The sequence below is a fragment of the Zootoca vivipara genome, chromosome 2 (genome assembly GCF_963506605.1).
Source record: "Zootoca vivipara chromosome 2, rZooViv1.1, whole genome shotgun sequence".
Classification (NCBI taxonomy): domain Eukaryota; kingdom Metazoa; phylum Chordata; class Lepidosauria; order Squamata; family Lacertidae; genus Zootoca; species Zootoca vivipara.
The window spans coordinates 33,668,213-34,244,928 of NC_083277.1; the positions used below are offsets into that span (position 1 = coordinate 33,668,213).

Genomic DNA, 576,716 nt, shown 5'->3' on the forward strand with positions numbered 1-576,716 from the left:
CTATTGTTGTGATTAAAGATGTAAGTCCTATATACCTCAACTGGATTTATTTCTGAGCAGACATGTCTAAGATTGCCCTAATAATTCTCAATGTTTAAATACAATTAAGAAATTATGCTTATTTATGATTGAGATACCACTAAACTTAGGGTTTTTTTAAGCCTGATGTTATGGACTACTTCTGTGATGTTACAGAGGATTTTCACTCCCCCCCCCTTTCAAAACAGTGAATTTCAATAATGCATGCACCCCCCCCATTAGTCAGACTTGTCTGGACTACTGAACCCTACAAAGTTCAGTAGTAAATGCTTCGCTGGTATTACAGTGAAAATTTGAGCTACAGTGGTACCTCGGTTTATGAACACAATTGGTTCCGGAAGTCTGTTCATAAACTGAAGCGTTCATAAACTGAAACGAACTTTCCCATTGAAAGTAATGGAAAGTGGATTAATCTGTTCCAGACGGTCTGCGGAGTACTTAAACTGAAGCGTTCATAAACTGAAGCGAACTTTCCCATTGAAAGTAATGGAAAGTGGATTAATCCGTTCCAGACGGGTCCGCGGAGTACTCAACCTGAAGCGTACTTAACCCGAAGCATGGGTGTAATTGGTTCCGGAAATCTGTTCATAAACTGAAGCGTTCATAAACTGAAGTGAACTTTCCCATTGAAAGTAATGGAAAGTGAATTAATCCGTTCCAGATGGGTCTGCGGCGTTCATAAACCGAAAATTCATAAACCGAGGTGTTCATAAACCGAGGTTCCACTGTATACTGTTTCTATGGCAATAGCAACTTGTAGAATTCAAGGTTGCTGAGTCTCATGTTAAAAGAAGGAGAGCCAGTTGCAAAAAACATTTGGGGGAAGAAGAGAGTGGGGAGAGGGAGTGGGGTAGTGAAACATATTCTTTTATATAGTGTACGTGTGGGGTTGGTTTTGTGTCTGCGTCAATTGAGTAGGTTCTCTTTCTATTCACTTATTACACTTCATTGGCAGTGAGAGGGATGGGGGGGGAGTGCTTAGTTAGTTGTCTTTACATGGCTGCAGTGAGGTTTGTTTGCATGTGTGAGGGGGGTATTGTTCGGTCCAGTTAGCCATATTGATTCGTTACATTCGTATGCTGTTGGTGGTTTTTACTGAAGCAAAATCCTTACCACAGGAAATATAATTGTTTAAAAAAATGATTTCTTCACATAGGCCTATGTGATTCCGGCTTTCCTCCAGAGCAGACTGCCCAGTCTTTCAGCTAAACGTTATTATGCAATGTGTTTACTCCAATTTCTTGGGCAGGAATTCTTATATCAGACATTCTTAGATATTCAGTGTCTATTAAGCAATGTGAATGAATGGATTCACAAAAACAAAACTGTGGCCTTGGGGAAGAACCCGCAGGGAAAGTAACAAAAAACATCGCCATATTATCTGCAATTCTCACCTGAAATTTCTCCAGTGTATTCTCAAGAAACTACAACCCATCTTGGAAAATGATGCCTCCATTGGGCCTTGGTATGCACACCTATCTTTCTCCTAGGCAGACCCTCAAGTTGAAATGACTACTTGCCACCAGCAATGGACCATCAAAAATGAAGCAAAGGGAACCAAACCCTGCAACAACCCCCATTGCCAATTATTTCCCCATAACAATGCTACATTATTGGACCAGATAACACTAGAATTACTTTCAGATGCTTTTTCAATTGCAGAGTCCTCTAACGTAATCGAGAACAATGGTCTTCTGCTGCTTACATAAGCCAAACTGAATTATAAATTGCATAGATCTGATATGATTGCCCTCAGTTATGACTGGGACAAGTTTCTCACAAGAGGCAGACATTCTTCTCCATCAAGTGTTAAGATTGTTGTGTTTTGAGTGCTTGCTTTAAGTAAAATGAGGCAACCAATAGTCTTGGGCTGCAATGGGGACACCTAGTGGGTTATGGGCTAGTTGGGAGTTATTACCCTAACTATCATTGCTTTTGCCTTTGGACAAAGAAAAGTCAAGTGACATATTGACTTATTTGACTTTGCTATATTCCATAATTTGATTGTGGTTCCAGCTCTAGTTTTGTTCATTAGGGCTGGCCGTCTCATTAGTAAACAGCAGGAAAGCCCTAATGCTTGTGAATGCCTTGGAAGTGATCTTTGACTTCCTTTTTTGCTTCTCAGATCAGGAGAAGCCAGCTGTGACCTACAGATAATGAGCCTGGCCTTTCAAAAGAGGGGCACGCTGACAGCCCAATGGCTCTGCAACATTTCACAGTAGAGGGACTACACAGAAGTTTATAAAATGAGCAGCTATTAAGTATACTTTCAGATACTTTGTGAGCTAGAAAATAATTAATGGAGCTAAAGGGTTGACTGGGATTGGCTTTGCAACTGAATTAATGTTCTGCATTAATTTAGCTTTTAGAGAGAGCATACATCTAGCTGTGCTGGGAGCAAGAAAATGAAACTTTGAGACCCAGTTGTAATAGCTGAGGCATCAAAAACTAGTAAAACAATTATTTCCTGTCATTCCTCCCCCTCTCGTCTTCTCCAACATCTTTTCATGGTCTATGCAGTCTCTATCACCTGTACAGGTGGGTAACCACTCACCATTGCTGGAAGGAAGGAAGGAAGGAAGGAAGGAAGGAAGTTTTGAATAAAACAAATTGCAAATACATATAACCAATTACATTTTCCCCCTTTTATTCCCTCCCCTCCCTCCCTCTCCCACCCTCCAGAAACTTCCCTCAGCTCCCCTCTCTGGTTTGTTTGTACATATTATTATCTGCATGTTACAAAATTGTACATATCACTGCATTATCTATCATCATGTTCTACTCATAAATTTGTGAATGTTCATTCAAAACCTGCCAATGAGTCCAAGTCCTTTTGTTGCTTTTGTAAATAATTTGTAAAAAGTTTCCATTCTTCCTTAAAGTCACGGTTGTCCTCGCGTAGTTTATATGTTAACTTTGCCAGTTCCGCATAGTTCATCAATCTTTCTTGCCATTGTTCTTTCGTTGGGATTTCCTCTTTCTTCCATCCTTGTGCTAACAAAACTCTTGCCACTGTTGTAGCATACATAAGTCAATTCTTTGTTTTCTTTGGCAAATCTTGTCCTAAAATCCCTAACAAAAGTGCTTCTGGTTTTTTAAAAAACTTTTTTTTCAATTCATTATATATCATCTCCCATTTTTTTTAACTTCTCTACATTCCCACCACATATGATAAAGAGTACCTTCTTTTTCTTTACATTTCCAACATGCATTTGATCTGGTTTTATACATTTTAACCATTTTTACTGGTGTAATATACCATCTATACATCATTTTCATGTAATTTTCCTTCAAGAGAGTACAATCTGTAAACTTCATATTTGCTTTCCACAATTTTCCCTAATCCTCAAGTTGTATATTATGTCCTATATCTTGCGCCAATTTAAACATAACCGATTTGACCTCATCTTTAGTTTCCCATTCTAGCAGAATACTACTGTATATGCTTTTTTCAATAACTTCACATCTTCTTCTATAACCTCCTTCTGAAATCTAGAAATTGTGTAACTGAACACTTTTTTGTTATCTTCCTTATGAATCTCATTTAATTGTCTATAATGCAACCAACTCTGGACATGTTCTTTAATTTCATCGTAGTCTTTTAATTTCCATTTTCCTTCTTGATCTCTCAGTAGGTCTCTATATGTAGGCCAAATTCCCTTTTTACCTAGCAGTTTGAGTAACAAAGCTTCAATTAGGGATAGCCACCATGGTGTCTTTTGTTCTATTAAATCTTTATACCTCTCCCACACTATTAACGATCTCCTAATTATATGGTTGTAAAATCCTTTATGCACTTTCCCTTTCCCATACCATAAGTATGCTTGCCATCCATATCTGTTATCATGACCTTCCAAATCTTCTTCCTTTTCCAATTTTAGGAAGGAAGGAATTTAATACATCACCAAAAAAGGCAAGTATTTTCACACCAAGAAATGTTAATATGTATAGATACAAAGTTAAAAAATAATTGCTATAAATTTTAATAGAAATGCAATGTATCTTGCCATAGTGAAGAAGACTTTGAGTAGGTAGCCTGTGTGCCTGTTCAGTCTGCCATCCAGGTGCTCCGTTCAAAGTCCCCCTCTCCCTTCTCGTGTTTCTTTATCTTTAATTTAGATTTAAACCAAACAGCACATTTTTTTTTTGTTTAAGCTCACTACAAAATTTGTATGGTAGTGTCCAGAGGCTGATGCTTGGGGAATGCTCTTCAGGCCCATGGCACCCCAATGGGAGGTTGCTTGCTCTTGATGGGGTCACACTTCCTTTGAAGGAAAGGGTACCTAGCTTGGGGCTTCTTCTGGATGCTTTGCTGCCGCTTGAGGCTCAGGTGGCCTCAGTGGCGCAGACTGCCTCCCATCAACTTTGGCTGGTGGCCTCTGTCTGGACAGGGATAGCCTAACTTCTGTTGCCTATACTCTGAAACTGTTGTAATAGAGAGATGCAGAGGGCGAGAAGTGAGGTTACAGTAGCCCTAATATAGCCCAGTAAGTAATCCAGTAAGTTTACAAGGTTTGGCTGTGGCTGCTTTGTTTTTTTCCCCCACACAAAAACAACGACCACCACAAATCCTACACACTGCCTCTCAATGTGCACCAAAGAAAAAATGTGACCTTGTTCTCTCCTCCCAGCCTAAGTTCAACATATGACCCAAGTGTGCAGCAGACTTTTCTGAAGATACCTTATTCTTCCACTTTAAAATTTGTTTGTTTGTTTCTTTGTGTTTGTTTGTTTGTTTGTTTGTTTGTTTAAAAACCCTTTTTCCTTTGGTTGGGATAAGACACACTGCTGCTATGCTTAAAAAGTATGGTGTTTTCCTACACACATGCAGAGTTTTCAAATGCCTTCACTGTACTTTTCTCAGCACCTGCAGAAAACATTCTTAGAAAGCAGGGGGTTGGACTGGATGGCCCTTATGGTCTCTTCCAACTTTATGATTCTATGAAAGCCGAGGTAATTTTAATTGTAAAGATAAAGCAGCCCCTGACCATCAGCTACAGTCGTGTCCGACTGGGGTTGCGGCGCTCATCTCGCTCTATAGGCCGAAGGAGCCGGCGTTTGTCCGCAGACAGCTTCCGGGTCATGTGGCCAGCATGACAAAGCTGCTTCTGGCGAACCAGAGCAGCACACGGAAACGCCGTTTACCTTCCTGCCGGAGCGGTCCCTATTTATCTACTTGCACTTTGATGTGCTTTCGAACTGCTAGGTGGGCAGGAGCTGGGACCGAGCAACGGGAGCTCACCCCGTTGCAGGGATTCGAACCGCCAACCTTCTGATCAGCAAGCCCTAGACTCTGTGGGTTAACCCACAGCGCCACCTGGGTCCAATTTTAATTGTAGAATCAAAGAAATGTAGAGTTGAAAAAGGGACCAGAGGGTCATCTAGTCCAACCCCCTGCAGTGCAGGCATCTCAACACGCAGTCTCCCATCCAATTTGAAATCAACCCTGCTTAGCAAATGTGACAGCAGTTTTATTGCTGCTTTGCAATGCTTTAAAATACAGCTATGACTTTTTATGTTCTTTTATCGTTTTATCTTTTTGCAAACCCGCTTTGAGCGTTTGTTTTTGAGCGGTGTGCACACATTCTACAAAATATCTACTGTAAGTAGAATGCCTTCCTGCAACTTAGCCCGCAAGCGATAGTCCATGCGCGACTCTCAACTCAAGTCTTTGGCTTTTTCTTCCAGCGACGCTTCCGGCGTCCACCTCCAGCTTGTCCTTCATTGGTGGCTTGGCCATTCGTCGAGCGAAGCCTTGCGCGGAGCTGACCAATCCTAACAGAGCAGGGCGGAGGAAAGAGTAGGGTTTTTTTTTTTTTTTTTAAAGCCCCTGCCGTATTGGCTCTTTGGGTTGACCCTTAGAGGCGAAACATGGACGTGAGTGGAGGGCTGGAGAACTTCCCCGTGGCTGTTTGGCCGCGGCTGGAGGAGCCGCCGGCGTTCCAGGTGAGAGCGGCGACCGTTGAAACGGAAGGGCGGAGGAACGAGAGGGCGAAGCCAGTTTCAGCAGCTGTGGAAAAGCGGGCGGGGGACGGCGGCCATTTATCTCTCTCGCAAGGGTCGCTGGGAATTGTAGTTCTTTCTGGGTCTGCCACTTACCTCTGGTAAGGGGAATTTCCCCAGGTCTCTCAATACTGTACAGAGGTTTTATGTAACCGCTGGTTCTTCTAACTGCTGTTCCTTCGGGGAGAGAGTTCACAGGGGATTAAATGATTAGGATGAACAAGCTGTGTATGCCACATTGAGTTCCTTTGGAGAAAAGGGGTGGGGAGTGTATATTGTTGTTGTTGTTGTTGTTGTTGTTGTTGTTGTTATTTTAGTGTTTTTTTCTTTAAAAAGGGGGTATGAGTCCCTCCCAAAAAAAGCACTGATTATTATTATTCAAAATAAAATAAAAAAATTCCTTCCAGCAGCATCTTAAAGACCAACTAATTTTTTTATTTTGGTATGAGTTGGTCTTTAAGGTGCTGCTAGAAGGATTTTTTTTTATTTTGTTTCGACTACGTCAGCCCAACACGGCTACCTACCTGTGACTATTATTATTCACTTACATAGATGTACTCAGAAGTGTTGCATAGGATTGGGCTGCGCATGTACGGGTGGTATACCTGCAATGTTTGGGACTGAAGCTCACGTATACATCACGCATCATTGCAAGAATAGTTCCATGCAATTTCATTTAATCGGTTTATTGCATGCCCTTCCCCCCCCACCTCCAAAGGAGTTCAAGGTGGCACACATGGCTCTTGTGCTCTCCCACCCACCCTCCTCATTTAAACCCCCACAACAACCTTGCAAAGTGAGTTAGGCAGAGACAGAGAGGTCACCCAGGGAACTTTGCGGGTGAGCAGGGGTTTGAACCTTGGTCTCCCAGGTCCTAGTCCAGTGCTCGAACTACTGTACTACACCACACATATATTTAGCACGTTTATAACTTGCTTTTCTTCCACCATGGAACTCAAGGCAGTGTGTAGGGGGGGGGGCACTGCTTGGTTTCCCAACCAGGCCTCGAGCAGACCCAGACCTGCTTTCAGCAAGGTGTCCACTTCCTGTGGCCTCTCTAAAGTCAAGTGTGAAGTCAAACTTTTGTTTTACTTGGAATACTATTCCACCCTAGTCCTAAACATATTGACTAATAGAATCATAGAATGGTAAAGTTGGAAGAGACCCTGAGAATCATCTATTCTAGCCCAACCACCTGCAATGCAGGAATATGCAGCTGTCCCATATGGGTATCGAACCTGCAACATTGGTGTTATATCAGGGCCATTCCGTGAAAAATGAGCCTGATAAGAAAAAAATTATTTTTAAAATATACTTATTTTACTTATAGTTTCATTAACTAAACATATTAAAGTTCAATATTCCAAAGAAAAAAAGAATTTAAAATTATTTTTTTCATGAGAAATTTGAGCTTGAAGTTTCAGTATCACTTTTCTGATTGTGTAGCTTAATTTTGTTCATTTAGGTTGGCATTATTTTTTAAAGATAAACAAAAATTGTGGTTGTCATTGTTGGTATATTATTAAAGTGAAGAACTTTGTCTACACATTGGACTTGAAATTTTTTAAATAGGTAAGTTATTTCTATTTTATTTTTATTATTGAATGGGATGCTGTTTCAGTGTCCCACCCGTGACAGCAAAAGGTACAAAAGTTTATTTTGTGATAAAACTAATTTATAGGTTATGTTTGTTTTATTGTGGGAGTATGTATTAGAGTATAACACACCTATCAATAATAAAAATGCAGTTAATTAATGTAAACACCATGAAATTTTAATAATTCTTTTTCTGTCCCACCCGTGACAGTTTTCAACTTGTTTTACTGTTGTAGCTTGAGTTAGTGATTTCAGCAAGTGATTTCAGCTCTCTGCAGACAGGAGACAGATTCCTCATGTAACAATTCTTTATTCTGGCAAACAAGACTGAGGGACTGAGGAGAGGGGAACTAGCTAGAAAGGGATACATTTTGGAGGGAACAATCTCAAGCAACCACAAAGCTGCCTTTTGGTGGAAACCAATAAGACTAAGGAGCCAAATGCAGCTGCTTGAATGAACCAATAGTAGCTGTTCCTTCTGGAACATAAAGGCAGTTACCGTTACTTTACCCTAATGCGAATACATACAGTAATACAGATAATATAACCTTTGAATCAATACACAAAATGGGAAAGACTACATCTGCAGAACGTATGAGAATGGTGAATGCAAAAAGTGTGTACTTAATTTGCACACCCTAATTGATGAAGACTTAAACATGTCGTCTGAGATTTTCTGGAAGCAATGGAAAGATGACTGTTCTAGCCGGCCTAAGGTTTTTGAAGCAAAAGGAACCATAGAAGAAGCTGTCAATGAGCTACAAAATCAATTTAGTAAATTTAAGAAGCACTTCTTTGTAAAGTGATTACAAACTAAAGCTTTCAAAAATATGAAAGACACAGTAGCTGATGATGAGGTGATTCTTCAAGTGGATTTTGCTGAAAACTATTTGGCAACATCGCAAGATGAAATCCAAAGTGCACACTGGACCCACAACCAAATCACAGTATTTACAGGTTGTGCTTGGACTCAAGGCAAAGTACGTTCTTTTGCCGTGGTTTCGGATCACTTAACCCACGACAAATACTCAGTATATGCATGCATAAAAGCCATAATTGAAGAACTTAAGAATTTAACAGACTGACAAAGGTCAAAATCTATTCTGACGGATGTGCTGGTCAGTTCAAAAATAAGTACACACTGTCCAATCTGTGTTTTATGCCTGAAGACTTTGGTGTTGATGGGGAATGGTTTTTTTTTTGCTACATCCCACGGCAAGGGTGTCGTGGATGGGATTGGTGGATTAACTAAGCAAGCAGTTTGGAATGCAGTAAAACAAAGGAGAGTAGTAATCAATTCAGCCTCAGATTTTGTTAAATGTGCTGAAAAAGCAGTACCGAGAGTGAAGTTTGTCCTTTTAACACCTACTGATATCAGTGCAAATATGGCGATGCTAGACGAGCGCTGGACTTTGGTGAGGAAGATTCCAAACGTGCAGTCCAACCGTTTTTTTAAAGCTAAAGACAAAAGAAGTTTAGTTTATGGACCTTCTTTTCAAAAGTCCACCCACGTAGTCTTCACAGAACTGTTCAAGTTAAAAGTTTCTGATGTTTACAGAGATTCTGAAAGTGACACAGAAAAACAAGATGGTGTAGCAAGTTGTACAAATGAAACAGATGTGCCGGTGGTTGGATTGAAGCCGTTCGTTGATGGAGTGACTATTGGGACATATGTTTTAGTTGAATTTGAAACAACTACAAAAAGACAAAGAACCAGGCCTACTAAATATAGATATGCTGCAATATGCCAAAGTAATGTTGAAGATGATGGAGAAGTCAAGGTGATGTGTATGCGAGCAGTTAACAATTCTGGAAAGCTGTTTCAAGTTGATGAAAAAGACATATCATATGTGCAGTTTGAACATATTCTTAGTATCTTACCCCAACCTAATGTTAAACGAGTCAGAAGGAACATTTTTTATGAATTTACTGAAAATGTAGATGTGTTTGAAAGTGGTTGATTGGCCCAGAGATGGACTAGAAGAAAATATTTTTTAAAATCGATTTTAATTTTAGTAAATACAACATTATACTTTGTAGGCTATGGTAGATAGTAAGTGTAGTAATAGCAAAAGGTTTTTTGTAATTATTCCATTTTTAACAACCTTAATTGTATGTTAAATCAAGTGTATGCCAGACGCGTCCCACCCGTGACATTTCATTGTCCCACCCGTGACAGCATTTTTTCCTTAATTTTGTATCATTAAATTTCTTAACCTAAATTTCTGATTGCATAGTTGTAACCAATAAACATTGATTTAAACAGATATGCTGAGTTTATAATTGATTCACCTCCGAACTCACAGAGTTTTTCCATAAATCAAACTTATCTCAAGCTCCATGTCCTTTTTTGTCCCACCCGTGACAATACTTTAACATTTAATAAAATTGTCAAAAATATCCATAAAAAAATTAAAAATTAGTAAAATGTTCAGTATCTTATTAAGAACATAGTTCAAATTTTGGTTGTTAATTTTTATGTATATTTACATTCTTACGCATGTGTGAATACCAAAAAACATGGTCCAAGTGTCCCACCCGTGACAATGGAATGGCCCATCAACACCACACTCTTAACTGAGCTATCCAGTTGGTCCCAGTTAGAAAGATTCCTGCATTGCAGGGAGTTGGACCTGGCCTTCGTAGTCCCTTCCAACTCTACCATTCTATGATTCTAAGCAGAGCTGAGAGTTATGTAAGTTTAATTCACTTTGGTATTGCGATATCCCCTGTCTTTTGAAAGTATAGATCTCATTGTCTTCTGGCAGGTCTCCTATAACTTTAATCCTCCTGCTAAGGCAGGAGTTCAAAAGTTGAAGGTATTTGCCCTGCTTTTACCTCCAGTTCGAATTCTAGCTCTTGTGCAGATGCTAAAGCCGCTGGAACCCTTCCAGACACCAGCCCATCACTACATGGAAAAGTAGGCAGGTTTCCTTTGCTTTCTCCAGTGAGTGCTAAAGGACCCTGCACTATCAGTAACATCCATGAGATGTCACTCTTATCTTTGGCAGAACCGTTCCACCTTATTGCTTAAATTATTAGTGTTCTTTGAAACGGAATTCACAGGCAAATGTTTAGATTTCCTGTTGCTGTTTGATTTTAAAGTTTACTAATATTAGATGTGTTGTATGTATGAATGCAGACCTTATTATAAATTGATTTAAAAAGGGTTGCAATGACATGTTTTTTCCAATACGTGTGTACACTGTGTACCAAATAAAAATATTCTTACATCAGTCATCAACATGAGATGCTACAAAAAGTGGGTGGACTTTTGAAATGTCTTCTCATTGAAATATAGTTTGAAATTACATAATCTTAAATTTTGGAATAGACATGATACATAATAAATTTATTCCTCCCAGTCAATTTGTAGTGAAAAATCAGTACAAATTTAAATTTGGATTAAATATGGCAGGGAAAGGGGAAAAGAAAAAGAGACTTATGGAAATATTTTACTTTTCAACATTAACACAATACCTTCCAGAATATGTGCCATCTATTTCAGGGATGGGGAAACGATGGCCCAGTTCTCTGAACTGTTAAGGTCATAGTGAATGCTGATTCTGTCTTCTGCGGCATTAGCTACCCCGACTACATTCAGCTTTCCTTTGTCTCTGAAAATGAAACCTAAAAGGATATGATCACTTCCTCCCAAGGTTCCCAGTACTTACACTTCGTCAATCAACTCCTCCCGGTTGGTGAGCACCAGGTCCAAGATAGATGATCCCCTTGTTGCTTCTTCCACCTTCTGGGAAATGAAACTAGCAAAGCTGTGATAAATCAATATGTACATTATCACAGCCACATATTGATGAAAATTAAATAGGAAATGCATTAAACTTCAACCATCTCCTTTCTGTATTCTGTCATGTAGAAATAAAGCAAACTTTATTTCACATTCTTCTAATGTTTTTAAAGGACCCATTTGCCACCCCAAACACGCTGAATCACGGCTGGTCACTTCAGATAAAATTAGAAGCATGAGATTTGTGTGAGCTTGGCAGGGTAATTTTATCCTTGCTTTGGCTAATGAGCTACTTTAGAGGAATTAAATTATTAGTGCATCCTCAGCCATTCCATGTGGACTAGCACCTGCATTGTAAAAATAGATCTCTGCAGAAATCCTCTAGGGAGCAAGGCAAAATCAAAAACGCAAATGCAGAAAAGCATTTAGTTGTGTATGCTTGTAAACATGTTTACATTTCATATGTTGATGTGTATTTCAGCAAACATAATGAAACCCTTGAATGGAGAATTCAGCTGTATATGCATTTACCCAAAAGTAAGTCTTGTTGAGCTCAGTGGTGCTTTCTTCTCAGTAGACATGTATAGGAGTATGCAGTATTTGTCTCATATGCTATGGCTGGTTTGTTTTTTTAATGTAGAATACACTACACAATGATCTGTTTTCTTTTGCAGTATAGCCCAGATCATGTGGCTGGAGAGGGAGGAGGACCAGACCCATCTGAAGTCTCCCTTAATGGCTGCAGCTGTCATTCCTCTTCCTGTCTTGCCTCTACGTGTTCCTGCCTTCATTATGGGGAAAACTACAACAATCAGTGCATTAACTGTGAAGGAAATGAACTAGATTTTTCGAAGCCTGTTTTTGAATGCAACACTATGTGCCATTGTGGAGAGTTGTGTCAAAACAGGGTGATTCAAAGGGGCTTGCAATTCCGGCTTGAAGTCTTCAAGACTGCCAAGAAAGGATGGGGTCTCCGCAACCTGGAGTTTATACCCAAAGGAAGATTTGTTTGTGAATACGCTGGGGAAATACTCAACTTCAGAGAAGCATGTGGAAGGATACAGTCACAGACATCAAGCGATTCAAATTACATTATAGCAGTAAGAGAGCATTTCTGCAATGGACAGATAATGGAGACATTTGTGGATCCCACTTACATTGGTAATGTTGGTAGGTTCCTGAACCATTCCTGTGAACCAAACCTCTTTATGGTTCCTGTCCGAGTAGACTCAATGGTACCTAAATTGGCACTTTTTGCCAACCGTGATATTTGTGCCAATGAAGAACTTTCATATGATTATTCAGGTAGATACCATAATTACTCGCCTGAGAAAGATCAAGAAGAGCTGCAGCAAGTGGAAGTATCTAAGAAACCTTGTTACTGTGGGGCCAAATTATGTGCAAATTTTTTGCCCTATGATAGTTCATTATTCCACAAAAATGACCCAAGAAGCCGTGCTGTGGAAACACTCTGAGAATAGAACCAGTAGCATGTGATGCTCTCTATATATTAATTACCATTGCAAAAATACTAATGCCCTGTTCTGGTATGAGGGATCAGTGCATGGAATCAGCATTCCACACAGGTAGATGATGGAGATCTGCTTCCCTATCTAACATTGCAATGCTGATTGAAGTGGCTGGATATAACTTTTGATGCACATGGAACATGTGACTTCCCAGGCTACTACTAGCTGTCACATTTGACTAATTGCACTCAGCCAAAGCTGGATCAGGGCCTCTCTTCCTGAAATAATCCTTTGGGGACTTAATGAACTTTTAAAATATATTACTATGGAATGAATGACTCACCATCTGGATATTTATATCCATAACCCAAACCTAGAAATGGGACATGATGATTTAATTGAAACTTGCTTTTGTGTACATGTGATTAGCAATACATACGTATAACCAGTAATTTTCTGTTCTTGGATTGTACAGCAATAAGTTATTCCCCTTCTATATTTTGTTCTAGTCATAAAAGGATAATGCATGGATGGAGAACCTATGGCCCCCCATAGGTTGCTGGACTACAACTCCCATGATCCCTGAACATTGACCATGCTCGCTGGGGCTTATGAGTCCGACAGTATCTGGATGACCACAGGTTTCCAGCCCCTGCAGTTAAAGCATTAGGGGCATAACAAATGAATGCCAGTGTGACTAGATTCCTCATCAGACCTAAAATCTATCAATATAAAAATTATTTATGAAATAGTCTGTGTATACTATTAATTGCTTAACATAAACTGCTGTCTCATATACCTTTTAATCTGCCTGGGGTTATCACCAGGCCCTTGTCCCTAGAGGTGACTTGGTAATCTCAAATTACTGTCTAATAGGCAGTCCACTGAGTTCACACCCATCATAATATCTAAAGTAAGTTACCACTATCACTACCTCCTTTAACTACCCTTTACTTGGCTGATAAAAGCATGGATGTGGGTTGAGATTTATTATCCATCCGGACCAGAAGGCATCAAGTATATGAGCCAGCTCTTTTATTTTATTTAGACAACAAAAGCAACACTGAACATAAACAAATGAGTATGTGCAGCCATTCAATAAAGAATAGGAAATAATTCTACCCAATAAACTGGCACAATATATGATTCTCCTTTCCACTCACCATCTTGCCCATCAACTTTTCCCCCTGCCCTTTTTTACTGACTTGTTTAACTGTCCTCAACAGATATTCTCCACTGATCACATTTTCTGAGTCTTCCCGCCATTCTATCTTGCTCTCTTTGTTGCACTTCTACAGTCCTGTTTTCAGAAACACATACTGTCCTTGCTTTTTCTTGTCTCTGTTACAGTCAAGTCAACATAAATTTGCACCTAGTGATTATTCTAATGATCACTTGTTCAATTGGGACTGGAGGCCATTTTCTTGCCTTCTTTGAACCTCACATTCCTTTTCCAGAAGGGAAATGTGTGAATCAGTGCCCTGACCTTGCATACCAGTAGAACAAATACCCTGGTACTGGTGTCAAATACACAAGAATGTATATTATTATGATTAAAAATGGTTTCCCATCCCTTCAATTTCGGCTCTCTAAGCAGAGAAAGGAAATCACTGTAAGCAATAGCACTGCTGCACAGTATGAGACTATAAGTGAAATATATATATATGAAGCCTTATTTTTGTGATCATTCAAGCCTGCCTTCAATAAAAGCCAAGGGGCCTGTTTTCCTCTTTTGTGATTTTTTTTCAGTCTGGCTTGGAAGCAGCAACAAGCTAAATGCAAGGAGGTTCTTTTAATGAGATTCAGAAGCAATACAAACACGAAGTGAATGAGAAGATTAAAGATTTTATTCTAAACAGCAATCGTATACATTACCAAGCAAGTACTTCGATCTGCTACTGGGAAGCCCTCAAGAAGTGGCAGTGACCCCCCTTCAGTTTTTGCACGACCCTCTGGCCATCAGTTCATGCACGAGGTTCTCAGAACTATGCCCCCAAACCATCCAGTTTATAGATAGCTAACTTGCTAGCCTACGTGCCTTGCCCGACTAGCTAGTGCAGATTATTAATTAGCTAGCCCCCTCTTCCAATACCGCATGTTCTTCCAAACAATGTCTAACATCAAAGAAGGTACAGTGGTACCTCGGATTACAGACGCTTCAGGTTACAAACTCCGCTAACCCAGTACCTCGGGTTAAGAACTTTGCTTCAGGATGAGAACAGAAATCACGGGGCGGCAGCGGGAGGCCCCATTAGCTAAAGTGGTGCCTGAGGTTAAGAACAGTTTCAGGTTAAGAACGGACCTCCAGAACGAATTAAGTTCTTAACCCGAGGTACCACTCTATCCTGTGTTATCACTTCTTCCTTCCACCAGATTATACATTAAAGGCTGATCTCAGCCACCAAATAACTTTAACAAGAGATAGAGGACATAAACAGAGGCAGGAAGAATTGACCATGTCATATCACTAAACTCCAAATACAAATATATTTGTATACATCCCCCCCAATTCATATAGCCATCTGTTAGCACATCTAGTTATTCCTGAGATTGAGATAAGGTTCATTATAAGGCATTAAAAAAGAAATGAATAAAATATTATACTGTGATGATTCCCATGTTTTAAATATCTGTGTTTCAAGCCTTAAAGACATAAGCCCTGCTGGATCAGACCAAAGGCCTCCCTCATCTAGTATCCTGGTTCCCACAAAGGCAAAACAAAAGTCACTGGGAAGCCCCCTGGGATGATAGCTCTCTTCCACTGTTTCCTCCAGAAACTGTTAGGAACATTATACCCTTTGTCCATCTGGCTCCGTATTGTCTACACTGACTGGCAGCAGTTCTGAATAAGTCTGAATAAGTTCTGAATAAGTCTGAACTGTCCTCTTGATCGCATCTCTGCTGCAAAAGCTTGGGTGAGGATATGAGCTTGCCAACCACCCACTTTTACCACCAGGCTGACTCCTGAAGCAAAGCACTCCCACACCAGCAATTTATAAGAACCGCAAAAGACCTCGTGTTTCGGTGGGTGGAAGTGAAGGTGGAGGTGGGCAGAGGAATCTCATTTTCATTGCAACTCCATATTGTAGATTTTTTTAGCTGGGAAAATACAGTTCCTCAGAAGCAGAGTTCTGCTCTTCAAAATGTCATCTGGATCAGCTGTGTATTCCAGTTAGTAAATGAAAGTTCCATAGTCATTAACTCTATGCTTATACAGTACCTGTACAGAGGAAACAACATTGGGGGGGGGGGTTTAAAAGAGAGGAGTTTGTTCTCTTGGAAGATAATGGGTATTGCTCTCATTTCCAGTCTGCCTGTGACAGGTTTACTTTACCCAGTACACTTTTTCTTTTCTTTTCTTTTTGCGAGACAAGTTCGGGAAACCAACTGGGTCACAGTGGACAGATGAAGATTAGCTAATCTTATCATAACATAACTGCTACCATTGCCTTTTGAGGCGCCACATAAGCAGTCTGAAATTCAGTGCCCTGTCAGACATTTCCCTTTTCGTTTTATACACGGACATGTGTCTATTGTATTACTTCAAGTATTAACCACTTTTCGGGAGGGACCACTTCCCCCTTTAAAAATGAATGTTCACTTACAATGTAACACTTCAAACTTCTCCTGTTCGCTTTTTTTTTTTTTTTTTGGTCAAAATCCACAAGCACAAACAGCTTGCGTCGTCGTTATAAAGGAATTATCTGCTTAGATTTCTGATACAGAATTATAATTATTACAGTTGTGTGTATGGGTGCACATTCATACCTTTAAGAACACAAGAAGAGCTTGCTGGGTCAAACCTTGTAGTCCACTATCCTGTTCTCACAGTCGCCAAACAGATGCCCGTGGGAAGCCAATTCCACTATTAGAGGGCAGGCCCCCTCTAATAGTGGAGGTAGCCATTGTTATCCTTGTCCATGGTTTCTTTCTAATCCTTTTTAAAAGCCACCCTAGTTTGTGGGTGGCCCTTCTGTGCAGGTGAGTTCCATAGCATATGCAGTGTGTAAAGTGATTTATTCTCTCTGCCTGAATCTTCCAACTAATTGCTCAGCCACGATCAAACTTTTCAGGTAGCCTCCCACCCCCACATAGTATAGAAACTCAGAAGACGTTCCAAAAACATGTGTGTGATATGCCAAAGATAATAGACCAATGTAGCAAAATAAGTTAACATACAGTTAGACAGGTCTAATGATTATGATGCCTTTTCTGGAAAAACTGGAGCTCCTTAGTAATGCAACTTGGCCGCAAATAGTTCTCTCGGCTACACCTGCTTTGCGCTTAAGGGCGTAACCTATGACTGCCACTGAAATGAATAATGGTTTTGTGCCAGGACCAAAGCCAAAGCAATTTGGCTTTTATATAGCATTTGTAGTTGTGGTTTGGATTTCGTTTTCTTTTTATTCTGTGCTGTTTGTAGCTGCCTTGGGATCTTCATAGGCAGGAAGAAGAGATCTTTTAAACAAGGAAGTGATATGAGCAGTGCAGAAGTCATGTACTTCACAGATAATGTTACTGTTGGGGTGACTGCAGCAAGCGTGATGAGCAGGGAACAAAAGCAGAGTCAGCTGGAACTGTGCATCATATTCAAGTGTGAGATCAAAAACACCCCCTTTATGAGCTTTGGCTTTAAGCAGCTAAGAGTCAGTAACAAAACTGCAGTTCTTCTGTGTTTATTCTAGGCTTAGTTCTCAGCAATGATATGGATATAGTATTGCCTCTGAACTGATCTTTGACTGTTATAAAAAATTATTACTATTACTATTACTAGTATTGCCTCTTCTATTTTTTCAAAAAATATTTTTATTGGTTTTCCCATATATACATCCTCTAACAATATTTATCTAACAATTTTCTATATTCCCCCCTCCCCTGGACTTCCCTCATATTCCCATTTTGTTTTATTTCCATATTACTCACCCTGCGTGTTGTTTCCCAAAATTTTCCCAATACATATAATCTTACTTTTTGTTATATACAATTGTGTTTGTTTATTCAAACCCTGCCAGTGAGTCCAATTCTTTATGTTGTTTCTTCATATACAGTGGAACCTCGGTTTATGAACACCTCGGTTTATGAATTTTCGGTTTATGAACGTCGCGGACCCATCTGGAACGGATTAATTCACTTTCCATTACTTTTAATGGGAAAGTTCGCTTCAGTTTATGAACGCTTCAGTTTATGAACAGACTTCCGGAACCAATTACACCCATGTTTCAGTTTATGAACGCTTCAGTTTAAGTACTCCGCGGACCCGTCTGGAACGGATTAATCCACTTTCCATTACTTTCAATGGGAAAGTTCGCTTCAGTTTATGAACGCTTCAGTTTATGAACAGACTTCTGGAACCAATTGTGTTCATAAACCGAGGTACCACTGTATGTTTAAATGGTTCCCATTCTCTTTTAAGGTCTTTGTTATCCCTTTCAGTATTGCCTCTTCTAAACCACCACAGTTTTCCTAAAGTTTCTTTACTTCTGAACCAGTCTTTTAAAAGTGTAAAAAGAGAACTGCTGTTTCCGAGCACAATTCAAAGTGTTGGTGCTGACCTTTAAAGCCTTAAACGGCCTCAGCCCAGAATACCTGAAGGAGCTTCTCCACCCCCATCGTTCTGCCCGGATACTGAGGTCCAGCGCCGAGGGCCTTCTGGCGGTTCCCTCACTGTGAGAAGCCAAGTTACAGGGAACCAGGCAGAGGGCCTTCTCAGTAGTGGCACCCGCCCTGTGGAACGCCCTCCCATCAGATGTCAAAGGAATAAAAAACTATCTGACTTTTAGAAGACAACTGAAGGCAGCCCTGTTTAGGGAAGTTTTAAATGACTGATCTTTTAATGTGTTTTTAAACTTTGTTGGAAGCCGCTCAGAGTGGCTGGGGTATAAATAAATAATTTTTCTTCATCATCATCATCATCAGTTCAAAGGCCCATCTAATCCATCTTTCTGTTATTCCACTGGCCAAACAGACGTCTGCGGGAAGCAGCTCTTAAGCCCGACAGCACTTGTGATTCCCATAGTCATTCAGAAGCTTGCTGCCTCCAATACTGAAGATTTGCTGTGACACCATAATGCTGCCATTCTGCTACAGGGCAGCAAGACATATAGTGCAATGCACTCCTGAGTCCCTCACAGGAATATAGCTGTGTCTTTCATCTAAAAAATGCAGAGGTCATCAAATGAAATCTGAGCTAACAGGGCTGAAAGCTTTCAAAACAGTTATTTCATGGCCCTGCTGATATTTAAACATAGTATACCAGGGGGGCAGTTCTAGTGGTATCCAAAGATGACAAATCACTTTGTTTATACATATCTTCCTTTAATACCAGGTTTTGATTTAGCCATGCAGAGCTGGATTTGTTCTAGTAAGCAAATTTTAGCAATCTTTTCTTGGGTTTGGACACCAGTCAGAATCGACAGTTAAAGAGGTGCAATGGAGCTCCTATTTCTACCATCTGGAAGACTTGCATATAGGTGCACCTTAGAGTTTGCTCTAAGCATAATACCGTAAATCTATTTGGAAAATACAAAATAAATAGTGGAATAATCTTGTAGCAGAGATTCATGAGAAGCAGCTGGGATCTCTCTTATCCCTGCCTCAAAATCGAAATCACAGCCCCTTCTCACAAATCTCTGCTGCAAGACTATTCCACACTTTCCCATGTATCATCTAAGACAGGCACCCCCAAACTTCGGCCCTCCAGATGTTTTGGACTACAATTCCCATCATCCCTGACCACGGGTCCTGTTAGCTAGGGATCATGGGAGTTGTAGGCCAAAACATCTGGAGGGCCGCAGTTTGGGGATGCCTGATCTAAGATTTATCATGCTCAGATAACTGTTGTCCTCCAGATATTGCTAGACTCCAACTGTTATTGGCCTTTCATTGGCTAATTAAACAATCTATGGCCTTTTAAACTAGGGGTGGGTATGGTTTTTGATTGTTACTATGGTATGTATTATTGTGTTTTTATATTGTAAACCCCCTGTGATCCTTGCATGAAGGGTAATAATAGTAGTGTGTGATCTTATTATTATTTTCCCTACCTTCCACAAGCCTAAGTGCTACACTTTCATCTTCCATAGGATTTTTTTTTTAGGGGGTAAAAAAAAAATTGCTTATAAATTCTAAGGTGCATGGAGGAAGACCCAGAGGGATAAACATAGATCAGCACTGCTAGCCACTCAACCAAAAAAATAATGGCCTAGTCGGGGTTTTTTGTTTACCCGCTCAAATGGTTCTTTCATAGCCATTTTCCATAGGCTCTGTTGAGCTGGGGATAGCTAGTGTAGCAGACTAGAATGAAGAGAGGTTTACAGCAGCAGCTGATTTGCTATACATTTCCCCATGTTAGAACTTAAGGGCAGACTCATTCCTTCACAGCTGCCAGCACCAGCCACAGGCAGTAGCGGTGTGTGTTTCGGGGTGCTATTGGAGTTACTGCTGCATATGGGCGATGGGGAAGGGTTGCTCCTTCCTGTTCACCCACATGGACTCGACCTCACCACCCTGCTGGCCCAACCATGTCCAGGTAAGTGTGAGGACGGTGCTTCCATCCCACCATATGCACCACTACTGGCCACAGGAGTCTGCCAAGTCCTGCTCCCTGCTGGGCTGGCTCAATATATTTTGCTGCCTGAGGCAAAGGAGCAGATGGTACCCTCGCCCAATCCACATACAGAATTCAAGCAGATCAGCATGTTGATGTGACCTTGGTGATCCTCCATTGTACCTGAGGGTAGCTAGTTAGCTCAGGGAGTGTAGAGCAGGCTAGCTCAGGGGGAAAGAATGGCAAGCTGCTGTGGTCCCCAGCACCGGCTGTCTGTCTCATGGCTGAGCTAGCCCTGGCTCCCTTCCTTAGTATCAGAATGCAAGTTTGCAACCTTACGATACGGCAACAACCACAGAACGGGGGGAAAGGATGAATTTCCTACCCTTAACAAGGAGATTTACTCAGATGTAAAATGTGACAAATGTCTTCTAGAATATTCTCTAAGCAGTATCTAGGTCAGGCATGTCAAACCTGCGGCCCTCCAGATGTTTTGGCCTACAACTCCCATGATCCCTAGCTAGCAGGACCAGTGGTTGGGGAAGATGGGAATTGTAGTCCAAAACATCTGGAGGGCCGCAGGTTTGACATGCCTGATCTAGGTGAATGAAGTGTCTTTGTTCATTCCATCCCCACCAGTCTGTCCCCCAATTGGTCCCTAGAAGTTGGACTACAATTCCCATGATCCACTTCCATCTTAGTCAGTGATCAGAGAAGATGGGATTTATAGTCCATCAACATCTGGAGACCCAAGGCTGAAGAACAGCCCTGACCTACAAACTAGGAGTTCTTTGGCTGTAAGATCAACAAATGCTAGGGGACTAACTTGGTTTCCTTACCTACGTTTCATTCTATTAAACATACAGTTTTTCAAGAGATGATGGGTGCAGTCCTATATTCACCTTAGGGTAAGTCAGTTTCCAATGTAAAATATAGGCTTTCAGTGTAAAACTGGAGCTAGGAGTTCCTGGATGCCAGAGAATCAGCTATATTGCACGCCTCTGCTCACCCAATACTTACCAATACCTCTTTAAAAGCAAGATTGCAACCGACAGGTGCCAGAGCAAGAGAGAGATGTCATGCTTACCAAATGCATAGCTCTATAGGCATGAAAGCACAAGCTACTGGTTCAGATGCCATCCATTTCACTTGTGTTCTGATTTTACAGATGAGTGGGTAGCTCCAAGAGCAAGGCTTTTCAGACTTGTTAATAAATATATTCAAGAGTCTTTAGTCCCATACAAGAGATTTGCTCAGCCATATGTCAGGAGCTTGAAGGGAACATTTTGTTTTGTTTCATACTGGTGGAATATTAAACAGCAGAAAGTACCAGGAAACCAATGCTTTGAACTATCTATAAATGTTCCAAAGTAGGATTTAGTGACAACTGTGTTTCTTTCAGCACCCCTGCTTCCCAAGTATCTTTCAAAATTAGATTTGAAGAATTAATATTTTGCTCTGTTAAATATATATGTTGTTGTTGTTGTTTAGTCGTTTAGTCGTGTCCGACTCTTCGTGACCCCATGGACCATAGCACGCCAGGCACTCCTGTCTTGCACTGCCTCCCGCAGTTTGGTCAAACTCATGTTCGTAGCTTCGAGAACACTGTCCAACCATCTTGTCCTCTGTCGTCCCCTTCTCCTAGTGCCCTCAATCTTTCCCAACATCAGGGTATTTTCCAAGGATTCTTCTCTTCTCATGAGGTGGCCAAAGTATTGGAGCCTCAGCTTCACGATCCGTCCTTCCAGGGAGCACTCGGGGCTGATTTCCTTAAGAATGGATAGGTTTGATCTTCTTGCAGTCCATGGGACTCTCAAGAGTCTCCTCCAGCACCATAATTCAAAAGCATCAATTCTTCGGCGATCAGCCTTCTTTATGGTCCAACTCTCACTTCCATACATCACTACTGGGAAAACCATAGCTTTAACTATACGGACCTTTGTCGGCAAGGTGATGTCTCTGCTTTTTAAGATGCTGTCTAGGTTTGTCATTGCTTTTCTCCCAAGAAGCAGGCGTCTTTTAATTTCGTGACTGCTGTCACCATCTGCAGTGATCAAGGAGCCCAAGAAAGTAAAATCTCTCACTGCCTCCATTTCTTCCCCTTCTATTTGCCAGGAGGTGATGGGACCAGTGGCCATGATCTTGGTTTTTTTGATGTTGAGCTTCAGACCATATTTTGCGCTCTCCTCTTTCACCCTCATTAAAAGGTTCTTTAATTCCTCCTCGCTTTCTGCCATCAAGGTTGTGTCATCTGCATATCTGAGGTTGTTGATATTTCTTCCGGCAATCTTAATTCCGGCTTGGGATTCATCTAGTCCAGCCTTTCGCATGATGAATTCTGCATATAAGTTAAATAAGCAGGGAGACAATATACAACCTTGTCGTACTCCTTTCCCAATTTTGAACCACTCAGTTGTTCCATATCCAGTTCTAACTGTAGCTTCTTGTCCCACATAGAGATTTCTCAGGAGACAGATGAGGTGATCAGGCACTCCCATTTCTTTAAGAACTTGCCATAGTTTGCTGTGGTCGACACAGTCAAAGGCTTTTGCATAGTCAATGAAGCAGAAGTAGACGTTTTTCTGGAACTCTCTAGCTTTCTCCATAATCCAGCGCATGTTTGCTATTTGGTCTCTGGTTCCTCTGCCCTTTCGAAATCCAGCTTGCACTTCTGGGAGTTCTCGGTCCACATACTGCCTAAGCCTGCCTTGTAGAATTTTAAGCATAACCTTGCTAGCGTGTGAAATGAGCGCAATTGTGCTGTAGTTGCAGCATTCTTTGGCACTGCCCTTCTTTGGAATTGGGATGTAGACTGATCTTCTCCAATCCTCTGGCCATTGCTGAGTTTTCCAAACTTGCTGGCATATTGGGTGTAGCACCTTAACAGCATCATCTTTTAAAATTTTAAACAGTTCAGCTGGAATATCATCACTTCCACTGGCCTTGTTATTAGCAATGCTTTCTAAGGCCCATTTGACTTCACTCTCCAAGATGTCTGGCTCAAGGTCAGCAACCACACTACCTGAGGTGTACGAGACCTCCATATCTTTCTGGTATAATTCCTCTGTGTATTCTTGCCACCTCTTCTTGATGTCTTCTGCTTCTGTTAGGTCCTTACCACTTTTGTCCTTGATTATGGTAATCTTTGTACGAAATGTTCCTTTCATATCTCCAATTTTCTTGAACAGATCTCTGGTTTTCCCCATTCTATTGTTTTCCTCTATTTCTTTGCATTGCGTTAAATATATATAGTCTTGAAATCTACTAATTGTAGTACTAAGTGTACTATGTGCACAAAAAGGCACATAGAAATTTAAGATTAGATATGATTAGATTATTGGGACCCAGGTGGCGCTGTGGTTAAACCACTGAGCCTAGGGCTTGCTGATCAGAAGGTCGGCGGTTCGAATCCCTGTGACGGGGTGAGCTCCCGTTGCTTGGTCCCAGCTCCTGCCAACCTAGCAGTTCGAAAGCACGCCAAAATGCAAGTAGATAAATAGGAACCGCTACAGCGGGAAGGTAAACGGCGTTTCCATGTGCTGCTCTGGTTTGCCAGAAGCGGCTTTGTCATGCTGGCCACATGACCTGGAAGCTATACGCCGGCTCCCTTGGCCAATAATGCGAGATGAACGTGCAACCCCAGAGTCGGTCACGACTGGACCTAATGGTCAGGGGTCCCTTTACCTTTACCTATGATTAGATTAAATCTAAGATTGGACCTTTCAAAACACTTATATTGACTTGAGTTCTGCTTGTGCATAAACACACTCAATTTTAAGCATAAATGGACATAGTGGATCTAGAGATTACATTCAGATTGGCTCGTGCACTTTTCTTTGCTCTCTCTTAGTGTGTGTGATTAGCACATAACATTGTGAACTGCTTTGAAGGGTTCCCCCCCCTTTTTATATTCGAGTGGTGTATAGTTTTTATGAAGTACTGTAAATAAATGGCACACCAATAACCAGACTTGTGCCAACAGTAAGACAAACTTTCTGGCTTTTCGTGGTTAATCAGAAATGAACACTGTCCACCTGCTTTGATCCTCCCATCAGGAATCAGATAACCCAGGAAACCATGGAGTAACACAAACCAGGGATCTTGTATTGTTGCTCCTTAACAAGTCACAAGAAACCATGGCTTGTTGTTGGTTTGCTGCTGATGGCTTGCTCAGGAGCAGCAAACCAAGAACGCTGGTTTGGATGTACTACAAAGCCAAGGCTTCTGGTTCGCTTATCTCACAACCAGGGGAGGAGGGAAACGGAAGCAATCAAGTCCACTGTTCATTCCTGCTAACCCAGGATAGGGCAGAAAATCTGCATTATCATGGCATACAAAGGGACAAAGGTGAGAAGAGGATCCCTCTGTTTAAGGGTCTCTTACACCCAAATGATTCGAATATTCAATAGTCAGATTGAGCCACATCTGTGCTATCACAACTGGGGAATTACTTGCATAGTGCAGGAGTAGTGTCCCCACGTCATTGCCATTATGCTGGTACATTGTAGACATCTAGGGGCATACACAAGTAATTGCTAGATAAACCAGCAGGAAAGACCAAGGAATCCTTTTAAGCTTGTAGATATGTTTTGCGTTGACTGAGACAGGTTGCAGGTTGCAGGTGTAGTATAAAGGATCACTCTGTGCCAGTGGAGAAGCAGGAATTGTAATTTTATCCTGAAATCCTATTCATACTTGAGAGCAAGCCCCACTGAACATACTGAGACTTATTTCTGAATATGCATGCACAGGATCAAGTGGTTTTCTCAGATTTCAGGGTGTAGCTAATGAACTTTAAGGGTGGGAGACAAGGTTCTACTTACCTAGTCACTTCTCAGTTACAAAGCTATTGTACTACCAACCTTACTGTATGCCTGTGGAACATGGACCACTTATAAAAACCATCTCCAACTCCTCAAAAGATTCCATCAACGGTGTCTCCAAAAAAATTTACACATCACTTCGGAAGACAGGGGAACTAATATCAGTGTACTGGAAGAAGCAAATATCACCAGTGTTGAAGCAATGATTATTCAACATCAACTTCGTTGGACTGGTCATGTTGTGCGGATGCCTGATCATCATCTTCCAAAGCAACTACTCTATTCTGAACTTTAAAATGGAAAGCGTAATGCTGGTGGTCAACAAAAGAGGTTTAAAGACTGTCTCAAGGCAAATCTTTAAAAATGTAGTATAAAAACTGACAACTGGGGAACACTGGCCTGTGAGCGCTCCAGTTGGCAAACAGCCTTTACCAAAGGTGTCATGGGTTTTGAAGACACTTGAACTCAGGATGCAAGGGAGAAACGTGCTAAGAGGAAGGCACGCTTGGCAAATCCACACCGTGATCAACTCCTGCCCGGAAACCAATGTCCCCACTGTGGAAGGATATGTGGACCCAGAATTGGCCTCCAGTCACTTACGGACTCATTGTTAAAACCGTGTTTATGGAAGACAATCTTACTCGGCTATGAGTGATCGCCAAAGAAGAAGAAGAAAGACTGTTTTCAGGGTTCATAACTGGAGAACTCACTGGGGCACACTTCCCAACACAACTTGCCTCCTGCAGTGTTATGCCATAGCACAAACAGGAAAGCCTTTGATGATAACTTTAGACAGCAAACTTGTGCAATCAAAGGCTACGGGAGGATACAACAGCTGAGCACTTTCCATTATGATCAAAACAGCTCCCTCTGACATAATCTAACACAACAACAAAATCCCCATCTCCACCTTTCCACGTCTCCAAATCTTGCTGGGGCACTTCTTCCCTAGAAGAACACAGGGCAATTTGCTAAATTCACAGCTGGACTGACAACAATTACTTAGGACAGGAAATGCCACAAATGCTGAATAGCTAAGCAAGCAAAACACTAGCCCAATGCAAGAATCACAACTGGGAACAGAGTGTTTAATTAGAAGCCACGATTTATTTATTTTAATTTTGTATTTTAAAAAGAAAATTGCAGGACCAGGAAGAAAAAGTAGAAACACTTTTCTTGCCCCCCACCCCAAAGGAAAACAAAATGCATTGCTTGATCCAGGCAACAATCTTGACTGGGTTGTTAACCTTTAAATGTACAGTATTTGCTAGAAAGCTGAAGATGGGTAAAACTGCTAAATAATTCCCAATGAATTTCAATATGAGATCCAGTATACTGAAGAAATCCCTGAGCATTATAGTGACAGGGATGAGCAGGGATGAGTGCTGGACATGTTCAGATTTCTATGTTAAACTGCTGACGTGAACTTCTTAATGCTTTTCTTAACAAGACAATTAGATAAAGAAGTGTGCTACTAATTTCTCAGTGTGTATTTGTGGTAAAGGTTTGCTTCATATGCTGTGCATTTTGTCAAAACTGGAATCTGAAGATGCCCTTGCAGAGGTCGTTGTGGGGAGCTGGTGGCTTTAGTGATGATTAATATAAGCTATAAAGCAGTGCCACTCTTTCAAAAAGTCATCTGTTGTAACACAAGCTCATGCTACTCTTATCTGCTTAATAAGCTTCTCTGCTAACAATGGAGTCCAGACAGTACCAGATAGTCAAAGCTATTTCTTCTTTGATTTCCATCACTTTGCTGTAACTTGCCCCACTGTCAGCAAAACGAATAGAGGGCTGGCCCTACCATTAGGCAGAATGTGGTGATTGTTAATCCTTCTAGCACTTTAACATCCTTGTCTCATTCACCCCAGTGAAAATTCTTCTCACTTCCATTTTACACATGTGAACCAAGGCCAAAACTACCCAAGCGTTTGCTGTTGATTAACTTAGTTCGTCTCAGTTTTGTGTTATTTTACTACGGTAGGCCACACCATGTGCAGGTATATACTGTACAAGCTAATACTAGCTGTTTCCATTACACAGAAGTCACTTTGATGGTTTGGGTTGGTTATTCCGCCAAGGTCAAAATCTGTACAATTACTACCCAGAAGTGGTTTTACAGTGAAAATGTCTCTGTGGCATCCAGTTCTGTGGTATCAAAAGACCAAACAGCTACAATATCCTTCTTTGGAAGAAGAATGGAAAACAGTAGATTAGATAGGCAAAAATTATAATATAATAATAATAATTTATTATTTATACCCCGCCCATCTGGCTGGGTTTCCCCAGCCACTCTGGATGGCTTCCAACAGAAAAATGAAATAAAATAATCTATTAAACATTAAAAGGCTCCCTAAACAGGGCTGCCTTCATATGTCTTCTAAAAATCTGGTAGCTGTTTTTCTCTTTGACATCTGATGGGAGGGCGTTCCACAGGGCGGGTGCCACTACTGAGAAGGCCCTCTGCCTGTTTCCCTGCAACTTGGCTTTTTGCAACGAGGGAACCACCAGAAAGCCCTCAGTACTGGACCTCAGTGTCCGGGCAGAACGATGGAGGTGGAGACGCTCCTTCAGGTATACTGGACCGAGGTCATTTAGGGCTTTAAAGGTCAGCACCAACACTTTGAACTGTGCTCGGAAACGTACTGGGAGCCAATGTAGATCTTTCAAGGCCGGTGTGATGTGGTCTCGACAGCCGCTCCCAGTCACCAGTCTAGCTGCCGCATTCTGGATTAGTTGTAGTTTCCGGGTCACCTTCAATGAATATGCTACTAGAATTCAATGAATTTAAAAACCATGTATTCTACAACATCATGAAATGTGAGAAGCTTACAGCACACCAGCTTGCTTAGCACTAACAGATGCTTAATTCATATGATTAGAAATCTTTTAAGTCAAAGGTGAGGAACTTGTAGCCCACCAGATGGACCCCCAGCAGCCAATGGTCAGGCATGACAGAAGTTAGAATTCAACAACAGCTGAAGTGCCATAGGTTCTCTATCCCTAAGTAGTAATGGCATTTCAGGGCTTAACAACATGATGCCCACCAGATGTGCTTAAGACTCCAACTCCCATCAGCCCATGGCCCATGAATGTCAGGAGTTATAATCCAGAAACATCTGGAAGGCACTTCATTGGTTATGCCTGATTTATTGTATTTCTTACCCATCATAAGGTTCCTGAGTAAGTTACAAATACCTGTATATAAAATGCAGACTCAAAATAAGTTAAAAGTTAAAACCATTTACAACCAGAAGACTAGTGTGTGTCACACACACACACACACATATTTTATAGTGACTAGAAACAAGACAGAAAATTTCAAATTCTTATAGCAAAATGTTTTGGCTTCCACCTTTATCAGTTGTTCTCAGACCGAGTGACATCGAATACATTAGCTAACGGCTTCCAAATTCTATAGCTAGGTCTCAGTATTAGCACATTTAAGCCTCACAACTTATTTTCATCATTTCCCCTATCATTATGTTTTATGTATTTTCTCCCCAAAAGGGCCATTGACTAGAGAAAGAACTTTTTGCTGTTCTGCAAAAGGAGTATCTTTAGTATAAGTCAGTGATGTACAGGAGTTCAAAGGTAGTTTGGTACAGTAGGAGATATCCAAAGACACCTAGAGGGTCCAGGTTTCCCATCTCTGGTGTACACTGTGTCTGATTCTCACCCTACCCCTCCTCATTTCACACACCAATACTTCAGATGTCCCTTTCATTCAACCAACCATTTGGTCCAGAAATGCCAGCCTTACTCCTAACTAAATGTATATAGGTTTCCATCCTCCGTGAAAGGATGTTAGATTTGGCAACAAGGAAAAACTGGAAACATTAAATGCATTGTTTGTGCACATTTTTTCAAATTTGGGTCATTTGTAGCTTCTATAAGGATTATACGCACTCTTATGAAAACGTATTTGCAACTAATTCAAACTGTATACACTGGTGACTGCATCTTTAGGAGTCTAATCCATGAGGCTAATTAAACAAAAGTTGATTCCAGTATTGTAGGAAGTTGGCCACTGAAGGCCATACCTGGTATCGGGGGGGCCGCTTGGAAGCCACACACTGTATTATTATTAAAAGAAATAAAGCAGCATTTCACCTCCTAACTGCTTTTGTAAATCCATCTCCTAGTTGACGCCAATTGCCTCTTAAACATTTCTTTTCCTTATTAAGAGACAACCCCCTCAATTCATGGCCATGATTCTTCTCAGTTCTCAGACGTAAAACAATCAAAGTTAATACTCCATACATCAGTGCTAGATTTCCGGAAAAACAAATGAAAATCCAGCCCGTATTCCCCCTCCCTCCAAGGTTCATTAAAGCAGAAAGTTCAGCATTTCAATTTTCATCTTTGCAAGCAAGACATCCTTCACTGAGCCATGTTCCTACTCTTCCTTAAGCGCTTCTCGCCTCGGGTGAGATCCTTCGGTCCTCCACAGCTGCCAGCCAGCCTTTGTCACTTTAAGTAGTCGGGCAGCGTGTCAGCAGCACAGCGGAACCCCAGGTTCGAAGCAGAGCTGTCAGGGGTGTTTTGGCTTCGGGCTGTGCATCGATACCTATAGCAGTAGGACTGAGAGGGACAATGGCGCTGTTACCACAGGTGTCAATTAAAGTGTGCCAATTCATTAGCTGAACATGCCAAAGTATTCCTGCACTGGGGAGATCCTATATCAGCAACAAGGAACATGAACGGTAGCCCCCCACCCCCAAAAAATGGTGCCTGCCTGAAACGAAAAATCATAAACTAGATAAATTAACCCATCTGCTGAAAGGGATGGTCTTCACCAGGCACCCCCAAAGTTCGGCCCTCCAGATGTTTTGGACTACAATTCCCATCTTCCCCAACCACTGGTCCTGTTAGCTAGGGAATCATGAGAGTTGTAAGCCAAAACATCTGGAGGGCCACAGTTTGGGGATGCCTGGTCTTGACAGCCTGCCTCTCTAGGATGAGAAGGAAAACGGTTAGGTTTTCTCCTGTGCACTACCGATGTAAAGGCTTGGCTTTTTTCATGGCTTTTTCACTCAGGCAAATATTACTGGAGCTCAACTCCAACAAGCAAAACAACACCTTCTGACTTTAAGAACATCCTCCAACTCTACAGTTTTATGGTTCTGTTTTGGAAATGGTTCCAGATCATCCAGTACGGAGACTATCAAACATGTAACATGTTCCTTTGTGTATGATTCCCCTTGCCTAGCAGCATATGTGGGAAGACGTAGTCAAGCCAGGGCTGCTTTTCATGTGTCTCTTGGCGCGTGATCTGAAACCCCTTTAGTAGTCAGTGGTTTTGGTGCCAATGTTTTACCATCTTTGAATGAGCCTCTAAGAATTGTCCCTTTCTCTTCATTTTAGCTTCTTTTAAAATCCTCCTCCACACTTTTTGCCCTTTCTTCAATTTTATTCTGTCATGGACTGCGCCTCCCTAGCAATCGTTTCAATCTCCTTGGGGAGGCCTGCCTTATCTTTTGAGAAGTGCAGCTGTAAGAGAATGATAGGAATTTTGTTGCCATAGTGATCTCAGCCCCTTATAATCCTTTAGCATATCTTCTGCAGCGATATGTAAGGCAGCAGTATCTGTGTGATACAGTGATATATTTAGAGATGGGGAAGTGGTAACAGAGAAATGCTGTTGGTGTCCATACCTGATGTCCACAACCACATACCTAGTAGTGATTCTGGGATCATGGGGTGGGCACCTCTATCTGTATATTTTATGAATATATATATACAGTATTCCCTCTAATACAGCCAATAGGACACAATTTTTGGTTCCCTAAGTTTGCAATTGCCTGTTATCCCTATTATCTGAAAACTTTCCAAATTGCATCCAAATGGATTTGAACTAGGGGGAAAAACCTCTTATGCTTACAGAGGACACAGTATCAATATTTGTTACCTGCTCACCCCCAATCCACTGCAGCCCTCCAAAAGATGCTGCTGAGAGTTGGGGGACCCTCTAGAACAGTTCGGGAAATGATACTGAAGGTGGTAGGAGCGACTGGCAAAATGCTTTTCACTAGTGCAAAGCACCCATTGGATACAACCCATTAACTCGAAATAAATCCCAATATTTTATTTACATATTTAGTAAAACACATTAAAGTCAACAAAGTTGGCAGTTTCAATAGGCTGGGGTGTATTTATCTGAGAATACTTCCAACACATCTGTAAGTGCCAACCCTACTGTAGGTATGTGCTTTAAGAATTTGCAAGGCTGGCACAGCATGTACAGATCCACTGAAATAAACTACCGTAATTTGGACTTCAATAGATAGCTGTGAGCATTGGCTTCAGGTTGCACAAGGCAGAAAAACCTTAGTCCATGGGGCAAAACTCAACCACCTATTATATAGCCAAACTCTTTCTATTGATCCTATTTAGAAGCTATGTGATAGTATAGCAAATTTTAAAATCCAGTTATCCATTACCATTCACAGAAAGACATAAACCTGCATTTCTTGTATGTGTTTGCCATACATACATACACACACACACACACATACACCAATCTGCATTTGATGCAAAGACTAGACCTGCTGTCCTGGGGTTCTTGGGAGGAAGGGTAGGATACAAATAAAATAAAATATTAAAATAAAATAAAATAAAAAATAGACCACTGGTTTGTTTGTTTTTTGCCAACAGAGACTTATCTCAAAATAGTACACACATTATCACAATATACCATGTGAGATCTTGATTAGAAGGCCCATTCAGTGCCTAATCCTGCAGCACATAATCACATGTGAACACAGCTGGATCACTCATAGTCTATAGCCAGTAACCAATGGGATTTATAGCTTAATAAACAGATTCAACCTTTCTGTCTGAGCTGTAGCCCAAAATGTTTACTGTACTTAATGACAGTGATTAATGATAATGACCTGATGCACTTTGTAAGGCAAATCCATAACTGGATTTGGTTTGCCTGTGGCCACCGTATTAATTTGTGGCATAAGACAGAAACTTACTGAATAAGGCAGAGGGTTCTGCTTTCAGTTTTTTGTGTTTGACTATCTGAGCAGCACTATATTTAGAAAAGCCAAACATTTCCTTATGTGAGTGATTAAATGGATACAGTCAGCAGTTGTTGGGATGCATGACATCAAGATGACTTTTCCCATTAAACGAGATCAGTCATCAACACTGACTACTCATTTGCCTTCTGCATTAAAACTCGGCTCACGGGTCAACAACTGCCTTTGAATTAAGATGACCTAGAACAGAGAGGTAATGACATATGTCTAGGAGAATCTTATTTAATTGACTGAAAACTTAAGAAAGAGGAAGGGTGGACCATACAGCTGTGCCCTGGGATTTCAAAAATTGCCAGTCAGTGTAGAGATTCAATTAGTTTGATATAGCAAGGATGGGCTAAAAGTGACATGCCAGAATATATAATACAACCATCAGCTACAAGACACACGTCAGTATAATTTCAGATCTCCTCTCAGCTACTGTTGATGCCGAGAATCCTCTTTCCCTCCGGAAGATTCTCTCAAACTCATCACAGTCCCAGTTTTCTTTGCTCCCTCTGCCCCTGGTCATCCACTGCTTAATCTATTTCCCTTTCAGCATTCCACAATTCCTGAAGATGGGCCTGGAGCCATAAGGTTACTGCTGCGTTCCTTCTTCTAGCTTTGATATTTCTGTACCCAGAACCTGTAGGCCCTTCACGTACCTCAATAGGCAAGCTCTGTGTATTATGGTCATTTCCTTTCCTGACCAGCAAAATCTAGCTTCCCCTCAACAGTATCACTGTTGCTGCGCTCTCCTTTGGACGCTTCTGCTTCTCCAACACACCCTGCCCTGGATTATTGCTGCTGCTGCAATGGCAGCACTGACTTCCTTGCATCACCCTGCCACTTCAAGCCCCCGGTCGCTCCTTCTTCTCATTTATGAGTTCATTTTGAGCACTTCCCTTTCCATCTCTGTGTCACTGTGGTATGTTGCGATTGTGCCCGGAATGGTCTCCCGCAGTGCCTCCAAGAGACCACCTCCCCTATTTCCCTCCGTGACAAACTGGGGGGCAGCTGCAGGACTGTAAGACCCCAGGGCCTCCATGAATTGGTGGGCAGAAGGGAGACTGTAAACCAGCCCGCTACAATTGGGCAGGTGCTTTACCCTCACATTGAAACAAACAGGACGGGCAACCTTCATGCATTGCAGAGGGCTTGAAGTAGATCACCCTTGGGATCCCTTCCAACTCTACAATTCTACGATTCTATGCTTACTCCGAACAAAGTCACAATGAATGAGTTTGATAGGCCCTTAAAAATGTGTAACCTTCATCTAGATCGTGTCTGACCTTTGTGTTTTGCTCTTTTTTTGCAAGCTATAATTTTAAAATCCTGGCACAAACTGCATATTATAATGTTAAGCTTGGGACAGGCAAGGTATAAGGTGGGAAAACACAAGGCAATACAAGTGCAAGGTTTGTGTGGTGCTCCTTACAGGTGGATCACTTTGATTGCTTCATAAAGGCAGGTCACTTTGAACTGTTAAACTTGGAGACTTATTTGGACAGCAAGGCAAAATGTTGTGTTGGTATGCCTGCTTTCTATCATAACACTTTGTCAGTTTCTCTGTTTATAGGTTGTTGTTTTATTTTCACACTCAAACACTGTTTATTGACAGGCAAAAGACAAAGAACAGATCTGCATATAAGATCACTAAGTAAACTTATGCCATTTGACCTCTAACATTTAATGCTGGGTGTTGTCGTGCTGAAACAAAAGCGGCTTTGAAGAGTATTCTAGTATAAGAAATAGGAGGAAAGGAAGGTTGGGAGTTTATGGGCTCGGGAGGGGATAATTCAGGTTGGTACTTTCAGAATTCAGAAAAAGTTTCTTGGCTTATTTCAAATAATCTCCTGCAGTCTCAGTTACCTATGTCTAAACCCTAGAAATGGATAGACAATCCAGAAGTAAGGTTTAGTAAAGCACTGCTTCATTATACTGTGCGTTCTGACCCTGAGATAACAAATGAGTTTTCACATCCTTAAAAAAAAAGAAAAAAAGACTACACTATCTTCAGTAGACTCTAAAATGGGCCATATTACTCATCTGTAAAGAAAACTGCAATGCCGCTGTTAATTTAATCAAATCTGCTAATTAATGTGTGACATTGATTTCACCCCAAAATAAAACCTGGAACATGTGATCTGAATGTAGGAAATGTAAGCTTCTTATGGAGAATAGGTTACAGATGAGAATCTTAAAGTGTGTTTTAAAACAGGACCTTTCAAAGCACCCAAGGAAAATGAAAAGATAAACACAGTAAGATTATTTTTTAATTAGAATAAATAAAACTGGGGTCATAGCTTTGACTTAAAATTCTTTTTAAAAAAGAATTATGCTGTGTGGTTCATTGGAATTAGCCAAATGATAGAGATGGAGGAGCATGCATTTCCTATTACAGCAACGTGTTTCAAAGTGTTTCAAACCAATTACTGGTTGCTAAGAATGTAGGATTTATTTCTTTATCATTGGCTTCTCTTATATTCTTGAGTCTCTTTCACAATCTATTTAAAAACTTATCCCAGGTTTTTCCACTTGGCCTAGAAGCCCATTTTGGCCAAGCCACACCCACCTGCTCTGCATCTGATGTAACATCAGGCATGAGGAAAGTGCAGGCATGGCTGGGCCAAAAAGGGCTGCAGACACCGCTGGTCAGCTGGAGGCACCTGCAAAGCCCAGAACTTGCATGCTATGTAAACTCTGACAATCAGAGGATTTGGGGGGGAGGGAGGCCTTCAAACTACTGCACAGGTGAAACTGAGTTGCCTGACATCCTTCTGACATCAGGTGGCCATAACTAGTTGTCAAACTGGGGCAGGGAGATAAGGAACTGGCTCACCCACCAGATCCAGTTCCTCACCCCTGAGAGTGAGATGGGCCTTGTTTGCGTTTCTGCATAGCTCTCCTTATATCCTTACGCAGTTGCACTTGAAGAGGCCCCGGCAGAAGCTCGATTTAGAGAAGCACTTGTGCCAGCAGTTGTGTGGGCTGGCCGCTGGAGTAAAAAGAAGATTGTAAAGTTCCTTGCTGTCTTAACTATGCAAAAGTGGGACAGCTAAATTGCTGTCAAGCTAAAATTAGGAGACAACTGATATTTTATCTCGGCTTAGATAAAGGGGAATTCAAATTAACAGTTCATTGTTTTATCTCCCCCACCCCACCCCATCAGAATTGTCCACCCAGAAGTGCTTCTTTTCAGATGTGCATCACGAGATGCAATTCTCTGTGTGTGTCATTTTATGTCACTAATTCTCAGGCGTACAAATAAGAGCCTATTGCATAGCAGCAGATTGACAGCTGCCTTTTAGCATTACCTTGTGGCACATATAGGATCCTCCTTTCTTCACTCGGTCAGTCCCAGTTGGGGGTCCTTTCTGTGGATGGAAAAATACCAATGACTGAACATCTGTGCAAAACTAGGAGCCAACACCACCCAACGTAGAGGTAGAAAGGAATTAAGAGATGGTAAATCGAGTTCTAATCGTTGTGTAAGCTAACTACAGCTGCTTGGCAGGTGGGAGGGGGAGGGGGGGTTGAAAAAGCTTGAAAATAATTGCTCAGGACTAGAAGACAGTCCAGCGTAATTGCTCCAGCCAAAGCGCAGCAGTGGCTGCATCAGTGTCTAATTGCTGCTTTCTTCTGTCACGTCTACAGCAAGCATGTTATTTTGGTTTCCCTGGGTAAGTTTATAACATGCTGCTAAGAGCTCAGTGACACTAAAGAAATTGTGATGATGGATTGAAAACATATTAACAATTAGTAAGATTCTGTCCAACTTGCTGTGCTCCTATAGCATATAGCTTTAAGATTTGTGCCAATTTAAGAGATGCATCGCTGTGACACATCCACCTATTTGGTGCTAGTGCATATTCCCATGATGTGTGCCGCTATCAGCATATCACTCGGGAACCTGAGAAGCATATAAATCTCACCCCGCTCCCTCTTTCAGACGGGCAAAAACGACGCGCGTTAACTATCACATGATTAAACAGATACTGTATAGCTAGAAAATGTCCCACGGTGGAAAACTGAAATGAACCATGATCCTGCGAGGAAAAGTTATCACATCTGGGGCTTTTTAGTTTGGAAAAAAGGTGAGTACACAGGGGGCATGGCAGAGGTTTATAAAATTATGCATGGTGCAGAGAAAGTGAATTCTCCTTTTTTTTGTATCGCTAAAAGTTGGGTCATCCAATGAAGCGGAGTGTCGGAAGATTCAGAACAGACTTATTCACGCGGCACATAGTTAAACTATGGAATTTGCTCCCACAAGGTGTAGCGATGGCTACAAAGTTAGATGGCTTTGAAAGAGGATTAGACAAATTTAAAGAGGATAAGGCTATGCCATACCTCAACTGATATAGGCAGTGTACCTCTGAATACGAGTTTCTGGCAACTGCAAGTGAGGAGAGTATTGCTGCACTGAGGTCCCCCTTTCCCATAGGTCTGGTTGCCCACCATGACTCAATGGGTCTTTGGCCTGATCCAGCAGGTCTCATCCTATGCTCTTAAACAGCATGGCTCTGGGGAAATTTTGTTTGCTTTCGAAAGTACTTGCTTTCTGAGATATCACCAATGGTCGAGGACCTGGAAAGCCAGTATTCTACTACCAACGCAACCTTGCCTGCCAAGGCACCAAATAAAAGGCCTGGAAAGAGATTGTTCAGGAACAATTGCATAGCTGCTAATCAACCCAATTTTGAATTGACAAAACACGCCACTCCTCAAAGAGTATAGCTGGGTAAGAATCATTCCCTTGCGATTTGCCAGGTGCACGTACTTTAGCATTTTGTGATTTAATAAAGATTACAGGTCAGGCATTAGATAACAAAACCCTGTGTTGAGTTTAATTAATTAAGAATTAAGGTTTTAAAGGACTCATTCACCTTGAAAACATACTGGGCAGAAACTGTAATAACAAACTAATTCTGGAATTAATCTTGAGCTACCTTAATTCTGCCATTTAGGCTATGACTAGGCTATGTGCTCTATTCCATTTTTTAAAAAATTGACATTCCGTACTAAGGTAACCCAAATGATGCTCCAAGAATAGCCAAACTTTACAACCTGTATAAACAAGGCAAATTAAATGAACTGGTAAAATTATATTGTTTTTTGGTTTGGGGTTGTTGTTTTAAAAAAGAAAATCATTGCTATCTTGAAGATCGATTCAGTAGAAACTTCTGGGTATAAACCTTTTAACAAATACTGTATATCTGATCATATATTTTTTGGTTTATTTGGCTTCTGCTAGTCAACATAGAAGTGGGAAGAGCTACACAAAGGACTAAATCCTTAAGCAGTGGAAATCTGACAAAACAACAACTGGCCCTTTCCTGCTTTGGCTCCTGGGACCCTCAGAAAGCTCTGCAGCCCTGGGGAACAGCAGCTTCCCAGCAGCTGCCAAAGGGTGATGTCTAAAGGAAATTACTAATGCTGGGAACCTGCAGCTTTGTGTAAAAAGAGTGCTTTAGAGCTGAGGGAGAAATGGTGTGCTGAAAAAAGTACCAAACAGGGCCAACAAAAATGACCAATGGGTGCAGGAACTCCTCTATGAAGAAAGATTAAAACATTTGTGAGTTTTTAGATTTTAAAAGCTGGGGAGTAAGGGGAGGACAGGATAGAGGGTGAATAAGATTATGCATAGTGTAGAGAAAATAGGTAGATGTTTCCTCCCTCTCTCATAATTCTGGAACCCAGGTGCCATCAAAGTGAAGCTGAAGGGTGGAAGATTCAGGATACTATAGAATTTTCTACCGCAAGATGTATCTTACACAGCTTTAAAAGGGGGTGGTTGGGAAGTAAAGTTGCATAAAGGTTTTAAAAATCATATAATTAGGAAATCATTGTTTAATGTATGGATTAGATATAAAGATTTGTTGGAAAGAAAAACTCCTAGGTGGAATTCGCCACTTGAGGCAAAGAAACCTAAAAGGACAAATATGGATGAGAATAGGCTGAAATACAAAGACATTTTGATGGAGGAGGGAAACCAATTTAAGTTAAGGCCATATGAACAATTGAAAGATAGGTTGAGTGATTGGTTTCAGTATGTGCAGATAAATGAAGCATTCAAGTTAGATAAAAAAAATAGGATTCCAATCAGAAAAGTCGAAATTAGAAATAGAATTATTAGAGACAGATAGCAAGAATTTGTCCAGAATGTATAATTTGCTGTTAGAATGGCATTTGAAAGATGAACAAACAAAATCGGTTATGATTGAATGGGCCAAGGATTTGGGTCATAATGGGATGATGTCGGATTGGGAAAAATTGTGGAAGAAGGGTATGAAGTTTACGGCATGTACTGTGTTGAAGGAGAATCTGATGAAAATGATGTACAGATGGTATTTGACGCCGGTTAAGTTAGCGAAAATGTACCACAAAAGTGACAACAAATGTTGGAAATGTAAAGAGGATGTTGGCTCATTCTACCATATGTGGTGGACATGCCATATGTGGTGGCGCCATCAAAGTGAAGCTGAAGGCTTCTGGGAAATGATTTATAATGAAATGAAAAAGATTTATAAAAATACATTTCTGAAGAAACCGGAAGCCTTTCTACTTGGAATAGTAGGGGAAGAAATTCCCAAAGACGATGTTACTTTGTTCATGTACGCCACCACAGCTGCTAGGATTTTAATAGCAAAATATTGGAAAAAAGAGGAATTGCCCTCGTTACAGGAATGGCAAATGAAAATGCTGGACTATATGGAACTGGCAGAATTGACAGGAAGACTCCGGGACCAAACAAGTGACAAAGTTGAAAAAGAATGGAGGAGGTTTAAAATATATATAGGGAAAGTATTTGATAATTAGGACTCTGAATATCCAGGGAAATAAAGAAGTTAAGGCAATAGGGAGAAAATATGAGGTTAAAAGTAGTAAATGTTGGTGGATGGTAGAAAGATGAAAATAAGAAGAGTTAAAGGGATTATGCGATGGGTAAGAAAGATGAAATAGAAACTGCTACAGATGTATATAAAAAAGGAAAATCAGATAGTGGGGAATTGGGGAAGCCAAAAGACAATGAATATAAAAATGGATTGAAGAGGATATGTTTTTGTTTTGTTCTGTTTGATGTTGATGTATTTTTGTATTTTTGTATTTCTATGTTTGTGTATTTTTATGTTTTTGAAAATTTGTGTTTTATAAAACAATTAATAAAAATATATTTGAAAAAAGGGGGTGGTTGGGGGGGCATTGAAGGTAAGGCTGTTCAGCCATGATGGTTGTGCATTACGTCCAGTATCAGAGGTGGCATGTCTCTAAACACCAGTTGCTGGGGAGCACAAGGGCAGAGAGTGCTGTCTTGCTTCGAGACATCACCTTGCCGACAAAGGTCCGTATAGTTAAAGCTATGGTTTTCCCAGTAGTGATGTATGGAAGTGAGAGCTGGACCATAAAAAAGGCTGATCGCCGAAGAATTGATGCTTTTGAATTATGGTGCTGGAGGAGACCCTTGAGAGTCCCATGGACTGCAAGAAGATCAAACCTATCCATTCTGAAGGAAATCAGCCCTGAGTGCTCACTGGAAGGACATATCGTGAAGCTGAGGCGCCAATACTTTGGCCACCTCATGAGAAGAGAAGACTCCCTGTAAAAGACCCTGATGTTGGGAAAGATGGAGGGCACAAGGAGAAGGGGACGACAGAGGATGAGATGGTTGGACAGTGTTCTCGAAGCTACTAACATTTGACCAAACTGCGGGAGGCAGTGGAAGACAGGAGTGCCTGGCGTGCTCTGGTCCATGGGGTCACGAGGATTTGGACATGACTAAACGACTAAACAACAACAACAAAGGCACCTGGTGGGCCACTGTGAGAACATATGGAAGAAGAAGAAGGAAGAAGGAAGAAGGAAGAAGGAAGAAGGAAGAAGAAGAAGAAGAAGGGTTGTTGTTTGGATTTGATATCCCGCTTTATCACTGCCCGAAGGAGTTCAAAGCGGCTAACAATCTCCTTTCCCCTCCTCCCACACAACAGACACCCTGTGAGGTGAGTGGGGCTGAGAGACTTCAGAGAAGTGTGACTAGCCCAAGGTCACCCAGCAGCTGCATGTGGAGGAACGGAGACGCGAACCCGGCTCCCCAGATTATGAGTCTACCGCTCTTAACCACTACACCACACTGGAACACATGGGCCTCTGGCCTGATCTACATAGCAGGGTCCCTTGGGAACAATTTGCAAAATGGTGAAATGGGAATGGGTTTTAAGATGCTGGCAAGGCAAGGACTGTAACAGAACCATACTCTACAGTGCAGGCTAAGGTGTTGTGAATGGCAAGGAGCGAAAAGTAAAAGAAAGCTTTCTAATATTACAAACTTTGGGAAACTTATGGGTGAAAATGATCAGTATGATGTTATTTCATAATGTCATTGGAATTATTAGTAATTAGCATTGTTAGTACTACTATGTGTTCTAAATGCATCCAGGGTCTGAGGACCAAAAGAATCTCAAGAAAAGCTTGTAAGCAAAAAAATGAAAAGAGAGATCTATGCAGTAATAACTACATACTTCTCTCTTTTCATTTTTTACCTATAGGCATTTAAAATACAGAAAAAATAAGGCAGAAAAAAAGATGCATCCCTTTGTTTCTAGTATTATTTGGGAACTCCATACACATCCTTTAGCTACATGCAAGTAGCTGGAGTATCAAGTTGTTTTTTTTAAAAAAAAACTTAACAGAAAGTAAAATAAAGTCTTGAGTCAGAAAGAACATCAATGCTTGTCTTGCTTCTGTTTTTGTTTGTTGATGCTGCTGAATCACTGCAGCCATGAAGTCCTTGATTTCAGCACTGCAGGGAATGAGCATGATTCATGCTGCGATTCCACCAAGACTGAGCTGGAGCCCTAAGAGTCAGAGGAGGGGACAGAGAGATACTGGCACAATGCTTTCACCTTGAATAGGTGCTCCTGGTTTGGTATGCACACCTGGGGCTGGCCTTGAAGACAATTCCATCTTCCCACTCTGAATCCTTGGGCTGAATCGCCTGCAGAACGCCAGGATCACGACACCATTCTTGCTTCAAAGGCTATTGCCCACACACTTTCAAGCCTACCTTCAGTCAAATGCTCTATATACAAGAATTAATACACCAATGTGTGTTTTATATAACAAGAACCTGCTGGATCAGACCAGAAGCTTATCTAGCCCAGCATCCTGTTCCCACAGTGGCCAATCAGATGCCTACAGAAAGTCCACAAGCAGGACCTAAGCACAACACTCCCCACTTCTGTGGTTTCCAGGAACTGGTATTCAGAAGCATAATGCCTCTCTCAGTGGACATTTGGATCCCATCTTTCCTTCCTTGAGACTGGCCCAAAGTCACTTAGAAATCTTGATGGCTGACTGAGAATTCAAACCTGGGTCTCCTTTGTTTTCGTCTGGCACCTTAAGCAGAAACCAAAGCAAATTGTGTAATCCTCTGCCTGCTACCACATCCCAATCTTTTTCTCCCCTGTACCCACTCAGAAGAACTGCAGAATATTTATTTATTTATTTATTACGCTGGATACGACGCTGGGAGATAGTCTCATTGTTTGCTACAAAAGAGTTTAGGATTGTATCCAACATACTCAGAGTAGACCCAATGAAATTAATGGACCTAAGGTAGCCATGTCCTTTAATTCCAATGTGTCTACTCCGACTAACATTTGGCTACAACTCTTAATGCCACCAAAGGTTTCAGGTTCATCCTACTGGTTTCAATCACAATAGCGATCTGCTGAGATATATGAGCCAGGCAAAAGTTCTTCTAGAGGTACTTGTAGTTCTCAGGGTCTGTATCTTTTAACTCCACTAATATAGTTTCCGGGAGTTCTATTGCCATAAAGAACTCCCACCTCTCAAACTGTGTACAAAATGGTAAAAAAGTACCTGCCCACTGCCTGAAACGCGCTTCCCTGTGGAAACATTGTGCCGTCAACAAAAAGTGTGACTGAAAATCTCAGAAAGCATGTCTATCAACAGCAACACTGAATGTGACCCGATCTTGGGGAAGTCAGTCTTTTGCTGCTGGAAGAAGAGCAACTGATATGAAAAGCTTTGCAGTCTCTGATTCCACAAAGGGCTCAATCTCTCACAAATATGGTATGTGCTCAGGATTATAAAAGGATAACCTCTGCTACTAAAGCACAGATACAATGAGCAGGGGGTTATTTGGATTAAGTGCCCCCTCGAAAGCTATTAATTATATGAAGAGAATGCAAGAGAAGAGAGTTTTGGCAGCAAAGCAAAAATTAAAGTGGAAACTGCCTATTGCAAAATAGGATTAGTGCATAGCCACGCATTACTGAGCCACTTGAGCTGCACCTTCTTCAGGCTGCCTATTGCACTACACAACATTATCCCCTTAATGGAATCCCCTTTCAAGTACAAACAGTATTTATTACAGTAGAGGGAATTCACTGGTAAGTAGAAAATATCCCATCCTAACAGATCCACCCCCTCTGCTTGTTGGCATCTATTTATTTAGCCACAAATACGCTTCTGTAGCTCATTCTCTCTTCACACATACCTCGACTCTAAAAATCATAGAATCATAGAATCATAGAGTTGGAAGAGACCACAAGGGCCATCCAGTCCAACCCCCTGCCAAGCAGGAAACACCATCAAAGCATTCTTGACATATGCCTGTCAAGCCTCTGCTTAAAGACCTCCAAAGAAGGAGACTCCACCACACTCCTTGGTAGCAAATTCCACTGCCGAACAGCTCTTACAGTCAGGAAGTTCAAAACGGTTAAGGGCTGGTTCTAGAATGGCTTACCTTTTGTTTAAAAAAAAAAACCCTCAATCATACATGTGTAGAAATACCATGCAGAATCTTAAAACACATTCTGGAAAAATCTAGGATTAAGCTAAACCAGGGGTAAGCAACCTAAGCCTTCTCAATCTGGCCCACGGACGGTCTGGGAATCAGCATGTTTTTACATGAGTAGAATGTGTCCTTTTATTTAAAATGCATCTCTGGGTTATTTGTGGGGCCTGCCTAGTGTTTTTACATGAGTAGAATGTGTCCTTTTATTTAAAATACATCTCTGGGTTATTTGTGGGGCATAGGAATTTGTTTATTCCCCTCCCCCCCAAAAAAACACAGTCTGGCCCACCACATGGTCTGAGGGACGGTGGACTGGCCCACAGCTGAAAAAGGTTGCTGACCCCTGAGCTAAGCCCTTAAAAGTTCACCTAAATTTAGGAGTGTAATAACCACAACAGATTTATTTTTAAAATAACAAAGCTATTGTTTTATTTTGTTGCCATTCTTATTGATAAAAAAGACCTCTCCCTTTCCAAAGACTGCCATTTTCCCCAGATAACAGCCGCAGGTCCTCTAGTGTCTTTGGCAACATTTTAAGGATAAGGTCCCTTCTTTCCTTTTATAACCTGTTTATACTGTATGTAATAAATGTTTAATATTATTGTATATGTGTGTGTGTGTAAAGGCATGGGCCTCACAATAAACTTTATTCAATTTGTCTTTGGCAACATTTGCATGTAACACTGCACCATGGTTTAATGGGAGGAGCTGCTGCTAGCCTCTCCTTCTCACAATTCCCCTCTCCTCTTCCTGTGTGGCCAGGAGAATGACTTGTCATTAGAAATAGGACCATAAATCGTGGCTTAAAAACTTCCCAGAGCTTGCTTTAAACAAGCCAAAGCATGGGCTATGAAGATGGCATGTTGCAAGCCTATTAAGGGCAGGCTTGTATATGTAGCTGTATTGCTGGATCTCCTGTCACCCTGTTCCTTATCCATTATGCCATAGTTTACCCGAAGGGGTAGCCAATGTGTTACTCTTCAGACACTGTTCAACTACAACCCCCATCAGCCCCAGTCAGCATGGCCAGTAGTCAAGAGTGATGGGACATGTAGTCCAGCTGCAACACATGCAGTTAGGTTATCTGCAATGTCAGTGGCCTGAATACAGAATATATTTGTTTTTCTGCTGGTTTTTATTTAAATTGTGGTGACAGATGGGCTTCATATATCAGTCATTCATATCAGGATGATCTGCCTGTAGTTGAAAGGAACCTGAGTAAACAAGCTGTTTCTGAAACATAATTTGCAAGGAACCCTGACAGAGTCATTTAGATAAACAATACTTGAACTGAATTGGCCTTTCTTTCTTTTTTTAAAAAAAGAGAGAGATTCTTTGTTGTTGTTGTTCTTTTATGCAGATTTTTTTTTACAATATTTACTAAAATTTCCATCAAATTCCACCCAAACTAGAAATCAGTGAAGACTCGGAAGCAGGATTGCTTCGGAGCTTGCAATGGGCTCCCACAGATCCAGCAGGCACTCCCATCACTAGACTGGTCCTATATAGAGGCCCCAGCATGCCATATGGGTAGTATATTATTGTTACAACAAGCACTGAGTCAAGTTCCCACCTAAGTTTATATGCAGGCTAAGGTCATGAAAAGCTAATATTTACTTGTGCTTGCATCTTGCTGCTTGTTTGCCTTCAGTCATAATGAAAGCCTGAAAATCAGCCTGGCTGATTTGAAAGAGACAAACTAAGGGCCCTATTTGACACCCCCCCAAAGACCTTCTGATTATATGTCATTATGCATGCACTGTTATTAATTACTTCTAATTATTAAGTGCCATCTCGCCACTGTACAAGCACAGACTTAAAAACAGATCCCTGCCTGAAAGGGGCTTACAATTTATCTCAGAGGAGGGAGACAAACACTGGAAGGGACAGAGGTTAACACACACATTACAAATACAGTACGGCTCTGCAATAATCCTGGGAGGAAAGAACTATGGAGAAACTAAATTGGGGTGGGTGGGGGTGGGGAGATAAGGTGCACTCTAAGGGAAGAGCTGAAAATAGATACCTAAGTGGAGTTGAAACACTTTTAAGAGTTAGAAAGATTATTGGATGAAGGAAGAGGAAAAAGATAAGAAACAAAAGGTTGGGCGGGTAAGGAACATGAAGGAAGAGTTTTGTTGAGTAAACACAAAGAATTTATCCCTGAAAGGAAAGCTGGATAGAAAACTTCCACAGACAATTTACTGTGGACTGGGTTATTTTATTTTTGGTGAAAAGTGAGGTATAATTTGAAGAAGAAGAAGAAGAAGAAGAAGAAGAAGAAGAAGAAGAAGAAGAAGAAGAAGAAGAAGAAGAAGAAGAAGAAGAAGAAGAAGAAGAAGACGTTGCACAAAGCTTGCATGCATGTGTTGTGCTACGCCAAGCCCAAAACAAAACTGCTATGTGGAAGTGCACCGAGTGAAGGAAACCAATGAATGATGGCTAATTGTGGCAGCAGAGATGAGAGCAAGAAAGGCCAGGGAAAGAGCGATGCAGTAACCAAGGCAGGCAAATCAATCAGGTCATCTATTGCAGTTTTATTGATGTTGGCTGTTGCAGGAAGAGACAAAATAAAGGTAGAATTTTAATTTATATTTTATTCATAGAATTTTATTCCTCCTTCTGGTAACCCAGAAGACTCAGTTGGCAATAAACATACATCATCCAAGAGGGAGAGCTCTCTAGAATATATAGCAAGGCTATACAGTACGGGAATTATTCCCCCTCTTGGGAATAACTCTGCCCACGATTCCAAGGGTGGCTGGGTGGACAGATGCCTGGCACTCTGGTTGGCTTGCTTTGAGGGAGGGATCCCATTAAGAACATAAGAGGAGCTGGCTGGCTCAGGCTAGTGGCCTATCTAGTCCAGCATCCTTTTCTCACAATGGCTAACCAGAATCCCCAAGGATGCTTGCAAGCAGGACCTGAGTGCAACAGCGCTCTACCCACTTGTGACTCCCAGCGACTGGCATTCATCGGAACACTGCCTCTGTCAGTGGAGGGACTGTACAGTCACTATGGATAGTAGCCAGTTCACCACTGGGATCCTGCAGGACTGGGGAGATTTCTCCTGCTTTTCCCATGTAGAATCTTGAGGCAGGGGAGTGAGCTTTATCTGTCTGGCCTAGAGTTAATCAACAGGGTGTTCTTCAGAAATGGTTGGACTGCTACTCCAATCGTCCCTGGCCATTGGCCAGATGGCCTGGGCCTGGTGGGATCTGGAGCCCAACAATATCTTGAGGGTACAACATCAGCTACCCCTGGCTGAACCCTAGGAGCACCCAACAGTGAGCCTAGAGACAAAACAGAAGCAGTGCAGAGCCACAGAGTTTTCTCAAGGTAATTCCACACATGGAGTCTAAGCAACACTGCTTAGAGTTGGAACCCAAAATAGACTGAGGGGAGGGGAGGTATCAAGTTGAAGCCTGGTCTAGGGGAAACAAAGCCAGGGTGTGTGTGTGAGAAGGCCAATAAGTATGTTTTCTACAGAAATTAGGCAGGCTGATTACAGCCCTGTATCTGCTCGGCTTCTTTGCTGGTCACAGTGCATCTTGTCTGTGAGCCCACCATGTATTTAAAGCACAATTAAAGCTCTCCCAAAGAATCTGGGAACTTCGTCTATTAAGGAGGCTGGGAATTTTAGCTCTGTGAGGCATAAACTACACTTCCCAGGATTCTTTGGAGGAAAGGCATGTGCTTAAAATGGGCTTTAAATGTATGGTGTGCACGCAACCCTGGTTTCTGTGGGCATTGTATCCCTTCCATTCAGAACCTAGGTCCATCCCTGAGGCCTAGACCCAAGAAGGAAAACTGAGGGGAAAGTCTTCAGGCCAGAAGGTGGTACTCAACCTGGAATCCTGCTTCCCTCCTTCAAGCCTGCTTACCCCAATGGACCAGGAAAGGTCCCTACTAAGCCTGGAAACTGGTTGAGATAGAATATGCAAAGACAGATTCAAGGGAAAGCAAGTCTCATTACAGCACCCATAAAAGCTTGTTTTACAAGTGCTTCTTTAAACATTTAAACTGTCCCCCATCTGCTAACACTTATGAAACAATCCAAAATGCATTTCAAAACACCAATCTGTAACTGTCCATGTATAAAAATGGAGAGCTCTAACTTGCTGTGGCGCCACACAGCTAATTTAGCCTTTCGGTGCTGAACTGCATACAGTTCTGCCTAGCAACCATGCATTTCCAAGAGCTGAACAGGGCTGGAATTAAAAGCCATCTCTAGGCTAAGAAGCATGGTTCATTTATCACACTCATGCTTGGCTGCTTCTCTGCAAGCTGATAAGTTATAATTGACAAAACACGAGGAGACAGTCGTTCAGTCCTTCCTTTTTCTCACATACAACTAGCCCTCACTGTTAACCAGCCCTTGCTCCATTGGAACTATCAGGAAAAATGGTTTGGTTTGCTACTGATAATTCAAAGAAGCTATGCTGTTTCATTCACAACTCTGCTAGCAAACATGATCAGGAAACACCAGATACTGAAACAATGCCATGTCAAAATACTAAACTCCTAAAGAAATAACCTAGGGTCCTTGGAGCTATCCCAGTGGGTCTGCAAAGCTTTGCAACTAGTGCTCCTCAGTTCATTTTCCCCTCAAGGGGAAGAGATAAAGTCTATCCCATTGAGATTGCCAGCTGTGTTTCCTGTTGTCCTTCCCCTCAAGGGGAAAACTGTTGGGAAATTCCATTCCACCTTTAGTTGCAGACATGGAACTGTTATGTGTCACATGTCTGTTTACAGTCTGCTGGGAACTTCCACTGACATGTTTCTTCATCCTGATTTATGATTAATAAATCCTTAGTATGCTTCCACAAGTCTCGTGCCTATTCTGTTTGCTCCGCTGATAAAGTGTGCCCAGTGTCTGGGAGGCCTGGGTCACTGATTTATGTTGGAGACAGAAGCCGATGTATCTTCACAGTGGGACAGCTGGAAGGAGACGATGCAGCTGGGGGCTAGTCAGCTAGCCTTTCAACCCTCTGGATGCCAACAAAAACTGGTGGCTCAGAGTTGGGCAAGGGTACCCCTAACTGCCTGGGGAGCAGCTGATCCATCATTTGGAAAGGGGAATGGGGCAACTGGTTGGTTGTGTGTGCGTCAGGTAGAGTGGCTCTCACTGCTTCTGTATGAGTGGGTATGCGGAGCAGGAAAGAGAAGTGAATGGGTTTTCCTTGCACAGGCATTCACATCTGTCTGTCCCCTTCTCCCTTTTCGTTCTCCCTGGTAAAGTGACAGCTGCGACCCCTGTGAGGTTCTGCAACGGTATGATCCCAATGAGAGCTAAAGTTACTACAGTGGAGGCGGCCCTTCACAGTTAGTACTATGGCTCCCTTCTAAAGAAAGAGCTGTATCTCATTTGCAAGGATGGGGAAAGCGAGGGAGAGAAAGAAAGAGAGTGTTCAGAAAACCTGGAGAAGGGGAAGCAAAGCTGAAAAATTGAACGTTCTCTTGGCATTTGGAACCACTGATCTAGTCCACGCCCTGCCAAGAAAGTTTCAATGAATTTCAAGACACTCGAACTCAGAACGCAAGGGAGAAACATGCTAAGAGGAAGGCACACTTGGCAAATCCACACTGTGATCAACTCCTGCCCGGGAACCAAAGTCCCCTCTGTGGAAGGACGTGTGGATCCAGAATTGGCCTCCACAGTCACTTACGGACTCATTGTTAAAACCGTGTTTATGGAAGACAATCTTACTCAGCTACAAGTGATAGAAGAAGAAGAAGAAGAAGAAGAAGAAGAAGAAGAAGAAGAAGAAGAAGAAGAAGAAGAAGAAGAAGAAGAAGAAGAAGCCGCCTATGGCATCTCTCATAGGAGGCCATTCAGCCTCTACTTAAAAAAAAACCTGTAACGAAGAAGATCACACCACCTTCTGAGGCAGTCTGCGTCATTGCCAAGCAGCTTGTGCCATCAAGAGTTGTTCCTAATGTTTGGTCAAAAGTTCTCCTTTCTCGTCATATGAAGTCATTGATTCAGGGTCCTACCCTGTGGAGCAGCAGAAAACAAAATTTGCTGCATCATCTATGTCACAGCTCAGTATTTGACAACAACTGTCTCATCTCTCATTAATAGCAATCTCTTCAAAGCTAAACACACGTAGCTCCTTCAACCTGTCCTAATCTGATAACTTGGACAAAAAAAAATTAAAATAAGCATGTAAATCTCCTCCACAGCAGAAAGTGAGAGAGATGTTGCTCTAGCCAAAGGCCCTAATCCCATGTGCCTCGCTCTAATTCCATACTCCGGGGCTGCCTACCAGCCTAGTGTCATGAGGAGAAAACCAGCATGGGGTGGTGGTGGGAAGCAGAAGGAATCGCAAGGGGGATGTTAGAGGGGGGAAAGAAGAGTCTTTGAAAGTGGGAGATGTGCATTAAATTTGGAAAGATATTCCTGTATTTACACAGCTGTGTGCTCCTGGTCTGTGCCGCAGCAGCCTTGCACCAAAATGGAAAGAGAAAAACGACAGAAAAGGCTACTGTTCAGGATGATGCTCAAGAGCCCAACTTCTTCCATTCCTCAAGCTCTGATGCCTTGACCCCAGCATGAAAACAGAAAGCCTTACCAAAACAAAGAAGCAGCCTGATGGAAATCTTAATTAGAGTAATGAAGAATTCTTGATTATTTAGGTCACCCGGAGAATTTGTGTTTACTACTTTACGGCAATAGTGTTTTGTAGGTCTGAGCATCAAGCTTTGCTTGCGCTTTCAGATTCAGTGGCTAATTAAAAGTTCCTGTTCCAAGCTAGCAGATCTGCAGAATCTTCGCACGCTGAAGAGGAACATGGCGCGACATGTTTCTTTGCAAGAAAAAAATAACACTTTGAGCAACAGCCCAGCTAGATAAAGCCTATCTAGTTTTGCATCCTGTTTCCCACAGAGGCCAACCAGATGCCTCTTGGGAAGCCTATGCGCAGGGCATGAGGGCAATGTAGAATCTTTAAAACTCGCCCTCAGAGGGAACAACAACCCCAAGGACAGACAGACACCCCCCCATGACAGGAAGGGTGGGGAGGGATGCCGCCCTCCACCCCCAATGTGTTTCAAGAGCAGTTCTTGACAAATGAAAAATTCACTCATGAAAGATAACCGGAAAATCAGTGAGTCCATCTCACAGAGCCCAAAGTTTTCATTTTTTTAAAGTTTGGTTAAGTCAACGTGTCTAGAATCTGCAAATTTCTTCAAAACCACTCTTAAGCAGATAAATGAAACAGGCTGGCAACTTCAGATATATTTTCAGAGATAAGCAGATTCTAACTGCCTCAAATTCAAACAAGCATAACAGGCTCCTGTCTGTGGGGATTCAGACTGTTTTCATGAGTGAATATTACACTTGTTAAAACCTTAACCCTCGGGGAAGAAAAGAGAGTTGACTGTGAAACACATCAGGAATAAGAGATGTGTTCTATACAGCTGTTTTAACATTCTTTTCCCCCTTGGATGCTACTACAGATGTTTGTTATCTGCTTTGTCTCCAGACTGGACCATCATTCACTTTGAAAGACGTCTCTGCAGTGTAACACCTTTGCAGGAAGGAAATAAACCCAGACAGCCGCCACATCCACTTTTACTGCCAACGTGAGGTGCCCTTCAAATGTTGGTAGACTACAACCCCTATCATCCTTGACCACTGGCCATGCTGGAGGGGGGCTGATGGGAATCCACATTTGGGGGCCACCTGCTTTCCCAGCTACTGCTCCGCTGGTGTACCACCCCCAACGCTGGGCTCAGGCAAACAATGCAGCTCAGAGCTGCAGGGAGGTAAAGCAGCCACAAACCCAAGTTGAGATGATGAGGATCTTCAAAAGTATTCAAAAATGGAGCTTCTTTCAGATCATTCCATAGCATTAATAGGACATTAATAGCATTAATCAACAACAAAGATAGGCATCTAATGCAACAGCCATGTTGAATAATATGAGTCTTCATATATATTTCAATCCAATGTCTGCATATCAAACAAAACAGTCCAAAGGAAGAACGGGAGACTTTCTACATCAGGGGCTGCCAAGGTGGTACCCCCAAGATTTTGTTGGACTCCAACTCCTATTGGCCCCAGCCAGCACAGCTGTAGTCTATAGTTGTAGTCCCAACAATATTTGGACGGCAACACCTTGGCTACTTTTGCTCAATACGGATGTGGGTTTGTGTAGACACTTCCCTGCCCTGGTTTGCCCTTGCTACCCACCATTGGCATGTGGCCCTGGGAAACTTGTCCAGCAAAGAATGTGGCCCTCAGGTTGAAAAAGGCTGCCCACCCCAGATGTGCAGGAGTCCCTGCATGGCCTTCTATATTTGAGCCTGCTGACTTTTTAACGCACCATAACAGATTAGCTTTGAATCTCCTCTAGAGGTGAAACATGACGAGGATGTGCTGCACTCGGAACAGTTTTTCCAACACCTTCACTGCTGAAAGCTTTACACCCCAGATAGTCATCTGTCAAATTTTAATGCCGTCAGAGATTTCGTGCAGGAATACAGACAGCAGGCTGGTATTTATACCACATTTCCCATCCAAGGTTTGTGAAGCTGCTTATAACTAAGCATACAGAAAGTGCCCTTTGTCCTCAAAACCACCATATAAGGTAGATTAGGCAGAGAGAGACAACCTTTTGAGGACCACAGGCTCCCCATCACTGCCTTAGAAATGACATCTCCCACATCCACCCATGACCATTGGCCATGCTGGCTGAGTGTCAATCAGAGTATTAAGCTAGATGGGCCAACAATCTGACTCACTGAAAAGAAATCACCCAGAGACACTCAAACCTGAGGCTGCAAAGATAGGACAATTCAACAGAGCTGTTTGGTGCAAACTCAAACATAAAAGCAGATGGACAAGTGATAAAGGGGTGTGTATGCGTGTGTGTGTGTGTGTGTGTGTGTGTGTGTGTGTGTACACAATCTGTAAAAAGAAGGCACATGTATGATTGTTATTCAACTGCAGCAGGTTTCACTTTTCTTTCTAAAAAAATAAGAGGAAAGTGAGCATCCTTCTGGAAAACCAATCCACAACCTCAGGGCTACGAATGTAAATTAATGTTGTTGTTTAGTCGTTTAGTCGTGTCCGACTCTTCGTGACCCCATGGACCATAGCACACCAGGCACTCCAAGGTCAATTCTAGCACCTTGAGTTGGATCCCAAAGCAAATTACATATGGGGTGGGTGGCTGTGGAAAAGATCCTGGGGCTCCTAGTGTAGACACAGCCATTGTATTAGGTGCAACCTTCTTTAACCTGCACTGTCACATGCAGAGATATAATCAGAGAAGGAGCAAAGCAACAGATGAGTGCCTATCTGTTATGCTTATCAGTAACAAAATGCTCACCGGATTGTATGTTTCATCTGCAGAATGCATAACACCCCACCAATCCGAGGTCCACTCCCAAGCATTTCCCACAATGTTGTACAAGCCATAACCATTAGGAGGGAACGATGTTACCTGCCAAGAAAAGAAAAGAAAAAGAACAAAGGTTATTGGAGAACAGAGAGGTACACAAGCCAATACAATATTTTCCCCCCTCCCACTTTTCATTTTATTTCTCCCCTGATCCAGAAGATAAATAAATCTGGTCCCTGTTTGAAGACCTCATATCTCATTGGGTATTTCACCTATCTGTATATATATGGCATTAGTCAATAATGGGCAGAGCTATCCAAACCCACCATCCGCTGGGCAAGGTGGGGTGACTGGAGAAAGCTGTCCCTCCACCTAGCCCTACTGGGCTTTACTGGCGTCTTATCGGTTGCTGCCTGCCCAGTGGCATCAGTGGCACTCTGCTGGCGCAGAGCTCTCTCTCATATAAAAAAGGAAGTTAACAAAAATATTAAAGGATGTTATCTCATTGCTTGCTTGCCCTTCCTGCTTCCCTTTGATAAAAAGGGAGAGGGTTGGTGGGATGGGGGCTTTGGGGGGGGAAAGAGCTTTCTGTGGGAGGTGGGGAATGGAGTAGGGAAGATTTAACAGTTGCTGCCTTATGCTGAAAAGGGAGATTGGGTGGTTGCTGTGAGGTGAGTATGATGGGGAGGGTGGGTGCTTATCTTTAAGCAGTGCAAGCAAATGTGTGCCTGCTCAGAACTAAGCTCTACTGAATTCAATGGGGCTTACTCCCAGGAGAGTAGAAGTAAGTTTAGTTGAACTGAGTGGGGCTTACTCATACATAGAATTGCAGTTTGCCCTCTGAGTGGGGAAGGAGATGCAACTTGACACTAGTAAATTACTGAAATTACTCTTAAATTAGTAGAAAATCATATGCATGTTAAAGTAATATTTTTACTAAATCTACTACTACGGTAAATTTTAAATTTGTCCCTGAAACTGCGAAGAACATTAATATATTGGCCAGAAGTCTTTAATGGTTTAGTTGAAGCATACTATCATTGAGTTAATTTTCATAAAATTATATACATCAAATTTAGATATTTGTTGTTGTTGTTGTTGTTCAATATTTTCCCAGATTATTTGTATTCACTATCACTCATCACACTGTATTTTGGATTGTCCTGGACCTGAATACTGCCATTTAGTATCCAAGCCCCGAACCAAAGTCCTGTTTTGGCTTGCCTCCGTAGTGATGATTTCATCAGTGATGAAAGTGATGATTTCATCAGTGTGTGGTGTGTGGTGATTTAGACCCATAATTTAGTAGGAGTTCCAAGGACTCCATGTTCGCCTCTACATAAAGGTAAAGGGACCCCTGACCATTAGGTCCAGTCATGACCGACTCTGCGGTTGCGGCGCTCATCTCACTTTATTGGCCAAGGGAGCCGGCGTACAGCTTCCAGGTCATGTGGCTAGCATGACAAAACCGCTTCTGGCGAACCAGAGCAGCGCACGGAAATGCCGTTTACCTTCCCGCCGGAGGTGTACCTATTTATCTACTTGCACTTTGTCGTGCTTTTGAACTGTTAGGTTGGCAGGAGCAGGGATTCAGCAACGAGAGCTCACCCTGTCACGGGGATTCGAACCGCCAACCTTTTGATCGGCAAGCCCTAGGCTCTGTGGTTTAACCCACAGAGCCACCTGCGTCCCTTTCGCCTCTACATAGCTCCATCTTATTTCAGATACCGTGATATATCAGTATATCGTCTTGTTTAGCTGGTGATATATTGTGATACTGAAAACCAAATATCACATCAGTGGCAGCAAGCGGAAAGACCCAACCGGGGACTGAACCAGCCTGGGATCTGCTGGATCCTGAGCCTGCCTCGCTGTCATCAAATGAAAGCATGAGAGCCAATCTTGGTCCAATCACTGCACCAGTTCCAGGCTGCCTACCTGCTTTCCTGCCAACTGCATATCTAAAAACTAACATTTCCAGATTGGGCCTTGGCAGAAGGTTAGCAGGAGAAAAGCAGAAAGGAAATATGCAGGGTCATGAACAAGGACACCATTCAGGTGAGGACTGATGTCCAGGCGTGGGTTTGGCAATGTAAGAGCAAAACAATCGGATTACAAAATCCTTGACATTTTGCCTTGCTAAGCGACAATAGGCATAAATCCCCATCATGGATTGAAACAACTTGTTCTTACTGCATCTACAAGAACAATTGTTAAGTTGTCAATCGTCTACTTGCTGATCCTGACATCTGTGACCGGAGAATGATTTGTAGCAAGAAAAATGACACCCTGCATAGGGCAAGCAGACAGCCGGATGTTTCTCATTGACAAAACCGGTTAGTACAGTAAATACATTTGCAATGTAATAGGAAGGAGGCTTCAGTCATCAGTTCATAAAGCCAAGTAGCCTACAAAAAAAGAAAGGAAAGGAAAGAGAGACTACCAACTTCCTGCTCCTCATCTTTTTCCGGCTTTGTCTCTTCCTGCATTCATACTAAAGATTAGTGTGACATGTGGCCATTTTTTAGATGGAAAAGTCACCACAAAGTGACTTTTCCCCATTTTCAGGTGGGACAGATGTCACGGGAAAGAATTTGTTGCTCAGCTTTTCAGCAGCAAAAGAGAGAAAACGTCCAAATTGAACTCTATGCCTTTGTCTGAAATTGATCTATGTTTCCCATGATCTCCCAAGTTTATGCACCTTTACGCTGATGCTTCCAGTTTATTTCATCCACCACACTTACGGGTGCAGTTCCTTGGTATCCATCTTCCCCAGTGTTGCTTGTAGGGAATTCTCCCTGCCAGATATTAGCATAGTGCCGACCACTTGGGTGCAGCTTGTTTCCCCAGGGGAAAAGTCTGTTGGGAAAAGCACAGGCAAGTGTTATTCAGGGCAACAGTAGGCAGCTTCTGGCTTGGAGATGAGAGAAGGTTCAAAAATGAGAGAAAAGAGTGGCTATGAATTTCAATGATAGTTTTATAGCTCCCAATGCCTCACAGAGATAAGTGTTTTTAATCCATAAGAAGTAGGTCAAAAACATGTACAGTACCTAACATTTTCTACCTATGTGATAGTTTTTACAAGGCAATATTTTAACATATCTGTCACAGTGGCCGGAGCAGGCTACTTCAGAGTAACGACGCTACGCAGCTCTGCATTTTATTCTTTTATTGGTGCTGCGTATTTACAGTGCTGAAGTCATTGCTATTTACACGGAACGATGGGGTCATTACGTTGCAGAACCTCCGAATGGCTTTTGGCGCGTCTTTCCCCAACACAAAAGCCTTGGCAGACCCATCCTCTTTCCCCTCCTCTTTCTGCGTAATTCCGGAGTTGGGGGGATGGGTCTCCCCCCCTTATTTGCCCCTTCCTGTCCCACCTGGGACCCTGGCTCCGCTACCTTGCCTGAGCCTCGGACACGACTTCCTGCTTCCTCACTGGAATCGGAGCTCCCTCTGCTTTCCCCTGTGCTCGGGGATGGGCTTGAACTCAGGAGGGGAGGGACTTCGCGATATCCCCTGTCCCTCACATCCACCCCCCTCCCAAGCTCTCCTTCTCCCCTCCCCAAGTCCCCCCCAGGTGTCGGGGACGACTCGAAGCCTAAGAACTCAGTACCTTCCGAGCCCGTCGGTGTGAACACCTCCCCCCAGTCCTGCGAGCCCCCCCCTTCCGCCTGGGAGGACTGGAATCCCAAAAAGTCCGTGGCGTCCGAGCTGGTGGGGGTAAAAATGTGCTGCCAATCTGCTTCTGCCTCTGACTGGGTGGATCTCGGTGACACCCATACCTCGTCTCCCGGTTCCTCAAACTCCGCTTCCCAGCGCCATGGTGAGCTGCTCTCCCGTGCCTCCTCCTCCTCCCCCTCCCTTTCCATGTGCCAGGGCTTGGGTCTGTGGGGATAGAGGGCGTGAAATTCTTCCACCAAGAATTCCTCCTGTATCTGAGTGGCCGGGACCCATTCATTCTGGGACTGCGGAGCATCCTCCCATGCCATGAGGTACTCCAGGCCCCCCACCCCTCTCCGTGAATCCAGGATGGCCGTGGCCTCATTGAGTTGCTCCCTGCCTTCCCTCTCCCCCCCTCCCTCGGGGGTTTGTTCGCTGTCTCGGAGCCTGCTGCTTTCCCTGTACGGCGACAGCAGCGATCTATGAAACACTGGGTGCACCCTCATGTCCTCTGGCAGTGCCAGTCTGAAGGCCACCGGGTTGACCTGTTGCGTGACCGTGAAGGGGCCCAACCTTCTGGGTGCCAGTTTCTTGCACCTCCCTCTGGTGGGAAGGCCCTCCGAGGACAGCCAAACCTTGTCCCCCACCCTGATGACCTCCCCGTCGCCTGTGGCGATCTGCCCCCTTCTTGTATGCTTCCTTGGCTCTCTCCAAGTGTTCTCTGAGCTGCTGGTGCACCGTCTCCAGTTCCTCTGCCCAATCCTCAGCTTGCGGGCCCTCCTCCTCCTCCTCCCCCTCCCTCTCCGGGAAAGATCTGAGGTCGCGCCCGTAGTTGGCCTTAAAGGGCGACACCCCTGTGGAGACGTGCACTGCATTGTTGTAGGCAAATTCTGCCAGTGGCAGGCGATCCACCCAGTCCGTTTGCCTCTGGCTGACGTAGCATCTCAGGTACTGCTGCAGAATGGCGTTGACCCTCTCCGCCTGTCCATTGGTCTGCGGGTGTCTAGCCGTCGACAAGCTGACCTCCACCTGCAGGAGGTTCATGAGCCGCCGCCAGAACCTGGACACAAATTGGCGGCCTCTATCCGAAATAACTCTTAAAGGTAAGCCATGCAGTCTGAATACGTGGTCAACAAACAGTTTGGCTGTCTCTTCTGCAGAGACCGCTCTGGCACACGGTATAAAGTGGCACATTTTGGACATGAGGTCCACCACCACCAACACTGCGGTCTTGCCCCTGGAAGAAGGCAGGTCTGTGATGAAGTCCATGGACACCACTTCCCATGGCCTGTGTGGTGTGGCTAAGGGCTCCAGCAATCCTGCTGGCGCTGCTCTGACCACCTTTGCCCGCTGGCAGGTGTCACAGCCCCTTACATAGTCTCTGACATCCTCCCGCACCCCTGGCCACCAGAAGTGTCTCATGACTAGGTGAGCGGTCTTGTCCCTTCCAAAATGCCCCGCAGTTGGGTTGTCGTGCATCTGCTTGAGGACCTTACGTCTAAGCTGGGTGGTGGGCAGGTACAGTGCACCCTTGTAGAAGAGCAGCCCCCTGCGTTCTGCAAAGTCTTTTGCCTGCTCCCTCCCCCCTCTCAGTTCTCTGAAGATGCGGTTGGCAAACTCATCCGCTGCCGTCAGTGCTGTGAGTTCTGCCTCGCTCACCACTGCTGCTCCGCAGGACCATGCTGACGGGGGGAAAATGTGCCTGGGTGCTGGTGGCGCCTCCTCCTCCATGTACTCCGGTTTGCGGGAGAGGGCATCCGCCCTGACATTCTGCTCCCCCGGGATGTAGTGGATGGAGAAGTTGAAGTTCGAGAAGAACTCTGCCCACCGTATCTGCCGCTGGTTGAGCACCCTGGCATTTCTCCAGAACTCCAGGTTCTTGTGGTCTGTGCACACCTGGATGGGGTGCTTTGCGCCCACCAGGAAGTGTCTCCAGTGCTGGAACGCAGCGTGGATCGCAAGAAGTTCCCTATCAAACACCGTGTAGTTTCGCTCTGGCTGGGTCAACTTCCTGGAGAAGAAGGCACAGGGTCTCCACTCTCTGTTGGTGTCCAGTTGCAACAAAATGGCGCCCACAGCTTTATCAGAAGCATCTGTCTCAACGCGTAGGGGCGCGTCCTGAACCACGTGGAACAGGTTCTGGTCCGAGGCGAACACCCTCTTGAGGCTTTCGAACGCTGCTTGCGCCTCTGGTGTCCACCTGAACTTCTGCTTGCCTCTCAGGCAGTCAGTGATGGGAGCCGTAACGCGAGAGAAGTTCTTGATGAACTTCCTGTAGAAGTTGGCGAAGCCTAGTAGGCGTTGGGCATCCTTGCGCGTCCTGGGGCTGTGCCAGTCCAGGATGGCCTGCACCTTGTCCTTGTCCATCGCTAACCCCTTGTCTGACAGCTTGTAGCCCAGGAAGTCCACCTCTTTGGTGTGAAACTTGCACTTCTCCAGCTTCACATACAGGTGGTTCTCCTTCAGGCGCTGCAGCACCTCCCTGACGTCTTTCACATGCTGCACTGGGTCCGCGGAATAGATAAGGATGTCATCTAGGAAGACCAAGCAGTTCTTGAAAAGGAGGGACCCCAGGACGTGGTGCATGAAGGCCTGGAAGCATGCTGAGCCCCCTTGCAACCCGAAGGGCATCACCAGATATTCAAAAGAGCCCAGAGGCGTGAACATCGTGGTTTTCCATTCATCGCCTTCCCGGATCCTGATCAAGTTGTACGCCCCCCTCAGGTCTAGCTTGGTGAAAATCTTACCCCTGCGTGCCGCTGTCAGGAGATCATCCACTCTGGGCATGGGGAAAGCCACTGGCTCTGTCACTGAATTCAGCCGTCTAAAATCCACCACAAGACGGCGCTGTTGCGTGTCTTTCTTGTCCACCCAGAAGACCGGGCTGCCCCCTGCTGCCTTGCTTTCTCTGATGAACCCCCGCTTGAGGTTCTTGTCGATGAAAGCGCGCAGATCCTCCAGTTCCTGGTCTGACATGGCGTACAGCTTGGCTGGGGGTATAGTGGCCCCTGGCACCAGGTTGATCTGGCAGTCAAAAGGCCTGTGCGGGGGTAGGTGGTCGGACTCCGCTTCGCTGAAGACCTCCTGCAGGTCCCAGTACGGCTTGGGTATCGCCTCACCCCCTTTGACGTGCATGGTGGCCACCGTGGCTATCGGAGGCCCCTCCCCTGGTTGGTGCTGCATGCAATGTTCCAGGCAAAAGTCCGATCCAAAAGTGATGCATCTCTGGTGCCAACTGATGGAGGGGTCGTGGCGCGCCAGCCAGCTCATGCCCAAGACGATGGGGGGGTCTGAGATGGTGGTGACGTTGAATGCCAGTGTCTCTGAGTGCCTTCCCACCGTCATTCTCATGGGGGGGGGGTTTGATGAGTGATGGCCCCTCCCAGCAACTCTCTGCCGTCAATGGTTGCCACGTGCAGAGGAAAATCCAGCTGCAGAAGCTGGATCTGGTGCTCTTCTGCAAAGGTTCTCGAGAAGAAGTTGGCTGAGGCACCACTGTCAATTAGGGCGAGGACCGTCAATGGATAGCCATTTGGGAGCGTTAGCGTGACTTCTAGAACCACTCCTGCTCTGGGAGGGGTGGGCTGGCTCTGCTCCTCTCTGTGCGGGTGGGCGGGCTGGGGCTGTTGTCTGCTGACTGTGCCTGGCTGCTGCCCCTTGTCTCCTGCAGCCAGGCTTTCCCGTTTCCCTGCTGTGGTGCTGCGTCAGTGGGGGAGGGCACAACCGTTCCCGCCTTTCCTTGCCACTCCCTGCAATGTGGGCAGTCTCTGACGAGATGCTGGGGGGAGTTGCAGAGAAAGCAATTCCCGCCCCTTCCCTCCTTGCGTCTTGGCGCCGCTGGGGTTTGAAAAGCCCGCGCGCGCTATCAATCTGCATGGGTTCCTGGTCCTGGCTGGCCCCAGGCGTGGCTTGAAAGGGTTGTTGGGGGAGTGGCTTCTCCTGCGACCGTGGGAACCAAGCCCGCTTTGCGCGCGTTGCTTGCTTGTCGCTCCATCGGGATTCCTGTCTCACCCCCACCGCCAGAGCCGCTTTGCTCAGCTGATCCATACTACTGGGCTTTGGACCTCTCGAGAGCTCATCCTTCACCTCCTCATGCAAACCCAAGTAGAACGCCGCTTGCATTGGGGCTGACTCTAGTTCCCACCCCAGTCTGTGCACCAGCATGGTGAATTTCGCCCAATATGCGCGAACTGTCATATTTCCTTGGCGTAAATTATGAAGTTCCTCCTTAGTCTGGTCCATATGACTATCGGACGAATACATCGTTTTCAAACCTTCTAGAAATAGTTTGACATTCTTCATGCAAGGATTCTTTGTTGCGATTAACGGTCTTAGCCACTCCCTGGCTGCCCCGGTAAGGTGCTCCACAATAAACGCTACCCTGTGCTCATCATCAGGGAAGTCATCATGGTGCAACTCAAGAGCATACACAATCTCAGTCTCAAAGCCATGATATTCCCTCGGGTCTCCATTGAACTTGCTTACTAGGGTCCCGGCTCTCCTTCCTGGCAGCACTTGGACTTGGGGTGCCCCTCCCGCCTTGTTTTTCTCTGCATCCAGCTTGTTTTGGAGGTCTACCGCCACCGCCCTTAATTGCTGCTCTCTTTCCTGGAGCGCTCTCACCTGTTCTGCAAGTTGTAGCCGGTCGTCCTGGACCTTCTTGGTTTCTTCTTTAGCTGCCTTTAATTCCCCCTGCGCCTGCTGCGCCAGCTGCTGCAGGTCTTGCTGGGCTTTCTCCGCGATCTGCCGCCATTTCTCCGCCTCTGACACACTCATCCCGGCAACTCCAAAGTAGCCCAAAAAAATGATTCGGAGGTTGCTGTCACAGTGGCCGGAGCAGGCTACTTCAGAGTAACGACGCTACGCAGCTCTGCATTTTATTCTTTTATTGGTGCTGCGTATTTACAGTGCTGAAGTCATTGCTATTTACACGGAACGATGGGGTCATTACGTTGCAGAACCTCCGAATGGCTTTTGGCGCGTCTTTCCCCAACACAAAAGCCTTGGCAGACCCATCCTCTTTCCCCTCCTCTTTCTCCGTAATTCCGGAGTTGGGGGATGGGTCTCCCCCCCTTATTTGCCCCTTCCTGTCCCACCTGGGACCCTGGCTCCGCTACCTTGCCTGAGCCTCGGACACGACTTCCTGCTTCCTCACTGGAATCGGAGCTCCCTCTGCTTTCCCCTGTGCTCGGGGATGGGCTTGAACTCAGGAGGGGAGGGACTTCGCGATATCCCCTGTCCCTCACAATATCAAAAAGCAACACTGTTCATAAGGGCAAAGGTAAAGGGACCCCTGACCATTAGGTCCAGTCATGACCGACTCTGGGGACCAAGCAACAGGAGCTTACCCCGTCATAGGGATTCGAACCGCCGACCTTCTGATCGGCAAGCCCTAGGCTCTGTGGTTTAACCCACAGCGCCACCCGCGTTCCTCTAACACTGTTGATACTTTTACCTAAAAGGAACAAGAACTGGAAATCTGGAACTCTTACATAGTTGACATCCTGGAGGTCCAGATGAACAGGATAGACAAAGCAGAATGTAAGTCATACGAACAGGAGATTAAGATTGCGCTCTTGTTTACAAAAAGGGGACACTGTATTATCCTTCTGATTTAAACACAAAGTGGCTTTAAGAAACAGAAGCAATAATGGGATTAAGTTTGGAGATTTATACATCATGCTTTGTGGGTCACAATTTCCACCATGCAACATAAACAGCAGAATTTAACCACTCCCTGGCATTAGGAAATGTTAAAATGTGTATGAGGAAGTCCCTTCACAGTTTAAAGGAATATGGGAAGGGACTGGGCCTCGAATAATAATAATATAATAAATTTTTATTTATACCCCGCCCTCCCCAGTCAAAAACCGGGCTCAGGGCGGCTGACACCAACAGAACCACAATAAAACGTAAAAACAATTAATTAAAATACAGATTAAAATACAGTATTAAAATTTAAAGTGCAGCCTCATTTCAAGTAGGCCATAAATCCAAGCCATGAGGGAGAAAAACACAGGGGTCAGGCTGAGTCTAACCCAAAGGCCAGGCGGAACAGCTCTGTCTTGCAGGCCCTGCGGAAAGATGACAAATCCCTCAGGGCCCTGGTCTCCTGGGAAAGAGCGTTCCACCAGGTTGGGGCCAGTACTGAAAAGGCCCTGGCTCTAGTAGAGGCCAATCTAGCCATCTTATGACTCGGGATCTCCAGAATATTATTATTTGTGGGCCTTAAGGTCCTCCGCGGGGCATACCAGGAGAGGCGGTCCCGTAGGTACAAGGGTCCCAAGTCGCATAGGGCTTTAAAGGTCAAAACCAGCACCTTAAACCTGATCCTGTACTCCACCGGGAGCCAGTGCAGCTGGTAAAGCACTGGATGAATGTGATCCCGCGGCCGGGACCCTGTAAGGAGCCTCGCCGCGGCATTCTGCACCCGCTGGAGTTTCTGGGTCAGTTTTAAGGGCAACCCTGCGTAGAGCGAGTTACAATAGTCAAGCCTTTCCTCTTCCCCCTTTTCACAGATCCCCATGTGTATTTCCAATTCCTTTCCTCTTCCCCCTTTTCACGGATCCCCATGTGTATTTATTAAAGTTCTATTATGGTGATGCTTCTGCATATAGCTGTTTACCACCAAATAGAAAATGCCATTTCTAGTATGGCAGCTACTTCTCCCCATCCAGGTTTCCAGCAGGTTTCCCTTCATCACAAGATGACGGGTGGGGGGGGGAGTCTTCGTTAGTAACAAGATTTGTAGGGCTCATAGTTAAAACTTAAACAATTTAAGTTATTAGGGGGTTGCATGTTGTCTATTTAGAAGGTGAGACTAGCAAGACTTAAAGACTGATGGGGGGTATATAGGATCGACTTAAGGAAGCATATATAGGAAAGGGCTTTCTTTGTTGTTTTTGCTTCCACTTGCAATAAGGATAGGATCAAAAGTAAAGAACCTATTCTCAAGGCCCCCGCGACAGCTATATTCCCATTCAGCCTCAGTTGGTAGTCGTTTTCCTGCCCAACTGCAAAATGCCACAGCGTCATTCCAAGAAACATGAAGAACCGGATGATCCATTCTGAAAGAAGAAGAAAAACAAAACAAAATGTTGTGATCAAGGGCATCAGAGGTGTTAACTAACCTCAGCACAGGTCCTACACAGTGAAACACTAAGAGCATCACACCAAACCATGGAACTGCTTGACACAAAAAGGTACGAGCCCACCGAAGCATGTTAAACAAATGCAACCTTCCCAATGCTAGTATTCCCCTCATTAGGCTCAAGTGGGTAGAACGAAAGAACACAACACAAACATACAAAGATGGCTGGAGGTAAAAAGAAAGTGAAGCAATGGCTCAGAAAAGCGTGGAAGGTAGAAATTGCAAGGGAAGTAACAAAACTGGTTTTGGCGTGTATATATGAGCAAAGCGGAGTCACTTAAATACAAAGGAGATCAGGTACCTAAAGATCAATATGGTGTCACTTTTTTGAAGTGTTATTCAGACCTTTGGAAACCACTTTCATTTTGTGTGCACAACATGTCTAAAACGATACGGCAAACAATACTCTGATGAGTTCTAAGCAAACTTTGTTGAATGCTCATCATTATCCAAAATTGCTTTTAAAAAAAGAAAAGAATGGGACATTGAAAATTTCATCTTGGGTTAAATATACCTAGCTTAATAAAACCATAGTTAATTAAAGTTACAGGTAGGTAGCCATGTTGGTCTGCCGTAGTCGAAACAAAATTTAAAAAAATTCCTTCCAGTAGCACCTTAGAAACCAACTAAGTTTGTCATTGGTATGAGTGTGCATGCACACGAAAGCTCATACCAATGACAAACTCAGTTGGTCTCTAAGGTGCTACTGGAAGGAATTTTTTTTTATTATAGTTAATTAAGCCAGGAAACAGACGTGCACACTCCCCTGTTATCCCTCACCTGACTTCCTTCATTTGTGCTCTCACGTTGGCCCAGATCTGGTTGATCTGCAGCTCTACATGATGTCCAAAATGGAGATTTGTGGTTTAATAACGTCCTGTTTAACAATGATCAAATTGTGGTTTGAGATCCTGGTTTAGTAAACAGACATTAAACCACAGAGGGGGCAGAGGGAGTATGTGTGGCATTCTGACACCTAGTTCTAGCTTAATACATTATGTTTTCTTAAAGAAGAAAAACAGGAACATTACGTCCAATCCAAGCCAGAGAGTTGCACCACTAACTTGATTCGGAGAGCAATGACGTGTGTGCATGCCACAGGACCAGCCAACGGTAACCAAAAGTGCATTTAGCAATGCTCATTCATCTCTCCCCTCTGATTCTCCCCCCTTCTCCAACGCACACACACACCTCCCTCACATGCGGACTACATGTTGTGAGTTTTCACTCCTGCCGTCCCGATAAGATAATGGCCTTGCCAAAATAGTTTGTCTGAATCTCCCTTAGCGAACAGCATTCTCTACACGTCACAAACTCAGCAACCCATTTTATTCATCTGTATTTGGCGTCCTCTTTTTTCGGGTTTTTAAAAAACCCAGAAAGGAAAGTATCATAGAACGCTGCTCTATAATAAGAAAGTGTATTACACTGCCTTCTTATTATAGAATACTATTCTGGAATAGCATGCCTTTGACCTGTCCTAGGTCAGGATGATAAACTTCCAGAATGCAGTAGGACAAAAGGGAGCTGCTTTCTAGAACTGTTATTTAGCGCTAATTTTGACCTCTTTTTGTTAATTAATTAATTATCTCCTGGCAACTGGTGTAACTATTTTTGATGTCAGTTCATTCTCATTCCGTCCCATCGGAGAGCAAGTGACGGAATTGTCCTGAGGAGCAAGCATCAGATGATATTACAGTGATGTGGTTCTTGTCTTAAAGGATTTGAAGAATATGCCAAGTTTTGCCAGCCCTGGGGGGGAGAATCTGATTAATGCATGCTAATGACAGACTCAAGGCCACTTCATTTGTTGTAGCATTCCACAAAGCGATTCAGGTAAGAAAAATAAAGGGTGCACATTGTGATGTTACACATAATAATAATAATAATAATAATAATAATAATAATAATAATAATAATAATGGAAAGGGGTGCAGGAAGGAGGGAAGGCATAAATTTTGAGAATAAATGAAGTAGAACAAAGCTTTCCATGAATGTTTGAGGCCTTTTAGGTCATTTTCTGCTCTTCCATCCCTCTTTTCCTGCCTTGCAGAAGCCACTTCTAGCTACCTTGGCTTTTTGTATTTTGACAATATAAATGAGATTTGCTACATACTTGATTCAACCTAATAAAATTAGCCTAACAGAAAACGTACCTGTGAGGCAGCTTAACAGCTCACATTAAAATTGACAAGCAAAAACTAATATAAAAATATACACAACTTCAGATAATAGAGCAAAAGGAGGCCATTCCAAGGAGCAAATATGAAGAACCCAAACAGCTGTGACACAACTTTTAACATATTCTACAAACAGCCCAAAAAATTCTCAAATCTGTGTTCTTGGTGCTGGGGATTTGGAGCAGCCTTTTTATTTTATTTTATTGAATTAATGAATTTATATACCGCCCTATACCCGCAGGTCTCAGGGCAGTTCACAGAATAAAATCAGAATATAAAAGTTTCTCTTAGGGTTTGTTTTTAAATGTCCTGTTTTTATCTGAAGTCATATGCATTTTTAAGTGTCTATTGCAGCCTTTTTCCAGTTTGGCATTCTCCAGATGTTTTTGACTACAAATCCCATCAGCCCCAACCATCACACCAGGGCTGATGGGAATTGTGGTCCAAAAGGTCTGGAAAGCCCAGAATACTTCACCATATTACAGTGCTCCCTGATACAACATGGTAGCTTTATTGGGGGGAAATGAAGAGAAACCCTGCATGCCCTCCATCCTCCTCAAATACTCTGTAAAGAATATGAGGAGGCATCTCAAGGCAGCCCTGTTTAGGGAAGCTTTTAATGTTTGGTGGATTTCTGTATTTTAGTGTTTTGTTGGAAGCCGCCCAGAGTGGCTGGGGGAACCCGGCCAGATGGGCGGGGTATAAATAATAAATTATTATTATTATTATTATTATTATTATTATTATTATTATTAACAGAAAATAGGTTCTCAGACCCTATGCGTATCAATAGGTTAATGCTGTTCACTAGCCATGGTGCCATTTTTCAAAGAAGGTCTTAATAACATACAATGAAATGTTTTGTTTATTTTTATTGTCTTTGTTTTTTTAGCAAAGAAACGCTTCGATCAATGTTCACGGGAGGAAAATGGAAGAAAAACATGGAAACTTGAAAGGAAAGAGACAGGTCAAAGAGCAGGAAGCTAGGGATCTCATTACTCACAGGAAGAAGATGATGTACTTAAGGGCCCTTTTCTCACTAAGTGTTCAGTATCTGGGCACAGATGTCCATGAGCAAAGTATATGCACCCTACATCAATTATGGGCACAAATGGCTTTCAAAAACTGCTGCTCTTCCTTTTAAAGGACAGAGCAAGGTCCTCTACCTCTCTTTTAAAAGCTGCATTAGAAATAATGTGGCTTTCATAATTGATGAAATGTACATACCGTACATCCTTTATTCAAAATATCCAGTGAGAAGCAGCCTTAAATACCACAGCTGAAACCCAATACCTATCTGAGGCTCACCTGTTTGAGATATTAGAATCGGGACCCTCAGGGTGCTTCCAGTTAGCTCCTTTAACAGGCAGCCACCAAGGAGCAATGGCCACCTAAAACGAAACAGGCAAAGAAAGTGTTGGCAGCCTATCAGAGGTCATTCAATAAGGAAGTTATCATTGGCAGTAAAAAGGGGGGGTAGGAAATGACTGGTGCACATTTTTAACTGGCAGTTAATGGTCTGTTTCAGATAAGTGTACATGAAACTGCTTTCGAACAACCACCTTGTCTGTATCACAATTTCTTTATGGAAGCTGTGATTTGTCCAGGAAGTCTCTAATTAACCATGGTTTCCTGTTTCGTCCAAACAAGGAAACTATGGTTACTAGCTTTGGAACAAGCCAGGATCATAAAACCGTAGTTTGATGTTAGACTATTGTGTGGCCTCGTATAAGACAGTTTCCTATATTCCATTATCCTATTCCGTTGATCACCTTTGGGTTTCTTTTCCGCCTTCCTCCGTCTGAAATACTACACCACGAACATTTTCTCTCATTTGGAATGCTTCCATGCTGAATATACGTCATCCAAACTAATTCCAGTTGCAAGGGCTCAGAATATCCATAAAGCCCTGCCTAGGGATTTCTTAATAACCTTCCCCGCCCCCAGCATGTGTGTAAACATCACAACAATGTCCCAGTTTAAAGTTTTAGGTATTCCGCCATTGTAAAAGCTTCAGGTTTTTCAGTCATCAACAGGATTAGAGTTTTAATCTCTATTGCTTTTGCCCGTATTATGTTTCTAAAACTGAGAAGACAACAGAAACAGGGGGAGGGAGCATGCTAACTCCCTGGCTGCTGGGCTTGTTGCTGCCCAGGGCCTGTTGTTTCCCAGCCTGTACTACGCAAGATCTTGCTTTCCCTTAAAATAAAATTTGAAAAGTGCAGGTGCACAAATGGCAGGGGGTGATGGGAGTTGTTTTCCAACAACAACACCTGGAAAATTCCACATTGGCTATCCATGCTTTTTTACATGTGGGGGTGCTGTGATGAGATCCAGTTCATACTCTGCACTGCAATAAAGAGAAAATGACAGTCACCCATTACAGGTAAGCCAAGTTCCAATGTGAGGTACGTCCATGATTCCCAGGGCAGTGCCTCTGCTGAAACAATGTCGTAACCTCAGAATGAAAACTTCCAAGTGCCTATTAAGTCAATTATTCTCCAGCATCCTCTAAGTATGCTTCAAGCTGCTCTGTTCAAAATAGAGTGAGCTGCCTAAATCTTACATCCTTCCCAAAAATTCTCAGAATGCTGTAAAGCTTTCTAATTGTTATAAATCTAATTAGCCTTTGTACTAATGAGGTAAGAGATATAAGCGCCCCAGATCATTTAATGCCACAATCCTTCTCTTGTAACTAAGGAGATTAATTGCTTTCCTAATACCTTGCATTCTCATGCTTCGGATCAAAGGAAATGTGTTCTGCAACAGAAGCAGCAATAGGTCGGAAAGGAAAAGGGTTGGGGCAGAAACACAGATGTAGGGAGTATTGACTAGAGAGAAAAATATGGACTTCACTGTGTTTGACTCTCCTTAGGAGGGCTCTATGGATCAACAGACTCAATCCTCTGCTCCAAAGATAATGTATTCTGTACCTAAAAACTTTCTGCCTTTGGTGCTTTTTGAGTAGTTTTGGATGTTGCCCTTCCTGTATTTGCCCTAATCATTCACTCACAAAATTACAATTGCAATCTTGTTAATAAGCAGATAGATGTTTTTATTTTCCTACAGCAATAACAAAAATCTTGGCCCTGTAGGTTTATATGATGATGTATTGTAAGGTCAAGAGTGATGTAAGGCAGGGGTGGGAAGCTGTGGCCCTTCAGATGTTATCAAACTCCAGCTCCTATCATCCATGAGCACGGGCCATTCTAGAAAGGGCTGGCGGGAGTTGGAATCTGAGAACATTTGAAGGTCCCCAGATTTCCCACCCTGGCCTTATATAAACTTAAGAGCATTGGGCTGTCTAGTCTAGTGCTGACTAACAATGGCTCTAAAGCAGGCTATATCTGTCCGTCCCCCCAACTCCAAAACTCTGGTCCCCTCAGTGTCTAGTAATAGTAATAATAATTTTGTTTAGTCGTTTAGTCATGTCTGACTCTTCGTGACCCCATGGACCATAGCAGGCCAGGCACTCCTGTCTTCCACTGCCTCCCGCAGTTTGGTCAGACTCATGTTGGTAGCTTCGAGAACACTGTCCAACCATCTCATCCTCTGTCGTCCCCTTCTCCTAGTGCCCTCAATCTTTCCCAACATCAGGGTCTTTTCCAGGGAATCTTCTTTTCAATATAATATAATATATCAATATAATAACAACAACAACAACAATAATAATATAGCAGCCTTTCTCAACCTTGGGCCACCAAATGCTGGACTACAACTCCCATCATCCCTGACCCTGGTCCTGCTAGCTAGGGATGATGGAAGTTGTAGTCCAACATCTGGGGATTGAGAAAGGCTGATACATGTGATACTGTGAGGCCAAACCAGGTTTTGTGGCCTTCAAATCCCCCACCACGTGCCATTAAGTTTTTAATTTTTTTAAAAACGTATTGCTTCTGCAGGTCCCCTACTGGGATTCTATGACCCAAAAAAGATTTTTGTGACACTCCCAAACCCCATTCAAAATTTGTCATTTAAAAAAATGGGGGTGGGGACCTCTGTTTAATAATGAATAAATGATAAAAAATAATAATGTATGAATGATAAAGACATTATTTAAAATAATTTGAAACCTTTGGAAGACAGCATTCGGAACTGCAGCTTTTGCCACACCCATAATTTTGATATGCAGCCTATGGAGAACCACACCTGCCCTGAAGATCTCTCATATCCAAAGTGAGAATCAGACCAACAAGCCTGGCTCTTTCTCAACTGACATCAATGTGCAGTTACAACAGAGCCTTCCAACAGACCCACTCTGACCCAAGCGGAGCCAGCATTTATAATCGACCTGTTTTAACAACAGTGGGAGCATCAGACAGCAACATGGTGATAGCACAGCTGGAACAAGGTCCCAGAATTGGGGGGAAAGGCATACGATGGGAGTCACTTGTGGGATTCTGTGATATGGCATTAATAGGGAAACTGGAGCAGAGATGGTGCTTTGCAGAGATGCTATGGGGTTGCAATAAGTTTTGACGTGTGCTTTGGATTCTCCACTTGGGTTCAGGGTAAAGGTAAAGGGACCCCTGACCATTAGGTCCAGTCGTGACCGACTCTGGGGTTGCAGCGCTCATCTCACGTTATTGGGTGAGAGAGCCGACGTACAGCTTCCAGGTCATGTGGCCAGCATGACAAAGCCACTTCTGGCGAAACCAGAGCAGCACACGGAAACGCCGTTTACCTTACCGCCGGAGCGGTACCTATTTATCTACTTGCACTTTGAGGTGCTTTCGAACTGCTAGGTTGGCAGGAGCTGGGACCGAGCAATGGGAGCTCACCCCGCCATGGGGATTCAAACCACCGACCTTCTGATCGGCAAGCCCTAAGCTCTGTGGTTTAACCTACAGCGCCACTCGCGTCTCACTGGGATCAAGGTACCAAGTTCCAAAGGAAAGTAAGGGTAGATACCAAAGTATAGAGGAGGGTTCTGGTCTACCTCAGGGTCATGACTTCTGATTTAGTAGTCTTCTCTCTTTATCCCAGATTTTCAGAGACTGGGTGTGACTACTGAGTGGGGAGACAAAGGAACTTATCCGTACACATTTGCATTCTCTTACTTCTTCACGCAGACCCCACAGCTGAAACTTGGCAATGAAACAGGTCCTGCTACTTTGCCCTGGCTCAAATTAAAGCCTGCCTCTGTTCCGGTCTTGGCATATTATTGTGACCGAGTCCTGATCCATTAACAAGCACAGGCTCAAGATCTCGGAAGGAAATGCTTGCATAATTGCAAATGCAGAGATATGGTGTGATGTATTTCACAGGCAGAAACCTCCAATCAATCGTTTTGCATTCTTGTGTGTGTGATCAGCTTACAAAACTCACATCATCATGACCATAGATTAGCTCCATCACTGCTCTCGCAAAGAAATCTGTGTTCTGTCGACAAGGCAGTATTAGCCTTGCCAAGTCATCAGGTCATGGCCAAGCTTCCTTTAAAATGTTGAAACATAGCAATCTCACTTTTCTGTAAAAGCAGTTTATTTTCTGAAGTTACATAATGCCTAAAGCTGGCAGCTGCATACCAACCAACTTGAATTCAAAGCCAAATGCAATACACACTTGGGGTAGAGGGGATTGTGGAGTGGGGGGGGGGAGAAAAGTCACAACTTGTTGCCTCAGTGTCTCCCCCCCCCCCACTCCCAAATCCCGTTTAGGGTTTGAAGCATAATAAACTTCTTCCAGGAAAAAGAAGTGCTCCCAAATAGGGATGACGGGTAGACAGTGGAGTGTTTGTGTTCGTGTGATTACGTATCCATTTATTTACTTCCCACCCTTTGTCATAGGCTACAACAATAAAATGCAATATTAAACTCAGTTTAAAACTCAGTTTAAAACAACTTACAATAACATCTGTCATGGATGCTATAACTGAGATTCCTAGGGATGCAGGTGACGCTGTGGTCTAAACCACTGAGCCTCTTGGGCTTGCCAATCAGAAGGTCGGCGGTTCGAATCCTCACAACGAGGTGAGCTCCCGTTGTGCTGTGCCAGCTCCTACCAACCTAGCAGTTTGAAAGCACACCAGTGCAAGTAGATAAATAGGTACCGCTGTGGAGGGAAGGTAAACGGCGTTTCCATACACTCTGGCTTCCGTCACAGTGTCCTGTTGCATCAGAAGTGGTTTAGTCATGCTGGCCAAATGACCCAGAAAGCTGTCTGTGGACAAATGCCAACTCCCTTGGCCTGAAAAGCGAGACAAGCGCTGCACCCCATGGTCGCCTTTGACTGGACTTAACCGTCCAGGGGTCCTTTACCTTTACCTTGAGATTCCTGTATTGTAGGAGGTTGAACTAGATAACCCCCGGGATTCCTTCCAACTCTACTCTTATATGATTCTTCTATGAAATAGAGGCATTTTCCCTAAACACAGGCACCCCCAAACTACGGCCCTCCAGATGTTTTGGCCTACAACTTCCATGATCCTTAGCTAACAGGACCAGTGGTCGGAGAAGATGGGAACTGTAGTCCAAAACATCTGGAGGGCCAAAGTTTGGGGATGCCTGCCTAAACACCTAAGCCAGCAGTAGCCAATGTGGCACCCTCCAAACGTTATGCCCAACCAATTCCCTTCATTCCTGCCCATTAGGCAAGCTGGCTATGGCTGACAGAAGTGTGCGTATATCAAGCTTATAACAAAGCACACTTTAATCTGCACTCGAACAACCCAGGCTATGTCTTACAACAAGATCTTTAATTCTTTTGTGGGCCAGGTTCCACACAGCCTTTGCTTACTGCGAAAGGTCTCAAAACCTCTTTCCTCTCAATTAAACGTTTGTGATGATGGAATGTACTAATGGAGAGACTGTTGCTTGTGCAACACAATACTTAATCTGATAAAAAAAGCTCCACCATCCTGTACGAGGAGAGCTCCTGCTCTTTTAGTTAGACTCAGGACTGCAGCTCCAAGAATGAGAAACCCACAGGTTGGAGCATACAGCTGAGGAGACGGCACCTAAAAGCTTAATGAAGGAGTCATGTTGCTCTAGCAACTGAGCTATTGGCCTCAGTGCTGAGGCCACCAAAGTATGGACCTTTTCATGTGCGAATTAATACATCTTTGGCCTAAAAGTGTGAATGCAGCAAAACCTGTCTACAAACACCATCTCCTACAGAGATGCTAGTCATGGAAGCAGATGATTGGCAGCAAAACTGGGTTTGCTGCCAATACAATGTTGGCCGGAGAGGGAGAGGATCCTTTTACACTCTCTGTTGTCCACGTACAAAATAAGTATGGTAGTAGCCAAAGTTCTTGGGAAAACATGGGGGGGGGGGGGAAGAAACCCTGCAATAACATTCCATAGCGCTTTGCTAACTTAAAATATGTCATATAAATCATCAATAGTAAATCTGTTTTTTCCCTGCAGGTCTTGGGATACTTGCCACAGTTGCATGTTCAAGCTTTACTCTGCAAGAGGTAAGTAAGGCTTATAAATTACCAAACAAAAGTTTGGTCCCTTTATTGTACCATTGCTAACCTGTCTACTTTGATAATTTAGATTCTGACTAATGCAATACTGTCATGCTGTTGCATTATAAGAATTATGGAACATCGCTGGGGTATATATCTGTTTTGAAGATGACTGTTTACATAGTGGTTATTTACAAAAGCATGAAAATACTTCTAATTCCCTTAGGTTGGCAAGCCTGTGTGTTCTAAAACTGGAAATGGTTCCAGATTTGAAGATGAAAATGTCCATTTAAAGAGACATCGTTGCTTTGTTTACCACCCTTTAACTCACAATAGCACCCATAGCAGCTAATGTTTGGAAATCCAAGGGAAGTGCATTTAAGGACTGAGCATTCTTCTCCCACCCACCCCAAACTACCATCTTATGCATATGACATCAGTAATTAGGACTGCATATGCCTCTGTGTGTGTGTGTGTGTGTGTGTGTGTGCGCACACACACACACACACCCCACACACCCATGCACCCCATTGCAGAAGTGACTGTCTAAACTATGGTCTCTCTCAAGCATGGATATTAAACCTATTTAGTTTATCAAATAAATGTAGGCTTTCTCAGTCCATGCATTTGTTTTGCTTCAATATAAGATTTAAATGTGTTGGTAAATGTGTGAGCCTGAAGCACACCCTGGGTGGAGTGCGGAGATAATATCCAAACAGTTTCTTAAGCATTTTCACTTTGACATCAAAGACCATTTACTGAAAATAAAGCCAATAAAATGAGGTCCAGTACTCTAATGCTGGGTGTGCCTAAGTGTCGAAAACAAATCCATTAAAATGCCATTTTTTAATAAAAGAAAATGAATGTGAACATTCTGTTTGTCCTGTTTGTTAGGAAGCTTTAGTGCCTTACCTTTAGTTATTTCCCAAAAGCTCAATTAACTAAATTGAAGTGAATTCTATTGTATTCTCTCACGAAATTGTATTGAATGTTACCTATCAGAAGTAGCACAATCGACAAAAAGAAGAATGAAAGCTGGGTTTTTATTAATGTAACATGTTTTTGGCAATTTTTGTATTATTATTATTATTGTAAAAAAAAACCTCTCACAAGTATTCCAAGCTTAGATTTTGCAGTTGAAGCAAAGCAGAAGTGTCACTGGAAATTATATGACTCAGTTTTTGGTTACTGGTATCAATGGATGCAGAAACAGTGCATGGAGAAGACCGTGAAACCTCATGTTTGTTTGTGGGCTTCCTAAAGGCATCTGGTTGGCTGCTGCAGGAAACAAGAAGAGAGCTAAAAAAGGCTTTTGGTCTGATCCAGCAGGGGTTGTCTTATGGCTAATTAAATCAAAGCAACCTCTTTCATGCAAAGAGGTGCTTTCTTCCCAAGCTGCAGAGCTGGCCACTGCTGCTAAGAAAACCACGGTACTCCCTAGATCCAGTGGTTGAGAGGGGCTTCCCCCCCCACACTCCATTTGAAGTTTACCATTAACCATACACTTGGAAGAAACCATGAATTGTGTCTATCCCCGCCCCCCATCACAGAATTACCATTTCCTGCACCCTTAATAAACTATGGTTCCCAAAATTGTTTTGCCAAGGGGTGAGCTTTAAATGTGCGCTGAATAGGCTTTAAATAAAGTCTGTGTATCTGCTCACAGTTTCTAGGGTTGCCAGACTCAATAGAGGACAGGACTTCTGTGCCTTTAATTGCCCTGCTCTCTTTTGAGTCTGGAAACCTTAAAGAGAAACCAGCATAAACAAAGGGTATTCTGGTTTCTCTTTAAGGTTTCCAGACTCAAAAGAGAGCAGGGCAATTAAAGGCACAGAAGTCCTGTCCTCTATTGAGTCTGGCAACCCTAACAGTTTCATTATCTTCAAATTCAAGAGCAGCAGTGTTGGTTCTGAATTAGTGCAGGCTGCTGTGGAGCGACTGCAGATGAGCAAACCAAAGCTGGATAAAACAGAGGTTATAATGGTTGGGAGCCCCACAATCTGGGGAAAGATTGTCTGGTTCTCGTATCTTCCCGAAATAGCGAGTCCATAGGCCAGATGGTAACTCTAGGTGAGGGATGGAGAACCTTAGGCCCAGGGCTCAAACACAGCCCTCCAGGCTTTTGGGACTCCTCAGCCACACCTCTCACTGGCCCTCTGTTGGAGCCTCCTTGAGCATTTGTGCCTGGATGGAATGCACCCATGAACTCTGGCAATGCCTCTTGTTCTGGAGGATAGAGAAGGCTGCATGAGTGTGGTTAGAAACTAGCCTCCTCATTAGCTGGAAGATGAGACACTACAGTGTAACCTTAGGGTAGCCACCCTTAAGGCAAATGCCCAAAGTGTACATGCTGCACAATGCAGCTGTCAGCCTCCTAGTAGGAGCAGGGAAGAGAAAGGATAGAAGACCAGAGTTCTCTCAGACGAAAGAACATCCCAATATGTTTACCCATGAAAGGGGGTGGGCGCACAGCTTTCAAATAATAAAAAAAAGAATGGGAAAGGAATATAAAATGATAGGAAAATTACTGGGGAGGGAGACAGGTAGCTTTGCTGGTGTTGTGTTCAGCATTAAGCTTCTTTAGTACAGTGGGAAAGCATTCATCCTTCTGGGCAATACCGTAATATGGTTTTTTTTTAATGTACTAAAAATGGTGTGGGCATGGGGAGAAACTGTTGCCATGAGCACTACCCCGCTGGTTTTAGCATCACTGACTCAGGGCAACCTCCAATCATGTCTGCCTTCTTGTCCTCTAACGCTACGGAGAAAATTTGGGAAGCATGCTGGGGGGGCCAGGGAGAGGAAGGTAGAAGCTCCTTTGGTCAGCAGACACCAGTTCACATCATATTTGATCTCATCCTCAGGCTGCCACCCTTTGCTCCTGAAGAGAGTGTTCATTTGCTGTGAAGTGACAAGCATAGCATTTTCTCTACTCAGGAACAGACTTTGCAAAACAGGCAATACATTATCCAAGTTCCGTCTGTAGGATGACACCTCAATAAGTACCTGCCTGTCTTTTTCACTGCCAACCTCAATTCTGTCTCTGACCCCAAAGTAAATGGGATCAGCTGACACATTATCATCATCCCACGTACCCAACAAAGCTTCCCCGTCACTCTGTGGGCAGCGACCGATGTGGCAGCTATTTTATTTTCAGTTTTCCTCTTCCAGCAGCCGGAACGGAGACAGCCTGCACAATTCCCATTGCTCAACCCCACCTCTGTCAACTAAGGTAGCAACAAGTCTTCTTAGGATTTCAGGCCCGATTTATTTTTTTGCCCACGCAAAGTAAACAAGACAATCATCCCACCTGTCTCACGGCACGTTCCCTGTCCACTTCAGCGTATTTGACAGCCCCGATCAGAAAGATATCAGCTTAAACACAGGTCCGTGTACTCTTCCAAACAGACTGTCCACAAGGCACCTTTGGTGCTCACCTGATCCACATTTCTCTCCAGCTAAGCTTTTCTGCTTTCCAAGCACATCGGACCCTGTACTGAATTGACCTACTTCTGTTCAATGTTCTGCCTCCATAGCAACAGAATTGCGTTAAATTTGAAAACAGCAGCCACCAACCATACAGAGATACCGCAATGCAAATAATACCAAGAAGGAAGAGTTGCTCAAGACAAAAAGAAAAGAGGGCCTCCTCGGGAATTGGGCAGAGGTTGCGCACTAACCTATATGGATGAGGTATTTCCAATAGATTTTACAGAACATGGTTCATCAAAAAAAGGGAAAGATGAAAAAGTCACACAAACCAATACACACATGCTCCCCAGGCCTCTAGTTCAAATACCGCAGTGGAAAAACCAAACACATATAACCCCATTCCCCAATATTGGTTGATATCCAACTAATTCATCTTCCTAGTGGAAGGCCTTCTTCTGCGCAACAGGATTTCCTCTCCCTGCACACCCACAAATCTGTTGTGCGGTTCTCACAACCTCCCAGAGCAGATTTGGGTGGGTAAAGAGGTTAAGACCTTGCAAATGTGGAAATGGAATGACTTGGTTGAATACAATCCATGACACCATACAATGGGTTGGTGCTGAGTTGGTTTGGAAGTACTGCAGGACAAGCAGCATTTAAAAAAAAAAAAAGGGCCATGCAAAAGCCATCATAGAGAAGTGTGTACAAACCCCCAGCATGTAGGGAAGTAGCAGCCCAGGGGATATGACAGTCAGGTTTCTAGGCTAAAGATCAGAAGATCTAATAAGCTTAGGAGGCCACATTTCATAAAGTTTTGATAAACTGCTGTCATAAGCGGCTACTTAGAAGAATAAAAACACACATGTCAAACTAGCCTCCCTTTGATCCTTATTGGTCTGTATTCTTGTGCTCTGCAATTTTTCTACCAAGTATCCAGTGCCAAACAAATTAATCTTGCCTGCTTTTTGGATCCAACTTTGCATCCTTGGACTGGGAACCTGATGCAAAGTTGACTTGCCTTTCCAAATGCCTGTGAAAATCAATATTTTTAGGTATGACCCTTGTTAGTTCCTTAGATGGCGTCAATGGCTGTGATCATAAAGCCTGAATGTCAATTGTATGAATTCCTCAGCCCTGGCCTTGCCAGCACCATCCAATTTATACCCAAGGGAGGGTGGGTGGGTGGGTGTGCAGTATTAAATTACATACAACTGAGAGCTCGAAGTTTAGAAAATTAGCAACAAAACTGCATTGTATTTAATGCTTTAAATGTAAGGATTTAAAAAGAAAAAGACAACAAGCAGCAAATATTCCTCCAGATGTTGCTTTTGTATTCTCCATTCCAGCCTACATACTTGAAAGGGGAAACACTTTGGGGTGAACTGTTAAATAACAGGTTAAGAATGCCAAACCACAAGAAAAGCAACTCCCTGCATCACTAGGCTGCTGGCCAAAGTCATCAGAATAATATCGTTTTTCCATGCCTACCCAGATGATGTTCTGCATGCCAGGATGTCCTAATAATACATATTGAAAAACAAGGCAAAGGACAGTCCTCTAAAAGTTACTCTAACCAAATAGGGGAAATCGCTGGAAAGAAGCAACAGCGTTTTAACACTTTGGGCCATGAGCCAGTTCCAACTCGCTTCCAATTGCAAGCATCAGGGACAATGCCTGTTGAGTTAGGCCAAGGACCATGACATACAGAATAGCTGCTTTAAAAAAAAAAGGCATTCTGCCATTTGACTCAGGGTAAAACAGTAAAATGTGGAGGCACAGATTATCAAACAGAATATTAAAATGGTTGTTTCCTGAACAGCGCTCTAAGGGAGAGATGGACAATCTCCCAATGTTTATTGCAATGTTTTTTTGCTGGTATTTCACATGTGTTTGTTTTTTAAGGCATGCAAACAAACGCTTGGGGGGGGGGGAGTTAATTACAGCATTTCTACCTCCCTGCCAAAATTGACAATTCCTTGAGGGGGGAAACAATACGGCGGGCAAATATTTTTAGAGAGGCATGCATTCCCCGCCTGCCTGGCTTTGAGGGGATTGTTTTGTTGTCAAAAGGCAAATGTCACCATCACCCCTGCCCAGCCACTACAAAACAGCAGGCCTTGAAGCGCTGGCCTTTGTAGTAGTAATCAGCTTTGGGTTCAACAGGCCATGCCTTTTCAAAAAACTAAAATTGTGCTCTAGACACAAAACCATAACCTTGAGTCTATGCAGCCCTCCCCTTTTATGTGCCTGTGTGATGCTGAGAGTCAGCATGTTGTAGTGCAGGCGTGGGGACCCTTTGTCCAGCCAAAGGTTGCTGAACTACAACTCCCATCAGCCTCAGCAAGCATGACCAATGGCCAGGGGTGATGGGAAATAACTGAGCTTGAACTCCCAACAGATTTCAGCTCCAGAGCCCCATTTGGAAGCAGTGACGCCTCTTCAGGCTTCTGAAAACCAGAGCTTGACACTTAAAACTAAGCATTGCTGGAGCATACACTGTTCCCAGCTTTACCATATGTCTGTCAGACTTGTCCATCCCACGAACAGGAGCAGAGTCTGGCAATCACAAAATCTTTTGCCATTCACAGCATATATCAGAATCCTTCATCTTCAAAGGATGGGGGGGGGAACATGGCCACCGCTGAACAAGACCCTTCTAGCTGAATTTAAAATAGGCTATCTATCTTGCCATCTTCTGCTTCATTGATTATGCAAAAGCCTTTGACTGTGTCGACCACAGCAAACTATGGCAAGTTCTTAAAAGAATGGGAGTGCCTGATCACCTCATCTGTCTCCTGAGAAATCTCTATGTGGGACAAGAAGCTACAGTTAGAACTGGATATGGAACAACTGATTGGTTCAAAATTGGGAAAGGAGTACGACAAGGTTGTATATTGTCTCCCTGCTTATTTAACATATATGCAGAATTCATCATGTGAAAGGCCGGACTAGATGAATCCCAAGCCGGAATTAAGATTGCCGGAAGAAATATCAACAACCTCAGGTATGCAGATGACACAACCTTGATGGCAGAAAGTGAGGAGGAATTAAAGAACCTTTTAATGAGGGTGAAAGAGGAGAGCGCAAAATATGGTCTGAAGCTCAACATCAAAAAAACCAAGATCATGGCCACTGGTCCCATCACCTCCTGGCAAATAGAAGGGGAAGAAATGGAGGCAGTGAGAGATTTTACTTTCTTGGGCTCCTTGATCACTGCAGATGGTGACAGCAGTCCCGAAATTAAAAGACGCCTGCTTCCTGGGAGAAAAGCAATGACAAACCTAGAAAGCATCTTAAAAAGCAGAGACATCACCTTGCCTACAAAGGTCCGTATAGTTAAAGCTATGGTTTTCCCAGTAGTGATGTATGGAAGTGAGAGCTGGACCATAAAAAAGGCTGATCGCCGAAGAATTGATGCTTTTGAATTGTGGTGCTGGAGGAGACTCTTGAGAGTCCCATGGACTGCAAGAAGATCAAACCTATCAATTCTGAAGGAAATCAGCCCTGAGTGCTCACTGGAAGGACAGATCGTGAAGCTGAGGCTCCAATACTTTGGCCACATCATGAGAAGAGAAGACTCCCTGGAAAAGACCCTGATGTTGGGAAAGATTGAGGGCACAAGGAGAAGGGGACGACAGAGGACGAGATGGTTGGACAGTGTTCTCGAAGCTACCAACATGAGTTTGACCAAACTGCGGGAGGCAGTGCAAGACAGGAGTGCCTGGCGTGCTATGGTCCATGGGGTCACGAAGAGTCGCACACGACTAAACGACTAAACAACAACAACATCTTGCCCTACAAGCAGCAAACACACCACCTCACAGATTGTCAACAGCAGAAGCAGGGCCCATTTCCCCAAAGAGTTGAGGGAGGCGAGGGAGTTTTGTTTTGCCACATGTATCGGGTCAGAGTCAACACTCCATTGGTTTCTTAAACTGTGGCTTAACAGATTTGTTAAGCTTCCTCTCTCCCCTTTTCTTCACAGCTTCCACTTTCTTCAGCGACAAAGAATAAACCCGGCAAGGTCTAATTGCACCTAGAAGCTCTGCACACAATGTGCTCCAGTGCGTGCTATTATTTATCCAATGCATAATATTTTCCTTTGAGAGCACAGTGGGAGCATGGTAAGATGAATCACTTCTGCAAAAGCTAAACTGATTAAGGTACAAAAACACTAAGTCACCTGGCGCTCTCCCCGAACAGCCAGCCAAAATGCAACTGAAAGCCCACAAGAGGCCCCCTTCATGTGTTTAAGGGGAAATTAATGTGTTCTTGCCCCCCTCGGCAAACTGTATTTCTCAGGTGAAAAGCAGGAGCAAAACAGAGGGGGAATATCTGCACAGCACTGCAAGACACTTATCCTGATTCTGAACAGTTTATCAGCTCCGTAAGCCTAGCAAGGTTTTGTTGTTGTTATACAGGTATAATCACCACCTTGATTTTTAGGGTTGTATTCATAGAATTTTAGAGCTGGAAGGGACCCCAAGGGCCATCTAGTCCAATCCCCTGCAATGCAGGAATCACAGATCTGGACCCTGCAATCGTCATCTGAGGCCCTTCTCCATGAGCCTCCTTCATGGGAGGTCTGGAGGCTGGCTACACAAAAAACGTACCTTTTCAATGGCAGCTCCTTACTTCTGGAATGTTCTCCCCAGCACCATCTTTAGGCACCAGTCAAAAAAAAACTTTTTTACCTGGGTTTTTGGCCCTTAAATTTAAGGGTTTTTAAGTATTTGTAGCTTCTTTTAGGCCTCATTTATATAGCTGGTTTTCTTTTCTTTTCTTTTTTTAAAGAGTTATTATTCATTGTGTCTTTTTGAATTGGTTTCAGTATTTCTATTGTGTTTGTAGATCACTTTGAGTAATTTATATGAGTAAAATGATCAATAATTTTGCATGCAAAGCTGATGCTCTCCCACTGAGCTACATTTCCTTTCTAGGAGCTCCCCAAAAGCACATCGTAGGTGCCAACCAACTAATTTGCAGGCATCTTCAGAGCCTGTGAAAGACAGATGGACAGAGATGACAACAATTACATCGCCAGGGGGTAGGACTAGATGACCCTTGGGAGTCCCTTCCAACTCTACAATTCTATTATTCTAATTACTGCTTACAAGGAAAGGCACAGCTCTGTAGCTATTGCAGTTTGCACGGGTCACTGCATCAACCCCTAGAAAGGAGAGATAACCCAGCCACAACGTCCTCATTTACTTCTGATATACTTATTCCTTTGTACAGTACTTGTATTTGCTCTTCTCCCAAGGAATTTGAGGAATACAATGGACAAAATTAATGTGAACTAATAATCCTTGAAAATAATTATGATAATGTTTCCTGTACTGAAATCTAACACATCTTTGCAGGTCCCCACGTACTTTGAATATAACAGACATATTAGTATTATTACTATAAAATGTTCACAGCCTTGAATTATCAGGCCAAAGCACAATAGCTAGTAAGTATGTGACTCACAGCTTGATGAATTCCAGTCTTCACTTGTTCACTCAACACACCTTCAAATACAAAGGAATCTCCAAATCTTTCTGCCTGAGAAGAAGAAAAGGGAAGCGGGGAGAGAAGAGGCAACTCTAAGTCAATTGGATTTGCATGCATGCAGCACCAGTGTTTTTATTCCCAAAATGTCAAAAGAAAAAAGCATCAAATCAGACAATTAAGCACACAATGGCCTTTAATTAATCCTCCCTAACAGCAATTCAGAGTTTGTTGTTAAAGGAAGTAATACGCCATGCGGCAGACTCACAGGGAGATGACAAGATCGCTCTGCTCAAGGTCATGATCGTTCCTAAAGCGATTTCCCCCCCTCATAGACTACGAAATAGGGGACCCAGGTGGCGCTGTGGTTAAACCACTGAGCCTAGGGCTTGCTGATCAGAAGGTCGGTGGTTCAAATCCCTGCAACGGGGTGAGCTCCCGTTGCTTGGTCCCAGCTCCTGCCAACCTAGCAGTTCGAAAGCACGTCAAAATGCAAGTAGATAAATAGGAACCGCTACAGCGGGAAGGTAAACGGCGTTTCCATGTGCTGCTCTGGTTTGCCAGAAGCGGCTTTGTCATGCTGGCCACATGACCTGGAAGCTATACGCCGGCTCCCTCGGCCAATAATGCGAGATGAGCGCGCAACCCCAGAGTCGGTCACGACTGGACCTAATGGTCAGGGGTCCTTTTTAGACTACGAAATATACCCTACGCAATGGACTAAACTGTGGTCTAAACCTCTCTTTAAATCCATCTCAGCCAGAAGAAGGGAGCTTACCTTGAAGCATATCTATAGATGGTACTTAACACCACAGAAGATGGCGCTGATACTTCCTAAAGCCATTGTTAAGATATAAACTGACTTCGACCCCGAGATCATCTTCTGAGGCCATTCTTTGTATGTCTCCTCCACAAGAGGTCTGAAGGGTGACAACATGAGAAAGGGCCATTTCTGCGGTGGCTTCCTGCTTCACGAACGCTCTCCCCAAGGAGGCTTGGCCCTGGCACTTTTGTGCCAGGCAAAAACATTCCTCTTCTCTTAGGCCTTTGGCTAATTAAACAATCTATGGCCTTTTAAACTGTGTGGAGGGAGGGTATTGTTTTTATTTATTACTATGGTATGCATTTTTGTGTTTTTCTGTTGTAAACTACCCTGTGATCCTTAAATGAAGGTCAGTATATAAATAATAGGAAACAATAGTAGTAGTAATAAATAAATAAATAATAAACAACTGTTGGTTCTGATTAGAAGAGAAGATGGCAGCTGCAGCAAACATTTCTACTTCCATTGATTGGGAATGCTATTTTATAATGTTTCAAATTCAATTATTATTATTATCATTTAGAAGTTTATTTTTAAAAGCTGAAATGAAACTTGCGGGACACAATCATGCTCATGTGAGATATATTATTAAGTAGGAGAGAAGCTGAAAGAAAGCAGCCTGATCAGAAGCATCTAATGAACTTGTCATTAAGGTGAGATTTGAAGACCAGCAAATCAATGGAAAATGGTTCACTATGCAAAAACAAGGTGGAAACATGGTGACTTCTGTTTCAGTGTATCTGAAGAAGTGGGCATACACATGAAAGCTCATACCAATGACAAACTTAGTTGGTCTCTAAGGAATTTATTTTATTTAATGCAAAAACATTTCATTACATATGTTGCATTATTATTAAGTAGGGGCAGGACCAGAAGTCAGCGGCTATCATGTATACTTGCGGCACCGGAAAATAAGTCAGTCAAGCAAGCAAGCAATCCTGGAAATGGCAAGAAAGAGCTGGAAAGTCCTCAAGGCTCATGAGGAGTCTCTCCTCAGAGTCTGAGGAGGATGTCAGTGAGCCAAAAGTCCAGCAATAAATATTTGAAAGGCTTTTTAAAAAGAACCTATGGGCTCCCAAAATGGCGCACGGGACCTCTCACTAATGCTGCACTACCCTGCTCAACAGCTGTTGGGCAGGAAACTGTATTGCCGCAGGATCAGAAGGGCTGTTCCCTGCCCTTTCTGGTGTTCAGGAGACAAAGGTACAGTATAAAAGAAAAAGTTATTTCTGATGCCTCTTAAATTGCCCTTGTTCCCTGCTCTGACGAGACTCCCCACTTCCACACATTTTGCTTATCGGCAAAATGTAACCCCCTCTTACGTAACCCCCTCTTAAGTGGGAAGTCGCCTGTATTATAGTATTTATTTTATTTTATCTTAATCCATCACATACGATCGCTTTGTAAGTTACTGTTTTCCTGCAATATTGCCGTGGGGAAAAACCCCAAACATTTCTATTCCCTACCTCTGTGAGGTAGCCAGTGGCATTCACAAACTTCTCAAATTCTGCATTGCTGACTTCATAGCGATCCATGAAGAAATGTTTGATGTGGATTCTCCTGGCGGGTGACTCTCCATCTTGTTCTATAGCTGGCTCATCAGTTCCCATCGTGAACACTCCGGCTGGAATAGAGGCCATCTGCAAAATGAAGGAGGCAGTTTCAGGAAAGTACATATCAGCAAAGCTCCTCATTTTCCTTCCATGCTGGATGTGGAAAGAAGCAATTGTTGCACTTGTAGGGCCATCAGCGTGCCACTGACCAACAACTTTACACTGAGGTCATATTGGGTAATCTTCAATGTTAGTGCTTCTCACAGTAGACCCATTGAAATCAATGGGGCTGGGGGCTGGGGGAGTTTCAGGTTGTTGATATGGGGATATCTGAAGCTTTACTGTATTACACAGGCAAAACAGAGCGGGATGAGGAATCAGTAGTTAGGCACTGAATGCAAAAGAGGTAAATGAGAATAGGGGTACACATAAAGGTGTGCTTCAAAGAAGACTGAGATAAAGTTTGAAGAACAAATGAAGACAAAATAATGCAGTACAGACTATCCTGACTGCAGGGAGGCAGAAAGTCTATTTCTGAATAACACTTGGATGCCATCTTGAATCAAGATGGTAGATTGGACCTTTCAAAACAGCACTAATATACAGTATTTGGTTTATTGTAAGTCTCAAGCAACAAGGCTGTCAGTAAACAAAAACTACAGAGCCTATATTCAAATAAACCTCCACAGCTCTGCCTTCAGTTCCAAACTGTTGTGCTCTAAGACTGGATCATCTTTTTTTATTTTCTACTAGCTGGCCCTGCACGCGTTGCTGTGCGTTAGTCTGTGAAATGGAGGGTAATAGCCCCCCTTCATATCCCCCTGAGCCTCAGAGTCCCCCTGAGTCGAGGCGAGATACTGTGGCGAGGGCAGGTTTCATCCCTGTGTCTCCCCCCACCCTATTCTGACCCATTACGTATCCCTGCCCTCTATTCGGACACCCCACCCCCCACCTGTTTGACTTGGTGGAAAACCAGGTCTATACCTGCCCAGGTGTGTGATTTGAGGGATTTTTGTCCCCAACAACGCTTGGGGAGTGGCCTGGATCGTTGTGTCAAAATTTCAGGACGATCGGTCAAGCGGTTACGGAGAAAAGTGGAGAACGCAGTTTCACGATTTTTACATTTTTATATATATAGATTTCTTTCTTTATCCCTCCTGTGCCTGGACACAACCACCTAACAGGCAAAAATACTTAACAGGTAGAACATTTCCCAGCCCATTTGATTTCTCTATAATCAATCCAAATACAAAATGGGCACGAAAGTTAGCAGTGCACCCACAACTGCGAAGTTCCCTAAAGGAAAAAGAGACACACATGCTTTCAACAGAATTCTGTTTATTTCCTAAGCTTGGGCTGGATTTGATATTAGCAATACCTGCCGCATCTCTCAAGCGCAGCAGTTGCCTAAATGCCTTGTGATCATCATCAACAGCACCCATCAGCTGAGGAGTTCTGTGTTCTCTCTTCCTTGGCTTATTGCTTGGCGGGGTGCAATTATTTGTGTGTGTGCGTTTCTTTTGATCTAAATAAAATGCAAAACTATGGTGAAGGTATGAACTGCAGCTCTGCCTATCTTCCCATTTCTTGCTGACTCACTACTGCTAAGGTAGCTGTTCCAAGTTGGCTCAGAAATCACAGATTAATAGCTCACCCCTCGGTTATCTCTGGAGCACACACAAGAACAGGAGCATTTCAAAAATTAAAGGCAGAAGAACAAAAACCCTTCTCTTATGCTTCAGTGACTGAATCATCCCACACTGACGTATGGCTTGGGATCTCCAAAATGTTGTTATTTGTGGACCTTAAGGTCCTCCGCGGGGCATACCAGGAGAGGCGGTCCCGTATGTACGAGGGTCCTAAGCCGCATAGGGCTTTAAAGGTCAAAACCAGCACCTTAAATCTGATCCTGTACTCCACCGGGAGCCAGTGCAGCTGGTAGAGCACTGGATGAATGTGGTCCCGCGGCAGGGACCCCGTAAGGAGCCTCACCGCGGCATTCTGCACCCGCTGGAGTTTCTGGGTCAGCTTCAAGGGCAGCCCTGCATAAAGCGAGTTACAGTAATCAAGCCTGGAGGTGACAGTCGCATGGATCACTGTGGCCAGATCAGGGCCAAATAAATAAATAAATAATATCCATTGTAAGGGATGAGAAAGTGATTTGCCTGAGATCTTTGAGAGCCATCACATTAATGGTGCTCCTGTTTCAAATCAATGAGTTGTTAGGCATTATTACTATTATTGTATTTTAAGGCCTGATTAAAGAGAAATGTTTTCACCTAGTGCCTAAATATATGAAATGTAATGAAGGTGCCAGACAAGCCTCCCTGAGGGAGAGGATTGCACAAGTGGGGAGCCACCGAAGAAAAGGCCCATTTTTATGTTTCTACCCTCTTGTGGAGAAGGCACATAAAGAAGAGCCTCATATGATGATCATCGGTTCTGGGTCGGTTCATATGGGGAGAGGAGGTCCTTGAAGTATTGCGGTCTTGAGCCATTTAAGGCTTTATAGGTCAAAAACAGCATTTTGAATTGGGCCCAGAAATTAATTGGCAGCCAGTGCAGTTGAGCCAACATGGCTATATGCCACAATGAACAGGAGAATCTAAATTCCAGACCAGATCAAAACTGTGAAGCAATCATGGTTCCAGGATCCTCATGAGCTGTGAAAAAGAACTTGTACAAATCATTCCATTCCTGCTATCTGAGGTATGGAATGGTCATATTATTGATAGAAATAACAAAAAGTCCACAAGATAGTGGGGTGGTGTCACAGGAGAAAAGATACTTAAGTTTATTGATGAGGAAATGTGGCCTCTTCACAACAAACTAAACAAAGGTAGCTGGTGAAATGGTATTTTGATCAACCCAGCTCTTGTGTGATATGTTAGCTGAAGAGGAAAACCTATGGCTACCTCCACATTTCTGTTTGCCCCATGCCCAGCAAGCACAGGTCCAAAAGGTTTTCCACTAGTCGTGCTTTCTAGGCATAGGTCTGAGTGATTTTGCCTTTGCACAGTCACTTCCCTAGAGCTCTTTAGTCAGCCTGGCAAGCAGGATGAGATGCGAATTGTAGCCCTAATTATCTGGATGACACCAGGCTGAGAAAGGCCAGTGGGTTTTTTTCTGGTGGTACTCAAGGGTACGCACTGAGGAAGCCTTAGATCAGTGGTGGCAAACCTATAGCAAGCATGCCAGAGGGGGCACTCTTGAGCCCTCTCTGTGGGCACGCACGCCATTGCTCCAGCAGGGCCGTAGCTAGGGGTGAAACTGGTGCTCCAGCGCTGCAGGAGGCTCCTGGCCGCTTCCAGCATGGTCCCAGCACTGCTGGGCACCATTTTCACCCTCGAGGCCGCGCTGGGGGGCAGAGAGAGGAGGGCTCATGCTGGGAAACTGCCGCTCCGTCCAAAGCCAGCGTCACCACTACTCAAGTCACTGACCAAGCCCATCTGCCACCATAACCAAACCTGACAGCTGCCTCTGGGCTGGCTCTGCCTCCCCACCATCATGCTCAGTTGTGTCCGACCAGCCTTCCTGCTCTAGCGTTTAGAGCTGTGGTAACCCGTGGTAACTCTGGCAAGCGGCTGAGCAGGCCTTGACTTTTGATGCGCCAGGGCCTCCTGCCAGTTTGTTGTTCCTACTCGGGAGTAAGCCGCCTTGAGTTCAGCAAGGTTAGACAAATTATCTGCATGCGTACAACAGCAAAAATCACATTAATTGTTCAAAAGTATGCCAAATGCAAACTTTTACCTTTCAAAAAAAAGTTGTTTGTATCATTGAAAGCTCTGTTATTGTGTTTTTCTTTTAAGACGAAAGATCAGAGGTCCCCGAACTAAGGCCCGGGGGCGGGATGCAGCCCAATCGCCTTCTCAATCCAGCCTGCGGACGGTCCGGGAATCAGCATGTTTTTACATGAGTAGAATGTGTCCTTTTATTTACAATGCATCTCTGGGCATAGGAATTTGTTCATCCCCCCCAAAAAAATAGTCCAGCCCCCACAAGGTTTGAGAGACAGTGGATAGGCTCCCTGGTGGAAAAGTTTGCTGACCCCTGCAAAAGATGTTAATGTATGAGTTGTTTTTTTTCTAAACTAAAACCTCAATATTCAGGTTAAATTGCCGTCTTGGCACTTTGCGATAAATAAGTGGGTTTTGGGTTGCCGTTTGGGCACTCGGTCTCTGAAAGGTTCACCATCAATGCCTTAGACTTAAGCACAAAGCCATTCACACAGCACTTCTAAGGATACCTCCTGGGTAACCTTGTTTAAGGTCCTCTTAGAATCATATTGTAGAGTTGGAAAGGTCTCTGATTGGGTCATGTAGCCCAGCTTCCTGCAATATAGAAATCTCAGCTAGATCATATATGACAGGTGGCCATCCAGTCCTCTGCTTTAAAAAACAACAACCAAGGAAGCCCACCACCTCTTGTGGGAGTCTGTTCCACTTCCGAACTGTCAGAAAGCTGTTCCGTGGTAATCTCCTTTCTTGTACCTTGAAGCCATTGGTTCGGATCAAATGCCATCTGCAGAGTCCACTGGAACATGTTCACCTAACTTCGCCGTGCTCCTAATCTGGTCTCTGCAGTGCCACCATTTGCACCGCCCCCTTCTTCTCCCCACAGCTATCCTTCGACCGCTTCGCTTTACCCACCTACCTGCCTGCCCTCCTCTTTCGATTGCGGGCTTTCCGGCTCGCCTCTTGGCTGATGTGCGGCATTCGCCTCCAGGGAGTACTTCCTCGCGGCCGCTTCTTCGCCGCTCGCCCGGTTGGCGCTGCTGCAGCCACAAGTGCCTTGGCCTCCCTCCAAGCACACGGCGGCGCGGAGCCACACAGCCCAGCAAGCGAGAGCGAACCAAAGCGGCCTGTGCCTGGGCGCAGCCATGTTGACTGGGACGTCACGTGAAGCCAAAGCGGTCAGCTGACTTCCCTCGGCGTCTCTTTCGCCCTCCTCCTCCTCCGCCTTCCCTCTCAAACCCTAAGCATCTTTCTTCGGGATCACGGATTCCAAGGGAACTGGTTACCTGCTGTTTTCGTCTCCCGCGGCAGATGATAGTGGGGGGAGGGGGAGAAAAAGAAAAAGAAAGGGCCGGGAGCGCGAACCCCGCTCCGCAAAGAAATGCAAACCTGTTTCTTCTTAAACCCATTTCCTGCTTTCATTCTCACAATCGCGCTTCGTATGTATTTCCCTCCTGTCCTGACCACGTTATTCGCCTTCTCTCTCGCTCCACTTGGCACTGTGAAATCATGCCCATGCGCGGAGGTAGCAGGCTGGTTTAAAGCAGGCGGCAAACTGCTCCAGAGGTAAAAGAAGCTGAACACCTGCTGAATTTTGTTCTAGGTTAATTTGAAGAAGCGCAGGAGCCCGTCTTCCGTTGCATCTGGCCAAGTATTGCCCTTGCCACTTTGAAGGCTGTCATCTTTTTCTTATTAAATATGAATGTGTGAAGCGACCTTGTAATTAACCGTTGGTTCTCGATGCCCACGTTATCCGGGCTCAATGAGCATCTCATCCGTTCCCCCTCTTACGACCCTTTTTGACAGCATCGCTGAGTATTGCGCCTTGTGAATGCAAAGCACGAGCGCTTTCCCTGACCTGTGGCTCTTCCCGGAAGCTTCTGCTGCATAAGAAATGCATCAGATACTACTTAACATTCTAACTCAGATTAAACCGGATTGCATACCGATACTCACAAAGTAAATACAGAGAGAATTAAATATTGTGATCTGTTTAAAAACTGCATTATTAACCTGACCTGGATACAAAAACTCCAATAACGATCCTCCTTTGCACAGGCTAAAATGAAAGAGTAAGCCCTACCTCCTTTGCTTGCCTTAGAGTATCTATAATCTAGGTGACAGATATTGATTCAGTAATACAAGTTTGGTCTCTAATATTGATGGAATATTGTTAGATTTAGACATGGGTACTATAGAAAGTCTCGGGAAATTATGGGAAACTGATTGTGGTAAAGAAATAGAGGAGATGGCCTAGAACTAATTGCACAATCAGTCAGTCCTAAAATTAGTTTCCTCACACACCCAATAAATTATGTTAAAAGTGACACATGGATGGTGTGGTACCCACTAAAACTTTCCAAAATCAACCAGGTTTTTCATAACTGCTGGCTTAGTTGCGTGATAAAAGGGTCGTACCACTATATATCTTAGACATGCCCACAAACACAAATCTTTTGGTCTCTCTCTTCCAGGAATTAAAGAATAAAACTAATCAACACATACTTTAGATCCAGACCCACAATTAACAGTTCCAAATATCTTTTTTCTGAAAAAAGCCCCGATCAGCCACTTAGTGATCACAATTTGGAAAGGTATGAAAGGGGTCACCAGGGACTGTTAGAATAAACTTTTTCGGGAGTATTACACTTGTGGGGGAAACTAACACACAAACAGAATGGTCAAGGGGAAGATAAATGTTACAACTTGTAGAAGTCAGTTGGCCCAAGAACCTGTTAGACTTGAGCCCACCATCTGTTGTTGATACTACACCACCCTGCCTCTCGCCTCCCATTCATTGTTGTGGTCCCCCTGTGGTACCCTCTCAACTCCGTGCCCAGTGTGAGACAACTGGTTGTGCTTCCCTAAATCCACCTCTGAGCTGAGTCTTCCAGCAGAACATTAGAGTTTTCTTGCTTTCTAGTAGTCAGCCTTTTCCAGAGTTCCCAGTTAAGAAAACTCCTTTCCCACTCTGTTCGTGGCACAAGCATAAACACACCAGCTACATAAACTTTAGGAGATGCTGACACATCGTGAACTTATCTACTACCGTATTATACAGTTCTTCTGGTCTAAAAAGTAAACCTTGTAAAGATACAAGTATACAGAGAAATCCACTAGGACTTTACCATGCTGGCTCACCATACTACACTGTACCATACAGCACGTAACCTTCAGCTGCTTTCCTTGCGGTGAGCAAAAACTCTTTTCAGTGAATACAGCCTTGGCTTTATACCCACCTATGTACATACACACATTCCTTAGAGAAAGGGAGGGTAAGTGTATTGTGTTCCAGGCATTTAGCCTGGGATTGTTTCTAATCCACCCAGTGCAGCTAACTCTAAACACAATCCAGACATGGAGGATGAGCAGCTCAAGACATGGACTAGTGTGTTTTCACCCATTTTTCCAAATTACACCCAAGATAAAGATAGACTCTTTCCCCACAAGAAGCATTTAATGTTATTGTGCATGTTAACTAAAAGGACAATGGCAGAGGACCACTATCTCAGTATAGTAATGTCTGGAATTCATAACGGCTTGTTCATGCTGATTTAAAGAGAAATACATTCAGCCAAGTCAAAAATGGGAAAATAGTAATAAGAAAAAGCTGTGATATTACAATGGACCAGATCTATTGATGTACCTAATTGTTTCTGAAACACTCTGCCAGTTTTGCAATGTCTTGTGCTTTTGCAATTATGAAGTTAGTTCAAAAAACTTGTATTGTTTCCTGTAGCTCTTAAAACACTGCACACTGTTTGGAAGCTCTTGCAACATGATCATAAACAGATTTATTGAGTTCAACAGAACATATTCCCTAGTGAGTGTGTTTAGGGCTACAACTCTCATGTATTATTCATATTTTCCCCCACAATGAATCCCAATATCAGAACTACTGTTTACCAACTTTAAGCATAATTATAGTTCATTACTTTTGGATCCTTTATGTTTGTTTGTTTGTTTGTTTGTTTGTTTTCGGTCATATTTACTTTACAGATTTGGGGGGGGGGAAGGGGAGGATCAATATGCCCTCGTGGATTGTAAGACTTCAGCATAATTATAATTTCCAAGGGAGTGGCCATGTTAGTCTCATGCAGCATAAGCAACTAAAAAGCCTTGTGGCATTTAAAAACTAACACATTGTTGTGCCATAAATGTGTGTGCATCACAGCTCACTGCTTGAGATAAATAAAGTGTTACCCCGTGACACACATTGTTAGTGAGTCCCCATCTGCACTATACATTAAAGGCAGTATCATACCACTTAAAACCGTCAATATTTCCCCCCAAAGAATCCTGGGAGCTATAGTTTTTTAAGGGTGCTTAGCATAGTTAGGAGACACCTACCATATTCCTCTCACAGAACTGCAATTTTCAGAATGGTTTAGCAATAAATCCCTCTTCTTAGTGAACTGAAAATTGCAGGGGAATAGGGGTTTCCTAACAACTCTCAGCGCCATTAACAAACTATGGTTCCCAGGATTCTTTTTGGGAAACTGTTATGTACTGAGCTGAATCCTAGAACAATAGGATTCAGAATCAGCAGTCTGATTGGTCCGCAGGAGCTACCCAATCCAACTCCAGGTGGAAGTGAATCCGCAACCTGATTGGCCTGCAGGAGCTGCCAATCAGGCCGCTGGCAGAAGTGAATCTGCAACCTGATTGGCCTGTAGGAGCAGCCAATCAGGCTGCAGGCAGAAGTCAATCCACAACCTGATTGGCCCACAGGTGTAGCCCTGAAGTAGCCAATCACGCAAGGCCCATTGTGTAAATAATGTATATAAGCAAATGGTTTGGGGAAAAGAGCCATTCTTCTCTTCTTCTCCTTGATGACTATGAGCTGAATAAAGAGCATGAAATTCACTCTCGACTCCGAGTATATTTCAGAAACCATGTGAGTAAAAAAGTGCTAAGATGCTGCTTTAAATATTTAGTGCAGATGGGGGAATGAGGGGGGGGGGAGCTTGTAACCTGTAAGGTCAGAAGGAAAGGAAATGCAATATTTAATCTCATCAACTACACATCTAGCCATGTGTGTGAGACACATGCACAGCAACTCATAATAAGGCTTCATGCACCTGATGAAGTGGACTGTACTTCGCAAATAATTGTACTCTAATAAATTTCTTAGACTTCAAGTACAGTTATGTAGAAGTAAATCCCACTGAAATCAATAGCAGCTGTTAATGGATAATTTTGATTACGATCTCACTGCCACATCATCTGCCAGCCACATCCCACACTGTCTATATTTGGGGGGGGGGACTGAGGAAATGAGTCTATAGGCTCCCCCACCCCCCAACCCAGCCAGATGGCTGGGGTAGTGAGATCTTATATTCCTGCGTATAAGACTACTTTTTAACCCAGGAAAATCTTCTCAAAAGTCGGGTGTCGTCTAATACGCTGGGTCGTATTTCTTATACGGTGAGTATAACCCAAACTCTATATTTTAACTGGAAAAGTTGGGGGTCATCTTATACACCCAGTCGTCTTATACACCAGAATATATGGTAATACATTATTATTATTATTATTATTATTATTATTATTAGCAATTCAGCTCAAGCTCTGAGCAGCTTTTCAACCACTGGCGTCCCTTAATAAGGATGTGCACGTTCACCTACATGAAAAGACAAACCCAGGTGTTGCAACAGAGCTCAAGTAATAATTACAGGACAGAAAGGGATACTCATCCAGATGTGCATCCAAAACAACTAAAGGTATTGAAAGCCTGCCACCACGAACAGCTCACCCAGGGCAAACTTGGTAATACGGTGCCCTGACTGAGGACACAATATTTCTTATTTTCACAATAATTCCTTTTTAGTCTTTTATTATTTGTACTCCCTCGGGAACCACTCACACTGCCCTAAATCTGGTGCTGGCTCACTCTTGCTGCACTGGGATGAGTTACAATTTCAAAAGCTATCTCCCATCATAAGGGTCTGCTCATAGTCCTGGATCTATGAAAACTCCATCGCACTTAATAGAAAAACTCATGATGTGTCATAAAGAGGAAATGAACACATCAGACATTCACTTTTAAGCTTTCACTTAGATCACTAAATCAGCTAAAAGGCAAGGTACATCCAGCTGCATTTGCAACAACTAATTTCCCTTTGGCTCATTGCTATCCAAGGCAAATGTAGCTCCTTATAATACTTAGAGATGATGGGGTCTAAAGGCATGGAGCTGTCAAACTGAATTTCAACCATTGGGTCCTACATGCACTAGGTACGATTTTTGGTATTTGCCAGTGGTAACATGGGGGAAAGCAGGACTACCCAGGGCCAATCCTAGGTACAGGAAAACAGAGCCCCAAACAGGGAACAAGAGTGGGGTTACTCAAGGGCATGTTCAAGTGGGGTGGTCCATGAGGCAAACAAGGGTGTAGAAGGATGGCCCTGTTCAGATTGACCAGACTGGACAAAGCACAGTACTGATGCAAAGGCATAGCTACAGTTAGAACTGGATATTAGAACTGGATATGGAACAGCTGATTGGTTCAAAATTGGGAAAGGAGTACGACAAGGTTGTATATTGTCTCCTTGCTTATTTAACTTATATGCAGAATTCAACATGCGAAAGGCTGGACTAGATAAATCCCAAGACGGAATTAAGATTGCCGGAAGAAATATCAACCTCAGATATGCAGATGACACAACCTTGATGGCAGAAAGTGAGGAGGAATTAAAGAACCTTTTAATGAGGGTGAAAGAGGGGAGCGCAAAATAGGGTCTGAAGCTCAACATCAAAAAAACCCAAGATCATGGCCACTGGTTCCATCACCTCCTGGCAAATAGAAGGGGAAGAAATGGAGGCAGTGAGAGATTTTACTTTCTTGGGCTCCTTGATCACTGCAGATGGTGACAGCAGTCACGAAATTAAAAGAAGCCTGCTTCTTGAGAGAAAAGCAATGACAAACCTAGACAGCATCTTAAAAAGCAGAGACATCACCTTGCCAACAAAGGTCCGTATAGTTAAAGCTATGGTTTTCCCAGTAGTGATGTGTGGAAGTGAGAGCTGGACCATAAAGAAGGCTGATCGCCGAAGAACTGATGCTTTGAAATTCTGGTGCTGGAGGAGACTCTTGAGAGTCCCATGGACTGCAAGAAGATCAAACCTATCCATTCTTAAGGAAATCAGCCCTGAGTGCTCACTGGAAGGAGAGATCGTGAAGCTGAGGCTCCAATACTTTGGCCACCTCATGAGAAGAGAAGACTCCCTGGAAAAGACCCTGATGTTGGGAAAGATGGAGGGCACAAGCAGAAGGGGACGACAGAGGACAAAATGGTTGGACAGTGTTGTTGGAGCTACTAACATGAGTTTGACCAAACTGCGGGACGCAGTGGAAGACTGCGGGTCACGAAGAGTCGGACACGACTAAACAACTAAACAACAACAAGCCAGGATTTCTCAGGACCTCCTATTTTCTGGGGACAGTCCCAGATTTCCAGAAGCCATCCTGATTTCTGATTTGACCCCAGAATGTCCCACTTTTCCTGAGGATATCCCTATTGTCATCAAAAAATTTTTTGAGGGTTTGTAGTTATGTGACCCCCGAGCCAAAGAGATAAGTAACTATACAACTTTTAGAAGACATCTGAAGGCAGCCCTGTGTGGCGTTTGCCTATGAAGAGAATGATGTCATCCCCAGTATGTGTGTGAAAGGGTTAAATGTACAGCCAATGAGAACCCAGGGGGCGGAGTCAGTGAGGGTATAAGACAAGGGGGGGGGAGTTGAGGGAGAGAGATGAGATGATTAGAGAAGAGATAAGATAAGAGATGAGAAGAGAGAGTTGTGGTTGTTGAGCTGAGGGGAGTCTGTGGGTTGGTTTAAGCTGTGTGAGAAAGTAAATCTGAGTCAGTGACAGCCAGCATCTGAAAGAACAGATAAGAACCTAGGCAGTTCTGGTTGAGAACTGGGAGGAGGTTGGTTGAACTGTGAACTTGAGGATTAGGAAGGTATAGGAACTAAGCTAATATATTGACTGAGCACCATCTTTGAAACCATTTGCTTGTTATACTTGTAAGAAATACAGTGGTGCCTCGCAAGATGAAAGTAATTCGTTCCACGAGTCACTTCGTCTTGCGATAATTTCGTCTTGCGAAGAGCGGTTTGCCGCAGCAAAAAAAAAAAAACCGCTGAAAAGCTTCGTCTTGCGAAGCGCGGCTATAGAAAACTGCGTCTTGCGAAGCGCCGAAAACATCGCAAAACGCTTTCATCTTGCAAGTTTTTTGTTGCGCAAGGCATTCGTCTTGCAAGGTACCACTGTAAACTGAAGTTTTGGTTCACTTAAAAAACCCTGACTGGACTTAGTGGTTACCAGGAAGCACCTGGTTGGTGGCAGCGAGTTACCGTGGTGGCACAGGGATCAATCGACTGTGAAACGTCCGGGGGTCCCTATGCCACACCCTGTATAGGGAAGTTTAATTTAATGTTTTATTATGGTTTTATACAGTGTATGTAGGAGTGCCTGGCATGCTATGGTCCATGGGGTCACGAAGAGTCGGACACGACTAAACGACTAAACAACAACACAGTGTATGTTGGAAGCCACCCAGAGTGGCTGGGGCAACCAAGTCAGTCAGCCGGGCAGGTAAAAATAATAAAATTATTATTATTATGGAATAGGGTGTCCCTATTTTCATCGGAGAAATGTTGGAGTGTATGGTTTCTGAGCTGGAGCCAGAGGCCTCCTCAAGAGGAGGATCTTACGCCTAATGTCAATGTCACCTTGACTCCTGATGGGGTGGGTTTCTGTCTGGTTTTTGGAGGTGCCATCTCTCCCGTAGGTTTGGGCATTATTTAGATGAAGAAACAGCTCAGCTGCCAGACGGACAAAGAGCTTCCACATATAGATGAGCAGAAGAACAGGGGCTTATAAAGGGAACAGATACTGTGAGAACAGGATGATGGACTAGGTGGAGCATTGGCCTGATCCAGCAGACTTTTTAATGTTCTTGAATGCAACTGTAATCTAATGTAATTTGGAACTTCATGCCACCTTTTCTATTTCTATTTCTTTTTTGCATCCCGTAGTTTTTATTTGGGGTGTTCTACCGCTTGTTTACCTAGATGTTAAAATGTATTATTATTATTATTACTACAGTGGTACCTTGGTTCTCAAACTTAATCTGTTCTAGAAGTCCATTCCAAAATCAAAGCGTTCCAAAACTAAGGTGCACTTTCCCATGGAAAGGACTGCAAAATGGATTAATGCGTTCCAGACTTTTAAAAAACAACCCCTAAAACAGCAAATTAACATGAATTTTACTATCTAACGAGACCATTGATCCCAATAAACAATGTACTGCAGCCATCTATCAATAGCTGAACTGGGTTCCACATAGTCACACACAAACAAGAGCCGCAGAAACAAAAACGCAAAATAAATAGCAAAAACAGACAGACCTTGGCGTAACACTCAAAATGGAAGTGTGGCACTCAAAATGGAAGTGTGGCACTCAAAACGGAAGTGTAACACCCAAAACGGAGCATGTCTGGCTTCCAAAAAAAGTTTGCAAACCAGAACACTTACTTCTGGGTTTGCAGTGTTTGGGTTCCAAGTTGTTTGAGTACCAAGGCATTTGAGAACCAAGATACCACTGTGTTGTTGTTGTTGTTGTTGTTGTTGTTACTACTATAACAGGAAAAGAGGTGGTGTTTGTCATGTGCACCTTACTTACTGTAGTTTGTTAAAAGTTTTGGGAATTGTGTCTCTGTGAAAGGGAAACTACAGTTCCCATGATTATTTTTTTAAATGTATGGCATGAATCTGCCCACTGCCATATTCATTTCAGTGGAGCTTTTTTTCCAAATAAGGTGCTTAGGATCTAAGCATGGAAAGCTACAGGGGAGATGGAAGATGTTGAGAACGGTGAGTTCAACAGGCAGGCAGGCAGCCAGACACTGGGAATGCAGGATCAGCCCTCAAAAGAAAAGAAATATTCATTAATTCATTTTTACAGTTAAAGCATATTAAATGTCATCTTAATTTGAACAGAACATTTATTTTGTACTGTGAAATAAAAATAAGCAGTCTCTTATAACGAAGGCATAGGAATGATTTGTTGTCTTTAGTATTTGGATAGGAACATATTAACAAAGTTCTTTCCCCCAGCCTTGGAAGTTTCCAGGGAGTTAAGAATACAGAGCTGAAAGCCTGCACAAGCATGGTTTCCGTCTTGGTTCCCTCCAGCATTGTGACATCTTTAGCAAAGCAAGAGAGTAAAACAAAAACAAACTGAGATCAAATTTAATTAGGAAGCCAATTTTCTCATGTTGTTTTTTGGGGTCACGACTGTGCTAAAGATCCTTTTATCTTGTAATAATGGATTGTTTGTTTTCCCTGGTGTGAAGTCTGCAGAGCAATCATTCCACCTTTCCACCACTTTTTTGGGGCGGGGAACAGAATTCAGAAACTAGATAAATGGCAAAGGATATGTTCACAGTATACCTCTAAAGCACATTTAAAACACATTCTTTCCCACAAAGAATTCTGGGCAATGTGGTTTACCCCTCACAGAACTACAGTTCCCAGCAACCCTTAGCAAACTAGACTGCCCAGAATTCTTTGAGGGAAGGAATGTGCTTCAAATGTTCTGAAAAGCTATAATGTGGACACAGTCCAAATGTGCATCCAATCCAGTAGGCATGTTCCCAAACACAACCCTCTAGCCATTGCCCTGTGTTGCTGCTGATCAACTGGCATTTAATAATATTGTGATGTGTTTGACTTCTAATCCCTATAATCCCAGCAATTGTGAAAATATAAATCAAGATATCTTTCTCATGAAGTGATCACCTGGGAGATGGGCCATTAAGAGAGCCAAGGAAAGGGGCCTCTGTGCCAAAGGGAGTGGGGGTCCTCTTCCCTCTCTTGGATAGTTAGTGGGACAAAAGCCAGAGTTTAGAATTGAAAAGTATGTGTAATGTGTCACCTGGAGGGGGGAGCTATGGGCTGAAGAGGCAGAGAAGAAGCCATGGCTGATTTATGCTTGAATCAAAGCCTGTGGCTACGGGAGAAGCAAGACCCTTTTGGGATGTTAATGCTGTGAACACTTCCATCATAGGCTCAGGTTGTATATATGTGTAAATAAACCATATATCATAAAGACACCACAGTCTCTGCTGTGGCTCATTCCCAGAAGGAAACACGAACCCTGGGTAAACACCTGGAACCCCTGGAATCTTGCACTGCTCAGAGACTGGGGTGGCGTGCGACAATATATTGCTTTCATGGTTGCAGGCAATATATTGCTTTCAATATATTGCTTTCTAGTAGCTGTCATGGTTAATAGCCGTTCTATCCTCCACAGATTTAGGCACTCTCGAATGCAACTAATTATTTATTTATATTATCCACTGAACTTTGATTAACGACATTTTTTTGGTGGCAGATGAAGACTTTCCTTTTCTCCCAGGTCTTTCAACATCTTTTAACATATTGTTGTTGCTTTAGATTAATCTAATTTAATAGTCTCTGTTTAAAACTAACAGCAGTTAGGTTTAACTTGCATGCTGGGTGGAGAGGTTTGCATAAGAACATCCCTAATGGGTCTGGCTAAAGGTCCATCTAGTCCAATATTCTGTTCTCGACAGTGACCAGACAGATGCCTATAGGAAGCCCATAAGCGAGACAAGAGCAGAAAGACCTAACTCCCCAGCAATTGGTATTCCAAGGCACCACCTTTGATACTGGAGGTAGTAGAAAGCCACCATGACTAGTAGCCCTTGGTGGCTTTAGCTTCTATGTCTTCTAATGGCCAGAGGACTGGAGAAGATCAGTCTACATCCCAATTCCAAAGAAGGGCAGTGCCAAAGAATGCTCCATCTACCGCACAATTGCGCTCATTTCACACGCTAGCAAGCTTATGCTTAAAATTCTACAAGGCAGGCTTAGGCAGTATGTGGACCGAGAACTCCCAGAAGTGCAAGCTGGATTTCGAAGGGGCAGAGGAACCAGAGACCAAATAGCAAACATGCGCTGGATTATGGAGAAAGCTAGAGAGTTCCAGAAAAACGTCTACTTCTGCTTCATTGACTATGCAAAAGCCTTTGACTGTGTCGACCACAGCAAACTATGGCAAGTTCTTAAAGAAATGGGAGTGCCTGATCACCTCATCTGTCTCCTGAGAAATCTCTATGTGGGACAAGAAGCTACAGTTAGAACTGGATATGGAACAACTGATTGGTTCAAAATTGGGAAAGGAGTACGACAAGGTTGTATATTGTCTCCCTGCTTATTTAACTTAAATGCAGAATTCATCATGCGAAAGGCTGGACTAGATGAATCCCAAGCAGGAATTAAGATTGCCGGAAGAAATATCAACAACCTCAGATATGCAGATGACACAACCTTGATGGCAGAAAGTGAGGAGGAATTAAAGAACCTTTTAATGAGGGTGAAAGAGGAGAGCGCAAAATATGGTCTGAAGCTCAACATCAAAAAAACCAAGATCATGGCCACTGGTCCCATCACCTCCTGGCAAATAGAAGGGAAAGAAATGGAGGCAGTGAGAGATTTTACTTTCTTGGGCTCCTTGATCACTGCAGATGGTGACAGCAGTCACGAAATTAAAAGACGCCTGCTTCTTGGGAGAAAAGCAATGACAAACCTAGACAGCATCTTAAAAAGCAGAGACATCACCTTGCTGACAAAGGTCCGTATAGTTAAAGCTATGGTTTTCCCAGTAGTGATGTATGGAAGTGAGAGCTGGACCATAAAGAAGGCCGATCGCCGAAGAATTGATGCTTTTGAATTATGGTGCTGGAGGAGACTCTTGAGAGTCCCATGGACTGCAAGAAGATCAAACCTATCCATTCTTAAGGAAATCAGCCCTGAGTGCTCACTGGAAGGACAGATCGTGAAGCTGAGGCTCCAATACTTTGGTCACCTCATGAGAAGAGAAGAATCCTTGGAAAAGACCCTGATGTTGGGAAAGATGGAGGGCACTAGGAGAAGGGGACGACAGAGGACAAAATGGTTGGACAGTGTTGTTGGAGCTACTAACATGAGTTTGACCAAACTGCGGGAGGCAGTGGAAGACAGGAGTGCCTGGCATGCTATGGTCCATGGGGTCACGAAGAGTCGGACACGACTAAACGACTAAACAACAACAAAGCCTCCTTTAAAGACACTATCTGATAGCAACTTATGGCAGCAGATTCCATAAATAAATTGCACGCTGTATGAAGATGTGCTTTCTTCTGCCTGCCCAGAATCTCCGGCCAATCGGGATGACCCTGAGTTCTAATATTATGATCTAGGGAGAAAATCTTATATATTGGCTTGTTAATCTCTATCAACCTGCTAAGTGCTAAGAAAGATTTGGTACAGGCATGCAAGAATACAGTTGTATTGGTTTTACCATTAAAGAATCTACACTCTGTCCTGTTTACTTTGCTGAAATATGTCGGCATTGGATGTGATTCTGTTCTGCAGCATTACCTTGCATTTCCCACGTTTCCTTCTGAGAACATTTTTGTGCTACCATCTGGTGCATTTCTGTTCCAATGGCCCTGGAGATGTTTGAATGAATTTTTAAAAATTGATCTCTCTTCTAAGAAGAATAGGCACAGGGCATGAAAATGCCAGTGCAATGTAAGATATGCTGCTGCTGCCACCAAAAAAAGCTGTCCTGGCTCAAGTTCTCAGATGTGCTGGCTTAACATGTCAATAGTGCATCTGCTAAATGCTAGTAAAAGTCTGCTGCTGGAATGGCTAAAAAGAGGCAGAACATGTTTATAGTGCAGAGCTTCCCAATCTGTGTGTCGTGACATGTTAGTGTGTCAGCTGCAGTGTATTGGGGTGTCGTGTGAACGCTCCCCACACTCCTCCCGGGGCTGGAAAAGGGTTAGTTTAACCCCCGGTTGGCTGGTAAAACTGAATTACTGTGTCACAGAAAGATGCATGTCTAAAAGGTGTGTCACCAACATGAGAAAAATAGAAAGCTCTGCCCATAGTCTATATCCCTCCAGACCAGGGGTCGGCAAGGTTTACCTCGCCTGGGCCGGTTCACTCCAGCGGAGATCCCTCCGTGGGCCAGATCGCGCATGCACACGCAATTTTTGATGTCTGCGCAGATGCAATCCGGCGCTGCCTAGGACAGGACAGACCAGAGGAGTAACCTATAGATGAGCTGGGGTGGGGGAATCCAGTGAGCTGGGAAAATACCTGCCCAGATCAGAGAGCCTGAGGAAGAGAATCCTGGGGAAGGTCCCAGTGAAAGGCAGATTTTCATCACCTTGTCCCATCTCCCCACCAGTCCCCCAGAACTACTTCCCAGAGTTGCAGAGGACATGACATTGTTGATTCAACATCTTTGCTTGTGAAGGCATGGGTAGCACCTGCTGTGCCTCTGAAATGCATTGAACCTATGTATCTCACTGACTGACCTCAGCATTAAATATTTTGGCAGAAACTGCCACTTGAGTTCAAGTTCCTCATCAAGTGGGAAGCAGGATACCCCCACACATCACTGATGACCCAGCTATTATTATAATTACGGTATTACTACAATGCCTTTCATCTGAGGATTCACACGGTGGTTTGCAATAGAAAAATACATATCATAGTGACAAACAAAAACAATAAATACCCACTTCCTGAGTTTAAAAGGCCATGGTTTGTTTAATTACCCAAAGGCCTGGGACAAGAGAAATGTTTTTTTGCCTGGCACCTAAAGATATGTAACAAAGGTGTCAGGCAAGCCTCCCTGGGGCATGTATTCCATAAATGGGGAGCCACTGCAGAAAAAGCCCATTCTCATGTTGCCACCCTCCAGATCAGGGAGGATAGGCAACCTAAGGCCCGTGGGCCGGATGCGGCCCAATTGCCTTCTCAATCCGGCCCACGGACAGTCCAGGAATCAGTGTGTTTTTACATGAGTAGAATGTGTCCTTTTATTTAAAATGCATCTCTGGGTTATTTGTGGGGCATAGGAATCCGTTCATCCCCCCCCCCCAAAATATATAGTCCGGCCCACCACATGGTCTGAGGGATGGTGGACCGGCCCACGGCTGAAAAAGGTTGCTGACCCCTGCTCCAGACCTTGAAGAAGGGCCTCATATGAGGATTGCTGGTTCTGGGCTGGTTGATATGGGAGAGGCTTTTCAACTTTACAGTGACCTCACAGCTGGCACAAGGAATTAGTGGGAAATGAAGTCTTATTGGAGAAGGAAAAATTAATTTTACAATTACTATAGCAGACATTCTCTCTGGAATTTGGTACCACAAGATGAAGTGAATGCCACCAACTTGGATGGCTTTAGAAGCACCTTAGACAAATTCATGGAGAATAAAGCTGGCAATGGCTACAAGACACAATGGCTGTATACTTCCAGTTTCAGAGTTGGTATGCCTCTGATTACCAGTTGCTGTGAATTACACATGGGAAGAGTACTGTTGCACTCAGGTCCTGCTTGCTTGTGGACTTCCCACAGGCATCCGGTTGACTACTATGAGAAAGGGATGCTGGCCTAGAGAGGTCTTTGACTTGATCCAGTAAGGCTCCTCTTTTGTTCCTCTGCTCTACATGTCACTACAGTAGAGTATAGGATAGGATAGGGCAGTGATGGCCAAACTTGGCCTTCCAGCTGTTTTGGGACTACAACTCCCATCACCCCTAGCTAACAGGACCAGTGGTCAGGGATTATGGGAATTGTAGTCGCAAAAGAGCTGGAGGTCCAAGTTTGGCCATCACTGCGATAGGGCAGCATACCACCACCCATATGCAAATCCTATCCAGGGATGCCGTTAATTAGATGAGGGGCTGTACGGTATGGGGGGATATTTTTCTGGTCTCAGATTGTGCATAGTAAGAACACATTGGGGAGAACTCTACTGGTGGGGACCTTGAAGACAAAGCACGTTGCACACATAGCCTGTTGTCAGTGTTCTTCAACCTTGGATCCCCAGATTTTGCTGGGCTACCACAACTACCATAATCCCCAACTAGTTTAGCCAAGGGTGAGAGAGGTTGAAGAGTCCTGGGGAAGACACAAGGGAACATGAGCACATTTCATTCAGTGCATCTGCTTTGGTGAAACAACATAGAATAAGCCAGGCTGTGTGTGAATGTACTATATATTTAAATCCTTGTTTAAGAAAGAATGCCAGTGGGAAAATTTTAAACAAATGAGCATGTTCCTTCTTCCCTTGCCTGTGGGAAACTAAGTTGGGATCTGAGTACTGTGAACAAGTAGTAAATAAGATTGCTAATGGGAACTGTGTCTAATCCTATTAGTGGGATTGTTGAATAAAATACACTTTTAAACAACAGTAAGTTCCAACTGATGGATGTTGGCTGTTACATAACCTTGTTTGGTTACAACTCCCCCTTTAAACAAAAAACAAAAAAACCTTTGCAGCTACGTAAGGTTAGAGTGATTTGAACAATATAGAAGGGTGGGAAAGTATTTGTTAAGGATTTCCATTTTAAAAAAACAAGAACGGCTCCTTGGCATAGCTGTCAAGTTCTCCCTTTTTAAAAGGGAAATTCCCTTATGCTGAATAGGCTTCCTCGCAAGAAAAGGAAAAACTTGACAGCTATGCTCCTTGGGTTGCCAACCACAAGAAGTTTGTAGGGCTGAAAAATGAAATAAAGTACATTTTAAAATAAAATATGAACTTCATATAAATGCACTAATATTCTTGTAGCCCTTTGCAGCGTATGAAGTGCTTTACCATTATTATATAAGTTTGTAATAGGTATGAGCTTTCGTGTACATGCACACTTCTTCGGATACACATGCACACGAAAGCTCGTGCATGCACACGAAAGCTCATACCTATGACAATCTTAGTTAGTCTCTAAGGTGCTACTGGAAGGAATTTTTTTAAAAAAATTGTTTCAACTATGTCAAACCAACACGGCTACCTACCTGTAACCATTATTACATAGTTCACTTACCAGCATCCCTAATTATATCTACTCACACATAAGCCCCATTGCATTCAATGGAACTTACTCCCTGGTAAGAGGATAATAGAGCTAGAAGGTTTCTTCAAGGTAATCTAAACCTATCTGATATAGATCCATTTTTACATCAACTTTGATCATCCACACCATACATTGAAAGCACACTTTAGCAGTCATTGTTTCCTCCAAAAGAATCATGGGAACTGTAGCTTGCCCCTTGCAGAGCTTGAAAGCTCTGGTTGAAGCCTAGATGTCTTATGCTGGGTCAAGCTATAGGCACATCTAGGATTGTTCAGTGTTGTCTATCTTCCCAAAGAGAAGTTTTCTGAGGCTTCAGCCTATCCTAATTGAAGCCACCCAGTGCATCACTGGTGCAAATGTGAATATAAACAAAGGCTGAATCTTAACGCACTACTTCCTGTGGTACATAAGTTCAGTGTCTTTGTCCTGCTACTTGGGACAAGGACTCCAAAACAGTTCTGCAAACTTCACAGAAATTCAGCAATGTGCCCATTGCTATTGCTAATAACAGTAACTTTCCCCATTGCTTTACACTGTGCAGTGTTAGTCAAGAACCATTTAAGGGGGTTTACGATGCCATTGACAAACCACTTAAACCATCGAGCTTGCATTTAAATGGGATTAGTTCTGTTGATTGCATGGGTTAGTCGAGGAAGTGCTGTGCATTATTAGTGCCAGTGGTTGGTGGATTGTAACCATAAAACCTTTGCTGGAAATTAAGGTAATCAACCACAGCCTGCTGCTCCAAGGTAAAATCCTGCTTAGCCTGATCCCCTGCAGAACTCCCAACATGACTGGCATGCTTCTGGTAAAGCAACATACTATAAGCAGAGACAGGACAGAGTTGGCACCAAGATTTGTTGGTAGTCAAGGGAGGAAATCCAAATGGCATCCTTCCTCCCATCAATTGGGAAGTTTTTCAGTACAAACCCCATTAAATTGAAATCCTACATTATTGCAAAACCCACATTTATTTCAGGACAGTGTTTTGGAGTGATTTGACCCTCTTGACTTTGCCTTTCAACTTTTTTTTTATCAATCCCATTTGGGAGAAGTTTCCTCTTTTGAAATCAAATGTGACCACATTGCATTTTCTGGGAAATTGACTATACATGTATGTTTAATTTAATAGCACTATGGTCACTGCTCCTAACTGCCTCAACAACACTTACTCATGCAAGCCACCCATCACTACATAGTTTCCCCCCAAACAATCCTGAGAACTCACAGAGCTACAGCTCTCAGCAACCTTAACAAGCTACAGACCCCATTATTATTTGGAGAGGGGGATACGTTTCAAATGCATTGTTAAACACCACCCTTCTCCACAGCAGTGCAAGATTCCAGGGGTACCAGGCAGTGGCGTAGTAATGGGGGGCGGGGGCGCGCCACCCCAGGTGGCAGGCTGGGCAGGGGCAGCAGGCTGGACGGGGCTGACCACCTCAGACGGCCGCCACCGCCATCGAGGAGAAGCCCCAATGCAAGCGAGACTGCCTCACTCCGCGGCTTGGTTGCGGGGTTTGCCGTGGCACCTGCCTCCTGTGCGTGCATGCATCGCGCGTCGTGTTGTGACGCGTGCGTTGTGCGTCATGACGCATGCGCGCGACGGACACCCCGCCCCTGGCGGGGTGCCTTCAGGTTTGCCGCCCCGGGCAGCCAGGCGACTAGCTACGCCGCTGGTCCCAGGCATGCGTTTCCTTTTGGAAATGAGGCACAGCAGAGACTGTGGTATCCTTATGCCATATGGTTTATTTACACCTATATACAACCTGAGCCTGTGATGGACGGGTTTGCAGCATTAAAACTCCCTGAGGTTCTTGCGTCTTCCGTAGCCACAGCAACTTTGGCGTTATGCCCGCCATTGCTCTCTGATACATACACACACTCTCTCTCTTTCCAGACTACAGTTTACTAACTCTGTTGCATAACTCCTAACCACAATCCCTAAACTCTAACCTAAAATGCTAGCATTGTCTTTTTAAACTATCTTCTATGGGGAGGGAGGGAGCCCACTCATTTGCAGATGAGAGTTATCTTTGATCCTTGCTGTTGTCTTATTGACTCATTTCCCAGGCCATCACCTCAAAAGGAAATTATCCTGACTTAATTAGTCTTTAATACTTGTTGATTCCCTAGGATGAAAGAGGTGTCTTACACACAGCCTAACACATGCAGGTCTTGATGAGAGTCTAACACATGGGAATCGGGCACACAGTTTTAACACACAAGCCACAAACTCATAGCTGTATGGGGTGTTGTTATGTCCTTTGTCACATACCAGCATATTGCTGCGTACTTTTGCATGTGGCTGATCCTTCGACTAATGAGTTGTCTTTCTGTCATCACTCTTCCCCCCTTCCTTTCACAATAGTTATTACAAGGAAATTTCCAATATATACTACATATGCATGTTGCTCAATCGGATCCTGTCCCAAAACAGACTCTCTCTCTTTTTTAATGTCACAGATGGTTGAAATTCTTGGCTGATTCCAAGACAGCTCGAAGGACAGTTGACCGCCTCCAAAAAGTATTGGGGGGGGGAGGAAATAAATGTTCCAAACAAAATTCCTCTGGAAGCATGTCGATGAAACTGAATGGAAACACATTTTCTTCGGGAAACAGGAGTATCCCCTCCCTACACTGGAGATGGGGAAGGTGGGCTGCTTTTGGGGCAAACAATTGGTTTACAGCCGGAAAGCGGGGAGGGGCTAAAGGAAAAAAGCTCAGCCAATAGCGGCTTAGGAAATACTTTTGGCTTCCAGCGCTCATTTGCAACACATTCCTTTTGATCTGACACAGGCAGTGTAACATTGCCCCGTCCGCGAGCCTGCCTTAGCAGCCCACCCTTGGAGCGGGGTGCATGCTGGGAATCGTAGTTCCGCGGTGAGGCCCCGCCAGCTAGCAGCGGGCGGCAGGATCTCTCCGGCGGAGACTACATTGCCCATGTAGCCGGCGGGGACTATATAATCAGCCGCAGAGAGCCGGGGAAGTGCAGTAACCATGTGGATGTGCTGCTGAGCCAGCTCTTGGCTGAGGAGGGTTGGGAGCCGGAGCGGGGGCTAGCGAGCCTCCATCCCTCACGGAGCTCCTTGGCAGGGGCAACAGGGCTTCCTCCGGGAACATGGGATTACAAAGCGGCTCCTAACCCGCTCCAGCTCCAGGGCGAGCCGAGCCCCGTATGCAATCAGGTAAAAGGCAAAAGGCAGCGGGTGGCGGCAGTGACAAGAGACTAGAAGCAGCAGAAGTTGGCTTTTTCTCTCCAGGGAAGGGGGAGGCTCAAAAGCCCATCCTCCCCCTCGACTCGCCTTAGTTTGCAAGGTTCTCGTTGCAGCCCTTTACAAACCTCCTCCGGTGGGGGGTGGTTGTTTTTTTTTTTTTAAAAAAATTTTTTTGGCTTGCCTTATCAGATCACCCTGATCCTGTTTATACAGGAGGGATTGTGCTTTGGCGGCGGCGGGGAAAGAAGCAACAGATCAAATAACGCTCCCTTTCCCTTCCTTTCTTGAATCCTAAATCTAAGCCGCTCAAGTTTGCAACTCTTGACAGCGACAGGAAGAAAAAAAATGCTGCTTGAATCATGTGGGGAAGGCATCGACCTCTCTTGAAAGGCGGCGTCCCCCGGCTTGTTAAAACTTCATGTTACTGATGCAGCAAACTGATAAGGAGGCGGGTGTTAGAGCGGGGATCCGAGAGGTGTGATTGTGTGTGTGTGTGTGCAGTTGGTGTTTGGGCGGAAAGAAAGAGACGGATTAAAACACGGGTGATTCCCAAAGGTCTCGGCAAGATGTTGCGGCTCGACATCCTCTCCCGTTCCGTTTTTAAACTCTCCATTTCTTGGAAACACTGGCAGATTCCCCCCCCCCCCCCGCTGTCGTCTTAAGCGGGAGCCGAGCCTTCTCTAGCCTTCTGTAGGTCTGGCTGTTTTTTTTTTTTTTGGCAGCAAACTTCTGACTTGTGGGGAGCAACACGAGTTCCTAAGTTATTAACTTGATTGCTTTTGCATCAAACAGAGTGGAAGGAAGCTGACACAAATTGGCCCGAGTTAATGTGGGAAGGGCATGTGGAAGGTTGGCTTTTGGAGTTTTAATGGGTTTAATTTTTATTTCTTTTCGGTACTTAAAATTCCTTTCACTTTAGTTCAGGGCAAGGATTCCGAAACTGTGGTCCATGGACCACTCGTGAACTTCATTCAGATGGTCCACAGCACATCCACATTGCAGATTCATATCTGTTTTTAAATTGTATTTTTATGGCTTTGTATGTGTCTCGCATTGCATTGGAGTCTGAACTCTGTGGGATTCAAGTTGTGATACATGGTATAAAACAAGCAATAAAAATACAATTAAAAATCATACGGCATCTAGCACAGTGCATAGCAATTGCTGCAACAGGCAGAAAAATCAAGTGGTCAGCCAAGGGCACCAGCAATTTTCAAGTGGCCCATTAGGAGGGGAAAGATTTGGGAAGCACCTGCTTAGAGATTTAGGTGTCTATTTTTTTTTGTCGGGGGGGGGGGGTTCTAATGCTGTGGAAGTCTGTCAGAATTATACCTTCTTGGGAAAAGCAAACAAAACACCCAGGTTGTGTTCACACATGCAGTAGTTCTCCTGTGGAGGTAGCTGACCAGTTGGGTACATCATTCCCATGTAGTGTGCAGGAACAGAACGTATGATGAAAAGGAGATACATGTAGTCTTTCTATAAGAAAGAGACCTGTTCCCTGCACCTGCCACCTGTTGACAATGAATGAAACAATAGGTAAAATGAGAAATAATTGTCAGGTGGTGGGGTGTTTAATGTAGTGTTTAGTTTTTATTAATGAGGGTGCTGGAACTGGATACAAAATTCCAAATGCAGCTGCACCATATATTTAAATAAGGGCATTATGATACTGACCATTTTATTTTCAGTCCTTTTATTAATAATACATAGCAAGGAATTGACCGTTTTTTACCGCCACAGCACACCTTGATATTTTAGATTGAAAGTGGTCTATAGATGTTTGAATAATGCTTTCATTGGGCTTGCCACCAAGACCCCAAGATTTATTTCCTGGAAAATTGCAGATAGATACCACCTGCATGTGTACATGCTTGTGTGTGATTAATATATAACATACCTAAGTTTGCGAATGAGAGTGTGCATTACTTTATAGTTGCTTATATAAAATACCATTAGCTGTTCAATTGCCCATTCAGTCAGCATGAAGTAATTCATTTAGAGCTCTTTGCATCTGTATAATTTGGTGTCATTCTTGGCTACATTACGGTTCACCCTGGCTCAGATTAAATAGCACCGGTACGAGTACAGATCCTTGCTGGGGCACCAGAGTTTACATTCCTCCACTGCAATTATTGTCCACTTAATGCTTTATGATCTGATGCTTGTTTTGACCAGTTGCTGATGCATAAGTGCACCTGTTTTATCTAGTGACTGCCACTTCACCTTTAGTGACAGACTTTTTGAAAGCCTAAGTATGCACTGTACAAGACCATCCAGTCGACCTGTTTATCACACTTAGATCTGAAAGACTAGTGATACAGGACTTCCATTTGCCCAAGACATGCTGATTCTTCCTTAGCAAAGTGTTTCTCTCTCCCACCAATCAGTTTTTCAGAATTCCATCTTTAATACTTTTCTGCTATTTTAACCAGTTGTTAGGCACCGTAACACATCAGTGATCAAAAATAATTCCAGAGTAGAACCAGGAAATGGCAGGCCTCTTGGCCTGTCTTCCAGACTGATGTTTGTAGTGATGATGTTCCATTGTACTTTATAGCTGTTGCACAGTTTTCTGCAATAGCTAACAGATCTGCACAACAACCCTATGAGTGAGGGCATTCCGTTTTAAAGATGAGCAAGTTGAGGTTGAGGGATTGCTGTGATCCTCTCCCCTTTATTACTGTTCGTAAGGCTTATTAAAGGGTACTGTATCTCCATATATTCCAACTATCCCTAAAATTGCTTGGATGATTGGGAAGAGTAGAGTTAAACTTCAATTTAAGCAATATTTGCATGCGTGGATTTGATGCTGATCGACATTCCACTTTAATCATTTGTAAATGAAACCCTTTGTAAATGTAATATTCTCTCTCTCCTGCCTTCACTTTTTAGATCCTTGTGCATCTCTAAGCTTCTCTTCCAAGTGTGGAGTCTACTTTCAGTGACCTTGCTAAATCTATAGGCTGGGCATTCAAATCAATGGGATATTGACTTGGTCAATACTGCATTCCTACCCCAGTTATTAACAATACAATCCCATGCATGTCAACTCAGAAGGAAGCCACATTGAGTTCACTGTCTGAATTCAGCACAATGAAGTCTAGCTTTTGATCAGCTAGAGATATAATTTTTTTTCAGATGCTAAAAAACTGAACCATCACAAAGCAGGTTGAGTATAATAATTTCAACAGTCACATTACTGTGTTTGGTATAAAAGGAGGTAGCTTCCGTTGCAATTAGGAGTGGACAAGCATAGCCACTTTCTGTGGTGCCCTCTGCATGTTGCTGGACTACAGCTCCCATCAGCCCTCACCATTGGCCATGCTGGCTGGGGTTGATAGAAGACAGAACCCCACGACATCTGTAGTAGGCTCCTGCTGTACTAGAAGATGCCTGTTAGGTGAAACTGGTGCACTTCCTCTCTTTCTTTCATTTTCACAAGTAGAGGGAAAATACTATATTTGCTCCACAGTGGGGTTCTGAAAAGGTTGCATGCACTGTACCATTTAGGGCACTGTTCAGATTTCAAGGTGCTACCTTTGGGGGTGGGCAGAAGTAGGCAATTGGGCAGATTCAACAACTGACTTGATTTAATGGAGAGTCAGAGATGCTCGCTGAGAGTTCCTCTGTCACCTGCAAGCTGAGTCAATGATAATATTACCGTTACGTTGTTTTCCAAAGTGCTTCATGCACATTATATTGGCGGTCCTTAAAACAACCTGGTAAGGTAGGTCTTGCTTCCTTGTAAGATAAATGAGTCTGTAGTTCCATAATACAGATAGGAGGCTGAAAAGTAGCAATTTCCTGGCAGCCAACTGGTTACTTCACAGGGTTAAAGTGATCCCTAGGTACATGGTGTCAGACAAATTCCAAAAGAACTATTAAAGCTGTATCTCGGCTGGGCAAAGAGGCTGTTACTTTAAATATTGCCAGTACTTCTGAATTGCTGTTTTCCCCTCACCCCTCACCCTCCATGATGCCTTTTTAAGAATGTGTAGTGTTGTGCTAGGAATAGGCCTCTTTAACAGTCATTTGAGAGTGCATTGTTCCTTCTCTCAAGCTTTTAAGAATACTTGATACATAAGTTAAAGGATGTATTATATAAACACACATGAATGTTGTTGCAGATTTGGCTGCAGATGGTCTTAAATGGTCAAAAGATGGGCAGTTGCAGCTGGGTAGTTCTGAGGGTCTTGGTAACTAGTCTAACAGTCTAAATATTTAGTTGTTTCCTGGACTACAATAACTGGGCTGAGGAGGGAAAAAAGCCACATAGTTCTCAATTGTGTGTTCTTTAGCTTCCTGTTGACTTCTTTTTAAAGACTAATCAGGCACTGCTCAGAATATTTTGTTGCCGGACTCAGAAAGCACAAAAAACGTCCCCACCTGTAACAGGAAAAAATAATCAATATAATAATAATAATAATAATAATAATAATAATAATAATAATAATACAGTACACTAAATTGATCAGTGTATTACTCCTCTAATAGGTCTCCAAAATTTACAGCAGTATGCTGCCTAGTGAGAAGACTGGTACTACTTTTATTTGTGTCTGGATGTTAGGAACGTGGGAAGCTTCCTTCTACCGCGTCAGACTACAGATCCCTTTCACCTAGCTTTGTCTGCACCGATTGGCAGCAGCTATCTCAGGCAGGGGTCTATCCCAGGCCAAACTGGAAATGCCAAGGCCTGGATTGAACTGGGACTGCCACCTTCTGCATGCAAAGCACGGGCACCTAGTGTGGTTAGGTGAGAAACATAAATCTGGTCATTACAAACGTCCTGAGGCTCTTGTAATTGAAGCAGGAGACAGGCAGTTGGGTGGTAGCTACCACACAGAATTCTCACATGGACATGCACAGCATAAAAGCCCTGGGAGTGGATATTGTGAACAGCTGAATGGAGCAACAAGTACATCAAGTGTTTCTCCTCTGCTGAAATCTCACTGGTGAAGAGTGAAGGTGCAATAAAAGCAGGAAATTAGGATGCATGTGAGGAGGCAAGTGGAGCTTTGAGGCAGACACAGGTTTTTATCCACTTCTGCCGAGCGAGTTTGGCTTAGGACTTCGTATGGAATCCTTGCTAAAAGCCAATGGTCTCCACAAAAGAAAAGCAACAAGTCCTCCCTGCTCTGCTCTGGTTTCGACAGAAGTGGCTTAGTCATGCTGGCTACATGACCCGGGAAAATTGTCTGCGGACAAACGTCTGCTCCCTTGGCCAGTAAAGTGAGATGAGGGCTCAACCCTAGAGTCATTCACGACTGGACTTAACAGTCAGGGGTCCTTTACCTTTTACTTGCTTAAGAGATGTTCCCTAAGGTTGACAGTGAGCCTTGAGAGCAATTGCTTTCCTACCTGGGTGCCTGAGAAGCTAGACCAACTGTTATGTATCTTCTGTAATCAGTTTTATCAGCTCTGTGAGGAGCCCTCTCACCCTGCTCTGAGTGAAAGTGTAGGCTGTACTCCTTTTTTTGAAGGCACACTTGAATTGCAAGAATTGTAGATTCACACCCAGCAACTGGATTTGCAGCAGTTAATAAACAAGAGAGGAGTTAAGTGCTTGTGATTTGGATACCATGTAGCTGAAACTGTATACTGTACAGTACAGTATACCATATATAGAGCTATTTCAATTAGTTATCCAAAGCCATGGGTAGTCACCCTTTTTGCAACTGCAAGGTAGCTCAGTTAATTTTTTCTCCTAGCATCCCATCTTCCTCTTTGCCCTCATGAGTTGGGAGACAGGTTTGTTGTTTCTGGGCAGAGGTAATGTTCCTGAATACCCTGCCTCTGTCAGTTGTAGTGTGGGTTGTACCAGGGAAACTTGAGGCAAATGTCCCCACTCTCTCAGGATGATGGGGAGATAGATGCTTTATGGGACTTCCCTGTTCTGAGGGCATATAGTAATGGATACCTTTAGTAAAGTGATTTGATTTTTCAACGCATGTTTCAGCTCCTCTTGTGGCATCCTATTGCACAGTCTGAGAAATGCTGATTGAGAGTCTTGGTGAGGTTGTTGTACAGTCAGATGAGCTAATTTGAGATGGGTAGCTTTGCCAAACTGAAGCCTTCTGCACACCAGAAACTACATCCAAGATGGCATTCTTTTTGGATGCTGGACAAGGCAACTAATTACTCTGCTTGCTTGAATGCCAAGCCTATCATAGAAGAATACAACTTGGTGTGTACCTGCCATTCTTCCTGGTAACCTCGGGGTGGGGGGGTGGACTGAACTGGAGCAATATGTTCTGGTATTCATTCCGTGATAAAACCTTAGGATGCGTTAGATGGAGAGACTGCATGTGGTTTACCCACAACTTTGAATAGTGAAGAATCAGTTAGCCTCACTCATAACCCTTGCAGCTGACAAAGGGTGCAGTTTCATAGACAATAAATGGACAATATCAACAAGGGCTCCTTTTGTTTCTGTTTGTGGGTGACCTGGGTTTAATCTGACCCGGATCTCGGCCTTGGAACTCATCTTTTAACTCATTTTCCCACTGCCACTGAGTATATACAAAGTGTCTTTCTCTCCCCACTGAGTAATGCCATGACTAGACCCCTTGCATGTTGGAATTGCAGGTTCAGCAAGCTTAAACTCCAGGTACCGCAGCCTTTATTTGTTTCTAAAGCATCACAGTGAATCGGAAGGAGGATGTTGTCTCCATTTCAAAGTGAAACGCAGCTGGGCATGGGAAGGCTTTGAAAATGTCTGAGGTATATTTCCCACTCTCCCTGGAATCCCTTTATGGACAGTTATAGCTGAACTAACTTTCCTGGCAGTAAGTGTTTGCTGGAACGCATTTGCAGCGCCACAAGATGAGCTAAAGCGTGCCTTGGAAAAAGTAAGGTACCACCTTGAGCGTTCCGCCAGCTGCACCAGAGAGAGCCCCTCTGCAGTATCACTTTTTCTCTTATGCTAGTACGTAAGAAGTATGATTGTGCCTGGACTGGAGGCTCCAGCTGGCGCAAAATTCTGTGGCTAGATTTTTGATGGGGACAGACTAGTGCTAGCACATAACGCTGGGGCTCAAAACTTTTCACTGGCTGCTGCTCGTACGCTACTGGGGCAGGTTCAAAGTTCTTGTATGTATTTATTTGCAAGGCCCTTACCAATTGGGGTCCAGAATACTCGGTGACTGCCCAGTCTCTTTTATTACCAGCCTGATCCCTGAAATCTTCCGGTGAATGACTGTTAGTGGTCCCGTGTGGCTCAGATGCATGGCTCGGCTCGTATCCCACCAGGAGCTGCACATTTAGTATTGTGGGCTCAGTTTTATGGAACTGACTTGCAGTTGAGGTGCGACTTCCTCTGTGCAGAACTTCTGTGGCCTGCTGAAGACTCTTTAAATATTCCAGCAAGCATTTTAATTGAAGTGTGGGTTTATAGTTTCAACTGTAATTTGCTTTTTGTATTGTATCCTTGTAAATCACGCAGGGGTGACTGCAGTTAAGTGGTATATAGATTGTTTAAATAGATAAAAGAAATACACCATGCAAAGAATGACGGCATGCGAGATTTTTTTTGACTGCTGCCTGTGTTAAAGGTGCAGGGGACTCTGAGGCATAACCACTGTCCAGAAAGCATAATCCTGTTTCAGAGCCTTATCTGCCCCGACAAAAGGCGGGTGGGATGCCAGATGATGATAATAAATGGATTTCTCCACAGTGGTAAGAAAGATGTCTGCTCGTTTTTCTGGGACCGAGTTGAGAAAAGGCTTATGTGTGTGAGCATAAGAATAAAGAGTGCATCCAGCCACCTCACCAATGCACTACAAGGGATCACAAGGCAAATGCTGGTTTTAGGGGGCAGAAAGCTCCAGTTTCTACGAAGGTTGACATGCAGCACCTGAGTACTTGGCAAAATGCTTGGGAGCACATCTCTGAATGATTGGGCTGATGGTGTAAGCTGTTGGTAGCAAGAGTACTATTTTCTCTATACTGGATGACAGTTCTGTTATTCCAGGCATGGCTTCTCTGTTCTGAAAGCCAATCTTCAGGCATTGACAAGCTTGCAAGTTCTAAATAAGGAATTCTCCCTGTGACTACAAAATGTGCATTATCTTGACTCCTGTTTTCTGCTTAGTCGGTGGTGTCTGTGGCTGAGACTCACAGGTACTGACAATTAGTGCTGGAGCACATGCTAAAAATACTTGGCGTGGCAAGGCGTTATGTGCGCTGAACTCCTCGTCATAGAAAAACTTGTTAACTACAGAAAAATTTGGACTGAGGGGAAAAGATTAATTGTGTGGGGAGCAAAACCAGTGTTCTAGTAGTGAGGCTACCTGGCTACAAAAGCAGCTCACTGATTTGTTTAAAGTAATCTGTGTTTTAAAACTTACTCAAATGTTTATTTAAATGACTGAAATTATAGGGCTTGGAAACACCTACGGCAGGTCTGCACCACTGCTTCATCATGTATGATAGCCTACTGGAGCTCAGTAGCCAAGCTTTGGCTTTTGCGTCTTCATTTTTAAAAGATGCCACACAAAAATTCCCACCACAAAAAGATGTCACACAAAAAATCCCTCTTAGAATTGGGCAGGCTTTCTGAGGAGCTGATAAGTAGGGTGCGCCATATAAAACACACAAAAAAGGTGTTGGGTTATCTCTATTTCTCAGTTTTTGAAAAGCATTTTCTTTTCTTTGTGTGTGAATCTGTGGGCTGCATTTTTACCACACCTTGTTTAAAAGGTAGATGTGCTATCGGGGCCCAACAACAGTTTCATGTGCATCAAGGCTGGGCCCAGGGTCTGTGCCAATCTCTGGCCTAAACCAAGCAACAGGCCGCATGCAACTCTTGTCAGAGCCTGATCACCCCACCAGTCCTTGGCTAGTCCAACCTAGAATGGGGCCCCTCAGGTTGCAGATACCCTATCTGAATATGGGTACAGTGGTACCTCTGGTTACAAACTTAATTAGTTCCGGAGGTCCGTTCTTAACCTGAAACCGTGTACTTACGTTTTCAGTGAAAGAGACTGTTTTAAGATTTCTGTTTGTATGAGGTTAGGACCCAAAGACAGAGGAGTGCATAACTTGTATGCCTTGGGACTGAGTTTGGCCTAGTGGGAGAAGAGTGAGTATCCTGGTTGGGAGCTGTGGGATGATGCCCTTCGTATATCTCTGAGGGGCAGGCAGCTTAAAATGATTTGAGATTCTAGGACTCTTCGTTTGCTTCGCTTTCTGCTGGCTTTAGATTTTGACACATCTGGTTCACTGAGTAAAATGTGAACATTTGTGCTGAGTTCTAAAACGTGTCCTTTCCTTCCGATTTGCTAAAAGGTGCTGGGGAGGAAAGGCAATCTAGCTGGTTAGATCCTGTCCATGGAATCTCTCTGGTGCTGGCATACATTTGAATGAGTAAAATTATTGGCAGGGATATTGGCACAAACTTTCAGCTGGTATATCCCTATAAATCTTTCATTTGGCATTCAGCTGGCTCATGAAGACACGCCTGTTTAAACAAGCATTCTCCTGATCTTAACCTTGTGATCTAATTGCTGTTTTATCTGCTTTGTTATGTTGTTTTAATGGACTTGTTTTATTAGACCTCTTAATTATGGATGTTTTAAATATTTTGATGAAATTTCATTGTGTGTGGATATGTTTTTGTAATTGGTTTTACACTTGTAACCCCTGCAGTTTATTGCAATTAAGCTGTATTAAGAATTTGTGCTGCTGCATGCTGGGGCTGCTAGGCTTCAAGCACCCTGAGGATGTGTTGCAGTTGCATTGAGGGCAGACTAATGTGTCTGCAGCTGCTTCTCAGGACCCCAAGTTATTTACCTAAGCGTGCTTGCATGCATGACTTCAGTGAGCCTACAAACCAACATGTTGTGCAAGTTACTTTTGCAGGTAGTGGGTTTTTTTGGGGGGGGCACAGGGGTGCGCATACCCCTAAACATTTTGTGAATCTAAGTTTGGTCTCATTGAGGGGCAGTATTTCAATATGAGTAGGAAAATGAGAGTACCCCTAAACATTTTTTTTTTATAGAAAAAAGCACTGTTTGCAGGTAATGTAGGGCAAGAGAGACGACTCTCATCCCTGCCAACAAATAGCTCATGAAAGGCAGAGGACCTTATGAATTGAAGATCATGGGTTATTGTGTAAAAATAGGATTACTGTTGCATCAGTGCAGATTTAATGTTATAAAATTGGTGTTTAAGTGGAATGTTTTTATATGCTGGATTAGAATTGCTAACGCTCAATAACTTGAGCTGAAAAGCCAGCCATTTATAGCAGATAAAGCAGTGTTGCATTTTTTTAAAAAATCCCAGATTGCACTGCGTAGGCTGAATCTGCTCATACTGAATTGCAAAAAGGGGCTCTGTTTGGGCCTCCTGAATAGTAATAGCAATTCTCTTCTGTTCAGTGCAGGGCAGATTATTGTTATTTGGAGTTGAGAGGGAAGCACACAAAAGTTACAGAAGTGTTCTCTTTTTCCTGAAAGCCACCTGTGTGATATGACTGCTTCCTTTGACTGGGTGAAGTATCAGTCAAAGCATGGACAAGTGCATCTTACAAAAGTTAGGGGTCTGGCTCCCTTGAATGTGGAATGTATTGCAAGGGAAGGCACCTAACATTTGGGACCCTGTATTAGCATTTGCACTTACTCAGATCATATTCCCAAATGTACACATCTAGCCTCTCTAGCGCTATGTGGACTTCAGCCCCAAAGTCTTTAAAAACTCTTTCGATGCTGAGCTAGGCCTCTCCAGTAAGTTGTACAGTACAGTACCTGTGAAACTTGGGTCTGAGCCGTTATCGGGGATCCTCCAATTGTGGCTGGCCTTGGTAGCCAACTATGGCTAGTAACTAATGCGGCTGGTATTTCTCTTTTCATGCTTCCCCAAATAAGCACGTTCCTCCTCTGGCTTCTTGAAAACCTGTTACTCTTTGCAAAGAGCTGAGCTGTATTGCAAAATGCCGTTACGCAATATCCTTGCACGATCAATGAAGGGTGCTCTATCAACATTAGAAATCTCATTTCATATCGGGAGAACTCAGCCCTGTATCTGATACAGTGGAACCTCGGTTTATGAACACCTCGGTTTATGAATTTTCGGTTTATGAACGCCGCGGACCCATCTGGAATGGATTAATTCACTTTCCATTACTTTTAATGGGAAAGTTCGCTTCAGTTTATGAACGCTTCAGTTTATGAACAGACTTCCGGAACCAATTACACCCATGTTTCAGTTTATGAACGCTTCAGTTTAAGTACTTCATGGACCCGTCTGGAACGGATTAATCCACTTTCCATTACTTTCAATGGAAAAGTTCGCTTCAGTTTATGAACGATTACTCCGCGGACCGTCTGGAACAGATTAATCCACTTTCCATTACTTTCAATGGGAAAGTTCGCTTCAGTTTATGAACGCTTCAGTTTATGAACAGACTTCCGGAACCAATTGTGTTCATAAACCGAGGTACCACTGTACTGGCTGACTCAAAGGAGACTGGTCTGCACAAAACTGGGTTGAAGAAGGGCTTGCTTCTCCACTAGCAAGTGCCACACTCTACCTCTCACAACTGTGGCTTGGGAAACCTTTTGTATGTCAGATGGCTGGGCAAATCGGGCTGTGACAGCTGTGGTAATGGTTAATAGAATCTGAAAGCTGGGTTTCTGGAAAGAAACTGCTTCTTTTAGTAGAATGCCAAACTTGCTATCTTCTGTAATTCTGTCCATAGTTACTCCTAGTTATACCGTAGTAGTTAGGGCCTCCAGATGTTACTCATCCTCTGCACTGGGCTTCCTAGCCTGGCAGACAACTCTCATCATCTGTGCCCATTGGCCATACTGAAGAGAAGTGATGGAATCTGTCACTTTCCAGGACTCAAACAGTAGTGTGAAAAGGTAACTGAGCTGAATTCCAATTATGGTATTGGTCCATAATTTGGTGGTGGTTTTATCAATCCTCCCTTAGCCCTTCCCTTAGTTGTGCTGAGTTTGGCAAGCCTCTGAATTTCATCGTGTTACCTGCTAGCTTGCGCCGCTTAATTCGTTCTGGTTAGTTAGGAAGAAGTCAAGAAAAATTGCTGTGTGACATATTGTGCAGTCGCTTCACACTTGAAGGGGCAGCTACTGCTTTTTTTAATGGGCTTAAACTGTTGGGAGAAAAGCTCCGTATGTAGTGCATAGAGCGCTGAATGGAGTCACCTACATGAGATTCATTATCAGTGCCTCCCACAAACAGACTTGGAAGCGTTTTAGCACTAACTCCTCCACCCTATAGCTAAGGTCTTTTCTTATTTAAGGGCCGTCCCCTGAGAAAATGACTCTATGGGGAGGTATTAAGTAGAACTTCTAGTCAACTTCTCAAGGCTTCACTTGGTTCAGGAGAGTTAACACTTGTATATCAATAAGTGTGAGAGAAGGGGAGGGGCTGTAAGTCTCTTTTAAAATGTGGTTGTTTTGTGGAGAGTTATTGGGTTGTTTTTATTTTGGTTATATACATTGTGGTTTTATATTTTGATTTTGTTCTGTGAACAGCCCTGAGGCTTCCAGGTATAGGGTGGTATATAAATTCAATCAATCAATCAATCAATCAGTCCATCCTTATATCCCTTAAATACAATGCCCTATCCTCAACAGGAAACCAGGTGGGTCCATTTCAGAGCTGCAACAGAGAAGGCCTTTCTCCTTATTCCCATTGACAAGACCTCAGAAAACACAGGGTCACCCAATGAAATTAGCTGTAGGTTTAGGACTGGTAATATATTCACACAGAACCCTATTACCTTAGTGTGCTCCCTCCCACAAGATGGTAGCTTACTAGCTCAGGTGGTTATTAACTGGTCTTTACCTTTCTCAAAGCTATCAGCCATGCTAGTTGTGTGTAATGTTGACATTCAGGTGCAGTGTATCCCTTAGTACCAGATGCTTGGAGGGTGAGGAAGCAGAGATGGCCGCCATGGTGAGCTTTTGGAGGGATCTGGCTGTCCAATGTCTGGAGAATGCGGGTCTTGATGATCTGGCAAGACAATCCTGCCGCAAATTTTTTTTAAAAAAGAATTACTTCCCCTGACCCAGTCAGAATGGTAATAATTGCATCTGGACAGAAGGCAAGCAAGGAATAGGTTTCTATATTTTATGTTTTAAGTATCCAATTCTGTAGCGCCGGTTGAGAGCCTGGTGCCCTGCAGATCAGACCCAACCATCATGGCTAGTGATCAGGAATGATGGGGATTGTAATCCGACGACATATGCAGGGCACTGGGTTCTCCACCCCTGTCCCATAAAGACAAAAGCCTTGTTTAGGCATTCATTTAAAAACCATGTGGTGTGAAAGTGAGGAAGGGGCAAGGAAATGCATACCAGTTCTTTCCCAATGCTCCTGTGCATTGTTACGTTGAGTCCTGAGACCCCTTTTTGTCTGGAATATGTTGCAGGATGGCTGAAACTAGAAGATTGTTGTTTATTTTTTTAAACCAAATACATATATTGGATCATATTAGCATTTTGAATTGTAAATACAGTAACTGTGAAAGCTAATTTTAAGCGTGATTTGTGGTGCTTTCAGGGAAGATATATCTCTCAAAGGCTTTTAATCGTAACTGTATGTATCTGCAAGCAAAAAAATAAAACAACAACAACCCACCTCCAACTGATCATGTTGCGGACCAAGTTGTCGGTATGTGTGCATTTCAAGGGTATTGTGGAAGATGTATTAAGAAATGGTGTGGATTGACAAACTTTAACCATAGATTAAGGACTGTTACGTGCCTTAGCTTTTAACATTCACCGATGTTGTAATGTGGCTCAAACAAGAATGCAGTGTGGTACACAGAATTTCCAAAAAGCCGCAGCCCCTTGCACTGTACATTTGTGCAGAGAAATGCATGAATCTCTGCTGTAAGCTGTGAAGCAGCCTTAGTGAACAAGGTTAAAAGCTGTTTCCCTTTGAAGATGCCTTTTATAGAACCATACATATGACTTAATATAAAGATTAGCAAGAACCTCATTTTATCTTTTCCTGAGTGAAGGGATTAGTGAGTCTGCATTCAGAACTGTCATGCAGAATGGAAACCTTTTTTTTTAACCTACATCTAGGTGTGGTGAATAGGAGAATTACTTCACCATTTTAAGTCATGGCATGGAAGGCATCTGGTGCAATACTTCATTACTGTATTGTTCTTATTTTACTTATTTTTAAGAAATAGTAAGAAATTCTCTTAAGTAAATTACAAAAAAACCATGTGATACAGGACAGAGTAATATTCCACAACTTTCTCATTATGGCATTTTATATGTGCAGTGCCTTTCATCCAAGTATGGGCAAAGCGTATGTACATTGCAAGCTTATAAACTGTCCATTTTAATGCAACTCTGGAATTCAGCCAAGAATTTGACAATTCAAGTCTAGGCTGGACAGGCAGGGCTTAGTGGAATCAGACGCTTGGCTACTTTTCTTGGGCTCTGTGCCTTTAGAGTTGGCTTCAAGAGCTCATTTGGAATTTGTCTTCTATGACCTAAAATAACCTGTTAGATCATTTGGTCATTGTTAATACAGTAAAGATTAAATAGACTATAATTCATTGAAGTTGTTTCATTGATGCAAAGGACTTCCACCTCTGCTGTGGAACTTCCTCTCCCTGTCACCCCCACATTTCCCCACACATCTGTTCTGTGGTTTCCTAGATCAGATGAGGGGCAAGTAGAGGGAGTTATGTTGTTCAGGCAGAAGTCCTTGCCCTAATTCATGGGTAGACAAACTAAGGCCTGAGGACCAGATCCGGCCCAATCACCTTCTAAATCTGGCCTGCAGACGGTCCGGGAATCAGCATGTTTTTACATGAATAGAATTTAAATAAAAGGACATAATGCATCTCTGGGTTATTTGCGTGTGGAGGTCCCCAAACCACCCCTAAATAATTCACAACGTAGACAGGATTAAGTTTATTGGTTTTTGGCATGAATTTGGCCACAACTTTATTAAATCCAAAACAATGTGAGTGGTTGCGTAGGCATTGGTTCCCAACTGTCACCTAAGGACAGAAATGATAATAAAATAATAACTTGCCTTGTCAACACGGGGAAATCCAAACAGGGAGAGACGGGGACCGGGTGTACAGAACTCTCCCCTCTCCCTTCAGGCTCCCAGAGGCATCAATATGCCGTCCTGGCCCCTACCTAGGGGTTACGGACACAGCATAGAGCCCCTGTATTCCTGACCAGGATTTCCCCACCACTCAGGCATAAACTTGGGGCCAACTAAATAATAAGACCCTTAATACAACCAAAATTACCAATGCCTAACCGCCTACCTTACAAGTTGTGACTATTTGCTATGCAGTAGGCGAAAACCCAAATGGCACCAGCCAATCAGCCAGATGGGAAAAATTCCTACCGGCCCCTGAATACAGGCGACCAAGAAAAGTCATAGCAATGTCAATACAGAGGCCTAAAAACAGGGAGGGAGGGTGGGGATCAGAAACGCAGCTAAAGAGAAGGAAAAAACCAAGCATTTAAGCTTATATACCCCCGGGGCTTGACTTACAAATTGCTACATACAAATATGCCCAACAACAGCCCATAACCAATCAAACGGTGGCCACTCATGCCCCCACCTTTGCCACAGGCGTGGTTTGCTATCCCCCACCGCAAATCGTGCTCTCTGTAATGGAGAACCCGCATTGTGGGGCCTGCCTGGTGTTTTTACATGAGTAGAATGTGTCCTTAATTTAAAATGCATCTCTGGGTTATTTGTGGGGCTTAGGAATTCGTTCATTTTTTCTTCAAAATATAGTCCGGCCCCCCACAAGGTCTGAGGGACAGTGGACTGGCCCCCTGCTAAAAAAGTTTGCTGACCCCTGCATTGGATGATTTCACTGAATACACCCCATTAGGAATGGACATCAGGAGCTTAGCAAACACAATCGGAAATAAACCCATTTTTGAGTTAACTTTTTTTTTCCTGGTTAAATTTATTTAGGGTCAAGTGCAGTTGCTGAAACATTGGAGAATGTCATTTTAACTGACTCGTGCTTTGCTTTACATGCTGCCTCAGGGCGAAGTGGAAAGCTAGCATTATGTGGGACGAAACTAGAGCTTCGTAATTATTTTTTAATCCCAATGGGAATTGTTCCCCTCTCTAAAACTAGATCTCTTGGCCCGCCCATGGCACTCTTCATATAAAGCATGCGCTTGTTCAGGTGATTGCTGCACATCCGTTTCATACAGCCATCCCGATACTTTATTGCGGAGACGGGATATTTGCACAAGCAGCTGTAAGAGACAAGAGGCTAGTTTTGCTTGCATTAAGAGCACCTCCAGCCTCTGTGAAGAGAGGGCAGCTGCTGCTGCTGCTGCAGGGAAGAACAGCAGACAGACTTCCTGCAGGGATCCAAAACAGCAAGGAACTGTTCCCAGTCTTTTATTCGAGGAACCTGAAGTCTGAAGAAGAGCCACAGCTGCATCCAAAATGAGGTGCTTTGGGGGAAGGTAGAAGACATTAGAAGAGGGGTGGGTGTGGTAACACATACTGAAAAATAAAGTAGGTTGGACTAAGAACATAGGTTGCTTTTATATATATATAAAAATGGAAAGTGTGCTTTTTTAATTGTACAGTGGGTAGTATAAAACTAAGTCTAAGTAGACCCTCTGAAATAATGAACTTAACTTACCCACAGTATGACTTAGTTTTACACCACTCGATAGTAATTTTGGCATATCAAAAATGTGTGTAATGGTGGGTTGGATTCAGATTTAAACTGCTGAGAGCGAGACCAGAGATGTTAAAAGGCTAGTATTTGGCTACAAATTGAAAAGATCAGAGTGTACTCATTCTTGCTTTGTGTGTGAGGTGTGTGTGTGTAGATACTGTAGATAGATTAGATAAAATATATGAACATGGAGATGAATTGCACCAACTGCCTTGTTCCTGTTTATATTTTATTTTTGGCGTGTCCTTATCTACCTTCCTCTTTAATATTATTAAACACTTTGGGCTGTCATGCTTCCTCACCAACTTGTGGTTTTTAAAAGACTACACTGTCATTTTCTTAGCCACCAGGTATAATTTTGAATAAGCATTTTGCTTTTAATGAAACTGAAGAGATTGAAAGTTGCACCAGTCTTGCTCCCCCAAAGTATAAAAAGATGTTGAGTCTGACAGTGATGTGCGTGTCAGTCAGGCTGCAAGTTGGATGCATGCATAAAATAAAAAGCCCTTCACAAAGAATAATTATATGTGAGGCAGAGAGAGTCAAATTGAAAAATCTAGGTTGGCACCCTTCTTGTGGATACCTGGTGTCCTGTGTTTTTGGTTCCTGCTGAAAACCTTGGCGTTTAGATAAGCCTACCCAGATGTTTAGAATGCTGAGGTAATTTTAATCTGTTTTAGTATTTAAACTTTTGTATGCTTTAAAATGCTGCAATGTTGTAATTTTTCCTTGATTTTACTGTTTTATCTTTTGTAAATCGCTTTAAGGTTGTTGCTGTTTTTTTACAGTCGAGTGGTGTATACATTTTATGGGGCAGGGGAAGTTCTGACAATATTTTTCATTGTGTGAGCATCTACCTGCAGTCCAAAGTAGTCCAGCCCCAGACCACGGCTTCACCACCTCAATGAATTAGAATCATAGAATCATAGAATCATAGAATCATAGAGTTGGAAGAGACCACAAGGGCCATCCAGTCCAACCCCCTGCCAAGCAGGAAACACCATCAAAGCATTCCTGACAGATGGCTGTCAAGCCTCTGCTTAAAGACCTCCAAAGAAGGAGACTCCACCACACTCCTTGGCAGCAAATTCCACTGCCGAACAGCTCTTACTGTCAGGAAGTTCTTCCTAATGTTTAGGTGGAATTTTCTTTCTTGTAGTTTGAATCCGTTGCTCCGTGTCCGCTTCTCTGGAGCAGCAGAAAACAACCTTTCTCCCTCCTCTATATGACATCCTTTTATATATTTGAACATGGTTATCATATCACCCCTTAACCTTCTCTTCTCCAGGCTAAACATACCCAGCTCCCTAAGCCGTTCCTCATAAGGCATCGTTTCCAGGCCTTTGACCATTTTGGTTGCCTTCTTCTGGACACGTTCCAGCTTATCAGTATCCTTCTTGAACTGTGGTGCCCAGAACTGGACACAATACTCCAGGTGAGGTCTGACCAGAGCAGAATACAGTGGTACTATTACTTCCCTTGATCTAGATGCTATACTCCTATTGATGCAGCCCAGAATTGCATTGGCTTTTTTAGCTGCTGCATCACACTGCTGACTCATGTCAAGTTTGTGGTCAACCAAAACTCCTAGATCCTTTTCACATGTACTGCTCTCAAGCCAGGTGTCTCCCATCCTGTATTTGTGCCTTTCATTTTTTTTGCCCAAGTGTAGTACTTTACATTTCTCCTTGTTAAAATTCATCTTGTTTGCTTTGGCCCAGTTGTCTAATCTGTTAAGGTCATTCTGAAGTGTGATCCTGTCCTCTGGGGTGTTAGCCACCCCTCCCAATTTGGTGTCATCTGCAAACTTGCTCAGGATTCCCTCAAGCCCATCATCCAAGTCATTGATAAAGATGTTGAACAAGACTGGGCCCAAGACAGAACCCTGTGGCACCCCACTAGTCACTACTCTCCAGGATGAGGAGGAGCCATTGATGAGCACCCTTTGGGTTCGGTCAGTAAGCCAGCTACAAATCCACTGAATGGTAGCATTGTCTAGCCCACATTTTACCAGCTTCTTTACAAGAATATCATGGGGCACCTTGTCAAAGGCCTTGCTGAAATCAAGATAGGCTACATCCACAGCGTTCCCTTCATCTACCAGGCTTGTAATTCTGTCAAAAAATGAGATCAGATTAGTCTGACATGACTTATTTTTCAGGAACCCATGCTGACTTTTAGTGATCACAGAGTTTCTTTCTAGGTGCTCACAGACTGTTTGCTTAATGATCTGCTCTAGAATCTTTCCTGGTATTGATGTCAGGCTGACTGGGCGGTAATTGTTTGGGTCCTCTCTTTTCCCCTTTTTGAAAATAGGGACAACATTTGCCCTCCTCCAGTCTGCTGGAACTTCGCCTGTTCTCCAGGAATTTTCAAAGATTATTGCCAGTGGTTCTGAAATCACCTCTGCCAGTTCTTTTAATACTCTTGGATGTAGTTCATCTGGCCCTGGAGACTTGAATACATCTAAACTAGCCAAGTATTCTTGTACTACCTCCTTACTTATCCTGGGCTGTGTTTCCCCTGCTGAATCATCTGCTCCATATTCTTCAGGTCGGGCGTTTTTTTCTTTCTTGGAGAAGACTGAGGCAAAGAAGGCATTGAGGAGTTCTGCCCTTTCTCTGTCCCCTGTTTGCATTTCACCATCTTCTCCTCTGAGTGACCCCACTGTTTCCTTGTTTTTCCTTTTGCTACGGACATACCCATAAAAGCCCTTTTTGTTGCTTTTAACCTCTCTGGCGAGCCTGAGTTCATTCTGTGCTTTAGCTTTTCTGACTTTGTCTCTACACGTGCTGGCTATATGTTTGAATTCCTCTCTGGAGATTTCCCCCCTTTTCCATTTTTTGTACATATCCCTTTTAAATCTTAACTCAGTCAAAAGTTCTTTAGATAGCCAGCCTGGCTTCTTTAGGCACCTTCCATGTTTCCGTCTCATTGGTATTGCCTGAAGTTGTGCTTTTAATATCTCCCTTTTAACAAACTCCCAACCATCATGAACTCCCTTCCCTTTTAGTATTACTGTCCATGGGATTTCACCCAGCGTTTCCCTAAGTTTTCTGAAGTCGGCTTTCTTAAAGTCTAGAATTTGGACCTTAGTATGCTTGGTTGCTCCTTTCCGCTGGATAATAAACTCCAGAAGAGCATGGTCACTCCCACCTAATGATCCTGCCACTTCTACCCCACTAACCAAGTCATCACTATTGGTTAGGACCAGATCTAAAATGGCTGATCCTCTTGTTGCTTCTCCCACTTTCTGGACAATGAAGTTGTCTGCAAGGCCAGTGAGGAATCTGTTTGACCTTATGCTCTTGGCTGAGTTTGACATCCAACAAATATCAGGATAGTTGAAATCCCCCATTACTACTATCTCACTTCCTTTGGAATGCTTGGCCATCTGTTCCAGGAAGGCATCATCTGTGTCCTCAGTTTGGCTTGGGGATCTATAGTAAACTCCCACAATGAGATCACTGTTGTTTTTCTCTCCCTTAATTTTGATCACATCCACACCATACATGTGAAATCACATTACTTCCTTGACCCTATTTTGGGGGGAACTGTAGTTTACCCCTCATGGTGCTGTACCCCCCCCACACACTCTGTGTAGTGCAGGGGTTCTTAAACTGCAGTCCATGGACCACTCGTGGTCGGCAAGTGAGCTATGGAAGGTGGTATATGGAAGGTGTGTAAAAACACAATGAAAGGGCATCCAGCATCCAGCACAACTGCTACAAAAGACAAAAAAAAATCAAGTGGTTGGCCAAGACACTTGGCAGTTTTCAGGTGGTCCATTGGGGGGGGCAATCTTGGGGACCACTGATGTAGAACATATGCTAAAGTAGCATAATTCAGGTCACGTAACTGATGATTTAGTAGGTTAATGACCAATTATAATTTGCAGTCCTATTGGCTAAAATCAAGCAAGTGTCTGCTGGGGATGGCTGAAGTTAGAATATAAGACAAGGAGTGGTGGCAATGGCTCTAGGGCAATTGCCAAATGTGTGTATTGTTAAGGAATGCCCTGATAACAGTGGCTGAGAAACTGATAATGGTGATAGGGAGGAATATTTATGTCAAGTGCTTAATTACTACTGTTTGTGTGTTGTGAAGCATTTCCCTGACTGAGCACTTCTGTTTTTAGTGATGCTTTTATGATTCATTCTGAGCTCTATTTTGACCCTGTCTAAAATTGCCACCATTGTTTGTAGTAGGCTTAATGTTTGGGAATCCCTCCATTCCCTACCTTCCTGTTATACTTGAATAAGGGCATGATAGCCCAATCCTAAAGATGGGGTCATAATCGCTGCATGCATATATAACCCTTGATGTTGTCCCTGTTAAAATAGTATTTAGTAGCAGAGCTTGGGGGAAAAGTAACCTGGTGAGTTATGCCAGTCTGAGTTGGTTTTTCGAACATCTCCGTTGATGAACATTTCGGTTTTCGGTCGCCATAAACCTGGAAGTGAATGCTTCAGTTTTTGAGCACGCCTCTGAAGTCGAACATGCCACGCAGCTTCCGCTGAGTGCAAGATCCTGAGGTCTAGCTGTCAGCTATTGAGTTATTGGTTTTCGAACGTTTCAGAACTTGAACAGTCTTCCGGAATGGATTACGTTCGAAAACCAAGGTACCACTGTATAGTTATGGAGTGGCGTAATGATATCTGCTAGATTTTGGACCCAGCTCCATGCTATTGACATTGTCCGCCAGTCTAAATTAGTACTGTATTGAGTTCTGCACTACTGACAGCATTCCTGTTTTTCTGACTAAGGAGCTGAATTCCATGGTGGCTATAACTAGCTTTGTTGCAGCCCTTGAAAACTGATTGCAAACTGCCTTGAATATGCATACAAGTTATTTCTACTCTATTCCAAAGTAGTTCTCTTTGTTTTCTAAAGGAATCTCATTGTTATTTAAAAATCGTGAATATAGGTTCCCTGCCTGATAGAAGGATCTACAAGTGGAGATAATTTCCCAATCCTACGAGGGTCACCCTAACACAGTGTTTCCCAACCAGTGTGCCTCCAGATGTTTTGGGACTACAACTCCCATCATTCCTGACCACTGGTCTTGCTAGCTAGGGATGATGTGAGTTGTAGTCCCAAAACATCTGGAGGCACACTGGTTGGGAAACACTGCCCTAACAGAGCCAGTGTGGTGCTGCAGAGAGTGTGTTGGACTAGGACCTGGGAGACCGTTCAAATCAGCAATGAAGCTCACTAGGTGATCTTGTGACAGTCACTGCCTCTCAGCCTAGTCTGCTTCACAGGGCGATGATGAGAATGCAATGGGAAAATGAAGAATTATGTATACCACCTTGAGCTCTTGGGTGGAAAGCTAGGATAAAAACAACGATAGCTACAGACAGATCACTGAAAAACAGATGGTGGTGACAGTCAGAGAAGGGTATTGCTATCATTCCCTGCTTGCGATCTCCAAACAGCATCTCTCTGACTGGTGTCTGAGGAGGAATTTGGGACTTGACAGACTTGACTGAATCTAGAAGACTGTTCTTAGGAATAATAACCTTGAATTGAGTAAAGGAGCCCCTGAACCTAAGGGGTACTTATTATGTATTTGGTTTTATTTTAAAGATTTGGTGCTGGAATATTGGTGTAATATTTTGAAAACAGTTATTGGTGACAGTAAGGACCAAGTGTTGCATTACAGAGCCGTCCTGTTTAGTGTTCAAGTCAGCCACATCCTCCTCCCAGGATACCTCATTCTATTATTCCCCTTCTAGTTTTCCTTTCCAACAGTCGGCTGGCATTCCCTGCATGCTCCAGCTTCATTGTGCTTTTTCTGGGCTTTCCCCTTACGATTCCCCCCCCCCTAAAGATTTGTTGTAGTTTGCAAATGTTGAGGTGTTCCCCAAGGCTGCTGATACCTCCTGATGCAGGTGGGTGGTGCCATTTTTGTTACATAAGCAATACTCCTTTCCCCCGAAAGTTGAAAGTGAAGAGGATGGTGCAATTGCTGGAACAACTAAAAGCAACAGGATTCTGTATGCTAGAATGCTTGCTAAGGATGCAGGAGGGTTTAGTGCTGGTGTGTGTTTGTTGGGATTTATGTTAATAACATATCTTCTATTACACACACACACACACAAAACACTTACTTTGGTTGGAGATTCAAACAGGTAGGAACAATCTGGGACAGTAATTGTAAGTGGCTTAACTTTCTCTAGGGTAAAAGTGCTTTCTGGAGTGTTTTATTCCACAGCAATGCCTATAAATCACTAAAGCCTATTTGCAGGGAATGAGTGAGAACACCTGGTACAAAATATTGCTAAGAACATTCTTCTGAGCTCAGAATGACTTCAATTGCTTCTTTCAAAGGTTGTTTAGGCCATTTGACTGTCATTGCCCGTGGCAGCTTGGAAGAACTTATAGAGCCTGCACTCCCACTAAATTTGTTGCAGGCAAGACAAACTAATACACAAAAACTTTCTCTAATCAGGCTGCATGGGAGAACTTAAAATTTAGTTTCAAAAAGCTGGCCATTCAGTGGATATTGGGTGACTCTACTATTTAAAACTCTTTATTTTACTGTATTGGCCCAAATATAAGCCACACCCGAATATAAGCCGCACCTTTAAAATTCAAGGGGGAAAGAAGAAAATACCTGAATATAAGCCACTCCCTTAAAATTCTGCAGGCACTCATACCTGTTCCGTTATACTGTATGTCTGTTTCAGCAATGATATCGTAAAAGCCAATTTTTGTAAGGCCGTGAATTTAAGCCACACTTTAACTTTTCACAGTCGGAATTTGGAAAAAAAAAGAGGCTTATATTCAGGCCAATACGGTACTATTAGAATTTGTAAAATTACGTCCTTATCCAGTCGAAGTAGTCAGCACTGATGGTTTACAGCAGTCCTCCCTAAGCTGGTGTTTCTCCAAATTTTGGAATACAATTCTTATAATCCCCAACCATTGACCTTTGCTGGTTGGCGCTGTTCAGAGTTGTAGACTCCCCTCCCCTTCTCAGCGTGGCTTCTGAGAGATCACAGGTTAGATTCAAATTGCTTGTGAACTCTTTCAAGTTTGTTACACTAAAAAGGCCCTCGAGACCAAAGAGAAACCCAAACTAGCCCAAATGAGCTTAAACAGCTTGAAATCTCTCATCTTTCAGGTGTGTTTGTGTGAGCTGCAAGTGCTGTCCTTGGCTGATCTCACAGTTGGCTTTAATATGCTTGATCTGTACCTTTCACTGTAAACAAGTTAATGTTCAATGAAATGGGAACAGTTCTCCCCCTTATGATGTCAGGGCTGTGTTTTGCAATAAGTGCCACATTTCTTGCTATTGAAGCTATTTCTCCGCCAAAAGAAAAAATAATCTCAATGCTTGCATGTCTACTTCAGTTGTGTCATTAGGGGTGGGTGTTGGGAAATGGTGGTGGAGAACTTGGCTTAAGAGCTACAACATGCTGGCTTGTTCCTGAAATTTTTAATTAGGCGCAAGCCTCTGCAGGGTCAGTGGGTGAAAAATGAATAAGCAAAGCCAAGTGACTGTTAATGAAACACAGCACGCAGAGCATTTTAGTTCAGAAACAATTGTCATTCTTTCGCTTCAGTTTTTATACTCCCAAGTGTCTGTATACTTGATAATTTCCTCTGTAGGAGTAAGGTATAAACCCTTTTTTAAAGAACAAAAAATATATAAAAAACACCACAGTTGGTATTTGCAGATCAGAGGCTGTGTTTACATTGCAATAAAAATATTGGATGCTATTATATTAACTTCCAAATAGCTCTAATGCTGTGTTTAATCTAATGCTGTGTATCTATCTCCATTGGTTTTTTGTTTGTCTTTGTGTGCACTTCTTGCTGAGAGAGGAATTGGGACAAACTTTCCCAAGTGTTCCCCGTATCATGGGGGCTCCTTCCTAGTTGCACAATCCCATGCTATGCAATTGCATGTATGAATAGGTCAACCACGTGAATGGAGATGACTGAATGGGTCATTTCCCGACAAGTACCCTTCTGTGAGGTTGCTGATTGGATGAGAAAGCTCTGCATGATTAGACCTGCCAATGTGGGCATACTCTTCATACATTGACCCCTGCACTATGGCCTTTATGCTTGCTACACAGTTACACAGATGGTCTCACCATTCATAAATAATGTACTTCACAACCTTTTGAATTGTCTGTGGACAACTATATTTAGGTTTGTTTTTCTTCATAGTAGTTCCCATTGAGGCACTGAGTTTAACACTTGCTGGTGAGCTGTTTTCACCTACTCTTGAGAAAGCAAGAAATCAGAGAGCAATAATAATGTGGCGCTGGGCAATATTTTGAAACTGGTGTCCAGTCAACCCAGCATTCTTCTCATATTGCATGGGCTTTTGAGCAACAGTGCTAAGCCGATGATTCCCTTGCATTAGTATTTATCGCAGGAGAAGATGATGCCTAACAACATTTCTAGAACTCATATTGAGCTATTATATCAAGTCAAACCGTTGGTTTATCTGGGTTGGTTACTTGCAGGAGCTCTAACAGAGGCCTTTCCCCTCACTGCTACCTGATTATTTTAACTGGAGATGGCAAGGATTGACCTTCTACTCCACCACTTGAGCTTTGCCTCTTCCCTAACTCACAGGGGAGAGGACAAAAAGCCACAAATGCCATTTGACTCAGCTTCTTCTGGATAATCCCCAACACAGTAGGTTTTAGGTACCTGAACCCCAGGCTATAATTCAAACCTGGGCATTGCATATATTACGAATAAGCTTAAATGTCTAGGTTTGATCGTGGGTTACTGAGTTTGTGGCAAGCGGTACAATGATGGTTTAATCTGTAGAGGTGGCACTCAGCTAAGTTTTATGCAGAGTAGATGAACTGTAATGGGCCTAACTTAGTCACATTTATTAATTTCAGCGAGTAAGGCTTAGATATATGTATTTTTGATACATGCATTCCCAGGGAATGCAAAAATAAAAATAAAATATAGTCACAAATGTGGCAAAACTTCCATTGACTTTAATTGCTTGCCCTTAGAGTGTAATCTGAGCAAGTGGCTAATAAATAATGATGAGTTTGTTTTCTCTCCCTTAGGGCCAACAAGCCAGAGATGTCCGACAAAATGTCAAGTTTCCTGCATATTGGAGACATATGTTCTTTGTACGCAGAGGGATCAACAAATGGATTTATCAGCACGTTGGGGTAAGTGAGCCATTTTTCAGGTGCTGCAGGGTGTATTTAATGAGCTGGCAGTGGAGGAAAAATAGGCATAGTTGTCTAGAAGCCAGCGCTGTCATCGCCATGTGTTTAACAGGGCTGGGTGTCTCTTTCCTTCCCTGCAGCTATAAATCCTGGGATAAGAGGTTTCCCAGGTGAGTGAATCTGCTTCAGCAGAATCTAAACATTTCATTTTTAAAAACCAACTGCAGCAGCTTCTTCATCTTCATTTTGTTGCTCAGGGCAGTCTTGGCGGAATATTGAAGCCCGGAGCTCTGTGGTTTACTATCTAGATGAGGAACTGGCAGCGGAATCCAAAGAGAGAATAACAGTATGTCATTGCCTTCTGCTTCTTAGGGGGCACTCTTTATTACCAAGAAAATTGAGGAAACAGTCAGATGAGGGACCAGAATGGAGCTTATAGGCATGAAAGCAAATTGAACGGCAGTAGGGAACCCGAAACTATTCTTTAGCCTAATGTGGAAGGTTGTATGAAGAGTTAGTGTGCCGAGCACGATAAGGAGACCCGTGACAGGGCGAATACAAATGATTTGGCACCTCTTCTATTTTACAACCTCCTGGCTGAATTACTGTGAGGTGTTTATATGTGGGGCTGCCCTTAAACAGTTTCAGAGCTTCAACTAGTGCAGAATTTGGCTGCTAGGATACTGGCAAGTTTCCTAAATCGATCCGTGTTACATCAGCTCTAGAGAAACTCCCTTGGCCCCCCCTACTTGCTACTAAGCCTAATTCACGGTGCTGATATATAAAATGAAAGTAAAATATTCTCAGAAATTTATAAGAGATAACATAAACTAATCTGTGTAAAATTATGCTCCTCAAAGGCCAGTACTGTGCCCCTCTGACGTGTGTGCCCTAGGGGGCGGCCTAGTTGGCCTAATGATAGATAGCATTGGCCTTGCTTGGACACCAGATGTCTGAAGGAGTGCCATGCCAACCTGCCCATGGGCTAACAGGTTAAGGGGAACTATCTCACGCATGTTCAAAAGGGAGGGCCTTCTCTGTGGTGGCATCCTATCTGTGGAATGCCCTCTTGAGGAAGTTAAACCTGGCACCGACAGTGTATTCTTTTCAGCAGCAGGTGAAAACCTTTTTAAATTGCCCATGCATTCTAGAACAATGCCTATAGCTGTTGAATGGTTTTATTCCCCTTTCTCTTGTTGTGTTTTTGTAATTTTAAATCTCCTTGTTTGCTGCCCTGGACTCCAATTTTTGATGAAAGGTGGCTCACGATTAAACAAATAAGAATAAAGCTCTGTTTTGAAGACATCAGTGTTTAAATTAGCATATCCTGCTAATTCCATCTGGGCAGAAGCACTAAAGGAAGACACAGAGCAAGGCCAGTTAAGGGTGTGACATGGCGAGATAGTCCCAAGGTCCACTTAGAGAGGTGGAGAGGGCCATATTTGACCTGCAGGCCTGAAGTTCCCCTCCCCTGCACTAAATGTTGAGTCCTTTGAGTAAGTAAAGCCAGGAAAGTTGATGAAAAAGGTTAAATATGATTCTCTCCCCACACCTACCACCCTGTATAATTAATTCATATGTACAATAAGTGTTTTTGTTGTGTTTTCTTTTTTCCTATGTAATGACATAAGTTTAAGCTTTCTGGCCAGGGCTTCTCTCCTCGGCAGAATTAATTTGTGTGTTTTGAGGATCCCAGTGTGAAGTTCTAGAAGCAGATGTCCAATACAGTCAGAGCATATACCGTGTTTCTCCTAAAATAAGACGTGCCTCTAAAATAAGCCATGGCACGATCTTTTAAAGGCAAAAATATATAAGACATCCCCCCCAAAATAAGACATGTTGGGGGGTACCGGTACCTACCCGACCCAGCGGGAGCCGGCAAACGCAGCAGCGCGTGCCAAGCCCCAGCCCAGCGGGAGCCCCAGCACAGAGACGCGCCGAGCTCCGACTGAACGGGCCCCAGGACCCGGCAGCGGGCGGCGCACGAAGCCGCAGGACCCGGCAGGAGCCGGCAGCAGCCCCAGCCGCGCCGCGCCGCCCGAAGCCCAGGGACCCGGCAGCGGGCGGCGTGCGAAGTGGCAGTAGCCGGCAGGAGCCGGCAGCAGCCCCAGCCACGCCGCGCCGCGCCGCACCGCCCGAAGCCCAGGGACCCGGCAGCGGGCTCAGCGGGCGGCGCGCGAAGTGGCAGTAGCCGGCAGGAGCCGGCAGCAGCCCCAGCCACGACGCGCCGCACCGCCCGAAGCCCAGGGACCCGGCAGCGGGCGGCGCGCGAAGTGGCAGTAGCCGGCAGCAGCCCCAGCCACGACGCGCCGCACCGCCCGAAGCCCAGGGACCTGGCAGCGGGCTCAGCGGGCGGCGCGCGAAGTGGCAGGAGCCGGCAGCAGCCCCAGCCACGACGCGCCGCACCGCCCGAAGCCCAGGGACCCGGCAGCGGGCGGCGCGCGAAGTGGCAGTAGCCGGCAGGAGCCGGCAGCAGCCCCAGCCACGACGCGCCGCACCGCACGAAGCCCAGGGACCCAGCAGCGGGCTCAGCGGGCGGCGCAAGAAAGCCCTGTACCATGCTCAATAAAAAAAAGACATCCCCCGAAAATAAGCCGCAATGTGTTTTTTTAGAGAAAAAATAAATATAAGACGTGTCTTATTTTGGGAGAAACACGGTACCTGGCTTTCGACCAAGTGAAGATGCCCGGCGCCTGACATCTCCACCATCTGGGAAGCATTGGATCTGGACTGTTTTAACACACTAATACCCCACCCCCTGGTAGAATTCAATCAGTTATATTTTATCTGCACAATCAGAATGAAATTCTGGAACCAAAATGCCTTTTCTGTGCAGCCTGAGCAGTAGCAGTCACCAATAAGGAAAAGAGGTCTGAATAGGCCAATATATATGTGGACTGTCCCTGGGTAAAGTTACTGATTTTCTTTAAGTTCTCAAAGTTCGATACCAGGCATCCCCACACTTTGGCCCTCCAGATGTTTTGGACTACAATTCCCATCATCCCTGACCACTGGTCCTGTTAGCTAGGGATCATGGGAGTTGTAGACCAAAACATCTGGAGGGCCGCAGTTTGGGGATGCCTGTTCTATACCTACCGGTAGCTCAAGGTTGTCATCTGAACTTGTCAGATGTTTAACTGAGAATCAATCACAGTCAGACAGTCATTTGAAAAAATAAGACTTTAAAGGCATCTTGCCCCAAAGTGGCAACTAGGTGTTCTGTTTTGGTGACTGCAACCTTGGTTTAAGGAGCCTTTTAGTGCCTAGCTTATAGATCTGAGTTTCTAACACTGCTTCTGGAGCTAGGCACCACCTCAGGTGACAAAATAACTTGCTCAGCCTTGGATACAATATTTGTTGTTCTGCCTTGGGCAGCAAACAGTCTTGAGTTTGCCATTAACCAGAACACCCTGTTGGAGCAACTGTGCAAGGGTTTACATGTTAAGAGCTCAAAAACAATGGGAACTGAATATAGCTAAACACAGTAATGATATTTTGTTCAAGTAAATATTTCTCTGAAGCTGAATCCTGCTTAATATTCCTGTGAGATGATGACTTGAAGCTTAATCACAGCCTTGCTTCTGTTTTTTCTAAATACAGTGCTCCAATGGCTTTGGTTCCTAGTTTGTAATATACCTAATTGCCTTTTGAACACTAAGCAAGCTGTGTGTAATCTTTATTTTGATCATCTGTTTGCCTGGAATAATGCTCCCTTGCCTGTGATCTATTTTTGGAACAAGGTGAATCTTTCAGCTACTAGAATTGGCTGTCTGGATGCTTTTTGCAAGACTTTTTTTTTGAACTTCATCAAATTAGGGTGGCTTCTTGCTTTGACACTCAGTTCCTCCTACCCTTTCTTGAGCAAGTCTTTCCCCATCCTTTGATACTTTGGGGGAGGTGGGAGGGCAGATGCAACAGAGAATTTCAGCAGATTCACCTTTTCACGCCATTGCACTGTAGCAGTGAATAGCTGTCTAGCTGATATTCCCTCTTGCATTAAAGTTACAGAAGCAATGTTCCCTATTGCATTGGGTGTTTTTAACCTCCTTATCCCCTGCTGTGGATGAAGAGTGAGTATGGCCTTATTCATAGTCTCAGAGCATATGTCTTAAAGCAATACTAATGCTGAGAGCTGGACTCCTTCCTTCCTATTTGAACTTTAGTTTAGGGGGGGGTGAAGGTTGTGAGGGACCGATATACTTAGCATTTATCTCTGCGTCATATGAAAGCCCTGGGGTGGAAGGTTGTTTTTCATTTGTCAAGGGGGCAAGTCATAACTGCAAGTCCTAAGCCAAATTTCTATGACGTGACTGACTGGACCACAGAATCCATTAAAAAGATGTTTTTAAAAATAACTAACAGTATCAACATATCTTCAGGGCATTACCTAGTTCAGGCATGTCCAACAGGTGAGCCGGCCAGGTGCAGAGAGAGCCAACATGCTTTGCTCCACTCCAGTCTGTTAACTCAGTGTAGCTCCCCAGTGAAGGCAAAGCTTGGCTTAACGTGTCATCAAATTGTGGTTAAGTGCTCTTCCTTCACCACAATCATTAGCAAAGAACAAACCATGGGTATAAGTCGTGATTAAGGAGGAGAAAGCTCAAGCGTGTCATGCTGTGTTGAGCTACAAGGACCAGGGAAGAGCAAAGTGGCTGGGATCTCCTCACTAAGAACAAGCACAGGCATCCCCAAACTGCGGCCCTACAGATGCTTTGGCCTACAACTCCCATGATCCCTAGCTAACAGGACCAGTGGTCAGGGAAGATGGGAATTGTAGTTCAAAACATCTGGAGGGCCGAAGTTTGGGGATGCCTGAACTAGCATGTTTACTCATTTGTGCTAGGTCATGGTTTGGCTCACTGCTGCAAACATGGCCACCGAATCTAACGTTCCTATGGACTACACAGACTGTTGTTTAATGCCTCCCTGGTGGAGTTACTTTCACTTTAAGTGGCTTACAGTGTGCTCCTAAGCGTGCATACTTGGAATTGTTCACAGGGTATATAAACAATTGCATATTATTATTATTATTTATTTATTTATACCCCGCCCATCTGGCTGGGTTTCCCCCACCACTCTGGGCGGCTTCCAAGAAATAGCAAAATACATTAATATACCACAGATTAAAAACTTCCCTAAACAGGGCTGCCTTTAGGTGTTTTCTAAATGTCAGGTAGTTGCTTATCTCCTTGACCTCCGATGGGGGGGTGTTCCACAGGGTGGGCGCCACTACCGAGAAGGCCCTCTGCCTGGTTCCCTGTAACTTGGCTTCTCGTAGTGAGGGAACCGCCAGAAGACCCTCGGCGCTGGACCTCAGTGTCTGGGCAGAACGATGGGGGTGGAGACACTCCTTCAGGTATACAGGACCGAGGCCATTTAGGGCTTTAAAGGTCAGCACCAACACTTTGAATTGTGCTCAGAAACATACTGGGAACCAATGTAGGTCTCTTAGGACCGGTGTTATGTGTTCCTGGCGGCCACTCCCAGTCACCAGTCTAGCTGCCGCATTCTGGATTAATTGCAGTTTCCGGATCACCTTCAAAGGTAGTGCCACGTAGAGCACATTGCAGTAGTCCAAGCGGGAGATAACTAGAGCATGCACCATTCTGGTGAGACAGTCTGTGGGCACGTAGGGTCTCAGCCTGCGTACCAGATGGAGCTGATAGACAGCCGCCCTGGACACAGAATTAACCTGTGGCTCCATGGACAGCTGTGAGTCCAAAATGACTCCCAGGCTGCGCTCCCACCCGCCCGCCCCCTGTTCCCCCAAAACAGTACAGTACTTCTGTCTTGTCAGGACTCAACCTCAGTCTGTATATAAATATATATATAAAACTACTGCATATATTGTATTTTTTTTGCCATTAACTCTTCTCACACACCAAGGGCGTTTTTTTTTTTAAAAAAGTCTTATCTCTATTAAGGTCTTTCTTGCTGCACATTCCTACAGAAAAAAAATATTGAGACTGGAAGAGCATGCTGGGAGAATAAAAATTTAGAAGGGGAAGAAGGCCAAGATGGCACCTCATTTTCTGCCTTCCTAAATCTGCAGCTGAAGTCAATTACTTTGAGACCCTGAAGGTTGCCATTAGAATGTCTGCATGAAGTATCCCTGCCTTGGCTAGTGGAACACTTGGATAGACAATAGACTTTCTTTTCAGTAAAGTGGTATCTCTACTTACGAATAACTCTACTTACAAATGTTTCTACTTACGAATGGAGCCCCGTCCGCCATCTTGGATGTGGTTTAGATAGGATTTTCTCTACTTACGAATTTTTAGATAGGGTTGCTTCTACGTACGATTTTTTTCTCCCAATGCATTCCTATGGGATTTGACTTACTATTTTTTTCTACTTACAAATGTGCGTTTGGAACGCATTAAATTTGTAAGTAGAGGTACCACTGTACTTGGTCCACAGATCCATCACTTGAAGGTACCTTCTGAATGTCAGAGGTTTATCAATAGATGATGAGAATGGATTTGAGCACCGTGCTGTACAATAATAGTGGTTTCTTCTCCTTTCCTGTTTCTCCGCATCAAAGTATGTCTGAAATACTCCCTCTCTGGGGACTTTCTGTCTTCCATGTTAGACAGGCAGGAACTTGGAGCGGAACCTTCTTTCTGGTGGAAAGCATTTCCAAAGAGGTCTTAAAAATAAATAAAAATCTTTTGCTGTAGTCTTTTAAAACACCAGGCCAAGGCTATTTTATTCAGGCTGGCATATGGAATATGAGACTTTATGGATGCTCTGCTCATTTTTACAAAGTTGATAAACTATTTTATAACTGCGGAACGCCTTCTCCAAAGAGAGTTGCTGTCAAATATTCCTTGTGCTTTAATAGTCTAATGAAAACATACCTCTTCCACCTGGCTAACTGCTACAAATGTAACTTTTTGTTTTATACAGTACAGTACAGTACTTTGCAATGCCTCTTTAAACTGCAGTAAATCAACAGATACGCTGTTATTTATTGATCACCAAAGTCCATTTTATTACTGCAAACATAAAACAGGGTCAACCATTCCTTTTGCTAAGTTAGATGGCTAATATGAGCCGTTGTTAGTCTGTGTGGTGTAGTTGTTAAAAGCTACCATGTTGGCCTACAACTAGGGAGACCTGCACTCAGATTCCACTCAGCTGCAGAACTCACTGGGTCATTCACTATATTTTTCATCCTAAATTTACTTCACAAGGTTGTTGTGAAGAAGAAATGCAGGGGGAGGGATGAAAACGGAGGCGGGGGGGGGGAACTCTGCAGCCAGCTTGAGCTTCTTGGAGGAAAGATGAGATACAAATGGGGAGGGGGGAAGCATAATAGCTCTAGTGCAAGATGGTTGATAACTGTGTAAGCAGCCACTGGGCAAATCTGTATACACTTCTAGCCAAGGAGAGTGGCTGAAATGATGGCATTTAAGATTGGGTGCTGATTGAACTATATGTAGAACTTTGACAATATGTGTGAGAAGAGTTACACCAGAGTCTCTAAAGATCGAGGGAAGCTTTTAGCCACTTGAATGTCACTTGGTTGACTGTAAACATCTCTCATACAAGCAAGACTTGGATAGGAATATATTGGAAGGAATTCAGCCTCACGCTGAGGTGATTGTTCCATTTGGGCAAGCATTGTAGCTTGCCGGATGGAATTATCTCCCCTCTCCTCTTCCCTTACACTGTTTTGGGGGGTTGGAAGAAGCCAAATTCAAGGGGGAAGATCCCCCTTGCACAAGCCCATGGACAGGACTCATTAGTTGGATCCTGCCCATGGTGTTTGCGCTCCTCACACTTTTTTTTGTTTGCGGCAGTAACTTCCACTTGTTAAAAATGTAAGGCAATTAATATACCGCTTCTCAGGCAGACCTCACAAAGCTGTTTACTTTACTATGGTAACAACAAACAGTGGTGGGAGTGGGCTTTAAATAAGAGGGCTTTTTTTGTGGCACTACTCACAAGTATGGATTACCCTCGCCTCTTATTTTGCTGCCTATGGCGGCCATTTTGTGCTGGCACCTGTGGCATGTTTATCAATGTATGAATAGTGGCACCTTCCTTTTTACCAAAAAGAAAAGCAGTGAAAAATGTTATACTGAAATGGAGAAGACAGCTGTTGAGACGTATCTGCCATTGCCTCTTTTACTTTCCCCTCTGGGCAAGATGGTCCCGCAGAAGCCCCTGTGGTGACTCTTGGAGGTAGGTGGGAGGGGCCACTCAGGGAGCTGTCTTCCACAGCCAAGTTTAGATTTATTTCTTGCGTATTTTTTGGATACATTTGGATAACCTTTCCTTCTGAATGGATGGACGTAAGGGTGTCAATATTCCTGTAGTTCAGAGTCAGAGCTTCCAGTCAGAACTGACAGAGCTATTTGCTAAGAGAACTTAAAACTGTTTATTTTAACATAAATCTCAATGAAGACCCAGAGACTTGTAACTGCAGTCCGCAAACAACAACTAGGAGCTCTCCTTCTAAAGCTGTCTCTAGCAGGCAAGTGGACTTTTCTACAATTATTAATTCCGACCTCTCTCTCTCTCTCTCTCCCCTGTGGCATGCACTTTACTATGGGTTTATAACATTTAAATCAATTGAAATAAAATAGCTCCATTAGTGTGTTAGGTGAAGTAGAGTTCATTGAACTAAGTTTGCTCCAAAGTGAGGTGATTTTAAAAAACACGTTTGGACATTTTTTTTCCCTCCCATGGAATTCAGCATGGTGTGCAATGGTGTTCACCTCCATATTTTATCCTCTCAACAGCCCTGTGGGGTAGGTTAGGCTGAGAGGTAGCGATTGGCCAAAATTCTTCAGTCATTTTGTTTTGTGACTCAGGTGAGGATTCAAATATGTGTTTCCGTCTCTCCGGAGAGACGATTTGAACTTTAGAAAAAAGACGGCAGTGGACGGTTGCGAGGAATCCCCAATTTCTTGAAGCATGGGAACCCAAAAAAATTTTTTTAGATGATTTGGCATAACATTCGGTTTGATTGATATATATGTGTATAATTTGAAATAATGAATGTGATATAATTGGTTTTAATTGGAAAATTAATAAAAATATATTTTTTTAAAAAAAAACAAATATGTGTTTCCACATTCTAGTCAGTCTTTCTCAACCTCTGCAGTACACTAGCTTACAAGTGCGTGAAGAAAACACAAAGCACTTTTAAACTGTCTGTTGAAGCTGTTTAGAAATCAGTCATTGCCTTCTTCAGTTTCCATTTGGAGACCAGTAATTTCCATATAATAGGCCTTTTAAAATGGTGTCTGTCCTAAACGACATCAGTATTTTGTCATCTGAAGTAATCCAGGTAAATGCTTACTTGTATATCTGATTCACATTTCTGTGCAAACAAGGATATTTGTAATCTGAAAGGTGTAATGTTTAAGTCAGTCACAAGTACCTTTATTTCATGTTTTGTGATAGTTTCCATGTGCGAGAATCAGAGTAGTTCCACCGCAGGTTTTAGCAATTACTTGGCCTGGATTTTTTGGCAAGCTGAGTCTGTGTATGCAGCTATAAAACATTACAACAGGTCTTGCTCTACATTTACAGTTTGCATTGGGCCTGTTTCAATAAAACTTTTGCATTTACTATAACTTCTCTGCATCTTCCTGGGTCCTGGAAGTACACTGCAAATATCCGGATCTTTCTCTCTCCCCCACATGCCATAAATCTGTTGGATGGTAGCCTACCTGTCACTGAGCAGGAGACACAGGAAGCGATACTGAACAAAATCTAATTTTGTTCGGGTCATAATGAGCACAGTAATTATTTGGGTACATCATCAGCCTCACAGAATCTTGAAATGAATTCATAAAGTTATTCATAAAGTGTGCTGGACTAGCTCAGTGTCTTAAAACCAGTACCGTGTACCTTGAAGATGGTACGTGTTACCATCTACCGTGTACTTAAGAACAATGCCTCTTATGTAAAAAATGACCTGGAGTTTTGATACTGAATATTTTGGTTTTTGTTTTCCAATCCATGCCAGGATCAGGAACCTGATCTCTCACTTCCCCACTTAACAGAAGATGAACCTGCACATTTAATCAAATGGAAAAGTCACACATACTTTAGTGACTACATTAAACTTTGACTTACAGTGGTACCTCGCAAGACGAATGCCCTGCAAGATGAACTTTTCGCAAGACGAATGAGTCTTGTGATCTGAAGGTGACTTGCAAGACAAATTCATTTTGCGAAAAATTCATCTTGCGAATCGCGGTTTCCCATAGGAATGCATTGAAATTTAATTAATGCGTTCCTATGGGCAAAAAAAGAAATTTCAATGCATTCCTATGGGAAACTGTGATTCGCAAGATGAATGTTTTGCAAAACGAATTGACTCACGGAACGAATTAAATTGGTCTTGCGAGGCACCACTGTTATTGAGACTATTATTTTATGCTTAACAAGGTTGGCAGTATCTATGTGTTGCAAAGCAGGAAGAAAATGAACTCCACTCTCATCTTTGAAGAAAGGTGACTTTTGAACAGTGACTGGGTTTTAGTTCAACATTTTTTTAAGGAAGATGGTAAAAGGGACAGTCAATTCTGTGTAGCTCAAAATCTTGTGAAAAGTAAACTTTCCTTTAAACATCATTGGCCATTTTTTTTCATGTCACTGCTTCTCTGCCTTCTGTGGGACTTCAGTTTTTGGATAAAACTATACACAAGGAGAAGAGGACGACAGAGGATGAGATGGTTGGACAGTGTTCTCGAAGCTACGAACATGAGTCTGACCAAACTGCAGGAGGCAGTGGAAGACAGGAGTGCCTGGCGTGCTCTTTTCCATGGGGTCACGAAGAGTCGGACACGACTAAACGACTAAACAACAACAACATACCCCAGTAGCAGATGGCGTGGTGCAGCAGCAGTCAGCCTTGTTGCTGATGCTTACCTTACCTAGAGATAGCGGGGATACGGGGGCAGCAAGATCAGGTGCTGAATTGGCTCCCCCAGTGCATTTGCACCATGCCAAATTCGCGGCTGTCTTCCCTTCCCCTTATGCATAAGCAGCAATGATGTGATCAGCCAGAGGCCAAGTGAGTGCAGCCATCCCACCTTGCCATCTGCTTCTGCTGTGCTCATTCTTCTTTGCTGCATAAGGCTTCCAACCATTAATTGTGGTGCAGTCCAGGGTGTTAACCTATTCATGCAGCAATCATTTGTCCACTGTAGGTGTGATGAAGAGTAGGTTTGAGCCTATTGTCCTTTCCTCTAACCTATTAGGTCTAAACAGAATTTGCATGACTACAGATGATTGGAGTGCCAAATTTTTCCCCAGGGTTCCCAATCCCATGGAAAGCTAGCACAGTTTTTTGACAATCTTTTAAATGTTTTCCCTTTTCTCTCTCTTTCAGACTTGTAGATGACCGGTGTGTTGTACAGCCAGAAACAGGGGACCTTAACAACCCTCCAAAAAAATTCAGAGGTGAGATTTCTCAGCCATCTGCTGAAATGTTGATACAATGCTCCTTTGTATTTGGGTCTAGCTTGTCCAAAATAACAGCTGCGCACATGAAACAATAGTTTCGGTTATTTGATGGCAATATAATGGTGTTTTGTCTTTTGGGTTGAGGCTCCAAAGTTGGTGTTGGTTACCATGTGTATTAAAGAGAATTGCCCCGAATAAGCCTTGCGCATTTGTTTTTATTGTACTTTAGCAGACTGACTTACCTCTTCTAAGAACCCACATAAATCTGAGAATGTGCAACAAGACATCTTTGTGACTAACAGGATGTCTGTGTAGTTTCACTTGCTTTTCTCCAGGTGTGAAGGATAATACTCATTCTAGGATTGAATAAACAAGCAAAAAAAAAAAAGATGGGTTGGCAGATTTTTGACTGATTCAGACATGACTCTTGGCTTAATCTCAGCAGTGTGTTGTGAATTTATAAGCTTTCTCCTTTAGATTTTTGTTTTATTTTTTGCAAATGGTGGGCTTTGTCATGGGAATTAACCTAGTTCTTTTTAAACAGCAACTTTTCAGTTCACAGAAGTAAAATGGAGAAATAACACTCGGTCTTCTTTTTTGAGGCAAATCTTGTTACAGTTTTTAAAATGGGTTTTATTTACTCCTCCTGGCACTTTGAAGTGACTGAATTCAATCATCCTCCATGGGGATATTAACTGAATTAGTGATGCTGCTGGGTATTCTCATTGGACTTTGATTTTCAATGACAAAACACTCTGGTCTTGGGTTTATAAAAGAGGACTCTTGAATAGAGAGGTACGGTAACACAGCTGTTACATTCTCATCCAAGGAGTGTCCAGTAAGGCATTTATATCCTACTCATGCTTTGAAATAATACCTGTGTGACCCTTTGGAAGGAGAAAACAACAGTATATAGACCTTTTGGTTTACTCCCGGAGGGATGATTTTAATATTACACATTTGTTATTTTCGGAGGTTGCTATGAAATAGCCTTTAGCTTTCCATACACTTTTTTTGCTTCATTGGGTTTGGAATTTCTGGACCACAGGAGTGCATAGGTGCTTTTTTTCTTAAAAAAAGTTTTTTCTAAAATATTGAAATACTGCCCCTCAAAGAGGCCAAACTTAGATTCACAAAATGTTTAGGGGTATGCATACCCCTGCGCCCCCCCCCAGAAAAAAGCACTGGATACAACTACACTGGCAAAATGTAACCACTGCATAGACAACCATAAATATGCAAAAAAACAAAGAAACCACCACCCACCCATGCACAGTTATTGTGACCGGGTGAGTTAAAACATACATAGATTTTTAAATGTCCCAAGGTGAAACACATTTTATTTGGACCATCTAAGTATGATAGATTCCGCCCCCCCCCAACCAACCATCTTACTACAAAATAATGTGTGCACTGAGTTAGTTGCACTGCATTGGTGAAATTATGTGTTCCAAACGAAATTAAACCAATGTTGTGTTGATGGAACTTGAGTACTTAAAGGAGGTGTGAGTGGGTGGATGTTTAATGGGGTGATTCAGACTAAATGGAAATAAAAGATCATCATATAGTGAGATACACCGGGGTGTGTGTGTGTGTGTAATTGTTGCTTCATGCATAACACAGTAGCTTCACATCTTGTTTTCAAGCAACCTGTACTTGGGTTATTAATCCCAACAGAGGGTGTACTACTACTACTACTACTACTACTACTGCTGCTGCTGCTACTAATAAGAATAATAATGCAGAAACTACCTCTGTGTAGTAGTAGTAGTAGTAGTACTGTATGAAGCATTGTTTATGATAGAGCTAATGGTTTGGATGCATACCTAGTAATTGCTGGAGGAAATGCAAGGTCTACTCAGTAGGGAACTCTGCAATGCCCACTTCAAATGTAACTACCGGTAGATATCATGTGTTTTCTTACTATGTGAACAAGCTGCACCAAGTCTTGGGTTTGTGTGCTTCCCTTCCCTTCCCTTCCCTTCCCCACCCCACCCCCCTCCTTTCATGCATCAAAGGGCACAATGAGATGCTTTCTCTCATTGTATTTGAAACTGTAGAAGGAGGGGGTTAAACTTGGTGAGAGCAAACCAGGTTCAAACACTGGCTTTGGACAAGCCACACTTACATTAAAGTGGTACCCCGCAAGATGAAATTAATTCGTTCCTCGAGTCGTTTCATGAATAATTTCGTCTTGCGAAGCGCGGTTTCCCATAGGAATGCATTGAAATTTAATTCATGCGTTCCTATGGGGGGAGGAAGCGCAAAAAAAGGTGCTGACTCACCCGCCATGGCCAGAGGTTTTCCATATTTTAAGGGGAAGGGGAAGCAGGAGGAGGGCCAGGGAGAGGCTCCCTCTCTCCTTCCCCAGCAGCCGTTCGCGTGCCCAACCAGACGGCCGCTCTGGAAGCCCCACTACTTCTGCTCGGAGTCTCCACGCAGCCATGCTCCTTCCCCAGCAGCCGTTCGCGCGCCCAACCAGATGGCCACTCTGGAAGTTTTAAGGCACCTTCCCCAGCAGCCGGACACTCGCGCCCAACCAGACAGCTCTCCCGTTCACCCGCAGGCGGCTTAAAGTGAGAGTGAGGGGGGATCCAGCTGCTCCTTGGCTGCCAGCGGCACAGCCATAGAAAACTTCGTCTTGCGAGTCTGCCAAAAAATTGCAAAACATTTTCATCTTGCGATATTTTCGTGCCGCGAGGCGTTTGTCTAGCAAGGTACCACTGTAATTCAAACAGAATGGCAGACTGCGGTTTGTAAAAAGCTGGAACCTTACAGTTGCCTTTATAGCTGTGAAAAAAAGGAGATAGGAGGAAAGACCATGTGAACCCAAGATTCACCACACCAATTTGATTCCCATATATTCTCACACTTCTGTGTGTGTGTTCATGTGTCTGAAGAGAATAAGTGCTTTGATGGAATATAGAACACTATAGATCAGGCATCCCAAAACTTTGGCCCTCCAGATGTTTTGGACTACAACACTTGTATTAGCATAAAACACTTGCATGCTACTGCATAAAATGTAGAGTCCCACACTCTCGTCTCATTTCTTAAGATGAAGCGGAGGGAGGAAAAGACGGTCCCTTTATTATCTACCGGTACATTGCTTTCAGCAGTTCAGAATTATTCCAGAGAAGCTGGCATTGCTTTTTATCTGTGCTGTCATGTGTGTGTGTGTGTGTTTCAGCAGCATACTGCTTGACTAGCATACTGTTGCTGCAGATTCAGCCATGACACCTTTGTAATTATCCATGAGTCTATTTGGGATATGAAAATGAGTGGTTGTTGAGTTTCTCCCCTGGCAGAATAAGAATTGGAAGGATATTTTTGTCTCCATGATGACTTCTTGTTCATGTGGATCTTAAATTATTGTGTTAAGAATTTGTATTTTATCAAATCAGGAAATTGGTCGAAATGTGAGATGGTTTAAGAGGGAATTTTTTTATGATATCTGTTCAATCCTGCTTTCCTTTTGGTTATGATAATTTATCCCATTAATTAGAGAGGGAAATTCAGTTCAGTTTGCATTTAAAGGCAAACGTACCTAATTTTCACAGTCTGAAATATGACGACACAGACATCTATTGGAATTTGTACTTCTCTGAATTTTGCAATGCTGTTCCCCAGCCAATTAATGTGTACAAAAATGCATAATGTGTGCATTATATTAGTGAAACCTACATACAAAATGCCCTATTTTGCAGAACTTGCACTGTTACAAGTATAGTACATCATATTTAATCTGCAGTTGTAAGAATTTGATCTTTTAATGTAGAAGCATACATAGTTTAGAACTCACTGCCTATTGATATCAGGCAGGCACATTCAATGTTCATGTCTCAGTGTTTTATTTCTTTTTAGCTACTGTTGATTTTAATAACCACTTGAAAAAAGAAAGTGAAGTTAACAAATTTGCCCATCTCTCCCACCACTAGAGTTAATTCTATGTACTGTATGTATTTTGCATGAGGACTCTCTGTTGCTGGCAACTCTGTTCTACATATTGTTCAATTCTACAAGAGCAGGCTGTGTTGCTGCAACCTTAATGGCTGACATACTCACTGTGGCAGGACCTGCTTTCTGATTTATTACATTTTAAATCCTACCATTCCTTCAAGGAACTCAATATGCTGTGCATGGTTCTTTTCATTCCATTTCTTCCTCACAAAAACCCTGTGAGATATAAGTTTGGCTGAGAGTCAGTGACTGCCTCAAGGTCGCCCAACAAGTTTCATGGCTGAGGGCTGACTTGAACCCTGGAATCCAAGATTCTGGTTCATTGCTTACCACTATATCATACTAGTAGGATCCTGATTAGACTTTTGTCTCTGCCATAACAACGCCACAATCCTGTACTTGTCCTCTCAAAAGTAAGCCCAGGTGAGTTCAGTGGGACTTATTCTTGGATAATTGTGTATTGGATTGCAGCCCAGGTTTGCTGGGTTTGGTGTCTTTTACAGCCTGTTGTTATGCCTGCTTACGTTCCTTTGAATTCATTTTTAACCAGGCCTTTGCCTGACTTGATCTACATCCTATGCCCCTTTTAAGATGCTGGCTCTTTCTGGGGTTTGTAATTGGATTGTTGTTTTTGTTTTGATTTTATGTATTTGATATTTTATGTGAACCGCCCTGAGACCTTCGGGTATAGGGCGGTATAGAAGATAGGTAGATAGATAGATAAATTTTGACTTACTCTTGGGTAATTTTTCAATGGATTGCAATGTTAACCTTTACAGTGCCATATTTAACTATTTGTGTATTTTAAATGACGTGTGGAATAATAAGTTTATTTCAATTACCTTCCCTGTAGCTTTCAGAACTCTTGACAAACACAAGGCAATATTGTGAGTTTAAGCCTGTTTCACAGGTAGCACACAAGGTGAAGCCAAACCACGGTTTAGTGTGAAAGAGCAAACATATGCAGGTTCTCAGAGAGAAGATCTTGGCCCACTGATCCTGCTGCTGCTGCTGAGCTGCCATGCTACCTAGGGCTTAACAGTTCATCTGAATCCTGGTCTTGCTGCAGACAAACCATGAGCAATAAAACAAGAACAAACCTTGGTTCCAACTTGTGGTTTCTCTGAAGTGAAGCAAACCATGAGCCCAGGAATAATGCTAAGCCAAACCATGGATTAGCCTTGGGTAGTGCAGCAGGAGCAGGACCTGGGCAGGAGTACATTGCCCATGATTATTTTTTTCCTCTAGGAACCCACACATTTGCTCCCCCATACTAAACCATGCATCATGAGCAGTTTCATATATATATGTGTGTGTGTGTGTTCAGCTGTTCTCAAGCTTGCGGTTCCGTAATGTAGGGGGTTCTGCATTCATGAATATATTAACTTGCAGAATTTATGGGTAAACCTCACCTTGCAACTGCCACATCACTGGCTGTGAGACTTGGGTATATATGTTCCAGCTGATTATGACAATTTTTTCAACAATTTTCCTACTAAATCACAACGCCTTGCTTGATCTGGTTCCCTCTAAATTCCTTAGTATCTTAACATTCTGAAACATGAGCACACTTGGAACCAAAATTTCTAAACCACCTTAAGTCTAGTTTGCAGCCCTAAAGAATGGCAGTATTTTTGGTGTCTTAAAAGGATGATTTAGGCACTTTGTGGATCATTCTGCAAGGTGTTTCTAGAAGCATGGAACCATCTGGTTGTGAGTGGGAGTTGGCATTATTTCCTCAAGGCTTGTGGAGAGCTGTTGCATCAGCTGTCCAGGAAGAATGTCGTAGAGCATCTTTGTGCTGGAATGTTAACAGCTTTCTTCAGCTGTGATAGGGATCTAGGGTGATGAGCCCTTCAGAAGCTTGTAATTTATTTGTGGTGCTTCCCTTTAGTTCAGTAACAGGCACCACATGGCTCTCTGTATCTAATGGGTAATTCCATAAGTAAACCATTTCTTTCTCCCTTGGAGATCTGTTGTGACAGAAATGTTCATCACATAGCCTGGTATACCGAAACTCTTTCTATGAGCATGTGCTTAGTACGGTTGACTTAGAGTCAGTTGCGCCTTATGTTGCTGAGTGACGCATTTTTAAAAGCATGTTGTTGGAAGGATGGAGTCCATGAAATGTATATAATGAGGGAAAGCCTCATAGTGAAACTTACAGCAAGTAGTTTTCAATTCTGTTTGGCCCTTTTGACTCCAAACCAAACCAAGCCATGTTTGCTGAGGTTTCCAAATACTGGTATCACGCAGTTTTGTTTTTTGTTTTAAATAATGCCTGGTTAGTAGGGTATAACTACTGCTGAGTGTCTAACTCTTTATTCAATAAATAAATAAATACATATTTTGGAGAGGTGTCAAAATACTAGATAGCATGGAAAAGTTCTGCTTAGCTTTGTGCATCATGCACAATTTACTAGATTCTGAAATAAAAAGAAGTTTAGGGCCATGTCAAAAGTTTAGCACACAGAGACACAGAGAGATTTCCTACTACAAATTGGACAATGAACCCAGAAGTCTATAGGTTTTTCTAGCAGACCTGCTGATTGGCCTCAGAGGCTATAGTTGCATACTCCTGACTTCTCAGTATTCTGTACTGTGTCCTTTTTAAACATGCTCGGCAGTTTTTATCTTTGTGGGACTAGTATCTGACTCATGTTGCTGTGTACTTTGAAGGCCATGGGCGAGTAGCAACATTGGTTGCTGGGCGATTATTTGGCAAGCTAAGGGAGCAACAAGTTTGCTTCTTGTTCCTTCTGCCCCAAGATCTCCAAGATCACTGTGACGTCAGGGAACCTTGAAATGATTGCATAGTGAAAGTTCAAGCACTCCCTACAATTTCCCCAGTTTGAGACATGATGTGATTTGTCTCATCTCTGTGGCTGTTAAATTGCAATCATAGTAGGTCACAACACACTCTGTGTGGCACTGACAATTGGTTTACCAACTTGTAGCCTTCTAGATGAAACTGGAGACTTGTGAATGACTACTGTGGCTACTATAGGAGTGCAGTGTATGCTATAGGTCCAAGTTAGAGTACCAGAGTTATCTCCATATTAGGCTGCTCTCTGACTCAACTGCTAGTCTAGCCGACTGACAAAATCCCCTTAGATATCAAAACGACTACCGGTAACTGTTGGACTTACCGGTATATGTAATAGGTTTCCGTGGAAAACATGTTTGCATTTCTGGCTCATTCAGGGCAAACAGAACTTTATAACTTTATAACTGTCGGAATCCCAATAAGTCCAGACTCATTACAAGGTTAGATCTCCGGTAAGCATTTTTCTGTAAAGGCTTAAGCATTGTTTGCTAAAACATTCCATAAACTATTATGCTGCAAGTTTGTGGCCTCCAATACAAGTATTTAATGTATCTTTCAACATAGCAGTTCAGATTGTACTGTACAGTGGTACCTCTACTTACAAATTTAATGTGTTCCGAACGCACATTCGTACGTTGAAAAAATTTGTAAGTCGAATCCCATAGGAATGCATTGAGAGAAAAAATTCGTTAGTCGAAGCAACCCTATCTAAAAATTCGTAAGTAGAAAAAATCCTATCTAAACCACATCCAAGATGGCGGACGGAGCTCCGTTCGTAAGTAGAAACATTCGTAAGTAGAGTTATTCATAAGTAGAGGTACCACTGTACTTTGATTCCATTTTCAACATGTTTGGGGTCTTCTGCTAGTTTTTGAAAGGAAGAGGGGGGGAAGTTATCATTTTGAAACCATGGATTGGCTTTGCATACTAAATTTTTGAATCTGACTTTTCAGTTCAGCCCTATTCGTGTTTTTATGATGCGTTTCCAGAAACTTGGGTAGATTGATGCTTTCTTGTCTGACCACATGGGAAGTTTCTGAAGTATTATGAACTTCTCCTTGGGTGGTGTCATGGTGATGCTAATGTTAGGCTGAGGGACATGGCCTGGAGGGACATGATGCAGTTCCTGTACTGAAGTGCACTTCCTGTAACCTACTGTCAGGGGACCACCAGGGGTCAGCAGGGAGCCCACTGAGTCGGTGGAAGGGCTCCGAGATGTTGCTGCTTCAGGGCATCACCCGGAAGGTGGTGCCGGGGCTCTCACAGTGGAGGAGAGCTCTGGGGATGCTGACAGATCACAGGAGCAGTGGGGAAGGTTGGAAGTGCCGGACCCGAGCGCTATAGATGGAGAAGTGTCAGCTACCAGAGAACCTGCCCAACAGTTTAGTAGTTCGGGGGGGGGGGAGGCAATGTCCCCACCCCTTCACCCCAGGAGCGCAGGGGAGACAAGCGTTGGGAGCAAAAGCAGAACGGGCTCCACTTCCGGATTCTGATTCGGACTAGACAGTCATGAACTTTTTAGCTCTGTCATGTACATATTTACCAGTATATTATAAAACTCTGTGAAAACCACCTACGGAGTTTGAAGTCTCTTACTGGTGAGAAGCCAACAAGCGCCCTTACACCTACCTTCAAGGAAGCCACTTGAGAAATGTAGGTAGAGCTCCTTGGAGAAAGAGTGCAATGCATGGAGATATGGGACTTAATAAAACAAAATCAAATCAAATGTCTTGTGCATATCCAATAACCAATTTTCAGCCCAGGTATAACCTTGTTGATGTTGACTTTGATGTTAATAATGTTAGAGGCTGAAGCTTTCCTCTTCTTCTGTTTCATCTGCCTTTAGTGAGCTTACAGTGCCGCATGAATTGGGGCTGCATTCAGATTACAACTTTGTGGGAATTGAACATCTTCCTTGAAGTTCATTTGCTTCTAGACTTATGAGAAGGAAGGGCAACATATCCACCATATTGTATATATTTATTCCTGCTGCTGCCCTCTCCAAATACTCAACATGTATGCACAAAGCACAATTTTTAAAGCAGGATGAGAAACATCTTTGGCCTCCAACTCAACTCTCCAACTCTCTAGCTGTTGGCCTCCAACTCTCTTCATCCTTGACCATTGGTCCTTTGGGCTGGGGCCAATGGGAGATGGAGTTCAAGGATGTCTGGAGGGCCACAAATGTTAAAGATGAATGTGGCAATAAGCATTTAAGTTCCTTTTTAATGGTTCCTTTTTCTCCTGTATGGAAATAAACTGTAAACAGGTACAGTACTGCTGATGATGGTGACATCAATGCCATGCATTTAGGACACAGTTATACCACTTTGACAATCATGGCTTCCCTCAAATAAGCCTGAGAAATGTAGTTTTAACCCCCCCCAACAGAGCTATAATTCCCAGCACCCTTAAACCAAATTTCCCAGGATTCTTTGGGGGAAAGCAATGTGTTTTAAATGTGCTGCTGCTTTCAGTGTGTGGTGTGGTTGTGAAGGATGATGCAGAACAAAGGAGAGCACTGTGTCATGTTAAGAACATAGAGCCATACCATATACCATGTCAGTTGGCATCTGTAGAAGCTATTGAAAGTCCTTCTAGCTGGAGAGAGCATGGATCAAAACTGGGACATCTTTCATGTAACACATATGCTTATGCTGCTTACCTAAGAATTAGGGTTAAGTGAACCCTTGTTGTGCTGCAGGGCCTAAAAGCTACCTGGTTTTCTTCATGACTGCCTCTAGCTGTGACCCCTGCTGAGTAGATTTGAAATATGCTTGTAAGGTGGCATTGTGCAGGGTGTAGGGAGACATTGACAAGATCTGCCTCTAAATAACTAGAAAACAATGAATACCAGTGGTAGCCGGTTTAAAATTGTTGTGTGTGTATTTAAGGAGCTTATTTAATTCCTCCCTCCTCCTCCAACCTTCTGCACTTTTGCAAAGAAGCACATAATGTTTTGGGTAGGGCTGAGGGCAACCATGCCAAAAGGCTGAGTTAGCTATAAAGTAGAACACTCCGGCAAATAAATCTAGCTCCAGCGTTGTAGACAAAGGCATATTGCAGATTTGTTGCCATAGCTGCTGTGTAAAATCTGACCTTAACTGCAGTAACACTATGTTAGAAAGAACTAGATAATCAGTTTTCTAAAATTAGTGTGTTCCCTACTTAATAAGCTGGTATGAGCAAGATATTTAATGAAATATTATACTTGGTTACAATATGCCATGGGACTGAAATACTTTGGATCTATGGGGAGTTGAGCTCAGGACTGCTTAGCCTCACTTATAGCTCCATAAAAGCCATTAAAAGTGCATAATGAAGTGTGACTGTGAAAATAATGTTCAGGTGATCTGAGTATCTTCCCTGAAAGACCAACGGTGGAATCCAGTGTAGCGCTAAGGATTTCTGCGTGAGTAATGGAACATTCCCTGCCTCCTCCTGCATTCCCCCAAATCCGTTGTAAATATTTCCCCAGTCCTCTGGAGCTGATTTGGGAAGGGGTGAGGGTATATGCCAAGAGAGGAGAGGAGGAAAAGTCCTGATGCACAAGTCGGGAAATCCTTCTGATAGGATGGCATATTGTTAACACATCTGTGTAGGTCAGTCCTAGTCATATCTACTCAGAAGTTCTATTTAATGAGCTTACTCCCAGGGTTAGGACTACAGCCTACGATTTCAGGGACTGTAAATCCAGAATCCTGCACAAATTTGGTGTACACAGGTTGCCCACCTTTAGCTTTCTGAATTATGGATATTCAGAACACAACAAATTGACATTTTCAAGGTTGGTTCCCTGGTGTTCCTTCCAGCTGAATTGTAATATACCAAAACAAATAAAATAAAATAAAAAACAACTGACAAAGCACATGGTTGTGTACAGAATGTTCAGTTCTCAGCATGCTTATGGCAGACAACATAACACTATACTTACTTAGCTTTGTTTTATTTTTAAGAAGCAATATTTCCTTTCCTCTCTCAAATAAGCACTTTTGAAAGAGGAGACAGGGCTGTTTGAAAATCGTTAAGGCAAGTAATCCTTCCATATACGTGAATGCGTACACTCTGTTCCTAGTAGGACTGTTAGTTCCTGAAATATGAATTCATACAAAGTATGGATGGATTGCATCCTTGCTTTCCGTGTTCATGATGCATATTTGTTTAGCTTTTACAACAATACTGTATATCAAAATGTTTTAGTATATTTCCTTTTTTTAGGAAAGGGGGAAAGCATGAACAAAATACGAGGAAGGAATGCATGTATGTGTGTGTGAGAAGTGTTATCAATTTGTAGAAGTACAGTGCAAATGATGGCAGACTCTGCAATTCTGTTCTCTTTATGATCCCGCCTCTGTACTACAGTGAGTAAGCATTCATGGCCTGATACTCTTACCACTTAATACATTATTACACTATGTGAAACTAATGGCATTACTACCTGGTGCATTCAACAGTTACTTCTTTTTAAATTTTTCTATACTGCCCTTCATCTGATGATCACAGGGCGGTTTGCAATATAAAAACACAAAAATACAAACCATAACAACGAACAAAACAACACCCCCCCTCAGTTTAAAAGGCCATTGACTTCCTGCTGTCAATGTTGTTCTGCTTTCCCCCTTTGTCTTCTCTCTTTCTCTCTACAGTTTCAGCACACCTGTTTGTGCAACTGTTATATCTGTATAGCAAAACCATCCAGTCCTTGACTTCTGTCCTTGAGTATGCTGGTTTCAGTCATTTTGTTATGCAAGCTAGGAAAACCTGCCTGTCCAGTTCGTCTGTGCTGGAGACCTTCCCTGTATTCAGTGCGTAAGCTCCGGAGATGAATTTATAGTTTTCACTAACAGCATAGCAAACCACAGAACGAATGTTGTGTCTTCAAAGATAAACATCTTTTATACAAACACTATGTATGCTTTAGTTGCAGAGCATCTATACCCCATCTATTGTGACTTACTGGTGGATTTCAGCCTGGGGGGAAATAGGACTTTCAGAACTTACTTAATCATCCTTAATAGTTAAGGAATATAGTACAGCATCAGGTGGCCCAGTGGTGGATTTTACTTGCCAACACTTTGGGCATGTCCTGATGGTTCCTCCCCCCCCCTATTTTAGATGCCAAAGCACCTTGCATGACATGATGACTGCTGTAAATGACACAAAGCAATTTATTGAGGCTGTTTTCTCTTTTCCCTACTGTGAGGAGTTACTGCTATGTGTTAAATAAGCAAAACTGTTCATCTAGCGGACAAACATTTGATAAAGCAATTGTTGCAAATTTGAGTCGGTTCTCTGAAATTATGAGAGTTCATAAATAGAAACCAATGGCTCCATAGTTCTATGAACAAAGGGCCATGTATCTTTGGCTTGACTTTTGTGTTGGCTCTTAATTGCCCCCCTCCCCCCCCAGTGTTGTGGCATGTGCCAAGAATTCAAGGGAAGGGAGAGGTGTTTCCTTAGGCTTCAACATTGGGCTTCTACTGAAGGGAGAACAAAATCTATTTCTCCCAAGTTCTCTGCAAGTCATGGAGAGTTTGCAGAGCAAATCTTTCTGCTTGGGCTGTGGGACAGGAGTACTGGTAGTTGTTGGGGTGAGGGGAAGGCAATTGTCGCCGTTGACTTATCTAGTAGCTTTGTGGAAGCCTCACATGCCGCAACTGTTTGCCTGCAATATTTTTTTTGAAAATTGTTACCCAGTCAAAATGAGATCTGTCACTGATTTTTGTTTTGTTTTTGGATCAAGCGATATTGCCTTGCAGGTTAGATTTATGACTTCTGGTACCTTCATGGAAGATGTAAAGCTCTATTTATATATGCGACCCCCTAAGATTTCTTCCCACGTGTTTTGAAAACCGAGACCTTGTCTGAAACTATTCAGCTGGTTGTTCTGTCGAATAGGGTGCATAACTGGATTGAATCCTTGTCCTTTTTCACTTTGAGTTTTGGCAGCTTCTCTTTGTACCCCCCCCCTGCCTTTCAACGTAAGCTAAATATGTATTTTAACTGCCAGTACTGTACCTGACAATGGAGATATAATTTTCTTCAACAGGTGATGGATGCATGATTAGCATCTTAAGCATGGACAAAGTAACATTCTGTACTCCACCAGAAGACAGAATTCTTCTATTAAGCAGTACAATCTTTTATTTTAAGCCAAAACAACTTTAGATACAAAATAAAGACTAGCTTGAATTTAATAGCATGTTTTTATTCTTCCAAGGTGCTGATGGATTTTGTACACTGCATTAGTTAGACTGGGAGGTAGTGGTTGGCCCAAGGTCACGCGATGAGTTTCATGGCTGAGTGGAGATTTGAACCTGGGTCTCTTTTGCCCGTGTCCAACACTTTACTCAGTACGTCAGACTGGCTCTCAACACTGGTACTTAATAGTTCCTTGGCAGCAGTTCTTCATGTATAGTCAGGCTAGACTTACCTTAAATAACCCTCACTTTTGGCAGTAAGTTTGCTCCACTAGCAGATGAAAGGGATTTGTCCTTCTCCATATTGCCTTGGTACATGAGCTGGTGTTCAGAAAAGGTAAGGGCAAAGTAGAAAAGACAGAGGCTGTGATGCTGAAAGGAGACAAAGAAGGATCAGGTAATAGGCAAAAGGGAATAGAGTGCAGTTGGTCAGCAGCAGCCAGTTAAAACCAGAGATTTGAGTTGCCATTTGAGGGAATTGTGTGCATTTCTCTAATGTGTGCTTTGCCGGGTTAAAGCACCATATTTTTCGCTCCATAGGACGCATCTGACCATAGGACGCACCTAGTTTTCAGAGAAAGAAAACAAGAAGTTTTTTTTTGCTTTGTTGAATTGTCCTAGGCATAGTAGGCAACTCTTAGAGGCCTAGGTGCCTTTGCCCCCCATCCATTTAAATATTTGAGGAAGCTTATTTTGCAAAGGGGGAAAGCTCCATTTTTTAAAGGATTGGCTCTATGTTGTGCAGCTTTTTTTGCAAATGGGAAAAGCCCCATTTTTTTGGGGGGGGGTGTCAGCTCAGAGCTGTGCATCTTTTTTGCAAAGGGGGAAAGCTCCATTTTTAAGGATCAGCTCAAAGTTGCTGAGTTTCCTTGCAAAGGGGAAAATCCTGTTTTATGGGGTTCAACACAGTTCTGCAGCTTCTCTAGGAAAGGGACCCATTTCTACAGTTTCCAGACAGATAATCTAATCAGCCAGTCACATGTCTCCCTCTGCAGACAACAAGTGAGGCCTAGGCAAGGGGCCGGGAAGAGAGCTAGCTCCCTTATCTCCCTCTCAGATCTCTTGCAATCAGCTGCTGAGTGGGTTCCTTTCTCTTTCCCTCTTGTTAGCCTTTAGCTCTTGGGCAAGTCAGCTCCAGGGACTGTGCATTCGCTCCATAAGACACACAGACATTTCCTCTTACTTTTTAGGAGGAAAAAAGTGCATCTTATGGAACGAAAAATACAGTAGCTATAGGGCTAAACTTTGTATTCCTGAGAGAAAATGTATGCTGATGATGCTAATCATAATCATATTTATACCCTGCCCATCTGGCTGGGTTTCCCCAGCCACTCTGGACGGCTTACAGTATACAGTGGTACCTTGGTTTGCAAGCGCTTTGGATTACAACCATTTTGAATTACAACCACATCAAACCCGGAAGTGTGTGGTGAAAGCGCACCTTGGGTTACAACCTGTTTTTGTTTACAACCAGACCTCCAGAACTGATTATGGTTGTAAACCAAGGTACCATTGTATATAAAAACATAACAAAATCTAGTATATTAAGATTATATAGTATGAATGTGCATAACATTTCTGAAACTAGGATATTAAAATTTTATTTTTTGATGAACTTCATCAGAATCTATTTTTGTATGATATCCAATGGTGAATGGAATTTAAATATTTTTGACTTGGTCTAATGTAAATTTGTTTTTTCGATGGCAAATTGAAAATTAGAATCATTGGGTTGAATACAACAACACCCTCTCTTTCAGTTGTTCTACCTATACAAGGATTTCAGCTTGCCATGTAGAACTATCCCCTCCATGCCTGCATGCTGTTCTAGGAGATCTCCTGGAGGGATGCAATTGGGGGGGGGGGAGAGTCCCATCCCACAAGTGGAAGTCCTTGCACAAGGGTTCCACTGATAGGGCTGGTTATGTAAATCTCTCCCAGTGTGTTGTATTCAGGGTAAGTCCTACTCTGAGTAGACCCACTAAAATTAAGGCATGATTAATGAGATAGCAATGTTAGAATATAAAGCTGCATAAAACCGTTTCCAGAGCTATAGAAACAAACCTCACATCAAGTAATAGCTAATTGAAACAGGAGGATTTTCAACATCTTATTTAATACAGTGGTACCTTGACTTACGAAGACAATCCGTTCCGCGGCCGTCTTCGTAAGTCGAAGTCTTCGGTTGAAGAGCCCATTTTGCGCATGTGCGAAGCGTGATTTTGCACTCTGCGCATGCGCTGACCACGCACACCGCTTCTGCGCAGGTGCACTGAAAAGACTTCCGGGTTTGTCGACTTCGGAAGTCGAAACCTTCGGAGATCGAGTCATTTGGATGTCAAGGTATCACTGTATTACAACTGTATATTCTTGGAGAAGGTAGGGGCCATGACTAATAAGACCCTATCCCTAGTGCCTGCCAGTCTAACTGATCTTTAAAGGTGACCAACAAGCAAGACCTTGGATACTAATCTTACAGCACAGGGAGATATGGGTCCAGGTAGTCCTTATGGTCCCAAACAGTTTAACAAAGAAGCAGACTTTTTTAAAAGGGCGTTTTCCCTCTGCTTGCTGCCTTTACTTTATTATTTAATCGCTGCTGATGCGTATTGCTTAACATGCTTAAAAATAAAAGATTGCAGAGAGTTCCAAAACAATCTATCCAAACTGGGTGAATGGGCAGTTAAATGGAAAATGCAATTTAGTCTATGCATGTGTAAAGTGATGTACATTGGGACAAAAAAAACCAACCCCATTTTTTAAATTAAAAAACCCATATGCTAATGAGATATGAATTGGTGCTGACAGACCACAAACAAGACCTCAGGATCATAGTGGATAGCTCAATGAAGATGTTGACCCAGTGTGCGACAGCTGGAAATAAACTGGCAACCAGTGCAGCTGTTTTATCACATGGACTATATCCATTCTGAATGGAATCTGGCCCCTGCATTTGTGACCAGCTGAATTTTCTGAGTTGTCTTTGTAGGGGAGTCCTGCATAGTGTGCTGTAATGATCCCGTCTGGAAGTTACAAGAGCACTGAGTACAATGTCCAGGTCATCTCTTTTCAAAAGGAGCTGGAGCTGGAAATAGGCAGCCATAGCTACTGAGGCCACCTGAGCCTCTAGTGACAATGTCATTGCTTTTAAGGAAAATGTAGATTTTTAGATAGGCAATCAGATTTTAGCTAAATGGCGTAGGATTAAAACGGGTGCATTAAAAGCTAAAACTTGTGCCTGAAGCTCAGGGGTCAATTAATTTTTGCAAACAGCTTCAGTAATAAGTCAAGTTTCTGGCTTTAAATTTTGAGGTTTTCGTTTGCCTGGAAGAAAACCTTTTCTGTGGGAGTCCTAATATCAGATGGTGGCATTTTAATTGGGAGCCAGTTTTCTTCTGTGGTAGCGAACAGAAATTGGCACGGTACGGTGTAGAATGAGATATCAAATGTCACTGCTGATACAGTCCCGGTGGACTTGCTTTTGAAGTAGGAGGACCTTGTTAGTTCTCTAAAACACAAACAGCAAGAAAACAAGTGGTGGAACATCCAGTGCAAGAGTTTCTGTTTCCTGTTCTCCTTCTGCTCTTTCCGTTGCTCACACACTTCATGTTAATTTAGCTTATTCAGGATGCAGTTCTGTACTCGTTTCCCCCAAGAGGAAACCCTGTTGAATTCAGCAGGACTTGATTCTGTGTAGAGGAGATGATGATGATTTATTGAATTTATATACCACCCTACACCTGGGGGTCTCAGGACAGTTCACATAATAAAATAAAGATATAAAACCACAAAATACATAATAAAAATAATGTGGGATAAAGGAGAAGTTCGCTTGCTTTGCATTTTGATGTGAACCTGTCCATTTTCCTCTTTGCCCAGCGATACTTTGAATATTGTAATGCGGTTCTCCAGCAGCGACAAAAAACATCCAACCATATATATTGGGGAAAATAGCAGGCAAAAATAATAGATGGAGTGGCTTGTAAAATGTTCATGAAAATGCATATAATTTTTCATGTATGTTTTTCTTTATTTCAATGAAGTTTGTCCACTGATGGAAAAATGAGGTAAACTGTTGTTGTTGTTTAATTGTTTAGTCATGTCCGACTCTTCGTGACCCCATGGACCAGAGCACACCAGGCACTCCTGTCTTCCACTGCCTCCCGCAGTTTGTTCACACTCATGTTGGTAGCTTCGAGAACACTGTCCAACCATCTCGTCCTCTGTCGTCCCCTTCTCCTTGTGCCCTCCATCTTTCCCAACATCAGGGTCTTTTCCAGGGAGTCTTCTCTTCTCATGAGGTGGCCAAAGTACTGGAGCCTCAGCTTCAGGATCTGTCCTTCCAGCGAGCACTCAGGGTTTATTTCCTTAGGAATGGATAGGTTTGATCTTCTTGCAGTCCATGGGACTCTCAAGAGTCTCCTCCAGCACCATAATTCAAAAGCATCAATTCTTTGGTGATCAGGTAAACTGTATAGTACTTTAAAGCCGAAAGAAACCAAAATGCATAGATTTGTTCATTTCTACTTTTGAATAGACACATATAGGATTATCTTTAAGTTTGTCAAACTAACTAACTAACTACCAATAACCTATAGTACCAAAAGCATAAAAGCCACTTAGCTAAAATGAAACAAAAATATAACTTTAAAAATAGTAAAATGCCCCAGTAACTCAAAAGTAGCCCTAATACTGCATTTGAAATAGGCACAGGCTCAGGCGAAGTCTTCAGAGGCAGCGAATTCTACATTGATTTTATCTTCGTGTCCTTGATGTTCTAACATGGCAATGGTATCAGGGGTGAATTCAGAAATCTATAGATGTGCAACGCCTTGCAGCTCTGCGTTTGAAAATGGTTGGACTTTTATTTTTTCACTTGAACATCCTTTACATAGTGCATAGGAAGACAAGCATGCTATAGAAGGCAGAAGTACATTGCAAGATCCCTGGTTTTATTCTGTTACTATTCTGCAGCAGTGGAAATGTTCTGCAATACGATCTTGTAAAAAATGCTTGAGATAAGCTCTGCAACTCCATCCCATCATCGGCAACCCGTGTGGCCAATAATACTGTCAGCACATTTTAAATCCTAGGTCTCAAAGAGCAAGAAGACACACATATGGGAGGATGCTTGTCCCAGTCTATAAAGACTGTAACATGCAGCACCTCAGATTAACCTGCAAAGGAATCGGCAGACAGTGAAGTTCATGCTAAGTTGTGGGTCTTGTTTTCTGTGTCTCACACCTGAAACCAGCCTAATTGCCACATTGTGTAGCTTCTCAGCAGTTTTAAAGGCCAGCCTCACATGCAGTGCAGTGGTACCTCTACTTATGAATAACTTTACTTACGAATGTTTCTACTTACGAATGGAGCTCCGTCCGCCATCTTGGATGCGGTTTAGATAGGATTTTTTCTACTTACGAATTTTTAGATAGGGTTGCTTCGACTTACGATTTTTTTTCTCCCAATGCATTCCTATGGGATTCGACTTACAATTTTTTTCGACTTACAAATGTGCGTTCGGAACACATTAAATTCGTAAGTAGAGGTACCACTGTACATATTATTCTGGTTAGGAGGTTCCCAGGGCGCACACCACAATGATAAAAATCCTCTCTTTTTTTAAAAAAAAAGGAAGGGGCATAATTTACAAATCCACTTGTTGATGAAACATGCTCCTGGACACTACCTGCACTTGGGCATCCCAGAGAGAACCTGGATTTAGGAACATTCCCAAACCACACATTAGTTCTTTCTGGAAGTATTATTTGATTTTTAGAGCAGGCATTTCCACCATCAGTCCTGGAGTGTCAAAAATTGAGACTCTCCATTAAAGCTGATAAGGGAGGCCCTGGACATCTTTGCTACTGACTTTGAAATGCCTGCTTCATTTTACCCTCTATCACAGGACTTCTGTTTATTGTTACTGAGAGACTCACATCAACCATGTTTCCTCTTGGACACTGAGCAACTGATTCCTTTGGGAGGCAGCTAGAGCTACTCTTACGCTTCTTCTCTCTCTCCTAATGCTCAAACACAAGGGTAGCCAATCTGGTTACCCTCCAGATTTTGTGGACTACAACTCCTATCAGTCCTGTTTACTTGTCACATTGGTCGGGGCGGATGGGACCACTACATGCATGGTCATGTTGTGTGAATTCTAAACTCTGCTTTATTTATATCCTGAAAATATTATGGGTAAAGTGTTGTGTGAATATTTGTAGAAAATTGGACCAATAGTTGATGGAAAGGACTCTGTTTTATTCAGAGACCTGTTAATATGTTCAGCCTTGCCAAGTGCTTCTGCAATACAGTGGTGCCTCGCTAGACTAATTTAATTCATTCCACGGGTCAATTCTTATAACGAAAAATTCATCTAGCGAATCCCATAGGAATGCATTGAAAAAATTTTGAAATTTTTTTTGCCCATAGGAACACATTAATTGAATTTCAGTGCATTCCTATGGGAAACCGCGATTCGCTAGACGGATTTTTCGTAAAACGAATTCGTCTAGCAAGGCAACCTCCGCTCGAAAAATCATTTCGTTAAGCGAAAAATTCGTCTTACAGGGCATTCGTCTAGCGAGGCACCACTGTATCTTATGCCCATCTAGCATGTGTTGTTACCCATGTTTAAAAATAGCATGCATCAATCCTGTCATAAGTGAGAGGCACTGTAAGTCTTCTACGATGCTCACACTGTAGAAGCTAACTTTGGGGAACCTTCATATTAGGCCCCAGTTCTTAGATTCATGTTTTTGCAGTGTTTCAGTGGCAAGTGTCTATATGGGGAACCGTGGGAACGCCAGATGTGTGGAGAGAAGCTTGAGCCACTGACTGGCTTCTCAAACAGGAAATGCAAGTTGACTGCTGGTTCTGTTTCTCTTGGTTGTCAAATATTTAAGGCAGCTTCACAGAGCAATATACTAAATGATTGTGCTGGAGGACAACTTAATGTTGAATCATACTTTAACCACATTCACATTTCTTTGCCCCAGCTTAGCCGCTTCCTCTCTTTCTGCCAGCACCCATGCATTTATATTCTTACGGCTTATCCTATTTACTGAAATATAGCTTAATATCCTGAAAGTGATATGCAGAAATCACTTTTGTTTTTCAGGCATTCAAAGGATTTGAGACATCAAAGCACAGTTTCATTACTGTAAATGCACATCCATTAAACAGGACGCCTTTTAAAAATCCTGGTTTTTAAGACTCTCTTAATTTGAATGCTCCTCATATTGAAGTGGTTCAATAGGATTTTCAAATACCGTGCTATTTAGGGCTTTGTAACTGTGAATAGGCAATGAAAATAACTTCATATTATTCTCCTGATGTAGGTACGAAGCAGAAATCAATTTAGCTTTTGAAAGAAACGTGGTTTCTGAAGAAGTAAAGGTTTTAAAGCTGGCAAAGTGTGCAGTCCTAGTTAAAATTTTGCCGTGGCCTTGAACTTAATTGACAATCTTAGATAGTTCTCTTTCTCAGGGCACTACTGTTAACACAGGGACTGCCGATGAAGCTGAATGTTGGAAGTTGCAGAGCAGACAAAAAAGAAACTACTTCTTAGTTAAGCTGTCTATGCTCCTCAACATTTTTAAAAACTTTTCCTCAGAATTTATCTTGCAGCATCTACATTCCAAGGTGTGAATACCCCTATGTCTAGAGCATTTTGTATGGTTTTTGCTTAAGTGTTACAGTGGAAATGACAGCCACCCAGAAGAGAGGTGTTAAAGCACTAAAAGAAAGAAAAAAGTGTCTAATGTAGAGTATATTATACTAGGGTGCACTCTGCTTGTATCTCACGAGCAACAAGAGCACAAACAAATATTAAGCTTTAACTACCCTGCTGAAAAAGACAGGATAGGCTGTTTAACTCTAGACTGTAATATGTTCTTCTGTGTCTAAAAAATATGTGGTAGCATTCTGAAGCCTGGTTTAAATGCCTTTAGGTCCCTTTTTCTGGCAGACCCTGCTTCCGTTCATGGTTTCTGAACATTTGTTCTTCCCATCTGAGAACCACTCTAATAATGCTGGTATAGTTGCATTTTCTATTATCCAGCTGTCTGATCTTTAGCACACACCACCAAAAAAATAAAAAAAAGTACCCACAATGAGGCCTGCTTCTTTCTGGCGTTTAGCTTTCACTTGCCTTATTTGGTAACGCTCTGCTCCTTGTTGCTTCTGGAAGGAACTGTTCGGCTAGTTTAGGGACTATTTTTCCACTTTCGTTTCCCTTCCTCCAAAGTTAAGGAAAATTGTTTTGAGTAATAGGGAAATCTTCAGTGTTAATCAACTTGGATTATTGTGGATAGGAAATAGGCTTGGTGGGAGGTCGTTCTGTGTATATCTGTGTCATTAAATCTTTAAGCGTTTGAGAGAATTAAAAGTCCACCTAGTTCAATGTCTTCATGCAGGGCACCCATGTCTGCCAATTCCTCTGAGAATGGCTTTTGGTGTTCTGAAAAGTGCTGGAATAGCTGAGTTGACAATATTGTGCCTCTTCTGTAATGTTCAGAAAGGGAATGCTGTGGGCATGTTAAAGCATAAGGCATAGCTGGGTCAGGAGAACGCTAAGGACACACGTAGGCAAACAGTCCAGGTAAGAGTCAAAGACTTGGATCAGATCAAGGCAGAAGAAGAGAATTGGTGAGCAGGGTGAGTCTTGGGGACCTGAGAAGGTCAACACTCCTGGATTTATGGGCTCGCTACTAATTCCATTTGGACGCAGGTGGCGCTGTGGGTTAAACCACAGAGCCTAGGGCTTGCCGATCAAAAGGTCGGCAGTTCGAATCCCCATGACGGGGTGAGCTCCCACTGCTTGGTCCCTGCTCATGCCAACCTAGCAGTTTGGAAGCATCTCAAAGTGCAAGGAGATAAATAGGTACCGCTACAGAGGAAAGCTAAACGGCGTTTCCGTGTGCTGCTCTGGTTCACCGGAAGCAGCTTTGTCATGCTGGCCACATGACCTGGAAGCTGTACGCCGGCTCCCTCGGCCAATAACGCGAGATGAGCACTGCAACTCCAGAGTCGGTCACGACTGGACCTAATGGTCAGGGGTCCCTTTACCTTTACCTTTACTAATTCCATTGTTCTCATCATTGTTGCCCCTTCCTCCCCCTGCCTTTCACAAGCATGCAAATAGTGACGGGCCAAAGAGAGCAAACCCTCCACTTGCCTTGCCCTTCTCCTTTTGAGAAATGACATGGAGGCAGCCCACTTGGAGATGGGGCCCATTGCAGGCATCTTTCCCCAGGACCCTAGCACCAATATGTAGCAGGTAGTGGGTTGGAGACAATCATGGAGCCCTGATTCAGAGCTGCTTACCAACTTGCCCAAAGCCTCTTTCTGTTTACATTCATAGGGGAAGTTAGAGCTATAGAGCTTTTGGAAGCTTCAGTGGTCACAGGTGAGCTTTGTATTCCAAGATAGGATGAGGCTGTGTGGGAACAATTAGACCCCTCCCATGTTGCAGTTAGGCCCTTTTAGCAGACTTCTCAGAGGTATCTTGATTGGCCATTCTGAGAACATAGTTGGAGAACACTATGCTGGATCAGACTGAAGCCTATGTTCATTTTGCCACACAAGGTTTTATTGCACTTAAAACTTTGGGGGTCGTACCTTTTAACGGCGTTTCTGTGTGCTGCTCTGGTTCGCCAGAAGCGGCTTTGTCATGCTGGCCACATGACCTGGAAGCTGTACGCCGGCTCCCTCGGCCAATAACGCGAGATGAGCGCAGCAACCCCAGAGTCGGTCATGACTGGACCTAATGGTCAGGGGTCCCTTTACCTTTACCTACCTTTTAACAGGTACTTATCTTTCAACATTTGGAGCAATTCAGGTTTTGTTTGTTGACTTTTCATCTCAAATTACAAGAGGGTTGCCAAGTGAGAAACTTTCTCTGTTTCTTTTCGGAAGAAGTGGGAGACTGTTTCAAAGCCACATCTCTAAAAATGTCTTGGTGGAGAAATTCCATGCTATGTTACAATAATTTCTGATCCTCTGCCAAAAGATTGTAGTTGTTTAATGTAGACTGTCTTGGGCCTCCACTAAGGATTTGAAGGGCTCAGCAGGGCGGGAAGAAGGGAAGAGAAGGGTGAATTCCTCTGAGCTTGAGCAGTTGGGTCTTTCCCTAAAAGCATCTAAAATTAAACAAGAACTGTGCAACATTCAAAAGGCAGCTTTGAGCCATGTTATTCTACAGGTTTCAGAGATATGCAAAAGGGCACTATTGAGCAAAATAGGGAAGTTGCATTAACAAAATAGGGAAGTAGTACTACCAAAAAATTAGCAAGTATGCTTTGAAAATGATAGTTTAAAGCTGACTAGTTAAGTTGTAGTTTCCGGGATATTTTTTAAAAAAATCCTGTTAAAGTCTTAATGTTAGCCAATGTACTTTATCAGCTTTATAAAATGACCAGTGGGCTTTGTTCATCTCATGTAAATGTGGGGAAACAGCAGGTTTTGACTGATAATTCTTTCATTCTCTCTCCCTCCCTCTTCCCCCCCCTGTCTCACACACATGCATTTTTAGGCAAGAAATTCATGGCGATGATCATGCAAACTAGCTCTTAAATATTGGGGATTGTGCATGTCACCTCACATGATCAAGACTGCAGATAGAAGTTTGACAAAAACTGTCCTTTTAAAACATTGTTATATCCTCTATAACTTGCTTCGCTTTCTGGGACTCCCCAAGCCCTTTCTAACTATCCGTCTGGTGAGAACATCACATGCAGCTAGGTACTATTTACCTTGCTGCTAAATATGAAAATACAGAGCAAAGAAATACTGCAATTATTATTTTTTTGAAATCCCATTTTGCTTTACCCATCTCTAACTTTTCTCCATTTAACTCAGTTATCTCTTTGGCCAACTACTAGATTACATTAAAAATAAAAATAAGAATCTGATATTCTACAAGTAGAGTGCATCAGCTAGGCTCTGTTTTTTCCACAAACTGCTTCTAGGAGTTCCCAAAATGCCCCCCCCAACTTCTGAAAACATTCACTTATTCATTTACATTGACCTCACTTGCCTCCTTTCTCTCAAACATCCTCAAGGGCCCCCCTAACATTGTCATGTAGCCAAATCTGATTGTGTGTACAGTGCAGTGCATTGGGTTGGCCACATGATTCTTGTTTGCAGAAAGAGGAAACAGCAGCCATCAGAGAGAATAATGGTGCCAAACAGGATTGGGGGGGGGGAGGGTGGATATTCACATAAACTGGATTTTTCTTTGGTGGGGAACGGGACAATAGCTGTCCCCACCTAGTTTGCTAGCTTCTGTCTGAGAACAAAATGGAGAATATTTGGGGCAGCTCTAATTCTGGTAGTGGGGATTCAAAGCTACTGTCCTTTCTCTAGCTGGGAAGGAAGAGTTTGGTTATTCCCATCGTTCTGACACCAACTGATATATGCTAGTCAAGAGATTGCTGAATATATGGTGCATTTGTTTCAAATGTGGCTTTCCTGTTTCTGCTCAGAAGTTTCTACACAGCCTAAATCTTCCCTCCTCCAAAAAGGGGGAAAGTCACAATTGAAATTTGCATACCCTTTGTCATTGACAACGTTATGCATATTTTGTACTTGGTTAACTGTACCTGAATATAAAATACCTTGCAAGAATTACGGTTCTTATTGAGCCTTTCGTGGGTGTCTGCATTTTTAATGCAAAGTTTCACACTACTATTGAAAGCAAATAAGGATCCGGCAACATTGTGGCTACCTTCTCCATTTATCAGTTATTTTCCCTGTCTATCTACGAATGAATGAAATGAAAACTTAGGACAAAACTAGACGTGGCATTTGTCACATAGTTTTGTCATTGAATAGCCTTTTTTAAAAAGCAAATAAGCTAGTATTTGAGGGGTTAGGGTTATGAGTTCAGTTTCATGGGGAAGAGACTTTAAACTGTTGTCCCTGTCTTGTCTTGGCCTGGCTTGTCCTCCCACTGTTTTTTAAGAAATCAACTACTTACAGGCAAACCAAATGACAACTTTCCTGCTTTCTTCAGATTTGTATTATCTGAAGCTTTTTTAAAGAGCTACCCATTTGTTAAAGCATGCATGCAGTCAATTGGAAATTGTGGTAGTCAGACCAGGAAAGTCTGTGAATATGAATCCCTTAGCGGAAATATAGAGTGCTGTTTGTTGCTAGACCAGATATGCTTGGGATTACAGTGGAACATTTGTTTATGAACACCTCGGTTTACGAATTTTCGGTTTACGAACGCCGCAGACCCATCTGGAACGGATTAATTCACTTTCCATTACTTTCAATGGGAAAGTTCGCTTCAGTTTATGAATGCTTCAGTTTAAGTACTCCGCGGACCGTCTGGAACAGATTAATTCACTTTCCATTACTTTCAATGGGAAAGTTCGCTTCAGTTTATGAACAGTTTATGAACAGACTTCCGGAACCAATTGTGTTCATAAACCGAGGTACCACTGTATGTTGCCAGAAAATATTGTTTCTTCCATAGGGATTTTCATTGTGTCTCTTGCTAATATTGATATACACAGAGACATATGATATACTGCGCTTCAGTAAATTGACTAGCCCCCTTCCCCCTCAAACAGTGCTCTGCTTGCCCTTATAGTATTTCCAGTCAGATTTCCAATTAGGAAACTAAGGACTGGTGATTTATTTATTTTTTAAAAAATAGAATGTCCACTATCATAATCTGACCCTTTCCCAACTCTCCTCTCCTGTATAAAAGCCAAGTTCTGGTGTTAATTGCCATCACAGAAAACCTTCCAAGTATGTAAGGACCTTTTTTATTTAAAAAACAAACAAACCCACAAACTAACAGCCTATCTGTTCCTTGGAAAACTGCCAACGGAACCCCTATGGCTGCATTGCATCTCTTCCTGGCTTTAGTCAGAAGTCAACCGACAGTTTATCTCTTCATACAGTTCACTCTTTACCAGAGTGTTTTAATGTAACATGGTTTTGTTATAAATATCCTCTCACAGTGCAACCGTTTCTTCACATCCTTCTGGTAATTTAAATGCATCGTTTGTTTTCTGTATGTTATATTTATTCTTTGTATGGCATCCACTGATAAGTTATGAGCTATCAACATGTCTCTTTCAATGCTGTAACTTTTTAAATGGCAAGCCTGAGGTGAATGAAGCATGAGTTAAGCTGCTACACACACACACACACACACACACACAGCAATAACTGAAAGGTGCATCCAGGTGGTGCTGTTGTTTTACTGTCAAATATCAGTTAAATCAGTTAAATACAGTTAAATATAGTCTGGTGCTTAAAACATGGGAAACCAGGTGTCAAGTTAGCAAACTGGGGGAAAGCAATTCAAAGTTGCAACACTATCACAGAACTCACCCCTTTTTTCCCTGGGACCATTCAGACAGAGAGATTGTTGTGTTAGTTTTCCTGCTTATAATGCTAGCACTTTTGTCCTTCTTCTAATGTCCGTTTCACACTGCATTACCTGTTGCATTATGGAATTGTGGCTTTTTAAAACTGCTCCCTTGGAATGTGTGAGCAATAGGAATGGCTGGCATCTCCCTCCCTTGCTGCTTCTCAAAGTGGCGGGGAAAGGGCAAGAAAGCATGCTATTCTCTCTAAGGAGGTCTCTCAGGAGCCGCTTCCGCCACCTCTGCTCCCACTGCTCCCTCAGACGACAGCAGCTCGGCAGGCGGTGGCTAGGGGATTCCCGCGGCTGAGGGAGAGGAGGAGGAGGAGCCATAGGGCCTAGAGGCTCCTTGCACCCCGCCAACCATCTGGTGGTGTTCAGGGAAAGGGGAGGCCACCGGCAAAGCTGCACAGCTCCCCCACTCGCTGGGGCGCCCCTGAGAGGTCGGCACCCTGGTGCGATGAGCCACTAAACCCTATGGGAAAGACGCCTCTGGTTGCAAGACTACAACTCCCATAATTTCTTACCTTTGGCATTCTGGCTGAAACAGATGGGAATTCGAGTCAGTCAACTTCTGGAGGACCACAAGTTCCTTAGCTCTGTCTAAAATCTGTGCAAACTTAAATACATTCCAGGTGGTTGAGAAATATTTTTGTCCCCTGATTCTCCAAGTTGCTGCATTATTACATTCCTGGAAGTACCATTTGCTGATTGCTAATGGCGAATGAATACATTTTTCTCTCGGGTAGAAATGAAGATTCTTTGTGGCTGGCACGTTGATTACAATTTGCAATACAAAAATACCAGCCTGAAGTGTACCTTCTGTGTTAGTCACAGCTATCAATCTCTGCAAATCATTTGGAAGTAAATTTGAAACATTAGTGTCTGGGGAAAACCTCAGCTTGAAAGCTTAACCCTTCTTCCATTTCCTTCTTTTTAAAGTCAAATATTCTTGCTTTGTTTTTGTTTTGATTTATGGAGTTGGGAAGGGGTTATTGTTGTGACCATCCTATATAATAAAGTGCAAGTGTCTCTGCGTCCAGTCCCTGTGTCCGTGGGATTGCACTACTGCGCATGTGCCCCACGGACAGCTGTTGGGACTTGGAGCGCAGAGACTTCGGACGGGATAAACCAGGACCGTGAGAGAGATTACATGCTTGCATATACACAACCATACAAAAAGAAAGTGCTATGTTTCAGTGATAACATCCAGGTGACTTCTTGTTCCAGGTCCAAAAGATTTGAGCCTTGAGCCATCAATGTACTTTTCTACTGAAGGGTATTGGGGCTGACTACCTGCAGAATAGGATAATAGGTTAGATTGGCTCATTTGTTGTCTTTTTCAATGACTTGATGTGGGATACTAAGTTCTCTTGAAGTAAGTTTTCCCCCTTAATTTAGTAAGGGGTTCAGATGATCCTGTATCTGTTAAGTTGAAACAATGCGCAGGCCTTTTACTCATGCACAGAGCCCCGCTATGCAAGCTGTGATTAAATTTCTTAACCATCGTTTCCTGTTTTGTCCGAACTGGGGGGCTTTGGTTAACTGTTCTAGGACAAACCAGGATATTAACCCATATTTTGAAGTTGATTATGCAACTGCATATAACATTGCATTGTCTATTGCATTACATAACGGCAGCCTAAAGTTTTATTTCTGCATAATTGCAAAGAGGCACTTGGAACAGCTGTTCTATTTTTCACTTTTCTGGCAGCTAGAAGTTCTAATGGTTACTTGGAGCACTCAATTCTGAAAGAGCTTGATTTAATTTTTGCATTATCTGTTGCTTAGCAACTGATGAGGGGAAATTTTGTTCTGATCTAGGGAGAATCTATTTTCCTTTTCTCCCCCCCCCCCTTTCCCAAGCAGTTATATCTAATTGTGGCTTCCCAAGTTGTTGGTGTAAATAGCATCTTGAACTTGCTAAAACACGCTCTATTTAAAAACCCTCACTGCTGAAACTTACAATACATTAATATATTTGCTTCATGCCACAAAGACAAGCGGCAGTCAATGATTGACAACCTAAAGTCCACAGGCAGCCCTAGAATGTCACTTACCTCTTTTGCTACTTATCTCTGTTCTTCTTGCCATGTTGTCACTGACTGCATTGATGGTTAAATGTCACTAGCTTGCTCACTGGTGCTTATGGCAAAACAGAAGGAAAGCATGTATTTATATATCCAGAACATGTCTACAGTTGCCTTTCTCTATGAGCTTCAAAAGCCAGATTGCATAGTCATGGGTCCTTTAAATGATAGCTGCTCAGAAGATTGCTACTGCTGTGAGGGATGGCAAAGTAATCTTCACTATGGATGTAGAGATGAAACTTTGCACATTAGTGGCGCTCACACATTCTGTGGTAGAAAGTTAAGCCAGTTATAGGAGAGAGTATTGCAACTTGTATAAACCTCGGCGAGCAAACAACTATTGCAAACTCTTTAGTTTTTGTCTTTCGGCATAAGAAGATTTGGCCCATAACACCTGTTAAGGTCCATTTATGCCATTTAAACGCATTGCTTAAAAATGAAATTATTTCGGTGTTTGAAAAAGCGTTTCTTCCTTGACCAGATTTTGTTAGTTTTAGCCATAAGCTGTTTTAGCTGTAAGCTGCAACAAGAAAATGTCAGACCAAAGGAACCACTTAAACAATAAGTAAATCTAAGTGACCGTGGAACCAAAGCATAAACAGCAACTTTAAAATCTACACAGCAATTTGCTCACAAAGAAGGAAGCTATTTTTTTGGTGTGGTTTTTTTCTTCTTTAAATAAAACCTTTCATCTCAGCTTCATTCAAGCCACAAGAGGTTTGCCATTGTTTCACAGCTGCCAAGGCAAAAGTTTCCACAGTTTCGACTCCTGTCATTGTTTTCACTGGCCAGGATAGATTATTCTTTCTGCTGGTCTGAAGAATGTTCTTAATTTTTCTGTAGCTTATTCATTGCATTTTATGAGATATAACCCAATCTCTCCACAGGCGTTATGGAAAATAGAAAACACATCATGTGAGGGATAGCAGATATCTGATAACATATCAGAGCCACCCTCTGCCCCCATTTTAGTTGCCTTCCATGATTTAGAACAGGCACCCCCAAACTTTGGCCCTCCATATATTTTGGCCTACAACTCCCATGATCCCTAGCTAACAGGACCAGTGGTCAGGGATGATGGGAATTGTAGTCCAAAACATCTGGAGGGCCGAAGTTTGGGGATGCCTGATTTAGAATGTGACTTTTTGCAGTGGACAAGTTTTTGTATCCAGAAGGATTCCTTGCACATTTTGCAATCTGGATTTTACAAGATGTATTCACGGAGGCCTTATAACTATTGGAAAGCCACAGACCCATGAAGCTGGATCTAGCATGCTTATAACCCTGCTGCAGTGCAGCCCCATCACATGGTAACTTCCCCATTTCCATACCTCCTGAAGAAGGCTACAGTGGAATTGTAGGGAACATTGTACCTCTACAAGTATGATGCCATAACTTAAACAACACATAGAATCATAGCCATGTATATCCCTTATTTGTCTGAAAATGTGGAGGAAACTCACTGAAAACACAGAAGGCTTGGAACTCTCCTTGGCATGAAATCTGATAGAGCTATTAATAGGTGGAATTAATTATTGCATATCAGGGTGCTGTTAACCCTGCCAGTAAATAAAATCTCTGCCCAAAAAATGTATTTGAGTTTGGATTCCAGTTTGTGTTCAGTGGCTACATTTCCTGAAAACAGTACGTAGAAGACACATATAGCTGAACCATATGAGCAACTTTGTGAAATCAAACATTTGAGTCAGAAAAAGATTGTATCTGCTTGTATTGAAAGTCTAAATTCTACTGTGTGTGAACTTTAATTTCTGCTAGGTAATATGCCAGTTTCAGCCCTCAACAAGAATTGAGGGGGTTTCCCTTAGGTTAGGTGCTCGTAAAATAGACCTGCCAGACCTTATTCTGAAAACAAAATTGCATTAGTTTTACTGTCAAAAGGGTAGGTAAAGGTAAAGCACCCCTGACCGTTAGGTCCAGTCGCGGACGACTCTGGGGTCGCTTTACTGGCCGAGGGAGCTTCCGGGTCATGTGGCCAGCATGACAAAGCTGCTTCTGGCGAACCAGAGCAACGCACGGAAATGCCGTTTACCTTCCCACCGGAGCGGTCCCTATTTATCTACTTGCACTTTGATGTGCTTTCGAACTGCTAGGTGGGCAGTAGCTGGGACCGAGCAACGGGAGCTCACCCCGTTGCAGGGATTTGAACCACCGACCTTCTGATCAGCAAGCCCTAGATTCTGTGGTTTAACCCACAGCGCCACCAGGGTTGTCAAAAGGGTGGGTACAATTAAATAGTTGTCCCTAGTGGTAGCCAGTTCGTCAAGTCCTGCTAATGCAACAGGGCTTTGCCCCCTTCTCCTCCCTTCGTGCCCAACTAATAGGCTCTGGGGAGAACCCACAGATCAGCATGTGGGGCAAGAAAAAGGGAGATCATTCCATCAGACAAGCAGAAATGGTTGCACTGATGCTACTTTAAAGTCCCCTATTTCAGTTCCATATAAGAGTAGGGCATCTCATACACTATTTGTATGAGATGGTTGGACAGTGTTCTCGAGGCTATGAACATGAGTTTGACCAAACTGCGAGAGGCAGTGGAATACAGGAGTGCCTGGCATGCTCTGGTCCATGGGGTCACGAAGAGTCGGACACGACTAAACGACTAAACAACATTTGTGCTTTGCAGATTTGACGTCAAATGCCACCATTCTGGTGTTTATCATAAATCGTGGAATAATTAATTCTTCTGTTTTATACAATGGCTTTGTTTTCCTTTTTAAAAAAAGTTCTCCCAAACGTCTCCCAAATATTTAAAATTAGTGTAGGGTATTAAAACTAATAATAGTTGATAAAACTAATAATAGTTGATAAAACTCATATCATGTAACTATGGCTAAACTATGACTCTTTCTTATGTCTCTTTGTAGATTGCCTCTTTAAGTTATGTCCCATGAATCGCTATTCTGCACAGAAGCAGTTTTGGAAAGCTGCTAAGCCAGGAGCTAACAGCACAACTGATGCTGTATTGCTCAACAAACTACATGTGAGTATGGTACTGATCTTGATCTTCGTTTTATGCTACTTTTAGATTTCAACAACATATGCCTTAATGTGCACAAACCAAACCCAGGCCAAAGGGGGTTTGGGGAATCAGAGTTGATGATACTTTTTCTTAACATCTGCAATCAGCTACATGTATAAGAGAGTGCAAGAAACTAACAGCATGGAAATGAGGGACATGGGCCTTGAATAGATTCTGCATGTGTAGGAAGAGAAAGTACCACAGGAAAACAATGCCTACCCCCTTTCAGGTAGGAGAGAAGGTGCTTTCCCCAGTCCTGAATCATTAAAAATATGCAAGGAAAGGCTGGGAAACATCTTATTACACATTAGTTTCAAATAACAAGCCTGTTACTGAAAGTACTCATAGTTTAGACAGGTACATTGGTCAGGTTGACTGTGCCCGAGTCTGCGTCTTTAAAAAAATTAGACTTTCCAGTTCTCATCTCTGCAGTAAGCAAATCTGTTACTACGAAAGTGTGGTGTGAGTAATAACATATAATTTTTGAAAACAAACTACTCTACATGGGTAGTGAAGAAAACTAGAATAAGCTTTATGTCTATCTTACTTTAAAAATAAAGAATAATTGAAGTCAGATTCTTTTAAGTTCTTTTATTCTTGCAATTTGTAGCTGGTTTTATACAAAGTACATAAAATACTTTATATGAAGTACATAAATACAAGGCAAAGGCTTACACTCAAATTGAAATAGGAGCATATTTTAAACAAGTGATTCTTATATTATTACCATTATAAAAAATACTGGGTTTTTTTATTTATTTAAGGAAACCAGTTTGAAATGTGAGTTTAAAGCCCTAAACCTTTAAACCTTTAAAGCCCTAAACGGCTTCGGCTCAGTATACCTGAAGGAGCGTCTCCACCCCCATCGTTCAACCCGGACACTGAGGTCCAGCACCAAGAGCCTTCTGGCGGTTCCCTCACTGCGAGAAGTGAAGTTACAGGGAACCAGGCAGAGGGCCTTTTTGGTAGTGGCAGCCCTGAAGGCAGCCCTGTTTAGGGAAGTTTTTAATGATTGATGTTTTAATGTATTTTTAATCTTTTGTTGGAAGCCACCCAGAGTGGTTGGGGAAACCCAGCCAGGTGGGTGGGGTATAAATTTATTATTATTATTATTATTATTATTATTATTATTATTATTATTATTATTATTATTATATTTTCCTCTTTGCCCTAATTCTGTCCTTTCTGAGATGCATGGTTATCCTTTCAATGATCAGTTTTGTGACATCGTGATCAAGACTCACTAAATGTTCAGTTTTGAATATAATACGTTCCATTCAGAATAAATGTATATAGCTCTTGCGTCGGCACCATGTATTTGGCATGCTTTGGCCTGAAAATACCCCTGCACATATCGATCTAGCTAGAACAAATCAAATGCTCATTGGACTATGCTAAGTTCTTCTGGGAAAGGAACGAGACATAGTTACTCCAAAGAACCAGCAGAGTGTATAATTGCCAAGTGTATTAACTCTTAATTTATTCTTGGGAAATAATTAATAATGGGTTGACCTTGCATGTGAGGTCAGTTCCACATATTAAAAACTGCCTTCACTGGATGCTTGTAAACCTTCACTGTAGTCACAGCAGGTACGAGTCTGTCTTTTAAAAGCAAATTCACAATGGCCCACAGTGTCTCATGACCAACTTATTCTGAAACAGAGGGGTTTCAAAAACAGTTGATATGACTTGGATTGTTGAAAGCAAGCAGATTATTATTATTTTAAAGATCTCTGCCTCAGCAAGTCATGGATCTCAGTGCTATACTTAACTATGATAGACAAAATAGAAAAAAAATCCTTCGGTAGCACCTTAAAGACCAACTAAGTTTTTATTTTGGTATGAGCTTTCATGTGCATGCACACTTCTTCATCGGATTCTTATCTCATTATGCATGATCAAGCTTTCTTTAGCGCCTCAGCCCTTGCTTTCCGCCCCAGGACTAATTGCAGTCATCAGCAGTCGTTAACAGCCATCTACAGGTTTACCACTCCCATCAGCCCATCACCCATTCCCCCCCACCCCCCCCTCTGTATATATATAAGGGTCTGACACTTCTGTTTCAAGTGTATCTGAAGAAGTGTGCATGCACACGAAAGCTCATACCAAAATAAAAACTTAGTTGGTCTTTAAGGTGCTACTGAAGGAATTTTTTTCTATTTTGCTTCGACTCAGACCAACACGGCTACCTACCTGTAACTATGATAGACAAGTGATGGATTTCTATCATATAAAAGAGTTTTTAAAGGAATGGCTCATCACGAAAAAGATCTGAGCATAACAGGAGTTTTTTTTTAACAATGATAATTCGTTTTATCAAACCTAAACTACACACATGAGTATATAAAAAGAAAAGCATTTAGGAGGGATAGTGGAGTTTGTTTTTCAAGGGTAAATCTAAAGGAAAACATATTTACTGGTTCACAGCTGAAACATGTGCCTGCAGACCGCAGACCTAGACACCACAATTTCCTATGGTACTAAAAATTTAATTACGGCAGTTTTATTACAGTAATCACAATATTTCATCACAATACATATGCCATAATAAAATGAGTTGGCCTTCAAGATGCCTATGGGCTCTTCTACTGTTTGTGCTGCAAACAAACTAATATGGTTAGAAGATGTCTAAGTGGTACCATGGTGTGTTTTATTGCATGAATCTCTTGCCAGCATAGAAGCACACAAGCATCTTAGTGTTTGAGAGACTGTTCATTGAGAATTCCTGGCGAGGTCTTTGCGTAACGCGAAAGCAGTTTCCTGTCTTACTGTTTCTGTGTCATGTGGGTTTGGAGTAATCTTTAAGGAAACGTTGAAACTCCAATATTTAATCACATGCATTTTTGGCTTGTGTGTCTACCAATGGAACTCAGCATCTTCTCTTGTAGATCAACCAATGCGAAGGGTCAGGTTATTTTAAGCTAATGCCATTTAAGGGATTTAGGAATCTGGGACGCTGAAGTTTTTGACCGGCATCAAAAATCAATGCTCCTTTTGGAAAGCTGACACCTAGTGGCCTTTTCATATAGTGCTTGGTTTGATTTGTTCTTCAGCATCAAAAGTTGGTCATTCCACACGTGTGCCCCTTGTGTGTGTACTGTCATTTTGTAATGTTTATACCTGTTAACCCACATCTAGTTCTTCGCCACCTCTACCAGCAGCTCAAGACCTCAGTTGAGAAGTATACTCTGACTGATGGTTTTGAAAGTGCTGTGAAGTTTCCAAGCGGAACAGATGATGAAACATTTTGTGACTCCAGGACACTGATGGAGTTCACACATTACAACACTAGGCCAAACAATGGCTTAGCACGAATTAGCATTTGTGTGTGTTCCTGGACCAAATATTGTGGCAGAAGTGCTCTTCCTCTGGTCCTGCTGCTCCCATGCTACCCAGGGCTAACCAAGGTGTCTTACTGGCCGAAGTCTGACTGAAATGGATCTACAGTATATAAATATAATAGCTTTACTATTAGTAGGCAGTAACCCCATATTTTAGGTTTCTTGTTCTTGTGAACGCTTTTTAATTTAACACTTTTGGGATTCTGAGTATGAAGAGATTAACACTTTTTAACACCTTTCAAAAAGTGTTCACCTCTTGAAAGACTGAAGTGTAAGAAATACTTGAAGTATTCTCCTTCATTTTGATTTTTGTTGTTGTTGCTGCTGCTGCTGCTGTTTAAAGGATGGATTAGAGGAATACAATTGTTTGGGTTTATATCCCCCTTCTTGTCTAACCTTGTATAGTTGTTCCAAAATATATTTCTTGGTGTTCTGCAATGTAAAACCACTTCCAGCATGTTTTAATGGAAAGCTGACTAGCCTGTTTAGCAAGCATGTCAAAAAGGAATGTTTGGCTTAGTAGACATTATGTAAAATAAGAAAGGTGACTTTCTTCCACAGTGCAGGACTTCTTGTTCCTTTTGTAATGCACTGTAGGCCACCACTGTACATGATGGTACATGATAGCCACAAACCATCTAGACATACATTTTAGATCCAAGCTTTCTGAAAGACTGTATTCCCTCATACGAACGTGCCTGGGTTTGAGATACTTGAGGGAGGCCTTTGTCTCAGTCCTGTCACCTTCACAGGTATGCTTGGTAGGGATGCAGGAGAAGGCCTTCTTCATGGCTGCTCCAAAACTTTGGAACTCCCTCCCTAGAGAAGTTAGACTGATTCCATCCTTGTACTGACTGCTGTTAATGAAAGGGCTGTTGTTGTGCTGTTTTTACTGTAATTATCTGTATGTTTTTTTATTTTACTTTTAAAAAAATAATTATTTAAAATTGCAATTTAACAAGCACAAACAAGCACAAAAATAAACAATCGCAATGTGAATAAACCATAGCGAATACACATTTCTCCTAGTAATTTAACTTTACTAGATTTTCTGTCTTAAGTGCTTCCCATCCTTCCCATTATACAATGTTTTACTTCTTTTATTCCACAGGTTTATATTTTGTGTTTTTTCTTTCCTTCTATTTTTTTATTCTTATCAGGCTTGTCTTTCGCAAACATCATTCAATTTCTGCTAGCAAAGAGTTGTTTGGATAATATAATTTTAACTTTTGTATATAACCCATTCTCTTGATACTTTTTGTGTTGATAAACCTCTTACTGAATCAGTTTTGCCAGTTGCAAGTATTCCAGCATTAGTATTTGCCAATACTAATGTATGTATATTAATACTATCTGTATGTTTTTTAATGGATCATGTGTGTCTGTTTCAATTATTGGTTTCCCCCCCCCCCTGTTTTTAGCTGTTCTTATTTGAGCTGTAAGCTACCTTGAGTCACTGTCAGGGAGAAAGGCGGGATATAAATAAAACAACAACAACAACAACAACACATATCACTTTAATTCATAATGTTGGCTTTTATATTTTTGTGTAGCTCTATTTTTGGGAAACTTGAGTCCTGATTTGGTTTTGGTTTTTTTAATGTTTTAAAGTATAAGTAAAGCTAGATGATTTTAAAACTAGCATTCAGCAAGGGGCTGAGCTTTTAGACTTCCACAGTATTTTTCCTCCCTAGAACTCTGTTCTTTCCAAACTTCACCACTGCCCTGCTCTCCAAGCAGTATTCATAAAATACGTTTGTTTGTTTACTAAAGCAAGCAGTTGGACACCCAGTTTCCCATCCTTGCTTATCAGCATTTTTCTTTTTCTTTGTAGCATGCTGCAGATTTGGAAAAGAAGCAGAATGAGACCGAGAATAGGAAGTTGCTTGGCACGGTTATCCAATACGGCAATGTTATTCAGGTATGCTGCGGCTGTGTTTTAAGAAGTCTCCGTGAACCTGGCACCCATAATTCTATGCAGCTGTATATACGTAACTGAATATGCCACACAGACTGGCTTGAATTGACATGAAGTTGCAACTTCATTGTTTTGCAAGTAGAGATGCAGAAGCATCATAGTCTTTCTTCGACTCACAAGAGGTTGTGCTTTAGTGAGCACTTGTTGCCCTGTGTTGTCACAGCACTTTGGGCCTTGCAGATTTTATCCATATATATGCAGCCATTCTTCTAAGGGGTCAAAGTAGCGCAGCACCTAGAGTGATGGGTTTGAATATGAGACACGCAGGTTACAATCCCAATATTTATTTGGAGGGTGTAAGGTTGGTTGCTAGCTTTTGTAGCCTGGGCATCTTTGTAGCCTTTAGCATCTTCCTAAAGCTGATACAAGGGTATATGCAGTAATAGCTGTAAGGTATTTATAAATATACTGAGTGAACATTTAATGCTCTTTATAGCATCCTATATAGCTCTTAATTATATTGGTATTCTACAGATTTTTACTCCATAGTGAGCAGTATTCCTTCAGCTATGGAGAATTTTGGGTAGGAAGTTTCAACTTGTAGCTTGACTGCTCAGTGTAAGAAATGTCTTGGGATAATTTTAAGGGGGCCTTAAAAATGGAATTGTCTTCTGCTTTCAACCCCAGTATGAACTGTACATTAAGGAACGAAAGGAATTTTGTCATCGTTCCTATGAAAACTTTGACTATTGTTGTCAGTGGGATAAAAGGTTTTTTTGTTTTTGTTTTAATTGTGTTTGTGGTGCCCTTCTTTTTAACTTCTAGCTTTTGCACTTGAAAAGCAACAAATACTTGACTGTAAATAAGAGACTTCCAGCTCTGCTAGAGAAGAATGCTATGAGGGTCACTCTGGATGAGGCTGGCAATGAAGGGTCCTGGTTTTACATACAGCCATTCTACAAACTGCGTTCCATAGGAGATAGCGTAAGTTTACAGGATTGTCAGAGAAAACGGTGTGCGGTGCAATATATTGCAAAGCTTTTTCATCAGTAGCTTACTTTTTTGTGATTAATTAAATGCACAAGAGTCTATACAGTATACATGTCTCTTTTTTCCTGGACTGAAGAGAGTGGGAGGTGAATTGCTATGGCAACAAATGTTTTGGAAACAAGGGACATTTTTTAAAGACTGGAACAGTAGCCATCTAAATCTCCACTTACTTCAAATGGTTATGAAAACACTTAACTCATTTTGTTGATGTATTTGTTCTTGAGCTAAAATATAGCAATGCGACACGCATTTAGTTTCCCGATCATAAAACGATTGGGAATTTTTAAAATTTACTTTCATTGCAGCAAAAACTGGGTGGTGGGGGTGGTGGTGGGCAGCATCCATGAAAGTTGTGTGCCAAAATTAGCATTGGGCGACATCCTCTTGTTGTCTGTCCATCTGCACAACAGAAATCTACTTGTGCAACTGGATTTCTAGTTTCCTTTTTCTCCCTCCACCCCCCTCGGCACCCTCCAAAATCTGCTCCAAATAGTTTCCTAACCCTCTGGAGCATAACATGGAGGCACTTGGATGCTGCATAGGGAGAAGAGAGGAAGGAGAAACCCTGTTGGATCTCACCCATTCACTTTAAGGTGCCATGGGAGTCTCCATTGCTTTACTGTAACAGTTTAGCATGTCTGCCCCTCAGTTACATGGGGCTAGTATTGTTTATTTCTTTAAAAGTTGTATATATCCCCTTCAGTAGAGCTGAATATGTAATTGTTTGTGCATTTTAAGAATGAAAAAGTATGTTAAAATGCACTTAAAAGCCTGGGAGAATAAAAATCCATTTGCCTCTAACAATATGTGTCAGACACGTCTCTCTAGGGAAGGAAATTGACCTACGGTGCCTTCCCTGAGAATGTGCACCCTCTGATCGCTGCACACCTAATCTCAGGCAGGTTGGCAGTGGTAGGCATTCCTTTAAGAACCTGCGTCCTAAGTGATATATTGTCCTAAGTGATATATTGAATTGTGTTTGGAAATGGACCTGAAGGTTCTTTTAATACTATTGAGATGCAATCTCTAATCCAGGACTGATTTGTGAGAATGTATTTTGATTAAAGTTTACAAATAGTCTTCAAAGACAGCCTAACATATAACATAGTATTAGTTACAGGTAGGTAGCTGTGTTGGTCTGAGTCAACAAAATAAAAAAATTCCTTCAGTAGCACCTTAAAGACCAACTAAGTTTTTATTTTGGTATGAGCTTTCGTGTGCATGCACACTTCATCAGATACACTGAAACAGAAGCCACCAGACCCTTATGTATATTCAGAGGGTGGGGGTGATGGGAATGGGTGATGGGCTGATAGGAGTGGTAAACCTGTTGATGACTCCTAAGTTTATATTTTGGTATGAGCTTTCGTGTGCATGCACACTTCTTCAGATACACACGAAATGCACACGAAAGCTCATACCAAAATATAAACTTAGTTGGTCTTTAAGGTGCTACTGAAGGAATTTTTTTATTTTGCTTCGACTCAGACCAACACGGCTACCTACCTGTAACTGTTGATGACTGTTAACGACTGTTAATGACTGCAATTGGTCTTGCGGGGGGGGGAAGCAAGGGCTGAGGCGCTAAAGAAAGCTTGATCATGAATAATGAGATAAGAATCCAATGTCTTTATTCATCCCAGGTGGCTCCATGGTTTTAAGCTTGGTAATGAGTTCCAATTCAGCAACTTCTCTTTCCAGTCTGTTCCTGAAATTTTTCTGTAATAAAACAGCTGCTTTGAGATCTTGTATAGAATGTCCTGAGAGATTGAAGTGTTCTCCTACTGGTTTCTCTGTCTTGTGGTTCCTGATGTCAGATTTGTGTCCATTTATCCTTTGGCGTAGGGTTTGGCCTGTTTGTCCAATATAGAGAGCTGAAGGGCACTGTTGGCATTTGATGGCATACATATAGTATATTAGGCAAAACCGAATGTTGCTAGAACATATTGGCTAGGCTGCCTTTGTCCCATAGAGGCTACAAGTGGCATGCCAACCTAATCTGAAGAAAGGCAGAGAAAAACCTAGGCCACTTTGGATAAAGCTGAATCTAGGAGTACCCCCAAAATACTAGCGCTTTGGGGGAGAATTCTCTCTCTCTCTCTCTCTCTCTCTCTCTCTCTCTCTCTCTCTCTCTCTCTCTCTCTCTCTCTGCAGATAACTTTCCCACAAAAACTCAGGGCTGAGTTTCAGTTTATTGGCCTTCATCCAGTCCATTGCTGATTCCAGAAGAATCACCTATGTGGAAAATCAAGGTCATGGAAAGAATTATAATGTGGCACATTATAATTCTTTCCATGACCTTGATTTTCCACATAGGTGATTCTTCTGGGCAAGCTGACACAAAGGTTGTGACAGAAGATGTAGGACTGAGATGTTTTTAATATGTTTTGTTTTGCTTTATGGAAATAAAATGAAGGACATGGCAACTCCAGTATACTGTTTCTTGATAGTGATGGTAGATAATTGGGTACTATAGCTGCGAGATTCTGAAGCTGATGAAGTTTTGATGCACCTCACATGTCCCTGTTATAATAGTGCAAGCAGGAAACACAGCCAATTACTGTATCAGTTTGGCCAAAGCACTTTAAATAGCCAGTTTTCAGGAGAGGCTCCAGATTATATCGCCGTATGTATTTTTGTGAGAGTGATTCAAGTGTAGCTTTATTGAGGATATGAACCCTCTTCAGGTGCTATTTAAATGTGTCTGTTAACGTGTGAGGAAAAGCAGCAGGGAAAAGTGCATAGCCTTTATGCTTGGTTGCCATTTCTGTCGCCTTCCAAATTATGGAAGGCAACAATATGGCAGGGAGAGCCTCCTGTCTTCATGGAGACTCCCTGTACCTGTTAGACCTCTGATTGTTCAGAGTTCTGAAATGCCCTGGAAGCCTCCCAGGATACAAAGCCGCCTTCCATGAATGACTTGATAAGCAGCGAACTGTAATGATGGGGGTGGTGGAGCTGGTACTTTTCATCCTTGCTGTCTCCCACCCTCCCATGTGTGCGAACGCTTCAAAGTAATGCCTCAATACTGCTGTGGAAATACTGCTCAAGAGTCGAGAGCTTCATTTAAAATGCATTAAGCATTATTATTTTTAAAGAGGGGTTTCCGTGACTCATGATAACATGCACCAGCAAAGGCGGATGGCATCGCCGAAGCAAACTATTGTTCACTATTTTGCATTTTGGGTTATACTTCTCGTCGTTGTTGAGTCATGTCTGTGAGAGAGATGGTAAAATATTTTAATCTCGGTGCTATCGTGGATGGAAAAAGGCTCACTTTGTCAACTTTCAGATTAACCTCGAAGTATGAATGCTGGTGGAAGGAGCACTAGAAAAACTATGCTTCTGTCTTGAGTTCCATTCCTTGATGGTCAAACAGTCCATCCGAAACTTTGTTTCCCATGTGGCAGAACTGAGCAGCAGCTTGTTGTATTGCAGAGATCGTGGCTCAACCATTCTGTGTTTCTTTTTCCCCAAGAGGCAAAAGCACAACCTGAAACCTTCATGTGCACTTGAAAGTGCCTCATTTGAATGTACACTAACTCATATCACACTCCATCTTAAAACTTAACAAGATGTGGATATGGAGGACTTGACAAACCCCAACCACTGTTCTCTCTCTCTCCCCTACCTGTTTTGTTTGTTTGTGTTTTAAATAACACCATCTAGCACTTTTCCCATGACATTTTGGTTGGCTTAATAATGGTATTGCTCTGAAATGAACTTGTAGATATATTCTTTTTATTATTCATATTATTTTTTGGATTTTTATCCTGCCCTTCCTCTTGAATGGGACAAAGGGTGGCAAACAATAAAAGCAATACAGCAACATAAATGGGGGACCACAACCAAGAAGGCCCTGTCATGTGTCAGTGTCAGCCTTTCAGCAGCACCACTAACAGTGGGCTACCTTCAGAAGGTGGCATTTTAGGCTGCTACTTGGGTTATCAGGCCATTTATGGGTTTGTACTCTAGCACTAACACTGTTTAATTGGGCCCTAAAGCTCATTGGTAGGCAGTGCAGCACTTTCAGGACCTATGACACATAGCTCCATTGAACTGTGCCATGCATCAGCCTGACAGCCTCATTCTGCATCTGGCTAATTCAAGGGCAGCCCACAAAGAGAACATTGCAGTAGCACAAACAGGAGGTCACTAGAATTATAGGGGCAACACTATACCTTTACAGGGTGTCTGTTGTAGGGGAGGAGGGGAAAGGAGATTGTTAGCCGCTTTGAGACTCCTTCGGGTAGTGATAAAGCGGGATATCAAATCCAAACTCTTCTTCTTCTCTTCTTCCTTTGTTTTTCAGGTGGTCATAGGGGACAAGGTGGTATTGAATCCTGTTAATGCTGGCCAGCCTCTGCACGCCAGTACTCACCAACTAGTAGACAATCCTGGCTGTAATGAGGTAAGTTTAAAAAAAAAAACCCAAAAACAAGACAATAAAAATTTGTTGGACTGTACACTGCTTTGCAGATTAACTGGAGTGGTTTTTTAAGCTGCAAATAAAGAGTATAAATAAAATGCTTCAACACTTACATTAATAGTAATACTACATTAATAGTAATATTGCTATGACACATTTTTCATCTGTAGCTCAGTTAGCTTTACTAAAGATGTCATTGAATGACAGAGCCTTGAACTGACCACTAACAGCAAAATTCCCAGCTTGCTTATGCCGAAGTAAGTTTGCTAAATTCAAGAAAACCTACCCATGTTTTCTCAGAAGTAAGTTATAGTGATTTCAATGGAACTTACTCCTAGGGAAGTTGGGTTAAGCTTACCTGGAGGCAAGCCCTATTGAATTCAACTTCTGATTACCCTGTTTCTCATATTTTAAGACATACCCATAAAATAAGCCATAGCAGGATTTTTAAGCATTCAAGGAATATAAGCCATACCCCGAAAATAAGACATAGTGATAGGTGCAGCAGCAATGCCGGCAGGAGGAGGAAAAAAAATAAGACATCCCTTGAAAATAAGCCATAGTGTGTTTTTTTTGAGGAAAAAATAAATATAAGACGTGTCTTATAATATGAGAAACACGGTATATATGAGTAGGATTGCACTGTAAGTCTTTTTGAATTCTGAAAACATCTGCATAAGCATGCTGAAAATTTTGCTGAGCAAACTGGGCTGCTACACTCAAGTTGTTCAGAATCATAGCCTCAGTAAGGTTGTTGAACTAAGCTTCGTTGTCTGATTCTATACCTGTCTCCCCTAATCTGTAAAGATTCCCTGTAGTTTTGGTGCATGCTCCCACACTTAACTATGCTGCATGATTGAAATTAGCTTTGGGGGTGTTTGCTCTTTCACCAGAAATTCCATTCATCAGACAGCTCTCACCATGGTTAGCAAGCCCTCAATGAGAGAAATTCCTAGTTAGCATCAACCATGGTTTCCATTACCATTCCAAATGTTTCATGCACACTGCCACTTCCCTTGCAAAAATTTATATCACTGATGAAGCTTGTGTGTGTGTGTTTTTTATATAAAAATGGCAACAGCTGAACAAAAGTATTTCATAACAATTCATGTGTCTGCATGTTTCTGTTTTAATTGATTATGCTTGCTTTTGTTACAGGTGAACTCAGTGAACTGCAACACAAGCTGGAAAATAGTCCTCTTTATGAAATGGAGCGATAACAAAGACGATATCCTGAAAGGGGTAAGGTGAACAATGCACCTCATTGCTAGGTTTTAAATTTATAAAGTGTTTGTTGAGCTCCCTACCCATTTGCCTTCTCATCGGCTTTGCAGGGTGATGTGGTGCGGTTGTTTCATGCAGAGCAGGAAAAATTTCTGACTTGTGATGAGCACAGAAAGAAGCAGCACGTCTTCCTGAGAACCACTGGGAGACAGTCAGCTACTTCTGCAACTAGCTCAAAAGCTCTGTGGGAAGTTGAGGTAAAGATGGGAATAGAGATTTCTGAATAGGTTTGTTATGAGTCTTGCCTTTATTTAAAAGCTAGATGGAAAGCTACACACACACCAAAGCTTGTTCCTGCTTCCCATCCTATATTTTTCCCCCTCCCTGGAAACACTGTTTAGATTTCAAAAACAGCAACATGTTCTCAAGGACAGGTTATTAACTGGATTGGATACCTGGCCACCTGATGTTGTGCCTGGAAAGCTGGTGAGCACTTTAGGAGAGCTTTACCCCTCACCCTTATCTCTCCTGATTTCTGTAACACCTTTCAGGTTGGTTTGATGTTCAAGCAGTAGGCTGGTGTTTAAACTTCCTTTCCACCTGACAGAGTGGCATTTAAGAGCAGCACCTGCAGACCAGGTTAGAGGGTGCTAAAAACAAGCCCTCTAAACTGTTGAGGCTAGGAGGATGTTGTGCCATAGTTGTCTTAATAGTCTTCCTCTTGACCAGTTATGCCACCACCATCTATTTGGAGCACCATTTTGCCTGCACAACATTTGTTGTGGCACCAGTAAATGCATGGTATACATCTCCACAAACAAATACATCCCCAAATATGGATGTTACTGTACATTATCTCTGAGCGAGGAGTCCAGGCACCAAAGACAACCCTTTCCTCCAGAACACAGTCCATTTCACCTGTGGTCATAGAACCACTCCTTCCTGCTCTCACTCAAGGCAGCTATCCTATGACACCAAGCCATTCTTTTTACACTCACTGGTGCCAACGTTCTTTCAGCGTAGCATCGCTACTCATCATAGGACGATGCACTATCACAAACATGTTGAGATAACCAAGCACTTTTTACCTGAAACGTTTGGAAATATATTTTGTCATAGCTCTTTTAGACAACTTTTTTGTTGTTGTTGATTGTCCCCCTTCTCTTCCTCCTATCCATTAGCTTTGGCCCATTCTCTTGATTACCCTATTAGGGTCAAAAGAGAGCTGGTTTCTACAAGGGCATCTCTTCTTATTACTTTACAGGTAGTACAACATGACCCTTGTCGAGGTGGTGCGGGATATTGGAATAGCCTTTTTCGGTTCAAACATCTTGCGACTGGACACTACTTAGCTGCAGAGGTCAGTATCCCGAGAACCTTTTCCATACATGCTGCCTTCCTCCTCTGTTTTATAGGTACTGTTCCTCAGGATAAGTACTGGGTAACTAAATTGAGACTTGGAAAGAATATCTTAATCTGAAGGGGTTGCAAGTTAGGCAGCACCGACATTTCTCTGAATTAAGCTTGAAACAAACACTAAACTCTCTCCATAAGTGACTTTCCTACTGGGGATGTACTTTAATAAATAAGTGCCCTGAAAACCGTGATATCTTGGAACTGGTTGATACAGTCAGCTCAAAAGAGATGTTGTAGAACAGAAGACCCAAAACGAATGGCAATTAGTGGAAGAGTATCTCAAAAAAAAGGCATTAAGACAGAGTTGGTGATTTGCTTAATTTAAAGAATGCATGAAGAGAATGAATTATTAAAGATAAGGAGGAGAGGTTTTATTTTTAGGGAATTAGGAGAAAACAAGCAGAGGAGGAAAAGGATAAGTAAGCGTTAAGTCGATAATCGGAAGTTCTTTTTATAAATTACTTTTTTAAATACTGGTTGTTGTTTTTTTAAAATTTTAAAATATCATCTTTATTGAAATTCATATTAAAATACAATTTCTTAAATTCATACAAACCCAAACAGAATAAAGATATAAATAATAAAGAAATCATAACATACAAAATCATAAATAATGAAATAATATTGAAAATATAACCCATAATAAAGTGATAATAAAGATATAACATAAAGAAAATAACCTCACCCCACATCAACCTTAGATTAGATTTAACTAAAGAATGCTCATAATCGTGGTAAAGTCAGGTTAACAACAACAACAACAACAAAAAAGGACAAAAGACAGAAAACCAAAAAAAAAAAAAGATGCTGTAGAGTTAGGAAAGGGCAGCCAAAATAATCAAGGGGGTGGTGCTATTCCGCTATGAGGAAAAGTTGCTGCCTTTGGGACTTTTCAGTTTAGAGGAAAAGCGAGTGAGAGGTACCATAATACAAGTTTATAAAACGATGCATTGCATGGAGAAAGTGGATACAGAAAGGTTTTTCTCCCCCTCCCGTAACACTAAAACTCATGGGCATCCGGTGAAACTGAATGTTGGAAGACTCAGGCAAGATAAAAGGAAGTTCCTCACATAGCACAAAGTTAGACAACGGAACGCTATCCGATGGAAGGCAGCCATGGGCCACCAACTTGGATGGCTTTAAAAGAGGATTAGACAAATTCATGGAGCCACAGGGCTAACGACAGTCACAATGGCTGTGTTCTACCTCCACTGTCAGAGGCAATATGCCTTTGAATACCACTTTCTGGGAATCACAAGTGGACAGAGAGCTGTTGCATTCTGGTCCAGCTTGTAGGTTTCCCACATGCATCTGGTTGGCCACTCTTAGAGCAGGATGCTGGACTTAGATGGGTCACTGGTCTGATCCAGCAAGCTCTTCCTATGCCCTGCACAAATTTGCTCATATTAAAGAGCTGAGCCAGCACACTACATTGATGGGGTTTTCTTTTGGTTTAGCCTTACAGTTGCTTAGCTTGCTTTTGTGAGTGGCTGGCCATAGCACGGCTATGATAGCATTTGATGAATTCATTGATGCGCCAGAATAAAATTCATTGTGTACTGTGTTATAGATTTTGGGTGGAGGGAAAGCTAGTTGTTGTTTTGACCTGCTTGTGATTCTCTTCTATCAGGTAAATCCTGACTATGTGGAAGATTACCAGGAATGTCAGTCCTCAGTAAGTATAGGCAAGAGTATCCTCTTGCCTCTAATCAAGGGGTGTTGACCAGTGCTCAAATTATTGGGGGAGTGGAAGTTAAGGGGGCCCTTAACGAAATCCACAAACTCAACCCCTGCCTACCCCCCAAATTTTAGCCAAATTATGCCCCTGATATGCTTCTAGAGTTTCTAAAGTAAGTCTCTAAGGGGGCAGCACAAAAAATAAGGGGGCTAAGCCCCGTCTGCCCCCTGTAATTTGAGCACTGGTGTTGACACAGGCCCTGGTATGATTGGCAAGCATGTAGACAAATCAAAGCTTACTGTGCAATCCTAACCATGTCTACTCAGAAGTAAGTCCTATTGAATTCAGTGGGGCTTACTCACTAAGCAGAGTTAGTATTGCAGCTTTTTGTTAACCTCTTAATTGATGAAGTATTTAATATGGCGTTTTCCACTGCCGTCTCCAGTGGTAATCTTTAGTTACCTAGGTAAGATACCTAGCTAAACAAATCTGCTATCCTTCTGCCTGCTGTAATCTCACCTTTATTTATCCAAGCATGTTATAAAGCCCTTGTTACACCTTGGTTAGAACAGTGTTTCTCAAAAGTTCATCTACATTAGACATAGGGAAACTGTATCCCTGCATTGAAATTGTAGTCACTCTCCACTCTTGCTTGTAAAAAACGGATGTGTCTGTTGATAAGTTTCCAGAACAGTGAGCAAGCATTTTCTGTGCTGCATGACCAGAAAAAACAAGGAGCTGAATGTTCCCCGCTCCTGACTTAGTCTTTCGGAAGTATGGTATATGCAGATGCTACTGATTGTCCTCCAGACTGTAGGAGGTTGAAGGTCATGTCTCCAATGTATGGATGTGTGTGTCAGCATTCGAATATGCCAAGCTAGCTGTTGCAGTTCGGAATGTTTACGTGGTGCGGATAGTAGAGGTGAAACTGCAGGTCTTTGTGAATTGAGCGGCAGCATTTTCACAGGGTTCTAAGCTCTTGGAAGCGAGATGCTGTAATTAAAGGACCTCGGGAAGTGTGTGTGTGTATGTAGAAAGAGAGACAGAGAAAGTGTATGTACAGATGCAGGAAATTGTATCCCATCTCCTGATTGAGGATATTGTGTAGGACAGTGGGAGTGTCAGTAACCAGAAGGACATGATTTCAGTGCTAAATTAAGGAGACTTGTTCAGCTCTTTCAGAAACTATTAAAAGGTTTCTAATGGTGGTTTGTGCACAGCAATTCGCAGAGGTGGGTATTCTGTGCTGTTCATTCAGCGCTGCTTGTTTACTGGCTGAAGGAATCCATCAACAGAATGGGGGATGGATGTGGTTTTAAGAGATACCCCCCTGCAGCCCCCCCCCACATTTAGGACCTTCCAGAGCAGATTTAGAGGGTTAGGGAGCCTTTAGGAGGCAGCACCGAAGATTAGCTCCCTCCCCTGTACTAATGACAGTTTCCTTCCTGGCATTGGATTACCACCCCAGACAATACTCTCTCCTATTTAGAGTTGTGAATTCTTGGGGAGGGCCGGGGAATGTGGAAAAGCCCTTAAGGAAACTTATCAAAAAATTGAAACTGTTGAAAAAAAAAAAGACTGAGGAAGTTCAATAACATGTTAGTTTCATTACAAGGTTGCTGATTTCGGATAATTTTTAAAAAAGAAATTTTGGGGTTTCCCCCTTTCTGTTTCTACGTGGTAATGCTGTGAGAACTGCTTGTTGCTCATAGCTATTTTCAGCATTTTATCATGCTGGGAGGTGAAGGGGGGATGGGAATGAAACTATAAGCAGCAATTGTAAGTTGTTTTGAACTGTTTAAAACACTCTGCTTTAATTGCTGTAACCTGTCTGGGGACTTTGCATGAAGGATGGGTAAGTCTTCACTGCAATCATCATTAATATGTCAAACCCAAATTCTATTTACCACTTAAGGTCCTGGAATGCATGATATAAGCTATCACACAAAATAATGTTGTTCAATTTTTTTTTATATGGTTATGAAGTAAAGAAGGGTCCTGCAGAGTGTTCAAAACACACACATGAAGCGCCCTAGCCCTGAACCTAAATATTAGTGAGGGGGGGGAATTAAAGAAGTTCCTTCTTTCCTTTGCTCCCACCCAATACCCCTTTCCTCACTTTATAGCTGTGTTAAACAGAGTAGATTCAGTCAATCACCAAAGTGGTGCTGATACAACTTACATCCATCTAAATATAGAACCCAGCTGCTTTTCCTTGCAGCCAGCATCCCCACCTTCATCAACATGTCTAATTTCCAACATTCCCCTGTCAGCTTACAATCCGACAATGCTAATTGAAGTTGAAATCAATCTGTAAAGCAGACAATGAAGGAACTGCTGAGAAAAGTGCTAACAAGTGAAGCGAGTCTATTTCATCCCCTCTGTTGAGAGTCAATCTGCCTTCAGCCATTCCATTCAGGCTGCATCCCAGCTGGTTGTTATAATAAATGTAACTCAAAAAAACAGGTTCCTTAACTTACCCCTTTCTTCCTCCCTCCACATCACGTTTTCCTTGTGTGTGTTTTATTTTAGATTGTAGGCCTGAGAGCAGGGAGCTTTTTTTTTATTACTTTTGTAAGCCAATCTGGGAGTCCTTTTGGTTAGAGTGGGAGAAATGCTTCAAATAAGAAAGCAGAAACAATGGAAGCTGGAAGAGGGCTAAAGTACTTGGGTTCAGGAGGACGCTGTTGCAGCATGGCCCTTTTAATGAGAAGAACTAGCTTATTTAGGTTCAGAGATTTCTGCCTTATATGTTCAGAGCCAATGGCTGCCAGTTTCCTCATTTTCTTATTTTCTTTTTACCTTTAACTCATTTTGCTTGCACTACATCATGTAGGGAATGCTAAGTTTTTGTGGGTATAGGATGAGTTGTCTCGCCAGTCACAAAGAAGAACCAGTAGGTCCTCATGATTGTGGCACAGGCCCATATGGCACTGCTGTTGTCTTGGCATAAGGGCTGCATCGTTATCTTCTCCTCCTCCTCTGTTACATATTACTGCAACACAGAAAAAGCAACATTCCAAAAGCCATAAGGGGAAACTGTGTGCAAACCAATAAACAACTACGTTTCTTACACACACAGAGGGTGGAGGTCTTACTTGCACTATTTCCTCTTTTCTTGCTTTTAACCACCAGGTGGCGAGGTTAGACCATAAGCAAGATAAATACAGTGTGAGGCAAATTAATTTTTTTCTGGTATAGGTGCCGCCTTTACAACAATAAAATGGTGTGTGTAAGAGAAAAGACGAGATGGTGTGGAATTGGTCACTGGATGAATAAGCATATGGTAAAAATAAGACATCAAGGGCTCAGTCAATCTCTTGCTCAGAAGGCACAATTTCGTCTTTTGGAACGTAACCTGAAAGGTTAAAATTTCCCACTCCTCTGAAGCTCCACTTCAACCAAGTCAGGCTCCTTTAAGTTCTCTTCTTTTTGAACTAGAAATACCTGGCAGTGTACTCAGCAAGGCTTCGGGCCAAATCTACATTTTACTGCTCCGTCCATACATTGTTTGTGGTGCGTCAACTAAATTACTTCCCCTCACTCCAAACTCTACTTTTTGTAAGGGCCGGCTTTACCTTTCTTCATCTGATTTGTTTGGTGGTTTGAATTTTGCTTTTCCTCTGCCTCCTTTCACTTACAGCACTGCTATGGTTTTCTTGGACAATGTTTCTAGTACAGTACGTTGTGAGGTGCTTTTGCAGAAGGGATTCTTCACATTTTCTATGGAGGAGTTGCAAGGGATTCAACCTTGCCTCTTGGAAGACGCGTGGACAAGCCGCTTGCAGTTACTTATTTTATGTGCATGCATCCATAGAAACTGTTACTTCCTACAAGTAAAAATCGTATGCCTTTTTGTATTTAGGGTTGCTTTCTTGTAATTCAGCTCTCTAACAATATTATTTATTTATTTATTTATTAAATTTACGTATCACCCTATAGCCACATATCTCAGGGTGGTCCAGCACCTTCATATTTATTATAAAAATTAAAGAAAAGATAATTTATTTATTTTCCTTTGTATCCTTGGCCTTTCCAACAACCTTCAGTTGTTTTTTTAATTCATAAGGTTTATTTTTAGTGGGAGGCAATTTCCACTATTTCCCCCCTTCTCTCTGCAGCCCTCTACACCACCTTTCATGCTCCTCCAGAGGATCCCTCAACCCTCTGAGCAGATTTTCAGGGGCAAGGATTTGGCCAAAAAATGCCTCTCCCTACACAAGGGAGTCAGGAGGATATCAACCTGCCCTTAAAACAATGGGAACAAATATGAATTAATTGTTGGTTGCCAAAACTTGGCAGCTGTAATTTTGGTTGCCTAACTTGGGTAGAATTGTCCTTTCTAGGAGACTGAGGAGCTCTGGAAAAACCTAGGCTATGTCTTGGCTTCTCAATGACTTTGACACAACCCAGCTTGCTGGTTTACTGTTGCTTCTAAGTCTTCTGCCCAGTTCTAGTTAACCCTATTAGATTGTGATGTGCCATTGAGTTCTTGTGCCTGTATCTGTATTTGTAATGCTTCAGTTATAACCATGAGGTGCTCTGCCCTCCAGCCTGGGTAGGCAGTTTTGCAATGTTGATTTGATTTGCAATTTCTTCCACAGCTGGATCCTGACCAGGATGCAGCCAGAAGGGGCTTGCATAATGCTCCAGAGAAGATGGCATACTCTTTAGTCTCTGTTCCTGAAGGAAATGATATCTCTTCGATCTTTGAGCTTGACCCCACTACTTTACGAGGGGGAGACAGCCTTGTCCCAAGGTAAGATGTTATAAATGATGAAGGTGTCTGCAGCTATTGTGAGACCACTTTAAAATGCCAGACCCGTCTTACTGCAGCAGACAGTTACAAAAGGCAGCACCTTTGCAAAAAAGAGTTGTGACTTATTTTCCAGTGCTTCCTTGATGGCTAGGAAACAGCACTCCCCCAAAATCTGTGCCAGTGAGTTGCCCCCCCCCTCCAGAATAGCTGAGGGCTGCAGGAAGAAGGGGGAATTCCATTGCAGCTGGATCTTACCTTAAAAAAACCCAGTGTCAAAAACCCACCTCTACAACTAGCATCCCATTGGTACCTGGGAAATATCATTTGAAATATTGAGTCAGGCTTCATAGAAGTCATTACATACTGAATACCTGGCAATTTAAGACTTGGCTGCATTTCATATTCCAGTTGAAATAAAACCTTGCAAGTAAAAAATTAAAAGGAGATTGAAAAGGTGTTGTAAATGTGTTTGAAAAGTATTGGGTTACCAAAGAGCTTAATAATATAAAAAATACCTGGTTCTTTTTAGGAACTCCTATGTCAGACTTAGACATCTGTGTACAAATACCTGGGTTCACAGCACCAATATCCCAATTGATAAAGAAGAAGAAAAACCTGTGATGCTTAAAGTAAGTCATGCAATGAAATCTCATCTCTTCTGCTACCAATAAAGCTATTTCAGAGAAGATACTGATGAAGACAATTCTTATTTAGGACATGATTCACACAGCATTGCTTGGGTGCAACCAACCCCAGTCCATTATTAAAATGGATTAGTAGAAGAGCATAAATTAACGCTTTGCATCTTAAATTGAAAGAAATAAGTACTGGTATCTCTTGGAAGACCTTGCAAAGGTTATTGTGTATCAGGGTATGATACTTGTGCTGATTGCTTGTCCATTTGGCTAACGACAAGTCCCTCTACCGTCTCAACACAACCCTTATAGTAGCTAGTCTCTCATCCTATTATTTATTTCAAGCATTGGTGTCCTGCTTTTCATCAGAAAAGATAGCAAAGTGGTTAACAAATCATCTTCCTCCTCCCCGCTGCTTTTTTTTCTGGTTTAGCACTGCAGTCAAAGGGGGAAACAGAAGATCATAGCCTTGGAGCTCATAACTAAAAAATAAAATAAAATCCAATAGATAATAGAATCTTCACTAAAAAAAGTAATGGAAGAATCTGAACCAATGAGTTTGGCTTGAACTATGATAATTAAAGACAATGAATTGCCTATTGTGGTAATGGAACTATTCCTACCACAATTTCACAATAATGTTTGGAGAACCTGAACATTGTTTCCCTACGGACTTCATTACAACTGCGTTTTCTCTGTGAGATTGTGACTAAAATGGCCTTGTTTTTAAAGATTGGCACCTCTCCAGTAAAAGAAGACAAAGAAGCTTTTGCTATAGTACCAGTTTCTCCTGCAGAAGTTCGAGACTTGGATTTTGCAAATGACGCAAGCAAAGTATTGGGTTCAATTGCTGGCAAGTTGGAAAAGGGGACAATAACCCAGAATGAACGGAGGTAAGGAAAAATAATAATGCAAGCTTCTTAATGGAAAAAATATGTTCTCCAACATAAGACGAAGGTTGAAAGACAGAGAAGGCAGCTTTGTTTATTTCATTCATTAATTTAATATTTAAGTTACTTATATACTGCTTTTCAGGTGATGTCACAGAGTGGTACAGAAAAGGACCATTTGCAACAATAAGCATCAAGTTATTTTTAGTTTTTAAAGCAGTCTAGAGATGTTAGAAAAGGAGCCAATAATGAAACTGTTACATATTGTAGTGATCTTGCATGAGTTTCTTGTACCAATTTCTTCGATACCTATGAATTGTAACAACCCCTCTCCTTCAACAATTACTCAAAATATAACTTTGAACTTGTAATACATTTTTGGGGGTGGCTCTGAATACAGTGCTCTGTTTTTAATATGAGCGTATTTCCTTCATTGTAACTCAGTGGCTTGTGTTTATTTTAAGAGGGTGGTATTTTCACTATTCATATTATATTTTGGATTAACAGCTAGGATTTTCTTTAAAAACAAACTGTAGGTCTGTTACAAAGTTGCTGGAAGATTTGGTATATTTTGTTACCGGTGGAACAAATTCTGGACAAGATGTGCTTGAAGTCATGTTCTCAAAGCCAAACAGAGAACGACAAAAGCTAATGAGAGAGCAAAATATTTTGAAACAGGTACAGTAAATTGTGTTTAATAAGGTTGTTTCTGATGACATAGATGTCACAAATAAAATTGCTGATGGTCTGGACTTCTTGGGATAAGGGGCTTGTAAATAGAGATGCCACAACATAAATCCCTGTCCAGAATCTCAGATTTCAATTGAGAAGTATTTGTGAAATTGGACCCTGAATAAATGGGCGACAAAATATCAAATGTTGTTCAATGTAAGTTGTGAATAGTGGGGCAAAATATCTACAGTGATGGGCGTATGCTAACTGGGGGAGAGAATTGAAGTCATAGTGAATATCTCTATGAAAAAGTCAACCCAGTGTATGACAGTAATGTAGATTTGCTCCAAGCAAACATCATCTAAAGCCAATTATTGTTCTTGTTGACTTCCCGGTTATGGTGTGAGCAAAACAAACTATGGTACTTGATTTGGGCATAACCCTCAGCCAAGGAGTGTGGCTTATTGCTCCCACTCACATTTGTTGTTGTTTAGTCGTTTAGTCGTGTCCGACTCTTCGTGACCCCATGGACCATAGCACGCCAGGCACTCCTGTCTTGCACTGCCTCCCGCAGTTTGGTCAAACTCATGTTCGTAGCTTCGAGAACACTGTCCAACCATCTTGTCCTCTGTCGTCCCCTTCTCCTAGTGCCCTCAATCTTTCCCAACATCAGGGTCTTTTCCAAGGATTCTTCTCTTCTCATGAGGTGGCCAAAGTATTGGAGCCTCAGCTTCACGATCTGTCCTTCCAGGGAGCACTCAGGGCTGATTTCCTTAAGAATGGATAGGTTTGATCTTCTTGCAGTCCATGGGACTCTCAAGAGTCTCCTCCAGCACCACTCACATTAGGAGAGGAATGAAGGAAATCAATCTGCTCATTCTTGGTAAACTTTTAACCATGGTCTACTGTGACATGTGAAGCAGCCCTTATATAACTGATTAGAAGGGGAAGTTTGCTTGTCTGGAGTTGCCTGCCATGCTCAGAAGCCTATTTTTTAAAATGCAAATTTGCATAAGATGGAGTTTAGCAGCTTCCCAATATAGGGTTCTCTGTCATGTGATTAGTTGCTGTAGGCAAGGATCCTGGCATGTAGACACGGCCTCTGGTGAAACAGAAGTGGCTGTCAGTAGATAGGATCACTTCAATCTCATAGTAAACCTAAGGCAAGACTCTGTAGATGATACTCATGGTTCTAGTGCTGCAATGTTAATGCTGATTCATTTCTTCTATCTTTCTAAAATAATTTGCCAGATATTCAAGCTATTACAAGCACCATTTACTGACTGTGGAGATGGACCAATGCTGAGACTAGAAGAACTTGGAGACCAACGCCACGCTCCTTTCAGACACATATGTCGGCTCTGTTACAGAGTTTTGAGACACTCCCAACAAGACTACAGGAAGAACCAGGTTAGCAAGGAGTTTGAGACTGTCTGGTGTGTTTCTCCAAAACGTAACCATAAAGGACAACTGAACTGCTTGGTGTGAAAGCTTTTGAATCATTTACATTCTCTAGCCTCCCCACCAACACCCAATAATGATCAATAATAACAGTTGTTTGCTGTTAGATCCAAACTGGAAAAAACTATGACTCACGCAATGAACAATTGGGCTGATTGCAAACTGGAACTGCAGATCCAAGTTAGACTGGGCAGCAGTTCATATGACAAAAGGATCATGCACACCCTGCTTTTCAGTATTTTCCTAAAAACAAAAAATCACATCAAGAAATCAACATAAATGGATAATTTCACATTTCCTTTCACTCTAAGGTTTTTAAGTGATGTAAGCATCTTCTCTCTCTCTCTCTCTCTCTCCACCCCACCCACTTTCTCTTTGCAAGGAATATATAGCCAAGCAGTTTGGCTTTATGCAGAAGCAAATTGGGTATGACGTCTTGGCAGAAGACACTATAACAGCACTGCTCCATAATAACCGCAAGCTGTTGGAGAAGCACATTACTGCTGCTGAGATTGATACCTTTGTTAGCCTTGTAAGGAAAAACAGAGAGCCGAGGTAAGAGAAGACTCTTCCTTCTACTGCTTAGACAAAATAAACGGTGCACAAACACTTCTGTAGGTTTTCTGAAACTACCTGAGCGATTGGTCAGTAGTCTGTTTTCATGCCTGCCTGGGTCTTTCTGCTTGGAGAAATTGACATGCCAACAACACTCGTGAGCTTTCCACACAACGTCATGAGTTGTAATGATGCGCAAGGAGCACAACATAAGTTATCTAAGGGGTTATTATCACTGTCTGTGCCCTTTGCTGTTGTCAGCAGACACCCAGTGAATACCTTTGGGGGCACCTACTTCTGCCATGTGTTATAATGTCTGGATGCAGCATAATGGGGTGATATCTACTGCTGATTCAAAAGTGAATAAACACTGGTTTCGTGGGAGTCATGATGAAACCTAGCCTTATGAGGAACAGTTGAGGAAGTTGGGTATGCTTAGCCAGGGAAAGAGGAGACTGAGAGATGTGATAGCCATCTTTAAATATCTAAAGGGCTGAAAGATGAAGCAAGCTTGTTCTCTCCTGCTCTGGAGGGTAGGACCAGTGGTTTTTAGGGTGTGTGTTTTGGAGGCATTTGCTGCAACAACTTAATGGCTCTTTCTAAAGAAAAAGAGCACTGGGTGGGCCCAAACCAACGGATTCAAGGGAGATTCCAACTCAATACCACAAATAACTTTCTGACAGTATGAGTTGTTTGACAGTGGAATGCTCTCACTCAGGAGGTGGTGGACTCTCCTTCCTTGGAGGTTTTTAAGGAGAGTTTGGATGGCCATCTGTCATGACTGCTTTAGCTGAGATTCTGTCATTGCAGGGGGTTGCACTAGATGACCCCGGGGTCCCTCCCAATTTTACAATTCTTTGATTTTATGTTGTTGTTTTTAGTTTTGTAGAAAAGGGGATTTTAAAAATGAGATGTCTGATGACAAATGATTTGGTAGATTAGGTGCATCCTGTTAGTTATTTGTTGCATACCCTAGCCTTAATCTTTTGAGGGCCTGGGTGGGTGGGTGGGAGGTATATTTTATCACCTTCCTTAATTCAGCTCTTTAGCATCTGAAACATTGTACAAAATTTAATGGGCTTCGTCTTTCCCTCCCCATTAGATTCTTGGATTACCTTTCAGATCTTTGTGTGTCCATGAACAAATCTATTCCAGTGACCCAGGAGCTGATTTGTAAAGCTGTGTTAAACCCAGCAAATGCAGACATACTCATTGAAACCAAGTAAGTTGAGATGTTTTTCAAGAACTTCCTTTTAGAAATAAGAAGATTGCGGCGTTCTGAGCCTTGACAATAATGACCTATTTAAAAAAAATCACCTCCTGTTTGGGGAAAATACAGATAATACGTAGGCTATTATTTTTGTTGGAACAATGGATTCTTCAACAAGTTTTTAATCCTAGAAGTAGGTGTGTCATGAAGTAGATTTAAAATTAACAAAAGCCTTTACCTTACGCCAAGGTGTGCTGTTGCCATTGTATGTCGTGGTTGACTAGCAGAAAATGGCTTTCTGATAACAAATAGAAGAAACCTGTGTAGATTCATTAATATATTTAATATAAATAATTGCTTTTCACTCTTGCTCAATTCTTAGACTGGTCCTGTCTCGGTTTGAATTTGAAGAGCTGTCGTCTGGAGAGAATTCATTGGAGGTTGGTGAGGATGAGGAAGAAGTCTGGTTATTCTGGAGAGACAGCAACAAAGAGGTCCGCAGTAAGAGTATCAGAGAGCTGGCTCAGGATGCTAAAGAAGGGCAGAAGGAAGACCGGGATGTGCTCAGCTACTACAGGTTAACACCGCAAGCGATATTTGGCTACGGCAGTGTAACCTGAAGTGTATATACAACTGACTCTAGCTATATGTAATGTTAACCAGCTTCTAGAAGACTTCAAGGTTAATTGATATAATTGGTTAAAGAGGTGGCTCTCAAATGATGCTTTCCCTAACAACAGTTTCATACAGCTGTGATATTGGTTCTTCACAATCAAGCTACATTTTTAACTGATCATTGGCAAAATTGGTTGTTCAAATCTGCTTTCGTATTATAAACTCATTAAAATTGTTTGGAGGCTCCATGTTTGTTTGGTGGAACTTGTCCAAATTTTTAAAATAAGTACATAAAATACATTGGGTTTTTTTAAAAGGTTCATCAGCAGTTCATCTGGGATATTTTTCAAATTGGATTTAAAGAAATGATAGTAATGTTGAATTATATGCAGAGATATATGACAAATTCAGCCTCCCACGGACTGCTAATGTACTTCTGTTCCTGAAGAAGTGTTATTTCTGCTGCTGCATCAGAATATGCATTGAATTGTTCCCTCTGAGGTATCTTCTAACTTTCAGTCCCAGGCAAGCAAAATGATACTCTTCTCCTTCTCCCCTAACTCCCAAAGGTACCAGTTGAATCTTTTTGCTAGGATGTGCCTTGATCGGCAATACTTGGCTATAAATGAAATATCTGGCCAGCTAGATGTAGATCTCATCCTTCGCTGCATGTCCGATGAAAATTTGCCTTATGACTTGAGAGCGTCGTTCTGCCGGCTGATGCTGCATATGCACGTTGACCGCGATCCCCAAGAACAAGTGACACCAGTAAAATATGCCCGGTTGTGGTCAGAGATACCTTCTGAAATTGCAATCGATGAGTGAGTATTTTGTGATCAAATGGTTCTCTGAAACGAGGGCCATTAAATGCCTAGATGCTTTTTCACTCTTTTGCACAGTGCCCTGTAGCAGCCCTACTGTGGGACCATATTCAGGAATGCCAGGAGTGACTGCTTTTGGAAAGAATGAATGTTTGCTCCAGGAGCCGCCTTAAAAATATATTTATGCTAAAAAATGTTACAGAATGGAGCTAGATGGACCCAGTGGTCTGACTTGGCATATGACAGTTTTCTGTGTACTTTCTGACTGACTCAAGAAAAGGAGAAGAACTATAAGTTTCCTATGGCATTCTCCCATTTGAAGTTTTTCGTTTCCTTTCTTCAGCTATGATAGCAGTGGAACTTCCAAAGATGAAATCAAGGAGCGGTTTGCACAAACCATGGACTTTGTTGAGGAATATTTAAGAGACGTTGTCTGCCAGAGATTTCCTTTCTCCGACAAAGAAAAAAATAAACTCACCTTTGAGGTAAAGATCTTTTTTCTTTTCTTTTTAAATAAATCTGAGTTGCAAGACCTCTGAATTGATGCTAACTCTCACGCTGGGGCTAATCCTAAATTGCCCACATAGTTGGACTAATAGTATCAACAGATGAAACTTCCTTACACTAAGACAGGCAGTTGGTCCATCTGTAGTTTAGTGAACTTGCACTCAGAAAGTCCCAGGTATTTTCAACCCCTGGCATTTGCAGTTGGAAGGATGAGGTTGCAGGTGACAGGGAAGTTTTCTGCCTAGAGAAGTGCTGCCCGTCAGTGTAGACCAGCCTTCTCCAACCTGGTGCCCTCCCAATGTTGTTGGACTGCATCTTGCATCAGCCTCAGGCAGTATGACCAATGGCTAGGAATTATGGGAGTTGTACTCCAAAACAGATGCAGGGCACCAAGTTTGGACAGAAGAAATTACCTTTCCCTGGTGTAAGGCAGTTTCATATATTCCTCAGTACTGTCCACTCTTATCTTGAGGTGACTTTTCAATACCTCAGGCCCTGTTGGAAGAGAGATTTTTGTCACTGAAGATGCCAGAGGTTTAGCTTCCTCTAAAACAGTACTATGACTGCTTGCCTTGTTGCAACTTGGTTAAAGTAGCAATGAAATTCAAAAGACATTTGGGTCTTCACGTACTTCCTGCTTTTTTGGAATGACCCTGTGGCAGATCACATCATTCTGCACAAATATTTATTTACTGTCATTTAATAGAGCACTGCAATACTGCCCTTGATCTGAAATGTCTACAGGGTAGCTTTGACCTTTTTTTGGTTAAAATCTATAGATAATATCCAAGTAAGTCACACTCTGGGTAGACCCATGGAAATAATTGAACTTAAGTTTGAAAATTGCTAACATCAGATATCATCGAATAGCAGTAAATTAAAGCAATCAAAGCACAACAATAACAAGTGAAACTGTACAAAAAAGACCAGAAAGAATAGCAAGTCATTAAAAAGCAGAAAAGCCCACAGAAACAGTTGCAGGAGATTGGTTCTGTTACGAAATATTGAGAAAAGCTCTCTGAAAAAGCACTGCCATAGGTTGGTGTCCAAAAATCAATGGTAAAAAAATGGTAAAAAATGGTAAAAAATATGAACTGGCAGATTTAAATCCAGAATATTCAGTTTCTATGTATAATACATCTGCATATGCAGTAAAACACAGTAGAATGCTTATTAAAATACAGAAAATTATGTTTATTATGACAAGGTATAGTGAAGTGGTACAGCATGGTGTGTTATGATAATATATTCTGAAAAATAAAGGATAGCTGCTCATTTCACACGCTAGCAAGGTTATGCTTAAAATTCTACAAGGCAGGCTTAGGCAGTATGTGGACTGAGAACTCCCAGAAGTGCAAGCTGGATTTCGAAGGGGCAGAGGAACCAGAGACCAAATAGCAAACATGCGCTGGATTATGGAGAAAGCTAGAGAGTTCCAGAAAAACGTCTACTTCTGCTTCATTGACTATGCAAAAGCCTTTGACTGTGTCGATCACAGCAAACCATGGCAAGTTCTTAAAGAAATGGGAGTGCCTGATCACCTCATCTGTCTCCTGAGAAATCTCTATGTGGGACAAGAAGCTACAGTTAGAACTGGATATGGAACAACTGATTGGTTCAAAATTGGGAAAGGAGTACGACAAGGTTGTATATTGTCTCCCTGCTTATTTAACTTATATGCAGAATTCATCATGCGAAAGGCTGGACTAGATGAATTCCAAGCCAGAATTAAGATTGCCGGAAGAAATATCAACAACCTCAGATATGCAGATGACACAACCTTGATGGCAGAAAGTGAGGAGGAATTAAAGAACCTTTTAATGAGGGTGAAAGAGGAGAGCGCAATATGGTCTGAAGCTCAACATCAAAAAAACCAAGATCATGGCCACTGGTCCCATCACCACCTGGCAAATAGAAGGGGAAGAAATGGAGGCAGTGAGAGATTTTACTTTCTTGGGCTCCTTGATCACTGCAGATGGTGACAGCAGTCACGAAATTAAAAGACGCCTGCTTCTTGGGAGAAAAGCAATGACAAACCTAGACAGCATCTTAAAAAGCAGAGACATCACCTTGCCTACAAAGGTCCGTATAGTTAAAGCTATGGTTTTCCCAGTAGTGATGTATGGAAGTGATAGCTGGACCATAAAGAAGGCTGATCGCCGAAGAATTGATGCTTTTGAATTATGGTGCTGGAGGAGACTCTTGAGAGTCCCATGGACTGCAAGAAGATCAAACCTATCCATTCTTAAGGAAATCAGCCCTGAGTGCTCACTGGAAGGACAGATCGTGAAGCTGAGGCTCCAATACTTTGGCCACCTCATGAGAAGGGAAGAATCCTTGGAAAAGACCTTGATGTTGGGATAGATGGAGGGCACTAGGAGAAGGGGACGACAGAGGACGAGATGGTTGGACAGTGTTCTCGAAGCTACGAACACGAGTTTGACCAAACTGCAGGAGGCAGTGGAAGACAGGAGTGCCTGGCGTGCTATGGTCCATGGGGTCACGAAGAGTCGGACACGACTAAACGACTAAACAACAACAACAACAACAACAACAACAAGCTGCATCCTGTTCTTCCAAGCAGCTCAGGGTGGTATTCAGGGTGTTACCAACTTTTAATGCTCCCAGTGGCTCAGTCAATTGAGATAGGATTAGAATTAGTAACCAGGCTGAGATCTTCCACTGAGCTTCATCTCCACAGTTGGTCTACCAATGTACCAAACTGGCTCTGTGCAGATCCTTTGAATAGTGGGTGCCAGAAAGTCAATATTCGGGTGCTTTGGTACATGTCATAGAGATTGTAACAAACCATTTTTTTGTTTCTTTTTAAAACAATAGGTGGTAAACCTGGCCCGAAACCTGATCTATTTTGGCTTCTACAATTTCTGTGACCTGCTCAGGCTAACAAAAATCCTCCTAGCTATTTTGGACTGTGTCCATGTTGCTACGATCTTTCCTATCACAAAGGTTGCAAAAGGAGAAGAGAGTAAAGGTATGAATGCCCATGCGGCATAGAGGAAGAAAAATGTGCTATTGAAGAATGATCGGTTTCTGTCAGTGCCAATCGTTTTTGTCACCCTGTGTCAAGGAGTGGGGGAAGCAGGCTTGTAAATTGTAAAAGATAGGCTATCTATCACTGTTCCTCCTGAGAAAGCTGACTCCTATTGTGGAGGCCTCTTATCACGAAAGTCAGGTGTGGGGAACACCTAATTTTCCATCCGTATTTGACAAGGTTCCTCTGGTTAATGATAGTGGTAGTTTGTTGCTCCAGGTTGCAGACAATACTCACAGGAGTTTGTGTTTCACATGGCTTCTGCTTTGCTCTCAGACTGTGCCAGCTAAAGAAGCAGTCATTTTCTTTGGCTGGCACAGTCAAAGAGCAGACCGCAATGTCAGCTTCACTCAGTAGTAAATCACTGGTGAAACCGCCACCACTCCTGAGTCTCTCTGCTAGCGACTTCCTCCTGTGAGCATTGCTAGCAGAGGAACTCAGGAGCGGTGGCAGTTTCAGTAGCGATATATACATATATACTGCGCAGAGGTAGAAAAAAGCTGCATCCACGAGGCGCTGATACAGCTTGTTCCTCCCTCAGCATCTTTAAAGTGCTTGGCTGAGAAGTGTGCGGTTGCTGCTCCCCTCAGCCGAGCAGTTAAACGATACCCCAGCCTGGTGCTAGCTCCCATGCAAGTGGGGAGAGCACCAGGGATGGCTCTGCCAGAGGTGGGGAGCCCTCCCCATCCCCAGCAGAGCCACGCAAGAAATACCTGGTACTTTCCCCACCTGTCCGTGAGTGGGGAGCACCAGGGATGGCTCAGCCCTCCCACGCCCCAGCTGAGCCGTACAAACAAGCTGCATTGTCCCAGCCCGCTGGGCTCTGGGGTGAAACTGCCTCAGCACCCGTGGTGAGAGCTGTGGCAATTGCACCCAGCACCTTGCAGGCTGAGGCCAATGTGACTTGTTTTTTCAACATTGCGGTACATTGCCAGACCATGATGTTTGGCTGGTGATATTGAAAAGCTGATATCGCCCAACCTTGTCAATGCACATTATTAACATGTGCATATGCTCATGAGCTTGCAACTGCATGATTGAACGCGGACTGAGCATATGAGCTGGTGGCACAAAATGCATGCCATCTCATTTATACCTGGCTTGCACCTGTTCCCAAATGTTATCAGTGGGATGTATCCAACACTATCTGTACACAAACGGAATGGACTTCCACTCATGCAACATATCTTTACCTTGCTCTCCCCCATCCCCAGCAGCCCTCCATGTACTCTCAACATCTGCTCCGGAGGGCTGAAGGAAGCTCTGGAGCAGATTTTCGAGGTGCACAGAGTATGGGGCAGGAGAGGCAGGTAAAGATGCATTTATTCTGCCATTGTTTCACATGGTCAGGGGAGAGGAAGAATGAAGTATGAGGATGCAAATTTTGGGGGCAACTCCCATGTTGCATGTAGTATGTGGATTTCCCCTCAATATGATACTGTATAGTGGTAGGGTTTGTTTCTTTATTTAATGCATTGGTAGAAGTGAATATCCAATAAATGTTCCTGCTTCTTTCTGTAAGTGTGGAGGGTGTTGCCTATTTCACAGCATGTAGAATATTTATAACAATGTTGTATCCTTAACTGTATTATATTGGATTTGTTTGTTATATTTTTCTCAGCCTTTGCATGCCCACTTTGTATCTCTGCAGATGAAGGGTGATCTCAAAGCATTTTATTAAACAGCAGAATACCACAAATACAGTAATACCTTGGTTTAAGTACGCTTCGGTTTGAGTACTTGCAGACCTGTCTGGAACGGATTAATCCACTTTCCATTACTTTCAATGGGAAAGTTCGTTTCAGGTTAAGTACAGACTTCCGGAACCAATTGTGTACTTAAACTGAGGTACCACTGTACTGTACACTATTTCTACAGTTTGTAGGTAACATGTTGCATCTGATAGATAAGAAGCAGGTACACATTGAATCTGATTCCTCTATACAGTAATGTGTGTAATAGGCTGAGACGGGTAATGCTGAGACAGGTCTTACCTTAATAAGTGTTTTACAAAACTTTATCCTGTATTGTCTCTCTGAAGGGAGCAATGTGATGAGATCTATCCATGGTGTTGGGGAGCTGATGACCCAAGTTGTGCTCAGGGGTGGAGGGTTCTTGCCCATGGCTCCTCTTGCTGCTGCCCCAGAAGGTAATGTGAAACAGGTTGAACCTGAGAAAGAAGACATCCTGGTAATGGACACCAAGCTGAAAATCATTGAGATACTTCAGGTATACTTCAGGTGACATAGCTTAGAAAACTATATTGACGCAAGAGCTGTACTGTCATGCTTACGTTGTTGGGGTTTATTTCCATTCTAGACCATTGTTCTCTTTTTGACAGAATTAGAAATGAATAATTTTTTCACTGGATGGATTACATGTAAGCTTTAATAAACATTGTTACAAATACTAACAACAAAATACTAATAACAATTACTAATTGCGAACAGTTGCAAATGTTTAACCCAGGCATCCCCAAACTTTGGCCCTCCAGATGTTTTGGACTACAATTCCTATCTTCCCCGATCACTGGTCTTGTTAGCTAGGGATCATGGGAGTTGTAGGCCAAAACATCTGGAGGGCTGCAGTTTGGGGATGCCTGGTTTAACCCATGCCCTCATTTAAAACATTAAAACCAGTTACATACTTTAAAACGTTTGTGTGCAAGGTAACTTCAAATAACCCAGCTCCTATAAAACATTGAGCAGTCAGATTGAAATACAGACATTGTTCAGGAGAGTTGGACCAGAACAATGCAATGGAGGTGTTCAGAAACCTGCATGCTCCCATGACAGTATTTCCAAGGCTTCATTTGAGTTCCCCTGCAGATCCTATTTTGAAAGCTACGGCTTTGCAACAGGCTGCCTGACATTCAGTGTGCTGTGCATTTTCATCAACCCATCTACCCATCTGGAACTGGGGCAAGGTTTCTGGGTCAGGGTGCATAGCCCTGGGATAACTACTGAAAAAATGCATGGAAAAACTAGAAGGAAACTGAAACTTTTTGTGTCAGCTCTTATAGCCTGTGCTACTCTTAGATAAATGCCATGAGGAAGAAGTGGATAAAGCCCTTTTTTAAAAAAAAAGTCGAAGGCCTCAGGTTCATTTTCTGGCATTCTGCAGCTAAAACATCAGGTCACAGGTGGCAATAAAGGGAACTCTCTACTCAAGACCCCGAGGAGCTGCTGCCAGTTAAGGTACACAGAACGGGGCTTCATGAGCAAGGCAGTTCCTTTCGTTCCCTAGTTATACTTACCGTGTTTCCCCTTTTTTAATACGTAGTCAAAAAGTAAGGCATGGCAGGGTTTTTAATCGTTTGAGAAACGTAAGACATACCCCGAAAATAAGCCATACTTCCGCGACGTGCGGAGCAAGACCACCTAGCGCCCCAGCCAGCTAGCAGGACCCAGTACGCCGGCCGCAACAGGAGGAGGAAGCCTGCCGGGTTGGGTCGGTGCCCGGAAGCGGCGGCTGCTGCTGCAGCGCCGATAAAGCGTGCAGCAGTGCCGCACGGAACACTGAGGGCACAAGCCAGCAGGACCCAGCTCCTGCAATGCCGGCCGTGGCAGGAGGAGGAAGCCTGCCAGGTCGGGTTGGCGCTCGGAAGCGGCGGCGGCTGCAGCGCTGACAAAGCGCGAAGCAGCACCGCTCTCCCTCTCTGTGTGGGTGTCAGTCTCTTTCTGTGTGTGTGTGTGCGCGCGTCTCTCTCTCTCTCTCCCCCCCCGTGCGTCTTTCTCTCCCCCCCCTGTGTGCGCGTCTGTCTCTCTCTGTTTGTGATCGCGTCTCTCTCCCCCCCCCCGACAGAGAAAAGGTGCCGCGCAGGTTCCTCTTCGGCTCGTCATTCAGCTGCCCCAGCCTCCTCGCCGAGAGCTGACGCCGCTCCTCTCCTCCTCCTTCCCTTTCCCCCCCCTCCTTCCGTCGGTCCGTCAGTTGGGGTTGCGCGCGCCAGAGCCGCAGTCCCAAGCCTCGTCCCCCTCGCGCTTCCCTCACTAACATCTCGGAGCAGGACGGGTCCCAGCCTCCCTCCTCATTCCCCGGCCAGCGTGAGAGAGCCCGGGGAGCAGCCTCTATACCTCTGCGCGCACACACACACGGCCGCCGCTGCCTTCGAAGCCATGGCAGCAAGCGGCAAGCCGAAGCAGGAGGAGAAGCACCTAAAGCTGCTGAGGGAGATGAGCAGCCTCCCAGTGCTCCCACCCAATCGCGAGTGCTTCGACTGCGACCAGCGCAGTCCCACCTACACTGACATGACGGTGGGCAGCTTCGTGTATACCTCCTGCTCCACCTCACAGAGTGAAGTCCCCCCCGTCCCCCCCGTGTGCACGTCTGTCTCCTAGGCAGGTGGCCATCCAGCCTCAGCTTAGAAGCCTCCAAGGAAGGAGAGCCCTTGATTCAGGATGGGGGAGGAGGGGAAACGGAGAGAATAGAAGAGGCAGAAAATGCGCGCGGGAGAGAGCGCCAAGTTATACCGGCACTTAAATAAAAAAAGACACCCCCTGAAAATAAGCCACCGTGTGCTTTTTTGAGGAAAAAAAGTTGTAAGACGGTGTCTTAAAAAGGGGGAAACACGGTATACAAATTTATTGGTTAACTTGCCGAAATGTATAAGCACGAACTGGAAGGGTAGTACTGACCAATGCTGCCAGTGTGAATTAAAACAGGAAATACCCAGAATGACCATCTTCCTACTTTTACTTAAGGTAGAACAGGGAAAAAAATCTGATATATTGTGTTGTTTTGAAAAAGGTGGTATGTGTTTCGTTTTGCGTGTTTCGTTTTGTGTATGTTTTTATCTAGACACAATATGCATCTATAATATATAATACAAACTAGACCAGTAGATTTTGGTTTTCATAGCAGGAGTTACTTTTGATATCTAATATATTTTAAATGCATGTTTTAAGCATGTGAAAGGGAAGGTCCTTGCTTTTAAAAATGCAAAGGGGGGGGGAGGGTAATGAGTTGTGCTATTGAAGCTTCTTTTTCTTTTTCTTCTTCTTTTTTTTAAAAAAACTATGGAATCATCAGTTCATTTTGAATGTGAGATTGGATTATAGAATCTCATGCCTTCTGTGCATATTTAAACATGAGTTTGATGAAAGCAATGCACAGACACCTGATTCACCTACAGGAAGCAATAACCAAGAAATGCCAAATGTACCAGGTCAGTTACATGTTCTCTTAAAGTGCTGTAAAAAAATTCTTAGGTGCCGATGTGTGCCACTTGGTATATTCCAGGGGTCGGCAAACTATGGCCTGTGGGCTGGATCCAGCCCAATTGCCCTGTGGACGGTCCGTGGATCATGTGGAGTCTGTTCATTAACTTTTTGTCATTTGGTTAAAAAAAATTCTGTGCCGCCATTTGGTGGGGCGCCATCCCCCCCCCTCACACACTGTGGCGCCTCCTCCTGGCTTCTCCCCACCCTGCATAGAGGAGGAAGGGGGCTGGGCGGAGCTGGCTGAGCGTCATTTGGGGTAGCACCTCTCCGGAGCCAGCCAGCCCTTTTGGGCCACTCGTCCCTCTGCCGCCACCAGCCTCTGCTGCTCGCAAGGGGAGGCACAGGAGCCGCGGTTGGCAGAGCGCAGTGCAGTGCCTCTCCGGAGCCAGCCCGCACTTGCGACGGCAGCACCATAGGTAGGCAGGGGAGGGGAGAGGCTGGGAGAGAGGGGGTAGAGAGAAGCCCCCTCCGCCGTGTGCGCGCGCACATGCACACACAGTCTGGCTAATAATAATAATAATAATAATAATAATTTATTTATTTATACCCCGCCCATCTGGCCGGGTCTCCCCAGCCACTCTGGGCGGTTTCCAACAGAAGAATAAAACACAATAATCTATTAAACATTAAAAGCCTCCCCGAACAGGGCTGCCTTCAGATGTCTTCTAAAAGTCTGGTAGTTGTTTTCCTTTTTGACATCTGTTGGGAGGGCGTTCCACAGGGTAGGTGCCACCACCGAGAAGGCCCTCTGCATAGTTCCCTGCAACTTGGCTTCTCGCAGCGAGAGAACCGCCACAAGGTCTGGGGGACAGTGAACCAGCCCCCTCCAAAAAAACGTTGGCTGACCCCTGGTATATTCCCTTAAATTCTAATGACTTATTGGACAATTTGTGAACAAAAGCAGGAAAACAGCCATTCCATTGTCTATGTGGGGGTTTATTATTATTAAGCCAGGTACAATAATATACTATCAAACTATAATGACTTTGTAAATTGGGGAAACACTGCTCCACATCTTGAAACCCTGTAAGGAAAATTTCTGTAAAGAAAACCCTGTGAAGAAAATAAAGGAGAAAGAAAGTACTAAGATTATCAGTATGCATAGTTATTGAGCTTATCCTTTGCAATTTGTTTCATTTTTTTAAAAAAATATTTTCAAAAAAGTTTAATAAAGAAATCATATGTGCACAGTCTCACACTATGGAAGACATGAGTTCCCTTTGAAACCATGTAAGGTGGAGGCTGTACAAACTGCTCCATTGCTCATCTGGAAAAATCCAAGGCTGCCTTTAAATATTGCGTGTTTGTGTATGGATGCAGGCATAAGCTTGCATGCACACAATACCCTCACATATTCTACTGTATAGTTTGAAACAGCTTCACACAGCAGTTGCCCATACAACTGAAATGGATGCCAATTGGATTAAATTTATACAATTATACAATTGGATTGAAAAACAACCTTTTGGATTTCCTTTCACAGAGGATTTCCTTGCCTTTCAGCAGAGGATTCTTAATAGTGTAGTTTCTAGGATGAAAAGAATGGTAGCTTGCTTCCTCTGCTCCCCTTAATTAATTTTAAGCTATATTTCCAGCTTGGCACAGAACACAAAACTGTTTGTTTTCCTTTACAGGAGCTCTTGACTTTGAACACATCGAAGAGCAAGCAGAAGGGATATTTGGAGGCAGGAAAGTAAACTATTGTGATTTGCATTTGTCTATTCTGAACTGTATGTGAAACTGCTTCTGGACAGTTGCAGCTCACAGTTCTTCAGAGGAGCAAGTCACTTGTACTAATCATTCATGTACCCATTTGCTTGTCCATTAATTGCTACTTTAATTACCATGGATGAGTTAAAAGAATTATCCATGTATGTTTCCTAAGGTACTTTCTAAATGAGAGGGCAGGGTGGGAATGTAAACTGTATTCTTGCAGCTATGGTTTCATGACCCCATTGTCCACACACACACACACACACACACACACACGAGTGTTAAGAATACCATACAGGAGAACAGTATAACAGCTGCTTGTGAAACAAGACATCTCCTCCCTCTCCTCCCTGCTTCAGTTCCCTGTGCAACCCCAGAATCTGCCCAGGAGCATTGGGGGGAACCCCCTGGAACAGATGTGGGGGGGAAATATGGGGGCTGGAGGGGAAAGAATAAAAACTGGATGTCCTGTTGTACAGCAGATTTTGGTGGTGCAAGCAAGTCGTCATTGCTAAATGTCACCCAGAATATTTAATGGGATAGATACGTACTCCTAAAATGAAGAAGAACGTAAATCAAAGAAATACACTTTTAACTGATGGGAGGAGGAGAGTTGGCCAATGGTTGGGTAGCACTGCCCGGTCGGACAGCCTTGCTAGTGTTTGCTGACATGCAGGATATATTTTAAAGGCCATTAGGGGGAAAATAACTTTTTTTAAAAATAATTTTTTCAGAATGGCAAAAGGGGGAAAGACTTTGCAGAATCCAAGGTGTTAGCTGTGGAGGGAAGCCTAGAGAAAGAGTGACTATGAGAAGGGCTGCTCTTTTAAAAAAGTGTCTATATCAGGGATGTTGCTGGGCTACAACTTCCATCTTCCCTGATTACTGGCTGTGCTTGTTGGGGTTCATAAGAGTTGGGAGTCCAGGAACATCTGAAAAGCCACAAGTCTCCCACCTTGAACTAGATTAATCAGAGAAAGGTAAATACGTTTTTAGGGTGTTGCTAAGTTCCAATAGAATAAACGAGGCGAAGTGCTGAGATTGTGCTGGTGAGTTGGTGAGATTGCTGCATTACAGGGAGTTGGACTAGATCAATGGTTCCCAACCATTTTTTGGCCATGCCCCACCTAAGCATCTCTAAAATCCTGATCCCCCCCCCCCGGTGACATATAATTTTTATTATTCAAAAAGTAAACAACTATTCACGTGGAGGAAGCCTAAAAGGCCATTAACTTGGTCTAAACAAGCTATCAAATTGCCCCCCTGTGGGGCGTGTGCCCCACGTTGGGAACCATGGAACTAGATGATCCTCTGGGTCCCATCCAACTCCACAGTTTTATGATTCTAATATGAAAAAGGGTGCCCTTCCTCCATTGCCACTGGTAGCTTACAATGTACAGCGATACCTCAGTTTTCGAACGTAATCCGTTCTGGAAGACTGTTCGAGTTCTGAAATGTTCAAAAACCAAAAACTTAATAGCCGACAGCTAGGCCTCAGGATCTTGCACTCAGCCGAAGCTGCATAACTTGTTCGACTTCCGAGGCATGTTCATCAACGGAGACGTTCGAAACCCAAGGTACCACTGTATTTGAATATGAATTTGTGGTGGTTTTTGGTTTCTCTCCCAACATCAGATAGACTTACACAGTTATGGAAGCTGCCTGGAAGTTCTTGGATGGAAGTTCTTAAATGGAACCATTCCCCACCACCACCACCCCAATTTTACTTTATATTTTTTTATTATTTTCAGTGAAGAGAATACACCACTAGATTTGGATGATCATGGTGGCAGAACTTTCCTTAGAGTATTACTCCATTTAACTATGCATGACTACCCTCCTCTGGTGTCTGGAGCCCTTCAGCTACTCTTTAGGCACTTTAGTCAGAGGCAAGAAGTCCTTCAGGCCTTTAAACAGGTAAATGTAGTGTTCTATACCGTCCACACTTTCATTCTAAATTTGTGTGATGATGCAAGGGTGTTATGCAACTAATGGATTGCAATTCATGTAAGGTCCAACTGCTTGTCACCAGCCAAGATGTGGACAACTACAAGCAGATAAAACAAGATTTGGATCAGTTGAGATCAATTGTGGAAAAATCTGAACTCTGGGTGTATAAAGGCCAGGGACCTGATGAAACGATGGATGTAACGACTGGAGAGAATGAACATAAGAAAAAGGAGGTAAAAATAGCTTTTGTCTTTGTTTCATTGCCGGTGTAGCATAGTGGTCAAGAGCAGGAGAGTCCCTAGTTCAAGTTTCATCTGAGCCAGAAGCTATATACAGTAATGGTGGCTTTGGGGCAAATTGCTTTCTTGCAGTCTGCATTTTCTGTGCTGCCCTCTGCTCCCAAACAATGTCGTTGCCTAACCTGGATGGCTTTTGTGAAGGTGACTGAGTTGATTAACATGAATAACATTTCATTGTTGTACGCAACCTTAAAAGTATTATATTTTAAACATAAGCTCTAAAAGACTTTAGCAAAGTTATGCTAGAATCGTAGTTTTATGGTTTTGATTTCCCTCTCTTCTCCCATCCCCCTTTTCGTCTTCCTACACCTTTGTTGTTGTTGTTGTTTTCTCTTTCCACAGTTTATGTTTATTCCCCCTGCTCCCGGCCAGTTGTATAGTTGTTCATGTTTGTGCAATATATTATTAAAGCTACATTTACATATTTATTCATTTTTAATTCATGGGATTCCTGAACTTCCTCTAAGAGGTGTCTTGGTCTGTTTCCCAGCTGCTTTAAACCCTATAAATCTGATTTATCTCCTTTTTTGTTCCATTCATCATGTTATATATGCCTCCTCTAACCTCCATCCCCTGTCCTGATGCCTCAACCACCTCTTCCATAGTTATTCACATTAAACTAAAGTTTAGAATAAAAGACCAATAATGCAGTGAGGATATATATGTGTAATATCTCCTCACTGTTTACAGTGGTACCTTGGTTTAAGAACAGCTTAGTTTATTAACAACTTGGGTTAAGAACACTGCAAACCCGGAAGTAGGTGTTTTGGTTTATGAACTTTGCCTTGGAAGCAGAACATGTTGAGTGTGTTCCATTTGTAAATTGAGTCCCCCGCTGCTATGGGAAAGCACACATTGGTTTAAGAATGCTTTGGTTTAAGAACGGACTTCCAGAATGCATTAGGTTCATAAACCAAGGTACCACTGTACTTGCAAACAGTACCACTAATCATACTGTGCCTTTAATGTAACTAGTATTTTTTTTTAATGCTGCAGTTATATTATTGTGCTGCTATAAGATTTATCCATTTAAAGGAATGTGTGTGTGTGTGTGTGAATATATATACCTTAGGTAAATAGCACAAGTGTGTGACTTGATAGAAATACCGCTGTTAAGTTTAAGTTTTTATTAAAACTGAATATTGGTGAAGGGAGAAAGAAAACTTCTGGAGAGTTTTTGGTGTGAAATAGCTACTAAAATTTGTACTAATGATCACCAGAATTGGTGATGGGGAGGAAGGGAATGCAATAAATTAATAAATCTTGCTTGTCCCCTAGGAAGGCCACAGCAAACCACGGAAACCCGAAAGCACTAGTAGCTATAATTACAGGGTGGTCAAAGAGGTAAGACTCATCCTTTCCCAGCTGCCCATTACTTTTGCTGCCTTCTTCATTTCTATGAGTTGAGGAATGCTATGAATATATACCTTTACCTGTCTGAATATGGAATATTCCTTGCCTCCTAGAAGATAATAGGCTGCTGCGCACAAATAGCTCTGTACGTATACTGGAGCCTTTGTATGCCAAATGAGTTGTTGGATCATGGCACCTGGGTATATAGTATGTATAAAAACTTGGTTTAATTAGATCATTAAACTATCATAGTGCTATGGACTAGACTAATGAAGTACGGACAATTAATATACATGTTAATGATTTATATAATGCATGCGTTAAAATGTACTCAAAGTGTGAGCTTTAAAATAATCTACACAGGTTTACCACTGGTTTTTAGAAGGAAAGAAAGAAAAACTTTATGCAACATTGTTGTACAATTTCCATGGACAGTCTTTCAGTCTTAACATTAATTCTAGTGTTATATTCAGGGTTGTGTATGAATGAAAGAAAACAGAAAGAAAAGCTACATGGGGTATAAATTAGGCAAAAGAATCAACTTTGTCCACAGCATTATGGTTCTTTTGGTCCTTTTGGAAAGGGCAAGGAAGTTGTGTGATGCAAAGAAGGCTTGACCCCTGTACACTGGAAATAATACTTACTGACATAAGAGTTTGAGATTTTTGCCTGGCATTGTCTGAAGCAGCCACTTCCCCCCCCCCACCTACAAGTGTTTTGGATTGAATCTCCCATTAACTCCAGTCAGCACGGCCAACAGGAGTTGTAGTCTGAAACATCTGGAAGGCACCAGAAGACTTGCCATTGTAGCACTAAAAGGCTGAAGCTCATTTTCCTTGGTAAAGGAAAGCCAAGATACCTTAGCCAGTGCCAGTTTCCTGTACATGCATGGTCATCCATGTCATCCAAATGTAATTGCTGTGTCAATTGCATGCAACATGGTGTACGCATTTTTGTCTTTATCTCCTTAATTTCACTCTGCTTGTTTAATGTTATTCTGCGATCTGTTGAAAGTGAGCTTTTCCTTCAGCCTGTCTGGAAAAAGAAAAACATTAGTATGTCATCTGGTGCTAAAAAAAATGTGTTTCTGCAGATTTTGCTTCGACTTAGCAAGCTTTGTGTACAAGAAAGCATCTTGGTCAGGAAAAGCCGGAAGCAGCAACAGAGGTTGCTCCGAAACATGGGCGCTCACACTGTGGTCCTGGAGCTCTTACAGATCCCGTATGAGAAAGTGAGGTTTGCATGCATCAGTTACTTTACAATCCATCAACAAACCACTAAAGTGTCTTTGGATCTTTCTAAATTTTGTCTCTTACAAGTTGCATTGAGCATCAAAGGAGCAGTTGCTAAATATTCATGTCTTAAGGAATAATTCATTTGTTTGGGGTTTATTGAAGCAGTTTCATTGCAAGGACGAACAAAATAGAAACTAAGGTTTATATAGTCATTCCTGGCTGTCTCAAGGAGGCATTGGGCATAACATTACAGAGGTGCCCCCAAGGTTTCTGAGTTTTTCTTGTACAAATCCTTCGTAAGTCAGCTGAGGACTTTCCAAGCCTTTTTACCGTGGAAAGACAAATTGAAGCTGTATAGTTCACACAGTGGTCATTGTTTTAAGTCACAGCAACAAGTTGGTTTACCTGCTTTAAATGTCCTTATAAAAGGGCAATATGCTATACTGTATCAGTAGCTGTACATTGCTGTGGTTCAGAATGGGGGGGGGGGAGAAGCATATGTGTTCCATTTTCAGTCTTGAAGTCCTCCAGTCCACACAAAGAAAAGCATTGTGCTGGAGAAACTGAGAAGGAAGGAGATTTGTGGCTCCTTAGGTAAGGAGTCTGGACTCATAAATGGGGGTGGGTGGGTAAAGCAGGAGGGAAGCAAACATAGCAGCCCTACAAGTATTTTAGTTAAGAAGCAGAAAAATAAAAATAATGCAACTCGTTCTGGCTGGTATTTCAAGGCATATTGTTATAGATGTTTATACATCGTCCAAGCAATGGGTAGCCAGTGTGGTCACCTCCAGATGTTGTTGTACTCCATCTCCCATGATCCCCAGCCAGCATGGACAATAGTTGGGGATAATGGGAGTTGTAGTCCAGCAACCTATGGTTTTGCATCCCAGCTCTTGTCACCACATTGGCTACTCCGGGTTTACGCAAATGGATTGTGCCAAGTAGGAATTAAATAAACCTCTTAAAACATTTTTTTTAATGTTACCCATTATGTGGACCTCCACATATTGACCACTGGCTAAAGAGCACGGGCAGCTTCACTCACAACATGGTCTCTGAAAGAAAAGTGGGACTTTATGAACTTGAATTGCCATCAATTCAAAATGGCTTCTTCCATCATTGCATCCATTATTTATTTCCAATGTTTGCAAGCTGCTTTTTTTAAAAACTATATGATAACAAAGTTGCTTATGCAACAATCAATACAACCATCTGTCATTAAAAATGTTTTTTTAAACAAAGCCACGGATAAAAGTGTAAGTTTAATAAGTAGATAACAGTGCCACTTACTCGAAATGCCTTATGAAATAGAAATGTCTTCCTAAGCCAACAGGAAGGGCGGGGTCCTGACTGATCTCCGCTGGGAGGCAGTTCTACAGAATCAAGCCCACAATACTGAACTCACAGCTTCAGGCACATAGGAGCCATGCATCTTAGCCAGGGAGGTGGGGAACCACTAACAGATATATCTGTTCCTGATCACTGAGATCATAGGGGGAGTAAGACCATAACTGGCTAGGAAATATATTAGAAGGTGTTCACTTGTTCATTTAAACATTAAAAGGTAAAAGTAAAGGTACCCCTGACTCTGGGGTTGCACGCTCATCTCGCTCTTATAGGCCGAGGGAGCCGGCATTTGTCTGCAGACAGCTTCCAGGTCATGTGGCCAGCATGACTAAGCCGCTTCTGACGAACCAGAGCAGCTCACAGAAACGCCGTTTACCTTCCCACTGGAGCGGTACCTATTTACCTACTTGCACTTTGACCTGCTTTCAAACTGCTAGGTGGGCAGGAGCTGGGACTGAGCAACAGGAACTCACCCCGTCACGGGGCTTTGAGCCGCCGACCTTCTGATCGGCAAGCCCTAGGCTCTGTGGTTTAGACCACAGCGCCACCCGCATCCCCATTTAAACATTACAGAGCCTTAAAAAACTTAATCTCCCCCCCCCTCTAATTTATCCCAGTTTGCAGCATTCTTTAAAAAGGGAATGGGAATACTGTTATTTTGAGATTAGAATTGAGCAGACAGGTCAGCTTGCTTAAGCACCTTGTAAATCAATTTAACTTAAATTTATTCTGGAGCACTTGTGCCTTTTAATTCCAGGCTGAAGATACAAGGATGCAGGAGATCATGAAGCTCGCCCATGCGTTCCTGCAGAACTTCTGTGCTGGCAACCAACAGAACCAAGCATTGCTGCACAAGCATATAAATCTGTTTCTCAACCCTGGGGTAAGAAGTTAACTGAAAAATATAGAAGAAAATGCAGACCTTTTCTGATTGGGGGCTGTAACCAGAGTTACTTGAGAGTGGAAATCCACTTTTGCAAAGTAGCTTCCTACACCACACCCCCTGCCCTGCTTACTGCAACCCCCTGTGTTCTCCAAAAGCTCTCCTGGGGGCTGCTTCAAGTTTTCCAAGCAGGGGTGTCTCTTTGTGGGGGAGGAGGGGAAAGGAGATTGTTAGCCGCTTTGAGACTCCTTCGGGTAGTGATAAAGAGTGGGACAGTCATCTCAGGCAGCAAGGCTGTTCTCTAACCCCTAAACCATTTCTGTTGATCTCAGGTGCATGGAGGACAGTGTCCTTTTTCCCAGTGTTGTAGTGAGATTATGCATCTGTACGTGGAGAGGTGGGGTTGGGGGAGGAAATCTGTAATAAGTTGGAAGGAATGAGATGTCTTGCATTGTGCACACTAGGTCTGCACAACTTATGTTCCTTATGCACTAATAACTTACGGTGCAACCTGCCTTTTTCTTCTCTCTACTGGTTTGCTGGAACTGCAAAAAAAGCAGGCCACAACACATTGCTGCTAAGTTGCTTTTGGCATGGTGTAGGCCTATTGTGGAGGTTTTCTAAAGAAAAAGAGAGTTCAAGCAGTTCAGGGACATAGGAAAATATCCTCTAAAGACTTCTGTGTCAATATGTTCAGAAAGCCTGGTTTCTGAATCTTCTCTGACCAAACTCGCCTTCCATCAGCTTGCTTTCAGAAGTTTGTCTGTTAGCACTAAATCTACTGTTTTGCTCTAATGTGCATTCTCTAAAAGCTTCCAAAGTGCTGTGGTGTTGACTTTTGTCAGGATTCACATTTTTCTCTTCTACTATCCCTTTTAATAGATCCTGGAGGCTGTAACGATGCAACATATCTTCATGAATAACTTCCAGCTTTGCAGCGAGATTAATGAGCGGGTGGTTCAACACTTCGTGCACTGTATTGAAACACACGGACGGAATGTCCAGTACATTAAGTTCCTGCAGACAATTGTTAAGGCTGAAGGAAAGTTCATTAAAAAGTGCCAGGATATGGTCATGGCTGAGGTGAGAAGGCTGTGTATACATATTTGTGAGCGTAAAATCAGCCTGAGCGTAAAATGCATGCAAAGAGAAACTAGTTGGAGGACAGGCACTGCTTCCTAGGTGTCAGTATTGTGAAACCTAAGATTAATTGCAATGGGTTGCATCCAACAAAGTTTGGAATTGAATTATTATTTATTTCCTGGCGTTGCATGCAAGCTGGTTGCACATAGGTGGGGGTGATATATTTGTTGCTAACTCAGGAAATATCAGAGCAGTTTACAGTAATATGTACGCAATAACACACGAAGCACAATTTTTTTTAAAAAAATAGCAAAATGGTTAGCTAACCAGGAACATTTTATTAGGAAGTCTCTCCTTACAGAAATTTGCATGTCACCATCACCAATGTCTGGCAGCGAAATGAAAGATTTTCATTTCATTATATTAACTAGCTGATTCTTTTCTGTTTACCCTCAAGCTGGTTATGGACTACTGCTTCCGCAATTTTACTTTTGTTAAAATTGTGTACATTTTAGATGTGTACGTTTTGAAAGTTTGTAGCTTGTACCGGCCTGGTGCTTAGTGGTGGTTTATAAATTTAGGAAATAAATTAAGTGATCAAAACAAGCATTGTAAAGTGCTTTGTAGACTGATAGAGCTATAGAAATCAATCGAGAGAGAGAGAGCATGCATCTTGGTGCATATGAAAACTTAATTACTTTACATTTTCTCTGTTTTTTATGTTTAATGGGACCATAATGCTCTTGTTTTGCCAGCTTGTCAACGCGGGGGAAGATGTCCTTGTTTTCTACAATGACAGGGCCTCTTTTCAGACACTAGTGCAGATGATGAGATCAGAACGGGACAGGATGGATGAAAACAGTGCTCTAATGTATCATATCCATTTAGTTGAGCTGTTGGCTGTTTGCACTGAGGGCAAAAATGTCTACACGGAAATCAAGTGCAATTCTCTCCTCCCTTTGGATGACATTGTTAGGGTGGTGACCCATGAGGACTGCATACCTGAGGTCAGATTCTGTCCATCATCCTTTCTTCCCCTTCCTCTCTCATTCAGAAGTCTCATCCAAATAACTCTCTGGTCACTTCTATCTACTACTCAAATTTAAGGACCTGCTGCTCCCTGACAAGGTTTCTAAGAGGGGTTTCTGTAAGACAGCAGAAGGGTTCCAAGTTAGCTCTTAAAGCAACCATAGCTCCTTCATAATCAAGTATTCAACTTTATAAGAAGTTCAAAACCTACCTATAAAACAATCGTTTTGCCACATTAACCTCACTGTGGTTGTCAGTATCCCTATAATGGGGGGACGGGACTACAGAAGCAGGGTTAAATCCTGTTCACTGCAGATTATTCTTGTTATCAGCAGAACAATTACTGTAACTTCATTATTAGAGATAATTAGATGGCCAGCCATTCCTAAGGTTTTCTTATCACCTGTGTTTTCCTGTCTGCAGGTTAAAATTGCCTATATAAATTTCCTAAATCATTGCTATGTAGACACAGAAGTTGAAATGAAAGAGATTTATACAAGCAATCACATGTGGAAGCTCTTTGAGAATTTCCTTGTTGACATCTGTAGGGTAAGTGTTTTCAATATTTGGAAATATTAAAAAAGCTGAGTGACACAAAGCACCCATAACTGAATCATAGAGTTGGAAGAGACCACAAGGGCCATCCAGTCCAACCCCCTGCCAAGCAGGAAACACCATCAAAGCATTCTTGACATATGCCTGTCAAGCCTCTGCTTAAAGACCTCCAAAGAAGGAGACTCCACCACACTCCTTGGTAGCAAATTCCACTGCCGAACAGCTCTTACTGTCAGGAAGTTCTTCCTAATGTTTAGGTGGAATCTTCTTTCTTACTGCTAATCACACCATATCATATAGTTAACACACATGAAAGTAATACCCATTGCCGTAGTTTCATACATTTTCATTCATCCATGGCTATAGGATTTAATAATAATGATGATACATGGCCATGGCTAATTATATGTACAGAGTACATCTGCGCATGCCTTGAAGGCTCTTCACACAGTCAAGGTTTCTAGCACTATAGTCCTTCTCACTCTTGGGTTGCTTCTAGCTGTAACAAAATAAAGTATGGCAAATTGAAATTAGGTGGGGGGAAATTCTTTGTTCTCTTGACTTGCCGTCTCTTAGTTAGAATTTGTGGGAACTTCTGCCTTCGTTGATGTTGCTACAGTGTTGTACAAATGATGCCTGCAACAAAATGTTGCAGAGTTTATTCTCCCTCCTAAAATGAGCGTTTCTGTTTGGATCTTCAGCTGGCCACTCCCTTTAAGTAGAGAGCATTCTATTCTCTCCCACCCTCATGTTCCAATTTCACTTTCTATTCCATGACCACAGAACACACTCTGTCCTCAATGGGCTGTTTTCTTTTGCTGCCTCAGGTTCCGCCGCTTCTTTTTGCAAACCTTGAAGTTCCCTTGAGAATTGAGGTATCTCACATTTGTCAGTGGCACAATTTTGACTACAGTTCTGGTGTCACTCGTTACTGTCAGGAGTTTGCTGTCAGGAGTGATGTATCACTTGAGTTTATGTCTAGTGTATGATATTTCAGAAAGTGAAAGCTTGCATTTGTCGGGGAATTATCATTATTGAATAGGGTTTTGTTTTTTTGTTTTTTGTTTGTTTTAATGTGAATTGTTTTCCAGACTTGCAACAACACCAGTGACAGGAAGCATGCGGATTCTGTATTAGAGAAGTATGTGACTGAAATAGTGATGAGTATAGTTACCACTTTCTTCAGTTCCCCATTCTCAGATCAAAGCACAACTCTGCAGGTAAGAAAGTAAGGGGAATCAGTTACACCCACCCACACAAAAAGTTTTGTTTTACTATTTTCTGTTTGCTCCACCTGTGAAGCAGAACATCATTTGTGCATATCCAAAGTCCGTTTTGGGGGCCTAATCCGGCCTGTTGGTCGGTTCAATCTGGCCCCTGTGGCAGTTTATTTCCTGGGGTAAAATCCACCCACCCCCGAAAAAACTCAACAACTTCAATCATAAAAAAAGCTCAACAACTTTGGTCTGCCCTCATGCATGTTCACATCATCAAATCTGGCCTTCTTTGAAAAAGGTTTGGGCGCCCACTAGAACACCAACTTGATTTTGAAAATGGCCATTTGGCACAACCTTACAAAAGCAGTGAGTCCATTGCTTCAGTCTTTTCGCGTTTCCCTAAAAGTGTGGGGGTGTGGGAGCTTCCTGCTCGTCTTTAGTATTCGTTTAGTAATGCTGGAGTATGGGAAAGTCCCAAAAAAACAGGAACAATGTGACACATTTCCCCTCCATGCAGACTGTACGCATGTTTCCTGTGATTGCCGCAGTCCCCATGGCTGAGACATGTATTGCTGCCTATCAAGTCGAGCATTCTGTTTCCTATAGTGGGCAGCCATATGCCTGTGGGAAGCCCCACAACAAGCCCATACTGCTGTTCCAAGCAACTGGTATTCAGAGGCATGCTGAGGTAGAATATTAGCCACAGTTACTAGTAGCCATTTTGATACCCGCCGTGAACCTGTCTCATCCACTTTTGAAGTTGGATGGCTGTCACTGCATCTTGTAGCAGAAAAATCTGCCTGTTCCAAATCTCCCACTATTCACTTTGGGATCTCCAGATGGTTCAGTGATCTATAAATAGGAAAAATGAAATTCAGCTTCATTGGATGAGCCCAGGTTCTAGTATTACGAAAGAGGGGGTGGGGAGGACTTCTCTCTATCCATTTTCTCAACACCTTGCTCCTGGTAAACTGAGAAGCTTCTATACATTGTAATATTTGGTGAATTTCTCTAGGCCCTTAATCATTTTGATTGTCCTTTTCTACACCTGTCCCAGCATTATAAAAAAGATTAGGGCCAACATAAAGTGAACAGTTACAGGTAGGTAGCTGTGTTGGTCTGAGTCGAAGCAAAATAAAAAAATTCCTTCAGTAGCACCTTAAAGACCAACTAAGTTTTTATTTTGGTATGAGCTTTCGTGTGCATGCACACTTCTTCAGATACACTGGAAACGGAAGTGTCAGGCCCTTATATATATATATGCAGAGGGTGGTGGGGGTGGGTGGGGATGGGTGATGGGCTGATGGGAGTGGTAAACCTGTGGATGGCTGCTCCATCAGCAGCCGTTAACAGCCATCCACAGGTTTACCACTCCCATCAGCCCATCACCCATCCCCACCCACCCACCCCCATCACCCTCTGTATATATATATAAGGGCCTGACACTTCCGTTTCCAGTGTATCTGAAGAAGTGTGCATGCACACGAAAGCTCATACCAAAATAAAAACTTAGTTGGTCTTTAAGTTGCTACTGAAGGAATTTTTTTATAAAGTGAACATTCATGGAATGTTTGTGTTGGCCGTGCCTCTTAGTCCTGAACAGGGCCAGATTTAGGTTTGATGAGGCCCTAAGCTACTGGAGGTAATGGGGCCCTTTATATATCCAGCTGTCCTTTGACAACAACAAATTGTCACTGTTTTTTTGTGCTGAATATATGCTATATGGTAATTTACGGACCTAATAGGTATCAAAAGCCATTGGCACATAACAAAATATGTATTCTATCAAAGTAATAGTATCTGTCACTAGTCCTCTAAATAGTTTTTCATACGGTGCCTTGCGGGTGGTTTACTATTCTCTAAACAACCCCCCCCCCCACCAAATGCTTCAGTTCTCACATTTTGCAATGGCTATCAGAAACTCATTCAAAAACACGGCTAGGTGTATGTTTGGATTTCATTGCATTCTGGGGATTTGAGCAATACTGGCAGATTAGCCATTGGGATGCATCTGCTGAGTGTGTGCTGATATGCAGCTGCCACAGACACTCTGTTGTGGATCACTTTGTGCATCCAGAGAGAATTGTGAGAGATATTCCATAGGGAGAGGTTAAATGGAATCAATTTGTCCATGCAACTATTTTGGGATTGTGCCTGTGAATGGATCCCATAGAAATACAGTATAGGGAATTTTTCCACAGTTACATCAGGAAAATTGTTATTGTCCCCATGTTGAAACAGAGAGGAAGATGTGATGGCTTGAAAGTCTATCCACGAGTGCTTGAGCTTAACCTGAAATAACATGGATGGCTATATTTAAATTGACTTCTTTCTAATGTAACTGACAGTTTTAGTTCCTGTGGGTAATGACTGCTTTTATTTCCTGCCCATGCTCTTTCAAAATATGTTTCTCCCTTCTTTTCTCTAATGCTTTTTACACACTTTCTCCATATAACAGCAATCAGTCTTTGCCAAACTAAAAGAGGTACTTTTTGGAAGCTCCTTATCTGCTTTAGTTTCTGTGTTAGTGTCACTAACTTCCATTAGCTAGTTGAGATGCTTAAGATGTAGATAATAGCTATGATAATTGGGTTTTTTTAATTGGGGTTTTTTTTCTACTATTGGTAGGCTTGTCTACACATCCCTGGAAAAATATTCCTTTTGGCGTTGCTAAAGGTAAAGGGACCATTAGGTCCAGTCGTGACAGGACTCTGGGGTTGCGCGCTCATCTCGCATTATTGGCCGAGGGAGCCGGCGTATAGCTTCCAGGTCATGTGGCCAGCATGACAAAGCCGCTTCTGGCAAACCAGAGCAGCACATGGAAACGCCATTTACCTTCCCGCTGTAGCGGTTCCTATTTATCTACTTGCACTTTGACGTGCTTTCGAACTGCTAGGTTGGCAGGAGCTGGGACCAAGCAAAGGGAGCTCACACCGTCACAGGGATTCGAACCGCCGCCCTTCTGATCAGCAAGCCCTAGGCTCAGTGGTTTAACCCACAGCGCCACCTGGGTCCCTGACAGTTGCTAGTCCTTGCTAAAATAAAGAGCCTGAACACAATTATTACCCCTGCACTACAACACAGTAATTATATTACTGGTTTAGGAAATGTCAGTCATGGGTGAGATTTGGCACAGTAGAATTCTGATAATCTCGGGGTATCCAGCCTATCCATAGTGGAAAAATATTACAATATATTCCTGTATCTCTTTGTTCCACACTGGTTGGTTATGTTGCTTTCAACCCTGAAGCTAGGAATGTAGACTTTTAGAGACATTTAAAATATATACCGTATTTTTCTGTGTATAAGACTACATTTTTCCTAAATTTTTGAAGTTTAAAATAAGGGGTCATCTTATACACGGATAGTGCATAGTGCATTTTCTTAATTTTGAGTCCCCCCAAAATGGGGCGTCTTATACACAGAAAAATATGGTAAGCTGTATTCCAGAACGATCAAAATAAAAATTATTTAGGAACACTTTTAATTGTGCAATAGAGCCTTAATAATTTCTTCCTCCTTCCTTAAGTTTTAATAACGTTATAGAGCCACCTGCTGGTCAGTTGTAAATTTAATTGCTTTTTTATCCGTAAATTCTTAAAGAAATATGTTTTTTCTATCTTTTCCTTTATCAAGTTAGCGTGCGCTAAGCATGTCCTAGTTAAACTTGATCATCTAAGTCAGTCACAATCTTTTTACTGTTTTACAATGCATATGTAGCTCAGAAGCTCAATGTGGTTTTGCTTTCAAAGTGTCTTGGGACTCCTGAACAAACCCACTAGTTTGCTTAGCATCCTGACAGACCCCTTAGTTCTCCAAATGTAAGAAGAAGCTTTCTGTTCCCCCGCCTCAGACTTACGCTTGTGGGGTGTGTGTTTGTTTCAGACTCGCCAGCCTGTGTTTGTGCAGCTCTTGCAAGGTGTGTTCAGAGTGTATCACTGCAACTGGCTCATGCCCAGCCAAAAAGCATCAGTGGAAAGCTGTATCAGAGTACTTTCAGATGTAGGTAAGAAAACTGTGTGCATGGATTTAAACGTAATATATGCAACATCTGTTACTTTAGATTATATCAGTGCTTATCAGAGCACCTGTTGAGTGGCAGCAAAAGCGCTCCAAGATCCATCTTCTCCAGTTCCCTCCACTATTTTTATAGTGGTTCAAGTGATACTTTTTATTGAGACAATTTGTACTGATGAGCCTGGGAGCCTTTTAAGATTTACAGGCCAAGTTCTGTGCAATCTCAAATTTTACTGCCCTTCGCAATAATAGCAAGTCCAATAAAATATATAATTTGAACTATTGTGTGCCTGATCTGTCTTTGTAACCAACAACACACATGAGATATTCAATTTCTAGCTGATTTTTGAGATGTGACTGGCTTAGTCCCAAGGCATGTGGGACAATGAGCAGATCTGGAGTACCATCACTTAATAAAGTGGTGCTGAAGTTGCCTGGCAAGCTCTTGTCCATTTGAAAGAACAAACAGATTTCTTACTAAACAGATAAAAGAGGGATGAAATAACCATGCCCTACTTTGAATACTCTCCATATTTAGACACCACTATTTTGCCGTTCTAAATCTTTAACAAATTTTTATGCAGACAAACCATGACTTTTTATTAGGCAGTTTTTGTTTTAACCTTACCACTCAGTTATCCAGGCTGACTTGTCTCTCTTGGTTCCTGGTGGATGTTATTCATAGACCAAAACAGCCCTTCCATGTAAATGCTGCTATATGCAAAATATACATAAACACATGTTCTGGGTACAGACAAAATATTTTTCTTTGCCCTTGTTAATACTTCTGGCTTCTCATGTGCTGATTGATGTATATCAATGATTTTTATATTGGTGCAGTTGACTGGATTAGTCAGCAGATTCAAATCTTGTTTATTTCTATTGATCTTTTTAAAAATAAAATAAAAATGACAGCTGAATTCACAAATACTTGCTCAGGAATTCATTGGCTTAAATCAGCTTCATGCAGGTGTGTAAACTTTGTTGAGTAAATAACTATTTGCTGGTTCCTGAAACTGGCTTGAGGCCACATCCATAATCGGTAAAAGGTGAATTTCATTGTGTGCTATGGATGCATGATATGACCTGACACTGAAAGATTAGGTCAGGGGGCAGCAAACTTTTTCATCAGGGGGCCGGTCCACTGTCCCTCAGACTGTGGGGGGCCGGACTATATTTTTTTGGAGGGAATGAACGAATTCCTATGCCCTTCAAATAACCCAGAGATGCATTTTAAATAAAAGCACACATTCTACTCATGTAAAAACACCAGACAGGTCCCACAAATAACCCAGAGATGCATTTTAAATAAAAGGATACATTCTACTCATGTAAAAACACACTGATTCCTGAACTGTCCGCTGACTGGATTTAGAAGGCGATTGGGCTGGATCTGGCCCCCAGGCCTTAGTTTGCCTACCCATGGATTAGGTTCTGAAATCCAGAATTGAGAAGATGCGGAAGGAGACCTCCTCTGCTCTTCCCACAATTTTGCAAAAGTGTATATATCTGGCTGCTGTTTACATTTTTGTTTTTGGCAAGAATATTGACAATGTTCTCAAACCTGCTACGTATGTGGTACCTGGGGGGCTTTTCCATCAGTGCAGAAACGTGCTGTTCATTCTGCATGTTTCACATCCTTAGCCTATGGTTGTTCCTGCCACAAGGTACTGCCAAGGGGCCATGCTTTTCTGTATAACTGAACTGTGTTTAATATACAGTTGTGCATATATTCTTTTTAACTTTAACATGACTCGTGTCGAAGAATGAGATGATTTTAAAGCATTTTAAAGAAATTAAATCTAAGTAGAGTAAAGGAATTTTAATAGCTAGAATAGTTCATTACCATGGTAATGCACAAATATGCTTGCAGTCATTTATGTGCATAATATAGTTTTAACACACTGTTCTGTTTCAGTTGATGTGTGTACTAATTGTACTAATTGTATGGGTCTGACCAACATAGAATAGAGCAGAGCTATTACTTCCCATGATCTGGGTTCTATGTGTCCTTTAAAATAGCCTAAGATTCTAGATGCATCACACCACTGGCTCGCGTTCAACTTGCGATCAAGACACCTAGACCTGGTCTCTCCCTAGTCCTTGCACCCGTTGCTGTTATTTTGTACTTAAGATGCAGGAGTTTTCATTATCTCTGCTAAATTCCAATTCCCATTCCAGCTGTTAAGATCATTTTGAATCATGATTCTGTAATCTTTGATGTTGGCTTCCCCTCCCAGCTTTGGGTCATAGGGAAATTTGATAAGCCACCCCCTATACATCCTTGTCCAAGTCATAAAAATGTTGAACAAAATGTTCCAGGTACTGTAGTGGAGAGAACATGTCAGAAAATCCAATTGCACATGCAGCCTTTTCATCTGCACAATTTTTGATCCAACCCATACAACTATTTCATAGTGTGCTACAACAATGTATTTGTGATGACACGGAGTAAAAAATGATATTTGTTTGTTCTACTCACAACAATTCTCCGCCTCCCACCCCTGAAGTGAACAAAATTCCTTGTTGGAACTTGCCGTAATATATCTAGATTTTGTATGATCAATATGAATAAGCACCTTATGAGAAGAAAAACTTTCTGAAATGCACATTCTGTGACATACTGTTGGATCATGGAGACACTTTCGTTTATCTGTTTCAGCAAAGAGCAGAGCAATTGCCATCCCAGTTGATCTGGACAGCCAAGTAAACAACCTCTTCCTGAAATCTCACAACATAGTACAAAAAACAGCAATGAACTGGAGGATGACAGCAAGGAATGCTGCTCGGAGAGATTCGGTGATGGCTGCTTCTAGGGATTACCGCAACATCATTGAGAGATTGCAGGTGGGTACATAGCACAGTGTTCTAAAAGGATCTTTCTGAACTGGGCAAATGGGCAATAAAATGGCAAAAAAGTGATGCACACTGGGACAGGGGAAAAAATTCCAAATTTCAAAAAATATTCTATTGGGGTCTGGACTGGCAGTGACTGCCCAGGAATGAGCCCTTGGGGTTCTGGTAGATAGCTTGTTGAAGCTGCAAGAAGGTGAAATTCAGTGTTAGGGGTCATTGGGAAATGGATTGAAAATAAAACATAAAACTTTTATAGAAACATATACTGAGACGACACGTTGCATAATGTGTACCGTTTTTGTTGCATCATAATGTGTACACTTTTTGCTGCTATTCTAGTGCTGGAAAAGTTTCAGAAAAGGGCAACCAAAATGACTGAGGAAACATCACAACATTTGGAACTTTTTAGTTAGGAGAAAAGGCAAGTTAGAGGGGACGTGATATAGAGGTATAAGATAGTGTGGAGAAAATGGATCTCTCTCATGGTACTAGAACTCAGATTCCTCCAGTGAACCTGAATGTACTTCTTCACACAACACCTACCGGTAGTTAAACTATAGAATTCACTCCATGGAATCATAGAATTGTAGAATTGGAGGAAATGCCGAGTGTCATCTAGTCCAAGCCCCTGCAATGCAGGAATCTCAACTAAAGCATCCATGACAGACAGCCATCCAACCTCTGCTTAAAATCCTCCCATGAACATAAAGACGATGAGACGAATTCATAAGACTAGAGGATAAGGCTGGTAATTGCAACTGGTCACAAGGGCTATGTTCAGTTCTCCCCTGTTGGAGGCAGTATACTTCTATCTGTTGCTGGGAATCAAAAGCAGGAAGAGTGCTGTTGCGTTCAGGTCCTGAGTGTGGACATCCCATAGACATAGTTGGCCACTGTGAGAACAGGACACTTGACTTGATGAGCCATTGGCCTGATCCAGCCAGAACTCTTCTCATTTTTTATTTTTATTTTTAAGATTTAGATTGTATTTACACGAATAAGGGAAATGGCATTAGTGGCTTGTGCAGGAGGTATTCAAGACAGCATGTATTGCTTCTGTAAGCCACACATATTTCATTTACAGGGATGTGTTTTGCACAATGAGGATTGTATTCAATGTAATTCAGAACCGCATAGATCAGTGTTTCTCAACCTTTTTTGGGCCAAGGCACACTTGTTCCATGAAAAAAATCACGAGGCACACCACCATTAAAAAAGTTAAAAAATTTAACTCTGTGCCGCCCTATATTGACTATATAATTATGACTGTAAGAAACACTTGCCAATTGCTGTGTTGGTTGCAATCTCCTGTAATAAGGCTTCACAAGCCGCTGATTTCTCTGCCAGCACAATCCTTTGCTCAGCAAGTTTCAGGTTGAGCTCATCCAGCCAGCTTCTTTAAGTTTGTCTAAAACCACCCTCCCGTGGTGGTGGCTGTTGAGAGCTGCGCTCGCCCCGCGCCGTGACCCGGCTGGCTTCCTTTCCGGCGAGTCAGCGCTGTCTATTGGCGGCTGCCAGGCACGTGACAATGCAAATTGCCCTTCTCGTCGCCGCACACCAGCCAGCGTCTCGCGGCACACTAGTGTGCCACGGAACAGCGGTTGAGAAACGCTGGCATAGATAACACATTTAGAAAGCTGTGTGAAGTCGCTCCTCCCACAGCACAGTCTAGAAGACATAGACCAGGCATCCCCAAACTTCGGCCCTCCAGATGTTTTGGACTACAATTCCCATCATCCCTGACCACTGGTCCTGTTAGCTAGGGATCATGGGAGTTGTAGTCCAAAACATCTGGAGGGCCGCAGTTTGGGGATGCCTGTTACATAGCATCCTGAAGAAAACTTGGGAAAAGAGGGAAAAGAAGAAGATTTGGAGGAGGGAAAGGTGGAACTTGAACAGAAAGAAGCAGTGAAAGATCGTGTAATATTAGAGGATGGAAAATTATGGCCAGAATGAGAAGCAATTTTCAATACTAACATTGAAAATTTGTGAAACCTGCAGCAATAAAGGGGTGGAAGAGAATTATGATTATTAAATGTAATGTAATGTGGATTAAGATCAAAATATTGAAGTTTTTGGAGAAATTTGGAAGGGGTTTATAGGGGGAAGGAGATGAATAATATAATTGTGTGAAATAGAGATAGATAAATAAGTTGTAAAGTAGAATAGTAATTTTTTGATATTTTAGGACAGTTGGGCAGCCCTCCGCTGCTATTTGCCCCCCTTATACTGTACCCTCTGGTGGCAGGGGAGGGTGATGGGGTGGGGTGGGGTTCAATGGTAAAAAAAGGATTCTTGTTGTTGTCCTACCTCATTCTGGATTCCCCTTGTGGCAGGGGGATGTCTGGGAGGGGTAGGATTTTAAAGTAAAGGATATTAAAATGAAAAGGATTAAAAAATTAGGTGGAAGGGAAATTGCTAAAGAAGATAATAAATGGGAAATCAGAAAGGGGGGAAAGGGGAAGTGCATAAGACAATGATTAGGAAATTGAGGGTAAAGTTATATGTGTAGTGTTGCTATTGTGTTAACGTGTTTGTTCTGACATTGTATGTTTTTTGTTGTTTTTGTTTGTTTTGTTTTCTATGTGTGTGTTTTATGAAAATTGAATAAAAATCATTTTAAAAAAACAACGGAGCAGGTTCGGCTTCCGAAAAAAGTTCGCAAACCGAACTTTTTGGGTTTGGGTTCCAAGTTGTTTGAGTACCAAGGCGTTTGAGAACCAAGGTACCACTGTATTCACAAATCATGCCAGTAATGGCAGGGACACACTCCTAGGTCACTCCTGTTGTGCCTTTCAAGTTGGCAGGCACAGGATTACGCGGCACTGCAGGATACAGTGAACTCCCCAGACCCCACTGAGAAGGATCAGAGGATTTGTACCACATTTTCTCCCTTTCCCCTATCTGAACTTCTTTGCAGACAGCGGAGGGCTGCAAAGAACATCCACCACTGACTCATGGGCGTAGCCAGAAACTGCTTTTAAAAACATTTTAGTCCCTACAAATTTCCCAATGTTAATTTTAAACTGTTATGTGTCTGCACTTCAGGATATAGTGTCTGCTCTGGAAGATCGCTTGCGCCCGCTTGTCCAGGCTGAGTTGTCTGTATTGGTGGACGTCCTTCATAGACCAGAGCTGCTCTTCCCAGAGAATACAGATGCAAGAAGGAAATGCGAAAGTGGAGGTTTCATCTGCAAGTGAGTGGTGGAGTTGTGTTTACTTAATCCTCTTCCAGTAAATCCTGGTCCTTTTTTCCTTTGTCTTCTAAACCATTATTTTAGGATGTTGCACCGTATTCTAATCTCAGCTTGTTATCATTTATCTTTGGTGAGATATTTGCAGATTTGCACATGGATCAGGCTGTCAGTAAAAGGTTCTGGATACAGGCAACATCTTTATGGTTGAAGAAAACTAAACTATACTGCAGGTGCTGTAACAGGAACACTGATCAATGGGGGCCCCAAAAATATGAAGTGCAGCTTCAACAACCTGGATGCAGAGTTATGGTTCACCATATTTCCCGCCGTGTGGGCAGTATCGGGACCAGTAGGACAGTGCCATTTTCTCAAGTTTCTTTTGAAGAAATTTCCATTTTGTTCTGCTGGTTCTCAGGATTTCAATGACAGAACTAGATGTGTGACTGCCCTCAAAAACAGCCTTCCCTCCATAATGACTTGTAAGATATATAAAAAAAGTGTAATGTCATATTAGCCCAGTTCACACATAACTCTTTAAGTCTTAACCATGGCTTAGCATGAACGAACAAATATGAAGGCTCCCGGAGATATGATCCTGGCTGATTTGCTCCTCCCTGGCCGTTCTACTCCTGTGGTGCACTGAACTAAGCCACAGTTTGCCATAGTGTGTCATCTGAACCCAGGCTCATGGTTTAGTGCTCTCAAAACAAACCATGAGCTATAACCATGTTGTTGTTTTTATCCCTGTGGTTTGCAGTTCATGGTTTGTCTGTGGTAGCTACACCACAACAGGTCAAGATGGGACAACAAGGTCAAGCAATCCTACAGAGCTTAGTGCAACACAAGCAGCAGAATGATTAGGGATGAGTAAGTGCCCAGAAGCTTGCCTTTCTTTAGGTTGTAGTTGTGTTCCTTTGTTCAGTCCTTCAGAACAATTCACAATGAAAGAGTCTGATAACTTTTAGACCATAAATACTTTTAGAGCAGGCATCCCCAAACTTCGGCCCTCCAGATGTTTTGGCCTACAACTCCCATGATCCTTAGCTAAGAGGACCAGTGGTCAGGGATGATGGAAATTGTAGTCCAAAACATCTGGAGGGCCGAAGTTTGGGGATGCCTGTTTTAGAGCATGAAAATAGGTAAGTGACCTAATAGCTTCCAAAAACAGCACCCCAGAATCACATGGTTCATTTGCCATCAATGAGGACTTACATTGAATGAAATACCATAACAGCACTTATAGATTCCTTATTCCATATTTAAAGCAGCCTTTATTTTATCATTATACCTTGTAGACCTTACATATAGGAGAATTGTGAGTCAAAATGACCTTGTTGTGTGACACCTATCACCAGTAACGCGGCAAATATAAACAACAGAAGAATATGGCATATGCTAGCCAACTTGTTCTCCCTCTTGACCCTTGATTTTAAATAGCCACGAATGCCTTCCTAACCAATTAGAATTTCTAGTACTGAAACAAACTGTGATCAATTGGTTGTTTTCAGGTTAATAAAACATACTAAACAGCTGCTGGAGGAAAATGAGGAGAAACTTTGTATTAAAGTATTACAGACACTCAGGGAAATGATGACCAAAGATAGAGGCTATGGAGAGAAGGTACTTTAATTTACCGTATATTATCTTGTCTTTTATTCTGTCTTTCTGTTTGCAGCGTAGTAAAAGAAACATCAGTACTGGGTCCTTATCTTTGTCTACTTTCTGCATTGTAAAAACATCTGAAACGTTGTGCACAATTGAATTGCTGCTGTTGTTATTATCCTAGGTATTTTTAAGACAGGCTGGGAATACCAAAGTACCTCAGCCATACCTTTTTCTTCGCTGTTGAGGATACCTGACCATAGAATGGCTTACTTGGCTTTTTATCACATAATGAATACAGAATCAAGGAGAAAGTGATTCTGGTTTTTTTCCCAGGGGTTCCCTTCCTACTCACTGCCTAAACAAATACTGAAAATATTGAAATCAGTGAAAATACTTGTAGGGCTGCTAGCCTAGGATAACCAATGGTTTAAATCAGAGGTGGCTATCCTGCAGCCTTTCAGGTGCTGTTGGACCTCAACTCCCACCAAGCCCAGCCAGCCGGCGGTCAAGGGTGATGGGAACTGTAGTCCAGCAAAACCCGGTGGGCCAAAGGACAGCCACCCCAATGTAAGCCCTAAACGATTGTTCTACTATACTTCACATGGTTTCCCAGGAGCCTTAGTGTAATAATAATAATAATAATAATAATAATAATAATAATAATAATAATACAGTAATAATATTGCATATGGTCTATGAAGTCCACTTGTATGAGGATAAACTATGTTACATCTGAATCCTAAGGTTATGTAAGTCTTGAGGTGCCAGTAAAGTTCACTCAGTTAAGAATCAGATAAGAAATTCAGGTGCTTCGTAAGAAACTAGCACACATGAGAGGTGAGCTCTTAAAACCCCTGACTCGGAGGCGGAAAAGCATTCTTGACTCCCTCTGTATTTATTAGTCCCAGAAGCCCTCCCTGCCAGCCATGGCTACATATAGGGAGGGGACAACAGGAAGATTTTACATTGTATTCCTATGATTTGCCACTTTTTTCTTTGCTACACACAGTATCCTACAAATACAATATTGGCGCTGGTTGTTGGTAGAGTATGCATTGTGGATCTTGGTGCTCTCCTATCACCTGGTTACTTGCAACTTCTCTTGTATTAATTCTTGTTTTCAACTTTTTCTCCTCCCTTTTCCCCACTTTCCAGTTGATTGCACTTGGCGAATTGGATAATGCTGAGGTTTTGCATTTTTTTCTTTTTCTCCAAAATGTACTGTTTGTAGCCTTGTAATCTGTCGTGCTGTTTTGCCAGTGCTTAAGCGTTGTGGTTCGTGTACTTGTGCTAGTGATGTAGTAGAATGTAACTTGCCAGTGCCTGCACTGAGGAAAAAAGTAATTATATTGTCTGTTATCCTTCAACATCAATTTTGTCCAAATGTCCTCTGGAGGCAACGTTTTTATCCTCTCTTGAAAGGTAGAATGGAGAGGTAGCCATCATTTCCATTACTAAATATAATGTAACGCCCCGCCCCACCCAAATATTATTTTTGTGTATTTAGAAGCAGTTAATGAAGATGCAAGGATGGAGGAGGTTTAACCCAGGCATCCCCAAACTTCGGCCCTCCAGATGTTTTGGCCTACAACTCCCATGATCCCTAGCTAACATGACCAGTGGTCGGGGAAGATGGGAACTGTAGTCCAAAACATCTGGAGGGCCGAAGTTTGGGGATGCCTGGTTTAACCCCTTTGTCTGCCATTCTAAGTAATTAAAATGTGGGAAAGACAACTAAAATATGGGATCCAAATGGTTTCACCGGGCTTGCATATAGACTTGAGCATGTCTAGTGAAGCTTTTGAGCCCATGCCGTATCTCAAATTGCCTTTTAAAGGACTTTCAGTTTCCAAAATAGTTTGCCATGCAGCAGGAAAGACTGCTGTTTTGAGAAATGCTGGCACTAAGCATGTTTAGATATGCAGAAATAGGGTAATGCCTTGGTTCCTGGAAACTGGCTGTTGCTACCTGGGAGACACCGCCCTATAACAGTGCAGTCCAATATTACTGTTTATATTGTTGATTAATTTCCCTAGGCTGACACCTAAACAGAGTGAGTCTTTCAGGGACTAGCTGACCCAAAGTTTTCATTCTAATAGAGAGCTGGGATCAGTGACGCTGAAAGATTTACATTTATCTCCTAAAGTGAAAAGCAGCCATACACCCTAAAACTTGGAGTGGAGATATGAATCTAGGTAACTGAATGGAAGAGCAAAACCAAGTGGTGAATTTTTATTGTGGATTAATGAATCAATCCAATCAATAAGACTGCAGCTTTGAAGGGGACACCTATAAAGCTAAATCTGCAATCCTTTGCATGTGGGAGTAGAACTATTGAATTCTAGAGCTTACTCTGAGTAGACATGGGTAGAACTGGGGTACACTTTAGGTAACTTGGAAAATGTACATTTTGAATACATAAAGACATTCATTGATGGGTGTTGAAATGTCTCTTAAGTATAGCAATTTTTCTTATTTCCCCATTGAATAGCTCTGAGAAAATGGTGAATGTTTATTTATAATATTTACATTTCACCTCTTTTGATCCCAAAGGTGGCTTAAAGTAGTTTGCAATAAGATGCACACAAAGTCCATACGATTCAGCAACCCTATGTCTCCTAGCTGATAGCAGAGGCCAGGATACATTTTGCTGCAGTCCCAGGGCAACTGGCAGTTGGGGAAGCTGAGAGTCTGGAAAGTGGTTGACTGGGAACAAGCCTACTGCAGCTGCTCCTTCTCAGGCAAATGGATAGGGCTTGGTTGCTTTTACTTTGGCTCAAGGTAGTAGTGTTGGTCATCTTCTCCGCTGCCAAATTTTCATTCCAATCCAAGTTGACTGCTGCTATTTAAATGTCACTAGGATGCTGACCTTTAAAGCCCTAAATGGCTTCGGTCCAGTATACCTGAAGGAGCGTCTCCACCCCCATTGTTCTACCCGGACACGCCAAGGGCCTTCTGGCAGTTCCCTTGCTACGAGAAGCCAAGTTACAGGGAACCAGGCAGAGGGCCTTCTCGGTAGTGGCACCCACCCTGTGGAACGCCCTCCCATCAGAGGTCAAAGAAAACAACAATTACCCGACCTTTTCAAGGCATCTTAAGGCAGCCCTATTTAGGGAAGCTTTTAATGTTTGATGGATTTCTGTATTTTAATGTTTTGTTGGAAGCTGCCCAGAGTGGCTGGGGGAACCCAGCCAGATGGGCAGGGTATAAATAATTAATAAATAAATAAATAAATAAATTATTTATTTATTTATTTATTTATTTATTTATAGGATCTGGTCTATGTCTACATTGCTACAGTATTAGGGACTCTAGGACCTAGATGCTTCCAAGGTTCTGGAAGAGAGCATAAGCTAAGTGGCAGAGTTGATTGAGTGTAAGCATATTGTAGCCTTTTTGTATTGATGTGTTGGCTTTTTTTTATAAAGAAATTGTACCAAAGTGAACTGCTTCCTAGAATGCTGTATTGGAAATCTGCTGTCTCCAAGGTGCTAAGTTATTCTTCAGCCTCATCCTAGACCACGTTGGCTTCAAAGTATAGGTCAGCTTTCCCCAACCAGATGCCCTCTAGATGTTTTGGATCACAGCTGCTTAGAGGGTTGATGAGAGTAGCAGTCAAAAACATACTGCAGGCACTGAGTTGGAGAAGGCTGGTGTAGAGAAGCTTCATGTGTTTCTCTAATTTGTGACAAATTTAGATGGAGTTTGGGGCTGTTAGGTTTTTTTTGCTTTGATTTTCATTTAAACTCTTTCCTCTTCCCCACCCAAGTCTCTGGCCATTGTAGCCTGCTGTGTTTTGCAGTAAATCAACTAGAGTGATCAGGCTCGATTTAGAACTTAGGCTCTTGATTTCAAGTAAGAACTTTGTTGGCTGCCTTGCGTGGAAGGATTTCATGCTTCAAGCAGGTGTGTTTATAAATAGAGGAAATGAGCGCTGTCTGTTTATTAAAAGTGTCTTCTGGCAGTGGTTTGGATTCCCTGAAGCCTCTGTAAGGAAGCCAAAGTGTTTTCCTTTGCGTGATTTCCACCAGCAACTGTAAAAGTGTGCAATGAAAGAAACTCACCCTTTTAGTGTTCATTCTGATAAAATATGCTCTTGCAAGTCCGATTATTTGCTCATCCTCTTTGCCAGCCCAACTAGATGTCTTTTGTTTCTGACCTGTATAGAATTGCAGGTTTCTTCCACAAGGTTTCATGCACTAGAACCCACTTTGTCCAATGCAGAAATAAAAGCAGCAGTACTTATTTTTGTGGGTGTGTGTCCTACATTTAACTAGTGCTTTGTACTGATCACCAGCAGCACATAGTGTGTGACACATTAAGTAAAGAAATGGATCCTGGCTAGGCTGACAAAAAATAGCAGTAGCCTAGTGCAATGGTTAACCAAGCTGTGGAGTTTTCCAAATAAGAAATACCCCATTTATACCAATGGAATTTCTGCTTGAAGTGCTGGGCTTTCAACTTAACACTCCATTGCTGCAGTTGTGGACCGGCTGCTGATAAGCAAATTCCTTTTGGAGTGAGAAGCATTGGTTATATTAAACCTAACCTCAGAACAAGTATCAGAAGAAGAAAGGTGAGATAAAAATACAGTGAATAGTAATTATGCAGTCATGAAACTGCTGCCTTAAAGTAGAAGAACAGGAGAATAAGAACTCTCCAACTCCTGGAAACTCCTTCAGCAGTTCTGCTAGGAAAAATGCAGGGCCGTCTTCAGCAGATCGCGCGCCCTGGTGCTGAGGGGCGGAGATCGCTCCGCCGCCCGCCCCGCCCTCGCAGGGCGCAATTGGTTTCCGCGCGGCGCCCTCCTTGCCAGGCCGGAGCCCAGCTTACCGGCCCCCCGCCGTGGTGCACTGCGCCACCGGGGGTCTATGTAGAGCCGGCCCTGGAAAAATGAAGGAAACAGAAAACCTTGGGTAACAATTACCCTAATGTGCACAGTAACTCTTGGAATAGAGGCAAGTACATGCCATCTTAGGTGAATCTGGCCATTGAAGGGGATTGAACTAATGGGAAATGAAGAACTAACTCATTAGAAGGGTCCCCCTCGGAAGGTTGTGAACTTTCCTTCCTTGGAGTTTTTTAATCAGAGGTTGGATGGCCACCTGTCACAGATACTTTAGTTGAGATTCCTGCATTCCATGTGGTTGGACTAATCACCCTTGGGGTCCCTTCCAACTCTATGATTCTATGGTGTTTCCTACATACCACCAGCTTCAGAGCTTTGTTGCCCAAGAACCTTATGTGAAATGGGTTTCTGTGCTGGGAGGAATATATATATATATATATATATATATATATATATATATATATATGCATGTAGGACTAATAAAACTTTAATTTTGTATTTCTGCTGGTTACATAACTGGATTAACTGCCCTGTATTGATCTTGGAGGCGTGTTGTTCCTTCAGTAGCAACTGGATATGTTAAGTAAGCCTTATCTCTTTTTTTTTTAAAAAAAAGGAGGAAGAGGAGTAATTGAAAATTTTAATGGCCTTGATAAAGTAAGTTGTAAAGCAGAAGGAATCAAATGGAACGCTGGAGTGAGATATATTGCTTTTAGAAGAACTGATCACTCTTCTGAAACTATTAAACTTTGCCTGAAGGGGGCATTCTGGTGATGCTGAATGGAACAGAGAGATGTCCTACTTGCCTTCTCTCTCTCCCTCCCTCCCTCCTACATTGCAGTGAACTGCTCAGTTGGGCACCTGCCAACAACCAAGCAGCAGTTACATAACAGGCATCTTTTTTTTCCTCTTCCTGGAATTTAGGCTCGCTGCTGATGTGTGACCTTCAGCAGTAATTGCCAATAAAATGTGGTGGAGCTGTTTACTGTTAGTTCAGCCCAGACTCTGGCTGTCAGTATCCCAGACTATGCTGGCAGATACTGCAGTCTGTGCGGTTGCTAAAGCATTTCTTTCTTTCTTTTTTTAAAAAAGCAGCAACATTAAAATGCTAATACAGCTTCAAGGAAGCATACAGGGAACCGTGCCCAAAGCTATAATAGTGCTGTAAAGGCAAGAGAGGTGGGTGCATACTGAAAGAAAGGGAATATTTTATAACCAGCCCTATGCTGGAGAATTTGCTTGTCTATAAAAGACTTTGGTCCAGATTACTAAGCGGCTCATTATGCTTAAGTGATTGTATTTAAAGAGAGCTCCCCCATCCCCATATATATATTTTCAAGCGTACATCATAAGCAAATTTGCATTTATTATCAAAGACAACCGACAGGATAAGGGAGTATTTTTGAGCCTTTGCCTTTTTGGCTGCATGCCAGGCAGGCATTCAACAAATGAAGATTTTCCCATGGCCACAGTTTTATAACCGTTGGGTGTTTTGCCAGAAGAAAGGGCAGCAGCTCCAGTAGGGTGTGGAACAAGAAAGGGGGAAAGAGAAGCATTTCAAGACTAGTCATAATATTGAGTGTTTTCAGCCAAGTGTTTCATGCCTCTCCTCTCTTACATAGAAGCTGTAGATTGCTGTTGGAGGGGAGGGGTCAGTCCACTAATGTAACTAACCTTGCCAGCATTGCCTTGATATGTTACCGATTCAGGGAAGGTTTTCGTTTTAAGTTCATCGTGTTCTCCCTCAAAGAGGGCACATGTTGCAGTGAGACCTGGAGACCGACCTCCTGTGTTGTGGGTGGGTAAGATTGGTCAGTCACAACGCCTGATTGGTAGGTCCCTCGATGTTGGGTTCAATCTGGCTAATGGGGTGCAGCCCAAATGGATTGAGGGACCTATATATACCCATGCACGTGACCCAGAGCTTCCTCTTTCAGTGCGTGCATTCGGAAAACCCGCCCACCTCTCCCTACTTTTAGGGCTTTGTTGTGCTTCACCTTGATATGCCGTCGTGTGTCGTCTGTCATTGGGACAGAGGCATGGCAGGAACTTCCCCCACTTGGCTGGTGCCATTTGGGTTTCACCTGCCGCATAGCAAATCATCACAACTTGTAAGGTTGCGGATAGGCACTGGTTCGGGTGATAGGGATGGGAGAACGCTCTCGCCATCCCTATGTGAAGGGTATTCCATTAAAGGAATCCAGGGACTCGAATGGTTTGGTCAACCCCTGTGAGGTGGTTGTGCCCATGCCTGAGTCCAGGGGGGCATCTGGGTGGTGGACATAGCCTGTTCCAGCTTTCCACCTATCCGGGTGTTCACCCTTGACTGACCTATGCTGGTGCCCTGGGTCATCGCTACCTGCAAGGGTGCAGGGAGCTAGTCGAACCAGAGCCTCACTTTCTGTAATCAATAAAGTTGTGGCCTAAATTCTGCCAAAAACCAAACCAAAATTTGAGCCAAGTGTGAATTTATTTAGTGGGGAGGTCTCTGGGTCTGAACACGCAACTCCCTGCATGGAAGGAAGAGGGAAGTAAGACACACACATGCAACACTGTGTGAACAGAGTTTTGTTAACACATAAGGACTTTCCTCTCCAAAATCTTCTGTGGAGTGTCCCCCAAGTTGCTGGAACACATTTTGATGGGTGTAGGGCTGCAGAGGAGAGGAGGGGGAAGTTTCAGTGCACAAGCAGACCAGTATTGTTGGATACAAGCATGTACAAATAAAAAATCTGGGGGACAGCATACTATAATTTGGAGAACAGCATACTATATCCCAAAGATCATAGAATGTATGTATGTGTGTGAAATTTTTCAATTCATGTTTTTGCATACAGTGGTACCTCGCTAGACGAATGCCCTGCTAGACAAATTTTTCGCTAGACGAATGGGTTTTGCGATCGGAGGTTGTCTCGCAAGACAAATTTGTTTTGTGAAAAATTCGTCTAGCAAATTGCGGTTTCCCATAGGAATGCATTGGAATTCAATTAATGCGTTCCTATGGGCAAATAAAAAATAAAGAATTTCCATGCATTCCTATGGGATTCGCTAGATGAATTTTTCGCAAAACGAATTGACTCACAGAACGAATTAAATTCGCCTTGCAAGGCACCACTGTATTTGCTTTTAATCTGTTTTTATGCTTTGCATGTCACTTTAGGATTAGCTTAGAAAAAAATATCCATTGGAAATAGGAATGCTGAAATTTTGGGACACACAGTTAAACTTGTAATTTTGCTGACTAAAAGTACTTTAAGGAAACTGCCCTAAGCCACAAATAGGGATAAGAATAGCTCCAGGTGTGCTATTCAGGTTATGTCTCCTTAAAAACGTTCTGTTCTCATTTTAATGGTCACTTAAACTGAAGAGTAATGAAGTGGACTTGTGATTATTTTGTACCAAAATGCACTGGTACATTCTTTGAAAGTATGAAATATATTTTAATGACTGAAAAAATGAGTTGAGGTTTAGCAAACACCTTCAAAGTATGATTTATTTTAAATAAAACGTGAGTATCTATAGCTTCCAGAGCTGTATGCTTTACACATGTATATTTTCTGATAGCTGAACATTTCCTTCATTCATTTTCTCTCCTAGTTAAATAATAATAATCAGAGTTTGAAACCTGTCTTCTCTTCTTCCAACAGCCCAGGTGAAAATCAATCACCATTTTGGTGGTAACACTAAACCATATTTCAGTGCTACACTAACGAGGCTGCTTCTGTCTCAAGCTTCAGGGCTCCCATTCCCTCTTTTCTGATGCATCCCAGAAGAGGAAATAAGTAGCATTAATGTCCAGAAAGGATAAACTCTGCTTAGTTTAAACTATGGTTCATTGAAACAAGCAGAAATAAATCTGTCGTTTCTGAAGCTAGAATATTCCAAGGATAGGGTTGCCAGACTCAATAGAGGACAGGACTTCTGTGCCTTTAATTGCCCTGCTCTCTTTTGAGTCTGGAAACCTTAAAGAGAAACCAGCAGACCCTTTGCTTGGAAATTAAACCCATAGGTTAAAGCAGCCTTCTCCCATTACCAAAGTCCCCTCCAGATTATTATTTTTTTAGACTACAACTTGGCTGGGCTAACTGGGGCTGCAGTCCAAAATATGTGATGGTCATCAGATTGGGGCATGCTGGTTCAAACTAAAGGTGGGCCAAACATTATTCTCCAATTTCATAGGTCCATTCGTTACCTGCAACACCAATGAAATTGGGTGGCGCTGTGGGTTAAACCACAGAGCCTAGGGCTTGCCGATCAGAAGGTTGGCGGTTCGAATCCCCGCAACGGGGTGAGCTCCCGTTGTTCGGTCCCTGCTCCTGCCAACCTAGCAGTTCGAAAGCACAATAAAGTGCAAGTAGATAAATAGGTACCGCTCTGGCGGGAAGGTAAATGACATTTCTGTGTGCTGCTCTGGTTCTGCTGGCCACATGACTCAGAAGCTGTACGCCGGCTCCCTCGGCCAGTAAAGTGAGATGAGCGCTGCAACCCCAGAGTCATCTGCAACTGGATCTAATGGTCAGGGGTCCCTTTACCCTTTACCTTTACCCTTTTTTAACTGTACAATGTGGCCAAGGAATCTTTATTACCTTTTATGTGGGGGCTTTTAAATGGTTTTAAGAGCGGTGAAGACTACTCAATTTTTATATGGTATGCTCCCCAACTTGCTTACGCACTTACCCCAAAAATCCAAATCATTTTACCTAAACTGTTTATGCTTGTCATACAGCAAGGATGGGGAAACTGCCCCCCATAAGCCAGATATGTTTTACCCATAAGACTCTTTTTGCCAAGCCATATCCCTTACATATCTACCTCCCCTTACCCACGTGCAGGCAATTAAGGGTGGGGCTCGGCCGAAGGGCCTTTCTACAGCGGTTTCCAAACACAAATCATAGGGCTTGCAAAGGGCTTTGCATAGTGATTCCTAAATGCACGGTCTGTTCAAGAGGCAACAGCACAGGCCTCCAATGCCTCCCTTTCCAAGATGGATCCCAGCCCCTCTTCCTGCTTCTTCGTCCAAGCCACCCTTGCTTGAAAACTCCCTTTTCCTGTCCCCTCAAACACACACCCTTATTCCCGAGGCTAAAGTATTCCTCTTCTCAGTGGCCCATCAAAACCTTTTGTCATGTTAACAAGTTTGCTCTTTACTAAGCCAGCCAACCTTTGCAGCTTGCATTCTCCTTTCCTATCACAAATAACTAAAACCCTGGCATTCGTTAATTTCTCATCTATAACACCATAAACAATGACTAAATTCTCTTTTGAGATTTGTTGTTTCAGCTGTATATGCACTTAACCATTACAGTAACTTTACTTTGCTAAATCTTTGATACATAATATGTAAATAGTTGGCCAAGAAAAGTCCCCCTTTACTAAGCAACAGTATAGCAAAACAGCAGGGAAATGCTTTCAGAATTAATTTTTGGGGGGAATGGAACTCTTTCCTTAACTGCTTGTACCTTGCAATCCTGTTGTTAAAAGGTGGTAATATTGGAGTGAATGGGCCTTGGAGTTGTAGGCAAGCTATTTAACATTTTAATACACTTTGGACAGGAAGAAAACTATTTTGTTTAAAACTTCCAGTATGATCTGAAAAGAGGATAGATATACCAGAATGAGCTAGATGTTAGGTGAAGGAGGATAAGCTCCTACAGCTGTTTCTCATTTAAGGGTTTATGAAGTCTCCTGAAAACAAACATCCATCATCTTGAAACAACAACTACCAGACTTTTAGAAGACATCTGAAGGTAGCCTTGTTTAGGGAAGCTTTTAATGTTTGATGGATTACTATATCAGTGTTTCTCAACCTTTTTTGGGCCACGGCACACTTGTTCCATGAAAAAAATCACGAGGCACACCACCATTAAAAAAGTTTAAAAAATTAACTCTGTGCCGCCCTATATTATAATTATGACTGTAAGAAACACTTGCCAAATATTGCTTTCCGGCGGGTCAGACTTTTGTATTGGCGGCCGCCAGGCTCGTTTGCACCGAGCTTTGGGAAAGAGGAGGAGAAATATTGCTTTCCGGCGGGTCAGCGTTGTTTATTGGCGGCCACCAGGCACGTGACAATGCAAATCACCCTTCTCGTCGCCGCACGTCGCGGCACACCAGCCAGCGTCTCGTGGCACACTAGTGTGCCGCGGAACAGTGGTTGAGAAACGCTGTACTATATTATAATATTTTGTTGGAAGCCGCCCAGAGTGGCTGGGAAAGCCCAGCCAGATGGGTGGGGTATAAATAATAATAATAATAATTAATATATATTTTTTATTATTATTATTATTATTATTATTATTATTATTATTATTATACTAGTTCAGGGAAAGAGACCACTCCAGAAATAGTTGGGCATTGTACAAGATTGTCTGGGAGTTAGCAGCTCATAACGTTCTTTGGCAAGACTTTAATTTACACGTATTTTCAGAAATAGACCCGAATCTTGCCGTTCCATATATTTAAACCTATTATGAGAAGCATCCCTTTTACGTGTAACATGACCGAATTCCAAGTCGTCATCATTATTACTTCTACTACTGCTGCTGTTACAGGTGATAGTCCAGTGCTTGGTGTGTCTGTGTGATGTAGTTTGCGTTCAGTTTCCTTGTGTTATCTAGGTGTTTCATTGTGCATGCAGTCTTGGTTTGCAATAGATGTTCATGTTTTTAATGGATTTTAGTATAGTCATTTAAATTTTGAATATGTTCCTTAGTCATTTTTTAAACATTTAAATGCTGAAAGCATTACTGATCAGCTATGCAAACATTCTGTTTTGCTGCTGCTCATAGCAAATCTGTACCACATATATTGTGAAAGAGGAAGGTTTGGTATTGGAAAAGGTGAGAATCTAATTGTGTATTCTTGGACATGGCATTCCTGCTCGTGTATGTCTTGAACATTTTTTCTTCCATTATTTTGGACTGGAGGTGAGAAGTCCACTGTACAGTAATTAAATGAATAAAAGGGAACTGTATGAACTGGGACCAGATATTTAACACTACATCCCTAGCATATTGATGTTTGCAGAACTGGGATTGGCATTTCTGAGCAAGATATGCATGTAGCCATTGTGCTGATGACCATGTACTTTATTGTACATATTGTACTTTATTGTACATACAGATTGTACATATGTACATATTGTACATGACCTATTTTTCCAAGGATTTTTTTTTGGGGGGGATGGGGGACAGGATTCTGTACTGTTGTCAAATTAGTATTTTGTTGTCTTGTAAAATAAAAAGTCAGTATCTCCATGTGCCAACCATTGGTTTACAGGAAAGATTGATGACTAATGAATTTTCTTTTTACAATTTTGCTTTTAAATAGCTGCCACAGTCACCAGAAATGGAAAGCTCCATAGAGGTCTGTCACTCGCTCACCTATATTTGTAAAACATACAAATATTGGTGGTTTTAAAAGTAGCTGTGGTTGGATGTCTGTCTGTCTTTTTGGTGGTTCCAATTCCGTTCAGATCAGTAAAGTTTAGCCAGTGGTCTCTGCATGTGTTCAACTGCTTGGATTATAGTGCTAAGTGGACAAATTCATCCTGGTTCACTAAAAAAGAGAGAGAGAGAAATGGAAAAATAAAACAGCAAAGGGCTATGTCTATTAACTCTGATAGATGCCTAACTACACCTTACTATCAAAGAAATATTGAACACTTCAAAAAGCTGGAATATTTAGATATAACTGCAATGTACTTACAGTCTCTTGAAATTCAAAATACCTATCACCTTGGTGTAGCAAGAGAAACCTGTACTTGGATCTCCATTTGCAGTAGGTTGCCCTTCAGCTGTGTGTTTCTGTTTTTATTATTTATCTTTTTAACTGTTATACTACTTTTCATGAGGCTTTTGAAGTGGAACATGATGCCCATTAATCTTGTAGGTCGTGTAATCCTGTCTGAAAATAAGCTACTTGTACTTTAAATGGATTTACTGACCTTTTCTTACAGGATGACTCAGTAACATAATGAACATGCATGTATTGGGAAAGTGTAGTTCAGTGTTTTGTATGCGTAAACATTGGTGACGTGTCATGTGTGAACGTTTTATAAGAGAGAGTACTTTGCATGTTACTTGCAGACTTTTTTTCTTTTGTTTTGGGGTGATATCCAGTATTAGGCATACAGTAGATTTTGGTCAATTGATTTCAGTGGGTCCACTTAACTCAGGGTACCCCAGTAAAGGATCCAGAGGGAAAGTTCCGTCCAGTGGTCCAGACGGGGGCCATTGGGCCATAGAACACCCTACTGGCGCCCTGGTGGGATTGCCTCATTTGATCATGGGGAGATCCTTGAATCCCTGATCAACCCTGAAGGAATAATCAATCAGCAAGTGGGTTGGTTGATTTAGGATACACACTCAGTGCCTACTCCAAAGTCCACTACATCTGTAATCAATGAAGTTGTGGCCAATTTAAATGCCAGATTATTATCTTGTCATCATTCCTGCTATTACAAAATCACCACCCAGGTGACTGGCTCACTGTGCTTAGACCCACGATCAGACTTACATGCGCCCCTTTCTTCCTCTTCTCGAGAGGAAATTAAAAGCTATTGGTTTTAAACTAACCAGAGTTCCTAGAATTCAGACATAGCAAACAACTATGATTAGTTTAAAATCAGAAGTGGATGCTTTGTGTTTTCTCCTCGGGTCTGTGCTAGAGGGAGGAGAAGGGGAATGTCTAAAGCCACAACTCACTGTGGCTTCTGCACTGAACACTAAACCATAGTTTATCTTATGTACAAACCAGACCAAATTTCTAAAACATTTCTTTAAAAACTAATAATGAAGGCTGGCAATAAAAAGACCCACTTTTAGTGTTGGCCCTTCTTTTAAAGTTATCATTTCTAGTTTACATCAAGCAGAAATGAAGCACTTTTTCTTAAGATCTATTTTTTGAAACAGAGATTTGGAGTGAATTGTGTCCAGAATAACTTCACATTAAACTGTGACGTTTCTGTATATTGCATGGAGGCAACCATTGGCAATTTCTATTTCTCTTCATTCACTATGGTTAGGTAGAGAAGGAATGCTAGAGTCAGTGCTATCAAAGCTAGATGAATATTGAACAAATTCATTGCAGCAACTAGTTAGTTATTGGTGCTAAATTTATTTAGTGTCTCTTTAGTATCAGACTTTAAAACAGAATTTTTGCATACTCGCCAGGAGCTTGATCAAAGTCTACCACAGAGACAGCTTGAAGATCATAAAAGGGTACGTATATTCTGTGGTGGTGTTTAGGTTTAATATGTTGGGTGCTAATTACACCTGGGCTTTCCTTGTTCCTTTTTCTCACTTTTTAAATAACTTAAAGAAAATGTGGAAGTAGCTGAAGGATCCGTCTGTTTGTTGTTGTTGCAAATTTCAAAAAATAAATAAAAATGAACAAAGATGACAAATACCATTTGATAAGTCCAGATTAGATTCTGGAGGCTTTCAAATGTTAGCGAATGTGTGGGTGTGTTCTTTTATTTATTTTTTAATGGTGTGTAATGCCACCTGACTTGTGACATATGACATTGTCAATTAATTTAATATAGATGTAGCTGCAGTGGCAACTGGTAGTAAATGTTTTAGAAATTAGGGCTTGCTTTCAGGGGGAAAACATTGGTGCAATGTCTCTTTCCTTATATAATGTGTTCTGTACCATAGATCCAGGGCTTCAGTTTTGGGGGGAAGCCTACAACATTGATGAAGCCCCTCTCCCCACTTGTAGTAAAACTATGTCCCTCAAAGTCTTCTAAAGCTGTAATTTAGAGGGCATATCTCTCTAGGGGTACTGTAATATTGCAATATTCCGCTGCATAGACTATAGAAACAGAGGTCTCTTCACTTGACCATCCCAGTAGTCCTAAAGCTCAGGATTTATTTTAACATAATCAGTTGGAAAACTCTTGCAGCCAGTGCTGAAATATAGCGGCAGAATACATGAAATTATTTGTGTTTTTTCCAGTAGCCTACTGTCAATGCATGATTTTAGCAACCTGATTTCTTTCTTTACTGGAAGTAACACAGGTGCCCCATGCTGATATTATGAAGAGGCATGCCTACTTTTTCCTACTGGGCTTGAGGATCAATACTACTGTTCCATATTCTGTAGATCAGCTTTTGCCAATCTTTTTTGGCCCCGTGGGCACATTTTCAAACAGGAGGAACTATTGTGGGCGCTGCGCACACCCTGAACAAAAACCGCATACTGCAACCTGAACTTCAGCCAAGACAGTTGGAGGGGGCCCTACAGGAACTGAGAAAGACTTCTGTGGGCCAGTTGTTATGGCAACTGGTAGTAAATATTGTAGAAATAATAATATAAAACTCCGCTCTAGCACTTCATTAACATAAATAAATTTTCTCCTAGGGGGAGGAAATGCAATATAATTGGATGCCTATTAAACTTGCCTGGGTCTGTTGTATGTGCTTTGCTTACAGCCTTGCCAACTGTGCAGGATTGATGTCAACATAGACAGCTATGCAGATTTTGTTGTTTCCTTCTAATTAACTCACCCCATGATTGTTTGAATTGGGTTTTTGTGAGGTCTGTATTGTCATTAATGCTTCATTGTGATGCTGAACTACTACTACTACTACTACTACTTCTTCCACCACCACCACCACCACCACTAAATACCATTGATTTATTAATAATCTCCTAAACAACCATCTAAAGGCAATTTACACTAAAAATTATTAAAAGCAGTTCAAGCACAAAAAAATACATTTAGAACAAGACGGAAACCATACAAAATAGATGTTTCTGTAGCTAGGAAAGCCCGACAGAACAAAAATATATTCAGTTGTTTCTGGAAAATGCTGATAGTGGGTACTCTTAACAGAATATTTTGGTGGAACATGTTCCACAATGTGTTTTTTTGTGGCAGAAATAACTCGAGAGAGAAAGGTGGAGTTTGCTCTCGTTAAAAGAGATGCTTAAAATACATTTGAGTCTCTGGACTGGCTCACTCACTGTGTCACAGATCATTGTTCCATGGTGGAAGGAATGGATTGTGTGCTTCTCCTTACCATGTCTATGAGGCACTGTTCTACCTCAGCGACAGAGCACATGCTTTGCATGCAAAAGGCTCCAGGTTCAGTCCCTGACAAACAGTAATGAGCTGAGTGGACCAAAGATCTGGATCTGAATAAGACAGTTTCCTTTGTTTCTATGGTTTCTATGCCTAAACCAGTGTGCAGAGCATGCAGTTTGTTTGATCCTTGCATCTTGTTGGAGGGAGTAGATCAGGGGTCCCCAAACTAAGGCCCGGGGGCCGGATGCGGCCCAATCGCTTTCTAAATCCGGCCTGCGAACAGTCCGGGAATGAGCATGTTTCTACATGAGTAGAATGTCTCATTTTATTTAAAATGCATCTCTGGGTTATTTGGGGGGCATAGGAATTCGTTCATATTTTTTTCCAAAATATAGTCCGGCCCCCCACAAGGTCTGAGGGACAGTGGACCGGCCCCCTGCTGAAAAAGTTTGCTGACCGCTGGAGTAGATTGTATAAATTGGGCCTTTATCTTGAGTCTTAGAAGTGTAATGGAGAGGAGCATGAACAGAGCTGTCCCCTCCACCACAGAACAATGGTCCTAGTCAGTTAGGTAAGTGTAGAAGCTGGACTTCTGTGTTAGTTCTAAAGGTGGCCCAAAGGCCAGTGCATCTATTTTCTACTAGATGGAAAAAATATGAAAATATTTAAGCCATGAAGTTCCTTCTGTTTATAAAAAATTATTGTTTTTCTCTCTCCAGTAGAAACCCGGTTGTTTTTAGATTCTGACAAACTGCCCTATGTCAGGATTTTTCTAGCCAGTTTATAACCTGTTTACCTTTAACATGGAGGTATGTTAGAAGTTGCAGCTGACAAAGGAATGCTAATGTAATGGATAAAGACATTTCCATAACCAGTTGCTTATGGCTATCTAGGGAGAGGAGTGAGAATCTGCAACTTACGGTGCAATTCTCCTGAAAGTAAAGAGTAAGGAAGCGTTCAAACTAAACGGGTCATTTCCTTTTCAATTCCACTTATTAAATATATCCTTTTGCTTCATTAGTTTTTCACAGGTGGATTCAGTTGAGTGAAGAACAATGATTGCTAACACGAAGAGCTGCCAGTCTGGGAGCCATCTAGTGCCTACTTAAAAGCTTACAGTCACTCCATTACGATGAGCATTGTCACTTTCAGAAGCAGATGTGGGTCTCTCTGGGCTTGGAAAAGCCTAAGTACTAGGAAGTCCCAAAGCCAATGATGCCATTTAAATGTGCTTCATTGAACAAGTCCCAAGTGCAGGATATCTCTTGCTATGAGGGAGTGATTAAGAGGCATATTTTTTATTAAAAAACACACACTTCATTACATGAATTATGTTGAAATGGGCCACAAATAATCTTTTGCAAACATCTGGAGAGCTCTTAAGGTGGTTCATCAAAGGGCAACTAATGTACAATGCCTATTACTGATCTATTGTGACTTTTGGCTTCTCAAATCTTCGCCCAGCCCTACAACAACTCACTGGAGAGGAGCTAAAAGTGCCAATTATGTGTGTGTGGCAGCACCAATGGTTCATTTAGGCAATGAGGGGGGGACAAACAAGTTGAAGAACAGAATATCCCAACACCCACCCCACCCCCCCGCCAAAAAAGAAGAAGCCAGGGAAGGGAGTGCTAGATTTCCCCAGGAGGGAGTTTCAGAGAAGGGGGCACTGTCATGGGGAAAGTCCTCCCTTGTGTTCATACCAGCAGCTGCAGTGAGAGAAAGTCCTCTCCTCCTGACTGGCACCTACTGGTTGGAGCATATGGTAGACCCGCCAAATCATCACACAAGTATCTGTACCTTAAATTGGGTGACTAGTGCAGTGCTCTCTGAACTGGAATGATGTGCTCAGAAACTGAGCCACTGGATTCTGCCACAGCTGCAGCCTCCAAACCTTTTCCAAGGTCAGACCCCATGTAGAGGCCCATTGCTGTAATCTGTATCAGGAAAGCACGGATCCTGTATATCAGGGATGTCCAACAGGTTGACCACGATTGACAGGTCAACCCCAACCCCTGGTTGTTAGAAGTCGTCTGCAGGCTCATTTTCAAACTTGCCTCCCTCTTTCCTTTATCTGTGCATGATTTCAAGAGCGGAAGATGGAGTTTCCGCTGGCGGGATGACATCTTGCCTATCTATTTTTGTCACTGCCCCCCCCCCAATTCTGACTTTTCTCCCTAAAAAAAAGCTCAACAACTTTGACCTGGCCCCCCAATGAGTAGATCATTGCCAGTTTTTCATTCTGTGAGTAGATCGCAGTCTCTTGGGAGTTGGACGTCCCTGCTGTATATGAACATCTGTTGTTGTTGTTGTTTAGTCATTTAGTCGTGTCCGACTCTTCGTGACCCCATGGACCATAGCATAGGATTCTTCTCTTCTCATGAGGTGGCCAAAGTATTGGAGCCTCAGCTTCACGATCTGTCCTTCCAGGAGAACATCTGTACTCCTCTCTAAACCATCATGGCCAAAAAAGGCTGAGATACAAAGACCATACCTAGATCAGATATTGGATTCATTCTTTGAGGAGTTGGGCATCTTTTTGTTTTCAACATATCACCTTTTGTTTTCGTGGACAGTTAGTGAGAATTTTGCTGTCTAAAATCATCCAGTCTGCAGTGGAGATTCACAGCCACTTATTCCCATAATTTGCTGGCAGGTAAATTATTGACTGTTTCCAGTGTTGTGAGGCGTGTGGGAGGAGATGAAGGGGGGGTATAGGTTCTATCTCCTGTTGTGTGATGTATCTGTTCAAATAACCTATATATCCTACCTACCATTTGGGACCTTACATCTTGGTGACTAAGAGGTCAGTGCTCAAAGAGTATGATTATAGTAGGGGGACTAGTTGTCTGATTTAAAGAGATAATAGGCCTTAAAATCTATGAATGTAACAAATCATGGATAACCTGAACCCACAATAGCTTTATTCTAAGTGTAGTGATAATATTCAAAATATTTTGTAGATAGTGACCCTTGTTTCATGGTAGCGAATAAATTTGTATCAAGTCTGAAATTAAAGAAGAACGTTGCCTTTCAAAATATGCTTTCAAAACACTAAATGAATAAATAATAACTGGTATTAGTTAGAAAAGGACAGGGTGAATTCTGGAAATAGCTTCTTTCTGTTACTATTTCATAATATTTATCTCAACCTATGGAGAGAGATTTTTAAGTGAAGGAGTATATATCTGGCAACAGTGTTTTTAAATTATTATAATATTTTAATCCCTTAATAACATTCTCTCTCTTTCTCAGCCCCATTGCTGTTGTCGTCTTGCTGTATAATTGTGCTAAAAATAACTTTTGCTAGTCCTGTTGAGTCCTGCAACCCTGCTACACTCATAATTTGTCTACATGTTGTTGTTCTTTAATTTAATATCTTGTTTGAATTAAGGGTGAGGCACTCAGACAGGTTTTGGTCAACCGTTACTATGGCAACGTCAGAAGCACAGGAAGAAGAGAGAGTCTGACCAGCTTTGGCAATGGTCCATTGTCTCCTGGAGGCCCTGGCAAAGCTGGGGGAGGAGGTAGGATGTTCGCTGTGCTAATTATGAATTTTGTGTGACTCTAGCCTGCCATGTTGAACGTTCCGTCTCTGAATAACAAATCAGTTATTTAATAGCTTTGGCAGGTTGTCAGCAGGTATTTTTTTTTCACATTGTCATTTACAGAGGAGAATTACTGTAGTTCCTTAAAAAGTTGAAAATTAATCCACTAATTGCCTTCTCCATCCTTCCATTTCTAGACTTTTCATATACTGTATATATATATATTCAGGACCAATTTCTTGCCAGTTCCCAAAATCTGTATGTAGAAGTCCATTCCCAACATGTTGTCTTTTGTCATATTTTACACTTGTTTGTTTATTTTTTTAAATAAAAAAACACCTTTATTTGCATTTTGAAGGACTTAGTACTGCTTTCTAAACAGAGGTGGCTTGATGGCCTACTGTTAACAAGATGGTGCCTTTTCCACAAACCTTACATGTTGGGTCCAAGCCCTTGCAATTTAAAGAGATTTCTGACACATGGATGATAATGATGATCAGTAAAATTTATATCCTGCCCTTCAACCCAAAGGTCCACAGGGCAGTGAACAAAAAAATCCCATTAAAATACAATAAATCTATATGGTTCCGCTGTCAGAATGTTCTTCCCGATGTTTACTTGTAATGTCCTGGTATCGAAAGGCTGTAGGCTCATAGGTAGAGCATGTTCTTTGTAGGCAGAGGGCCCCAGGTTCAATCCTCGGCAACTCCAGATAGGACTGGAGAATTCCTGCCTGAAACCCAGGAGAGCCGCTGCCAGACCTTGTAGTCAGTACTGAGCTACATGGACCAATGATGGTCTGATTCAGTATAAGGCAGCTTCCTGTGTTCCTACTCCAGACCAAGATTACATGTTAGAGGTAGCCCCTATGTGATTTTATTTTACCGTGTTATTTTTCCTCAAAAAACCACACTATGGCTTATTTTCAGGGGATGTCTTATTTTTTTCCTCGTCCTGCTGCTGCAGCCGGCATTGCTGCTGCACCTATCACTATCACTGTCTTATTTTCGGGGTATGGCTTATATTCCTTGAATGCTTAAAAATCCTGCTATGGCTTATTTTATGACTATGTCTTAAAATAGGGGAAACGGGGTATATAAGACTTCCTGTGAATTCTTCACAACTGAAAGTCAAGAGAGAAATAAATTGTATTGTTTGTCTCCTTTAATGTCCTTAATTCCCCCCCCCCTTTTTTTTAGATAGGTTTTTGGGCCACAAACAGTTGCTCTGCTTTTTGGAAAGGTTTTTTTAATGGTGGTTGTATTTTTCTTCTTATTCTCTGTTGATTTTGTACGTCATGGCTGTTTAATTGTATTTATTGTTTGTTGCTGTACTGTTAACTGACTGTTTTAACGTCTGTTAGCTGCCGTGGGTTTGTTGAGGAGTGGGAGAGAGTATGAATGCTCTTTACATAAATCAATCAGTCTTAATGACAGCATCATCTGCTTGTATTATTAAGAGGCAAGCATGTTGTTCACACTTTAATGGTTAATAAAGCTGTGAATAAATGGAATATGTTCACAGTTACACTTCGATTCATTCGTTTTTATAGGTGAGTGACCAATGTTTTCAGATAGAAATAATTAAGTGCGGTTCATGAGAGGCTACATTTTGCTCAACCTGTGTGACTTACCTTTCTGTAGGAGGTGGGTCTGGTTCCAGCCCAGCAAACCGAGGTGAAATGAGTTTGTCAGAAGTCCAGTGTCACCTGGATAAGGAAGGTGCATCCAATCTGGTCATAGATCTCATCATGAATGCCACCAGTGACAGAGTTTTTCATGAAAGCATTCTTCTGGCTATTGCCCTTTTGGAAGGTGGAAACACTATTATACAGGTAGGAAAAGCGCTTGTGTACTCATGTTGATAAGCTTGTGGGTTTAACATGAAAGTCGGCGAGCCCAGTGCATTGTAAAGAGGTGGGATCCATCATGCTCAAGTCACTCTGCTGATATCGAAGTACAATAACTTCACTTTCCACTCTTTGCTCTAGGTTCACTGCTGGAGGATTTGGGGAGGTAGCCATACTGGTGTAGCAGATGAGAATGGAGCCAGATTTGGGTCACTCAGAGGAAAGATCTAACAGGGTTTTCTCATCTGCAGCTTCCCATGCAGGACTGGGGGATCCTGAAACAGCAGCATGAGGGAGTTAGTACTGAGTGTGTAAAGCTTACTAAAGATTTCTAGACAAACATAATTTTGATAAACCGTTCCTTTTTTAAAAAAACTGCATGCAACAGGATATTTTTTTTTAATGCTGAACCTTATCAAATAGATTGTACTCTGCTAGTTAGGCTATGTTCAGCAAAATTGATTTGCATAAGACTGCAGTTTCCTTAGTGGCTGGGTTTTCCATATCTGTGCCCCAAACGCTGAGCCATCCGAATATCTTAAGCAGTCTCGGCATGCAAAAATTGCAACATCTACCACCATGTCTGTATATTTCTCTGTGTGTACAAGGTTTGATGAAAGACATTTTGGTCCCTGAGAAATGTCCCAGCACATTTCTCTCCCCACCCGCACCCCTGCATCCCAATCAAGGTTCATGATACAAAAAATTGACCAAGTTATTTTGGCACCTTCGGCAGAAAGTCTCACAAACATTCTCTTTAGTAGTAAAAATGCAGAGAAGCTACTACTCAGCCTAACACTGGTGAAAAGTTACCAAGTCATGTGACCAAACTGACTAGGCTTAGGATCCACCTTAGGCCCTCCTCCTCTAGTCACACCCTGACCACATCCCTGGAACACCCCTTTGGGGAGGGGGGGGAATCACACCAACCTTAGCTGAACTCTGACTGAGCAAGTTCCAGCAGTGTATCTTTGGCTGAGCTGGAGTTAGAGACTTAATGTTGGCTGAGCCCAGAGATCTGCTGCATCTGAAGCCGCTGATCCCAGCAGATCTTGCCATAGGATTTCCCCCTTAATATAATTTGAAGACTTGTATAGCTGAATCCGTAGTATTTTGAGCTGATGTGATCGTGATAGCTCCAGCGGTTTTTTTCATTCTGCACGGTGTTGCACTTCACAGCATGCACAAGTTTGAACTCACCCTTACTTTGAAGAGCATTAGAATACTAGCATATTATTCACAAATGTTATCATAGCCAGCTCCCATCTTAATTACAGGTTTGTTTGTTTGTTTTTAAATCTCTTGGAAATAGCATAATAGGCTCTTCTTATGCGGCTGCCCCAGATTTCACAAAAGCAAAAACTGTTTATTGTTTGACAATCCATTCCATGTTTGCACTTTGATCCCCAAAGAGGTTTTTTGGGTGCTGGCAGAGCAGGTTGCTACAAACGACAACTGACTCTTATCTACCATTGCTAACATTTGGGTGTATGGAGCTGCATCATTGTGTACAATGTATGTGTGCTCTTTTTTTTTTAATGCACATTGGCCTATTTTATTAGGTCTTTTTTTATCTGAGTGAGTGCCTTCACTTGAAAGTCCGTCAGCTAACTTCCTTTTCCCTAGAGAAGTCACACACTCTTCTTCCAAAAACGATATCTCCATTCTAGAGATGCCTCTATATGCAGTACTGTGTCTTAGAAATCACATTCTGAAAGTTTGGTAACTTCGCTGCTGTAGTGATAATATTGTCTAATCTCAGTTCCTTTAAACACTAGGTGGTTCTCATCTGTAGCTAAGGCATATACAGAAGGTAGTGTGTTTACAGTCACACAAGAAGGCCCATATATTCCTGTTTTATCTGCAAAGTCTATATAGCATTTATTCAGACTTTTCAGATGATCCCTAACAAGATTAAAGTCCCTGACAAGCAGGCAGAGGCAGGCTATTGAAAACAAGGTCATGCTACTTTTTTTTTTTGGGTAAGCACAGGAATCAACAAAGATGTTATATAACTTCTATTTATATCCTACTTGCTCACTAGCTGCAGGCATACAAGAGAAGCTGAGGAGGGAATTTAATGAGCTCTCAAGGCTTGCTCACCTTCCCAGGCTGGTAGAGACAGCTTGAGTTTTTCTGCTGGGTTTTTTTTTTTTAAAGTGCGTCAGCAAATGAAGCTGGTGGCTGGTGGGTGGTGTGGGAAGATGGACTGACTAGTTGCTATGGTTTTTCTATAATTCCCCTCTCTTTCGCTTTCTCCAGTTTTTTGGTGTGTTTTTTTTTTTGAGGGTTCCTCACTTCCAGGAGCCTGTAAAACATCCTTGTTTCTCACACCTACATAAAACTCCCTCATTCAGGAAGGAAGTAGGATGTGTGCTGCCTTGTATTGATAGTGCTGCGTGGTTTAAAGGCTCATGTACTTGTGTGGGTATGTGTTTTTGTAGAGCTGTGTTTAAATGTATGAACACAGAGGCTCCTTTTTTAAAAGCAGTATTGAAATGGTAGCCCCACAACTTGCACATAACCAGAATCATCTGCTGCATTCTATTAAATGTTTAATCCTCATAACAGAAGCAGAACTGTAATGTGTGCTCATTCAGCCTCCCATCAGTTGCTTTAAGGTCTCAGAGTCCTTTTGTCCTTTCCTTTCCTAACCCCCCCATCTCTCCTGTTTGGTTAACTGCCTCCTTTAAATTGGTGACAATCAGGATTTTAGGTGTGCCTATTGAGGAACCATCAAATGAAATACGTTTTTCAGGAATCAAATGTCACAGATGGCCCCATTCGACATCCCTTTTATTGCTTGCAAAGGAAGGCAAGTAGCAACCCAAGCCTATACTTAAACAATTTTGTCCCTTTGAAAGTGTCTGCTTAATCAGGTTTCTTGTTAAAATGTCATGCATCCAGTTCTGATGATTGGCCTTTTGGGAAGCATCAGGAATACAACCGAACTGTGCGTTTGATTCATATTAGAACTTCATACTCTGACTACGTGATGTCCCCATGACACTCTCTGGTTATTTTAAAAGCAGATTGTAAGCTTATATTAACTCTTAAGGCACAAAGTAGAAATCCCCAATGAGCTTCCTTTTTAGGCTGAGAAAGATGACTGCCGCCAAAACGTGTCTTGCTTTTTTGGGATGCTTGAAGAAGAGCAAATGAGTTTAACAATTATTAACTATATATTAAGAAACCACTGGCCAGCGAATGGTTTCAGGCCAAGAGAAGTGCATCTTTAATGCACCTTGTTGGCTTTGAAAATAGAATTTAATATTTGACAGTTAATAATGAAGGTTTACTTACCTTAGGGAAAGCATAAAGGGGTGACTCCCATATCTTGATAAACAAGTTTTATGTATGTCCAAAGGGTCTTTGTTGTTGTCGTTTAGTCGTGTCCGACTCTTCGTGACCCCATGGACCAGAGTACGCCAGGCACTCCTGTCTTCCACTGCCTCCCGCAGTTTGGTCAAACTCGTGTTCGTAGCTTCGAGAACACTGTCCAACCATCTCATCCTCTGTCATCCCCTTCTCCTTGTGCCCTCAATCTTTCCCAGCATGAGGGTCTTTTCCAGGGAGTCTTCTCTTCTCATGAGGTGGCCAAAGTATTGGAGCCTCAGCTTCACGATCCAGTGAGCGCTCAGGGCTGATTTCCTTTAGAATGGATAGGTTTGATCTTCTTGCAGTCCATGGGACTCTCAAGAGTCTCCTCCAGCACCATAATTCAAAAGCATCAATTCTTCGGCGATCAGCCTTTTTTATGGTCCAGCTCTCACTTCCATACATCACTACTGGGAAAACCATAGCTTGAACTATACGGACCTTTGTAGGCAAGGTGATGTCTCTGCTTTTTAAGATGCTGTCTAGGTTTGTCATTGCTTTTCTCCCAAGAAGCAGGCGTCTTTTAATTTCGTGACTGCTGTCACCATCTGCAGTGATCAAGGAGCCCAAGAAAGTAAAATCTCTCACTGCCTCCATTTCTTCCCTTTCTTTTTGCCAGAAGGTGATGGGACCAGTGGCCATGATCTTGGTTTTTTTGATGTTGAGCTTCAGACCATATTTTGTGCTCTCCTCTTTCACCCTCATTAAAAGGTTCCTAGCAGTGATTAATGTGACCAGGTTTTGCCCATCCCCTTAAACCCTTTATCCAAGCTAATCCTTTTCCAGATTCTCATATGTTTTGTCTCTGTGCATTTTCTTCCGAAATTGAATGGGAACCCAAGGTCCCATTTCATTTATTTGTCTTGAATCTAAAAGTATATAATAATAATAATAATAATAATAATAATAATAATAATAATAATATATTATTTATACCCTGCCCATCTGGCTGGGTTCCCCCAGCCACTCTGGGCGGCTTCCAACAAAATATTAAAATACAGAAATCCCTCAAACATTAAAAGCTTCTCTAAACAGGGCTGCCTTGAGATGCCTTCTAAAGGTCTGGTAATTGTTGTTCTCTTTGACCTCTGGTGGGAGGGTATTCCACAGGGTGGGTGCCACTACCGAGAAGGCCTTCTGCCTGGTTCCCTGTAACTTGGTTTCTCATAGCGAGGGAACCGCCAGAAGGCCCTCGGCGCTGGATCTCAGTGTCCGGGCAGAACGATGGGGGTGGAGACACTCCTTCAGGTATACTGGACCGAGGCCGTTTAGGGCTTTAAAGGTCGGCACCAACACTTTGAATTGTGCTCGGAAACGTACTGGGAGCCAATGTAGGTCTTTCAGGACCGGTGGTATGTGGTCTCGGCAGCCGCTCCCAGTCACCAGTGACTGTACAGGAGAGAAGCAGGATTGCTTCCATAGTCCCTGTTGTCCTCTACCTCCCTGTGTGTGGTTTTGTGCCTGTGGGTCCAGAGCCTATGGATGCTTACCGGTATATGTGAAAAGTATTTATTCAGATTGCGTGTTCCATGTAAGTTATTCAAGGGCAAGATACCATTAAAGACATTTTGGGGGGGGGGATCCATATGACCAAGCGTGAGAAACCCTATGCATGAAATATTCCTAATGAATGTTTCTGTAATCACATTACTGTTCTCTTTATGAAGGAATGTGGATAAATCCTACTGCTCTTACAACATGAGCTTGCAACAAGCAAAGGCTATGCAGTAGCAAGCCTCTAATTATCAAGTCTAAGTAAAAACCACACCACTTGATCCAAATTTTCCTGTTTCCTCTCTGTGTGGTTTTTTTTTGGGGGGGGGGGAGTTACAGTATAAATAACTGCAGGGCAGACCTAGTTAACAGCTAACTGAGATGATAATGTTCCCCATGTGTATGGCAAATGTGCACCCTTCAAGATCTGAGCAAAACCTGATACGCCACATATATGCAAGAGTAATCCTTAAGCTACCTTTAACGAGCCCATTGCATCTGAAATGTTGGGGTTACACACACACACACACACACACACACACACACACACACACACGGCCCCTGAACAGTTGAATATGCTTTACCAGTTCAGCAAACCTGCAATGTCAGAAAGAGGTCCATGCTGAGTGTCCACCTTTTAAACTACGGTTCTCTAGTGTGCTTTGGAATGAAGACATCAATCAGCAAGGCATATGATCTGCTATTCAATACTTCCCTGAATCTTGAAAGGGCAGATTTGTGGCTTAAGCCAACTAAGATGCAACCCTTGACTTATAACTGGACACCAATGTTTATTATTTAGCAGCAGCAGCAGCAGTTTGATGGACCTAGATAAGAGGATTAATTAATGTGAATGAGTTCTGCTACATTGTGCTTCTTTGCATTGTAAATAACAGGACAGTGGTGAATGTCCAGATGGGGGAGTTGATGAAATGTGAGGAGGAATAGGAAGATATAAAGGTGAAGCGGGAGATGGCTTGCATTAGCAGATACCGAGGAAATAAAATCTGTTCAACTCATAAGCTGCAACAGGATGCTATTTAATAATGAGAAGTGCATTTGTGGCAGTTATGCAAAGCAGAATAGGGGTGATATGAAGTGAGCAAAAAAAGAGAAAAGGATCAAGGGACAAGCGGTTATATCCCCCCCCCATTATTATTATTTTAGATATGCTGAGTTAGACCGAAAAGTGCAGCTAGGATGGTTGAGTCTGGAAAAGGATGAAAAATGAAATATATAGCACATTAGGAAAGACACAGTTCGAAAGCACGTCAAAGTGCAAGTAGATAAATAGGTACCACTACAGTGGGAAGGTAAATGGCATTTCCATGTGCTGCTCTGGTTCGCCAGAAGCGGCTTTGTCATGCTGGCCACATGACCTGGAAGCCGTACGCCGGCTCCCTCGGCCAATAACGCGAGATGAGCGCCGCAACCCCAGAGTCGGTCACGACTGGACCTAATGGTAAGGGGTCCCTTTACCTTTACCTTAGGAAAGACACAAGTCTGTAGGAAGGTTTGCTTGGTTAAATGGAGTGTAGAGCAGCCTTCCTCAAAATGGTGCCCTCCAAATGCTTTGGACTACAATTTCCATCAGTCCTAATGTGCTGAGTGAGGATTATGGGAATTGTAGTCCAAAACATCTGGAGGGCATCAGGAGTGGGGAGGGTGGGAAAGAAGCTATGAAAGGCAAGAATTCAATTATGTGAATTATTATGACTTTTCTGAAATTCTGTGGCAATCAATCACAATCATTATCTCAAATGTCCTACTAGTATAGACCAGAAGAAAGACATTCAGTTTAGAAATAAAAGTGTGTTTGGGCTGCATGTGTGGTTACTGATGCCCATCGTTTGTGAAGCATGCCTCAAGACCTCTGCACGTCATGTGGTAGTTAATTTTTCATGGCAAATTATTTGGTTGTGAATCAAAATACAGTACTATCTGATCAGTGGTTCCTCCAAAAAGCAGATTCAATGGCAGCAGGCTTTGCCATATGTCTGGCATTGACTCGTTCTCCGAAGTGTTATCCCTCTTCACCATTAGCATATGGGACTGTACAGTTTTCTTTTAAATGTTTTCTTCTTTTTTTCTAAACAGAAAGAAAGAAAGAAGGGAAAAGGCAAGTAAGTTCCAGGGTGAACTTGCCAATCGGAAGTAGAAGGGTTCGTGCAGCACCAGAAACAAGATACAGTGGTACCTCTACAGTGGTGCCTCACTAGACGAATTTAATTCGTTCCATGGGTCTTTTGTTATAACAAAAAATTTGTCTAGCGAATCCCATAGGAATGCATTGAATTTTTTTTGAATTTTTTTTTTTTGCCCATAGGAACACATTAATTGAATTTCAATGCATTCCTATGGGAAACCGTGATTCGCTAGACGAATTTTTCATAATTCGAATTCGTCTAGCGAGGCAACCTCCGCTTGAAAAATCCTTTCGTTAAGCAGAAATTTCATTAAGCAGGGCATTCGTTAAGCGAGGCACCACTGTACTTACAAATAACTCTACTCACGAATGTTTCTACTTATGAATGGAGCTCCGTCCGCCATCTTGGATGTGGTTTAGATTTTTTCTACTTACGAATTTTTAGATGGGGTTGCTTAGACTAACGAATTTTTTCTCCCAATGCATTCCTATGGGATTCAACTTACAATTTTTTTCGACTTACAAATGTGTGTTCAGAACGCATTAAATCCATAAGTAGAGGTACCACTGTAAAAGGAAGTAAACGTGAGGCTCCAAACAGTGCCTTTAGGGAAACATGGGGAAGTTGTGATTTCCCACTGTTGAGACATGTTAATAAGAGGGAAAGGAGGAGAGGCAGTAGCAATGTAGGCATAAGTGAGTGTGAGGTGACATAGAACAGCAGGTGTGCTGAATACGTGACCTCAGCAAAAAGTCTAGAAAGCACTTTCAGCAGGCTGGAATTGGAAAAGGCTGGTGAGTGGCTGTTGCTGCTGCTGAGGCCTTGGGGAAACTCACAGGGGTTTCCCAGAGTTTTGCTTGTCGACAATCTTACTGAGACAACCCTAACTAATAACTGTCAAGATAACAAGTGGGACGTTTAGCGACCTTTAAAAAGCAAGCAAGCAAGCAAAAAACAGCCACTTGTTTGATGCAATGGTTCAGTACTTCTTTAGAAAAATCAAGGAATGGAGGTGCCTGTTCTCAGACCTTTCATGCATGGACAAAACAGGACAGCTGATCTCCCTTCTATATATAGAAAGAAGATATGATTACATTAGCTCATAACTCTTTATTGGGGATAGCTAAGGAAAACATTGAAAACCCTAAGTCTGGCAAGAGGCACAACTTTAGTGCTCCCCTCAATATCCCAGAACCAGAAAAGGTTGCCTTCATCATGTTGTTGTTGTTGTTGTAACAAACAAAAGCAATGCAGTTTAAAAGGTAATGGACTGCATAATTAGCCACAGGCCTGAGAGAAGAGGAATGTTTTTGCCTGGCACCTAAAGATATGTCACAAAGGCGCCATGTGAGCTTCCCTGGGGAGAGCATTCCACAAGCAAGGAGCCACCACAGGAAAGGCCCATTCTCATGTTTCTTAGTCTCTTCACAGGACAAGGGCGCTTCAAACTTTTGCTTCTTGTTGAAGCCTAGAAAATAGCACAACATTGCCTCTTAGCATACAGTGTGAAAGAATTAACCTGGGTGGAATTTGCTACTTTCGGACAATCTTTATCCAGTGTGAGCTGTAAACACAAGTGCCCTGTATAGGATATACATTTTTGTGTGTGAAATGCGATGAAACAATATTTAATACTGAGAAAATGCTGCCAATAGTATATGAAATACAGCACAGCTTTCACTATTTCCTAAAAGGCGATCTTCTTTCGGCAGATATAATCTGACATGAAACACTAGAATGACTTGTGATCTTACTGTGTGCAAGACTATAAACTGTCATTTCCAGAACCAATGTGTTGCAGTTTCTAATTTTTATTCAGTCACTTTAAATAACTTCACTTAGTCTTAGTAGTGCATTTTCCACAATTTGTTGTTGTTGTTTAGTCGTTTAGTCATGTCCGACTCTTCGTGACCCCATGGACCATAGCACGCCAGGCACTCCTGTCTTGCACTGCCTCCCGCAGTTTGGTCAAACTCATGTTGGTAGCTTCGAGAGCACTGTCCAACCATCTCGTCCTCTGTCGTCCCCTTCTCCTAGTGCCCTCAATCTTTCCCAACATCAGGGTCTTTTCCAGGGAGTCTTCTCTTCTCATGATGTGGCCAAAGTATTGGAGCCTCAGCTTCACGATCTGTCCTTCCAGTGAGCACTCAGGGCTGATTTCCTTCAGAATTGATAGGTTTGATCTTCTTGCAGTCCATGGGACTCTCAAGAGTCTCCTCCAGCACCATAATTCAAAAGCACCAATTCTTCGGCGATCAGCCTTCTTTATGGTCCAGCTCTCACTTCCATACATCACTACTGGGAAAACCATAGCTTTAACTATACGGACCTTTGTAGGCAAGGTGATGTCTCTGCTTTTTAAGATGCTGTCTAGGTTTGTCATTGCTTTTCTCCCAAGAAGCAGGCGTCTTTTAATTTCGTGACTGCTGTCACCATCTGCAGTGATCAAGGAGCCCAAGAAAGTAAAATCTCTCACTGCCTCCATTTCTTCCCCTTCTATTTGCCAGGAGGTGATGGGACCAGTGGCCATGATCTTGGTTTTTTTGATGTTGAGCTTCAGACCATATTTTGCGCTCTCCTCTTTCACCCTCATTAAAAGGTTCTTTAATTCCTCCTCACTTTCTGCCATCAAGGTTGTGTCATCTGCATGCCTGAGGTTATTGATATTTCTTCCGGCAATCTTAATTCCGGTTTGGGATTCATCTAGTCCAGCCTTTCGCATGATGAATTCTGCATATAAGTTAAATAAGCAGGGAGACAATATACAACCACAAATTTTAATAAGATACAAATCCCAAACTGAAGCAGTGTTTTTGGATGTATGAATTGTATGAATTGTATATTGTTATCACAGTGTTTTATTTTTTTTCATCTAGACCAGGCATCCCCAAACTTCGGCCCTCCATATGTTTTGGACTACAATCCCCATCTTCCCCGACCACTGGTCCTGTTAGCTAGGGATCATGGGAGTTGTAGGCCAAAACATCTGGAGGGCCGCAGTTTGGGGGTACCTGATCTAGACTCAGTAAACCAGTTACTGCAAGCTAGCTCAAGACAATTCAAAAGCATCTGATTAAATATTTCAGGCAGAATGGAGTCAAACTGATGTTCTACCTCAAAAAAAGTCTTCTTAGAACTGAACCTTGAGCTCCTTGGAGAAAAAGGTGGAACATAAATGCAATAAATAAGTAATAAATAAAACATGGTGCACTAGCCATTGTTTTAAATTAAACAATTGCACCTTTGTTTTGGTTTAATTGTTTACTTGTGTTTTATCTTGTATTTTATTCTGTGAACCGCCCAGAGATCTTTGGATGAAGGGCAGTATATAAATTTAATAAATAAAATAAATTTTATTTCCCCCCCCCCAGAAAGTAGGTTGTTGCTAGTTGTGTTTTGAGTTGTAGTTCTCTAACAAGTTAACCCAGATCCATTATGGGATTAAATATTTTGATCTTTTTGTTTTTAAATAGTTATGGTCAGTTTATAGACCATGCTGGTATAGCTTTAGAAGCCAGGGCAGGGAAGCACATAAGTGCTTTAATATTTTGTATGAAATTAGTTTTAAAAATTAGGGTTAAAAAGACTTAAGAATGTCCCTATTTTCATCCCTGAAACGTTGGAGACATATTTCAAAATCTTTATCTAGCCACCCAGATTCAGCATACTGGAAGCAAATCAACATCCAAATAAGGACAAAGGAGGCATAATCTCTGGGCAAATAAAATTAATAGCATGCGGTTTGCTGTGGTTCATGTTTGCTCAATATTTGTGCCCAGCTGGCTTGTTTGAGGAAGGTCTTCTTCTTGGAAATGTCCAGGACATTAAAACACATGTTCATTATACTTTTGAGGCTGGTTGTATACGCAGCTCTTTTTTTACTAGCAGTTAGATTCTGTATTTTGCCACTGCATAATGCACCCTGTTATGTTGCTCCACTCATTAAATTATTCGTAATAAAGTAGGTAGCCTAATCAGTTTTTACATTTCTTCTTGTCTAGTAATTATTCAATATAATTTATGTGCTGTCTGATTAGAATTAGATTTGTGGACCAGTTTGAAGGCAGTTTCTTTAAACTACTGCCTGCCTGTGCTTGCATTGATAGAGGCTTACTGATAATATAGGAGCTTAGCTTGACTCGGCTGCAGAGCACCTGAAAGTACCTCTGAACCTGTGCAGAGTTCTTCCATTACTGCATAATCCCTCCCTTTATCATGTATCTGGGGTCCGGAAGAAACTTCTAGTTGAGACTGTATGGCTTCCAGGCAAGCTTAAGCATTTTACCCTGCATTTTTGGAAATTCAATTGGTGCATGTCAGGAAAGGACTGAGACATAGCTGCCAAGTTTTCCCTTTTCTCGCGAGGAAGCCTATTCAGCATAATGGAAAATCCCTTTAAAAAAGGGATAACTTGGCAGCTATGGACTGAGAAGATGGCTGCAGCATCCTCTCCCTTTTGCTCCTTTGGTGCAAAGAATATGAGAATTGATTTTCTAATCACACACTAAGAGCCACCTAGTCTAGCATTCTCAGGGAAGTCTGTGCACATGCAGAACAAGTCAATAAATTGTTTGTCCTTAGTATCAAAAAAATCTCTTCTTCCCAAGCCTCACATAGTATTTGTGACAGCTGCCTTATCTGCCTACACTTCCATAAAGTAAGGGAAAATGATGTTACCCATATTTCAAAGTCACCTTGCCACACAAATTCTCTGGAAGAGTGATTAAAGGGCACCATGCAGGGGACAGCCTTGTGTTCTCTGCATCTCAGAAGATGTATTGCCATCCTCCTCTACTTTTCCTCTTTTCGATTTGCTTTTCCAATAAATCTGACTTCGTGTCAGTCTGCTGTAGGAGAAGCTGTTGCAACATGAGCCACTGCAGAATGCTAACTAATTTCATAATACTCCGCATAAGGTGACCCACTTACAAGTTCATCCTGCAGTCATGCTTTAAGCTTTGTTCCTGATTTACGTAACAGCATATTGGTTTCATCAGATAGCTGTCAGATGTAGTCCCTGGCTGCTTGCTCTAGCTTCCTCCATGCACACAGTCTTTGATCTGTATTCCACACAGTTTTGGGGGAACGGTGCTTTATTTGGCTTCTCCACATCGAAATCCTATGAACACTAAATGTAAGTGAAACACTAATGTTACATCTGACTATGACTAGAGAATATACTTTCCCGTGCATCAGCAGCATTCATGCTAGGTTTAAGGAGTATTCGCTGTCCCTTCTGAAAGCATCTAATGTAGTGTATCATATCAAACTGGCAAATTCTATATGGTAAGTGCTAAACAGACAAACAAACAAAAAATCCCTCTGGCCCAGAAGTGCTATCCCCTAATCCCAGATGTATTGAGAAAAGGCTAACAAAAATGCAACCTTTTGTAGCCAACTTGACATTTCATATCCTTTAAAGGAGCTGCAGTGTTTTCTCAGTATTCCATGATTCGAACATCTTCCTCTCACCAGCAATTATAAGCATATGAAGGTGGCGGCCAAACCTCCCTTACAAAGCGTATTCCAAATAATCCCCATTTCCATAACATTTATTCGCTCACTTCTTGCCCTGAATATTGCAGTTGGGAGCATTTTGATACTCTTCAAGAGCTGCATTTGACTCTGGGGCCTTCCCTTGCTTTATTTCATTAACAGAAGCTCAGTCAGTGACTGTGGGGTTCACTACATGGTATCTATGTGCCATTGATACTGGATTTTGCCATTTAAGGTGTTCTGCATCTCTGTTTCTGTAGCACTCATTCTTTTGCCGACTAACAGAAGATAAGAAGTCGGAAAAATTCTTCAAAGTTTTTTATGACCGCATGAAAGTGGCTCAGCAAGAGATCAAGGCTACAGTCACAGTTAACACCAGTGATTTAGGAAATAAAAAGAAAGATGATGACTCGGACAGAGATGTACCAGCCAGGAAAAGAGGTAATTCTCCAGTGCTCCAGTGGTGTAATGAAGGATATGAAAATCAATCCCTTCAGTGAATTATTTTATTGATCCAGAGGTTCTGGTCCACAACATGGAAGTTAAAAATTCAGCTTTACCATGGCACTGCTTCCCTCCTTCATCCATTTGAGATGTGGCAGTTGCTGTAGTGGTGATAGGTATTTTTGGCATTAATGGGCCAGCCAGCCTGAGTAGCTTGACATGTAGCTTAATCCTTGTTTTTAACACTCTGCTCTGTGTGCAGTAGGTCTAGGATTCTGTCGCTAAAAACAGACATCCCATATTCTCCATTTGTAATAAGAGAGGGATTGAGATGGGCACTCTCAAACGTCTCTCTTCAATTTGGAATCATTATAACGTACATGTCTGATGCATCAGTACATACTGTTTATTGTCAATAACATGACACTGGAAGAAACAGAAAAGGTTGCCTCCTAGTGGCACTTTACATGCCTACGGCCAGGTGTTCTATTGTGGGGTTGGTGCCCCTCATGTATGAGGTTCGTCAGTGTCAGTTGGCATCAAAATGCCAGCACATATTATTGTCATTAGATAAAGGTAAAGGGACCCCTGACCATTACGTCCAGTCGTGACCGACTCTGGGGTTGAGCGCTCATCTCACATTATTGGCCGAAGGAGCCGGCGTACAGCTTCCAGGTCATGTGGCCAGCATGACAAAGCCACTTCTGACGAACCAGAGCAGCACATGAAAACGCCGTTTACCTTCCCGCTTTAGCGGTTCCTATTTATCTACTTGCATTTTGACGTGCTTTCGAACTGCTAGGTTGGCAGGAGCTGGGACCGAGCAACGGAAGCTCACCCCGTCACAGGGATTCGAACCGCTGACCTTCTGATCAGCAAACCCTAGGCTCAGTGGTTCTGATCAGCAAGCCCTAGGCTCAGTGGTTTAACCCACAGCGCCACCTGTGGCATTACCCCCAATTTAATCAGGATTTACCCTCACTACTGAAAATTTAATCAGGATTTACCCTCACTACTGAAAATTCAATACTCGTTAGAAAGCCCTGCTGCTAGTGTCTCCTTTGCAATATCTGAAGAACCTATTTGCATTATCAGTGACCCTACAGCATGTACTTAGGCACCAGGTGCAAGCATTCGGGGCTGGGCAGGGGAAATACCGAAGTCCATCTAGCTCAGTATTGTATACACAATATTTCCCAGCCCTACATGGAGATTCCAAGAATTGTACTTTGGAACTTCCCCATAAATCTTCTCAAATCCTTTTTTTTGTGCTCTAAATCTCATTTGATTCCTGTGCTAAAACATTTAATGGTGGGTCCTTATCTATTCTTTAGAGAACAACCTTCAGATTTACAGAAACCAAATCAGGCTGCCTCAGTAAAACTTACAGCATTAATTTGGATAACACTTACTACAAAGGTAGATGTGTCAACATGCTGAAAAACGTTGAATTGGCTCTGCTTAGTGACTTGGTTGTTGTTTGCTAATGGACCTTTGTCTCTGTGTACTGTAGCTTTGAGAGAACCCATGACCCAAATAACAGAGGAGGTGCGAGATCAGTTGGTTGAAGCCTCTACTGCTACAAGGAAGGCATACAACACTTACAGGAGGGAAGCTGATCCCGATGACCATTATTCAGCTGCAGATGGCGCACAGTCTGCATCAGACAAAAACAAAGACGAACTGGAGATGAGTCCTGTTATCACAATAATGCAGCCCATCTTGCGGTTTTTGCAGCTGCTGTGTGAAAACCACAATCGGGACCTGCAGGTAGGCTATGCAGCATCTTCAGGCTCAGCTCTACAAAAAAAGGTTTTCTGCCATCCTCTCAGTAGAAAAGCAGACATCTCACTTGAGCTGAGGGCATGGAGACATATGCTACTTTACCCCTAAATGAACAGCAGTGCCTTCCCAAGACATGTTGTTGCCAGCTCATTGAGGAGCAAAGTGTTTCTCCGGTGGAGTGTGGTAGCTTGGAACTGAAGCCAATGTGATATCAAAACTGTCCCTTCCTGAGTAGAAACCTGCTAGAGGCAAAGAAGCATGGGGAGATGTTGATTCATGTTGTTGTTTAGTCATCTTAGTCGTGTTTGATTCTCTGTGACCCCATGAACCAGAGCATGCCTTGGAAACTCGTGACTTTCTTCTCAAAGCTTCTCCTTTTTTATGTCCATGGAGTTTTCTTGGCAAAATACTGGAGTGGTTTGCCAGTTCCTTCTCCAGGTAGATCACAACTCTCGGCTATGACCTGTCCATCTTGGGTGGCCCTGCACAACAAAGCTCATGGCTTCTTGGAGTTATTCAAGCCCCTTCGCCATGACAAGGCAGTGACCCATGAAGGGGGTTGATTCATGTAGCTTCCCTCTAAAGATTATCTCTGATCATCTTGATTCAGTGTGGTTTACTTTGATCCAAGAAGTTGTGTCTACAGCACTGTTTTATCTGTGTGGCCCAGTTTTGATTGTGATGATTTCACAGTGCTTAACAATAGATGGGCTGTTTGTTCTGCATTAGGCTTGTTAAAGGTTCCAGGTCTAACCAATGAACTGAAAACCAGACAATATGTTTTCTTTGAAGCTCCACAATCTTCGAGACTACTTTGAAACATGCAATGCTGAGATGGTCCAGGACATGTTTTCCATTGCAAAAGCTAAAAGCAAAGCATCTCAAACAAATCTCACAGAGTCATTTATAGTTTTAAGGCTAAAACACAATGAGTGGATTCATACGAAGCAGGAGATTTTAAAGACACCCTGGACCCAAATCAGTTAAAATCACAAAGATCAAAAACAGCTCCTTAAAATGAGGAGCATGAAATTGCTTCAGAATTGGCACTGTGTTCTTCCTCGCCGCCTTCCCTGGCCAGTATCCTGGTGGCCACATTCCTAACCACCTGGGGTCCACCCCAGTGACAAGACTCGGGCAGGGAGGCAGGTACACAAAACCAGGTGCGCACATGCAAAAGTGGGTGACTGATAGAAAACCTAGCAAGGGAAGTGGGAGCCTAACAGACCTGCATCAAATTTAGGCTGCAGCCAGATGTGTTCTTCCATTCACTGAAGGCTTGATTGAGCAGAGGCTTCAGTGCTGAATCCCCATGTCATAGGCAGACATGTGACAAGATTTCATAAGGGGCAGAGTAGTAGAAGAACAAGCCTCTGGGGCTGGCAGTGAGCCTTGGCACGTGCCCAAAAATGCCTACCCCAGATGCTGACTTAGGAACAAAGATACTTAGCAAGCATGAGGGAAAAATATAAGAATTAAGCCCAAAGAGGGAATTTCTAACTAGCTGTAATCTGCAGGAACTTTGAGTGGGTGGAATGAAAACTTGTTGCTCTTTATAGATCAAAGACAACTAACTAAAAGGAAAGTTTTGAGGGGAGTGAAATGAGTGTAATTGACCTATAGGCACTTGCAAAACATTACAAAAGTCAAAAGCCCTAAATATTTATCTATGGATGTGTTGAGAGGCTTAGATCACGCTGAGATCATGTTCATTATTGCTTTTAGAAAGTGATGTGTGAATGGAAAACTGTGTGAGTTTGTTGCAAAAAAACAAACAAACACATTTTGATTTCTTTTGACCAGCATCAATGTTCAAAAATGAAACTGAACTTTCCTCTCTCCGTTATTTCATATTCATCTATAGAATTTCCTGCGCTGTCAAAACAACAAGACAAATTACAACTTAGTGTGTGAGACTCTGCAGTTTCTGGACTGTATCTGTGGAAGCACAACTGGAGGACTTGGACTTCTTGGGCTGTACATTAATGAGAAAAATGTAGCATTGATCAACCAGACACTGGAAAGTTTGACTGAGTACTGCCAGGGACCATGCCATGAAAACCAGGTAAGCCAGTCACTGCAGCAGAAAACGTGACACAGTCCCAAAATTGGGAATCTCATGTACAACTTGGAACCCTGAGAACTTACCACAGAACTGTTGGAAGGGACCTCCAAGGGGCATCCATTCCCATACCACCAATAGTTCTGAAGTGTGCTGCTTAACTGCAACACCCCAAAGAAATTTGTAATGAGAAGTCTAGAACAGAGCATCCTCATCAGCGAGAATCCCCAACTCTTTCTTAGTGCGGGGGAATAGCTGGTCTCAGCATGAGACTCTGAAAATACCTTGGTGCAAATAGAGACTAGTTGGATTTGTAGTAAGATAACGAAAGGGAAGCCCAGTAGTTTAGGTTAATAATAATAATACAGTCGTACCTCGGTTTACGACCCGCTCAGGTTGCGAACACTTCGGGTTACGAACTCTGTAAACCCGGAAGTGTTTTCATCGCGCGCACGTCCCGCGCATGCGCAGAAGCGCGCGCTCGGATTGCGACCTTTTCGGGTTACGAACCGCGATCCGGAACGGATTGTGTTTGTAACCCGAGGTACTACTGTATTAATAATAATAATAATAATAATAATAATAATAATAATAATAATAATAATATTATTTATACCCCACCCATCTGGCTGGGCTTCCCCAGCCACCCTGGGTGGCTTTCAACAGAATATTAAAATACAAAATCTATTAAACATTAAAAGCTTCCCTAAACAGATGTCTTCTAAAGGTCTGGTAATTGTTGTTCTCTTTGACCTCTGGTGCAAGGGCGTTCCACAGGGCGGGTGCCACTACCGAGAAGGCCCTCTGCCTAGTTCCCTACCTAGTTCCCTATAACTTGGCTTATCGCAACGAGGGAACCGCCAGAAGGCCCTCGGTGCTGGACCTCAGTTTACAATGGGCTGCAATGAAACTAGCAGAATGCTCTGTGAGCATTTTTATTTCTCTTTGCGCAATGGGACATTTCCCCCTTCTCCTGCCCCTGTTCCCCTCTCCCTGGCTCAGTCTATTCTGGGGTTTTCTCCAACCTCCCAGAAAAGGTTTTGGGACAACATGGGGTACACACACGGAGTAGAAAGGGAAGAAATTCCTTTGCACTAGTGTAATAATTGAGTTGAATTCTCCCCTATGGATCTCTTCATGGGAGTGGTGGGCAGAGAGAGACTTAACAGGCCTTTGGGAAGAAAGGTTATGTTTTCTTGTTAGCCACTTATTTTTACATTTCTTTCTCCCCTGTGCAGAACTGCATTGCTACTCATGAGTCCAACGGTATAGATATAATTACAGCATTAATTCTCAATGATATCAACCCTCTGGGGAAGAAGCGGATGGATCTAGTATTAGAACTGAAGGCAAGTGGATACTCAACTCTGAAGATGGACGGTAGTATCACAATGACAAAGCCACAGCTTCTATCCAGATCTTGATAATTCTAGCAGGCTCCTTGAGTGCCCTGGGAAGTTTGCTATCACATGGGATTTTATTTTTTAAAATCATTTTAAAATAAAGACTTCATGATATTTTATTTCAAACAGCTTCCCTGTTCTTAATTTAAGATATGGAATGTATTTCATACATTCAAAACCTGAATTTCAAAGAGAACATTAAGTACAATTACTTAGCTATGATACTGTAACTTGCAAAATTATTTCAGCCTGTTAAGGGGCTCAGGACATGTGATCAGAGCTCTATACATCACCAGTCCTGTGACAGAAACCATCAGGTGGTCTTATGCACAACTGTCCTGCAATTTAAGGCAGAATATAGACGTTGACGGAACAGGACAAAGGAACCAGTTATCTATTGATCAGTAGCTACTTTGGGCAAGCCATCCAGTGCTGAGCCTGATCCATTGGTTAGGCTCAACTTTGAGTTGCAGTTAAATCAGTGGAGCCTCTACCCTGCGTTAGTGCATAATTGCTGGACATAGCTGCTGACCTTGCTGCCAGCATCGACTTCTGCATTGTGAATTTAACATAATTTTTATATACAGAACTTAACATAGGGGGGGACTTCCAGTGCTAATTGCAGTTGGGAGATGCAAGGCAATAGGAAAGGGGAAAAGTCCCATTGAGTCCCCTCACGCTATATTGGTCAACTACCATCTGTGTCTAGTACACAGTGTTGCAGTGTGGTGTGCATACCCAATATTACAGGAGGGGTACAGTGATCCTGTAGTTTCTTGTGAAATACTGCGGTTTGATGTATTCCCCCCCCCCCAAAAAAAAGAAATCCAGCTTCAGTCTGATTTGAAAACCAAGCAGGCAACTTACACATGGAAAACACCTGTGCCCACTGAAGTGAGTGGCATGGATATATACCAAAGCATACTGATATGTACAGCAAAGTTCAATTGTGACTTGAAATGCAGTAGGGAGAAAGCTACCTCACTGTGTCCTAAGGTGGTAATGTGTACACAGTCTCACCTGATATCAACCAAATTGTGGTTCTTTATATTTTTCCCCTTTCAAGCTCAGCTGCCATCAGTATTCTGGCAGCTCACAGGTTAACAGATAGGTTGTTTTGTTTTTAAAAATCTTTTAATGTATAAATATCTATACTTCTGCATATATAGGGAGTGCCCCAAATGCAAAAAAGCAACAACACAAAAAACCCCATCACCTTATTGTTTATAGTGGTCCTGTTCTGCTTCCAAACTGATAGACACTTGACTTCACAGTTTAAGAGGAGAAAAGATACAGCTATCTTTTGTGTGCTGCCTGAAACCTACTTTCATTGTATTTATGTATCTAAATGACATCATTGCTTCTTAGTAGAAATCATGTTAGATTTCAACTTTATGATACCTTGCGGTCTTTCACATTTGCTCATCTTTGTTGCTTTGACAGGTTTATGCAGCTGGAAATAGTTACATAGATCTGTGGGTTGTCTTTTTTTACTTCTTTCAGTTTTTATAACACATTCAACTATTCATCAGATATCTTTCTTTGACTTTTACCAGAACAATGCCTCTAAGTTACTCTTGGCAATAATGGAAAGTAGGCACGACAGTGAGAACGCAGAAAGGATCCTGTATAATATGAGACCCAAAGAACTGGTACGTTTCCAAGGATATGCCTCCAAATTTTCAGGGGTTGTGGTGGCACAGGCGAATTTGGCAGTATGCAATAAACTTGCTGCTGGTTGTGTGGCTAAGTACATAACAAGTTCAGGATCTAAGTAAAGTAATCACTTCCACTCACTGAATTCTTGAAGTGGACTGCAAAGATGTTGGGGGAGTTCATAAGCACACGGGTCAGTTGAGGATGGGGAAATTAATTTTTCCAAGTGAGATTAAAAAGTAAAAGAGTGCGTTCAGAAAGCACTGTTTGTGCAGCATCAGAGTCTATAAGGATTTGGAAGATTTGAGAAGCATTGTTGTATGGTTCTCTTCTGAAATTATCTCCAGCGCAGCTTGGGGCTAAGAGCTCAGTAGCTCTTGGCAGCCTGGAAAGCTATGGTGGTCCACTCTGCCTGCTTCTTTGAAGATCAGGTAGCAGAGGGAGGGAAAACATCTGAGGCTTCATGACTGTCCTCTCTGCATCCTCAGATTTATTTTGATGTAACTACTAATCAGCTCTGTAGTAGTATGGCTGCTTCATTTGCAAGTGAGTCATTGAGATATCACAAATGGGTAGTTGGCAACACTCTAAAAAAGAAATGAAAACCTTGCAAGCATGAAGTGCACTGATCCATCAACACCAATATGAAAACATCCTGTGTTGATGAGGGGTGACAGTGTTTGGATTCAAATCTATCACAACTAGATACCAATTTGACTAGGAGTTGAGACAAAAGCCATTCAACAGCTTCTAAGTGTTTTTGTTCCATCCAGCATTAATAAACAGCAAAACGTCAAGCCTGGGATTACAAAGTGCAGGGCCGAAAGTCTATAAACTCGCCACATTGTGCCTTGGTTATGGCAGTAGTCCGAGATGGGTGTGTGATGCAATGTATTTATTATCCAGCAACAAAGGGGTGAGCCGGGGATAAAGTTTCAGTCTTTATTTTGGCTCCTATTCCACTGAGTCAAGTGATTCGTAATGTAGACTCAATTTGACAGCAAATACCAGCTGCTTTAAAGACGAAACAAAACAGAAAAACCAACCTTTTTATAACTGGAAACAGAGACCTCTACTTCAGGAGGGAGGGAGGGAGAGAGCAATACATGTGAAATTCCTTTAGAGGAGTCTTCCACTGGCAGTAGGCTTTGGCCTTGGTATTTCTGTCTCTCACACCACCACAGTTTTGAGTGTTGAATTTATCTTTTCTCCCCAGGTCGAAGTGATTAAGAAGGCTTATCTGCAAGGTGAAGTTGAGTTTGAGGATGGAGAGAATGGTGAAGATCTTGCTGCGTCTCCTAGAAATGTGGGGCATAATATTTACATATTAGCCCATCAGGTACGATTGCATTTATGCAAGGAGAATTTTGTGGCACATTCTACGAGTAGCCGGGCCCTATACCCAAATATAGGCATGGCCATGTGCAACCTATTGTTTGGGCTCAAGTGCACAGATTCAGGAAATCTGATCTCTGTTGGGACAGCCCAGCTGTGCTGATTCTGCACACTGATCATGTTTTCGTACCCAAATGACCAGGAGAGCCATGAGGTCAGCATAGATTCATTCCACAGACTGTTGCCTCCCCTTGGTGCTGTTTGTCCTAAATTTCTGGTTTACCACTAAAAATGCTACATCTGTAACTTCGGAAGCACAGGTTCAAAACAGCTTTAGGCTACTTCAGGAAAAAAATTGTTGTCAGTTACCCGGACCAGCCAGCACCTGGAAGAGTGCAAAGAAAATGTGAGTACATTTTCATTGTGATGCAGGCCGCTATCACCAAATGTATTGTGCATTTATTTTAGCTCGCTCGTCATAACAAAGAGTTGCAGAACATGTTGAAGCCTGGAGGTCAAATTGATGGAGATGAAGCTTTGGAATTCTATGCCAAGCACACAGCTCAGATTGAGGTAACTGCTACAGTAAATTCTGGTTAATCTTCGCTGTGCCAGTCCAAGGAAAGATAAACCAAGAAATTTTTTTAAAATTAGGCGGGAACGTCAGCGGAAGTGTCCTGTGCAAACAATACAGTGCAGATGTACTACATCAAAAACAACTTGCACCTATGGAATATTATAGCAAATACAATGCTATCCAATATGTTCTAAACTGGCTTATATTCCATCCTGTTTTGAATTTAATTGAGTTTGCCAATTCTTTTCTAAATCAAACATCTTTTAAATTTAAATAATGGTCCTTGTGGCGAGCTTTAGACAAGATGGATTAGCCATGTAGATCTTAGCTACTATAGCTCTGTGTAATTGTAGTAGAGATATACGAACAAAATTTCATACTGTGACATATCCCCCAGTTAAGCAGGGGAAGGACTGTTTGGTTTGATTTGTTCTGGGTGAACACTGTTCACTGAGGGGTGAGCGTTGGAGACATTTGCTATATTTGCAAATACTGAATACCAGAACCAACCTGTATCCCAGCAGAACTGTTGCACTATCTCAGATCACAATAAGCAGTCCTTCTTTGTGATTGTACTCACCAGGACAGAGTACTGTCACCTTCCCCCCACCCCCACTGTCATTGCAGTCATTTTGTCCTGGTATCCATGTGAGTATTGGCACCTCATTTTTTTTAACAACAACAAAAAAGCACTGCTAACAAGAGAAATGGCACAGTGTTTCATCTTCTCTTATCTGTTCTTCTCTTTTTAGAAATTCCAAATGAAAACCTGTTGTTGTTTTTTATTCCATCTCTTACGGATGTTTTCATTCTTCTAAGCTCTGATGAGGGTATCGTTCAAAAACAGAGAGAGAAAGGTCCTCAGCTTTCAGGACACCAAATAACCATTAACTCATTTTTTTTTTAATGGAAACATAATTTAACCACCCTGGACTGTTAAATTTGCCTAACAAAGGAATAGTTGGCCATCAACCATAATGATATATGTACATAATATTGTATATGGAAATGATCCAGCTTTTTGGACTTGAAATGTTACTGAAACAAAAGGGAGAGACCTACAGTAAATGGTGTTACACTAATGGAAATCATGAAGTATTTTTGTGAGGAGAGTAGAAGGTCTACTGCATAAGTGAGCTTCTGATAAAGGAAGAATTTGCTCGTTTTAAGGTGCAGCCATATGAACTAATACTTAAATCCTCTCTTCTATAGATTGTTAGATCAGATCGCACCATGGAGCAAATAGTTTTCCCTGTGCCCAGTATATGTGAGTTCCTCACCAAGGAATCTAAACTACGGGTATACTATACTACCGAGAGGGATGAGCAAGGCAGTAAGATAAATGACTTTTTCATGAGATCAGAAGACCTCTTCAATGAAATGAACTGGCAAAAGAAACTCAGAGGTAAACTGGATTGCTGCCAAAGGCGATTTTTCAAGATACTAATTCTTGATCTGAGAGACTGCAAAGTTCTTCTCTGCGTCAAGCAATTTCAGCCTCTGGGGAATTTTATCCTCACACAAAATTATTCTCCATGTAATTTTGCTTTCAGTATCTTAAATATTTTCAGAAAGACTTGGTTTAATCATTAGCTGTGCATATTGTTGTGTGTTTCCAGCATTACATTTCCCGATTGCTATTATGAAAACAAATGCTTTGAAGCAGCCAGAAGATTTATGCAGATGGATATCATTGCGAAGGGAATGGCCAGCCATTAATCTTAGGGGCAATTTGCCCTAGGATCCTTGTCAGATATGTTACATAAGGACTAAACTAGACATGACACAGGAGATCTGTGTTCACAATCTCCTGTGGGGTTTTGCTTTGGTTTTTACTTCAAGCAGCTGCATTGGGATGCTAATTTGGGGAAGTAGCTCTCTGAGAAAGTGTGCTGCACCCTTTCCTGCACTATTTCCTGGATGCAAACCTCTTAATGTACAAAGCTACTATCAGCTCAGGGTGGAGTTTGGGGAGAGAATATAGTATAGATGCTACGTTGCCTGCAGAGCTAATAGCAACTCCAGCTGTCTCACAGTGCTGCTCCTCTGATCAAATTAGCTTTAAAATTACATATGTATATAATCACAGGAGACTCTTATCACCGTTCTCCTGCATCATGCCTATGCTCATGCCCATGTTCAAACTACAAAAGCTCACATCTGTGACTACATCATTTCAGCTGATATAGTGGCGAAAGGAGAAGAACTTGTACATAAAAACCAAACATTACATTCAGCAATACTGGCCTTAGTTAGGCAGGAAGTCGAAACCACTGAGACAGCTGCATCTGCTTGGCACAATGGTCCACTTATATCTTGGTTGCTTTCTCAGTTTGAGGCTATGACATTTTCTAAAGCTCACATTCCACTGCGTCGTTTTGAAGTTTGGCAATGTAATGATCGGGGGACCAAACTTGATGTGACGTTAAACATATATGATATACTTGATGTTTGTTTATTAAATAGCTGGAGTGGGGAAGGGTGATCTAGATCAGGACTATAGCATGGAAGCCGAGGCATATTATTCCTTTGCCACAGTTCAGATTTCACCACTCTCCCTACACAGCCACAGAATAGCCTCTGTGGCTGGGTGATCCAGAGCAGGACCATAACAGGACTAAAGGGTCAAATCCTCTCTTGTCCTCCATCCTGAACGTTGAAGTCCCAATCTGGCCCCACAGCTACCATTTAGTAAACAGAAACTAGTTACGCATTAAATGCATAATGCAGTTATCTGGTTTAGCTCTGAAGCAACCACTTCCACTGCAGAGAATAAAGGCTGGAAATGAAAATGAGGGTGTGTCGGTCTCAAAAGTTCACACAGTGCAGAGTGCCATGGCATGCAGTCAGCACATTCTGACCTTTTTGTGTTTTTTAACGCACGATCAACTTTTGCTCTCCTGGTGCTTGTAAACCAAGTGTTTATATAAAAAGTTGGTTTCTGTTCAGTATGGCCTTTGATCTGAAAAAAGGTTCTCTAGGAAGCAAATGCCCTGAACTTGTGGACTCTGCAAACAACAATTAAAGTACAAACTTTAAATCAAATAAGAAAGATTACTACAGTGTGATTCTAGGAAAAGTTGGCAATACATTGATCTCTGTTGATTTATTCATTGTTAGAGGCAATCTTGTACTTTGAATCCCTTGTAAACTTTTTTTTTTTTTTTTGCAGCTCAACATATACTGTACTGGTGCTCGCGCAACATGTCCTTCTGGAGCAGTATTTCCTTTAACCTTGCAGTCCTTATGAATCTTTTGGTAGCATTTTTCTATCCATTTAAAGGAGTCAAAGGAGGTACTAGTATTTCAAAGTTATAAAATACAGTATAGTTTTTACAAAAATCAATGCACAATGCCGGCGGGTGGTGGTGGCTAACTTAAGCATCTTAGTATTGGTGAATTTTTATCAGTTGTATTATTAAGCACACTCTACATCTCAAGGGATGTAGGGGTGGCGCTGTGGTCTAAACCACTGAGCTTCTTGGGCTTGCCGATCAGAAGGTCAGCGGTTCGAATCCCCGCGATGGGGTGAGCTCCTGTTGCTTGGTCCCTGCTCCTGCTAACCTAGCAGTTCGAAAGCACATCAAAGTGCAAGTAGATAAATAGGTACCGCTCCGGCGGGCAGGTAAACGCCGTTTCCGTGCGCTGCTCTGGTTTCACCAGAAGTGGCTTAGTCATGCTGGCCACATGACCCGGAAAAACACCTCTGCCAGTAAAACAAGATGAGCACCGCAACCCCAGAGTCGTTCACAACTGAACTGTCAGGGGTCCTTTACCTTTACATCTCAAGCAGTGTGTCAGATTAGGATCTGGGAGAAGTGTTGGCTCTCAAAATGCACAGTTCTAAAGGTGTTTTATCTCAAAATGCAAATGTTAATATTCATTTTGATGTTTTTGAGCAAAGAGCATGCATGCTAGTCCAGATGGTACACATCAAGTTAGACTGGAAGCTGCAAACTTCCCTACTTAAAAATGGTTTCAGCAGTTCCTTGCCTCAGGGAACCCTGAGGATGGTAGCTGTATAAAACAGATCCCAGATTCAGAATTTTCAGCAGTCTCACAAAACTAGAGTTCCCAGGAGTTTTTGGAGGATGTCATGACCATTAAACTAGTATGGAACCAACCTATATCTGGAGTGTATATCTGCCGCAAGAGAACAGAATATCACAGAAACTTATGTTCTGAGTGTACTCCATGGCTATGGAATGAATGTTATGATTATTAATATAGCCTGTGATGTTAGAGCTGTATCCTACCAGCTTTGCTCTGCTGCAGCTACTTTGTAAACTTAAAATAAGGGTGCTTCACAATGCATGTTGCAGTCAAATCACATTTCTACGTGGCTTATTGGGAAAGAGAAGTAATAACATGCTTTTGCATCAATGTTGGTGTGATTTATAATCCGTTTCAATTGGAGTTGAGCTCCAAGTTCAGTTGGAGTTTTATTAATATGACAGCTTTCACATTTTAATGCAGGTTTCTATCCATTATTTTGTATTAATTTATTAATTGGTATATTTATATGATGCCATTCAGCACAAGGCTCCCATTACTGATACTTGAAAAGATAATGAGCAGAAACGGTAAGAAAAGAAGCCAAAGCCAGGTCTTTAAACACACACACACAAACACTCACACAAACACACACACACAAATTTCACCACTGTTTGACTTATGGGCCATTGACAAGTAAGCTAGTTCTCACATGCGAAAGTGGGACTTCACCAATTTTGGCCATGGAAAGAGAAAGTGTTGAATGCTCACAAACTGGCAATGAGGGACCCTTGCAATGAGAACTTTGGTATTGCAATAATTGCTTTATATTGTTATTTTAAGCACTTTCCCTTCAAGGTGTAACATTTGTGAAACAATACGAAAGCCTGTTTACAAGGCGGGGAGAGAAGTAAGGCTGAGTACATGCCCCACTTTCATTATAACTCAAATTCCCTTAAAATGATGGCAAGCAACCGTGTATCTCTAATGTCAGGTGATTTCTATTGGATCCCCATAGGACAGATTCCTAGCTAGGTTTTCAAGATATTTATTTAAAATGAAAAGAGTATTTTGACTAATGTTGGCTACCGCATTGGAGTTCATGTCGGATGCTTTCTGGAACAGGAACAGGAGCAACAAAAGTGCGCTGTTTGCGCCAGGGCCATTTCAAACTGATCAGTGGCTAACCAGAGTGGCTGGGGGAACCCGGCCAGATGGGCGGGGTATAAATAATAAATTATTATTATTATTATTAACCACAACAGACTTTTAAGTATAATTTACTTAAGAGCCTGCAGTACACAACCACTTATCGGTCCGAAAATAGTAAGGTGTAGACAAAAAGTTTAATAAACAATACTGTACTAAATGTGTATACAGTGGTACCTCGCAAGATGAATTTAATTCGTTCCGCGAGTCAATTTGTTTTGCGAAAAATTTGTCTTGCGAATCGCGGTTTCCCATAGGAATGCATTGAAATTTCTTTTTTTGCCCATAGGAACGCATTAATTCAATTTCAATGCATTCCTATGGGAAACCGCAATTCGCAAGATGAATTTTTCGCAAAATGAATTCGTCTTGCAAGTCACCATCAGATCGCAAGACGAATGCGTCTTGTGAAAAATTCGTCTTGCAGGGCATTCGTCTTGTGAGGTACCACTGTATCAGATTACGGCACTTACAAGGGTAGTTTTGAAAATTTTGTGTCAGGTGAGTAGGGATGCTGCCAAACCAGGGCAGTTAAATTCCCCCGTCCCTAGAAGGCTTGTCTGGGGTGTGTGAGGAAGGCTGGTGCATGTTTACTACAATCTACTGCTTTTTTAATAAAAAAAAATGCCTTGGTCTGTAGCCTATGCCGGTCTGTAAGTTATAGATGCTATTTGTTGGCATATTTCAAACTGATATTGAGATATTGTTCTTAGCAGCCCAGGGGGCTTTGTGGAGCAAGCAGGATAAATTTTAAACCGAATAAACAATGAACTGTCTTTGGGTGTCTTCCTCTCCTCAGGTACGTTGGAGCCCCACTTGTCAGGCTTACTTTGGACAGCCATGCTGATATCATTTGCCATAGTTGTTGCCTTACCTAAACCCCACGGCATTAGAGCCTTAATAGCTTCCACAATACTGCGGCTAATATTTTCTGTAGGCTTGCAGCCAACATTATTTCTTCTGGGAGCTTTCAATGTAAGTATCAGATAGAAGTCCCTCTGAAATGTTCTTTCCCTGCACCATGAAATATTCTCTGCATGCTTGTATGTTAAAAATTCATTGTTCTGCCATAAATCATTAACAACCCTCCCAAAAGGGTTTCAGCCAAGAGTGGCTAACCTACAGCCCTCCAGATGTTGCTGAACTACAGCTCCCGATCATCCCTAACGACTCGCTGAGGATGATGGGAACTGTGGTTCCATAAGGTCTGGAGCAGGCATCCCCAAACTGCGCCCCTCCAGAAGTTTTGGCCTACAACTCCCATGATCCCTAGCTAACAGGACCAGTGGTCAGGGATGATGGGAACTGTAGTCCAAAACATCTGGAGGGCCGAAGTTTGTGGATGCCTGGTCTGGAGAGTCACCGGTTAGCTACCCCAGTTGAAAAGATGAATGCTGGAACTGGTGTGTTGTGTTAATAGGTTTTCTAAAATATGCTCAAGAACGAATGTTCTCCAGGCATTCATCTTCTGTCCTGTGCTCCACAGGTTTGTAACAAAATAATATTTCTGATGAGTTTTGTTGGTAACTGTGGAACATTCACTCGAGGATACAAAGCCATGATCTTGGATGTGGAGTTCCTTTATCATCTACTATATCTTCTTATTTGTGCAATGGGGCTTTTCGTTCATGAATTTTTCTACAGCTTGCTGGTAAGCGTTTAATCCCAACAATTTATATTTTTTACTGTACTTGATGACTGTAGATATTAGTGACCCTGAATGATGCTAAATGGGTTTAAGCTGACTTTCAGATGATTCCCAGCACCCGCCATGGCAGAAAGCAGCTCGGAAATTCAACTGCCCCTCCACTTTCCAAACAAATACGCAAAGGGACAAGAGAGGGTTTTAGGTTAGACATACGATATTTTCAAAAAAATCATTGACAGAGTTACCAAAACAGCAAAGATATTCAGCATGTGATCTGGCCATGTACTTCACTGCAGTTAACAAGTGTTTATGTAAGCAAAGGCAGTTCAATGTGAAATAAATCTTTTACATGTGACTACAAAGCAGCTCGCTTTTATGTCCTTGATCTGCATGCACGGAACCTCATTTTTATTCTAAGCCAGAGTAGAATTTATGGGACAATTGCTGCTCAATTCATAAAGCAGCCTGGAGTTATGAGTTGGCCAATTTATATTGCAGACTTCAAATGACATCACTACAAAACACTGAGAACACCTATTAAGAATGTAAAAAGAGCCCGCTGAATCAGGCCAATGACCCATCTAGTTTTCTTCTCACATCCTGTTCATCTCTACCACAGATGTGCCAAGGGCCTGAACGCGCCCCCTCCCCATTTTTGCCACCCCAATTGTGGGGTGCAAATATGGCAGGCATTTTTGGCAATTTTCAGGAGGGGATCAAAATGGAATGCTTGCAGTAGCTCTTCTGGTAACAAGAAGACATTTTACCACCACCACCTGCTCCTGTGAATTACGCCGTTTCATCATTACAAGTAGCATTGCTGGGTTTAAATAACACAGACACCTTTTCTTAAAATAAAAAAAACCCAAATTCCCTTTGGAACAGTGTCATGTGATAACAAACCATCATTCACGGGTGGGTGGGGAAGAGCAGGCAGCTTCTTACTAGGGATATTGCCACTGCCACAAAACCTGGGGAGGGGCAGAGTGAGCATGATTGAAACAGATAGGCCTCTTTCACCTCAAATCTCTCCTCACTTGAAAGTGTGGGGTGTTGCTGGAAAACTTTATGATCCACCCACCTTTGGTTTCTGTTACCTGAGCAAATTGAGATTTGGGGACATGCTGTTTACAAGGTAACGTATGGTTCTGTCAGTGGACTTCAAGGTGACTAACTTCCTTTGACTCAGGCTCACTGTCTTCTGGTGTTACTGCAGTCAAAGATGCAGCAAATTTTCCATCAGGCTGCATTGTGGCTTTTCACTGATACATTAACTACTCATATGGGAATTTCCATGTCCAATTTCAGTCTATGATTATATTGTAGCCCAATGGTATGCATAGGGAGCAAACAGGCAGTGGAGAAAAACCCAAAGGATGCAGTGATGTGATCACTATGACACTATTTGTGACGGCATATCTTGTAATTTATGAGCTAGAAACCAGATAAGTTCAGCAAGTTTCTGGAACAAGAAAACCAGCTATGTTTATAACTTTTGAGGGGGTTTTGAAAGAAAAACTCTGGCCCTCAATACACTCCTTTACTATGGCTTTCCATGTTCTTTTTTTCGTTTGTGGTTTGTTTTTTTAATTTTGTTAGAGTTGTTTTAGAAAGTGATTCTAAACTGTGGCCTCCAAAAAGTAATTACCATGAAAAGCATATACTATACGTTAAAATATTGCACCGTTCATGTAGGTTACTAGGTATTGTGGTGCTTTCTGTAGTTAAAAGTGAACTTATTAAACATTCTGAACTGCCCTTTTTCCAGCTTTTTGACTTGGTGTACAGAGAAGAAACTTTGTTGAATGTCATTAAAAGTGTCACTCGCAATGGACGCTCCATCATCCTGACTGCTGTTCTTGCTCTTATCTTGGTTTACCTGTTCTCGATAGTGGGCTACCTGTTCTTCAAGGATGACTTTATCTTGGAAGTAGATAAGCTCCCTAATGAGACGTTGTCGCCAGGTTCGTACCAGAATCATCTTAAACCTCTCCCCACCACCCACCACCAAAAAAAGTTTGCTATCCGTGCAAATGCACCAAGGGGGGTTTATCCTGTGAATATTACGCTCCACAGATGACTGTCTGCTAAAATCAGATTTCCTTTGAGAACATTCTGCTAAAAATTTAGGTCTCAGTGCTTTGCAAGCATAGATAATGAGGCTGAAAATAAAACATGACTGCATCAATATCTCCTTTAGAGAATAATGTGGATGTTTTTTTGCCCTGTAGCACACATTAGTAGGGATTATCTAGTACTTTGTGATCAAAACTATGTGCGTGTGTGTGTTCCAAAATAGCCCATAGTGACCCAGCACATGACCAAATATAATCATGTTATGTGTTCTAGACATACTTGTGATTTTAAAAAAAGATCAAATAATCATCTTACACAATTTCCTTTTTCTGCTTCCAAGTTGTACATTTTTGGCAAAAAGAAAAAAAGAAAAGTTTTTGGGGGTGCCTAGGATAGCTTCACCCAGCCCATTGCTCTTCAAATGTTGCTTGGTTGCAGTTCATGCTATCCCTAACCATTGGTCATACTGCCAGGGGCTGATAGGTATCAGCAGTGCTTTTTTTCAGGGGTGCTCAAGGGTACACAGTGCCAGCACCTTTTGGGGGGGGGTTAAAAAGTGTGGCACTTACTGTGACAACTTTGTGGTCAGTATTGGCACCTCTTTTCCTAGGAAAAAAGCACTGGGCGTCAGACTCCAGGGATATCTGGAGTGCACCAGATTGGGGAATTCTGGTTCAGGAAAATTTAAATGCAAAGGGTATGGAGATGCAAATTGGGGAGAATGGCAGAGAAGAGTTAGGCATGCAAGTAGAACCCTATTTCCGATCAATGGTAATTCAACTTAACCCTATTTAGGCATCTCATATGCCTCTAGAACTCCCCACATGCCTGGACACCTGCAGTTACTTTTCCAGGCAAGGTGGGGCAGAGAAGCATGCATAGTATTTGCCTCTGTTGCATCTCTAACTTTCTGTAGCCAAAATAAAGCAGATTATCAACAGAGTCACAGGAAAAGCCTAGAGTGACTCACTGTGCAGCTTAAAGGTTAACTTAGTCTGGAGCAAAAGAAAAGGGGGAGGGGAATGTTAACTTTTGCTCTGGCAGAAGTGTAATAAGTACTGTCTTTCCCCATGTATAAGACTAGGGTTTCCCCCCCTAAAAAATAATGTCGAAAATGTATTATACACGGATAGAGAGACGCAGGTGGCGCTGTGGGTTAAACCACAGAGCCATGGGCTTGCTGATCAAAAGGTTGGCGGTTTGAATCCCCACGACAGGGTGAGCTCCCGTTGCTCAGTCCCTGCTCCTGCTAACCTAGCAGTTCGAAAGCACATCAAGTGCAAGTAGATAAACTCCAGCGGGAAGGTAAACGGTGTTTCCGTGTGCTGCTCTGGTTCGACAGAAGCGGTTTAGTCATGCTGGCTACATGACCCGGAAGCTGTACGCCGGCTCCCTCGGCCAGTAAAGCGAGATGAGCGCCGCAACCCCAAAGTCGTCCGCGACTGGACCTAACGGTCAGGGGTCCTTTTATACACAGATACATCTCCCCCCATTTTCTTAAACCTGAGTCCCCAAAATAGGGGGTCTTATAGATGGAAAAATACGGTATATGCCTGCATGCTGGCCAATGGAGTGTAAAGGCAGTTAAGTGCTGGTTGGGTTGGGAGGGAGTTTAAAGAAGAGAACAAATTGAACTAGATTGACTTTTGCTGGGATTTGTTGTGTGGTGCGAATGTGGTTTGGGAATTTTGGCTAGAAATCGAAGCAAATAGATCAGATGAGGAAGGATGGTGGTAGCTAAGAACTCCTACAGCTGCATTCTGTTTAACAACTGTGGGGCTCAGGCGGCACTAGGTTGTTTCAGGGTCAGAGCCGTAGCTAGGTGATCTTGCGCCCCTGTCAGAACCGTCCAGATTGTGCCCCCTAGCCACGGACAAATTAGCTCTTCTTTCTGCCTCTCCTCAACCCCCCCCCCCCGCACCTTCAATTCCTCACGCACTTCACCTTGTAATGAAATCTGATTGGAGGAGGACACCAAGATGGGGAAGGCTGACCTAAATGATGATATATATGCGTCTCCCTACTTACGCACGGAGCACCCCACTTTAATAGGGAGAAGGGCATGGGAGCCAACTCCTTGGGGCCAAGGTTCCTTCACACATACCCTAAAATATTTGTTACAGGCAGGTAGCCGTGTTGGTCTGATGCAGTCAAAACAAAAATAAAAAAAATCATTTCAGTAGCACCTTAGAGACCAACTAAGTTTGTCACAGGTATGAGCTTTCGTGTGCATGCACACTTCTTCAGATACACTGAAACAGAAGTCACCAGACCCTTATGTATAGTCAGAGGGTGGGGAGGGGTATTACTCAGAAGGGTGGTGGGATTTGAGGAGGTGCCGGAGGTTCCTCCCCAATTCATGGGCATTCCCATTCAAATAGTAAGCACGCACTCCGTCGTGTGGTCAGTTATGCAGGGAGGTGCTTACCTGTCCCCCCCCCCCCATATATTTTATTCAAGTTGGCACCCTTGAGGGAGGGTGTGTGATAGGAGAGAGAAGTGACATGACTCCGGAGTAGGCTTTGCATCCGGAGAGGCAGGGGCTGTGTAGGTCATTGCAGCAGGGGCACTGGAAGAGGGTTGCTTGACAGTTTCTCTTTAAGTTTGTCTTTGCAAGCAGAATCCCCCACCCCAAGTCCTCCTCTCTTTCCCCTTTCACCCCGTCTGCCTAGCACTACAATCAACTTTGCAGCAGTGCCCCCCCCCCAAAAAAGCTGTATTTCCCTAAACTTAACCAACATCAGGGGACTGGGTAGGAACATTCAGATTAGGCTGGCAATCCCCCACTCACAAATAAGGGTAGCAGTACTGGAAAGCGTTTGCAGGGCTGGCATAACAACACTTTTAGCCACAGCCATTCATCAGGTGGAATGAATTAGAGGAGTTTTGTTATGATCACGTTTTAGCTGTCTTTAGGTGAAGATGGCTAGAGTTCAAGTCCCTTTTTGTCACAGAATTGGGCCCAGTTCTGACTGCCATATGAAAGAAGTCAAGAAAAAACTGTGTTAACTTTGGCTCGGGGAATTTTTTTACTTGAATGAGATCTGGGATATAGCCCATACTGGGCAAACCCACTAACACACACAATCTCATGTGATAAATGCCAGACAATCTCTCACAATCTCTCACACAGATTCAAATGAAATATTTTCCCTGTTCCATACGTGCTACCTTTCCCATACAACAAGTACCCCAGAACAAAAAAAAGAAGTGTCACAAAGCCATGTCTGTTTTGGAAATGCAACATATATGATGACTGCCAGCTGTTGTTCAGATTTTTAAGCAGGGATATGGAGTAATTGTATCATTTTGAATGACGTAAACAGGAACAATTGGGTTTTGGTGGGTTGTTGTTGTATTTTTTACATTTAATTCAATATAAAGTATCATTGGTTTTGAATGTTAAACCCTGGTGAGCTTATTTAAAAAAGCTAGCAAAACTTGTACAGTGTACCTTTTCCTTTGCCTATAAATTTTATACATTTTTTATTTGTTTCAAATCTTCCTGAGAGTCTATTTAGACTGAACAGGAACACAGACATTTTAAAATTCATAATAATTATTTTTTTTCAAAAAAACAACAACAACTGGTAACCGTGCATGCTAATGGTTGTGTAAGGACTTTAGCGTATTGTTTTTAAAGCTTCATTCTTGCTGTCTTGATTTGCACACATTCAGATCAGCATACTGAAGCTGGTGAGGCAATGACCGCAGAGTTCCTGTATTCTAACGTATGCAGAATAGAGAGTGGGGAAAACTGCTCTTCTGTTGTTCCTTCGGCAGGTAAGTTCCGGGTACCAGTTTTTAAATGCAGCTCTCAAGGCATGATTTCTATGTCATATGGAACCTCCACACACCAACTTCCTTTGCATGCTAGTCCTACCACATACTGCAATGGCAATGTGTTTGGGATGGAGCTCAATGGCAGCTGTAACAGTGCAAAATGACAGCATGTGACGCTGTGCTAGAATCCCAAGCTGGCAATAGAGCATTGGACCCACATAACAATGTTGGTTGTTGCTGGTACTCTGGTAACCCATGCTTGGTCTTAGCCAAAAGGCTGAGAAGCAGGGCTCTGGTAATCATTGCCGTTGTTGGAGGCAGTAAAGCCTGATTGAATCCTGACAAGACAGAAGTACTGTTTGTGGGGGACAGGAAGCAGGCAGGTGTGGGGGACTCCCTGGTCCTAAACGGGGTAATTGTGCCCCTAAAAGACCAGGTGCGCAGCCTGGGAGTCATTTTGGACTCACAGCTGTCCATGGAGGCGCAGGTCAATTCTGTGTCCAGGGCGGCTGTCTATCAGCTCCATCTGGTACGCAGGCTGAGTCCCTACCTGCTTGTGGACTGCCTCGCCAGAGTGGTGCATGCTCTGGTTATCTCCCGCTTGGATTACTGCAATGCGCTCTCGCTTGGATTACTGGGGGCTACCTTTGAAGGTGACCCCGAAACTACAACTAATCCAGAATGCGGCAGCTAGACTGGTGACTGGGAGCAGCTGCCGAGACCATATAACACCGGTCTTGAAAGATCTACATTGGCTCCCAGTACGTTCTGAGCACAATTCAAAGTGTTGGTGCTGACCTTTAAAGCCCTAAACGGCCTCGGTCTAGTATACCTGAAGGAGCGTCTCCACCTCCATCGTTCTGCCCGGACACCTGAGGTCCAGCACCGAGGTCCTTCTGGCGGTTCCCTCACTGCGAGAAGCAAAGCCACAGGGAACCAGGCAGAGGGCCTTCTCAGTAGTGGCACTCGCCCTGTGGAACTCCCTCCCATCAGAGGTCAGAGAGATAAACAACTACCTGACATTTAGAAAATACCTAAAGGCAGCCTTGTTTAGGGAAGTTTTTAATCTGTGATATTTGATGTATTTTAATGTTTGTTGGAAGCCGCCCAGAGTGGCAGGGGAAGCCCAGCCAGATGGGCGGGGTATAAATAAATTATTATTATTATTATTATTATTATTATTATTATTATTATTATATTATTATTATTATTATTATTATTATTATTATTATAAATCAGCATCATACAATGCTTACATGAACTGGTGAAACTTAAGAAGTACAATCCACTCCCAACCAACCTACCTTTCCCTTGGGATCCACACACTCAAAGCTCAGCCCCATTGAAGCTGCTCTTACCAGCTGTTGCATCTAAAAGGAATGCAGTGTTCAGGTGCAGTGCATGCTGTTGCCCTTGTGCCCTTCTTGCGAGTCTCCAGAGAGGTTCATGAGCTGCTTCTGGAAACAGAATCCTGAGCCAGGCCTGATCTAGCAGAGATCTTTGTGTATTCTTATGGAGCAGCAGCATCTAGTTACCATTACATTCCCCTCCCCCAATATGATTCAAAGCCTTTTTTCTCTTTGCAGATAAATTAGCCTTTCAGAACCCTTGCCTGCCCACCCAAAATCATTTTCTCCCCAAAATTCAATTTCTACGAAGAGGGTCCCCCCCCCCCAAGCAGGAAGTTTATTGTGGAATCAGTGCTGCTCATGCACACAAGTTTTGTGCCTCATTGGTCTTAATTAAATGCCAGCCCATCTTTTTCTTATTTCTTCTATTGTATATATAATCTGGATTTCCTCTTACTGAGGAAAATCCAATAAGCAAATAATAACCTATTATGCATCTGTAGTTGCCACTGGTGTGGAAGTTTGTTAGTGTTTCCTCTACTTTTTTTCTGATGGGTGGTTTGTTGTACGTGGTAACGTTTCTGTGGCTGGTCTCTATCGCCACACGTCTTACTTCCATTTGCTCCTCACCTAAGCACAACCTTGCTGTTTTGTCTCCAGTGTCCCAAACAATATGGACATTTAAAAAAAAATTAACATTTGATGGCTTTCTTCATAAGAAGGCTCAACCTTGCAACCACCGGCCCGCCCGCAATCCAAATTAGCAGTGTATTCAGAAAAACTAAAATTTATTAGAACCATTGTGTTTTGTTAGGGAAATCAAATACCTTATCAAATAAACTTTATTCTTTATGTTAGTCTGCAAACAAAAAAATGCTTTAACAACTCAAGAGAGTGAAAGTAGCTATTTCCACCAATTGCTGTATGCAGAAGGCATGTTAGAACATCAACAATCCAGCTCAGAAGAGCTGTTCTCAACCTATGTGGGAGATTACCTTGGAGACTGCAAACACTGTACATGCAACAGGAGTTTTAAAATTTATTTTTAATACAAAAGTCTTGCACAATACCGCTTTATCAGAGTTTCAGTTTACTCTGCAGCACAAGACCTCTTTATCAGCATTTCAGTGTATTCCGCTGCAACTGGTTTCTGCTGCTAAAGTTTTGCTGTTTGTTTGGGTCTGCCTTTATGGGTCACTGTAATGGTCTACTGTATGCAGTTCTGTGTTTTATGCTATGCCTTCAGGTCTTAATTTTTCACTCAGAGACTCTCTTATAGTGAACAACTAATAAATCAAATGATTATTATTAATACAGCTAAATTTCAGCCTGGTGCAAGACCTCCGTATTATGGTTATGATTCTTTTTTTAAAACAAACAAACAAACAAATGGAGATGGGTGTTGTCCAGCCCCTGAGTGGCTCGTTTGCAAGGGATCACTCCCCATCTGGAAGCATCCAGGAGCGGCTGATTGTTCAGTCGCATTTATTATGGTGATTGACTTTTAAGCAGAGCCATTTCCCCCGTCATTTTCTGCAACTTTTTTGTTTGTTACTGCAATGAATAATATATGCTATCAGGCCCAGATGGAATTTTAGCATCTTAGGAAGTCAAAGTGCTTTAAGATCTCAAACTTCTGAAGGTCAGTGAGTCCTTTTAAGACTACCCTGCTTCATTCCTTAAGACAAATTAAGAAACACAGAATGATTCATTCCGGTCACCTTGAGCTAGAGGAGGAGGAAGTGGTGTCGGAAGACCTGAGGAGGATGTAGTCATTCTTGGTAGATTGCTTCTATCCTTGGGGGGAAAAGGAGATATATCGTACTTTTTAAAAATATACTAAACAGAACAGAAACGTTTTCTGTATGATTGTGGTGCATAATTCGAATCACTGATGGTCACTTTCTCTTTGCTACATTGCTGCATTATTTGAAGAAGAGAAAATACTCATAATTTAACTTGGAGTCTGCTTCTTAAACCACTACCACCACCACCCTGCTTTCTTCTCTGTAACCCATACCACGTGGTCTCTCCTGTTTCTGTCCATAAATGTCCTCTCTCTCTCTCCATTGTACGTACCCCATAGCTTGATCACACCAGCAGACACATACACGTTCTTCTTTCTGTACCACCACAGATCTACACTCCTACGTTTCTGTTTTTCCAGTACCAGCTCTACTTAGCCCTCTTAGTAAACAAAACAGCTGTTCTCTGCTTACAAGGAGCATACACTGTCTTAATCACATCTCCTTAAAAATTGCGTTAAACTTGGCCAGTCATTGCATTCTCTGCACAATACCGCTGTGTCTCTTTCTGTTCTGTCCTTGTTGAATTTGGTGACAGTAGCCCACAAGGTGCTTTGCTCACCCTGCAGCCCAGGGAATGTTGGAAATGTCTGTGCTATGCAGCTTGGCTGCCTAGCTGCACTCCACTGGCAAAACTGTCCCCGGCATGTGCCTCTGCATCCAGGAAGAGAAGGGCAGTGCAGATGTAAAGGCACAGGCGATTTTCCTTTTCTACCTGCACATCTAATAGATGTGGGTAGACCTTCGATCCGAGGTGGCTAACCAGTGTCTGAACTACAACTCCCATCATCCCTGACCATTCTAGAAAGAAGTGGGAAAGAGCAGCAAACAGCATTTGGTATTCTTCCAGGGAGCTGGAGCTCGTAGGGGGACTACAACTGCCCATAGTCCTGCTCCAAAGTAACTCTTGTGAGCTTAAAAATTATGTTCAGAGAGATCCATTAGTAACGAGAAATTGAGAAATCTTTTGTATATGTTCACATGTGGCACGTGTTTGGATTTAGCTACTATGTTCAATGTTTCTAGAACTGGTAAAGGACTACATTAAGATTCATTTAAGTTTGCTTTAGGATTTTCTACTCATCTATGTCTTAAAAGATAACCTATATCACTCCTATCGTGTACTGGAGGTATTTTAAAAGTCCCCACAACTCGGTCCATGGTGGCTGAGCCCTTATCACTTGATGGGGTGTGCTGTTGCCATATTCCTAATGGGTGCAATTTTTTTACACCCTCACAACTTGTGTGGTTCTGTACCCAAGGTGTGGCATCTCAAGAGGCGAAAGAAAGGGAGGCCTGTTCCTTTGACTTCATGAGTATCTTCAAAGTGGTGGTGCAAATTCAAGCAAAGATAAAAATGTACTAGGTGAGCGTTTTCCAAACCAACCTTGTCTCACAATGGTACCCTAACTTGCTTTGTTTAACAGAGCTGTTTTCTGAAGAAGCCGAGGAAGAGGATAAAGAACATACGTGCGAGACATTGCTAATGTGCATTGTTACTGTGCTTAGTCATGGCCTGCGGAGTGGGGGTGGTGTTGGAGACGTCCTCAGGAAACCTTCCAAGGAGGTAAATTACCACTGTATGTGAAATGGGATGTAGTGCAAGAGATAACCAAATAGGGTTAGATGCCCATAAAGGGATTAGAACACTTTTCCATGGGGAGAAAAATATGCCGCTGCATCAACTGGGAAAAAAATCTAGTTCTGTGCCATGTGCAAAGGAGTTTGGTTATTTGACTTTAAGTGTGGGTCTGTGTAATTGCCTTTACCAAATGAACTGGTTCTAGTACTGTCAAGAGTAAGGGAATGTGAGTACTTTGGGACTTATACTTTAAAAGTACTCTTAAGTGGAAAAATACTGCTGTAACAATTAAGCTCTGTGCAAGCACTCCCCAATAATGTTGTGGGTTTTTTAAAACGATCTGTGACATACAAGCATTTTTTGGTCATGCAAAGAGGTTCCTATGAAATGCAGCAGTTAATACCTGCAATATCAGAACTACCGTATATTCCGGCGTATAAGACGACTGGGTGTATAAGACTACCCCCGTTTCCAGTTAAAATATAGAGTTTGGGATATACTCGCCATATAAGAAATACGACCCGGCTATAAGACGACCCCCGACTTTTGAGAAGATTTTTCCTGGGTTAAAAAGTAGTCTTATACGCAGGAATATACAGTACTAAATTCTCCCCACCCCCTGCAAATAAATAGCAAGGCTTCCCAAACACACATCTATGTATGTAGTGGTCACAGGTTAACGCCCCTCTTGATATCATTTCTCTTTTCATGTTGCATTGTGCAGCGTGATCTTCTTTGCGCCAAAGCCTTTTAGGCTCCAATTTTGTTTATCTTAAAACTATTTTATTTTAGGAGCCCCTTTTTGCTGCAAGAGTGATCTATGACCTCCTCTTCTTCTTCATGGTGATCATTATTGTCCTCAATCTGATTTTTGGTGTTATCATTGATACCTTTGCTGATCTAAGAAGTGAGAAACAAAAGAAAGAAGAAGTATTAAAAACAACATGCTTTATTTGTGGTAAGTGTTGAACCCAGTGCTATGAAACTAGCAGCTGTTCTGCCCCAGAGTCAAATGCAGTAATAGTAATGTATGGCTTCAACAGTGGATCCAGTATTACCTGATGATGACGTTTCTAATCACAGAATGTTTCTTACTTTTTGAATGAATGAATGAATGGAAGGAAGGAAGGAATCTCCCTGTAAATCTGAATGACTGATTTGTTGTCGATTTGGTAAGGGGACTTTCCATCCCTGTTTTATGTCTGCGTACATTTTTTAAAAAACTATTTTATAAATGAATTGTTTGTGGGTACAAGCTTACTTGTGTTATTTGTAAAATGTGCTCCGGAATGGCAGATAATTGTGTTTTCACAAACACAGTGACTCAGTGTCAATAATGGCATAGAAATAGTTATCAGATACTTGTGCAGAGTTGAGATACTTCATTTTCAAAAAAAGAAAAGAGAACTTCTTTGAAGCCTAGAAAAGACTGTGGTTTTTTATAATGTGTTATAATGTTTCTAGATCTGCACCATGCTGAGCAGCAGCATTTAATATGGATACTATTTTTTTTCTGCAATATATGGAATACCTTGAGTTTTTAAGCGGGTGTGTGTGTGTGTGCTACCTAAAGCAGTTTCATATACAACAGCTGCAGAACATTTCCCACCCCCCACCCCCTGTGTGGCTGAAACCAAAAGCTCCAGTTGGGTGTCAAGTCGTAATTTTAGCAGAGAACCCGTGGTCGTGCCCCACTTTCTGCAATTTGATCAGACATAAATACTTTACCTCCAGTTGAGCTCAGGGGCAACACATCATTCCTGGTTGCCGGAGCAGCATTGATGCATTAATTGGCTGGGGACCAGTGAGGTCACAAACCCACTTCACTGTTCTTCCCTGAAGTAGGTTTTGTTTAAGATTTTAAGAAATTCCTCCAGCCTTCCAGAACAGATTTGGAGGCACATGGGATGGGGAAGTCACATTGCACAGGTGAAAAAGTCTCCATTACTGGTTGCAATTTATTATATCTAAGGCTGGAACACTACTTTAGTTGCTTCAGCTGCTTGTGGTTCTGGCATTGCACGGTAGGGTGAGGTTATAAGGGCCCAGGCACCCACATGTCAACAGTGGGAGGTCAGTCATGCAGGCTGCTGTGGCCAAACTGCCTCCCTCCCCCTAACACATCCCGCTCACCCATATGAACGGATGACAGACCAGTGTAAATGGAAGTCTTTGTTCTGAGGGGACAGGTGCCCCAAAACAAAGGTGGACAAATTTGGGAAATCCTGTTACCTTCAATGTGTTCTTCTCATTGTGATAATTTTTCCACTGTAAAAATCTTAAGGGAGGTGACTTGGCTGTGTGTCCCCCTTTAGGTCTGGAGAGAGACAAGTTTGATAATAAGACGGTCACTTTTGAAGAGCATATTAAAGAGGAGCATAATATGTGGCACTACTTGTTCTTCATTGTCTTGGTCAAAGTAAAGGATTCTACAGAATATACAGGGCCTGAAAGCTACGTGGCTGAAATGATAAAGGTGAGTTTATCAGAAGAGGTGGTGGTGGTGGTGGTGGTGGTGGTGAAACATTAATTAATATACTGTACTACTTGATTGCAAAATAGTCCAAAAAAGAGAAATTTCCTAATACAGTTTCTTACTTTTTCATTACTATGGAGTCATTGTCAAATACAGCTTAATTTTTAAACTAGGATTAGATTGGGTTCTGTAATGATAATAGCTCCATAATATGCAAGCAAAGCAGGGGTGAATTCATTTTAGGTTCCTTTCTGATTTAATATTAAATTAATCAAAGGATTCTTTGGTGAGATCCAAATGTTTATTGCAGCAATCAGTGCTAGCATCTTCATAACTAAAGTTGTTAAGCCTTTAACATTTTTACGCAAGGGAGCCAAATAAACAGGGCTAAATAGCAAAGACTTGCTGCCGCTGTGTTTTGAGATCAGTCTCCTAGCAGACAGTTTTCTTTACTTTGAAAACAATTTATAATAACATAAAGACGTTTTCTCCTCTTTTCATCACAATTGTCTTAGGAGTGAGAAAACTTCAAATCAGGACACCTTTATTATGTGTTCCTATCCTATATACTACATGTTGATTTATGACGGTTTTAAGTCTCTTTTCTGTAGAAAAATGTGGACACCCCCTTTTTTTGGTCATACTAGATTAATAAGCCCTGAAACATTTCTCTCTCTTCATAGTCTGATTTGCTGATTGGCACATTGACTGGTCAGAAGAGTGAGCTGCATCTTTTTTTCCCTGTTATCTTCTGCATCAAAACATCCTATGAGGCAAATCCAATTAAATGCTGGTTTTGCATGTTTCTTAAAGGCATGGAACTGCCCTTTTAGGTGCAACATATGCTAACTTGTGGGGAATATAAATCCTGTTGTCAAAATCTCTTATTAGGTAACCTATATTATTTCAGGGTCATTGAATTCTTGTGTCCTGGTTTTGGAGTGCTTCCTAAGGGCTTAAGGAAATCTTGTGAGTAGTCACCTGACAGAGGATTAGTGGTGAAGTGAAGCATGTTGCAGTCCTCTGTGTAAACAGCCTGTTATTTTATGGCTCCTCAGTATGCTAGAAAAAGTAGCGGCCAGGGAAATGCAGCATTCTGTTGGAATGGATTCTGTAGTTCAGACGGAATGCTAATATAGCATATGGAAAACCTTTCTAATTCCATGTTTTGCTGGAAAGCTATAGTGCTTCCTGTCAAAGTGCCTAGACTTAAAAAGGTGTAACCTTTGTGATCATGTATGTTTGAGAAAAGCATAGGAATTTGCAGACAAAATCTCTGTAAGAGCATCTTAGATGTTGGAAGCACTGTGCATTGAACTTGTAAACTAAGTTTAAAAATACTCATGCATTGGTTCACTGTAAGAGTAGTACTGTAGTAAAAAACTATGCAGGCAAAACACTTGTATTTACTGTTTAATCTGCAAAATACATATTTATAAGCATGCCAGAGGCTGGAGCAAGCAGAGGCATGTTTTCATCCAACGCTGGTCAAAGGAAGAGAAGGGAACTGGAAGTACAATATGCTCTGTCCCGCAGAGATGACATCACGCGGAGCCCTCTCTACCAATTGTATTTCTATGGTCTGAGTATCTGACTGTCATCAGGGCAGCTCTGTAGACTTTGCCCCTTCTCAGGCTAACTTCTCAGGCTAACTCGCATTTGTTAGGTTTGGCTGCTAATCTGCCACACTCATAAGAACATAGCCCATCTTATTCAGCATCCTTTTCTCTCAGTGGCTGAAGAGATGCTCATGGGAACCCTGCAAACTGAACATGAGTGCAACAGCACTCTGCCCACTTTTGATTCCTAGCAACTTCTGTTCAGAGGCATTATGCCTCTAACTGTGGAGGTAGGACAAAGTAATCATGGCTAGTAGCCATGGATAGCCCTCTCCCCTGTGAATTTGTCCAGACTTCTTTTAAAGCCGGCCAAGTTCAGGGGCCATTACTGCCTCCTGTGGGAGCAAGTTCCATAGTTTAATTACGTGCTGCATGAAGAAGTACTCTATTTTATCTGTCCTGAATTTTCCAGTATCCAGTGCTATAGTTTCACACATTTGCAAGATGCATGGGCAGTCTGTTACAAAATGCAGTTAGTAAGTCTAGTCAAATCACAGTGTTCCTGAATTTTCTGTTCTCCGTCACTTACATATGCTGTAGCACATTTTCAGCATTGTGATGCAGTATCATAACTGTAAACAACTTATTTCCTTAAAGACTGTTGGAAGAAGGCTTATTGTGCTTTTGCCTAAATGTCTGTTTTAATCAAGGAATGAAGCAGAACTTTAAAATGGGTTATGTAATGTGTGTTTTTTGTGGGGGAGGGTTGCACCCTGCAGGAGTTTGTTCCCAAAAAATATGTTGCTCATGGGAGTCACATACATAATAGCTGAAAGGTTTGGGGCTATAGTTTTCCTTAGGGTGTGAGTGCAAGAAAAGCCAGCAGTTGAACTCTGCTAGTCAAGCACCGATGGCACAGCATGGCTTGAGAGTGATTTAAGTGGTGTGTGTTCAAGAGAGACAGAGAGAGAGGCAGGCAGGCAGAGAGAATATATGTATGTTTTGTTTTTCCGGTTTCATCATGGTTCCATGCCTAGGGCTCAGTAAAAGGGACAGAAGTGACATGGTGCACCAGTTGCCCAGAATAATGACCAAAACAAAGGAGCAGATACACAGCCTGGGGGTACTCCTTGATCCATCACCAGAGGTCCAAAGGACCCTTCGCCAAGAGTACTATTTACCAGTTCCTGCTGGTTATGCTAGCTGTGACCACATTGGTAAACACAAAGTTAACTTTTTATATGGTTTTTATTTTACGGTGTTATGTTCTATTGCTGCAAACCACACGCGCACGCGCGCACACACACACTGAAAGAAGTTTGAAAAGCAGAACAGTGGCATACACCATAGAAATTAAGATATCGGAAGGTGTTTAAAAATGCATAGAGCTTGTCGGGGATCCCTTCCAAGAATGAGAGCTGCTTCAGAAGCTCAGAGACGGAACAGGGACTTCAAGTATTTCCTCTTCCCTGTGCTTCTGCATGATATGTGAACTTCTCCCTCTGCAGCGAGATGTGAATGATTTAAATGTGGAGACAGTTTTAAGCCTAACCGCAGGAGGAAATGTGAAACTTCCACTTGTGGAAGTTATGGAGAAGTGAGGAAGTGCACAGGTCACTTTTACTTTCAGATACTGATATATATTTAGCCCAAGTTACTCTTGCAGCGTGGTTCAAATGTTTTACAGTGTAGCTACAAGATGGAGCCATTTGACCAAGGCCCCATGAAGTTGCAAGAAAGTTCAAATGCCTTTATCACGCAGGTCTGTCAAACTGGGAGAGAAGTTTGCATGATGTCTCTTCTGCTAGATTCTGGGGAGGTGTAGTGCTGGTGTGGTTCTTTCCCTTGTGTTTTAGCAGACTCAGGGAAAGAGCATCAAACTGTTCTATAAGCCACGTAGAACCTTTCCCACACGGCTGTGATTATTAGCTGCACCCTACCTGTCAGGGGATTGTTGCAGCTACTCCCGAGTAAAGACGCTCCAGTCCGTTCTGTCTTTAATGGTTTTATTGTGCATACTATTTACAGTGCAGAGATAGCAGAAAACATGACCTCCTAGTCACTGGCAGAATCCGGCAATGGCTCCCTTCTGCTCCGGGGCCAGCATAATAGCTTGGGCACCCCGAAACTCCACCCTCTGACCTTGCATTTGGGCGCGTGCCTCAATTTGGGCGCCGGAAGCGGCTGTGCTCCCTCTCCTACTTGTTGGCTGGAGTGGTGCAGGGGCTCTGATACATCGCTGAGCCGTGCCTCCTCCACTCTGCTCCCACCCTCATTTCCTACCCCTGACCCGCTGCTGCTGCTTTCGCTGGGCGAAGTGCTGGTCAGGATGATGGGGGGAGGTTCCCTGTAGGGAGGTCCCCTGACATCACCAAAAACAGAACATCTGAATTGGCTCTGAGAGAGAGAGAACTCTCAAGAAGAGGTGGTCCGCTGCCTTTTAGGAAAGACCACAATAGCATTTCTATTGTGTGCAGTAGGTAGCTGCAGCCATAGTTTCTAATTACCTGCTCTTGCTATCTTGGCATCATCATTGCATTTGAGTAGGGAAAGAATTCGAACAAACCTCCTTTTTTGTAATATTTCCTTTTGTGGTACTACAGTCCAAGAAACTGAGATGCACAGAAACATGAAATTTTGGTTTGAATTAGCTGGATTACAGGGAGACCTGGGTCTTTGCACAGGTTTATTAAATGCTTGGGTTAAAGTTGGGATATTTTTGCCAGTGGGCAGAACACAGATTCCATTTCATTGTATTCAGTGTATTGGTTGGATGGCCATCTGTCATGAATGCTTTAGTTAAGATTCCTGAATTGCACGGGGCTAGACTCGATGACCCTCAGGTTCACTTCCAACTCTGATTCTGTTATTCTAACCATCCTGTATAATGCTATATTTGGACTAAGCTTGAGGTTGCTGAATTGCTGACCATGAGCAGAATCCACTTTACTCTTCTTCTGAGTAAGCCCCACAACAGTGAAACAGTGAAATTTGTTGGTTTTGATGGATGTTGGTTTAGGTAAGGGAAATTCAGTGGATTGGCCTCATTTGTACATTTTCTTTGCTATACATGCGATATGTATTCACCCCAGAATGATAGCTAACTACCAGTGTGCCCATACAAATGAACAATGAGTGACTAAAATTATGGTAGGGACCCAGGTGGCGCTGTGGTTAAACCACTGAGCCTAGGGCTTGCCGATCAGAAGGTCGGCGGTTCGAATCCCTGTGACGGGGTTAGCTCCCGTTGCTTGGTCCCAGCTCCTGCCAACCTAGCAGTTCGAAAGCACCTCAAAATGCAAGTAGATAAATAGGAACCGCTACAGCGGGAAGGTAAACGGCATTTCCATGTGCTGCTCTGGTTTGCCAGAAGCGGCTTTGTCATGCTGCCCACATGACCTGGAAGCTATACGCCGGCTCCCTCGGCCAATAATGCGAGATGAGCGCGCAACCCCAGAGTCGGTCACGACTGGACCTAATGGTCAGGGGTCCCTTTACCTTTACCTTTTTACCTTTACAGTTTAATTGATGCTTTGTCACCATCCAAATGTCTAGAGAACTAGTTCACATAATCACATGCTTAAATAACGTCAGAAGCAAAGGAAAGCTATTGCTGTGATGGGGTTTTTTTGGGGGGGGGGTCACTTTGTATAATGCCCGAGTCCCTTCTAATCCTCTGGATCCAGCAAGGATTAAAATCTAATGGAGAATTCCATTGTTGAATTAGCCGGGCAAGGGTCATAGTTGCCACCGAAGTACTAGAAGTATGGTCCTTAGTGTAACAAAGGAAGCTGCTCTGTGCAAGGGATGATGATGATTCCTGCCATCTGACCGGGTTGCCCCAACCGCTCTGGGTGGCTTCCAGCAAAATATAAAAACACAATAAAACATCAAATGTGTGTGAGCCCCTCCATCTTAGACTGAATATATGTGTAAAAAAACCATATATCCTAAAGTCCCACATTCCAATGAAACCAAACCCTGGGTTAGCACCTAGAACCCCTGGGATCCTGCACCACTTGAACATCGGGGTGGCATGCAACACTATATTGTGTCACTAGCACTGAGCCAAGGGTGCTGGAAGCTGGGTATCATTGGGCCTGAGGATTAGATGTGCCTAAATAATGTTAGGGTTGAAACAAATGGCCTAAAAAGTTGGGTGTGCCACACATCAGCCATTGCTGCAGGGAGAAACAAGTCTGTCCTGTTCATATCTAGTACGTTCTGTCCTCTAGACATGAAGTCGGAAACTGTATTTGAAGTATGCTCAAACTAGTTATTCAGAGTCTTTCTGCTGTGCCACTGCTTAGCTTATTGGAAGTTAAAAGAGGGAGGGAAAGAGATAATTGTGTGTCAAATCTGAGAGTGCACGTGTTCAAGTATTTATTCATTTACAGTGGTACCTTGACTTACGAACGACTCGACAACTGAATTTTTCGACTTACGAATGGGGGTAATGGCCGCGCGCTTACGAATGTCTCGACATCCGCAGGAAAACCGTGGCGGTTTTAGATAAGGATTTTTCACTTATGAATCTTTAGATAGGGTTGCTTCGACTTACGAATTTTCCCGTTTTCAGTGCATTCCTATGGGAAATCGCGTTTCCAATGGCGTTTTTCGACTTACGAATTTTTCAACTTACGAAGGTTCCTCCGGAACAGATCAAATTCGTAAATCGAGACACCACTGTACTTATTTAAAGCAGTTTTGCCAACTCCCACCGTGTCTTGCAAAGACTGTTAGTAAGACAAGTCTCTGCTCTTAGGCTTACAATCTGACACACAAGGAAGAAGGAACGGAGGAAGGACAAAGGAAACAAGCTCAGGGACTAATTCTTAAGCTTACACTTCTTACAACAACTAGCTAGGATCCCAAGTTTGGGGGGGGGCAAAAACAGCCAGTTTTTCCACACATATGATGGAATTCCATGGCTCCTCTTCTCTCCCTCTGCCCTGCAGCCTGATAAAAAGTAGATATAATAAACTTGTTGCTTTGCCTTGGCTGAAGCTGGCCATACTAATGGCTGCTTTTTAACCGTCAAATGGGAACATTAATTACCACCTTCCTATGGTTGTCATGAGGATTAGTGGAACAAGGATTGCAGCCTTTACATGCTGTAATAGGAACACTAATAATTTCCGCCAGTGAGTGGCTTATTATGGAACACTAAAGTGAGCTAATGCACTAGATTTAAAGGGAGCACACCAGCGTTAGACTGATAACTGTGGCTTTGCCTCAGTGTAAACTGAGGTGTTCAGTGTAAACTGAGGGCAGGTGTTCAGTTGCCTCACCCTCTTGCTAATCTATTAGTTATCTATTCTGTTTACCTGGATTGTTATCTGTTATGTTCAAGTGCATTTGTTGCTCTCATCCAGTGTGCCTCCCTCCACGTCCTGTGTGTTGACTCAGTTTTAACCCCTTTATTATTGCCATCTGTTTATTTAGCCAGAAACCCTGTGCATGAACCCCTTTCTCAATATGGTTGGTGCCTGTGCATGATCTATACAAAAGTGTGTAACTTCTAGACAGAAAGGGAGTTCAATGGCCAGGATCAAAATATGTGCATGTACATGGGCGGGATTGATGGTTTCCCCATTCGGTAGTAATCTCTCATGCCCCACTCTGAAGGGTACCCTGTCCCTTGGCATGAGAGAGGGGAGATTCTGTAATAGGAAGGATGGGGCATTCCTGCCAATTTCAGGATCTTAGTCCAGAGAGACAAGGTTAGAGAAGCTGACATTCATGGCAACACTGAAGTTTCACATTTTGTGTGGAATTGTCCATTCTTGTAAATTGTTTGGATCTTGTAAAGAGTGTTGTGTTCAGAAACAGGTTGCATTTCATTGACAAAAATAAATGCAGGGGGTGGTATATAGAATTACATTCTTTGGATTATAAACAAATTTGTTTTACTTAGTCCATGAATACTTCTGTCAAAATAAATAGTGTTGCTCACACTGCTGTTTGTACAGCAAGAGACTAATGTGGCTTTCCCCTCTGGAAATCTGCTGCTTTCTGAAATGTGGGTATGAAGTACAGTAGTTGCTAGAATTTGGTGATGATCACATTTTGGGCAAACTTCTTTTCTAAGTCTCCCTGAACTGAACATTCCCATAGAGAGCAGGTGTTTGGGGCCTTCCATCAGCCATTCAGTACAAGCCCAAGCTGCCAACATGTCTGTGAGGAAATGAAAAATCATAGACATTATCCTGGTAACCCTGGCAAGCTTTGCTTGTGCTAACTAGCTGAAAGCTGTGCCCCGGAACCATCCCTTGTAGGCATGATCACTCCAGTCATAGTGGGATGAAGAAGCAAGTGCAAAGGGTTTTTATAAGTAGGGCAGCAACTAGAAGTTGTGACAGAGTAGTAAGTTAAGAACTCTCAAGTTCTTGAAATACTGGAAGTCTCTTGTTTCTGTGCAATTTGCAGATTATTATTATTTTTGCAAAAAGGAGTACTAAAAAATTGTATTCATAGAAGCTGAGGTCCAGGAGACTGTGAGTGCAGAAATTCAGGTTCATGGTTTATATGAAATGTTTGTGTCCCAAAATAATAACAGGGGACAGAAATTTCATATAATGTTTGAAATTCTCAAGAGTAGAGGGGGGGACCTCAATCTGGCTTGCATTTAAAGGTGCTTCCACCAAATCACACTTTTCAAAACAGTGTGAGAAACAAAATATAGCTGTACCTCAAAATTCACACTTATCCAAATTTTGCAGTGCAGTTCTCCAACCAAAATGCATGCATTAGGGGAAAATGTGCATAAAAGCAATTATATTGGTGAAAATAACATACAAATACTAGGGTGAATCACTTGCAAAAAATATGTGCATGAGTACTCAGTATGAAATGTGTTTATTAGGAGAAATTCTTACTAAAATGCTGAATAATTTTCATGAGTTTTTTATTATTATTTTAATTTTAATCACAAAACTGCTGTAGAAATGTAGAGAATAGACTTAAGATTGGGGAAATAAGGAACTGAGAACTGAAATTGACAGATCCATCCCTACTCAAGAATATTAATTTTGCTTCCATTTTTCTTTCTCTTTAATAAAACTGCATCTTTCATTCACAGCTTCCCCAGTCCAAAATTCTTGCAACATACATTGGCTTGGCTCTTAGCCCATCTTGTGTGCTGCCATATTCTGTGTACCCAGCCTAGATGCTGTGCTCTGCATTCCCTGCTTAGCCCTTCTACTCAGAGAACACCTCTGTCACTACCCCCTTTATCCTTTGAACAATAATTTTAGGGTGAAATTCATTACCATGGGCAGGTTATAGACAATCCCTGTTATGTGTTTGTGCTAGATCAGGCAATTAATTCCAGCCCAGCTGCACATGATATAATGTGTCCTGGTTTACTTATGTAATCCCTACAGTACCAAACAAGAACTAGGTTAGCGGAAGGGCCAGCACTGTCATAGTATGAAACACAAAAGGGAACCTCCTTTGGGCAATCCCTCAGCAGCTCTTCATCATTGGTTATGTAAAAGCTGGGCAAGGTTTGCTCGTAATGAAAATTACTTCATCATGGGAAACAGCTGTGAGCTGTGAATTTCCCTGCAGCCATTGAACTATTTTAAATTAAGAAAGAAAGAATGAGCTCTCAAGTATTTGTCTTGCTTGGCCTCTGGGTGGAGTGGTGCCTTACTGAGAAGAACTCATTTCCTAATAGCGAAGGGCTGCTACCTAGAGAAGTTTCCACCAAGATCGGTGGTCTGTTGAATTGCCTTGTCTCCTTCTCTGCATGCAGGTTGGCATGTGGTGTTGGGTGTGGTTTAAGTTGCTTAATATTAGAACTAAACTAAACTCAAAGCATTGGAATCAACTGGCTAGCTTTCTGCGTTTGTGAAAGGCCTAAGGAGAAAATCACCAGCAGATGCAGGTGTACTCACTTTCGCTCTACATTTTCTTTTAGAGATGTGGAACCTATGGCTCTCCAAATGTTGGACTCCCAAGACCCCTTAAGTCCCCAGCCAGTATGGCCAATGAACTGGGATGATGGGACCTGGAGTCCTACAACTAGAGGACCACAGCTTCTCCATCTGTTATTTTTAAATGGCAACAGCAAGACTCTCTACCCACTCCAGAGTTCATTTGCCTTTTTCATATACAGAAGTGTTGGCCATAATTCTCATGTTACACATGCATTGATTTTCAAACAAATGTTGAATTTCTTTCCAGTTCTTACAAGACTGCATCTACAATTCACAGCTTGGCTATAAGCATAATGTGAAATGGCTTCAACTGGTCTTTCCCAGTCATGGCAGTAGGCTGAACTGTCTCAGGATCCTTTTAGATACACCCCTGAGTTAGGGATAGTCATTCTTTCAACATAATGACTGTGCGCTGTTAGTAAGATTCTGAGAATGAAAATTAAAAACTGGGAGATGGATCTCAGACCTGGCTATTATTCCGTGGAGGTTTCTCTATCTTTTAAAAAAGTAGTACAAACAATAACTCTTGGATATTTTTCTCGTAGCCATTGCACCCAACTGATCCATGCAGAATGTACCGGTAATAAATACTGCTATTCATATATTGCAAGGAGTTCAGGTGCCTTTCCTCCAGAAAGGGATATTGCATTTTCCAGCACTCCGATATTTATCACTGTAGAAAATAAAATTATCCTGCTAGTATGTCCACCACAATTGTTACTGCAGGTGTAGGATGTGGCAATTGCATGTAAGTAGTAGTCACAAGGCTCTATTAGATACGACATGTGTTAACCATTGAAACACAAATTACAAACTCCATTTCATGTCTGTACCATTCTAGGAACTGTTTAAAGTCTTTAATTTTACTTCTTTGTAGCATTCTTTTATGAGGAAATGTGACGAGATGAAGAGAGTTACCTTTTCCACACCACAACAGTACATTGTCTTTGAAATACATCTGTTGCCATGCTGTTTTTTAGTTCTTTTGAAGAAGGTGCGCTTCCCCACCCCCAGCCCCCGAGTGCTGAACCCATATGCCATGGTTTAAAAGAGGGTAAAAGTGCAGCTATCCCCCCCACTCACCTCCAATCAATTACAGATCAGGACTGCATACTGGAAGATAGATTTGACTTTTAACAATAAAGATAAAATCCAAGGTTGGAAAGACCCCTAAAGCAAGCTCAGTTCAGTGAAAGCAAGGAAGTGTGAGATTTCTCAGAATGAATGATCATTTCCATCGCACATAGCAGCTTCCTTTTTTGGAAAGAAAGAAAAAACAAACAAGTTACCAATCATGGACATTTTAAAGCTCTGGCCATCGCCGCCCCCGTGTCTGAGATTCTGATGATTGCTACTTGAAAGGGACTTTTCCAACTTTACCTAGAAAAGAGCTAGCCAGAAACACAACACTTGTGGTTAGCCAGCTTCCATCAGTGGCTTAATTCAGTTGGTCTGTTTAAAACTTTAAAGAGAGGAAGCTGCTGCTGTGACGGGAAGAGGGAGCTGACGGCACCACCAGGCTTGTAGGAGGGCCAAAGCAGACAGTGCATAACAGCATTGGTATGTGGGACACCAGTAGGAAAGGGGTGTGCCTGTGGAGGCAAGGAAACAGACCAAACATAAAGGCTCAAGATTATGGCTCACTTAATGCATGCAAAAAGGAGGTGGGGGGAGCCATGGTAACTTCACATGTGTTGCTTGCAAGACCAGACACCTTAAGGGCTTTGTTGAACTTTTAACAGAAACCTGCTTGTCAAGCTTACTCCTTGGACAGACTACCTCCAAAATTAAAATACCCTGTTCTTATTTTAATGCCACCATCATCGCAGAGGTGTCTGTGGAGGCGATATATTGATTTAAAATGTACTGTAACTTTTGAATAATTTTTTTAAAAAACCCTCTGAAATGGGTATGATTTGACAGTGAGATGAAGGAGAGGGGAGAAGCAGGTTAAGGTGTACTGTTATATAGGCTGTAGAATTCTTTGGCCCACAAAACGAGCTGCTTTGAATACACGTTTCAGTTTCATTTCTTATGTCTCCTGAAAACATCTATATAACCTCATGCAGGGAACTGAGAAGCAAAGCTGGTGCACTATCTTGCAGAAACATATCAACTGCTCCTAATCCAGTTGATTTGCTGCTTGTTGGGTTGTGACAAAGTTCTGTGAAACAAGGATGTCAAGTATTTGCCCAAAATATTTGTTTTGTGTCTCTCAGCAACAGAAACCATGATCTGCATTTCCCCCCTTTCCTCCCACCCTGAAGGTGTACCTGCCCCATTTTACTAGTTATGGGGTTCATAGCTTTTGATATTTCTTGAAGACCAAAGTAATCAGTGTAGGGTTTCTGAAAACCAGATTTGCTGAATGTGTCGGGAGTGTGGTGCTTGGGGAGGCACAATATTTCTACAGTGGTAACCACTCACTCACTCTAGCTCCCTCCCCTTCTTTGTTGTCATATACAGCCCATGGTTTATAACTACCACCCAGTCACAAATACACATTTCTTGGATAAGGTGGTAGGAAGAGTGATGACTGGGAGAGAATATATGGGTTATATCCAACAAATATCTACTTAGAAATAAACCCATTGAAAGTAATGTATTTAAGTTAGTCATGTTCATTAACGAAATCCATTAGTCTAGCATTGCACACAAACTTGTACGTATAGTCAGTTATCTCCATACTATTCTTCTATTCTATGATTTAAGAAGGTATCATGACTCTGGGGGGAGTAGTAGTAGTAGAATCATAGAGTTGGAAGAGACCACAAGGGCCATCCAGTCCAACTCCCTGCCAAGCAGGAAACACCATCAAAGCATTCTTGACATATGCCTGTCAAGCCTCGGCTTAAAGACATCCAAAGAAGGAGACTCCACCACACTTCTTGGTAGCAAATTCCACTGCTAGACAGCTCTTACTGTCAGGAAGTTCTTCCTAATGTTTAGGTGGAATCTTCTTTCTTGTAGTTTGAATCCATTGCTCCGTGTCCGCTTCTCTGGAGCAGCAGAAAACAACCTTTCTCCCTCCTCTATATGACATCCTTTTATATATTTGAACATGGCTATCATATCACCCCTTAACCTTCTCTTCTCCAGGCTAAACATACCCAGCTCCCTAAGCCTTTCCTCATAAGGCATCGTTTCCAGGCCTTTGACCATTTTGGTTGCCCTCTTCTGGACACATTCCAGCTTGTCAGTATCCTTCTTGAACTGTGGTGCCCAGAACTGGACACAGTACTCCAGGTGAGGACTGACCAGAGCAGAACACAGTGGTACTATTACTTCCCTTGATTTAGATGCTATACTCCTATTGATGCAGCCCAGAATTGCATTGGCTTTTTTAGCTGCTGCATCACACTGTTGACTCGTGTCAAGTTTGTGGTCTACCAAGACTCCTAGATCCTTTTCACATGTACTGCTCTCAAGCCAGGTGTCTCCCATCCTGTATTTGTGCCTTTCATTTTTTTTGCCCAAGTGTAGTACTTTACATTTCTCCTTGTTAAAATTCATCTTGTTTGCTTTGGCCCAGTTGTCTAATCTGCTAAGGTCATTTTGAAGTGTGATCCTGTCCTCTGGGGTATTAGCCACCCCTCCCAATTTGGTGTCAAGTGCAAACTTGCTCAGGATGCCCTCAAGCCCATCATCCAAGTCATTGATACAGATGTTGAATAAGACTGGGCCCAAGATAAAACCCTGTGGCACCCCACTAGTCACTACTCTCCAGGATGAGGAGGAGCCATTGATGAGCACCCTTTGGGTTCGGTCAGTCAGCCAGTTACAAATCCACTGAATGGTAGCATTATCTAGCCCGTATTTTACCAGCAGCTTTACAAGAATATCATGGGGCACCTTTTCAAAGGCCTTGCTGAAATCAAGATAGGCTATATCCACAGCATTCCCTTCATCTACCAGGCTTGTAATTCTGTAAAAAAAATGAGATCAGATTAGTCATGTCAGATTAGTCTGACATGACTTATTTTTCAGAAACCCATGCTGACTTTTAGTGATCACAGTGTTTCTTTCTAGGTGCTCACAGAGCGTTTGCTTAATGATCTGCTCTAGAATCTTTCCTGGTATTGATGTCAGGCTGACTGGGCGGTAATTGTTTGGGTCCTCTCTTTTCCTCTTTTTGAAAATAGGGACAACATTTGCCCTCCTCCAGTCTGCTGGAACTTCGCCTGTTCTCCAGGAATTATCAAAGATTATTGCCAGTGGTTTTGAAATCACCTCTGCCAGTTCTTTTAATACTCTTGGATGTAGTTCATCTGGCCCTGGAGACTTGAATACATCTAAACTAGCCAAGTATTCTTGTACTACCTCCTTACTTATTCTGGGCTGTGTTTCCCCTGCTGAATCATCTGCTCCATATTCTTCAGGTCGGGCATTGTTTTCTTTTTGGGAGAAGACTGAGGCAAAGAAGGCATTGAGGAGCTCTGCCCTTTCTCTGTCCCCTGTTCACATTTCACCATCTTCTCCCCTAAGTGACCCCACTGTTTCCTTGTTCTTCCTTTTGCTACGGACATACCCATAAAAGCCCTTTTTGTTGCTTTTAACCTCTCTAGCAAGCCTGAGTTCATTCTGTGCTTTAGCTTTTCTGACTTTGTCTTTACACTATATGTTTGAATTCCTCTCTGGTGATTTCCCCCTTTTCCCATTTTTTGTACATACCCCTTTTAAATCTTAACTCAGTTAAAAGTTCTTTAGATAGCCACCCTGGTGGTAGTATGATAGTAGTAGTATGGAGTGGTTTTTGCATAAAATGTTATGTATGTGCTTTATTGCTTTTAGTCCTATTTAACTACAGTGGAACCTCATGTTACGTACCGTCCCCCTTTGTGAACGCTGCGGGTTACGAGCTCCGCTAATCCAGAAGTAGATGCTCCCGGTTGCGACCTTTGCCCCGGGATGTGAGCGGAAATCATGCGCCAGCAGTGCGGCAGCAGCGGAAGGCTCCATTACCGAAAGCGCGCCTCATGTTACGAGTGGTTTCGGGTTACAAACGGATTTCTGGAACAGATTAAGTTCGTAACCAGAGGTACCACTGTACCTTGATTGATTTCCACAAATCACAGCAAGCTGCTGAGGTTTTAAGGAGCAGCCCCTTATTTCTAGTGTACAGTCATACCTTGTTTTGCGACCGGGATCTGTTCCAGAGCCCCGACCACTAGCCAAAAAGGATGCAGGGCAAAGTGCCGCATCTGCACATGTGTGCAGAGCGGTTTGCGCTTCTGTGAATGCGTGAAGCGCAATTTAGCACTTCTGCGCATGTGTGAGCAGCAAACCCAGAAGTAACCCGTTCTGGTACTTCCGGGTTTGCTGCGGATGTTTGCCAAAGCAGACGCTAGACAAGGCGGATGTTCACAGTTATAACTGTACTAAAACCCTTGTTGCCCATGTGCACAAACCACTAATAAGTGGAGATATGCATGCAAGTAAGTTATCCATATAGACATGTTTTGTGATGTATATCCTCAGCAGCTGACAAGGGAGCTAATGTGGGTCATTGTCTTAGGTTTCATAGCCAACTGGGATTAACAGTCGTAGATCTGTGATAAAACCAGCCGGTTGCCAAGCACCCCTGCTCTCATTTACTGCTTTGAGTAGGTTAAAGGGCGAATCCAGTAACAGCAAAGAATACGTAAGGTTCGGCAGGTGTACTGCTTGCGTCGTGCTGGGTTAAGGGGCCAAGCAAGCCACCTCTCCTAATGATCTTTGGTATGCCTTTAAAAAATCCAGTTGAGCATTTTCAATTCTCATTACAAAGCAAAATGGTTTGAGACTCTGTCAGGTGAATAGGAAAGGCAGTGGGAGGTGGGTTGTGTTGGTAGGAAGGAATTCTCCTTTTGTCCATCACTGGGATTTGTTTTATAGTTTTTTATAGTTCTCCTGAGGGCAGGAGAAACAAGTTGGTCTGTTCAGAGTTCAGACAATTGTACTCTATGGAGTAATGTGAGGTTTATAAGGTAGGGGAAATGGTTGATCAGGTTTTATGGGTTTGTGCTATATAGAAGATAGAGGGCCTGTCCTACATGGGTTTTGTGATTTGGGTATTACAAGTTTGACTGTGGGGCCTGCCCTTTGGGACAAGACACTCGGGGTGGGGGGTGTTGGAGAATTTAGGCCCAGTCCTGCCACTCACCACCTGGCCCAGGGCGGGGCCTGATGGGCTTTATAAAGGACTGTTGCCGTCGCTGCTGCTGGGCAGAGAGGGCTCCATTTTGTTTTGTTTTTTGTTTAAATTCCTGCTATTTTTTACCTATGTTATTTTAAACTGTATTAATGATGGATTCTTAGTTTTAGATTTTGATTTATGTCGAAATTGTTTTCTATTCGGTTGTGTATTTTTTGATGTGGTTTATGTATTGTTTGTGACTTTTGTAATTGTGCTATTGCTGTATTGTTTTGATATTCGATTGGAAGCCGCCCAGAGTGGCTGGGGAGACTCAGCCAGATGGGTGGGGTACAAATTAATAATAATAATAATAATAATAATAATAATAATAATAATAATAATAATGACAGTTTACAAAAGGGACAAGGCCCTGTGAAAGGTTGTGACTGAAACGTGATCACACTGGTGCTGGGTGGTGACTTGGCCTTGCTATACTGTTAAATCCATGGGGAAGAAGAAATGTTTTCATGGAAGGGGACTGTGGCAGTTGAGTAGGTATGGACAGGGATCCCACAAGGGATTCCATAAACTTAAGTCGCAGGAGCTTGGACTAGACGACACTTAGGGTCCCTTACAACTCTACAACTCTATTGTTCTTTTAGTTATGTTTCCAATAAAATGCTAGCGCTAGGTTATAAGAATGCTGCAAAACAAGTTCAAAAATGGTAACAATGGTTCTGGGAAGATCTTGTGATCCATTCATCTGCAGTGAGAACTTTGATTCACCCATCACTATTATAAGCATATGCCTGTTGAAAATAGAAGTTAGATTGTAAATTCATTGGAAGAGGGCAACATAATTTGCTTTAGTTTTTGAGGTGCTCTAAAGCACTATCTACATTGATGGTGCAGCTGCATAAATGGTAATAAGACTGAGCTGTTAGTTCTAAATTTCTGTTTTTACTTGTTTCTGTTTTTCCATTTAATATGACATTTTACTTTTTAATGCTACTTTTAATGCCACTTAGAGGCAATTAGCACAGCAGGGCTATGGTCACCATGTTTTTGCTTGTGTGCCTTCCAGATGCATAACTGGCTACTAGAAAGTAGGATGCTAGACTTTATGAACTTTTGGTCCGATCCAATTGGTACATGTGTATATGTACACATTCAAAGGCACTAGAACCTCAGAATAATAAAATATTGGTTCCTAAAGCAAGAACTGGTTTTTGAAAGGTCACCTATCAATTTCAAGTGGCTGTGGTTCTATAGAGCATGAAGGTGAATGCTAGATTCCTCTCCTCAGGTTGTATCCAACGCTGCTATTTTTCTCACACAACAGGCACCAGCTTGCGCAACAGAACTTCACTTTCTTTCCTGCAGCTCCTTTCCCCCCTCCCCCAACACACTGTCAAAATCTGCTCCACAGGATTGGAAGATCCTCAGCAGCAGATTTGGGGCAGAGGAAGAGGAAGTCCTGTTGTGTGAGTGGAGTACCACTTGCACAGCATTTGATACCTCTGTTGCCTAACCCAGAGATGCTCCACTGACTAAATGGAAATAGCTAGAACTTGGCAGTTGTCATAGCATGTGGTTGAAATTGATTGTTACAATAGATAAAACATGGCTATCAGACTAGTTTTGTCCCAGGTTTCATATGAGGTAGTATTAAAGTGCATCTGCTTACACCCAGGCTTTCTTGCTTCCTCCTCCTCGTCTGAACTTCAGCATTAAAGAATATGCCTCCAACGTGGGAGGGGAGAGAAATCAAACAGTAGCACTGAATGCCTGTCAGTACCAGCCTTCAATGAATTTAGAAACTTTTGTCTGCTACTCACCTTTTCTCTTCCCTTTCTGCTCCCACAGTACTTAGGGGTTTTTCTTTTTGCCAGTTTTCCTTCCCTTTTCTTTTGCATCACTAGCTGTATACATCAGTACAGACACATGCAACATCACATTTATAGAGTTGCTTTACCTGTCAGCAATTAGCTGTGGAACCACCAAATATGTAGTCAAAACAGGTTCTAGAACTGGGGGTGGGGAGGGTTTCAACATTAGATTTTGCATTCACTCATTACTTGCTCCTCTGGATTCTGTCAATGAGTGTTGGGATGTATGTTGCTTTCACTAGAGGTTACTCCTCCACTTCTTCACCTTGGGGAGAAAGTAACAAGACCACCAGATCTTAGGTTCTGTAAGGAACCCATATTCTGTAGGGAAGAACCTGCTTTCTAATGGATTCTGTCCTGCAGAACCAGGCAGTTTCAAATACACAAGGGATCTTCCATTTCAGATGTTCTTGTCTCATAAGGAAAGTTGCAAGGGAAATCCCAAGACTTACTTCCCAGATCACCTGTAATAGATTTAAAGAGACCAATAAGTGAGTAAACTCACCCCAAATATCTTGTGAAGGCATCTCACAATTTTAACTGAATACTTTGAAAGGATCACAGAACACATTACTATTATGAAAGTTAGCATTGGGAAGCTTTAGCCTTCTCCCATAATTTGGGGAATAAAATTGATTGGTACGGTAAACATACTGCTGATTAAAACAATTTTTAAGGCACAGCCTATCCAGACATATAGAAGTTACATGTGTGTTCTTTTTTTCTTTCTTTAGCTACTGTTTATTTTAGTGCTTTTAATATTTTTAATACCTGTCTTTAACTGTTTTTATAGATAATTTAAATGTTTTATTTTCTATTGTTGTAAACCACAGAGATTTTGGGGTTTTTTTACAATTAAGTAGTGTTTAAGTGTGGAGGGCTCAAGAAAATATTGTTTACTAGATGTGTTAATAGAAAAAATTAATGTGGGGAACATGTTACCTGTAATTCAAAAGCAGAGGCTACAACAATCAATCTCTTCTTGAATTGTTACAGTTAAGCATGGAATAACTTCAGAGTTATGAGATGTGAAGGAATTCTAATATTGCATTGTTTTGTGACTTCTGAGCAATAGTCATTAAAATTGTCTGAGATTAAATTGGATTATTTTTTTTACACCAGAAGCACATGAAATGCATTTTTAGTGATACAAAATTGTATTTTAGAACAACTTTCTGGAGTGCTACCCATATTCAAGTGAATTTATGGTGGCCAATATGCAATTGTGCCTTTGCCGGGCATTTATGTCATTGTCATACCTGAATTTCAGGAGAGAAATCTGGATTGGTTCCCTCGGATGCGTGCCATGTCACTTGTGAGCAGTGATTCTGAAGGAGAACAGAATGAACTTAGAAACTTGCAAGAGAAGCTTGAATCTACCATGAAGCTGGTGTCCAATCTTTCTAATCAGCTGTCTGAGCTTAAAGAGCAGGTAAGAGACTTCCAGAAGATGCAGACAGGCTATGATTTTACACAAAGCCTATATGTTTTCAACATTTTTGGAAAACCAGAAATGTCCTAGTCGCATTTAATAAGAGTCACTGAATGGGAAACCTGAGAGTGGGGAAACAAACTGTCTGTGTTTTTAAGGCAGCCTTCAGTATACAAAATAATATTGGACTTGGGAGAGAGTATGACAGACTATCCCCCTGCCTTGATATGACGGGTAATAGGTAATACAGCAAGAAGCTTTAAAATTATTGGTATTCTTTGCTTGCTCTGCAGGGTTGGTGACATTGGTTGCTAAGTTAGAAGGCCAAACACACACATATCCTAGGTTACCATTCACCAGGCTTGTTGAAACTGGCCTAGCAAGAGGGGTTATTTGTTTTTTTCTGTGACGTGTTTTGTTGCAGTTTTCTTCCGCTGGGATTTTTAATTTGTTCTAGCTTAAAATTAGCCAGAGGGAAATTGACATATGCAAATAAACATGCTTCTGATTCTTTATTTCTGGCAATGTGGCAACCCTCATTTCTATTCTCGTAGTACATCCCTAACTTACATGTAATATGTAAAGATGCTAACATCCTGCTCCTGCGCATGCCCTGTCTACCTGACACTACAAGATTTAAAACTTTAAAACTTAAAAAAATTATGCCTTAATAAGCTTTAAAAACACACACACACCATAGGATTAAGGGCTAAGTAAAGGCATGGATCTCAGTGCAAATGCAATGACCTTCTCGGAATTCCTTTGGATACTGCACATCCTTTTGCCACCTGCTTGTTCTTTATCAACCACAACATGCATTGCTGCACTTTGGATTTGTAGCCAGTATTTTAAAACATGTGACTGAAGTAATCCAGAATGGAATTTGATGGCAAGCTCAATGGAAGGCCCCTCTTCTCCTTCCCCACCTTTTGCTTCAACCTCACCAGCTAAAGCCTGAATATGCCTTAATGTTTAAAGCCTTCCACTTTTAACTTGCCCAGCTTTTAAACTTTACCCTTGTGAAAATGAGAGAGAATGACATTAGCATTCAGAGGGCCTCTGCCCTGCTGAGGAAGAAGGGGAAACCAGGTTCATTAACATGAGAGGACTCTTTGGAATTTCCCCTAAGTGCAGTCATTGAGTGTGCCCAGATCAAATTGCAGCATGTACCAGTTGTGTGACCATACCAATACATCACTTTCTCATTAGGAACAACCCTTTCTAGAAAGAAGAGCTAACTGAGAGGCTGGTTTGAATCAAATAAGAAGCAAGTTTCCCTTTCAGAGCTGTCACTTCTAATTGGTTTCTAGAGACTAGAGCTGTCATTAATGCCAAAATTCAACAACTCCATTCAAAACACTATTGAACTGCAACAAGTGGTGTAAACATTCTTGGCAAACTATTAAAAAAAAATACCACTGGCAATTTAATGAATACAAAGTTGTTGGTTTCTTACAAATTTTCAGTACACTTATGCAGGAGTTAATATGACCTTTACATTTTCTGTCTCTCTCTAGTAAATGTCTTGGTCTATTTTTTTATACCACACTCCACAGCATGTCATTACATCTCTCTCTCTCTCTCTCTCTCTCTCTCTCTCTCTCTCTCTCTCTCTCTCTCACACACACACACACAATTAGTAGTTTGCAAGCAATATACCAGAGAAGGATCCAGTTGTACATGTGATTGTGCCTCTCCCATATGCTCCCACTGCCCTTGCTACATAGCTCCAAATTTTCTCCAGTGAAAACAGGGACGCCCTATCCAATAATTATTATTATTATATGCTGTCCATTTGACTGGGTTGCCCATCCACTCTCGGCAGCTTCCAACATATATAAAAACATACTAAAACATTTAAAATTTTCCCTATACAGGGCTGTCTTCAGATATCTTCTAAAGGTTGTACAGTTACTTATCTCCTTGGCTTGGGGATTTCATAACTCCATACCCTCCAACATTTTTCCAATGAAAATAGAGACACCTTAAAGAAAACTGGAACATTCAGGGGTCAAATCAGAAACCGAGATGGCTTCTGTAAATCCAGAACTGTCCTTGGAAAATAGGAACAATTGGAGGGTCTGTTGCTATGGCAACATTGCTTGTTCACACACCACATAACTCAAATGTTTTTTTTGATTCTCCATAATGCTAAGAATGGATCAGGTTTGTACTGACCAAAAACTTTCTGCAGTGACTTGTGGCCTGCACTTACCCCAGCCCTGTACATCTCACTGATGTACTCTGTGAACCTCCTATGAATATGCAACCAGGTTTTAAAGGTGCATACACTCTTTAAAAGAGAAGGAAAACTACTAATAGTTTGCCCCAGGATCCATTTAAGTGATATGTTGCAAATGCTAATTGACAAGCAATATGCTGCAAATAACAAATAATTAAAGGGAACTGGTTATCAGGGACTGAAGCACCAAGCTTAAACATTTCTTCCACCATAATGGAAATGTAGCTAATTCATGACAGAATGATACTTCATGAACATTTATAGATATTGCACGAAGATTATGATTAGGCCATCATTCCACTAAACTAGCTAATTAAGTATGCTTTAGTTCTGTTTTCTTTAGCTATTAATTTAGTAATCTGCCCATTCTCTATGTAGTTTAATACATAAAATCTCAATAACAATTATATACATTTTACTACATCCTGTAAGCATATGCAAATTTAAAAAATAAAGTAAATATTTCCTGCAGTTGGGGTGGGGCTTAAATATTTGTTTAGTAATACAGTACAAAGTTCCTTTCAAAAGGGGGGGGGAATTGACTTCCACAGAATGTAACAATCTTTTGAATTGCACTTGCTACTGTGTTTATTTTGTTTTAGCCCTTAAATGCCATTTTTTCAGTAGCTGGGCAAAACACTTTGTCTGCAGAGGTGTGGCTCTTACAATGCAGTCCTATGCATGTCTACTCAGAAATTAGTCCACTGCAATTTACTCCTAGTTGTGTAACGTTGCAGCTACCTTAAAATTTATTTTTGAACCAGCTTGTTGTAAACACTCAGTGTATCTCCTCAGCCTAAAATGTAATTTTCAAATTGCCATTTATATCTTGGGTACATTGCAAATTCATATTCAAATACCTTCCAGCCCAATTTTATGAATCAGTGTACCAGTTCTAGATGTAGGATCAGGTTCACATAGCCTGCTGCTGTGTTAACAAAGGGTGCCTTCCATTGGGCTTGACTTGCCTCCCTTCCATTGGGCTTAACTCTGTTCCCAATCCAGTAGCATTCTGTGTTCCCAAGCTCAAGTTTCCATTCAGGGATATGTGTGGCACACAGTCTTAGAGTGGGTTGCATCAGCAGGCGGGGATAGAATAAAGTCCATTCCTATCCCCTTCTGCAAGATCCTGGAGAACAGCAAATAGCTGTGCCAGCCAAAATGATGGGGCTATCATTTTGCAGAACTAAACATGCTACCTAGGGAGCTGCTACACACAAAATGTTGCCACATATAAAGCAGGCTCTCCAACATTGGATTTAATACAGCTAGCTACCATGCAAACATTTATTTGTTTGAACTTATTTTTTGATAGCTTGCCCAGGGCCACCCAGCTGAGCTCTGTGGGGACAGAGTGGAGATTTTCCTTTGCATTTCCCATGTCCCAACCTCTCCATTCTACCACGTAGCTTGCTTGCTGTCATGAGGAGTAAATGACCACTTTGTGCTAGACTCCCAAACTTTCTCTCTGGATTTTCCCAGCTGGGCGGGGGTGGGGTAGCTGGTTTTCTCTTAATTGTTTTTGGTGCATCAAACAGGATCATGCTTTTCTGTTGCAAATGGCTTTCAGAATAAACCTTGACCACAATATAACAGCAATAGCTCATTCTGTGGTCTGACGTACAGGAAGTGCTTATGTCTAACCAAGTACATGTTTCAATTTTCCAGATGACAGAGCAGAGGAAGCAAAAACAGCGTATTGGTCTCCTAGGACATCCTGCTTCTATCAATGTGAACCCACAGCAACCAGCATAAATCAAATGGGTGGCTTGTCTGCCCACCCTAATCCCCTTTTTCGTAACAGGAGTTGAGATTCAACCCTCAAAGCTGTTTCTGTATACCTAGTTCATTGTGTGTAAATAACCTTTTTATACTGTATGTATAGGGCTTCATTGAGAAAGTACGGGCACATTATTGGAAGGGGGGGTTACATTTGTGCCAAAAAATGCCTTTTATAGGAAGAAGTGAAGGGCACACCTAACTTGCACTTGAAAATGATTATTGATTAAAATAGTACGTGACCTGTATTTTGTATTTAAGACCTTCAGATAGCTGGTATTTATGGGTTTTTTATACAGTTGTGCAATATGAATTATGCAATCACACTATACTTGTTCTTTACTCTTGTGTGTCCTAAAGGGAGTGCACACATCTTTGAATCTGGTGTCATCTTACATCATTTACTAAATGGCATCAGATGACACAGTTAAGCAAGGCTGCTGAGAAACCGTGTTCCTGGTGAGGTTTTGTCCTCCAGGACATTTTTGTAACACATGGCATTCTGAGAGATTGACACATCATGGCAATGGTGCTTCCTCTTACCACCCCCACCTCTCAACATTCCTCTTTATCTATTTTTGATTTAAATTAAAATGAGCAATGAGATTTTATTCAGAATAGACCCATTGAAAAGAATAACCATGACTAAGTTAGGTGCATTATTTTTCAAGAGGTCTGCTTTGAGTAAAACTCTGAATACCACCCAAAGTTCTTAAATGTTACTTTGAGGATTCCGGAACCCACCACAGTGCAAAGCTGCATCTTAGCAGACTGATCCCTAAATCTCAAGATGTGTGGAAGAGGCTAAAGCATTCATTTATGAAGAAATCTGAAGTACTGAAATGAACCTTTTTCTTTATGGAAAAATTAAAACTAGGAGGATTTGACACTGCTGCAGATCATTGTAATCTTCTAGGAGACCACCCCCCCCTCTGTGTATGTGTGCCATATTGATTTAGAGGGTCCTAGAAGGGTTTGCAGGCTACCACCTCAGTCGAGCATCTGCACTTTGTAACTCAGACAGAAGTACATTCCCCTCATGCATTAAATCAATTAAAATATTAAATATCCCTTTTGGGACTCCTAGCTGAGCACTGATTTTGTAATACTTGAGAAAGAGCCACTGGTTTGAGATTGTATTTTAGTTTCCATTCCATCTTGGTCACATTTTTATTGCTCACAACAGCTGAGAAATATTGGGGGGGAACCTGTTGCCTAGTTTTGTACATGGTCATTTTACAGAAGCTTATTCTCTGCTATAAAAAAGTGGAGATGAAGAACGCTTATTAAAGTTTGTAAATGCATAAATATAGATATTTAAATAAAATATATAATAATAATGTATAGTACTTCAGTGTGGTGGTCTCATTCTTCTTCAGCACTAATGAAACTATTCTCCATGCAGCTTATGCTGTTATGAACACTGCTTACCTGAAAGGGAAGTAAATGCATTTGCCAATAAAGTCCTGTGCTTGAAAACCAAAGGCTGGGTAGATAATGATTGATCACTTGCTGCTACACCAGCCTTATGCACTGTGTCTAATACTACTAAAGTCCATTTCCAAGCCAGGCAGCATACCTGGTATTACTTTAACGTGCAAAGACTAATGCTTCTATGTGCAAGTGTTTTTATTTTTATGGCAGTTGATGCTTCACCAAACCAAAAATAGCTGTGTACCTCTTCAAACCCATGTTTAATTAAAAATTTCATGTTAACCTTACTCACTGGTTTCCTTCCGTATTTGAGTTCCTCAGTGTTTGCTTTATATGTTGCTGGAAACAAAGGATAAACTAGGGTCCTGGCACTGTGAAAAGTAACAAAAGATACCCCATTATTGGAACACATGTTTTAATACTTCTGTTTTTCCATATTTTCGCTCTTACACACACACACACACACACACCTTATGCCACATTGGAATTACCAAACAAAAACAAAGCATGCTGATTTATTTATATTAAACAGGTTAAAACTCTTTACAGCTCCTGCAAAACTAGTGGTCTTTTGTGTCATTCATTCAACTCTGAACCCTACATTGTGGATCTTAGTTGCAATGCTGTGATGGTCAATAATAATCATTACATGATGTGAGAATATAAACTCTGAATTTATCACAATTGTTTTTTCCCCCAGTTACATGCTCAATCCTGCCTATAATGAAGGGTTATAGTTATCATACTGGCTGGGGATGGTACGAGTTATCATCTCAACAGCATCAAACATCTGGGGAAGGCTGATGTAGAGGAATCTACAAAATTTTCTGTGGGTGATTATAGTTAAAACAAAACTTGTTGTTCCAAGCTAGAGATCTTCATGTGTTTGAGTATGCAGATTTTTTTGCCTGTGTGGGCTGCTCAACTGATTTTCATATAGTGTCTCAAGCACAAGCTGATTGGGATCTGTTAAAACAAATGGGAATGAGCTTTTTATTAATGTTCAGAACTTCTGCACAACTGAGCTGTATACTCTTTCCAATGGACATGAGCATTATCATAGAATTTTTCTTACACCAAAAACTTATATATATTTTTAAAATCCTCTTAAGTAATATTCATGGAAAAACAAAAATGTTGTTTGGTGAATAATAGGAAGAATGCTGCAGGATGTTTTGGATCTCACCAATGACTGTGACTAGGCAAGGAGAAATATTTGTAAATGCTCCACAACTGTACAACTGTTGCAACATAATTTTATTCCTGTTTACTCAGAGAAATCCCACTGTGTTTAATAGGTCATCCTCCCGGGTGAGTGTTCTCAGAACTGCAGCCTAAATGTGAATCGAGTACAGTACTGAAGTTCCCATTATTCCAAAATGGGAAAAATCAGTACATGTAAAATTTTAAGTAATAAAAGTAAAATTAAGTAAAATTTTAAGTAATAAAACTTTTACTTCTTCCCAATCCATTGTAAGTCAGTTAGTTTATAATTAAAAATGAAATCTGTCAAATACTAAATTTGCAAAGATTTTCTCTTTTTTCACTTTATTATGTACAACTGAAAAAACTTTATATATTGCAAAGCTTCAACATTTCTCTTTTAAAGGAAAGCAGTTTGGCATTTATAGGTACAGTCATTAACTCAGATGTTTCAGTTGAGAATTCAGGTATGGGTAATACTGAGAATCCAGTATTTTTACTCACAGTAAGTTTAATAAGGAAATTCTCTCCCCTGGATTTATTTCCATTGCATAAACAGGTGAACTGAATGTGGTTAAGAATGGCTAGTTAAGCCAACAAATAAAAAATATGGTTCCTTTCATCAATGGACTGAAGACATGACGGCACTTGCAACATCAGACTTTGTTTGAAAAAATATGCTTACATGTGAAACCAGTTTATACAGAATATAGGTTATTAATAATCATATATGTATTAGCATATATATGAATCATAGAACTATATTGGAAGGGACATGGGAGAATCATCTAGTCCAACCTCCTGCAATGTAGGAATATGCAGCTGTCCCATACAGGGGTCAGACCTGCAACCTTGGCATTATGGTCACCATGCTTGTACAGTGGTACCTCGGGTTAAGAACTTAATTCGTTCTGGAGGGCTGTTCTTAACCTGAGATACCACTTTAGCTAATGAGGCCTCCTGCTGCCCCCGCACTGCTACACCGCGATTTCTGTTCTCATCCTGAAGCAAAATTCTTAACCCGAGGTACTATTTCTGGGTTAGCGGAGCCTGTAGAAGCGTCTGTAACCCGAGGTACCACTGTATACAGTAGCATATATTGCACATTCTTCTTTTCTCTTTTTTCACTTTATTATGTACAACTGAAAAAACTTTGAAATACTAATAAAAAAAGCCAACAAACCCTAATGAATCAACAACCACAGTTAAAAAACCACCTGGCAGTTGCAGTCAAAGCAGATTTGCAGTCAAGGACTTACAACTATATGAAGTCTGTCACAGTATATCCTTCATAAAACAAATTTGGGGATAATTTCTCTGTTTCATCAGGAGATCATCTTTTTCCCAACCTCTATTCAGGAGACATGAGTCTTATTCTCCCTGTGTTCCAACCTAATCAAGCCAGGTGGCAAAGCTATTCTTTGGATTCCTGTGGCCAAAAAAGGAAAATCACTATATGAAGTGATTTCAATGGTCATCCTGTATCCTTATTTGGCATTGGTTGCCTCGCTTCTCCTCTGCCTTCCTGTCACTCATATGCTGCTGCTTCTCATAAGGTTTTTCATCTCTGACTTACTCTCTCTAGAACAGGCATAGGCAACCTTGGCTCTCCAGATGTTTTGGAACTACCTCTCCCATGATTCCTAGCTAACAGGGCCAGTGGTCAGGGATCATGGGAGTTGTAGTTCCAAAACATCTGGAGAGCCAAGGTTGCCTATGCCTGCTCTAGAGGCTTAACCAAAATAATGCCAGCTCCACTAAATGCTCACCATTTTTGTGCTGTGGCACACCATGGCTCTCAATTAAAGGGCCAAGTGTGTGTTTCTTGGATGTGTGTGTAGTCATATAGAACTGGAGACAAGGACAGGTGGTAACAGAAGATGTTTATTCTTTGTGGATTTGCTGTAGTCTTATATTACATTTCATTTTCTTTCTAAAACAAGATCTGAAACCTGATTATTGGAGGAAACTATTTAAAAACCAAAAAAGTTACATCTATTAAGCTGATTCATTGGCTAAAGAGGTTATTCAGCTATTATCTGCTGGCTTAATCTAGACTCTAATGATGCTTTGTATTGACAGGTACAGCTTTATTAAGTGTAACATAAATCCTGTTAGATGACAAATATAAACATTTTAAATAAAGAAAACTAGCAGTAGTTGTAATACTGAAACTAAGAAGCCATAACACTGGGCATCTCTGTGTGTGCAGCTGCTGTACATAAGTTTTGTCTATTAATAAGCTCCCCCCCCTTTGCTGTCTTTCTATATTTTAAGTGCTTGACACTTGCACATGATGATGTATGTCTAAATGATAGATTGGGAATGGGCCTTGTAGACCATCTATTCCAACCCCCATGTCCGATGTTTGAATCCAGCACTAGGGCATCCCTTCAGATTGTTGTCCAGCCTCTGCCAGAAGACCTCAGAAGAAGGCTAGGTAAGTGGTTCCATTGCTGAACTGCTCTTAACATCAAGCAGTTTCCTTTAGTCTCTTTATTGTTTCTAAACTTTTTGTTTGATTTTCCAATTCTTTTCTTTTTTTTTACAAACAATATTGAGAAGGGGAGAAAACTGAATGAATAAATTCAGTTTGTGTAGACATGCTAATTTTCAGATGAGGCAAGGAGCTGCAGAATAGGCAAACGTATATCATTGTGTCTCATGTTTATTACAATGTCTCACTTTTCCAACTGATTGGCACAGAATATGACACAGAGATGGAGTTATTCTCACAGCACGGACTTTAAAAAGGCTGAGTGTGATGGCTCCCTAATTGCATAAGGGAGCCTTAAATGATACTTTTGTCAGAAAAGTTATAATGTAGTTCCCAGCAACAGTTCAAGTTGTCTATAACATGATCAAGTTCAAGTGTCATAATTGGATTTTCAAACTGTCCTTTGGGTTTCTAACAGAGGAACCATATTTAGAGCACTGTACTTAACCTTTTGAAGATATTGCTTTGGATCGTCTCACAGATGCAAACATCACATTTGGAATTCAGTGACTAGAAACAGTATGTGATGTCTCCTCTGCAGATTGAATAAAGTTAAAAAATATCAGAAATAGTAAATGTAAAGAATGGCCACTTACCGTACCTCCTCGGTGAGCGGTGGTTGCGGCCCGATGCAGCGCCTCCATCGCTGCTTGGATACACAGCATGTCCCCCTCAGCCACCATGGAGGCTCACGGGTTCCCACCAAACCCACTGATTCAAATGAGCCAATCCGTGGCGACCTTAGTGGGGTATGGATTGACGAATGGACCTGAGGGAGACATGCTTCACTTGGGTCCGTCTGGCAACTGTAATTCCCGGCCAATCCTACAATCCTCATCTAGTCGGGCAAGACCATCACCCACCCTTCTCCCTTCCTTCATTTAGTTGTTTGCTGTTTTAACCAATTCCTTCTCAGCTTGGAGGGCTTTGCTGTGGTTTTTTGACGATCATCGTATTCAGGGGTGGGAAGGATTCTTCCCTGTTCTGCAGGTTTCACCTTCCCCATAGCACTAGTCACAACTTTGGCGGTTTAGGCCTTGGATAGAATCCTATAGTCTTTTATACATTCATCAGGGTGTGGTGAAGTGGTGACTCACCACCCCCACCCCCCGTTTCCCTGAGGGGCGATAACAAGGTACCACATTAGAGGGGTCTCTTTCCAAAGAGTCAGTTGTGCAGGGCTAGTGGGCTTCCCTCAGCATTTGGGGGTCATCTGCATAAACCTACGTTTTGCTATGGATCCATCCCGGAACAGACCCTGTCATGCCTTAGAACCACCACCCCTGGGGGGGGGGGCTGAGAGAGATACACGCCCAATGCCTATGCCAAGGCTTCCTACAAATTCAAAAAACAATAAAACCATTCCTACATAGTTTTTATTATTATTAAAGGTTTTCTTGATTTACAGAAATATATGCAATGTCTCTCATAACATTTTTACAAATCGGTTTCATTTGTTGAGACATTGGGAAGAAAGAGAGGGACAGAAGTAGATGGGGGGGGGGGTCAGGTGACGATGTTTCTATTTTATTTAATATATGTGGGGGGGGGCTTCACCGTCGCTTGTGCAGGTTCTCTGTTGTTCCCTTGTGTTCCTACATACATAGTTAATATTTCACAAAAGAATGGGTCACATCTCACAAAAAGTTTCTTAATAAAAACTATGGGTGTCTAAACATCCTGACTTGGTGCCTAATTCTTGCTGGTAATTGATTCCAGTTGGCTGGAAGAATTTAGTGTAGCTCTGGGTCAGCAGTACTCACTGCATTTCCCCTTATCAGGAGCACAGTTGCTGGACAGAGATATATGTGGCGAGGCGATCACTTAGGTGACCTCAGGAGTACTACCAGAATTACTGGGGCCAAGTGCACAGTATATGGATTGGGCTCTCTGCTGCACTCACAAAAGAACAAGCTTGCATTGAAATTGCATTTATGGCCCCCTTTGCAGGTGGGAGTTAAAGCCCCAAAGTAAATCAGGGGCCACACAGAAGTAATAAGGTGTCTGACAGAATGCCTCTTGGCAGCCGTTGTCCCAATTTGTTAAGTTATTAAACTGTTCTATGTATTAGTTACAGGTAGGTAGCCGTGTTGGTCTGAGTCGAAGCAAAATAAAAAAATTCCTTCAGTAGCACCTTAAAGACCAACTAAGTTTATATTTTGGTATGAGCTTTCGTGTGCATGCACACTTCTTCAGATACACTGGAAACAGAAGTGTCAGACCCTATATATATACAGAGGGTGGTGGGGGGGGTGGGAATGGGTGGTGGGCTGATGGGAGTGGTAAACCTGGAGATGGCTGTTAATGGCTGCTGATGGCTGCAATTAGTCCTGGGCTGAGGTGCTAAAGAGAGCTTGATCATGCATAATGAGATAAGAATCCGATGTCTCTATTCATCCCAGGTGCTTCCATGGTTTTAAGCTTGGTAATGATTTCCAATTCAGCAACTTCTCTTTCCAGTCTGTTCCTGAAATTTCTCTGTAATAAAACAGCTGCTTTGAGATCTTGTATAGAATGTCCTGGGAGATTGAAGTGTTCTCCTACTGGTTTTTCAGTCTTATGGTTCCTGATGTCAGATTTATGTCCATTTATCCTTTGGCGTAGGGTTTGGCCTGTTTGTCCAATATAGAGAGCTGAAGGGCACCGTTGGCATTTGATGGCATACACAATGTTAGAAGATGAGCAATTAAATAGTCCTGAGATGGTATGTTGGATGTTGTTGGGGCCAGTAATGATGTTGTCCGGGTGTATGTGGCAGCAAAGTTGGCATCTGGGTTTATTGCAGGCTCTGGTACCAGTGTCCATGTTAAGTCTGGTGGTTGTATTATTGTGGGTGAGGAGTTGTTTAAGATTGGGTGGCTGTCTGTAGGCAATGAAAGGTCTTCCTCCCAGAGCTTGAGAAAGGGAGCTGTCATTGTCCAGGAGAGGCTGTAGATCTCTGATGATGCGTTGTACTGTTTTACCTTGGGAGCTGTATGTGATGACTAGTGGTGTTCTGTTATTTTCTTTTTTGGGTCTGTCTTGCAGCAGGTTCTCCCTAGGTATCAGTCTGGCTCTGTTGATCTGTTGTTTAACTTCATCAGGTGGATATTTTAGTTCTAAAAAGGTTTGCTGTAGATCTCTTAGGTGAGATTCTCTGTCTGTAGTGTTGGAACAGATACGGTTGTAACGTAGGGCCTGGCTGTATACGATGGATTGTTTGGTATGTTTAGGATGGTAGCTAGAAGCATGTAGATATGTTTGTCGGTCAGTTGGTTTTCTGTATAAGGTGGTGTCTATACGTCCATCCTGTATTTTTATAGTAGTGTCCAAAAAATGTATTTCTTGCATGGATTGGTTCATTGTTAGGTTGATGGTGGGGTGAAAGTCATTGAATGTCTGGTGGACCCTGGAAACCTTCCACCAGACATTCATACCAAAATATAAGCTTAGTTGGTCTTTAAGGTGCTACTGAAGGAATTGTTCTATGTATATCCTGCTTTTCCACCAAGAAGCTTTCCCCCTGCCTGCTTTAAGTTGAGCTAAGAGAGAATTACCTCCTCAGTGAGCTTCCTGGCTAAGAAGGGAACGTAAATGTGGGTCTCTCAAGTTCTAGTCCAGCTCTAACCACTACATAACACTGCCTCTCAAGTATATCATTTTTAATCTTCCATATTATACTTGCAGCTGAATCTGTGATCTGCCTTGATAGGAAGTTGAAAAGCAATGTTTTTGAGCTGATATAAAATGTCCATCCATTGTTGGTCTGCAACAGCTCTTGGACACATGCAAAAAATAAATTTGCCATCATCTTCAAGTAACCAACAAGCAAGGATGATTTTGTGGTGAGGGTGGCTTTTGATAAAGTACACTATAATGTAGGGACCTGATCCCCTCTACTGAGGCAGCAGGGTTCTCTAGGTATGTTGCCCCTAACAGAAGACTGTGTGCCGAAGCAGAAAATATGAGCAACTAAGGTAAAATGTGCTTAGGAAAATATGTAGTTACATAGGCAGATGCCTCACACCTATTGCACTCACTACAGGAAAAAGAATTGCTGACACATCTGATCTGGGGGGAATTCCTTTCCACTCCCATTCCTTTACACCTAAAGCATGGGGGTGGGGGAACCTCATGCAATAAAAAGGTTTTTAAAACTAGTGGCATCAATTCATTACTTTCCATACTGAAAATTCTTGAACATTAGGCATGTCTCACTGGATAAAAGGGGATTAAAGTGATATGGGTCAAAACAGATTCCTGCCTTATTGTTCTCTAAAGCTCCAAAAATTTATATGGACTGGGTTCCAGTGTCTAATATAGTTGCATAAACTGCTGTATCTTGCCATGAACAACTTCTATAAGTCTTCAACAACAGAGTGCGATATTAACTGAACCAAACTTCTTCATTTCTATTTAGGCTACTAATGTTGCAGTCCTATGCTCTTACATCAGAATAAGTACCACTGAACCCAGAGTGACTTATGTCTGAATACAGTGTAACCTCGGTTTACAAACACCTCGGTTTACAATTTTTCAGTTTATGAACGACTGTAACCCGGAAGTAAGTAACCCGAGGTGTCCAAGGCCTCCACAAAGGCCTGACGAGTGGGCCACAGCTGCAGAGGCACTCCCATGGCTCTGCGAAGGCCCGGAGTGAAGGCCCGGCCTCCGCGGAGGCATCAGAGCGCTTCCGTGGCTGCGGCCCAGTTGCGGATGCTCCGATGTCTCCGTGAAGGCCCGACCTCCGTGGAGGCATCGGAGCGCTTCCGTGGCTGTGGCCCAGTCGCGGAGGCTCCGATGCCTCCGCAGAGGCCGGGCCTTCGCAGAGGCATCGGAGCGTCTGCAACTGGGCCGCAGCTGCGGAAGCGCTCCGATGGCTTGGCGAAGGCCAAAAGCGAAGGCCCGGTCTCCCAGAAGGCATCGGAGCCTCCGCGACTGGGCGGCAGCCGCGGAAGCGCTCCCATGGCTCCGCAAAGGCCCGGAGCGAAGGCCTGGCCTTCAGGAGGCATCGGAGCGATGGCCCGGCCTCCCAAAAGGCATCAGAGCGTCCTACAGAGGCCCCGCGATTGGCCTCCACAACTGCCCCACAGGATGCCCAGCAGGTAGCTTCCCAGCCCCAAAGTTAGGTAAAGAACACTTACCTAGCGAAGACAAAGAGCTGTGACGCTGTTAAGAAACAGGTGAGACTGTGTCGAAAAGCCCTTTACCCTTGCCCCACCCCTAGCTGTAGAAAGATGGGCGGCACCTAGCCAGGGAGGGGGGGGGTGTGAAGTGGAAAATTTCACTTTCATTTTCGGATTTGTTTGTGTGTGAGTCTGCCCTCACCTAAAAATACCGTGTGTGAGTCTGCCCTTCACCTAAAATACTGTCTGATTTATTTTATAGTACAGTACATTGATTATTGCCTTCATTTTATGGATCAATGGCCTCATTAGACAGTAAAATTTGTGTTGAATTGCTGTTTTAGGGGGCGTTTTTCATCGTCTGGAACGGATTAATCCACTTTCTCTTACTTTCAATGGGAAAGTACACACACAACAGTGACCACCTAGAAACAGTCCTTTCCTTTCCCAGAGTGTGGCTACCTGCACTATAAGGGATAGAGGCTTCCTCAAAACCAATATATCATGCCTTTTGTGCTTTGGATGTTTGCAAGTAGAAGGGTTTCAAGGTTTTGGTATGCTATGTCCAAATGCTACAAGGTCCACAGTGATTCCTGTGCCTCTATAACAACCTTCCCCAAACTGGTGCTTTCCAGGTGTTTTGGACTGCAACTCCAAAACTGGCTGGGACAGATGGAAGCTGTAGCCTACAATATCTGGAAAACACCAGGTTGGGAAACACTGTGCAATAATAATAATTTATTATTTATACCCCGCCCATCTAGCCGGGTTCCCCCAGCCACTCTGGGTGGCTTCCAACAAAACATTAAAATACAGAAATCAAACATTAAAAGCTTCCCTAAATAGTATCAGCATGGGTGCCAGAGCTTGTAAGAGTGGATGCTGATCACAAAGCCCACCTTAGCCCTTGTAGTATTATTTGTTCTCCTACACCTGGAGTGGTTTTGCCATGTTTTACCACACTCAATTTCTTTTGGGGTTGTTTTCTTTTTTGTTTTGAATGAGCGTCAAAGATAAGCAAAAAAAAAAAGTCTCCGTCCCCCTCCACTAACCTCAGCTGATTTGTTTTTGAGCAACCATCTAAGATGCTGGAAAACCCCTGTAAAATACTTTTGCTTTAATCAGAAAGTACCAAAAACTCCACCAGTTTTGCATTGCAAAGCAGTGGGTAAAGATTTGAGTCAGGCATCATGTCTGTGGCTTTTGTGGGTGGGTGTCTCTCAAAATGACTGTTATCCTCTACCAAAAGGGAAATCTGCATGTCATGTCTGAATAAGACTAGTTAAATCTATGGTAACAAATACCTTCCCATCAATTCACACAAATGATTGACCACATGCCCCTGTTGCCTTCCAGGCTACTAGCACTGGACACTAAGCAAAAGTGGCACAGCAAGTGAAATAAAAGAACAGAAAAAAGGAAATGTCAACAGTTTTAGAAATGTAATCTAATACTACCTATGTGCTTTTCAGTGGACAGGAGGTATACTCAAAAGTGTTTGTGAGAAATGCTCATTATCTGCTCTAAACTTTATTATTTCCTCATGTGTACAAAATAAACATGTACACAGGATATACAATAGTGACCCTAATCTGTAATAGTTTTGAGTCCCTGACATGGTTGTCATGCTAAAACCTCAAAGCATCAGCCAGCCAACCTGGAAAGTTTTGAAATTATTATGCAACCTATGCCAACCTTGTGCCCTTCAGACATTTTTTAATACAGCTCTCACTGGTCCCAGTCAGCACAGCCTCCGGGAGTCTGGGACAATGAGCTGTAGGTCAAAACATCTGAAGGACTCTGGCTTGGTTAAGGCTTGATTACTGTAATTCAACTACAGTGGTACCTCAGGTTACATACACTTCAGGTTACAGATGCTTCAGGTTACAGACTCCACTAACCCAGAAATAGTTGTTGTCGTTGTTTAGTCGTTTAGTCGTGTCCGACTCTTCGTGACCCCATGGACCATAGCACGCCAGGCACTCCTGTCTTCCACTGCCTCCCGCAGTTTGGGCAAACTCATGTTGGTAGCTTCGAGAACACTGTCCAACCATCTCGTCCTCTGTCGTCCCCTTCTCCTAGTGCCCTCCATCTTTCCCAACATCAGGGTCTTTTCCAACGATTCTTCTCTTCTCATGAGGTGGCCAAAGTATTGGAGCCTCAGCTTCAGGATCTGTCCTTCCAGTGAGCACTCAGGGCTTATTTCCTTCAGAATGGATAGGTTTGATCTTCTTGCAGTCCATGGGACTCTCAACAGTCTCCTCCAGCACCATAATTCAAAAGCATCATTTCTTCGGCGATCAGCCTTCTTTATGGTCCAGCTCTCACTTCCATACATCACTACTGGGAAAACCATAGCTTTAACTATACGGACCTTTGTCAGCAAGGTGATGTCTCTGCTTTTTAAGATGCTGTCTAGGTTTGTCATTGCTTTTCTCCCAAGAAGCAGGTGTCTTTTAATTTCGCGACTGCTGTCACCATCTGCAGTGATCAAGGAGCCCAAGAAGGTAAAATCTCTCACTGCCTCCATTTCTTCCCCTTCTATTTGCCAGGAGGTGATGGGACCAGTGGCCATGATCTTGGTTTTTTTGATGTTGAACTTCAGACCATATTTTGCGCTCTCCTCTTTCACCCTCATTAAAAGGTTCTTTAATTCCTCCTCACTTTCTGCCGTCAAGGTTGTGTCATCTGCATATCTGAGGTTGTTGATATTTCTTCTGGCAATCTTAATTCCGTCTTGGGATTCATCCAGTCCAGCCTTTCGCATGATGAATTCTGCATATAAGTTAAATAAGCAGGGAGACAATATACAACCTTGTCGTACTCCTTTCCCAATTTTGAACCAATCAGTTGTTCCATATCCAGTTCTAACTGTAGCTTCTTGTCCCACATAGAGATTTCTCAGGAGACAGATGAGGTGATCAGACCATTTCTTTAAGAACTTGCCATAGTTTGCTGTGGTCGACACAGTCAAAGGCTTTTGCATAGTCAATGAAGCAGAAGTAGACGTTCTTCTGGAACTCTCTAGCTTTCTCCATAATCCAGCGCATGTTTGCTATTTGGTCTCTGGTTCCTCTGCCCCTTCGAAATCCAGCTTGCACTTCTGGGAGTTCTCGGTCCACATACTGCCTAAGCCTGCCTTGTAGAATTTTAAGCATAACCTTGCTAGCGTGTGAAATGAGCGCAATTGTGCGGTAGTTGGAGCATTCTTTGGCACTGCCCTTCTTTGGAATTGGGATGTAGACTGATCTTCTCCAATCCTCTGGCCATTGCTGAGTTTTCCAACCTTGCTGGCATATTGGGTGTAGCACCTTAACAGCATCATCTTTTAAAATTTTAAATAGTTCAGCTGGAATATCACCACTTCCACTGGCCTTGTTATTAGCAATGCTTTCTAAGGCCCATTTGACTTCACTCTCCAAGATGTCTGGCTCAAGGTCTGCAACCACACTACCTGAGGTGTAAGAGACCTCCATATCTTTCTGGTATAATTCCTCTGTGTATTCTTGCCACCTCTTCTTGATGTCTTCTGCTTCTGTTAGGTCCTTACCACTTTTGTCCTTTATTATAGTAATCTTTGTACGAAATGTTCCTTTCATATCTCCAATTTTCTTGAACAGATCTCTGGTGTTCCCCATTCTATTGTTTTCCTCTATTTCTTTGCATTGCTCGTTTAAGAAGGCCCTCTTCTCTCTCCTTGCTATTTTTTTGGAAATCTGCATTCAGTTTCCTGTATCTTTCCCTATCTCCCTTGCATTTTGCTTGCCTCCTCTCCCCCGCTATTTGTAAGGCCTCGTTGGACAGCCATTTTGCTTTCTTGCATTTCCTTTTCCTTGGGATGGTTTTCGTTGCTGCCTTAACCGTTCTTAACCTGAAACTGTTCTTAACCTGAGGTACCACTTTAGCTAATGGGGCCTCCTGCTGCTGCCATGCCGCCGCCATGCGATTTCTGTTCTCATCCTGAAGCAAAGTTCTTAACCTGAGGTACTATTTCTGGGTAATTGTGTTATGAGTTTTGTGGGGGTTAGGCTGAATGCCTGAGCCCCCTTCTCATTCTTGGAGTAGCCAACCTAGCTTCCTGGTGAGGTCATGGGTCATTAAGGGAACAAAGGAAGGGGCTCTGTGCAAGATGGGAAATAGGTGGGGTCCCCTCTCTCAACTAGCTGGTGGTTAGAAGGACAAAGGCAGAGTTGAGAGCAGAGAGTTGTGTGATGTGAGCTAGAAGCAAAGTGTCAAGCTGGGAAGCCAGAGAGTCAAGCAATGTTTGATTTCTGTTTGAATCTAAGGGTGTAGCTATGGGGGAAGCAAGGCCCTCTGATGCCGATGCTGTGAAACCCTCCATCATATGCGCAGATTGCATGTGTGTGTAAATAAACCATATATCCTAAGAAAACCACAATCTTCACTGTGCCTCATTCCAGAAGGAAACATGGACCCTGGGTAAGCACCTGGAATCCTGCACTGCTTTTATATTGGGGTGGCATGCAACAATACAGTTAGTTGTAGAGACTAGAACTTGGGTGCCAAGTCCAAGGATCATATCACACCATTCCCAAATGAATTTGTCTACCATCTGAGGTCATCTAGTGAGGCCTTTTGCACATAGTTTTGCCTCCTGAAATACAGTGGAAGGGTGGACCTTATGAGTGAACCTTATCTGCTGTGGTCTAACATCCCTGAGTTCCACTACATGGAACTCTTCACCCAGGGATGTTAGACCAGCTCCTTCTTTATTGATATCCCATCATTGCCTGAATACTTTTCCAGTGAGCTTTATTTGATGCTATTTACTGTTGTTTTTGCCCTGATTAAAATCACTCTTCCACCCTCCACTGAAGGGAAACCTTCGGGTAGCTGTATATCCCAGGGTCCAAAAATGTTGGCTCAGCATACTAGTCAGCTACCTACCACTGCCCCCTCCTCAAGTCCTCAGGCATGTACAGAGAGCTTGAGAGGCAGGTTATCCCTCATTAATACGAGATAAGGAAAAGACAAGAAACACTCTCTTTGCTGTTACGCATAGAAGTCTCCTGCTGTTTCTTACCTGTTAAAAATGCAGTGGAACTGAAACCTCTGGAGCAGGGATCTGTATGGTCTTGGAGTGTTCTGTTCACCAGAGTTGGAAGCAGATGTTGTTCTTGTGAGCTGGTGAATTGATTTGTGGATGTCTGTGTATTGCCGATCTAGACAGAGAACCAGAGGTGCAGACAAAATAATCAAAACCTGGTCCACACCCACAGTCTATAGCTGAAGATTGTACTTAAGAATATTTCAAAGGTTCAGCCAGCCCAATTCCACTGCCCACTTGTTTTTAGAATACAGTATTAGTAATTCACTAGTCCTACTTGCAAGGATTATTTTGAGAATGTGTTTGTTCTAAAAAGATAGTGGGAGGAATTCAACATCACACTCTTCTGATTGCTCCATCAGCACAAACATTTATTTATTTATTGGAGGTTTTTAAGCAGAGGTTGGATGGCCATTTGTCATGGGTGCTTTAGTTGAGATTCCTGCATTGCACAGCATTAGACAAGATGGCCATTGGGATCCCTTCCAACTCTACAATTCTATGAGATCAGCTTGCCTGATGAAATAATCCCCCTCCCCCAGCCCAATGTTCTGAGGGTTCTCCTACCCGACCTCCCCCCCATATCAATTTTTGGGGGGACAGGGTAAAGAGAGGGGGGGAAACCCACTGCCCTAGTGGAAGTCCTTGTGCAGGGTCTGGCTGGATGCAGAGGGAGAAGACTGGGGGGAGGAGGTGTCGGAAGCTGAAGAGGCAACAGGGTTTAGTGTGCATAAGAGGCTATGGCAGAGGACAGTCATGGCAGACTCAGAGGCAGAAGAGGAGGGGGCCCAGGAGACAGAGATGAAGCAGGTTGCGGAAGAATCTAAGGAGTCTCCCCATCCTGCTGTAACCACCTACCCTCCTCACTGGTCTCCCAGAACAGAGAACTGAAGAGGCCAAAGCAATGAGAGACAAGACGACAGAGCCTTATGCTGCTGGGGAAGGAACCGGGGAAGGCGGGGACCTTCAGTCCTTGCAACTGACTCATTGTGGCAAGACCTTCTGGGAAGAGTTGCTCTGATCACTAGGCCTGCACTGTTCTGGTTTCTTTGACTAAAGAGTTAACTTCACTGACACCACTGTCTCTTCATTGCTGACCTACTCCTGACTCCAGCTCATGACACTTCTGTTGACAGGGACTCATCAGGTGAATTCCACCCAGTAGCTCCATACATCACTTCTTTTATTCACAGATTGTGTGCATGAGGCATTTCTTGTTTGTGACTTCATATATTATAATTTAAGCAGCTAAATGTCAGTTCACAGATTTTAAAAAAACTACTTAATATGCCCAGCAAAATAGACATAAATCTAATTAGAGGTACAACAGAGGAGTTTCATTTTCTTTTACATTCCTATGAGTTGGATTGTTAAAGCTTGTCCATTCTATAGGTTTTATATGGCCCCAGCAGCTACTCCCTGTCACCAGTCTGGTAGCCACATTCTGCATTAGTTGTAGCTTCCGAGTCATCTTCAAAGGTAGAACGTATTGCAGTAGACCAAGTGGGAGATAACCAGAGCATGTACCACTCTGACAAGACAGGGTACAGGCAGGTAGGGTCTACAGTTGCCCTGGAAACAGAATTGATCTGTACTTCCATGGACAGCTGTGAGTTTAAAATTACTCCCAGGTTGTGCACCTGGTCCTTTAGGGGCACAGGTACCCCATTTAGGACCAGAGAATCCCCCAAAACTACCCATCACCTGTCCCAGTTATTCCTCAGACAGTAATTTTCCCCCCAGAAAATACCTCTCCAAACTGGATGAATGGGCAACAAAATGGAAAATGATGTCCAATGCAAGTATAAATTGATGCATTTGAAGCAACATTTTATAACTTCTTGTATCAATTTCCAGAGAATTAGCTGTATTAGTCTTTTGCAGCAAAAACAACAAAGCCTTGCGTTCACATATAGACTGATGTGGTTTGGAATGGCCATGACTAACCAGTAAAGTGATATTGTTCTCATGTTACCCATAGCTGCCAAGTTATCCCTTTTTTTTAAGGGAAATTCCATTATGCTGAATAGGCTTCCTCATGAGAAAAGGGAAAACTTCGCAGCTATGATGTTACCGTTTTCTCCGAAAATAAGACACCGTCTTATATTTTTCCTCAAAAAACCACACTATGGCTTATTTTCAGGGGATCTCTTATTTTTTTCCTCCTCCTCTTGCCACGGCCGGCATTGCTGCTGCGTCTATCACTATGTCTTATTTTCAGGGTATGGCTTATATTCCTTGAATACTTAAAAATCCTGCTGTGGCTTATTTTATGGCTACGTCTTATTTTTGGAGAAACAGGTGAAAATGCCAATTCACATGTTCGATGGCAATAAAGCCAAATTCCATGCTAGTGATTTTAAGACAAAAGACTGAAAATAAAATTGCCAGTATCATACTTTTATGTTGCAGTCACATCTGGAATAGTGTATGCAGTTGACCAATCTCAAAAAGAGCACTGTACAGCAAGAAAAGAAGCAACTAAGAAAAATGAAGAGATTGAAGTACCTTCCCTACAAGAAAAGTTGAAGGGGGTCAGTTTATGTGTTTTAAATATTATTGAGCCTGGGGCTTGCCAATCGGAAGGTCGGCGGTTCGAATCCCTGCGACAAGGTGAGCTCCCGTTGTTCGGTCCCAGCTCCTGCCAACCTAGCAGTTCGAAAGCACGTCAAAGTACAAGTAGATAAATAGGTACCGCTCCGGCGGGAAGGTAAACGGCGTTTCCGTGCGCTGCTCTGGTTCACCAAAAGTGGCTTAGTCATGCTCGCCACATGACCCAGAAGCTGTCTGCGGACAAACACCAGCTCCCTCGGCCTATAGAGCAAGATAAGCATGCAACTCCAGTCGTCCGTGACTGGACCCAATGGTCAGGGGTACCTTTACCTTTAAGGGCAGGGGAACACAATAAAGGTTTATAAAATGAAGCATGGTGTAGAGCAGGCATCCCCAAACCCGGCCCTCCAGCTGTTTCAGGACTACAATCCCTGACCACTGTTCCTGTAAGCTAGGGATGATGGGAGTTGTAGTCCCAAAACAGCTGGAGGGCCAAATTTGGGGGTGCCTTGTGTAGAGGAAGATAGGCTTCCCCCCCTTTATAACCCTTAACACTAGAACTCCTTGCAACAGACTTACTCCTCTAAAAGTTATCTAATAAAATTTGACTAGCAGACAAAAGCAACAGGTGATGGCTGCAGGCGCAGATTACTTTAAATAGGATTAAACGAATAGAGGGTCATGATAGCCAAATGGAACCTATATGTTTAGAGAGTACTGTTCTGCATAATAGTTGTTTATTTGCTGTATTTGTATTGCCATCCAAATCAAAATGACAATAACATTTTTTCTCTAGGTGGCTGTCAATAAAGGGGGGGATTTACATGCAAACATAAAATTAATACCCATAAAATCAAAGAACATGCCAAAATCTGCAACAGAGGATAAAATCAATAGGTTGGGATGCAACCAAGTTTTACTCAGCATATACCCATTTAAACTAACGGGCCATTAACCATGGCCATTCATTTCAATGGGTCTACTCTGAGTAAAGATTGGTTGACTACAACCTTTTTAAACAAAATCTCATATCTCAAAATCTCATGGAGTCACAAAAAATGTTAAAGTTAAAAGGCCTGAGAAAATATACTGTGTTCAACAGGACACAAACAAAAACAAAATCCAAAGCATAGGTTCCAGCCTCTCCAGGAAGTGCATTCTATAACAGCTGGGTACAAGAAGCTACCCAGCACACTTCCTTTGGCAGAGGCATTCTGTGAAGATTTTGGGGTTGAAGTAGATGTATGTGGAAGGATATAATCCTTCAGGTAACCTGGTACTTGTACCAGGTTAAAAAACACTTTGAATTGGTCCCAACAATAAACTGGAAGCCAGTGCTAATAGCAAAGTAGCAGCATGATGTGATCATATCACTAAGTGTTTGTTTGTTTGTTTGTTTTTTGCACAAGCTGAAGTTTACGGACCATTTTCAAAAGGTGCATCCCATGCACGACAACGCATTACAGTAATCCATCTGGGCATGGATAACTGTTGCAAGACTATCTCTCTCCAGATAAGAGTTGTAGTTGATTTCTTTGCATAAGCTGGGTTTTTTCCCCTCCATGCTGTTATTTTTCATGCTGCCATTATAAGAGAACAAGGGAGGTGTTCATGGTGAGTTCCGGCACCTATCTTCCGGGAAAAATAGCACTACCCCAATCCAAAAAAAAAAAAAAGGAAAGAAAGTACAGGCTTGGAAAATTCCCTGCGCGGTCTGGAAAGGATGACATGCGAGACAACGCCAATTCGGCTGTGGGCAAAAAGGGAGCTGGAAACCCTGGGAAAGAAAAAGGGAAAGGGCTCTGGAAAGAACCGCCACAGGGTGCGCCAAACCCGGGGAGACACAAACAGGCCCGGCAGCCAGACACGCATGGGAGGGAGGGAGGGAAGGCAGGTCAATAAGGCACCCGCAGAAATACGGAGGGGAAAACGTGGAGCAACAACCTTCAAGCGAGAGGGTGCCAAGGGCCAGCGTGGCAAGAGGGCGTTCCGACACAACCGCGTTTGTAAAACGAATGAATTCAGAGAAGCGTCTGCAAAACACCAACACGGACCAGTGCTTCCTTGCAATACAGTAGAGGAAAAAAGGACCTACCGGGGACAGGGGTTGGCAGCAGCTTAAAATGCCGCCGGTGCCTTCGTTTTTCCCCTCAACCAGGGCACACAACAACGGAGACTGGAAGTGGGAGGGGGGGGTCATTTTGACGAGGGAACGGCCATGGGGCAGATTTGTCAGGCGTGCCAAGCACAGACTTTACACAGAGAGGAACCCCACGCAGGTTTTCCGCACCTCAGCTTTGGCCCTTAAAGAAAAGGCGAAAGTAGGTGCCCGCAGCCGCCGAGGCAGCCTCTGCCTCGGCGCGCGCCCTTCTCGGGAGTCCGCGTCAGCCCCACGAGGACCCCGCCTTGCCCCGTGAGCAGGCTGAGCTTCGACCGCGGCCACATACAACACACACACACACACAGAGAGAGAGAGAGAGAGAGAGAGCACCCGAGTGAGGGCAGGACCTGGACGGGGGTTTAGGAATAGGAAGCACGAGGCGGTCATGCAACCGCCTCAGCCCTCGAGGCCGTTGCTAGGTAAGGCCGGCTGAGGCCAGCTAGGCCAAGAGAGAGGGGGGGGAAGCGCGCCCAGGGCACGCCCCGAGCACGTTCGCCTCCTCGTGGGCTCGCGCGCCGCGGCCCCGCCCCCCTCACGCGGCTCCACACGCTGGCGGGCGGCACCAACGGCCGCAGGGAGGAGGAGAGCGCGCGGGAGGGACGGTTAAGGGGGTGCTGCTGACCCGAGGACTCCTGCGAGCGACGTGGAGCCAATGAGAAGCCACGCTCCTCTCTCGCTTACTCCTCTCAGCGCCCCGCCCACTTGCCGCTTCATTATCTACGTATCTGCGCCTTGTCTCCTGTTGGCAATAAAAAAATATATAAAGACGTTTACGTAGTAACTACACGATAAGGGTCGGGACGGATCTCCACCTTTTCCACCCTCCGTCGTAGAATTTCAACCCGTGCCTCGCATATGTTACAATGTATAGTAGGGTTGTCAAAGCAAACCTTTTTTTAAAAAAAATCGTCGTTATCATTATTTTGAATAATAGCCATAGCTGTCAAGTTTTCCCTTTTTTTAAGGGAAATTCCCTTATGCTGAATAGGCTTCCTCGCGAGAAAAGGGAAAACTTGACAGCTATGGTAATAGCAATGTCAGGTGCGACGCTGCTTTCATTTCACTTTTTTCTAAATAAAATTTTTATTGGTATTTCACAAAAATTTACAGAAATTATAAATCTGAAATAAAAAAGGAATTACTATACAGTAATTCAAAATAATCACACAATGAATAATCAGACAATCAATAGGTCATTAAACATTAAAACAAAATAATCAAAAATTAACTCAAATTAACTAAGATACAAACTCATAAGCTTCCCCACCACCACCCCACCCTTTAGTGCTTCCAGCCAATCTCATGTGGCTTTTCTTTTCTCTTACTCATATGTATACCTGATTTCTGACTATGCATTTTATTATTCATTATTATGGGCCTTCATAGATCTTTTGAGAGGTCGGCATTCTCCATGAAATTTGCTATATAACCTTTAATTTCCCCCCAATATTTTACTCTTTTTTCCTTCCATTATCCCTTTGATAAATCTTTCATTTCACTGCATTGCTGCACAGAAGGTGGCTTGCAAGCTGAAGGAACAAGAAAGATCATGCAGTTTACAACAGTCTGAGCCAATTAAACAAACAAAAGTCATAATAAAATATGACTTGTAATGTGTTCCGGAAGAAGGTTCTAGCAGCCTAAACAAGGATGTGTTGAATCTTCACATAATGTGTTTCAATATTTCACGCCTCCTCCTTGGGCTACCCTTTATGATTAATTTTGTTGGTATATAACAGGGGTCCCCAGACTACGGCCCGGGGGCCGGATGCGGCCCAATTGGCCTGCCAATCCGGCCCGCAACGACCCCCGCCGCCCGCCGCCCGCTCTTACGGCACACAGCGCGGCAGCGCTCTTCCGGGTCGGGAAAAAAGTGCCGAAAATCCTTTGTGCGCATGCGTATGGGCCTCTCCCGACCCGGAAGAGGTCATTTCTGGTGCACTTCCGGGTCGGGGGAGGCCCATACGCATGCGCACAACGGATTTTTGGCGCTTTTTCCACCCTGGAAGCACGCCGCCGTGCCAGTAAGCGCCTGTGCGCATGCGCACGGGCGCGCACTCCCCCGCCCGCCCGCACAGGCGCGCGTTCCCCTGTCCTCTGGCCAGCCGCGCGATCGGCACGGTGGCAACCAGCCCAAACGCCGGTAAGTCTGGGGACCCCTGGTATATAAGAACATCTGGAACCTGAAGTTTGGATATATATACTGTACATCTCAACTCCAGAATGCAAGGGATGTGCAGATTGCACCTACTGAAATTCTTCCCGTGGCCTTTCCCTGATCCCTCTCACACAAGTAACACTTGCTGAAAACCCCTCTTTTGTGCAACCGTTGAAAATGCAAGAGCTTTTGGGATTACAATTCCCATCATCTCTGACCACTGGTCCTGTTAGCTAGGGATCATGGGGGTTGTAGTTCCAAAACATCTGGAGGGCCGAGTTTGCCTATGCCTGGCTAAGGGCATCTGGCTGGCTACTGTTGGAAACAGAATAGTAGATTAGAGGCATATCTGGTCTGATGCAACAAGGCCACTCTTAGGTTCCTGAGGCAATGATGAATGTCCATGTGACAAAGACACATACACACAACACACGTGCATCTGGACCCATATACCTGCAAACTGATGCACTGTCAGACTATTTCTCATAGTAAGCCAAATTTCGCATCCTTTACTTCTTCAGCAACTGACTTAATTGATTGGGATGTGTGTGTGTTTAAAAAAATATTAGGACACATAAAAAAGAAATGTGAAAAAGCAAACATCTACTTGTTGGTAGTGATCCCTCCCCCACTCCTGCCAGTAGATATTTATGTAAAACCCTCTGGGGGGCAACTCATCCATGGGAGGGGGGGAAATTGGAGACATAGTCTGAATTTCGTGGTGGCAAATGATGGCCGTTTGACAGAAAGATTAATAGCCACAATGTGGCTCTGGCTGGCTGCAAAACGTGTGTTATTTATAGTCACCTCACACTGTTTTTCTCAGCAGTAATCTGGCTCCCTCACGATAAAGCACTCAGTCTTTCAGCTTGGAGTCTGTCCCCTTTGGGGAAAGGTTATTGGGGGAGGAAAAACATACAGTGCTCCTTATAATTTTATCATTTTGTGCTGGTGACTACAATTGCAACCAAAGATACGTAGCAATAGATTTGCATTGAATGTTGCCCTGGCAGCAGTATATTCTAAAGATAATTTGTTCAGCTAAGAGGAGCCAGAAAATATTTGAAGTATTATACTTAAGTCACAGACTACTGAACCAGGATGTTCTATTGGAAATTAATATTTTGTGAGGTAAGATTAAGAGAAATTCACTGTTAGCCTAAACTACCAGTAAATTTCAATGTATATTTTGCAAGATCATTGGTATCAATGTTTCTGATCACATCTCAGTTTATATAATAACTGAATGCCTTGTCAAGTTTTCTTGGTAAGATGGCAATTAACTGAGGAAAGAAGTGGGAATGACTGAGAGGAAATAGAAATAGCAGCAAACCTTGTAACTAACCATTGCTTTTTTTCTGGGGGGACGCAGGGGTACACATACCCCTAAACCATTTTGTGAATCTAAGTTTGGCCTCATTGAGGGGCAGTATTTTAATATGAGTAGGAAAATGACAGTATCCCTAAACATTTTTTAGCAAAAAAAAACTATAACTAACACTTATTAATGTATTTGCTCCTGAATCCATACAACACTAGGAAAATTGAGACAAACTGCCCCACCCCTATGACAGAGTCCACAGAAACATTGCCAAGATTTTATTGTGCACTAGCTTATATTTCTAACTTGACCTAACCTAACTTGACCTAACAGGGCAGCTAATAATAAAACAAATCAAGGCTGCTTACAAGGCTTTTACAGCGGGTGCATATTGATTGGGGCCCAGGCTCTTAGCTTTCCTTTTAAAAGAAAGTAAATAAATTGGCAGTACAAAGAAAGTTAGGAAGCAAAATGTGGAGGCAACTTTCTAATATGGAGGCATTAAAGCACCTGGAGGGGGGCCTCCAGAGCAGCAGAAAAAAAACAGGAAAAGCTGGTTGTTTTGCTCCTAGCTTGACGCTGGACAGATGAGAGTCCTCCATATACACATTGTTTCATTTATTCCCCAAGTGTGCTGCCTTTACAGTATAAAAAACCAACTGGCTGTCAATTGTTTTACTCAGAAGGATCTCCCCTGAAGTAAATGAGGCCTCCTTCTTACTGAAAAAAATTTGTGACTTTGAAAGTTGCCACCACCATTTTTCATGTCTCGCACACAGTCACCACTGACCTGATTGTCATCACTGGCTGTTATTTATAGTTACTGTTATACAGCAAGTATAAAACAAAAATAAAAAATGACTCACAAAATACAACCATAAAAGCATCAAACACTTTATAGCTGCAACAAGTTAAAATTCATATAGACTGTACTTTAATACAATGCTACTTTTTTGTTTATCAAGATTGCCAAAATGGGAACGGGACTGCACGTGGTTAGATGGCTGGTTGTTGTTGTTTATTTGTGTCTCATTTTTCCTCCCAGAGGCTGTGTACAGTGTCTTCTCCTCTCCCCTTTTAATATTGACTACGGTTCTGTGGGGTAGGCTAGGCTTGGAGTTGGTACTGTAGTTCAGACACCAAAGCTGTGAAACTGCACATATGTAGAGTCCCTTTGGTGTGTTGGCATCCCTGAAACCAATAAAATAAATTGTCCACTAAATATAGATGATATTTTGAATTAACCTTATCCTATAGCTGCTTAATTACAACTCAGATGTCTTGACAGTGCTTCAGTAAAGAGAGGGATAGATTTGGTAAATTGTGTACAGGCTTAACTCAGAGGAGGAATAATAAAGATGCTACCAGTGTTGCATACATTTTTATTTCACTTCTATCTTCCCTTTTACTTGAACACTTACGGTCATTAAAATTCTGAAACCCTAATTTTTGTATTCGAAATTTAGCATGCAAATAGATGTCACATGCAAATTTAGTTACTGATTGACCTTTCATAATTAAATGCACATGGACTCATTTGGTAATTCACAACATTTTAAGACCTTGATTAGAATATTAAAAGTAATACCACAAGGAAAGGATACCAATATTAAAAGCTTGTGCAAGAGTAACAGATTCGTCAATGTTGAAATGAGTGTTAGAGGCATTTGTTTGAAAGGTAAACATCCTTCCCAAGAGCAGCATGGAGCTGATCGTTCCCACTTGGAGACCATCTGCCCAGGGCAACTCAGAGAGCAGTGCTGGCGCATCCTTTATAAATTAAAAGAAAAAAGTCAGTTGTATTTTTGAACCATCAGCCATCCCCTCTCCTCCATAATTTATCGTTTTCATGATAGTCCTTTTTGCTTGTCTTCACCTCAGTACTTATCTAACAACAGGCAGTGATTATCTCAGGGGCAGCTTCCTTTTTCTTCTGACATCCTTTAATTAAACTATAACCCTTGCTGAGCATAGACTAGAAAAATATTGGAAGAAAAATATCTCACCAAAGTCTCATTAGACCACTATTATTTATGAAACTGCAACTGCTCTGTAGAGAAGTAGCCGAGGGGAAGCTTTAATGATCTCTCTCTCTATAAATTTACCCTTGAGCTTGACACACTTTGCCGCACCTTTTTTATGGTCTGATTCTAGCAGCTAGTACTTGGCAAGTAATGGTTTATTATGGTATGGCTAGTTACAACTACAGAACAAAATAATAATACTGTAATAATGAGTTGTGGCACAGCACTCACACCACAAGTCATGCAAAGATGTCTAGCACTGTCAGAAGTATTGACGTATTGATAAAAGCTATCATTGCCATGTATTGGTAAAGCTTCCAGGATGTAACATTCTTCTGCAAGACTGCTGGATAACAAAATTGAGCAGAGCGCTGGTAGACATTTCACACCTTAAACTCTGGTCTTTTATCAATACTCACTGTTTTGTGACAGCCAGTGACAGAGGAGACAATGTAGACTGGCGCTACAATCCCCCATTTACCTGGGAATAAACATCCATTGCATTAAATAAGATTTCTGAGTAGACAAAGTTCCACTGAGTGTCTTTAGTTCTTCTTTGATAAACACATTTGCAAAGAAAAATCCCAGAATTTCTGCTACTTGGACTGTAAATGTTCTAAGAGGTTATTACAGCAAGCCTTCCATTTCTATAGAAATGTGGGCTCAGTAGACACAAACAAATTTGCACATTTCTTTTTCTGGGTAAGGCATGCATATACCTCAGGATGCACAAGATGAGCAGGCAGGTTATCGTATTTTGCTAGTGACATCTGCAAAGGGACTTTATAACATTTAGAAAGTGCCTTGAGTTTCAAAGTTCCATAGATTTTATTTGCTTCTGGTTCTTGAACTAGTTTCTCCTGCTTGCTTTAGCATCACATAGACTTATCTAATTTCTCCATATGCTGATTAAATTATACAAGGAATAAATCAATGTCCCATGAAATGTATGTAATGAAACAGATAATTTGTGCATTTCAACCTCTTCTCTCACTCCTACACATGACTTTGCATGTGAATGTTTAAGGCCTACTACTGCAATTAATCACATTACATAACTAACACACTGCTATTTTTAATTATTTTTTCTTTTACTACATTTTGACTGGCATAAAGGGTCTTTCTTGAAATGAATGTTCCAGCATACTTATGGGCAAGGAAGAGGATGCAAAAACACCATCTTCCTTTCTAGCAGTGTGTGCTTAAGAAATACAACACATACAGTGGGTTATGTAACATCACACAATCATTTCTGAGTCATGCACACACTTACCTCACAATGGACCTGGCTAAAATTAGACTCCCATTCTTAAGAATCAGAAGTTTTTCCCTTCTTCCCCATGCTGTTTAAATATAGCAGATTTAAAGAATAATCCTATGCATGTCAACTCAGAAGCAAATCCCATTGAGTTCACTGGGGCTTGCTCCTAGATAAGCGGTATAGGATTGTAGCGTAAACCAGTTTGATTTGCTGTATTTACATATGCATGTGTGTTTGTCTTGCTATATACATAAAAATGTGTCATCACATTCTGCCATTTGCATGGCCAATAGGAGGCCACAACAACTGCAGCATGAGGAATAGCAGACAGGCCCAGGCAAACTGTTTAATGGATGGGGATGTCCTCCTGCCTCCATCAAATGTGTGTGCAGCAAGGTGGCATATGTTGAGGGGGTGGATGAGTTATAAAGGGGGGTGATTTGGTTAGGTGGAGGGAAAGGACAAAGGCATAGGTGGGTTGGTGAGCAGGAACAGCAGCATATCCTCCAACATTTCACAGATGAAAAGAGGGACGTTTCTCACTCTCCCCCCCCCCAGCTGATCCTCCTCAACCCCCCATTTCTGTGTCCCCCACCACAGAGCATTTCCTATCAGAAGAATGATGAGTGCCGCCACCACTTCACCAATAGAACACAACACACACACCCTCCACCATCCTGAGAAAACCCCTTAATCCCAAATTTATTTATTTTTTTAAATATATTTTTTATTAAACGTTTTATCAACACACACATCAAAAAACACACATCAAAAAGAAAAAAAAATACAAAATACAAAAATCAAAATACAAAAATACAACAGAAAAAAAATATATCATCTCCAATCCAATTTAGTATTCATTGTCTTCTGGCTTCCCCCGTTCCCTACTATCTGATTTTCATTTTTATGAACTTCTGTAGCAGTTTCTAAATCATCTTTCTTACCCATAATATAATCCCTTTAACACTTCAAAATTTCATCTTTATATCATCTACCAAAATTTCTCCCTTTCAATCTTCTATTATCTCCCTATTGCCTTAACTTCTTTATTTTCCTGGATGTACAAAATCTAATTATCAAATACATTCCCTATATATATTTTAAATTTCTTCCAATCTTTTAAAACTTTGTCATTTGTTTGGTCCCGGAGTCTTCCTGTCAATTCTGCCAATTCCATATAGTCCATCATTTTCATTTGCCATTCCTGCACCAAAGGCAGTTCCTCTTTTTTCCAATATTTTGCTATTAGGATCCTAGCAGCTGTGGTGGCATACATAAACAAATTAACATCGTCCTTGGGAATTTCTTCCCCAATTATTCCAAGTAAAAAGGCTTCCGGTTTTTTCAAAAATGTGTTTTTAAACATCTTTTTCAATTCATTATAAATCATTTCCCAGAAGCCTTTTATCTTAGGGCATGTCCACCACATATGGTAGAATGAGCCAACATCCTGCTTACATTTCCAACATTTGTTGTCACTTTTGTGGTACATTTTAGCTAACTTGACCGGCGTCAAATACCATCTATACATCATTTTCATCAAGTTTTCCTTCAGCACAGTACAAGCCGTAAATTTCATACCCTTCTTCCACAATTTTTCCCACTCCGACATCATCACATTATGACCCAAGTCCTTGGCCCATTCAATCATAACTGATTTTGTTTGCTCATCTTTCAAATGCCATTCTAGCAACAAATTATACATTCTGGACAAATTCTTGTGATCTGTCTCTAATAATTCCGTTTCTAATTTCGATTTCTCTGATTGGAATCCTATTTTTTTATCTGACTTGAATGCTTCATTTATCTGCACATACTGAAACCAGTCACTCAGCCTATCTTTCAATTGTTCATATGGCCTTAACTTAAAGTGGTTTCCCACCTCCATCAGTATATCTTTGTATTTCAGCCTGTTCTCATCCATATTTGTCCTTTTAGGTTTCTTTGCCTCAAGTGGTGAGATCCACCTAGGAGTTTTTCTCTCCAACAAATCTTTATATCTAATCCAGACATTAAACAATGATTTCCTAATTATATGGCTTTTAAAACCTTTATGCAATTTTACTTTATCATACCATAAATATGCATGCCATCCAAATGCATTATCATGGCCCTCTAGGTCCAACAAGTCATCATTATCCAACAAGAACCATTCCTTCAACCAACAAAAAGCTGCGGCTTCAAAATAAATCTTTAAGTCTGGCAAGGAGAATCCTCCTCTTTCTTTTACATCAGTCAAAAGTTTATATTTAATCCTGGGTTTCTTCCCCTGCCAGACAAATTTAGACAATGTCTTCTGCCACTCTTGAAAGCATTTCATCTTGTCAACTATCGGTAGGACCTGGAATAAAAACAACATTCTCGGCAATACATTCATTTTAACAGTTGCTATTCTACCCATTAAAGACAATTTCAACCTTGTCCATACTTCCAGATCTCTTTGGATTTCTTTCCATAATTTCTCATAATTATCTTTATACAAATTCAAATTTCTTGACGTCATATTAACTCCTAGGTATTTCACCTTTTTTACACACTTCAGTCCTGTGCAGTCCTCTATATTCTGTTTCTCTTGCAATGTCAAGTTCTTGTCTAATACTTTAGTTTTCCCTTTATTTAACTTAAAGCCTGCCACACTGCCAAACTCTTGAATTATCTGCAGTGCTCTCACCGCACTCTGTTCAGGGTTCTGCAAAGTCAGTACTAAATCGTCTGCAAAGGCTTTTAACTTATATTGTTTTGTACCCACTGTAATTCCTTTGACACCTTCATCGCTCCTTATCATATTCAGCAAAACCTCCAGGACAGAAATAAATAACAGGGGGGAGAGTGGGCACCCTTGTCTTGTTCCTTTCTCAATTCTTATCTCTTCTGAGACCACATTATTTACAATAATCTTAGCTCTTTGCTCAGAGTAGATACCATTAATCCCATTAACAAAGTTTTGGCCAACCTCCATTTTTGCAAAATTTCTTTTCATAAAAGTCCAAGAAATATTATCAAACGCTTTTTCGGCATCCACAAAAATTAACATTGCTTTGGTGTTTATTTTCACTTCCAATCTCTCCAGAATGTCTATTATAATTCTTACATTGTCCTTCATATGTCTACCAGGCAGGAATCCTGCCTGATCTTTATGTATTAAGTCTTTCAACACCCTTTTCAGTCTTGATGCCAAGATGCTAGCAAATATCTTATAATCCACATTTAATAAGGAGATTGGTCTATAATTCTTAACCTGAGTCTTGTCCACATCCGGTTTTGGTATCAGAGAGATAAAAGCTTCTTTCCAAGTCTCTGGTGCTTTGCCCCCCCCCCCTAGAATCTCATTTGCTACCTCCATTAATGGTTGTATCAACCAGTTTTTTTAATGTTTTATAGTACTTGGAGGTAAGTCCATCAGGTCCTGGGGCTTTGTCGTTTTTCAACTCTTGAATTGCTGTCTCAACCTCTTGTCTTGTAATCAATCCATTCAGTAGGTTCTTTTGTTGTACTGGAATTTTCTGCAGTCCATTTTCCTTTATAAACTTCTCTATTCCATCTAAATCTTCTTTTTCCCTTTTATATAAGTGTTTGTAATATTTTGTAAAGCATTTCCTTATCTCTGCAGGGTTCTCAATAGATTTTCCTTCATCCATAATCTTTATAATTGTGTTCTCTTTTTGTCTTTTCTTCAATTGCCAGGCCAACAATTTCCCACATTTATTAGCCGATTCGAAAGACCTCTGCTTCATTCTTCTAATTTTCCATTCGATTTCCTCATTTATTATTTGGGAATATTTATTTTATTCTTTGGTAGATTTACAAAAAACAACAACACCCCAATAAAGAAGTATTAGAAAACGGCAAGATTAGATGTGGATGCACAAAGCTTTAAAAAAACAAACAAACTTGCGCTCCGCTCTGCTCCCCCTTTCTTCCCACCGAATGCTGCCCTACCCTCTGCCTGCCCCTCAGAGCCAGTGGCGGCAATCTGTCCTCCTCTTCACCTGTTCTCCAACAGCCACTAGGACAGGGGTCCCCAAACTTACCTCGCCGAGGGCCAGTGCCGCCAGCGCCAATCACACTGTGGGCCGGAGTACACGCCCATACGCATGCACACACGCATTTCTGGTGCAGTCCCGGGTTGCTGGAACACCGGAAATAGCTTGCGCGCATGTGCAAGCATCATTTCCGGCCCGTTTCTGGGCCGGAGGAGGCCCATGCTCATGCGCACAAGCTTTTTCCGATGCTCCGGGGACCCGGAAATGGGCAGCCGTGCGGCGTAGCTCCATTAAGAGCGGACGGCGGGGATTACTGGGGGCCGCATAAAAGAGCCTCGCGGGCTGCACCCGGCCCCCGGGCCTTAGTTTGGGGAAGCCTGCACTAGGAGCTGCCCAAGGAAGGAGGTCAGCAGCGTGGCCATGGAGAGGCCATGGGATGTTCCCACTCGGCCACCACCGCTCGGGACAAGCGCCGGCTCATCCTGCTCCCAAATCGGTGGCAGCAGCACTGGCAGGGGAAATAGTGACGTTCTGCACTCAAATTAGAAGCTGGGGTGGCTTTCATAATTCTGGATCTGTCCCTGGAAAATCAGGACATTTTCAGGGTATGCAGCAGCCCCTAGAATATGTACAAAATTTTCTAACTGCAAACATACTTGTCTTTCCTAAATTAAACCTGGAGGATAGCTGTTGGCCATGTATGATTGAAGGCATTCAGATTATGTGTTAAATTTATATCCTATTATTACATATGGAAGAATTGTGGTCATAACAGTTTATAGTACTCTGAGGTCAGCAATTAGAACCAGGGAGATGTGTGGCATTAATTCAAAAGCACTATGCCACCCCCACCCCCAGCACATAGAAACAAAGAACTTGGGTTTAGCGCTGTCATTCGGTCACAATCCTCAGCCCTATTGCGCAGGAGGGGAAGATTCCAAGTGGGTGGTAGGGAGAAAAAAAAGGTCATCTGTAAGTGCTAAAAAGTGCTGCAAGACTCCCTGTTCCAGACTGGTTGGAGCCCTACGTAGGAACACTCCTGTTTGAGGGTGGGGATGCACTGTAACATTTAGTTACAGCAGGTTCCCACTTCTTCAAAAGAATGGCCATGTCTTCTGCCCATCCATACTGTTTTCCCTTCCTTAACTTTTAGCCCATGATCTAGCACAAGACAGTCACAAGACTATGAGACCTACCGTCATTTAGTTGCAACAAACTGTCTTCCTTATTCATCCATCGAAGCCAAATGTTTTCACTGTTCATGAGGGAATTTCATACACCTTAGTGCTGTTAACTGAATGCAGTAGGTTACAACAAAGCTAAGAAGAGTTGTGAGGTTGCATTAGCAGATTCTGAAGGATAGGAAAGGAGAACAAAGCTACCTTTGAGGTTATGCGGCATATTGCTTTAAGAGATTGGGAGAGAGGCAGCTGGCTCTATTCCACACTATGTCCAGCTGTATGTACTGTATTGGAAGGTTCTGGGGATCATCAGCTGATGTTTTTGTTGTGTGCAGTTAAAGCAGCATGACCAGAGGTCAGTTCTTAGCTGGCTAAATGGATTTGCTAAACTTGAATAGACTTCTTATTACACTAAAGAGACTGAGCAGGAGGGGGGGGGAAGCTTTGCAGGGTTACAACTTGATGAGGAAAGGCTCCATCAGTATTTATTAGATATACATTTCCTTAGAAAAGATGTTTTCCTTTAATCCATGTTGGGGCACTTTACGAAATATCAGTGTCACACAAACACAAATGTATCTTAATGCTGTTGGCACAATAAACTAGAATAGGGCTGGGGAGTCTGTGATTTCAGGGGCAAACGAAGGCTAACCAACACCCAGGGCAGGGAAACTGCTGGCTGTGCACATGTTCCGCTGCTACGTACAATGCATGTGTGGCGTCGCTATGTAGGGCATATGTGCGGCATCGCTACGTACAGCGCATGCATGCAACACCACACATGTGTTGTATGTAGCGGTTTGCTGCTGGCTCTGTCCGAGCACTGTACGGACGGTGGTGGGATCCTCTGCTCGCAGCTTCAGCGATGGCGGACGGATCCTCTGCTTGCTGCTGTAGCGGTGACAGAGGGATCCCTTCGCCATCCGTACGGCGCCTGGCCGGCACCAGCAAACCGTTATGTATGTGCAGTGCATGTGCGGCATCGCTATGTACAGCGCATGCGTGCGACATGTGCATGCATTGTATATAGCGGTTTGCCACCGGTGCCACATGAACGCTGTATGGACGGTGGCAGGATCCTTCACATGCGGCTGCAGCAGCATGATGGCCGCTTGCACCCAGGGGCAGCAGGGCAAGCACCCCGTGGGGTGCCTTCTTGTCATCCCTCCAGACATGGCATCCAGGGCGCACTGCCTCCTGCCCCCCTTGCGATACCACTGTGTGATGCTGCAGATGTTGTTGGACTTCAGTTCCTGTCATCTCTGACCATTGATCATGCAGACAGGGACTGATGGGAGCTGCAGTCTAGCAACATCTGGAGGGCCACAGGTTCACCATCTCTGAACTAGAGTAAACATTTCTAAGGAGAAGATTGGAGTGTTGCAGTAACAGCCCTTCAGGAACTGATTGCATACAACATTGCAATACATCAGCCTCCAGTGATCAGTCCCAGGTCAAAGTCTGAGCGACTTTTTCTTCATAACGTTTCAAGTCTAACCATCATGAGACAGAAAGCAACTAGTTATGTTTTGTCACTGTGCCACTGCCATCAACAAACATATAATTCAAGGAAATAAATGGTGACTATGCTCTTATGCAACCCTGAAAATCACTACATTTTAGGGTTACTCTTCTCTGATACAGCTGTAGAGTCACACATCCACACACTGCTAATATATTAAAATCAGTAAAAATGTGATCTGTAGCTCTTATAGCTTGATTTGGTTAAATAGACAATATATTGGTGTATGACATTTTTAAAAAGTAAGTTAATCAAACAAACATATATAAAGAAAGTAGTGATGTATGGAAGTGAGAGCTGGACCATAAAGAAGGTTGATCGCTGAAGAATTGATGCTTTTGAATTTTGGTGCTGGAGGAGACTCTTGAGAGTCCCATGGACTGCAAGAAGATCAAACCTATCCATTCTGAAGGAAATCAGCCCCGAGTGCTCACTGGAAGGACAGATCCTGAAGCTGAGGCTCCAATACTTTGGCCACCTCATGAGAAGAGAAGACTCCCTGGAAAAGACCCTGATGTTGGGAAAGATGGAGGGCACAAGGAGAAGGGGACGACAGAGGACGAGATGGCTGGACAGTGTTCTTGAAGCTACAAACATGAGTTTGACCAAACTGTGGGAGGCAGTGCAAGACAGGAGTGCCTGGCGTGCTATGGTCCATGGGGTCACGAAGAGTCGGACACGACTAAACGACTAAACAAAGAAAGTAGGGTTGTAATTTTTTCTTGATTTGAGGTTGTTTTTTACAATCAAGCAGTGTATAAATTTAATGAAATACATAAAATAAAGAAAGTTAGAAAACAAAATGTGAAGGCAGCATTCAAGTCGTAGAATTAGGCAGATACAGAGGTGCAGCTGTTGCAAAGGACACTTGGTTACTTTATCGCTGTTGCTAAGCCATCAGAAGGAAGGAATGTGAGGGATTTCCTGTATCTTTCCTGCTGAAGTGATTGATTCTCTTCTAACAAGAGCAACTTGCAGTGAGACATGCAGGTACATGAACAAAGTGAATGTTGGCTTATGCCTTTAGTAGCTGTGGGGCTGATATAAATTGAACACAGTAAGTCATTTCTAGTATGGAAACACTTTTATGGGGAATTGGCATTGCTGTTATTCCAGACATCTTATTACAGTACTTGTGTGTGGCCCCTGAATTACTTTTGGATCCTGTACTTCAAGAGAGCAGCTTGTTACATTTTGAAGGCTGGGTCTTGGAACTGAACTAGTTTGTTTTGTAAAAGGATGAATTTGGGCTGGTTCCTTTTTAAAATGATTTTCCAGACACTGGGTTCGCTGAATTGATACTCTGAAATAGCAAGATATGAAGAAAAAGGCAACTATCACTGGGTGTAATTAAATTACGAGTGCATGCGTAACTTCTAGCCTAGAATCTGCTCTAATGAGCTCTTTCATCACAACTGGCCCTCAAAAATGAAGAAGATCCATTAGTAATCACTTATGTTTTCTTCTGTGCACAATTACTTGACCCAGTTTTATTTACTGGAACTGAGTAACTATTCTTTCACTTATTCCACTGCCACCATAATGTCTGAGTCACGGCGCACGCTGTTGATTTCCACATTCTTTTCACTGCAGTCAGCTTGGAGTATCACTAATAAGAGCATTAATTACTTGTAATCATGGTCAATGAGAGGCTGATATTTTCAGGTCATGAACCTAAGACTTCCAACACATCAGCTATACGGGAATGAAGGTCAGATTAGTCATTTTTTTTTCAGCACAGTCTTTTCCTTATTTATTTATTTATTTATTTCCATAAAATTTATGCAGCGCTTGGTTGTTAAAAAAAAACTCACAACCACAAAGGAGGTATTTTTTTTAAAAAAATTAAAAATAAAACAAGAAAATAAAGAAAATTGTACAGTCCTATTTTAAAATGTACAAAAGTTAAAATACAGAAACAGATTTAAAATTGCCTCAAATTTCTATGCATCTGGGTAGGTTTGTCTAAGCAGGAGTGTTTTTAGCAGACACCAGAAAGAGTACAGTTATGGTGCCTACTTGATCTCAATAGGGAGGGAGTTACAAAGGGTTGGCACTGCCACACTAAGCTACGGTATCTACTCTGTCTCCCACTGCCACTGGATGACACAGCTTCTTGCCTTCAAATTCCTCCAGTGAGCATGGAGGCAAGCCATACTCAAAGAACCAGTCACTGCCACGGTGGAGCAAGTAAGAGAGGCGGCACTGCAGACCTCCCCCCACCCGAATAAAAGTTCGTAGATCTGGCACTGGGCTTCTGTAATGGTGCCCCTGCTTCTTCACATTTCAAGAACTGTGTGGAACAGGAAGAAGGTTCCTGAGAAAGTTGTGCCTGCCACACCTGTAGCTGAAGCCCATCCAAAGGCTTTCTTAGAAGGGATGTGGTGAGATTCCTCTTGCAATCTAGCCACTGCAGTAACTGCAGCCTGCAGCCGCTGTGACTACATGTGGCTTCTGAGGCAGGGCATCCAAGTACAGCGCATGACACCCCTTGCACTGCACATCTTTAGGTATAATATGATCTGCTTTAGCTATGCCAAGAATGGGAAAGAGTTGCACTACTAGATGTTGCTTCAGGCCATTTCATCTCTGTGGTTTTATTATCCCTTGACTCTCCCTATGGCCACCCCTGTAAGCATACCTTCCTCTGGAAAGTTGTTCAAGTCACTTCAGAGTTGTTCTATCTGCCACCAGATTTATTATTTGCTGATTTTATTAATTTGCAAAATTTCCTACACAGCCAACATTAAGAGACGATATCATGGCTGTTAACAGTACAGAATCAGTAATGAATTACAGCCATAAAACAAATGCAAAACGCATCAGAAATCTGTAGATCAGGTTTATATATCACACTTCAGGGAGAATCTGGGTGAACAGGTGTGTTTTAACCTGATGGAACGCCCTCCCATCAGATGTCAAAGAGAAAAAACAGCTGCCAGATTTTTAGAAGACATCTGAAGGCAGCCCTGTTTAGGGAGGCTTTTAATGTTTAATAGATTATTTTATTTCATTTTCTGTTGGAAGCCGCCCAGAGTGGCGGGGGAAACCCAGCCAGATGGGCGGGGTATAAATAATAAATTATTATTATTATTACTACTATTATTATTATTATTATTAAACAATCACCTAGATGCCAGGACTATAGGTACTTGTCTGATGTTCATTGGAACGACATCCTAAAAGACCTCGTTTTTAGTGGACCTAAGACAAACTTCAGGAGCACACAGTACTACTAAGAGTGACTTTCCCAAGGCTCAAAGTTATCAGGCAGGGGAATACTGGGTAAGGCATTCCTGAAGGTAACTGCTGCATTTCATAGAATATGAGTACTGTATATTCTTATAGACTTATAGAGCTGGAAGGACCATGAGGGATATCTAGTCCAATCCCCTGCAATGCCGGAATCTTTTGCCCCACATGGGGCTCAAACCCATGACCCCGAGATTAAAAATCTCACGGTCTACCAATTGAGCTATCCCAGCAATTGTTTTTTTTTACAAATTAAAAAATCTACTTTATAAAAATAGGTAGCTTTGCAATACTACATGATCCTTATACAGTACACAGTTTTTGTTACAAAGCTATCAATGAAAAAAAGGAAACTGTATGGAACCGAGTGACGAGAGGTTTTGTGCTGTGTGATGCATTCCAGCTTTTGACTTGTTGTCATCTGCACTTCTTGAGGAAATCCAGGGGTACCTTGGTTTTCAAATGTCTTGGAAGTCAAATGTTTTGGTTTTTGAATGCCCAAAACCCAGAAGTAAATGCTTCTGTTTTCAAACAAACCTCGGAAGTCGAACTAGCTACGCGGCTTCTGCTGAGTGCAAGGTCGGCTATTGAGGATTCAGTTTTGAACGTTTTGGAACACGAACGGTCTTCCAGAACAGATTACATTTGAAAACCGAGGTACCACTGTAAAACTTTATTGAAGGTGATCTGTTCATTGCTGGGGGGGGGGGGGGAATTGGATAAAGTTAAGGCTGGACCTTTCAACGAATCATTGACCTAAATTGCACTTTAATGCACATACCGTGCTGTCCACACCACCTACGTATCTCCAGGAATACTGCTAAATAACAAGCACTAAACGTTTAGTCATTTCCTGCATCACGTTTGCAAGGCGTGCTTGACGCGATTAACATATGTAAGTGCACTGCAGTTCAAACAGTTGGTTTCCATATCAGCAGCTGTTTGGCTCAATCTCCTTTTGGGAAGGGTGCCATAAGGAACATTTCAGAGAACCTCAGGTCAACATTTTGGTTTTCTTTCCTGAGAATTCTCAGCCATGGTGACTCAGTACCTCTGGAAGTGTTTTTCTTTTTCTTTTAAAAAAGAGAGACGTCTAGGTCTTACCTAATGTCTCCTTTGCAGGGAATGATTTACCATGTACAAAGAATTTGCATATGCAATGCTTGGAATAGGTGAGGCCCAACATAGCACAATTCCTCCCTCCATGTATTATCTCTTATCTCACTTACCTGAAATATTTTATTTGAAGTCATGGGTGGCCCCATCATCCCCATGCCACGATGTGTGACTAGCATTGTGGTTTATCAAAATAAGCTTGGATTATCTGGCTATGCATATGCATTTCACAAAGACCCAAACTCAGAACCAATTTTCTAAGTACGGTACAGGCAAGGAACTGCACTGTTTTTGCTGCAACCCCCCTGTCCATTTTGCATGAGATTCTGAGGGGTTGCCAGCATGAACTGAGAGTATTCAAGCACATATTTTAAAACCTACAGCAGGTGTGGGGGACATTTGGTCCTTCAGATCTTGCTGTACTACAACTCCCATTGTCCCTGCCCTTTGGCCATGCTTGCTAGGGCTGATGGGAGTTGTAGCTCAGCAACATCTGGAGGGCCAAAGGTTCTTCACAACTGTGGGGAAGTTGCAGGGGGTGGGATTTGGAGTTGGGAATTGGCAATAAGGGAAAAATTATTTATTCCTTCTGCCTGCTGCTTTTCCACTCCTAATCACACATCCCCAATCAATCAACACTCAGAATCTGGCCAGAAGAAGTACATGTATTCTCCTTTTGGTAGATCTGAAACTCACTCGGGAGCTTATCATTTTCTGCAAGAGGCATTGAGAGAAACCTTAAAAAGAAACAGGGAGAAGCAAGATGTGGCAAGAAGGGTTCTGTGATCTGGTCTTCTGCAGTAGTAGTTGTTGTTATAATGGGAAATAGAGCTGTACTCACCCCACCTCACCCCAGTTTGGATTGGGGCTGCTACAGACCAGGAGGCTTGGTTTAACTCCCCAACATTTTTATCTTAAATAAATCTCAATTGTGCTCTGCCTAGCATCACCCTGCACTGCTATTTCCCTGTGGAGCCAGACATACAGGTAGTCAAACCTATTCAATATTTGCATGTTTTGATCCAGGAAGCAAATAGTTCCAGGACAGTAAAGCATACACACCAATACATCACAATGAAAAACCAGGACAACAGCTCCCAGGGTTGCACTCCCATACAAGTCTCGTGACCAGCATGAGATCGCAGACCTGGGAAGAAAAACACTTTTGTGGCACAGCACCCAAAAATGTGCGTTTTGGGGAGCCACAGGAAAGACAAAATTGCAGCGGGAAATTGTGCAAGATCACAGCAGCCCAAATGGCCATCATGCTGTCATGGAGGGAAAATGGGATGTCCCAGTTTTTCCAGAACAGTTGAGGAGTATAGTAAAGTGGGTTAGAAAAATGGCTCTAGGTGAAAGCTTTAACCACCACCCCTTCTATGCCAGAGCCCCAACCTGAAACACAGTCCCCAAGATTTGCATTTATTTATCCACAGGAAAACCTACAGGAGATTCAATAATAGCCTTTGGCCTTTATGGGTTAGTCACGTGAGAAAAGATACCATCAGTTTTATAATCAATGGAAATGAAAACCAAGAAGCTTACAGCAACATCAGAACTTCTCTCTTTCCATCTTCAAAAATGCTTCCTTTTACATACAAAAGTATTGAAGAAATAAATGCCTCTCTCTCTCTTTTTTTACTTCTTCCATGCAATTTGAGCATTAGGGTACTTCCAGATGGCTGCTTGTTTTGAGTGGGATTCAATCACATGCCAGCTAGTTCAGGTTGTGCAATGAAAGTTGGTGTGATGCTCTTCTGCCCACTTCCTCCCCAGAGGAAAGGGACAGGAAAATGCACAGGAAAGTGATTGATTGAGGCTATAACCTCCCCACGAACAAATGAGAAAAAATGCTCAGTAAACAGGCCACCTCCCCAATGTCTCAACAAATGAAACTGATTTGTAAAAATGTTACAAGAGACATTGCACATGCTCTGTAAACCAAGAAAATCTTTTAAATAAATAAATAAATAAATAAATAATATAAAAAATAAACAGGCCACCTGGAAGTGACCTTAGCTGCACCTTGTGTTTGATTTCGTCTCAGAGGAACTTGGGAATTGTCTTGCTGGAGTGACCAAGAGTAGCCAAGATTGTCTCTTGTCTATCTCCAGCATTTGGCATTCAGAGGTCATCTGCTTCTGTATAATTAGGTTGGCCCATCTCCTCACAGCTGATAATCTGGAGCTTTCCCTAAGTACGGTATCTTGTGTCTGGAGCATCAGAACTGGCACCAGGTTCACAAAGCAACTCATTAGCAGCTCAAGGCTATAGCACCCTGAGTTATGCTGCAATTCATATTGACTCCTCGTTATTGCATTGCTAAGGAATTCCCCAACCTGCTTTCCATCACTCCGATCCCTGGAACAGGATTCATACAACTCAGGCATTTTTAGGGAGCAATTCTATACGCAAGAAACTGGCATAAAGCCAGCTGGCGTAAATTAAGCTGACGTAAAGTTTCACCAGATCCAAATGCCGTTCAGGTCCAAACCCTAAACCTTGTGGAGGGAAAACAAGCTTTTATTTGTTTGAGTGACACCACCCTTAATTTGCACTTGATTGCCAGGTCATGTGACCAAGTTGAATGGGTTTAGGATCCAACATAAGTCCCCTCCCATCTGGTCCCAGCCCCATCACACCCTTTTTTCAAGGTTCAGACAGGATTAAAATCTACCAGGTTAAGCTCAGCTGGCTGGGTCCCATCTGAGGAGGGAGATTCGCCTGTGTATCTCTGGCTGAGCTAAGGATGAAGGACTTAACCCAGCCCAGCGCGGCTGCACCAGGAACTTCCCAACTCAGCCAGGGATCCATTGGATGCTAACCCACTCGTCCCGGTGGAACTTGCTACAGGATTGCTCCCTAAATCTCAGCTGGAGACATGAATGTGTATGAGAAGGAGCGCATCTGCTTTTCCTTCCGCCAGCTTGATTACTCTGTTGCCTGGTACAGCCCTGTGAAGTGTACAGGTGACTCTTCCTGATGTATATTTTTGGACTGTAGTACAGGCTTACATAACCGTGTGCGTCTGCTGTGCCAAACTGCATCATCGCCAGTTTCAATTAATGGGGAGAACAAGCAGAAACCTCACAGCTCTTGTAAGAGTGTGTGTGCTCTGGGCGACCTTGCGTGGCTGCATTGTATAAGCCTTCCTCTTAAAAAGCATATGGCTGTTTTGAGTGCAGAGCATGAGTCAACAGCACAGCTAGACTTGTAACGTGGGAGTCACACCTCCTCCTGGCTGCAGAATTAGCTGGAGAAGCAGAAGGTTAACCGGAACAGAGTGAAGACTGAAGAAGCCTGAAAAGGTTAGGGATGGCTTTGGATTTAGCTGGCAAAACTTAACAAAGGATTAAAAAGCACATATAATCAGAGATACTGCCTCCCCCTCAGAACTGTTCAATCCAAGCAGAAGAGAAAGACAGATCAAGAACAACTGAGACTGCAAACCCCTAGGGATTAAAGCCCATTTTAACACAATGAGTTTTACTTCTGAGTAGACAATAAGTGGTACTGATAGTGGATATGTGCATCCTTCAAAGATACTGTACATCTGTCAGAAAGATAAACACTGTTGCTTAACAAGAAACCTTACCCCCACCTGTAGTCTAGAACAACACTTTAGCTTGTTTTTGGAAAGGTTGGAAAGGACTAATGAAAAGCCACTTGACTAAAAAGCAAATGCAGGGTGGAAGCTTCAGGGTCTCTGGGAAACATGAATTGGATTTCTTTCATTCCGCTTTTTAAGATGGTGGACTAGCTCCCAAAAGGGATTTGATGTAAACTGGTGGGAATGTGGTGGTGGGTGATGAATTAGAAGGGTGGTGGTGGTTACTGTCTCATTTTGCAAGATTCCTATGCTTTATTGTCAGTTTATAATCTCATTTTATAGGCTAGAATCAAGAAGAACTTTTTTTAAAAAAAACACACCAAGATTTCCTCATTGGGCATTCTGGTAGGCAAGTAATAGTTTTGATTCCAGGCGCCCATTGATTGTATAATTAAATGTGGTTGAACATTTTTTGAATCACGTGGTTGCAGCCTGCCACATTTCTTTGTTTATGAAGGGCAGCTGTGGCACCCCCTGATATGAATTGAGGCCACGGCACAGTGGGAAGGAGCCACGGCACTGTGGTCCCGATCCAAATTGTGTGCTTCCTCTCAGCTGCTTGGTTTGCTTTTTTCAAACAGAGGCACAGCCAGCAACAAGCATGAGATCTGAAAAATGTTCTCTGTTTTCACCCGGTTAGTGACGGAACGAGCAGTTTCATAATGCTGTGTTACTTAAGGACTGAGTCAGACCACCGAGCTCCCTGCCCTGTCTCAGACATTGGCCAAGATGAATAGAGAAAAAGAGAGAGAAACATTTGTATGGACTGAATCCTTGCCTTTGTGTTGTTTCCTATCCAGTGCCGGATTTACGTATAAGCTAAACAAGCTATAGCTTAGGGCCCCACTCTCTTGAAGACCCCCCAAAAAATTAAAGGGAGAAAAAAACCTGGATGTGCATTTCCAAAATATAAGATAATAAAAATAAAATCTACATACAGCAACAGTGTTTTGTATTGTGTAGGCTCCTTTGATGTAAATAATGGGCCCTGCCTTTTGTTATGTGCAAATGGCTTTAGATACCTATTAGGTCCATAAATTATCATATAGCACATATTCAATACAAAAAGCAGTGACAATTTGATGTTGACAAAGGACAGCTGGACATATAAAGGGCCCAATTATCTTCAGTAGATTAGGGCCTCATCAAACCTAAATCCGGCCCTGTCCCTATCTGATAAAGACCCAAAAGTTTATATATTTGCTTGCAAAAGGCTCTATGTTCATTTCCTGGCTCCCCAGTTTTAAGAAAACTGATCTTAGGTAGCTGTTGGCATCCATCTGTCCTGGGAGACAATGGAGGATGAAGTCAAACTATTGAAAGGTTACAGTGCGGATGTGGGAGGGACATGTTTTGTTGCAGCTGGGGCAGATGAAGGCATCTGATTGTGCTGCTGCAGATGCACCATGGCGTCCTTTCTTTCTGCACTTCTCCCAGCGGTCATTCCTCCTCTGGTCACTGCTATGGGTACATCACCTGACTGCCTGACTCTAGGCATTGTAGTCATCTTAGGTAGCAGGCAATAGGAAAGACCTCTGCCTGAGACACAGCTGCCAGCCAGAGTAGCTCCTGAGTGTCAGACTTGCCCCACTATGCCCAACCATTGGCCATGCTGCCTGCAGCTGATGAGAGCTGGGATCAATACCACCTCTGGAGAGCCCCAGCTTGCTCGTCCCTGGAGTAGACAACACTGGTCTAGGCAACAATTCCACCTTGGTATGAAGCAGCTTCCTGTGAATGTTACCTCTTAAAAAGAATAATAATCTAGAAATATTGTCTACCTTCTCACCATCTCCTGGCAATTATTTCTGCGTGTCCACTAGGTGAGGTGTGAAAAAGAGCTTCCTCTTGTGTGTGATCAACTTATGACTTGATATTTCTTCTGGCATTAAAAAGAAGGAGGGAAGAGGAGCTTCTCTTTCAGCCAGCACATGGCATGCAGGCGCCGGAAGAAATAAAGGATGCTTCATCATCTATTCTGAATGGCTTCAGATCCATGCAGAAATCCAGAGGAGCAATAGTTTGATGATAGAGTCACAAGATGTGGGCTGATGAAATGTTTCAGTTCCCACTGGTTGTGGGATGCTGAGCTGACGCAGAGGAATTCTATGCTGTATTTCTATAAAACTAGGGAAATGTCCATCATTACAATGGAGTGTGCATTACACTCCCAAAGTGTTCCTGTGAACAAACATTAGGCCAATCAGTGTCAGAAGTAGAGTACAGCTAGCCCCCCCCCCCCCGCCTACCACCTAATCACCGCAGTATACTCAAATTGCAGAAAAATGTGTTTGGTTTCTATTTTAATGAAAATTCGCACTTCCCTAATCAAAAAAGCAAAATGTGAGTTTGTCTTCAAAATTTGCACTTCCCTGGATTGGGTGATACAGTTCTCCAACCAAAGAACACACACAGTGGTAAAAATGTGTATGTGTGTGAAAATACAGCAATGCATTATAGGAAAATTCCTATGCTAGGCACAAATATACATGTATTAGGAGAAATACACATGAAAATGTGGGTGAATTTTCATGCAGGTTTTAAAAAAAGAATTGGGTAAACTGAACTGAACACTGGAAACTGAGAGAAACACAAATTGACAAATTCAGCCATACCTATAAGCAACCTAACCTGGTCAGTACACTGCAGGGGTAAGGATTATCCTTTTCCCTCACTGAGCTGTCTGGAAGAGTTCCTAATTTCCTTGTTGAAGAATGAATGAAATTAACCCCTCTGTAACCAATTCCCTCTCCTCATGTCCACATTGTTTAACTGCCAGAGGAAGTTAGTCCGAGCCATTTCTTTCCTCTTTTGAATTTCATTGCTCTCTGGGTTTTTAACTAAGGATTGTTCTGTGCAACTCTTGTTGAAAAGATGTTTGGGTGTTTTTGTCTCACTTTTTGTTTAAAACCAGTGTTTCTTGCATACTTGGGGAGTCTCCTAGCTCATTTTGGGATTGTCACATTTGACTGCCTTATTAATTGAGAGTAGGCCACTAAATTTGCTATCGGAGAGAATAATGATAACACTCGAATGTGAACTGGAGGGTAAGTTTGAGCAGGAACCGAGAGATTTAATTAAATGGAAGTGCATCTTTCTTTTATACATTTTTGGATTTATTTTTTAAAAGAGAAAGTTTGTTGTATTTACCATAGCTGTGAGGAATAGCAGGGAATTGTATGGGCAATCCTAATAGCAATCTCAGGAAACGGTAGTGGTTACAGGTAGGTAGCTGTGTTGGTCTGATGCAGTCAAAACAAAATAACATCCTTCCAGTAGCACCTTAGAGACCAACTAAGTTTGTCATAGGTATGAGCTTTCGTATCTGAAGAAGTGTGCATGCACACGAAAGCTCATACCTATGACAAACTTAGTTGGTCTCTAAGGTGCTACTAGAAGGAAATGATAGGTTTCCTATGGGCTGCCCAAAACCTAGTTCCCCTGTGTTGAGTAGGATGTCCACTTCCAAAATGCCTCTCTACTCTTCCTGAATCTATGCCATGCAAAGCATTTGCTAGGATATTGTTCTTATTTATTCCAATAAAGGTTATTTAAAAAATGTTTCCAATTGCTAGTGGAACACAAATAAAGAGAACAATGACCCCACTAGTGCTGATGCGCATTGTAGTTTAGTAACATCTGGAGAGTCTGGTTGTCCACAGCTGCTTTTACGGAAGATTTGAACTAGTCTAGCCTTGGTCAGGGAGTGATGATTTAAATTTTAAATGCCTTCTTCCATTGGAATCTCCATGCTTTTATTGCAGTTAGTAAGGCTAAATATTCTCATTGCAATGGAAAAGCCAACTTTTGTTCCACTGGCATTAGCACAGTATTTTTTTTTAAATTGCTTTGGCCACATCTAGCATTAGACCCAACTTGAATTTACATGCTTGTTAAACCTCAGGTCTCATGATACTTTTGATTTCTGTCTCGTGATCCCCACCCCCCTTAGCTTGTCTGCCCTGTTTCTAATGCTGTCTCTTAGCATGAGACTGAGATTTAAGAAGCAGTGCCAGGTTAGTTGTTTTTGAGATCAACGCTCTGAGCTTGTGATAAATGGTGGGAAATGCAGGCATTCCAAAGAGCCTTTTCAGATGTAACATTGCTGGCTTCCTCTACTGCACCTCCTTCCCTTCCAAAGGCCAAATACAGTGGCCTAGCAAAGGGCACATTTGACACCAGAGCCTGAGGTTCCCCATCCCTGTTTTAAATCATCGTTTCCCACTGCAACTGAAACAAGAAACTATGGTTTAATGTCACTTTAGTAACCAGGAACATAAACTATGGTTTGAGCCTGGTGTAAGATCTGGGCTAGTTAATCAACATTAAAGCATCACTCCTTATTTTGGTTGTAAACATAGCTGCCAAGTTATCCCTTTTTTACAGGGATTTTCCCTTATGCTTAATAGGCTTCCTCGCGAGAAAAGGGGAAACTTGGCAGCTATGGTTGTAAACGGAACTGCGGTTTAAAGAGACGTGGGTTGCAAGACAGGAGGAAGGTGAGCCCTAAGGGTTCAAAGTATGTTTTATTAAGCCAGGAACATCATGTCCAAGCCTGCCCTTAGGGGTGGTTTTTATTTTTTAAAAAAACTAGTTGACGTGGGTATTCATTTCACACAGTGTCTCTATCGAAGCACTCGACACGAATCGATCAACATGATTTCGAAAGAAATTTGAAGCATGCTCGCATCTTCCAATCAATTGGTAAAACATTTTGGCAGGGTGCAAAAAAAAAATGTTGTTTTGCAAGAACAATTCTCTGGTGTCTTGTATTAAACTTTCAACGGTACATTATCCCAGTGTTAATTACGGCGTCTCCAAGGACAACAAATTTAAATCTCCACCATGTCTTTCAGAACTCTGAAGTGCCATTCAGTGGTTTAAGCAAAATCCCAAACAGAAGCAGCTGCTCACATACAACAAAGATGGTAGTCCAGGGATGGAGGGACCTTTGGATCTCCATATGTTGCTGGGCTGTAGCTGCCATTACACCTGACTATTGGCCACATGCTGGCTGGGGCTGATGGAAGTTAAGAGTTCCATCAGAGTAAGAGTAAGATGGAAGTTAACAACATCTGGAGGGCATAGCTGCCAAGTTATCCATTTTTTAAAGGGATTTTCCCTTATGCTGAATAGGCTTCCTCGCGAGAAAAGGGAAAACTTGGCAGCTATGCTGGAGGGTCACAGGTTCCTGCTGTAGTTTCTGGCGTGTTAGTTGAATAAACCTTGGGTTTCTTACATCCAGACCTAAGTCCTAATCAGAGTAGCCCACTTTAAATTAATGAACCTAAAGTTAGCCATGTCTACTAATGTCAATGTGTCTGCTTTGTGTAGAACCAGCATTGATTATGACCACCAGGGTTTAAATTCACATTTCATTATGAAGGTCACCTGGGTGACATTAGGCAACTCAGTGTCTTTCTGCCTTACCAGCTTTACAGGGGTGTCGTGGAACGACAACCCTTCCCTAAGGCCCTCGCAGAAAGGATAGGAAGGAACAAAGTCATGAACAAATAAATGAGGCATAAGGATTAATATTTGCATGCTCCCCTGCCGGAAAACACCATGTGCATAATTCTTCATTACCTATCCATGACGTGAGAAGCATATAAGAGAGGCACCCTCTGCTTTGCAAAATCATCTTCTGCTCTTCCTTACACCATTCCTTTCTTTTCCCTTTCTCTCCCCCCCGCCATGCTTCTCCACATGAGGCAAAAGGCTATGCTCCTCAAACTCCTGCTTTCTGGCAGTCAATCTCTTTCCACCCATGCTCCTGAGTCACTTCCTCTCATTAATCTCTACCTCAAAACCTTCCTCTGGGAATTCAGATAATCCAAGTGAATGATGTCCCAGACAAAGGAGGCTCCTAAGTGGCAGGGCACCAGCCAAGATAGTACCGTTCTTTGCTGCCCACACATACCTCACCTTCCCTCACCAACCAGTTATACCCAGCTGAAAACAAACAGGAGGCCTGTTATCTCTATGCACAATAAAATGGTTGTCTAGCTTTAGGCTAAGGGTGATGATTCAATGACCACTTATGCTGATATGTTGGCCAAGATAGGTGTTCACTAGTGCAAGAGGTCAGTAAATTACCCTCATTGTGGTAAGTACACTTCTGGCTTGGAAAGAAAGGAAGAGAAATGAGTGACTTAATAAGGTTAAACATCTGAGCACAGAAGCGTGTGCCTTATTACATCAGCGTCTAACACCTCAAACTGTGTCTTGGCTTTGAAAATGGGCACTGCTGTGGGCCTGCTATGTATTTTATCAGTAGTTACACTTTTTTAAAAAATGTATCCTGTGCTTCTTACAATGCCATGAACTGAAGAAGTATGCATGCACACGAAAGCTTATACCCAGGACAAACTTAGCTGGTCTCTAAGGTGCTACCGGACATTTTTTAAATTATTTATCTATTTTGACTGCGTCAGACCAACACAGCTACCGGTACCTCCCTAAATCTAATGCCATGAACTGCCCACCTCAATGAATGTGGCTATAGAAATAAGAAAATGAGTAGATGCTATAGGAAAAACAGAATACTGTATATTGGGCTACGTTTGCCCTCATTCATCATTATGACGATGGTAGCATTTGCAATAAACAGATATTAACAAGCATGCCTTGATGTATGATGGGATGTGTTTTTTTTAAAGATATTTTTTATTAGATTTTATAGAAACATTTAAAAAACATAACACATTAACAAAATAACACTACAAAACATAAAAATACAAAACAACAAAAACAATTAAACAATAAACACATTTCATCTTATATCATCTTTTAAATCATTGTCTCTTTTGCTTCCCCAAGTCCCCTCTATCTGATTTTCATTTTAAAATCATCTGTAACAGTTTCTAGCTCATTACTTTTTAAATTCATCATCATATTTTTCTTAATTCATCTTAATCACAATCTTATGTTCATAACTCAATTTCCTGTTTTATAATCTTTTCCTTTTTTCCCCTAATGCCTTAACTTCAATATTTCCCTAGGTGTTCAGTCTTTTATTGCTCAGAAATAATTCCCTAAATACACTTTGAATTTTTTCCAATCTACCTCCATTCTCTCATCCGCCTGGTCTCGAAGTCTTCCTGTCAATTCTGCTAATTCCATAAAGTCCAACATTTTCATTTGCCATTCTTGTATAGAGGGCAATTCTTCTTTCTTCCAATATTTCGCAAGTAGAATTCTCGCAGCTGTGGTGGCGTACATGAACAAATTAACATCTTTTTTTGGGATTTCATCCCCGATTATTCCAAGTAAAAAGGCCTCTGGTTTTTTCAAAAATGTGTTTTTATATATCTTCTTCAATTCATTATAAATCATTTCCCAGAAGCCTTTTATCTTGGGGCATGTCCACCACATATGGTAGAATGAGCCTATTTCCTCTTTGCATTTCCAACACTTATTGTCACCTTTATGATACATTTTCGCTAATTTAACCGGTGTCAGATACCACCTATACATCATTTTCATTAAATTCTCCTTCAATGCAGTACATGCCGTAAATTTCATACCATTCCTCCACAACTTTTCCCAGTCTGACACCATAACATTGTGACCCAAGTCTTTGGCCCATTCAATCATAACCGTTTTTGTTTGCTCATCCTTCAAATGCCACTCTAACAATAAGTTATACATTCTAGACAAGTTTTTACTGTTTGTCTCTATTAATTCTGTTTCCAATTTTGATTTCTCTGTTTGAAATCCAACTTTTTTGTCTATTTTAAATGCTTCATTTATCTGTACATACTGAAACCAATCACTCCAATTTCTCCTTCAATTGTTCGTATGGTTTTAACTTGAATTGACTTCCCACCTCCATCAAAATGTCTTTATATTTCAACCTATTCTCATCCATATTTGTCCTTTTAGGTTTCTTCGCCTCGAGAGGCGAGATCCATCTGGGAGTTTTCCTTTCTAACAAGTCTTTATATCTTATCCACACATTAAACAGTGATTTCCTAATTATATGGTTTTTGAAGCCTTTATGGGCCTTGACCTTATCATACCATAAATATGCATGCCAACCAAATTTACTTTGAAGCAGCAGCCTTTTGCTGGTTGAAGGAATGGTTTTTATTAGACAATGCCTATGTGTTAGATCTGGAGGGCCATGATAATGCATTTGGGATGTTTAACAGAGAGGGGAAGGTACTTCAGAAAGTGGTTTGGCAAAGCATTGCCCTCCATTAAATACTGAACAATGATGATGATGATGATGATGATGATAATAATAATAATAATAATAATAATAATAATAATTTATTATTATTTATACCCCGCCCATCTGGCTGGGTTTCCCCAGCCACCCTGGGCGGCTTACAACAGAAATAAAACAATTAAACATTAAAAGCCTCCCTAAACAGGGCTGCCTTCAGATGTCTTCTAAAAATCTGGTAGCTGTTTTTCTCTTTGACATCTGATGGGAGGGCGTTCCACAGGACACGCGCCACCACCAAGAAGGCCCTCTGCCTGGTTCCCTGCAACTTGGCTTCTCGCAACGAGGGAACGGCCAGAAGGCCCTCAGTACTGGACCTCAGTGTCCAGGCAGAACGATGGGGGTGGAGATGCTCCTTCAGGTTTGGGCAGCTCCCATTCAATAGGGCGGGGGCTTGTGAAAGAGAACTGCTTCCTGGATTTTGCCCTTAATCCTGTCCACACTATAGACTTCACCTGGTTTAAGAGTCATTCCCTCTGCTCCCCTCTGAGAGCTCTGAGAACTGTTAGTTTTGTGAGGGGTGCGGCAGCAGGGATCCACTGTATCTCAGGAATCCCTCTAGAAGTGACTGAAAAGTAAGAACCGAACGAGGGCCTCCACTGAGTCAGCAGCAGGACATCTGCTGTGACACAGAATACATTGGAAATCTGGAGGAGGTTCTGTGGTGGCAGATCAGGCTAAATAAAAACAAACCTCCTCCATGGTTCCGGCAGACATATGTCAACATAATATCTATTCACAACATGACATATCCTCTTACAATATTAAAAAAAAAAAACAAAAAACAAAACCCCGACCCTCTTGAGCCATCTACTAATCTGTGCTGAAATCATTCTCGATATACTTCCTCAACAGAGATCTCTGACGGCAGACTGCAGAGCAGCTCCGTATCGCAGCGGATGCAAATAAGTTGATCTTATGCTCCTGGTCATTAACCAGCTTTATGCAACTCCAGCCCTCTGGAATCAATTACGAACTGAAATCAGGCATGCACATCACATCTTGATAGTTAGGAAGCTGTTGAAGACATTTTGTGCTTGAGAAGGCTTTCCCTGAAGTGTGACAAATATACTACAATTGGTTCTATTGCTTGTAGCTTATTGAGTATGCAACATTTTGCATTTCAGCTTCTTTTGTTGTGCACCACTTTGGTAATTTTTGGTTGTGAAGAGATTTTTTAATCTCTGTAAGGGGAAGAGAGTATAGAGAACCTTCCCCCCTCATCAGAAGCAGTTCCTCCCCAAGCAGCAATGGCAGCGAGGACGCTGAGGAAAGCAGTCAGGAAGTGGGGAGAGAGGGCCAGGGCTCTGGCAGCACGGGAGAGCCCCTGCTACACAGGAGGGAGGAAGAGAGGGGGGGAAAGGGGGGAGAAGGAAAACATGGAGCGTAGACCCTTTCCTCCGGTTCCGGAATTACGCAGGAGAAGGAGGGGAAGGAGGTTTGCTGTCCCAAGACTCTTATGTTGGAGGAAGTCAAGGGGTGGTTCAGTGCCGAATTCTGCATCGGACTGAGCAGACATGTTGTACATACCCAGCTCACTGTAAATAGCCTGCACTAATAAAAACTGCTGAAAGACAAGCATGCGGAGCGTCGTTACTCTAGAGTAGTCACAAGAACCTCTGACAATCTCCAAAAAAATAAAGTGAAATAATAAAACGTGAGGCATTCTGAGACAGTAGGTCAAGCATCCCGAAACTGCGGCCCTCTAGATGTTTTGGCCTACAACTCCCATGATCCCTGGCTAACAGGACCAGTGGTCGGGGAAGATGAGAATTGTAGTCCAAAATATCTGGAGGGCTGAAGCTTGGGGATGCCTGCAGTAGGTGGTCGTGGGCCACCTCTTTCTTGGACTGCTAGCAAGTGGATCCTTCCGCCTTAGGTGGTTGCCTCACCTTACCCCACGGGTGGGCTGGTCCCGCACCAGAATTTTCTGGCTCCTATAAAATTTGTACTTCTCTCAAATGCCAATGGTTTTCCCCACCCCAGGATCCCCCTGGGCCTCACACAACTAAACAGAGAAAGAAGTGGAGTTGCAAATTAAGCATTCACTAAGATCCTTGTGTGCTTTATCTGAGGACTTGCATTCATTTCCTTCTCGGGCTGGCCCTTGCCTGTTTTCAACATTTCGTAAACGTTTCGTGCCCTACTTACAAAATCCATAGTCCACAAACTATACACCTGGTATGCTCCACAATGCTGGTAAGGTAGTCCAGGGGGCTAGGGTTTTGTGTTTTCCCTCCAAATAATTAGAAGGTTGCAGGCCTGCTTCAAATTCTGTGATGCTGTGCTTCTTTGTGAATACCCAAGGAACTCCAGTGTTCAACAAGCCAACTGTACAAACCTGTGGTGGTAAAATGGCTGGTGTGTAGGAAGGGGTTGTCTGGGCAAAGAGTCTGTTCACACAAACGCCTTCCTGGGTGAAGCATCCAGCTACAGCTCAGGCTGAAGTAAACCAGTTGACTGATATAGGTCAGGCTCCACCCACTGTAGGACAGGCCATTTCCCAGACAAGGGAAACATCAAACAGTAGTTGCATGTTACGCAGGATGGCAAATAGTAGTGTATCATCATCATCACCATCACCATCATCATCATCATATATGTGGTAGCATATATATGGTGTCTACTCCATACATGGACCTTGCGTCCGAAATCAAGGACAATGAATCAGAAGGATGTGATTCAGCAGCTTTCTAGAAATGCCACAGCCTTCAAGATTCAAAAAAGGAGGAAGTCTGCCTTCCATGCCTTCATCGTTGAGAGGTGAAGAAATAAGGTATTGTTGTTCTCTATTCAGGGAAAGATGAATCTGGCCTTACGAAAACAAACCTACAGCCCGCATGACTGGAAGCTGACCATATGCCCAGCCAGTATTGTGACATGTCGCTTGTTGTCACTAAGCTCTTTTGACAAAAGAAGAGGAAGAGGAGCAGCTAACATGGTCACCGCTCAAGGATGGTGGGAGTTGTAGTTTGACAACACTGGCTACCACTGATCTATGGTTTTATTTCTATTTATAAAAAAAAATTGATTGATTTAAACAGAAACACATCTCACTAAAGTGGAGAAGACTGTGACCTCTGCGTGCCTGCTCAGTCTGCTGTCAATATGCTTAAAACTGTTGATGGGCAAATTTAAGTCCCCACCTTCCTTCTTATGGTTCTCTATCTTTAAATCAGATTTGAACCTGACAGTCCTTCAGATAAGACTACTCCAGGCATCCCCAAACTGCGGCCCTCCAGATTTTTGGCCTACAACTCCCATGATCCCTAGCTAAGAGGACCAGTGGTCAGGGATGATGGGAATTGTAGTCCAAAACATCTGGAGGGCCAATGTTTTGGGGTGCATGGACTTCTCCTTCAAATAGAGGACTGTCTTCTCTAAAGTGGAAGACAGGGCTGACCAATGGCTAGCTATTGTGTCTTCTGTTAAAACCCATGTTTGCTGCTCTTACAGATGACTTGTTTATTGAGCATTCCTCCTGATTTGTTTGCACAAAGTTTGTATGGTGGTTAAACAACATCACTTGTTAACGAGCATTCATTCTGATTTCTTAGCATGGAGCTGATATAATGTCACCATTCTTTTTCCACCAAAAACATCCATGTGTTGTAGTTTTTTGTTTGGTTTTGTTTTGGAATTGGGTTTGTTGCACCAAACATATGCAGTACTGTACTTCAGCTGTATATGGTATGCCCAAATTTCCTGGTATGCAGCTGAATCATACCTGCAAAATAGTGACAGCCTGGCAGCGGCCTGGAAATAAGAAACAAGTGAAGCAGCCTCTTACGGCTTGGTGTCTGTGCCCAAGCAGCCCTGAGCAGGGAGAAACTGGGGCTTGGAACTCATTTAACGGCACCGTATTCAAGGCTTCTGGCAAACACGCAAATGAATGAGTTTGGAGGCACTGTGTGATCCTGCGGGAAATGATTTCCTGTTATCCATAATGCTTCCACAAGTAATTATTTCATGTTTTGTACTCTAATGAGAACCCGTAGTGTTTGCTAATCACCTTTACTGAGCTGCAGCTCCCCCCATCCACCATTATCCTCTTTATTTCAGTCCTTAAAAACAAAAAACCCTCACAAGAATGGGGTACTGTGGTGAGGAAGAAGAGGCTTGTGCAGGGGTCCCCAGACTTACCGGCGTTTGGGCTGGTTCCCACTGCGCCAATCGCGCGGCGGGCCGGAGGACGGGGGAGCGCGCACCCGTGCGGGCCTGCGGGCGGGGGAGTGCACGCCCGTGCGCATGCGCATGGGCGCTTACTGGCGCGGCGGCGCGCTTCCAGGGTGGAAAAAGCGCCGAAAATCCGTTGTGCGCATGCGTATGGGCCTCCCCCGACCCGGAAGTGCACCAGAAATGACCTCTTCCAGGTCGGGAGAGGCCCATACGCATGCGCACAAAGGATTTTCGGTGCTTTTTCCCCGGCCCGGAAGAGCGCTGCCACACTGTGCGTCGTAAGAGCGGGCAGCGGCGGTCGTCACGGGCCGGATTGGCAGGCCAATTGGGCCGCATCCGGCCCCCGGGCCGTAGTCTGGGGACCCCTGGGCTTGTGTATCATACCTCTCAACCCTGTTAACTTTGTTATGTCTTTTCTAAAAGGACAGGGTTGCCATTGTATTTTGAAGAGCAAAAAAGAGGATGCTATGACGACTCTCATTTTAAATACGGTACCCCTACTATATGTAGGTTATAGAAGCTGTGATATATTGATGAGAGGGGTAGGAGAAGAAAAGAGGAAAGGAAGTCTTCAACCACCGGTTATGTCTATGTCTCATCCAGAAAGTATAGCCAGAGACATTTTGGCAAATTAAAAACATCTACCAGGAGAGAAATTTTACCCTGAAAATGAGGATGTGTCCTGGAAAAAGAGGACACATGGCAAGCCTACATTACCAGAAACAAATCAGCAGCTTGAAGACTTCATTCATTCTGTTTTAAGGTTACCAGATTTTTTTCCATTGAATCCGATGACACTTTTCAACTGCAGTCGGAATGGATGGATTTTGTCAGGGGACTGATTTGTAAATTTGGGGACTGTCCCCGGGAAACAGAGACGTCTGGTAACCTTATTCTATTTCAATTTATTTGAATGCTGCTTTTTACCACTATGGTCCTTTTACCAGAAGCCCAATTAAAAACTACATACCCACATGCAATGAGAAACTCTAAAAGCTAAAAGACTAAAACCAGCCTCTATCAACATAATGTCAGCCTGCACCATCAGATTCCAGTTTGCTGCACACTTACTACTAAGTAAGATTTAAGCCAGATCAACTTCCTAACCAAGATCAGTTGGTGAAGGTATGTTCCTTGAGGAAGGAGTTCCAGAGGCAAGGGGCCACCACTGAAAAGGCCATATATTTTATTCCTGCCAGCTGACTATAGCCACTGCTGGGTCTGCAAGCAGGACCTCTGTGGTCGATCTTAAGGCCCAGATGGGCAAATATTGGTGCAAGTAGCACATAACTTTGGTAGGACACTCTAGCCTTCTGCTCTATGATGTGAGCCATCATAAGAGCTATTTCCCAATCACAAGTGCAAGGTCTTGAGAAGGACCTCTCCTTAATTCAAAAAGAATTTAACAAGATCCAGAGAAGGACCCACTTTTGGGGTATTTTGTATTTGCTTTCCTTAAACCTGGACTCTTTATTTTACTCTACCAAATGTAATCAATGGAGGGAGAGGGAAAAAAGAATAAAAAGCAAGGGAAAAGCTTGGATTAAAAAAAACACATGCTACTGAGTCACAGGTTGGGGGAGGGGGAAGAAAACAGAAGTCCCAAAGCCTTGTGATTAGAAATGAATGATCATAGTAGCTAATTGTTTGGATTCTGCAGAAATTGGCTCTCTGAGGCAGAAAAACAGGCTTGTCTGCCAAAACGAAGGTATGATAGCACAGTATGACTATGTTAATTTCCACCCTCCTGAAAGCTATAAAAAGATTATATCATTCAAATCATGCCACCGTTGCATAACTGCAAGTCGGCAGAGATGTGGGCTACAAACTATCAATGAAGCTTCGGATTCAGAAAAGCAGAAAATGTGGGGTGTCATGTGGGAAGGCCCAAAGGCAGGTAGTACTGGAGATTTTAGGGGAAGGGAATGCTAGAGGACCAGAAAGTACATTTCTTTAAAACATGCTCATTTAGGCCTTATAAACTTGGTGTGGCACAGTGGCTACTGTCATGAAGTAGTGATCCTGTGAGCAAGTATCTCTGGGTAGGGCCCCTCAGGCAGGTGGTAACAATTAGTCCCCAAAGTGGGAGCATGTGATGGGGCCGGCTGGTTGCCAGCATCCCCCAGCCCCTTTAAATATTTGAGTTAACCTGCCAGGGAAGGAAGAGAACATGCTGTTTATTAGACTTGCTGTTCGATGTCCTGTGGTGCCAGAGAAGAAGCCAATAAAATCTGGTAACACGTTTGGTGCCTGTGTGTGACTGATTAGTAGCTTGGAGGGAGGACCCCCTCCTTGACAGCTACAGAAAGTTAGCTGCAAAGAAAGGAAACCCACCATTCGAATCACATGCCACACATTTGCTGACTGGCCACAGACAAGCCATTCTGTCTCAATCTCACATCCCTTTCCCTATATATTCAGTGGGGTATGAAAATACTGACTTACCTCACCAGGTTGTTACATTGCTTACAATATATTTCATGCAAATCACTCTGAACCCAGTAAAGCATGGGTAGGCAAACTAAGGCCTGGGGAGGCCACATCCGGCCCAATCACCTTCTAAATCCGGCCCAGGTCCGGGAATCAGCTTGTTTTTACATGAGTAGAATGTGTCCTTTTATTTAAAATGCATCTCTGGGTTATTTGTGGGGCATAAGAATTCGTTCATTTTCTCTCTCTCCAAAATATAGTCTCCCCCCCCCCCAAGGTCTGAGGGACAGTGGACTGCCCCCCTGCTGAAAAAGTTTGCTGACCTCTGCTGTAAAGTGTTATATAAATGCTACGTATTATTATTTAAAGTGTGGCACCTGTATGTCCCATTCTCACTGACTTCAGAGACATTGGGGCATTGCCAAATGAGGCCACTTAGAAGTTTGCCTGGTGCAAAGGCAGAAACTATATTTGCTGTCCACGGAGGATGACCATGCATCCCCCTTTAAGGTTTGAAGGAGGCCTCCACTTGTACATCCAAATACAGGTTAAAGAAAAGGAACCATAAGCAGGGAGAGCAAATGTCTCGAAGCTGCCACTGTCACTTGTGGGGTGAAGTCACTTGCCACGTGGGCCCACGAAGACTGAGGAGCAATTTCTTCTAACGGATTCTGGGGGTGCTTCTGCTGGCTAGCAAAAATGCACACTTTGGAGGGTCCACTGTGTCATGGACGAGATTCAGCTACAGAGACCTGTCAGTGGAGGCCCAATGCAATGACTTCCACTTGCGCAATGGAGCTTCCCCTTCCCTCCTCTTCCTGCTGCTCCCCGCCTGCCCCCCAATTGGCTTGAGGGCAGTTTGGGAGAACCCCCAGAATGACACATGGGTGGAAGAGAGGGGGGACTGTTTTGTTTAGGAAGCCGGAATGCTTTAGTGCAACATTGAATTTCTCCCCACACTTTGCAATATGTAGGGGTCCTTCCCCCCAAAAAAAACCCCTTAAAACTGTATCAACCAAGAATTTGGCTGATGAATGGGGGGGTATTTTTTCTTCTAAAATGTTTTTGTTTGTGGGTTAGTAATATTGTTTCTTTTAATTGAAAACACTTATTGCTTCTTAACAAGTTTAAGGTTTGAGGGAAGAGGTGTATATCTGTGTGTGCATGCGCAAGGAGACATGCACACTGTCTATAGGTTCCCAGCCACATGGAAAGTTTCCTACACTTACAGAGATGCATGTGTTCTTTTCCATACACACTTCCAGTGAGAGTAAGAAGAGAATGTATTTGTAGGCACTCCAACTGTACCTATTTGCCAGAGACAGAGCTTTGGTATATTACGTGGGGGCCCTAAGGAAGCCAGGCAATGCCTGTAGGCACCACATTGGCAACCCCTGCTATATGGAATTACTGTATTTTGCATTCTCTTTATTATCAGAGCAGCAGGAATATGTTTAGTGTTACAGGGAAGTAGACCATGCATTCTTGCTTAACAGGAGCAGCTGCACAGCCCTTTCCAAAGCCCTGGATTTTTTTTTTAAAGGCAACTTAGAAATAAAGACTGGTTGGAACATTCCAGTGCTCCTGAAGGCACCAGCCACTTCTGGAGCATGTGGCTCCTCATTTAAACAATTATCACCTTCTGGCCCTGACATGTTTACACTGTCTTCTTGCTGATAATCAGCAGCTTCTGCCGTTCTCCACCCAGGCCAACTGCTAGCAACACAGGGTTTAGTGCAAAAGGATTGCCGCTCAAACAAATGAAACTGACCTGTAGAAAATGTAACTTGAAAAAAGAGACATTGCACATACTTTTGTAAACTAAGAAATCTTTAATAAATAAAGGGAAAAAACAAACAAACAACCATAGAATCACAGAATTGTAGTGCTGGAAGGGACCACAAGGGTCTTCTTGTTCAACCCCCTGATGCTCCAAAGCGTTAAGGATAAGAAAGCCGAAGGATAACAAGGATCAGGGTCAAAATGATTTCAGAACAATTTTACTGGCAACCCCGGAGCTATACCGGAAGCAAGGAGTTTTGGTCAGATTGCGGCCAGTGTCAAAAGGACATGCAGCCACCTACCCTTTGGAGATCAGCACTGTGTTTGTTTCCCAAAACCACATCTGGGTGGGGACCACAAATTGCTGACTCACACACACATACACACACATATATATCCAAGTCTCGGATGCCATATGGCCTCTGTTCATATTCCATTCATTTCCAGGGTCAAATGGTGGTTTTTCCAACTAAAGCTGTACCAGATCCTCTTTAGTCCCTGCAAAAGGAACACATCACTCAGTGGAAATTCAGGATGTGAATTAGGGGGTGAAGTGAGGACCAAACGTCTGACGCTATGAATCACTGCAATGAGGCAGTGGCTTACGACATCTGGTAGAAGCAGGGTTTTGGTTTATTTTGTTTTTGGGGTTTTTTTTTGCAACCACACCTCAATGGAACTCAGTTCTGGCACCTCTCAGGTGGGTGCCATTGCCATTATAAGAGAACAAGGGAGGCGTTCACGTTGAGTTCTGGCACCTCTTTTTCTAGAAAAATAGCACAGGGTTGAAGAGACCGAATGCCAATGTGAGTGCAGAGTGCTTAGGCCTGAACCCAACCCCTGCCATGAGGACAGCTGCTGAAGATAGATCTCACCTTCCCCAAGCTCTGTCCTTGTGTGTCCCGCTACCCACAGGCAGTTGCACTGCTCCAACATTTTTCACCACTGGATGAGGAGTTAGTACATATTCGGTGTCATCCCCGTAGGAGGGGTGGCACACACAGCACACCACCGTGACTCATTCAAATGCTATAAAGTGGGCAGATGAACAACTTCCTCCAACGGTCCAAGTTAGGATTGTCCTGCAAACGGAACTTTTGGCAGTGGGCGGGAAGCACTTGGGTATTTATCACTTCCCCATTTATCAGATATGACCACATGAATCCTGGATGTTGCCACCAAACAAAAGAAGGCTCCCTAGTTACTCCAAAATTGCAACGTCTTACAGCACTGTGATGAAAACTCTGGTGTCCTCTTTGCTACACTAGCCCTTTTCTCTGGAAGTGTTATCCTTTCTTTGCCCATTATTTACAGAGACTCCGGATGAAATGGTCATCAAATCTTGTTTGCACTGGCTGCAGACTAGTGTTTTATACTGTTCTCCTACATGTTCTTAAACCTCACTTCCAGAGACCCATTCGTTTATTTTTACAACACACTGTAATTACAGCACCAGGCTATACACTGTTTTGCTGTTTGGGGAGGTTCAAAGAGCAGCAGTGGGCTGTTTGAAAGCCCTTTTGCAAACAGCCCTGTGCTGCTCTTTGAACCTCAGGAAACCCGAGGTTTAAAGAGAGGAGCGTGGGGGTGTTTGCCAGGTCCAGACAGAAGGAAGGGGTGAGAGGCGGCATGGCAGGTTAGAGGGACAGAGCGACAACATCTTGTGTGGAAGAGAGAGGCATGGCCTGGCCACAGCACACACTTGGTGACTCCTTATGTTCCAGCAGGTTCTGCTTATTAGAAGAGATGCATGGACAGTTACCCACCTCTTCAAATGAAGCAGTAGAAACATGAAGGAGGAGAGAAAGAGGGGAGGCAGAGGCTGGCTGGTACCTAAAAACAGTGAAGTCAGCCTTGCCCTGTACCCTGCTGAGGACACCAAGCACACATGCTTTCTGCTATGCAGCCATCTCTTCTGCTGCCTGGGTTGCAAAAGCATCCTGCAGCCAAACACCTTCAGGGACAGGGGGCAAAACATGCCTTCTGCCCCTTCCAGCTCTGTTTAAGGATTCCTGTGAGCTGCCTGGCTCATGATTCCACCTTGGTCTGCCTTGGTCTGTTCTGATCTCTTTTGTGGCCTAAGGTGAGAAGCTACAGTGGCAGAACAGCAAAGCTGAGAGTTTCTCCCCTTTGTCCGTCACCAGTGTCTCTGCTGCCACCAGCTACAACTGCCACATCTTGACTTCCTCTTCCTGGGGCAGGCAGGAAGCCTGCATGGGACAAGAAGGGGAGAAATATTTTCCCCTTTTGTTTCCCCCATACATATGGCAGCAGGGTGGGGGGCACCAGTGCAGACCTTTGCTCCCTAAGGCAAAATTTGCAGATCCAGCCCTGGTGTTTGCAAAAGGGCTTTCAAACAGCTCCGCAACCCCAAAGGTAAAGGGGTACCTTTACCTTTACCTTATTAGCACTGGCAAAGTGTCAAAACAGCCTCTGTGTGCATTTTATTCTAGGGGGTCCTAACTGCCAAGTTTCCTTCATCCTTTTTGCTTTGTGACATACCAAGACTTTATCCCGTCACTGAAGTTAAGGTAATATTTACAGTGCAGGCTCATTTCTTGCAACTGATTAGCACTCCTTGGACACACTGTTAGCACACAGGCCACAAAAGCCTTGCTCTCTGGACCTCAGACACTGTTGCAGCACTAAACAGAAAGCAAACATATTGTTTGGCTTCTTAACTTCCTCACCCCACCCCACTCTGTGTGCTTCTATGGAGTAGATGAAGTGATGAATTGCAGTGGAACAGCTGCTAGCTGCTGAAAACTCGCAAGCTTTTATTCTCACAGGTTTATTATTATTATTATTTATTATTTATACCCCGCCCATCTGGCTGGGTTTCCCCGGCCACTCTGGGTGGCTTCCAACAAATATAAAAATACATTAAAATATCACAGATTAAAAACTTCCCTAAACAGGGCTGCCTTTAGGCGTTTTCTAAATGTCAGGTAGTTGTTCATCTCCTTGACCTCCGGTGGAAGGGCGTTCCACAGGGCAGGCGCCACTACCGAGAAGGCCCTCTGCCTGGTTCCCTGTAGCTTTGCTTCTCGCAGTGAGGGAACCGTCAGAAGGCCCTCGGCGCTGGATCTCAGTGTCCGGGCTGAACAATGGAGGTGGAGACACTCCTTCAGGTATATAGGACCGAGGCCGTTTAGGGCTTTAAAGGTCAGCACCAACACTTTGAATTGTGCTCGGAAACGTACTGGGAGCCAATGTTGTCTCGGCGGCCGCTCCCAGTCACCAGTCTAGCTGCCGCATTCTGGATTAATTGCAGTTTCCAGGTCACCTTCAATGGTAGCCCCACGTAGAGCGCATTGCAGTAGTCCAAGCGGGAGATAACTAGAGCATGCACCACTCCGGTGAGACAGTCTGTGGGCAGGTAGGGTCTCAGCCTGTGTACCAGATGGAGCTGGTGAACAGCCGCCCTGGACACAGAATTAACCTGTGCCTCCATGGACAGCTGTTAGTCCAAAATGACTCCCAGGCTGCGCACCTGGTCCTTCAAGGGCACAGTTATCCCATTCAGGACCAGGGAGTCCCCCACACCCGCCCACACCCTGTCCCCAAAAAACAGTACTTCTGTCTTGTCAGGATTCAACCTCAATCTGTTACCCGCCATCCATCCTCCAACCGCCTCCAGACACTCACACAGGACATTCACGGCCTTCACTGGTTCTGATTTAAAAGAGAGATAGAGTTGGGTGTCATCTGCATACTGATGAACACTCAGCCCAAACCCCCTGATGATCTCTCCCAGTGGCTTCATATAGATGTTAAAAAGCATGGGGGAGAGGACGGAACCCTGAGGCACCCCACAAGTGAGATCCCAGGGGTCTGAACACTCATCCCCCACCACCACTTTCTGAACACGGCCTAGGAGGAAGGAGCGGAACCACTGTATGAAAGGTTCTCTTTCAGCCATGTGAGTTTTGGACAAAAGTAAAACAAATAATTTTTCATCTGGTTCCAGTACTGGACGAGGCAAAAAAAAAATGCATAGGATTGGGTACGAGGATCTTTGTGACAGTCGGTGCAATAGAACAGCAAGACATCCAGATAGTGGTACCTCGGTTTACAAACACAATTGGTTCCGGAAGTCTGTACTTAACCTGAAGTGTACTTAACCTAAAGCGAACTTTCCCATTGAAAGTAATGGAAAGTGGATTAATGCATTGCAGACGGGTCCGCAGAGTACTCAACCTGAAGCGTACTTAACCTGAGGTATGAGTGTAATTGTTTCCAGAAGTCCATACTTAAACTGAAGTGTACTTAACCTAAAGCGAACTTTCCCATTGAAAGTAATGGAAAGTGGATTAATCTGTTCCAGACAGGTCCGCGGAGTACTTAAACTGAAAATACTCAAACCGAGGCATACTTAAACCGAGGTATGACTGTAACACACTGATGCAGCCTGACTCAAAACGGTGCAACTGTATCATGTGCAAGGCCTTGAACAAATCATGGCCAGAGTGACAACACCGAGCACCATCCTCTCCTCACCGACAGGACTTGTGATTACAGCATCACAAACATGTGGCAAAAAACCGCGAAGCACCAAGCTCAAACAGACCACAGGATGCTCTCCAGAAATAAGATGTTGACATATAGGAGGCTGTACTGGTGCAAGTACTGGTAAATCAGCTGCACTTTGTAGACACTCATAGAATCAGGGTATTAATTTTCCAATCTTAAAATAGAAATAAATGGTGGGCAGAATCGCAATGCAGTCGGCGAGGTTACGGACATGAGAAAATGTTACACACAAGTTCTGAGACTTGGGAAACAGCAGACTATATGTAGAAATATATTCTGGCCCCATGTATAGTTTTCAGGAGATCTTACACTGCCTCAACTAGGGATGGAAGGATATGTCAATTTCAGCGCCTTCATTTTAATGCACATTTCACCTTAATATATGTTTTTGTAAACATGGATTGGTTGGAGAACAGCCTTGCAAAATTTCGATAAACCCAGATTTCAAAGGATGACCGTGTTTTGGCTATCTTATTGTTTCAAAAAGTGTGAATCTTCAAATGCTGACTGAATTGGATTTGTCCCTCATCCCTAATTAGGACTTAGCCATAAGGAAATTATTGTGGATGGAATCCATAGCTCATTTGTTTGTTTGTTTTTCAATGACATGCAGCTTAGGACTTATCTGTACATTTAAAAGTTGAGGCTCAATGTGCCAGACATGTCTGTGCACTGTGACTTAGCTGGATGGATTTGCCCAGCTTCCACCGGCACTTGCTAGCACAGCCAGGAATCTGAGAGGTGCATTTCCAAGCATCAGATAACATGAATTCAGCAGGCCTGTCACTTAGAAGCATTTAGGACTGCCAACTCCCATACCGACCCCTTGCAACCCCGGAGTTGCAAGCAGATGGCACAATCCAAAAGAATGACAGTTGTGTAAAAGGGGGGGGGAGGGAACGACCCTCGGCACCCCATTGGATGTGGCACCTCTTCCTTTGCAGTATAAATCAGTCATGTGATACTCTGCTCTCTGGACTGTCAGCACATGTTCTGTCCACTGGATCAGAGTAGCTCTCATTGTCACCCCTCTCTATGCATTTCAGTCCTACCTTGCCCATCAAGCATGGTGACTTCTTCCAAAGGTATCCCTCCCTCTCAATGCTTTCTCCATTGCATCAACACATCCTTCACTTTGCTGTGACCTGGACCTTTATAGCACCACAAGGGTTAGTGAGGAGAATAACATGCACCTCTTCAGATGCTGAAACTTGATATATAAAGAGGCGCTGCTGGAAGCATTGGTTTACAACATCTATGGCAGCTAAGCTGTGTGAAGCAGGTCACTGGAGGCTATGGAGCAGGGTTAGCTGGCTTTGTGTGTGTGAATTCATTTCACATGCGAAGAAACACAGCCACATGCTTGAAAGCCTGCACCTTCACGATTAAATGCTTCCTCCAACCATCTCGTCTGTAGGTTTTTCTTTTTTAAACCTAGTTACAGGTCTGGCATAGTTCGAAACAAAATTAAAAAAAATTCTTCCAGTAGCACCTTAGATACCAACTAAGTTTGTCATTGGTATGAGCTTTCGTGTGCATGCACACTTCTTCAGATACACTGAAGACTTCTGTTTCAGTGTATCTGAAGAAGTGTGCATGCACATGAAAGCTCATACCAATGGCAAACTTAGTTGGTCTCTAAGGTGCTACTGGAAGGAATTTTCTAAACCTGTTCAGCACCGCAGGTGTGTTGAGGTCATCATCACTTGCATCGTGCCCAGCAAACGGGAAGCGGAAATGGATTTCCTGCACCTGTTGATCACCTGTTACAGGTAGGCTGGCCAGATGCTAAAGAGGATCAAGCTGCTGCACTTTTAATAGTAGTAGTGCTCCAGAGGAAATCTCAGCAGGAGTAGCTTGCAGGACCAGCTGCACCTGTTGAAATGCCCTCCTCTGCACAACTGTCAAGGGTACAGCAGGCCTCTCCTCTTGCTCTCTTACAAACAACGGTTTCCAGAGGCTTGACTTACCCATTTCCCATGCGGGTTGTCCATGTCCCTTGTACATCCCATGCTGCTGCCTTTAGCTCCTTGTTTTTAGGAGGCTAGAGGGCAAAATAATTGGGCTAAACCTGAAAATGTAAAGAAAAAAAGGGTACTTTTTATCATATGTGGTGGCCATGTAAGATGATAAAAGACTTCTGGGAAATGATATATAATGAAATGGGAAAAAATGTTGAAAATAACTTTTCCTAAGAAACCAGAAGCTTTTCTTTTAGGTTTTACAGGACCAGAGATCCCGAAGGACCAGACGAAACTATTTATGTACGTGACCACGGCTGTGCGGACTCCCTCTTCGACCAAAGAAGAGTAGCAGACAAAATTGATGAACTATGCCGACATGGCAGAACTTACAGGAAGAATTAGAAACCAGGAAGAGGAGGTCTTTAATAAAGAATGGGGAAAGGTTATAATTTATTTGAAAAGCTATTGTAAACAATTACATACATTGGTAGGATTGACAGAAAACTTGTAGTAAAAAATGGAACTGTGGATTGACAAAGGATTTATTAAAAATAGAATTATAATAGAGATGCAGAGGGGGAAATCATTACATTAAGAAGGAAGTCAGAAGGGTCCATCTAACTCAGTATTGTCTATTCTGACTGACAGAATCTTTCCAAGCCCTACCTCAAATTGCCAGAGATTGAACCTGCCAATTTATGCAATGGAAAGCAAATGTTCTGCCAACTGAGCTATGACCCTTCCCCCAAATTCAAGCACCTAGCAGCATGTTGGTCTAGATCAACCACATCAGATAAATAATAATAATAATCCTGTTCCTCTTGCTTTCATTGAATCACAATGTTTGTTCCTGATTCCTTTGTGGAATTTTTATCGCTGCTTAGTTTTATTGCTATTGGGCCAGATTCAACGAAGGGCTCCCGCTAGCAGCAGCTTACGCAAGGACTTCCACCAGCACAATGGGGCTTTCCTCCTCTCCTCCTGCATCTCAAAGACTCGCCTCAAATTGGCTGATATGGGGTTGGGGGAGATGCCCAGAACAGCACTCAGGGGGAGGAGAGAGGCGATGGTTCCATCAAGTAAATTGCTTGCGCTGACAATGTTTGAATTCCTCCCGTTGTTTACCTGAAACCAACTTAATGATGCTTTCTGCTTTTTAATACAGTACTTAGTTCTAGGTCTGTTTTAGGTTGGTAGCTCAGGTCATTCTTTTTAGGATGGTTAGAACTTCTTTTTAAGTATAGGAAGCTCCCTGGGATTATTCTTTCCTTGAGACTGAAAATAGAGCAGAAACATTCTCAATAAATGAATGAAAATAATATCCAGCAATCTTGCAAAGAGGGTAAGCCATATGTAGGATGTAACCATGTCCTCTCTGAAGGATTCACAACCTTAGCAAGGCTACATTCTATATGATTTATTTATCCCATGTGATTTGTGGGTGCAGACATGACCAGAGTACCATGGGATGAAATTAAGAGACAAACCTTTGACTCTGACCCTTTTAGATTTTTTGTAAAACCCACCACCTTACAAATGTATTGGAGCTGCCTGTTCTGGGGAAAGAACATTGCATTGACCTGTCCAAAGTCAGTAGAGGAATTGCCTTTGGTCCAAGTTTCACACAAGAAGATAGGAAGACACCTATACCAGGTCAAATGACTTGTCCGTTTAACACAGCACTATCTAGTCTGACTGCAACAGCCTCATAAGCAGCATAATGTCTTGACAGAGAAAGTACAACCAATTGGATTGAGGAATCTTTCCCGTCAACTAAGCTGGTCTCAGAAAACTTCTGAGAGCCTTCCCTTTTGTTCCGAGAAAGGGTACTTTTCTAGTTTTGAGGGGCATAGCATGCAGGCAGGGACCCAGGTGGTGCTGTGGGTTAAACCACAGAGTCTAGGGCTTGCTGATCAGAAGGTTGGCGGTTCGAATCCCTGCATCGGGGTGAGCTCCCGTTGCTCGGTCCCAGCTCCTGCCCACCTAGCAGTTCGAAAGCACATCAAAGTGCAAGTAGATAAATAGGGACCGCTCCGGCAGGAAGGTAAACGGCGTTTCCGTGCGCTGCTCTGGTTCGCCAGAAGCAGCTTTGTCATGCTGGCCACATGACCCGGAAGCTGTCTGCGGACAAACGCCGGCTCCCTCGGCCTATAGAGTGAGATGAGTGCCGCAACCCTAGAGTCGGACACGACTTGACCTGATGGTCAGGGGCCCCTTTACCTTTAGCATGCAGGCAATGAACCTTGTTTTTATTGACTGTTTTTATCTGTATATTTGTGCATGATTTTGTATTGTTTTTAATATGCCGCTGCTCTGCTGCTGGTGCTGCCCAGGACTCTTCCTGCTGTGAGTGCCCACAGGCCCTGTCCCTGCCTCCTTCCACCTGGTCTAGGGCGGGGCCTGCAGGGCCTCATAAGGACTGCTGCCGTTGCTCTGCTGCTGGTGCTGCCCAGGACTCTTCCTGCTGTGAGTGCCCACAGGCCCTGTCCCTGCCTCTCTCCACCTGGTTTAGGGCGGGGCCTGGAGGGCCTCATAAGGACTGCTGCCGCTGCTCTGCTGCTGGTGCTGCCCAGGGGAACTTAAAACAGCACAGAGTTCTTTTTAAAATGCTTTTTAAAGAATTTTTTTATATTTTTATTTTCTTTGGGGTGGTAGGTGGGAGGGATTTTTAGTTGGGTGTGGGAATCTGTTAAATTTTAGTGTATTTGTAATTTTTATTGTTTTTGGTTTTATTGTTTTATTGTGTTTTTTGTGTTTTTCCTTTGTTCCGTTCTTTGCTGTTTTTTACAGAGGTTTTATTTTGTTTTTAAGGGGAGGGGTCAGGGCTGCCCGGGAGGGGGTCCCAGCAAGCAAAATGGCTGGGGCAGATTCCACAGGGGGTGATGTACTGGGACAACCGATCTCAGTGGTCACGGGTAGGAGGAGGAGTTACGCTAAGACCAGACCATGTCATTACCAAGGAGGCAGACTTAGTCGTTGTCTGAGGACTATCCCTGCCTCCGGGTCTGGTCCTGACCGGACGGATATTGGAATCAGCAAGGGATACCCACATGACCTGAAGGTGCTGCTGTGCAATGCCAGGTCGATGATGAATAAGACCACTGCCATCCACGACCTGATTGTGGATGGAGGATTTGACCTGGCATGTGTGACAGAGACCTGGTTGGATGAAGCCGATGGACCCGTTCTTGGCGCTGCTTGCCCACCAGGTTTCTCTTATGCACAGCAACCCAGGCCATCTGGGCGGGGAGGGGGGGGTTGCAGTGATTTTTAGGAAGTCATTAGTTTGCACCAGGCGTTCTATTGGTAAGACTGAGTTTTCTGAGTGCATGTTCTGGAAGTTGGGCAACAGGATTCCTTTTGGTGTACCGACCTCCCCGCTGCACCAAGGATTCCCTGCCCGAGCTGCTTCAGGTCGTGTCGGATGTGCTCCTGGAGACACCTAGCTTGGTTGTCTTAGGGGATTTTAACATCCATGCCGACACGACCTTACAAGGAGCCGCTCGGGACTTCGTGGAAAGCATGGCCACCATGGGGCTGTCCCTGAATAAGTCTGGCCCAACTCATAGCCGCGGACATGCCTTGGACTTGGTGTTTACCTCTATGGATGCTGGTGATCTGACATTAAGTAAAAGCGAAACAAAAGAAGTGCCATGGTCAGATCACTTTCTGGTGCAACTGGACTTCTCCGCAACCCTTCCCCTCTGCAGGGAGGTGGGACCGATTCGGATGGTCCGCCCCCGCTACTTAATGGATCCAATTGGCTTCCAGAGAGTGGTAGGGGATGTTTTATCCCATGTCGATGGCCTTTCAGCTGATTCCCTGGTGGCCCGCTGGAATGCGGAGTTAACCAGCGCTATTGACTGTCTGGCTCCGAAGCGCCCTCTCAGATTGCATGGAGCCCGGACAGCCCCGTGGTTTTCCCCGGCGCTGAGGGCGATGAAACAGTCGTTGAGACGGCTAGAGCGCCGGTGGCGGAAAACTCATTTTGAATCAGACCGGACACGGGCTAGAGCTCAACTTCGAGCCTACCAAGTGGCAATGGCGACGGCGAAGAGGACCTTCTTCACCGTCTCCATCGCATCTGCAGAAAACAGCAGCAGGAGACTCTTCCAGGTGGTTCGCAATTTAGCGGAACCACCTGCTCCATCCGGGCCCAGTATGGGCCACAGGATCTCCTGCAATGCTTTTGCAAAGTTTTTTGCAGATAAAGTCGCTCAGATTCGGGAAGAGGTAGACTCCACCATGGGAGCAGGGCCAGGGCGGGGGAGTGCTAGAGTCCTGTCTAGTCAAGTTTTGTGGGATCAATTTCAATCTGTTACCTCCGAGGATGTGGATAGGCTGCTTGGACGAGTGAAACCAACCACCTGTCTCCTTGATCCTTGCCCATCCTGGCTTATAAAAGCTAGCTGGGAAGGGCTGGGCGATGGGCTTCACAGGTTGGTAAATGCTTCTCTCCATGATGGAGCCTTCCCAGACCCGCTGAAAGAGGCGGTTATTAAACCGCTTCTTAAAAAACCATCTTTAGATCCGGCCAATATGGCCAACTATCGCCCAGTCTCAAATCTTCCATTCTTGGGCAAGGGGATTGAGCGAGTGGTTGCTGAACAACTCCAGGCACGCCTGGAAGAAGCGGACCATTTGGATCCCTTCCAGTCAGGATTCAGGCCTCATCATGGGACTGAAACTGCCTTGGTCGCACTGGTCGATGATCTCCGGCGGGCTAGGGACAAAGGTAAGAGCTGTTTCCTTGTTCTGCTGGATCTCTCAGCGGCTTTTGACACCATCGACCATAACATCCTTCTGGACCGTCTAGAGGGCTTGGGAGCTAGGGGCACTGTCATGCAGTGGTTCCGCTCCTTCCTCCTGGGCCGTGTTCAGAAAGTGGTGGTGGGGGATGAGTGTTCAGACCCCTGGGCTCTCACTTGTGGGGTGCCTCAGGGTTCTGTCCTCTCCCCCATGCTTTTTAACATCTATATGCAGCCGCTGGGAGAGATCATCAGGGGGTTTGGGCTGGGTGTCCATCAGTATGCTGATGATACCCAGCTCTACCTCTCTTTTAAATCAGAACCAGTGAAGGCGGTGAAGGTCCTGTGTGAGTGCTTGGACGCGGTTGGAGGATGGATGGCGGCTAACAGATTGAGACTGAATCCTGACAAGACAGAAGTACTGTTTGTGGGGGACAGGAGGCGGGCGGGTGTGGAGGACTCCCTGGTCCTGAATGGGGTAACTGTGCCCCTGAAAGACCAGGTGCGCAGCCTGGGAGTCATTTTAGACTCACAGCTGTCCATGGAGGCACAGGTCAACTCTGTGTCCAAGGCAGCTGTTTATCAGCTCCATCTGGTACGCAGGCTGAGTCCCTACCTGCCCACTGACTGTCTCTCCAGAGTGGTGCATGCTCTAGTTATCTCTCGCTTGGACTACTGCAATGCGCTCTACGTGGGGCTACCTTTGAAGGTGACCCGGAAACTACAACTAATCCAGAATGCGGCAGCTAGACTGGTGACTGGGAGCGGCCGCCGAGACCACATAACACCGGTCCTGAAAGACCTACATTGGCTCCCAGTACGTTTTCGAGCACAATTCAAAGTGTTGGTGTTGACCTTTAAAGCCCTAAACGGCCTCGGTCCGGTATACCTGAAGGAGCGTCTCCACCCCCATTGTTCTGCCCGGACACTGAGGTCCAGCTCCGAGGGCCTTCTGGCGGTTCCCTCACTACGAGAAGCCAAGTTACAGGGAACCAGGCAGAGGGCCTTCTCGGTAGTGGCACCCACCCTGTGGAATGCCCTCCCACTAGAGGTCAAAGAGAACAACAATTACCAGACCTTTAGAAGGCATCTCAAGGCAGCCCTGTTTAGGGAAGCTTTTAATGTGTGATGGATTTCTGTATTTTAATGTTTGATGGATTTCTGTATTTTAGAATTTCTGTTTTGTTGGAAGCCGCCCAGAGTGGCTGGGGGAACCTGGCCAGATGGGCGGGGTATAAATAATAAATTATTATTATTATTATTATTATTATTATTATTATTATTATTATTATTATGCCTTGTTAATGAGGCTTTGACTTAAAAGCAAGCTATAAAACTAAATAATTATTATTATTAAAGATAATGACACGGGTATAAATTTTGAGAAACTGGACTACTAAGGCTATTTGCTCCCTCTCATCCTATGGCCATCAGCATCCACTCTGCTTTCTGATGTATTCCATGACATCAGTCTCTGTTGCCCTTTCCTCATGCCCCGATTGCCACAAGTCCTTCCATCCAGAGTTTCAATCTTTATTCCCCAATCCTTGACCGACAAAAATGAAAAGAGAAAATTGGGGGGGGGGGAGAGAAAATTCCAAATTCTGCAAAACATACCCACTCAAGATTTTGCAACCACATTAAAGCATGTTATGCAAACATCCCTAATTTGCATATATAAAAACACACCGGGTTTTTGCAACTGCACTATGAGGAATTTTTGTGTAGAGTCCTGACCTCCTCCAACTTTTCGTCTGTGGCTGCCAAGTAAAAAGCCTCTATCTTTCAGAACTGAGTAGCAGCTGCATGGTGGTTCATGCCGGGCACTGAGATAGACATCAACATGCGCTTAAGACAGACAACTTCTGTCGCTCACACAGTGTATCTATATGGATGCCAAACCCGTTAATTACAGCTCTGTTGGTCCTACAGTTGATGCGTATCTGTAAAAGACAACCCACCTACCCACATGTTCACAAATGTGATCACATCTTCCAGCCATTCTTGCTGCATGCTAACATGCTTCCTACCAGCTGCCCATTTGGCATCAGTGCGAAGGGGTTGTACATGTGTGCACATTAGGGTCATGACTTTTTCATTTTTATTCTCCAAAATTATTTCCTGTAGCACAAATGGATGAACTTTTGCCTATTAATAACTAAAATGTGGTATATTCCATTGAAATATTTAAAAAGGTCACGCACAAACCATTTTTGATTTTTTTTTGTATGCCGTTTTACCATTTCATAAAATTGTATTAACAATTCTATATATATTTTCGTATCAAATTTGGACACACCACCACATTCCACAATGGGGAGTGTTCTTAGCAACATAGGCTAAACAAATGTCACACCTGCGCAAGGTAAAAGCCCCTTTTTGGGACCTCAAAACTCAGCCAGCAGACCCTGCCAGGCATGCTGGGAAAAGAACCTACAGGAGAGGTAGCAAAACATCGTCCTCTAGCGGCGTCTATACTGTTACTGCAGCTAAAAAAAGCTTCCTTGTGTGTTTGATGACCCTCTATAATGTTGTTGTATATATGTGACTCTAAAGCTTGGGTTCAATTTTATATCTGCTTACAGTGACTTCAAAAATGGTCAAAAAACTGATAAATAAATTTTTTAAAATCATTTTGTGCGTGAGGTTTTTTTTTAAATCAAATCTCTTTGAAAGTAAGATTATACCTAATCTTTAATGAAAGCTCATCAAATTATGATACAGGGAAATGAGGTTGTAAAAAAGTCATCACCCTAGTGCACATGCCTACATGCAGGGGTACACAACGCTGAGCCTGGACAAACACACAGAACTGAAACAGAAAGTGGGAAAGAAAATAATTCTCCTCATTCTCCCTTCCAGCTCTATGTACTTTCCAGGGGTTGGAAAGGTAACCTCTTGCCGCCTCATGATGAAGGGGCCAGAGAGCCAGGGCAAAGCTGCCTCCGATGCTTCTCAGGCAGCAGTGTCATTGCACCCGTTAGTGACCCCGGGGTAATACTTCAGTTGTATTTTTCACATTTTGAGATTAATCCTCTCTCGCCATCCTCTCTTAATATCTCTCGTCCCATTTCTAGCATGGCATTTGCTGACCTTTGGCTGCAGCAGGTTGATTCCGTTAAGGAGTCACGAAAACCTTTGGCAAATCATCTGTGCTGAATTTCTATTATCTTATCTAGCAAATTCACCTTCCATCTACTGACCAGATGTTACCTTGTTAAACACACTTTTGAAAAACATTCCAGCCTCTGAAAGGCAAAATGATTTCCTCGTTGAAATTATACCCATTTGCAAGGTGTGGCTATACTTAACTTCCTTTTCTAAGAGCTATTAGATCCTCAGAGAAAACTGGCAGAAGAAACTCTGCTTCTACCTGAAATATGCTGCTGCTGCTGTTTCTTAATAGACCCCCCCCCCAATATAATTCAGGCTTGCTGGGTCTCCCACTTTGAACACCATTCTCCTGATCTTTAAGCTGGTCTGCCTCCAGACAGCTTTGTACAGTAGTCTGCTTGGTCTTGATTTCGTTTCTCCTAATGAGGTGCTGCAAAATAGTTACTGTGTTAAGCATTTGTTTCTTAAGCAATGTGACAGGCAATCCCATCAATCCGAGCTTGCCACAGTATCAAAACAAATTGCATCGCAAGCTCCTCTGCATGCGAAAATGAGACATGTAAATAATCAACTGCTAGATCAAAGCACAGCTCCTTGTCTGTCCTCAGCTCCTATGCAGGTTACTTAATGAAGGCAAATTTTGCTGCAAGTGCAAAACGTAACCGTGTTTACCTTTCACCAACATGTTTAACCTTTACCAGCATGCTAAGGCAAACTCCTCTAACTACAGCTATTTTTGATCCTCTCTGTTGAGTGCTTCAGAGGTGGACCCAAGACTCAAGCAACACAAGCTGAGCTGAAAACAAGAAATCTGGAAGCTGCGCTGTCAATTGACTATATGCGCAAGAAATTGCTTCATTCTTAGGTCTTAGATGTTTCTACTTTTCTTGTTGCTATTGTGGTTTTAATCCTATTTTATTGTACCCTGCCCTGGGGTTGCTTTTGAGGTGAAGGACAGGCAGACACACACAAACACACCCTACACATTTCCCTGGCTTTTCTTTCCGTGCCCCGAATGTCGCATGAACTCAATCGACCACTGACTTGGCAGCCCCATTGCACGGCCAGAACACATTCCTTCCCCATGCTGTGGTTTAGTCACACCAGTAGCATCTCCTTCACTCTCATCGCTAACCCGTCCTTCACCCCATTGACTTCAACGGAAACAAAGGTTCCTTGGCAGGATGCTGCAACCTCTGGGAGCCCAGAGGTTGCAGCATCCTGCCACGGACCTTTGTTTCCATTGAAGTCAATGGGGTGAAGGAGGGGTTAGTCTGCAGGGTATGTGTAGCACTGGACTTCCCTCGTGCATCTGGCAAAGTGGCTTTTCAATACAGGCTAGAGGCAAAGAGTTGCAAAGGGACAGAGGGAAAGACCGATGTGGCCTGATCTGGCAAAGTTTCACATGGGAATTTGCCTTCTGTCAGATCAGACGGCTTGTCATTTAACCTGGTAGTGTATACTCAAGATTGGCAGTGGTTCTCCAGGGTCTCAGCTGAAGGTCTTTCCCATAATCCTCTACTACAGGGCTGAGGGCAGGCCTCTCTGTCTGCCCTCAGCACTCTCCCCAGGCTGCACCCGTGTCACTACAAGTGTTCTTGCCTTGCTGAAATGAGCTCTGCCTCTTGCTTGTCTGAGCAGAAGATAGAGAGAAATGTGTGAGTCTCTGTGGAAAGTGACCTACATTTACATGCATTGCTCTGTCCGCTTTTGCTGCTGGCCATTGTCATGTGGCCCTCAGCAGGTCACTCAGAAAGGAATTTGGCCCTCAGGATGGAAGGTTTCTCCATCCCTGTGTTACACGTTATGAAACTCTCAACTACAAGATTGAAACTAAGTGCAATATTTTTTATTCTTATTACAGGAGCCAAACGAACTAAGAACAGATGTAGCATGGCCTGCCTCTGCTCCTGCTGGAGAGCTGCCATAATCTCAGGGAGCCAGCCTCATTCAGTGAATGGCAAAGGCATAGCTGCCAAGTTATCCCTTTTTTACAGGGATTTTCCCTTATGCTGAATAGGCTTCCTCGTGAGAAAAGCGAAAACTTGGCAGCTATGGGCAAAGGTTTCTGCTGCAGTTTACCCAGGGTCCTCCTGCCTCCTTGTTTGGCTTGCTGCTTGTGGGAAGGTTTGAGACAAGGCATGCCAAAGGAGAGAGATTCCTCCTGGTGCAGTTTACAGGTGTCCTTGCCTCCACCCAGGGTTACTCCCTCTGGTATGAATAAGTTAAATGTGCATTAAAGTCAGGTGCAGCCAGCTTGATCTGCCTTCAATGCGGCTGCCTGCACACGAGACTTTTAAAGCGCCTGACTTCCCCTGAAGAATCCTGGGACCTGTAGTTTACCCTGATACACAGAGGGAACGCTGCAGTTCCCGGAACCCTTAACAAACCACAGTTCCCAGGATTCTTGGGGAAGGGAGCCATGCATTTTAAATGTATGTGTGCATCCTGCATCTCTGAACCTGCATCATAAAACTGGTAATAAACGGCTACTTCTCTCTCTCTCTCTCTCTCTCTCTCTCTCTCTCTCTCTCTCTCTCTCTCTCTCTCACACACACACACACACACACTAATTAGTGCAAGCAGCCCACTGAGACAGGTTTTTATTATTTATTAAATTTGTACACTGCCCTTCATCTCCAGATGTCGGGGCGGTTCACAACATAAAAATACAACATCAAAACAAAATTGGGGGGGGGGGCAAGCCGTGCCACTGCTATCCCACGGCATCTGCTGCCTGGGGCAACTGACTCACTTTTGGCTAATGGCAGGGCCGGCCAGCCCCACCCACAGCTCCTACCAGTTTCAGCTTGCCTGTGGGGACTCAGAAGTAGGGTGACTCAGACATGGTCTGCAGTAAGGAGAGGGCAGTTAACTCGTTTGTGCCCACCACATTCTAAGAAACAAGAGCCACACACTTAACCTAACAAGGACTTTGGCCCTCAAACTTCTTCATTCTCACGGCAAGCCAAAGAGGTAAATCATTACAAGCTTTATTTTCCTCTTTAAAGGGGAAATTGTGAGATGAAGCAATGCAGCTCAACTTCTATGCATGTTGACTCAGAAGTAAGTTCCACGAAGTTAAGGGGGACTTTTTCAACAGCAAAGATGTACAGGGTTATGGATTTCTTTCATCTGACCTGACAGTGGCCCTAAGTGACCAATCAGGGTCCCAGCTGTACTGCCCCTTGAAACATTCATTTCATTTAATGGCATCTATAACAGTAAGCTTGTAGTTTGTGTGGTTTGGGGGATTCTCAGGTCAATTCTGTACTGAACTATGCTTGCTCTCAGACGATAAGACACTAGACAAGCAGGAGGGGGGGGACTTCACTCTCTGAAGCCATCTGGACCACCATCTTAATATAAGCTCCTTTGGGATTAATGTATCAATAATGTAGCTGAATTTTCCTAAACTGAATTCAACACTTATGTTTCTATAAAGGTGGGACTCCTCAGGGACAAGGGCCTATCCAACAGCAGCACTATCTTTACATTTATGAAAGGCTTAAAAAATTCACCAGGAACAAATGGATGTTTGTCTTAAATTTTGCACCTAAAGCACACTGTAGGACCTCTCAACACATTGTTACTGCTGCCTTTCTTCAAGAAAAAGTGCAAGCTAGTCCTGTATCAACTCTGCATCTATACTGGGCGAAGTGGTGGAGGCACATGTCAAAAAATGGTATCTCAAATGAGAGGGGACTTTGCTGTTGCTCACTGTTATAAATGCTATTAAACAGAATTAGTCATTCAATGGGAGGTGCAAGCAGGTAGCCATTTGGCCACTTACGGTGGTACCAAATTAGATGGGATGAAGGAGATCCATAATAGGCTTTCTTATTTATTCACCTTGCCGACAAAGGTCCGTATAGTTAAAGCCATGGTTTTCCCAGTAGTGATGTATGGAAGTGAGAGCTGGACCATAAAGAAGGCTGATCGCCGAAGAATTGATGCTTTTGAATTATGGTGCTGGAGGAGACTCTTGAGAGTCCCATGGACTGCTAGAAGATCAAACCTATCCATTCTTAAGGAAATCAGCCCTGAGTGCTCCCTGGAAGGACAGATCGTGAAGCTGAGGCTCCAATACTTTGGCCACCTCATGAGAAGAGAAGAATCCTTGCAAAAGACCCTGATGTTGGGACAGATTGAGGGCACTAGGAGAAGGGGACGACAGAGGACAAGATGGTTGGACAGTGTTCTCGAAGCTACGAACATGAGTTTGACCAAACTGCGGGAGGCAGTGCAAGACAGGAGTGCCTGGCGTGCTATGGTCCATGGGGTCATGAAGAGTCGGACACGACTAAACGACTAAACAACAACAATTTATTCACTGTAAAAAGCAGTGATAGGGTGCACAAATTCAGGCCTGGCCTGTGCTGCTTGGTTACAATGATTTAGCCCTTCCCTTTTATGCTATTTAACCTGATGAAAATCAAACACACACACTGCTGAAACTAAAGTGTGCTCTGTTATGGAAAATATTTAGTGTATCTTTAAGTACCTGTAACCTGGGCGGATCAGAGACTTTGTGTTCCTGAAGATCACACCAGCTCAAGAGAAAACCTCATTATTAAGATTTGAGTCAGGGCACAACCCTGGAAAATGTTCCTAATGCCAAGACTCAGTCTTGAGATCTATAGTCAAACATGGGCAGAGCCCAGCCTGCCCACCAGTGGCACCACAAACACACACACACACGCACACTTGGGGTCAATAGGGAAAGCATAGCTGCCAAGCAGATCCGAGTCTTGGACCTTCCTTAGAACTAAGATGCATACATTCTCTCTCTTTCTATCCACTGCACTTCACAGTTCAGCTGTTCCTTATTTTGTGTAAGTTTCACCTTGCAGCGCTAAATGGAGCAAAGGCAAAAAAGAGCAGGGCTGAGCTTCCCAACCCGCGCCAGGACTCTCCAGGACGCAGGTTCGTACTGGGGGCTATGGGGAAGGTCCCGATCAAGGAAGTCTTTGAGCATGTGCGAAGTGCCTTGTGGATCGGCGCTTAGCCACCCCACTAGGGAGCATCTGATCCCTTGCACCTCTCCGCCGCCTCCTCGCCCCGTCATGTGCGAGGATAGCCTGGCTTCCCTCACCCGCCTCCTTCTCCTTTTTGCGCGCGCGCACGCGCGCACCCAAGCCGACAGCAGGAGAGGAGCCAGGCCGGGGTAGGGAGAGAAAGAGAGAGAGAGAGGGATCACCCTATCACGTTTTGGCGGCGGCGGCGGCTTCGCCTGCTTGTGTGGCTGGGAGCGGCGAGGGCGGGGGCCTCGGGAGAGGCTGAAGCGTTGTCCAACACGTGAGGCTCATGTGATGGAGGGGAAGGCAGGTCTGTCCCTCCCTCCGGTAGCAGCCAGACGTGCCCGGAGTCACAGGGTAGAACACGTAGCTCCAGTCCACCCACTCGCTCACATTTAACCCAGCCTGCAGCCTTCCAATTACTCCTCAGCTCGCCAGCTCCCGCGCGACCCGGTGCAGACGCCCAGCGCTGCCAAGTAGAAGGAGGACATGAGCAACTAAGAGCAGCAGCCGACGCCGCTAGCTGATCTGCTGCGCTCTTCCGGTGCCGCTTCTTTTTTGGGTGCCAGGCGCGCACCGTTTGCTGGAGGTGGCGCGTCCGCGGGGGAACATCCCGGCTCAGTCACTGGATTCGCGTTGACACGGAGCAGTGTGCCTGCCAGCCAGCTAACTAGCTTGCCAGCCTCCACCTTACTTCCAGCAGAGAACTTGGGTTGTTGGAAAAGAAAAGAAAAAGCAAGCCGGTTTAAATGGAAAGGATCCCCAGCGCTCAGCCTCCCCCTCCACCACCACCTTGCCTGGGCAAGCTGGCAGCTCTGGAGGGCAGCGAAATGTCAGGGTAAGTGCCGCTACGGAAGGATATCACGGGCAGATTTGTTGATAAATATTTCAAGGCTGCGATCTCAAACGCGCTGACCCGGGATTTTAAGTCCCACGGAAGCCAACGCGGTTTGCTGGCCAGCAGGCGTGCCGGGGCTTGCGCTGCGATTCGCTTTCCGAGCCCACCCGGTCGGTCTGGGTCCGCATTAGTAGCCTCCGAATTCCGCCCCACATGGCACCTACGGGCTTCAGTAGGTTCTGGGGCTCCGTGTGGGAGGGGGAGATGGTTGTCCCCTTGGTTATGAGTGATATGACGTTATTTTGTCCTCTGCAGGTTGGATTTCGCTCATATTTATCAAGTTTACAAGCCCAGAAGAGGGATAAAAAGGGGTGAGGACAGCAAGGTAAATACAAGCATTTTTCTTTCCTTTTCCTTTTTTGCTTGTTGGCATCTTCGGTTTTTGCCCACTTTTGAGATGGTTTAATGCACAGTTTGGGTTCGAATATAAGGAAGTTGTCCTGTGAAATATATATGAAGAAGCTTGGTGTGTTTCTTTTACAAAAAACAACACCACCCCAGTGTGCACAAACGTGGTTGGTTTTTTGTGTTTTCTTTTTGAGGAAATATATTTTTTAAAGGTGGGACGACACTGTTAAGATTTTCTTTTTAAGGAAAAACAATTTTAGTAGATAAGATTTACTTCCTTGTCATAACCTAAAATAATCCATTAGTTGTAGCTGTATAAAATACTTTTCTGGGCATGATCAAAATGCATAAATTTTCTGATATAAACTCTGTGGTACTTGGAGGATTTTGCTTCTGCCTTAAGGAGATGTTTCTTCCTCCCCCCCCCCCTTTATGGCTGTGCAGCTTTATGTTTTAGAGCCCTTGAGAAAAGGTTGTCTCCATAGCGCTTAAGAATCACTTTTCATTTGGAGTGATGCAGTTGTTTTTCTCCCCTTTTGACTTCCAGGAGACCTATAAGCTGCCCCACAGACTGATAGAGAAGAAAAGACGTGATAGGATTAATGAATGCATTGCCCAGCTGAAAGATCTCTTACCAGAACATCTCAAACTTACAGTAAGTGAAAATCTGGCCACTGCCCAAAATCATCTTCCTTTTGGGGAGCATGTTGGGTTTAATGGATCTTTGTGCAGGTGAAAGTGCCACCTAGAGGTTTTCTGGAGTGCTGCAGATTCAACTGGAGAGGGTTGCATTTCAGGGTTTGGATTGTCACTTGGAGTCTCCTGGTTTTGTTTCCAATGAGATCAGTTTCTCAAGAACATGCATGCATGGACTGGACCAGATGACACATTAAATTAAACAGGGATTAGATAAAATATTTTTTTCCCTGGAGCTTACTGGGTAGATTTTAATGTGGATTTGCTAGTGACCCCTTTCCATATCGTTATGTTTTTGCTTTAGACCCCATGGTTTCAGATAGGTGAATTCATTTTAGGCTAACCTACCCCAACCTGGTGCCCATCTAGAAGCTATTGCGCTCCAACTCCCATCACCCCTGACCATTGGTCATGCTGGCTGGGGCTTGTGAGAGTTGGAATCCAGCCACATGTGGAGGGCACCAGTTTGGGGAAGGCTGGTTTAGACCACAGCTCCAAGCAACCCATTCTGTGGTATTAAGAACGGCATTGCTATTTATTTATTTATTTTTTAAAAAATGGCAGGCAGATTGTCTAAATTATTATTCAGGGTTGTTTGGGATACCAGTGTTGCCTTGCTTCAACTATTTGCTTTGCCCTATTTAGTCACAGCAAAAGAAAAACCTTATGTTGGAATTCCTCATTTTACGACTGAGGTGCCAGCAGGGCAGATACATAAAACTTGTGTTTATTATGCAGACACACTTTTTTTTGGGGGGGGACACAAAAAATGGCCATAGCCCTTTCTAAATATTATACTTTTTAACTTATATAATATATGGATTTAAATAGCTGTCAGTCAGAATAAAAATGAGTGTCACGTCAAGCTTAGACCCATTCACATCCTTACAAGCTCCCTACCCCCTAAACTGCCCAATCGGTTATCAGTCTTGTGTTTAGGCTCCTTCCCTTTCCAGCCATCCTCAAATGAGCCATTTTTCTCCCTTCCCAGACATTAGGACACTTGGAAAAGGCGGTGGTTCTTGAACTTACCTTGAAGCACGTGAAAGCACTAACCAGTCTCATTGAGCAACAGCAGCAGCAGATCATTGCCCTCCAAAAAGGTCTACATGCTGGTGAGTACTCTGACCATGCTGTTGTTACCCTGACCAGGAAAGCTCCTGGAGATTGCGATGACTCTATTCCTCGCACTTTTTATACTCTTGCTAATGTCTTCCAAATCCTCTTCAGCTAATCATGCATGCATCAGAGCAGTCCTGTGGATTTCAGTAGAACTGTTCCGGGGGAAGAGAGCTCTAATTCTTCCTTGTGTTATCGAAAGTATATAAAACTTGTCCCTATCCTTTGCCCTTTTCATATAAAACTAGCTCTTTATTTTAAATTCGATCAGGTTTTTTTTTAAAAAAAGTTCAGTTGCCAACTGCTGTTATCACCTTCATGTCAGGAGTTGGATTTCTGACAGGGTCAGTTTTTCCCAACATGGTGTTCCAGCAACCTAGAAGCCTGGAATAGCTTCTACACCTCTGAGTGATCCCTCCCCCACTTCATTCTTCTCCTGCATAATGTCATTCTGTGCCTTCTGCTGCCCTTTAACTTCCCCCTACCCAAGTCTTTGCTTCTTCTCCGATAAGCCCTGTCTTCTCCTCCTTTACACTTTCTGCCCCATTTCTATACAGCTTAAAACAGGCATAGGCAAACTCGGCCCTCCAGATGTTTTGGGACTACAACTCCTATCATTCCCTAGCTAACAGGACCAGTGGTCAGGGATGATGGGAATTGTAGTCCCCAAACACCTGGAGGGCCGAGTTTGCCTATGCCTGGCTTACAATGTAAAAGCCACACCTCCCTCTGCAAAGTCACAAAGTTGTTGCATTCAGAGTTGCTTACCATGCAAATTACCACTGATATGTGGACAGTTTTTATGCCAGGGATGTGTTGCCTGCGGCCTTCCAGATGTTGGAGGGTTTCAGCTTCTGTCATTCCTGGCCATGCTGGTTTAGGTGATATGGCCCCAAACACCACAGGCTCCTAATCTTGGCTCTGTGCTGTTGCGAGCTGCCACCAGGAACGGCCAAACAAGGCCCAAACATGTCACCATGTGATGGGGGCAGGTCTATGCAGCAAACTGCTCTTGACATTGCAGCTGTAGTTAGTGCAGAACGCTACAAGGGGTGAGTGTCGTGGGTGTTACTATATCAACTTGTCTGCAGTTAAGTTGACCTGCCCTCGCTGAAGTCTGTAGTGGCTTGGGCACTTCATGGGCTGTAACATACACTGAAGCTGACCGAAACCTCAAGCGGTTTATTTTCATTCCACGGTTCACCCAACACACTGGAGTCTTGCATGATAAGAACTAGTTTGCTTCCTGTTATGTTTGTTTGCTGTGCTTCAAAGGCTCCTGTTAGACCAACAGAGACATTCCAATGCAGTGGAAGTCTTCCTATCGACTTGAGAGAAGCCTGAATTTCACCCTTGCAGGTTCAAACAGCTACTCAGCTGAAATAAGGTGTCTTTCTCCAGTACTGTTCCCAAAATAGGTGGCTTTACAAAGTCTCTGGTTACTACCCTTTCCATGCTGGCCATGCTGGAGTTAGCTGCACTGAACAGAAGTACATCTTGCTTTTGAGTAAACATGCATAAACTTGTGCTGTATGGTTATGATAATAACTTTTGGTTTAACTTTTCTGATATATTCATTTTTAAAAAAACCTTTTCCCCTTCTGCTGGTGTTTCCTCAGATGAGCTGCCCCCAAGGAGCCTTGACTCCAGCCAGGAGGTGTTTCGGTCCGGTTTCCAAATGTGTGCCAAAGAAGTGCTGCAGTATGTGGCCAAACACGAGAACAGCAAGGAGCTGAAATCCTCCCAGCTCATCGGCCACCTGCACAGAATGGCCTCCGAGGTTCTTCAGGGTGGAACCAGCAGGAAGCCTGGCGATGCTGCCCCTAAACTTGCGGAACTGAAGGAGAAGTCTGGCGCTCTGACCAAAGCTGCCGAGGCTCATGGGAAAAACTGTGTGCCTGTGATCCAGAGGACTTTCGCCCACTCTAGCGGAGAGCAGAGTGGCAGCGACACAGACACAGACAGTGGATATGGGGGGGAGCTGGAGAAAAGCGACTCCAAATCCGACCAGCAATATTTTAAAAAGGACGCTGAACTCAAGTATGCCGTCCAGGAGAGAATCAGCTCTATCAAACAAGAGACTGAGGACCCGCCAGCCAAAAGAACCAGGATGGAAATGTTGGAGGACGAAGATCATTTTAGCAGCGATGTGCTCGGCTCTCCAAGCAGTTTCTTGGGCCCTCACCCTCACCAGCCTCCTCTGTGCCTGCCTTTCTATTTGATTCCACCCTCAGCGACAGCCTACCTGCCTATGCTGGAGAAGTGCTGGTACCCGGCCTCTATGCCTCTCTTGTATCCAGGCCTCCCAGCCTCCACTGCAGCACTTTCAGGGTTAATGAACCCAGATAAGATTTCTTCTCCTTTACTAATGCCTCAGCAACTCCCTTCTCCAGCACCATCCCACTCCCCCATGGACTCTACTGCTCTGCTTCAAGCTTTGAAGCAGATGTCTCCTTTGAATTTGGAAACCAAAGACTAAACTTGGAGTGACTTTTCCTTGAGATTTTTCTCCCCCTTTGCTGGATGAGTTTGTGATTATTTCAGGGTTCCCTGTGTCTCTCTCTCACACACACCCTAAAGTGGCTGAACTGAGAAGCACTGAGGGGAGGGGAGAGATCGTTGATCATGTTATATGTAGAGAAGCTGAATCATCCCTTGCTTTGACTGCCCAGAGAATTTAGGAAAAACCTCAGAGATGAACCCAAATTAGTAATGCAAAGGAGCCGGTTCTTGCTGCTTCTCCTCGCCCCTTAAATGTGTTGATGGGCTTTTGTTTGTTTGTTTTCCTTTCTGCCATCTGCAAAGAAAGACCTGAATTGGTTGGCTAGGATTATATTTCAAAGCTGTGAATGAAAACTAAAAAAGAGAGAGAGGTGGATTTAGACTCTTGTGAATAATACAAAAAAGTGGTACTTCTCATGAGAACTTTGCTTAGTAAAAGAGCTGGATTCAAACAGAGAGGCTTCCCCTCTTCCTGCTGCTGCCAATATTCAAAACCTTTTAACTTAACACTCACAAACACACATACATATATAGCAATTTAAGCATTGGGATCAGCCCTGCTTTTAGTAGTCACTGGCTAGCAGAGCATAGTAAGCAATTCAGGGAGATTTTGAGACTGGATTCTCATCACATTTCTCCTGAATTGCAGACATCATTTTCCTTTTAGATTCTGCCTGGAAATTTTGTTCAGCATGAGCTGTTGGATAAGGATGGTGACAAAAGAGAGGGCATCCTTGAGGAGCATTCTATGCCTCTTTGTTTCTCACACTAGGCATTGCTTCTCATAACTGCTAGATAGGAATGTCTGGGACTTGTCCCCAAGAAGTGGACAGATAAACAATCCATGCTGTGGCACGGTTCAGCTCTGGCAAGCAAACAATAAAATCAGATCCGATCAGATCAGACTGGTACTTTTACAAGGGAGCTGCCTGCCACTAGCTGTTTTACTATGGATCCTATTCTGTTGCAAGGATGTCACCAGCGTGATATTCTCTGAAGTCCATTCTCAATTTGTCCCCCGTCCTTGAAGGCGACAAGATCTGGCTGTTATGTAAGGGAGTTGCATGCCCATAGCAGGGTTTGTAACTTTCTTCCAGGTACCAATGTAAACATAATATGGAATGTTACAGTTTCTGAGATGAAGGCCTTACTCAGATAGCCCTTGCAGTCTGCGGTAGCAGAACTGGCAATGCTAAGCACTTCCCTGAAACCCATAAGGTTTTTTGTTTCTTCGTCCTGTCCCCCCCCACCCCCCGAGCAATACCTAATTCACCGGGTGTGGAATATATGGCACTTTTGCACTAAAGCAAGAGGCAGGCTTATGATCCTGGTCTAGGCTGGGCAGGTACAGGTGGAAAGGACCCCAAAGTGAAAATAACACACCCAACCGAATAAATCTCCCCCCGCCCCCAGTAGTTTGTATTAGAGCACATTTTAAATCGAAGAAACAGACAATGATAGTTGGAGGGATTCCCCTCCAGCATCTGCTGCCTGAAGCTACTCTCTTATGTTGCATCCTCCTAAGGCTGGACCTTGATGGTAGTTTATAAGAACTGCAGGAAGTGGATGAGCAATGCTCTCTGCGAAAGAAAAGCAGGTCTCTTGCCCGGGTGGCAGTGTCATTGTTGGCCATGAGTGCTCTTGATGGAGACTACCAGATGTGCTGTTTTGGTGTGTCATAACCCTAGTTCTACAGCCTCTGCCCTGCTCCCCTGGAACTGATTGTGTCTGGCATGGGCTGTGAAGTTTGCACAACTGGATTGCCATATTCACTGCTGGAGTGCCGCAGTGGAAGACGTTCCCTCCCCCCTCCCCGGGACACTTTCCTGTGCTCATAGTTGTGTGCTGCCGCACCAAACCAAATAGTGTGAGAAACCATCATCTAGATGGAGCAGATTCTGCACTGGTGAATACTCCCATTTGATTTCGGCTACTTAAAACAGTAATAATAACCCATGTCATATGGTGGTGTCATCTGAGTAGTTCTGAGACATTCATAGAGCTCTGCGGTCCTACGAATTCTCCTTACACTATTGCACCAACTGCTAGAATGCACTATGCTGAATTGCAGATCGTATTTGACCATTTATTTTATTGTCTGTTTTCAAAAAAAGGTGTTTTTTTTGTACACGGTTGTTGCCTTTATTTGTAAAATCTGTTATAAATATAAATGTGTACATATAAATATATATTATATGGATATGTAAAAAAAATGTTTCAGAAGTCTATTATTTGTAAAACTACTTGAGTACAAAGAAAGTGGGAAATATGAATGTATTCCTGTTTTTCTTTTTATTGAGGAGAATGATCCATTCATCCTCTAGGGAGAGGTAGAGTGTTTATATTTTTGGAACCTTCCGGAACGTGGGGATATTGTAAATATTTTTATCAGAGTAAATGTTACGTAGTTGTTTTAAAAAAATACTAAATAAAATTCTTTTCCTGTGGAACATGAGCAGTGCTTCTCTTTGTGGTTGAGGAATCCTTTGGTCGTCATAATAAAATACTGTCTGTGCCATCAACTGTATCCAGGTGTGAATGTTATGCAATAGGGGTGGGGAACCTGCCCCCCCTCCGGTGCTGTTGGACTACAACTTCCATCATCCTTGGCCATTGGATACACTGGCAGGGGCTGATGGGAGCTGGAGTCCTGGAGGGCCACAGCATAGCTGCCAAGTTTTCCCTTTTCTCGCGAGGAAGCCTATTCAGCATAAGGGAAAATCCCTTAAAAAAAGGGATAACTTGGCAGCTATGGGCCACAGGTTCCCTATCCCAGTTGTACAGAAGCAGGCAACATGATCATTAATCCAAATTAAGGTTGGAATTCTTGGGTGGAAGTTGACTTAGCACCATCTAGTTCATTGGAACAAGAGGCCTGCTGTGGTGGCACAGGGCAAATTGGGGCCAGCCCTACCATTGGGCAGAATGAGAGAGCCACTTCAGGCAGCTGATATGGGATATCACGAAAGGGCAGCAAACATTAGTTCTTCCAGTTCATTACAATTGTTACATTTCACTGAGAGTGGGATTTTCTGCCTCAGGTGCTAAAAATAACTTGATTTGACTTGAGGGAGGGGGTGCTGTTTGCCTCTCTACTTCAGTCCCTGACTGAAATTGCTCGTCTTCTCATTGTGCTTGGCCTAAGACTCAACTAGCTGCTGCTATTGTGCCACCGCGGCCCTCAAGTAAGGGAGGTTATGCAAGGCGGCCCACTTGAACTTTATTCTATGGTTGGTTGTTTTTTTTGCTAAACAAGACGTAGAGAAAGCATCACTACTGGGGAAGACAGAAGTAGCTTTCTCTTACCCAATGCCAAATACCACTGCTTGCACAGAAAGCAGTCACTGAAGCCATTCCAAAGGCTTAAGACTTCCCACCGGCTTTTGGGTGGCTGTATGTCCTAATTTCCAGGGGGGGGGGGCTCCTGTGTTTGAAGGCGACCTCTAAACTGAAAGGTTGCCTGGTCTGGATCTGGTTTAAAGATAAAGGGCAATAAGAAGGGAGACCACCAAGGGCCTTGGAAGTTGCCCACCCACAGTTGTCTAGCACTTGGACCAAGTATGTGCACATGTCACCCGATTGTAGTCTTCCCCACAATGGTGGAATGTGTTTCTATTTAAATTGTCGTAATTCTTTCTAAATTTGCATCCACACACATAAATTAGCCTATGCAGACTCGATGCACACCCGTGTCCTCTTTTGATGATACGTTTACCCACCCTTTTTTTGGCAAGGTGCAAGCAGCTACTGCCGTTGGCTACCCTCATTTAAGTTCTCTCAGTACGGACAACAATCACTGAGATTATTTATTTAAGATATTAAGTGGGTAAGAAGGTTGTGGGAAATTAGCAACTCTGAAATATAGTAATAATAATAATAATAATAATAATAATAATAATAATAATAATAATAATATCAGACTAACAATTTACAGAGTAAGCCACCAATTAAGCTCCACCTGAAATTTGGCAGAGAGAAACAGTTCTTATCTCTTCAGGCAGGGAGTTCCAGAGCCTGGGGAAATAGTGGTAAAGGCTCTGATCCTATCTGCTACCACTTTTGTCCAATGCAGTGATGGACTGCTGACTCCACTATAATTGGCGCTTGGGCCAATTATATATACATACATACATACATACATACATACATACATACATACATACATACATACTATACACACACACACACACACAGAGAGAGAGAGAGAGAGAGAGAGAGAGAGAGAGAGAGAGAGAGAGAGGTCCCTCGACTTACAAATTACTCTACACCCGTAGGTTTCAACTTACAAATGGGACAAATGGCCGCACGCTTACGAATTTTTCTACATCCGAACGGAAACCGTTGGCGGCTTTAAATGCAGTTTCCTCGACTTACGAATTTTTCCATGTGGTTTTTTTGACTTACAAATTTTTCCAAATATTTTTTTTCCTATGGGAAACCGCGTTTCGACTTCTGAACTTTTCGACCTACGAATGTGCATTCGGAAAGGATTAAGTTCGTAAGTCGAGGGACCACTGGAGAGAGAGGGAGGGAGGGAGGGAGGGAGGGAGAGAGAGAGAGAGAGAGGGAGAGAGAGAGAGAGACCCACAATTCCCTGGCCATATGGTGCCTTAAATGTCAATACTAGTACCTAGAATTGGTCCCAGAGGCAAAGATGCCCAGCAGGGATGGGGAACCTGTGGCCCTGACAGTGGTGGACTGCAGCTACCATCTTCCCTGATCATTAGTCATGCTGGTAGGAGCTGGCAGGAGACTGAGTGCAACGACAGCTGGGGATCTACAGGTTCCCAATTACTGGCTTAGGATGAGATGGTTCAGCTACCTTCCCTATTGCCAAGGGCCAGTTCATGACATTGCACCAGCCTAGGTTGGTGTCTCCACCCCTCCTCTCCCACTCTCCCTGTCACATGGCTGTATCTGTGGCGACTTCTACCAGCTCTCATTTCGAGTTGTCCAGCAAAAACAGAGTTGCCCCTAATCAGACTGAGAGAGGATGGGAAAGATCATAAGGAATAGCTTTAGACTTTGGCAACCTTTAGGGACCCGGGTGGCGCTGTGGTTTAAACCACTGTGCCGCTTGGACTTGCCAATCAGAAGCTTGGCGGTTCGAGGCCCCGTGACAGGGTGAGCGCCCGTCGTTTGGTCCCAGCTCCTGCCAACCTAGCAGTTCTAAAGCATGCAGTGCAAGCAGATAAATAGGTACCACTCCGGCGGGAAGGTAAACAGCGTTTCCGTGTGCTGCTTTGGCTTTGCCAGAAGCGGCTTAGGCATGCTGGCCACATGACCCGGAAAAACTGTCTGTGGAAGTAGACAAATGCCAGCTCCCTTGGCCTTTAAAGTGAGATGAGCGCCACAACCCCACAGTCGTTCGCGACTGGACTTAACTGTCATGGGTCCCTTTACCCTTTACCTTGGCAACCTTTATGCCCAAATGGTAGTAGTTACAGGTAGGTAGCCGTGTTGGTCTGACATAGTCGAAACAAAATTTAAAAAATCCCTTCCAGTAGCACCTTAGAGACCAACTAAGTTTGTCATAGGTATGAGCTTTCGTGTGCATGCACACACTTCTTCAGATACACACAGATACATACAGTGTATCTGAAGAAGTGTGCATGCACACAAAAGCTCATGCCAATGACAAACTTAGTTCGTCTCTAACGTGCTACTGGAAGGAATTTTTTTATTATTTTGTTTCGCCCAAATGGTAGAATTTTATGGTATAGCTTGAAAAAAAAATGCTGACGTTTGCTGTTTATTTTATAATAGATTATACTTACTGCCCTTCCTGCCACCCTAAGTTCTACGCATCTACACTGTGCTTCCTTGGCGGCCAGTCGATCTTCACAGGTACATCCATTACTCACGGCTGGTGCACTGCCATACCGAACACCCTGTGTCTTTTTTCTTGCAAGGCACTGTGCAGACTTCAGCATCTCAACTCTAGCCCTTGCTGCTCCTTTGTAATTTTATACCCCCATGTACTTGAAATAAATGAGAAATGTTACTTACTTACTTACTTACACACACTGTTGGGCTTGGCCTGAAGTAGATGCCAGGCACATGTTCCTGCTCAGGGGGTAGCCATGCCTATTCCCCAGGTCACCATGAGTTTTGCTGCATGCTTCAACATGCTGCCTGGGTGTAGCTGGTGCACACCTCTTTAAGTGGCGGGATCTTGCTGGTTGCACCAGATTAATCTTGGCTGCTGTTTATTTCTTCCTGGAAAACGCTAGGTCTGTTTGGTAATGTTCCTTTTAAAAGTTACAGTTTGAACAATAAAGCCATTTCATAGGGCGATTTCCACCCCCCCATTCTTGCTTTCCGCAAATACGTCGCTATTTTCTGTTAAATCGTTCTTGAAATCACACTCCAAAGATGCCTAATTTGTCGGCACTGCCATTTGCTGATGTTGGCCACTGTCCAGAAGACAAGATGTCATCCCTGGTCGTGTTTTCTGGCATGTTTCTTGAACAGCAACCCCCGCAACCCCATGCCACATCATCAGCTTGCCTAGAATTCCAGGGGGAAGTAGTTTGTGACACAGCACACATGCGATGGTTGGAGTGTGTGCATGTGCGAAGAAGCAGTCAAAAGTCATGTTGGTCATGGATGCAACATTGGGTGTGCCTAACATAGCTATCTGGGGGTGAGGCTAACATTGTGCTCTCAGAGTTCTATAAATATCAAACTTTGCCGTTTCTAAAAGCAACCCCCAAAGCTTCAAAATTCGAAAATGCTTAGCTTCAAACCCATTCGAAATATTTCACGAAATTACACTTATCGCACTTATCTGGAAGTAAGCCTTCCTGAACAGAACAAAACCAAGTATTCACAGAACTGCAATATTAGTCTTGTTTCACTGTGAAGCTAGCTCTGTCCAGAGCTGTTTTCGCTTACCGCTGTTACAATAAACTTGTGAGACTGCTTGTGGAATTGGGACCATAGTTGATGATGTTGTTGCTACTACAATCACTCGTTCATCAGGAGCAGAATCCTATGCATACGCAGCTGAACATAAATCTCATTGCAGTCTTTGGGACTTCTGAGTAATCGGGCTTATGACTGAACTCTAACATGCAAAGTAACCCAATTCACATTTACCTGGGAGGAAGTCTCATCGATCAAGGTGGTAGAGTGGTGGCGTGGTGGTGAACTTGTAGCCCGTCAGATGCTGTTGTACTCTCACTGGTCCCAGCCCAAATGGCCCATGGTAAAGTAGGGCTGCCATATGTCCAGATATTACTAGGACAGGCATCCCCAAACTTTGGCCCTCCAGATGTTTTGGACTACAACCCCCATCATCCCTGACCACTGGTCCTGTTAGCTAGGGATCATGGGAGTTGTAGGCCAAAACATCTGGAGGGCCGCAGTTTGGGGATGCCTGTACTAGGATTTCAATGGTGGAATTGATGTCTGGGGGGGGGATTTCTGAAAGGTGGCGCTTTGTCCTGGATCCTAGGCAGCTCAATCAAATAACCGTGGGATCAACAATTTCAATTTGGGCAGTTTCCTATAAAAAGAAAAGCTCAACATCTTTTGGGGCATCCTGGGAGTTACAGTCCAGCAACATACTGGGGGGGGGGGTCAATAGTCCTGCTGTAAAGGACTGCACTATTTATTAATTAATTATACATGGAGGACAGGTGGTGAAATGTACTCGGAGTCGAGAGTGAATTTCATGCTCTTTATTCAGCTCATAGTCATCAAGGAGAAGAGGAGAAGAAGAATGGCTCTTTTCCCAAAACCATCTGCTTATATACATTATTTACACAATGGGCCTTGCGTGATTGGCTACTTCAGGGCTACACCTGTGGGCCAATTATATTGTGGATTGACTTCTGCCTGCAGCCTGATTGGCTGCTCCTACAGGCCAATCAGGTAGCAGATTCACTTCTGCCCGCCGCCTGATTGGCTGCTCCAGCAGGCCAATCAGGTTGCGGATTCACTTCCACCTGGAGTTGGATTGGGTAGCTCCCGCTGTTTCTGAATCCTATTGTTCTAGGATTCAGCTCAGTACATAACACCCCTCCCCTCTAAGTTCCAGTCCTGCCCGGGAAGTTGCATTCGTAGTCCCCAAGGTCTGCTGGCCGCCTCCGTGTGCGTTGTGGCCTGGGGTGTTCCTTGGTCAGGGGTTCTGGTTCTGGCTCGTGTTCCGAGGCTGCTGGCTGTGCCGGGGCTGTCTGGTCTGGCGCCACTGAACCACTAGGTTGTGGCTCTGGTTCCGGTGTCCTTCCAGCCTCGGGGCGCCCCTCTGTGCCTACTGCTTCTGCTTCCCCTGCCCACCCCTCTCGCTCTACAGGCCTCACTGCCCTGCTGTCCCCTTGGGACCCCTCTGTCCCGCTCTCCTCCCGGGTTCCTCCTGGGAATCGTCGCCGTAGCTGGTCGCAGTGGCGGCGCCAACATTGCCCCCCTTCCGTTAGTACCTCGTACGACACGGGACCGGTCACCTTGGTGACTGTGGCGGGTACCCATGCTGGGCCTGCCCCAAAATTCTTTGCGTACACTGCGTCCTGGGCCACAAATGTCCGGGGGTTCCTGCCTTTCCCCACCACTACCTCATCCTGAGCTCTGTCGGGGTGAAGTCGGTCCAGTCTAGTTGCAAGGCGCCGGCCCATTAGTAGTTCAGCTGGGCTCCGGCCCGTCGTTGTGCTTGGGGTGCTGTGCTGTGCTAGAAGAAATGCGGCAAGGCGGTATTCCCAGTCCCCTTGTGTCATGCGGCGGAGGCTGTCCTTGGTGGTCCGCACCATGCGCTCCGCTTGGCCATTGGTGGCAGGGTGGAATGGTGCTGAGCGGATGTGGCGGATGGCGTTCTGCGCTGTGAAGGTCTGGAACTCCTCTGACGTGAATGCGGTTCCATTGTCCGAGACGAGGGTGTCAGGGAGCCCGTGGGTTGCAAAAAGCTTACGTAGTACCCGGATGGCTGCCGCCGTAGAAGTGGACGGTACCAGTGCGACCTCCAGCCATTTGGTGTAGGAATCCACCACTATGAAGAATGTTTTTCCCTGGAAGGGGCCAGCGAAGTCCACGTGCAAGTGTGACCATGGATGTCGGGCGGACTCCCAGGGCTGGACTGGGGCCCTTGGGGGATCCGGGCGGGATTCTTGGCAGGTCTGGCAGTGTTGGACCCAGGCCTCTATCGCTCTGTCAATCCCCGGCCACCACACATAACCTGTGCGTCACAATCGTCTGAGCCTCTGCTGTGGCTTCGTCCACAGGCAACTGTTGATACGCTTGGGCCAAGTCCAGTTTGCCAAAGATTTTTGACCCAGCCAGGGTGGCGAGGACATGGCTGACCACTGGCACTGGGTATGCATGGGCCGTGAGAGCCTTGTTTATGGTGCATTTGTAGTCTGCACAGATGCGGACCGAACCGTTAGGCTTGACGGGTGTGACAATTGGAGTTTCCCAGGGGGCGTTGGGCACCGGCTCCAGCACTCCTTGCTCCACGAGCCGGTCCAATTCCTCGTCTATGCGGGGTTTCAGGGCGAACGGGACCCGGCGGGCCTTGTGCCTGATGGGTCGTACAGCGGGGTCTAGCTGTAGGGCAATGGGGGGTCCTGTATATCGTCCCAATGCCCCATCGAAAACCCCTGGAAACTCTTTGCATATGGCGTCCACGTCCACTTGTAAGCTAGTGCGGTTCACCCCGGTAACGGCTAGCCCCAGAGGTCCAAACCATGCCAGTCCCAGTAAGCTAACGTAGGGGCCCTTAACTACCAGCAAGTCCAATTGTTGCTTTCGCCCTCGATATTGCACCCTGAAGGTCCCCACCCCCATTGTAGGGACCTTACGTTTCTGGAAGTCCCGGAGGGTGAATGGGGCCGGCCTTAGTTTGGGACCCCCATTAGGGCACAGTTCCCTTAATGTTCGGGCCGAGATTATGGATAGAGTTGAACCCGTGTCCAGCTCCATGCGGCATGGGGCTCCCTCTATCTGTACCTCTATATAAATTTTCTCTGTGCTGGGATGGGGCAACTGGAATACCTGGTAGTCCGTGATCTCCGTCGAGTTGCCTTGGTGCATGGTGCCGTGTGACCTGGGGCTCCTGGGTCGGTCATCTGATGCTTGTCGACGGGTGAGTCGAGCCCGACACACCCGGGCGATGTGTCCCAATTTTCTGCACTGCCTGCACTCTGCGTTGCGGAAACGACAGGTCCTCCTCTCGTGGTTCTCCCCGCAGCTTACACAGTTCCCTCCTTCTCGTCGAGGCTGCTGTGGTGTGTGTGCTGCTTGAGTGCGCCGCTGTACTCGGTGTACTTCCTCCCTGTCAGATTCGGATTCGTCGGTGAGGTCTTCGTGGTAGACCCTCGGTTGGGATGGCGGGGCCGGTCGTGCCTCTTGCGTTGACCTCTCGGCGGCTTCGGTTGCCAGGGCTTCCTCCAGAGCAATCTGGAACGTGAGGTCTTTTTTGGCGTAGAGGCGTCGTTGCAACATCTCGTCCCTCAGGCCACCGACGAGGCGGTCACGAAGCATGTTCTCCAACTCTGAGAAGTTGCATAGCCGGGCGGCTTGGCGGAGGGAGGTCACAAACCCAGTTATGGTTTCCCCCGGGGCTTGCCGCTTTGCGTAGAAGGCATTTCGGCAAGCTACCACCGAGGGCTGTGGTGAGAAGTGCTCCTTCAGCCGTTCCATTATTGTTTTGTAAGAGACGGTAGCGACATCTCTAGGTGCAAGGAGAGCCCGGGCGATTTCAAACGTCTCCTCTCCACAGACGCTGAAGAATGTCGCCCTCTTCATGGCATCGTTGGTGACTTCTTTCGCTTGCAGGAGGAAGTTGAAACGGGCGGCGTACCCTTCCCAGTCTCCTGATGCTGGTTTGAATGGCGAGAAGCTGCTGTCGGTTGCCATTCTGGGTTCCTTGGGTCCTGGAGCTGAAGCCTGGATGCACAGTGCGATGCAGCGGTGCAGCAGGTGGCGGTGCTGCGGTGCAGTGCGTGGTGGCAGTCAGCTCAGCAGGATCCCACCTTCGTCGCCAGTGAAATGTACTCGGAGTCGAGAGTGATTTTCATGCTCTTTATTCAGCTCATAGTCATCAAGGAGAAGAGGAGAAGAAGAATGGCTCTTTTCCCAAAACCATCTGCTTATATACATTATTTACACAATGGGCCTTGCGTGATTGGCTACTTCAGGGCTACACCTGTGGGCCAATTATATTGTGGATTGACTTCTGCCTGCAGCCTGATTGGCTGCTCCTACAGGCCAATCAGGTAGCAGATTCGCTTCTGCCAGCCGCCTGATTGGCTGCTCCAGCAGGCCAATCAGGTTGCGGATTCACTTCCACCTGGAGTTGGATTGGGTAGCTCCCGCTGATTCTGAATCCTATTGTTCTAGGATTCAGCTCAGTACATAACAGGTGGCATGGGCAACCAGGCTTTGGGGCATTCTTACACCAAAGCAGGACAGATGTAAGTCTACACCACTGCATTTCCATGCAGCATGGGGCTGTTGCTAATGCTGCTGCTGTTACCGCTTGCTTCCTCATTCAGTAAAACTTGAGCTGGCCTGCACAACAAATCTCCCAGCAAGCTGAAGCAAGCTGCAAACTAGCTCTGATTTACGGCAACTTACTTAATCACCCCTTTGTGCCAACAACCAAGGAGGCAAATCGGTGGAAGGGTTTCCATTGTTCCAAAGAGCTTCCTAAAACGATGGAATTCTATTATGCAGTAGTGACTGAAAAGAACAGTCCGTGATAATTCATCATTTTGCGGGGGGGGGGGGGGCAGGCGCAGGAGGACAGACTAAAATATCAACAGGCATGTACCAACAACAATCCCTTGAACCAAATTAAAAGCGTTTGAGTAGGGAGGCGGATCTACCGTGTTTCCCCCTTTTTAATACGTAGTCAGAAAGTAAGCCATGGCAGCATTTTTTACCATTAGTGAAATACAAGACACCCCCTGAAAATAAGGCATACCTCCATGCCGTGTAGAACGAGACCGCCGAGTGCCCCAGCCAGCCAGCGGGACCCAGCCAGACAGAGGGGCCTGGAACCGGCTGCTGCTGCTGCAGGGAGCGCAGGGAGCGCCCGAGCCAGCAGCCTGGCCTCTTTTTTTTTTGCCTGCCCGAGGCGGCCTGCCGCCCTGCCAGCGGAACCGGCGGCTGCAGAGCGGAGCGCAGTGACCTGGTCTCTTTTTTTCCCTTCTTTTGCCTGCTGCCCCGCCACCGGAACCGGCAGCTGCAGAGCGGAGCGCTCCGCAGCGCCGGGCAGAGCACAGCGGCCTGGTCTCTTTATTATTATTTTTTTGCCTGCCGCCCCGCCACCGGAACCGGCAGCTGCAGAGCGGAGCGCTCCGCAGCACCGGGTGGAGCGCAGCGGCCTGGTCTCTTTTTTTCCTTCTTTTGCCTGCCGCCCCGCCACCAGAACCGGAAGCTGCAGAGCGGAGCGCTCCGCAGCGCCAGGCGGAGTGCAGCGGCCTGGCCTCTTTTTCTTCTTCTTTTGCCTGCCGCCGCGCCATCGGAACCAGCAGCTGCAGAGCAGAGCGCAGCGGCCTGGCCTCTTTCCCCCCCTTTTTTTTCTTTTGCCTGCCGCCCCGCCACCGGCCGCTTCAGAGAGGAGCACCCAGCAGCCCCGGGCGGAGCGCTGAGCCAGCAGCCTGCTGCCTTGGTGCCTGGACCCGGCTGCTGCTGCAGCGCCGAACAGAGCGCCCAGCAGCACCCCGAACCAGCTGCCTGGCCCCTCCGAGGAGGCCTTAAGGTACAAGACATCCCCTGAAAATAAGACACCGTGTGTTTTTTTGAGTAAAAAAGAGAATAAGACGGTGTCTTAAAAAAGGGGAAACACGGTAGATCAGTAGTCAATTAAATGTTTTTTTAGTGTCCAGCTGGACACAAAATGTGGAGCTGGGAGGGGGGGGAAGTGCAGTTGGAAAAACAGTGTGAGGGAAGATCAGGCACATTGAGCACATGTGTTTATGAAGTGCTTAAATATAAGGCAGTGTCAGGGGCAGCATGTCTACATGTCAGACCTCACCTGGAGTACTGTGTCCAGTTCTGGGCACCACAGTTCAAGAAGGATACTGACAAGCTGGAACGTGTCCAGAGGAGGGCAACCAAAATGGTCAAAGGCCTGGAAACGATGCCTTATGAGGAACGGCTTAGGGAGCTGGGTATGTTTAGCCTGGAGAAGAGAAGGTTAAGGGGTGATATGATAGCAATGTTCAAATATATAAAAGGGTGTCATATAGAGCAGTGTTTCTCAACCAGTGTGCCTCCAGATGTTTTGGGACTACAACTCCCATCATTCCTGACCACTGGTATTGCTAGCTAGGGATGATGGGAGTTGTAGTCCCAAAACATCTGGAGGCACACTGGTTGAGAAACACTGATATAGAGGAGGGAGAAAGGTTGTTTTCTGCTGCTCCAGAGAAGCGGACACGGAGCAGTGGATTCAAACTACAAGAAAGAAGATTCCACCTAAACATTAGGAAGAACTTCCTGACAGTAAGAGCTGTTCGGCAGTGGAATTTGCTACCAAGGAGTGTGGTGGAGTCTCCTTCTTTGGAGGTCTTTAAGCAGAGGCTTGACAGGTATATGTTAAGAATGCTTTGATGGTGTTTCCTGCTCAGCAGGGGGTTGGACTGGATGGCCCTTGTGGTCTCTTCCAACTCTGATTCTATGAAATTATATAAGGGCAGGATGTGCTTGGCCACTGAAACCATATTAATACACCTTCCTTTTGGGGGCCAGAATCTCCTCTCCTTCTCCTTCAGGTAACGCTTTGTCACATCCTTATACCTGTTAGTTACTGAATGGAGGCTAAATGAATCATCACTATGTGGATAGCAGCCAAGAACCACTAACTTTTATGGAGAAGTTGCCACGGATGCCATGAACTTTGTGTTCATGGTGTGTGTGTGTGTGTGTGTGTGTGTGTGTGTGTGTATGTGTGTGTAGGTTGCCTAATGAGGAATTTGTGCAGTTGGAAAATCTGTTGTTCAAATAAATAAAAAAACCATCCAGATGAACAAAATGGTGGTTAACTGTGCTAGAAGCTAACTAATCCATAAATTTACAAGTGCCCTGATGCGTGTAACGGTGATTGTATAATCACTGCTGGCAGAGAAAAAGTGGGAAAGCATTTGTTCCCAATTCAGGAGGGGTCTGACAAAAGCTCCCTGTTTCCTTTCTTGACCTGCACCAAGGGAGCAGCAGTCTTTCCCTGCCACCAGAGCGATGATGGTAGGCGTGAGTGTTATTTGCGAGGCGCTCCGACTTCCCCCCATGGAAAGTCCTACATAAGCACGCTCTTGTTATATAACCTACTGTGCAAATGCAAATGTGCAGGCGGCGAGATTGCTTTTCCATTCCAGCATGCCCTCCTTCCACTGCTTTGAAGCAGTGCGTTCACCCAAAATGCTCTTAGGCATGTGAGTAGACTGTCCTGGCTGAAAAACAAATATCAAATTAGAAGGGAAGGGAGAGAGAGAGAGAGAGAGAACATCAAAGGGCCTCTGTGCAGCTGGAGTTATCAGCTTGTGAGGGAGTTGCTTTGCACACTGCATTTGGGCTGTTCAGACAGGGTGTGTGTTGAGTTCCCCTCCCTGGCTTGTTTTCATGGTCTCACCCAGCTCTGACCTGCCTCAAATGTTGACACAATGTCACGTTTCCGACTGCAGGCTTTCATGTGCAGCCTGAGGCTAAATACGGCTGCTGGTTCCTGGAAACAGACGTGCCTGGCACCCTTTCAGCAGAAACCCGATCCCCATGCGAGCTTGGCACAGCAGGCTGAATAACATGGCAATAACTCTTTCAGCGGCGTTTCAGCCCATAAATAGGGCTCCCCGACCAAACTCCAAGAAAGGTAGTCGGTACGTGGTGGGCGCTTGCTTTTCAGAGAAAATGAGGCGTTGCAGAAAGTAAAAGTGGCAATGCAACCACAGATGACCGTGTCAGCAGCAGCCATCTATGCTGTAAATGTTAATGGGATCCAGTTATCCTCTTATCCTGACCCTGCTACCACATGTCAGTGGTCAGCTTGGGCCTGTATGGAGTGGCTGAAAAACCGGGCTGATTCCCCACAGTTGGAAAAGCTTATGAAGTACCCCATGTGCTACAACCCCATAACAAATTTGCTACGACTATGGACACAAGCCCACAAAGCACAGAGCCCAGTAAAGCAAAAACTTCCCAAGCCGAAACCCACATGTAACAGAGCCAAGGCTCACAAGATATAAAACCAACAACTTCTGCTTTCCTGACAAGTTTTATCCTCAAGAGAACTTCAGAGGGTTACCCAACAAGCTTTTTGTTCCATCCTTGCTCACTTCCTCAGTTGTTCGTTCCATTAATATCCTGCTTCTTCCTTGTGACCTTTGTCAGTTGAGAGAACATGACTTGCCCACAGCCACAAAGGGGGTTCTCCCATATCCAAACCATCATTTTAACTACCACAGTATATTGTACTAGTTAACCTTAGTTCTGAGGTTGCTTTTCTCTCCTTCCTTCCTTCCTTCCTTCCTTCCTTCCTTCCTTCCTTCCTTCCTTCCTTCCTTCCTTCCTTTCTGGCAGGTGCAAACACCAGGAGCATTGCTACTACTTCCCAGGAGGAGGGGAGTAACGCGTGGGGTGAATAATAGAATCACAGAATCATAGAGTTGGAAGAGACCACAAGGGCCATCCAGTCCAACCCCCTGCCAAGCAGGAAAGACCATCAAAGCATTCTTGACATATGGCTGTCAAGCCTCTGCTTAAAGACCTCCAAAGAAGGAGACTCCACCACACTTCTTGGCAGCAAATTCCACTGTCGAACAGCTCTTACTGTCAGGAAGTTCTTCCTAATGGTTAGGTGGAATCTTCTTTCTTGTAGTTTGAATCCATTGCTCCGTGTCCGCTTCTCTGGAGCAGCAGAAAACAACCTTTCACCCTCCTCTATATGACATCCTTTTATATATTTGAACATGGCTATCATATCACCCCTTAACCTTCTCTTCTCCAGGCTAAACATACCCAGCTCCCTAAGCCGTTCCTGAAGCAGAAGTGAAGTTGGGGCTGTGCGGATGCATAGGCAGAAGTGCTGGATTGCTTCTGATTTTGATGCCATTTTATCCCTCCTGTTAAGTGGGAGCCATTATGCACATATATATACAACAGAACCAGCCCTACTATTAGGTAGAATAGGGTGACCTCCTCAAACCGATGGTTTTGAGTATCCTGAAGGGGCATGAAATTGTCATTTATTCAATGTATGGTTTTTGAATTTCACTGCCAGTGAGGGTGAGAGGTTCTTGAGAGATTTCCTGCCTCAGGTGGCAAAATAACTTGGCTTGACTACTCTGCACCTTGACTTGTGGGCAGGGAGCATTGGAGGTTCTGCCTCAGGCAGCAAAATGACATGGGCCAGCCCCCAACACACACCTCCTCACCCTCACCCCACCCAAATACAAATCCCATCTCATCTCCCTTGCCTCTCCAGCTCCACTGCTTTCCCTTTGCCTGTCTCATAAGCCTGGCATCCAATTCCAAGAGACTCCCAGTCGTACACCTATCAGTACCAACCCCTTTTCCCAGGCACCCTCAGACTTAATGTTCAGAGGGGTGAAGGGATAAGGCTAGAAGAAAAACAAACGAGGGTTGGTGTATTTAATTCATGAGTGCTTGAGAGTTCTGCTAGAACTGGTGAATACAGGCAACTCCCTGTTTGCACGGGGGTTGTGTTCTGGGCATTTGCCTGCATTGGCAGAGTGCACATATAAGCCCATTTTGTCATTATACAAATGCTCACCCCACCCTCATGATGCCCCTCATTCCGCTACCCATTCCACCCTCTTCCGGGTCCAAAACCCACATGTTGGCAATTGCACATCAGTTGAATGCGTGCAAAATGGTTGCCACCTGTATAGCTAGATTATTATTAATATTCCTGTTGTGGTTGTTATTCCTGTATGCATTTTTATCCCGCCTTTCTCCAAAGTTGGAATTCAAGGCGGCTTACCACATTTAAAAACAACACTCTAAAATACAAAAAAAGCAAACTAGTTAAACACAATAATTAAAATACATCAGAACACCCAATTCTGAAGAAGCAATTAAAAGAGTTCGCCCTGACTGCAGACCAGCGATCAGCATAGTTTTCAGAGGCCTGTTGAAGAGGAAGGTTTTCACCAGACAGCAGAATAACAAAGAGGGAGCCAATCTATTTATTTTTATGTTATTTGTTTATTAAATTAGTATACTGCCCTTCATCTGAAGATTTCAGGGTGGTTCACAGCATAAAAATACAAAATAAAAACAAAAAATACATAATAAAAACAAAAATACATAATAAAAACAAAAATACACAATAAAAACAAAAACAAAAGAATAATAATACATAACAAAAGAATACATAATAAAAACAGAAACAAAAAGAAATCTATAACCCCTTTGCCCAAACAAACACATTTAAAAGAACATGGAACCTGTAGGCATTAAACCTGGGTATTATTATAATAATTATTTATAGATGTATATGATAATACGCACTGAACACGATTTTTCGATTGACTTGTGTAAGATCCAGGACAAAGCCCCGCCTTTCAAAATTCCTCCCAGACATCAATTCCACCTTTGAAATCCTGGTGATGTCTGGGAGTAAGTCCCACAGAATATGATGAGTTTTACTTCTGAGTGTACTGGTAAGCATGTCTAGAATTGGACTGCATGGCTGTAATCCTATGCAAAGAAGGAAGAAGCATTGTACACTCTGGTTCTAGTTACAGGTAGGTAGCCGTGTTGGTCTGAGTCGAAGCAAAGTAAAAAAATTCCTTCAGTAGCACCTTAAAGACCAACTAAGGCACCACATTGAGCCGCATGAAATGGAAAACTTAGTTGGTCTTTAAGGTGCTACTGAAGGAATTTTTTTATTGTACACTATGGGTTTTACTTTCAAGTAAATGTGCAGAGGATTGGCTGCAGGTCAAAGTCTCTGTTCAATGGGATTTAGCTTGCAGCCTCACGAACTTTTACATGGATTCTATGCGTTGCATATTCTTTTTGGGTCAAAATAGTCTACAGTGACATATTTTTAGAGGGAAGGTTTGAGTCTTGATGTATGCAGTCAAGTTCTAGCAATGTAATGTGCACATCCTGAAAGTGCTCAGAAATGGGTATTGCTATTTCTCAATGACATAACAATATCTGAATCCCACTCCCACACATCGTGGCACAGAAACTGTGTGGGAAAGCATTGCCCCTTCATCTCAAAACCATGCAACAGCTAGTGTTGAGTATTTTCAGTGGGCTTTGCAAGATCCCTTGAACTGTGTCCTAGTACAAAAAAGGCTTTGAAAGGAGAAACACGTTGTCATGGCATGTTCCAGCCCAGCAGACCAAGAATGAACCAGATAATTGTGACTTTGGCTGCCTCAGCACTGAGAGAAAGCAGTAGAAGTCTCACGTCAAGTCAGTTTTCTCCTCACACATCTGAGGAGATGTTAAGAGGCCTTTTGTGACTGAGAGAGGTGCACAGGTGGGGAGAAAACTAATGCCACACCATGGGATTGTTTCTTTCAGCTTTGCCAATGGTTTCCTAACTAGCCTTGTTATTAGTGACCAAACACACACACCAGGCACGCACGCAGGCACGTACACACACACACACACACACACACACACACACACACACTGTTTCCGGTTGAGGACTTTCTGCCAACTTGGGTAAAATATGTTTGCTGGTCTTGGGCTATGTAACCAAAGCCACAGTTTTAGTGGATATTGACTCTGCAGTGTGACATGAGATATTGACTTTTGGTAACACTTAGCTACGTCACATGACTTTAGTCAAAGGTTTCATATCAACCTCATCAGAATAGCAATAAAGACTTTAACAGTTCAGAGAAGTGTGTGTGTGTGAGAGAGAGGGGGGGGGAGAGAAGCAAATGTTTATAGTGAAAGCAACCCAAAAGTGAGAGCCCATTACCTATAGCCCTTATATGTATATATTCTTATCTGTGTAACAGAAAATGTTTCAAGCAAGGGTTTCTATGTCAAGATTGACCAAAAAAGAAACCTAAACATGTTATAAGTTTTATTCAGCAGGTGTGGGGAACCTTTGATCCTGCAGATCAGTGTTTCCCATATTTGGGTCTCCAGCTGTTTTTGGACTACAATTCCTATCATCCCTGACTACTGGTCTTGATAGTTAGGGGCAATGGGAGTTGTAGTCCAAAACAGCTGGAGACCCAAGTTTGGGAAACACTGCTCTACTACTGTGTTGCTGAACTACATCTCCCATCATCCTTGGCCACTGACCACGTTTGCTGATCTTGTTGGGAGTTGTAGTTCAGTAATATCAGTTGGTCCAAAGGTTCTTCACGCCTGCTATATATTATATATAGCAAGATTATGTTCTGCAAACTAGATTGGAAGTTTAGGTTATAATTAGAAAGAAAGCATTAATTTACTGGTAGCGCACTCATGAACTTCAGATTTGAAATGAGCATACTCACAGAAGAAGATATGAGATTTCATGCTTTTTTTTTAGCAGTGCAAGTAAGAAAAATGAACCCGATCCATGCTGTCCCGTTGTGATGCGTCTGTAACCAAGAAACTGCTTCTGGGTGGGGATGGGGGGTACTCATAGCAGTGACAACATGCAACGGGCAATTGCATATATCATTGGGATCATGTTTACTTTTCACATGAACACCACATTTATGTGGAACATATCCATGTGTTCTGGATGGCCCATGAGGCTGCTGCGGGGTGTGACACCGATGCCTGCCGCAAAGCTCTGACATGTTACCTCCTGTGCACAGCTCCCTAATAATGGCTTCTTTATCAGAAGTTAAAAATTGGTTGGTGTGTGAATGGGCAACTCATCAAGGTTTCCTAAAAAATAACTACTGCATTTCCTAGGTGACCTATTTCCCATAAACTGTGCAAACTTTTGAGGATCTAATCTTAACAAGGTTGTGTTTGTTTTTTACCGGGACTTCATGTTTGGATTATTGCAATGTGTTCTATATGCAGCAGCTCTTGAAAATGATATGGAAGCTGCAGCTACTACAGAAAGTAGCTGTCAACTTATTAACTGGGGCAAGATAGGATCATGTAACACACATGCATTGCTTGCCTATTGGTTGCTTGATTCAATATGTCAGTGACAAAGTCCTAAGCAGCTTGTGGCACTAAGATATGCAAGAAGGCCTCCCAAACGAGCCAACTTGATCCTTAAGATCTGTTGAGCAGGTGGGTATGGGGATTTGTTCATGGTCCGTCCCCCCCAATTGGGGGGACTGGCTTGTGCTGATCCCCCAAATGCTGTGTTGAATTCTCACTCCTAGTTCCTGAGCCTAGTCTCTCTGCCTTGCTGTGGTTTACCTTGACTGAACTCCCTGGGATATTGACCTTGGCTTGTTGTCAGACTGGGCACACCGCAAACATTTAAATCACATTTCAAAGAATCCTGGGAACTGTAGTTTACTCTAAACATAGCTTCAGTTCTTAGCAACCTTAACAAAATGCAGTGCCTAGGCTTCTTTGGGGAGGCATGCTTTAAATGCATGGTGTACACACAACCTTTGTCTTCTGATCACATTTGGACTGATTCTCTGTGCTGGGCCTTGGCTCGTTTTGACTGTGCTGCATCTGGATCCATGTCTTAATTGGTGAGCACGTCACTGAAGACTTGGATCTTTTGTTACTAGGACCACAATCCCCCAAGGACATCCCTGGAGCATGGCAATTGTCCTGGGAAGTTTCTATGGGAGGGTGACCTATAAATAAGTAAGAAATCATTGACAAATGGAACATGAACACCCTGTTCTAGTGTAAAATGGCCTGGAGGCTGTCAAAGATTAGCGCTAGGCAGCCATTGAGTAGGAACCAGGAGTTATGCCAGGGACCAGAGCCAAGCTCCAGAACAGGTCAAAAGCCAGGATAGACCACCATTGCCATGCAAAGTCCAAGCCTGGACGTGAAACCTGTATAGCCCTTGGGTGGATCAGGCCAAACAGCATATATGTGAGCCTGTAGCTAACCTGTAGCTGTGGTAGTTTACCACAGTGTTTCCCAACCTTTTTCTGGCCATGGCCCCCATCTGACTTTTGTTTCCTTCATGTGCCTCCATGGGCATAGTCAAGGGGGGGGACAGGGGGCAGCTGCCCCCCCAATAAATACAAATATGAGGTTCTGCCCCCCCCCGTAACAAAAGCCTGTCCCCCTAACAAAAATCCTGGTTACGCCCATACCGTCCTACCGGTAAAAAGGTTTTGTTTGTAGACTTCCACTTGAAGCGCAGTAGAAGATGGCTGAAAATACCATTTCTCCGGTTCCCGCAGGGTAATCAGAGGCTGTAATGGGAGTATGCAGCCTCCCAAAATCTTCCCGGGGGGGGGGGGGTTACGGGAAGACGCAGTCTCATCCACAGATGCCCATTAACCAGCTTCAACTTCGGAAGGCAGAAGGGGCTGGGGGCACTGGATGGAAAGCCCCCGTGAGAGTCTGGATCTCCTGGGTGCTGATTCTACGAGCAAACCGGGCTCCATGATTTAAGAGAAAAATTGGATTTAAGTCGTGGACATGCTTCAGATGAGGAAAGAAGATTTATTCTGCTAAGCTCAGCCACTGAGAAAATAAAAGAAAACAGAGGAATGTTTACACCAGAGCAAGAGATGGTATGTGACGGAGTGGAAGGGGGGAGCGAGAACTTTATAACTCTGCTTTACTGTGCTTTACAATTTACTTAACAAAACTCCCTCCCGAAGAGCCGTAAATAACATTTACAAAGCAAGCGAGATCAGAAAGTTGGAAATTGATTTATTTAATATGGTTTCTTAAAATATATAAACTGTGTGAATTGAAAATATAAATAATCAAAGTTTGTATTTTTGGACTTGATTGGAATGTGGCTAAAGATTCCCTAATTCATGGACATCAAAGAGAAGCAATCTCATTAGCAGCTGGAAACGTGTCAGGAAACTTCTAAGACATGACGCAGTTATAAATTAGATTCCGCCATATTGGAGACAAAGCCGGCTACAATAATAGTCAAAAGGGGAGTGAGCCGTAAATAAGACATTAGATGTGTGTTTATAGTTCTGACCTGGCAAAATCTCCCCTGAAAAAGCTATACAGTATTGAGCAGTATTGAGCAGCGGCTTGGAGAAATCACCACAGAGGCTTAAAGATTTGATTTATTGGGATTGCTTGAAGATGGCGGCTGCTGGCTGTGAGAAGGATTTTTGGATTTCTGGACTGACTTGGCAAGATACCAGCGTGTGAAGAGACAGTGCTAATTTATAGAAAGGAATCATAGGCATAAATTCACACAGAATCATATACTGTTTGGTTAAACTTGTTTGCTGGATTAACTCAGTGACTTGAAATAAGATATAAGGATAATAATAGATTATCTGGATAAGATCTGGATTATATTGATTAGAAATGCAGTGACTGTAGTCTGAAGCATGGGAAGTCAAATTTAAATTTGTATAGTTTGGCAGAAGATTTGGACTAATTGTTTAATTGATATTTGTATAATTCATATAATTGGAAAATGGATTAGATATTTAAATTGGAAAATTTAATAAAATGTTTATTAAAGAAAAGAAAAGAAAGGTTTTGTTTGTAAACAGAATATTTTCTTTATAATTTTTATAATTTATACAAAATACAATTACATAAAATGATAGGAACATGATGAAATATTGTTGAAGCAGGAAAACATAGTATCATAGAGCTAACCCCAAGGTTCATCTTTCTAGTGCAACATAGGAAACTCAGCTAAAGCATCCGTGACAGGTGGCTATCCAACCTCTGCTTAGAAACCTCCAAGGAAGGAGAGTCCACAACCTCCCAAGGGAGATCCATCTTCCATGTATCATAAAAAGTAAACAACACTTATTTAACCCCAGTTATTTGACACAGAGGGGGAAACCTACAGATACAGTCCAAAAGGTGCACAGGGATTTCTGTATGTATGGGAGAATTTTTAAAAGCAAGTGCTCCTTACTGAACCGGTGCAAAAAGATCTTGTCATCTAGAGAAGCCCCGACTACTTAGATAAAAACACCATGGCCCGACACACCCTTACCTGGGAGTAAGGCCCACTGAACTCAGTGTGGCTTTCTTCTGAGTAGACACTTTGCTATTTACTAGATGCGAGTCAGCAGCACCAGACGACCTTGGTCGGGTAGGTGCTGGGGTGGATTGCACCCTGCGCCTTGCAGAGTCAGGCCCAGGCTTCCGCTGGGCCCAGCACTGGTGGCAGCAACAAGCAGCTCTGAGCTCGCCCAACCCTACCCATTGCCACCTGACCTGGGGGTTCTAGATCACAGGTTCTACTGCTCAAAATGGGAGCCTCAGCGATCTCCCTCTCCTGCTGGAAACAACCCAGGACTTCTTCAAGAAAACGCACATGGCAAAAAGGAGAAGGAGAAGAAGAAGAAGAAGAAGAAGAAGAAGAAGAAGAAGAAGAAGAAGAAGAAGAAGAAGAAGAAGAAGAAGAAGGAGGAGGAGGAAGAAGAAGGAAGAAGAAGAGGAAGAAGAGTTTGGATTTGATATCCCGCTTTATCACTACCCGAAGGAGTCTCAAAGCGGCTAACAATCTCCTTTCCCCTCCTCCCCCACAACAGACACCCTGTGAGGTGGGTGGGGCTGAGAGACTTCAGAGAAGTGTGACTAGCCCAAGGTCACCCAGCAGCTGCATGTGGAGGAGCGGAGACGCGAACCCGGCTTCCCAGATTACGAGTCTACCGCTCTTAACCACTACACCACACTGGCTCACCAGCACTAGGCCCTGGTGGGACGCCCCCTTACCTGCCTGTGATAGATCAAGCAGATAGCTAGCCAATCAGGGTTTTGTTTTTTTAAAAAGATTCTTCCCCCTTCACTTCTCACTTCCCTTTGTGGCCCCCTAGCCTCGTGCTGTGGCCCCCATTTACGCCATTTTCACCTGTGCCCCCCTTGGACTATCCTGCCCCCCCGGGGCGATATGGCCCCCGGTTGGGAAACACTGGTAGATCTGTCTTTCCTACTGGGCTGACTGGTGTGTTGTGCCAGGGCACAGCCTCTGTCCTGCTGGAGGAGCCGCCCTCCAGCTGCTGCCCGCCTGGAGGGAAACGTGGGGGGTGGGGGGCGCCGGAGGGATCCATGCACCATGGCGCCAGATAAGCTTAGGATGGCCCTGAACACTGGTTTGCCACAGGGGGCAACTGGGCACACAGCTCTGCGTCCCTAGTCAAGTAGCTGCTGCCAGACATACAGTGGTACCTCTAGTTACGAATAACTCTACTTACAAATGTTTCTACTTACGAACGGAGCTCCGTCCGCCATCTTGGATGCGGTTTAGATAGGATTTTTTCTACTTACGAATTTTTAGATAGGGTTGCTTCGACTTACGAATTTTTTCTCCCAATGCATTCCTATGGGATTCGACTTACAATTTTTTTCTACTTACAAATGTGCGTTTGGAACGCATTAAATTCGTAAGTAGAGGTACCACTGTATACAGAACATTCAAATGTGGAAGGGTGTGTATGAGATGTGGGGAGCAACTCATAATAAGTGAAAGGGATGGGAAGCAAGAGTGCAGTCCATTGCCTTTCCTTTCTCCCTCCTGCTGATGAGCTCCCTAAGCTAGCAGGCCAACACCATGTGATGCTCCACACAATCTTTCTATTCATGAGGTTATCAGCTGCCAAAGGAATTAAGAATCAGGCCTTGGGTTTTATAGGAGACAGTTCTCAGGATTTATCTCCCATGACTAACATTTACCTTGTATTTTTTAATTGTTTAACAAACAGGGTTTTACTCGAGTTATTTGCGGGTGGGGAGTGGGAGCAGGCTACAGCTCAGTGTGACAAAAGCAAGTGCCTGCTATTTAAGGCATTACACATCTCTCAATGAACACACCTTGCAAAACACAACCTCATCTGCCTTTTGAAGAACATTCTTCTTAGAATACAACTTCCTTGATCTTCCTTTTTTATTGCATTTTCTATTTGCTTCAAAATGCTGACTGATCTGTAAATGACAAATGCTCACATGTTCCTTGCCTTATCGTAGAAAGTGCAGGTGACCTTATATGTTGTATTTCAGCAGCCATTCTTTTCCCTTAGGCCAGAGGGACCACACACAATGCTAATATGTTTTTGAGACGCTTATAGGAGATTTATGTCTTATTTCTAAGGCAATACCATATTAAGAGCCTTTTTGATGGTTATTAGAGTGTTGTATTCACTAACGCAACATTGAGACAATAAATAAGGTGGGTGTGGAAAGAAACTTCAGTGATGCCTGAATCCTGAAAATCTCAAAGTACCGTAAGCACCAGACTATAGAGGGGGAAAGTTGAAAGAATAACATTCGGTCTTATTAGATAAACCAGAAGGAAAATATTAAGACATTGCTCTTTTGCTATTAAAATGTCATTGTTTTCCATGCTGCGTCATGAATTTGAAAGACTGCTACAATCCCTAGACTAGGTAAATGGGATTAGGATTTCAGCCTTAATTATTGAATGTCAATAAGTATGAAGCGAGATTTATTTCAATTTATTATTACCTTTTATTGAATGGATTTTTAAGTATTTCTCGATCAATGTGACCCTTGTGCTTGATGACCAGAAACAAGCTTTTTTAATATGTGGTTCTACTGCTGTGAGGGATAACCGAAGATCATCTCTGTCCATTATGTTAAGGCGATTCCGCATTAGGCTGAGTAAGTAATTCACACGACCGAAAACCTTATTCTACCAAATACAAAGTTAGGAAATGCCATGAAAAACAATTTTGCTTTATCCCAAAGCTGTGGAAACTTTTTTTGATATTGTACTCTTTATCCAAAAATGGTGTTTTTCTTAACTGGAAGTTACTTTGGCTGCTATGTCGTTCTGTAGCTCTATGAGCACTTCTTGCAAAGAAAAATCAATGTCTTTTCTTCTTCTCTGTTTTCTTCATTTCTCATTTCCCTCTGTGGCCCTCTAGTCTCATACCGTGTCTCCCCCCCTTACACAATTTTCACCTCTTGGAATATTCGGGGGGGGGGCAGAGGGCCATATGGCCCCCGGTTGAGAAACACTGGTCTAGAGATCCAGCAGATTAAACATGAGTGGGAGCTGTCTGACAGTGAAATAAACTCCCACCAGATGTGGTGGACTCTCCTCCACTGGAGGTTTTTATGCAGAGGTTGGATGGCCACTTGCCATGGATGCTTTAGTTGAGATCCCTTCCAATTCTATGATGCTGTGTAGAGGGTCAGTCTGGATGGTGTTCTAAGTCTCTTCCAGTTATTTGGAACATGAATCTGTGGAGGTAGAATGCGTGAGAGCAAGCTTGCAGAACTAGTTCTTTTGTCTAGGCAGTGGCTAGTTAAGCACCATGATTAGCATATCCAAAGAAGTTGCTCTGTGAGCACCTCCATCCTATGCTCACGTTTTTTTATGTACCGTATATGCAACCTAAAGACATCGCTGCTGTAACCCCCTGGAATCTCTCACCGCTTGGAGATTGGGGTGGCGTGTAAAAATAATAATCCAGAATTGCCCTTATAGATGCACTCTCAGCCAGAATAAGAAGGTACTCCAGGGCACGAAAGCATATCCCTCTTGAAACCTACTCCCTGGCTGTAACCTCATCACGCAGAACTTTATTGAGCAAGAGTTTGCTGGAAAAGCGAACCCTTCTTGCATAGATTGATTTTCCTCTTAAGAGAGCTGCTTGCTGTGGCAGGATTCGCATGCTACCTACGCTGTACACATCAGCCGGCCCACTCACACTGTTTTGCCTGCGGGGCTTCTTTAATGCTACATCTGGCTGGGATGACTCAGGAACTTCTTGCAGCAAGTGCAGAGGAGAGGGAAGGTGGCGAATCCCTCTGGGTTTTGCTTGGAAACTGAAGCAATCTTCCACTCGATCATGGAAAACTGTGCTCTTTGTAGCTGTTTGGATGGAAACTTACCGGAACAACTCTTTCAGAGGTTTCCGCTGAACTGCTGGAGCTTTGAGAAGCAGCTTTTAAGTCGCTGCATTTGAGAGATATCCTTTATCTCCTTCACTCATTGCAGCAATCACGCAATGCTTCCCTGTTGTTGGGGGCCTGGGTCCATTTCCCACCTTCTCCTATAGCCTAGGACTGCTGTATGCCTTTCATTCTGGAATTTCACCTTGATGTAATATTTTGGCTCCATATTTTCCAACACTTTGCCAATGTGCAATAAAAAAACCCTCACATTTCTTTTCACATTTTTTAAATCTCTAAAATCCTATGCCAAAATAATGTTGGGAGTAGCTTCAGTCACTTGAAACAATAGACCAAAAGAAGGGCCAGGGGAGACACCTTATAAGAAATGATTTGGCACAGTCTAATCCTGACATGGTGACACCCACATTATTGCCAGCCATACAGAAAACATATGGCTTCACAATCTGAGCATATTGGAGGCTCATGTGCTACAAAGCAACTGGGTTCTGCTCCAGAAAGGGAACATTTTCAAAGTTTTATTTTACAACCATGAGGACTAGAAACACAGTCTTCAATTTCATCAAGGGCACGATGTGTCCATGTGTCCAGGTTTATGGAAGGCAGCAGAAATGGTAGAGGGCAGGGAGGTTAGAGACTGGGAGGGGTAGATCAGGCAGTGGGTTAAGGAGGAGGAATTTGAAGAAAGGAAGGATAGATAACACCTGGCACAAAAGGGATGTTGACTGAGTTGGGAAAGTAAAGGCCTTGAAGGGAGGAGCCAAAGGAAAAGGGGGTGGAGTGTATACAGAAATGGAATGCTAGGTAGACATAAATGTTAAGCCTAAAGTTTAGCAGCGGTGGAGCAAGCCGATCGGGCGTCTGGGGCAGTGCTCACCCGCGGGGCCAGCTGCCCACGGGGCGGGGCGAGCTGCGTCAAGATGCTCCGCGGCGGTCTCCAAGGAGTCTGCCTGTCTCCTCCCATTCTGGGGGAGGTGGCGGGTGGACTGTTTGGGGCAGTACAGAGCCTGCGGGCACCCAAGCCACTGCATCACTCCCAGGAGAGATGTGTGGCTCAGGCGCGCTGCAGGCCCCACGGTGAGTGCCGCTTGGCATTTTGTTACCTCAATAGTGACACCTGGGGGGCGGCCCGCCCCCACAACACACACCTTCTCCACCCCTGAAGTGTAGAAAGCTGAATGAGAACAGAGTCCATTACAGGGTAGGGGGCTCAGGAAACTGAAAACCAGGGGCCTGAGGAGTGGGTGGATGAAGGAAACTGAGATTTGAGAGGGCAGGAAGGAGGCAAGGAATTCCAGAGTGAGGGAGCCAAAGTGAAACTGTCCATGGAACATTCTCGTGCATGGCTGAGGCAATAGAAGCAGTGTGCTGATTGCAGAAGAATGTATGAGTCAGGCAGGACAAAGAGTTGGTGGGAAGAGGCTGAATATCACAGCCTCATCAGAACAACCCAGCCAGCCCTTTGGCTGCAGTTTGCATGAAATGTCACGATTTCTGGATAAGTTCCGAGTCAGATCTAGCTCTTTCTCACTGCTAACTGATTGTTTGCCATTTAACTTTATGCCAATGCTAGTCTGGGAGAAGAATTGGCTCCTATAGCTTGTCATGCCACTGTTGCTATTATTATTATTATATGATTATAATGATCTATGCTTCTACCATCAGTTGTAGGACAGGCAGGATTTCAACAGATGAAATGTCCTCATCACTGGATCTTCGTGGCAGGACCAGCTTTGCATATTACAGTTCTTCCCATGCAGCTATTAAAATGCATCTGCCAGAGGGTTTTTTTTTTTAAGTGTTAGTACACTTAACACAACATGCCTACTTTTCCATTGTGTTTTCCATTTTGTACCTAGTATTGCCTGTGCTAAGTGCCCCAGCAGCTTTTTATGGTGGCAGCTGTTACTGATAATTTTTGCAGTGACAACTTGCCCATTTTGTACCAATTATCTAACCTTTGGCATGCGTGGCATTTCATTGGCTTAGGTGGAAACTGCACAGTTTCAAGGGTGTGTGTGTGTGTGTGTTTAAAGCAAATAGTTGGCTCCAATAATAATGTTGTAGTAGCAGTAGCAGTAATAGTAGTAATAGTATCCCACCCATCTGACTGGGTTACCCTAGCCACACTGGGCGGCTTCCAATGTATACAAAAACATACTACTACTACTACTACTACTACTGTTTTGTTGTTGTTGTTTAGTCGTTTAGTCATGTCCGACTCTTCGTGACCCTATGGACCAGAGCACGCCAGGCACTCCTGTCTTCCACTGCCTCCCGCAGTTTGGTCAAACACTGTCCAACCATCTTGTCCTCTGCCGTCTCCTTCTCCTTGTGCCCTCAATCTTTCCCAGCATCAGGGTCTTTTCCAGGGAGGTTTGTCATTGCTTTTCTCCCAAGAAGCAGGCGTCTTTTAATTTCGTGACTGATCTCACCTTCTGCAGTGATCATGGAACCCAAGAAAGTGACATCTCTCACTGCCTCTATTTCTTCCCCTTCTATTTGCCAGGAGGTGATGGGACCTGTGGCCATGATCTTGGTTTTTTTGATGTTGAGCTTCAGACCATATTTTGCGGTCTCCTCTTTAACCCTCATTAAAAGGTTCTTTAATTCCGCCTCACTTTCTGCCATCAAGGTTGTGTCATCAGCATATCTGAGGTTGTTGATATTTCTGCCGGCAATCTTAATGCTGGCTTGGGATTCATCCATTCCAGCCTTTCTCATGATGAATTCTGCATATAAGTTAAATAAGCAGGGAGACAATATACAGCCTTGTCGTACTCGCTTCCCAATTTTGAACCAATCAGTTATTCCATATCAAGTTCTAACTGTAGCTTCTTGTCCCACATAGAGATTTCTCAGGAGACAGATGAGATGATCAGGCACTCCCATTTCTTTAAGAACTTGCCATAGTTTGCTGTGGTCAACACAGTCAAATGCTTTTGCGTAGTCAATGAAGTAGAAGTAGATGTTTTTCTTGAACTCTCTAGCTTTCTCCATAATCCAGCGCATATTTGCAATTTGGTCTCTGGTTCATTTGCCCATTCGAAATCCAGGTTGCACTTCTGGGAGTTCTCAGTCCACATACTGCTTAAGCCTGCCTTGTAGAATTTTAAGCATAACCTTGGTAGCGTGTGAAATGAGCGCAATTTTGTGGTAGTTGGAGCATTCTTTGGCACTGCCCTTCTTTGGGATTGGGATGTAGACTGATCTCCAATCCTCTGGCCACTGCTGAGTTTTCCAAATTTGCTGGCATATTGAGTGTAGCACCTTGACAACATCATCTTTTGAAATTTTAAATAGTTCAGCTGGAATACCATCACTTCCACTGGCCTTTTTATTAGCAGTGCTTTCTAAGGCCCATTTGACTTCACTCTCCAGGATGTCTGGCTCAAGGTCAGCAACCACACTACCTGGGGTGTACGAGACCTCCATATCTTTCTGGTATAATTCCTCTGTGTATTCCTGCCACCTCTTCTTGATGTTTTCTGCTTCTGTTAGGTCCTTACCACTTTTGTACTACTACTACTAATTTATTTATATCCCACCAATCTGGCTGGGTTTCCCCAGCCACTCTGGGTGGCTCCCAATTGAATATTAAAAACATGAAACATTAAAAACTTCCCTATAAAGGGCTGCCTTCAGATGTCTTCTAAAGGTTCTATAGTTACTTTTCTCCTTGGCATCTTTGTCAAGAAGATCTTCCCCAATTATTATAATAACAGGACACAGTATTTTCAAAGAATGGCAGAAAATAATATCTAGATTCATATGGCAGGGGAAGAAGCCCAGGATAAAGCTTAAACTGTTGACAGACAAACGAGAAGGGGGGGGGGCGGTTCTCACTGCCAGATTTTCAACTCTACTATGAAGCTTCAGAGAAGTGTGACTAGCCCAAAGTCAGCCAGTAGCTGCATGTGGAGGAGCGGGGAAGCAAACCTGGTCCACCAGATTATGAGTCCACCGCTCTTAACCACTACACCACCCTGGCTCTCATAGGATTATTGTGCATGGCTCAGTCCTACACAGAGCTACATAGGAGTAAGTCAAATCCAAAGCAAAGGGATTTGCTCCTGAGCAAATGAAAACAGGATTGCAGCTCACATGAACAAATATCCAAAGTATGGTAATAACTGGGCAGGATTTTCCTATTCATATTTTCCCACAGGTTATTTTAAGTTCACATGGTTGTTTTTGAGGTGGCACTTCCATGGCAGAGTAGTTTTGTGAAAGCAGCTCTGCATTGCTAAATGTCAAGTCCCATGTCCTGAAAATGTGAGATTTGGGGCATGTTCAAACATCTCGGGGCATTTTCACCCGACTACTTTATTACATGTAAATGGAATAGGAAAGTCACTTCAGGGGACTCTTCTGCTTCAGAATAAAGAGGTGTGTGAACTGTTAATTGGGTATTTAGAGGGAAACAAACATTCATAACAGATTAGACCAGGGGTCAGCAAACTTTTTCAGCAGGGGGCCAGTCCACTGTCCCTCAGACCTTGTGGGGGGCTGGACTATATTTTTTTTGGGGGGGATGAACAAATTCCTATGCCCCACAAATAACCCAGAGATGCATTTTAAATAAAAGGACACATTCTACTCATGTAAAAACATGCTGATTCCTGGACTGTTCGCGGGCTGGATTTAGAAGGCAATTGGGCTGGATCCAGCCCCCGGGGCTTAGAAGAAGAAGAGTTTGGATTTGATATTCCGCTTTATCACTACCCGAAGGAGTCCCAAAGCGGCTAACATTCTCCTTTCCCTTCCTCCCCCACAACAAACACTCTGTAAGGTGAGTGGGGCTGAGAGACTTCAAGGAAGTGTGACTAGCCCAAGGTCACCCAGCAGCTGCATGTGGAGGAGTGGAGATGCGAACCCGGTTCCCCAGATTACGAGTCTACCACACTTAACCACTACACCACACTGGTTTGCCTAGACCATATAAAGCAATGATGGGGCATAGACAGCTATACCAATTACAGTTCAGACACTATTGCCATACTATTAGCAAACAAACAAAACACTCCCCTACCACAGTCTCAAGTTTTCTAGACATGTGCGATATATAACATCAGGGGTGGTTGACCCTGACCAGGGAATCTGCTCCAGCCCTCCCAAGCTTTGTTTTCTCTCTTCCCCTCCTCCCAGCCCCATTGCCTTTACCAAAGGTGTTATGCGATTTGAAGACACTCAAACTCAGGACAAAAGGGAGAAATGCACTAAGAGGAAGGCACACTTGGCAAATCCACACCATGATCAACTCCCGCCTGGAAACCAGAAATGTAAGATCGTCTTCCATAAACACTTACAGACCCATTTTTAAAACCGTGTTTATGGAAGACAATCTTACTCAGCTATGAGAAGAAGAAGAAGAAGAAGAAGAAGAAGAAGAGGAGGAAGAAGAAGAAGAAGAAGAAGAAGAAGAAGAAGAAGAAGAAGAAGAAGAAGAAGAAGAAGAAGAAGAAGAAGAAGAAGAAGAAGCCAGCAGTAGCAAGGAAGTAGAGAAGTAGACACAGCACTGGAGTGGAGAGTTTTCTGTGTGCACATGCAAATGCAAGAGTGCAGGCTTTGAAAAGGTAAAGCTACAATTCAGTGGGTAAGTTCTCATTAATACATTTGCTTCTCCTGAGCCATTTCTTTCTTCTTCTTTTGCCATGCCTGGTTTTCTTATATTTTGACCCTACTGAAATGGTCAAGTGTCACACCCACAACATACATTTTAAGCACTTTAATTCCGCTTTAAGGGTCATGGCTTTGCCCCCAAAGAATCCTGGAAACTGTAGTTTTTAAAGGAAGCTGAGAATCGTTAGGAGGCCGTACACAAACGACATTTCCCAGAATTCTTTGGGGGAGAAGCCATGACTGTTTTAAGTGGAACGAGAGACTTTTACATGTATGGTGTGGATGTGCTCAGCAGTCACATTTTGGTGCACTGTTGAACAGCACACATGTCTGGAAGGGTTACAATCAGCGGCGTAGCTAGCCGCCTGGCTGCCCGGGGCAGCAAACCCGAAGGCACGATGCATGCGCACACAGGAGGCATGTGACGCGGCGACGCAACAAACCCCTTGAGCAAGCCGCGGAGGGAGGCAGTCTCGCTTGCATCGGGGCTTCTTGATGGCAGCGGCCGCATCGTGCGGCGGCTGTCAGAGGTGGTCAGCCCCGTCCAGCCTGCTGCCCCCCCGCCTAGCCTTCCACCTGGGGCGGTGCGCCCCCCATCACTAGGCCACTGGTTACAATGCTGCTTCATGCTACAGATCTGAGAAAGTACACTGAACTCTTTCTTCTATGACTATTTCACTAGGGGAAAAATGCAGGCATCTGGAGTGAGAGGGGGAATAAAATAGCTACCACACACAATGAGCTGGTGAGAAACAGCCCACGATATATAGCCCTCTGGTGGTGTCATGACATCTGTTGGTTTTGCTTTATTGAGCAAGTGTGACTGCCAACAAGTGGCAAAATCCGGAGAAGCACAGTATCCATGGCAACTCCAGGCTCCGCAACCTGTGGTCATAGGAACTGCAATCCCTCCCCCCCCCCCGCTCCAAACACCCTGCACAGCACCCAGCTGTAATGTAAAGTGGGGTGAAGTCTCGGCGCATGGCACCGATCACGATCTTCTCCAGTAATTTCAGTCGGGGAAAGGTCACAGAATCTGAACGTGGACCGGAGAAAACAACACCCGTTATGTAATTCTAGATCATCCTCATTGGTGATGTAAGAGCTCGCCAGCATGGGATGTTTACAACTTACGTACCCCACATCTCCACCTGCCTGAAGGAGCCACGATAATGCCCACTTCAAATGTTTGTGCTGATTGTCGAAAGGCACGCCTAATGGTAATTGCACCTTTACAGAAGCTTGCGAATTTTCTCAGTGTGTTACATAAGGGGAAACTGGGTTGCACTCTGAAGGGTGGAGGAATATATTTTACAGCATGTGAGGAGGTGAGAAGGAAGGGTACAAGTGTGTGTGTGTGTGTGTGTGAGAGAGAGAGAGAGAGAGAGAGAGAGAGAGAGAGAGAGAGAGAGAGAGAGAGAGAGAGAGCGCATTGTGCCAGGGTTGATGTGACATGAAAACCCATCTTCTTGTCCTTTCTCCCTTAGGAAAGGATTTGGGGTAGTCTTAAAAAGAGACCAGCCAAATTCATTCACTGAAAGGGCTAGAAAACTACTGCATGGAAAGACCCTTCAAACCAGAGAGAGCATGAAGTCCAGCTGAGTTCTTCCGTCTTTTTCTGGCAATCAATCATTCCCCCCTCCCCCTCCTTAAAAAGAAAAGGGAAGAGGAGACCTGAAACCATGCCTTTCTTGCATCATCACAACCCCCCAGGGGATTGTCTGGCAGACAGGAACTGCTCCCTGACTTTCTTTCCTTGTGAAATGCTTGGCAGGGGAAAGAAAGAAAAGGGGAACTTCCAATAGCATGATCTTGGGAACCTCTCCAGCCCTCTCAGGGGCTCTGTCCTCTTTTAACAGACTCACAGAATTGTAGCGTCTCATGAGCTATTCCTCAGGATACCATGTGGCCAAGCCATCTACAGGGCAGATATTGTTTTGTTTTATAGCTGGCCCTGCTGGGGGACACCCAGCTGCATCCTGCAGACATTACTGCATTTGTACGGCTGCATCATAAGGAGGTGCATCAGGACCAGGTACCGTAAGTACAGGGAGGAATGGCAAGAGACGTGGAAGGGCCCAGGATCGGGATGAGACGGTGCCATTGATTTCTAAGTTGTAGATACACATCTCTAGCACAGGGCAAACGTCCAAAAAGGAGGGAGAGGGGGAGAGACAACTGTATGTGGCACCGGAGCCAAGTCAATCTAATCTAAGCAGAAAGTTGCCTTAGGCTGACCGCTCCCTTACGCTGCCCTGTGTGCTTCACCTTCCCTGCACAATGCAGCAGTTTTACAACAGGCATCCTTGGGACAGATGGCAGCCGTAGGAGGTGGGAGGGCAGCAGTTGTGTGCTGTGCTCCTGCCACGTGTGAGACAGCAGGAAGGATTGGTGCAGCACAACCTTTTCTCTGCTCTGGCATAAGAGATGCAAGGGAGGCACGGGAGCTGGGCAAGCTCTGCAGCAGCTAATGAGGATGTTCTCCCGGAGTGGCAAAGATGCAAAGCAAAACTACATTATGGTGCAATTCCCCAGCATGGTTTTTGCACGTGGCATCCTATGGTCTGGATTGTGTAGGCTGATCTGTGGCGAGTAGGTGGGGCAGAGGGAGGATGGAGGGAGAGAGAGGGAGAGAGGGATGTGTGTTCCCTACTCTCTTCCTAATTGTGATAACCATTGACACAGGTAAAAGGTATATTTGTTTTGTGTCAAGAAAACAGTGAAATCAGGGCTAGAGTAACAGACTAAGCCTATCGTGCAAGGCACTTCCAGGCAGGTACTGGTACATAGCTGCCTTGTACTGAGTCAGACCATAAATCCGTCTAGCTCGGTATTGTTTCTACAAGGTCTGCCAGCAGCTTTCCAGGATTTCAGATGGCAGACTTTCCCACACCTACCTGGAGATGCTCGAAAATGCACCTGGGAACCCCTCCTCATGCAGAACAGATGTTCCACCACTGGGCTCTGCCACCCAAGAACCTCTATATAATAAGCTTCAAGATTACGTTGTGAGGCTGATAAGAAAAAAAATAAGTCAACAAAACCCTGCAAAAGAGCAATGAGGCCTGCCTTACACTTGTATTTACAGCAAGTTTGTGCATTCATCAAATCATTCAATTGTAGAGATGGAAGGGTAGCGGAGGATCCTCTAGTCCAACCCCCTGCAATGCAGGAATATGCAGCTGCCCATTATGGGGGTCGAACCTGCGACCTTGGCATTATCAGCACCATGCTCTTTGGCCCTCCAAACAGCGGCGTAGCTAGCTGCTCAGGTGCCGGGCACCCGGGGCGGGGGGGGGGGGCAAGCTGCCATGGGTGGTTCTGGCCGACCACTGGGTGGGAAGAGCTGGGGCAGTCTGTCCGCCACCTCCCCCTCTGCTGGAGAGTGGTTGAGAGGGAGCAGCCTGCAAGCCAGCCCTACAGCCCCAGTGTCGCCCCGCCCCTCCCCCCTTCCTCTGGTACTGCCTCCAGATGTTGCTGAACCACAACTCTCATCAGCCCCAATAAGCATAGCCAGTGACTGGGGACAGTGGGAATGGTACTTCACCAAAATCTGAACGACCAAAGGTTCCCCATACCTGGTTTGTCAATAAGCCAGGGAGGCGCTTCTGGGGCCATCATTGCATATCTTTAAGCGCCAGGCAAAAATGTTTCTCTATAACCAGGCCTCTGGCTGATTGACATCCAATGCCCTTTTAATTGTGTTGTGGGGGGGGATTATTGGTTTGTTGTTGTTCTTATTTTATTACCGTATGTTTTTTGTGGTTTTCATATTGTGTTTTTTATGTTATGAACCACCCTGTGATTTTTTGAATGAAGGGCAGTTTTCAAATTTAATAAACCATAATAAAAATAGTTATGTTCAGTGGGACTTGCTTCCAAGTAGATGTACACAAGATCACAAGCTAAATGCCACTGAACATAGACATCAACAGGTGGCCAATCTTCTACATGCTTACTTGAAAGTAAATCCCACCATGTACAATGCATCTTGCTTCCGTGAATAGGATTGCAGCCATGCAATCCAATTCTAGACATGCTTACTCAGAAGTAAACCTTGCTATATTTTGTGAGACTTACTGTGGGGCTTATTTATATGCAAATATGCATAGGATTACATTCTCTCCTACAGTGGAGCATATTCTCAGATGTGCCTATAAACAACAGTGTGCAACTATGTACAACTACAGTCCCTCATTTCAATATGAGTTTGTCAGACACTTCTGCTTTCAAATTTAGGATCTAATAAATTCATAAAACTGCTGTTAGCGACCAGCTCATTACTTAAACCAGAATTTCAAAGTCCAGTACCATGTTAGAAAATACCCTCCCAATGATGTTTTTATTCATAAATCCCTGTTCTGTGCGCATTTACACAAAAGTAAGCCCTACTGAGTCCCCCGAGAGTGAACTCAATGGTGTATATATATGTGTAGACTATGTGGCGTTTGTGATATACTAGCACAAGCCTTGACACACTGATGCCGTTTCTTTACTGCTGTTGATGTTTTTGGGGTATTTGATCTTAAATATTTTCTCAAAGGAAACTATTCTTATGCTGAGTCAGACCATTGGCCCATCTTGCTCAACACGGACCTCTCTAAAACAACTGTCAACAGCTCTTCAGAAGTTCAGACAGGGGTCAGATGCCAGGGCCTGAATCTGGTGGGATCTTTTTTCAGGCAAATCATGTGCTCTGCCACTGAACTATGGCCCGTCTCCTCTTGTGTGTGACTCACTGCAAATTACTCATTAATGAATGCACTCTTGTAGGAGTTAACCCAAGGGAGGCATGCCAATGAAATTCTAACCAAGGCTGCAATCCTAGGGCCTCTCTGGACATCTTTTTTTATTGTGCATTTGTGGAGGCTTGTGAAAATGATGCTATCAGTGGTGGACTGGTACATGCTCCACACATTCAATACTTTTTGAGCCTGCAAAGGTTTTGGGGTGGTCACACTGCAAATTCCCTCAGAAGGTGGCAGACTGTCTTTCCTTGGAGGCTTTCAAGCAGAGGTTAGATCAGGGGTTGGCAAAATTGTTCAGCAGGGGGCCAGTCCACTGTCCCTCAAACCTTGGGGGGGGCGGGGGGCAGAGGGACGATGAGCGGTGTGTGTGTGTGAGAGAGAGAGGGAGGGGCTGCTTTAAATGGCGACCACTCGAGAGGGGCACTCAGCCAACCGCGGCTCCTGTTTCTTGCGAGCAGCAGGGACTGGCGGTGGCAGCGGAGGGACGATGAGTGGCACACGAAAGGGCTCTGGAGAGGGGTTGCTTTAAATGGCGGACGGTTGAGCGATCATGCTGCTGCTGGCACCAATCAAAGCCCAGCCCCCTCCCTCTGCAGGGCGGGGAAAAGCCAGGAGGGAGGGAGGAGGCACTGCCGCGGTGTGTGAGGGAGGGGGCAGGCGGGAATGGCGCAGCCCGAACGATCAGAATTAGAAAAATGCTGATGCACGCGGCGATTCACGAACCGTCCGCGGGCCGGATCCAGAAGGCAATCAGGCCGGATCTGGCCCCCGGGCCTTAGTTTGCTGACCCATGGGTTAGGTGCAGAGCAGAGCATCCATCATGGATGCTTCAGCTGAGAGTCCTGCATTGCAGTGGGTTGGACTAGAAGATCCTCAGGGTCCCTTCCAACTCTAAGCCTCTATGATTCTGTGCTTCATTCACGGCAACATCTTGCTGACATCTCATCAATTTTTATACCACAAACGTCCTGGTTTATTTTCCTTCTGCTTTCGTTGTACAGTAGCCCCTCAGGACAATAATTATGAGGCGGCATCAGGGAGGCATCGTAGAACAAATAATGAACTTGGAGAAGTCCCCACCAATGGACTGTTACTATGGCAAGAACGTGTTGCAGAACGGCTAAGAGTATGGTGCTGAAAATACCGATGTTGCAGGTTCGATCCCCATAAGGGACAGCAGCATATTCCTGCACTGCAGGGGCTTGGACTGATCCCCAGGGTCCCTTCCAATTCTATGATTCTGTGAAAACAACAAAAGCAGCCCTTGTGCTTCTTGTAGGCCCATGTGGCTGATTATTAGTGTAAGGACAACAGTACACACACAGAACCGGTGGGAGGGGCTCCCCATTGCTCAATAGTGAGACTAGGAGAAGGGAGTCTCCCATTCCTCCTTGGCTGGGAGAATAATGCCTGTAAGAGTGGGCAGAATTAATCACAGGGAGGCGAAAAGCTCAGCTGCCTTGGGGTGGAAAATATTTGGCAGCATGTTGCATAAGGCCTTTTGCTGCCCAAGAGCAGTGTGCAGCGCATGTTGCCACCGAATACCAGCAACTGCTTTGCATGTGAGAATCACAAGCCAGGACTTCCCTGCTGACAGGAACGTGGGAAGGGGGGGAGGGCATCCTTTGTATGCTCTGTAAATTAAGCCACCTACCTTGTGAAACAGGAGCACACAGCTTACAAGGGAACTGAACCAAGTTACCTGAGCCCAAGGGATTTTAAAGACAAGAGATGCTTGCAAGATGTTTATTTCCACCCACCCTCACTTTTGGACTCTGCCAGCTTCATTGATCCCTGTCACGGATGATGCTAGTTATTAGCAAAACACAGGAGTCGTCAGTCCTAGTCCTTTATCTGGAAGCATCTATAATGGACCCAATAATGCTTCAAAAAGCAACAGGCTTATAATTTCATTAGCTTGTACAATAACCAGTGGTGGTTTTGCACTAGCAGAAAGTGCTTCTGCTCATACAAGATGGGACACCCAGTTTTTCAGCGATGCTCTTACCTGCTGCAACCCTCTGCTATATATCCCATAATGCTCTGGAGGCTCCCCTAGCCTTCAGGAGCAACTTTTTCTTTCTTTTTTCGAGGCTGCAGTGCGTAGGGAGGTTCCATGAAGCAGTTTCTGCTAGCTCAAAGCCAACACTGAATACAACCCGTTTACATCTATGCAGTTGTTGGCATCTGTCTGCCTTGGGAGACAACTGAAGAGGGCACCTTCAGGGGTGAAGGCAAGCCATTGGAGAGTTTACAGCGTCACCTGTGGCTGTAGAGACTGTTATGGGAGAGGCATGTTTTGTTGCAGCTGGGGCAGGTGAAGATTGTACCATGGCATTTAAGCACTTTATTGACCAAACACTGCCCGGCTTAAGGCGGGTGGTAGAGTTCCAAACAGTTTACTTTTATGTAAAGATGAATACAGTAGGGTCAAAACCACAGGAATATTTCCAGTAGAATAGTATCCATAGACAAGCCAGTAAATGCTGGTCTATATCTGGCATAACTGATCTTCAACCTTTAAATTGCTTAATAGTTCAGTTTCTTTAAAAAATAATAATAATGCAATAAACCTAGGTGGGCAAAGAATTCTATTTTTAAAAAATAATGTCATCCAACTGCAACAGATTAAAATGCAAAGAACTGCAGAAGATGAAGCCTTCGTGAGTTAAAAAAAAAAATTGTTGGTATAGAGTCTGTTGGGCTCAGAAGCATGCCAATGGTCTGACATGCCATATATATCTATATGTGGCTGGTACATGAATTGTCATATAGATTGCCCAACCAGCCTCCAAGGGAATTTTGGAGCAAGACGCACATGACATTTGTAGGATTGCAACAAGGAGTCTATTGTGTAGACAGCTCAGAGTCAGGAATATTGCCAAGAAGACCTATGCTCTCATTGTTTCCTTAGTAGAAGAAAAAAGTCTGGGCATGATTTTGCCCACAACTGTAGAGATGGTGCTAGGGTTCAATCTCAGAATTTTCTTGTTCTATTATTATTTTTAAGACACTCATTTGCTGCTCAACCACATCCTTCCCTACTAAGATTCCCAAGATCAGAGCAGTGAAACCAAAAGTAGGTCAGGAGTTCTCAGCTTTATTCTCACAAGCCATTTCCCCCCGTTAAGCCTTTTGATGACAACAGTGATCAAGTAGTTATAGCCTGCTCTTCATTTAATGTGTCAACCCCAGAGCTGGGAAAAATGAAATAAATTAACAATAAAAATATACAGAAAAAGGAAAAAAAAAATATGCAAAAAGTGCAGAATCCCATTTTTTAAAAATCCAATAAATAGCATAAATTAACTATTTCCCAACGGTCGAACAAAACTAAACAGCAGTGAGGACAACAATTAGAATTTCCAATTTAACCAAATTCCTGGGTAAAAAGAAAAGACAAGCAAATGGTCTTAGCAACAGTTCCCACCCAGAGGCAGCCCACTCACACCCCATTTGCCCCTTACCCCAAAGGGGCCTCATTCTGTGCCAACCAACTCTCACAACTTCATGCCTTTCACCCCCACGCTCTCTCCCTGAGTGGCATTATTTGTTGGCCATAAGGATGCTCAGCAACACCCTCCCCTTTCCACAATAGCAGAGTATCGGACTTGAAGACACTGGGCTGTTAGGGGCGATCGACTCAACTATCCACCCAACAGCTGAAACCAATAGCACATAAATGTGTAAGTACAGCTTAAAGATTGTAGTATATCGTCTTATATGTTAGCAGTAAATCCTACAAGCCTGTTGTGTATACCAGGGGTGGCCAACTTCCAAGAGACTGCGATCTACTCAAAGAGTTAAAAACTGGGAGTGAGCTACCCCCTGGGGGGGGGGGGGGTTCAGGTCAAAGTTGTTGCACTTTTTTTAGTAAGGAGGAAGGCCCATGTTGGGGGGGGTTTCATGTAAAAGTTGTTGAGCTTCTTTAGGGAAGAGGACAGCAACATTGAACTTTTTTTTAGGAAGGAAAGACTTGTTTTTGGTGGTTCAGGTCATTTTAGGGGTGCAGGGCAAAGATGTTGAGCTTTTTTTAGGGGAGCCAAAGTTTTTTAGCTTCTTTGGGGGGTGCCACTGATCTACCGGTGATCTACCACAGACGTCCAGTGATCTACCGGTAGATCACGATCTACCTGTTGGACATGCCTGGTGTATACTAACTCTTGAAATGGGCTTCACACAAACCTTCCAATGGGGGGGTATTACCCTGGCAATGTGCCCACTTAAATTACACTACCATTCTGCACATTTCTAATTGGAAGAAAGTCCCATTAGGTCAGTATTTTAGAATACCGTACTTTTCTGTGTACGTATGAGACAAGTTTTATGTTAAAATAATCTTTAAAAACTGGGCTCGTCTTATACACGGATAGTGCAGAGGGGGGGGCGTGGAATTGTTTGCTGCTGCGAGCAGGAGATTGTCAGTGGTGATAGTGCGGGTGATTGTGGGCTTTGGCAAGGGCTGTTGTTTTTTTTGCTGCTGCGATGGCATTTGGGCGGGCGATTGGCTGTTGCTGGTGGTGAGTGGTCAGACGATTGGTGGCTTCTGCTTCACGTGCTTTTTCAAGTGTTGTTCAGGCGGGTGAGCGATTTTCAGCAATCTTCCCTGAAAAGAAGCTCAACAACTCTGGGCAATCCTCCCCCATTTCTTAATTTTGACACCCCCCCCCAAAAAAATAGGGGGCATCATATACACAGGGGGGCATGTTATACACGGAAAAATACAGTAACTTAGTAGATGGGTTTTGTTTATGCTGAGATATAGACTGATAACCAAGCTCAGAAATGATGTGCTGTTGTTTTTTAAAACCACAGGTCAGATTGGCTACAGATGCCTCTCTTTATTGATTCAGAAGATTGGGAAGGGAGGATGATTATTGCTAACAGTGTCATGCTACATGAATGGGGCCAGTGCAGTTGCATGTTAAGTTTGCATACCTACTGGGTGGAGAGTGCTTGGCTTTGAGAGATAGAGGGAGGGAGCCTGCTCACCGCTTTTGACACACTTATCCTTCAAAGAAAGGAAGCAAATTTAAAAATTTAAAAATAAATATCCACTCTATCTGGATAGCTATGTAGTTTTTGTTTTTAAAGGTTACCGTGGTGCTCAATGTTTGCAGGTCTAAATACTGCTTTAAAAAAATAAAATAAAAGTTTTTCAATGCAAAGATCTGTTTATATGATGAAATATTCCTGTAATAGATCTTGTGTCTTTGTGGTGTCACAGACATTGTCCCCTAGATGCCCACAATAGTCACTCAAGGTTATGCAAGCTTTGCTTGTACTGGTTTGTGGGACGATTGCCCCCCAAATCATAATATGTTAGTTTGGCTGTTGGGAAAGGTAATGTTCTTACATTGAAGCTGAAACATCTGCATGCCCAAAGGTTAAATTGTAGGAAGATTTATCTATATAACTGAATTGCTTAGGCTGGGTGTCAAGAAACTCTTCTGGCGTATCTTATCATAATCACGCTTTTACTTGGACAAAAATCCAGTGAACGTCAACAGGTGTAAACACTGGGAAAATACAATTTCTTTCATGGGAGGTCCTGAAGGAGTGGTTGCATGAACATCTCATCATGATCAAGCCTTTGTGAAATCTCTGAAGGGTGTTGAAGTCATTTTCAGCTCTAGGATGGAGCACATCAAAGCAATTGCCTGATCAGAAATTTGGATAACAGGCTACGAACTACAATAGCAGGCATGTGCAAAGAAACCTCACTGTGAACTGCAGCTTGCACTCACCATCTTTCACCATTCCTTGGGTACCTCCCTCATGAGAAGATTGGCGAATGGCAACACAGGAATGAGCCTTTTCTGTGGTGGCTCCCTATCTGTGGAATGCTCTCCCCAAGGAGGCTTGCCTGACACCTTCATTACCTCTCAAAGATTTACAGTTTTCAGAGTGGTTTAACAGTGAATCCCTCAGAAGCGGGTTTGGGGTAGGCTTTCCATAGTCAGAAAAATTCCTGACATGTCCTGGTTTTCGAGTGTAAAAATGGCATGGGGGGATTTTGCTGAATTGGCAAAATGTCAGGGATGTATGGCAACACAATGGAAAAAGCAGTGGAAACAGCTCAAAAAGCTTTAAAATCACTATTTTGGGGGGAGGTTTCCTGAAAAAAGCTCAACCATTTGGGTTTGTTCCTGGAAAAAAAGCCCAACAATTTGGGTGCGGGTGTCAGGAATTTTATTTTTTGAAATATGGTAACCTTAGTTTTGGGGAGTGCGACTGGTTTGGTTGCACTGGGGGTGCCGCAACTATTATGTGCTGGATCCCTCTTCCCCAGGGAACTTTGGGAATTGTAGCTCTGTGAGGTGAACAGGGGTCTCCTACAACTCTCCCTGCCATTAACGAGCAATAGTTCCCAGGATCCCTTGAGAGAAGCTGTGATTGTTTAAAGCAGCACCATAGTGCTTTAATCGTGTGGTGTGGCTACATACCCACCATCAAACACACACAACTCCTCCCTCCCCCAAGCCCGCATAAAGTAGGTAAAAAATATGTCCATTTTACAGCTGCAGCAGAGCGAGCTCACCGTGAGATCTGGAAACCAGGGCACAGTCTGCAGCTGCTGAAGAGCCGCTCTGGGCGAAAGCACAGCTTGGGCATTGTATGTGTGAGGTGTTTTGCCCACAGAGCCAAAGCAGCAGCAGCAGCAGGGAGTTTCTGAAGCGTCTGCTTTTGCCGTGCTCCGAGCCGTTTAGTCATCCGCTCCAGCGTGTCTGCGTGCGGGTGCATGTGACCAGAGGTGGGAGGCGAGGGAGGGAAGGGAAGCGGAGAAAGGCCTCTGGGACTCGGCGAAGATTAAAAAGACTTAACGCTGACCCCTCGCTATGAATGCCTGCTTAATCGCGCCCTGATCCTAATCTCACACCCAGGGCGGGTCCATTTCACTTTCCTTCGCGGCACTTTCCTGATTCAGCCGCCGCACCCCAGTCCAGACATGCTTTGGGGGAGGATGCAGGAGGCCCTCTCCCTCCTGCGCTCCGGAGAGCAGAGCACCGGGCGCAGAGACAGGCGGGCGAGCAGAATTATTTGGAGTCCGCTCCTCCTGCCCGCCGCCTCCCCCCCCCCCCCAAATCACTGCCTCGCACACGTACGCACCGGCGAGCCGAAGGTGTTATTCAAATCCTGGTGTGGGCGAGGCAAACGGGACCGAAGGCTGGGCGGCTACACCCAGCGCGTGAGAAAAGGATTTGCCGGCGAGGCGAGGCGTGGTGCTGCGGGCAGAATGACAAGGGCAATTGCTTCGGCATCTCTTCTGCCCTCGAAGGATCCTGGCTAGGAGCGCCCTCCGTTTCAGGTCCTCTGCAGGTTTCCCTGCGCCACCACTGTCGACAAAGTTAAAACATGCCAATTGGGTCGGTGGCCCCTTTCAGACGGTGACTGGTTCTATCTCCCTCAAAAAAGCTTAGCAGTGGTTCCCAACCTTTTTTTTTTTTGGGCCATGCCCCACCTAAGCACCTCAAAAATCATGATCTCTCTCCCCCCACCCCACATATACGATAATTCTTACTATTCAAAAAATGAATTCTTAGTCACATGGAGGAAGCCTAAAAGGCCATTAACTGTTAATAACTCATTCTCAAACTGCCCCCCTTAAAAAATCAAATTGCCCCCCCGTGGGGCGTGTGCCCCAGTTGGGAACCACGGGCTTAGAGGTTTCTCACCCAAGGATGAGCAATCGGTGGCTGCCATCTTAGTATAGAGCAGAGGCTTCTGTTTCAGTTTAAAAAAACAAAACCACTTCTCTACTTCCTATTGTGACAACATCTCCAGGTCTTTTTTAAATTAAAATGCAATGACCACAGTATTGGGGCGGGGCTTCTTTACTGTCAATGCACAGTTTAGTTTCTCCCAAATGCTGCCTTCCCAAAGTACCGTATGTGTTATTATGCTAGACCAGGGGTCACCAATCTTTTTGGGACTGGTCAGCAGATTTGGATTTTTTTGAGGGAAGTGCTGTAGGTGCCAGTCACAAAACGGCTGCCTTGGGGTGTCTGGCATGACTCAACATGGCTGCCATGGCTACGTGTGGTATAATGCAAAATTAGAGCACAGCACTGAACCATCATTGCTGCTCTTTCTCTCTCGTCCCCTTGACAGCGTCATGCTTACTGGGTGAAGTCAGCTATGTCCTACTGGTTTTGATTGTGGAGATCACAAAATATTGATTTCCCCATACAATTAGCGCTGTTGTCTAGTAACAACAGAGACAAGTATAAGGACAAATTTACTAAGTGGCCATGCCACTTATTAATGATAACAATACCCCATCCATCCAGCTGGAACACACACTCATTCGCTGTGCACATACAAAACCACAGAAACACAGGTATCTTCATTGGTCCACACACTTCACATATGCATACGTCTCTTGTGGGCTAGCCTATCTGCCTTTCCTTTCCATTATTTTTTTGATTGAGCCATTGCATCTCCTTGGCATCTGGGTTCTGTGTCTGGAGAACGGCCAAAAGCTCCAGGCCTGAGAAGTTGCATGTCTGACAGGCAACCTTTGGCCATTTCCCAGGTGACCTGCATGCACATTGCCCAGTCTCTGGCAAAATCCCCTCCAGGGACCGCCGAGCTCCCCTTCCCAGCCTCGGCCATCACTAAACAACAGCAGTCAAATGATGCTTTCAGCTTCCATTCTGTGTCCAGTGCTGATATCGTGACACCTGATTTCTCTGAGAACAAAACACCTTGCATCAGAACTGAATTTCTGCAGTCTGGTGGGTAGTGAACGGAATGTGAATCTAATTCCACCTCTTGCCATGCCCTCATTTGTGGCTCGGTCTCCAAAGGAGGAATGCACATCTCCCCCTTATTTTAAAAAAAATATGCTTGAAAAACTACCTGGCCTGTGCATTACATGAAGGCTGAATTTTGTGCCCTGGTGCTAGATTGGAGCCAGCATGGGTATACTACAAAAAATTAAGTGAATCCAGCTGTCACATGAGAAGCACTTCTCTGGATCTCTGCTGCAGCTAAGCAGGTGGCTGCTGAAGGGGGCCTTTTCTATGGCGAACTCTTCAGACATACCCACCTGGGTGCCAGACAAGGTCCGTGCTGTTCTCTCAGGCTTTGCATGGTGTATGAGACCCTTCCCCAAAGTGGTGCCCTCGAGACATTTTGGACCACAACTGCAATTTATTCCTGACCTTTGCCATGGCAACATGAAGAGTCCAAAACATATGGAGAGCGTCGAGTTGGGGAAGACTAGAACATGAGATCTTTTAAAGAAACCTTTTGTTTGCTGGTTTTATATTTATATTCCCCCCCCCCCCCCCCGGGCCTGGTTTAGTTGTTTTATCTTGTAGCTTCAAATTATATCTGTGGCATTATGGTGTAAACCACCATGAAGTTGTTTTACAGTGAAACGTAGGGTATAATTTGTTTTTAAAAAAATACATGCAAATAAAGGGTGTGTGTGTTTGTTTGTGTGAGGGAGAGGGACAGACAGACAGACTGAGGAGCGGGGCAGAGGGAGGCAAGGAGGCAGAGACCCTCTTCATGGAGATATCTTGGCTGAAAGCAGGTACTGCAAGTCTACTTCTCATCGCTCGAGAAGGTTCTATATGTTTTGCTCTTATTATTTTGTCCCTGCATCTTTGGATTTTTTTTTTCCTGCCTGGGAAAATACCAAATTGACAGCTCTTAGACAGCTGTCCCTTCCCTTTTTTCTTTACAGAGAACACAGCCACAGGAGTGGCAACAAATACTTCATAGGGCTGCCCCTTAGCAACATACCTCAAAGATTAGATGACAAGGAGTTGTTTTAAGTCTCTGTGCTTGCTGAATCATTGTCCTGAATCTGATAAGGATGTTGTTTGCTCTAATGATGCAGGTTCATAGCCCGCCAGAATTCCCTAAACCTCCAGTTCCCATCATCAGCTGCAGACTGTTGTGTCAAATGTTTAGGCATGTTGGGGGTTGTTTTGTTGTTTTAGTCGTTTAGTCGTGCCCGACTCTTCGTGACCCCATGGACCATAGCACGCCAGGCACTCCTGTCTTCCACTGCCTCCCGCAGTTTGGTCAAACTCATGTTCGTAGCTTCGAGAACACTGTCCAACCATCTCGTCCTCTGTCGTCCCCTTCTCCTAGTGCCCTCCATCTTTCCCAACATCAAGGTCTTTTCCAAGGATTCTTCTCTTCTCATGAGGTGGGCAAAGTATTGGAGCCTCAGCTTCACGATCTGTCCTTCCAGTGAGCACTCAGGGCTGATTTCCTTAAGAATAGATAGGTTTGATCTTCTTGCAGTCCATGGGACTCTCAAGAGTCTCCTCTAGCACCATAATTCAAAAGCATCAATTCTTCGGCGGTCAGCCTTCTTTATGGTCCAGCTCTCACTTCCATACATCACTACTGGGAAAACCATAGCTTTAACTATACGGACCTTTGTAGGCAAGGTGATGTCTCTGCTTTTTAAGATGCTGTCTAGGTTTGTCATTGCTTTTCTCCCAAGAAGCAGGCGTCTTTTAATTTCGTGACTGCTGTCACCATCTGGAGTGATCAAGGAGCCCAAGAAAGTAAAATCTCTCACTACCTCCATTTCTTCCCCTTCTATTTGCCAGGAGGTGATGGGACCAGTGGCCATGATCTTGGTTTTTTTGATGTTGAGCTTCAGACCATATTTTGCACTCTCCTCTTTCACCCTCATTAAAAGGTTCTTTAATTCATCCTCACTTTCTGCCATCAAGGTTGTGTCATCTGCATATCTGAGGTTGTTGATATTTCTTCCGGCAATCTTAATTCCTGCTTGGGATTCATCTAGTCCTGCCTTTCGCATGATGAATTCTGCATATAAGTTAAATAAGCAGGGAGACAATATACAACCTTGTCGTACTCCTTTCCCAATTTTGAACCAATCAGTTGTTCCATATCCAGTTCTAACTGTAGCTTCTTGTCCCACATAGAGATTTCTCAGGAGACAGATGAGGTGATCAGGCACTCCCATTTCTTTAAGAACTTGCCATAGTTTGCTGTGGTCGACACAGTCAAAGGCTTTTGCATAGTCAATGAAGCAGAAGTAGATGTTTTTCTGGAACTCCCTAGCTTTCTCCATAATCCAGCGCATGTTTGCTATTTGGTCTCTGGTTCCTCTGCCCCTTCGAAATCCAGCTTGCACTTCTGGGAGTTCTCGGTCCACATACTGCCTAAGCCTGCCTTGTAGAATTTTAAGCATAACCTTGCTAGCGTGTGAAATGAGCGCAATTGTGCGGTAGTTGCAGCATTCTTTGGCACTGCCCTTCTTTGGAATTGGGATGTAGACTGATCTTCTCCAATCCTCTGGCCATTGCTGAGTTTTCCAAACTTGCTGGCATATTGGGTGTAGCACCTTAACAGAATCATCTTTTAAAATTTTAAATAGTTCAGCTGGAATATCATCACTTCCACTGGCCTTGTTATTAGCAATGCTTTCTAAGGCCCATTTGACTTCACTCTCCAAGATGTCTGGCTCAAGGTCAGCAACCACACTACCTGAGGTGTACGAGACCTCCATATCTTTCTGGTATAATTCCTCTGTGTATTCTTGCCACCTCTTCTTGATGTCTTCTGCTTCTGTTAGGTCCTTACCACTTTTGTCCTTGATTATGGTAATCTTTGTACGAAATGTTCCTTTCATATCTCCAATTTTCTTGAACAGATCTCTGGTTTTCCCCATTCTATTGTTTTCCTCTATTTCTTTGCATTGCTCAATTAAGAAGACCCTCTTGTCTCTCCTTGCTATTTTTTGGAAATCTGCATTCAGTTTCCTGTATCTTTCCCTATCTCCCTTGCATTTTGCTTGCCTCCTCTCCTCCGCTATTTGTAAGGCCTTGTTGGACAGCCATTTTGCTTTCTTGCATTTCCTTTTCCTTGGGATGGTTTTCGTTGCTGCCTCCTGTATAATGTTACGAGCCTCCATCCATAGTTCTTCAGGCACTCTGTCCACCAAATCTAAATCCTTAAACCTGTTCCTCACTTCCACTGTGTATTCATAAGGGATTTGATTTAGATTGTATCTTATTGGCCCAGTGGTTTTTCCTACTTTCTTCAGTTTAAGCTGGAATTTTGCTATAAGAAGCTGATGATCTGAGTTACAGTCAGCTCCAGGTTTTGTTTTTGCTGACTGTATAGAGCTTCTCCATCTTTGGCTGCAGAGAATATAATCAATCTGATTTCGATGCTGCCCATTTGGTGATATCCATGTGTAGAGTCGTCTCTTGTGTTGTTGGAAAAGAGTGTTTGTGATGACCAGCTTGTTCTCTTGACAGAACTCTATTAGCCTTTGCCCTGCTTCATTTTGAACTCCAAGGCCAAACTTGCCAGTTGTTCCTTTTATCTCTTGATTCCCTACTTTAGCATTCCAATCCCCTGTAATGAGAAGAACATCCTTCTTTGGTGTCATTTCTAGAAGGTGTTGTAAGTCTTCATAGAACTGGTCAATTTCACTTTCTTCAGCACCGGTAGTTGGTGCATAAACTTGGATTACTGTGATGTTAAAAGGTCTGCCTTGGATTCGTATCGAGATCATTCTGTCATTTTTGAGATTGCATCCCATTACAGCTTTTGCCACTCTTTTGTTGACTATGAGGGCCACTCCATTTCTTTTACGGGATTCTTGCCCACAGTAGTAGATATGATAGTCACCCGAACTGAATTCACCCATTCCCTTCCATTTTAGTTCACTGATGCCCAGTGGGCATGTTGGGGGTTACCATCTAGCAACATCTGGAGTGCTGCAGATTCCCCATCCCTGCTCCAAGCAGAACCACAAAGTGGAGCTGGTGGAGAATGGCCAGGAAGGATTGTGGGGTTCTGGTGGAGACCTCAGTAAACATGTCAAGTCATGCACAGCAACTGTGGGGGGAAAAGTGAATTCATTGTTATGGATCAGTGGCTACGAATTACAAGGGCTATATAACTTTCTCCTGGGTCAGAGGCAACATGCCTATGAATCCTAGTTGCTTGGAATCACAAGTGGGGAGAGGGCTGTTGTGCTCATATCCTGCTTGTGGACTTCACATAGGAATCTGGTAGGCTTTTGGTCTGATCCAGCAGAGCTCCTCCTCCGTACCTTGTACTTGAAAGAGAATGTTAATAGCGCAGTGATATGTTTCTGTGGAAACTAATCCTTAGTCCATTTCCCTTAAGTTTTCTAAATGGCTAAGAAACAGAAACATAGAATGGTAGAGTTTGAAGGGACCACAAGGGTCATCCAGTCCAACCCTTCAATGCAGGAATCACAGCTAAATATTTTCTGACAAACTCTGTTAAAAAACTTCCAACGAAGGAGAGTCCACCACCTTCTGAGGGAGACCATTCCACTGCCGAACGTATCTTACCATCAGAATGTTCTTCCTAATGTTTTCTTGGGAACTCCTTGTAATTTGAATCCATTGGTTTGGGTCCCACCCTCTGGAGCAGCAGAAAATAAGTTTTCTCCATCTTCCATAGATATTAGAAGATGGCTATCATATCTCCTTTCAGTCTCCTCTTATTCAGGCTATACATACCCAACTCCCTCAAATGTTCTTCATAAGGCTTGGTTAGAGCACTGCGTCTGAGTGAAGTGAGCTGGAGTTTTAAGCATAGATTGCAGTTCTGAGCCAGACCAGGAGAGACACTGAGAACTGAGTTCTGTGATCTGTAAATGTTTGGGGGGTCTCTTGAGAGACTTGATGTGGGAGCTGTGGACTCTGGCTGCCTGTTTTAATGTTTAGGTGTGCCTCCACCTATGCTCAATCTGTATAGATGTAAATAAACTCAGAGCTGTTGCAAAACATAAGTAACATCAGTCACTGAGGTCATCTTGCCAAGGGCCTCCTGAAATCTGGAACCAACCAACACTGGCAACTTGCAACCTGTTCTCAGGTGAGCCCTGGGTGTGTTCTAAGAGACTCCTTTCATTCGCCGTCACAGGATACCTCATTTGTGCTGCAGATTTCTTTCTTCCTTATTATATTTTCACCCCTTTGAGGCGGTGCATATGGTTTTCCTTCTCACTATTTTATCCTCACAACAATTCTGTAAGGCTGAGAGACAGTGACTGCCCCAAGATGGGCTTTATGGTTGACTGGGGATTTGAGTCCTGGCCTCCCGGGTCCTAGTGCAACACACTAACCGCTACGCCAAACCAGATTTCGCGTTCAGAAACGTACGCAATAGACAAGGGCTTCCATGGGAGACATGCAGGGGTTTCTTGGTCGGAGACAGGTTGGCCTCAAACAGAAAGAAAGCCAGAAACTTTCAAAAACACTCGCCTACTCCATGGACACTTGTCTCCTCTTGTCCCTGAAGAGTAGCAGCAGGGGTTTCCCCACCATACAATGCTGTTGATATCAGAACTACTTGCCTAGGAAGACTTTGATGCAAAAGCACAATGCAGGGCACACCCGTTTGATAAACAAATCGTTTATCTAGGCCACAGTTTAAAGGTAAAGGGACCCCTGACCATTAGGTCCAGTCGTGAGCGACTCTGGGGTTGCACGCTCATCTCGCATTATTGGCCGAGGGAGCCGGCGTACAGCTTCCAGGTCATGTGGCCAGCATGACAAAGCCACTTCTGGCGAACCAGAGCAGCACACGGAAACACCGTTTACCTTCCCGCTGTAGCGGTTCCTATTTATCTACTTGCATTTTGAGGTGCTTTCGAACTGCTAGGTTGGCAGGAGCTGGGACCAAGCAACGGGAGCTCACCCCGTCACAGGGATTCGAACCACCGACCTTCTGATCAGCAAGCCCTAGGCTCAGTGGTTTAACCCACAGCGCCACCTGGGTCCCAGGCCACAGTTTAGGCCCTGCTAAATGGCAGGTAGTTTTTGAGACCTCAGATGCCCACGGTAAGAAGACAAGAGTTTGGTTAAGGACATCATAAGCTACCAAAGAGGCAACCCTGTCAATCACTGTATGATCCTGGAATATATTTGAACTGGTGACCTGGAGGTGAAGGATTCAGCAGGTTCTATTTAAAATCTCCTGGGACACCCAGTTCCCACTGAAAACCATGCAGCATATAAATATAGCAACAGCCCAATTATGCCTCCCTCCCCCCCCCCCACCTCTGTACTTTGTAGGGACTGAAGCCTAGAAGTGCTACATCTTATGCTCTTTTAAATGGGCATTGTGCATCACAGCTAAAAGCAGGAAGTTCCTTATTAATATAAGGTTAGATCCAGACTTACCCACCATACTTATTAGACTCACTGAAATTAATGGGACGCCCTGTTTGTTAGTTAAATCCCATTGATTTCAATGGCCCTACTTTTCCCACGTGGCTTACGGTTGGATACAACCATGGGCATAGCCAAGATTTATGTTGCGCCGGCAGGACACTCACGTGTCATAATCCTCTGTCTGGCTCTGTCTAGCACAGTGATGGCCAAACTTGGCCCTCCAGCTGTTTTAGGACTACAATTCCCATCATCCCTGACCACTGGTCCTGTTAGCTAGGGGTGATAGTCCCAAACAGCTGGAGGGCCAAGTCTGGCCATCACTGGAGCAGATTCAGAATGAACTTTACTATCCCAACAACAGTTGTTTTAAATTACTTTCTTTTGACCCCAAGTGCTCAGAAAAAACTTCTGTCAAAATCTTCAGTCATTTGAAAACTAGGAAGTTAAATAAAAAATTAACTTCAGGGGGTACCTGTCATGTGGTTAACAAGCATACTTTGCAAAATTACAAAGAAAGTGCCTTTTTTTTACATTTAACTAAACCTAGTTTCTTTTCATTATCAAATTCCTCTTTTTTTTTCCAGTGCAGTTTTTCTGTGCACACTCAGGTGGAATCTACACACATATAAAAACCATTCTGAAAATTCTTTTTTTTAAAGTGCTTTTAAAAAAATACAGTACATTGAATTTTCCATACACGTTGTATATTGGACTTAAAACACACTTAAAACATTTTATTTGCAACTGTATAGCTGAGACCTCGGTTGGCACGGCCAATTGAGACGCTCCCCTGTCACCTTTGACCTTAGCCAAGTCTTTACTTTCCGTAAGGTACTGAATGACCGCTCTACGGTACAAGTGGTGCATGGCTTAGCAGGAGAGATAAGCAGAGCCTTTTTGGTGGTAGGGCAAAAGATTTTCGCCTCTTTTACTAGGTCTGCTATGTTCAGCTGTTTTAGCTGCTGTTTGCTGAGTTTCTTCTCCTTCCACGCAGCGTAACCCTAGTTCAGATTTGAGGTTGAAATCTTGCAGCTTATAAAATCTTGAGAACTGCTTGGCTTTCATCTTGGAAGTCTTGAATGGTCATGTCCAACATGATAAAGGTGTGTAGAGCCAAAAGTGAAAAAGCCGGTGAATGCTGTTACTCCAACGAAGACACCAAGAGTCCAAGTAAGGAATTACTAGGGATCTCTTCCAGATGCTGGAAGGTTGGAGCGATATTGCTGCCTTCCGGCTAGAACTAGAAGGCGCTAGAATGTGCCACAACATCATCCAAGTGACGCCAGTGAGCATTTCAACTTGAAATATTCTGATTATTTCTACTTTTAGTTAAGTGTTTTAATTTATTCACTTGATTGGGAGGGGGGGTGCAGCTGCCCCTGGCCTGAACAGACATACATTCCAAGTACAGTGGAAGTGGTTTGAACTCAACTCTCTTTTCCCAGAAAACAAATGCCTCTGAGTACAGAGAACTTTTATTCGGTCAGCCACTTCCACCAACCTTTTAGAATTGCTTGATTTCTTAGGATCCAGTGTAGATATAGGAAGTGGGGTTGGGTTCATGCACACAAGAACTATTTGCTAGCAAGTCGAGCCTGCCCTGCTTATCGGAAGATTCTTTCAGGATGCCAAGTCCTTTTGATTTCTAGTTAGTACACGCTCAAACAAAGGCGCTTAGTCTCATGCAAATTTAACCCTGCCTTCTTATTTAGCAGCCAGTCGGGTTTCCTTTCGGGCTGCTGCTGCTGCTGCTAGTCAGGGGTGAAGATAAGGTCAGGCTGGGGACTCCAACCCTGTGAAGAATCTGCAAGAGTTGCTGCTGGTTTTGATCCTCCTTATCCCCCCTGTCTGTCGCTAATTAAGCTCAGCGGGTCAAGTCAGTCAAATGGAAGCTTCCCATCCAGTGAAGTGGAGTGCTAATTAGTCTCTTATTATATACATTGACTTCGGAGTCCTAGCAGTAGAGCTCTTCTCCTATTTCAGGTCATTCCACCGTAGTCCAGAGTTATCCCATTTAGGGGCTTACGAGAGTTTCCTTAATTATGAACCCAGGAATTATGGATCCCCTCCAAATCGGTGCCAAAGTTTTGTTAGCGAGAACCCAGCATTTTGTAGGCCCCCACCCCACTGAGAAATGGATTGGTTTTGTAGCACAAACCCCACGCTCCCCCCCCCCAAAAAACTGGGGAAATGACACTCAAACGGGTGGGATGGGGAATAGTTATCACCCAGAAATCCAGCACTGGCACTCGGCCCAATGGCGGCAGACCCATGTCTTAGAAGCGGGCAGCTGCCAAATTCTTATAAAGTGGTGGTGGTAAGAGGATTTGAAGCACAGCACGGACAGGCATGAGGGGGTGTCACCCTTCTCCATCCCACCCCATATCCCCTAAGTATAAGATTTAGATAGCAAGTTTCAGAAAACTGCAAGAACTTTCTTTTGGGCCTAACCTTAGCTAGAGGATGCCATACTGTAGAAAGCTGTCCATTGTCTTTCCCATCCCTACATGGAGCTGATGGCCAGGGATTGAACCTGGGACCAAGGGATGCTCTACCACTGAGCTTTTTAACATGTTTTCCTGTTTTAAATATTTGTGCCATGGTCCAGTGATGGAGGTTTATACATGTAAGCATGTACATTCCCCCTTTACCGTATTTTTCGCTCCATAAGATGCACCTGACAATAAGACGCACCTAGTTTTCAGAGCCCTGGTTTTTTTTGGGGGGGGGTCAGCTCACAGTTGTACAGCTTCTTCTGCAAAGAGGAAAAGCCCCATTTTTTAAAGGTTCATCTCAAAGTTGTTGAGTTTACTTTGCAAAGGGAAAAAATCCTGTTCAACTCACAGTTCTGCAGCTTCTGATAATCCAGGCATGTCCAACAGGTAGATTGTGATCTACTGGTAGTCTGGACGTCTGTAGTAGATCACTGGTAGATCACTGGTTCCACCCAAAGAAGCTCAGCAACTTTGGCTCTCTCTGCATCTTTGCCCTGAAGCCCCCAAAACAGGGCTTTCCTTCCTAAAAAAAAAAAAAGCTCAACTTTGACCCGAAACCCCCCCCCAAAAAAAACATGGATGGCTTTCCTTCCTAAAAAAGCTCAACAGCCTCGACCTGAACCCCCCCAAAGGGGTAGATCACTGCCAGTTTTTTTTACTCTATGAGTAGATCACAGTCTCTTGGAAGTTGGTCACCTCTGTGATAATCTAATCAGCCAGTCACATGTTGCTGGGGAAACAAACAGCCTCCCTCTGCAGAACATTCAACAATGGAGGCCTGGGCAAGGGAGCTGGGTAGGATCCCACTCCAATCTCTTGCAATCAGCTGCTGAGCAACTTCTTTTCAACACCCCTCTTTCCCTCTTGTTAGCCGTTAGCTCTTTCTAAAAAAACAAACAAAAAAACCCCCCACAATCTTCTTTTTTGCCCCTGGGCAATTTGGCTCCAGGGACCACACATTTGCTCCATAAGATGCACAGACATTTCCCCTTAGTTTTCAGGAGGAAAAAAAGTGCGTCTTATAGAGCGAAAAATACAGTAATTGGGCTCTGAGTCCTCAACCCCAACCAGAGGTGTGTGTGTGTGTGTGTGGGGATAAAGCTGGGGAGAAGTGTTTCTGAGGGAGATTGGACAGAGAATGCCTCCCACCCATGCTGTGCTCCAAATCCACCCTGCCTTATGGGGCTTCAGCCTGACCCACACCCTCTGTAGGAATCAAGGAAATGCCCTCTGTGGGAGAAAAATCTGGAGCTGATGAGAGACATCAGGAAATAAGCTTGAGTGAGAGGCAAGGAACAAAGGTATCAGAAAAGCAGCGCTCTTGCTGGCAGGAAGAAAACAACAACACACACTTAAAGCACACGATCCCCTCCAATAAAATCCTGGGAAATGTAGTTTGTCAGGGTGCTGGGGATTGCAGCTCTTCAAGGGGGAAATTACAGTTCCCACAATAATTTTCATACATGCGTGTTGAATGTGCTTTAACTGAACGATGTGGATCTGGAAAGGCACTGGCGGCTTCATAGTGCACATAACTCACTAGCTGTTTTTTTAAAGGGGTGGAACGAAAGATCAGTGTGTATAAGAATGTTGTAAATTAGAATCATAGAACTGAGGAGATGGAAGGGACCCAAAGGATCATTTAGTCCAAATAATAATTTAATAAACAGAGTGTTGCAAATGTTTAGGGATGATTTAGGTTGTTCTGGAGAAGATTTCTGAGGCTCAGGGACTGATCCAGTGCTAGTGCACGGGCACCGGCAGCTACACAAGAAAAATGGTCCCTGTTATCTGCTGCAGGTGATGGTTGAACAGTGCACACCGACCTTGCTGGATAACCTACTTTGCCAGGCCCACAAGCCACGTTCACTGGATAGGCATGCTGCTGACGGTAACTCATCAAGAGTCCAGAGGCTCCAGCTTCCTGGGCATGGTCTTTGTTTCCTTTGAAGTCAATGGGGTTAAGAAAGGGTTAATGCTGGGAGTGAAGACAGGACTGTTGTGACTAAACCATAGCATGGGGAAGGAATGTGTTCCAGCAGTGCTATGGGCCGCCAAAGACAGTGGTTGACTGAGTTCATGTGGTATTTGGGGCAGAGGAAGAAAAGCCAGTTAACCACGTAGGTTTTCGTTCGTTGTACGTATGGGGCCCACAAGGAAACCCCAGTGGGGAAGGGAGAGGAAGGGGATTTCCGCCCCGCTTTTTGCTCATTCTCCTCATCCTGATTCCTACACTCAAAAACACATGTTCTCTCTCTGTCTCTCACTTGCATGCATGCACACACACTGCCTTCTTTTCTCCCTGACACCAACGTGTACCTTTTCTCTCTCCGACGTGCACACGTAAGAAGGTGTCCTCTCCCTTGCATGTACCCTGAGGAAAATAATTTGCCATGATACAAAAAAAAAAGGTGGTGGGTTTTTGTTGTATGTAATTATTGGAGTTTTCAATCCATTGTGGTCAGCCAGCCTTGGATTTCCTTGTATGGAAAGGTAATTACAAAAAACACAAACATGTTGTTGCTCCTCTTCCTAATAATAATACAGCCGTCCTACATTACACGCTTGTTGTAAGGGTTATTGAGATCCTAGTATGCATGTGGGTCTCTCTGAATTCCAAAGTGCTGTGGTACTATTATTAAAGTTGCATGCGTATTGGAGTTGATTTTCTTAAAAAACAAAATAAACCAAACACCACAACAACCCTGGATCTTCTGAACACCCAGCCAGAAGCCCGCTAAAGAAAGGCTTTCTAGGGTTGAAGGAATCAATAGGAATAACCTTCCTATGGACCAGATGGAATACTCAAATATTCTGTAATGCTGAGATTCATAGGAAGCTGCTTTATATTGAATCAGTGAATTGGTCCATCTAGCTCAATTTTGCATACACTGACTGGCAGCAGCTCTCCAGGGTTTCAAGCAGGGCTCTCTCCCAGCCCTACCTGGAGATGCTGGGGATTGAATCTGGGAGCTTCTGCATGCAAGATAGATTACCAATGAGGCACAGCCTCTCTTCTTTTTCTTTTTTAAAAAAAACCCATTTAAACAGATTTTAGTGGATTCACGCTCAAGGTTAATGAACCTTGTTACCCAATAGCTCCAGGCAGTACAATAGTTGTGAAAAGGTAAATACCTTATGGTAATCTGGGGGTGGGTGGGTTCCTGATTTGCATTGGTGATTGCGAATAAGTTGCTGCTGTTGCTGCTGCTGCTGCTGCTGGGGCTGTTGCATGGCATTATTAATGTAGGGCATGGAAGGGTGTGATCTCATTGTGGAGCATGTGAGCTAAACAAGCAGCAAAACTCCCTGACACCTAAAAGTGCCTGCTGGCTGGTGCAGCACAACAAGCAGAACCTTCCCGCTAAGGTGTGGACATTCTTCTTTGTGTGAGTCACAAGAGGAGACAAGCTTTCCTCAGCGGAATGTGAAAGGAGGTGGAGGAGAATTTTTGATCTGTGCAAGGATAAGGAGTTGTCCCAACTCCCAAGTCAACGGAAAACAGAGGAAGCTGCAATGCCCAGAAAAGAGTGACCAATAAAGAAAAGTGTACACACCTGTATAGGAAATAAATGCTGAAAGAGGATGTGTACAGTTTCTGGAGGTTTTTTGGCCTTTGGACAAACCTATGACCAAGCTGGCCATTTTGGGGGGTGGGGTGGGTGGGAATTCCACACAAACACTTATATTCAAAACCCTGAAAGTGCTTTATTCGGATCAGCATTATTGTTGTCTGTATGTTTAACAAGGGAGATGGTTGCAAAGAGCAGCACCAAAACACACAGCTTGTTTTTCAACGTGTGCAAGCCCACAGCAGCCATTTTTCTCACATTAATAGGTAGAAGCAGACCAACCAAAGTCCTCCTCTGTCCCACTCCTCCTACTCTGGGGAGCTCAGGGAGGATATGAATGGTTTTTCCTACCCAAACAACAAGCCCTGTGAGGTACCAGCCTAGTTTCGTGGCTGAATGGAGGTTTGAAACCAGGTCTCTGTGGTGTCCTGAAGTGAGCTAAGCCACACTGGTCGACCGCGTGCAAGTACCTCATTCCTGTGCTGTTCACCTGCTCATAAAAGTGGGCTGGGGGAAGCGATATAAACCGCATTTCAGCAGGGAGTATCTTGCTCCACATTTACTTCCCTTCATTCTTCTGTGTAACAGAGATAAAGATCTTTAGTGTATGCAGAGGAAGGCCCCTTTTACAACAGATATGAACAGTCACTGCCTGAAGTGACTTCGTCTTTAAGCTTAAGATTCTAAAAACTGTACTGTCCAGAAAGTTCACTCGGGTTAAAATTGACTCCATTCCGCTTTTTAAACCATATCAACAGCTTTGAGAAATGACATTCCAGCCTGAGAGGTATTCTTGCGGGCAAACGGGAAGTGATAGGAGGAGAGTTATGTGTCAGAAGTTTAGAGGTTTCCTCTGAAGTGGCGTGAGGGATGTTTTAAAAAGCAGCCATCCCCAACATGGTGGCTACAACTCGCATCAGCCCCAGTGAGCATGGTCAATTGTCGTGGATGATGGGACTTGTTGTCCAGCAGCATCCAGATGGCACTTTGTTGCGGGAGGCTGTTTCAATATACCGTATATTCCGGTGTGTAAGACGACTGGGCGTATAAGACAACCCCCAACTTTTCCAGTTAAAATATAGAGTTTGGGATATACTCGCCGTATAAGAATTAAGACCTGGCGTATAAGACGACCCCCAACTTTTGAGAAGATTTTCCTGGGTTAAAAAGTAGTCTTATACGCAGGAATATACAGTGTATATACCCTGTTTCTCATATTTTAAGACATACCCATAAAATAAGCCATAGCAGGATTTTTAAGCATTCAAGGAATATAAGCCATACCCTGAAAATAAGACATAGTGATAGGCGCAGCAGCAATGCCGGCCGCAGCAGCAGGAGGAGGAAAAAAATAAGACATCCCTTGAAAATAAGCCATAGTGTGTGTTTTTGAGGAAAAAATAAATATAAGACATGTCTTATAATATGAGAAACACGGTATATACTGGTATGCCTTTCCTGTTAACCCTTTCTCTCACAAAATCACTTCTCCCTGCCTGTTTTTCTACCAGTGGGTGGGTCTCTGAGACTGCAAGTACAGTGGTACCTCGGGTTACAAATGCTTCGGGTTACACGTTTTCAGGTTACGAACCGCAGGAAACCCGGAAATACCGGAAAGGGTTACTTCCGGGTTTCACCACTCGCACATGCGCAGAAGCATCAAATCGCGTCATGCACGTGCGCAGACGCATCACTGCAGGTTTCGAACACTGCGGGGTGCGGACGTGCCTCCTGTCGGGTCAGCCGGGGGCAGGAACGGTCCACAGGCACAATGCAGGAACGAATCCGGCCCGTCTCTCCCATCAGTGTTGGGTGTGCAGCTCTAGGGAGTTTTGAGAGCTCTTCCCAACGATTTATTACGACTCATGTCTTGGAGACACTGAGCACATATTCAGAGTCCAGCAGAGATAAAACGCAGACGGAGCCAGGCTGAGGTTGTGTACTAAAAGCTACTTTATTAAGTGTAAGGCAGAACAAAAGAAAACGTCTCCTCTCGCTGAGAGAAGTCCGAAGAAAAAGAAACAAACGGAAACAGAATACAGCAAACATCCGCTCCCGTGATTACTGGTATGTCCGCAACCCGAGGTTCCACTGCAATGCTTGCTGGGTGAAAAATGGGTGGGGAGAAACAATTGGGAGATTGAGGGGAGAGATTTGCCAGGAAAACAATTTAATACCCACCCAGCCCTTCACCATCTATCCAACTGCTTTACAGGAAATTTAGCATAATGTGCAATCTGGCACATAGACTGTATCAGCCTAACATCAGTTTTGGCCCCCGGGGACAAAAGAGATGAGATCCTGGGAGCTTTGTGTTTGGATCTCATGTTGGGGAGGAGTTGATGCTGTTTACAGGAGCAGCCACAGGCTTTCTCTGTAAGAGTGAATCACATACTAACATTTTTGCAACTTCCACAGAACTGAACTTCTGAAGACCTACGGGAGTTTCTCTTGGGTGCTTGGAATGGTGTCAAACTGTGTTTACTCCAACCATTAGTGTTTTTTTTTTTACAAACGACACTGGAACATGCATGATATGATTCCGCCTGGGAAATCTTTGTTTTTTAAAAATGCTTTCACTTCATGCCCTTTTCCCCACTTCAAGTTGCCCCTCTCCAGAGCTAATATTTGACCCCCAAGGGCATCATAAAGGCACCTGAATGGTATTACTTTGGGTGCATCAATATTTCCTTTTGTACCTCACTTCCCAGGCACAGATCCATGCTCTAAAGCTCTTTGTCCGAACATTATTTTTTCTTTTGTCCTGGTGCTTTCCCCAGGTAAACCCACATTTTACAACTGAATCAGAGCAAACTGCAATTCCAAATGTGGGGTTTTCTGGTGGGGGTGGAAGAAATCGCTTGGACATGGATCTTTAAAGCCTAGGCCTAGTAACACAGCACAAAATGAAGTCTGGATCAATCCTCTCTTTGTGGGCAAACAGCACATTTGGAATGATTTAGATTAAGAAAATGGCACAGGGCAAAACAGTTAAAATTCACCTCTACTAGGTCACTCCCCTGATCTGATGCAGGGTCTCTTCGCAGCTGCTTCGAACTGGGGAGGTGGGGAATGCCAAACCACATGGAAGATCTCATCACAGATCTCCCAGTGTCACTCATGGTTGGTGTAAATATAACTTGACTCCATTCTAAGGCAGCTTAGTAAAGGAGAGAATATCCATGGGCCTCAGGCAGGAGGCCAGTTCAATGAATGCAGGAGCTGCGAAAGCATTCTTACTGAGAAACCTGATCACTCTACAGAATAAGAACCAGCTCGAAACCTATTGCTTGATCTTGAGCCACAGAGGAAATAGGTTTCATAAGACCCAGTAAATTCACTAGAAAACACAACCATCAACATAAATGGAGTTTTAAAGCCCTTCTGTTGTTTCCTTATTGAATTCTACAGCGGATAAATTGGTCAGGATGGGCGCGTGTACTTTATGGAAGGGGCCTGAATCAACAGTAGAACACATCAACAATCAATAAATTATATGCATAATAATAAATAAATTAGATGCATGCACTATGTTCCCATCCTCCGACCCTGATATCGCCAATTAAAGGCTTTCACCTCGTTAGCTTGGGGGGAGGGAGGGAGTGAATGGTTCAAAATTCTGAAGGGTGATTGAGTGCCTGCCAAGTTAGCGATACTATGGTTAGGGAAAATGTGGCCTTCCAGATATTCCTGGGCTCCAACTCCCATCAGCCCCACCAGCATGGCCAAAAGCCAGGTCTTGTGGGAGTTGGAGTCTAACAACATCTGAAGGGCCACCGCTTCGCCGTCCCCAGTCAACTGCCTGTAAGCTGCCCCAAGGTCTCCTTGCACAGGAGCAAAAGCTCACAGCCCAAGTCTATTCGGCAATTTAATCTATTGGCAAGAACTGTTTGTTAATCGCTGCCACCCGCAGAGTCTTACTGGCACTCTGGATGCCTGGTAGACACATGAGCGGTGGTGAGATAACTGAAGTCTGGTTTCCGCTTTGCTGATCTCAGCAAGGGCCTCAAAAAATAAAAGCGAGCGACCAAGCAATATGGGCAAGGGCCTTTAAACTGTGAGCTCATGCTTGATACCAGAGGACATCAAATGTTTTTATTGTAAAGTGTTTTCGTGCAGTGCAAAACACAAGAATCGTGGTGTATAAGGCAGCAGAACAACTTGTAGTCCTGACTTTTTGTTTGTATTGCTGCGTTTTTAGGCAGGTTAATAGGCTGTGATCTAAGTCGCTTGTAAGAAAAGTGACTAATAAATACTATAATTATTATTATTCATATAATAACCTGTTTCATTTTTCTTTGTTTGCCTCGGGTGATGCTTAGAAAAATTTCGCATTCCAAGAGCTTTTTATTCAAAATATTTCAAAGACTGCAGTGATACAGGTCACATAGTTTCTAGGCCAGGGATAGGCAAACTTGGCCCTCCAGATGTTTTGGGACTACAACTCCCATCATCCCTAGCTAACAGGACCAGTGGTCAGGGATGATGGGAATTGTAGTCCCCAAAGTTTGCCTATGCCAGTTCTAGGCCATGTGTGGCAGGGAGCTTCTTCTTCCTAAGCCATTGAGGCATGAGACAAAACAACAGAGAGGGAGGGAGAGAGAGAGAGAGCAGAGATCTCAAAACCAAAACCTCCCACCTTGGAAAATATATCAGAACTCAAGGCTTTGGTGCCTTGAGTCAATTAAATCCAGTTGATGCAGTAATGACATCATACTCAGGAGCTGGGTAAACCACATTTCCTTTGGGTAAGAAAGACTTTGAACATTTCAGCTGACAATCCAGGCTGGTGGAGAGAAGCACACCAGACAGAACATACAAACTCACTCCCTAGGTGGGCCTGGTCATGGAAAAGATTTGGCCAGCTGCTTATTGTGTATGGAAGGCAGAGTCAGCCAAAGCAAATGAAAAATATATGTGCACTAGGTAGGGCCGGCTGAGTCTGCAGTCTTCTCCCGTGGTGATGTTTGGCGATTTTAAAATGGCAACCAGTCATGCCAAGTAAATAGCAAACGTTCTAGTGACGCTGTCAACCCAGTGTGTGGCAGCTGTGAAAAAGAAAGCAAATTCCATGCTAAGGATCATTAAGAAATGACCTGAAAATAAAACAGCTGGTATCATAATGCCATTATAGGAATCTATGATGCGACTGTGTTTTGAGTGCTATGTATAGTTCTGGTTGCCTCCCTTCACCTCACCTTGCCTCTCCTAAAAAAGGAAGTTGTAGAGTTCGGAAACAGGTTCAGAAAAGGGCAAACCAAATGATCAGACACACCCCCCCAAGAGGAGAGATTACAACATTTGGGCTCTTTTAGTTTAGAGAAGAGTTTCCCACAAAATTGGGTCTCCAGATATTTTGGGGCTTCAACTCCCATCATCCCTAGCTAGCAGGACCAGTGGTCAAGGATGATGGGAACTGTAGTCCAAAATCAGCTAGAGACCCAAGTCTGGGAAACCCTGGTTTAAAGGAAAGGCAAGGGGACATGATGGAAGAGCATTCAGTTGTGCATGGCAAGGAGAAACTGGATAGAGAAAAGATGTTTTCCCCCTCCCTCTTAATACTAGAAAGGAAATACTTCTCCACACAGCAATTAGTTAAAGTACGGAATTCACTCCCGCAAGTGATGACCACCAACTTGGATGCCTTTAAAAGAGGATCAATCAAATTCATGGAGAAGACAGCAATCAAAGGCCACTGAAGGCTATGCTCTCCCTTGACTGTCAGTGCAGTCTGAGTGCCAGTCGCTGGAAACCACAGGAGGGGAGAATGCTGTGGCAGCTGCTCGGAGTATGCTTCATTTTTTTCTTTTTAGTATCTTTTGAGACTGGCCATTTTAGTGCCCCATGTGTAAAATCCAAAAAGTGCATCCCGATTCAATACCTGGCCAATTGCTGCATTTTAAAACCATGCATAAATGCCCACGAAGGCTGCCTTACTGTCACTCATGGCAGGGTCATTTGAGGGTTTGTTCCAAAATTCAAAGGGAGGCTGACCTTAAGGAATTTCACCCTTATGCTCCCCAGAATGGGTCAGCTGCAGGTCAGCACTCAAGACGTGGGGTTCGGCAGTTGTAGCTAATTCTTCATGCAAGAAAGCGGATTACAGTGTGCAGCAAGACCTCCCGACAGGACTTGCCCCTATTGAGCAGTTGCCAGGGCTGACGGTCCCCGCCCTCTACTTCCTCTAGGTCTCTTTCTCTGCCAAATGTTTCCCAAGCAGCCTCAGACTACATCAGGGCACCTGTAATCTCTGTTCCACCCTACGGATCACCCTGTGTGTCTTTGGAGACAAGTGGGGAGGAAAGCTTGTAGCAGTAAGAGAGGCAGACTCCTGGCCTGGGATTCTCCTGCAGCCCCCCACCCACCCTCTGCTTCAGCCTCTGAGTCTGAGCTGCTCCCTGTCACAGACTCTCCTTGCTCACGAAAACCTGCTTCTTCTTCAGCACCCCTCCATTCTCCCTCTGACCTCCCACCACTCCTTGCCATCTAGCCATTCCCTGACATCTACCAGTAGTAAGAAAGCCACGTGATTTAAAGTGGGGGTAGGGAACCTTCGTCCCTTCAGATGTTGCTAAACTACAACTCCCTTCATCCCTGGCCTTTGATCGTACTTGTTAGGCCTGATGGGAGTTGTAGTTCAGCAACATCTAGGGGGCCAAAGTTTCCCTGCTTCTTCTTCATAGAATTGTAGAGTTTGAGGGGACTGTGAAGATAATCAAAGTAGTCAAAGGCTGTTAGATCTAGTATCCAAAGAAGAAAATGAACTCTAACAGTGGGTGTAGTTCGGCCTAAATTAAGGTAGTTTTTGCAGCATACATATCAGTTTCTTGGTACAAGTGCTGTTTTGCAATTATGAAAATGATAGTTTGGGGAAGGCAGACCTCTATAAGGCTTTAAAAATGTATAGATTGTGGCATACAATGTAAAAGTGTGCAGTTACAGGTAAATCAGAATTATTGGGGAATATGCATGAATTACTTGAAATTTGATTAAATCCTCACCAATTCGGTCTCATCAACTGAATTACATTGCCAATGTTCTTAAGTGAGACTTCTCTCTCTAAAAAGGTTGCCACACTCCCAGCTAGTTCTGTAAGCAGATTGCTCCTACATTGGCTTAATTTGGAAAGTGTACGGCTGCATAGTAATAACAGGATGGAGCCAGACACCTAATGAGCTTCAGGTAGAAAGCCCTCTATTTACAGATGATGCAAAAACTAAACTGTGGTTGAAATACAGTAGTAACAGCCATCGCACAAGGTACTTGATCAACATATAAAATTGGATTTCTCTGCATTCAAAACAGCATTATAGTGATTAAGTCACGCAAGTAACACGAAAAGCAAGTAACACGAAAAACAAAAGTAGCTGTGTTGGTTTATAGCAGTTTGTAGTTGTTGAGCAGTTGCAACTAAGCAAAATGTCACAAAATAATGGCAAGCTTTTGAGTTACCCAGAATGCTTCATCAGGCAAAATGGTACACAAAATAAGAGTAGCCCTGAGGTTAGCTTGTAGACTCAGTTCCAAGATGGAGAGGGCAGGGTGAATAACAAAGCAAGCCTGACCATGTCGACTCAGAAGAAAGTCCTATTGAATTACATTGAATTACTTATTCCCAGCTGAGTGATTGCAGCACTAGACACTCCATGCAGAAGGTTAAAGGAGTTTTGAGTCTCGCTTGGGAAAACTCCCTTGAGAAATTACTCCAGTAATGCGGCAAATTGTGTCATGTGTGTGTGTGTGTGTCCCTTTTTCTAGAGCCACCTGTTGCAAAGGCATCACTGTTAAAAGTAACATTCTGATTAAGGAAGTTGAAGCTGAGACAAAATGCCCCTGTTATATCCATTCATCGTATGTCACCATCCGATTCACTGCAGAGCCCGTGCCTTTGAATTTATTATGTGCGCTAAGGGATCAGAGTTGCTCAAGCACATGCTGGCTACGTGTCAAGGCAACACCAGTACACTGAATAGGCAGCCTAGGAGGCCCCAGATCACGAGGAAACCACGTTTCCTGCCAGAGGTGGCCTGATTTGCTTCTCAAACACTGAGCATGGAAGAGGCTTTCATGGAATCACAGCACCCTCTGTTGGAAGCAAAAGAGAAGGGTGGGTAACTTTTAAAAATATGAATTCATATATAACAGGCACGTCCAACAGGTAGATCGTGATCTACCGGTAGATCACTGGACATCTGTGGTAGATCACTGATAGATCACTGGCTCCCCCCAAAGAAGCTCAACAACTTTTGTCTCCCCTAATAAAAGCTCCTCGTTTTTGCCCTGCACCCCCCAAAAACGGTCCTTCCTCCTCCCTAAAAAGGTTCAACAACTTTGACCTGAACCCCCCCAAACAGGGCTTTCCTTCCTAAAAAAAGTTCAACTTTGACCTGAACCCCCCAAAAGGGGGTAGATCACTGCCAGTTTTTAACTCTGTTAGTAGATCACAGTCTCTTGGGAGTTGGCCACCCCTGATATATAAGAGCTGTAATGTTTGCATGTCGCTAAAATTCAGGCATCTATAGCTTTATATTTAAACTATGCAAGGATAAGTTGATGCAGTTTCTTTAATCTTCTTCCTTGGTGATCACTCGTAGCCGCCGAGTAAGATTGTCTTCCATAAACACGGTTTTAACAATGAGTCTGACATAATAACACTATAATTCTCTTAACCACTAAAAGGCATTGTATGGCTGCTGGGCTTCTCTGAGTGATCAACAAGGTGGACAAGTTTGCTGATGATGCTAAATTGTTCAGGGTCATTAAAAGTTGAGATTGTGAAGTAATAGTTAAGAGGTGTCATGACAGAAGTTTACAAAATTATGCATTGCGTAGACAAGGATGTTGAGAAAAGTTTTGTTTCCCTCTCTCATAACTCTACAACTGATGGCTATCCAATGAAGCTGAATGTTGGAAGAGTCAGAACAGATAAAAGAAAGTATTTCTCCGCGTAGCCCATGGTTAAACTATGGAACTCACTGCTATAGGAGGCAGCAACGGCCAACAACGTGGGTGGTTTAAAAGAAGCTTAGACAAATTCATGGAAGAGAAGGTTATCAGTGGCTACTAGCCATGATGGCTATATTCTGCCACACATTTGGAAGCAGTGTTGCTTCTGAATACCAGTTTCTGTGAAACCAGAGAGGAAAGAGTGCTCTTGTGCTGGTTTCCCAACAAAGACTAACAGTTTAGTTTATTTAATTTCTTTACTTGTGAACAAACCAGTTCATAAAACACATGCCCAAAGCATTCCAAATGGCTAACCACGCAGGCATTGCAAATACGATATATGAAATATACAAGTACAGCAGGAAAAAGTAAACCCTAAACTGCCCATGTACTGTTTAGATTTCATACAGAGAAAGGTGAGCTTTTGTTCAAACCTGGAACCGAGATGCCATCTGGTGGTCATGAGGAGCAGAGCAGAGGCTGTGTACAAAAGATGGACAGTAATGGCACGTGGGGAGTTCCTCTGCAGAAGGGCACTTGCTGTTTGGGCAATGTACAGCCACTCCCGAAAAGAAGCTCTATGGTAATAGGTTCCTAATGTTGGGAGCTGAAGGAGCTACACATGGTGGTGATGGAATGGGCTTTGTAACAATTGAGGAGCCAGCGCAGCAATCAGCATTCTGTTGTGTGTGGAACAACCAGAAATCATTCCACACGGAAACTCCTGTTTTGAGGCACATCTGTGAACACCTAGGGATAAGAAGCAAACAATAAAGAATGGTTTTAAGTATGCTTAGGGGCTTGGATGTACTCAATAAGGTTTCTGACTTTGTCTTCTTTGAATGGAAGGCCCACGGTGTCATATCACAAGATGCATTTCAGACATCCTGCCTCCTGCCCCATCTTTGGGAAATGGGACACCTTCAAAGTTGGTTTCTAAATCCCAAAAGGAAGAAATAGAAGAGAACACAAAATTCTTAATGAAAATGTATAACATCCTTTTGGAATGGGAAACGAAAGATGAGGAAGTGAAATCAGTAATGATTAAGTGGGCACAAGACACAGGCCACAACATACAATTTGAAGATTGGACAGAACTTTGGAAAGTAAATTTGAAATTCACAGAGTGTATATTGTTAAAGGAAAATTATATGAAGATGATGTATAGATGGTATATCTCACCGGTGAAACTGCCCAAAATATATAAAAATGAACAGAGGGAATGTTGGAGGCGTAAAGAGGTTGAAGGGACTTTTTATCATGGTGGGATTGTAAAAAGGTTAAGGTATACTGGGAAATGATTTACAATGAATTTTAAAAAATGTTTAAAATAATATTTGTTAAACAACCAGAAGGTCATTCTCTGCCTTCTTAACCTTCTTCCTCCCCTCACCTCACATACCTTTATCTCAGCAACTTCAGGAACCATCCTCTATCTTCTCCCCAAGGCAATTCAAAGTCCGCTTTGCAGCACCAAGAGGAAAGCCCAATCCTTAAACGTCCTGTAAGTTTTGCAGCTCTTCCCTAAAGAACTTCCACTCAAGGTGTTTCCATTGATTGGTCTACCATGCTTGGTCCAGAGAGCAGTCCTATAGAAACAGCAATGATACAGTAGCACACAGCCTGGTTTTCTGGTAAAGATCAGTAACAGTTGCCCATTGGCTATGATTTTCTATAACTGCAGAGTGCTGTATTTCTATCCCTTCACATTTCTAATGAAGAATCTGCTATTTTGCATGGAAGTTTTAATCCAGAAGGAATTTAAAGGATTGTGATGGTGTGTCACACTAATTTAGTCCATCCCCATAGGTAGTTCTTAATGAAGACTTTCAGTTTTTGGTTTTCACTTTTCCCAGTGCAAACCCTAGAAGGGTTTAATCAGTGAGGTGCTAGTGACCTAGAGAGGCAACATTCCAATCTGTTGTATTGGGTGTTTTTATTATATATTGGCTTTTCCTGATTTTAAATTGTATTGTTGTTTTAAGCTGCCCTGGCACCTTTTGGTGAAGGGCAAGTGCAAAATCTGATAAATAAACTAACTCTCCTGGGGACCATTCTGTGGACATAACAATGTTCAAGACACACAGTTCTTTTGTCTGCAGAAAGAATGTTCTGGTTATATTTGATGTTGCTTCCCTCCTGGTTAGGTGGTCTAGAAATACTTAAGCAGTAAGAAAAAAATAAGGGTATTTTAAAAAATTAAAATTCACTAGCAACTACAATTTTAATGCAAATATAGTTTCTATGCATATTGCATGTTGGATAGGCGAGAGTGGCTTGTGGTAACACTACAGTGTGCTTTTATGTTATGGGAGTTTCCACTCCCATTGTTCAGCCTGGACACTGAGGTCCAGCTCTGAGGGCCTTCTGGTGGTTTGCTCAATGTGAGAAGTAAAGTTGTAGGGAACGAGGCAGACAGCCTTCTTGGTAGCGGCGCTCGCCCTGTGGAATGCCCTCCCATCAGATGTCAAGGAAATAAACAACTGTCTGACTTTTAGAAGACATCTGAAGGCAGCCCTGTTTAGGGAAGTTTTTAATGTTTGATGTTTTATCGCTTTATTATTTATGATGGGAGCCACCCAGAGTGGCTGGGGAAACCCAACCAGATGGGTGGGGTATAAATAAACTATTATGATTATGACAATTTTATACACAAATTGGGAAAGAGGAGTTGAGCCTGGGAGAGTACATTTCACAGAGAACGGTGGCTAAATGATACAGGGCTTGCTGTTTGCAAACTGCCTCAGAGTTAACCCTGCCATGTCTAAGCAGGGCTGTGGATGACTCCTGAGACTTCCTGCCAGTTAACAATACTTACCTAGATAAAGCAGTGGTCTGACTCAGTTTAGGGAGCCTCATTAACTGCGAACCCTGAAATTTGGGGTCCTCTCCAGATTGGTGGTGAAGTTTTGTAATCGTTTTGTAATGCAAAACCCGTGTTTTGCAGGGCCACCCAAACTGAGTAACTGATACGCAAACTGGGGGTCCTAGGCAATCACCCCAATACCCAACAAAACTGTGACCAACTCAGTGTGTGGCCTTTCTGGTCCCTTCAAATCCAATATTGCCCAATTGCCTCCAGAGCTATTGTTATTTGGGCATCCATGCAAACTCCTATCACCTTATTTTGAATTACGTCTTGAAATGTGCTTTCATGGGGAATAAGATGTTGGATTCAACTTGAAAATGCAAATATAGATGGTAGCGATAATGAGCTTTAAGTGTTAACTTGAAACATTCTTTCAGAAATTAATAAGAGGAACATTTATGCAAATAGCCATGTAAAGATATATACAAGCATCAGATGCAAATATCCATATACACAGTCACTTGTCATTTATTGGAAAAAATCATTTTCAGCAGCACAAATTCCAGAAACATAATTTGTGAGGAGTGAATTAAAGCAGACTAGATACAGGAATGTGTGAGCTTTATATACACAGATTCCATATTTTAAAAGCTGTGGTATGGAGACACCATTTAGTAACTGTAATGTACTGTTAAATTGAGCCCCCAGGAAAATAGCATGTTTACCAGAAGCAGCCATAGAAAATATTTCTTGCCTCCCTTGCATTCCGCCCCCATGCAACAGCCTCAGAAGGATATAAAAAGCTTATTGCCAAACTTAAATGTTTCTATACACCATAAATAAGAAGATAACAAATGATTTGCTTGCTCTTCCTGAAATATCACTTCTTTTTCCTTATATTCCTCCCAGGTGTCATCATTTCTTCAACAATAATTGCCCCATGGCATTCACGCTGATTGACTGGCTTCCCCAGAAACCCCACAGCACCTCTCATACCATAAGTCACGTTACTCGCTTTTACCTGGATTGGTATCTTCCCAATTTGCACAATACACTGTGGCCAATTCTTCTCATTTCGTTGGATAACCTCCACACAGAGATGGGTTCCACACAGAGTAGTATTTCTTGTTCTCTTAGCTTTGCAATGATCTGGCTGTCTTCTCAGAGACCTTTTCTTGCAGTGGCAGCAAGTGTGTTTATCCTGTGTGGCATCTCTAGCTCTTCCAGTTCCAGCCCTGGCAGATGCACAGTGAGCACAGAAGCGGTTTAGTCATGCTGGACACATGACTGTGGACAAAAGCTGGCTCCCTTGGCCTGAAAAAGGAGGTGAGTTCTGCAACCCCATAGTTGCCTTTGACTGGACTTAACCGTCCAGGGGTCCTTTATTTTCCTGCCTTTCACTTCTCTGGACAATCTGTTTCTGAGCATTTGCTGTTTTCTTTCACACTTGGGAGACTTCTTCAGTAAAATTGGCACAAAGCTACATATTACATTGTCACAGCTTATTTTAACAATAACTCTTGGCAATGCTGGAATATGTTCACCAGATACAAAGCACCTGCCCTTGTTTTATATCAGGCATCCCCAAACCGCGGCCCTCCAGATGTTTTGGCCTACAACTCCCATGATCCCTAGCTAACAGGACCAGTGGTCAGGGATGATGGGAATTGTAGTCCAAAACATCTGGAGGGCCGAAGTTTGGGGATGCCTGTTTTATATGTATGAGCAGACACACCCATCCTTGCCATGTCTGAGGCTATGTTGCCCAAACACATTACTACTACTACCGGTATCTACAAACTCCTTGTACTTTTGACTGTCACAGTATGCTACAGAGAGTAGAGTGGTACCTCGGTTTGTGACCACAATCTGTTCTGCCGAAGCGGTCACTCCCCAAAGGCAGGCTTCTGCGCGTGCACAGAGCGCTGATAGAGCGCATCTGCGCGCTGCGCAGAATGTGTCTGCGCATCCGACGCCGTGGAACCCGGATGTAAACACTTCTGGGTCCGCGGCGGTCGCTCGCCGAAGCGGTCGTAAACAGAGGTAGGTGTAAACCAAGGTTTGACTGTACTAGTAAGACAGAATCAGAGAAACATACGTTTGTTCCTATTGTTAACGCACTGTTCCCTAGAACTGGGCTCAATGAGTCTCTGTTGCCATTTTCCAGGAGAGCAATAGACAGTACAGTGGAACCTTGGTTCTCGAACTTAATCCATTCCAGAAGTCCGTTCGACTCCCGAAACCGTTCGAAAACCAAGGTGCAGCTTCCGATTGGCTGCAGGAGCTTCCTGAACTTCCTGGGTTGCACACAAGAGGTTTGCGTGACAAAACGCTGCAGAACAATTGCAAACCTTTGGCACTGGAACTGGAATGGTAAAAAACAGAAATGTTTTATTTGTTTTAAGAATCTCAATAAAAATTACTTTAAAAAAGGACAGAGATCTGTCATGGCATGTTATAATGAAATCCTATGTTTGACTGCTCAGAAGGCAACCCTGGTGAGCTTTTGGGGCATCTTCTAAAGAAGTGTGTTTTAAACTCAGGGTTTGTAATTAATGAAGCTAGTTTAAGGCAACTTCCTAGGTTTATAAGAGTACTGCAACTTTAAATGTGTACATGCTTTGTTAACTTGCTATTTTCACTTTAAATACCAACAACTTATTTTACCCTTTTATTTTCTCCACCCTTGTTAAGTTTCACTAACACCAGCAGCTAGAATCTATTTCCACCTCCAACTTTTTACTGATATGTTGAATTCAGAGTTGTCCTGCTGTACTGCCCTGGAAATCTTCTCTCTGATAACCCTTACCAGCCCCCAAAGACTAACATTTTAAGCTGTTTCACGCTGCAGACAGGCTCTCCTCTTGTCTCTTCAGCCTCAGGCAAGTGCTTTAGCTATCTCCAAAAAGTCTTCAGCCACCTAGCCACTTGCCTCTCAGGTCTTCTTTTCCTTCCCAGGTCTTCTTTTCCTTCCCAGGTCTTCTTTTCCTGGCCCTTCTAGTCCATCCCCTGCCAATCACACAGTCTAGCTGATCATTCTAAACCTGCATCCACTAATTGAAATAATATACAGAGCAGTGCACGGAAACGCTGTTTACCTTCCTGCCACAGTGGTACCTATTTATCTACTTGCACTGTTGTGCTTTCAAACTGCTAGAATGACAGGAGCTGGGACAGAGCAATGGGAGCTCACTCAGTTACAGGGATTCGAAACGCCGACCTTCAGATCAGCAAGCCCAAGAGGAGAGGCGCAGTGGTTTAGACCACAGCGCCACCTGCATCTCTGGTATTTATTGTTGTTGTTGTTTAGTCGTTTAGTCGTGTCCGACTCTTTGTGACCCCTTGGACCATAGCACGCCAGGCACTCCTGTCTTGCACTGCCTCCCACAGTTTGCTCAAACTCATGGTATTTATAAGAGATGCTAAACTGGCTCCCTCCTTGCTGTTCCCCTTCTGACAGGTGAATACATTTTCCTAACACACTTTTGGGAAATGACTGCTTTTAATGAAAGGGCTGGTGCCATGTTGTTCTCGGCATAACTATTTGTATGCCTTTAATAGATTTTATATACACTTCGTATCATATGTTGTTGTTGTTTAGTCATTTAGTCATGTCTGACTCTTCGTGACCCCATGGACCATAGCACGCCAGGCACTCCTGTCTTCCACTGCCTCCCGCAGTTTGGTCAAACTCATGTTCGTAGCTTCGAGAACACTGTCCAACCATCTTGTCCTCTGACGTCCCCTTCTCCTAGTGCCCTCCATCTTTCCCAACATCAGGGTCTTTTCCAAGGATTCTTCTCTTCTCATGAGGTGGCCAAAGTATTGGAGCCTGAGCTTCACGATCTGTCCTTCCAGGGAGCACTCAGGGCTGATTTCCTTAAGAATGGATAGGTTTGATCTTCTTGCAGTCCATGGGACTCTCAAGAGTCTCCTCCAGCACCATAATTCAAAAGCATCAATTCTTCGGCGATCAGCCTTCTTTATGGTCCAGCTCTCACTTCCATACATCACTACTGGGAAAACCATAGCTTTAACTATACGGACCTTTGTCGGCAAGGTGATGTCTCTGCTTTTTAAGATGCTGTCTAGGTTTGTCATTGCTTTTCTCCCAAGAAGCAGGCGTCTTTTAATTTCGTGACTGCTGTCACCATCTGCAGTGATCAAGGAGCCCAAGAAAGTAAAATCTCTCGTATCATATACTTTGTATCATTCATAACAAATAATAATTATATACTGTATATGCATATGTATATATGTGTGTGTGTCTATATGTATGTGTGTCTATATGTGTGTGTGTGTGTGTGTGTGTGTGTGTGTATATATATATATATATATATATATATATATATATATATATACACACACATACATACACACACACACACACACACATACACACACACATGCATATATAAAATTATTATTTGTTATAAATGATACAAAGTATATGATACGAAGTGTATATAAAATCTATTACACACACACACACACAGTTTCAATTTTAGGCTATTCACGTTTCATTGGTTTTTTAATACTCCGCCCCCCTACGTTTTCAGCGGCTCTCGTTTTCAGCACCCCACTGTAAGCCGTCTTGAGACCCGTCCGGGTAAGGAAAAGGCGGGGTATCACTAAAGGGCAAGGCTATCAGCCGCGTTTCCTGACGCTTTAAAATGACCAGCGATCATTTCGCTTTAACTCTCCGACCGGGCCGTCAGAGAAAACCAGCCTCCCTGGTCGAGGACAGCGGCGTAGCAGAGTCCTTTAAAACCTTTAAAATTAGGGGGCAGGCAGCCCGTGAGTCGTCCCCCCCATCCCTTCCCCTTCACTTTCCTGCGCGTAAGCCGCACATATACCGCTCCTTCCCGAAAAGGCTCCTTTCCCCGGTCCTCCTGCGCCGCTCTGCCGGCAGGGGCCGCTGTGGAGCCTCCCCGGCGCGCGGCTGCCGGAACAAGCCCGCTCTTGCCCTGACGCGACTAGGCGATCCCCGTCATATGACCCACGTCGCGCGGGGAGCGGGAGGCAGCAGGAGCAGCAAGCAGGAGAACCAGGAGAAGCAGCCGCCGCCGGATTCGGCCTCGAGGCGCCGTCGCAAGAAGGAGCGTCGGAGGCACGAGGAAGGGAAGGCGAGGGAAGGGAGACGAGAAGCGCGCTGGTTGCTGCCGCTGCCTCTACCGCCGCCACCACCTGCACCCCCCTCCCCCCCCATCATGCTGGCGCTGTTGTCTCGGCTGCTGGACTGGTTCCGGTCGCTGTTCTGGAAGGAGGAGATGGAGCTGACGCTGGTCGGGCTGCAGTACTCGGGGAAGACCACCTTCGTCAACGTCATCGCGGTGAGATGCGTGATTTCACACCCCGGGGAGTCCCTACTTTGCCCCCTCCCGCCTCTCCTTTGATACCCGCTTGAGCTAGAGATGGGCGGCTGCTCTCGCTCCTCCCCTCTTTGGCCCCAGTCAAATGCATGCACAGTAATTTTTCCATTAGTTGTAGAGTGGGGTTGTGTTTTTTGGGTGGGTGGGTGGGGGAAGAGGAACACCAAATGGTTATTTTAAAAGCGACTCCCCGCCCCGCCCTCGGCTTTCCCTCCGCCTCCTGCAGCCCATTGAGTTCTGCCCCGTGCGGGGGTTAAAAGTCCCAGCACTTTGGGGGAGCATGTGAGGGAAAAGGCCACGCCATCTCCTTAGGATAGGGCAAAGGGCCTTTCCACTTTCTTTCCGGGGTGGGCTGGCATTCAGACGTGCAGCTTGCTCACATGTCAAGCGGTACAACCGGGGGACAGGAGAAGAGTTTAGGGACTTAATTCTGCTGTTTCCCGGACCTAGGCGAGCCGTGGAGGTTGGGGTGGGGATGAGCCAGGTGATGCTTTCGCCCACTTGGTTGCCTCCAGACACTCAACGTGGATTCAAGGAGTTCTGGAGGAGGGCTGGACTAGGGAATGGTGGGTGTTAGCCTGCCTTGCCCAGCCCTGTCATGTCTTAGGCAGGTCTGAAGCTCTTTGCATAGCAAGCCTTGTTTGGGATGGGCAAAAGAAGAAGCTGCAACTCTTCTCCCTGAAGCTGCTATAATCCTGACTCTCTGTGGGTGTGACTTTCCCAGTGGAGAACACTTTTCTCTCCCCAGTGTTTGTGGGGGGACCAAGGGCCTGCCTGCTTTTAACTGACTTTGCTTTGGTTTGGAGATGACTTCCTGAGCCTTTCTCTCTCTGGTGGAAGTTAACAGTTGGGCATGTTGCTCAAAATTAATAATACAAGACCAGTGTGCACTCAAGAGTGGTGTTAAGGTGCCACATGAGTTTAAGTAAGGATGGGCCTAGCCAATATTTGGAGGCTATCCAGAAACCCTAGGTATGTCTGAGCTCTTTCAAGACATTTAAAATATAAATGTTATCTATTTTGTTTGAAGGTTTTTCTAGGGCACCTTTAAGGATAAAAAAACCTTGCTTGCTAAGATGACGTAAACCCTCTGAAGGGCAACACTTAAGCAGTTTGTGGTATACTCAAACATATATATCTTCTCCAGGTACTTCCTCTGAAAGAAGTTTGGAAGGTGGTGGCACTGTCTTTCTGGCTGTGTCTATGGAGGGCTCTCCCCAGTGAGGCCTGCTTGATGTCAGTATTAACATCATTTTGGTGCCAGGTTGGCATACCTCTTTTTCCAGACTCTTTAGAGGTTTCAGTCTTTACTTTCTTTTTCTTTTGTTTGTATTTGGGAGTATCATTTTACCATCACTTAAACCTGATGATGGTTTTTTAATTGTTTATGTAAGTTACTACTTTTATTGGATGACTACATGTACATGGGACACGGGTGGTGCTGTGGGTTAAACCACGCAGCCTAGGGCTTGCCGATCGGAGGGTCGGCAGTTCGAATCCTCACGGCGGGGTGAGCTCCCGTTGCTTGGTCCCTGCTCCTGCCAACCTAGCAGTTCGAAAGCACGTCAAAGTGCAAGTAGATAAATAGGTACCGCTACAGCGGGAAGGTAAACAGCGTTTCCGTGTGCTGCTCTGGTTCACCAGAACCGGCTTAGTCATGCTGGCCACATGACCCGGAAGCTGTACGCCGGCTCCCTCGGCCAATAACGCAAGATTTCCCCCCTCGGTGCATTAACAATAGGAGGGTGGGGTCAGGTTGCTGTTTGGGATGGGGCAAGAAACCTTCCACAATGGACTCAGCTGCAGAATGTGCCTCTCAGTTTAGCCATTAACTTGCTTATCTATGCTGAAGTTGCCTCATAAAAAGCTTTGATGATGTCTTTCTAAATGACTTGATTGCATCACTTCCAACAAACAAGATGCTACATTTTCTTGATTGTTGTGTGCCATTATCAGGGGCATGCAGCATTGTCTTGCTAGATTAAATCTAAAACAGTGCTCTTACTTTGGGGGGCAAACTGGCCTCTACTTACTACACTTAAGATCGTTTTTGGCTTTGGTAGGCCTACTTCTGTCAGTTCTGTAGGTTTTAATGGTAGCAGTTTGTTGGATAAATTTAGTCCGTAATATGGTTCTAAAAGACAACAAAACAGCTTCCTTGCAGGCCTGGGAAATGCTTTCTGGTCTGTACTGGCTTGGGACCATTGGAGTGTAATGTGCTTTGCTTGTAGATATTTTTGTCCTGTTTGTTGCTTAGACCTTGCCTCAAACACAGTACAGTAATGAAACTTCTGAGGGGATCTTCTAAATGAGATCTGAAACTGTTTGCATTTTACTTTTCTAAAAGTAGTGCTTATGACAAAGAGTGAGCAAAAGAATAGTTTGGAAAATTAGGAGTGTGATCCTTACCATGTTTGCTTGGAAACGAGTTAGTAGGGCTTATTCCCAAATTACCGTAGTAGGGGTTAGGTCCATAGATGAAGCATTTTTTCAATTTTTTCAGGGAAACATCTTGAGTCTGAGTCTTGACAAGATTGCATCTGTAAATACTACTAAGCAACTACTGTAGAATGATTTAAATATCTTCTTGTGAACGCCCTGAGATCTTTTGATAAAGAGCAGTATATAAACAACAACAACAACAAAAACAACAACAACATTTTGCACTTGAGCTTTGTGTTACTGTATTAAGTTCAAAGAACATCATTGTGTGGTAGGCATATGCTCCATAATAGTGATAGGCTCATTTGAGATGCCTTCTAAATACAGTGGCACCTCGGTTTATTATGCCATATTACAACTTAACAGGAATAAAATAAGCCAGGTATGTGTTGAATACTGGGAACCATACCCTCTTCCCAAATCATAGAAACCACTGTTGGAAGTCAAGGTGCCTACCGTGTTTCCCCTATTTTAAGACGTAGTCATAAAGTAAGCCAGGGCAGCAATTTTAAGCATTTGAGAAATATAAGACATACCCTGAAAATAAGACATACCTCCATGTCTGCCAACTCGGGGCCTGAAACCGGCTGCTGCAGCGCGGGGCGCTCAGCAGCAGCAAGCGCTCGGAGCGCCCAGGCGCGGGCAAAGCAAGGAAGCAGAACATGGAGGTGCTGATCAGCTGGAGTGCGGGAATCAGCTGTTCCTGGCTCAGCTGTAGCGCGCGCTTAGGAGGAATGCAGCAAAGTCAGCCCTGAGGAGGGAAAATGGCATTTTAAAACGCCATTTGAAGCGCCCACCTCGCGAAGGAAAAGCGCCCCGCTGGCCGCCACCCTGCCCAAACCAGGGCTCTCTCCCCTCAGTCACCCCCAGCTGCCCCGCTGCCGCTCTACCCTCCCTCAACTGCCCCTTCTTCCCCAGCCGGCTGCCCGCGTTCCTCCAGCCGGGGCGCACAGCGGGGAAAGGGTGTGCGGCGGCTGAGGCGAACAGAGGTGGCCGGTTGCCCGGGGGTGGGACGGTCAAAAAGGCGGGCGAGAAGGGAAGGAAGCTCTTTGCTCGCCGCCTCCTCTCTCCCTCTCTCCCACTGGGTGCCTTGGCCCTGGGGAGCCACAAGGAGCCGCAGCGAACGCAGAGGAACAGGCGGCCAGGGGTGGGTCGCTTTCTCCGCCTCCTCGGAGTTTGGCTCCGTATCTGGGAAGGAGCGAGCCCGGAACTGCCTCCCAGCCGGCAGCCCCTGAGGAGCCGCCGCCGCCGCCGCCCTCAAACTTCTTTTCCCTCAGGCGGCTGCAGCGGCCTCCACCTGGCCCGGCCGAGGAGGCCTGCCTCCCCGCCGCCCGGAACTGGCGGCTGCAGCATTGGAAAAGACTCCTGGATGAAGCCCTCTCTCCAGGCAGAAGAGAAGCTGGGGGTTTGTGAGTTGACCCCAGGACAATAGTGGGCAGTGTGGAGGGATGCAGAATGAAGTCGGGCAGATCATACCGTAATACACCCCACCGAAAATAAGACACCCTGTGTTTGTTTGTTTGTTTGGGGGAGTTATAAGACGGTGTCTTAAAAAAGGGGAAACACGGTAGGTGATAAAAGAACTGGATATCTTTCCAGCCCAATTTAAAGGAGTGTAAATTTCTTATGTAGAAGTAATGTCCTTTTGCATTTAAAAAGTAAACAATTTAATTTAATCATTTAGCCTGTTAAAGAAAAGTACCATTCATTGGACGGGGTGGGAGAAGGATTGGTTCTTCGAATTGAAATTGTGTAACTTACTGCTTGGTTGGGATCTAACACATCTCAAGACTTAACTGGCTGAAATCTATTAAATATGTATTCTTGCAAACTCGTTCTTGCGTGAAATAAAAGAGCTTTGTCGGCTTCAGTATTAAACCTCAATGGTTTGTGTTTCTGTCACTTGGACTGTATGCTAGTGATGATAGGAATCTTTATTCTGTGATGATTGCAACTGATAAGCACCTAAGAAAATGCAGGGTTGAACATAAGTCATACTGTAGACCCATTAATACGGTAGAATGACTAACCTAGGTCTGCTCATTTCAGTGGCTCTACCCTGAGTAAAACTTGGGTGGGTACAATCCACTGTGCTTCGCCTTGGTATTGGATCTATTGCCAAGAGCAGGCTTTCTCAGACTCGGCCCTCCAGATGTTTTTGGCGTACAACTCCCAAGATCCCTAGTTGGCAGGACCAGTGGTCAGGGATGATGGGAATTGTAGTCTCAAAACATCTGGAGGGCCGAGTTTGAGGAAGCCCGGCCAAGAGTGAAGTTCCCTATCCTTCCAAGGTAAGTATAAAATATTGCATTCTAATAGCTTGCCAGCCTGACAGCTCAGTTATATATGGGTAGTCTGGTAGTAAGGATTTCAGTTAAATATAAAAATGGCTAATAGAAAAGACTTGACTAATGTTACCAGAACTTGAACAACATATTAACCACCTGCATTATTATTATTCCATCAATAATAAGGTCAGGGATGTTTGTGTGGCATGTGAAGCTTGAGTAGGGAAGGAAGCTGATTCTCTTTAATTTAAACAACTTAAGGTTGCAGTCTTTTACAAGCTTACATGTGGGTAAATTTCATTGAATTCAATGAGGCTTGTGTCTGAGTGTGCATTTTTTAGGATTTCACTGTAAAAGTAAGATAGTATGTGTGGGCTGGGAATATCTTACAACTTTACTTTCAGCTGAGCGTTATCATTCCAAGTGCCTGCCTGAGCAACTTCAAGGGAGCTAAGCTAGCCTAAATGCTTCCATACTGTACTGGGACTAAATGTTTTGAGAGCTGGATTCCCAGAACTTTCAATTCTAGGAGAAAGGCTGGTCATTGCTTGGTGTAGGCTCTTATCCAGTCATCAGCCAAACTGGATCATTACTTGTTTTCTGGACAGATGTAGTAATAGCATGACTCATGAGGGTGATAGTCTGGCTTCTTTGTGAGTGCAACCTCCTCTATCTGAACTCCAAATATTTAAGACTGCTGAAGTAATCTTCAATTGCTAAGCAAAAACTTGGGATTTAGCAAACTTGGGGTGCATTTTTAGAAACACAAACTAATACCATAAAAAAATTCCTTCAGTAGCACCTTAAAGACCAACTAAGTTTTTATTTTGGTATAAGCTTTCGTGTGCATGCACACTTCTTCAAACTAATACCAGTCTATGAATATCAGCATACTGATTTTAACATCAATAAGAGAAAGCAGAGCTGTATCTGCTCTCCTAACCTTTTCTGAATATCCTTGGCAGTAGTTGAATGGCTACTGCTGCTGCGTAACCCTGTGTTGGTTTTTGGCATTTGGGGAATTACCCAACTTGATGTTTGTAGCATTGAGAAGCCTGGCATCGAAAATGCTATGACAAGCCTTTGGAGAGGAGAGGCTCTCTGCTTTAAATGCTCCTGGATATCTTATGCAGGGTGGAACATGCTGCAGTTGTGGATGGAAATAGAAGTGATGAGGGAAGTAATGATGTGGCTCTTGTAGAAGTAAGGTACCTCCTCCTGCTGTGTCACAAGGAGTAATGACACTGTACACTTGCTGCTGCAGGCTTCAGCTGTCTGTGTAACACACAAACACCTCCAGAAATCTATTGGGCAATAAAATAAAAACCGTCCTGTCTGCTTGCATGCACCCTTGTTGATTATAGTGACATCTTTGCTTCAAAGAGGGCGAAGTTGCTGCTTCTCTTGGCTTCCCCGAGTAGCTTGCCACATGCAACCCTGGTGAGGGTTCTGTTTTTGTATCTGCTGCTTATCCAAACAATTAATACTTAAATCTTAATAGTTGGAAGGGACACAAGGGACATCTAGTCCTACCCCCTGCAATGCAGGGATCTCAGCTAAAGCATTCATGGCAGATGGCCATCCAACCTCTGCTTGAAAACTTCCAAGGAAGGAGAGTCCACCACTTTTTGTGGGAGTCTGTTCCACTCCTGAACAGCTCTTACTGTCAGATTGCAGCTGGAGTAGATGAAACCATGTTTGATGTCAGATTGCAGCATGATGTCAGATTGCAGCTGGAGTAGATGAAACCATGATGCACCATGATGTTTCTTCTTTGTGCACTTCTCCCAGCGGTCATTCCTCCTCTAGTCACCACTATGGATGCATTACCTGACTGCCTGCCTGTCACTGGGCACCACGTCTGCCCCACATGGCAGGGTCTGGAAAACAAGTCTTATGAGGGAGTTTAGCCTGAATTAGAAGAGTCTGAAAGGAGATAGGATAGCCATCTTCCAATATCTCAAGGGCTTTCACATAGAAGATGGAACAAGCTTGTTTTCTCCTGCTGCAGAGTGTAGGACCCAAGCCAATGGATTCAAGTTACAAGTAATGAGATTCTGACTAAACAGGAAGAACTTTCTGATGGTAAGAGCTGTTTGACGGTGGAACAGACTCCCACAAGAGGTGATAGACTCTCCTTCCTTGGAGATTTTTAAGCAGAGGTTGGATGGGTGCTTTAGTTGAGATTCCAGCTTAGCAGGTGTTGACTAGATGACCCCTGGGATCCCTTCCAACTCTACAATTCTGTGCTTGCTGCTGTGTGGGGGGGGGAAACAAGTGAAAGTTCAGGTTTTCAAGAGTGACAAGACCATAGTGAAAGGTTGTGCAGCTTCTTGTAGGAGACCCTTGTCTAATTGGCCACTTCTGATGAGGATTGATGACTCAAGTGCAAGATATTTATGTGGTGTAGCTTTTCATGAATGCTGAAATCAAACACTGGTGTGTTTATGCCTCCGTCAGTCAGCTGACCTGGCTCCTCAACATCAGTCGTTGCCCTGTAAGCAACATGTGTTAATCTGCAGCCATGCTTTTTGTGCTTGCTTTAGTTTAAAATCTCCTGTCAGGGGGGCATGGTCACTCTGACAGGCTATCAATGAGCAGAAAGGGCCGCATTAAAAGTGAAAGAATGCTACAACTATGAATTCAATAATCCTTTTTATAACTGAAGGCATCCAGATTCTAAAGAACCAGTGCATGTTTGCATATCACTCCCACATCTGAAAAGACAAGGACATGAAATAGGACCACAAAATCTCCATAGATCTCCAAACAGATCACTGTGTCAGGATTCGAGGTGTTTTAGTGATTATTGGTATCCTACTAAACCTGGAGAGGTCTAGTATTAAATGCCCATTCTGCCATGAGGCTTGCTGGCTAAACTAGGGCCAGCCACTGTCTTATCTTACTTCACAGGGTGGTTGTGAGAATAAAATGGGGGGAAGGGAGGACATTGCAAAGCCATGTTGACGCCAGTGTGTGTGCACTGCATTGTGCCGGTGAATCCAGTTGAGTAAAATGGCTTCTTGATCCTTACCCTCAAGTCCTACTTGGGACAGTGTTGCAGAGACCTTTATGTAAGAAATTACAATCTTTGGAAAAAACAGATGTCGCTGTTTATACTTCACAACTTTTTTGCACTAGACCTTGATTTTCCACTCCCACTTGGCTCCAACTGCTAGTAGCCTTGGGACTACAGAGCTGGAGGGAAGTATTATTTGCAGTGTTAGAAACAGCTAGGAGCCAAATGGTTTCCGGGACCTGGGTTGTGGGTGCCAAAACAGAATGTCTAGTCACTGGGGGGATGGGACACTTTTATTATTTTGATATGCATGAACTAATACGCAATTCATATAAGAGACATCTTGTTAATATCACATTTTTATCAGAAATTGTTAATAAATGTTTCATTTGGCGTTTACAATAAAAATATTGGTACCATACTTCAGTTTTCAAAACACTCTACTCTTTATTGTTAAACTCCTTAACATATTGTCTGTCTTTAACATATACTTTGAGGCTTCAAAGCACGTACATTTCAGTAATCTTTGAGTGTCAGGCAGGCGCAAAAATGGCACCCAGACTTTTTGAGGTGCTCGCAAATGGAGAATATTTAGGGGCAAAATGTGTTGGGCGCCCTGCTAAATTTGAACTCTGATTATTTGGCCACATGCATCTACCAGGAGTCTATTACTGCTGGACTGTTTGGGATTAGGGTGTGTGGTGTTGTTGCAATCTGCTATATATGGTGCTCTGAGAGTAGTGGAAGTCACCCATTAAAGCAACATTTCCACTTTTGGATATTTCATTACATGCTTGTTATTGCATAATTTAATATTGCAACAGCATTAATCTTTGTTCTGATACTAGCAATTGTCAGTGTGGAAAACTGGAATGTTCCAAATGGAGTGGGAAGCTATGGATGTATGTTTCTAGATCTCTTAAAAGATTTTTTTACCTCCCAAGTTTAGATAATGTGTTCGGTTTTTATCCAGTTTTACAATGAATTTTTATTGTGTTATTCTCTATGGTTTGTTTTTATGCATACTACTTAGAAATGCTTAGGGTTAAGCAGTGTATGAATGCCATACATTCACACACACACACACACACACACACACACACACACACTCACACTCACACTCACACTCACTCTACAGTAGCCTAACAATAGGACAACTTTCAGAAACTTGTACTTACTGCTTTGTTCTACTGAATCAGACTTTAGGTTCAACATCAGTCTAGGGCAGTGATGGGCAACCTTTTGAGCTTGGTGTGTCAAAATTCGCCAAAAAACCGAGCATAACTTGGGTGGTGTGTCACTTCGAGAAACCCCCCCCCATAATTTCACGATATTTATAGTTTAAATAACAAAAATGTATAATTGTAATATATAACTGTAATTAATAAACCAAAAACTAATTATTTAACCAAACCAAACCAAAAACCCCTTATTTATCACAAAGTGCCCAGAGTTGTTGAGTTTTTTGGGGGGAGCTGCTAACCAAAGTTTTGGAGGTTTTTTTGGGGGGTGCAAAAGTTGCTTTGCTCTTTTGGGGGGGATGCCCCAAAGCTGCTGCGTTTTCTTGGGGGGGAAAGAGAACAGAAATAAAGGCCGAATAATACCTTCGCTGGAATTAACACGCAGCACCGACATAGTCTGCCAAAACGCCAAAAAAAAAAAAAAAACAGCACAGAACGGGTTAAAAAACAAACGCTGTTACACCAAATCATTGTCTGCCAAAGCGCCAGAAAAACAGCACAGAAAGGGTTAAAAAACCAATATCACCAACAACAACAGCTCGAATGGGCCGATGGGGCGCGTGCCAGCAGTGAGGGCTCTGCGTGTCACGTCTAATACGCGTGTCATAGGTTCGCCATCACTGGTCTAGGGATTATCACTGTAGGTGGTGGTTCCCCACCTACAAAATTTGTGTCCTAACTGCTTTCAGTTTGAGCACAGCAAACTATGATCTGACAAGTATCATATTATTTACGTGAACTGATAGTTACGTATGCATTTGCATGGTTTTAGTGAATAATATATATAGGGCTACTATGATTCTGTGGTGTAGTGACAACTCTTGGAAGACCTTTTTTATGCTGACTGGCCAACACAGCTGTTTGAAGCTATTTTGACCGGCCAGTCATTTTAATGATTGTTTTGCACTGTTTATTGATTTAATGTGTTGCTTATGCTGCCGTTATATTTCTGTATACAGGTATAAGTACTTCTATAAATAAATAGTGTTAAAATCTCCGTTGTGCCCCTGGTGGTCTTGGGAAAGTTGTCAGTCTCTTTGTCTGAACCGCTTCACAGGAAAACCATGTGCCACCCGGAACTCCCTGGAAGAAGGGTGCAGTACGGTACATGTAGAAGTTTACAATTATGGCTTGTAAGCACTGTAAATCTTGGATCGAGTAGGTACATGCATATGAGAAAAGAATAAGCATTTCTCATGTAAGATTTAGAGACTAAAATTTCTCACAATCTTAAAATTGTAGGTCTGTCAGTGTATGCTGAACTTATGCTAAATAAATGTTAATGTTTCTGCAAGTTGTCTGGCATGGAGATTTGGTGATGCTGTGGAGAGAGCTAAGCATCAAAGAAACAGCACCACGCGTGTTGTAGGATTATATTTACTTGTTAAATGGCTATTGTAGCTGAAAGACTGCTTGGGTAATGAAAGATGTCTAGCAAGCAGGATGTGATGACTTGCTTTTCAAAGCAATCCTAACTTTGATTCTGCAGAACATACTGAAGCTAATATTTTGGTAACAGGCTCTAGACAAACCAATAATATAATTCCTGTGTTGATATATGTTGTTTAGTAAATTTATCTCCCACCTTGCTTGCACCATGGCAAACGAGGTGGCATACATTGCATTCCCAGGCAGTTTCCCACCTGGGCACTTTGCAAACTGAAATTTACTTAGCTTCAGCAAAAGGCTGCATCGTGTGCCTTCGGGCAGTGACCTACTGTGGTTGCCTTGGTCAATAACTTCCATCTGAATTGGACAGAAGCACTATAGTCATTCATTCTTCTGGACCTCTCAGGGATGCTTGATATAGTGAGGCCATCAAATCCTTTTGGATAACTTGTTAGACATGGGAACTGAGGTCACTACTTGGCATTGGTTCCGCCCTACCTGACAGAGGTGCTGCAAAGTTTTATCATATGCTTGCAACACCTGTATGCAACTATGGGAAAAGATGGCTAAGCATGCGATGTCATTATTATTCTGATGTTGCCCATCTTCCATTTCCATCAAATCCAGAAGCAGTGGGCTCAGTTCTTGAAAAGATGCTAGCCTTCATTCAGCCCACATCCATGCACAAGCAAGTTCAAGACAGTAGAGTTTAAATGGCTAACCTTGGGTTTCTTAGTCAGATGTTTGCCTGCCCTGGGCTAGCCCTCTCCCTCCTAAAGGCCAAGGTGCAAGCTGGCTTTTCTGCTTGGTTTTTAAATGGTGGTGACAATCTGTTATACCATTCACCAGCTCTGACGGAGTTCATTTGGAACAAGGGTTTGGTGCCTGTCTTCTGTGCTTTGGTAACTATGGGGCAGCCTTCTGAACATGAGGGCACCTCCCATATGTACGTCCTCAGTACTTGAAAGAGATGCTGGAAGTGAGCTGCTTTTTGACAGATAATCACAGTACAGTATTTTAGGGAGGCATTTTAGATGCAGAAGGATTATTCTCTTCTCTGCTACTCTTATGCAACCAGCTAACTTTGACATCGTGGTACACTCGTATAACTTGTTTTCCTACTTTGCTCTGTCGGCAGTTTCCAGTGCTTTACATGCATATTCTGGCAGCATTTAATAACATGCAAGATTACTTTTGATTATTTGCACATCTTTTGCACATCTTTTGCACATTTTAACAAATACAATGGCTATAAAAGTTATTTTATGCTGTTAGCGACCTCAGTTCCAAACCTTTCATTGCATTTTTTTTTTGTTGGAGTTGAGCAAGTCCACCACACATGGAAATAACTGTATTCCTTCTGATACTTCCAAAACTGGTATGCTTTGTTTAACTTCTTTGGAATAGTAATCTGCTTTGTCATGAGCTTAAAAGGGTGTATCCAACACTTGCTCTGCTAGCGCAGCAGACTTTTGCTTGCTCAGTGGAGCTTTCCTCTCTCTTTTCTCCTGCAGCCCCTCAGAATCTGCTCCAGAGGGAAAGAAGAGGGGAGAAGAAGAGAGAGTCCCATTGGGCAATTGGAACTCGATGTGTGTGGCATTGGATATACAGTGGTGCCTCGCTAGACGAAATTAATTAGTTCCACGAGTCAAGTCGTGTAACGATTTTTTCGCCTAGCGAGTCCCGGTTTCCCATAGGAATGCATTGAAACTTAATCAATGCGTTCCTATGGGCTCCGGGGGACTGGCGGTGGGGAAGGCAGGCAGGCAGGCAGGCGCTTGCTCTCTTGCCTGCCTGCCTTCCCCACCGCCTGTCACACGAAGATCGGAGGGCGCTGCTTGTGGGGCTTGTCAACCCCGGCAAACAGCGCCCGCCGATCTTCGGCTCTGCCCCCCGATGTGCTACGGCTCGGGGAAGCAGGCAGGGAGACGGCAACAGCCCACAGCTTCCCGGGATGTTGCCATCTCCCTGCCTGCTTCCCCGAGCAGAAGCGCCCGGGGGACGGAGCCGAATTGCGGCGCTGTGAGGGGGAGGCTAATGGCGAAAAGCCCCCGCCACGCCGCAATTCGGCTTGGGGACTGGCTTGGCGGCAGCGGGAAGGAGAGGTAAACCGGGAAGGTAAACGGCAAAAGCCCCCCCCCCCCTCGCCGCAATTCGGCTCCCTTCCCCGGGCGCTTCAGCTTGGGGAACCAGGCAGGGAGATGGCAACAGCCCCGGAGCTTCCACGGGCTGTTGCCATCTGCCCGCCTGCCTTCCCCAAGCAGCGCCCGCCGATCCTCCGCTTCCCCCCCCATCCCGCCTGTCACACAGCGGGGATTGTAGGGGGCTTGAGAAGCCCCGTACGATCCCCGATGTGTCGGGCAGGATGGGGGGAAGCGGAGAAAAGTTCCTCCGCTTCCCCCCATCCCGCTTGCGCTTAGACTTCCTCGGCAAAGGCAAGCAGGGGACACCTAGCCCGCCCACTTGCCTTCGCCGAGAAGGCGCTGTTGCAGCCTAATGCCGCCTCTGTCGGGCGGGGGGAGGGAGAAGCGGACTCCGCTTTCCCCTCACCCCGCCCGACACAGCGGGGATCAGACGAAGCTGTCGGCGGCAGGGGGAGAGGAACGAAATTGTTCCTCTTCCCCTGCTGCTGAGCCTGCACAGATCCCGGGGTTCGGGGAAGCACTTGCAGCTTGTCCGAACCCCGGGATTTGTCCTGTCGGCGGCGGGGGGGGAGAGGAAGGAAGGAAGAGAAAGGGCTGCTTTTCCTTCCTTCGTTCCTTTTCCCCCCTCCTCCGCTTCTCCCCCGCTAGTTCCTCTTTGTGTTCCGCTGGTCTCGGCCGGGGCAGAGACCAACGGAACACAAAGGAGAACCACCTGCAGCAAGGGAAGAAGGCAAAGGAAGATCAGCTGAGAGGCGCTGACACCTGATCTTCTTTGCCTTCTTCCCTTGCTACAGCTGGTTCCCCTTTCGCTAGATGAATGCCCTGATTTTCTGACTAGAGGTTTTTATGGCCACGCTTCGCACGACGAAGCAGTGGCCATAGAAAACCTCGTTGTATAGCGAGGCAACCTCCGATCAGAAAATCCTTTCGTTAAGCTAAATTTTTGTCTAGCAGGGCATTCGTCTAGCGAGGCACCACTGTATCCCAAAGTAAACCCTACTTTTGTAGATAAAAATATTCCCATTTTGCCATATAAAGTCCAATATGCCAAAGTAGATTGATCTACCAGCATTCTGTCCTCAGCTAGTCAATGTAATTAACTTGTTTCATTTTGCAATACAAATAAAGTTGGCTTTTGTATATTCTGGAAATTAATCATTTTGCACTGATATATATAAAACTAGGAATCTCAAGTGAATACCTTCATTTTAAATTCTTGATGTATCATCTTTAGAAACTTAAACCATGGAAGTACTTGCTTGTCCGTCTTTGATTTAAACTTGATAGACTCATATCTGTTTTACTGTAGAATTCGGGAGGAGCTGGATCACTATTAAATCTGAGGTTTTACATACAATCATAGGAAACTTACTTGGGCTAACCTCATTCTTAATAAGCATTTAGTGTTCTGCACTCAGGTAAAGGTAAAGGTACCCCTGAACATTAGGTCCAGTCGCGTACGACTCTGGGGTTGTGCGCTCATCTAGCTCTATAGGCTGAGGGAGCCGGCTTTGGCTGCAAACAGCTTCCAGGTCATGTGGCCAGCATGACTAAGCCACTTCTGGCGAACCAGAGCAGCGCACAAAAATGCCGTTTACCTTCCCGCTGGAGCGGTACCTATTTATCTACTTGCACTTTGATGTGCTTTCGAACTGCAAGATTGGCAGGAGCAGGGACCAAGCAACGGGAGCTCACTCTGTCGTCGCAGGGATTTGAACTGCCGGCCTTCTGATCGGCAAGCCCTAGGCTCTGTGTTTTAGACCACAGCACCACCCGCATCCCTTCTGAGTCTGGACTCAGGACTGCACCGTAATTCTGTAAGCTTATAGAACTGTAGGATTCTCAACTTTTAATACTCAGAAAATTAGTATCATACACAGTAGTAAATTAAGGGACCCAGGTGGCTCTGTGGGTTAAACCACTGAGCCTAGGGCTTGCTGATCAGAAGGTCAGTGGTTCGAATCCCTGTGGCAGGGTGAGCTCCGGTTGCTCGGTCCCAGCTCCTGCCAACCTAGCAGTTCGAAAGCACATCAAAATGCAAGTAGATAAATAGGAACCGCTATAGCGGGAAGGTAAACGGCGTTTCCGTGTGCTGCTCTGGTTCGCCAGAAGTGGCTTTGTCATGCTGGCCACATGATCTGGAAACTATACGCCGGCTCCCTCGGCCAATAATGTGAGATGAGCGCGCAACCCCAGAGTCGGTCACGACTGGACCTAATGGTCAGGGGTCCCTTTACCTTTACCTTTTACAGTAGTAAATTAACTGGTAGGTGAACAAAAGGTTTACAAAATCATTGTAGTAGTGTGTCTATCTGCAGCCTTACTTAACCTTAATTTAGTGGTCATATAAAACAGGATCAGACTAAATAACAAAGCTATGTAAGGAGCACTAAATCTAATGAGTGTTGTTTCAGGTTTCTTCCTGGCTGTAATCTTCCTTTGAAGCATCAGTTTTAAAATATGTTCATGAGTATATTTTCCAGTAACTCGGAGATTATAGGTCTCTAGCTGCCTGCTTCTAAACTGTCAGGTGATTCCCTAGTCACGAGTAGGATTACAGACTCATGACCACTTTGACTTTTATGTCATTTGGTTAAACTGAGGAAGTGGTAATGCTGTAAACTAAGAGCACAAAGGAGAAGCTAGCGGAGTAGAATAGGGAATGGAAAGAAATGCCCAGTGCCCCCCCCCCTCCATGGCAGAATAGAGACTGATAATATAAAATTCGGGCATCTTAATTCTTGCCAGTCCTGTTCTTGTAATTGTTTCCAGGCCTTAGCATTAGTTCTTACCTGTAGGATTGCTTTACTTGGTGACTCTGTATATAAGTTGAAGTAGGATCACATTGGACTTCACTCCTTGGCCTGCCAACTTTAAGCTTTTTCCACTCCTGTAGTGCAGGAGGTTTCTGGATAACGGATCACCTGTTTAAAAGGGTCACCTGAGCTGAACACATTTTGCAAGGGTACTGCCAAGTGGGTTGTAGTCAGGAAATAAAGAATGCTGCCCCCCCCCCATTTTAGAGCAGGAGTAGGCAATGTTGTGCCCTTCAGATGTGGACTGCAGTTCCATACACCATGAGCTACGGTAAGGGATGAGAATTGTAGTGTAGTCTGCAACATATGGAGGGCAGTACCTACCCCTAGTTTAGAGCTTGACAGCGAAGATGATCCATAACATTTCTGGCTTGTGAAAGCTACTGGCTAAAGCTTCTACAACAGCATACTGCCAGTTGATCAAAAGGTCACTAGTGTGAGCAGAAGATACTTCCATTTGCATGATAGGGAGGAGTATAATTTCCATCAGTATTCCTCCTTGCACTATCACACATTGTTCTTGAGGGTGGCCCTCAGTAGTCTTCGTGTAGTGCGCATGTTCACTTGTGACATGGATCACTTGAAGTTGGTAGTGTCTATCTTCTGCTTTTCACCTTGGATATTTGCCCCCCCCCCAAAAAAGTGATAGTTTAGTACAGTGCAGTTTCACTTGCGGGGCGTTGAATGCTGGCATGGTCCTTTTTGTGTAGAATCCAACTATGAGTGGCAGGTGTCTAGCTGAGCAGTTTGACTGCAGAACAGGCACCTACCTAACATTTGTTTTTCTGTGGTTGTGCTTAATAATATTGGCTTTGAAAGTGAAGAAACCTGCAATGCGTCTTTGTGTCTCGTAGATCTGATGTTCTCCTTTCCTAGTGATGGTACACTAAGATACACTTGAAGAAAACAATCTGTGTGTGTCTCTCTCCAAGTGTTGCCACTTGGATTGAATCAAAACAAGGTACAGTGGTACCTCTACTTACGAATAACTCTACTTACGAATGGAGCTCCATCCACCATCTTGGATGCGGTTTAGATGGGATTTTTTCTACTTACGAATTTTTAGATAGGGTTGCTTCGACTTACGAATTTTTTCTCCCAATGCATTCCTATGGGATTCGACTTACAATTATTTTCGACTTACGAATGTGCGTTCGAAACGCATTAAATTCGTAAGTAGAGGTACCACTGTATTTATTCATAGCCAGTCACACAAAGCAGAGGGTTGTTAAAACATTTATCCATTAAAAACAATTAAAGAGTACTTAATTAAACAATTAAACAGGACGTGGGTGGCACTGTGGGTTAAACCACAGAGCCTAGGGCTTGCCGATCAGAAGGTTCAAAGCCCTGCGACGGGGTGAGCTCCCGTTGCTTGGTCTCAGCTCCTGTCAACCCAGCAGTTCTAAAATCACGTCAAAGTGCAAGTAGATAAATAGGTACCACTACAGCGGGAAGGTAAACGGCGTTTCTGTGCACTACTCTGGTTCGCCAGAAGCGGCTTAGTCATGCTGGCCACATGACCCGGAAGCTGTACGCCGGCTCCCTCAGCCGTAAAGCGAGATGAGCCCCACAACCCCAGAGTCGTTCGCGACTGGACCGAATGGTCAGGGGTCCCTTTACCTTTAAACAGTACTTCCTTGTAGTTCATAACTCAGCAAATTGATTGAATCAATGCAAACCCTTTGTGTGGATCTACTCGGTATTGGGTATTTGAATTGCTTGCTTTTTAAAGGTGCAAATACATGTTCAATGCATTGTGATCATAGTATAATCTTCACTACTTTGATGTGTTTGTGAAAACAGCAAGCTGTGTTTCAGTGAGTACCGTATATTCCAGCGTATAAGACAACTGGGCGTATAAGACGACCCCCAACTTTTCCACTTAAAATATAGAGTTTGGGATATATTCGCCGTATAAGAAATACAACCCGGCGTATAAGACGACCCCCGACTTTTGAGAAGATTTTCCTGGGTTAAAAAGTAGTCTTATACGCAGGAATATACAGTAATATAAAATTGGTGGGAGAGCCCTAACACAGCACAGCGGAGGACTTCAAGCATTCATTGAGTGGTAAGGGCAAAAACTTACAAATAGCTTTAGCAGTGCTACCAAGGTCTCATGTGGGATAAGACCCATTGCATCACTGTAGAATGGCTTTTAAATATGTCTGTCTATATAGAACATGCAATCTACAACTGAAGTGATGAGTGGCAGCTAATCATACCAATCACAATGTTACAAAATAATGTGCTAAGTGTAACATCGAGACTGGACTTGAAATGCACTGACTGATCAGGCCTTTCCTGCATTTTATACCAGACTCATGGCCAAAGAGCTTGGTGATAACCTTGCTTTGTATTCTTTAGTCTCAAAAGAGCAGGCAACTTGAAGGGAGAATAGTATATACAGGGCTTTGCCTAAGTAATCTTTTGCAGGTGAGTTTTATGTGTGTCTTGGAGGTGAGTAAAACACAGTCCATGGTATCTGAAACTACTCCAGCATTGTTGCTCAGCCGTGGTACACAGTAATCCATCTGCAGCACAGTAAACCTTACCTTGAAATTATATTCCCCAGATTCTTCAGGCTCAGACACATCCCAGAGTAGTCTTTCAAGTTTAATACTTGGAAATTACGCAATTTGATGCTAGTATAGCTTCCCATGATGTGCATACGTTGTTCAGGTTCTTCCAGATACTATCCTGTCACACCAAGGAGTTGGGAGTACTGTTTTTCTGGTAGAAAACCCACTTGGAAAAAGATGAGACACTCTGTCCAAGTTGACTAATAGTTTCTTAACATGATTGCAGGGAAATTGTTTTTGGGAGTGGCATGCTTAACTTGCAGGTAGTGCTAGGAAGCTTGAGAACTCTTCCCATGCTACCTTCATAAATCTGGAGGCCCTTTGGTGTCATTGTATGTGATTCAGCATATGCTGACTTCTTCCTTCCTTCCTTCCTTCCCTCCCTCCTTCCTCCCCTCTGTTGATGATGCTCATGGCCTCTCATGTGATCTTTGTTCACCGACGGTCTCAACTGCAAACTTGTTCCTTCTGAAAAGGATGTTAGAAAGAAGCATGAAATCTCCTACATATTTAATTTTCTCTGGCGCTTCAACCATGATTCTCGCATCAGTGGGAAAACATGTAGGCACATATTTAGCACAGTTAATTAAGCTGCCTGAGAGATCCTCTGCCGGCTCCCTACTAATGACTGTGCTCTTTCCTCTCTTCAGTCAGGTCAGTTCAGTGAGGATATGATTCCTACAGTGGGCTTCAACATGCGGAAAGTTACCAAGGGTAATGTCACAATAAAGGTACGTTTTTCTAGTTTATGAAGGCAAATACATTGTCCTGCTAACCACTTCTCAGGGAGCAGATGAAAGGAGACGAGTTCAAGCTTGGGGGGGCATAAAACCTTTCCATTCTACCGCCCATTCATTTCCTCCTTAGCTGACTGCTTCTCGTACCCATTGTCCTATTAATATTGTCTGCTGGGTTCAAAACTTGTAATAGAGGGGCACTGTGTGCAACATTTGATACTGTTTTATATGAATCCTATAGGGACCCAGGTGGCGCTGTGGTTAAACCACTGAGCCTAGGGCTTGCTGATCAGAAGGTCGGCGGTTCGAATCCCTGTGACGGGGTGAGCTCCCGTTGCTTGGCCCCAGCTCCTGCCAACCTAGCAGTTCAAAAGCACGTCAAAATGCAAGTAGATAAATAGGAACCGCTACAGCGGGAAGGTAAACGGCGTTTCCATGTGCTGCTCTGGTTTGCCAGAAGTGGCTTTGTCATGCTGGCCACATGACCTGGAAGCTATACGCCGGCTCCCTCGGCCAATAATGCGAGATGAGCGCGCAACCCCAGAGTCGGTCACGACTGGACCTAATGGTCAGGGGTCCCTTTACCTTTACCTTTTTATATAAATCCTAGCTTCCTATAGTTGGCTGTAAGCAATTGATAACTTTTAAAAGGCTACCGAGACAACTGTGCCATAGGGCACAAAGCCTGGTTGACACCCCCCCCCCCCACCGGATGCTGCTATCATTATTACATTATAAAGCAGGGGTGCAGCACTTGCAGATATTATTGTAGGGCTCTCAGCTCCCATTAGCCTCAGCCACTATGGCCAGTGGTAGTCAACAACATATAGAGGGCCATAGTTCCCCATATCTACCGGTAGTATTGAAGGAGAGCTATTTTTTTTAGGATTATATGCATTTTTTGGGTAGTTAGAGGAAATCAGGCAATGGGTTCTTGCAACTTGGGTGATTAAGTGTGCAGTCTTACTTCCGTGTTTAATAGGACCTGGCTGCCCTGACATGCAGTTATTGGGAAAGTGTTAATGGGAACATGCACAACCCCCATCAGTCCAGTTGTTCCTTAAGGTGGGGCTTGCAAGATGCATGCTTAAGGGTTCACGGGCAGGCGGGGCAGCTTTTCAGCACATCAGTGGACATTTTGGTGGAAAGCAGAGTGGCAAAGTTTGGAGCTCTGGTGTACCTCTTTCAGACTGCCTACAAAGAGAAAGAGCATCAAAACCAGCTACTCCTGTTCATGCTGCATAGGAGGAGTGTTGATTGCATATGCAGGTAACCCCCTATTTGCGTAGGGGTTGCGTTCCTGGCTGTCCCATGCGTTGATGGAGCCCGCATAAGCCCGCCCCATTCTGCCCCCAGGTCCAAAACAAACCTCTGTCGGTGGTTGCACATCAATTGAACACACTCAAAAAGATCGCTGCCTGTATCAGGTTTTGTCACTGTAATTAGGGATTAGTCCTCTATTTGTGTTACTTGGGTCATTGGTTCTACAGATTTAAGCATCTCCCACAACAAATTTCATGTTGCAGTAAAAACAATATTAGTGGAAAACCTTCTTTGTTACTCCTCGTGGCTGACAAAATGCTTTGTTTTTTGGTCCACATAGCTTCCTTTATGACTTGTATAACATCGAATTTAGTCATTGCAATTTTGTATTCAGCCTCCAGACATAATTCTCCATTTTGTCTCTTAAAAAAGATTTGGGATATAGGAGGACAGCCACGATTCCGAAGTATGTGGGAACGCTACTGCAGAGGAGTAAATGCTATTGTGTAAGTATATACATCTTGTGGTTACTTGGTTGTGGCTGCATTTGTTGTGTTGTACCTAGTTCTTCAGGTGTGTTACTCTACTGCTAAGTTCTACTCTTTAACTGTTTAGCTATGTATTTGCAAACTGTTCAAGCTTGGGTTTTCTTCCCTTTGAACTCTGTTAAATTTCACTGTATAAAGAAATGCATTAACCGCTTGGTAGCATTTATTACTTATTACTATTATTATAGGGACATGGATGGTGCTGTGGGTTAAACCACAGAGCCTAGGGCTTGCCGATCAGAAGGTCGGCGGTTCGAATCCCCGTGACGGGATGAGCTCCCGTTGCTTGGTCCCTGCTCCTGCCAACTTAGCAGTTCGAAAGCATGTCAAAGTGCAAGTAGATAAATAAGTACTGCTCCAGCAGGAAGGTAAACGGCGTTTCTGTGTGCTGCTCTGGTTCGCCGGAAGCGGCTTAGTCATGCTGGCCACATGACCCAAAGCTGTATGCCGGCTCCCTCGGCCAATAAAGCGAGATGAGCGCCGCAACCCCAGAGTCATCTGCAACTCTACCTAACGGTCAGGGTTCCCTTTACCTTTACTATTATTATTTATTACAATTAGTTGAAAGTGCTTTTCAGAGCACTACAAAAGTATGTGATTTTAAAAAACTGTGTTGCGTAGGTACACAGTACTTCTGCAAAAACCTGGGATCCTTTACCCTAAAAATGGTGGATGCTGTTTAAAATGAAGTTTCTCAATACCATGGCTTTTCAATGAAAGCTTGACAATTAGTTTATATTTATTGTAAGCAACTGAGCAAAAACCTTTTAACTGGACTTCCAAGGCATCATCCAATGAATAAAAGTAAAACATTGAAACCACAACTTATATATAAAAAAGCAAAAGCATGTTCTTAATGTACAGTGCAGAGGAGACTGTCTAGTCAGTGAATGCTCTGATCCCAAAAGAGTTATCAATCTCTCTAGCAAATAAGACTTGCATAACTACTTCTTGTGAATCCACTTGATTGTTCTTTAACCCCTCACAGGGGTTCCCAGCATGAGACCAGCAAACTGCAAACATTAGATCATACTCTAACACAATCTAGTTCACACTGCAGCACAGAGTCTCTAATCTACCTAGTTGCCTATTGCAGCAGCTACTGCTACAGTTAATATCTATGGCTTTACCAGGTTGCATATGTCCTCAGCATTGACCCGTTACTGGTGAGCTATTTTATAGCCTCTAGCAATTTTGCTAGAGTTACTTTGGCTTAGATAGGATTGTCTTTCACAGATGTTTTATATTGTATAAACCCGGTGGTCACTTACTGAACTCCTTTAACAGGTATATGGTGGATGCTGCGGATCGTGAAAAAATAGAAGCCTCTAGAAATGAGCTGCACAATCTATTAGACAAACCACAGCTACAAGGAATCCCTGTAAGTTGTAAACATCTGGCCATTCGTCCCATACAAACTTTTAAGGTTTTAACTTGTTTTGAAAGGAATTCTACCTTGTGCACAAATCAGCCAAACTCCACTTGCGTTCAGCTTCTGCAGCTCCACCAGTTCCATGTTCTTAAGCATGCTTTTGACCTCTGCTGAATCAGTCCATTGGTCCATCTAGCTCATGGTTACCTATAATGACTGGCAGTGGCTCTCCAGAGTTTAGACAGGAGTCTCTCCCAACCCTTTCTGGGAGCTCCATCCCTCTTGTATTAATCCTTGTCTGGAAGCTTCCATAGTAGAACTAATACACTACAGCAGTGTACCCAAAACATGAAGACTATTAAAATGTTTCCCAGAGGTGGAAGCTGTTAATGTGAAAAGTCTTAAAAATAACTGGTTAAGAGGGTTGGTTTTGACAATCTGTGCTCAAAAAGATTTAGTTAGCGAAAATTGCTAACTGAAGAAACCCACTATATACCTAAACTTGCCAAATCTGACTAGGGTGCAATGGAAGCGACCTCTCTGGTTCTGATTCTTGCTTGGTGTGGGAACACATTGCTCCTTTACTACCTCTGCATGCGGTGTCTGTGCTGCATCTGATGGGGCAACCAGTGGCGCCAGAGTGTGGGGTCCCTTTGAAGTCTCTTCATAGGTTTGGTTTGAATTCAAACTACATCTACAAATGGATAAACAAAGCCTGAGCTTGATGAGGCCCACAGAGCAGAGGTTCCCCAGACCTTCTTTAGGTTAACTGCCTAGAACCTGAAACTACAAATTTATTCCCTCTATGCTCTGGTTTATACGAAATTGGGCAAGTAAGTATTTTGTTTTAAACAGAATGTAAGCTGCCTTCACAAGAAGACGGGGTAGAAATAATAATAATAATATTTTTTATTTATTTATACCCCGCCCTTCCCGGTTCAGAAACCCAGGCTCTTGGGGCGGCTAACAACAATGTTAAAACACTTAATTGTAATACAACATTAAAGCAGCATAAAATACAGTATAAAAGCATGAATAACAATAAAATTCAAAGTTCAAAAATCAATTTGGGGGAAATCCATCCCAAAAACATTAGATAGTCACCAGGACTAGCCGGCTAAATTAGTCCTACTTGGGCCAGCGAGGAAGCCAGGGGAGAATTAGCTGTGGGGTCCCAGAGCGGGTAATCTTCATAAAAAGGGGAGGGGGGGAAGAGAAGGGAAGGGAAATAAAAGATCAGGCTGAGTTCAAATTAAAGGCCAGGTGGAATAGCTCTGTCTTACAGGCCCGGCGGAAGGAGGTTAAATCCTGCAGGGCCCTAATCTCATGGGACAGAGCATTCCACCAGGTTGGAGCCATCACTGAAAAGGCCCTGGCCCTGGTGGAGGATAGTCTGACTTCCTTAGGGCCCGGGACCTCACAATAAATACAATACCTTCTCTTTTCAGGTTCTAGTACTTGGAAACAAAAGAGACCTTCCCAATGCTTTGGATGAGAAGCAACTTATTGAAAAAATGTAAGTGACTAAGCAATTATATGATAAGCTGCTCTGTGCTGACTTGCTGTGTTCAAATTTAAACTTGGTATGGTAAGAGGGGTGTTGTCTAAGAGACTAGTTTCATATTGTAATGTGATTTTTAGGAATAGTGGTAAGATGACTTTCCAGTGGGTTACCTTAGAAATATTCCTATTAATTACTATTAGGGATTATCACCAATGTGTTCCTGTGCTACTTCTCTTCCAGGAACCTGGCTGCTATTCAAGACAGAGAAATCTGCTGCTACTCCATTTCCTGCAAAGAAAAGGACAATATAGGTAATTAAAATGCATAGGTGCTAACTTCCACTGGGTGCACAAATTGGATTCATAAAGGCTGTTCTTGCAAAACTGCATGCATCCTTTCAGACATTTAGCAGTTCATGCCAACACATATACTAGCATTTTTATAAATCCAGAACTGTGTAATTCACTGACTGTGAGACTAGATAGACCAAACATAAGGTTTCATAAAAGTGAAACTGGCAGGTCACACTTCTGAGCTAAAATATGGGAACTCAGAGTTTAATCTCTATAAGGTGTCTTTCCTTTTAATACCCTTGAACTGACAGTGTGCTGCAAATGCTTCTGTCTTTTCTTCTGCTCAGAGCAGTGGAATTGGTCTATGGCAGTACCTGGGCAATTGGAAAACTACGTATAAAGACAAGGAAAAACAGACAGATCACAAACAGATTGGCGGCTAACAGATTGAGATTGAATCCTGACAAGACAGAAGTACTGTTTGTGGGGGACAGGAGGCGGGCGGGTGTGGAGGACTCTCTGGTCCTGAATGGGGTAACTGTGCCCCTGAAAGACCAGGTGCGCAGCCTGGGAGTCATTTTAGACTCACAGCTGTCCATGGAGGCACAGGTCAACTCCGTGTCCAGGGCAGCTGTTTATCAGCTCCATCTGGTACGCAGGCTGAGTCCCTACCTGCCCACTGACTGTCTCTCCAGAGTGGTGCATGCTCTAGTTATCTCTCGCTTGGACTACTGCAATGCGCTCTACGTGGGGCTACCTTTGAAGGTGACCCGGAAACTACAACTAATCCAGAATGCGGCAGCTAGACTGGTGACTGGGAGCGGCCGCCGAGATCACATAACACCGGTCCTAAAAGACCTACATTGGCTCCCAGTACGTTTCCGAGCACAATTCAAAGTGTTGGTGTTGACCTTTAAAGCCCTAAACGGCCTCGGTCCGGTATACCTGAAGGAGCGTCTCCACCCCCATCGCTCTGCCCGGACACTGAGGTCCAGCTCCGAGGGCCTTCTGGCGGTTCCCTCATTACGAGAAGCCAAGTTACAGGGAACCAGGCAGAGGGCCTTCTCGGTAGTGGCACCCACCCTGTGGAATGCCCTCCCACTAGAGGTCAAAGAGAACAATTACCAGACCTTTAGAAGGCATCTCAAGGCAGCCCTGTTTAGGGAAGCTTTTAATGTTTGATGGATTTCTGTATTTTAGAATTTCTGTTTTTTTGGAAGCCGCCCAGAGTGGCTGGGGGAACCCGGCCAGATGGGTGGGGTATAAATAATAAATTATTATTATTATAATAAACAGTTCACTTAAAATGTGAATAAGGCTGAAATCTGTTAAGCAATATAGTCTAGTAAAGCCAGCTTGCTTTGGACCGACTCCAAACCAAAGTCTGCTTCTCTTGAAGCTTCAGGTCCATTTCAGAGGGTGGTTCTTGGTTTCAGTTTGTAAGTCCTGTTTGATACATTTTTGAACCACCCACAGGCTCTCTCCATAAAAGGGTTGGCGGGGGAGAGTGGTGTGGCTTTGTGACTGATAGCTCTGGCTTCCATTCAGGGAATGGCTTTACCGGGTCTCTCCACCCCCTCTTCTTTTCGGAGGGACACTGAAGCAACCTACCTTCCAGCTGTTCTGTATTCTTAACTAAGTGTTGCGGCTCCTAAGAGTCAGCTTGCCATCACTAAAGGATTTGGAGTTGACAATTGGCATTTTGTGTGACCTAATACTCAGCTTATTCCACATGCCATCCTTTAGATTATAGTTTTTAAAATTAACTCTTGATTTTGCTTGTGTCTGCCATATGTTACTAGGCTAGTTGCTTTCTGTCCCCCCTGCAAAATATATGGCCCTAATCAGGACTAGGAAAGTTCATTTTTTTTAAGAGGAACTAATTCCAGTTCATGTTCATTGCTTTACAAAACTGTTTCAGTTCAAGTTCATCCAAATTATCCTTGGCATTTTTTCCAGCATTCAGAATGTTACAAGCTGGTGTGCTGAAGTATAAAATTTATTTAAGAAGAAAACATCAAAATATGCACACACTGACAGCAATGTGAATAGCTTTCCCCAACAATTATGATCTTCAAGCTTAAAGGCCCAAAGAATCTAAAGAGTCAAGAAGCACGTGTAAGAAAAGGAACTTGAAGATGAACTAGAATCAGTTCAAAGCTGCACTTCCAAAAATTAATTCACATTCAGCCTGGTGATTATGGCAACAACTTTCAGGTGTAGTTCAGAGATTTTTGAACTAATTCAGTGGACTTCATTAAACCAAACTAGTTCATTCCAAGCACTGGCTCTAGAATTTCATTTAGTTTGTTGGTTAAGTACGCTTCAGGTTAAGTACGCTTCAGTTTAAGTACTCCGTGGACCGCCTGGAACAGATTAATCCACTTTCCATTACTTTCAGTGGGAAAGTACGCTTCAGGTTAAGTACAGACTTCTGGAACAAATTGTGTACAGTGGTACCTCGGTTTACAAACACAATTGGTTATGGAAGTCTGAACTTAACCTGAAGTGTACTTAACCTGAAGCGAACTTTCCCATTGAGAGTAATGGAAAGTGGATTAATCCGTTCCAGACAGGTCCGCGGAGTACTTAAACTGAAAATTCTCAAACCAAGGTATGACTGTACTTAAACTGAGGTACCACTGTAACTGACTGAATATATAGCATAGACTGTGCCTATAATGTTCTTCATGATTGTGTGACTTAACAGGTTTATGTACAGAGTTTTTATATAGCTACACTTATTGCTGTGCAGAGCATAGTGTACATGCTTATTTCTTCTTTTAATATCCACCTCTGTCCTAATTAGGTTTCCCTTTCTTAATGTGACTTTGGTGCCAACTGTTGCCTGCCTGCCTGCCTATTATTTAGCACTTTATGAAAGGACAGGTAGTAATAGTAATAGTCCAAAAAACTTTTGCCAAGATGCCTGGATTCTGGAGCTTGGCAAACCTATGAGGTATTTCTGTAAATGGATCATTAATGGAACACCTGCCTGCTATTTTCCTATGGCCTCCCCACATCCAAATCTGGAAAAGGAAATGATTACTTACATGTAGACCCTAGTCTAAACTTTTTGAATATATATCTGTGTAGATAAGTGTAATCTCCTTTTTAAATTGGATGTTCAACTGCAGGAAGTAGATGATCTAAGATAAATGACAACTGTTTCTTTTTCTTCTAGATATCACACTTCAGTGGCTTATTCAGCATTCAAAGTCTAGAAGAAGCTGAAATATCACCGATAACACCCCCAGTTGGCCATAGTCTGATTTGTCTGCTCCTTCCATGATGAAATGTTATTCAGGATAGTCGTCCTGTATTCAAGGAATTGCCTTTTTTCACAGTTCATGCCTCCATGTGCACTGCTGAAGACTTATATTCCTACTTCTGTCATAAAAATTGGCTAGAGTTGTCATGAGTCGTGCAAATGTTTTTTCTTAGTTCATCTAAGCAGTGGCAGTGGGTGCTTCTCCCCTCTCAAAGGCTATCATTAAATCAGTGTGTTTCTGCTCTGGTCTTCCTGAGCCAGGTTTTTATATCAGATTGTCAACAAACTTATTTAATTCTTATATTTAGTGGCTCGTTGAAGATGCTGACACAGGGCAGCACAAGGATTCTAGCACCACTTTATTGTGCTTATAAAGCTTTTCAAACACTGTTTAAGTGGGATACTAACTTTTTTCTCTCCGATGCATGTGATATGTATTGTAAAATGGTTTGCAATGGAAAGTGCCAGGCACTAGATATTGAATCACTAAATTACCTTGAGTTTCTCAAAACGTACTTCATTCTAATGAATGAAATGTCCAATTGTCAACTTTTGTATCTGTGCAGGTCATTGCTAATAACTTTATATGCTGAAATTCTTAAGGGGAATAGAGTACTTTTGAAATAAAGCTTTCAAGTGTTTGAACACAGAAGCAAGTCAAACGAACCTGGGAACCTTGGACGAGACTTATCACACCTTGTTGCTCGAAATGCTTTGCAAAGTCTGCATGACACCCTAATGGTGTCAGACTCCCAGCACAAAATAATCTATCGTTATCTGGCTTGTCCTCTTAATTGAATAATTGAGCACAGTTGCACTTGGTGCTAGGAAATGCCTAGGCTGTTGTGACAACTCTAGATTTGCCTGCTTTCTTGGTGTGTAATCATGTGTAAAAGTCCACAGGCTAAGAAATGTTGAATGGTGTCTTGAAGCACAAAAGAATCAATGAACTGATCCTGTTTCTTGGTTAGCTTCTACACAGCATAGAGGTGTACGAATCAAACTGTAACACTACTTTTGTAGCTTTACCTTCTTGGCAATGTCAATATTTAAAGGGACAGACTTGTTAAGGCTGGTTTTCTTCATACAATGTTGATGTAGCCCACTGTATGCATACAAATATATGGTACACCTGCTTGTGTTGCCCCCATTGTTTCGTTTTTTTTTAAAAGCAGCACCTGCATGTACTTGGATGTTGCACTTGTCAGAGTCCATGTTAACACAGGTTTGGTACATTTAAGGGCACATTCATAGTATGCCTTTCAAGGACAAAATGGTTTCTCAAAGGGCAGATATTTCATACTCGACTCCCCAAGTACTGCGATCAGCCATAGTATAGTATGCCTTTGCTAATCTGCATGTATGGCAAAACTCTTATCTTATACTGGCATTCCTGTGTTACTTACTTTCAAAGGCTCTATGCCAAAAGGCGACAGGCCATGCCTTTACAGTACCACATGGAGTTTGTAAAAGGCTCCACAGTGCTATCAGGTGGTCTGGGGGAAAAGTAACATGGGCTCATACATTAGCCGCAATAGCCAAATATGTGTCCATTACAGGCAGAATGTATGAATACTCATTAAAAAGTTACAGCAGCTTTGCAACAGCAATTGGACCAAGTTGACTTAACACACAAATGTGCCCCACAACAGCCAGTTTTGCTTTATACTGCCATGGCCTTACTGTTCCCATACAAACTTCTGCACTGTTGCACAGACACAAGTATTGCTTCTATTAGCAAATTGAGCTTTTTTGCATTTTTAACTTCATATATGCTTCTATGAATCCTGTATTGTTGGTGCTGTAGAGACGAGGTCAATCACTTGCTATTGTAGTTGACTACAGACTGCTACACTTAACTAGAGCAACTCGGCTTGTGCCTAAAAAATAAGGAAGCTGAACTAGAATGTGTCAACTTTTCTTCTTCTGAGAATCAAATTACTGTTAAAGAAACTGGCCTGTTGCTGAATTCAGTGTGGGTTCTTTTTTTGTCCATACTTCACTACTTTCAGCATTTCGACATAAAAAACCACTATCAACTTTTTAAATCTGTGCATTAATCTCGGCATGTGAAGAACTTATACATTTACCAAACTTTGTAAATATGTGAATTTTTTTATTTAGGTGGATGGCATTTTGTTTTACTGCTGTTTAGCTTTAACCAATAAACTTATGTTTTCAGGGTTATGCTGGCATGTATGTAATTGGACCTTAAAAGTGTCAATGTGACCGAAAGAGAGCTGGAGTAAGCCTGTATTCTTGAGAGTCTCACTGTTCCTGTGCTTATTGAAACTTGTGTATGTTTCCAAGTCCTTGAGGCTGTGGTCGACTGCACTCTCCACAGCGAGTGAAGCCTCAAAACCTAGTGTATGAAATATCCAGTCGTCTCATGCAGGTGTCCTTCCTGTTCATAATGTAGAAATTTGTATTCCTGTGCCATTTCCCTAATACACCCCCCTTTTTATTTTTACAAAATGTACTTAACCTAACTATGCCTTAAAACTGTGTTCAGGGACCTCCAGCGCTTCTTGGACGAACTCCCATAATTCCCGGACCCAGTGGCCATGCTGTTTGGAATGGGCAGCCAACGGGGTCCACAACCCTATAGATAAGAACACAACTGGCCTAGGACAAATGCAGAGATGCCCACACCACAATATCTTAAATATATGCTTTGCTTCTAATTAGGCCAAGAACAATTATGCCTGGTGATGTTTCATTCAGGTATACCTGAACTTCCCAGACTTTTGGATGGGGAGAAAAGGTATAAATACCTTTGCTGCCAGGGCTATGGATCTAAATCAGGCACCCCCAAACTTCGGCCCTCCAGATGTTTTGGACTACAATTCCCATCATCCCTGACCACTGGTCCTCTTAGCTAGGGATCATGGGAGTTGAAGGCCAAAACATCTGGAGGGCCGCAGTTTGGGGATGCCTGATCTAAATGTTCCTCAAGGGCATGGGAAAAGATGAAACTTTGTGGGATCTTGGATGAAATTGAAGGCAAGCACAGCAGAAAAGATGACATTACTGCATGATGGGAGACAATGAGCTGTTAATGTCCCTGCTAAAATTCTGCAACCATGAGACTACAAGAATTGGATTATTGGTGGTATGATTATTAGCAGTAAAGTTGCAACTTCTCTTTCAGTGGCAGGTCCAAGGGCAGGTTGCCACAATTGAAAATTAAAAACACTTAAATTAATTACTAAAAACACACACCTCTGGTGCCAAAGGCTAGGGTTAAAAGGTACACCTTCAGTGTTCTTTGAAAGTTGTAAAATTACAGTGGGCAAAGAGTGATTAAGTTCCTAGCTCAATGTGAAAACACTTTTGAAGTAGTGAGGAAAGGTAAAGAGGTTAACCCCTTACACTTGAGGTCTTTTACTTCTGGATTGTCATTTCAAATTTTGTGCTAAACCACAAACTCCTGAAGATGTATCACAGAAAGATGAGTGCAGTTATAGATTTGCCTTGTACAGCTTCCACTAGTGCAGGCATAGGCAAACTCTGGCCCTCCACATGTTTGGGACTACAATTCCCATAATCCCTAGCTAACAGGACCAGTGGTCAGGGATGATGGGAATTGTAGTCCCAAACATCTGGAGGGCCGGAGTTTGCCCTTGCCTGCACTAGTGTGTTTGAAATAGCAATGAAGGTGGAACAACAGGCTCTGTGTGGCTTGTAGCAGCTTGCAGAAGCACAGGTCTTTAAGCGCTGTATCAAGGATGGGGAACCTGTCTGTGCCCATTCAAATGTCTGGACTAGAATCCCCACCCCACCCCTGAGCATGGGCTATGTTAGCTGGGGCCCAACAAGATCCAGAGGATAATACCGTAGGTTCCACATGCCTCTACTATGCTGATTGTTGTCAAATTGATTGCCTCTGTGCAGTGAGGGTGTGGTGGAGAAAAAGATACAGGGCCAATAAAGGGGGGAAGTGGCATGTGATGTGATGTGTTATGATTCCCTCTGCGCCCCCCCCCTTGCAACTCTCACAATATAATTAGGGATGGTGGATTGAGAGGCAGTAAAACCGTCTTCCTGACTGGCATTTCAAGAAACCACAAACTGCTTTTGCAAGGATTGCGTCTAGTGCTTGTAAACAAACAATTTTATCTGTCTCTACCCTCCTCCCCAACTTCCCTAAATCTACATGGTGTTTTTTTAAAGGCCAATTAAGCTGCATATAAATGTGAAAACTGGCTTCAAATTGTGAGTAAAGAGAAAATTGAGTCATTTGTGGAACAATGATGGTTTCTATATGAATTTTGGCAGCAGCAGATGCTGGTATTTCTCCTGCCAATCTGCTTAGCCTTTTGTAAACATAAGATTTCACGCCTATTTAGATGCCTTCTGCAATATCCTTTAGAAGGCATATGCATTACCAAAAGAAAACTAGCACATAGAGAATGACTCCTATTGTAGCCTTCCAACTTCCTTACTTCAGAAAAACAATAGAAACTGCTTCATCAAAAAAAAACACCCTCTTCTGAAATTAAAACAATTACTACTATAATAGCTGAAGTCTAAAAATATTAAAAACAAGGATCCATAGCTAAGCTGCAGCTGGTGTAGAATTCAGCAACCGGATTGTTGACCAGGGCAGGGCAGTCAATACATAACAAACATTCTGGCATGACTGCACTGACTACCGAAGCTTCTGGCCTCAAAAGTGCTGGGTTTGTTTGTTTTTACTGTACCTTTAAAAGCTCAGGTACCCCAGGGGCTGTGTCTTACCTTATGAACCAATCTGGACCATGTGATCATCTTTCTAACTCAGCTTAATGGTAATAACTGAGCATGGTGCTGATAACGCTACAGTTGCAGGTTTGATCCCCATATGGGACAGCTGCATATTCCTGCCTTGTAAGGGGGCAGAGGAAGGTGGGTGCAGTGGGGGGGGGGCTGCCCCAGGTGTCATCACTGAGGGTGTGTGTGACAAAATGGCAGGCAGCACTCACCACGGAACCTGCAGTGCGCCCAAGCCATGCGTCTCTCCTGGGAGTGACGTGGTGGCTTGGGCGCCCGCAGGCTCCATGCTGCCCCAAATGGTTCACCTGCTGCCTCCCCCTCAGCTGTGGGGCGGCTGAGTGGGAGGAGCAGACAGACTCCTCCTCCCCGTGGAGCGTCCTGCCCCAGCTCGCCCCACCAAACTTAAAACCATGGAGAGACCTGGTCTGAATAGAGACATTGGATTCTTATCTCATTATACATGATAAAGCTATTTTTAGCCATCTCACCCCTTGCTTTTTCCTGTAAGGCCAGTTGCAGTCGTTAAGAGTCAACAGGTTTACCACACCTATCAGCCAACCACCCATTCCCACCACCCTTCTGAGTAATACCCCCACCCCCTGACTTATGAATAATAAGGGTCTGGTGACTTCTGTTTCAGTGTATCTGAAGAAGTGTACATGCACACGAAAGCTCATACCAATGACAAACTTAGTTGGTCTCTAAGGTGCTACTGGAAGGAATTTTTCTATATTATTTTTGTTTTGACGGCAGGCCAACATGGCTACCTACCTGTAGCTAGAATCAACAAAGTTGAAGGCTGGGACAGACACAAAAGAGAAGCCTACTGGCGTGGTGGTCAGAGGTTCTCATACACAAAATCAAATTATGTGTTGGTGTGAACTACTCGGGTTTAATTAACAGTGAAATAATGCTCAAATGTAGACAAGTCCTATGTTGCAAGAAAATGGTTTGATCTATCAGTGTGATTTATGTTCCACCATAGTAAGCTTCATTTTCATTACAAACCAGCACTTATGTGTTCAAACAAGGAGAGGGAGACAGAGAGAATCCTTGCAAGGTCTGTCCCTGCTGCTCAATGATTCATTACCCCTGCAGTGTAGGAAACAGCATTAACCTTTAGAAAGCAACCCAGGGAAAGGATAGGGTAGAGCTAAATGGCAAACGGGCTGTGTCAAACCTTATATTATTTGTGTATTTCCTGTACCTTTGGCTTGCTATGGGTGAACACTAAAGTTGAAAAGTGATCCTATAGGTAGGGTTTAGACCAGGGTCCCCAAACTACGGCCCCCGGGCCGGATGCGGCCCAATCGGCCTTCCAATCCGGCCCGCGACGACCCCCGCCGCCCGCTGCCGCCGCCCACTCTCACAGCGCGCGGCGCAGCGGCGATCTTAAAAATCGGCAAAAAATCGCCGAAAATCCTTTGTGCGCATGCGTATGGGCCTCTCCCGACCCGGAAGAGGTCATTTCTGGTGCACTTCCGGGTCGGGGGAGGCCCATACGCATGCGCACAAGCGATTATCGGCGATGTTTTCCCGCCCGTGTGCGCGTGCACATGCGCACGGGCGCGCACTCCCCCACCCTCCGGCCCGCTGCGCGCGCACTCCCCTGACCTCCGCCCCGCCGCGCGGTTGGCGCGGTGGGCACCGGCCCGCTGCGCGGTAAGTCTGGGGACCCCTGGTTTAGACCCAAGTCTTATACTTCAGAAGTTTGTTTTACAATGAAGGGTATGTTTACTGATCAGTTGTGATATTACCCACTACTACTGTACAGTAATCTACCCCCACTTACCGTGGTACTTCTGAGTAGACATGGTTAGGATCACAGCTATAGTCAAATTTTGTGTCTCATGCATCTACAGAGAAGGGGCTTTTGTCCATGTAGAAGCAGTTTGAAATCTTATCTGTGTGGTTAAAAAATGGTTTGGTACCTTAAAAGAATTTGTTGTGTTGTATGCTTTCATGGCCAGATTCTGCTTTGATTCATGAAATGTGTCACCTAACTACAAAATGAAATGGTATTGCTGTGGCGAGTTACTACTACACACAAAGTGGGTATCTCACAAAAGGAGGTCTCCCAAAAGCAAAATAAAATACTGAACTTAAAAATCCTTTATGAAAAGTTTAAGCAACTTACCTTTCTTGCATTCTCACAGCACCAACCCCATACTTTGCACATCTTACCTTACTGAGCCTCTTTTTTGCTGCTCTACACAGATAGTTGCATGTGTTCAGAGCTTACCAGTACACTGCTGTTTATGCTAGATTCTGTCACATTATTTCCTCCATGCGGATGCAAAATTGCAGGGTTTACTCTAGAATTGCAACACTTGGTTCCCTCTCTTTACAAGCATTTAAATGACATAAACAGTAACCTGCTTCAACCACTGCTCCCGCCCCCAGGGGTGCAGGGTGAAGAAGATAATAGCTCACCTTCCACAGGTGTACTTTCCTGTCTTTCTAAAGAGGTATGGTTTCGATGTGTGCAGTGACCTACTGGTCACGTGAGACTATCAACATGCATCTATACTTTGCAGCCTTTGCCATTTTATTAGCGTCTTAATTTTTAAAATCAATCTTGCACTTTGTGCTAAGAAATCATTTCGTTTCCATTTTAAAAAGCTTTGTAGTAGCACTCTTACGAAAGTGTTTCAACAGTTTTGAAAGTTGATTAAAAAACCCTCGACGTGCTAATTTTGCCTCCACTTTTTGTCTTATCTTTTTAAAGGCGATTGAAGTTGTACAGTAGAGTCTACATAATATTTTTAAATTAAAAAAATCGGGTTTTATGGAGATTTTTTTAAATGGTGCGACCTGCCCCCCTTCCAAACAAGCAAAAAGGCTGTGTCACACTTTCTCTCGTAAAGGGATAATAGAAGCGGGTGCAACAACCCCCAAATCGGAAGGAAAGCCCGTAAATCGTTCGCGTATGATTTAGTTGGGATTCCCGCATTGCAGGGGGTTAGACTACATCACCCTCGGAGCTGCCTTCCAACTCCGCAATACTGTGGTTCTATGAAATCACTTCCACCAGCTGTTAAATTAATAAAACAACTTGTTATCCCAGCATCATAACTGGTGTTAGGGGCGTGATTCAAACCCGAGTGTGTGCAGCAAGCAAGCAAGCAAGCAAGCAAGCAAGCAAGCAAACAAGCAAACAAGCAAGCAAACAAACAGGTGAGAGGAATAAAAAGTATTCAACTCTTTACCAAAAACCATTCAAAACAGGGGAAAAAAACACCACGTTTCAATAGCCCTTGTTTACAGCAGCTGTACAAACTAAGCTAAAACGCAAGCACTCCCTCTAGCGGCGGCAGCGCTTCCCTTCACGCTCGTCACCAGGAAGGCCGCGCCGAGTGCACCCAAGGGGAACACTCTCGACCCTCTGATTGGCTAACTTCTTCGGCTGGGGAAACCGTGGCTCGCCACGTCAGTTCGTCAGATCGGCGTTGTTGTCGTCATCTTCCTTCGACCGCTTCTCGGAAAGAAACTATAAGTGGGCGGGGACGGGTGTGAAACGCCGCGCCGCCGCCGTCTCCGCGTGATGACGGCCGCAACGGTGACCCCGACACGGCCCTGTCACAATCCTCCTGCTCCTCCTTCTCATCTCGGCAACACCTCCCTCCCGCTCCTCTTCACACCCGTCGGCCCTTAAAGGAGACGTGTTATTGTTTCGGCCAAGGATACGGAGGGGGGAGGAGGGGGAGGAGTCTGAGGGGCGGGGAGGCCGGGCGCTTCCCCCCTCCGCGGTCCCCTCCTCCGGCAGTCGCGGAGCTTCCGCTTGAAAGCAATGCGCGTGAAAGGGGCGCGCGGTGGCCGCCGTGGTGCTACCGCCGCCGCTGCTGACGGCTCCGACCATGCAATGGCGGTCGCTGGTTCTGGCGCTGGTGGCGCTGAAGCTGGCCGGGCACGGGCTCTTGTGGCTGGCGGGCCCCAGCCTGGGCTTCTACCACCAGCGGCTGCGGGGCTTCTCCTGCAGCCCGGCGGAGGGAGGAGGAGGAGGCGGCAGTGGCGGAGCCGGAGCCTCCCTGCTCTCGGACGCGCGCTCCTTCGACGCCGGCTTGGTCGCCCCGCACTGGGCCTCCTTCTTGGGCAAGTCCCGGGGAGCCGGTAGCAGCGCTTCCTCCTCCTCGCCGCCGCCCCCCAGGAGGGTGGTCGGTGTTGGCGGCGGCGGCGACGGCGACGGCGACGAGTACGAGGAGCGCTACAGCCGCGCCTTCCCTCCGCAGCTCCGCGCCCAGCTCCGTGACGCCGCCCGCGGCATGTTCGCCTTCGGCTACGACAACTACATGGCTCACGCTTTCCCCCAGGACGAGCTGAACCCCATTGAGTGCAGCGGGAGGGGGCCCGACCGAGCTGACCCGTGAGTAGCCTTGGTGGGTGGTCGGTCGCGAGGGGGGACTCTTTCCGCGGCTGGGCACCCAGCCCTCCTCTGCCCTCTCCGACGCCCGTCCCACGGTCGTGGCCGGGGGGGGGGTCTGGGTGGGATGCGCGCTCTGCTCGTGCTTAGGGGCCCTGCAGTCCAGCCTGTAGGCCTTCCTGCTTGCTTTGCGGGGGTGTGAGAGAGAGATGGATAGAGATAGAGAGAAGAGAATTGGAGGTCGGGCAGGGAGAGGGAATTGGACGCGATGTGCCTGGGCTGTTGGCAAAAGAATGGATTTAAGAGGGGAGAAGAGGACTTGAGGGTTTTCGGTGGGTGGGTGTGAAAACCTTGTCCCATCTGTTTCAGCGGGTTAACTTGAACTCGACAAGAAAGTAAGAGTGGAGCAACTTAAGGGCTTGAAGTGGGGAGACTTTGAATCACCTTTCAAAGAGTATTTTCTTTTGTGGGGGGCAGGTTATGGGATATTCTGCCATTGGCCCTGGGAGCAAGTTGAAAGGGAGCCCATTTGAAGCCGATAGCAACTGCCACCTCTGTGGTTTAGCAGTCATACAGTAACTAGTATATGTACTGTATTAGTACATGTTCCCATTTCTTGCCCCGTGACGGATTTACGTATAAACTATACAAGCTATAGCTGGGGGCCCCCAAAAAAATTGAAGGAAAAATTGGATGTACATTTCCATAAATATAAGATAAAAAACAAATAAAATAAAACCTACATACAGCAACAGTGTTTTGTGTTGTGTAGGCTCCTATGATGTAAGTAATGGGTCCTGACAAAGGACAGCTGGACATATAAAGGGCCCCATTACCTTCAGTAGCTTAGGGGCTCATCAAACCTAAATCCTGCCCTGTTCTTGCCCCAGGAGTCTTGCATGGGTGTGGAGCTATTGCTGTAACTACTGTGAGTGTAAGAACCATAGGTTGGTCTGGGAACCCAAAGGTAGGGATGTATTGACACTAACTCCAGTTGCAATGCTAAAGGGAAAACCAACAACAACAGTGTTGAATGGTCCCTGTGCATAGAAATGGGTGAGGAGCAGAGTTTTAGGTGAAAACACGGAGCTCTTTTTTGAGCTGGGAAGGGTTGGATTTAGGAGAGGTGAAACTGGCAGTAAAGGTACGGATGTGGATAGGACAAGCACTCATATTCAGAAGCAATAAAACTGAACAGTTACGAGAGCTACGTATGTAGTGACTGCATATATGTACTCTTTCCAAAGCGCAAAGGTGACGGTTGGAGTATGACAGCTATTGGTCTCCTCTAGTTTCTTTTATTGGATCTTATTCTTACAGAAATGTCAGAACCAACTATGTTGCACCCAGTGATGCCATCTTACATGTTGTTTGCAGTCTTAAAAACCGTAGAGTGCTTCAAAAATTGCATGAGCATTGCTTCATTCCTCCTGGGAGGGGGACACAGTTGACAGTGGGGTTTCCCTTGGTTGCAAAGACTAACTTTGCTGCTAAAACTTTGGTTGCTACTAATATATTCTTGGTGCTTCTCTGTCTCCTGCAGTTATACATTGTCCCTCCAAAATATAAGATAAAAAACAAATAACATAAAACCTACATACAACAACAGTGTTTTGTCTAATGGCTACTGGTTAAGTAAGATACATGCAGTAGTACTGTAGTTTACTGATTTGTGCAGTTCACTGATGTGCATTGCTTAATTAACAACAACTTAACATGTTTGCTAATAAATCTACATCCCATATTCTTTATGCTTTCCTGCAAGCTTATTTGTAAGTGAGCCTTGAAATGACACTTTGTAAATAAGATCACAAAAACTTATAGTCCACACAGAACACACATAAGGACATAAAGAAACACCTTCTTGATCAGATCAAAGTCCTCTTTTATCCTGCATCCAGGGGCCTCTCCTGCTCATGATTCCCCAGCAAGTTATTTGCCTTTGATTCTAGTATGTAGCCATCATGACTAGTAACCGTTTATAGTCTTATTCTCCATGAATTTGTCTAATCCCTTTTTAAAGCCACCCAAGTTCCTGACTCTGGTACTGAATACCATAGTTTATCTACTGTGTGTCTAAAGCGGTACATTTGTCTGTCCTGAGTGTCACTGGATGGGTTCTAGGATTGTTTATGGAGGTGTAATTCTAAAGTGTCTTGTGGCACCTTCTTTCTCCCTATCCTCTTTCAACACACTGCAGAATTTTGTGCATTTTATCGTGTCTTCCTCCCTCATCTATTTTTCTAATTTGAAGAGCCCCAAAAGTTGTAGTGGGGTTGCTCTAACCCAGGGGTCATCATTCAGCAACCTTTTTCAGCCGTGAGCCGGTCCACCGTGCCTCAGACCTTGTGGTGGGCCAGACTATATTTTGAAAACAAAAATGAACAAATTCCTATGTCCCACGAATAACCCAGAGGTACATTTTAAATAAAAGCACACATTCTACTCACGTAGAAACACCAGACAGGCCCCACAAATAACACAGAGATGCATTTTAAATAAAAGGATACATTCTACTCATGTAAAAACAAGCTGATCCCCAGACTGTCCATGGGCTGGATTGAGAAGGTGAATGGGCCGCATCTGGCCCATGGGACTTAGGTTGTCTACACCTGCTCTAATCCCTAGTCACTATGGTTGCCTTTTTCTGCACCTTTTCTAGCTATGCAATAATTTTTTTTTAAAATGTGTGGATCAGAATTGTATATAATATTCCAAATGTGGTGGCACCATAAACTTGTGTAAAGGCAGGACAATATTGACAGTTTTAATTTGATCTCTAATACAGAATCCACCTCTTTTGCAACGGTTACACACCAGCTCAACATTTTAATTGAGCTACCCACCACAACCTCAGTACCTTTTTTCTGGTCAGTCATCACTAGCTCACCATTGGTGTGTATAATTTTTGTGGGTTTTAATTTTTTGCCTCACTATGCATCAGTTAACTTTACACTTAAACTGAACTGCATTTGACATTGCCCTGTTTGGAGAAAGACCTTTTTGGAGCTCTTTGTGATCCCTTTTTCTTTTTACCACCCTGAATAATTTTACCTCACTCTGCCAGAGTCCAGGTCATTATGAAAAAGCACAAAATGGATCCTTGATGGAGCCTCGCTTCTTACATACATCTGTTGTGAGAACTATCCATTTAGTCTACTTGCTGCTTCCTTTTTTTTTTTAAACCGTTCAGTGATCTATAAGATTATATGTTCTATTATCACCGCTAAGTTTAATCAGGAGCCTTTGGTAACGAACCTTTTGAATGGCAGATTTTAAAAGACACATTTTGAATACAAAATAATCCATGTTTTATTGGAATATGTTGCATTGTCTGATAATTGGATTAAATTTTATATAAAAGCTACACCATAAATATAGCCTTCTGCCCAACATCCCCAGTTAAGTAAGACAGGTGCTTACAGAAAGATGGAATCAATATGAGCTTGATGTTTTAGAATCTGATCAGGATTACAGTTACATATGTGGAGCACATGGAAAAATCAATTAGACCTAGCCTAAACATTATTTGGGGATTTAATTTTGGCTCTTTGCTATGTATCACTTGAACAAATAGGCCTGTGCTAGCAGAGCAATTTGAGCTTAAAATTTTATTTCATATAAAGTTATATAATAATGTGTGGACTTCGCCCATTCTGTCTTTCCAGATTATATTTATAATTGCCTGTGTGGCTATTTCTCAACAGATGCACCAGTAAGGAAAATATAATTTTATGCTTAGAAAGTGCTTTTAGGGTAGTTTTTGTCAGGGTTGAGAAACATCAGAGTAAATCTTAATGCTTTTTATAAAGAACAAGCTGATGTTGTCAACTTTTACCATCTTGTTGAATTTTGAATGGTGCTTTGGGTCCAGAGAACACTGTTCTTGGAGAAAGACATCTGTTCTCTCTCTTTTTTATTTCCTAAAACAAATCAACATATTTTCAAAATATAAGTATCTACTCAAAACTTTAAAATATCTTGAAGTGTTGAATGCTGGTTGTAGACTAAATTCAGTAATTTGAAGGTCACATTGGTAACTTTATTCCAGTACTTGAAAAAGGGAAGGAAGTGTTGTATTAAATGTTGTATTTATAAACATACCGTAGCTGCTTACATTACAGCTTTTTGTCAAAATAGTCTATATCATGACTGTATTCATGCTCCTAGCTATTCTTGCTTTGTAAAATCTATTTTCACGGCAAGCAGCTTCTGTGTTTCTTGTCTACCAGTTTTGAGCTACTTCCTTTTCTGGATTTGAGACTTAACTGGCACACAGATGTTTGTATAACAGCCTCAAATTTGAGCAATTGTATGGATATTTCAAGTTACTTTTTGAAAATCATGCATTTCTGCCACATTTTGGGACCTAGTTAAGACTATAAGGCTGGGTTGAAGAACAGAGAAAATTTCATAAAAAAAGAATGATGAGAGAGCTTAATTGCTGTTTTGGTTAAATAGTTCTCACAAGGAGACAGGGTAACTTAAACTGAACAGTGGCTTCTCACTTCAGTGGTCGCTGTAGCAAAAACAGCATGCTAAGCTCTGAATTTATGTATTTGTACTTTCTTTGGATCCCATCCTAATCCCTACATACACTTTGAAAGAAGGGAAAACACACCCTTTTACAGCCTTGTTATTTATTGTGTGTCTGAAGAGATAAGCAATTGTGTTTTGATCCTGAGTACAGTATATATACCCTAATCCAGGGGTGTCAAACTCAAATTCATCGGGGGCCGCATCAGCAGTTTGGTCACCCTCAAAGGGCCGGTTGTATCTGTAGGACTATGTGTCCACTCTTTATTATCATAAATTATTGTCACTGCATTCAATTATTACTTTTTTGTAATAATGTAAGTAATAACTAGCTCTGAAAGCAGAAACATAGTCAGAATAATGGCAAGTAGATATTCAAATGTAAAATTATTGTACAATTTATTGAAAAATGATTTTTGGTAACTGCACTGGGTGGTGGAGGCTCGCTAGGGTTTCATGCAGGACCTTTGCAGAGCTACTAGTACCTGGAGATGCTGGGGTCCTTCTGCATGCAGGACAGATGTTCTGTCAGTGAGCCACCACCCTTCACCAAAGAGACTGGCTGAGGTTGACTCACTGGAGCTGCTCTCCTGGTTCCAGGGTTTAAGGGCCAGAAGTATAAAGCAGCATCCTATGTTTCTGAGGAGAGGGAGGGGAGAGGAGGGAGGGAGGGAGGAAGAAAAGAGGGAGTGGGAGGGAGAGAGGAAGGAAGGAAAGAGGGGAGAGAAAGAAGAGTAGGAAATAAGGAAGGGAATAAAGAAGGAAAGAAAAGAAAGAGGGAGAGAAGACGGAAAGGGAGAAATAAGGAAGGAAGTAGAGGGAAAGAAAGAATAAGAATGAGGGAGAGGAAGAAAGATGGGAAGGACAGAAGGAAGGAAGGAAGGAAGGAAGGAAGGAAGGAAGGAAGGAAGGAAGGAAGAAAAGAGGGAGCAGGAGGGAGAGAGGAAGGAAAGAGGTGAGAGAAAGAAGAGTAGGAAAGAAGGAATAAAGAAGGAAAGAAAAAGAAAGAGGGAGAGAAGACAGAGATAAAGAAGGAAGGAAGGAGAGGGAAAGAAAGAATAAGAACGAGAGAGAGGAAGAAAGAAAGGGAAGGGGGGGGGTCGCTGCCTTGATTCAGCGCCAGAAAAGAGTGCGAAGGGACCCAGGGGCAAAAAGCATTTCCCGTGCAGCATGAGGCAGCGGGTGTCCGTTTTAGGAGAAGTGCGTAAAGCCTCAGAGTTGCACGTTCGTGAGGCTGAGCCGCGGCAGGAGGAGGAGGAGGTGAGGCAAGAGGAGGAGGAGGAGGAGGAGGCGGCTTGCCGGGTCGGTGCCCGGCAGCGCTGTGCGGAGAGTCCTGAGCCTCTGGGACGCAGCAGTGCTCTGTAGCACTTTGAATCCTCCTCCACGCGGCGCTGCTGGGTGCTTTGTCTGTGCTTCAGCAGCAGCAGCAGCAACAGCCGTTTCCAGGCGCCAAGCCGTGGCAGGAGGAGGAGGATTCAAAGTGCTACAGAGCACTGCTGCGTAGCAGAGGCTCAGGACTCTCCGTGCGGCGCTGCTCCGGCCACCTTTCTACCCCCCCGACCCCAGCTGTTTGTCGGCGCTTTGTCGGCGCTTTGTCGGCGCGGCGCTTCAGCAGCAAGGTCCTGCTGGCTGGGGCGCTCGGCGGGCCACATGACAAGGTCTGGCGGGCCGGATTTGGCCCCCGGGCCTTGTGTTTGACACCTGTGCCCTAATCCACCCTTCAACAACCTGGTGCCCTCTAGCTATTTTTGACAGCAACTTTCCTCAGCAGCAGGCAGCATGACAAAAGGTTATGGGACTTGTATTCAGCAACATCTGGAGAGCACCAGTTTTTGTTTTGTTTTAAACAGCAGAGTGCTCAGTGAGAAGATACAGCACAATGATCCTGTCCTGCTTTTTGTATCAAGCCTTATAAGAAGAATCATTTTTAATTTAATTTAGAAAAAGAATGAACAGTTTTCTGATGATGTACTAATTTGCTCATAGCACAACAAGTAACTGAAGTTGCACCTCCCAGTTTAGGCTTGTATACGTTTATTTCACTAGGTTATACAGACAATAGTATAGCTTCTAGATATTTGTGTCACTTTAATTTCAGATGTGTCCAGTCCATCAAGTCAAAATACCTAGGCCTAACATAGTTCACTTATATCCTATTTCTGACTTTGGTGGACTATGTGTTCTATTACAGTTGTACCTTGGAAGTCAAATGGAATCCCTTCTGGAAGTCCGTTTGACTTCCAAAACGTTCAAAAACCAAAGCGCGGCTTCTGATTGACTGCAGGAAGCTCCTGCAGCCAATCGGAAGCAGCAGAAGCCCCGTTGGACATTCGGCTTCCAAAAATCGTTTGAAAACCAGAACACTCCTGGGTTTTGATCATTTGGGAGCTGATTTGTTTGGGAGCCAAGGCATTCGAGATCCATGGTATGACTGTTGACGCAAGTTGCATCTTTGCCTTACTATGAAAGAAATTGCATATGACTGAATTAAAAGTATAACATGGCAGTAGACTGATTTACTGTAGGAGTGTGCTAATACTGCATCTATGTTATGGGGCCAAGGCTGCAATCCTTTGGGTACTTAGCTGGGAACACATCTCATTAAATTCTTTAGGACTCTCATCCAGATAATCAAGCTTAGTATTGGGCTACAAGATTTATAGACTACATTCTTGAACTAACTTTTAAAAAATCTGATAGAACTAACTTCTAACTGACTTTATTTCAGTTCAAATCTGAATATCAATGATGTCCTGGGAAACTACTCGCTTACTCTGATTGATGCATTGGATACCCTAGCAGTGAGTTCAAATTGTTTTCTAATTACTGGAAAAAGGAAAAAAATGATCAAAAGCAGTTACAACCCCACACATGCACCTCTTGTTTTCCTGCTTTGCCTTGGTTAACACAGATGTCTTCTGGGCAAAGACCCATACTATCCAAATCCGGAGTGGAGTCCCTAAGATGGTTGGATGGTGCCTTGTACGCCTCCTTCTGGCAACTCCTGCAGCCAGGCTGGTGCCAAATGTATTGCTCTGCTTTCCTTTGGACCACATCAGTGAAGCTGAGAAGGAGGTCTTGTTTTGTAGGCAGCCCAGGACCTCCATACACACTGTCCAGGCTTGCGCCCTGGGGAGGTCACCTCGGTGCTGTTAATGCAGGAGTTTGATTTCACCCCAGGAGGTGCACTCCATTGTCTCTCGAGACAGACAGGTGCCAACATCTTCCCCTTAGATAACTCTCCTTCCCTGAGTTCTCTTTTGCTGGAAACGGAACTCCCTTATTCAGGGGAAAGGGATCTATTGGCTTCAGTTCATGTCTGGCTTTGGTGATAGTCACAACCAGTGAGATATTTGATTATATGTGCCAGCAGATTCTATGGAGCGGAGTGGAGTCAATTGTAAGCAATTGCAATTGTATGTCTTGCTGCCAAGGTAATTTTCTTAAATGAGGAAGGTTTTTTTTAAAGTAAAATAATTCTTTCAAGCAAGCTCGATTCAACACATCTGATATTTTTATGACCACCCTAATTATTGAATGTTATTAAGATCCATGCCACAGTAGACTTTTGTATCCTTTTCTTCCTGGTGGAATCACGCCAGTGCCATTGCATTGTGATTATTTTAACTGCATCACCATTCGTATTAGTGTTAGAGCCTGCTTTTAGCTTGGACAAATCACTATAGCTTCTCTAAATGGTGTTGTTTAGACAGTTATGCATTTAACCCTGGAAGTTGTTTTCTTATACTTTGAAACTTTGTATAGGGCATAGTTTTGTGGTATTTGCTTTTGTTTTTTGCATAAATCATACACCTTACTAAACCATCACACTTAAATTATGAGGCTTTGTGTTCTAATACTGTGTTGTTTTTAGGACGATACCTTTTGAGGTCCTAAAATATCATTGGGATTTAGGAAATGTGACAATGGAAATTTCTACGATTTTTCGTAATGCCTGATATTTAATTTTTGTTTTTAAACATTTTAAACAGCTAGTACAAAAACTTGTTGTTATTTAATCTGATAATTATGTTTTGCCTTAAAGGTAATGGGAAATTCTTCAGAGTTCCAGAAAGCGGTGAAACTAGTGATAGACACAGTATCGTTTGACACAGATTCAACCGTCCAAGTTTTTGAAGCAACAATTAGGTAGGTTGCCACTTAAAATCTGAGAGCATTGTATGTGAGCACCAACTAAATTTATCACATTTTCAGAAGAAAGCTAATTTATGCTTGCTTGTTGTCTCACAACATAGTGTAATAAATTGGTACTTTTGAGTGATAGTGTCACTAAAGCAAAGAGAGGGTTAAAGAGGACCCACTTTTTATTATAAACAAACACCAGCAGGGAACTGACAATAATTTTAGTCCTCTTAATATTAAATGCCTAGCAGTATTTTTTCTCCTTACCCCTGAAGTCAAAGCAGAGGACACACATGAAGTTCCTTAGGAGCAAAGTGCTTAAGTAAAACTGTAACCATCTACTACAGAGAGTTACCAAACTTTTTGCTGTACTAATGGATCATGCTGTTGTGCTTTATGAATGGAGTATGCAGCCATATCTCTCCCTACATCATCATCTTTTTGCACTCTCATTTTTTAAATAAAAAAAACACACTACAAGTTGGGGTGCTGCTTTGCATCTTGGTGACTGCCCTTATTAGCAGTGTTATTTTTCTAGAAAAAGAGATGCCAGAACTCACAACGAACTCGTTCTCTTAGAATGGCAATGGTACCCACCTGAGAGGTGCTGGGACTCAGTTCTGGCAAGTTCCCCCTGAAAAAGCCCTGCTTATTAGTCTTTTTACTGCATGCTGTGTGCAGAAGTACTAATGCAAGTTTATCAGTTAATTTTGTTATAGAACTCACTGTGCTTAGAGAGCAGCAAACTTGCCACATTCAACTCTGTTTCCAACACCTGCAATTTTAACCACATTCAGATACTCAAAAGCAAGAAATGTACAGTATGTTACCTATAACTGGCAGAATTGAAATTAACCACTGAAATAAACATACCCTTTTTGTTTCTTACCCCTCAATTGTGACTTCATTGCTTAAAGGTTGTCAAGTCTTGCCTTTTTGTGCTTTACCTATGGTTTACTTATGTTTAGTTAAATAAAAAGAATGTGTCAATGCATTTGAGTCATGATATATCTATTTTGCCTCTTGCAGCTAAGCAAATTGCCAGCATTTTGGCATTGGCTTCTTTATAAGAAAGATAGAGCAAAGGTTTGTAATCTGTTCTAGTGATTTTTTTTTAACTTAAGAGGACTTTCTATTGAGGGTTTTGAAAAAACAATAATTGAGAAACAGTAAGTTTATGGATTAGTGGAGATATATAAACCTATCACAGTGATTTGCATCCTGGCTTGGAATTTTCAATGTTAGCTAATACTTTTCAGAGCTTTTTAAGAGGCTAACTAGATGCTGAAAGCTCAATTTAGGTCCTGCACTTAAATTAATTAATTCAACTGTACTGTACTTGGTATTTCCTTGTTAGCTGAGACTACAATCACAGATGTGTCCTTGCTCAGGATATGCAAGCTCAGAATATTGCCAAGTATGGGATGGTGTGCAGAATAAACATAAAACAATTTATATTGTGTTTGGACATGGCAAAATTGATATTAAGACATTGTGATAGTAGGGAAAATGAAGCAAATGACAGCAGATTATCTGAATTCTGTGCTGGTAGACAAAATGGATGTGAAATAGCTCAAGAAGCAGATTAAGATACTCTGCATCTTACATTTTGACCTTTCAGTTGAAGAGTATAGAATGTGATTTGGGTCCAAGGCCTAAATGTGTCTCTCAGCCAGGCCTCTCTTTGCCCATGGAACTTCCTTCACCCCTTTCCCCAGGCCACATCCCTCAGTGGCCCTGCTTTGCACCCCAGGTGTTTTTTGCCTGACTAGTATGTGTCCTCGAATTCTGATGATGATCCTTGCTTCAATGGATGGAGGCGATTAGAATGTTGCCCAGGAGGGTTGCAGCCCTTAGGCTGAAAAATGTTCCCCTCTCCTGATTCAAGCTAATGTTCTGTTTGCTCTTCAGCTTGAACCTAACTTTGATAACTGATATGCTGTACATATCACATAATGTAGCAAATTATATATTGTCTCTTTTAAAACGTATCTCTTACAGGGTTTTGGGAAGCTTGCTTTCAGCCCATATCATCATAACAGATGCCAAGCAGCCTTTTGGGGATATGACTATTAAGGGCTATGATAACGAGCTCTTGCATATGGCTCATGACCTGGCTGTAAGACTGTTACCTGCTTTTGAGAACACCAAAACAGGAATTCCATATCCTCGGGTAAGTGTGCCATGAAGAACAGTTTTCATGGAACCTTCTTTAATACTTCATTCTACTTTCACTTGCTGGGGCTAGATGGGTCTTAAATATAAGGTTCACTTTTTGAAAAACTAGATTGAAAAATCATCCACGTATAGTAGCTTTGTGGAGGAAGTAATGCCTGTGTCAGAACATTGTGTTTACAGGCCTTGCTTTCTCATGTTAAAACATACAGCCTGACAGTGGAAAATATCTTTGCCCTCACTTTAAAAATCTAATGGATGCCCTAGGTCAACTGTTGGTTCCTCAACATGACTGCGTTCCTGGAGCTGTTCCATGTTGAAGATTTTGCAGTGTCTGACTTGGTCTTTTGATGTCTGGGTATTTACATGCCTCATGTTAATCTGGATACTCTTTTAAGACAGATTCCCTGTGGAATATGATGCAACCTCATGACAGAACACTGATGAAACACACAAGTCACTTTATATTTGTACTTGATTATCAAGGGGGTAGAAATGAAGGAAGCAAAAGATAGAAATATAACTGCTTGCTTTTCAAGAAATGTACATTTGAGCCTTCTTATCTTCATATAGGTAAATTTAAGAACAGGAGTTCCTTCTGGCAGCAACAATGAGACCTGCACTGCAAGAGCTGGATCCTTATTGCTGCTTGCTTTTCAAGAAATGTACATTTAAACCTTCTTATCTTTGTGTAGGTAAACTTAAGAACAGGAGTTCCTTCTGGCAGCAACAATGAGACCTGCACTGCAGGAGCTGGATCCTTATTGGTGGAATTTGGAATTCTTAGCAGGCTTCTGGGCGATTCCACTTTTGAATGGGTTGCCCGTCGAGCTGTGAAAGCACTCTGGAGTCTAAGGAGCAATGACACTGGACTATTAGGTGCATAATAGGTTTATGGGTCTTGCATAATTAACAGAATTTGTTAACAGTAGTATAATCCTGAAAAATTACTTATTTAAGATATTTATATACTGCTTTTCAAGTGAGCCTCACAGATTGACTTACATAGCAATATTAATAAAAAAGCAAAGGCAAGCTGCAATGAGTGGAAGACAAGTTTTTTAAAAACCAGATATCTCTCCACCCTCCCCCCCCCCCCAGCAAGGTAGGGGAGCAGTTGTGGGAGATAAGATGATACTTGCATAGTTGTGATAGCTTATACCACTGAACTAACCACAGCGTCATTTGTATGGTGGCACTGGGACCTTTATGCCCAATTGCCTAAGAATCCTCAATTATATTAGGAATACATTTTTACTTCAACGCTAGTGCATCCGATCTTTGTTTGTGAGCGGTGCATCATAGATAGACATATTACAGAACTGGGAGATGGGATTGTCTGGGATCCTTGCTGCATGTACACACAATGGAATATATATTAGCTGCGTACTATGTGAAGCCACCCTAATTTAGTGAATGATTATCCCACCCTAATTTAGTGAATGCACCATGGCAATGTTATAGAAACACTCAAATATGGGTATTGATTACAGTGGAACCTTGGTTTATGAACACCTTGGTTTACGAATTTTCGGTTTATGAACGCTTCAGTTTATGATAAATTTTATTGATTTTACATAATAAAGAAAAAACATACAGAACATATTGTCCCCCTTCTTCTGATCCCCCCTCCACGAGCCCCCTCCTGCCACGAGTGAGTCTCATGAACAGTGAGCAGTCGAAGGTGGTCCATTTTATAATTGGGGTTTTCCCCACCCCTTCCTCCCTCCCCCCAGAACCCCTCCCTGCCACCAAGAGGCTCTAGTATGGCAGGGAGAGATGCAGGCGAGTGTCCACCCAACTATCTAAGCAAACATTGATTAAAAGACAAAAAACACAACAAAAAACACACATATCCCATTTTCTAATTCATAATTTGCTTGACATTGTTTTGATGACTTCCCCAGATACCTCCCAACTGATTTTCATTTTTGACCAAATTATATTTTCACAACAGTTTCATATGACCCAATTTCAGCTCATTTTCTTTAACATAAACACAGCTAATCCTTATTCCTAAACTTTATCTCTTTTTCTTCTTCAACATATTCCATCTTTTCCTATCCCCCCCTCCACAGGCCCTCTCCTGCCACGAGAGAACCCTGTGGCTGGTGGACAGACCAAGATGGTCCCTTTTATAATTGGGTTTTTCACCACCCCTCCCTCCCCCCAGGACCGCCCCCTGCCACCAAGAGGCCCTAGAATAGAGGAGATTAATAAAGGCAGTGAGCCGCCCAACTATCTACCTAAACCTAAAATTTTTCAAACTTCATATAAACATTTTTTCTAACAAATATCATATTTTCTCTTCCCTAGCCTAATCTTTCCCCCAAGAAAAATTTCATATGCTTAATCCTTTCTCTATTCCCATATATTTTCTTCTATCGTTAATTATTCCATACCTCCTCCTCTCCCCTAGATTCCTTCCCCCATTTGATACAGCAATTCCGTAATACAATCCAGATTCCATATCCATTTTTTTCCTGCCCTGCTTAAAGTTCAGAATTTCCTCATCCCACTCCCATTTTGCCAGCCATATTTTTGTCCTCCCCTCCTTCTGCCCCCATCTCCACAAACTCTTTCCCTTGCCTATTCACATTTTCCCACATTTCCCATGAAATCAGTTCCAGTTCTTGTTCTTCCAATTCAAAAAGATCAGAACTGTCATGAAAGTCCTGATCATTCTTTTCTCCTTGTTGGGTATTTCCTTCTTCCTCTTCTATGTGTTTTTGCATTTTGTCATCAGGAATTAATTTTCCATTATCCATCCCATTCTGAATAGTTTTTTTTTCAATTCCTGATACTGTTCCCTGGTGCTTCCTAACTGTGCACTAAACTGTTGCTGCCCAATTACAAAGTCTCCCAGCAGTTTTAACACTGTCCTCTGGAAAGCAGGTGTTCCGGATGTTGACATTCTTTCCAACTCAAGGGCAGAAAAGAGATTAGAGGACAAAGAACAATGGAGACTCAGACTTCCAGAACAAAAGAATCCAACATGGCTGAAAAATAATTTCCAAAGTTCTTATAATGCAACATGTATGTGTCTTCTCGTTCCCTCGCAAACCATTTAAACTTTATTATTGACAGCTGTCAAACTTTCCTCTCATTGGCACCTCGCTGACTCTCCTGGGGTGCCGAATCCCGGGTTGAAAAGGGTTTTCCCCCACATCTCTCTCTTGCTTTTGCAGGGTTATTATTATTCCTATAACTCTTCCCCCCTTCACCCTGCCTTAGGTGGGGAAGTTATAGTCTTTCCTTGAAGATTTTAAGCCTCTGTGTCCTTTCCCCCCGGCTTAGGGCTAAAACACTGCTTCCTAATTTCTCAGTGGGTAGAGACCGACTCCCGTTTTTTAAGTCTCTTCCCTTGTCCAAATTGTCCGAATTAAAATCCAATAAATCCAACTCACACTTTTAATCCAAGTCTTTGGGAGAATTGATCGCTGTAGCCGCGTAGTCCTGCAGCATCGCACTTTGAAGTTAGCGATCTGATGTCTGCCGCGTCGCAGCTCCGATCCCCCCGCTCTCGGGGGCTCAAAACAGAGCCTTACGGGGGGGGGAGAGCCCGCTTTTGACGCCCGCCAGACATCAAAAGCGTCTGGCCCCAAGACGCTCGACTTGGGGATTTTCGAGGGGATCCGCTTTGCTGGAGCGTTTTCCCCTTTCTTCAAAGTGCCGAGGTCTGCTCCGCTGAACGGACCTCCAACTACGATGGCGTCGCGACCAACCGGAAGTCATGAACGCTTCAGTTTATGAACAGACTTCCGGAACCAATTGTGTTCATAAACCGAGGTACCACTGTACTGCAATATATTCACCTGGTGTAGAATGCAGATATGTGCGTACATGATGATGAAGATGGGATATCCGGTACAACTAATTATTTGTGAACTGTGCTGTTGGTCTTCTAAGCCCTGTTCTCAAAGTTTATTTTTAGTAAAACCTTGTACTTTCTGTGCTTCACATACAGTCATACCTCATGTTACGTCCGCTTCATGTTATGTTTTTTCAGGTTGCGTCCCGCGACGACCCGGAAGTACTGGAAAGGGTTACTTCCGGGTTTTGACGCTCGCGCATGCGCAGTAGCGCTAAATTGTGCTTCGCACATGCGCACAAGCGCAGATATGGCGCTTCAGGTTGCGGGCATTTCATGTTGCAAACGGGACTCTGAAATGGATCCCGTTCGCAACTGGAGGTACCACTGTACTTTAATGAACCCATGGCCCTAGAATCCTCTTGAAATGATTTGGGAAGTCCAAGCTTAAAGTCCCCTTTAGGAGTGCTTATATTGGCAGACTGTTGAAGGAGATCCGCTAACACCCAAGCCACAATTTTATTTTTAAAAGACGATGCAAAGGGATCTAGCTTTCCCATACTGAATGTTTTGCATCCAGACTTCTGTTTTGGGTGTAATGCTTGACTTCTATATTGACATCCTCTGGCTTTTGAGATTTATTGTAATTTCTTTCATTTTATACAGCAATTTTATATTACGTTTAGCATTATCAGCCAAGCAGTGTATAAATGCAACAATTTATGTAGCTATTCTTGGATAATCTTTGTCTTTGTGTTTACTTCATAGGCAATGTTGTGAATATTCAAACTGGCCACTGGGTTGGAAAGCAGAGTGGTTTGGGAGCAGGATTAGATTCCTTCTATGAATATCTTTTGAAATCTTACATCCTCTTTGGAGAAAAAGAAGATCTAGAGATGTTCAATGATGCTTATCAGAGTATTCAGAACTACTTAAGGCGAGGGTAAGTTCCTTACGTTACTATCTTCAGGAGGATGTAAAACTTGCCTGGGCTGGTTGGAACATGGAACATCTGTTTCCTTAAGAATAATTATGTGTTCCTCTGATGTACACTTAGAAACTGTGATTAGTACAACAAACTAAATTGACACTGTCTACCTTCAAATTCTTCTGCAAACCCATGTTGTTGTTTTTGTACAGTCTTTGGCATAACCACTTAATCCCCACGCCCTACTTGTAATTAGATGTGTACAAGCAGACTTCTGCTTGTGCAATGGGACTTCACCTTCCTCTCCCCATACCCCACTCAGATCTGTTCCAAAGAGCCCCCCCCCAACCTCCAGGGAGGAGGAGTGGAAGGTAAAATTTTGTTGTTTAAGTGGAAGTCTGTTACACTCATAGGCAGACAGTTTGGGTTGCAACCTTAAGTATACAAAATTGAAATGGTTTCCCCCTCTTTACTCTTCTCTCCTCTTAGCTCCCCTTCCTTGGTTTCCCTGTGTCAAATCATTGATTGTAAGAACTCTGGACAGGATCTGTCCTCCATATAGTGCCATCTACTCTAACATTATAGTAACAGTGATGTGGGGTGGAAAGTTTCCCAGTGCTTATATTTTCCTTTTCACAGGAATGTATGGTAGTTACAAATACAGCATAAGTCAAGTTTCACAGTTTCAAATGTGTTCAGCTTTGTTTCCTCAATGTAAGTAAAATAAACATGTTCATTAGATTATTCTCTAAAGCACTGGAAAATTTTCTGATGTACACTGGATGACTTTCCAATACAAATCTACCTATTTTGTGTAGGAGAAAAAAAATCCAAAAAATGATCCAATTAAAAAATAATTCTATTAAATCCACACCACATTATTATAATCATCCTTAAACAATACTAAGCTACCACCTGCTTAGTTTTTGCTATAATCTCCTACATTGGGTCACATCAGAAGAGTCAAAGCTGTAGCATATTTGAAAAGGTTTCACAAGCCTTTAAACTGACATGCACTGCTGTAGGTATGCTGTATGTACACTTTCTCAGCATAGCCCTCCATCCTGCAAGAAGGGTTATAATGGTGAACTACACTGTATGATTGTTATAAACTCTCCATATACGGTTGGTAGAGGGAGACGAGGCCTCTAACTTCCAGCCAGGGAATAACTTTACAGAGAACTTAGTTTTGCTTGTGTTGGGGGTTTGGAGGAATGTATAAATCTCATTTTATCTGTCGGTGTTGTAGAGCAGAAAACAACATTTTATTCATTCACCAAAAGGCTCAAACTCTGGCATCTGTCCTTTTGAAGTTTTACAAGGTATTTTAAAAGTTATTTGCACACAAATTGATCCATGCAAGATTTTTTTAAAAAAACAAATCTATTCCCCAGACTCTAAAGATTCCATCTTCTTGCAGAAAAAATCCTGCATTTGTCTGATGTTTGTCAGGTTTCATACTCTCAGAAGGAACAACTGTGCCTACACATTTTCATCTATTTCTGTCAAAAAAAATTAAAGTTATAGCTGTTGCTTGATTTCTCTGTTGTAGTTAGAGGGGGTCATACAAAGGCCAAATTTTGATGAGACTTCGGATCTGGGCCAAAGTGGGTTGTGGTCAAGGTGGTCCAAGCTCAAGCGACCCGCTTTCTGAGATGCTGAAGCAGGAACGAAATGGAATCTTGTCTTCAGTTTGCACCACTTGTACATATAATGATAAAGTGTATTGTTTTGAATCAAACTTTGCTTTTTATTCCTTTTAGGAGAGAAGCCTGTAATGAAGGTGAAGGGGACCCACCACTCTATGTTAATGTAAATATGTTCAGTGGGCAGTTGATGAACACATGGATTGATTCTCTTCAAGCTTTTTTCCCCGGGCTTCAGGTATTTTCTGTTTGGTGGAGAAAGCCTAGAAAGCTTTGCAAAATGTGTACTATTAGGAGCTCAGCCTCCCAACCTAAAATACCATATATTCCGGCGTATAAGACGACTGGCCGTATAAGACGACCCCCAACTTTTCCAGTTAAAATATAGAGTTTGGGATATACTCGCCGTATAAGAAATACGACCCGGCGTATAAGACGACCCCCGACTTTTGAGAAGATTTTCCTGGGTTAAAAAGTAGTCTTATACGCAGGAATATACAGTAGATCTTCTTGTTCCTTTCTATAAAACTAGCATCTAGTAGGAAAGACCCCCCACATATTCAGTTCTGAATCCTGCCTTGCACTGTGCAGTTGACTTGCAAGTGTGGGTACTAGTCTAACAGCTGGAGCTAAAATGCATATGTATGACCATACAGATTTCAGAAGTGCAATGTTAGTGTCATTGTGCGGGTGGGAAGTTAGACAGCCGGTGCCTATTCCCAGGGGATTAATTTGCCAGCCGGCTGCTTAGCACTTAAGATGAAACGGATGTTGGGTTGTAGTGGTAGACACAAGATAATCGCAAAAGGGTTTGTGTGTGAAGGAGATACTAAGGTTCCTTGACCGCTGATACCTCCAGTAAAAGGTAGCAGTTCAGCTGCTACTGCAGCTGATTGAATGTTACATGGAGTTGCACGTTACAGCATGTGCCTAGTAGATAGGTTTTCCCAGTCTACTTTTATTATTTGCTTGGTGGTGTCTGGTCCAAAAGCAGCTATAGTGCTTTCATATGTTTCAAAAGTCAGAGTTCTTTTGCTGAGCTAATGTTTGCTACACAATTTTAGAGTAGCATTCCTGATAACTGATCTATTGCTTGGTGCTTTTCCTGGCCTAGGGAGACTGACGATACTATGAAGGAAATTGGTAATGTTACTGTATTAATACCAGTGAGCTGTCCTACATTTATGCAATTTTTCAATTTTGCTGCTTCTCAGGTTTTAATAGGTGATGTAGAAGATGCTATTTGCCTCCATGCATTTTATTATGCCATATGGAAACGATATGGAGCTCTTCCAGAGAGGTACAACTGGCAGTTACAGGCACCTGATGTCCTCTTTTATCCCTTAAGGCCAGAGTTAGTAGAATCTACATATCTTCTTTATCAGGTATTAAAGGTTTTTTTAAAAATATATAATTGTCTTAAGGAATGTATCCTTATATTTTAGTAAGAACCTTTTCAACCATTGCAGCTGCTTAAGAGGTGTGGTCCCAATATAGTTACATATTTTTGAACTGATTCATTCTATTCTATTTGAGGGAATCGTTGGTTTAAATTACATTTTGGGTTCCATGTTTGGATATGACAATCAGGATCCAAAGAACTGGTTAAGTAATTTAGTCTTTCATGTGGTGCTCCCCTCCCACAGTGCTAACATTTGAATTGGCATAATGGTCTATTATCCAAACCCTGGAAACTTGTTTAAATTCTTATTGGTGAGAACAAACTAGGATTAAACTATAGTTTTGCATCTGGTTTGTTTACTTTCTAGTGACTGAACTGTTTAGCTTTACTAGTGTTTGAGCCTTTATTTACATGGCATTGCATAATTTCTTCACACTTATTTCCTTCCTTTTATTTAGGCAACAAAGAATCCTTTTTATCTCCATGTAGGCATGGATATTCTTCAGAGTCTGGAGAAGCACACAAAAGCAAAGTTAGTTTTCAAACTAAACTTTCAATATCACCTTGTGCTTAGCTATTGGAAAATATAGAGACAAATTTTGAATGAAACCTTTTATTTTAAGTTACTTCTGAAGTTCCTTCTGAACTGAGCTGCATGTGGCAGTTTATACAAATATGCTTGCTTCCACTGAATTATTTTTAAATCTCTTATCTATGGGCATGTGAGCAACCTCTTTGCTTGTAAACCTCAGAAACAATGTGGCTTGGATCTCAGTGCTCACAAGGGATGTTTGAAAAACCAGTGTTTCAAGTGTTAGCCCCTATGCTGGATTTGCAAATCTCACTTTATTTTTTGTGTAGTACTTCTATATTGTGTAGTACTTCTATATTTCTTGAAGTGGCAGCTTACAATGCATTCAAAATACATGAGTTATAGGGAGGAGCAAAGGAGTTTATAAGCCTCTCTGTATTTTTCATGTGTTCAATTGACACGCCGCTGCTGACTTTCTGGGCCACAAGCAGGTCTTGGAGGAAAAGAAAGCAGCCTGGCACTAGTCCCTTACAGAGTGCAGTTTACTCACTGGGTCGCTGCTGCCTCTTACAACTGAGAGAAGTTTCCTAAGGAGTCATGGCTGAGGGGAAGAGAGTTGAAAGGAGGAAAATATTTCCCAGCATGCCCAGGGCTTTAGACATGAAGCTCTTTAGTTGTCACTGTGCCATAACACTTCCCAGTACCCTCTCTCCATCTCCTACTACTACCAGCCTGAATTATGGAGAGGAACAAGCTAATGGTTGTGGGATATTTGTTCTAATGGTTCCAAGAGGCACTGTGTTGGTGAGATATCAGAGCAAGATATGCTTGTTGCTCTTTGGTCTGCTGCTTGACAAAGCAGAGTTGCTCTATCAGCAGTAACTAGAAGAAAGCTAAGAATAGTAGTAACTTTTGGAGTACAATTAGAATCATAGAATTGTAGAGTTGGAAGGGACCACAAGGATCATCTAGTCTAACCCCCTGCAATGCAGGAATCTTTCACCCAATGTGGGGCTTGACTCCATGACCCTGAGATTAAGAGTCTCATGCTCTATTGACCAAGCTATCCCTCTCTGGGCTTAATTTCTTAAAACATTTGTGGTTTGCTAGTAATAATTGAGGCTTTTAAATTTATTTCAGATGTGGCTATGCTACTCTGCACCATGTTATAGAGAAGTCCAAAGAAGATCGGATGGAAAGCTTTTTTCTCAGTGAAACATGTAAATATTTGTATTTGGTATGTATTCTTTATGGTCAGCCTTGGGGCTTTCTGTTTTAAAATAGGCTTGTTCACTGGAACTGAAACTAGCAACAAGTGGTAGGCCTGCTTATAATGATTCATAGGTGTGTGTGTGCGCGCGCACACACACACACACACACACACACACACACACACAATGTTTTATAATATAATATGTGTTATCTAACACATTGGCAGGCAGAGTATATAATAAATATGTTATACTAGTAATCTGCATATTCAAAATACATTTTATGGCACCTAGCTGCAGAGTAACATGCTTCCTGATCTGTGTCAATTTTGCAAACGTGGTGGTACTGTATTGCTGTTATGTTATGCTAAATGTGAAACATTAAGGATACATAAAAATTTCTTGTTTCAGCTTTTTGATGAAGAAAACCCAGTGCACAAATCGGGCAATAGATATATGTTTACTACAGAGGGACATATAGTATCGCTGGATAAGCGTCTTCGTGTTTCACTGTGGCAAGATACTTTCCCTGAAGAACAGAAGAAGACTGAAAAGCTAAAGCCAAATGAACTTAGAGCAATCAACTCTACTTCTAATGTAAATATAAACCAATTCCAGTTTGGGTATAGTAGTTGTGTACAGAAATAGGGAATGCAAACAATTCTGCCCAGTAAACTAATCATTTTGTAACTAGCTAATATAAAGTGTCCCCGGGGGGGGGGGGGGGAGTGCTTGCTTAAACAGAAGAGATCTATTTTTCAGCAAGTATATCCATGGATGCTGCTCAGATATATTATGATGGCAATTGCAATATGTATTTTTCCTGTAAAGAGTTTTCGTTTTGCTGAATAGGAATGATCATCTTATAATTAGCTTTTGAGGGGGTGGAGAGGATCAGAAACCCATTTTAGAATCTTAGGTTCCAACCTGCAGGGACCTAAATCTGAAGGTTTTGGGGAGCAAACTTGAGTGTTCAGACAACCTATTCCCAAGTATCCTCCAAGACATATTTGTTTCATACATATAAGTGCAGGGGTCCCCAGTCTACGGCCCACAGGCCAGGTGCGGCCCAATTGGCCTCCCAATCCGGTCCGCGACGACTATCGCTGCCCGCTCTTATGGCGCGCTTCCAGATCGGAAAAGGCGCCGAAAATCGTTTGTGAGCATGCATATGGGCCTCTCCCGACCCAGAAGAGGTCATTTCCGGTGCACTTCCGGGTCGGGGGAGGCCCATACGCATGCACACAAATGATTTTCGGCAATTTTTCTGACCTGGAAGCGCGCCACCGTGCCAGTAAGTGTGTGTGCGCATGTGCACGGGTGTGCACTCCCCCGCCCTCCGGTCCGCTGCGCGTACATTCCCTGCACTCTGGCCCGCAGCGCGATCGGCGCGTCGGGCACCGGCCCGAAGCCGGGTAAGTCTGGGAACCCCTGTATAAGTGTTCCTTGTCTTTCTAGATGAGGGTCCAAATGCAATAGCAGATTAAAAGCCCAAATGTATAGAAAGAAATGAGATTTCAACAACATAAAATTTCTTCTAGACAGTATAATTCATAGTCCGTGCCTGAATTTGTTTAATGCACAATTCTGCACCCTTCTGGAATGGTTGTGACTAGAACCACATGAGACCTAGCTCTGAATTTTTCAGAAACTATGTAGATACTAAAGGCTGTATTCATTTGGTTGCATCATGATCACACGAATACACAGGGGCGTGTATTGGCCAACTCCCAAGAGACTGCAATCTACTCACAGAGTTAAAAACTGGCAGTGATCTACCCCCTTTTTGGGGTTCAGGAGGGAAACCCCATTTTTGGGGAGTGCAGGGCAAAAATGTTTAGCTTCTTTCAGGGGAGCCAGTGAGCTAACAGTGATCTACCACAGACATCCAGTGATCTACCGGTAGATCATGATCTACCTGTTGGATGTGCCTGAAATACAGTAATTGTCTTCACCATCCAGTTAAACTCGGGGGAGGGGCACATTTTGGTTCAGGTAGTCAAGAAGATGCTTTGTTTAATGCAGTAAAGCCAAGTTCACTCATCAGTTCCTTCCAGTGGTAAAAGGGAGCTTTGTGTGTGCATGACCAAGAATCACAATGGGTGAGCTGATGTTCCTGAAATGTAGCAGTTTAACAGAGATATTCTACTTGTTCCTGTAAAGTCACCATAGTTTTGGATATCTTTGAAGACAAACTTCAGTACTGAGGACTATTTCTCACACTTTTAAGATATGAATGTGTCGAGTAACACTCATCATTTAAGTATGCACATTCCCTTACTTCTGTTAGGAGCAGTATCTGATCCTGTCATGTTGCCAAGCGATGCGTGGTGTGAATCATGCCCTCCCATCCAAATGGTACAAGATTCAGTCCTGAAAAGCAAGCTACTGTGAACTTCCAACTCTTAAAAAACGTCTCCTTCTGTTTTGCAGTGCAACAGAGTACCAGATGAGAGGAGATACTTGCTGCCTTTGAAGAGTATTTACATGAGACAGATTGATCAGATGGTGGGCTTGATCTGAACATCTCTTCATATGGAGTAATACTTAAAGTGCAAGGCAGCATCTTGTTCTGAAGATGAGTCTCTTGAGCCGCATAGCTTATAGCAGGTGCAGGCATTTAAATAGCCACTCATTGTAATGAAGGATTCAGTTTAAAGATGGAAAGAGGACCCCATGCTAGACTCCAGTTGTTATCACTGAAATACAGTCGGATGTGGGATATTTTGCCTAATGTAAGCTACGTTATCGCATGTGAAACTTTGAAGCTTGTATTTCTGATAAATACATGATAGACTAAGGTGACCTTTTAAAAGGATTGCAAGTATCTTGTATCAGAAATGCTGTTTTGCCACATCTCTTAATTGCATTCTAAATAAGAATGTTGGAGAGAACCTAGATATATTTCTTATAAAAAATGGGGGGGGCGGGTTTTGGAAAAAAAGGGAATGTGCAGTTTCTCTCACCAAGCTTAATCATTAGATTATTTAACTAGCAATAAACAATATTAATTATTGCTCAGGTAGGAAAAGATCCATAGGTTCTGGTTTACTCGGTGTCTTGCTGGAAATGTCCTAATTGAAATGCAGTTGTAATATCAGCTAAGATATTGCATCACTGTGTTTAGGACTAACATCTAGGCTGATGTTGAAAACAGTGTTCTTAATTAGAATTGCACATTCAGGGGTGTATGGAGTTTACTAGTTTCTGAAACCAGTAATTTTTAAAAGGTGCCTTCTAGTAGGTGTAAATGCACAGAGCCACTCATCTGATACTTTGTATTGCTGATTTACCAACATTCACAACATTATTCTGTTAATATTCATCTTCTGCTTTGTGCCTCTCTGGGAGATCTTCCTGAATCTAAGTATTTACATTCCTTGTAGTTGTAATATGTAAGCTTTTGGAGCTAGTGCCTTCTTAGTTTTTTTTCAGAACAGAGGCAAGGGCTTGAGCTGTTCCTTTTCCAGGAAGAAATAACCTTTTAAAAATCATTTATAACTATTGTACTTTTACAATATAAAAGATTAACATCTCAAGTAGTGTTTGAGGGTTGTACACTCTCCTTTCACGTTTACTGTGAATTGAGTATTTACAGGTGATTATTGCCCCTTCTCGGGGCAACTATTTTACATATACACATAGCAGAAGAAGTAGAGAGAGAAGCTGATCCTCAAAGATGTTCTGGCCTTTGTTTCCCATTTTAATTGCTGTGACAAGAATATTCATAATTTTTGAAGCACCTTGGGGCAACCAAAATGGATATAAGATGAGGCCTTCCTTTGTTTCTTATGAACAACGCCTCTCTTCCATACCCCAGTAAGGCTGGGAAGGTAGAAGAGATTATCTGTCTGGCTTCAGGAATACAGTTTAAACCCACTTGAGGATTCTTCCAGTAGATTGAAATATGATTATTGATCAGCATTTTCCTCTTAGGAAAGCGCAATACATCTTGGATCAAATCTTATCGTGCAATGTGTACATACCAGTTTCACTACCTAACCTAATCCAGTTCATAATATATGTTTGCTTTCACAAAACACATTTCAAATACTACATAATATTTATCAAATAAATAATTAGGGCTTGCTTAATCTCTTTGGCAAACAAATGAATCTCAGGGATCTCAAAGTAGGCTTATGTTTGCCTAGAAGATTTTTTGTTTCACTGTACAGCCTTTCTTCCTATTTTCTCAGTGTTGCTATTTGTAAGAGAGAGCGAACAGTTCAGAATCCTCTGGAAGATTAAAATCCTATAAAAACCATGATACCTCTATAGGTGAGACCAGATCTTAATGGCCTTCTTTTTTTCCTCCAAAATTATGCCTATGATGTTTGACCTAGTAGCTGACTTTTCAGGTCAAGCAACATTTCCTGAGTTGAGAGGGGAGCGCAGGTGATAAAAATGATTGGGGCTTTTTGACCAGTTATACAGGGCTGTCATCATCTACCAATCCTGCAAAGGAGAACATGTTAACAGGTCATAATTAGAACATGTGCTTTAGGAGGGAATGTGTGAAGCAAAAATGCTGAAAACTTCAACATCGGCTGGAATCCATAGAGCAGTTTATGCAAAGTACTTTACTAGTGAATTTTGCTATTGTGCCCAGCTGGGCCCCACCACAGTCATGAACTGCCTTTTGAAACTGAGTATTTCCAAAGTTTTTGTTGTTGAAAAAAAAATCCTGGCCATAAGCTGTTGTGATGTGGTGAGAAATGCAAACTGAAACAAGTTTATCACTGCTATAATCATGTTGTCAACAAAGCATGCTATCACAAGGTGTGTATGTGTCTGCATAATGGGGTTGACTGGGTGTGTAACTTTTTCGGCATGTCCACATTGGCGCTTATGACTATGTGTAGCCTCTTTGATGCAAATTGCACGTTTTGTAACTCAACTTAGGAAAGCTTGTGCCTACTAAAATGTTGGGTGTCCAAATGGTGACTTACAGTTTGGCTTATTTTTCCCCAAGTAATGTGTTTCAGATGTTTGCTTTAAAAAAAGAACAAAAAACAAAAAACCAGGCCACTAGAGTTCTAAAGGCTTAAGGGCACTTACAAAACACTTGTGCTTCTAGTCAAAATAGTATAGTTCTTTCCCATGTGATTCAGCCAGCATTTTGATTGGTTTTGGTATGGATAAAATCTCATATTGAGAAGGTTGTATCTGTCCTTAGTGACTGGTGTCCAAGGCCACTCATAGATGTTAATATGTGCTGTGAACACTCAGATACCTGATATGGCTCTATCTATGGGGATATGAAGGGACTAGATCAAATTTCCAAGTGAAATACTGAAATTTGCAGTCTTTCAATATTTGAAGATTACCAACACTGTCCTATAAAATATCTTTTATTGTTACAAAAAGTGTCCAGTTACTTCTGTTGCATTATTAGTGTTAAGACCGAGTCTTAAGCGTTGCTTGGATAACTTGCCAATTCATAAAACCAAACTGATTTTCTCACCATAATGTGCAATATGTGTTTTTTTTTCTAGCCTAATATGGCATTGTTACAAAATGTATTTAATAGGGTGAGGGTGTTACTGTTTATAAAGGATCAGATGTTCTGGAAAATGTAACACAGATTTTACATTATAATTTGTATTAAATACTATTTCTTAATTCTGTGGTGCCTGTCTTTTCTGGAATTTTAACAGAAAATTTTAACAGAAAAGTGACTAGAGGAGCCTGTGGAAGAAGGTGTTTCATTTTCTGCGTAATGTGTAAGACTGGCCAGTTTTTACCCTCTACAGGCTTTAAACGTTGGAGGCCCTCATTTGGACACGCTGTCATGATGCAACTGCAGAAACCTGTCTTCTAGGAACAGTGGCTCCTTCGGGGTGTGTGTGTGTGTGTGTGAATCCTGCTAAGTTTAAAAGGATAGGTGCAGCTGTTTCCCCCCCTGCAAGCATTTACAGTTTCAGGTAGCTAAAAATGATTTGCTTGAATCTACCCGTATTTTATGAGCATATGCCATACAAGTACTCCTAGGTATGAAACCTGCCAAATTAGGCAAATGGATCCAGAGGCGCATTTAAAAATTGATGGTTGTGTGTGTGTGTGGGAGAGACCTAAAAGATTTGCTTCCCTTTCCTGTGGTTTTGTGGGCAATTATTTTATCATGAAAATGGATTATTTTGTAGAGGTGCCTTGAGGAAAGCAAGCTGCAAACTTTCAGAAAAGATGAAGGATAGGAGAGTTGGTGAATTGGGAGAGGGGGAAGCTTTAGGCTTGTGCTCTGCTCAGTTGGTATCAAGAGTCATAGAAACTAAGTCCAAATATGATTTGATTAGGGAGTGGATGTGTGGGCATCTAGGACAGAGGCAGAAGGATTTCAGTATTCAACATCTTCCAAGCAAGCACGATTAACTGAAGTAGCAAACAGCACAGAACAGATAAGAACAGGATACATAATTTCAGTACCCCCTTCCCAAAGCACTGAGATTGGAAAGCCCTGTAAAATAATTCTTTCTGATTAGAAACTAGGCCAGTCAGTCACAAAAGAGCTTTCCATCTGCCCACTTCTTTCTTTGGCAAGCTTGAGATGTTTCAGTTTTTGCAGTTTGTTTAAAATGTCTGAATTGCCAGAGTGCTCCAGTGGTGGTAAGTTTGGGGCACTTTGGATATATTATTTGGCTTGGACAAGCTCTGAATCCACCTGTAATGGCTTTGTTTCTTGATTTGGGGGTTCATCTGAATTTTCTGCACACTCCTGTTGAATATCCAGCCCTACTGCTTATATCAGAGGTTTTCAACCTTTTTGAGTCCACGGCTCCCATGACCAACTACATTCTTTCTGCGGCACCCAAGCTCAGTTATGTTAACCGATGTCTGCCAAACTGGCAGCGTCTCACCCTGTTTCAAACACCCTCCCTTGTGTAGTATTCCCTCCTCTCGTTGGGAGTCCTGCAGGCAGCTGCCACAGCCACCCCTGGTCTCTGAGCTGCCCCAGCTCCTGGCAACCAGCACCCTCTGACCAGCCCCAGAGGCACCATTCGCCTGGGGAGCTTGTAGCTAGAGCTGCTGCAACAAACAGCTGTGCAAGCCTTTGGGAGGCAGAGACGCGAGAGGGCATCAGAGGAGGGAGGGAAGGGACAGAGGCCAGTTTTGCCCACAGCACCCCTGACCATCTTTCAAGGAACCTCAGGGTGCCACTGGCATATATTTAGATATAAACCTTGCCTCTTTGTTTTGACAATAATTATCGGGGGTATTGCAAAACCGGTGCACAATGACAAAATATATAAAGGTAAGATACGCCACCTGTCTTCTACACATAGTGTCAAAACTCCATTACTAGATTTAAAAAATAAGATTGGTGGGAAAAGGAGGAATTAAAACAGGCTTGAAATCAGTGTATTAAGAATATCAAGTTCTCCTATCTGACAGTCAACAGGGCATTGCTATCTGACAGTCAACAGCCATCAACAGGTTCACCACTCCTATCAGCCCATCACCCATTCCCACCCCCTGAATATAAATAAGGGTCTGGTTGATTCTGTTTCAGTGTATCTGACGAAGTGTGCATGCACACGAAAGTTTGCTTCGACTCAGACCAACACGGCTACCTACCTGTAACTAGGGCGTTGCCAGTCTTTCATGAATTGCATATGAAGGAGTACCTTTGTAATTTAAAAGGTAGGAAAATAAGCAGAAGATGGCATCTTTTGAGGACCCAAAGCTTGAGCGATTGAGTTTTGGAAATGGGAAACATTTTACCTAGTAAGGATGTATATACAAGTATGAGACTTTGATCAAATACCATAGACGGTAGCAATATGAAAGCTCTGACACAATGACGGCAATGAAGACAGTTCGCGGTCATCTGCAAGACCCCGACTTAAGTAAACTGAGTGTCCACATAGAGGAAGGAATATGTACGAATCATCCCTAACTTCTGGTTTGTTCTGCTTTCGTGTCCTACAGATGTGATTTGTACCCACAAGAGGGCACTGTGGCTTCATTGAAATCTTTCCTAAAGGGTGCAGCAAAGTGTAATTGTATTTTTAAACTTGTTTTTGAAAAAAACAATTTCCAGAAGCTTTGCTTTTCCTTCAGTTTGGTCAGGGAGATGTGCAGAGAGTTGAAAGATAGAGGAACCAAATTCAAAGTGCATATGCTAGACTACATTACAAGCTGCTTCATGCTCAGCCAGACCAGTTGGTCCCTCTAGCTCAGTACAGTATTGTGAACACGTGGCTGGCAGTGGCTCTCCAGGGTTTCAGGCCAGACTCTTTCCTAACCCCCTACCTGGAGACAACAACAGTTGAACCTGGGACTATGCATCCTTGTGGCATCATGTGGTTCTCATCCCGCCACTTGTCACCCCAAATGACAAAACATTCTAGCTGCTCCCTTTCTGGACATGTGGCATTCCCTGTCATAGTTCCTGCAGTGTGGTATGTGAAGCCTTTAACTGCTGCCCCCCAAATGGCAGGGGGAGGATCGATACCCCCACAAGAGAGACCGATAAAAGGAACAAAACAATATATTCGCATAAGTGGATGTCTTATTCCTATTTTGATATTGGTGTAAGATTGCTTGGGTATGCAGTGCTTCGTTATGAAAACATAGTAACAGTTCTTTATAATGAAAAGAGTCTTCTGCAACTTATTAAAGCTTTTAGCCCCCCCCACCCTTTTTTTTTTTACCCATACCAAATTCACCTCTCCTGCATCCCGGGTCAGTCACAAATCGGGACAGAATCTTTATGCTTGTCTTCCTCTGCCTCAAGAGCCTCTGCTGCTTCTTAGGGTAGTTGAAATGTATTAAAGAGTGCCTGCTAAGCCTCTTGGGCTTGCTGACCGTAAGATCGGCAGTTCGAATCCCCGTGACGGGGGGAGCTCCCATTGCTCTGTCCCAGCTCCTGCCAACCTAGCAGTTTGAAAGCACACCAGCATGAGTAGATGAATACTGTATATTCCTGCATATAAGACTACTTTTTAACCCAGGAAAATCTTCTCAAAAGTCGAGGGTCGTATTTCTTACACGGTGAGTATATCCCAAACTCTACATTTTAACTGGAAAAGTTGGGGGTCTTATACGCCCAGTCGTCTTATACGCCGGAATATACGGGTAGGTACTGCTGTGGCGGGAAGGTAAATGGCATTTCCATGCACTCTGGCTTCTGTCACAGTGTCCTGTTACACCAGAAGCAGTTTAGTCATGACCCGGAAAGCTGGACAAACACTGGCTTCCTCGGCCTGAAAGCTGCACCCCATAGTCAAATTCAACTGCACTTAACTGTCCAGGGGTCCTTTTACCTTTACCTGCTAAGGTTTTTTTCCTCCAGTCAGACCTCTCACTGAAACCTGCTACGGAGAAGAGCTGTTTTCTTGAAACCTTGCCAACCCTTCACGACATGGTTGCTTGTCCTCAGCCACTGGCTCCCATCTTCATGTCCCTGTCATGGCACAGTCCTCTCAGAGATCTCCAACTGTGGCTGTCTCCCAGTTGCCTTAACAGACCTGACTGTGCCTTTTCTTGGCCAAGACTTCTGACCAACCAAGCACTTACTCTTGTCGGAGCACCCTGCCCATTGGTTGTCTCTTTTTCTAAGTGCATAAGATGAGTCCTCCTGGATCAGGTCCATGGCCCATCTAGTCCAGCATCATGTCCTCACAGTGCCTGTGGGAAACCCTCAGCCAGGAGCAGAGCATTGCCCCCTCCTGTGGCTTCCAGCAACTGGTAGGTATTCCAAGGCATTACTGACTCAAGACGGTGGAAGCAGAGCATAGACAGCATGGCTTAGTAGGTATCGATAGCACTCTCCATGAATTTGCCTTACCCTCTTTTAAAGCCATCTAGTTTGGTGGCCATCACTGCCTCTTGTGGCAGCAAGTTCCATAATTGAACATTGCACCACTGGTAAGCCAGTCGATAGTTCTGTACGGATCTTCTTACCACCAACCAAATTTGTTCACCTATCCAAATTGTATTCTCGTGTTCACCTGGCTGGTGCATGAACAAGTGAACATTGTCAGCTTGAAGCCTCTTCCTCTTAGAAACGGTTGCTAAGGCAACCACAATGGTCTTCTCTCCGATACAAAGCAACGGTGCCAGGCTTCACCTTCTGGCTTGCTTGCTTACAAGACCAGCCATAAACAGATGAAAAACTACAGCGGTTATACACATTCCTCCTGGCTGAAATGAATGTGAGCATTCTGATTCTCCAGTATGAGGAACTCCTGGACTTTGCTCTCTTTCAAACAGGCAGCAGGATTCTGCATGTGGTACATATATAAGCAAGATCACCCATTTTCTCCATGTTCCCTTGATTAAGCTGCTTTCCTGCCCACCTTCCTGAAAGTCTTAAGTAGCTGCTGGTTTGCAGGAGGTGATGGACCAAGGATCCTGTTTCTCCTGCAGCTGTGCATCTCCGCATGGATGACATTTCCTGCTGTGTTTAGAGTTACAAACTGATTTTTTTTTCTGTAGGAGCTGTACCTCTGCTTAGAGGTGTCATGTGAAAAAAGGCTACTGATTTATTCTTTTTTTAAAAAACAACACACAATAACTTTTTAGAACTTGATGTTGACCCTAACCTTGTCTGTGCTGTCTATTCTGCTCTTACATCCTTTTTTAGTCCCATTGCTCTTTCTTCAAATCTACTGCCACACTTGGCGTCCTTAGATGCAGGGACTTCTTCCAACCGAGCTTTGCGATCATCAGGTTCTCTTACTTGCCATTCGCTTCAATCCATGACATGTTAGTCCCTGCCAAAATGACCTTTCATTTGCCTCATTATGAACATTCCATGACTGATACCAGAGCAGCTCAGCTAACAAAATATCTTGGTATGTTGCAATATAGGTGGGAATTTATACCCATGTTTACTATAACGAGGGTAACCCACTGCTACTGTAGAGGCCCTTCAAAATTTGTGTGTGTGTGGTGAGTCTCGCTAATTCACCAAAGTGCTTAAGTCTCTTCAAACACAAGTAGATGCAAAAAAGATGGATGGTCTAGCAGGACACACATTTACAATAAGAGCTTTGTAATAATAAGCCAGTGATCAATCAACCAGAGCTCAGGTCCAGTTTACCCATCATATTCATTGCTTCTAAAATGTGCCTCTTATGAACCGTGTGAGAATTCTTATTGCTCAGAACTGCACATGCAAATTAAAGCCATATAATCTTAGCCTTACTTTTATCCTTCCCACGATGAGCCTCTGTCCTTAGGCACCTACAATATATGGATCCTTTAAACTTTTGAAGGCCCTAATCATGGTGCTTGTATGTGCCATTGACCATTAACTTCAAACAGGTTTTCAGAATTCTCTTAACCCAGGTTACCTTCTAGTCATTCAGTTAAGGTGAAAAAAAATGCCTCAGAGATGTAATTATTCTGGGTTTTGTTTTGAGGTTTTTACTTTCATTTGAGTTTGCAGGGCTACGGCTCCTAGGGATGGATTATGGCTAATGTTTATCTCTTCAATTCATATAAAATACATGCAAATATTTGCAACCAATGCAGAATAGTAAAAGCAGAAACATGTGGATGCTCAATTCCACTTATATGATATGCATACGCCTGAATTAATCAGGGGAGACATTACATTTCAGTGACAAAATGCACCCACTTTAAAAGCCACACACTTTGGGGCCTAATCCTGCTGCCCATCTAATTGGTGCCCAGAATGTCTGGTTTATATAACATCAGACCCTCCAAGTGTCCCTATTTTTTAGGGACATCCCTGATTTGGAAAAGCTGTCGCAGTTTCTGATTTGATCCCAGAACATCCCACATTTCTTTAGGATGTCCCTATTTTCACTGGAGAAATGTTGGAGGCAGGGGTGGAGCAAGCGGGGGGCGGGGGTGGTCCGCCCCAAGCGACGTCCTGGGGGGGGGTGACAGACACTCGGCCTCCCTGGCCTGCCCCTCACCTCCGCCCACAAATGTGCAGGCTGTTCAGGGTTCCGCTGGCCTGCGGCAGCTCCACGGTGTTCCGCATGCGCTCTGCGGCCCTTACAGGCCGCCATGCGCGAGCGGTGCTCCATAAGGGCCGCCGAGCACGTGCGGAACACTGTGGAGCCATTGCACACCAGCGGCACCCCGATCAGACTGCGCAAGCGCTGGATCTAATGCGTGCGCAGTTAGCACGGGGGCACGGTGACATCACTGTGACCCCGAGCTGACTGCACACGCACTGGATCTGGCGCTACGTAATGACAAATGCATCGTTATGTAGCGATGCAGCACCCCTGGGTGCATGGCAATTTGGCCCCCCGGGTGTCGCGGCGTCTCCCTACGCCCCTGGTTGGAGGGTATGGAGTTATCTAATCCCTGAGCCACCTGAAGGCAATCCTGTATAGGGAAGTTTTTTTAAAAAAAGTTAAATGTTTTATTATGTTTTCATCTATGTTGGAAGCTGCCCAGAGTGGCTGGGGCAACCCAGTAAGATGTGTGGGGTATAAATAGTAAAATCATCATTATTTTCACCAGAGAAATGTTGGAGGGTAAATCGTATGTACAAACTGGGAACCACTGCAAGCTAAAGGGAAAATGCTCCTTCCACCTGCGCAGATCAATTGCCATCGCTCCACATTGCACTGAACATTTTAAAAACAACTTTCCAGCTTATGCACTTCTTTTTCTTGTTGAGAGTGCATTTAAATGGAAGTGAGATGGATGTAAATCAATTCCTCATTGTATAGGAAAGAGCTCATAAGCGAAGAATATATCAAAGCGAAAGGCTTTATATTTAGAAGGGCTGCACCTTTACAGTAAATAAATGTTGCTGCACTTGGAACATCCTGATGTTGCATAGTATAAGGATTTGCTGAAGTGCAAATGAAAGGATCCAGCAGCATGCTGCGCCTCCCTGTTCTGAAGGTATTAAGTGGTCACGGAGGGAGGAGCTGGGTGTTTTGTGTTTCCACTCTTCTCTTTTGTCACATTAGGATAGTTGTTCTCAGCAGAAGTGAAGGGTTAGCTAAGGTTAGCATACTACAGGAGTGGGAAACCTCTGGTTGGTACACCAACCTTGCCCACTAGGGGCTCCAATTTGGCCTGCCAGACCATTTTCTTCAAACCACACCCACCTGCTACTGACATCACTGGTGATGTCAGCTGATGAATGGGAGGACAGGGTTTAAATCCTGCCTTGGCCTCCAGTTCCCAGGAAGGAACAGGATCACACAGCAAAGACAGCAGGATTTAATCTCTGCTCATCAGCACTGTTTGAAGCAGATTGTGTACAACTCCTGCAAATGGTTGGTTGATAGCAGTGGGGGCTGCCTTAAAGCGCTTCTCAAAAGTGCTGTCTGAAGCACTTTGAAGGCGAAGGGGGCAGCTTTTGTAACCCAGCGCTAAGCAGGATTGCTCTCGCTTCACAGCAGCTGATGCAATGGAGGAGCAATCTTGCTAAGCGCTGGGCGTTTGCAAGCAACAGCAGAATTGCATGCACATTTCTCTGCTGCTTTTGATTGGGAAAGGTGTGCTTCTGTAATGTGGTAGAAATTTAACTGGCGTGTTTGGCGTGTATGTATATTGTAGCTTGCATCGTGGTTTTATTTTTAAATTTATGAGCCACCTTTACAAATGATTTTTTTTCTCATGGTGGCGTAGGAAAAGGGGTTTAAAAAACCAATTAAACTCTTACCAACACTAAAATTTCAAAATAAGCAGCAAGGACAATAATAAACGAAAAGCACTAAAAGAGCCATATATAAGTTTCAATTTTGGTATCCATTTTAGCATGAAGTCTGAACAGAGTCCAACAGCATAATAAAATCCTGACCTTCCTTTTTAATTAAAAGCAGTCTGAAACAGAAACGTTTTCAGAAAACATGAGAAGGGGTCAACTGTGTCTCCTTATATGGAATGGAAGTATCGGGTTGGCATCTCACAAATGTTGCACATGACCTGTGCATAGCTCTTGATGGGTCTTCGCTAGGTAACATGGCATCTCCAGTGAATTCCGAACCAAGAGCTATGTATTGGGTAAAACCTATGGCATAGGCCATAAGGAAAATGTTCTGGGCCAACTCTGGGCAGGGGATGCTTCCAGTCCTATTTGGAGATGTAAGGGATTGAACCTGGAACCTTCTGAATGCAAAGCAGATGCTTTGCCACTGAGCTACATCCCACCCAGGTGTGGAGGAAGGGTGTGTGGTTGGGGCGGTTCACCCCTGGTGTCACCACTGAGGGGGGAGACAAAATGCCGAGCGGCACTCACTGCGGGGCCTGCAGCACATCCGAGCCACGCATCTCTCCTGGGAGTTTGTGGTGGCTTGGGTGCCTGCAGGCTCTGTGTTGCCCCAAATGGTCTGCCCGCTGCCTCCCCCTCAGTTGTAGGGCGGCTGAGTGGGAGGAGGCAGGCAGAGGCCCCGCGGGGAGTATCTTGCCCCGGCTCGCCCCGCCCCGCGGACAACTGGCCCCGCCCTGGTTGCAGGGCACACTCGCCACCCCAGGCGCCCAATCGGCTTGCTCCGCCGCTGATCCCATCCCCAAAACACTCCTGTAATTTCTTACAGTGTTATCTTTTGAAGCTTCTGCTCAAGTGAGCTCTGACCCACAACAGCTGGTGCTCCAGTAAATTTGTTGGCCTTATGTCACAAAAGCTACTAATTAAATTTGATGTTTTTATCTAATCAGGGAGTGTCAAGATTTTAAATAGCTGATTTGCCCCCCCACACCTGTTTTAATAAATACTGATAGGTGATTTAATTATCTATTTTGGACATTTTTATCCTTTTTAAAAAATAAAATAAAATAGATTCCAAGGCAGCTCACAAGAAAATGGAAAAAAAAAAGCAAAGCACTTTCTCAGCATCTTAACCAGGCATCCCCAAACTGCGGCCTTCCAGATGTTTTGGCCTACAACTCCCATGATCCCTAGCTAACAGGACCAGTGGTCAGAGATGATGGGAATTGTAGTCCAAAACATCTGGAGGGCTGAAGTTTGGGGATGCCTGATCTAAACTGTTTAAACAGTTGCATAACATCATAAGAATCTACAGTAATCCAAATCTAATAATAAAACCCATAATAAAAAGCCTGTCAGAATAGAAAGGTTTTGACAGACCAGTTAAAACCTGGCAGAAAGGGGCTGGGGGGGGGGAAGATAGCACTAGGGAGAGAGTGTCACAGTCATAGTACCACCACCAAGAAGACCCTGCTCCTGGCACCTGCAAGTCTGATCTTGACTAAGACGGGCCATAGAGGAAGACCTCTGATACAGATCTTAGGCCTCAGCTAATCGCATTTGAGCATAACTCGCCATTCACATAACTTGCTCCTGTGCCATTAAGGGCCTTTAAAGATCAATGCCGAGACATGAAAATTGAGTCGGTAAATGAATGGTCAATGTAATTTACATAGAATTGGTGCAAGATGTCTTGAACCCCTTCCTTGAACCTACACTTTTTGGACCAGTCCCAGTTTCCAAATTGTCTTTAAAGGCAGTTTTATGCGTGTTTGCGATTATGCACCATTATGAAGTGTGACATTTGCATGCAAACCTGTAATTCTCATATGCAATCCTGACACCTGTTTTAGGATCACAGTATTTGACAGTGAGGTCTTGGTGTGTCACAATACTGGCATTTGATAACGCTTTTTAACTGCATGCAGAGCCAGTGTGTGATAGTTGTCTGCGTAGAAAACCAGGCAGCAATTTTTATAGTATTTTGTAAGTGGTAGTAGCATCACCCTCATTCCAAAGATCTCATTCCCTCTCTTCCCCCACCCATGGTGTAAGTGTGTGCGCACGCGTTGAGATAAACCATTTTGTGACTACAATAGGACTTTGACTGCAGAAAAAGAACATAGGCCTGCTTTGAAGATGGAGATATGCCGAGCTTCACTTTGCTTATGGCGAGTAACTGCATGAATTGCATGAATGACAGATCTGGTGCCTGTCAAGAAGCAAAGGAAAGACAAATTAGGAATCTTAGCTGGGAAGCATACTACTTCAAGAGATAATGCATGTAGTATTCCTGTCAATCTGATGGATTGTTATGTTTCGGTTCACGGAGTTTTATCCCAACCTAAAACAAGATTGATTATTGAGACAGTTTTATTGCTGTCTATAACAGGTGTCACTGTCTTTTTCTTTTTTAATGTCCAGGTTAGCCTAAATCAGGCAGTCTGAGAGTACATTTTAACACAAAGGGAAATAATTTTCTTTACAGTTTTACCCCAGGTAAGTGCTTAAAGCTGTGAATGAAGGAGCTTGCGAGGAACAGCCGACACCATCATTCACGCAAGGAGTTCTCCTGAATAATGATGGACATCCCCTGAGACACCACAAGGAGGCTCAAAGGAAAGGACAGGAATTAAGTTGTCAGCAAAAGTTGATTTGCACAATCTCAGGCAAGGCAAGGTAGAATAACCTAACTCATGGGAGGCGGTTGTCTAAAACAGAACAAGGAAATTGGAGCGCTGTGAAAATTTATTAAAATCATAGCACTTTTGTTTCCATTTACTTAACACAGTTGCATATTAAGTGAAATAACAAAAGAGTGGCATGGCAGCTTCAAGAAGAACAAATCTATTGTGGCTTAAGCTTTTATGGACTAGAGTCCATTTTATCAGGTACAAGGTGCAAGCAGGTGATAAGTTGTTGATAAGGAGGTCCAATTACTACAGAATTCTAGGCCGATCAAGCAACAGAGAAGGATATGTTGCACAAGCAACCTGGGTGTGTTGTTTCAGCCAGTACTGCAGCAGCTAAATCAGGGGTGAGGAAGGGCCACATTCCCTCATGACAAGCCTGTCAGGGGCCACATGCTACTGGTGGGTGGGGCCTCACCTCCCAAACACCACTCACACATAACACATGGAATGACAATGCAACAGATTTCAGGGAAAGGTTTAAGCATGACTTCACTGTCTATATGCCAGCTACAGGAATTGAAGAAAAAAAGAGGATCTTCAAGAGATATGCTTTTGCACATAGCAGGGCACAAGGCAGTAGATATTTTCCATGCCGTGCAATTAAGCCAGGAGGAGCAGGCTTGGTTCTAAATAAATTTGAGTGTTGCATGACCAGGAGCAATGAGACTTATGAAAGGTGTGAGTTTTAGCTCAAGACAGTAGCATGAAGGGGAATCATTGGAAGAATTCCGTACTGACCCTAAACTGATGAATCAGACATGTGACTTTGGGGGTTTAACAAAGTCATTAATTAGAGATCTGATAGCTTTGGGCATTAGAGATGGGAGACAGCAAAAAAAAAAAAACCTCCTGGAAGACTGCAATCCGATGCTAGAAAGGGCAACCAAGGCTGCACAAGCTGCTGCTGCAACATGGCCTAGAATGCAAGCCCTGGAGAGGAAGAACTGCAAATGTTTGCATAGATACAATTAGTGAAGATGGAAACTGCAGGAGTCCTAGATGCAACACGAACAAGTTTACACCGAACTGTCTCTTGAATTAACACCTCGCCGAAAGAAGTGCATGCAGTGTGGAAGCTGCCAGAGACGCAAGCCCTGTCCTGCAATAGGGAAGTGTTGCAATGCTTGCAAAAAAAAAAAAAAAATTCAGCCGCAAAATATATGTTACCAACTAAGGCAAACTCAGGGGAAAATACAATTAGTGTAAGAGGACAACTCCTCTCAGGACAGTGCTGAGGAAGACTGTCACATCAGAGGGATACTTTTTATAATAATGGTTGGCTGAAAACTTTAATTATTCCTTCTGATATCAATGCTGTCATACTGTACATTGGTTTTGCTGTTAGGAAAACTACCTTGTTTATTTGTAGAATGGGGAAGTTCGAGTTCGTTCATTGATTGTATCTCAGCATTGGAACAACACCTGCAAAAAGCAGTTTCAGAACAACGTATAAGAGTGGGGAAACCAGCTGTTTAGAGCACTTTAAAACTGCATGGGACACTAGCACGAATGTTTTCAAAAGACCAGGTGTCTTCCAGAAGATTTGTGGTAGAAACACTTGTGCCATCTACAGGACAATAATAACACCACTGGAAAACAACAACAAATAATTACTCTCAACTGGCAGACACAAAGTTGGTCAAAGATAGGCAAGTTACTTGAAGATCAAACTCGCAAAACTTACTGAAGCATTTTAATCAGTTGAGTGAAAATTCAAACCACTGAAGTACTAATATGCACATTTTGGTCGTAAAAGAACTGTTTTTGGAAATTGCAAATATATTGCCTCTGACCTGCCTAGAGAGCACTTTCTCTCTCTCTCTCTAGTCCAGCTATTTATGTTTTTACCACCCAACAGTTCACAGTTGCCTCTTGAACAATTAGTAAATAAGCATAGTACAGTGGTATCTTAGTTTGCATACGTTTTGGATTACAAACACGTCAAACTCGGAAGTGTGTCCCGGTTTGCAACCTTTTTTGGGATTATAACCCCTTTTTTTTTTAATCACAAACAAAAAATTTTTGGAGGCCTGATTGGCGAAAGCGTGCCTTGGGTTATAACCTGTTTTGGTTTACAAACAGACACCTCCGGAACGGATTATGGTTGTAAACCAAGGTACCACTGTATTGCACTGAACATTTCTAGCAGATGGCTGCAAAATCCATCAATTGTAGTCCTTTTGGCAGAAGAAATGCACTAAACGATATAATCCATGGTTAATTTAAGGCATAAAGGTGTTCTAGTTCTGTTTAAAGAACAAGAAGGCCATGTTTACAATTACGGTTTTGAGCACTGTTCTCATCATTTTCTGATGTTCATCCCAGATTCTCCTGGGTGAGGGTGAGTGATTATACTGTTAGTGTCGTTTTTAAAGAAAATGAGGTGGCAGTTTTATTATGGCTCTGAGAATTCATCTTTAAGGGAATTACAAGATCTGTCAGTTGAATAAGTTATTGTCAGAGATCCCTCATTAATAATAATTAATAATAATTGTGGCTAACTTTGTGTAATTCAGGTTTGGATGAATAAAATCCCTCACATAGATATGTTTCCAAAGAAAACTGGCCTCTACTGTTTTTTTAATGGTGGGATTGCATCTGTAACTCTTTAATTTCACCTCCTGGTACATGCTATGGAACTACTCTTGAGCAGCTCTCATGAATGCCAATGTGGTTGTGCACAAGCACTTCCCAAAGGTGTGCATTTCATTATTCAGGGATTTTTTTAAAAATTATTTCAACGAAGGAAGAAGAGGTACTAGGAAGAAGAGGTACAAGTACTAGGAAGAGGTAAATATGTAAAAAGCTAACAAAACAACCACAACAAGCGTTGTGGTTTGACTTCCAAGAAGCCAAAAAGGAGAGTTTTCCTGCAGAGAAAAAGACCCATGTCAAGCTGAGCAGAGGCAGGTCAGACTTGGAGGGCCAAGGGCAGGGTGGTGCCTCCTTGTTTGCGTGCCACAAAAGCAGCCTCTCCACAAAAAGGTGGCCAGTGGAGCTCAGATGGAGACAGAGCCACGACGCAGAGACAAATGCAGGCAGAAGAAAAACGCTGGGGTGGACCTGCAGCTTCTGTCTGCAGAGGAAGGAGTTCATCGTTTCACCTTGCTGCCATCACTGGAGCCAGTCATCCCCCTGCTGCATCCAGAAACAGACAGAGGCAGAAGCTTCAGGTCCATTCCAGCCTTTTTCTTCTGCCTGCATCTCTCTGTCTGCTTCCCTTGATGTGCCTGGGTACACCTGGAACACCTCTGGCTCACACCTATGTCACCTCTGTACAATGATGACTGACATGAGTATGCATGTGTGATTTCATCCCAGCAAGTAGTCTTTGTCTGAGCTCTGGGACGTTGTCTAAAGTTTACACACCTATCCCGTGACCCCCCTCAGCAGGTGCCAAACAAGCACACCAAAGTCAAATAGGGATGGTATTACCAAACCAGGATTTTAAGCTGTTGGATTTCAGGATTTGAAAAATGAAAGCGATATTGAAAATGTTTTATTCATAAAGAGAAAACCGGGGCTTTCCTCTGCTGTTGACACATGATTATTAGATTCCTGGAGACTTTCTCCACCTATGCATATTTCGTTAGTGACATAACACAAATGGTACCAGAGCTTCTTGAACCATGGAAGCAATTTAGAAATTCAATACCAGCGGTGAAGAAAAACAGATAGGTCTTGTCTGTTAGCATACAATGGTCCTTTAAAAACAAACAAACAAACAAATAAATAAATAAATAAATAAATACTGCTGCAATTTCATGGCTGACCTGAGCTGTAATCTGATACTGGTGCTTTCTCTAACTGAATGCACATTTATTACTCTGGATTCCTAGCTGTTAGGAAAAACTAGTTCAAGTACTCATCCATTTGTCGGATGGATTGATCAAAAGCAAAAAGGGTTAAGGCAAATCCTTAAGAGACTTCCCACCATGCTTGTATAGTGATATCTTTTCCTATTAACAAAAATCCCCAATGATTTTAAAAGCTATTATAATTCTTGCTCTGGGTCTCTGCCAAATAGCTTTATAGGTTAAAAAACCATTTTCTGTAACCGTTTTAGCTTTAGTTTAGGGGATACATGATACTGACACTCACAGTTTGTATCAATAGCATGGATGCTGGAAAATATCACCATGCCTGGAATATGCATTCAGTTTGTTTTAGGAATATTCTATTTTAAAACAGCTATTTAGGAATATTCTATTTTAAAACACCCACAGCTGAGCTTCACAATTCACCAGTGAGACAAGCAGTAAATATGCATATCCTTAAACGAATATATATATATATGTTGTTTATAACCCACCGTATCCTAAGGTGTTTTCCTCTGACTTTATAAAAAAGTTGACTTGCATAAAAAATTATTTTTGTTTCCAATGTATTCCACCAGCATTATTTGGGAATGGCAAGCCACATGCCAAAATTATGGTGCTGACCATTCGAGTGGAGCAGATGTGTGCAGAGTTAGGCATAGAGTGGAATTGTAAGAAGGTTTGGCTTCAGCAGAACTCATACACCAAACTGCTAAACTATTCGTTGTTGGACTGAGTCCTCCTAACCTAATGTGGACTGCAAACCAGACTTTGTTCTTTATTTGCAGCTCAAACGACAGTCTGCATACAATATCAAGCTATGGTTTCATAAAGAGGGAAAGTAATTTATTAAACTGCATTGTCAAGAAAATGGGTTGGGCTCATGGCTCTATTCCTGATCCTCTGACAAATGGCTTCACAAACCATCTGAACTCAACCTTTGCCTCTCAGACAAAACCTTTAGTCAAGGCATTTACTGCTGCTGTTCTCCACCGTTTCCTGACCTCTCACTTTCTATCTTCACCTCCTCTTTTCTTGTTAATCTAAAGCAGATGTTAAGTGCTCCAAGTATTCAAAGCAGGGCTTTCCAACTTCCAAGAGACTGTGATCTACTCCCAGTATAAAAAACTGGCAGTAATCTAGTAAGTAAGTAAGTAAGTAAGTAAGTAAGTAAGTAAGTAAGTAATAATCTTTATTCCTATTAGCCAACGGCCATAGCAATGATAAAACAATACAATATGTACAAATAAAAACATTGAATAAAAGGCACGTTTTAGTATCCTAAATTATCAGTCAATTGGTGGCCCTTAATCTAATTGCACCATCTATTTATCTAGCAACCTTTGCTGTTATTTGGTCATTTTGGTCTGATAAGAGGAAGTGCATTATGGCTGCAGATGGGCAACCTGGGATGGTTAGTAGAAGTGGGGTAATAATCTTGTTCATAGAATCATAGAATCATAGAGTTGGAAGAGACCACAAGGGTCATCCAGTCCAACACCATCAAAGCATTCCTGACAGATGGCTGTCAAGCTTCTGCTTAAAGACCTCCAAAGAAGGGGACTCCACCACACTCCTTGGCAGCAAATTCCATTGTCGAAGAGCTCTTACTGTCAGGAAGTTCTTCCTAATGTTTAGGTGGAATCTTCTTTCTTGTTCCTCAGGTCTTTGTAGAGGGAAAAAGACATGAGGACTGTTGCCACTGTTTCTATACTGCCATCTCCACAGGGGCAAAGTCATTTCCCGAGTAAGATCTAGTGATCTACCCATTGGATTGACCAAAATTGTTGAGCTTTTTTTTTAGGGAGGTAAATAGCTGAGGGTCCAAAGATCAACCAGGATTGACCAGGGATGTCCTGCGATTGACCAGTAGATTGCAATCGACTTGTTGGGCAGGCCTGTTCTAAAGCAAGTAAGGCAACTGATTTGCTACTGTACTTTTTTATTATTATAAAAAATAGCACTTAATCACTGTTGAGTTCATAGTTGCAGTAACAGTGGTTTGATGGCCAGAGGCAAATAATGAGGGTGGTGAAGGATGTTGGATCTAGCTTGAAGGTCCACTATCTTGTTCTGTTTCAGCTCCAAGGGGTAGCTGCTGATATAACAGTCCACACTTGTGTAGTCCATTGCAGGTCTATGGCAAGGAAAGGCAAAGCAGCTGTGATAGCAATGGAGGGACCAAGCCTGACAACACCTCTCTCCTCTCCTTGGCTACTGCATGCTTTTAAAATATATATATTTATTGAGTTTTCAAATATACAATAACAAAGAGGAACAACATATAAAAACACACACAACAAAAACAAGCAAGCAACTCCTCCCTCAAATATCTCTCCAACACAGGATGGGTATAAGTCCACGAATAAATCACAATACTTCAGGGAAATGAAGAACAGAGAATCAGTAAAAGGGCAAAATCCATTGATGGTGGAGAAAACTTCATGTAATCCAAACCCTGTTGTCCATGGCTGACATGTATTTTTGCGTATCTGATGTATTGCCATATGAAATAAAGCCCCACCATATCACACTGAACATTTGCGATTTCTCTTTTCCTTGTAATAGGTGTACATTATGGGTAATTTCCCACAATATTGCAGTAGTAGTCCAAATATTGCCACACAAATGACTCAGGTTCCCCCGTTGCTCAGTAAATCGTTTAACAGGCTGAAACCAGTGGAAATTGTATGAGTGGTTTGGACTGAAAGTTTTAGTTTTGGATCTTCCAACGGTGGCAATAAAAACACCTCAGGTATAGAAACCACCTGTTTCTTAACTATAGTAGAGTTTTCCTTGTGGACCGTAGTCCAGAAAGGCTGGATATGGGGACACTGCCACCTTGGCTACTACTAGCTGATGCTCAAAGAGCTACTACTCACACCACAGCTCTTCCTGAGCACAGCACCACACCTTTCTCACATTGAGCAGTTGGAAGAAAACCCAGTAATGCAGAGCTGTGCCTACAAACAGGCCTCAACTGGTGGGCACCAAATTCCTAGAATTATTGTGGCTCATTGACCTTCGCCTTACCCCCTTCTTTCTAAACTTTACCTCAGTAATGTCAAGATAGTGCTGTGGGGTTTCTTTCTTCCTTTTTCCTTTTTCTCATTGAGTGAGAAATGTCTCAATTACGGGGTTAATTAGTACTGCCGTTTAAACCAAGAGCAGAGTTTCATTAAATAAATGCATCTTGTTGGTAATGCTTTAATTAATGAGGTAATAAAGCCACTGTACCAACACTCACACACACTTTGTGCAGGTTAATGAAATCTGTGGATCTACTCGTTGAGCATTAAAATGTTTCCCCTGTTAGAAGGCTCCCCTCCTATTTTCTGTTATTAAATTTTCTTCATTTTCTTTGTACATTTCCTCCCATCACTAATGAGGTTCTTGTTCCTGTATTGTGTTATGGGAACCAAGAGCTCTAATGATGTCTAATTAGGTTTGGCTCTTCCTGCATAACAAAAAGATACAATATTTGACCTCCAATTTGTATTGGCGTTAAGAATGAGGGTGTATCCAGACCCACAGCAAGTGTATTGCAGATCACTGTTCCAGTCTTTTTCCCATGATGACCACGACGACCCGTTTTCTTTCATTCTTCTCTACTTCTTGTTTTGATGTGCTTCCTGAATTGCAGGCGCTGGTATGGATTTAGCTTCCTTCATAAATGCTGAATGTATTCTTTCTACTTCTGAACTCCTGCAAACATGGGTTGCTTCCAGGTGACCTATTATTGAACATTCATTCTGATTTGTTTGTACAGAATTTTGGGAGAGACTAGATGATGTCTGCCATCTACTGAACATTCATTCTGATTTGCTTGTGGGGAGAAGGTTATATGATGTTGCATCAAGCGAATGTTAATACAGACTTTTGAGTGCATTTCCCCATTGTGTTCTTTATTGCAAAAAGTCTGAATTTGTGTGTGTGTGTGTGTGTGTGTGTGTGTGTGTAAATGGGTTTGCTGGGCAAGAGCACCAAATCAACTCTAATTACACAACCTGAATTTGTCAGTACTGTACGTGATACGGAGCCACTCCATCATGACCCTATCTTATTCCACAGGTAAGAGTGTTGCAACATCCTGTTCGCCTTTTCATTGATCACCTGCCAGGAGGAGGCTGCTGACTTGGTGGGAAAGACTCATATGATTAGCTGTAGTCATGTGATTTCTGCTTTCACATACATTCCCAGAAATGCTGGATTGTGCCGTTTTCTGTTTGCAAGCCCTACTCAGACTTTGGTCGGGTTGCTATAGCATAGGAGTGGGAAATAATAATAATAATAATAATAATAATAAATTTATTATTTATACCCCGCCCATTCATCTGGGTTTCCCCAGCTTCTCTGGGCAGCTCCCAACAGATTAAAAGCACAATAAAATGTCAAACGTTAAAAACTTCCCTAAAAAGGGCTGCCTTCAGATGTCTTCTAAAAGTAAGAGAGTTGTTTATTTCCTTGACATCTGACGGGAGGTGCAGGCAGAGGGCAGAAGCCACCAGTGAGGGAACCTACAGAAGGCCCTTGGAGCTGGACCTCAGTGTCCGGGCAGAACGATGGGGCTGGAAACCTTTTTGACTCCCTGGGCCACATCCTGACCATACCAAATTTGACATTTGGGTGGGGCCACCCACCTGTCAATCACACAGCATCACAATGATGTTAGGGCTTCAAAGCACTTTGCAAGCAGATGCTAAAACAAAGGGGTTTCCCCCTGTGTTTTGGCAGGGGATTCTGATGCAAACCCCTTCCTGGAATCCCTTGATAAAATGAAGGAAAATGCCAGCCATTTTAGCAGGAGAAATGCAAGCCCATTTCTTAAAGCCTGCCTCCCTCCAGCAAAACTACCTGACAGGAATGGAATTGGCTTGGCTACTTCTGTTATACTTGCTCAAGAAATTATATTTTGAGGAACAGATGACATATTCAGCTATAAGTTATTACCACACAGCCATATTTGAAGCCAACGTTTGTAACTAAAAGCCCTGGGAGGGTAATATCCATGCTGGCAAATGAAGCAGTTACTAATGTACTCAGCCAACACAGACCCCGATTTTCTCGGAGGCTGATACAATGTACACATTGCAGCTATTGTTCCTCATCCCTAATCATACATCTCCATTTTCCCCAGGGCCATTTTGTGGATCTAGAAGCAACAGCCTATTATTGAATTTTGTTCTACCAGGAGGCAATTTGCATCTGCTTGCTTGGGGAAGTGATAACACCATTGCCTTTGTTTTCTGATTAATTTGTTTAATTATTTGCTCCTTCCCTTCAGTGGCTGTGGATTTCCCTAGGATTCTTCACAGTAAGATTCAGTAGTGGAAATTTTCAGATTGGTTAAAAAAGAAAAGAAAAAAAAGTAGCAGTAGAAAAAACTGCATTGTCCCATGCTCCAGAGATTTGAGAAAACTGATGCACAGTTAAAACAAAAATATCCACACTCTATTTTCCACAGCTGGAAAAATGGAATACAGCTATGCATTTGCTTCTTCTACAGTGGTACCTCGGTTTATGAACACAATTGGTTCCGGAAGTCTGTTCATAAACTGAAGCATTCATAAACTGAAGTGAACTTTCCCATTGAAAGTAATGGAAAGTGGATTAATCCGTTCCAGATGGGTCCGCGGAGTACTCAACCTGAAGCGTACTTAACCTGAAGCATGGGTGTAATTGGTTCCAGAAGTCTGTTCATAAACTGAAGCGTTCATAAACTGAAGCGAACTTTCCCATTGAAAGTAATGGAAAGTGGATTAATCCGTTCCAGATGGGTCCGCGGAGTACTCAACCTGAAGCGTACTTAACCTGAAGCATGGGTGTAATTGGTTCCAGAAGTCTGTTCATAAACTGAAGCGTTCATAAACTGAAGCGGACTTTCCCATTGAAAGTAATGGAAAGTGAATTAATCCGTTCCAGATGGGTCCGCGGCGTTCGTAAACCGAGGTGTTCATAAACCGAGGTTCCACTGTACATCCATTCTGGCTCAGTTTGCTGATTGAGATTTTGGTGTGTTAGTGTGAATGGAAGAATGTGCACTGTTTGCAGCTCCACGTACAATAATTTCATGCCACAACCACCTGGCTATTCTGACCCCTTAGAGGTCTAAAGACAGATCCAAATATGGGGAGCTGTGCATAATGGTTTAACAGTGCTACATAATGCTTGGGAAGGGTCAGTGGTACAGTATCTGCTTTATATGCTCAAGGTCCCTGGTTCAGTTCCTGATTATCTCCAGGTAGGGTTGAAAACCCTGCCTGAAACCCTGGAGCACTGCTGATGATTAGCGTTCACAGATTAGCCTGAGGGCCAAAGGAGGCCTCTCTTCTAGCTAGAAATTTCCATTGAAGCTGAAGAAGAGCTTGCCTGGTTAATTATTGAGGGGGCTGTATCATGGGAGCATACCTCTGCTGCCTCAGTCACAAGGTGTTTAGCTTAAATCACATGAAAGACATAGTATTACAAGTCTATGCATATGTTAATCTGGGAGGCATCCGTGTTGGGCATGTAAACTCTTTGTTCCAAGCCACTGAAGAGAATGGATGTGTTTTCTCCCTGTCTCCAGTAAAACAGCCTGAAGCCAATGGAGGCTGCAATGGAGAAGAGACAGAGCTTTGATTTCTAGCTCAGGATGTAATATAAGTTATCATGCCTTATGCTGGGAGCGGTATAAGAAACTATGCAACTAAGCGAATGTAACTTTTATTTGTTTTAAGTGGTTTAGAGTTTGAGTTCTGTAAGTAAAGCTTTTGAACTGTATTTTTGGACTGGATAATTTTTATTTCAATACAGGAGTCAGTTTTTATTCACCCAGCGGCTTCCACATGCACAGTATTAATGATCTTAATAGTTTGTATATGTAAACCTCTTACATTTACTGCACCAATGTCACTCAAATACACTTTGGCCTCCTGTCCCACCTATCATTCATATGCAGTCCCTGGAAGGCTGCCCATGGGGGAATTCTGGCTCCCCAGCCCTGGTCTAGGCATTGCTGACCTAATAGACCAATGAATCTGACTCGACATACAGCAGCTTCCTATGTACTTCCACACATGCTAAGACGTTAACCTTAGCACCACATGTCATGTGGCTTTAGGCTCAGATTCTGGATCCATGTTTGCATTTTCAGAAGCAAGTTGCATGGGCAGCTCAGCTATCACCCAGGCACTTGTGAATAGCAATATTAAAGAATACTTGCATGCCTTCCCACTTGCCTGAGAGATGAGATGTTCCAGGGACAGGACTGCTAGGTTCTGGTGTCCCTTGTTTGACTTGTGGCATTTTTGTATTGCTGGTTTTTAATAAATACTGGTAATATACAGGACAAATTAGGGCAAAATGTAGGCCTTCTGAACCACACACACCTGCTACCTCATCTTAGATCTCCCAGGAGATACCCTGAACCCCCAAGGTACCTTCAACTAATTTGGTGGTCTCTGTTTCTCTCTCTGTCATTCATCCACCTGTCCCCTCAGGTGGGTGGAACAGCATGCCATTTCCCCAAAGCTCTGATATGTTCCTTGTTCCTAATGCTTAGCTCCAACTGAGAGAAGATCCAACACCCATGTTGGGCTATTAACCAGCAATCTATGTGAGGCAGGAACAGTAGACACCATGTAGACCAAATACTGAGCTAACTAACTAATAATTGAGTTATTTGCCTATCAAAAGAAAGTAAAAAGGTAAAGGTAAAGGGGCCCCTGACCATCAGGTCCAGTCGTGTCCGACTCTGGGGTTGCGGCGCTCATCTCGCTCTATAGGCCGAGGGAGCCAGTGTTTGTCCGCAGACAGCTTCCGGGTCATGTGGCCAGCATGACAAAGCCGCTTCTGGTGAACCAGAGCAGCACACGGAAACGCCGTTTACCTTCCTGCCAGAGTGGTCCCTATTTATCTACTTGCACTTTGATGTGCTTTCAAACTGCTAGGTGGGCAGGAGCTGGGACCGAACAACGGGAGCTCACCCCGTTGCAGGGATTCGAACCGCTGATCTTCTGATCAGCAAGCCCTAGACTCTGTGGTTTAACCTACAGCGCCACCTAAAAAGTAGTCAATGGTAAATCTAAGCAAATCGGCTTTATTTGCCTCTTGCATCCATTTCTTTCATATGTTAAAGGGGACACTGTGTCAGGAATACCACCAGAGAAATATGAAACTGCGCTCTTATGACTAGTGTAATGTGTTTTTAATAGTCATCAACTCAACTATTTATCTTGTCTGCAGAGGCACTACATGATAGATTATCTTAATTGTCCTCTGTGATTTCTAACCAGTCTGCCTGTCTGCACCCCAGTCCTTGTGAAATAAATGTAGCCTCCATTACAATGCAAGGCACCTTCTTTTCCTAAAATCTGAACATTTCTCATAATTTCCATAACCCATTTATTCTTGCAAGATTTTTCACTTCCATATAATTCTGAGTGGAAGCATACCTTGTGACGGGTATAGGGCTCCGTTGAGTTGTTTATGACTCAATTAGGAGCCTCTGATTATCGCCCGGCGCGCTTCCTCTCCGCTTCTCTGCTTCCGTAGAACCGGGCTGGCAGTAAAACACACACACAGCAGAGTTCTTCTTCTCACACAGCGAAAGCTTGTATAGCCGTTGGATAAAAAGCCTCTTAAGAACACACAGAGTCCAAAGTGTTCTAATAACTACTTAAGTTTATTCTAGAGAGAAAATAACAAACAACCTGGTGAGAGCGCAGACATCTTGCGACCGTCTCCCAGGCAGAAACGAAACCAACTGCAACAAACAGAAACACTTCTGGTACATTCTGTAACATGATCTTCCTCAGTGGTCAGGTGCTACAGTACACAGTTAACTCTTTAGTTACTTGTTACTCATCACACCCCCTCTCACCTGAACACTGGGGATAGCGGGTATCCAAACTTACCCCAAAACCAACCCTTCACAGAATTCCCCATGCCGTTGGAAACTCAAGGGTTTTGTGAACCCATCTGCTAGGTTCTCTTGGCTTGGACAATACCTCAACTTCACCAAGCCTACCTGTATGCTCCGACATACGTTTTGGAAGCGGATGTCTAAGTGTTTGGTTCTGGCTTTGAACTGTCCAGACTCCGCCAGTCTCAAAGATGGTTGATTGTCGCCCCAAACAGTGATGGGCTGGCTACAATCACCCCAGATTTCCTGGACCAAACATCTGTAGTACTCCAATTCAGTGCATGTCGCAGACAACGCACAGAATTCGGCTTCCGTGGAAGACATTGCTATTAGGCTTTGCCTGCGCGACCGCCAACCAATCAGGGCATTTCCAAACTTGACTACCAAACCAGTCACTGACTTCCTGTCCTCCTGATTGGCCCAATCAGCATCTGCAAAACAAGTGAGTTGTGGCTCACCTTGTGCTGACATCTCCAAACAATACTCTTTGGTCTCCTGCAAATACCTAAGCACTCTCTTAATGCCATTCCAAGCATGCACACTAGGTTTCGATGCTTCTCTACTGAGCAAAAAACTTCCATCCTCAGTTCTGTCTATCTGCACACCTAGATAAACATTCACTGCACCTAGATTCTTGAGTTTGAACCTCTTGCCTAGCTCTTTTGCAAACTTCTGCACTTGCATCTGGCTCTTTGCTAAGCAGATCAAGTCATCAACATAGACAAGCAACAGTTCTTGCTGTTCTCCTTCACCTCTGAGATACAGACAACTGTCAGCTAGACTCTTCCTGAAACCTAGGCTCTTCAAAACAGAATCAAGACATGAATTCCAATTTTTAGCGGATTGCTTCAGACCGTAGATCGACTTGTGCAGCTTCCACACCTGACCTGGCACGTCACTCTCAAACCCTGGAGGAGGCAACATGTACAACTCCTCCTGGAGGTCAGAGTTCAAATACGCGGTGTCCACATCAAAGTGGTTGACCACTAGGCCTCTCTGCGCTGCAGTCGCTAAAAGCATCCTGAAAGATTCCGCTCTCGAAGTCGGACTAAAGACATCTGTGTAGTGGATTCCTTTCTTCTGAGTAAAACCTCTAGCCACTAATCTAGCCTTGTACTGAGGCTCTCCAGTCACTGTGGGTTTCAGCCTGTAGACCCACCTACAACTGACTGCTTTCTTGCCTTCTGGCAACTGTGTTAGGCTATACACACCAAGAGATTGCATGGAGTTCAACTCTTTCTCCATTGCAACTTTCCACTTCCTAGCTTCCTCCACTGACAACTGTTGCACCTCTTCAAAGCTTTCAGGCTCACACACTGCTAGGTTCGCCCATACACTGACAGCTGAAAACCTTTCAGGTGGTTTACCTTTCGTGGTGCGTTTTGAACGCCTTGGTCCCACATCTTCCCCCTCTAAATCCGAACTGCTTGTCTCTGACTGTGGCTCTCTCGGACTAGCAGCACTGTCAAGAGACTTACTACGCTTTGCAGCCCCCTCTGGGCTTGCTTTGGGTGAAGTGGGTGACCTACCACGTTTGCTGTACTTCCCAGGCTTGACCTGGGGTGAAGTCGGTGCGCTTCTGACTTCTTGCTTCACTTCCCTAGGAGCTACACCACTTGGACCAGCTGCCTGACCTGGATCTGGTCCTGCAGCACCTGGAACTCCAGCATCAGCCACCTGAGTTTCCTCTTCCTGGTCAAAACCTGAAGACCAGTCAAGAAGAACTTCGGGGTTAGCATGAATGCGTCTCCAGCCCTCTTGTTCACAGAACGTAGCACTTCTGCTAATGTGAACGCGGGTTTGGTCCCCCTCTGCTGGTACAAACCTCCAAGCCTTTGAGTTTGGTTCGTAACCACAGAAGATCATTTTTCTGGATCTTGATCCTCCCTTTCTGTGCTTCTGCTTTGGAATTAGAACCCAAGCCTCACACCCAAAAGTTCTGAAATAGTGCACCTTCGGAACTTTGCCATACAACATGTAGTAGGGTGTGTTGTCCACAACTGAATTAAAAGCGCGGTTTGAACAATAATTCACAAATTTATAGCATTCCCCCCAAAACTTCTGGGGTAGTCCTGCATCAAACAACGTTGCCTCCACCAGTTCAGACAGCGTTCTAAATTTCCTTTCAGCTAAACCATTCTCCTGTGGACTAAAAGGAGCGGTTTTCCTGTGCCTAATTCCCTTGCTGCGGAAAAACCCTTGTAGTTCTGCACTCAAAAACTCTCCCGCCCTGTCACTCTGGAAACACTGGACAGTGACGGAGAACTGCAGTTCTACCTCGGCTACCCACTCCTGTATCACTCTGGCAGCCTCCCCCTTCTCTTTCAGTGTTATGACCCAGGAAAAATGGCTGAAATCATCCAGAAGACACAAAACATATTTTGAACCACCTAAACTTAACGTTGACATAGGCCCAGAAATATCCAAGTGAACTAACTGAAATGGCTTTGTGCTCTTCCTCTCAGACCTAGGATAAGAGCATCTCTTCGTCTTCGCTTTCGCACATGCTCGGCATTGCAGGTGTTTTTGACATGGCTTGAACCTGCAACCTTTGACAAAATCAGGGGCTTTTTGCACATAAGGAAAAGACATGTGACAATATTTTCTGTGCCAAGCATGAATACAATCCTTATGGATAGCGCCCTCTGTGCCCTTTGGGGTATTGGCACTTTTAGCCTGAGCATCACCAGTGTTACTTCCACCTGCTTGCCCCCTCCCATCTAGGACAAACAGACCATCAGACCCAACAGTAACGCTTACCAGCTCAGCCCCATCTCTGGCAATTTTGCAAACACCATTGGCAAAACTTATTTCAAAGCCCTCACGCAATAAGCAAGACACACTTAAAAGACCATTCTCCATGCCTGGTACAACATAAACATCAAGGTTAGTGTCTAAGCATTGCATATAAAAAACACCCTTGCTTTTAATTGTTCCAGAAGAACCATCAGCAAGATGCAGGCTTTTTTCATCTTCAAGTGGCCTGCAGTTCAGGATCTGTCCTGAAGGCGGTACAACATGATGGCTGCTGCCTGAGTCGATAATAAAAGCGAAACTGTCCTGTCCTTTGTTTCGAATCGTTGCTAAGGCAGCAGAAAGACGGCTGACAGGCTTATCTGGAGTTTTCCCACGTCCTCTGCCTCGGCGCTGCTGGCTGGTCCCATGACCACGTCCGCTGGGTTGCCTGGCACCTGGCTGAGTGACCTTGGCTGCTTCCGGAGCTGGGCAGAATCTCGCTACGTGCCCAGGCTGCTGGCACCGATAGCAAAGCCTTGTTGCGCACGCACTCACAGTGGATTCCTCAGTGCTTTTTACTGCACCCCCACTGGCTTCTCTGCGCCCACGGCCCCCCTTCTCAGCCGATTCTTTCTGGCGTCTCTGTTCCTCATCCGCCAAACTGTCCCAGGCTTGCTTGGCATTCTCAGCATTTTGCACATAGGGCAGTTGTGTAGCATCGCAGCTCATGGCAATGGCACATAGAGCCTTATTGTCTTTCCTGGTTTCTGCTGCAAACCTCTGTGCTTCAGCTGCTGAATTATCAGCGACAGGGGTTGGAGGATTTAACACACAAGTCCACAAATCCTTTCCCAGCAACCACATTCTGGCCCTTTCTCTCCACTCTGCATAGTTGTCGCCATTCAACCTCTGGAACGGCACGACAAATGACTCCTGTAGCTGCTCCGCCATCTTGTCCACCCCCGGGCTCCGTGTCTGTGTACTCACTCAGAATAGCTCACGTTGCTCCTCCGGGTAGACTGCGGATCCCAGCCTTCTGGTACAGGGTCTTTCTGCTAGCGAGTGCATCTATTGATTGCCGACTGCAAAACAACAGGTTTCTCCCAGCTAGCTCTTTACACCGGCTTTCTCCAAGGCTTTTACAGCTGCAATCACCTTTTATTGCTTTGGTGATTGATTAGGTTCTATGACCCATAACCTGTCACCCAGAACTTGTGACAGGTGAGTCCATGACCTATTATCTCCCATAACCTGTGACGGGTATAGGGCTCCGTTGAGTTGTTTATGACTCAATTAGGAGCCTCTGATTATCGCCCGGCGCGCTTCCTCTCCGCTTCTCTGCTTCCGTAGAACCGGGCTGGCAGTAAAACACACACACAGCAGAGTTCTTCTTCTCACACAGCGAAAGCTTGTATAGCCGTTGGATAAAAAGCCTCTTAAGAACACACAGAGTCCAAAGTGTTCTAATAACTACTTAAGTTTATTCTAGAGAGAAAATAACAAACAACCTGGTGAGAGCGCAGACATCTTGCGACCGTCTCCCAGGCAGAAACGAAACCAACTGCAACAAACAGAAACACTTCTGGTACATTCTGTAACATGATCTTCCTCAGTGGTCAGGTGCTACAGTACACAGTTAACTCTTTAGTTACTTGTTACTCATCACATACCTTTCTCTCTGCTTGCTGCATTCTGACTCTTGCAGTAGTTAACTAAACTGACAGCTACAGAAAGGAAGTGAGCTCCTGAGGAATGGTTTTGATGCAAATATAGTAACCTGTTTATAACTTTTATCATTACTGATACTGAACTTGTTTTGTTACGTGCATCATTACACCCAATAGCTTTCTTGACTCTGCTTGTTAACCACACAGACATTTTGGTTCTTCACGATGCCTGCCTTGATCTGTGGCATACCTTCTCACTGAGCTTCAACTATTGTGGTTTTGACTAACTCCCTAACATTTTGGGAGTTTTTACCTATCTGACTTTTCCTTCCAACTTTCTTTTACTAATCACCTTATATTGAGAAAGTTTTTGAATACAAAAGTGATTATGTTGGACCTCTTTGTTGGGCAACACTTAAGATGAAGCCCAGGGTCAAGTTCCATGACCAGCTCTTCTAGAGCACAATCATTTACAGCAGGCATCCCCATACTCTGCCCTCCAGATGTTTTGGGACTACAATTCCCATCATCCCTTACCACTGGTCCTGTTAGCTAGGGATTATGGGAGTTGTAGTCCCCAAACATTTGGAGGGCCAAGTTTGGGGATACCTGATTTAGAGCTGTGGTTCCCAATTAGCTAAGTACTGCGGACTCCATTTTTCAAAAGACAAGCCATGGACCCCCTACTTTGAAAATTTTGATACCTCTATGAAAGTTTGTGTTATGTGAATGGTGCCACGGACCTTCTGGATGGGTTACACTGATTCCCTGCAGTCCTTGGACCATTAATTGGGAACCACTGGTTTAGAGTATCTAGAAATTTGTCTGCTTTAACTGGAGCACGCATATATTTGGTCAATGTGAGGGAAAGTGACATTGCCCATTACTACAATATTTCCTCCTTTGGATGTCTCTTTGATTTCATTCTCCATTTCAAGATCACCCTGGGCATTTTGGCCAACCCCATACTAAAATACTTTGGGAGCCTGGAATCTTAATGCTTAGCAAAATTGTATGGAGTCTGCCCTATTTGGGATTTCAGGCTTGTTGGACTCTAGTCTTTCTTACGCACAGATTAATGCCCTTCCCTGTCTACCGCATAAGCACCACCAAAGTGTGTATGGAGGTTCTGGGCTGCCCAGAAAACAACACCCCCCCCCCCCGGCTACACTAATCTGGTCCAAAGGAAATTAGAGCAATACATTTGGTACCAGCTAGGCTGCAGAAGATGAGGAAATGCTATTGGGTGGCATAAAGAAGGTGGAACTGCTCAATACCTACTTTGCCTCTGTTTTCACTCAAAAGGAAAGAAGTGCCCAATCTGGTGATAACATAATAAATGACACAAAGAGGGAGCTGCAGCCCAAGATAGGAAAAGACGTGGTAGGGAACACCTAGCTACTTTAAATGAATTCAGATCTCCAGGGCCTGGTGAGCTGCATCCAAGGATACTAAAGGAGCTTGCGGGTGTAATTTCAGAGCCACTATCTATAATCCTTGAGAATTCTTGGAGAACAGGTGAGGCCCCTGCAGACTGGAAGCAAGCAAATGTCCCCATCTTCAACAAGGGAAAAAGAAGAAGACCCAGGTAACAGATAAATAAGCAGTCAGCCTATGAACATTTAGAAAAGGATGCTGTGATTGCTAAGACCAAGCATGGGTTTCTCAAAAACAAGCTGAACTAGATGACCCTCAGCCAGGGTCCCTTCCAACTCTACAATTCTGATCCTATGATTCTATACTGAGGGGAGTGGGAAATCTGTTGCATCTGAAATATATATATGCTCAAATGAAAATCAGACCATGCTCAAACACTGTGCCTGATTGTGCATGTCCGTCCGTCCCCACTCTATCTGTATGTTTGTGTATGTATATGTGTGCCAGTGTATATTTCTATATTGGTGCTGGATGAAGCAAGCACTTTGGAATTCATAGCAGGTTTGCTTTGAAAGATACAAGTCTGTATGCTCGTATTCCTGGATTTGTTCCAGAGAATATTGATTCTAAAGATTTCTTCCTCAGGCAAGGAATGATCCAGTGTACAGCATCCATTCAAAAACATACTTCAGCGTCTACCAATAATGGTTATTATACGCTGGCCTTTCTAGAAGATGTTCCCACTAAGAATACGCACATTCAAGGACGGAATCTCTTTCCCTCGTCTCCTGCGTGGCTTATCCTATCCCACCAAATCATTTAATGCACACAGCTTTCGTGCAGCAGCAGCAGCAGCAGAAATCTATCTCCACTTAGCTGTTCATCACAGCCAAGAACAATGCTCCGAGAAACTGGCAATCTCTTTCCATTTTGTTTGGATGGCTGCCGCAAGTGCGAGGCACACTTTCTGTATTGATCCCAGGGCAGCCTGGAGTTTTGAACTCTCGCTAATAAAAGAGGACCATGTTAGCCTGGGGCCGTATGCTCAGGCCTGTGCTTCAACCGTTGTCTACTGCAGCAGGGCTGCAAACTCTTCACCCTCATTAAAAATAGAAATAAAGAAAGTGTAGTTTGGGACCAGAGTTCCTCTGACTTTATTCAGGCTTGGGCGCAACTTTCCTCTGCGCTTTCCAGGCACAGTCTGGGGCAAGAGGTAAGTGGGCATAAACCCTCAGGCAATGTTGCCATGAAACACACTGTATCCAGCCACTGTTTCTCCCAATGTCATTAAAGAAATAATCTATTTCCTCAAAACAATGCATTTTAGGGATTTAAGATGGAAATATATAAAAATGTCCCCAAATAGTATAATTTTCTATTTTTAAATTTTGTGCTGTCTTAACTCAAAGCCATCTAAAAGTGTGCCAAACCACTATATCATAAACTCTTTCATTATCTTTTTCTTGCTGAAATCATGTAACTCAAATTCTTATATTTCAATTAATCTGAAATTGGACAAAGACTATCGAGGGTCCAATACGTTTTTTGTTTTAAAAGAGAGAATTTAACAAAAACATTCTTATATTGAATACATATAAGTATTTGGCCTTGTAAAAACAAGGGAAATACTAAGAATACAACAATTTTCCTTTCGGTTGATTAATTTCACAAAATTCCAAAAAGTGTCCAGAATTTTGTCTCTTTGCTTTGCTGGCCATGGAAAGGGGTGGGGCGGGGTGGAGAGAAGCTCATTTTGCTGCCTGCCAGCCAAATTACAGGCTGTGATAATGGAGGCAGAAACGTGGGAATCAGCCCATTGCTGCTATGTTTGTTTTGCTGCCTGCGGGCACATGGAGCAGGCAGCTACCTGAGAGGAGCCTCAGTTGAACAGAAGGGAGAAAGGAGCAGGATATGGCAACCCTTTCTTGTTTCTGCTGCATGCTATACTTTTTATTCCATCCTCCTCCTCCTCCTCCTCCTCCTCCTCCTCCTCCTCCTCCTCCTCCTCCTCCTCCTCCTCCTCCATCATCCCTGATTTTGACATAGTTACATTTATTCGCCCCCTCCCATGGGTATAGCCAGGATTTTTGTTGGGGGGGGGGCAGGACTTTGTTGGGGGGGGGGAGAACAGTTGTGCTTGGTCAGTTAGTTAATTACAGTGGTACTTCGGGTTACAAACACTTCGGGTTACAAACACTTCGGGTTACAGACTCCACTAACCTAGAAATAGTACCTCAGGATAAGAACTTTACCTCAGGATGAGAAGAGAAATCGTGCGCCGGCGGTGTGGCAGCGGTGGAAGGCCGCATTAGCTAAAGTGGTACCTGAGGTTAAGAATGGTTTCAGGTTAAAAACAGACCTCCGGAATGAATTAAGTTCTTAACCAGAAGTACCACTGTATTTCTATTGTTTTACTTGATCGGCGGGGGGGGGGGGAGCTGCCCCCTTGCCCCCCTTGGCTGTGCCCATGGCCCCCCCAAAGGGCTGCACACAAGGACCCACATACCATAAATCTGCCACTGCATATTATGTAAGTTGAAAAAGAAATGTGTTCTGCGCGCACACATTTTGGTAAGTTTTTGGATCTATTGTGTATATATGCATATATTTGACTCCCACCTCAAACAAGTGGACAACTAATTTTTAGCAATAAATAAACCATTACATTTTTCTCTGGCATGATCCCAGCGGCAGGACCTAGCCTATTTATTTTTCTATAACAGGGAGCTGCAGTCTGTTCTGTTCCTGCTTCAGGACCAGTAATGATGATTCAAAATATTGCAGTGAACCTTGTCCTTGAAGTAAAACTCAGAGAAATGTCGCGATCTGCACTCTTTCTCTGGCAAGGGTCGGATTCTGCTGTGTGAATCTGAATTAACAGTGGTACTTCCCAGAAGAGCTTCCCAATAAGAGCACTGGTGGGGAGGGTGAGAAGCCATCCCTGAGAAGGACCCATCAACAATGTTACGCATCATACAAATAAAACTGCCGGAATCCAGTGAGATGATAAGGAACCTTGCTTTGTTTCATTTTCAGGCATTCCAAATGGGGAAAACGAAGTGCAATGTTGGGAGGAGCTGTGGGAAGAAACATACTCCCTCCCTGTTTCTGTTGCCTTTTCACTTATACAAGACGCTTGCCTGCAGCAGGGAGTGTTTCGTATCCATGGTTCCTGTGCTTTTTTCCCACCCAGAACTTGCTGGAACTCATTTCCAGCACCTCTCAGGCAGGGGTGTACAAAGGGGTGTGTGTGTGTGTTTGGGTGTGTGTGTTGCAGCCCACCCTGGGTGCCACCCTGATGGGGGTGTGGCGTTTCACCTCTAGAGGGCCTAGAAGGGGTTAAGTTACCAGGGAGGGAAACGGCCAATGGGAGCTCTCCAGCCAGAAGCAGGGTGTATATAGGGAGAAGCAGGCAGGCAGGAGGGAGTGAGAGGAGAGTTAGATGAGAGGAGAGTGAGTTAGATGAGAGGAGTTGGTGTGAAGATAAGAGCTGGTTATTATTGTGGTGGCTGTTAAATAGTGAGATAGACAGGATACAGTGTTATGAGTTTAGTGATAATTATTATTAGTTATATTTAGAGGTAATAGGCCGGTAATTCATATTTAGAGGTATTAGGCCGGTATAGGAACCATCTGTGATTTTGAAACCGTTTAAGCTTTGTACAGTAACCAATACGCATAAGAACATTCAATAAACCATCTTGTTTTATTTTACTATATCCTGGTCTGAGGTGTGTGAGTGATTGAAAGTATTTGTTTGTCGTTGGCACATCACCAATAGACCGTCAAACGTCCGGGGGTGATGTGCAGGTCAGAGTGACCGCGACAGGGGGAGTGACAAAATGGTGGGTGGTACTCATCACTGTGGGGCCTGCATTGCGCACAAGCCACTCGTCTCTGCGTCTGCAGGCTCCGCACTGTCCACCCGCTGCCTCCCCCCCCCAGCTGTAGGGTGGCTGAGGCCCCGCTGCGGCCCCGTCCCTATGGGCGCTGTGCCCCTTCCCGTATGGGCACTGCACGCCCCACCCCTATGGGCACCCCCCCACCTCTATGGGCAGTTTGCCCCACCCCTGTGCACTCCACCTCAGGGGCTCGAGAGGCTTCCTCCGCCGCTGCTCTCAGGTGGGCAATATTGCCATTATATAAGAGAATGAGGGAGGTGTTCATGGCATAGCTGCCAAGTACCCTGTTTTTCGTGGGAAACCTCCAAATTTTAATCCGTTTCCCGCCGTTTTCCTGAATGGAGAAAAATCCCGGAAATCCCCCGGATTCCCTACCTGCCCGTGAGCCTC

At 43.3% G+C, this 576,716-nt stretch overlaps 7 protein-coding genes across 21 annotated transcripts; 5 read left to right on the forward strand and 2 right to left on the reverse strand.

The window, feature by feature from the left end:
* Positions 1-5,876: 5,876 nt before the first annotated feature.
* On the forward strand, positions 5,877-14,579 carry LOC118081601 (histone-lysine N-methyltransferase SETMAR). 3 transcript variants are annotated; one of them, XM_035108100.2, is made up of 3 exons: positions 5,923-5,985; positions 11,868-11,923; positions 12,061-14,579. In XM_035108100.2, exons 2-3 carry the CDS (start codon positions 11,876-11,878, stop codon positions 12,859-12,861), a joined length of 849 nt encoding a protein of 282 aa, XP_034963991.1. In that variant the 5' UTR covers positions 5,923-5,985; positions 11,868-11,875; the 3' UTR covers positions 12,862-14,579. The 3 variants fall into 3 exon arrangements, with proteins under 3 accessions (XP_034963990.1, XP_034963991.1, XP_034963989.1); XM_035108099.2 differs by lacking the exon at positions 11,868-11,923 and having other exon boundaries at positions 5,877-5,985; XM_035108098.2 differs by lacking the exon at positions 5,923-5,985 and having other exon boundaries at positions 10,257-11,923.
* A 12,898-nt stretch (positions 14,580-27,477) lies between these two features.
* Positions 27,478-89,070, reverse strand: SUMF1 (sulfatase modifying factor 1). Of its 3 annotated transcripts, none has more exons than XM_035106599.2 (9): positions 88,786-89,070; positions 84,046-84,219; positions 81,736-81,810; positions 66,726-66,808; positions 63,032-63,154; positions 55,169-55,283; positions 52,413-52,526; positions 35,570-35,629; positions 27,478-29,808 (listed from the first exon to the last, which is right to left on the reverse strand). In XM_035106599.2, exons 1-9 carry the CDS (start codon positions 89,011-89,013, stop codon positions 29,695-29,697), a joined length of 1,086 nt encoding a protein of 361 aa, XP_034962490.2. In that variant the 5' UTR covers positions 89,014-89,070; the 3' UTR covers positions 27,478-29,694. The 3 variants fall into 3 exon arrangements, with proteins under 3 accessions (XP_034962490.2, XP_034962489.1, XP_060127338.1); XM_035106598.2 differs by having other exon boundaries at positions 27,485-29,808; positions 88,782-88,902; XM_060271355.1 differs by lacking the exon at positions 88,786-89,070 and adding an exon at positions 85,511-88,772 and having other exon boundaries at positions 27,485-29,808.
* An 18,645-nt stretch (positions 89,071-107,715) lies between these two features.
* Positions 107,716-323,878, forward strand: ITPR1 (inositol 1,4,5-trisphosphate receptor type 1). Of its 7 annotated transcripts, XM_060271356.1 has the most exons (60): positions 107,716-108,004; positions 133,760-133,867; positions 145,224-145,294; positions 176,647-176,762; positions 181,977-182,063; positions 182,886-183,044; positions 187,423-187,521; positions 188,698-188,781; positions 188,874-189,020; positions 190,028-190,123; positions 191,810-191,854; positions 196,462-196,616; positions 197,146-197,245; positions 197,984-198,144; positions 198,678-198,819; positions 200,065-200,223; positions 200,657-200,829; positions 201,932-202,051; positions 202,422-202,616; positions 203,224-203,475; positions 203,819-203,960; positions 206,821-206,974; positions 209,076-209,263; positions 212,063-212,198; positions 213,888-213,939; positions 215,715-215,883; positions 215,979-216,149; positions 217,494-217,559; positions 218,662-218,799; positions 220,908-221,033; positions 221,916-222,116; positions 222,872-223,123; positions 223,569-223,694; positions 224,792-224,920; positions 227,546-227,593; positions 228,803-228,923; positions 231,597-231,781; positions 234,839-234,987; positions 236,496-236,607; positions 250,615-250,662; positions 255,868-256,000; positions 257,665-257,855; positions 270,646-270,826; positions 272,343-272,599; positions 274,479-274,679; positions 275,915-276,025; positions 277,636-277,731; positions 278,952-279,074; positions 279,539-279,643; positions 280,860-281,052; positions 282,820-282,942; positions 285,649-285,824; positions 286,336-286,500; positions 288,266-288,461; positions 292,252-292,356; positions 296,938-297,077; positions 297,885-298,050; positions 299,408-299,568; positions 318,345-318,506; positions 322,417-323,878. In XM_060271356.1, the coding sequence occupies exons 2-60, from the start codon at positions 133,776-133,778 to the stop codon at positions 322,501-322,503; spliced, it is 8,238 nt and encodes a 2,745-aa protein (XP_060127339.1). In that variant the 5' UTR covers positions 107,716-108,004; positions 133,760-133,775; the 3' UTR covers positions 322,504-323,878. The 7 variants fall into 7 exon arrangements, with proteins under 7 accessions (XP_060127339.1, XP_060127340.1, XP_060127342.1 ...); XM_060271357.1 differs by lacking the exon at positions 191,810-191,854 and having other exon boundaries at positions 107,718-108,004; XM_060271359.1 differs by lacking the exon at positions 250,615-250,662 and having other exon boundaries at positions 107,721-108,004.
* Positions 305,785-335,298, reverse strand: LOC118080805 (uncharacterized). 5 transcript variants are annotated; one of them, XR_004692022.2, is made up of 6 exons: positions 332,785-335,298; positions 328,110-328,196; positions 324,254-324,332; positions 323,878-323,958; positions 318,334-318,402; positions 305,785-317,538 (listed from the first exon to the last, which is right to left on the reverse strand). XR_004692022.2 is itself a non-coding variant. In XM_060271363.1 (3 exons), the coding sequence occupies exon 1, from the start codon at positions 331,073-331,075 to the stop codon at positions 330,020-330,022; it is 1,056 nt and encodes a 351-aa protein (XP_060127346.1). In that variant the 5' UTR covers positions 331,076-332,320; the 3' UTR covers positions 318,343-318,402; positions 324,254-324,332; positions 328,258-330,019. The 5 variants fall into 5 exon arrangements, 2 of the variants coding, with proteins under 2 accessions (XP_060127346.1, XP_060127347.1); XR_009557091.1 differs by lacking the exon at positions 328,110-328,196 and adding an exon at positions 328,258-328,430; XR_004692021.2 differs by lacking the exon at positions 323,878-323,958 and having other exon boundaries at positions 332,785-335,297.
* Positions 335,299-400,298: 65,000 nt separating this feature from the next.
* On the forward strand, positions 400,299-407,987 carry BHLHE40 (basic helix-loop-helix family member e40). Its single transcript, XM_035106587.2, has 5 exons — positions 400,299-400,812; positions 401,128-401,197; positions 401,768-401,875; positions 402,908-403,031; positions 404,655-407,987. The coding sequence occupies exons 1-5, from the start codon at positions 400,724-400,726 to the stop codon at positions 405,512-405,514; spliced, it is 1,251 nt and encodes a 416-aa protein (XP_034962478.1). The 5' UTR covers positions 400,299-400,723; the 3' UTR covers positions 405,515-407,987.
* Positions 407,988-480,772: 72,785 nt separating this feature from the next.
* Positions 480,773-510,315, forward strand: ARL8B (ADP ribosylation factor like GTPase 8B). Its single transcript, XM_035106586.2, has 7 exons — positions 480,773-481,127; positions 499,741-499,821; positions 501,523-501,596; positions 502,926-503,019; positions 504,459-504,526; positions 504,755-504,825; positions 507,992-510,315. The coding sequence occupies exons 1-7, from the start codon at positions 480,789-480,791 to the stop codon at positions 508,039-508,041; spliced, it is 777 nt and encodes a 258-aa protein (XP_034962477.1). The 5' UTR covers positions 480,773-480,788; the 3' UTR covers positions 508,042-510,315.
* Positions 510,316-516,448: 6,133 nt separating this feature from the next.
* Positions 516,449-543,199, forward strand: EDEM1 (ER degradation enhancing alpha-mannosidase like protein 1). Its single transcript, XM_035106585.2, has 12 exons — positions 516,449-517,196; positions 524,458-524,530; positions 525,775-525,878; positions 527,874-528,045; positions 528,743-528,926; positions 532,627-532,801; positions 534,550-534,670; positions 535,647-535,817; positions 536,293-536,366; positions 537,507-537,603; positions 537,989-538,174; positions 540,011-543,199. The coding sequence occupies exons 1-12, from the start codon at positions 516,691-516,693 to the stop codon at positions 540,098-540,100; spliced, it is 1,953 nt and encodes a 650-aa protein (XP_034962476.2). The 5' UTR covers positions 516,449-516,690; the 3' UTR covers positions 540,101-543,199.
* The last annotated feature ends 33,517 nt before the right edge of the window (positions 543,200-576,716 follow it).

Excerpts from the sequence above, each read along its gene's own strand:
- EDEM1 (XM_035106585.2), top strand. The coding sequence starts at position 516,691 with ATGCAATGGCGGTCGCTGGTTCTGGCGCTGGTGGCGCTGAAGCTGGCC. Across the intron at positions 524,531-525,774 it reads ATGCATTGGATACCCTAGCA|GTAATGGGAAATTCTTCAGA; the intron begins GTGAGTTCAAAT and ends TTTGCCTTAAAG. Across the intron at positions 525,879-527,873 it reads GTTTTTGAAGCAACAATTAG|GGTTTTGGGAAGCTTGCTTT; the intron begins GTAGGTTGCCAC and ends TATCTCTTACAG.
- BHLHE40 (XM_035106587.2), top strand. The coding sequence starts at position 400,724 with ATGGAAAGGATCCCCAGCGCTCAGCCTCCCCCTCCACCACCACCTTGC. Across the intron at positions 401,198-401,767 it reads AAAGGGGTGAGGACAGCAAG|GAGACCTATAAGCTGCCCCA; the intron begins GTAAATACAAGC and ends TTTGACTTCCAG. Across the intron at positions 403,032-404,654 it reads CCAAAAAGGTCTACATGCTG|ATGAGCTGCCCCCAAGGAGC; the intron begins GTGAGTACTCTG and ends GTGTTTCCTCAG.
- LOC118080805 (XM_060271363.1), bottom strand. The coding sequence starts at position 331,075 with ATGAATGTCTGGTGGAAGGTTTCCAGGGTCCACCAGACATTCAATGAC.
- LOC118081601 (XM_035108098.2), top strand. The coding sequence starts at position 11,822 with ATGCTTGTAAACATGTTTACATTTCATATGTTGATGTGTATTTCAGCA. Across the intron at positions 11,924-12,060 it reads GTATATGCATTTACCCAAAA|TATAGCCCAGATCATGTGGC; the intron begins GTAAGTCTTGTT and ends TTTCTTTTGCAG.
- ARL8B (XM_035106586.2), top strand. The coding sequence starts at position 480,789 with ATGACCCACGTCGCGCGGGGAGCGGGAGGCAGCAGGAGCAGCAAGCAG. Across the intron at positions 481,128-499,740 it reads CCTTCGTCAACGTCATCGCG|TCAGGTCAGTTCAGTGAGGA; the intron begins GTGAGATGCGTG and ends TCCTCTCTTCAG. Across the intron at positions 504,527-504,754 it reads AAGCAACTTATTGAAAAAAT|GAACCTGGCTGCTATTCAAG; the intron begins GTAAGTGACTAA and ends CTTCTCTTCCAG.
- SUMF1 (XM_035106599.2), bottom strand. The coding sequence starts at position 89,013 with ATGGCTGCGCCCAGGCACAGGCCGCTTTGGTTCGCTCTCGCTTGCTGG. Across the intron at positions 55,284-63,031 it reads CGCGGGGGCCTTGAGAATAG|ACTTTTCCCCTGGGGAAACA; the intron begins GTTCTTTACTTT and ends TTTTCCCAACAG. Across the intron at positions 52,527-55,168 it reads GATACCAAGGAACTGCACCC|GTAACATCGTTCCCTCCTAA; the intron begins GTAAGTGTGGTG and ends TTTTCTTGGCAG.
- ITPR1 (XM_060271356.1), top strand. The coding sequence starts at position 133,776 with ATGTCCGACAAAATGTCAAGTTTCCTGCATATTGGAGACATATGTTCT. Across the intron at positions 200,224-200,656 it reads AAGACTACAGGAAGAACCAG|GAATATATAGCCAAGCAGTT; the intron begins GTTAGCAAGGAG and ends TCTCTTTGCAAG. Across the intron at positions 218,800-220,907 it reads TACAGATCCCGTATGAGAAA|GCTGAAGATACAAGGATGCA; the intron begins GTGAGGTTTGCA and ends TTTTAATTCCAG.